The sequence below is a fragment of the Protomyctophum parallelum genome, assembly GCF_964188405.1.
Source record: "Protomyctophum parallelum genome assembly, chromosome: 12".
NCBI lineage: Eukaryota > Metazoa > Chordata > Actinopteri > Myctophiformes > Myctophidae > Protomyctophum > Protomyctophum parallelum.
The window spans coordinates 28,356,263-28,932,978 of NC_139712.1; the positions used below are offsets into that span (position 1 = coordinate 28,356,263).

At 41.7% G+C, this 576,716-nt stretch overlaps 19 protein-coding genes and 1 long non-coding RNA gene across 30 annotated transcripts in view; 10 read left to right on the plus strand and 10 right to left on the minus strand.

Moving 5' to 3' along the window:
- Positions 1–5,400, plus strand: part of LOC310867616 (multidrug and toxin extrusion protein 1-like) — an 11,875-nt gene extending 6,475 nt beyond the window's left edge. The window contains exons 10-17 of the mRNA XM_083777731.1: positions 774–841; positions 1,518–1,626; positions 1,777–1,852; positions 1,966–2,035; positions 2,346–2,475; positions 2,977–3,071; positions 3,543–3,641; positions 4,798–5,400. Of these exons, the coding sequence (XP_083633857.1) occupies positions 774–841; positions 1,518–1,626; positions 1,777–1,852; positions 1,966–2,035; positions 2,346–2,475; positions 2,977–3,071; positions 3,543–3,641; positions 4,798–5,166 (1,016 nt within the window). The 3' untranslated portion in view covers positions 5,167–5,400. The remainder of the gene's footprint in view (positions 1–773; positions 842–1,517; positions 1,627–1,776; positions 1,853–1,965; positions 2,036–2,345; positions 2,476–2,976; positions 3,072–3,542; positions 3,642–4,797) is intronic.
- Positions 5,401–7,217: 1,817 nt separating this feature from the next.
- Positions 7,218–11,385, plus strand: tyms (thymidylate synthetase). Its single transcript, XM_083778744.1, has 7 exons — positions 7,218–7,517; positions 8,342–8,415; positions 8,512–8,686; positions 8,855–8,956; positions 9,253–9,428; positions 10,454–10,525; positions 10,956–11,385. Exons 1-7 carry the CDS (start codon positions 7,301–7,303, stop codon positions 11,091–11,093), a joined length of 954 nt encoding a protein of 317 aa, XP_083634870.1. The 5' UTR covers positions 7,218–7,300; the 3' UTR covers positions 11,094–11,385.
- Positions 11,386–12,206: 821 nt separating this feature from the next.
- enosf1 (enolase superfamily member 1) lies at positions 12,207–21,781 on the minus strand. 3 transcript variants are annotated; one of them, XM_083778003.1, is made up of 15 exons: positions 21,675–21,781; positions 21,486–21,588; positions 20,635–20,750; positions 20,098–20,184; positions 19,105–19,131; positions 18,948–19,020; positions 18,776–18,814; positions 17,634–17,716; positions 17,420–17,542; positions 15,066–15,200; positions 14,263–14,304; positions 14,014–14,143; positions 13,172–13,271; positions 13,003–13,084; positions 12,207–12,428 (listed from the first exon to the last, which is right to left on the minus strand). In XM_083778003.1, exons 1-15 carry the CDS (start codon positions 21,753–21,755, stop codon positions 12,336–12,338), a joined length of 1,314 nt encoding a protein of 437 aa, XP_083634129.1. In that variant the 5' UTR covers positions 21,756–21,781; the 3' UTR covers positions 12,207–12,335. The 3 variants fall into 3 exon arrangements, with proteins under 3 accessions (XP_083634129.1, XP_083634130.1, XP_083634131.1); XM_083778004.1 differs by lacking the exons at positions 21,486–21,588; positions 21,675–21,781 and having other exon boundaries at positions 20,103–20,184; XM_083778005.1 differs by lacking the exons at positions 21,486–21,588; positions 21,675–21,781 and having other exon boundaries at positions 20,103–20,184; positions 20,631–20,687.
- Positions 21,782–52,213: 30,432 nt separating this feature from the next.
- LOC310868292 (tyrosine-protein kinase Yes) lies at positions 52,214–100,091 on the minus strand. The gene is made up of 12 exons (XM_083778653.1): positions 99,443–100,091; positions 83,854–84,168; positions 79,889–79,988; positions 78,386–78,484; positions 78,079–78,182; positions 76,865–77,014; positions 70,988–71,143; positions 69,965–70,144; positions 59,374–59,450; positions 57,109–57,262; positions 56,143–56,274; positions 52,214–54,237 (listed from the first exon to the last, which is right to left on the minus strand). Exons 2-12 carry the CDS (start codon positions 84,158–84,160, stop codon positions 54,029–54,031), a joined length of 1,668 nt encoding a protein of 555 aa, XP_083634779.1. The 5' UTR covers positions 84,161–84,168; positions 99,443–100,091; the 3' UTR covers positions 52,214–54,028.
- A 10,022-nt stretch (positions 100,092–110,113) lies between these two features.
- On the plus strand, positions 110,114–118,625 carry adcyap1a (adenylate cyclase activating polypeptide 1a). 2 transcript variants are annotated; one of them, XM_083777946.1, is made up of 7 exons: positions 110,114–110,144; positions 110,353–110,458; positions 111,310–111,444; positions 111,938–112,042; positions 115,154–115,291; positions 115,829–115,949; positions 118,403–118,540. In XM_083777946.1, exons 2-7 carry the CDS (start codon positions 110,364–110,366, stop codon positions 118,409–118,411), a joined length of 603 nt encoding a protein of 200 aa, XP_083634072.1. In that variant the 5' UTR covers positions 110,114–110,144; positions 110,353–110,363; the 3' UTR covers positions 118,412–118,540. The 2 variants fall into 2 exon arrangements, with proteins under 2 accessions (XP_083634072.1, XP_083634071.1); XM_083777945.1 differs by lacking the exon at positions 115,829–115,949 and having other exon boundaries at positions 118,403–118,625.
- Positions 118,626–189,475: 70,850 nt separating this feature from the next.
- Positions 189,476–203,749, minus strand: mettl4 (methyltransferase 4, N6-adenosine; the record flags this gene model as incomplete). The annotated part of the gene is made up of 9 exons (XM_083777732.1): positions 189,476–190,258; positions 198,875–198,966; positions 199,111–199,217; positions 199,849–200,023; positions 200,341–200,410; positions 201,401–201,697; positions 202,151–202,220; positions 202,399–202,464; positions 203,501–203,749. The coding sequence occupies 9 exons, from the start codon at positions 203,747–203,749 to the stop codon at positions 189,912–189,914; spliced, it is 1,473 nt and encodes a 490-aa protein (XP_083633858.1). The 3' UTR covers positions 189,476–189,911.
- Positions 203,750–208,753: 5,004 nt separating this feature from the next.
- On the plus strand, positions 208,754–251,131 carry smchd1 (structural maintenance of chromosomes flexible hinge domain containing 1). Its single transcript, XM_083778674.1, has 48 exons — positions 208,754–208,992; positions 210,849–211,041; positions 211,546–211,621; positions 212,029–212,187; positions 213,715–213,797; positions 213,900–214,033; positions 214,177–214,291; positions 215,025–215,144; positions 216,617–216,786; positions 216,927–217,020; positions 218,869–219,079; positions 220,033–220,144; positions 220,943–221,129; positions 221,804–222,001; positions 222,092–222,205; positions 222,323–222,432; positions 223,713–223,795; positions 224,843–224,959; positions 225,705–225,782; positions 225,963–226,082; positions 227,224–227,368; positions 228,004–228,103; positions 228,379–228,454; positions 229,065–229,204; positions 230,092–230,220; positions 231,482–231,709; positions 232,078–232,226; positions 232,344–232,432; positions 232,818–232,936; positions 233,379–233,540; positions 234,108–234,236; positions 234,831–234,910; positions 235,561–235,718; positions 236,254–236,375; positions 236,792–236,853; positions 237,009–237,096; positions 237,499–237,630; positions 239,454–239,615; positions 240,559–240,685; positions 241,566–241,685; positions 241,814–241,899; positions 243,124–243,246; positions 244,074–244,255; positions 245,291–245,409; positions 248,129–248,199; positions 248,613–248,787; positions 249,202–249,360; positions 250,802–251,131. The coding sequence occupies exons 2-48, from the start codon at positions 210,859–210,861 to the stop codon at positions 250,894–250,896; spliced, it is 5,991 nt and encodes a 1,996-aa protein (XP_083634800.1). The 5' UTR covers positions 208,754–208,992; positions 210,849–210,858; the 3' UTR covers positions 250,897–251,131.
- A 1,990-nt stretch (positions 251,132–253,121) lies between these two features.
- Positions 253,122–321,708, plus strand: emilin2b (elastin microfibril interfacer 2b). Of its 2 annotated transcripts, XM_083778039.1 has the most exons (12): positions 253,123–253,465; positions 253,694–253,819; positions 255,918–256,099; positions 256,685–256,887; positions 257,137–257,338; positions 258,185–259,665; positions 260,531–260,837; positions 319,393–319,617; positions 319,783–319,836; positions 320,508–320,558; positions 320,657–320,773; positions 321,174–321,708. In XM_083778039.1, the coding sequence occupies exons 1-12, from the start codon at positions 253,311–253,313 to the stop codon at positions 321,503–321,505; spliced, it is 3,435 nt and encodes a 1,144-aa protein (XP_083634165.1). In that variant the 5' UTR covers positions 253,123–253,310; the 3' UTR covers positions 321,506–321,708. The 2 variants fall into 2 exon arrangements, with proteins under 2 accessions (XP_083634166.1, XP_083634165.1); XM_083778040.1 differs by lacking the exon at positions 319,783–319,836 and having other exon boundaries at positions 253,122–253,465.
- Positions 321,709–328,024: 6,316 nt separating this feature from the next.
- LOC310868004 (phosphatidate phosphatase LPIN2-like) lies at positions 328,025–356,042 on the minus strand. Its single transcript, XM_083778205.1, has 21 exons — positions 355,953–356,042; positions 348,560–348,760; positions 345,114–345,209; positions 344,095–344,236; positions 343,559–343,733; positions 343,131–343,256; positions 342,743–342,866; positions 341,851–342,328; positions 340,957–341,056; positions 338,246–338,433; positions 337,586–337,679; positions 335,909–335,978; positions 335,653–335,736; positions 335,202–335,263; positions 333,706–333,865; positions 332,510–332,658; positions 331,896–331,982; positions 331,576–331,728; positions 329,948–330,062; positions 328,753–328,856; positions 328,025–328,263 (listed from the first exon to the last, which is right to left on the minus strand). The coding sequence occupies exons 2-21, from the start codon at positions 348,749–348,751 to the stop codon at positions 328,119–328,121; spliced, it is 2,844 nt and encodes a 947-aa protein (XP_083634331.1). The 5' UTR covers positions 348,752–348,760; positions 355,953–356,042; the 3' UTR covers positions 328,025–328,118.
- Positions 356,043–357,965: 1,923 nt separating this feature from the next.
- LOC310867618 (uncharacterized protein) lies at positions 357,966–361,902 on the minus strand (the record flags this gene model as incomplete). The annotated part of the gene is made up of 4 exons (XM_083777733.1): positions 357,966–360,321; positions 360,599–360,740; positions 361,343–361,367; positions 361,898–361,902. The coding sequence occupies 4 exons, from the start codon at positions 361,900–361,902 to the stop codon at positions 360,071–360,073; spliced, it is 423 nt and encodes a 140-aa protein (XP_083633859.1). The 3' UTR covers positions 357,966–360,070.
- Positions 361,903–362,674: 772 nt separating this feature from the next.
- On the minus strand, positions 362,675–412,787 carry myom1b (myomesin 1b). Of its 4 annotated transcripts, none has more exons than XM_083778017.1 (36): positions 412,705–412,787; positions 402,634–402,768; positions 401,860–402,037; positions 400,131–400,288; positions 399,792–399,884; positions 396,567–396,655; positions 395,797–395,838; positions 393,287–393,448; positions 391,064–391,225; positions 387,831–387,972; positions 387,356–387,555; positions 387,061–387,114; positions 386,628–386,752; positions 386,123–386,306; positions 385,110–385,284; positions 384,543–384,664; positions 377,610–377,806; positions 376,205–376,331; positions 375,521–375,705; positions 374,535–374,649; positions 373,762–373,921; positions 373,227–373,333; positions 371,512–371,556; positions 370,904–371,040; positions 370,275–370,419; positions 369,776–369,835; positions 369,620–369,687; positions 369,157–369,270; positions 367,638–367,725; positions 367,270–367,308; positions 367,069–367,174; positions 366,462–366,625; positions 366,209–366,245; positions 366,020–366,042; positions 365,523–365,578; positions 362,675–363,986 (listed from the first exon to the last, which is right to left on the minus strand). In XM_083778017.1, exons 1-36 carry the CDS (start codon positions 412,770–412,772, stop codon positions 363,747–363,749), a joined length of 4,302 nt encoding a protein of 1,433 aa, XP_083634143.1. In that variant the 5' UTR covers positions 412,773–412,787; the 3' UTR covers positions 362,675–363,746. The 4 variants fall into 4 exon arrangements, with proteins under 4 accessions (XP_083634143.1, XP_083634144.1, XP_083634142.1 ...); XM_083778018.1 differs by lacking the exon at positions 412,705–412,787 and adding an exon at positions 406,588–406,693; XM_083778016.1 differs by lacking the exon at positions 412,705–412,787 and adding an exon at positions 405,811–406,037.
- A 1,513-nt stretch (positions 412,788–414,300) lies between these two features.
- Positions 414,301–418,653, plus strand: myl12.1 (myosin, light chain 12-1). The gene is made up of 4 exons (XM_083778733.1): positions 414,301–414,387; positions 416,201–416,401; positions 417,024–417,185; positions 418,139–418,653. The coding sequence occupies exons 2-4, from the start codon at positions 416,218–416,220 to the stop codon at positions 418,309–418,311; spliced, it is 519 nt and encodes a 172-aa protein (XP_083634859.1). The 5' UTR covers positions 414,301–414,387; positions 416,201–416,217; the 3' UTR covers positions 418,312–418,653.
- Positions 418,654–420,469: 1,816 nt separating this feature from the next.
- Positions 420,470–429,004, plus strand: fastkd3 (FAST kinase domains 3). 2 transcript variants are annotated; one of them, XM_083778272.1, is made up of 8 exons: positions 420,470–420,531; positions 421,817–422,251; positions 422,521–423,599; positions 424,352–424,437; positions 424,618–424,792; positions 425,381–425,450; positions 426,738–426,852; positions 428,753–429,004. In XM_083778272.1, the coding sequence occupies exons 2-8, from the start codon at positions 421,854–421,856 to the stop codon at positions 428,849–428,851; spliced, it is 2,022 nt and encodes a 673-aa protein (XP_083634398.1). In that variant the 5' UTR covers positions 420,470–420,531; positions 421,817–421,853; the 3' UTR covers positions 428,852–429,004. The 2 variants fall into 2 exon arrangements, with proteins under 2 accessions (XP_083634398.1, XP_083634399.1); XM_083778273.1 differs by having other exon boundaries at positions 424,355–424,437.
- Positions 429,005–429,047: 43 nt separating this feature from the next.
- chmp5b (charged multivesicular body protein 5b) lies at positions 429,048–435,601 on the minus strand. Its single transcript, XM_083778275.1, has 8 exons — positions 435,438–435,601; positions 433,613–433,717; positions 433,468–433,514; positions 432,394–432,487; positions 432,222–432,293; positions 431,414–431,522; positions 429,753–429,868; positions 429,048–429,452 (listed from the first exon to the last, which is right to left on the minus strand). Exons 1-8 carry the CDS (start codon positions 435,504–435,506, stop codon positions 429,402–429,404), a joined length of 663 nt encoding a protein of 220 aa, XP_083634401.1. The 5' UTR covers positions 435,507–435,601; the 3' UTR covers positions 429,048–429,401.
- Positions 435,602–442,005: 6,404 nt separating this feature from the next.
- Positions 442,006–449,665, minus strand: LOC310867619 (delta-type opioid receptor-like; the record flags this gene model as incomplete). The annotated part of the gene is made up of 3 exons (XM_083777734.1): positions 449,535–449,665; positions 443,469–443,821; positions 442,006–442,541 (listed from the first exon to the last, which is right to left on the minus strand). The coding sequence occupies exons 1-3, from the start codon at positions 449,549–449,551 to the stop codon at positions 442,006–442,008; spliced, it is 906 nt and encodes a 301-aa protein (XP_083633860.1). The 5' UTR covers positions 449,552–449,665.
- A 43,256-nt stretch (positions 449,666–492,921) lies between these two features.
- On the minus strand, positions 492,922–495,288 carry LOC310867775. The gene is made up of 4 exons (XR_014570024.1): positions 494,826–495,288; positions 494,080–494,702; positions 493,477–493,581; positions 492,922–493,022 (listed from the first exon to the last, which is right to left on the minus strand). It is a non-coding gene; the product is annotated as an uncharacterized lncRNA (long non-coding RNA).
- Positions 495,289–528,900: 33,612 nt separating this feature from the next.
- LOC310867621 (regulator of G-protein signaling 20-like) lies at positions 528,901–540,060 on the plus strand (the record flags this gene model as incomplete). Its single annotated transcript, XM_083777736.1, has 3 exons — positions 528,901–529,067; positions 538,042–538,276; positions 539,798–540,060. 3 exons carry the CDS (start codon positions 528,901–528,903, stop codon positions 539,984–539,986), a joined length of 591 nt encoding a protein of 196 aa, XP_083633862.1. The 3' UTR covers positions 539,987–540,060.
- A 1,664-nt stretch (positions 540,061–541,724) lies between these two features.
- On the minus strand, positions 541,725–549,858 carry LOC310867892 (acyl-protein thioesterase 1-like). 3 transcript variants are annotated; one of them, XM_083778060.1, is made up of 10 exons: positions 549,837–549,858; positions 547,034–547,122; positions 544,848–544,879; positions 544,688–544,753; positions 544,517–544,564; positions 544,352–544,422; positions 544,172–544,245; positions 543,936–544,037; positions 543,551–543,727; positions 541,725–542,600 (listed from the first exon to the last, which is right to left on the minus strand). In XM_083778060.1, the coding sequence occupies exons 2-10, from the start codon at positions 547,100–547,102 to the stop codon at positions 542,538–542,540; spliced, it is 702 nt and encodes a 233-aa protein (XP_083634186.1). In that variant the 5' UTR covers positions 547,103–547,122; positions 549,837–549,858; the 3' UTR covers positions 541,725–542,537. The 3 variants fall into 3 exon arrangements, with proteins under 3 accessions (XP_083634186.1, XP_083634184.1, XP_083634185.1); XM_083778058.1 differs by lacking the exon at positions 549,837–549,858 and adding an exon at positions 547,389–547,448; XM_083778059.1 differs by lacking the exon at positions 549,837–549,858 and having other exon boundaries at positions 547,034–547,371.
- mrpl15 (mitochondrial ribosomal protein L15) lies at positions 546,895–555,890 on the plus strand. The gene is made up of 6 exons (XM_083778057.1): positions 546,895–547,071; positions 552,000–552,157; positions 553,099–553,256; positions 553,599–553,764; positions 554,816–554,939; positions 555,448–555,890. The coding sequence occupies exons 2-6, from the start codon at positions 552,053–552,055 to the stop codon at positions 555,783–555,785; spliced, it is 891 nt and encodes a 296-aa protein (XP_083634183.1). The 5' UTR covers positions 546,895–547,071; positions 552,000–552,052; the 3' UTR covers positions 555,786–555,890.
- Positions 555,891–564,853: 8,963 nt separating this feature from the next.
- On the plus strand, positions 564,854–566,269 carry sox32 (SRY-box transcription factor 32; the record flags this gene model as incomplete). The annotated part of the gene is made up of 2 exons (XM_083777737.1): positions 564,854–565,127; positions 565,488–566,269. The coding sequence occupies 2 exons, from the start codon at positions 564,854–564,856 to the stop codon at positions 566,267–566,269; spliced, it is 1,056 nt and encodes a 351-aa protein (XP_083633863.1).
- Between the last annotated feature and the right edge of the window lie 10,447 nt (positions 566,270–576,716).

Sequence of the window (576,716 nt, forward strand, 5' to 3'; positions counted from 1 at the left end):
AGGGCTAGTGTAAGTAATCAACTGGGGAAGTTGCATGGTGATAACTATTTCTTCATCCTATTCACCTATGATGTATAATGTGAAAATAGAAAAATGTGTGGAACGGTTATCATTATATTACAGCAGTATGGGTTAGCGCCCCAGCCTGTGTCCTCCGTGAGGAGGAAGCCCAACAACCCTCGGTGAGGCCTTTGGGAGGGCCATGCAAGCAGCAAGCGGAACCGCAGCACCATGACCCTGCGGAACCATTGCCCACCACTCCTGAATGAACTGTCTGGTGCTGGGACTCTGGTGCAACGCACAGGTCCTCGCTCTACTCCTGGTGAGTGCAGGAGTGGACCTGGTGAGACGTAGGAGGGGCCCGGCCAGGAGACAACCCACAGAGCCTAGTCCCTCCATGTGCCAGAAGTGTACCTCCCAGCCCTGGCAGAGTAGTTCTGGAATAGTTCCAACGGATTGTGTGCCCCTGGTTTTTCCCTAGTGGGACTGTTTGAGGGTAGCTACTGGGACGTAAGTCGGGACTTGATCAACCCCGGCTGGGTCGCCTGAGTGAGGGGTATGATGTTGAGAGACCCGAAACCCCGTTGACCTCAGGATACATCACTGAGGATACGTCCCAGGTGCATCCATGCGATGTTTTTTAGTTACAGTAATTTAGTACTTATATTGACCCTACAAAAATGTAACACTACTACTACTAATATTACTAATAATAATTAAAAGAGCGATTACTGTTGAGCAGGTTTAAATCCTGAGCATTCTCTCTAATGCAGGGATGTTGGGAGAGACGGATCTAGCAGCCCAGCATGTGTTCGACGAACTGGGAACCTTTAGATATATGGTATGATTTGTCCATTCATTCTAACCATTACCGCCTACAGTATATCATTCTACAAGCTCACAATGAGTTGTGAGCTTGTACAAAGAAAGATCTCAGTGCCTTGGAGCCAAGCACAGTTATTGACTTAAAGGACAACTTTAGTTGTTTTTTTCAACCAAGGTTCATGTTTGTGTAAAAAAGAATTCATTTGCAGCTTTCTTTCGTTTTAGGGATTTTTGCTGTTTTTGACAGGGGGGCGGGGGAATTCGAGCATGGGGCTAAATATGTATTTTTTTACAGGATTTTATAGCGATTTTTTTTAATTTTATTTACTACACCCAGAAATTACATCTGGCCACAAAAGATCACGGGATCTACTGAATGTGACAAACTGACGTATTGAGCCTATGACACACAGTGTGGCTTCCCCCAGTAGGCTACCTTCACATTCAGTAGATCCTGTGATCTTTTGTGGCCAGATGTAATTTCTTGGGGTCTATTAGGACTATAGTAAATAGTAAAAAAATAAATTGCTATAATATTTTGTAAAACAAATACATAATTAGCCCCATGTTCGAATGCCATAAAGTTGTCCTTTAAGCAGCTGCAGGGTCAATTGGTCGTGGTACAAACAGACAGATCTACACACAAAGCTGTTCATAGGAGCCTTTAAACGTAAACTGACCTCCGATATCAGTTCCCTTTAGGTATCCAGGGAGCTGCTTGCGTGCGTATTGGAAATGCCCTCGGGGCTGGTGACACTCCAAGGGCCATCGTTACCTGCAAAGTGACTCTGGCTTTAGCAGGTATCAGGAACAGAGGCGCACGCACACACACGCACGCACACACACACGCACACACACACACACACACACACACACACACACACACACACACACACACACACACACACACACACACACACACACGTTAAAAATGATTTCATTTCTTTCTAGGCATCCTTGCTGTGTTTCAAGGTGTTATTATTCTTGCCTCCAAGAATGTGATTGGCTACATATTTACCTCAGATGAGTGAGTAATTCTTAATTTATACTCTGTTATATTAGTTATATTAATAATAATAATATACCACAATACATTTAATACATGAAAATAATTGAAATGACTGCTTTCTATATCTGCAGAAACATTGTGGCGATCGTTACAGAAACCATCACTCTTTCCATTTTCTTACATTTCTTTGACTCACTATTGGTACGTTTTGAAGACTCTTTTTGGGTTCCTCTCACACGCTACAGACTACATAGCCTCTTGTGAGACACTGGCGATTGTGTATATCGAAAGGCATATTTCATCCCTAGGACCAACCAGTAGGGGTCAGTATAGTGAGAAGACAACACAAGTTTGTACCAGTATGTCTAAAACTGGGAGGAAAAGGGGAACAATTTTGGCAAGAAAATAAGTATTATTCAATTAAGTAAAATATCAAATGAAGCCGTGAAAGGAAGAAGTTTTCTCACTTTGCTAGTTTGTGATTCTCTTATTTATTCCCGTGTATGTTCAGTGTGTTTCCACTGGGATCTTGGTGGGTGCTGGAATGCAGAAAATTGCTGCATTGACCAACTTGTCCAACTACGTCATAGCATTGCCAATAGGAATAGCACTGATGTTTGCTGCCAACCTCAGACTATTAGGTAATGTTTTGCTTCTGTGTATACATTATGAATGTACACAAATATGTTCATGTAGACACGAATGAGGATTACGTATTACATATAGACACGCACGCAGGGACGCCCCCCCCCCCCCTCCTCCAAAAAAGCCCAATTGACTGACTTCTATGTAAACCAAGATTCATTAGCCCCCCCTCTAAATAGCCAGCCCCCCCATAGCACCCCCAGTCACAATTTTCTGGAGCCGTCGGCCCGTTGCTGCACGCACGCACACACACTCTTTCTAATTTGGTTTAGCAATAGCAGGACATGTACGCAGTAAAACACACAATAATATGTCTGCCTTTGTTAAACTGCTGTTGTTTACTTGTTTCCCATCAGCTGTGGTGTGAATCTACTAATTTTATTATTATTTTCCTGTGTGTATGTGTGTGTGTGTGTGTGTGTGTGTGTGTGTGTGTGTGTGTGTGTGTGTGTGTGTGTGTGTGTGCTCGTGTGTGTGCTCTGCTCTCCCTGTGTCAGGCTTTTGGCTGGGTATCTTAATTTCTGTCATATTTCAGTCCATCTTCATCCTTCTCATCATATTTAAACTGAACTGGAAGAAAGTCACAGCTGAGGTAGGATGTCCCCTAAATCCTACGAAACAATATAAAACATTGAGATGGTCAGATATCAAACCTGCCTTACCATTTTCATTTGCCAACTGTACAGGAAACATTTTCATCACATGCTACTTAAAGCATATTATGACATTTTCAAAATTATGCTTTAATTAGCATGTGATGTGTCAAACTAGGGGGTTTTCATGGTTCTGAATCCATTCCAAGCATTAGTTTTGCAAGAAAAACACTCCTTGGGCTATATGCTATACAGCCATGTATAGCAAGTGGCTATATGCTATACAGCCATGCCCTAAGGAAGACATGGTGTTGTGTTTTATTGTTTTTAAATGTGTAGCCTTGTCATCTATAGCCTAAAATAAAGTATTTCGAGTGTACTACAAGTTTGCCCTCTGATTGGACCCCCTTTTCATATACAGTATTTGATTTGTGTTTCCTCTTGGGACTGGCTCTCATGTGCTTTTGCAGGCACAAGTGCGAGCTGGCAAGACCATCATTGTCGCAGCAAACCGTCCTGTTAGTCAGTTGGTAACACCAGTCCCTGATGTGTCAGACTGTCCTAATACAGTAAGTGTGTTTTTATGTAACAATACTGATCTGACTCACTTAACCAATTGAATCTGTATTCTGGTGGTGGTGGGGAGCATTTGGAGAAAAAAGCTGATCTACAAGATATTTGCAGCTAAGATATTTGGTCACACCATTATCCTTCTGATAATAGTGTGACAATGTGCACAATAGCAGAACCCTGACTCTGTTTGAACAGAATGGAAGCCTTTATTAGCTATTATCAGTAACACCTGTGAAGGAAGTAGGGAAGGGGTAGTCCTAGTTCTTTCCAAAATGGCTACTGTGTGCACAGAGCCTATTAAAACACAAACTGCACCAAAAATTCACCATGCAACTCCTTGCATGGTGAATGGCAGTTGAAAGGAGTGTGTTTGACCTTAAAACTGTTTTGTTGCAAGGAGTTGTGGTGTGGATTGGGCTTTAGAGTTAACACTTAGTTGTATGTTGTAGCTCCGAGCTACAGAATGAGTGTAGGGACTGAGGGAACGTTTCAGGGCTATTACGTAGGTAGAAATGTAGCAAATCCAGATTTATTTTTGAATTCTGTTTGACGGTGCGTAGGCAGGGCTCAATGTGCACAAGTGCATAAAGACCTGCACACCGTCTGCAGTTGCAATACGAACAGTTTATTTAGGCAACGTTTCGGTCAAAGACCTTCTTCAGGCAACTCATGACCTTCTTCAGATGCCTGAAGAAGGCCTTTATATGTCTATGGTAGAGCAGGGGTACAGTTCACATAATGGTGACAGCGAGTGCAGCCCTCTGCAGGGCGCCCTTGAATTGCTTCTCACCATGTCTGCAGTAAGCAAACCGAGAGACAGTCTGTCATCCAGTTAAGTTATGGTCTAGACTCTAGCTGCTTGACTCCCACAGCAGATGGGAACAGAAGGCATTTAAAATAAGAAATCAAAGAGCATAAACATCTTAATTGTCCATACTGGGACGGATACATCGATATTTTGTTGACTTAGGCCAACAGTAACAGCACACCAGGAAGTCTTAACAGTAAATTCTGGAACGCTGTCCAAGTTTTTGTGTAAAATATATCATTTCGTTTCGAGCATTCTATTTCCTTTTTATTTTTTTAGGTCACATCACGCAAGGTTTTGTTTGTTGTCGTATTGCATTATCCACCTTTTTCCTTCTCTTAAAGGCCCAGCTGGAGGGTGCTGGATTTCCTGCTGGCTACAGCGCTGTAAGCTCTCAGGATCTGGATCTGAAACCAAGGCCTGAGACGGAGGGCAGCAGCAAGGGCCTCATGGAGACACAGGGAGAAACAGAGGGTGGTAAAAACAAAGCCATCAAAGGCATCAAAGCCAACGCCAAGTTCTCTCTCACACAGCTGATCATCCGACGAGGACTCACCCTCTTGACCACAGTTCTCATCCTGGCTGTAGGCATTGCTGTGCACTTTGTCTTCCCCCCACCAGAGGTCACTGCTCAGAGTAGGAGCAACTATACCACAGACTGGGCAAATAACTCTACACCAACAGCTTACCTGGAACTGACCACACAACCCTAAGCAGTATTGAATGTACAAGACCGGTGCCCGACTGTAGAGCACCGAGTCGGTAACGATGTAAGTTGGAGATCCATGCCCCACCCAGCTATGCAATACCCGTTGTACCCGTTCCACCCATCTGTCTGTGTCCCTTTTATGCCCATATATGGAGATTTCTGTATCGGTCTCTCGTGTCCCTTTATTCCTATAGACACATTCAGAGACAGGTCCCTATATAATTACACTACTAAATGTGCAACGAAATTCGTGCAGGCACTCATATTTGACATTCCGTTGAACCGTTTCTCTCCAAGGTTGAATTTTGCCACTAATGTTGGAGCAGCCATGAAACTACACAGGTTCATCCTGATGTTCTGGGTATCTTTGCAAAGTTAGTGTTTGGAAAAAGCAGGTAAAAGAGTAACGTTTGAGCAGATCAGTCACTTTCCCATTCAATGACAGTGTACCCTGCAGATATCTTGTCCCCGCCTACAGGAAATATGTTGGCTGCGACCAGGGGACCCGTCTCTGAATGTGTATATATGGAGTTCTGTGTCAGGCATTCCCAAATATGAAGTGTTGTGATGTCAGAACAGGCCAGCTCCATATATGGAGATAGGGGTGATCAGGTCCAGAGCCCAGGCAGAGGCTTTTGTGCTGGTTCTGGACAACTGCATGGCTATCTGACGGACTCGACACGGGCAGGCGTTTTCTTTTTTGCTACGAACTGCATGTGGGGAAAAGCCAGTATAAAGGATACAGAATTCAGTTCTCAATTCAACATGGCAGCTTTGAGAGACAGAAAATACCGTAGATGTCAGCAGGTGTGTACTGCATTAGTGATCATAGAACCGCCTCTTCCCGTCCCTTTGGTGTGGTTTGGGCTTTACTAATTTGGAACTCTCTTCTTGCTGGGGTGGTACAGTGGACAGTGGGAAGTTAAAGGGATATTTCACTTTCAAAATACTTTTGGTCATTTTATCATCTATCTCCTCAGGCTTATATGAACACCCCAGACAGTTTTTAAGTTGCTCGATCATCATCATCCTTCGAGTGCCCTCGAGATCTGCGACACAAGCTGCTTCCACTGGTCTCTGTTGCTCATTGCCACACCAAGTTCATTCACAGTCAGTCCTGTGTCCCTACTTGCTCGATACAGTATTTAGATATTTGATATTCATTTTATCTGCCCCGCCCCCTTCCTTCATTCTACCTCCATTTTAACCATGTTAGGTTAGGTTTATTTTTCTGGTGACTGATACACTGTCCTAATACGTGAGGGGGCTGTGGTTTTTCATATATATAATTTAGTCTCCTCTATCCTCCAGGAGGCCTCATTCTTTTCCAAAAAACAATTATTACATTATTATTAAACATTAAATAATTAAATTAAAATGAATAAATATCTGATAAAATTCTGAATACCCACACACCCTTTTCCCCCTCACTTATATGTTTTCCCCCTCATTGGGCCTTTTCACCTGCTCTATTGTATTATCTATTACCATATATATGATGAGTTCCTGTTTATGGCTATATAGAAGTGTTTATTTGTACGTCTTTAAATGTTATGATGAAAAACAAGTGTAATGCTTTATGGTGTCGTCCACAGTTAACAGTTTTGTATTGAGTTGTGCTGCCTTGAAATGTACTGACACTGTAGCCTACTCCAATCTGTTAATACATTCTTCAATCAATGAATCAATGTGTCTTTTTTTAAGATGTTTTTTTTGCTTTCGCCTTTTTTCTTTTTATTGATAGAGGGATAGATGAAAGTAGGCTGACAGGAAATGGGGATAGAGGTGGGGGTTGGGGGGTGACACGCCGTAAAGGCTGTGATTTTAGTGGGCGAAACATCATCACAGAGGCGTGACTAAAATGTGCGCGCCTTTCCCTTATTGGCTAGACGCAAGGGAAGAGGCGCGAGAATGTTCACAACAAGGAAGTGTTTTTGATCTGATCGTTGCCTCATTGGCCCATGCTCATTGGCCGTTCATGGTAACGTGACTCAGGGAGGTGCGGCCCCGGTCCAAAAGAAATAACCCGGGAATTTATTCATCGTCATTTTACAACAAACTTAACTTGTGTTCGCGTTCGAGTTGCATATTCAGCCAAAACTTTAACAAAGTGAATAGTTTCTGTGAGGAGTAGCAAAATGCCTGCAACGTCAGAAATACATGCGGCGAAACAAAAAGAAGAACTTAAAAAAGACGGAAAGAACATGGAAACGGGTTCGTTCGGTCTGTTCTGTGATGAGCGCGGCTATCTGAAGCAGATTGAGTACATAATGCAACACGGACACCGCAAGGGAGACAGAACTGGAACAGGAGTAGTCTCTGTGTTCGGTTCTCAGGGGAGATACAGTCTCCGAGGTAAGAGAGAGAGGGGGCTTTCTTCTGGTTTGTTCTATTATGGCTCTGGACTCTGTTTGTCTCACATTCAGTGATGGATGAAATACTCTTAAAAGTCCAGTATTCAAAATGTACCGGAGTAAAAGTACAAGTGATGGCATCAAAATGTACTGAATGAAAGTACCAAAACAGTACTTATGATGTAGAGTCTAATCTCACATATCCGCTAAATCTGTAAATTAAGTAACTAAAACTGTCAAAGAAATAATAGTAAAAAGTACAATACTTACCTCTGAGATAGCTCTTGTCCATAGCCTACTGCCCTACTCCATAGCCCTTTGCTGCCGTTGCATTAAGTTGCACTAATAAAGCTATGGACCAGGGCTACCTCTGAGATGTAGCTTTATAGCCTCCTAGGCTATAACGTGTAAAAAAAATACTCAAGTACTTAAAGACTATCAAAGTTGTACTTTACCACAGCACTTGAGTAAATGTACTTATTTACTTTCCACCACTGTTTGTTATTGCATCATTTGGGATGATTATCAATAACTATGGCATCTGTAGAAATATTGTTGCAATTTTAGAAATATAAATTGTCAAATTTGTGTTCTAATTGTATGTAATTTACATTACTTAAGACTGCAGTTTCCAAATATTTTTACCATTTTGGGGGAAATAAATGGCCAATTTGACATCAAGGTGACCACTCTTGCTTACTAGTGCCCACTCCTGTTACCGTCCTAAATAGCAATAACCTGGCGTCCCTATTTTGTCATTTTAGGCAAACATTTTAGAGGATCTTGGCCTTCTTGGAGATAATTATCCTACTGTAATCTTTACAGATCAGTTTCCCTTGCTGACGACTAAAAGAGTCTTTTGGAAAGGAATTCTAGAAGAGCTACTGTGGTTTATCAAGGTGAGGATATCAATGTTGTCTTCAATTACTATTAATAATGTTACCGTTTCAATGTTGATATAAAGCAGTGGTTCTCAAATTGGGGTCCTTTCTCAGGGTTCAACAAATGCCAAGGAGCTGTCAGAAAAAGGGGTCAAGATTTGGGATGCCAATGGATCACGGCAATTCCTGGACAAGAGCGGGTTCACAGACCGAGAGGAGGGAGACCTGGGACCGGTCTACGGCTTCCAATGGAGGCATTACGGAGCAGAGTACACAGACATGCATGCAGGTGCAGTATATCACACGAAGCACCGGATATGCATATGATATTTTGAAATGACATACAATAATTTCACCCACATGTGACCTTACTGTTTCCAAAGTTCCAACATAAATCAAATGTTCCTAATGAATACAGATGTTGAGTGCATTACAAATCAATACCTCCTCTCTGTAGATTACACAGGACAAGGTGTTGACCAGCTGCAGAAAGTCATTGACACTATTAAAACCAACCCAGAGGACAGGAGGATTATCATGTGTGCTTGGAACCCCAAAGGTAATAAATGGACACTGTTTAAAAATGAAACAAAACCGACTTTCTAATGGTTTATTGTTGGTGTCAGGTGGAAACATGTCCAAAACATATTTATTATTTTAAAAAGAAAAACAAGAAGCATCACGATGAGTTGTGAGCTTGTAGATATGCAGCATACTTGTGTGTTTCAAGGTTTCTGCCTGACCGCAACTAAATGTTTACGAATTTGTACCCCTAAATCATTTGAAGGTGCACAAAGTGTCTAGTCTGTTAATGTTAACTAATGTTGACCTGTTGCCTTGTGTGTGTCGGTGCAGACCTGCCCCTCATGGCGCTGCCCCCTTGCCATGCCCTGTGCCAGTTCTACGTGTGTGACGGGGAGCTGTCGTGCCAGCTGTACCAGCGTTCAGGGGACATGGGTTTGGGAGTGCCCTTCAACATCGCCAGTTATGCCCTTCTAACCTACATGATCGCACACATCACCGGACTGAAGGTGAGGGGGCGTTCGTTTTGTTTACTCGAAGGTAGAGAAGCATTGATAATTGCGACCGCAAGTCGCACTTTAATATGCAAACGTCTAAGTATTAAGATTATAAAGATCGCTTTTGTCGTTTTGACTGCCATCCACTTCCCATGATCGCGTTGGTTTGACTCATATGGATATAAAGAATCAACTGACTGAGAAAACGCTAATGTTACTGCCGTCGAATTATTACAAATTTCTGAGACAGTATATTTACAGTTGTGACGACACAGAGACAACTACCTGACAATATCGCTGAGACAGTTTATTTTTGGACCACAATGCTTATATGAGACCACTTAAAATGAAACTTCTATGACAGTGCTAACATGGTGAAGTGACATTATTCCGGTAGTGTCTCAGCCCTGCGGTTGCTCATCGCCTATATTAATTAAGGCGTTTTACTGGTGATATATATTTTTTCCTTCCCGATTCCGACATAACTTGCATATCGGTCGATACAGAGCACCGATCCGACACCATCATACCACGATGTCCAGTGTGTAATTTAAACAAATCTTGGACAGTGGTTCTCAAAGTGGGGTTCAGGGTCCTTCAGAGTTCCTTGGTCTGACTCTGTGTGTGTACAAATAGAAACAAATGGACCCATAGATTCCATTTGTACAGTTATGGGGGTCCTATACATTTAAAGGTTTGAGGACCACTGATCTAGGAGGCAGCTACAAGTTTGTAAAATAAGAATGTAAATAGTACAGTAAGAGTATAAAACAATCAACTGATTACTAATTAAAAATGATTACTGTAAATTACATGATTGATTATCATCATGTGATAAATTATGTGGTATCTTATTGGCATAGAAGTTGCAGATACCAAGATTTTAGGCAGTATCAGGCTATCGGCAGCTTTTACGATACTGGTATCGGTATGAACAACTCTACGCGAGGGAGGCTGGGAGGCCATTCAGAGACTTGTTTGTATTGAAAATTAGGTTCCTTTTTGCGTTTAAAAACTTACATTCTATGTTGTTCCAGCCTGGTGACTTTGTGCACACCCTGGGGGATGCTCATGTCTATATCAACCACATTGAACCTCTCAAAACACAGGTATGTGAATAAGAACAATTTATGGTTGAACCTTATGCTGCTCCTAGACAGAGTCACCGGTGAGTCCCAATTACAATTAGATCTTTCATATTTTAAAATTTCACTAAAGAATAAGAATATTCTTAGAATATGTTGAAACTCCTAATTATTATATTTATGTCCCATAAAACTGTCCATGTCTTTACAATGAAGGACACACGTTTCGGCTATCCAGCCTTTGTCAGTGTCTGGACAGCCAAAATGTTTGTCCTTCATAGTAAAGACAGGGAGAAGAAATTAAAAAGAGAACTCACTGTTGTCATGCTGAATGCAAAAAAACTGTCCTGTCATCATAAGCAAAATTATATAGTACCGTACCTGTATGTTTTTAGGCTGAGTTTGTTGCGTATGGATTTCCGTCTAAATTGTGTGTCCTATCCTCCTCTTGCAGCTCCAGAGGGAGATTCGCCCGTTTCCCAAACTGAAGATCCTCAGGAAGGTGGAGAACATCAATGACTTCTGTGCAGATGACTTTGAGATCTGTGACTATAATCCCCATCCCGCTATCAAAATGCAGATGGCCGTTTAAATCTTCAAAGATCAAATATCATATTCATACATTCATTAGATTTAGGCTCTACGTCACACTGTACAGTACCTCAGGACACATTTCACCAACTTTTTCATAAAGAACCAGTGAATAATATTAACATTTTGAACTCTCGTTTAGTGGTATACCATACTGGTATATAAAGTCTCATAGTAGACACTACTCTGAATTTATGGCTGGAGATCTCTTTGGTAACTACCACACATGTATTCATTTTAAATGAATGGTCATCTTGTTTAAACAGTTAATATCTAAATTTGTAAATAAATAATTTATAGAATGGTTTGGTGGATTATTGATTGGAACTTATTTTATATAAGAAATGGTTATTTCTTTGACCTTTTCCATATTTTGCACAGCAAGGCACAAATTAGTTGTTTCAGCCACACGCTTTCATCAGCATTTCGCTGATCAGTTCACAAACCTATAAAAAAAAAAAAAACAGTGGTTCTAAACCCTCTGGAATGGGGGTAAGTCCCTGCGACATGTCCAGGGGGTGTACATCAAGCTGCCTCACGCTACAGAAACAGGAGATAGGCTCCTGCCCTATGGGCCTCATGGCTCGGCAAGGCTACTTACTTACTTACTACTACTAAACCTGTAGGTCTGATTTTGCGGGCAGATAACAGTGAAGTGTCAAGGAATTTGAATACTTCTAATACCCACAAGGAAACCTACAAACAAAATGCAATGCCTCAACTTTTACAATTGCACCAAAGAGAACCAAACCCATTCAGGACGGGAACCCCTTTTGGTGTTTTAAGCATTGTTATGCTTTAGCTGTTGAAAAATAGCAGATCTACAAGCTCATAGCACGGCACCGAGTGCTGTGCTACAAGCTTGTAGATCTGCTATTTTTGAAAAATCTTGAAAATGTGGCGCAAATCTTTGAATATATTCTTTCAGAGAAAACGTTTTAAACTCAAATCTTTGCTTTTGCGGGGTCGCTGGAATTACATATTGTCAGATGGGGGCCAATTACAATATACATTTTGGGGTCCTTGAAATGAAGTAAGTTGAGCACCACTGATATAGAAACATAGGTTTTTCATAAATGGTTTAGAAGATTTTTTATTTTTATTCAACGTCAGGCCTAAATGGGTTAACACAAAATTTAAATGATCAAAGTTGTAAAAACCTGTTATTTAAGACTAGATAATCTACTATTTCTGTTTAGCATCAGTTAAAGTGATCTCAGTGATCTGATTTCAAAAGCATCCCTCATTTATTTAAGAGCTTCTTCCATGTCTCCCCATCCGGGTACTGGTAAACTTGCACAGATGACTCAAACATCTCACAAGAATAGCCTGGATCCTGCCAACAAAAATAATCACATGTAGCCACTGCTAGACAGACTGCCTGAAGCAATCCATTCAGAAGAACTCTGAACAGGTACAAGAACAATATTTAAGTTAATTAATTTCATAATGAAGTAGTAGATGTAACAAAATGCATAGTGAAATAATACATAGGGTAAACAGCCTAAATGCCGTTTCACACCGGAGACTGACGCATAGTCGCGCACATTTCTAAAGTTAAAATGTAAGACCTTTTTAATACCAAATCGACCAATTTCTTAAATACGGTAGTATGTAAGAAAGAGGCAAACATTGTGAAAATAGACTATCTTCAAGTTCACAACGCCTCACACCTTGCATACTTGGCTGCTGGGTCGCAAGACAAATTTCAGTGTGAACTGACAATAAAGTACTATATCATATCTCATATCAGTTTGGCTATTTTCACAAACTAAATGTAATTTGGTAGGGTGGGTCCCCAGTTAAAATATTATTTTGGGGGTCGCTGCCTGAAATATCTGGGAACCCTTGTTCTAAGTATACACAGTAAGGATAGTGTATTACAATATGCTCTCTTGACTCTTACGTACCTTGGGGGTCATGTAGTGGGCGTTGTGAATTACAACAGGACAGGTGAAATGCTCATGGAGGTGGTCAACATATTCACACATCCTAAAAGATAAGGATATGTTCCATAATTGTGGTAATCTGTGACAGCCAGCAGGTGGAACGGACAGCAAACGCAAATAATGTTCTCACCGGTTGTCGAGGTTTGCAGACACCGAGATATAGTCGAACAGGATCAGGTGTTGAACAAGCTCACACAGACCAACTCCTCCAGCGTGGGGACACACAGGCACTGACGAAGAAGTGAGAAACATTGTTAACCATCTTTATACAGCATATGCCATCCACTATAGGCTATTCCCTATTTTTTACTTATAAGCCAATCTACAAGCTCACAGGCTTGCAATTGACTGTTTACTGCTTTGTTTGCCTAATGCCTATAATGATGCCCAAAACAGGGACAGCTGTTTGAAAGTGGTTAATTATTTTTCAACACATTTGTTTTCCTCATTTAATCAACTTAGAACTCTTGTCCTGATATTAGTTATTGTTGCTGTTCTTTTGCTACAGAATAGGGAGGCAGAAACACATCTCCATATTCTAATCTAACTAATTTTCTTTTCGTAAATTAACGCTGTACTTGATCATACTACAGCATCACACAAAAGCATCAAAAGTAGAAGATCTGCAAGGTCGAAGACTTGAAATGCGTGGTTTCCACCCGACAGCGACGATAATGGCAAAACAAATGTGATCCTCTAGTGCTCTGCATTAACCCATTTGGGGGGGGGAACCCCTTTTGGTGTTTTAAACATTATGTTATAATTTAGCTATTGAAAAATAGCAGATCTACAAGCTCATAGCGCGCCACCGAGTGGCTATTTTTGAAAAATCGTGAAAATATTTATTTCAGAAAACGAAAAGGATTTAGAAGATTTTTTTTTTATTTCGAGGTCAGGCCTAAATGGTTTAAGAGGGGAAAAGTGAACAATTAAAGCAGCCATGGCTACCTGTTGGGACAACCCTGGTCTTACCCTGGAATTTGTGAGCCATCAGCAGCACGGCCAGGTTCTCGTTGACGCTGCCCAGACGGCAGCTGTCTATCTGGACAAACTGCAGGGCCGACGCCTGCAGGAACTGCTTGAACATCACCCTGTTGTGACACTGGGACGGGATGTTAAACATTTAACTCATCATCACACAAGCTATTATTTGTCAGATGTCGACACGTTATGCTACGAAGAAACATGAAGCTGTAGCAGTTTTAAAATCCACAGACAGACCTGCTCCCCTGAAGCTACTCCAATTCCAAGTGGAGCCAGAGCCTGCAACAATGCAACGGCAAAGAACAAAAGTCTAAGTTAGAAAGATGACTTAAATGCATAACAGTATCACTTGCCAAATCAGTTGTATTCAGTGAGCGACACCACCATGTGACAAAGCACAATTAAGATTTAGAGCTGCTGCTTAATATAGAGTACCGAAGTTCTAACGTCATCAAGTCCCACTGACCCTGGGTCACAGCATTATATTTTGTATTGGAATCCCCAGAGGTAAATCTTAGATATGTAAAATAAAATAAAAATCACCTCAGAGATTCTGTCAGGTGTGTGTGAGTGACTGTGCCGTTTATGATATTGAGTTACATTTAATAAAGAACGTGTTTGGAGAAAAGAAATCACACTTGTGTGAAGTGAGCGGTGCCTTTCATCACAATGATGTCTGATGATGTCAAAATCATGACATCCTTGACATTCCGTGCTTACAGACAGACAGACATGCATACACACAAAGAAGCTCTTCTGCATCACTCAAAAACAAACTATCTTACTATTTGGATAAATTAGTACCTTTTCACCATCAGTTAATGCTTCATATCTATAGGAGTAACCTTGTTGGGGTGATTTGTTTATTTCTGAAACACAGTTCTTATAACAAAATCCAATACAGAAGGTTATGCTGTGACCCCAGGGGGTGGCGCCCTCTAGCGGCAGTGTTTTCAGACTTTGGTGCTCTTATTTTGGAATCTGAGTCGCCTCTGCAAATAAAGCACTCTACTCGCTCCCCTTCCTTCTTTTGTATTGACCTTGGAGATGGCAGCATGTCCCAGGATGTCATCTGGACAGGTCGGCTCCTCAATCCACAGAGGTTTGTATTCAGCCAGGCTGGAGGTCCAGCTAATGGCTTCCCCCACATCCCATCTCTGGTTGGCATCAATCATCTAACATAAAAAAGGATACCGGTAGTCACTGTCGGGTGGAAACCTCTTATCTCCATATTTTAACGTTTTGTGTTCTTTTTGTAAATTAATGCCATAGTTGATCATACTACAGCGTCTCACACACAAACACACTTGCTCTACTAGCTTGAGGATCTGTTACGTTTGCAATTTTTTATTTTGAATCCCGAAAAGTACGTTTTGGACATCTGAGTTTTCCACCCGACAGAGACAATATGGATGTGAACTGTCATTTGAATTAATTGTTTTGCCAATTTATTTTAAATGTAGTTAGGAAGTACATTAATAATAATAACCAATTAAGCCCTAGATATACTTTGGCCGACCTGCCCGACCATGAATAGAGTAAATAGCCGATCTACAAGCTCGCAAGATGTTGCGATGTGAGTGTGGTGAACTTGTGTAGATTGACTATATTCTTAAAAAAATCTATCACCTGTAATGACAACCCAAAATAGAGACACCAGTTGGAAAGATTAGACACAGGTCCGGGCAAAAATAATATTCCCTATTCAACAGATCAAACTTCATGGATAAAATACAGTCTTGCCCTAATGGCTGGTACACACTGCACGATATTTGCTCCGATTATGCTGTCGGGGATAAATCCTGTATTACAGCAAATGAGAGCACAACTTCACAAGACAGCTGCATGTGCTCACTGCTCACAGCCACTATCTGTCCGTCAGTCTGTCGACTGTATCGATAGATGATCAGATGATAATATATATATATATATATATATATATATATATAATATATATATAACCTTTATTCCTTGGGTAAATCCCTGTGTCGTACATATTGGTAGCTATAGCCCCCTATTGCTGTTAAACACTTGAATAATGTTGATAAACCGCATCGTTCAACGCTGCAAACTTTTGGACCTCATGCGCTGTGTGTGTGTGTGTGTGTGCGACATGCGTGCACATACGGAGAGGGACAGAGAATTATTTAATGAAAATCAAGATTTAACGTCCTGCCTCGCTATAGCGCATGTAGGCTACGCTAAATGTCATGCATGCAGAGAGAGAGAGGGGGGCGTCCTGTGTCGGTATCGGGTCTCGTGCTTGTATCACGGCACCCTGCACGCATGTAAAATATGAAAAGAGAAGGGAACCCGCACACTCATATGCTCCAAAAGATAACTTTTATTGACGACGTTTCGAGCCAAGGCTCTTCATCTGGTCAAATTCAAGATGTCAGTGATACACCCACTTAAATAGACACCCACGGGTCACGTTACTAGTCAGTGGGTGGAACTAACACTACATGGTCATTAGATCAAATACTGAAATATCATTAAAAACAGTGTTACACATTTCTCAAATCCACCACAGTGGAGTAAGACAAAAGGACATCATGATTATTAAAGAATCTAAAACAGTGATTCACATAATCAGGTATTATTAATTAGGCAACAATTCAAATATATACAGCATACAATAAAGAAATTACAAAAAGTGGCTGATGGGGAAGTCCTCGTTCATTCCCTTTGGGGACATTGTATTTAGGGTGTAAATCCAAAAGGATTCACGCTGTAACAATAGTCTATTTAGATCCCCTCCTCGCCTGGGACATTTAACATGTTCAATCCCTTGGTATCTAAGCGTAGCCACAGTGTGATTTGCGGCCAGAAAATGCATTGCAACGGGGCTTTTTGGATCTTGGTTGCGGATGCTGCTTCTATGTTCGGACATGCGTGTCTTTAGAGCCCTGTTGGTCTTGCCAACGTATCCAAGTCCACATGGGCATTTGAGTAAGTATATCACATTTGTTGTTGTGCAGGTTATGGTGCCTTTGATGTCAAAGTTTTTGCCTGTGAGTGGGTGCGTAAAAGTGTGGCTCTTAGTTGTGAAGTTGCATTGTGCGCACCTGCCGCATTTGTAATTGCCATCGGGGATTTGAGTAAAAAAATTTGAATCTGGCGGGATAGGAGTGAGATCTGATTTTACAATATACACGCATGTACAATATGTGAAATATGTTTTATGTACTGTTTAAGTATCAGCATCGTTCCTGTTGTGCTACATAAAGCCAACAAGATGAAGAAATCACATATTCAGGCATCATTAAACTTTTGCTGAAATGTCTGAAACTATTAAGACTTTATGGAAGATACTTCTAAACATATTGATAGTTGCTTCCCAAAAGACTGAGATCAGTCGTGGCGACTTGGAGCTTGAATCCATGAGACTTACCAAAGTGTTGCTGGGTCCAATCATCTGCCTTATCAGGCTGCACCTGCGCTTGTCATCCTGCAGGTCGGCCCCTACCTTCACCTTAAACCTGGTCCAGCCGCTGGCGAGAGCATCTGTGCAAAGCTTCAGAAACAGATGGACCAACAGTTAGTTGGAAGAGTTGTTGCGGTTTTTAGACATCACAAGTCAAAATTGTGAATTGATGTCCTGAGACCTTTTTGAGCTTCTGGTCTGAGTATCCCAGCCAAGCACAGGATGTAGTGTAGGCAGGATAGCCCTCCTCCAGCATCTGACCCTCTGGCAGGCAAAACAAAAACCGGCACACACACACACAGGTAATACATTTTGACTTAAAGTGCAATGCCTTCTTTATAGATCATCGATAACTAGGGTTGGGATCACGGAACTGGAGGAATCAATCCAATCCAATCCACTTTATTTATATAGCACGTTTCAAAACTCAGAGTTTACAAAGTGCTGTACAGGAGAAAAATAAAAACAAATGCACTAAAGCTACCACACAGAAAAACAACAGCGAGAAAACAAAGTACAAACAGTGACAAGAACTGAGACACATTACAGAAAAACAACAGAAAAGCAACAGCATCACAGTGAGACAAAACATATACAAGGACCGAAGGAACTCAAGCGGGGTTAAAAGCCAAGGTATAGAGGTGGGTCTTAAGGCGAGATTTAAAAGTCTCGATGGAAGGGGCAATTTGACGTGGGAGGGGAGTGCGTTCCATAGTTTGGGGGCTACAACAGAAAAGGCTCGGTTGCCTCTGGACTTTAAGCGGGTCTTCTTTGTGATCAGAGGAACCGGATCCAAAACCGGGGAACCGGAATCGGTTCCCATCACATTTGGAACCGTTTCCAGAACCGCTTTTTATCACTCTGTCAGACCTGGTATGTAGACTTCACGTCTGCTATGCAAGAACCACAGGTTCAACGTTTTAATGTGAAGGATCACCATAACTCTGAAATGGAACCATATGGACATGTGAGGGTCCATTTGTACACTCTCTTTAAGGGTCCATTTGGAAGCCCTTCAAGTAACCCAGAGGGTCCCTGTACTCCACTTTAAGAACCAGTGAGGTATTACAGGATAAGGAATCAGACCGTTAAGAGGGAATCATTAAGAAACGATCCCAACCCTATCGGTAACTGATTTTCAGTTATTTCTGGGAAACGATGAAGTACAAATTAGTCTTAAGTGCCATCCATTTAACACAGCTGTCACAGACGATAGGGGTCTACTGTGCAACCCCAAAGCGCTTGAGCTCAGACTGTATTAATTTGTGAAGTGGCAGTTTTAGCTTCATCTGAGCCATTAATGTGTCCCTGTAGTGTGCTTACCTCTCTGCTGTTTTCCTTCTTGTGCCTTCATTAGTATGTCTGAGAGAGAGAGAGAGAGAGAGAGATAAAGAGAGTGTGTCTAGAACAGAATGTTTCTATGGTTGGTCTTTGTGCGTGACTCCATCTGCACATATCGTGACCCATTTTTTTTTAAAGCAAACCACTGCCTTACCTAAAGCTTCTTGCTCTGTAAGGGCATCCGTGATATATCTGAAATCGATACAGGAGACGATCTGCTTTGGATCCTGAGACAGACACCAGAATGGACCATTTCAATATTTCCCTGTGATTATTATGCAAAGAATGATTTAAAATTCCCAGAGACTCACCATGTCAACAAGCAGCTTCCACAGCGGCTGCAAGATAAGTTATAATGGTATGACTTATGAGCAGTGGTGTAAAGTACGGTATTTAAAATGTACTTACTTACTTATTAACCACTTATCCTTATTTAAACTTAAGCAATTTGAAAATAGCCGATCTAAAAGCACACAATATTTCGCATGATATTTTGAAATAGATACAGATACTGAATACCGATACCAGAGAATATATATATATTATATATTTATAATAATAACAAAAGAAAATTACTTATTTTATCTCGTGTTTTTAATAGCAGACTCCTCACTCATATGTGCACTTGCAGTTTGGGCAACTCGGGGGAAAAAAATCCTATATGACCCGATACCGATACTTTTCCGATACCGACACAGTATCGGGACATCTCTATTTTGAAAGGATTGGAAACTTGTGAAATGGGACATTGTGAATAATGAGTACTTACTTTTAGTACTTAAGTACATTTATTTTTTATAACACTTTTGTACTTTTACTCAAGTACATTTTGAATAGCGAACATGTGCTTGTAACAGACTCAGGGTATTGATACTTTTACTTAAGTAAAAAATGTGAGTAGTTCTTCCATCACTGCACTCATGCTAATGAGAAGATACAAGGGGACACTCATCATAATGACCTCTAGAGAGAGAGTCTCTAGACCAATGTTTAACCCATTTAGATCTGAGAACAGATTCTATAAAATGTCTTTTAAATCAAAACAAAAAACAAAACATGTTTCTATGTCAATGGTTCTCAAACCTTTTCATGCCAAAGACCCCAAAAATTATATGTATTTGGCCGTCGAACTGCATTTCAAAATAGTGTATTCCAGGGACCCCCAGAAGCAAAGATAAGAGTTAAGAATGTTTGCTGTGAAATAACTCAGTGCCACACTATGAGCTGAGCTTGTAGATATGCTATTTTTCAACAGATGAGACAGATGCATCCTCGGTCTAAATGGGTTATAAGTGGTGACCGACCTTGCCTTCTGTCCTTGCCCACAGGTCCCACACAGCATTGAGAACTGCAGCGGTGGCGAGGTGGATTACTCCTTTCTCTGGACCGATCTGTATTGCAGAAGAAGGCAAAAATAAATGTCACCTTCACAGTCACACCGTCACTTCTCGGCCCAAAGCTTTCAACGAAGGGACCAATTAAGGTCTGTTGTGTCAGTTTTGATTGATGTGTGTCACTCTGTGTGTGTGTGTGTGTGTGTGTGTGTGTGTGTGTGTGTGTGTGTGTGTGTGTGCTTCCTGTACCCATAAATTTTTCCCCGCTGTTGCTAATATGGCAGACAGTGTATGACCTATGTTGACTGTGAATGTGTGTTGTTGTTTATATTCTGAACCTGTTTGGATTAATGCACTGAGCATGAGGCACATTATTTCGAGTGTACAGGACATCAGAAGCTACTGAAAAATATTTGGGCCCTTGTAAGGTATTTTATAAATGTGGAATAAAATAAAGAAATTAAAGTGTGTGTGTCTGTGTGTGTGTGTGTGCTCTCACTCACTGACCCATCTCATCTGTCCATCACTGGTCAGGGTGCGGTAGAATCCACGGAAGTCTCTGATAATGTCCTCTAAGGATTTCCCCACAACCAGGTCTGACAGGGCCTGCACGGCACACACAACTAGAAAAACACATGGAATTATTTGCCACAGCTAATGACCAAATTGACACAGAAATCACTAGCAAACTAAGAAATACCTGGGAATTATATTTGTTGTACCCTGTAGGATGGCAAGCAGTCTTTTGAACGTTCTCACTATGTGGACTTCATGCACTAGATGCAGTTTAATTTGTTTTCATAAAATTATTATTTATGCCTATAAAGTTGAAATTTATTGTCTTTATTTAGTTTTTGTTTTGTGTATGTTTTTAAATGTATGCAGATTATACCCCAGAGAAGACTAGCCTGTGCTTTAGGGCACAGCAAACTTCTAGGAACTCAGGCGTGGGCCCAATCATGCTACGTAAGATTTACAGGACCACCCATAAACCTTTACTACGTTCATCCAGACAATCTACTCAATTAGGTATATTATATTCTGATGCAGCAGCACTGCATGAGCAGCAGCAGTATTTTGGTAAAAATCCAGGTTAAAATTATTGTCCTTATATTAACAAATATCACCACAAGATGGCACTAGATGATTCAAAACTGTAAACATGCATGTAAAGTATTTACTAGTCTCTGAGTACTAGTGAGTATTTAGCTTAGAGTATATAACTCTATGGTATTTAGTGACACACAGCCTTGTATTGTAATTTGTAACTGACTGACTCAACAGGTTCTGCAGCCGTCCTGTCCAGATAGCATACCGTACAAACAAACAAATCATGATATATCTGAGCATAATCTTACCAATCTCTGTGCCTCTCCCCACAGTAAATGTCAGACCATAGCCCTTAAGCCCATTATCGGTGTCAATAACAACATATGCGGCTGAATAGTCCGGATCGGTATGCTGCAAATTAATGTGAAATGTTAACAATAACTGGATATAGTCCAATAGTTCAATAAAAAAAAACTGCATCCGCTGCTTCTTCTTACCATTGCATCTGAACCATGTTGATCCAAAGACGTTGGAAATCTTACGTCTCTCACACTTAATTTAGTAATTGTATGGATCATATTTAATTTGAACCAGGGTAACTCGGTCCCGTGGTAAAACAGGAAGAGTCCAGGCAGGCGTTATGGATCCGGCAGCGTCTAGTGAGCTCATCTAGGGCAGCGTCTAGTGAGCTAATCTAGTGAGCTAATTTAAGACTTCCGGTGGACGATCTCTTCAAAATAAGAGTACCCTCTAGAGTATTGAAAAAAAGTTTAATTTGCACATTAAAACTACAAATTAAGCATTTAAATGATGCTATATGATGCTATAAGACACACATTATGTTTCTGTGTAAGAATAAGTAATTAAATCCTTATAATAATAATAATAAAGTTATCTAAATGGATAAATGCTATTCACTGGAGTGCATGGACTTTATAAAGTGGACACTGGACAAAAGACGGCTCCGCAAGGCAACTATCTGGACATACCCACGCGTTCGGGGAGATGTCCTATACCACACCCCACTCTCCGCTAAGCGGGAGAGGTGTAAAATTCACAGTAGCAGACCTTCTACTGGGGTCAAGGCTGACAAAAAGTACCGTTTCCGGACCCAGAATGGACACTGGACAAAAGACGGCTCCGCGAGGCAACTATCTGGACATACCCACGCGTTCGGGGAGATGTCCTGTACCACACCCCACTCTCCGCTAAGCGGGAGAGGTGTAAAATTCACAGCAGCAGACCTTCTACTGTGGTCAACGCTGAAAAAAGTACCGTTTCCGGACCCAGAATGGACACTGGACAAAGAGGCCTCCGCGAGGCAACTATCTGGACATACCCACACGTTCGGGGAGATGTCCTCTACCACACCACACTCTCCGCTAAGCGGGAGAGGTGTAAAATTCACAGCAGCAGACCTTCTACTGGGGTCAATGCTGACAAAAAGTACCGTTTCCGGACCCAGAATGGACACTGGACAAAGAGGCCTCCGCGAGGCAACTATCTGGACATACCCACACGTTCGGGGAGATGTCCTCTACCACACCACACTCTCCGCTAAGCGGGAGAGGTGTAAAATTCACAGCAGCAGACCTTCTACTGGGGTCAAGGCTGACAAAAAGTACCGTTTCCGGACCCAGAATGGACACTGGACAAAAGACGGCTCCGCGAGGCAACTATCTGGACATACCCACGCGTTCGGGGAGATGTCCTGTACCACACCCCACTCTCCGCTAAGCGGGAGAGGTGTAAAATTCACAGCAGCAGACCTTCTACTGGGGTCAATGCTGACAAAAAGTACCGTTTCCGGACCCAGAATGGACACTGGACAAAGAGGCCTCCGCGAGGCAACTATCTGGACATACCCACACGTTCGGGGAGATGTCCTCTACCACACCACACTTTCCGCTAAGCGGGAGAGGTGTAAAATTCACAGCAGCAGACCTTCTACTGGGGTCAAGGCTGACAAAAAGTACCGTTTCCGGACCCAGAATGGACACTGGACAAAAGACGGCTCCGCGAGGCAACTATCTGGACATACCCACGCGTTCGGGGAGATGTCCTGTACCACACCCCACTCTCCGCTAAGCGGGAGAGGTGTAAAATTCACAGCAGCAGACCTTCTACTGTGGTCAACGCTGAAAAAAGTACAGTTTCCGGACCCAGAATGGACACTGGACAAAGAGGCCTCCGCGAGGCAACTATCTGGACATACCCACGCGTTCGGGGAGATGTCCTCTACCACACCACACTCTCCGCTAAGCGGGAGAGGTGTAAAATTCACAGCAGCAGACCTTCTACTGGGGTCAATGCTGACAGAAAGTACCGTTTCCGGACCCAGAATGGACACTGGACAAAGAGGCCTCCGCGAGGCAACTATCTGGACATACCCACGTGTTCGGGGAGATGTCCTCTACCACACCCCACTCTCCGCTAAGCGAGAGAGGTGTAAAATTCACAGCAGCAGACCTTCTACTGGGGTCAACGCTCAAAAAAGTGCTGTGCCTTGGGGCATTGACATGAAATCACTTTCTCTACGCAAGCTAAGTCAGGTCAAGGAGTTACCTCTAGCTTTGGAATGGGTGTCACTTGTGTGCGTTGATTGCATCTGTCTGTGCATTTATGCATTTGTTTGTCCTGACGAAACTTGATTATTTCTCGACTGTTTATTTTCTCGTATGACACGACATAGAAACTACCTGTGACTACTGTCTTTGTGTGCTGTCGAGCGGATGTTCTTTGCATCAGCTCAAAGGTATAGCCTGCTGTGTCATTCGATTCATTTGTCCAGATATGCCATTTATGATCTTTAAGGATGTACAATGACGCATATGGTGGCCTGTCGAAAAATACACACATACTGGTCAAAGCATACGCATTTTGGTGGTACAGACAGGATAAATTGAACGTTTTTGGAATTTTTGTGCCAGCTCTTAACAGGAGAAGTAAGGTCTGTGGGCTGTTAATTACTTCATATGTTGATAAGCTCTTTTCCTGCTGACATGTTTCACATTGTTCAGATTGAGCAGGTAATATTTGTGCAATAGTGTCTAAGATGCCTTTTTGTGACACGTCAAGTGGCTGCACTATGAATTGTGACATGTTCTTTGTAGATGGTAAGGCCTTGTCACCACATTGAGTACAACTATACAGACTAAGACTTTTCAGGCAAAGCAGGTCATCTCCAAGGAAAGGAGACCGAAGTGTGTATTCTACAAATCTATTTAATATGGTGCATACTTCTGTCCTAGAACATTTCTGAGACACTAATGACACTGATGTGTTGGCTAGATTGAATTTCTCAAGTTTCCGTCTAAATGTTGAGTCCTGCGCTGCTGCTTCTTCAAGCCGTGTGTGACATTTTTTGATAGCAGATGTCTGTTGTAGAAATGTTAGAATTGGTAATGGTATAGCTTCACACATATTGTCATTTAGACTTTCATTGCATAAAACCACATCATCATCATCTTCTTCCAAATTGTCCTCCGTTATTGTTCTGTTAATTGCTTTCAACTGTCCAGGCACAGAATGTACAGATGTCTGTATGTTTTGCTTGAACAACTGTGTGGACACCACACATACTCAACCAAACTACTAGTTTGTGTATAAAATCTAATGGGTCATTGTGCATTCCTAAGGCCAAGTAAGATGCTATTCACTAGTTGTTGAGTGACACCACAGATTGTTTTGCAATCAAATGTGTGACCTGGATTTTGAAAAAACGCTTGAATGAGAGCTGCTAAATTCCCCGGCATAGATGACAACTGAACCATCGAAGTAGGTGTCAATGGTTTCAATTTATCTTGTACTACTTGTAGATGCAGTATACCCACGCGTTCGGGGAGATGTCCTGTACCACACCCCACTCTCCGCTAAGTGGGAGAGGTGTAAAATTCACGGCAGCAGACCTTCTACTGAGGTCAACGCTCAAAAAAGTGCTGTGCCTTGGGGCATTGACAATTATTTAATTAACGAATTAAATAACCTTATTTTATTCTGAAGGCAACCGGATGTCTTAAATTAGCTAGCTCTCAGAGAGGAAGTTCTAAATTAGCTCATAAGACGGAGCCAAATATCTGTCTGAGAGTGGAGCCTGCCTGGCAAATGACATGGGGGGTCCTTTTTGTGGGCTTGGCCGAAAGTGGGCGTTACCAAAAGGTGGGCGTGGCCATGGCCGCCAGAAGTCTGTCAGATTTTGACAGCTTCAAATTAGTGTTAAACATAATATAACCCAATTGACTCCAGTCCGCTCTGTTTAATATATCTATAATGAAACTATATAAACTATGCATATACCATGAAGTGCTATGACTACTAGCTCTGGTCCATAGCTCTAATGCGTTTCATTTAGAGCTATGTTACTCTAAACTTCCCCGCTCGCATGAATGCAGACCAGCCTCTACTCTTTGGCGTAAATAAAAAGAACGTTTTTGCTACACATAAAAACAAAGGCGAGTTGTGTCATTAGAAAGCCTACTTTGGTAATTGGTTCTAGTTCTAGTGAACAGAAATAATAAATAAATAGACTTGGTAACCTAACTGTAGGGAGTGCAAACACATTAAAGAACCTGGGGGTTATCATCTATGAAAAGGCAACACAATGAGCAGAAAATAAAAATGAACCATGTAAATACAACAAATTGAGCAGAGCACTGCAGGGAGTTGAACCCCATTCCGGTAAACCAGAAGTACCACAACCAGTGCCTTGGTTTTTGTTTTGTTTTACGAGGTCCATTCGTTGAAATGTAAATTTTGCATTGCAACGGTAAAGTAATTTCACAATTGACATTGTAGGCAATAATTAATAACGGTATGGCACCAGGCCAAAGCCATGGGGATAGAGTATGTTTTGCACTCTGAGTGAGTGTGTGTGTGTGTGTGTGTCCGTCAGTTTGTTAACAGCTAATCTCCAGCACCATTAACCCGGTCGATGCCAAATTTTGCACACACACTCCCTGGATGCCAACGATGAACCTCTGTCCCAAATTTCCCAGAACGGCCTGTATAGCACCACACATTTTTGTATGCCCTCCGAGACTATGGACTATAGCCTTTCGCTTTTCCGCGATTTAACCTTTTTTCAAATCGTGAACAATGATGAAGAATCGCGCACTATAGCATGCCACTTAATGACCTTGGGGTCATCAAGGTCATTGATATTGATCAATAACCTTGAGCAGTATAAATGACCTTCAATAAGACTAGTAAATGACCTTGACCAGTATAAATGACCTTGACAAGTACAAATGACCTTGACCAGTATAAATGACCGTGACCAGTATATGACTGACCAGTATAAATTACCTTCATGAGACTAGTAAATGACCTTGACCAGTATAAATGACCTTTAGAAGACTAGTAAATGATCTTCACCAGTATAAATGACCTTTAGAAGACTAGTAAATGATCTTCACCAGTATAAATGACCTTGACCAGTATGCGGTCCGTGACCATGGACTATAGCCTTTTGCTTTTCCTTGATTTTCACCTTTAAAAAATCCTCAACAATGATGAAGAATCGCACACTATAGCGCGCCGCTCAATGACCTGAGACCATGGACCAATGAATGAAATACAACACATTGAGCAGGGCACTGCAGGGAGTTGAACCCCGTTCCGGTAAACCAGAAGTCCGACACCAGTGCCTTAGTTTTTGTGTTGTTGTTCATTTAAAGGTCCAGGTGTGCATACGCATGTGCCCCTGTGTGTGTAGGTGCATGTGTGCATGTGTGTGCACGCTTCAATGACCACTGTTGGACCCAATGGCGATCAAGGACCTCAGGGAGCCACCCATAATTCACAACGGTCACAGCGAACTCTGTTGCATCACAACTGGTGGCCAACAGTCGTAACCAACACCGCCACGACCCACAGGAGAATACCATCGCACAGTGGTATCAGACCAACCACAATCAGCCAGCCCTCAAACCAAACCCTTCGACCTAGAAGAACTCAAAACTGCAATGGGAAAGTTGAAACCCGGAAAAGCAGCAGGGATTGATGACATACTGGCAGAAATTATACAGCACCTGGAACCTAACGCAAAGACCTGGCTCGTGGGGATGCTGAACACATGCATGGCACAGAAAACCATCCCTTCTGTCTGGAGAAAAGCCAAAGTGGTTGCAATCCCCAAACCTGGCAAAGACCCATCATCCTCAAAGAGCTACCGACCCATTTCCCTCCTCTGCATCACCTACAAGAGAGGCTGCTACTCCAACGCCTCATACCACTCATAGACACCAAGCTGACTAAAGACCAAGCTGGTTTCCGTCCCGTCCTGTGCTGGACAGAGCTCAACCTCACCCAACACATTGAGGATGGGTTTGAGGGAAAACAAATAACTGGAGCAGCAACTGGAGGGCGAAGCAAGCACGCAGGCAGCTTGTGCCTGCCTGCGTGCCTGCCTGCCTTCCTCATGTGGAAGCTGCATAGTTGAGTTTGTGTGTGTGTTTCTTTTTCTGTCTTTCTTTCTTAGGACGAAGATCAAGGTAGACGCCGTTGGAAGGCTCAACACAAGCCGATGCCCCTAGAGATCCATCCCAAAGCTTCCCTCAGGGAGTCCAGCAAGCCAGCTAGCCAGCAAGCCCGCCCAGTCAGCCAACGCAGCCAGCCAGCTCCGCCAGTCAGCCAGTGTAGAAAGTCAGGCTGCCAAGCCAGCGCACATCAGCCCTTGCAGTCAACCATTGTAGCCATACCAGCCTTGCTCAGTCAGCTCAGCCAGGCCTCTCTCGAGGCCTGGCTCTCTGTCTGCCTGGCCCGGTCTGCCCCGCCCTGCCTTGCAGCAACAGAACCAGCCTTGCTGGCAAGCCAGCCAGCTCAGAATACGAGCTCAGCAAGCCAGCGCAGCTGGCAAGCACGCAGTTAGTCTAAACCAGTTTCAGACTGGCAGGCCAAGGCAGACAGACAGGAAGACCGAGGCGCCTAGGCAGGCAGACAGGCCAGGAAGGCAACAAAGTGCAGGCAGGGGGACTGTCCGGCCTAAGGCTGCGCTGCAAGGGTTGGAGCCTGGCCAGCTCCTGCTGGTCTAGACTGAGTGGCTGTGGCTGCACAGTAAGGCTGCGGTAACCTAGTCTGGGCTTGCTGCTGCACTGGCTTGCTCAGCTCGCATTCTGAGCTGGCTGGCTTTCCAGAAAGGCTGGTTCTGTTGCTGCAAGGCAGGGCAGGGCAGACCGGGCCAGGCAGACAGAGAGCCAGGCCTCAAGAGAGGCCTGGCTGAGCTGACTGAGCAAGGCTGGTATGGCTGCAATGGCTGACTGCAAGGGCTGATATGCTCTGGCTTGGCAGCCTGACTTTCTACACTGGCTGACTGGCGGAGCTGACTGGCTGCGTTGGCTGACTGGGCAGGCTTGCTGGCTAGCTGGCTTGCTGTGCTCCCTGAGGGAAGCTTTGGGATGGATCTCTAGGGGCATCGGCTAGTGTTGAGCCTTCCTATGGCGTCTACCTTGATCTCCGTCCTAAGAAAGAAAGACAGAAAAAGAAAGACACACAAACCCAACTATGCAGCTTCCACCTGAGGAACCGAGACGCGAGAAAATAACTGAGCGTCACTTGGGATGGTCACAAACTCTCCAACCATACCCACCCCATGTATCTTGGAGTTACACTGGACAGGACACTCTTCTTCAAAAAAACACCTGGAGAACACAAAAGCCACGGTCAACACCCACAATAACATCCTGTGAAAACTAGTGAACTCCCAAGTGGGGCGCAGACCCACAAACAATCCGTGCAACTGCCATGGCCCTGTCTTTCTCTACAGCAGAGTATTCCTGCTCAAGCTGGAGCCGATCACGTCACACCAAATTGGTCGACACAGCCCTAAATGACACCTGTCGCATCATCACGGGATGGGTCAAGAAAACACCTGTCCCGTCCGTGCCTTTATGCGCTAGCCGGCACCTCCCCCCGCACATCAGACGACTGTGTAACGCTCAAGATGAATGGAAAACACAGGAGATAGACAGTGAAGTCTGGAATGAAATGATAGAGAACACCTCACACACACAGTTTCCTTTCGTGGCTGTTTACATTCGAGGGTCGCCGGTCCTCTCAAACGGAACAGTTTAACGTCATGCCCAGGACGAAAAGATATAGAGAACACCATAATGACAAATGACAAATAACAGCAGGAAGGCATGGGCCACAATCCACCGTCTTGGCAAAGACCACACCACCCATAATTCACAACGGTCACAGCAAATTCTGTTGCATCACAACTAGTGTAGGTATTGGATGGAGCCCGCACACCACAGGTATAAGAAAGACGTGATGCAGAGGAGGGAAATGGGTCGGTAGCTCTTCGGGGATAATGGGTCTTTGCCAGGTTTAGGGATTGCAACCACTTTGGCCTTTTTCCAGACAGAAGGGGTGGTTTTCTGTGCTGTGCATGTGTTCAGCATCCCCACAAGCCAGGGCCTTGAGTTAGGTCCCAGGTGCTGTATCATTTCTGCCAGTAGGTCATCAATCCCTGCTGCTTTTCCGGGTTTCAACTTTCCCATTGCAGTTTCAAGTTCTTCTAGGTCGAAGGGTTTGGTTTGAGTGATGGCTGATTATGGTTGGTCTGATACCACTGTGCGATGGTATTCTATGTGGGTCGGTGGCGGTGTTGGTTACAACTGTTGGCCACCAGTTGTGACCAAGACCGCCACCAACCCACAGGAGAATACCATCGCACAGTGGTATCAGACCAACCACAATCAGCCAGCCTTCAAACCAAACCCTTCGACCTAGAAGAACGTGAAACTGCAATGGGAAAGTTGAAACCCGGAAAAGCAGCAGGGATTGATGACCTACTAGCAGAAATGATACAGCACCTGGGACCTAACGGAAAGACCTGGCTTGTGGGGATGCTGAACACATGCATAGCACAGAAAACCATCCCTTCTGTCTGGAAAAAGGCCAAAGTGGTTGCAATCCCTAAACCTGGCAAAGACCCATTATCCCCAAAGAGCTACCGACCCATTTCCCTCCTCTGCATCACCTACAAGCCTATCCCGTCACACCAAATTGGTCGACACAGCCCTAAATGACACCTGTGGCATCATCATAGGATGCATCAAGACAACACCTGACCCTGTCCCAACACCTGTTTACATTCGAGGGTCGCCGGTCCTCTCGAACGGAACAGTTTAACGTCATGCCCAGGACGAAAAGATATAGAGAACACCAACATGACAAATAACAGCAGGAAGGCATGGGCCACAATCCACCGTCTTGGCAAAGACCACACCACCCATAATTCACAACGGTCACAGCAAACTCTATTGCATCACAACTGGTGTAGTTATTGGATGGAGCCCGCACACCACCAAAAAAAAGAAAAACAACATACTATAGTATGCCCTCCGTGACCATGGACTTTAGCCTTTCGCTTTTCTGCAATTTAACCTTTTTTCAAATCCTCAACAATGATGAAGAATCGCGCACTATAGCGTGCCACTTAATGACCTTGACCAATATCAATGACCTTGAGCAGTATAAATTACCTTCAATAAGACTAGTAAATGACCTTGACCAGTATAAATGACCTTGACAAGTACAAATGACCTTGACCAGTATAAATGACCTTCACCAGTAGAAATGACCGTGACCAGTATATGACTGTGACCAGTATAAATTACCTTCATGAGACTAGTAATTGACCTTGACCAGTATAAATGACCTTTAGAAGACTAGTAAATGATCTTCACCAGTATAAATGACCTTTAGAAGACTAGTAAATGATCTTCACCAGTATAAATGACCTTGACCAGTATGCGGTCCGTGACCATGGACTATAGCCTTTTGCTTTTCCTTGATTTTCACCTTTAAAAAATCCTCAACAATGATGAAGAATCGCACACTATAGCGCGCCGCTCAATGACCTGAGACCATGGACCAATGAATGAAATACAACACATTGAGCAGGGCACTGCAGGGAGTTGAACCCCGTTCCGGTAAACCAGAAGTCCGACACCAGTGCCTTAGTTTTTGTGTTGTTGTTCATTTAAAGGTCCAGGTGTGCATACGCATGTGCCCCTGTGTGTGTAGGTGCATGTGTGCATGTGTGTGCACGCTTCAATGACCACTGTTGGACTCAATGGCGATCAAGGACCTCAGGGAGCCACCCATAATTCACAACGGTCACAGCGAACTCTGTTGCATCACAACTGGTGGCCAACAGTCGTAACCAACACCGCCACGACCCACAGGAGAATACCATCGCACAGTGGTATCAGACCAACCACAATCAGCCAGCCCTCAAACCAAACCCTTCGACCTAGAAGAACTCAAAACTGCAATGGGAAAGTTGAAACCCGGAAAAGCAGCAGGGATTGATGACCTACTAGCAGAAATGATACAGCACCTGGGACCTAACGGAAAGACCTGGCTTGTGGGGATGCTGAACACATGCATAGCACAGAAAACCATCCCTTCTGTCTGGAAAAAGGCCAAAGTGGTTGCAATCCCTAAACCTGGCAAAGACCCATTATCCCCAAAGAGCTACCGACCCATTTCCCTCCTCTGCATCACCTACAAGCCTATCCCGTCACACCAAATTGGTCGACACAGCCCTAAATGACACCTGTGGCATCATCATAGGATGCATCAAGACAACACCTGACCCTGTCCCAACACCTGTTTACATTCGAGGGTCGCCGGTCCTCTCGAACGGAACAGTTTAACGTCATGCCCAGGACGAAAAGATATAGAGAACACCAACATGACAAATAACAGCAGGAAGGCATGGGCCACAATCCACCGTCTTGGCAAAGACCACACCACCCATAATTCACAACGGTCACAGCAAACTCTATTGCATCACAACTGGTGTAGTTATTGGATGGAGCCCGCACACCACCAAAAAAAAGAAAAACAACATACTATAGTATGCCCTCCGTGACCATGGACTTTAGCCTTTCGCTTTTCTGCAATTTAACCTTTTTTCAAATCCTCAACAATGATGAAGAATCGCGCACTATAGCGTGCCACTTAATGACCTTGACCAATATCAATGACCTTGAGCAGTATAAATTACCTTCAATAAGACTAGTAAATGACCTTGACCAGTATAAATGACCTTGACAAGTACAAATGACCTTGACCAGTATAAATGACCTTCACCAGTAGAAATGACCGTGACCAGTATATGACTGTGACCAGTATAAATTACCTTCATGAGACTAGTAATTGACCTTGACCAGTATAAATGACCTTTAGAAGACTAGTAAATGATCTTCACCAGTATAAATTACCTTTAGAAGACTAGTAAATGATCTTCACCAGTATAAATGACCTTGACCAGTATGCGGTCCGTGACCATGGACTATAGCCTTTTGCTTTTCCTTGATTTTCACCTTTAAAAAAATCCTCAACAATGATGAAGAATCGCACACTATAGCGCGCCGCTCAATGACCTGAGACCATGGACCAATGAATGAAATACAACACATTGAGCAGGGCACTGCAGGGAGTTGAACCCCGTTCCGGTAAACCAGAAGTCCGACACCAGTGCCGTAGTTTTTGTGTTGTTGTTCATTTAAAGGTCCAGGTGTGCATACGCATGTGCCCCTGTGTGTGTAGGTGCATGTGTGCATGTGTGAGCACGCTTCAATGACCACTGTTGGACCCAATGGCGATCAAGGACCTCAGGGAGCCACCCATAATTCACAACGGTCACAGCGAACTCTGTTGCATCACAACTGGTGGCCAACAGTCGTAACCAACACCGCCACGACCCACAGGAGAATACCATCGCACAGTGGTATCAGACCAACCACAATCAGCCAGCCCTCAAACCAAACCCTTCGACCTAGAAGAACTCAAAACTGCAATGGGAAAGTTGAAACCCGGAAAAGCAGCAGGGATTGATGACATACTGGCAGAAATTATACAGCACCTGGAACCTAACGCAAAGACCTGGCTCGTGGGGATGCTGAACACATGCATGGCACAGAAAACCATCCCTTCTGTCTGGAGAAAAGCCAAAGTGGTTGCAATCCCCAAACCTGGCAAAGACCCATCATCCTCAAAGAGCTACCGACCCATTTCCCTCCTCTGCATCACCTACAAGAGAGGCTGCTACTCCAACGCCTCATACCACTCATAGACACCAAGCTGACTAAAGACCAAGCTGGTTTCCGTCCCGTCCTGTGCTGGACAGAGCTCAACCTCACCCAACACATTGAGGATGGGTTTGAGGGAAAACAAATAACTGGAGCAGCAACTGGAGGGCGAAGCAAGCACGCAGGCAGCTTGTGCCTGCCTGCGTGCCTGCCTGCCTTCCTCATGTGGAAGCTGCATAGTTGAGTTTGTGTGTGTGTTTCTTTTTCTGTCTTTCTTTCTTAGGACGAAGATCAAGGTAGACGCCGTTGGAAGGCTCAACACAAGCCGATGCCCCTAGAGATCCATCCCAAAGCTTCCCTCAGGGAGTCCAGCAAGCCAGCTAGCCAGCAAGCCCGCCCAGTCAGCCAACGCAGCCAGCCAGCTCCGCCAGTCAGCCAGTGTAGAAAGTCAGGCTGCCAAGCCAGCGCACATCAGCCCTTGCAGTCAACCATTGTAGCCATACCAGCCTTGCTCAGTCAGCTCAGCCAGGCCTCTCTCGAGGCCTGGCTCTCTGTCTGCCTGGCCCGGTCTGCCCCGCCCTGCCTTGCAGCAACAGAACCAGCCTTGCTGGCAAGCCAGCCAGCTCAGAATACGAGCTCAGCAAGCCAGCGCAGCTGGCAAGCACGCAGTTAGTCTAAACCAGTTTCAGACTGGCAGGCCAAGGCAGACAGACAGGAAGACCGAGGCGCCTAGGCAGGCAGACAGGCCAGGAAGGCAACAAAGTGCAGGCAGGGGGACTGTCCGGCCTAAGGCTGCGCTGCAAGGGTTGGAGCCTGGCCAGCTCCTGCTGGTCTAGACTGAGTGGCTGTGGCTGCACAGTAAGGCTGCGGTAACCTAGTCTGGGCTTGCTGCTGCACTGGCTTGCTCAGCTCGCATTCTGAGCTGGCTGGCTTTCCAGAAAGGCTGGTTCTGTTGCTGCAAGGCAGGGCAGGGCAGACCGGGCCAGGCAGACAGAGAGCCAGGCCTCAAGAGAGGCCTGGCTGAGCTGACTGAGCAAGGCTGGTATGGCTGCAATGGCTGACTGCAAGGGCTGATATGCTCTGGCTTGGCAGCCTGACTTTCTACACTGGCTGACTGGCGGAGCTGACTGGCTGCGTTGGCTGACTGGGCAGGCTTGCTGGCTAGCTGGCTTGCTGTGCTCCCTGAGGGAAGCTTTGGGATGGATCTCTAGGGGCATCGGCTAGTGTTGAGCCTTCCTATGGCGTCTACCTTGATCTCCGTCCTAAGAAAGAAAGACAGAAAAAGAAAGACACACAAACCCAACTATGCAGCTTCCACCTGAGGAACCGAGACGCGAGAAAAGAACTGAGCGTCACTTGGGATGGTCACAAACTCTCCAACCATACCCACCCCATGTATCTTGGAGTTACACTGGACAGGACACTCTTCTTCAAAAAAACACCTGGAGAACACAAAAGCCACGGTCAACACCCACAATAACATCCTGTGAAAACTAGTGAACTCCCAAGTGGGGCGCAGACCCACAAACAATCCGTGCAACTGCCATGGCCCTGTCTTTCTCTACAGCAGAGTATTCCTGCTCAAGTTGGAGCCGATCACGTCACACCAAATTGGTCGACACAGCCCTAAATGACACCTGTCGCATCATCACGGGATGGGTCAAGAAAACACCTGTCCCGTCCGTGCCTTTATGCGCTAGCCGGCACCTCCCCCCGCACATCAGACGACTGTGTAACGCTCAAGATGAATGGAAAACACAGGAGATAGACAGTGAAGTCTGGAATGAAATGATAGAGAACACCTCACACACACAGTTTCCTTTCGTGGCTGTTTACATTCGAGGGTCGCCGGTCCTCTCAAACGGAACAGTTTAACGTCATGCCCAGGACGAAAAGATATAGAGAACACCATAATGACAAATGACAAATAACAGCAGGAAGGCATGGGCCACAATCCACCGTCTTGGCAAAGACCACACCACCCATAATTCACAACGGTCACAGCAAATTCTGTTGCATCACAACTAGTGTAGGTATTGGATGGAGCCCGCACACCACAGGTATAAGAAAGACGTGATGCAGAGGAGGGAAATGGGTCGGTAGCTCTTCGGGGATAATGGGTCTTTGCCAGGTTTAGGGATTGCAACCACTTTGGCCTTTTTCCAGACAGAAGGGGTGGTTTTCTGTGCTGTGCATGTGTTCAGCATCCCCACAAGCCAGGGCCTTGAGTTAGGTCCCAGGTGCTGTATCATTTCTGCCAGTAGGTCATCAATCCCTGCTGCTTTTCCGGGTTTCAACTTTCCCATTGCAGTTTCAAGTTCTTCTAGGTCGAAGGGTTTGGTTTGAGTGATGGCTGATTATGGTTGGTCTGATACCACTGTGCGATGGTATTCTATGTGGGTCGGTGGCGGTGTTGGTTACAACTGTTGGCCACCAGTTGTGACCAAGACCGCCACCAACCCACAGGAGAATACCATCGCACAGTGGTATCAGACCAACCACAATCAGCCAGCCTTCAAACCAAACCCTTCGACCTAGAAGAACGTGAAACTGCAATGGGAAAGTTGAAACCCGGAAAAGCAGCAGGGATTGATGACCTACTAGCAGAAATGATACAGCACCTGGGACCTAACGGAAAGACCTGGCTTGTGGGGATGCTGAACACATGCATAGCACAGAAAACCATCCCTTCTGTCTGGAAAAAGGCCAAAGTGGTTGCAATCCCTAAACCTGGCAAAGACCCATTATCCCCAAAGAGCTACCGACCCATTTCCCTCCTCTGCATCACCTACAAGCCTATCCCGTCACACCAAATTGGTCGACACAGCCCTAAATGACACCTGTGGCATCATCATAGGATGCATCAAGACAACACCTGACCCTGTCCCAACACCTGTTTACATTCGAGGGTCGCCGGTCCTCTCGAACGGAACAGTTTAACGTCATGCCCAGGACGAAAAGATATAGAGAACACCAACATGACAAATAACAGCAGGAAGGCATGGGCCACAATCCACCGTCTTGGCAAAGACCACACCACCCATAATTCACAACGGTCACAGCAAACTCTATTGCATCACAACTGGTGTAGTTATTGGATGGAGCCCGCACACCACCAAAAAAAAGAAAAACAACATACTATAGTATGCCCTCCGTGACCATGGACTTTAGCCTTTCGCTTTTCTGCAATTTAACCTTTTTTCAAATCCTCAACAATGATGAAGAATCGCGCACTATAGCGTGCCACTTAATGACCTTGACCAATATCAATGACCTTGAGCAGTATAAATTACCTTCAATAAGACTAGTAAATGACCTTGACCAGTATAAATGACCTTGACAAGTACAAATGACCTTGACCAGTATAAATGACCTTCACCAGTAGAAATGACCGTGACCAGTATATGACTGTGACCAGTATAAATTACCTTCATGAGACTAGTAATTGACCTTGACCAGTATAAATGACCTTTAGAAGACTAGTAAATGATCTTCACCAGTATAAATGACCTTTAGAAGACTAGTAAATGATCTTCACCAGTATAAATGACCTTGACCAGTATGCGGTCCGTGACCATGGACTATAGCCTTTTGCTTTTCCTTGATTTTCACCTTTAAAAAATCCTCAACAATGATGAAGAATCGCACACTATAGCGCGCCGCTCAATGACCTGAGACCATGGACCAATGAATGAAATACAACACATTGAGCAGGGCACTGCAGGGAGTTGAACCCCGTTCCGGTAAACCAGAAGTCCGACACCAGTGCCTTAGTTTTTGTGTTGTTGTTCATTTAAAGGTCCAGGTGTGCATACGCATGTGCCCCTGTGTGTGTAGGTGCATGTGTGCATGTGTGTGCACGCTTCAATGACCACTGTTGGACCCAATGGCGATCAAGGACCTCAGGGAGCCACCCATAATTCACAACGGTCACAGCGAACTCTGTTGCATCACAACTGGTGGCCAACAGTCGTAACCAACACCGCCACGACCCACAGGAGAATACCATCGCACAGTGGTATCAGACCAACCACAATCAGCCAGCCCTCAAACCAAACCCTTCGACCTAGAAGAACTCAAAACTGCAATGGGAAAGTTGAAACCCGGAAAAGCAGCAGGGATTGATGACCTACTAGCAGAAATGATACAGCACCTGGGACCTAACGGAAAGACCTGGCTTGTGGGGATGCTGAACACATGCATAGCACAGAAAACCATCCCTTCTGTCTGGAAAAAGGCCAAAGTGGTTGCAATCCCTAAACCTGGCAAAGACCCATTATCCCCAAAGAGCTACCGACCCATTTCCCTCCTCTGCATCACCTACAAGCCTATCCCGTCACACCAAATTGGTCGACACAGCCCTAAATGACACCTGTGGCATCATCATAGGATGCATCAAGACAACACCTGACCCTGTCCCAACACCTGTTTACATTCGAGGGTCGCCGGTCCTCTCGAACGGAACAGTTTAACGTCATGCCCAGGACGAAAAGATATAGAGAACACCAACATGACAAATAACAGCAGGAAGGCATGGGCCACAATCCACCGTCTTGGCAAAGACCACACCACCCATAATTCACAACGGTCACAGCAAACTCTATTGCATCACAACTGGTGTAGTTATTGGATGGAGCCCGCACAACACCAAAAAAAAGAAAAACAACATACTATAGTATGCCCTCCGTGACCATGGACTTTAGCCTTTCGCTTTTCTGCAATTTAACCTTTTTTCAAATCCTCAACAATGATGAAGAATCGCGCACTATAGCGTGCCACTTAATGACCTTGACCAATATCAATGACCTTGAGCAGTATAAATTACCTTCAATAAGACTAGTAAATGACCTTGACCAGTATAAATGACCTTGACAAGTACAAATGACCTTGACCAGTATAAATGACCTTCACCAGTAGAAATGACCGTGACCACTATATGACTGTGACCAGTATAAATTACCTTCATGAGACTAGTAATTGACCTTGACCAGTATAAATGACCTTTAGAAGACTAGTAAATGATCTTCACCAGTATAAATTACCTTTAGAAGACTAGTAAATGATCTTCACCAGTATAAATGACCTTGACCAGTATGCGGTCCGTGACCATGGACTATAGCCTTTTGCTTTTCCTTGATTTTCACCTTTAAAAAAATCCTCAACAATGATGAAGAATCGCACACTATAGCGCGCCGCTCAATGACCTGAGACCATGGACCAATGAATGAAATACAACACATTGAGCAGGGCACTGCAGGGAGTTGAACCCCGTTCCGGTAAACCAGAAGTCCGACACCAGTGCCGTAGTTTTTGTGTTGTTGTTCATTTAAAGGTCCAGGTGTGCATACGCATGTGCCCCTGTGTGTGTAGGTGCATGTGTGCATGTGTGAGCACGCTTCAATGACCACTGTTGGACCCAATGGCGATCAAGGACCTCAGGGAGCCACCCATAATTCACAACGGTCACAGCGAACTCTGTTGCATCACAACTGGTGGCCAACAGTCGTAACCAACACCGCCACGACCCACAGGAGAATACCATCGCACAGTGGTATCAGACCAACCACAATCAGCCAGCCCTCAAACCAAACCCTTCGACCTAGAAGAACTCAAAACTGCAATGGGAAAGTTGAAACCCGGAAAAGCAGCAGGGATTGATGACATACTGGCAGAAATTATACAGCACCTGGAACCTAACGCAAAGACCTGGCTCGTGGGGATGCTGAACACATGCATGGCACAGAAAACCATCCCTTCTGTCTGGAGAAAAGCCAAAGTGGTTGCAATCCCCAAACCTGGCAAAGACCCATCATCCTCAAAGAGCTACCGACCCATTTCCCTCCTCTGCATCACCTACAAGAGAGGCTGCTACTCCAACACCTCATACCACTCATAGACACCAAGCTGACTAAAGACCAAGCTGGTTTCCGTCCCGTCCTGTGCTGGACAGAGCTCAACCTCACCCAACACATTGAGGATGGGTTTGAGGGAAAACAAATAACTGGAGCAGCAACTGGAGGGCGAAGCAAGCACGCAGGCAGCTTGTGCCTGCCTGCGTGCCTGCCTGCCTTCCTCATGTGGAAGCTGCATAGTTGAGTTTGTGTGTGCGTTTCTTTTTCTGTCTTTCTTTCTTAGGACGAAGATCAAGGTAGACGCCGTTGGAAGGCTCAACACAAGCCGATGCCCCTAGAGATCCATCCCAAAGCTTCCCTCAGGGAGTCCAGCAAGCCAGCTAGCCAGCAAGCCCGCCCAGTCAGCCAACGCAGCCAGCCAGCTCCGCCAGTCAGCCAGTGTAGAAAGTCAGGCTGCCAAGCCAGCGCACATCACCCCTTGCAGTCAACCATTGTAGCCATACCAGCCTTGCTCAGTCAGCTCAGCCAGGCCTCTCTCGAGGCCTGGCTCTCTGTCTGCCTGGCCCGGTCTGCCCCGCCCTGCCTTGCAGCAACAGAACCAGCCTTGCTGGCAAGCCAGCCAGCTCAGAATACGAGCTCAGCAAGCCAGCGCAGCTGGCAAGCACGCAGTTAGTCTAAACCAGTTTCAGACTGGCAGGCCAAGGCAGACAGACAGGAAGACCGAGGCGCCTAGGCAGGCAGACAGGCCAGGAAGGCAACAAAGTGCAGGCAGGGGGACTGTCCGGCCTAAGGCTGCGCTGCAAGGGTTGGAGCCTGGCCAGCTCCTGCTGGTCTAGACTGAGTGGCTGTGGCTGCACAGTAAGGCTGCGGTCACCTAGTCTGGGCTTGCTGCTGCACTGGCTTGCTCAGCTCGCATTCTGAGCTGGCTGGCTTTCCAGAAAGGCTGGTTCTGTTGCTGCAAGGCAGGGCAGGGCAGACCGGGCCAGGCAGACAGAGAGCCAGGCCTCAAGAGAGGCCTGGCTGAGCTGACTGAGCAAGGCTGGTATGGCTGCAATGGCTGACTGCAAGGGCTGATATGCTCTGGCTTGGCAGCCTGACTTTCTACACTGGCTGACTGGCGGAGCTGACTGGCTGCGTTGGCTGACTGGGCAGGCTTGCTGGCTAGCTGGCTTGCTGTGCTCCCTGAGGGAAGCTTTGGGATGGATCTCTAGGGGCATCGGCTAGTGTTGAGCCTTCCTATGGCGTCTACCTTGATCTCCGTCCTAAGAAAGAAAGACAGAAAAAGAAAGACACACAAACCCAACTATGCAGCTTCCACCTGAGGAACCGAGACGCGAGAAAAGAACTGAGCGTCACTTGGGATGGTCACAAACTCTCCAACCATACCCACCCCATGTATCTTGGAGTTACACTGGACAGGACACTCTTCTTCAAAAAAACACCTGGAGAACACAAAAGCCACGGTCAACACCCACAATAACATCCTGTGAAAACTAGTGAACTCCCAAGTGGGGCGCAGACCCACAAACAATCCGTGCAACTGCCATGGCCCTGTCTTTCTCTACAGCAGAGTATGCCTGCTCAAGCTGGAGCCGATCACGTCACACCAAATTGGTCGACACAGCCCTAAATGACACCTGTCGCATCATCACGGGATGGGTCAAGACAACACCTGTCCCGTCCGTGCCTTTATGCGCTAGCCGGCACCTCCCCCCGCACATCAGACGACTGTGTAACGCTCAAGATGAATGGAAAACACAGGAGATAGACAGTGAAGTCTGGAATGAAATGATAGAGAACACCTCACACACACAGTTTCCTTTCGTGGCCGTTTACATTCGAGGGTCGCCGGTCCTCTCGAACGGAACAGTTTAACGTCATGCCCAGGACGAAAAGATATAGAGAACACCATAATGACAAATAACAGCAGGAAGGCATGGGCCACAATCCACCGTCTTGGCAAAGACCACACCACCCATAATTCACAACGGTCACAGCAAACTCTGTTGCATCACAACTGGTGTAGGTATTGGATGGAGCCCGCACACCACAGGTATAAGAAAGACGTGATGCAGAGGAGGGAAATGGGTCGGTAGCTCTTCGGGGATAATGGGTCTTTGCCAGGTTTAGGGATTGCAACTACTCCAGCCTTTTTCCAAACAGAAGGGATGGTTTTCTGTGCTATGCATGTGTTCAGCATCCCCACAAGCCAGGTCCTTGCGATAGGTCCCAGGTGCTGTATCATTTCTGCAAGTATGCCATCAATCCCTGCTGCTTTTCCGGGTTTCAACTTTCCCATTGCAGTTTCACGTTCTTCTAAGTCGAAGGGTTTGGTTTGAGGGCTGGCTGATTGTGGTTGGTCTGATACCACTGTGCGATGGTATTCTATGTGGGTCGGTGGCGGTGTTGGTTACAACTGTTGGCCACCAGTTGTGACCAAGACCGCCACCGACCCACAGGAGAATACCATCGCACAGTGGTATCAGACCAACCACAATCAGCCAGCCCTCAAACCAAACCCTTCGACCTAGAAGAACTTGAAACTGCAATGGGAAAGTTGAAACCCGGAAAAGCAGCAGGGATTGATGACCTACTGGCAGAAATGTTACAGCACCTGGGACCCAACGCAAAGACCTGGCTTGTGGGGATGCTGAACACATGCATAGCACAGAAAACCATCCCTTCTGTCTGGGAAAAGGCCAAAGTGGTTGCAATCCCTAAACCTGGCAAAGACCCATTATCCACAAAGAGCTACCGACCCATTTCCCTCTGCATCACCTACAAGGCTATATGAGAAGCTGCTACTCCAACGCCTTGTTGCCACTCATAGATACCAAGCTGACTAAAGACCAAGCTGGTTTCCGTCCCAGCCGCTCCTGTGCTGGACAGAGCTCAACCTCACCCAACACATTGAGGATGGGTTTGAGGGGAAACAAATAACTGGAGCAGCATTCAGAGATCTCTCTGCTGCCTACGACACTGTCCAACACCGCACAATGGTCAGGAAAAGCCTCCTCAACAACAGGCGCTTCTATGTCCAGTTAAATGACCAGAGGAGTAAATGGAAAGCCCAAAAGAACGGCCTCCAACAAGGTAGCGTGCTCGCCCCCCTCCTTTTCAATATCTACACAAACGACCAGCCACTACCCAATGCCTAATGCCAGCGTTTCATCTACGCCGACAACCTCTGCATTACGACCCAACAAGCAGACTTCCAGAAGATTGAGTCTGTCCTTGAAAGTGCCCTCCAAGAAATGTCAAGCTACTACAATACAACCACCTGAAACCAAACCTATAGAGAACACCTCACACACACATAATTTCCTTTCGTGGCCGTTTACATTCGAGGGTCGCTGGTCCTCTCGAACGGAACAGTTTAACGTCATGCCCAGGACGAAAAGATATAGAGAACACCAACATGTCAAATAACAGCAGGAAGGCATGGGCCACAATCCACCGTCTTGGCAAAAACCACACCACCCATAATTCACAACGGTCACAGCAAACTCTGTTGCATCACAACTGGTGTAGGTATTGGATGGAGCCCGCACACCACAGGTATAAGAAAGACGTTCTTTGTTGAAATACTGACAGCGTTTCGATCCATTTGATCTTCATCAGGTCATGTGTACACAAAACATACACTTTTATACTAAGGGAGTGCCCCCATTAAACAATCAAAATACCACATTTTGGTGCCCCTCCCATCACTGCAGGTGTGACACGTCAACCCTGAGTGAGTAGGTGGGGACCCAGACATATTGATGTAAATATAGTCTGTTCAGAAATTGTAGTGCCTCTCATAGAGCTTGTAGGTGATGCAGAGGAGGGAAATGGGTCGGTAGCTCTTCGGGGATAATGGGTCTTTGCCAGGTTTAGGGATTGCAACTACTCCAGCCTTTTTCCAAACAGAAGGGATGGTTTTCTGTGCTATGCATGTGTTCAGCATCCCCACAAGCCAGGTCCTTGCGATAGGTCCCAGGTGCTGTATCATTTCTGCCAGTATGCCATCAATCCCTGCTGCTTTTCCGGGTTTCAACTTTCCCATTGCAGTTTCACGTTCTTCTAAGTCGAAGGGTTTGGTTTGAGGGCTGGCTGATTGTGGTTGGTCTGATACCACTGTGCGATGGTATTCTATGTGGGTCGGTGGCGGTGTTGGTTACAACTGTTGGCCACCAGTTGTGACCAAGACCGCCACCGACCCACAGGAGAATACCATCGCACAGTGGTATCAGACCAACCACAATCAGCCAGCCCTCAAACCAAACCCTTCGACCTAGAAGAACTTGAAACTGCAATGGGAAAGTTGAAACCCGGAAAAGCAGCAGGGATTGATGACCTACTGGCAGAAATGTTACAGCACCTGGGACCCAACGCAAAGACCTGGCTTGTGGGGATGCTGAACACATGCATAGCACAGAAAACCATCCCTTCTGTCTGGGAAAAGGCCAAAGTGGTTGCAATCCCTAAACCTGGCAAAGACCCATTATCCACAAAGAGCTACCGACCCATTTCCCTCTGCATCACCTACAAGGCTATATGAGAAGCTGCTACTCCAACGCCTTGTTGCCACTCATAGATACCAAGCTGACTAAAGACCAAGCTGGTTTCCGTCCCAGCCGCTCCTGTGCTGGACAGAGCTCAACCTCACCCAACACATTGAGGATGGGTTTGAGGGGAAACAAATAACTGGAGCAGCATTCAGAGATCTCTCTGCTGCCTACGACACTGTCCAACACCGCACAATGGTCAGGAAAAGCCTCCTCAACAACAGGCGCTTCTATGTCCAGTTAAATGACCAGAGGAGTAAATGGAAAGCCCAAAAGAACGGCCTCCAACAAGGTAGCGTGCTCGCCCCCCTCCTTTTCAATATCTACACAAACGACCAGCCACTACCCAATGCCTAATGCTAGCGTTTCATCTACGCCGACAACCTCTGCATTACGACCCAACAAGCAGACTTCCAGAAGATTGAGTCTGTCCTTGAAAGTGCCCTCCAAGAAATGTCAAGCTACTACAATACAACCACCTGAAACCCAACCTATAGAGAACACCTCACACACACATAATTTCCTTTCGTGGCCGTTTACATTCGAGGGTCGCTGGTCCTCTCGAACGGAACAGTTTAACGTCATGCCCAGAACGAAAAGATATAGAGAACACCAACATGTCAAATAACAGCAGGAAGGCATGGGCCACAATCCACCGTCTTGGCAAAAACCACACCACCCATAATTCACAACGGTCACAGCAAACTCTGTTGCATCACAACTGGTGTAGGTATTGGATGGAGCCCGCACACCACAGGTATAAGAAAGACGTTCTTTGTTGAAATACTGACAGCGTTTCGATCCATTTGATCTTCATCAGGTCATGTGTACACAAAACATACACTTTTATACAAAGGGAGTGCCCCCATTAAACAATCAAAATACCACATTTTGGTGCCCTTCCCATCACTGCAGGTGTGACACGTCAACCCTGAGTGAGTAGGTGGGGACCCAGACATATTGATGTAAATATAGTCTGTTCAGAAATTGTAGTGCCTCTCATAGAGCTTGTAGGTGATGCAGAGGAGGGAAATGGGTCGGTAGCTCTTCGGGGATAATGGGTCTTTGCCAGGTTTAGGGATTGCAACTACTCCAGCCTTTTTCCAAACAGAAGGGATGGTTTTCTGTGCTATGCATGTGTTCAGCATCCCCACAAGCCAGGTCCTTGCGATAGGTCCTAGGTGCTGTATCATTTCTGCCAGTATGCCATCAATCCCTGCTGCTCTTCCGGGTTTCAACTTTCCCATTGCAGTTTCACGTTCTTCTAAGTCGAAGGGTTTGGTTTGAGGGCTGGCTGATTGTGGTTGGTCTGATACCACTGTGCGATGGTATTCTATGTGGGTCGGTGGCGGTGTTGGTTACAACTGTTGGCCACCAGTTGTGACCAAGACCGCCACCGACCCACAGGAGAATACCATCGCACAGTGGTATCAGACCAACCACAATCAGCCAGCCCTCAAACCAAACCCTTCGACCTAGAAGAACTTGAAACTGCAATGGGAAAGTTGAAACCCGGAAAAGCAGCAGGGATTGATGACCTACTGGCAGAAATGTTACAGCACCTGGGACCCAACGCAAAGACCTGGCTTGTGGGGATGCTGAACACATGCATAGCACAGAAAACCATCCCTTCTGTCTGGGAAAAGGCCAAAGTGGTTGCAATCCCTAAACCTGGCAAAGACCCATTATCCACAAAGAGCTACCGACCCATTTCCCTCTGCATCACCTACAAGGCTATATGAGAAGCTGCTACTCCAACGCCTTGTTGCCACTCATAGATACCAAGCTGACTAAAGACCAAGCTGGTTTCCGTCCCAGCCGCTCCTGTGCTGGACAGAGCTCAACCTCACCCAACACATTGAGGATGGGTTTGAGGGGAAACAAATAACTGGAGCAGCATTCAGAGATCTCTCTGCTGCCTACGACACTGTCCAACACCGCACAATGGTCAGGAAAAGCCTCCTCAACAACAGGCGCTTCTATGTCCAGTTAAATGACCAGAGGAGTAAATGGAAAGCCCAAAAGAACGGCCTCCAACAAGGTAGCGTGCTCGCCCCCCTCCTTTTCAATATCTACACAAACGACCAGCCACTACCCAATGCCTAATGCTAGCGTTTCATCTACGCCGACAACCTCTGCATTACGACCCAACAAGCAGACTTCCAGAAGATTGAGTCTGTCCTTGAAAGTGCCCTCCAAGAAATGTCAAGCTACTACAATACAACCACCTGAAACCCAACCTATAGAGAACACCTCACACACACATAATTTCCTTTCGTGGCCGTTTACATTCGAGGGTCGCTGGTCCTCTCGAACGGAACAGTTTAACGTCATGCCCAGAACGAAAAGATATAGAGAACACCAACATGTCAAATAACAGCAGGAAGGCATGGGCCACAATCCACCGTCTTGGCAAAAACCACACCACCCATAATTCACAACGGTCACAGCAAACTCTGTTGCATCACAACTGGTGTAGGTATTGGATGGAGCCCGCACACCACAGGTATAAGAAAGACGTTCTTTGTTGAAATACTGACAGCGTTTCGATCCATTTGATCTTCATCAGGTCATGTGTACACAAAACATACACTTTTATACAAAGGGAGTGCCCCCATTAAACAATCAAAATACCACATTTTGGTGCCCTTCCCATCACTGCAGGTGTGACACGTCAACCCTGAGTGAGTAGGTGGGGACCCAGACATATTGATGTAAATATAGTCTGTTCAGAAATTGTAGTGCCTCTCATAGAGCTTGTAGGTGATGCAGAGGAGGGAAATGGGTCGGTAGCTCTTCGGGGATAATGGGTCTTTGCCAGGTTTAGGGATTGCAACTACTCCAGCCTTTTTCCAAACAGAAGGGATGGTTTTCTGTGCTATGCATGTGTTCAGCATCCCCACAAGCCAGGTCCTTGCGATAGGTCCTAGGTGCTGTATCATTTCTGCCAGTATGCCATCAATCCCTGCTGCTCTTCCGGGTTTCAACTTTCCCATTGCAGTTTCACGTTCTTCTAAGTCGAAGGGTTTGGTTTGAGGGCTGGCTGATTGTGGTTGGTCTGATACCACTGTGCGATGGTATTCTATGTGGGTCGGTGGCGGTGTTGGTTACAACTGTTGGCCACCAGTTGTGACCAAGACCGCCACCGACCCACAGGAGAATACCATCGCACAGTGGTATCAGACCAACCACAATCAGCCAGCCCTCAAACCAAACCCTTCGACCTAGAAGAACTTGAAACTGCAATGGGAAAGTTGAAACCCGGAAAAGCAGCAGGGATTGATGACCTACTGGCAGAAATGTTACAGCACCTGGGACCCAACGCAAAGACCTGGCTTGTGGGGATGCTGAACACATGCATAGCACAGAAAACCATCCCTTCTGTCTGGGAAAAGGCCAACGTGGTTGCAATCCCTAAACCTGGCATAGACCCATTATCCACAAAGAGCTACCGACCCATTTCCCTCTGCATCACCTACAAGGCTATATGAGAAGCTGCTACTCCAACGCCTTGTTGCCACTCATAGATACCAAGCTGACTAAAGACCAAGCTGGTTTCCGTCCCAGCCGCTCCTGTGCTGGACAGAGCTCAACCTCACCCAACACATTGAGGATGGGTTTGAGGGGAAACAAATAACTGGAGCAGCATTCAGAGATCTCTCTGCTGCCTACGACACTGTCCAACACCGCACAATGGTCAGGAAAAGCCTCCTCAACAACAGGCGCTTCTATGTTCAGTTAAATGACCAGAGGAGTAAATGGAAAGCCGAAAAGAACGGCCTCCCACAAGGTAGCGCGCTCGCCCCCCTCCTTTTCAATATCTAAACAAACGACCAGCCACTTGAAACCCAACCCATCAAAAACCCAACTATGCAGCTTCCACCTGAGGAACCGAGACGCAAAAAAAGAACTGAGCATCACAAACTCTCAAACCATACCCACCCCATGTAACTTGGAGTTACACTGGACAGTTTAACGTCATGCCCAGGACGAAAAGTTATAGAGAACACCAACATGACAAACCCTACACTTAAACCCTCTATATTTAATAAAAAACAATTCTGGACAGGAATCCTGTATTGCAGGAGTGCCCAAAAGGTACATCGTGATCTACCAGTAATCACAAAGGCTGTGCAGGTAGACCATATGGCATGCCCCTGTATATAATCTATCACTTGAATTAAGGTGACTTGACACCAGCTCAAATGTTGCACACAAACATCAGTAGCAAAAGTACAAAGTTATTGTGACAGTAATAATTGCTATAGTGTGTGTTCAGTAACAGGAATATTCCTGTCTCTCCAGCTCTTTAATAAATAGAAAAGTGTTTAATCAGGAGTTGTAGTAGCCACAGGATAATCTAAGCGGTGGATATTGCTCTTTTCTTCATGTCTTTATGTATGTAAATTGTCTTGTTGTTTGTGTTATGTCAAATGCGTGTATATGTGTTCTGCATATACTTGGCTGCTGTGTTGCAAGTTACTGAACACACACTATAGCAATGATTACTGTCACACTATAGAGCTATTTAACACTGTTACTGAACACACACTATAGCAATGATTACTGTCACAATATAGAGCTATTTAACACTGTTACTGAACACACACTATAGCAATGATTACTGTCACAATATAGAGCTATTTAACACTGTTACTGAACACACACACTATAGCAATGATTACTGTCACAATATAGAGCTATTTAACACTGTTACTGAACACACACTATAGCAATGATTACTGTCACACTATAGAGCTATTTAACACTGTTACTGAACACACACTATAGCAATGATTACTGTCACAATACAGAGCAATTTAATTTAGGTAACCAAATTGACCCCAATAGTAGATATTTACACTCTCAATAGTTCAATTGTTGTTAAGCATCTGCTTAATTTCCAAAAAAACTACACAATTAGAGAATGTAGAAGATTGCTACTTTTGATCCTTTGATTATATAATGCTGATTGTAGCATAGTGGTTAGTGACTGAGCTTTGTTAACATGAGTGCCCGGGATCGTTTCCCACCAATTTCAAAGAATGTTTGTTGCTTCGTGCCAATTTTCACAGAATGTTTGTCCTTTTACCTACCAAACAATACTATTTTCACCTCTAGTCGATTATTTATTCAGCGTTTGAGCCACGGACCACCATTTGAGGCCATCTAGTCTCTCAGACCCATTTGAGCCACTGACCACCATTGTGAGTCTATTAATGTGAAATGGTGGTCCGTGGCTCAAACATGTTATCACTTTTGAAGTTACTTGTTGTGTTTAGATATGTAAATACTACTCTTTAAAGCCGTGTTTCGGTAGTCGAGTGGGTACTGTCGACGGTTAGTAAACATTGAGGCCGGGCATAGTTGTTTATAAACCTTCGACACTAACCATTCGGCTACTGAAACACTGTTTTACAGTTTCGTACAAACATCATATATAAACATCATAACAAGTAACTTCAAGTGATAGACGTTTGAACACACAAACAACAACAGCGTTAAGTATTAAATAACATTTAATCACTTACTTGCTCCGAAGACGGACCCGCGATGGTGACGTGGCACGTTCCAAACAAACACTGACCAAACCTACCTCCACGCGTCTCTTCCGTATTTGAGGGCGGCGGCACTTCCTTCCGGTGTGAGGCCACGCCCGCGAGATTTAACCGCGAATCTATTGTAGTCCTCTTACGTTACATCCGGGTCCCTTGGTCCCATCCGCTTCTAATGCAAAATAGCTACATATGAACGCGTGAATCTTTTTTTTTTTTTTACAATAACGTTATTTGTCAGAAAGGAAGCCAACGAGGGTTAAAATGGGTCTTAATGCTTCCAACTCATATAACTGTCACCAACAACACTTTTAATGATATTACATGAAGCAGACAGCCCTGTGATGAAACCTTTAGCATTACACTGTGGTTAATAGGTTTTTATTCACAATGGAATGTTATTGTACTCTTATAATATATCATGGTGTAGCACAGCACAGTAGATTCATATTTCAATCGATCTGGGATGTTAAAATTGTGCAAAACTCTGTTCAATGAATGGCCTCTTCTGCTACATTAAACATTACTAAACATTAAACGTTACTTATACCTGTTATTGAGACTCCTATAGAGCATGTTGACATGGATAGCTTGGTTAGTAGTATTTTCTGTTAGTTAATGCAGTTTGATTGATTAAATTAATAGCCTATTTTATTAGACAAAAATGTAGAACAGTAGTGTCATAGAGTGGAAAATGCCATTTGGTTTAATGTCACAGAATGCAGTGCCACGTAGAGCAGCATGATAAATGGTTAACTTTATAGTGTGTTCAAAAATGGCAGATCTGCAAGTTCAGTGTCTTGAATGAGATGTGCTGTGAGTTTGCATATCTGCTATTGTCCAGCATAGGACCGTTGCACAGTGAAGTATAAACAAGGCTTTAGGATTTATAAGTCGTTTTTAGAATATAATAGAATATTCACTCCAGTGAATAGCATTTATCCATTTAGATAACTTTTTGATGTTATTTAATTACTTATTTTTACACAGAAACATAATGTGTGTCTTTACAATAACTGTAATGTAATAATAATACTAATAATGTAATGTAATAATTATTAATTAAATAACCTTATTTTATTCTGAAGGCAACCGGATGTCTTAAATTAGCTAGCTCTCAGACAGGAAGTTCTAAATTAGCTCAAAAGACGGAGCCTATGGATCCCACCGCAGTTCTAGGAAAGCTCCGCTGTAATTGGCCAGTAGTCGCTGTGATTGAGAGTTCATAATCACGCTACAGCGAACAGGCTTCACTGATCCCGCCCACTACGACATATGATTGGCTAAAATGGTTGTTTTCATATGTACTTTCATCATACTAAAATATTAATTTATTCAGTATTACATAATACATTTCCAGTGTTCAGTCTTTCTATTCGCAGTACACTCAAGACACTGCCCCCGGCCGCTGCCACCCTATGGAGCTGACCTGTTCTGACATTCCATCAGCCTCTTTTGTTTGAGTGTGCTGGATCGTCTACATTCTCTACAACAACAACAGATCCACCTGTTGGTGGCGCTGTATATTTGGCCAATGTGAAAAGGGTGGGATATATTCCTCAGCCTAGTATGAAAGTCTTTGAAAGATTCCACGTAAATTGCACACTGCCTTGAAGTTCACGTTCACCTGTTGGTGGCGTGGCGTTGTAAGTCTGTGTTCATTAAGCAAACTGTAAATAAAGGGGGGGGGGGGGGGGGGCTGGGGAGCACAAGAACCTTCCGCCGCTGCATATGTTGATCTGACCTCATCAAACCCTGCACTCAAGACACGCTCCGTATACAGTACAGAATTCATTCCATATGTTGATCTGACCCCTGACACCCCCCCCCCCCATGCCAAAGCGCCAGCGCTCACCCAGCAGTCTGCTGTCACCCATAGGCATGCCTAGGTCACTTAAGTTCTCGCCCTCAGGGCGTCTTCTTACTGGTGGTGCTTTGAAAGATCAATGCCAACAATATGAATTCATTTTTTTCTTCTATTTTATTTTACAAATCCCTATTAGTATCTAGCCATATTTCCCAACCAAATGTAACATGATGAAGCCTAGCCATATTACACGTAATTAAAATATAAAATGAGGATTTTACTACTTTGTACAAAGCCCTTCTCCTTATCTTTTGTAATGCACATTAATAAAATAATACTGCACTGACGAGACCATGTAGATAACGCACAAAAAGAGAAAGTCTCTGGGTGTACAAATCTAATGGTCCCATAAGGTTCTCATTCTGTGGGTCGGGACTCGGGACACACATGATAAAAACATGGTCAAACATTGGTCAAATAATATAAGAGGCAAAGCAAAAGTGAAAATAGCTGAACTACAAGCTCATAACGCCTTGTAAATATTTTCACAGTATGTATCTGACTGTCTCATACACCTACATTCCAAGGGCTTATCAGGGTGGGAGATTGGTCCCCAGTTCAAATATTATTTTGGAAGGTCACAGCCCGAAAAGGTTGAGAGCCACTGCCATAAGGGTCCATTTGGTTCCATTAGTTACAGACCTGGGTCCATTTGGAACCCCCTCAAGGAACTCTGGTCTCTGCAGGTTCCATTTTGTGTACCACTTGGGATATTGTTGCAGTCAGGCAGAAACCTCTCATCTCCATATTTTAACTTTTAGGTTTTTCTTCTCCCGTACATCACGTCAAAGGTCATGTCTCACTTAGATACAGGCTCGGACAAGAATTCTGACCAGAAGGTCAAGATTCAATTTATCCCCTGAGCAAGCAGACAGGCTTTATTTAGCTCAATGGTAAAAATGTTTTTCAGCACTCAAATCCGGGGTAGAAGAGGAGTTACATAGTGCTGCATTAACAAGATGCGTGAGGAACATGAGTTCTATCATTGTTTAACTTGGGTTTATGCTGCATCACAAGCCAAATTGAGGCTCATTTTATTTATCTGTAGTGATGATCACAAGGGACGTTGTGCAAGACAGACAGCTTTGGGGGGAGGGGGGGGGGGGGATGTATTAGTATTGCAGAGTTGACTAGTGGTAAATGATGATCAGAAAGACATCAAATGGACCCATGAAAAAAACATGTTCATTTATATAATAGACTATACATTACAGTAATGTAAGATTTAGAAAATTCCAACCAAGAAAGTGAACAAGATCTTTAGTTGCAGTCCATGTCACAGTTGAAATGCAAGTTGCCCGAGTTACATAATTATTTTAAGAAATAAAAATAAAATAAAAACAAAAGTCCATTTAATCTTGTGGAATGCAATGAAAGACATCCTTTGGGATTTGCTCGAAAATATATCAGTATAAAATAGATTGTGAAAATCATCACCAGTTCTGTGATCTACAGGGCTTCTTCCTATCTTATTATAAAGTAAAATAAAATCTCACGACTGAAAATGTTTGTATGACCTAATAAGATTTGTGAAACAGTATGAAAAAGAGCCCTCACATGCCGATTCCTAAACAATTAACACAATATGTATTAGTACCATTGTTCCTGCTGTTCTACATACTGCCAACCAAGTGAAGAAGATTTTTTCACCCGGTGCCAATTGCCTAAGCTGTAAACCTTTGCTTTTATACAAAAGTATGAAATATCCGAGACAAATTAAGATTTTGTAGCAAATGCGTCTGAAAAAATGAGATGCTCCACTACACAAGCTCTCAATTGAGATTGTAGATTTGCTGTTGTAGATTAGCTGTTTTCGCTGTGCAAGTTAACATGCTTCCACAGAACTTGACAGAAGACATGCTGGCTTCTATGGAATTCAAATGAGTGAAATCAGTCGTGGCGACTGATAACTTTAACCCATGCCATACGTATTTAATTACAATCTCCCTTATTGCTCACTATGCATAATTTACCAGTCATTTCGGTCTTTAAGGCCTAAATGACCTTTTGCTGTAAATTATATTGTAATAATATTACAACATAATTTAGGTGAAAATCCTAGGAGTTCCATTGTGAGCATACCGTATTAGTGAAATGTACCATTACTCACATTCTCTGTGCATTTATGAGCACAATTTACTTACATTGCTTTAACTGTTCTGATCATGATATGTTTTTTTCCATGTGCTAACAAACACATGATCGCTAAATGAAACGAGTAACATACACATTCAAACCGCTTACAAGACCTGTTGTACCTTAAATGAAAGCAAAATCAATATAAAGTTTAAACTCGTTGGAATAAGAATAAAAAATAAAGATAAAATAGTGGTTTGTGCAATTTATTGGCTAGCGTCCAGTTCGGCTTTCTACACCAGTGGTTCTCAAACTATTTCATTTCAAGGACCCCCCCAAAACAGACCTGTAAGGGTCCATTTGGAACCCCCTCCTCAAGGAACCTTGGGGTCCCTTGGCCCCACTTTGAGAACCACTGTTCTGGAGCAAATCATTCCTGGCTCTTTAACCACCACCTGCAGTCTGTGAGTGAGTCAGTCTGTGCCTTGGGTGGAGAGATGTCCAGAAGGCAAGCCGTGCCACAGACCAGGTCCAATGGATACAAGAAGAGTGGGCGCTTCCATGTAAAACTGTCTATTTCTTCCCAAAATGTAAATATATATATATTTGAAAAATGGTCTTAAGTAATGTAGAAGATTTGAATTATGCACAGTACATTATCAGACCTAAATGTATCCTTCAACTTCTTGTTTAAGCCCAAACTGATTGGATATACTAGTGGTTGTAGAAATATTAGACTGTAATGGTTGATTGTCCAAGCATGTTCTAATCATGTATACTTTATATTACTTGCGAACATTTTCCAAATATTTAATTTTTTAACATTTTGGGAAAAAAAGCCAATTTACATCACGGTGCCCACTCTTCCTTAGTGCCCACTTCTTCCCCATTAGTGGTCCAACAACTATAGGTTATCACCAGGCTGGTACTGTGGCTCTGTGGCCGTGAAATAATCCTCCAGGAAGGACTGGATGTACTCGAAGGTGGGCCTCTCGTCCGGCTCCTTCTTCCAGCACACCTTCATCATCTCATGCAGGGACTCGGGGCAGCCCTGGGGACAAGGCATGCGGTACCCTCGCTCCACCTGCTCCAGTACCTCTCTGTTCACCATGCCTGCATGAGAGAGAGAGGGAGTACATGGCAAATGGTGCATTTTACAGCGCCTTTATCCAAGGCGCTTTACATAGATTGTGCATTGCATTATATTCACACAGGCATTCATACAGCAATGGCGGAGGAAACCACCAAACCCTCAGAAGAAATCCAAGGGTTCAGTGTCTTGCTCAAGGACACTTTGACACTAACTCTGGGGGAGCCCTAATAAAGTTGTTTTATTTGTTTTCTCATGCCCCCACATGTAAAGCACATTTGAGTATTCATATAGACACTGAAGACACTTCATATATGCACTTGCTGCACTTGTTTATCTGTTGTTAAGTAGCCTTTGATAAAAAAACAAAAACATAATGAAGTGACCTTATTCCGGTAGAGTGTCTCAGCCCTGCGGTCGCCATTTAACTTTTATGTTAAAACAGTGTGGATGTTAATAATAACGTTACCGGCAGGTGCCTTTCATTTAGTGTTTACAGCATGCCAGCATGAAATTAAACTCTACAGGACCGGTCCGTGCAGCTGGCACACAGCCACATCTAAATGAAACACACCCACACCGTGTTATTACCTTCAGCTGTGTTTGCCTTTCAAAGCTTTTTAAAAAGTATTTTCCTCTGGTAATGCAAGGAAGGTGAATTAAGGACGCCAGGGCAAGCACCATGACGGTCACGGGTGGAAAACTCACACCGGTAGATCGATGAAATACACTGCAGTGAATGAGAGTCGGCTGTAACAGCTTATGAACAAACGCTATTTCTGAACGATTGCGACAGTGGTCATATAATCGGTTCAGGAATATAATAATATATAAGAAGACAGACCACAGGTTGTTTTATGATCACTGGTTTTTCGATGCGCACGCTACCTAATTTTATTGAGGCATCTGGCAGGTATCGTTTCAGGCTCAGTAGTATCTCCATATTCGGTTGTCAGACTGGCACTGATGGACACATCTTTACCTAGTTCATAAACTTACTTTATGCTCTTTAGATGCCTCTAAAAAACTGTACAGTGTACACATCGAAAAAGAAACAGCAGAAAAGAAATGTGTTATGTGTCTCCTTTTATTTTTCTTGACCGAGTATTTTATAAAGGACTCAATCTTTTAGAAATCTATTCATAAGCTTCCATCAAACTCCTGGCTGCAGTTTGCCACCCAGTGAGACAAATATGCCGTCAGGAATTGCTGGATAGAGAAAATTACGTGTCCATTCCTTAATTTACCTTTAAATTACGCATTACCTGTGGTAATGCGGGTGGGATTCCCTCATTCTTATACCGCCAGAAAGCTCAGCCTGGATGAATAGGTAGGTAGTATTCCAATTACAGGACGTTCTTGGGTTCAAACTAATCCCATCAGAACAGGTTATATGACATAGTGTAGTGTAAGGGGCTTAATGAGATGATTCTTTAAAGAAGATGATTGCATCAAAAACATAACAAGAAATGTTTTCATATATAGAGAATTACACCAGCTAAATGCATGCATCGAATTCCCAATCCCCTCCCTCTAAATCATAATAGACAAAGATGTGCTGTCTGAAGGTCAGTGTGTTTGACACGCACACGCACACGCGCACACACAGTCTGACAGATGGTTATAAACAAGAGTGGTGTTCAATCTCCAAATCAACCCCCACCAGATGGCCTCATCTAATAGTGTGTGTGTGTGTGTGTGTGTGTTTGTGTGTGTGTGTGTGTGTGTGTGTGTGTGCACAAGTAGTTCCGTCAATGCAAAAACAAGCATCACAAGTGTCACACAGCTTCATACTACACATTAACAAGCAATGCAGAGCTCACGTGCACTGACACAGTTGTTCACTCTCAGTATAATCGACACCTTCTGACTGTAGATATGTCAGAGTGTGTGTGTGTGTGTGTGTGTGTGTGTGTGTGTCCTCCTACCTGGATAGGGCACCCTCCCTTTGGTGACGAGCTCAGTGAGCAGAATGCCAAAAGACCACACGTCTGACTTGATGGTGAAGCGGCCATACAGAGCAGCTTCCGGGGCGGTCCACTTTATGGGGAACTTGGCTCCTGCAATGCATTCCACAGCAAGAGATTAGAGAGCAATGGTCAGAAACCAGGTGGGAGGGGAGAGAAGAGAGAAGAGAGGAGAAGTGAAGAGAGGAAAGGAAAGGAAAGGAAAGGAAAGGAGAGACGAGAAGAGAAGAGACAAGACATCTTGTGTTGGTTTGTAAAAAAGTCCTAGTAGTGCTTCTCACCCTGTCATTGGTCTGCCACGCTGCCTGTAGTCTTGTGTAGCGAGACAACTATTCCTCAATCTCCGAAAGCTATATAGTCTGGAACTACACATCCCGAAAGCCGAGAATGGAAGCAGTCATCTGTTCGTCATGTTATTTCATTTCAGAATTTCCATTTTAGATTAGCAATAAGCTATATATGCTTAGATTATTTTGTATTTATATTAGGACAAATTTGCACGACTGTAAAGACGAAACGGAAGTGGTGAGGAGGCGTCGCTTGGGTGCGTTTGGTCCTACAGTCATGAATCCGACACCCTACCCAAAACCCAACCTACCCTAAACCTAACCTCACAGGAAGGCACGGGTTATAACCTGCCATGCATGTCGGGAGCCACAGGTTAGTTTTAACCCGCCATGGGTTAGTTTTAACCCGCAGCACGGGTTAGTGTAACCGGCAGCGCATGTCGGGAGTGACGGTGTTAACCAACGTATGCACCCTGCATCGCTTCATCATTTTCAGAGCTTTCGTTGCACGCATTCGACTGTATGACGGAAGGGAGGCAACAGTCTGGCTGGCGAGACTATACTCTGCCTGCGACTCAGTCTTCTGAATAGCCCTGTTCTACTGTCTGTCTGTCTCTCTCTCTCTGTCTGTTGAACACACCTTGTCTGGCTGTGTACTCGTTATCCTCTATCAGCCTGGCCAGGCCAAAGTCGGCGATCTTGCACACCAAGTTGTCGGCCACAAGGATGTTGGCGGCTCTCAGGTCCCTGTGGATGTAGTTCATCCTTTCGATGAAAGCCATACCATCAGCAATCTGGACAGAAAAATAAAACAAGAACTGATCAATTATCAGTTAATTACTAGTGGCTGCCTTATATCTCCAGAATTGTGCTATGAATGACGCCTAAAGAAAAAGTTTTTATTTAAAATTTGATCTAATCTGGTGTGCACGTGACGACGTGCACAACGGATTTTAATTGGCTTGTATTTGTCACAATGGCCACAAATGGCACAACCTCTACACCAGGTTAGGTGGCACTGAATGAGTTTTAACAACAGGATCTGTCGAGGTGACTCTGTAACTGACAGTGTAGCCTACTACAAAAGGACCCTTTTATAACAATAAACTCTGATGAAAATAAATACAAATGGTTATGGGTCAATCTGGTTTATTTGTGCACTCTCTCAGGTAGCACATTCTCCAAGCCATTATATGTCACACCTCACGCACAGCTGTCGGTTGTAGTGTTGACATTGGCTTGGCAGGTACAAAGAACATCTCTCATATGTGTAAAAATTGCGGGGGTCCGCGGATCGGCGGGTCCAACGGGGGTCTCCGGAGGTCGGGACCCCCCCCCCCCCCTCTATGGGTTGCGTAGAAAGGCAGCCAATCAGAACTACGCGTCAGTATGACTAGCATGTTGAAGTTTTCATGGGTATTCATAGACCAGTGCTTTTCAAGCCACTAGTAAAAAAATAGATCACAGACATTTTGACAATGTCTCATCATCCCGGTGACAGAAATATTTTTGGTTTTATTTTTCATCCACCTCGGCACATCAAGCCCCTCTTGTCTGTTGTATATAAATAGGAACGGAGTGTTCCAGTTTCCACAGAGATTGATTATTAAAAACTGCTTCAACTGCTTAAAATAGGACTCTAAACATAGCGACCAGATTCACAGAGATCAAAGGTACAAATAAAATCACGGTTTTCAACATGTTTGTTGTTGTTGGGCTAATGTTGCATTAGCAGCCATTAAAATGAGAAGTCTACTCTGTGTACATTCCATGTTGTGGAATGTGTGCTGAAAAACTCACCGCAGTGATGCCACTTTTGTAAGGGAGTCCCGTCTAATACTTGCTACTGAGGGGTTTGAACCCAACCTGGATCTGACTGATGCACCGATACCCGACAACCAGGGGTCATCACCATGTTGGCTTGTGGTGGAAATTTTTGTAAAAAATTGCCACAGACATACAAAAGAACAACTAGAAATGCACCCTCTCGAGATGCCAACTTGCGCACAAGTAGGCCATACTGTATGGCCTACTTGTGCGAAAGTAGAGTGCGCCATGATGTGCGCTCGACCACTGTCACTGTGCGCCGTGTGCGGACTCTGCTGTCTGGGTACGACTGCTGCTCTGAGTCCCTATAGAGTCCTTATATAAGCTACTTTGAAGTACAGTGTCCGGTAGTGTCTACTGCCTGCCAGTGCCTGGTACAACTGCTGGTCTAAAGCCTCTGTAAACCCTCTCTACTTTGAGTGCACAAAGTACATACAGTACCTAGCCGATCGCAGTACTTGCACGTTCTGCTTGCGCAAGTAATAATACCAGAAACACATAGTGATAGCCCTGTATGTGTATGGACATATTGATGATGACCCCTGCTAACCACCATACCGCTCTCTGTGACAATGTTCAAAGCATACGATGCGGGCAGTTCTTGATGCAGAAAGATATAGTCTTACTCTTTTTACTCTCTTATTAACTCAACAAAACAGTATCTTTGGGCTCCAAAACACGACAAATCAAAACATTTCAGCCAAACATTAGCCCTTCAAAAGGTAAAATGTCCTATGACAGTCTGTGAACCTGACGCTTACATACTCATCAGCGCCACCCCATGGTCACATAAACCCATAGGAACACATTCGACATTTTTCACCCATTTGGCTCCTACCGTACTGTACATCTGTGAATATGAAAAAAATTGTTATCGGTTGTTATTACAACAAAACGTCTTGTCGTTTTACAAACACAGGATATGATGTTATTATCCAAAGTGTATTTGTTTTATTACATTGTGCAACACGTGCACAACAAAGTATAAAATAGGGCATGAAATTAGGAAACGAAAAAGTTTCGAGATATAAGGTTTCTGCCCGGCAGCAACAATATATGCACTTCTGGTTCCGCTCACCTGTGCAGCCATGTCCACCAGCAAGGGAAGCTTCAGGAATTTACCATCACCCTCTTTGATGAAGTCCAGTAAACTTCCTATAAAAACAGCATCAACATCATGTCAGAAATGCATAAGTACCGGTATCATGACATATATCAGGTGGTTCCTAAACCCGAACCTCACAAAAACTATGCCTAACCCTAACCTTAACCTCACAGAAACCTACGCCTAAACCTAACCGCAAAATCCTGTCCACCTGGGCGAAACACAGGGAAAAGAAAAGAGAGTCCGGTGATATGACCTAGCATACCAATACACTGCTACAAAATACAGTAACCAAAAATGCTAAACAGTTCATGCCACTCAAGCACTGTGCCTTTTGTTTTGCTATAACGAGCAGTATTAAATTAAACATCGAATGAAGATTTGGTCGTGAATCTGAACACTATAATGAGCAGTATTAAATTAAACATTGAAGGGAGATTGGTTGTGAGTGTGAATGTGAATGAATGCAGTCCATAATGACATCTGGCGATGTTCTTTCACTCTCAAGTGACCAGAGAGAGGGAGTAGGGTGAGTCTGAGAGAGCCTTGTTCTCTGACCCTTAAATTAAGATTAAAGTCACAGTGGGTCATAACATAAGAAGATACTCCCTTGGATCAGAAGATTCAGAACCCAAAGCATGCACACGCATTAGTGTTGACCAACTTTTGATTTAGTGTAGTCGTAGTCTTTTGAATAATATTCCATAAAATTTTAGTCATCTGAACTCCAGGAGGGACGAAATCCATTCACGGCGGACGACGTACGTTGTGACGTAATCATTTTACGTCGCAACGTATTGAATAATACGAAATGTTTTAATGTTAGTCTAGTTTTAGTCGACCAAATTTTAGTCGACTACATCTACAGTTGATTTAGTTGACTAAAATGTATTTTGGCGAAATTGTCAATAAAATGTAGTCTTAGTTTTAGTCATCATAGCTTACCGTTTTCCTCAGTGAAAAAAGGTAGTCGACTGACATTTTTCGTCATAGTTTTAGTTTACAAAATCAACACTAACACGGTTGCTGATCTACAAGCTTGTTGTTTGGCTATTTTTATACATTTGAAAACTTGTGAAATGGGACATTCTGCATAATGGGTAGTTTTACTTTTGGTACCTTAAGTATATTTTGATGCCAATACTATTGTACTTTTACTCAAGCAATTTAGAATTCTGGACTCTAGTATTTCTACATTGCACTATTGATACCGTTACCACCACTGCACACACACAGACAAGAGGTCACAGAGTATAACATTTATACACAGGGAGAAACAAATCACTAATAAAACCCTGGACAAAAAAAAACAGGACCTCGCAACGAACGCTGTTGAACAGATGAAAGCTGGTCACAAAACGGCTGTAGTTTTCAATTAAACATCGCTGCTTCGAGCCTCAGCAAACTACATGACAAGGACTTTCAAACTCTACAGCATATTCATTAAACTAAAGTGTTCAGAAAAAAACAGCAACTTTCCGACGTCGCCACTGCAGCATGATAATCAAGAGCACCCTGGTCAATTTAGTGCCTGAACGGTTACTGTCAAAATGTGCAGAATCAAGCTATGTGTACCGCAGTGTTCTTTCTCTCTCTCCAGACCTATCAGACAGGAGCTAAACCAAAACCTTTTTAACTTTATTTCAAGGACCCTCCATAACTCTGAGTGTACAAATGAAACCAAATGGGCCCACATAAGGGTAACTTCGGGTTACTTTAGTAACCTCAGTTATATAAGTGACTCGAGAGAGAGAGTCATATGGGGTCCAAGCCACTAGATGGCGCAGGCACACAGCCTAACATACACTCACGGAACAATTTGATTGGATCGTGAACTGTCACTCATGGCGTGGTTATATGGACCACCCACCAGGTATATAACCTGAGGTCCGCCCTGAGTAACGTCATTCCTATCAACCTGCTTTCTGACGTCTTTGAAAAGACAGAAGGGCGACTTAATGACTCTCTCTCTCGAGTCACTTATATAACTGAGGTTACTAAAGTAACCCGAAGTTATCTTAAGTATCTCTCGGAGAGAGTCATATGGGGAACATAACGCTCCCGTATGATCGCCTTCGGCTGATAGAAAATTCGATCCTAGGATCATCTCTATTTGAGAGAGACCAAACGCAAAGGAGGCCCAAGAAGCCAACCCTGCGCGTTCACCCAAAAGAGACATCCTTTATAAAAGATGTCCTTGACCCAGGGCCGACAGCTCTGCTGTTCCAGCCCTGCTGGTCAAAAAACAACGATGGTCATCCATCCCTAACGGTCAGGGGCCAGAAGGGACCACATGACCTTATGAGGATGTCCCTGACCCAGGGCCGACAGCTCTGCTGTTCCAGCCCCGCCAGTCAGAAGACACGATGGTCACCCATCCCTAATGGTCAGGAGCCAGAAGGGACCTCTTGACCTCATGAAGATGTCCCTGACCCAGGGCCGACAGCTCTGCTGTTCCAGCCCCGCCGGTCAGAGGACACGATGGTCACCCATCCCTAATGGTCAGGGGCCAGAAGGGACCCTCGACCTTATGAAAATGTCCATGACCCAGGGCCGACAGCTCTGCTGTTCCAGCCCTGTCGGTCAGAGGACACGATGGTCACCCATCCCTAATGGTCAGGGGCCAGAAGGGACCCTCGACCCTAAGCCAGACTTCCTGACTCAATGGGCAGCAACCCCCAGGACTGCATGTCCCAGGGTTGCAGGGGCCACATCCAGGTTATAATACGTGGCGAAAGTCGACGGAGACGACCAACTCGCCGCAGCGCAGACATCCTGAATAGGGACACCCTTGGCCAGGGCCCAGGATGTAGACAAACCTCTTGTAGAGTGTGCACGTAGGCCCTCTGGGGGTTCAGTACCACACGAGGTATAGGCTAACCTTATAGCCTCCACAATCCACTGCGAGAGTCTAACTTTCGAAATGGGTTTACCCTTCCATTGGGAACCCCAGGCCACAAAGAGCTGCTCACCCAGCCTGAAGGGGGCAGTCCTTGACTTGTAGACTTTCAAGGCTCTCACCGGACAGAGACAATGTAGTCTCCTATCCTCCACCGAAGAGAAGGGAGGAGGATGGAAGGCCGTGAGATCCACGGGCGAGCAGCCCGCGGGAAAAGTCTTAGGCAGAAACGAAAGGTTCGGCCTGAGCGTGACCCTGGTGTCATCACCACTGAATCTCAAGCAGCTGCTGCTCACTGAGAGCGCGTGCATGTCACCAGCCCGCTTCGCCGTCGTCAGGGCAACGAGCAAAACGGTCTTCAGAGAGAGGAACTTCAGGTCCACCGTTTCCAGTGGCTCGAAGGGGTCTCTCACTAAGGAGTCCAAGATTATCGTCAGGTCCCACGAGGGGACCAGAGATCTGGCGACCGGTCTGAGGCGCGTAACTCCTTTCATGAACCGACGGATCAGCAGGTGTTCACTGATTGGTCTGTTGTTCATACCAACATGATAGGCCGCTATGGCCGCCAGGTTGATCTTGACTGAGGAGAGACCAAGACCCCTGTCTAAGAACTCCTGTAGGAAAACCAGAATGTGTCTCACAGACGCCTGAAAAGGGAAGACCTCTTCCTGTCTGTCCGAGCACCAACGCTCAAACACATGCCAGGCAGTGTTATAACGTCGTCTGGTGGAGGCAGCCCTGGCACCAAGGATCGTCTCTATGACATTTGGAGGCAGACCAGTCACTTCTAGCGACGCCCCTTCACGGGCCAAACCCAGAGATCTAGGTCCTGAGGACGTGGGTGAAAGATCTCTCCTCCGGCCTGGGTCAGCAGGTCCCTCCACAGAGGGAGCTGCCATGGGTCTTTGAACAGGAGAGGGACTATGTCCTGTCTCCAAGATCCCCAGGCTGGGGCTACCAGCAGTAGCTCCGATCTCTGATCCCGCACCCTGGCTAGGACATGCGGAATCATTTCCAACGGTGGGAACGCGTAAAGCAGACCCCGAGGCCATCGATGCGCCAGCGCATCCAGGCCGAGTGGAGGGGAACCTGACAGAGAGAAGAACATAGGGAGCCTGTTGTTTGTCTCTGAGGCGAAGAGGTCCGCCCCCGGCCTGCCGAACTTGGTCCAGACCAAGTCCGCTACCCGGGGGTTCAGGGACCACTCGCTGTAGCGTAATGGTCCCCTGGATAGTAGGTCGGCCCGTTCGTTGAGGCGGCCCGGGACGTGGCACGCTGAGAGCGACAGCAGGCGGCTGTCGCACCAAACCAGGAGCCTGTGTGCCAGGGAGCACAGGCGAGGAGACCGGAGTCCCCCCTGTCTGTTGATGTAACAAACCGTCGTGGTGTTGTCCGAACGAACCAGGACGTGGTGACCTCTGAGGAATTGTTCGAATTCTCGGAGTGCCAGGAACACCGCCAGTAGTTCCAGGTAGTTGATGTGGGAGGAGCGCAAAGCTGCATCCCACACCCCCCTGGCCGTCCTCCCGTCGTGGGTGGCGCCCCAACCGGAGAGGCTGGCGTCGGTGGTGACCAACCTCCTGACTGTGGGGAGACCCATCGGGACCCCCTCCGTCAGGACACCTCTGTTCGACCACCATTTCAGAGCTAGAGTACAGTTCGAGGACACTGTCACTCTGCGTTTCGTGAACCTGGTGGATAGACCGAGGGATTTCAGCCAACGCTGGAAAGGCCTCATATGGAGTCTGCCCAGACCTACCAGAGAGATGGCCGAGGCCATGAGTCCGGCCATCCGTAGACACGTACTTAGTGGAAGTGTGCGGCCTGTCTTGAACATGGACACGCACTTCAGGAGGTCGTTGACCCTGTCTCGACTCAGCTGAGCCCTGTAGGAGACAGAGTCCAGAGTGATGCCTATGAAATCCGTGGATTGGGTAGGAGTCATCATGCTCTTGGCTAGGTTTATCCTGAAACCCAGTGAGGTCACATGGGACACGACCCGAGTCGTGTTCCTCGCGGCCTCCTCCGCTGAATCCGAACATAGGAGCCAGTCGTCTATGTAACTGGACACCCTTAGACCGAGAAGTCTCAGGGGTGCCAGCGCGGCCTCCGTACAGCGGACGAACACTCTGGGACTGAGGGACATCCCGAATGGAAGGACCGTGTACTCGTAAGCCTTTTCCTGGAACCCAAACCGCAGGAACTTCCTGTGAGGCGGGTAAATGGGGATGTGGAAATAGGCGTCTTTTAGATCTATGGATGTGAACCAGTCGCCTGGGCGTATGGAGCGCACCAGAGACTTGGCCGTCAGCATCTTGAACTGAAAAGACTTGAGGTGCCTGTTGAGTATCCGCAGGTCCAGGATGGGACGTAGGCCCCCCCCCCTTTTTCTTGACCAGAAAGTAGCGGGAGTAGAACCCGCTGCGACGCTGGGCCAAGGGTACCTCTCTGACGGCACCCTTCTCCAGCAAGGAGGCTATCTCCTGTTGGAGAACCAGACCCTCCTGACCCCTGGCGTTGGTGAAGATGACCTCTGAAAACGCCGGGGGTGTCCTGGCGAACTGGAGTCTGTAGCCCTTCGCTATGGTGTTGAGGATCCACGGGGATGCTCCACACCGCTCCCACCGTGCCAGGTGCCTGGCTAGTGGGTTCTCTCCGGCCATGGGAGGCGTGCCCCGTCTGGGGGCAGTGTTCCCTGGCATGTCGGAGAAAAATTGGGCATGACCCGTCTCCCCAGTGGCGTTTTGGTACGCCACTGACCTTATGCCCTGCCCCACTGCGTCGGGGGGGCCCATGGGGCCCCCGTGGCAGTGGGTTCATGTCCCCCCCCTCCGTGGATATTGTTCTGTTGTCTTTTTGTATTGTGGCATAGCCTGTACTACAGAAAAAACCAGAGTGCTGTACTTGTGCAAACAATATCGAGGGACCTGGCTACAGGGACGTCCAGGACGCCCACCTGTGCCATGGTCCAGAAGCGCATTGCGGGCGGACCGGACGTGCAGTCCGAGACTGCTACGTCCGGTGCTGGGCCCGGCGCATGGGGGGAAGGTAGGGTGTGTGTCACTTCGGCTGCTGGTCAGGGCCTCGCAGCCTGGACGCTGCACCTCCACGTTGAGGGTCATCCTCTCGAGTGCGCCTCTGAAGAGGCCTCCGGGATGATAGCACCCTCGGAAAGCTCTCTCTGGGCAACGGGATCCAGACCAGGTGAGGCTTCCAGCCACCTAGCATGCTCTGAGGTGGCCATAAGGCCGGTCAGGTCGGTGAGTCAGTACGTGAAGGTCACAATTTTCTCATGTAGGTGACGAACTCTAGCCAACTGTTCAGGAGTAGGGGCGTCGCCCATCTCCTGAAGAAGGGAGCTCTGGGAGCCCTGGAGTAACGCTGAAGCATTGAGATGCCTCCCAGACGTTACTACGGGGGGAGGGACACGAGAGCGTCGCGGAGTAGCCGGGAGAGTCATGGGCTCCTTCCAGCTAGCCGTGTAATGTGCTCTGAAAAACCTGGGACAGGGGAAGCAGTGGTCCCCCGACAGTGATTTTTTTGTCGTGTACATACTGTGCAGCCTGGCCACAGACCCACCCATGGTGGAGATCTGTGTCAAGAGCTTTTGCCTTTTTTTGGGGAGCGGTCCCGGTGTGCAGTCCGGGGCTGCTACACCCTGGACGGGGCCCAAGGCATGGGAGAGCGTCTGAGCACGCTCCTCCTGGAGACGGAGTTGCAGGGTCCGATTGGCCCCTCCGGAGACGCTGTGCCGGTCGTAATCCTGGCAGCCGTCATGTTGGCTGTTGGACAGCAACGTGAGGCATTCAGTGACCGTATGAGAGCAGCGTGAAACAATAGCCGAAGTAGCTCCGATGCTATGGCTATGTCATAGACGAGTTGGTGTGGCACCTTGAAAGCAGCCTATCTGGAATGCTAAGCATGCTAGGGTGGCATCGGCCATCCAACGAGGTTGCTACTCCCGACCTCGAAAAGGTTAGCTAAACAGCTAAACAAACCTAGCTTTACATTGTACATACCTGTAATGTTGAGGGAAGCAGTCGGTAGTCGAGGGTCGTTGGGGAACCACGTCGAGTGAGACTCGTGCCTTCGGCCGCTGCGTGAAGTAGTAGTAGTGTCGGTGGAGGCCTAGGACTGCATCCGACATCCCGTTGTCGCAACCACCCGGCTCAGGGGAGCCTCGTTGGTGGGCTGACGAGATCCCGCTGGAGGGAGAGCAGCACCCAGAGCAAGCCGGTGAGGCCTGGCTGATGTCTTGGGTCTGGCTCCACAGGCCTGTTCACCAGTGCGGTGAAGAGCATGTGGAGCTTGTTGTCGGCGGTCCGAGCCGCCTTCCCGGCAGGGGAGGAGCCCAGGAAGGACTCGTCACGGTGTCTCTGAGACGCGTCAAGGTTGAGGGGTCTGAAGAGAGAGGACGAGGCGGTGGGCTGACGAGATCCCGCTGGATGGAGAGCAGCACCCAGAGCAAGCCGGCGAGGCCTGGCTGATGTCTTGGGTCTGGCTCCACAGGCCTGTTCACCAGTGCGGTGAAGAGCATGTGGAGCTTGTTGTCGGCGGTCCGAGCCGCCTTCCCGGCAGGGGAGGAGCCCAGGAAGGGCTCGTCACGGTGTCTCTGAGACGTGTCAAGGTTGAGGGGTCTGAAGAGAGAGGACGAGGCGGTGGGCTGACGAGATCCCGCTGGATGGAGAGCAGCACCCAGGGCAAGCCGGCGAGGCCTGGCTGATGTCTTGGGTCTGGCTCCACAGGCCTGTTCACCAGTGCGGTGAAGAGCGTGTGGGGCTTGTTGTTGGTGGCCCTTGTCACCCCCGCAGGCCATCTTGGGTGTTGGTGTAGCTTGAAGAAGGAACCAGCAGTCCAAGACATTGTAGAAGCACTTCACTTTTAAGTTATAATATAATATCATTATAAATAATAATATATAATATAACAAAAATTTTGTGAGGAAAACTGTGTAACTCACAACCGGATAAAGGAAGAAAAGTGGTGGTGGAGTAGAAGAGTAGGACTCGTGGTGCTCCACTGGGAACTGGGGAGGGCTGTCGCCACCCCCGCAGGCCATCTTGGGTATTGGTTGTAGTCTGAGAAGAAACGGTAGCCCAAGAGGAAACTTCTATTTTTTTATTCTTATTTTCCAAGTTATAATATAATATTATTGTTTTCCAACTAATAATATATATTACAACAGTAATGTAGTGTGAGGAGAAGTAGTCTGGTACTCACAAAACAGTGTAGAAAGAAGGTGAAGTTAAAGTTATAATATATAATATTATTGTTTTACAACTAATAATATATATATTACAACAGTAAGAAGACAAAGTTACAATATCTATATTATTGTTGTACAACTAATAATATAAATATCACAACAGCAAGTAGTGTGAGGAGAAGAGTCTGGTACTCACAGAACAGTGTTGGAGAACAGGAGACTAAACAGAGAGAAGCCACGTTTTACAACTGTGGCGACGAGTGAGCTGTTTAACTGATGTTGCTTGAAAAGGAGCCGGACTACGGGGAAGGCCGCAAAGCCTGGGGCTCGCGTAGCGAGGCCGGCACGCTGTGCTGCTTTAGGTCAGACGACACAGAGCAGGGCGGACTTCCGTCGGTAGCGCGGATTGCGTCGTGTAAGGCGGACCCGTGGTCTTCTAAGCCGCACGTGCACGGGAAGCTAGAGAGGGCTAAGTGAGCGCCTGACGGCCGGACACTTAGCTAACGTCTCGCGGAGCTAAGAGGCTAGCGGCTGCGCTAGCGGGAGCTAGCTAACCCAAGGGGCTAGCGAAACTGCGGAGGCTAGATAGAGCAGCGCCTGGTTAGCTGTTAGCTGGGCAGGTGAGCTAGTGAAAACTTCGGGTCTTGTTCTAAGGCTTACGGTAGTGCTACGTTGTGCAACAGTAGACTAAGGCTAGCAGAACAAGGGACGCACGTGGCTAGCAAGGGGGAAACAAGTTTCGGGGAAGCTAGCAGAGGACAAACCACAAGTCGCCGTACGGCCCACTTGAGTTTTGATGTCCTTAAAATTAACTTACGGGCTTTTAATGCTGGAACGTCCGTGAGTGAAGAGAAGGACACCAACGTAGGGCTGCGAATTTCCGCGGCACAAGTCTGAGACCCGTCCTGATGGAAAACAATATTCAACAGCCGAAAGGTGATTCTCTTTGATAAGACGTGTATGCGATAGCACAGAAAGCGAGGAATGACGTTACTCAGGGCGGACCTCAGGTTATATACCTGGTGGGTGGTCCATATAACCACGCCATGAGTGACAGTTCACGATCCAATCAAATTGTTCCGTGAGTGTATGTTAGGCTGTGTGCCTGCGCCATCTAGTGGCTTGGACCCCATATGACTCTCTCCGAGAGATACTTAAGATAACTCAGAGTTAGACTTGGTCCCCAGACAAATATAGTTAATATAGTGTCACAACTCACAATCATTTTTACCACTTTAACCATGTTTTATACTATAAATATTTATACTAAAATCGTGACCATGTGTGCAAATCTTTGAATATATAATTGTTTTATTTTAAAGCAAAAGAAAATGACTCAAATCATTGCTTCTGGGTCTCCCTGGTCACAAACTATTGTTTAGAATAGATGAAGGGGGAGGGGGGAATAGCCAATTGGGGGTCCTTGACATAAAAAGGTTTGAGAAGCACTGAGGGTCCATTTGGAACCCACTCTGAGAACCACTACTGAGCCAGACTTTGTGATCGCCTCTTCCGAGCTCTGGAATTACCCTGCTTTTTGAGAGGTTTCGAGAATATATTACACGCCCAATCAAATATGTGGACCTATAGCCAATATCCACAACTCAACGCCAGGATGTTTTTTTCAATGCAGTACATTGTTGTCCTTGATGGAATCGATGGTAGGTCCTTAATGTACTTGTAACTGATACGTATATGGGCGCATGGATGATGTCTGTCTGGATGTAGGTGGGTAGAATTAGATCCTTTGGTATTTAGGCTTGTTTATGTGTGTTATGTGTTTATTTGCGTGTGAGGCCTGGCTTGGGAAGGGAATGGATTATAAATGATCCGATCTGAAACAGGCTTATTTTCATGCAAGCTAGCGTGCTCGCTTGTGTGTTTCACCCACTGCACACAAAATGTGGTGGAAACAGAGCTACACTTTCTAACTACCTGCCCACTGTACCAAGACATCAGAGACAGACACTTCCCACAGACTACAAACACCCAAAGTGAGTTTGAAAACCTCCCATACCTTCTGGGAGAAATACAACAATGTGCGAACACAGCAGCAAGATTTGTGAACTAGTCTGTTACGATAAAAGGTTAGCCAATGGAATACAACCACCCTAAGGACTACCAACCATTGAGTTTCTTGCACTATCTGTACCGAGTGTACGTCTGACATAGACGTACTGCACATATAAATAGAGCTTCTACCTTTGAACATTTTAAATCTGAGCCTTTTTTGTATACTATTTAAACAGTTCCTGCTAATTGTTCCAAAAGTGACTGCCAAAGATTGCTGCCACTATTTAGATGGGTTCTATATAGGCTACCTTTGGCCATGTACTCGGTCACTATGTAGATGGGTTCTATATATACCTTTGGCCATGTACTCGGTCACTATGTAGATGGGTTCTATATATACCTTTGGCCATGTACTCGGTCACTATGTAGATGGGTTCTATATATACCTTTGGCCATGTACTCGGTCACTATGTAGATGGGTTCCTCAGACACCACCGCATACAGAGGCACCAGCTTGTCGTGACGGAGCTTCTTCATGATCTGCGCCTCTTGGAGGAAGGCCTCCGGGGACATGGTACCTGGCTTCAGGGTCTTGATGGCTACCTTGGTGGTGCCATTCCATGTGCCTACACACAGAGAGAGAGAGAGAGAGAGAGAGAGAGAGAGGAGGCGGGGAGAGACAGAGGGAGATACCATTAACAATTTAGGCATTTAGCAGTCGCTCTTAATCCAGAGCAATTTACAGTAATTAAGGACAGTAATCTAGGAACCAGTCAAAATAGTATAATATCCAAAGAAATATTATAATGAAACTCAAACTATAGGATGCTAGGGCAAATGAACACGACATCATGCTATTTAAATGTCTTTAACCTTTGCCAAGGTGGAGACTGAAGAGGTGAGTGTGGCCCCTTAAGGGTCCATTTGGTTTCATACTTTCATTTTACACTCAAGAATTAAAGAAGGGTCCATATTGGTTATCAACTCTCCATCATTTAGCTAGGGACCACCTCGAAACCCCCTCAAGGACCACTGGTGGTCCCCGGACCACTGGCTGAAAACCACTGCTCTTGAAGATTTCCCCCAAGAGGGGATGCTACTCCCTCCGGAGATGGAAGTACAACAAACAAGAGGAACGCATCTGCAGGAAATGGACAATTCCCGAGCCTCCGGACAGAAATAGCTTCTGTGTGGGACAGTGCAATGCATGCATGCTGTAGTTGTATACGTTTGTGTAAATGTACATCCATCCATCTCCAATATAAGTTTGAGCTGATACTAGGGATTCCATCTAGATGATTGAAAGCTAACCCACTTGCACGTGTGCCTATCTGGCACATGGGCATGCTATTTGTATATATTGTACTGCAGGGGTTCCCACACTGTGTGACTGTGTGTGTGTGTGCATGCTCGTGTGTGTGCATGCTCGCGTGCGTGTCTGAGTGTGTCTGTCCGTCTGTTCGTCTTACCCATCCAGACCTCTCCAAAGCAGCCCTGGCCCAGTTTGAGCTCCAGACGGAGGGACTCACGGGGGATCTCCCAGGCGTCCTTGGCCAGACCCTGAGTCTGAGGCTTGACCGTGGGACACACCGCGGTCAGCCTGTGGCACAGGCCGTCTGCGTGCTCTAGAGAGGGAGAGAGAGAAGACAGGACATGACCTTGTTAGTGGTCACACTCGCTACCATTTTCCTAAAGCATAGTAGGTCGTGAAATTTTCAAAAATGAGGTAGATTATCCTTCTCTATGAAGGGCAGAATAGACCAGTTCCACCTGAAGTGGGAAAAATGTATTCACTATTTATATAGTATAGAGACCAATTCAACCACCTCATTGTCTCCACCAGGCCGAAGGCATGTGGGGAGAGTATGTTTTGCACTCCGTCCGTCCGCGTGTCCGTCCGTCCGTCCGTGTGTCCGTGAACAGCTAATCTCGGCCACCGTTAACCCGGTCGATGCCATATTTTGCACACACACTCCCTGGATGCCAACGATGAACCTCTGCCCCAAACTTTCCAGAACGGCCTGTTATAGCGCCACCAGGAGGCCGCTTTGTGCAAAACAAGTTTTTGCACAGTACACCTACAGATTTTGTCCAAACATCACGCAAATTGGTACACAGTCTCTCTAGAGCCATTCAACGAAACGGGTCTTTCACATTTATCAGACTCCATCCTGATTGGTTAAGATTGGCTTCCAAAGTTCACAGGAGTGCTCAGTTTCAAACAAAATGCTGCAAATCATGAACACATTGCGTGATTTCCGTGAAATTGTGCACCCACATTCCCACTAGGCCGAGGACGAAATGCCACATGAACAATTTCAACTCAGCCTCAAGGTGGCGCTATAACTGGCCGAAAAGTGTTTTTACCTCTAACTGCACGGATCTGTGGATAACCTGGTGGAGACCTGTGCCCGGAAGGGCACTTTTTCTAGTTTGTATATGTTTTGCTGTATTAGCGTAGATTTGATTATAATCACACACAAGTTATAGAGTGCAAGGTCCAAGTCCAAGGTCTGATTACTTCCTCCTGCTCTGTCAGGTTGCATGGTTGTAAAACGACGCTTACTGACCATCATCAGCTACACAGATTACCTGTTCCTGCTGTACATTCTTACAAGTCAGTAAGCTTCATGAATACATAGGATGACTTGTTTTACATTAATTCATTTGTAAACCTATATTATGTATACCATATATTATGTTTTTCTTTTATGGAAAAGGATTAATGGATGTTTTTTTCTTTCTCAGAGCCCCTGGCAGGTTTTAAGATCGTCTTCTACTATTAATGGCTCACCTGGCTCAGATATAAGTACTGTATACTGGATAGTGCATATCTTTACATGGCAAATAATGGTAGTCAAGTTAGTCCTCACCGCCAGTCCACAATCATCCGAAATGTGAATACAACTTCATGCAACATTGTTTTCAGTGTTGGCCATAACATTTGTTCCCAACAGTAATAATCCCTAACCTGACGCTGCCAGATCCAAGAAGCTTGCTACACAAATTTGTTTCACAGCTTATTGGGATCTGGGATCGCGGAAGCAAATTCGATGACGGGGCTGTTCCTTTTTTTCAAGATACTTGGTAGATGATTGGATGGGACCGTCTGTCTATCACCGTGTGGGCGTGCAAACACAACCAATCATATTGACGTGTCTATATAGCTTCACATCCGGTTTCGCACATATCCCGCCCTTAGCTCACGCTGATTGGTTCGGTACGGAACGGATTTGTGTCAGCTCAACTCCCTGAGAGATCCCAGATGAGTGCTGTGTTGGGGAACATGGTTACCCAATACCGCCCCCATCTGGCAGCGTCAGGTTAAATAATCCCCTCATCTGTAGTAGATTCCTAACACTGTGCCAGCAGAACCCCTCTGCCCACCTCCCGCCACAGAGACTGGATAATCCAAACAGGAGAAGAGAGTAGAATGACAGTAAATTACAACCTTAATCCCACATAAACAGGACAGGAATCGGGTTAGTCTTTGCTCTTTGGATCCCTAACAGACAGAAGCTTGCCATCGACTACTAGGATGATTAAACCACCGCTTTCCGAGTGCCATCCAATTGTAAGCATCATTTAACACTTTCGGAGCTTTAAATTCATCCTACCTAGGCTGCCTAGATTGTCTTATTACCTTTGGAGCATACGCCGAAGAATTTGCAGCTTTGATCGGTGAAAATCCGGCGAAAACATGCCGCCATTATACGATGCGAGACGAACACAGCCTCCACAGCATGTTGTAGTCCAAACAAACCAGCCGTTCACTTGCATTGAACTAATTTTCCCAGAAGCCCTAGCAGCCCAGAGCATGGCTTGATTTTCCGGTTTCATCATCATAACGCGACGGCCTCGTCACCAGGTCCGCGACAAATCCACTATTTTCTAATTATAAAAAAACGGCGAATTAAACAAATAGCGGGTTTAGCGTATTACGCAGAACTGACACCTGGATTAAATAGCGGAGAACGCGGGTTACGCAGTAGAACTGTTAATGCTCTCTGACATGTCAATTAGTGTAATTTGATGTTGTCTGACATGTGTGAATTTAGACACTTGAAAGCACTCGATCATGAATCATAAAGGAGAGGAAGTGTGTGTGTGTGTGTGTGTGTGTGTGTGTGTGTGTGTGTGTGTGTGAGGGGGGATCACAGTTTTAAACAATCTCCACTGACTCGGAGGTGAAACCACTTACAAAAGGAGCAAGTCTCCATCAATAATTCAATAAGACGGCCATTCATCTGCCTTCAGAGATAAATATATATTCTAAAACATTCAGAATGTCAGGGTGCATGCGTGCGCATGTATGCACGTGCGCGTGACCGTGCAAGTTTACGTGCGCGTTTGAGCCGGCGTTACATAGACAAAGCGTTGCTGCCATCTTGGAGTGATGGCGGCAGCGCCATCTAGTGGTGATTCCAAATATTTAAGGATTCTCATCTCTTTATATAGAATATCTTTGCTTAAAGTATACAGCCGAATGACTCGTGTTAGGTGGTCAGATGGGTTTTCAAGTGGGCCCTGGATCAAGTGGACCCTGATCCAGAAAAGGTTGGGAACCGAACCGCTGCTCTAGTGTGTTGCTGTGTTAGCCTGGCATGACCAGACTAATATCACTACATACAGTAGATATTAGTCAGGAACTTCCGTGTGGAAGCTTTATTTCCTTCCAAGGGACGGTTAATACAAACAGATTCCAACGTCACAGCAAAAAAAAGTCTCACTTTGAATAGTGGGCTCTGATTGGTCACCCACAACTCTGGGGTGAGCGAAATGTAATTCAAAAGGCTATGCAGGTACTACCGTGTGAACCTCACAGTAGAGGCACCAGGTGATTCTCACTCATCTTGATTCAATCTGGGATGCAAAGACAGCAATAATAATAAATAACGAACAAGAGACAGAGAAAGAGAGTTTGAGAAGACAGAGCGAGACAGAGAGAGAGAGAGAGAGAGAGAGAGAGAAGGAGTCAAGGAGTGGTGGAGAATGGAGACAGAGCTCCACTTCTTGACTGCATGTGACAAATATGAACACATGCACATTTACTACCCGAAATTCACAGAAATAACAAAAACAAGGATACAGTTTGACTCTATCCAGGCGATCCCCTACTTATTAGGTGAAAAAGCTGAATGTTCCAGGTTGGCAGCAAAATATGTATCGGCCTGCCACAAAATGAGGGACAATGGGTGAACACAAAGTCTACTACAATGATATATATAGATCAATGTCATTGTCTCCACCAGCCGAAGGCATGGGGAGAGTATGTTTTGCACTCCGTCCGTCCGTCCGTGTGTCCGTCCGTCCGTGACCAGCTAATCTCAGCCACCGTTAACCCGGTCGATGCCAAATTTTGCACACACACTCCCTGGATGCCAACCATGAACCTCTGCCCCAAACTTTCCAGAACGGCCTGTTATAGCGCCACCAGGAGGCCGCTTTGTGCAAAACAAGTTTTTTCACAGTACACCTACAGATTTTGTCCAAACATCACGCAAATTAGTACACAGTCTCTCTAGAGCCATTCAACGAAACGGGTCTTTCAGATTTCTCAGACTCCATCCTGATTGGTTAAGATTGGCTTCCAAAGTTCACAGGAGTGCTCAGTTTCAAACAAAATGCTGCAAATCATGAACACATCGCGTGATTTCCGTGAAATTGTGCACGCACATTCCCACTAGGCCGAGGACGAAATGCCACATGAACAATTTCAACTCAGCCTCAAGGTGGCGCTATAACTGGCCCAAAAGTGTTTTACCTCTAACTGCACGGATCTGTGGATAACCTGGTGGAGACCTGTGCCCAGAAGGGCACTTTTTCTAGTTTTGCTTATGTTTTTCCTTGTCTTGTTTATATTATTTGTTCCGATTCTGAATATGTATAATTTATTTACACAGTAGTCCAGTGTTTCCCAACCTGTGTGTCGCGGAGCTTTGGTGTGCCGTTTGATGTGTCTAGGTGCTCCGCTTGATTTGACCGAAATGAACAATCCCTCCCCCGACAGCAATAGCTACTGAGCTGCAGGCTTCCTATTGTTGCGTCGTTGTTGTTAATTAGACGTGCGACCACAGCAACGGCGGAACAATAGACTCTAACGACCATAGGAATGTAAAAGGAATGTTAATGCTAATCGCCATCACCTGTACTCGCCTGGCAACTTTACTGTATAAATGGGGCACCAGAAGACGCTACATTTCGCTCCCTCCAGAAAGACACCACCAGAACCCGACAGCAGCACACACAGCGCCGCCGAGTCAACACTGAAAAGCCGTCTGTTCGCCACACTGTGCGAGGAAATGGAGGCGGAACATCAAACTCTGCTGTTGCACACCAAAGTTCGATAGCTTTCAAGGGGAAAAGTTTTGTCGCGTGTATATGAACTGAGGGAGGAATTAAAGTGCTTTCTGTCCGCTGAGCAATCCAAATATGCCGAACTGTTTGCAAATGAGTACTGGTGTGCAAGACTACCATACATGGCGGATATTTTTATCCATCTGAATGAACTGAACAGGAAAATGCAAGGGCGAAATGAGAATATTCTTACAAGCACGGCAAAACTGAACACATTTCGGGAGAAACTCGCCATCTGGCGGCAGGCTGCAGGCAAGGGAAAGCTAGACATGTTTCCTTGCAGCAACGCTGGATACAAAGACCATTGTATTGTGGCAAATATTTTTGTTCTTGTTTTTACAACTCCTTTTTTTATTTAGAAGTATTACTTTGCATTGACAAATTGAACATGTGTGTGCTATATTTTGTAAATGAGTTTTCAAAAATAAATTGATGAAACTGAGGCAATGTCTCTGTCCTTTTCTTTCTCTTCAAAGAGTCATTTGATGAGTGCTGTCATGTGTGTTTTTAAAAGTATATTGGGTTCAAAGAAGTTTTACTCTGTCAAAAGTATAATGTGTTTGGTATCAAATACGTTTTACTATATATATATATATATATATATATATATATATAGGCCTATATATATATTATATAGGCCTATATACATAATATATATTATATATACCCCCCCGGTATATCTAGGTGTGCCCCGAGATTTTTAGGCTATGAAGTGTGTTCCCTGGGACAAAAAAGGTTGGGAAACACTGCAGTAGTCGATGGCAAGCTTCTGTCTGTCCAAAGAGCAAAGACTAACCCGATTTATAAAAAGAAAAGTTTTTGTTTTATACTGTACCATTCATACTGTATGTAATACTTTGGCAATATAAGAATGCTTGTCATGCCAATAAAGTTATATTTTAATTGAAAAAATTGAGAGAGAGAGAGAGAGAGAGAGAGAGAGAGAGAGAGAGCGAGAGAGCGAGAGAGAGAGGAGCCAGCGTGTGTACCTGTGTAGTGTTTAACCAGCTTCTGCAGTGTGTCGAACTGTGCCCTCGTCGTGATGTAGTAGCCGCCGCTGTCCAGCTTCCGGATCTTGTAGTGCTTGACGTTGTCTCCTTTGGTATCGTCCCAGTCTCGGATGGAGAGGGAGTAGGCACCTGACAAGAGACCATGGGACCATGTGTCAAACCAACCATCCAACCAAACAACCAGAGGTGGAAAAGGTACTCACAATGTTTACTTAAGTACAAGTACCAATACTGCAATGTAGAAATACTCAGGTGCAATACTCAACAAGTACAAGTAAAAGTCTGGAGTAAAAGAACGAAAGTATTGGCAAGTACCAAAAGTAAAAGTGCTCATTATGTAGAATGTCCCATTTCAAGTTTTCAAATGTATTAAGATCTTTTGAAAATAGCAGATGTACAAGCTCACAATGCATCACATCGTGACGCATTGTGAGCTTGTAGATCGGCTATTTTCAAACGGACGAAATGTATATAGGGCTGAAGTGGGTGAATATGCATTGTAATAATAATCAAAATCTACAAAGTAACTAGTAACTAAAGTTTCCAAATAAATGTAGTGGAGAAAAATACATTTCGATCCGAGATGTAGTGGAGTAAAAGTAAAAGTATTGGAAATTGAAAATACTCCAGTAAAGTAAAAGTACCTCAAAATGTTACTTAAGTACAGTACTTGAGTAAATGTACTTTCCATTACTGCATCCAACACATTATTCTTTTCCGTTAACCAAAGATAGACCAAAGAGGAAAAAGCAATCGCTACGCCACATAAATACTTGACGGAATAAAGCAAAATTTTAATCTCATGACTGAAAATGTAATGAAGATATTTGTGCCTGTTCTACATAGAGCTAACGCAAGTTCACAATAAATCACAGGTTGAGGCTTTAAACGTTGCTTTTCATGACATTTCTTAGACTTATTGGCGTAGAAATGCGACAAAAACTAAAAGAATCTCCATTAATTCAAGGCTTAGTTCATAGAGTGTGTAATTGATATACAATTATAATTATTTTGGGTGAACTACTTCTTTAATAAAAAATAGCTGCTCGTCGTAGATCTGCTATTTTCGGTGAGCAACATGCTTTCATAGAAGACATGCATGGCTTCTATGGAATCCAAATGCCTGAACTGAGTCGTGGCGATTGAGAACTAATCCATGAACACTTAATATTACGAGCACAGGATGTTGTCACCTTTAGTGGTTTCACTTTCTCGCACCAGGAAGGTGCCTCGATGGTTCCCCGGATTCAACAGCAACCTCTCAGCATCTTTACGGCCCATTTTGCCAAAGTACCACCTAGACAAAAAGACAAGTTATTATAATTTCACTTTTGGTACGTTAAAAACATTTAGACGGAAATACTTTTCACTCAAGCAAAATGTGGACTGCCGGTATAGTAGCAGAGTATTTCCACATTGTGGTATTACTATTTTTACTTGTGAGTACTTTTTCCACAGCTGGACAGGATAATGAGGATTAAAGAGAGGAGGGGACCTTACTCTTCTGCTTGGATGGAGTCCGCAGGGGCCACGTAGTTGCTCGGGATGTAGCCTTTCTTCCCCGTGTTGATGGAGTGAGCCTCCCACCAGTCTCCCTCGCTACAAGGACCACAAGGAGTCAAGGACAGCTCCATTCAAAAGGACACATAATGCGTGATTCATACTCTGCCGTGCTCAGCAAATAGCAGATATGCAAGCTCAAAACGAGTGACGAATGTGACTCGTTGTGAGCTTGTATATCTGATATTTGCAGCATGCAACAATAGCGCGCAACTAAGTCTGTAAGTATACATCAGGCTTAATTATTTATTACATTAATTCTGATAATTATTATGACCTCTCCTCCAAGTGTTGTAATTGTAGCCCTTACGGTCTATGGCAGGGTTCCCCAATAGGCGGCCCGCGGGCCATTTGCGGCCCACAGAGCGCCCCCTTGTGGCCCATGAAAGAATTTCCAAATTCCCAGATATAAATGGCATTAAAAGGTCAGTAGCCTATGCATGTCAAACTGGGCATTCTTTTCAAATGGGGTCTTGCCCTGAAAATGAATTTTCAGGGCAAGACCTCGACCTCGCGCGTGCAGACTCGGCCCCCAGCCTGGTACGCTAGTCAAAATATGGCCCTTGAGGAAAATTAATTGGGGAACCCTGGTCTATGGAGAAAATGTATTCACTAATACATTTAATTAACAGCGTTAAATTCGTTAAATAGAAAATAAAGGGCTCCGTTAAGATCTCCATAATATAATGGTCAATGACTGTGTCAGTCAGACAGACAGACAGACAGACAGACAGACAGACAGACAGACAGACAGACAGACAGACAGACAGACAGACAGACAGACAGACAGACAGACAGACAGACAGACAGACAGACAGACAGACATTTTGTTAATTATATGTTAGATTATAATTATGATTAAGGTTCGTTTTAGCAGGAGTTTTCTCACCTCAGCCATTGCGGCATTAAACAAACTGCCCCACCAATAGGATGTTTTTTTGTGAATAGTATTGTATACATGTATTGTCTTGGTGTTTTGTGCACTATGGTAAATGTGTTTTTCAGTTGAACTGACTGTGAAGACAAATATCCCTGTGGAGACAATAAAGACTATTATCATTTACTGAAGGTGGTAACAGTCCATTTGCTTAGTTTTCCCGCCCTGATTCTGTTCCACTATTCTTTGAACATAATTCCCTTCCATTTTCACAAGTTCACTCTATTTGGTACAATATTTCGGGGGCATATTTAGAATATGTGCAGGGTTGAGTACATTCAATCTAGTTTGCATTACTACGATCTCTAATGGAGGATTTAGTTGACACAATGAAATAAAATGGCGATAGTATTCAGTGTGGGGCAGACAGCCAGATTTGGGAGACCAGTAGCCATATCTCTCTCTCTCTGTCTAATAAGTCAGACTCATAATCCGCCATAGTGTAGCATGATGGCCGTTGTGCCAATAAATAAAACAAAACAGAACAAAGGAAAGACTTAACATACGTGTTGTTGATGATCTGGAAGCGGTCTCCCTTTTTGAATGACAGATCGTCCGACGTTCGAGCTTCATAGTCGTACAAGGCCACAAAGAACGTTACACCACCTGAGAAGGACAGGCAGACAAGAGACACGCACAGATATGTGAACACAGATATACAAACAATAACACACTGACCTTTGTGTCACATAGTGACAGAGGTGACACTAATAATATTAATACTATTACAGGTACATTGAAATGACACAGTGGAGAGGCTCCATGCAGAGAACCAGCGGGTGCATTCATGGCTGTGCTGCATAGCTAGGCTGATTAAGATAAATGTGTGTCGGGTGACTCGGGTCGGTGGATCAGAGCCTGGTTCGTATTGATTTGTCTTTGAGTTGTGTAATACTATTAGGCGTGTACATCGTCAATGTCGGGCAGAAACCTCTTATCTCCATATTATAAAACTTTGTGTTAATTAATGCCCTACCTACAGATTCAAGTATGCAGTTGTTCTGTATGGCCCCCCTTAATATTTTAAAAAGATGCATCATTATCAGTCCTCATGAGAGGATTATCATCAATCTGATTTGCAGAATACATTATTTCCCCTCTTGCATTCTCGTCACACAAAAGCATCAAAAATAGCAGATCTACGAGCTCGAAAAGCACCACGAAGTGCTTCATATACTGTCTGATTGCGAACGCAGTGAGCACTAACTATGAGACCCTGCAGATCATGTCTGTGTGTGTGTGTGTCTGTGTGTGTGTCTGTCTGTCCCGCTGTGACACCACCCGCCCGCCACCAGAGGGCGCAGCTGTAGCACACACACCAGGGGGGCAGTCAGCCAGATATTTCGTGAAGCCTCATTTGAAATCGGTAGTTCATATAATGGCCTGTTGTGGCGCTGGACTGGACCCAAAAAGCCCCATAGCTCCATAGAGGCCCATGTATTTTGGCCCAACTTCACCTAGACTGTATTACCTTAATAAACATGGTCATGAATACTTTCTTCTTCCAGTCACTAGTTTAAAGTCTCATTTCTAATGTCATAATATTCTTTTTGGAAAATTATGGTCCCATTAATTAAAAAAAGGACCTTTAAGAAAAAAAACCATCGCGTATGTTCTGAGGGGCGTGGCTACCGTTACAGTCTATGATCGGGATTCCCCTCCCACTCGAGTCAAAATAAAAACCAACGGAGAAGAAGGGGGGAAGTCCCGCCTCGTTGTCTGGGCAGCCAATGGCCAGCTGGTCCAAAACGGAGCCAGCCAATGGCCAGCTGGTACCAAACGGATCTAGAAAGATGGCGACTTACAGTGCAGGAATAACAGGCTTCATTTTACGTCCATGTTAGACCCGGCGAACGCTTTGTCCATATTTTTTACAGTCTATGACACACACACACACACACACCAGAGGGCGCAGCTGTAGCACACACACACACACACACACACACACACACACACACACACACACACACACACTGCGTTCGCTTCCCGCGTTTGCGCGTCTTACTTGTATACTGTATCAGACGTGGACGGTAGGCGAGTGCACTGCCGGTCTGCACCATTGAACAGCTGAAAGCCATGGTGGAGAAAATAAGTGGAAATAATGTGAGAAAGAAAGGAGACTAAAAGGAACTCTCTGTCTCTCTTTTCTTTTTTTCCCTGAATGCCTTGAAAAGTGTAGACATTAGGAAGAGACATGAGGAAGAAAGTAGACAGAAGCACAGAGCTGGCCATGGCGATAACAACACTACTAATAATAAACTTCAATTTAAAAGCACTTCAAAGGGTTACAATTTGCTCATCCTACGCCTTCACTCTCAGCTTTCTTACCATCTCAATTAAAGCAAATAGAGTACAAAAGGGGCCAATTGGACTGACAACTCTCCCTCTCTAAAAGCACAGCTTTGTGTTCTTCACCGTGTCTAGGGTGCCACAATGCACAGAACCAGCTCTGTGTAGATGAGCGCATGACACAAGGGCAGTAAAAGACCATGAACACTCCCCTGTTGGACACAGGATCATCTTTATATGGCATGACTCAGTCGCAGGCAAGACATCTACACGTGTCTGTCTGTCACACCTGTGCAATATCTCCCACACCACACCATGAGCCTCAAATGTCTTGTGCATACTGCCAAGGACGTAATATGGAATAAAGAGTACTTCTTCAACACCGTTCATAACATTTTGCTTACTGGGCATGCTGGCAAATAATGGCAGTCGGACCTCAAGGCCAGTCCTAGTCCTAATCACAATTCTTACATAATCGCCTTATCGCAGTTATTTGTGCATAATCGTCACAATCATTTCCATATTAAATATGTTCATACAGGGGGGGGGGGGGGGCACAGTGGCACAGTCGGTAGTGTAGTAGTGCTGTCACCTTCTATCTGTGAGATCTAGCCTCACAGCTAGAAGGAAGGACCTTTCTGTGTGGAGTTTGCATGTTCTCCCCATGTCCCCTAGGGTAGGTACCCTCACAAAAAACATGCAGTAACTACCTCCCTCTGGCCAGCCTGATGGAGGGGAAAGGAACTGGTCGGAATAACGTGTTCAATCCACCACGCACTACGTACGGCCGGGGAAACTCTCCCGTCAGGTGAAAAGAAGCAGCTTGGACTCCTCATGCATAGAAAGAAGCATGAGGTCAGTCCACTGCCCCCCCAGGATTACATTAGATAATTGACACTGGGTGAAAAAATGGTTTGCAAAATTGTAAAAAAAAACTAAATCATTTCAGAACTTGAATGAATGAATGAATAGTTAAAATACAGTTGTATTTGCATAATCAGGGGTGGCACCGAAAAGCTGTAGGCTGAAGCCAAAGGTTATTTTGCTTACCCCTAGGACCCCTAGCACGCGCCCCTAGGACGCGCCCAGGGGGCCGGCCCGGTTCCGGCGCGCCTCCCACCATCGAGAAGTGACAGAGTTACCTTTCCATGGTCGGACATACAGACACAGACAGACAAACAGACACACAGACAGACAGACAGAGCTGCGTTTTGGAGCGGAGGCTCCGCTCTGTTTTCCGTAGCTGTCTAGTGGGGTCTAGTGGGGTGTTGGTGATAGGCTGAAATGTAGTGATATCCTACTGCTTTTGGATCCACAAAAACACACCAGTGTGCAACCACCAATTTATATTATTTCTTGAAGTATAAAGTTCTTAAATATGAATGTTATTTGTCATATCTGTGCAACTTTAGGTTACGGAGCCTGGGTATAAGAACAAAAAGCCAAACAGAAATGTAATTTGAAATTCTATTCATAATGTTTCCCGGCGACAGAAACACAAGTACCGGTAAATGATAAAATATTTTGTGACAATAATTTATAATCGTCACAAAATATTTCATAATTGTGACGACACTCCTAGCCAGTTTACATTGGTATGCCCACACCACTGGGAACAATGCTGCCAACAGTAATCCCCTTATCTCCCTGCAGAATCCAAACAGTGTGCCAGTGCCAGTGATCCCGGCCCGCCACGCCAGAGGGTGCGGATAATCCAACAGGGGGCACGATTACAAGTTTAATCCCACATAAACAGTATGTCCACAACTCAAACCCTAAATCCAGAACTCAGGCTGCAAGAGTTCTCTACCACAGTGGTTGTCAACATGTGGGCCTGTACGGGCAGGGGGGTCCACAACTAGACCTGTGCCCGTGGGGCACCGGCCTACTTGGGAACGATGCAAGTTGGGAACAATAAAAATAGGGAATGCATTGCATAACCCACCCTAAGATGCAATACTCCTGCTTCTGTTCTACATACTGCCAACCAGGTGATGAAATCACAGATTGAGGCTTTAACTTTTGCTTTTATAATTATGCAATATCCAAGACCATTGAACATATTGCTAGTTTGACCACTTTAAATGATCTAATCTTAAAATAATAACCGTTGCACAACATGAAATCAGTCACGGCGTCTGAGAACTTTATAATCCACGGACACTCGGACAGTACTGCTTACCTGTGACGGCGCCAGGGAAGGCACCGGGCACAGAAGCACCGGAGAAGGAAGTGGACGCTCCGCCAAACGGCGTCATGGCCGAGGAGCCGCCGAACGGGGTGTGGTTGAAGCCGGCCACGGCTGCCGGGCCCGCTGCCGCCGCCGAGGGACACTGGTTCTGTTGGAGCTGGGTGGGGTCCGGTCCGTAGTGGCCTGCGTGCGGGGCGGGGCCGGCCGAGGAGGAGGAGGTGGGGTCCGACGCAGGGACGTTGTCCGGTCGGTACTTCATCACAGGACCCTTGTCCTGTTTGCTCTTGATGCAGCCCATGGTCTTGTCTGAATAACACACACACATACACACATGAACAGAAGAACGCACAACTCTGATCTAAACAAATAATTTGGCTGCGGAAAAAGCAAAAAGTGGTTAAATAAAAGTATTGTGGTTAATTGTAGTTAAAATGATTTGTGATCCAGAACTTGGATTAAAAAACAAATTACCCCAAAATGAGTATGGACCATGGCAACATTTATAGTGTTTATGCCTGGGACATGCTATATGAAATTATAAATGTGATAACCCGATATTGTCATGCGAATCAAGGCAACAGCCACAGGATAAGCCATGTCGTGTAAACTGGGGCACACTATGGTAAATCAAATTTAAATCACTGTAAAGTGTGAGGTATAAATGCAAATGGAGGGGTAAATGCAGGCAGTTTTACATTGTTGTCATTTGTCAAATATAACTGATAGGTCATTGCAATTAAATACAGAGATTATGCCATGCTTACAAGCAACATTTTGATGAGACATAGATTTGACTCCAAAGCCATGTTGCACTGCAGTGGATAGAACAGTGCAATCAGCATGTGGCTCTAAAGTCTAAAGGACTTTAAATCCTGTAGGTTTTTAAAAGAACGGTATGAATGACATGAATATGTATATTCCCTATTGCTGTATATAAATATGTAACCTTTCCATTATTAGTGCTGAAGTCAGGCTCAGGCTAAAGTAAAGTACCAATATCTAAAATTTGTACTTAAGTGCAGTACTTCAGTAAATGTGATTAGTTACTTTCCACCACTGCTGTGTACACAGCTTATCCTTTCGGGGCCCTCCCTCCCTTGGACCTCTCCAGAAGCATTAAAGAGCCGGCGTGTCTCCCTGCTGCATTGCTCTCATTCCTCCCTCTCTCCAACAGAACCGGCCAGCATACGTAACACTGACTGAGGCATTACTTGGCGGAGAAGAGGGTCCAGAAAATATGGAGGCAATCAGACATGCTCGATGAAAAGGAGTCTTTTTTTTTACTCAAGGAGATGAATCTCTCGCAGATCTTGAAATAATAGCCTTGATCTTGGGGAGGCTACAGGAATTTTTATTTCCTCATCGGAGTGGGCAGAGCCTATCGAGTGAGTTCATCGAGTTCCTCCCGCCCGAACTGCCAAAGGAAACCCAACAAAACGGGGACAAGCCGAACCGCACAAACCTTTCCATGGAATTGGAGCACTTTGTTCACATAAAATCCATACAACTGGTTAAAATTACAGGTTACGGCTCGTGCCTAGTGTGCGCATTGGGGTTGTCTCCTATAAAATGGTTTCACAAGCGGTCGGTCATTGGAGATGGGTGAAATGCAGAGTTTTTTTTCAATAGCTTGAAAGGAATTATGACTATAAATCGAATCTCAGACGTCCAGAAAGGCACGCTGGCAGAAAAGAAAAGAAAATGCTTTCAAGATTTAGCCAAGCTTCCCTTTAAACTAGAATCTGGTGTCATGGAAACATTAGAAAGCAAAGTGCTTGTTTGGGTCGACTGTGGTGGGCTTGTAGTTCATCAACAGAGGCAAGAGAGCCCAAGGTGCTGGGTCAGCAATGAACTCACCACTATATAAAGATGCCGTCCAATGCCTTGATCATATCATATGCAGTAAAAACGTAAAAGGTTGCATGCAAAATTATTTATGGCACTAAAGTAAAACAATCTATGGAACCTGTTAATAAGTCAAAGTTGAACAAAAGTTTGCGCTTACAATACCAATTACACTATAGTTTTGTCTTTTGTGGATTCATTCGATTTAATAATATCCTGTAGTGCAGTGATATTCAACTGGCAAGAAGTTTTCTTGTTCTTTTCTTGCTTTCTGGCCCTGGGAAACCATATTCCAATAAAATAAATTACCCCAAAAAGAAAACGATACACTCTGTCCTACTTTCTGATTTTTGCAAGCAACATCTATGCATGATGGAGTATTTACTATTATGCTTTAGGAAACCGCGCAGTACCATGTGTACTGCGCGTGTACACTACGATTAAGTGTTGGAAAGAAGCGCTACAACATTAACAAACAAATCTCAAATATCTTTTTCACCTGCGTAATATTGTAAGTTAGGCACATCCTGTCCCAAATGACGCAGCAAAAATTCCACACATTTGTTACCTCAAGGCTGGACTACTGTAACTCGGTATTATCAGGCTGCCCAAGTAAGTCTCTAAAAAGCCTACAGCTAGTTCAAAATGCTGAGGCGCGTGTGCTGACAGGAACCAGAAGAAGAGATCATATCACTCCTTCACTGGTCTCTCTACACTAGCTCCCAGTTAAATACAGAATAGAGTTCAAAATCCTCCTCACCTACAAAGCTCTCAATAGTCAGGCACCACAATATCTCAAAGAACTCATCGATGCACCTTTGTTGTGCGTCTGCTAAATGCCTAAATTGTACATTGTTTATGTGGGTTTGTCTCCCAGCAGTGCTTGTAATAAACACTGTATAGTGCTCCCCGGAGTCTCTTTTTGTCTTCCACATTCCACAAGTTCCGTGGACCTCTAATATGAACCCCCAAATGACTGCAGAGTGTGACCGTGGACCAGGCCTCTTCATGGAGCCCATCAGAAGTGTGACCGTGGATCCGGCCTCCTCACAGAGCACAACCTGGAACCGACGTGGACCAGGCCCCTCCACGGAGCCCACCAAAAGTGGGACCGTGGACCCGGCCTCCTCACAGAGCACGACCATGGACTGATATTATTACACCACTACACTATATCTTAATAATATTCTTATAAACTATATATTATTAATATCCGACAACATTGCTATGCCATACTATATTATCTTACACTATTACATTCATTATTATTGTTAATGCTACTACTTGTATTTGCCTGTATCTCTTTCACTGTCTATCTTTCTTCTATTTTCTTTCTTTCTGCGAGGGTTTCCACAGGTTTCAGTGGTCACCTTATCACCAAAAACTAGAGTATGAATAGGCCTTAAGTTAGGTACATGTTTTCTAAGTAGTGAGGGTTTATAGTTAATTGTCTGAAAATACACATGAACATGAATCCCACACAACACTACACAAATCTATGAAATCTACTATGAAAAGGTTTAATCTGCAACACAATTTTACAATATGTAGTATGGAGTCCCTGCTTCGTCTCGCTCTCAACTAGGGGTCCTTGGCCAGAAAAACACTGATGACTCCTGGATTAGACCGAATTGCACCGTGTGGACACCGGTAATCAACATTTCACCACCACTAGTCAGAACTGAATTAAACTCCTGCTGAGCTGAAGCCATATCCTCTGTAAATTAACTGGAAACTCATTACTGAGAAGGACAGATTACTGCCATCACATACTGTACAGTATTTCCTTCCAAATCGAAAATGATAAGCAGACACACACAACACTGCATGGCAAAGGTTCAGGAAAAACATTTCTCCTGGCAGCAGTCTGAAATAAATTCCCCATTAGCGGTAGTGGCTGAGTTTGTAAAAGAGAAATGATTGAGGCTGCACAATTACTCGTGAAAAAGTTTAACGTGCAATATTTGTCTCCAGCAAATTTCCAAAATATCAAGTGACAGCAATGAGGGAGGAGAGGTGTACCAGGCAGTGTTGCCAGATTTCGCAAGAGAAACAAGCAACCAGGTCAATGAAAAGTTAATCTGAGTCCCCAGATGTTTTCTTTTTCGTCACTACGAAATGAAAAGTTAACAAGCCCCCAAAGAAGCGACTAATATAGGCCACATTAAACCATGGGCACTTTAAGCCTATGGTCACAACGCGTTACGATTACGATGTGATGCGTTGTGAGCATGTAGATCTGCTATTTTCAAACAAATAATAAATTGAAACATTTTGATTTGATTTTTCTAAACATTTCATGAACACAAATCTGGTACTGGTACTGGTTCCGGTTCCGAAACCCTGATGACCTTGGGATACTTCACTGAGGATACGTCCCAGGTGCATCCATGCAATGTTTTTTGTTATACTTATTCTAATTATAGTGACTCATAGGAATAGACTATGTGACAACCAGGTATAGTCTGGTGACCACCAGAGACTCGGAGAGACGGGTGACAGCCGGAATGTAGACGGCACCCGGGTGAGCAGTATGGGTTAGTGCCCCAGCCTGAGGAAGCCCAAAAACCCTCAGTCCGCTTCCGCTGCCCCCCCACCCACCCAGGTTGGCAGAGGAGGTGTAGATAATTGACACTGGGTGAAAACATGGGTTACATAAATTGTGGGATAAAACATTTAAAAAAAATGCAACCCACAACTACTGTACCAATATTACTACTTACAAGTGAGTGACTCTACAGAGAAACACGGCCACAATCGCTTGTAATAAGCAGACATGGCAACATTGGTTCCAGGCGGCCTCCAACTGAGTATTCAAGTCGGGTGCTCAATCCCTTCCCTGCATATTCAATACCAGAGAGGAACGGCTCTCCATGAATTCAAATTAGCTTTAGCTGTCTCTCTACATCCCTTGTTTCATGAATGTGGGGAAAAAATATAAATAAATAATCACATTTGCATGACTTCAGTAAAGCAATCTTATACTGACAGCCAGGGCAAAAAGTCTACTTCAACTGTTAGGCGAGTCGAGACATGGGACGCTGAACCACAGTACATCATCTTTTTTTTTTTAAAGATATTCTTTTTGCGGCTTACGCCTTTTATTGGTTTTTTTGAAGGGACAGACAGTAGGCTGACAGGAAACGGGAGAGAGATGGGGGAAGACATGCAGTAAAGGCCGTGTCGGGCTCGGGAGCCGAACCCGCGGCACACTGCGACTGGATTACCAGTCGGGTTCCCAGATGGTTACGCCACCGCCTGGGCCACAGTACATCATCTCAGGTCATACAATTTTACCCCTTTATAGTTTTAGAATTAAAAGTATCAATTCAATACCCTATTGTAGAAATTCAAATTTTACTTGAGTTTGAGACTACGAGTACTTTTGGTACTTGAAGTACTCATTATGCAGAAAGTCCCATTTCACAGGTTTTCAAATGTATACAAAATATTTTTTGCAACGCATTGTGAGCCTGCAGATCTGTAATTTTCTAATTGCAAAAGTACCCATTTGTGCTGGTATAGGTCAAAGGTGGTTTTGTAATAATAATCTAAATCTGCACAGTAACTAGTAAAGAAAGTTTTCAAATAATTATAGTGGACTAAAAGTCCACAATTATTTGTGTGATGATTAGTCAAAATAAATGCTGTAATGGTGACAACCCTACTTGGTTGTGATGATTGGCTGCCGGCACTGTCAGAGCCGCTTCATGACATGATGGGGCTTGGCCCACACTTACTGCAATGCTCTGAGACTTTAGATAGCAGTGTTAAGAAGTGGCATGGAATCTGAGTTACTTGATGCGATATAATAATGGAGACAGATTTGAGTCCCAGGGTCCCAGGGCCAATGAATATAAGCTGTCACAGTTGAGGCAAGACCCAAGAGAATTGTCTTTTCTTTTTCATTTCTTTCCCACACGTTTACGTCAGAGATTTTTAGAGGGAGTGCCGTCATTGAGAGGGCAGAAAACGGCGCAATTTCAAGGCATCAATATAATTATAGTGTTTGCAAATCAGAATAAAAGGTCACTATCCATGTATCTTTTTATTTGTCTGCATCGATTATGTTTTACAAAGGTCACAGTCATGAAAATAAAAAATGACTACTGGACTCCCATAGAGTCCAGTGCATTCTGTCAACTTGGAGCCGCCATTGGACTGGCCCCATGAAGTGAACAGTGTTGTCGCAACTCTCTCATCTAAACGGTGCTGGTTTCTGTGTTGTCAGTCACTGCTTCGTACTAGTTGCTCATCTGCTGCTTCTACCGCGGGGGGCAATGGCTATGGTAGAGTGGCCAGTAGAGCAGCCAGATAGGAACCACAACGTTCCCAGTTCGATGTGTGGGCACCCCTGCTGTAGGCAATGCAGTGTAGGGAGTTGCAAGCGCACCCTCCACGCCCAGCTTCCCTCTTTAGATTCTCGGTCAAGCCCAATGCAGTGCTGAATTCAACCCCCTCAACATTGCACCTACAATCCTCTAAAAGATGAGGCTGGGTCTTACACAGCTGCAAATATTACGGTAAAGTCAAGGAGCAAGTAAACAAATTGAACACTACTTTACAATCTTCCACAAACTGTGGAGCAGAACATCTGCTAGCCTAATATGTTCGCCAACTTGCTGCTAATTATAGAAACACGCTCCAATTGCTGACATCTTTTTGCCCCAAGGATGATGATATGACCTACAATAGGTTCCAGCGTGCAAGCATGATGGAAAGGGTTCCCGATTTGGCACACGCACAATTGAACACTTCCAAGGAACACAAAGGCACTATAACAGAGGAAGGTGAAGAGTCTGACTGGGAAAACGTTCACGTTACATCACAGAGATCTTTCCACTATCTAAATCTGAAAGGAGATGTACTTTGTTTTTAAGGCAGGTACAATGACAATCTCTTTCTTTTTTGTTACATACAGACATGCTGTTTCAGAACTAGGTCAAAGTCAGAGATTGGCAGGGTTGCTGCATATGAAGAACTGGCCTATAGGCTATAGGAGGTCTGACAGACTGCATAAATATATCCGTAAGTGGGGAGGCTATACAATGTATATACGGTAGCCTTTTATCAATAAAAGGCAGAACCCCCCCCCCTTTATGTCAGGTTTCAGTCCAGTCCAAAGATACAACAATTTTATAATTTCAGACATCATCCTAAACTGAGAGATAAAAATTAAAATAAAGGCCTCCACTCTCCACCAGGATTAATATTTGGGCATATAAGGACAAAAAGAGTGTTGCACATAAATGGGCCACCTGGTGGCGCTCGAAAAGGCAGAATAGAGAGTATGCACATGAGGGTATTTCCCATCAGGACACGCCCCCCTCATCTAGACTGAGTGGCAAAACATTGAGCAGCATGGAGTGTTGGAGTTTGGAAGCGCTCGTTGGAAATCACTCAACCGTCCGTCCTGTACCACCTGTTTCTAAATGTCACATAATACAGGAGGCAGCAAAATGTTGTGTTATTGAAAACAAGCACTTCCAAACTCTGACACTTAGAAAAATAATCAAATGCAGGGCATTTCTTGACAGAAAGTAGCTCATAACGTTTCTATGGTGGATTTTCATGAAACAAAAACTATGCAGATAGAAAGAGGATAATTCAAGCTTTTCGTACAGCTGCAATGTTGGTAGGTTTAACATTGTTTAATGCAATCAGACTTTTCTGTTTGGATGAATGGGCTGTCAAGGCCAGAAAGTAGTTTTTTGACACTCAGTGGGCGTTCCCGGACTTCCCGCATAACTTCCAGGTACGATGATGTCATGTGCATACCCTCCATTGAAAGATGCAGGCCAGATGTTTTTCCTTGGGCTTTAGGGAATGTGCACACAGTTTGTGCATACAAAGTTTTATGCAGATCGGTGCAGTTATAGGTAAAAACTGGCATTGGCCTGTTATAGTGCCATTAATTAAGTGGCATGTCGTCCTCTGCGGCTCGGACTGGAGGAAATGTACGTGTATAATTTCACGAAAGTTGCACACAGTTTGTGATTTGTGGCATTTTGTTCGAAACAGACAAATCAGGTGAGCTTTGGAAGCCAATCAGGATGGAATATGGGAAATGGTGCTGATACGTGATGATCACTTGCATGATGTATGGATAAAATGTGTACGAGTAATCTACAGAAATGTGTTTTGTCAAAATCTGCCTCATGGTGGCGCTATAACAGGCCATTTGAGGCAGAGGTTCGTCGTTGGTTGGTTGATTTATGCTGTATGACGAAGCCTTTTACAGTGTGGCACTGCAGGGGCCTATCCGTCTAGAACTGTGTGTGTGTGTGTGTGTGTGTGTGTGTGTGTGTGTGTGTGTGTGCGCACGAGAGAGAGAGATAGTTTTCCTTTTCCATCTACTGGATAGTCTTACATATTACTTTTGGTCAAAATGGCGGTCACTTTTGACCAAGAACAGTAAAAGTGTGTAAAAAGCCATTCAAATTTCAACAGTGGGGAGGAAATACTAAGGTCCTGACTATCGGATGAAAAAACACAATAATCAGGATTTGGGAAAGTTGTAAACTTGAAGTAGTACCCTACCCATAACCCTCTTGGGTGCATGCAAGGTGCAAGCGACATCCAGTAGTCTTCTCTAGAAGCATTAATCAAAGTAGACTATATGCTGCCGATAATCAATTAATTGGAAGCTGTAAAATGCCTCATCAATGCTTTGGAGACAAGCATGTGCTTACAAATACAATCTGTTGTACTTTCAAATCAGCTGCTGACCCTCCGGGATGCAGACACAGATTAGACACACCAACAGACCGACGTGCGGAAACAACGGTCGGACATGGGCTGCTCCCATGCTTGCGGTTAGGGTTTGAAGTAGGTTGTCGGTCTAATGACAGTCAGACCATATATGTCTAAAACTAAAGCCTCCACACAGAGGTCTCTCTCAAACCTGCACCTTGGAATCATTTCCCTACAATGGAAAGTATATTGCAAATATGCACGCACACACACACACACACACACACACACACGCACACACACACACACACACTCACTCACGCACACAGTACACACAGTAGACTATAGGGCATCTAACGGCAGGACTAGATGCCATTTTTGTCTCCACCAGCCGAAGGCATGGGGAGAGTATGTTTTGCACTCCGTCCGTCCGTCCGTGTGTCCGTCCGTGAACAGCTAATCTCAGCCACCGTTAACCCGGTCGATGCCAAATTTTGCACACACACTCCCTGGATGCCAACCATGAACCTCTGCCCCAAACTTTCCAGAACGGCCTGTTATAGCGCCACCAGGAGGCCGCTTTGTGCAAAACAAGTTTTTCGATGCCATATTTTGCACACACACTCCCTGGATGCCAACCATGAACCTCTGCCCCAAACTTTCCAGAACGGCCTGTTATAGCGCCACCAGGAGGCCGCTTTGTGCAAAACAAGTTTTTGCACAGTACACCTACAGATTTTGTCCAAACATCACGCAAATTGGTACACAGTCTCTCTAGAGCCATTCAACGAAACTGGTCTTTCAGATTTATCACACTCCATCCTGATTGGTTAAGATTGGCTTCCAAAGTTCACAGGAGTGCTCAGTTTCAAACAAAATGCTGCAAATCATGAACACATCGCGTGATTTCCGTGAAATTGTGCACCCACATTCCCACTAGGCCGAGGACTAAATGCCACATGAACAATTTCAACTCAGCCTCAAGGTGGCGCTATAACTGGCCGAAAAGTGTTTTTACCTCTAACTGCACGGATCTGTGGATAACCTGGTGGAGACCTGTGCCCGGAAGGGCACTTTTTCTAGTTATGTTTTGTTTTATCCTCTCTCCACTCATGCAAGAAGAGAGCATGAGCAATGGCAGTAGAACTAAGTAAAAATATAAATACTGTATATCGAAACCTCTTATCTCCATATTTTACCTTTTTGTGTTTATTTGTTAATTAATGCCGTACTTGTGCATGCGACAGCGTCACACAAGTATCACAAATAGCAGATCCACAAGCTTGAAACACTGTGTGAAGCAACGCGTTTTGAGCTTGTAGATCTGCTATTTTTGAATTTCAATCCTGAAAAGTAACAGTTTTTGGACATATGAAGTTTCCACCCGACAACAGGGAGAATATATATTGCATTTGGAAACGATATACTTGGAATGAAGAATAGAGCCATGAGAATGTAATCCTCAGACTGATCTGCTAAATCCAAATAATAACCAACAATAAAAATAAACATAACATAAATAAATAAATAAATGTAATACCTTTAGTTAGTGCATATATACATTTTGTACATTACACATCGAACACAAGACGCAATGCCACAACAAATTAATCTACTGTATATTGAGGATTTCGGAATATCTGTATTTTCAAAGCATTCCACTGGTTCCAAGACATCGCTCCCAAGAGGTTTCGGATTAGTGACACAGCCATGCCAGGCGATTGTTTACAGTAGGGGTTTAATGAAGATTTGGGGGTGGGGGTGAAGGGGTTCCTCCATCACCGAAGCCATGCCTGGCCTTGGCCCTCTGTTTGATTGGACAGCTGGTAGCTAGCAGCTGCAGACAGGGAGGGGCCTGGGAGCTTTACTAGGCTTCACAACCTCCAGAGTCATGACAGATGCTGACGCCCCCGTAGCAACCAAGTTCCTTCCACCACTACATTGCTCCGATGCCGAGGAGTTGAAACCGGGTCTACTCTCAATTATTTTCGTATTTTTGTCTCCACCAGGCCGAAGGCATGTGGGGAGAGTATGTTTTGCACTCCGTCCGTCCGTGTGTCCGTGTGTCCGTCCGTGTGTCCGTGTGTCCGTGTGTCCGTGAACAGCTAATCTCGGCCACCGTTAACCCGGTCGATGCCATATTTTGCACACACACTCCCTGGATGCCAACCATGAACCTCTGCCCCAAACTTTCCAGAACGGCCTGTTATAGCGCCACCAGGAGGCCGCTTTGTGCAAAACAAGTTTTTCGATGCCATATTTTGCACACACACTCCCTGGATGCCAACCATGAACCTCTGCCCCAAACTTTCCAGAACGGCCTGTTATAGCGCCACCAGGAGGCCGCTTTGTGCAAAACAAGTTTTTGCACAGTACACCTACAGATTTTGTCCAAACATCACGCAAATTGGTACACAGTCTCTCTAGAGCCATTCAACGAAACGGGTCTTTCAGATTTATCAGACTCCATCCTGATTGGTTAAGATTGGCTTCCAAAGTTCACAGGAGTGCTCAGTTTCAAACAAAATGCTGCAAATCATGAACACATCGCGTGATTTCCCTGAAATTGTGCACCCACATTCCCACTAGGCCGAGGACGAAATGCCACATGAACAATTTCAACTCAGCCTCAAGGTGGCGCTATAACTGGCCGAAAAGTATTTTTACCTCTAACTGCACGGATCTGTGGATAACCTGGTGGAGACCTGTGCCCGGAAGGGCACTTTTTTATCTTATTATTTTTGATTAATCGATTCACCCATTTAACTCCATCTCTACCGCTAGCTGTTAGCATAAACCCCAGTTCCCAGTGCCAGCATACGCGTTCACTTTAAAAGTCGGAGTTTGCCTGCCAACCCGCCCCCCACACAAAATAAATAGTGCATTTATATAGCGCCTTTATCCAAGGCGCTTTACATAGATTGTGCATTACATTCACCCATTCATACACCGAAGGCAGCGGAAGCCATGCAAGGTACCAACCAGCACATCGGGAGCAAATTGGGGTTCAGTGTCTTGCCCAAGGACACTTCGACATGTAGACAGGAGGAGCCGGGATTCGAACCGCTGACCCATGGATCATTGGACGACCTGCTCTACCTCCTGAGCCACAGCCGCCCCACACACACACACTCGCTACACACACTCTAGTAGCATTGGAACAAGCACACACTGTTTACCTTTCGTCAGAAGCTTTTACATGGCGGCAGTGTCGCGGTACAAAAGCACAAATTAAATCCGAAATGTGGATGGCAGAAAATCCACCAAGGACAGCGATCCTAGAGTCCGACTTATAGAGGTTTGAAAATCCTCCTTTCAACTGGTTTGCACTGGGATTCGTTTTGCAATCCCATAATTGGAACGGTGGCCCTAGCAAATCTACAAGGCCACAACGCTTCTCATTGTGATGGGTTGTTAGCTTGTGAATCGGTTATTTTCAAAAACCTATCTATAATGTCCCCAGACCTATAATAACAAGCCCAAATTATGGATTGATTGTTAAAAAGATGAGGTCACCTATTTGGGTTGTGTTAACCTTTCCTGTGAAAAAATGGCTTCAAAAGTGACCCTGAAAGTCAAACAAAGAACAAGATTTTGGGGCAAGATCTCCTGGTTTATCAACAGGAGTGCACTGAGGACTCTAGCCAGAGCTAGACTATGTTATTTTGACTATGCTTGCACCAGTCATGGTTCACTAACATCCGGGACAAACATGTCATGTCACTAAAACAAAATTCACAGAAAACACAGAACACAGAAAACAAACTGACAATACTGCTACTAAACCTTCACGCCAGGACTCGCCTAACCCCAGCTCACTTTGCTAGGCTGGCTCAAGTGGAAGACAGAGTTTAGCAACTTGTACCTGTCAAACTCTGTCTCACCAGCTCTTCTGACCTTGTTCCTCTTAGATTCAACACAAACATGGGGACAAATACATTTGACTACACAAAAATGTGGAATGCCCAACCACCTATCCTACCAAGAGCCATAAGACTTCTCCATTCCCCATCCACATTAAAACTGACCTAAAACTGACCTCAAATTGTAACTGGACTTAATCTTTATACTTGACTTTATTTGTTTATTTATATATTAATGGACATTACATATGAATGCAACGTAAATACACCGGATTTAGCAAAGATGCTAATTTACATCTGCAGTCCCGCAGTAAAGTCATGTTGCGTACGTGTTAAACTGTTGACAAGCCATCTCGAGCAGATAGCAGCAACACATGTGCTTCCTATTCCAGAACATGCATTGTGTAATGGTATGTGTCAGTCCCTGCTTGCAGTGGCATATGGGAATACGAATACCTGAGACCTAATTACAGAATAAAAGTACAACGGATGCCAGCATTTTTTTTATCATTTATCTCATATTCATTGTCGTACATGTTTCAGCACAAACCGTTTTCAATGTCAGTCATGCAGGCTGCGGGCAAGTTACACATAGGTAAGACAGACCTGCAATCAAGTCTTACATGAGCACATGCTATTTTGGGTATCCTGAGGTGACTACAAACAGACAGGTGAGTCAGGCTGTTTGAACTGTCAACATACAGTACTTAGTTCTTCGTGGTGCTAAAACTGTAAAACTTGCATCACTTGTGCAGACCAGAAAAGGTCTTCCATATGTTCACCCCACAGGCAGACACACATACTCTTTCGAGTGGTGCTAGGGGTTGTTGGAAGTTTAAGTCCCATCTCAACTGGTAGCCCCCCTCCCAGTCCTTAAACCATTTCAGGATGTTTAAAGGAAGTAGAGACCTCCTCCAACAACTGCTAAAGGTCCTTTCCGGCGCAAAAGATGTTGGTGTCATCGGCAAACACAACATATTTCAAAGTACTTGATACTTTACATATATTATGTAGTTAATATATATAATATAAACCGTGTAGGTCCTAAAATAGACCACAACTGATGAGTGAGCTGCTTGACCTGTACTCACCCATCTTTATAACCAAAAAGGTTTGTGGAAGCATTCTAGTAGCACCCAAATATTCAATTTGACACACAGAGTGGAATACAAAATGTAAGCAATTACAATTGCTTAATAAAGTTCTAGGTTATCGGATTGCCTGATGGAACCCTAAACATCTGTGCAGTTCCCAAACAAAAAGCATTTTGACTGGATAATGAAGGAAGGATTTTCTATCAGCAAGCCAATAAATCTTTTTCGACTAGAGGGTATTGCATTTCATAATCACAGCGAATCAGCGATGCACTGTAAAACTAGCTCATATCTTAACCCTTTAAGGTCAACAAATGAGATTTAAAGCTATATACCTGTTGTACAGCTGCAACTCACAAGCATCAAGTGCCTTGCTCAAAGGCACACCAATGATGTCTGCTGAGACTAAGCACAGTAATTCTATATCCTCAGTGTTTACTAGCTTGTCTGCGGAATTCCTAGTGGCCTGGCAATCTTCCAGTTACAAGCTCATACAAGAGGACTCGTGAGGCTATCTCATTGTGTCTCATTACTTCCCAAAGTAACAGGATAGGTGGGCACTTGGGGATATGATGACCATAATTGCTACAAAGCCTGTATATCCAGTCAGTTTGTGCTATAAGAATATGACTATACTACCGCCACTAGAAGGAGGGGGTTGCTCCCTGAAAAAAGTGAAATCTGTCTCTCTCATTGTATTCAGTGTCCTTGGGAAACGATTTGACAAAGCAACAATTAAGCTAAATGCCTGTGCTGATTGATATCGTAAAATATAATGTATAGGGTTAGTTTTGATACACGTATAGGCTAGGGCTTAGGAGGGGCTTAATTTGTGAGTTATTTTCCCAGATGGATACTCTCTCGATCCATCAGGGAACTTCAACACTGGAACTTTTGTCTTCCTGCAGTCTATCTAAATTCAATATAGATCATATGACAGACATTATTTTTGAAATATGATGAGGGCCCACTACTTTGAATGCTACCATTAACATGTGTGGCATCTGACAATTGATAAATTACCTTTGTATTGCTGGCATGCTGCAATTGGACTATATAGACAAATCACCAATGGTTCTCAAACTAATACATTCCAAGGTAGTGTACAAAATGGAACCAAATTGGACCTGTAGACTTATAATGGTGCATTTGAGACCCCACCAAAGGAAACCATGACAGTCCCTGAAAAGCAAACATTGACTGACTGAGCTCACTGTCACACATAGCCCTGATACATGACTGCCATGATGATTATCATGACAGTCATGACGTAACTGCACCCTGTGTTTTGCACTCGCTACATTTACAAAGAATCCGTATATATAAACATTCGGATTACAAATATAAAGTACTCACAATTTGTCCCACGGGTGTTAGTTAGTTGCTGCTCCAGCGATTAGAATTGCTGCATCCCGCGTTGTTTAATAAAAAGCATTTTTATCCGAGCGCCCTGGCTACTTTTTTCAAACGGGGTTCGTTTGGGAAATTCACAGTTGCACACCGGGAGCGCACTCGCCTATTAGTCTGTATTGGCAGGGCGGTCAGCGTACCTATATCGAACACACCGAGTGCCACCCTCCTCCCGACCGATAGGGGCGCGTAGTTGAAAGCCAATGGCAAAATAACAGCTCGGATAAAAATGCTTTTTATTAAACAACGCGGGATGCAGAAATTCTAATCGCTGGAGCAGCAACTAACTAACACCCGTGGGACAAATTGTGAGTACTTTATATTTGTAATCCGAATGTTTATATATACGGATTATTTGTAAATGTAGCGAGCGCAAAAAACAGGGTGCAGTTACGCCTTGACTCTCGTATGAATACGAGAGTCAAGAACCAGGGCTATGTCACACAGACCGCTACTGCTGTGGTACAATATTGCAATTATTGACAAGGCAGTATTGAAATAGAATCCGAATCCACAGTCGATACCTTAAAAACATAAAAAGCCTATTCCTTTGTTGGCGATATTATAGATAATATGCTATAGAAGATCAGATAGGCAATCAACCAACGGTGTGTGTCGGCCCATCGGGCAAATGGGTGTTTCATTTCCACAAAGACGATATATATATTTTGTTACCTTTATGCAAATCACGTCCTTGAGTCTCATGCGCCTGGCCTGGCTTGTTGATGTTATCCCAAAATGATCAGATTCCTTCTAATCTGTGTGGGAAACGAATTATTCCAACAGAGTAGTGGTCTTCATTCTCACTCCATCCATCCAGGGATCCATCCACCCAGACCAGTCCAGCAGGCAACTGCGGTTATTTTAGCATTCGGTGGGTGAGAGACAATGAAGTTAAAAATCAAAGCAACTCAAGTGCTTGGGGAAGAAGAAATAAATCATGTTGGTAGCAACCATCTTTCCGAGGTCGGTCGGTCGGTCAGTCAGTCCAGCGGCTGCACGATGGTAATGCAAAGGTATCGGTTACATTGTAAAGTAAAGTGTCCCAGTGTTTGTAGCCTTGTACACTTCCTACTGTACTGTAGCAAACTTGCATCAACCGACCGACCCCCACCACACAACAACATGGCCGACGGTGCCTATAGGGGACCCGACTGACGCCTCACAGCTGGAGACAGATCAGCATTCCCTCTTCACATCTGCTCTGGAGATACTATTACTACTAGTGATGGTAAAATCACATTATAGAGAGACTAACGGAAAACTAGTGTGAGTGACAAAGTGTCTATTGTGAGTATGACGAATGCGAGCAATGCCTGTGAGGGTTGTGGGGGGGAGGGGGTGAAAGAAAAAGCCAAACACTCGAACGTCCCATTCTCCCATGTTTACCCATAACGCTGCCCTCTGGCGCCTCCTAGTGATTGAATAATCTATTAACAGTTCAAGCACAACGCAATACAAGACAAGTGGACGACACCATAAACCATTACACTTGTTTACAATAGGGTCCATTCTTTTCAATTAATCAGAACATTTAGAGACGTACAAATATACACTTCTATATAATCAAAAACAGGAGAATCATCATAAAAGGAGGTAAACTGGGAAGAAAATAAACAGTGAGGGAAAAGTGGTGTTACTGCATGTTTGGGTTATGTGATTCTTTTGATTTGCACTAAACTGTACACGTGTCGCGGGCGCGGCGAATACAAGAGTATAATCAGTCTATGAGTAGGCTAGGACCTACAATAGTGGTTTTCAAAGTGGAATTATTGGGGGCTCCAGGGTCAGGGATTCAAGGGGGTTCCCAGCAAAATGAGAAGTAGTTCAAGTTTTATTATGGGCCTACTAATATATTGTAGGCCTACATTGTAGTCTACTGATTTAAACTATAACTACAACTTAATTTGGCACTATATGATAGAGACCCTGATATGAAAGTGAGTGATACAATGATCGAGGCACCACTCTCTGCTACATTAGGACCCTTCAAACACTCTGCCCTTGAACCTACTACCTTTACTTTGAAGTATTCAGAATGGGACACTGTAAACTCCTTAATCAAGAGCCAAAGGAAATACATATTTTAAGAGGTATGAATGAATGGCAAGGAACAGGAGCATATAGCTCTGGACCAGAGCTATAGGCAGGTCAAACATGAACAAGGATGGAAGCAAAAGAGATCAAAGCTTTGATGGACCTTAAAAAAGACTGGGAGGTTAAAGACACAGACAGTGTTGTTGTAAAAGGATTCATTCAAATTATTAAAGTTTGTCCTTTGGTCTGGAAATGGCACGTTTTTGACCCCTGAGCTCACTAGAGGCCATGCCAATTTTAAATGTACACCTCTGCCGCTTAGCAGAGGATGTGGTGTTGTAGAGGGGGTCTCCCCGAACGCGTGGGTATGTCAGACTAGTTGACACATAGCAGGGATTTTTGTCTAGCGTCCAATTTATAAAAGCCATACACTCCAGTGAACAGCATTTATCCATTGAGCTAACGTTTCTATGTTATTTATGTATTTATCTTTACACAGAAACATATAGCATCATAATGTGTGTCTTATAGCATCATTTAAATGCTTAATTTATAGTTTTAATGTGCAAATTAATCTAGATAATACTAATACTCTAGAGGGTACTCTTATTTTGAAGAGAGTCTTATATTTGCTAGCTTAGATTTGCCAAAAAGACACTGGCACTCAACACCAACCACCACAGTGGAAAAGAGTATACAAACATGACATGGCATCTGTTGAGAAGGAATACCAAGGCAAAGGAGGGAATGCAGAACTGGACAAGTAAATCTAATTTTCGTCAGTTGAGAGAAAGTGTTTCAAATTGTCCAATAATAACAACACCAACACAATTATTATAATAACACTCAGTATTACACTCAATATCATGCATAATTCAGAAAAAACCCTTGATACACAGCCTTATCATCAGAGCTCCTCACATCTGATCAAGGTTAGGCACCTTTGCATCAAACTATTGTGAGACTGCATTCCTTTAAATCATGCCATGTCCTTCATTAATCACTCATCATGTACAATACATAATTATCTGTTTTGACACTCAGCCACTCAGGTATGTTTAATACATTCTCTTCAACATATAGACTACCGTATACCGCGCGTTAATGGAAACCACAACTATAAGCTACATTGACAAACACATAACCTCAAGTAACACTGTCCTCTGAGAAGCCATCTATCTATATAATGTAAATAACCTAATATGATGTATAATACCTTTGCAGTTAAGTGGCCCTTTTTCTCCTGCAACTGTACAGTTATAACTGGACAGTACTATAGGCTGATTCAGGGTACATGTGGGTTTTTTTTTCTTATCAACTAGTCAATTAGTACGAACAAGGTCGACTAGTGGATTTACTAGGCGACTAGTTGAATAGTCGACTAGTTGCTTAAAGCCCTAGCAGCACCCTAATTATGAGATGAGATGAGATGAGATATACTTTATTAGTCTCCCGAGGAAGAGATTTGTCTTAGACAAAGGGCCCGCATGCAAGCGTAGCCCTAGTCCATGTCGCCACAGTGCAGCACCAAATACATCTTTCTTGCATCATAGAAAAAGAAAGTAAGAAAAAGAAGGATGGGGGGTGGGGGGGGGGGGGGAGGGGGAGAAGCATGGAATGGGTGAGGGGTATTGACAGAGAGGGGGGGGGGAGGGATGGAGACATCATATCACATACAGTTGCATTGTGTAGGCACGGAAACTTGATGCATCAGGGGGTGAAAGGCGGCGTGTGGTGTAGGGTGTTTGTGGAGTTCATAGTCTGTGTAGAGTTCATTGTTTATGTTAGCGTATCCTGCCTCCACTCGTATCTGGGGCCACAGGGTCACGTTGTCTCAGAGTCCAGATAGTGAAAGGAATAACAGCATAGCTGTGCAGACATTGCGGCCTTGGGTTCCCAATTAAGCGAGGTTCCTCAGTAGATTGTGGGAGGGGGGGGGGGGGGGGGTGGAGGGGGAGGGCACATGCTTTCTTTCCGCTGTCCTTCGTCTTGAGCCGAGTTCCAGATTATGGCGAGAGAATATCTTCTCTCGTCTTCTTTGTCGAATTTCGCCCGCAATAAAGTCCCTTGCATCGAAGCCTGGAGTTCCAGGCTTATCTCCAATCTCTGCTCCACGGCCTATCAGAAAGTTTTTGCATGTTAATATCCATTTTTCGAATCAGCTCAGTCAAGGCCATGGACATGTTCCCCGTCAGTTTCCCAAGGTAATTTATCGCGGTGAGCGGCTTAGGAGTACCATCAACGTTGTCGACTGCTCCCTTCAAAATTTGAACAATTTTCCGGTAGATCAGGACGCCGCCTAGTCCAGATAGCAGCCCCTCAGCTACCATTAGTCCAATGATCCAGATGTCCTCGATGTCGACCACCGTTAGCACGGAGAGACAGAGGATCCCCCAATTTCCCCGATATTCGTCTCTGACATAACCCGCAGGGTACGATCCCGGTGGGCATGTTGGCTCCCCAGCACCGAAGTGCTTGTCCGAAATAATTTTGTCGAAAGCGCTCAAGGACCAGCTAATTAGTTCCATGTTTAGTCAGAGATCAGACGAGAGACAGTGCAAAAGGGCACGCGGTGAGAGAGAGAGAGAGAGAGAGAGAGGGTTAGGGAGAGGAAAGAATGCGACCGCCTTCTTCAGAAGCTAGAGAGAAGATGCTAGATGATGGTGGACAGGACATAGCCTATCCTGCAGACAAATGATTCTATACTTCTGTATCATTCCGCGATGCCAAGTTGTTCCTATAGGGACTTGAAGGACTCCTGAAATGTCCTGTTTCCTTTCACAAATGTAGCCTGAGGAAGGTCGCAAAACCGAAAAGTTGCTTCAATAAAATGCTCTGAACCCAGCAAGTGGCGGTGTGGGGGTGTCCCTCCTTTCCTTTCACAAATGTGAAAGCGCTGAGTTTCTTTAATCCAGCGAAAGCACTTACCACTATGCTACACAACCTGTAAAGGCATGTGCAGTACACCCGAGAGCATCACACTTGCAAGGAGCCGGGCAAGGTTGTTGATTCCAATGCCACATTTCTGATAAATGGGGCATTTGTCCTATTTCTTAAAGGTAGGGTAGTGATATTTCTTCACGTACCTATATCTTTAAGTCTTCCATGAGAGATTAGTCTGCTGAATGTTTTTGACAGGCTGCTTTCAAGCTAATGTATGTCTTCATAGTAAAAAGGGCTACGGCAGTTTCAAGGTTGGGAGTGTAGCCTATTATTGTAGCTGCTTTGAGAGGTGTAGTCCATGAATCCAGATTCGCCTATAATGTTCGCTTATTACGACAAATGCTCGGAATGGAGACATTGGGTTCTTGTAGTTAAAGCAGCACTAACCTTCCTCTTCTACCCTAGCCCTGAAACATGACTGCCATGATGATTATCATGACAGTCATGACTTAACTGCACCCTGTTTTTGGCGCTCGCTACATTTACAACTTTTACGTATATATAAACATTCAGATTTCAAATATAAAGTACTCACAATTTGTCCCACGGGTGTTAGTTAGTTGCAGCACCAGCTATTAGAATTTCTGCATCCCGCGTTGTTTAATAAAAAGCATTTTTATCCGAGCGCCCCGGCTACTTTTTTCAAACAGGGTTCGTTTGGGAAATCCACAGTTGCACACCGGGAGCGCACTCGCCTATTAGTCTGTATTGGCAGGGCGGTCAGCGTACCTATATCGAACACACCTCCTCCCGACCGATAGGGGCGCGTAGTTAAAAGCCAATGGCAAAATAACAGCTTGGATAAAAATGCTTTTTATTAAACAACGCGGGATGCAGAAATTCTAATAGCTGGTGCTGCAACTAACTAACACCCGTGGGACAAATTGTGAGTACTTTATATTTGAAATCTGAATGTTTATATATACGTAAAAGTTGTAAATGTAGCGAGCGCCAAAAACAGGGTGCAGTTAAGCCATGACTCTCGTATTCATACGAGAGTCATGAACCATGGCTACTTCTACCCCAGATTTGAAGTGCTTTACCATTGGGCTAATCGACCGGCCTGCTTGCTTGGGGGATAAATTGATTCTTGACGATCAGCTCACAATTCCTGTTAGATCAGGGGTCATCAATATGTCCGTACACAGACAAATGTCTCCGTGGCAAGACTTGTCCTCGTCCATGACAACCTTTTTATTTTGTTTTTTCATAACATCATCACTGTTTTGATCATAAAATCCCTATTACTGAACATCAATCTCCAGGTTTGTCTTGAGAATATGTATGACATGATTTACCATGACACATTAGGAGTCCACTACAAACTTTAAATTTTATTTTCAGGATCCCCATAACTCTGAGAGTGTATAAATGGTTCAAGTTGGTTCCATTCAGAGTTACAGACCTGTAATGGTCATTTAGGGCTAGCTCTTTATGTGTTTCTGTATTGTCCACTCATTTGCATGTCTGTGGCAATATATATTATACAGGTAATATATACCATACAGATTGGACAAAATTTGAATTTATGCATACATAAATAGATATAGGTGCCACTTTAAGTCAGGAAGTTATCTACTGTAAAAGGTTAAGTGCTGTCAGTCATTGTGTTTCTCGTAAAAGAGACAATTTCCTACCTGTCACGCAAGATTGTAACCATGCTCTAAAATGCCACCCAGATGCTTATATGTCAACATCAGATGTTTCAGTTATGAAAAGCAAATAAAGTGCAGTGAGTCATGTAAATCTCCAGTTTTCCTGTTTGCTGTGATAAAGCTACTACCACCTATTTTAATTGTGTGTGTGTGTGTGTGTGTGTGTGTGTGTGTGTGTGTGTGTGTGTGTGTGTGTGTGTGTGTGTGTGTGTGTGTGTGTGTGTGTGTGTGTGTGTGTGTGCGCGTGTGCGTGTGTGTGTAATGGGAGTGGCATATTTGATGAGTTACCAAATTGTAACGTTTACAGCTATAATAAAGCTACATTCTGTTCAATCAATGGGGAGTTATACGTACGGTTTTATTCAATGTAAAGGAGCTTATTGGCATGAGAAAACATACGTTTACATTACATTGCCAAAGAAAATGTCAAAACAAAAACTATTTAAGAAACAAATGCAGCTGAAGGGTAGACACTATGTTACATACTGTACATGTTAAGATGAAGATATTTGAAACAGAATAAAAGCAACCTTTTCACAAAATTATGCAAGCTATGCGGGCGTAAAATGAAACCAAATTGACTCTTGGTTTCATTTTACGCTCTCAAGAGTTAAATATCTATGGGTCCATTTGCTTACCAACTCTCCATCATTTAGCTGGGGACCACCTGGAACCCCCTGAAGGACCATTGGTTGGAAACCACTGCGCTACATAACCTGGCTCCACCCTGACCTCCTCCAGCCACCCGTCCCATCCCCACCCCTCAGGCCCAGCGATGCCGGACCCCTTCGAGGTCCCCAAGCAAGACCAGACGCCGAACCTGGGGCGACAGGGCCTTCTCTGTGGCTGCAACCACCCTCCAGAATGCACCCCCCTGAAACACATCAGAGATCAGTGGTGGAAAGTAACTTTATAGTACTTAAGTACTGTATACAATTTTGAGTTATTTGTACTTTACTTGAAGTTGAGTATGTCAAATTTTCTGTATTTTAATTTACTTCTACTCCACTGCATTTCAGAGGCAAATATTGTACTCCACTACAATTATTTGACAACTTTGGTTACTAGTTACTTTGTAGATTTTGATTATTATTACAAAACATACACTATAACCACTCAAGCACTATACACATTCAAGTTTTATACATTTGGAAACTTGAAACACTTTTGCATTTTTCTCAAGTACATTTTGAATTCCGGACTTTTACTTGTAATAGTCCGGCAGCCGACAGGCTTCTTTTGTTTAAAGTGGGAAATTTGGTAGTCTTTTTTATTGGCCTAAAATATTGTCTATATACATACATTCATGAATCCACTTGCTGACCAGCTGTTAGTATTGGGCAATCTTTTTTATAGGGGTTTCTTGTGACCCTACCATTAACATCCTATATGCCTGGCAAAAATGTCAAATTTTCCTTTTGCTTTAAGTATAGCATGTGACATGTCAAACTATGATTTCATGATTCTGAATCCATTCCAAGCATTAGTTTTGCACAAAATACACTCCTTGGGCTAAAAGCAGCCATAGCCACTTGCCCAAATGTGCCCAAAATGTGCTGACCTCATCACATTTGTCATGACCGTTTTTAGCCCAAGGAGTGTATTTTGTGCAAAACTAATGCTTGGAATGGATTCAGAATCATGAAAACCCCTAGCCCTGAAACATGACTGTCATGATCGTGCTGTGATGATGTGAACCATGGCTAGAAAACCCCCTAGTTTGATATGTCACATGCTACTTAAAGCAAAAGGAAAGTTTGAAATTTTACTTAAATTTTACTTTTTCCACCACTGTCAAAGATGCCCCCTCCCTTTCTATACCACAGAAAACCTACCTGTTGACAACTGCCTTTCCCAGTTGACTTTGTATCAACTCTTATGTTTAGTGTTTTATTGCTTTTTATCTCTTTCGCCACCCCCCCCCCCCCCCCCCCCCGCCACCCTCAATAAAGGTTTATCTTTAGTTCATGTGACAAGTTAATGCAGCATTATGACAAGAAGCTATTTATTCAAGGGTTACTACAACAATCCTACCACCTTTGTATGTGGCCATTGCAGCCAATTGCATGCATGATATTGCATAGAAGACAATAAATTACATTATGAAATTAATGCCTGATAAGATTAACTCAAATCAATATATAGCATATTTGTTTTTAGAGTTAAATTAAGGGCAACATGATAACACCTCATCTAGACTAATCATTTTAAATTGATAACCATCTGAATCATTTTCAGTAATAATATTACAGCTTATATTGCAGTGGTGGAAAAATAACTCAAATGTTTTACTTAAGTGAAAGTGTCAATACAACATTGTAAAAAATATTAGTTATTCAAAATTGACTTTAGTAAAAGTAAAAAAGTATATACCAAAAAGCTGAACGCGTCACATCATGGTGCGTTGTGAGCTTGTATGATCTGCTATTTTCAATGGCTGAAGTGACTAGTTTTGTAATAATAATTAAAATCTACTAAGTAAATAGTAACTAATTTTAGTGGAGTAAAAGTAGCCCACAATATTTGCCTCTGAGGTGTAGTGGAGTAGAAGTAAAAGTATTGAAAATTGGAAATACTCCAGTATAAGTGTACCTCAAAATTGTACTGAAGTACAGTACTTGAGTACATATAGCCTACTATACACCAGTGTTGTTTTTGGCAGCAAAGTTCTATTTTAGTTTTAGTTTAGCTTGAATAGTTTCCATTTAGTTTTAGTCACATTTTAGTCACCCGGAATGTTTTAGTGTTAATCTAGTTTTAGTCGACTAAATGTCATAAGATTTTAGTCGACTAAATCTACAGTTGATTTAGTCGACTAAAATGTATTTTGGTGGGCCTTGATGCCATCGTAATGACTGTTTTTACACTTGCTGAAAATAGCCGATTTACAAGCTCACAACCGCCGCAGTGCGACGCGTTGTGAGCTTGTAGATCGGCTATTTTCAGCATGCAACCAAGTGTAAAATGACTCATACTGGATCTCTTCTCCACTAGACCCTTCCTAGCATTTTAGTCTAGTTTTAATCTGTTGACGAAATTGTCAATATATTTTATATTTAGTATTTTTGTCAGTGGAAAAAGGTAGTTGACGAACATTTTTCGTCTTAGTTTTAGTCGACAAAAACAACACTGCTATACACCACTGATTGTCATTCTCTCGTGGTCAAATAATAATTCCTGAAAGCCATGAACTTTCAAGACCACAAAACACTTCCCCTTTTTCAGCCACTTGGGGGCGCAGTGCTCTCTCAGCACAACTTGAGTTTCAAGCGGATGTTTTAAGGGGATGTTTTCTCGAGCCTTTAATCGAACCCAAAAGGCCAGAGCGAAAAGTTAAAACTTTATTCCAGCTTCTATATCGTAACATGATGCGTCAGAGAAACCTACAAAGATCAGACAGTTCTGATTCACCCCGTCTAAGGTTCAACTGCAACACATGATCACTCACGAGTTCACGACACTGCTGTGTGTGTGTGCGTTTCCCAACTTCCCAGAATAAAGTATAGCCTATACTGCTTCCTTCAAGGAAGCAATACGTTCATTTATTTCAAGGAAGTTCCTTGAAATAAATGAACGTATTGCAGACTAGGCCTATAGCAATAAAGTTAGCAATGTATGTGTGTGTTGCATTCTATCAACACAAATGAAGCTTCAGTCGGTTTTCGATTAATTAAGTATGTGAAGGACCACAATGGAAACAAGCCTGTACTTTCCTGTGCTTTTTTCTGCAATCAGTCAATAATTCATTCTTAAGAGCTCCCTATGTGTTGATCAACCAATGTCGGATAGACAATTTAACACAGTTTGAATGAATGAATGAATGAATGTGTTTATTTATTTATTTATTCGCGTGCGGGGCGTTGTTTTTACTTGAAACTGCTACAAAGTAGGCTACAAAGTAGGCCTAGTTACAGTATCAGCAGTGGGGGGAGCTGTCCAGTGCTGAAACGCCAGTTTTAGGCGTTTCAGCACTGGCACTGGATAGCTCCCCAATTAGCCAAATAGGGGCTTTTTCTCCTGTTTACCCCCGTCCCACTCAGGCTACAATGACCTCAGGATGTGACTTATAGGCCTAAACAAATGCATGAGTCATTCATTTACTTGATAATAATATTTGAACACATCCGATCGGATGTTCTTTATGAGGTGAGCTTGACGCGCGCGAGGAAAAGTACTACTACTATCCATTGCTTCGGCAAGGGGGTGGATATGGGGGCGGGGGGGGGGGGGGTGTAGATGACGTAGAGAGCAACCCCCGGTCGTGACAAGTGAAAAAGGCAAGCCTTGAAGGATTTCATGAATAAAAAACCAAAGGGAGGCAAGTTAACCGAACAAGAAAGTTCTCCAGTCAGACTAAATGTTTTAAGAGGTTGCTGGACACATCGCCGCTGCACCAAGGGAGAATAGAGGAGCTTTATCAAGGCAATAAGAGAGAGAGAGACACACAGAGAGAGAGAGAGAGAGAGAGAGAGAGAGAGAGAGAGAGAGACACACAGAGAGAGAGAGAGAGAGAGAGAGAGAGAGAGAGAGAGAGAGAGAGAGTGAGTGCTTGAGTAAGTGAGTGAGTGTGTGTGTGTGTGTGTGTGTGTGTGTGTGTGTGTGTGTGTGTGTGTGTGCGTGCGCGCGCGCGCGTGCGTGCGTGTGTGCGTGCGTGACTGTGTGTGTGAGTGGGGGAGATCCTATATCTCATTCTTCCAGTTGAGATCTTCAGCGAATCGCGTGCAGCGTAGACACTGCCATAGGTATGAGAAGAAGAAGTTTTGGAGATATACCTGCCTAAATCCTCAAGCTTGATTAAGTTTAGAATACATACGTAATAAATACGTTACGTCTGTATGTAACCAATAAGTGAGCAATAGAATTATAAGTGACTTTTTTGGAAGAATGCGATAGATTTGTTCATTATACCTAATATATATTTTTTTCTTTTTTTTCCTGTTTATTTTGCAGCAGGCGGGACAATGTCTAAGGCGACATTAGCCGTACTCATCTATGGGATCATAATGCACTACAACGTCCACTGCTCGCCCATGGGGCTTAACTACCCTACTCTTAGGTATGTACGTTTTCTTATCTTTCATACAAAAAAGACTAAAATGCATTGGATCAAGTTCTTTTTTTAATGCAACGTAAGACTAGACATGCAGGGCGGTCGTGCATGCAATGGAATATCTTTTCTGGAAAAAAAAGAACATCAACATTTTTATTTTGTAAAACAGTGAGTTTGATAATTAAAGGTTTAATTATTTGAGATATAGTTTGGGGAATTGGCAAGATGCGCGCAGTCACTGACTGAGTCTAGCCTTGTGATTGGATCAATTATTCGGATCATTTGACAGCCTTTTGACTTTGACATATAGGCCTAAATTATGCCAGATAGTCCCAGAGGAGGGGTGCAGGGAATAGGCTAATTAGTTGGAAGTGGAATGAAATGGGTATCCCTCAACGTCAATTAGCTCAGAATGTATATTCACAAATATGACGATTCCCAGGCCTATATTCTTCTGTTTGACATAACTAGATTTGAGTGAACACTCTCAACTACATTATTTAAATGGTTCCTCATCCTAATGAAGTGAGATGAATCCTTCATGAAATCGAAATTATTTAAAAGGATATAGTCAAACGTTTGATCGATGCTGTTATATATAGTGGCAGTGTGTGATATAGCCTCAGTGTTGTGTTCCATTTAAGTTCATTGTTCCCATGCATGCTGTAGTTCTATTCAACTTTAGACATTACTTTTTTAATAGGCCTAATTGCAAAAGTCAAAACGTGTCGGTTAGCGCCGCGTTTCGAGTTTGCAGATCTGCTACTTTTGATGCCACAAAAAGTTAAAATATTGAGCTAAGGAGGACGTTTCTGCCCGACAGCCTAAATAGGCCAAACTATATGTCTCGTTTTCAGTCTAGAGAATGAGGTTTATGATGAGGATGGGAACACGTTACCGCAGCTGGAGTTTGACCGTGACCATGTGTCTACGAGAAGCGCTCCCTCTGTTGCTGACGACAGCTACATGTTGTATTATCCTCCAGAGAAAAGGTATACATTTATTCCAACGTTTGTGCAACATTGGGAACACCATATACTTAACATGACATTGAAGCCGTGACGTATTGCTGTTAATTTAATGTTGTTTTGTTTTATGTTAGGCTACTGTAACTTTATCGAAAACATTTTGTTTATAAGCCTAAGTATACTTCATGTGTAACAAGTTACAACACCTGAGATTCTAACCGGCTGTGAGCTCTGCATCTCGGTGATGCAGGTTGCTTGCATATCTGTGAAATTTTTTGTTTAAAGAAAATGTGAAAACTTTGAATGGGAACCTCCAAAAATCCAGGAGAAGCAGATTATTATAGCATATAGGGCTACAGCATATAGGGCTACAGCAGTATCGCCTCTTATTGCGTTGTGTGTGTGTGTGTGTGTGTGTGTGTGTGTGTGTGTGTGTGTGTGTGTGTGTGTGTGTGTGTGTGTGTGTGTGTGTGTGTGTGTGTGCGCGCGCGCGTGCGTGCGTGCGTGCGATTTACAGGACGGAGAGGCATGCAGACGGAATGTTTAACAAAGCCTATAGGACAGCGCTGGGTCAGTTATCAGCGAGGAAATATCTCCATTCTCTGATGGCAAAACGTGTAGGGTAAGGTCATCGTCTGTTTTCTTTAAATCCAACATATTTTGGTGTTTTCATGTGTTGTTGTCTTTTTATTATTTTTTAAATAATATTTTAAATGCTCCCAATTTCACGCCTATTGCCTGTCTGTCTTTCTGTCTGTCATCCTTGAATGGACGGACTATATGCACGCCCCACGCGCGCTCACGCGCGCTCACAAGCAAATAATTAGTAAGTAGCGCAAGTTGCGCAACAATGACTGAGCATTTTGCTCGGAATGATTTCTCATGCAGTCTCACATTATGTCTCTTTGGGACATAAACAGAATCCGCACGAGCTGTTTTTATCCCTTCATAATGAATTATTTATGGGTCTTGTTGGCCCCGGCGGTTCAAGATGGCAATTCAACAGTGCAAATTAGACTAATGACTAATGATTATAGGCACATCTCGTTAGATCACCTGCGCATAAAAGAAAGAAAGAAAGAAAGAAAGAAGGAAGGACAAATAAATAAATAATAAATGCAGGCTTAATCTAGGAGTATATATTGCCGAGATGGTTATAAGATTTTGTTCACCATTCCATGCTGTATAGATATTGTACCATATAGGAGAGATAACAGGCAAACGTTGATAAAACAACGTATACATTACTCAATAAATAAATTAAGTAATGCCAGCTGTTTAACACTAATGTATACTCTAGTCTTGAGAGTGTAAGATGAAACCAATTACGGGTCCTTCCAGTTTAATTTGCTCTCAAGAGTTAAAGATCTATAAGGGTCCATTTGGTTGGGGACCACCTGTGGAACCCAACCAAATACACCCGGACCACTGATTGAAAACCAGTGATGTAGGCTATCACCTGCTGAGTCCTGACTGACCATGTGATAGTGAATGTATTATAGTGAATATGTGATATTGAATGTGTGATAGTGACTGTGTAATAGTGAATTTGATAGTGAATGTATACGATAATGAATTTGCGATTGTGAATGTATATTGATAGTGACTGTGTGATAGTGACTGTGTGATAATGAATGTATGATAGTGACTGTGTGATAATGAATGTATGATAGTGACTGTGTGATAATGAATGTATGATAGTGACTGTGTGATAATGAATGTATGATAGTGACTGTGTGATAATGAATGTATGATAGGGACTGTGTGATAGTGAAGTTTGATAGTGACTGTGTGATAATGAATGTATGATAGTGACTGTGTGATAGTGACTGTGTGATAATGAATGTATGATAGTGACTGTGTGATAATGAATGTATGATAGTGACTGTGTGATAATGAATGTATGATAGTGACTGTGTGATAATGAATGTATGATAGTGACTGTGTGATAGTGACTGTGTGATAGTGACTGTGTGATAATGAATGTATGATAGTGACTGTGTGATAGTGACTGTGTGATAGTGACTGTGTGATAATGAATGTATGATAGTGACTGTGTGATAATGAATGTATGATAGTGACTGTGTGATAGTGACTGTGTGATAATGAATGTATGATAGTGACTGTGTGATAATGAATGTATGATAGTGACTGTGTGATAGTGACTGTGTGATAGTGACTGTGTGATAATGAATGTATGATAGTGACTGTGTGATAATGAATGTATGATAGTGACTGTGTGATAATGAATGTATGATAGTGACTGTGTGATAATGAATGTATGATAGTGACTGTGTGATAGTGACTGTGTGATAGTGACTACATGTGTGATAATGAATGTATGATAGTGACTGTGTGATAGTGACTGTGTGATAATGAATGTATGATAGTGACTGTGTGATAATGAATGTATGATAGTGACTGTGTGATAATGAATGTATGATAGTGACTGTGTGATAATGAATGTATGATAGTGACTGTGTGATAATGAATGTATGATAGTGACTGTGTGATAGTGACTGTGTGATAGTGACTGTGTGATAATGAATGTATGATAGTGACTGTGTGATAATGAATGTATGATAGTGACTGTGTGATAGTGACTGTGTGATAATGAATGTGTGATAGTGACTGTGTGATAATGAATGTATGATAGTGACTGTGTGATAGTGACTGTGTGATAATGAATGTATGATAGTGACTGTGTGATAGTGAATGTATGATAGTGCATGTATGATAGTGACTGTGTGAGATAATGGATGTGTGATAGTGAAAGTATTATAGTAACTGTGTGATAGTGAAGTATGATAGTGACTGTGTGATAATGAATGTGTGATAGTGACTGTGATAGTGAATGTGTGATAGTGACAGTGTGATAGTGAATGTGATAGTTAATGTGTGATAGTGACGGTTTGATAGTGACGGTGTGATAGTGAATGTATTATAGTAACTGTGATAGTGAATGTGTGATAGTGACAGTGTGATAGTGAATGTGATAGTTAATGTGTGATAGTGACGGTTTGATAGTGACGGTGTGATAGTGAATGTATTATAGTAACTGTGATAGTGAATGTGTGATAGTGACAGTGTGATAGTGAATGTGATAGTTATTGTGTGATAGTGACGGTTTGATAGTGACGGTGTGATAGTGAATGTATTATAGTAACTGTGATAGTGAATGTGTGATAGTGACAGTGTGATAATGACTGTGATAGTGAATGTGTGATAGTGAAGTATGATAGTGACTGTGTGATAATGAATGTGTGATAGTGACAGTGTGATAGTGACAGTGTGATAGTGAATGTATTATAGTAACTGTGATAGTGAATGTGTGATAGTGACAGTGTGATAGTGAATGTGTGATAGTGACAGTGTGATAGTGAATGTGTGATAGTGACTGTGTGATAGTGACAGTGTGATAGTGACAGTGTGATAGTGAATGTGTGATAGTGACTGTGTGATAGTGAATGTGTGATAGTGACTGTGTGATAGTGAATGTGTGATAGTGACTGTGTGATAGTGAATGTGTGATAGTGACAGTGTGATAGTGACTGTGTGATAGTGAATGTATTATAGTAACTGTGATAGTGAATGTGTGATAGTGACAGTGTGATAGTGAATGTGATAGTGAATGTGTGATAGTGACAGTGTGATAATGACTGTGATAGTGAATGTGTGATAGTGACGGTGTGATAGTGACTGTATATGTGCTTGTTATTATCTTTCCATATAGTGGAGGAGGGAACATGCTGGAAGACGACTCTGAGCCGCCGTCCAAACGACACTCCGATGGCATCTTCACGGACAGCTACAGCCGCTACCGAAAGCAAATGGCTGTCAAGAAATACCTGGCGGCGGTCCTGGGGAGAAGGTATAGACAGAAATATAGAAACAAAGGACGCCGGCTGGTATATTTGTAGCACCTACTAACCCCACCGCCCCCCCCCCCCCCCCCCCCCCCCCACACAAAACAAAAAAAATGTGTACAGCCCCACCCAGATAAAGTCATTTTGAGATAACAGAGATAAAAGTTGGATCGCTTTTGTGTTCTTAAACATGTATTTATGTATGAAGTAAGCCATTAAAATGAATATTTTGATAATAATATTGTTTTATTTTGTACTTCAGCACTTGAGAATGCCATATATCTATTTCGTGGACCAATTCTTTGTTCATTATTGAATATAGCCTATATTTATGTATTAATTTTAATATTCCTTATTTGTAGATTGAGAGGAGAACATTATTCACGACCATATAATATTCCAACAACCCATGTCTTTTAAACACTTAGCAAAACAGATGATTGTGAGGAAAATAAATAGTTTAAAAGACACTTAATGTGCATTCAATGTTATACTTTTGTGAAAGTGAAATTAAGAGTTTTAGTTGTTTTTATTCACAACAGCCTGGACGACATAGGTTTGCACCCAATCCTACAAGACATAGACTTTGATGCCCTCCCGGATGGGGATGAGTTTGAGGCAATTTTGGGAGACTTGCTGAAACAGTTCTCTCCCGAATTTCCGGTGAGTCCCCAGGTACTTTCCTGAGGCGTGTTTTGGGGGCAAATTCTCCCGTCTCTCCTCCTCCTCTCTTGTCGGCTTTTAAAACCTTGTGATCTTGTCTATATTCAAACCCAATTTCCTTCCACCTCAAATGTGCTCCTGTCTCTCTAGAGTTTTGAAGACTAGCTTTTGTTTTCACCTGTATACCCGCAACTTGTATACAGGATAAAAGATGAATGTAGACTGTGCCTATAGAGACTGATATGTTATACATATCAATGTTCAGTGATATGAATGGATCAGAGTGACCGGAAGCATTATTATTAGTGGATAGACTAGAATGACTGGCATCCTATTAGTGGGTGTAAAGGATGTTCTTGCGTTGATAAACAGCATCTTAGAGAGAATCTGAGACCAGTCATGCACCAGCTGGCTTTGACCTGCACTTACATGTAAGCACTCTAGACTTAGTAATGTGGATCGGAGTTGAATTTTTCCATCTATACACCAAATCTCTTAGCAGATCTACAAGCTCACAATGAGTTGGGCGTTGTCGTGAACTTGTAGATCTGCTGTTCACGGCTAATGTTCCCCACCCAGAATATGGATGAATGTGGTTATAATAATGAAAGACATTTAGAGAAGACACTTTTTTAAAGTTATTATTTTAGAAGTGTGAGGAATGCATTATCCTGTAACTGAGATGATGAGGACCAGAGTACTTCTGAGGTTTTTCTTTGTCCTTCTCTTCTTCAGTGTTTACAATCATAAACTTACACCTTCCAATCATGTGAAAAGTGCCAATCTTGTGTTCCTAATTGATAGCTATCTAGCTACGTGTTTGAAATTATTATTATTATTATTCACAATAATAATAATAATTCTATAGAAATTATACTTTTTATATGGCAATTAAGTGAAGTTAAGCATCAATTGGTTTTCACAGAGACATATACCAGAGGAACTTTAAAGGGACACTTCACCCTTTTTGCTAAAAAATATATGGTAATGACATTTAGGAGATTTAGAACACTTTCCTGGGGGTCTTTATGTGTGTAATATGTGGTTTTAGATAGTTTAGATTGTAGCAGTGAGCCCAGTGTCTCTGATGTCATGGACACTGGGATCACTTACTTCCTGGACTACATGTGGTCTCAATAAGACAGACCTGCCCTATCCACAAGGAGGAGCAGTGCACCAAACTATTATGGGAATTGTAGTCCAGGAAGGAAGTGAGCCCAGTGTCCATGACATCAGAGACACTGGGCTCACTGCTACAATCTAAAATATCTAAAACCACATATTACACACATAAAGACCCCCAGGAAAGTGTTCTAAAGCTTCTAAATGTCATTAACATATTTTTTTTGCAAAAAGGGTGAAGTGTCCCTTTAAGAACTTTTGTCTTGAACTTTCCTTATGTATTTTGGTTCCCTTTCTGTCATGTGAACCAATGTAAAGCAACGCATGATTGCTCTAGCCACCACATATGTGCCAGCTACAGCACCTATAGGTGGGCTTTGTTCACTTTCTGATTCCTGAATGTTGTTTTGTTTTCTGTATGTGGACACCGCTGACCTCCACTGAGGAAAGCGCACAATGTTAATTATTGATTTGCAAGAAGAATCTCTCAGCCCAATGTCATGACTTATTATGTTTTTGGTTCGGCAAAATGATTTTTTTGTGTCACTGATGTATTCTACAATAACAAAATTTGCAATTGGACAAATCAGTCTTTTGTGTATTATTTGTATTTGGACCGCCCCCAAAGCTAGATTTACAGGCTATATCAAAATGCTGCACAATTGGTGATTGGCGGATAGATAGCCACAGGAGTAAACAGAACACAAGAGAAACAGAGAAAGATGTATTGACTGACCAAGACCGTGGTATAGACCACGGCGAGCTTAACAGTGAATGGAGAGTACAAAATAAAGTTCTCAAGCCGGAATGAATACCCATCGTTAAGTAAAAGGAATCCTGTTAAATCAAGCTTCATTAGTTTAAAAATCATCCACAACTGTGAATGAACTGTGAAAGGAAAAAATAGCAAAAATAGCAGATCCACAAGCTCAAAACGTCTCGCTTCGAGGAGCTTCTTCAAGCCTGTCTACTTGTGTGACACTGTAGTATGATCAAGTAGGGGCAGCAATTTACAAAAAAAGAAAAGGTTTATGCCCGACAGTGACAGAACGGTGAAATTCTTATAGAAGCACCACCCTATACCCAACCCCTATACCCAACCCCTATACCCAGCCCCATCATCCACCCCCAACCCTGCTGCACCCTTCATGCAACTTCCAGAAGGAGAGACTCTAATATCACACATCAGGCTACAAACTGCAGACGCAGTGTCTGTTTTTGATCTGTAGTTCTCAAACACCAGGGAGAAAAATAAGTTTCTTCGATCTTGTGCTGAGTCGTGTTGTAATGAAATCAATCTTTGTTTTTTGTAATTCTGCATTCCCCTCTAGGCTTTGTGACGCAGGACGCAGCTTGTGGTGCCTTCTTGCTTCAACTTTAAAATCGCCACGAAATGGCTATAAATGGCTATTTAGTGGCCCTACAATGCTGCACACCATCAGCTCACACATCCCACCGTTCATTTGGTTGTTGCTTTTATTGTGTTTGCAAAAAACATATTTTTGGTAGAATCTTTCAATGCCTTATTATAGGCTTTAAGCCTTCCTTGCTTGTGCTGCTTTCCTTTGCATTTTTTTAGAGAGCTAGTTAGATTTTTGTGAAAGATTAGAGGCAAACAATCACAATTTCCCACTCTCCATGACACATACGTATGTATTCTATTGAAAGCGCCAATAGCCTTACTAAATATGAAGATGAATCTTCAAGATTTATATCTATCTATATATTTATCTATATATTTACTGTGTAGAAAAATAATACTAGAGAGTACTTACCAGTGGTGATCCCCGGGGTCAAGTCTATAAATGTTCTAAGAAAAAAAGTGTTGTAAGATTTGTATGAATAAATTTTTGTAAACAAGAACATTTTCGTTGGGGCTGATATCGTCTTAAGTTTGATTCAAAAGCACATTCAAGAGGACAACTTTAGCAAAAAGAAACCGGGTGCCCACATTAGATGACACCATCCAGAGGAGTGAAGAGACAGCTCAGAAAACTCACTATAATATAAAGCCTTTTTAGGGCCAACATCAACCTAAAGAAAATCGACCTCAGTCTATAATAGCATTCACTATACTGTATGTTTAAATAAAGATGATATATTTCCCTACTCCCAGTCAAACATGTGTATGTGAAGTAGTATTTTAGTGGCTTTGCAGGTCACCGTACAGAATATGAGATGCTCAAAGATAAACAAGTGGTAAAGAAATACAATAATAATTTGCTTCGTTTTCACCTGTATTGCCAACTTGCATACAGGATGAATGCGGGTGAATGTAGACTGATATATTAATATCAAGCTCACCATACAGAATATGAGATGCTGTTGGTAAACAAGTGGTGTAAAAAAATACATAAATACAGACAGGAAACCAATGGGATCCAATGGGGAACCAAAAAACGTGGGATGTGAAACAGTGGCACCAGTTTGTCTGGGCAGTCTATGCCCCCTTAGGACAGCATGAGTAAAAAAGATGTGGGAGGCATCACCTCACCGGCACCATATGCTGCCTGGTGACACTTTGCACCTCTCCAGGAGTTCAGCGGTGACCAGTCGAGGCCCGTGACTGCAGGAACAGTTGGTCGGTTTCAGAGCTGGTGTAGTCACATTACCACCGAATCATCTCTGTATAGGAAACAGATAAGAGACTTGATGTGACAGACTGTGACAAATACACGACGGGGAGGGCATATATGTACCGGTATATATAACCTCCTATCTGTAATTTGTTCTGTTTGACTCGGAGAAAGACGAAAGTCACACACACACATCCTAATCCTGAAAAGTAACAGTTTTGGACATACAAGGTTTCCGCCCGACAGAGGCGACATGCTTTGATCTTTGCGGCGGTGACCCCAGCTCTCAGCGGAGTGGTGATCAATGGGAGCGCAGGGCTGATCAATGGGAGTGATCTGATTCCTCCAGCCCCATGCCAGAGTACTTCTTAACCCCCCACTAACGCAATGAGCAAGGCGTTGCCTGGCAACCGGAACCCACAGGAGGATGCGACTGGGAGTGGGTGGAGTCACCGGTGGCCTTCCAAAAGGGCCCACAGAGATCAGGCTAGGATGTATATTTCACTCAAATGGGCTTCGGTTCTTGTTGGCGGTGGATTTATTTTTTCTTTTTTACTGGCCATGCAGCGTCTGTCTGGTGGCAGGGAGGGGCGGGGTGATGAATTGGCCTGCAGGGAAAAAGGAGGCTCCAGCAATGAGGGGCGATTCATATAAGCGTGCAGACACATACGCAGCAGGCAGCCCCACCCCACACACATACCTTACATCCAGCCATAGCATAATACCAGTAGGAATAGCGAGGGTTCAATCAGCTGGGCGTAATATCCATGCCTCTGTTTTTTAGGAAGAAAGGAAGGAAGGGAGGAGGGAAAGAAAGAAAGAAAGAAAGCAAAGGCCATGCCCGGGGCTGATTGCACAACAGTGTTGTTAGGTATTTGTGGCGTCTGTTTCTAACCTTGGGTGACGACGTGGTCATTAGCGTTTCTTTCAAAACACAGAAAATCCATAAAACACAGTTAAAAATATTCAGCTCACAGCACGCACAGCATTCAATTTCTGAGTACTCGGCTTGTTATATTTGTGAACTCGTCCCATGAAGCATCATTTTTCTCATACATCTATCTACCAGCACCTTTAGCTTTCAGACTTTCAGACTTTAGAATTGTGCACCGGTATCACACATTGAAAACAACCCAACTACAAGCTTACAAACATTGTGAATCATCAGGTATTTCTCGTTCTCATGCTCACTCTCTGTCCATCCCCCCTCTCACCTCATGTCTCTTGTATATTTTCTGCTCTCTCTCTCTCTCTCTCTTTCACTCTGACCCTCTCCCACCCTCCGTTGTCTCATCCTCTCTCTCTCTCTCTCTCTCTGAACCCCTTCCTCTTGAGACCACAGTGGTTGCGATCGCGGCAGTCGCGCAGAAACCCTGCATGTCCAAAACTGTTACTTTTCAGAAAATGTTCCGGTGGATTATACAATGTAGTTATTGTTTAGTCACAGGCTTTTGTTAATAATTTACATTGGTTCAACATTAAAAAGACAGATTTATTTGATGTGACACTATTATTCATTTATGGAATGAAAAGAAAAGGCATGGAAAAAAGTTAATATATGGAGATACGAGATTTCTGTGCCGACAGCAACGATATATGGAGCTCAATTAGTATTCCTCTCTGCAAGACGTCATAGCAGCCCGGGCCGCCGTGACGTCACCGGGGTCAGAGGTCAGGGGACCGATAGGTCCAGTTTTCTGTATTTGGACTTATACTCATTACTCAGCTGTCACCTGATCCCTTGATGATGTCACTTCCTCCTCGTGTCATTAGTAGAGGAGGAGGGACTGCGGCCAAATAGCACTTATGCGTGGCACATGCATTTATGCACGCACACGCGCACACACACACACACACACACACACACACACACACACACACACACACACACACACACACACACACACACACACACACACACACACACACACACACAGTAGGGGGAGAGTTATGTGCACAGTCAAGCTATACTGTTCATACATTCACTGCTCAATAAAAGAGATTCAATCAAGGCAGTAGAGGGGCTTGACACTAATCATCTTAGTACAATAACGCTGTAGTAATGAATCTCCATCTCTCCATACTGACTGTGACATGGATATACAGTATACATGCTGTGTATGCTCATACTGTATGTCTGTGGTAAAAGGAAGTGCACCTTAAACAAAGACAGTAATACTACTGTTGGGCTAAGATATCCCTCTGAGCTGTCGCTATTAGTCATCTCTGAAAGGCAAATAGTTACACACACACCCACGCATGCGCACGCGGCATGCACACACGACCGCACACACAGTGTCTTACAAGACACACCTTGGGTGCCACAGGGGACCACTTGTGTGTGGCCCCACAAGTCTGAATGTTACTTTGTAACCATGGTCCACGGTCTGCCGTCCACGGTCGGTCCGCCCATACTAGGACATTTTAATATACAGTAGGATAACCAGCAGAGGTTCCCTATGGAGACACAAACAGTCTCCATAGGGAAATCAAATTATTCGCTCAGGAAGGCGACAAAAACTAAAATATAATCCATGAATTCAAGTCTAAACGATAAAAAAATAGTAATTCGGGGGGTGAACTATCCCTTTAAGTTTATAGTCCTAGAAATGTAATGGAGTCAAAAGTACAATTTGTCTAAAATGTAGTGTAGAGTGAAAGTCAGAAAGTATCCAAAATTACTCAAGTAAAGTATAGATACTCAAGAAATGCACAAAGTAAATGTACTTCATTACTATCCATCACTGCTTATGCATGTTCAAAGGATAGACAGCTGCTTACCAATAAAAATTATTTGATTGCTTCCCTTTCAGCGGGAGCCATTCCCCATCTTCACGTTGAGACAATCAATAAATAGCTGATGAATTGCACACATAATTGGATATGACTGAAGCAAAAACATATTTCTAAATTGGCCGAGCAATAAATAAATGACTGTTGTAATCTGTTTTATGAAGGAAATTAATTTACTGTCATACCTGATTAGGCATCTTGCCCTGGATAGCGTCTCTTTAATGTTCAAACAAAGACTGTATAACCAACAATATCTATACCTTTGAGGAGCTTTCTGCCATTTATTTCTGCTATTGACTTCTTCTGTACAAGATCTGTGGTTTATAGAAATAGATAGATAGATAGATAGATAGATAGATAGATAGATAGATAGATAGATAGATAGATAGATAGATAGATAGATAGATAGATCAGCTGGGGCGCCTGATAGAGGGGAAAGGAACTGGTCGGATTAACGTGTTCCTTCCACGTGCTATGTCCGGCCGGGGAAACTCTCCCCTGTCAGGTGAAAAGAAGCAGCTTGGACTCCTCATGCATAGAAGTAGGCATGAGGTCAGTCCACTGCCCCCCCCCCCCCAGGTTGACAGAGGAAGTGTAGCGCCCAGGATTACATTAGCTGATTGATGGATGGATGGATGGATGGATGGATGGATGGATGGATAGATGGATAGATGGATAGATGGATAGATGGATAGATGGATAGATGGATAGATGGATAGATAGATAGATAGATAGAGCACTCCTTTTTCAATCAGTTTGGTTTTTAAACTGTAACTATCTTTAGCTGTTCACAGTTCATCATAGCAGGCAGTGTAGCAGTGACTGCTGCTGAATTATCTATCGTCTTGTCTTCTATTACTCCTTAAGGCCTATTCATATTTCAGTTTTAGGTGAAAAGGTGCATGGTGGTTAGTAAAAACAGAGATATGTGTTTGGGTGAGTGGCTTACCACCGCGGCATGATGTCATGTTGTAGTTTTCGGTGGTCACCTTATCACCTAAAACTGGAGTAGCCTATGAATAGACCTTTAGGTAATGCAGCAAGGTGGTGTTGGTTAAACAATCAAAAAAGAAAGTTACTATGTTTACCCAGGGTAACTGGACTAAGCTCAAGAACTTGTTTACAGCCAGGCCCTGCTCATAGAACATTTCATGGTAGGGGTTCAATGCCTTGTTCAAGGGCACTTCAACGGTGGTAATTGTAACGTGCCGGTCCGGGGATACGAACTAGCGACCTTCCGCTCCGCAAACCGTTCGGCCACCGCTGCCCTTAACTGAAAAATGTGTCCTGTTTACAGAGAACTTGTTGATTGATAGGTTTCCTGTGATGGTACAAAAACAAATCAAGTGGAAACATCATTAATGTCATACCGGCAGGATGTCAAATAATATTGCAAATGAAATTTCACCCATAAATCCAAAAATACATCTACGAGATTCTGATAAAAGGAATTGCTCCTACTATATTTATTTTCCTTCTTTGATACAATTTAATTCTGAAGACTAATGCTGAAAAAAAGAAAAGATGAACAACAAACAACCATTCTTGACAGAATCACTTACCATTTCTGTGTATACTGCATAATGAACGTTACTGTTGAGCTCCAATTAGCACGAGAGGCAAATTAGAAACATTTCAACTACAGGACAACATCTGTCGCAAGCCCTAAATCATCCAATTAAGCCTGTTCCAAGTGTTTGCAGACATGTGGAGTAAGAATGCACAGGGGTGTCATCATGGGAACGTCCTAATATGCTGTTGCACTGTGGGAAATGGCCTATTGGTGTATTTGTCCAAAGAAGACCTCATCGAAAGCCCCCCGTGGCCCAGGCAGGGATTCACGGAAGGGCTGTTTTTGAGATAGATGAGAGAATACTTACCGTTGCCAGCAGTTTGAGCAACACTGTCAAATTGCTTGTGGTAATAGCCAAATTTTAGCACCAAGGAGAGACACATTTTTGTTTCTTGGCAATAGCATCTATAGCCCCGAGCAGCACAGGCAATTGGGATGATTCATGGCTCTTGTTACATCTCTATAACGTCTTGGAAAGAAATCTGTTTAGAAAAGTAGGCCTATAATGCGGTGGTGTTGCAGAACTCTCTCTCCTTGTTAACCACATGAACCCTAGCGGCCCTACTCTGGGCATTTTTAGGAGAAAAATAGAAGAAAAAAGGCAAATATTCAGCGAAAATAGCCAATCTTACCAGGGATGCATTTGCAACGCACTGTGCTGGATGTTTTATTAATAGGGATTGAATTATAGCTTGAATAGTATTTTTCATTCATTCCTAGAGTAGAACGTTTATTGATCCTGCAGGGAAAATGCGGTTGGCATGGCTGCAGTCACCACAGCAATGAAACACAGGACAAATACAGATAGAAAAGATACAGCTAGAAGTAAAAGTAAAATAAAAATAATAGAGGGTTCAAGGTTAGCTTTATTGTCCATTGCGGGAAATTGGTTTGCAGCCAGATAATAGATTAGGTAAACTACAGAATTGGTTTGCAGCCAGATCATAGATTAGGTAAACTACAGAATTGGTTTGCAGCCAGATCATAGATTAGGTAAACTACAGAATTGGTTTGCAGCCAGATCATAGATTAGGTAAACTACAGAATTCTTGGTCTGCCCACTGCACTTGCACTGTCTGGGATACTATAATATAGTATCCCAGACAGGATCCCAGACAGGAACTTAGTAGAGCTTAAGCTCCAGGGCCCACAGCGTGCAGGGCCCTGGATCGGTGGCTACACTGGTTAGACTGGCATATTTGCCGATACCGACATGACCCGATATGACCAAAAAGGGCCGATACCGATACTTTTCCGATACAGATACAGTATTGGGACATCACTACTTATAACTCTATGGGAGCAGCAGCGATAGTCTGGCGGTGCACTGAATGCACACACGTTCATTCGCGGGGCGTGCAAACACAAAAAGTGTCGTTCTTGATTGTGTTACGTGCACGTGTGCATGGGGCATTTTGATTTGGTGTAGCTCCAGCCTCCACGGCCCTCGGAGGGGTTGATTCGGCACTCTGTTCCAGGGAGTCCCCAGCTAAATGATGGATAGTTAGGAACCAATGGACCCATATGGGTCTGTAACGTTGAAAGAGTACAAATGGTTCATTTTAGTCGTCACTGTTTTTCATAGCCACCTTGTTTTTTTCTTTCTTCTGGTTGCTTGTGTATTGTGCAGTTAGTAATTTCAGGGATCCCGATGGGACTTTCCAAAAAATGTACTCTCTCAGTCCACTTCCTCCTGGGTGCTTCTGTGTTCCTTTCTACTAACAGCAGTACATTGTGGCAGTATGTGGTGCTGACACGTTCTGCTGTTAGCAGACAACAACACAATATGTCTTGAGAGATTAGGGTGGCACAGCTGGTTGTCGCTGGCATTAACCTCTCTCTCTCTCTCTCTCTCTCCCAATACAGACACCTCCTGGTTTGATCCCTGCTTTGTTTGTTTGTTGCACTCCCATCACCTGTCTTGTGGAATTGAATTTTACGTAGGCTGAGTAATAATGGTTAAAATACTTGCTCAAAAGGTCTATTATTGACAAACTGTTTCAAAGGCTATTAAGATAACAAGACCCAGTGAGCATGGCTTAATTGTTCTCCTGACCTTGCTCTGTGCAGCCTTTAACAGCATGTTTACTTTTTATTTATTTAAAGAAAATTATTACCGCTATACATTAAATTCAGGGTTGTTATAGTGTCAAATGAGATTTGTTTCTCCATTGCCAGAACTAATTGGTGGAGGCTCTCCGTCAGTAATTTTCTCTCAGCCAGTGCTACTACTTAGCTTCATGGTGAATGATTGCCTGTGTCTGGCTCACCAGGGCTACAAACAGCATGGCTGGAGACATTCAGCATCAGAGGACAATGATACACAGAGGACAGGGTTCTTACTCAGCTCTATTGACTATACTTAACACACATTTGTGTCTTTTCTTGTCGTTATGCCAATTAATTCCTTCCCACACACATTTCTGTGTTGTCACTGCTGTTGTATCCTAATGACTCACCTGCCAATGGGTGAGGAGCCTCTGCTGGGAGGACGTAGGGCCTCCGTGCTACTCCCACCCCAGCGCTCCCTGCTGACAGGTGCCGCCCCAGCCTGTAGGAAAGCAGTGACAAATTAAATATCACAGGCGGGGTTGGCGAAAGGGCCTTTCTGTGTGGAGTTTGCATGTTCTCCCCGTGTCCCCTAGGGTAGGTACCCTCACAAAACACATGCAGTAATCCTGGTCTCTAAAACTACCTCCCCCTGGCCAGCCTCCCCCTGGCGCCTGATGGAGGGGAAAGGAACTGGTCGGAATAACGTGTTCCTTCCACGCGCTACGTCCGGGCAGGGAAATCTCCCCCTGTCAGGTGAAAAGAAGCATCTTGGACTCCTCATGCATAGAACCCCCCAGGTTGGCAGAGGAAGTGTAGCGCCCAGGAGATTACATTAGATAATTGGCACTGGGTGAAAAAACTGAGTTGCAAAATCGTGGGATATTTTTTTAAATATAAAAGCAAAAAAATCTACAAAGTAACTAGTAACTAATGTTTTAGAGTAAAGTATAATATTGCCATCTGATATTTAGTGGAGTAGAGGTAAAAGCATTGGAAATCCTCAAGTGAAGTACAAATACCTCAAGATTGTACTTAAGTACAGTACTTAAGTAAATGTACTTACTTTCCACCACTGCTCCTCACCTTGAAGCCTGAAAAGATCAACCCTGACTGATATCCCTGTACAGACTGGAGCATATGGTCGTCTTCATGTACAGCAAGAGACCCCTTGGGGTGATGATGTGCACCATAGACGAATAAAGTAGATGAAAAAAACGGACAGCATGCTGTTCTCAAATGGTACCAATAAGTCCCCTTGAGAACCTTCCTCCCACCCGAGCTGCACTGATTCAGCAAGTCAAAAGGACACCGCTGCAGGCCAATTATAATAATAAACATCTCATATTATAAACATATTGGTAATAAGCAATAGTGCTCTGCGTAGATTCAATCATGCCATTCATAGCAGAGAGAGAGAGAGCATTCCAACATTATATATTTTTGAGGGACGCTAGCCCGTCCTATGCAGTTTTAATGTTTGTTTTTAGTTAAACAAACGCTATTGACAATGAAGGGAAATGTACGTCATCTTGTCCCTAACACAAACATTAAATGCCATTGACAATAAAGAGAAGTTAATGTTTGTTTTGTCCATTTTTGTTTTACATTACCACTACATAACCTATAGCAACATGAGTTAGACTTCAATATATTAGCGCCCCTCACTTGACACGGGTGTGATTTTTTATTTAGAGACAATTATTTTTAAGCCCTTTTCTCAACAATTTAGTCATTGTGCCGATACATTTCTCAGCACACATTTCTATGTTGCAACATTTAGGAGCCACCAGCAAGAGGACATAATGCCATCCCACTCAATATTCTCCAAAAATACCTAACTACCAACTACGTTTCCAAAACTGTAATGCAACTGTAACAGCATGAAAGGTGCGATGACGCAGGACAGGAAGTCAATTGTGGCACCTAACATTGGCAAGCACTTGTTAAATTGATGGCCTTGAGCTGGCACAGACTGAAGAACTCATTGTCCACTATAAGTGACCTGATGGCTCACCATCTCATCTTTAGCTAGAAATATGATTTGAATGAAAGTGTATGATTTTTGCTCATCCGTATGACATAGTTTCTGCTCTGTGGGAAGTTATTTGGCATTGTCTCCATGAAGAGATTCACCTCTGCTACGACCTTGCTTGCTGCTACAGCTCAGCAGGCTGACAGAGGATGAGCAGATGAATTAGAATAGACAGTGTGAAAGATTAACACACCAATAATGGGTTTGTGTTAAGAAAGAACAGAATATTATTTTAAGATACAGTATAACCTGCCTAATACTGAGCAGAGAATAAAATTGAAACTTCTGTATTCATTTGAGACAGATGGGGAGATGGTTTGCCATTTTTGGCAGCAATGCCCACTAATATTTAACCACTTAGACCCCAGCATCCATATTGTGGTGAAGGCTTTCGCAGGATTTCAGTGAAGCCCTGATTGACTCCGGTCACCCATATGGGATTAAGTGGTTTATATACAAAGACAAATGACTACATGTATCTATTCTGTTTAGGTTAGGATACATTTATGTGTGTACAGTATATTAATATTATTACTTGTTCAAACAGGAAGCTTTGTTGAAGGAAATTACAGAAACTTGGGAGTTCTTTACACTGCATTTCCAGTTCCTCTCCTGTTTATGTCGTAATAGAGCACCGAAGTCTGACGTCACTTTCAGTAGAGGGCGCCAATACACAGGTTCATGTATTTTTTTAGTTGCATTGAAATCCCCATAGGGGTATTTTAGATCGCTTCATATAAGAACTGTGTTTGGAAAAAAAAAACATCATCTCAGCCTTTCTGTCAGGGGGGTGGCTGTGTGTCGTTAATGATGTCCATTAATATTTGATACAGCCAGTTTCTGGAGAAAATGGAATTAATGTGGCCGCAAAAGCCTTGAAACGACATATGAAGGCAATGTCGCTGCTAATATACGTCACGCCCAGCTGTCAACACATTGCGTTCCTGAGATTCCTCATTGACGTAAGCTCAGCTGGTGGTGACTCGACTCGTACTAACCACGAAACATTAAATATCAATAAAATAAAAATAAAAATAAACGTTATACATTCAGTTTCTGTTGCGACGGGCAGATGCAGCCACCCGCCTACCCGGAAATGTAGTCTCTGGGTTGTTTGACTAATTTCTAACGCTTATTTTGTTACTCTTTGCGTATATTTGTACATTTCCACCTTCAGTCGATGCTTCATATCCATATGAGTGAAAAGGCCGGGATGATCGGTTTATTTTTCAAATGCAGTTCTTATATGAAGAGATCTTCAATGGGGATATCAATGCAAATAAAAAATACATGAACCTGGGGACTTACGCCCTCTACAAACAGTGACGTCAGGACTTCGGTGCTCTATAGCCTTAGAGTATATATGAATAGAGACGGCACCCGGAGGAAACCCTGAGGAATTTGGTATTGCAGCGTGGGCCCAAACACATGAGCGTTCATGTCCGTTGACTATCATTGTGCACGTTCACGATGACACGTGAACGCTGTTTCATACGTGAACGCGTGCAATGATAGTCAACGGCAGCGCGTTCATGTGTTGGGGGAAATCCATCCCAGAATGCACTCTGTTCCTAGTGAAATCGCCTCATGCATTTTAGAGCAATTCAACTTAATGCAAGTGGATGGGAGGAGAACTCGGGTGCCGTCTCTATTCATATATACTCTTTTTTTAATTGGGTTTATTGGGTTTTTTTCTTCAACATAACGTAACATAACATGACGTAACATAACATAACATAACATAACATAACATAACATAACATAACATAACATAACATAACATAACATAACATAACATAACATGACGTAACATAACATAACATAACATAACATAACATAACATAACATAACATAACATAACATAACATAACATAACATAACGTAGCACATCACGGTGGGAGCGGGGAAAAGGAGGAGACATCGGGAAGCCGATTCACACACACACACACACACACACACACACACACACACACACACACACACACACACACACACACACACACACACACACACACACACACACACACATACCATGCCATTTTGGTCACACCGTAACCTCACCACTTGACGTCCGATTAATGTAGTTTATATTTTAAGCACTTGGGCCCATCGCACCAGCCGGTAGGAGGGGGAGTCATTCAGGGATGACCGGGAAAGTGATTCCCTCTGCAAAGGCAAGGAAAGGGTCCCATACTGTGTGGAATTTTGCAACAGAGCCCCTCATTATGTATCTAATCCTTTCTAGCTGCAGATTATTAAAAATATCTCTCAGCCATTGTGTATGGGAGGGCGGGGTGGGTGATTTCCATCTCATAAGAATTATATTACATATTACATATATACTCTAAGGTAATATCCTGGTGTATGCATCAATTGCATCATACACAATGAAATAGCTATACAGAAAACAGATTGTTAGCATTCATACCCCACAGAATACTGGTCTGGCACAATCTAAGCCTTTGTATTCACTGTCAAATGCTTGCTGAGACCACAGTTCATTAGGCCTACTCCCTTCAGTACGCATACTGCATGCTTGACCGGTTATGAATAAATTATAATTTGAAGTGATAACAGAATGTGCTAATAATAAAGGCGTCAACCGTCAAGTAATGCTACCATATTCTTCCCAATGATAATGTAGGCCTACTGATTATTTGTCTGAATTCAGAAATGTAGGCTAAACAAATCAAAAGCATAACGCAAAAAAGTCCTAGTTGACTCGTTTCCATTGTGGTCCTCATGCACAAATGCAATATACTAAGGAAATAGAATATTTAAATTCTGCCGATTCTTTTTTCTCCCTCTCTCTCTCTCTCTGTCGTACTTGAACAGACGGAGTACCTGTCCAAAGCGTTGTGTCCGTTAATCTTGTTTTCATGGGGCAACATGTCTGTTTGCGTGATCAATGAGTGTAGTAGCTGGCCCACCCACGGTGATGCTTTCATATTGCTGATGGATCAGGTACTTCTTCAGGTGGACGGGCCAGTGAGTTGTCCTAATCTATACACACAGGAGGGGGGGGGGGGGGGGGCGAGAGAGAGAGAGAGATAAGGAAGGAGAGAGAGAGAAGGGTGATCATCATGACCAGGCACGTGCACACATAGACATCAAAGGGGGCTCGAGCCCCTGCCCATTTACCCGTCTGTAAAAGTACCCACTCGTCTCCAGACCCTGCATGAATTCAGCATTTACTGTGAAATAAACATAAATGTGCTGCAACACGCTTTCTAGATATGCCAAAGGTGCCCTTTCAGAAATTTCAGCTCCTCCCCAGTGTTCATTTTAACAGCAAATGTTCATGTAGTCTTATTCTTATTCTTAAATTCTAAAATCTTATATTTAGCTGTCAAAATGTATTTTGGCTGGCCTTGATAATGGCTGATTTTACACTTGGTTGCATGCTGAAAATAGCAGATTGGCTATTTTCAGAGCACAACAGTGCAACCAAACATAAAAGGACTTGTCTTATAACTCTACTATACTTCTCCACAAGTCCCTCCTTAGCATGTTAGTCTAGTTTTTGTTTGTTGACGAAATTGCCAATATATTTAGTCTTAGTTTTAGTAGCTTAGTTTTTATTTAGTTTTTTCGGCAGTGAAAAAAGGTAGGTTTTTCGCCATAGTTCTACTGTGACATTCTCTGCACGTCCCTGGTCATGACAGTGTGAGAGGAGTAGAGGTAATTTGCTCATGCTTATTCATTACCTTCATTAAAGTTTGAGGAGCAGACCCAGGCTCGCTGTCTGATTTATATAATTTATATACCGTCATTCATTCATGGATTTCCATTTAATACGGCACTCTACACCAGTTGTTCTCAAACCTTTTCATGTCAAGGACCCCCAAATTAATATGTATTTGGCTGTGGACCATTGTCTGTTTTTGAACAAACCAACATTTCAAATATGGATTAAAGGGTTAAAATGATTGTGATATAAGAAATGTTGATGTTGTCCCCGGACTCCACTTTGAGAATCAATGCTTTAAACCTCACTACCTCACTACAGTATGTTATTAGACATTTTCATCAGATTCAGCACCGGACTGTGTGTCGAATGACAGAAAGAAAGAAAGAAAGAAAGAAAGAAAGAAAGAAAGAAAGAAAGAAAGAAAGAAAGAAATAACCAAACAAACAGACATTGGCATTTCTAACATTTTGTTCCACAGTTCTGACAAACAACTGACACACAGAGATGAGTACACACACACACACACACACACACACACACACACACACACACTGACGTTGTAAACTAAAGATCCAGGTTCACATTGGTTCCAACGAATAGTCTAAACCTACCACTGCGACCAGCTAGTATTCATTTCGTCAACTATAACAAATATGTTTGATGACTCTTTTACCTGATGAAAATAAAAATAAAAAATAAAATAAGACTAAATATATGGACAATTTCGCCAGTCATATTATGTCATATTATGCTTGGTTGTGTCCACTTGTTTTCCGATTTAAAGGCACTTTAGATTTTTTTGTATTAAGTGCTGCGCTATACGTCTGCCCAATATGATCTGCTACAATCTGCTTTGGTTTCAAAGTAAACCAGCTAGGTTTCATTGGGGTATCTACTGTAACTTTGAAAATCATTGAAAGAGTGCTTGGATAGAATGCACTATATGCATCAATGTTAGGTGCATTAGTATTACAGTATGTCTGTTGAGTGCTAACGGCCTTGAGGCAAGGAAGCGAGATGGGAAGGGGCAGCGTGATAGTATTATAGTGTCTGCTCGTCGAAGAGACGAAGACCCCGCAGGGAGGGCCACAGGAGGCTAATTGGTCCTTGGCATTTACCACATTGTCAGTGGAGGTGAATGAACACATTTCTCTGTGTGCCCTCACTCCCAGGTCAGCATAGAAGGACTCAAGGACAGAGTACAGCGTGAGAAGAAGGATGGCTTCCACAAAGCTTTCAAATTCTTGCTTATATAACCATTATTCCCGAGAGAGAAAATCAATTGGCAGCAACTTAAAAGCCAGTCAAAGAAATAGCTAAATTGACAAACATTGGAATTTTTTTTACACAGGCTTAAAAGTCTATAGGCCTACTGTGTAACATCATAATATTTCAAAAGTAACCTTTTTGTGAAGAAGTTACACAGTGTGACTTTAAACTAATATTGCCATTGTAGCTCAGCTGAGCTCAGCAGAATGCTTTCAATCAGCCACTCTATTCTATACACACCAATCACACCTCGTTCCCTAAACAAGGTGGTCCGTTTAAATACACCCCCCTTCTACACTGGATCTGCTTTTCAATTTCTGCCACATGCTGCTTCTGCTAGCAAAGTTTGCTTCCACCACCCCAACTTCCACCTTATAGTTCAGAGTCAAGCTTACTCAAATGTTAATACTGAATACCGGAGAACTCGCCAGTTTACCAAGTCGCCACGGCGAAGATTCTTCATCAATGTCTTCATCGTTATACTAACATGCTGTCTTCATCAGTGTAGTATGTACAGCTAGATGATGATAAAAAGGTGAGTATGTGAATACCAATGATAAGTAGGACTACCATTTCAGGAATTGTTTACTAATGAATTACATTGTTTCGGTACTTTGGTGTTTACACTTTTAGCATTCCTACTTTCTCTAGTGTTAACTCTAAACAACTATCCTCTCTCTCTCTCAATTCAATGCAATTTAAATTAAGGTGAAGTCAAACTAAATAGCGGCGAGTAGGTAAACTGGTTAAGTTCTCCGGATACCTTTATACTGATCTGTTAAACAGAATTTTATGTGTGCATGGCTCTAAAGTAAATTGAAATTCAATGCTTGCATGACTCCAGGTTAATCTGATTAAATGTCAAGTGGGCCCACACTTGTATAACTGTGGGGGGTTTGCAAAGCATTCCCTGATTTTGACTAGCATGCTACTTAGCAAAACATTGGGGACATCATAAGAGCTATAGCCTGGCTTGGCCATACTAATATCCGCAGAGGGCATTTTTTATGCCCTCTGCCAAATGACAAAGCTTCTTGGAACGTCTTTGAATACAGATTGCGGCCCCTAGATGTGTCACAGAGACTACATTTTTTGGGAGTGTTCTTACTGTTCTACCCATTGCTGGCTGTACTCTGAATACAAAAAAAAGGTCATTAAAATGTTGACATTATTGCTTATACAGTAGAAGCTTTAAAGCTAAAAGGGAATACGTCATAGCTTTTAGATCTGCTATTTTCAGCATGCAACCAAGCATAAAATTACTTGAAGTTCTTTTAGTTCTACTGGATCTCTTCTCCAATAGTCCCTCCCTGACATTATTTTTTTCGTCAGTGAAAAGAGGTAGTGGATGGACATGTTTGGTCATAGTTTTAGTCGCAGCAGTCCCCCCCCACACACACACACACACACACACACACACACACACACACACACAGACTTGCTCCCCCTCATAAAGGGTGCCATTCATGCCTTGCTTGTTTTCTCCATCTCCCTATGCTGCCTTCAGGGACGGTAAGACCCAGGTGGTGTTGTTTTCCAGTGACTGGAATGAACCCCCTCTTCAGTTACAGCACAATATCTCCTGGATTCACAGTTTTCTCTTAACCTCTCTGGAGGTTGGTGGTTTTTGGGTTTGTCGAAACCCAGTGGTTCTCAACCTGTGGGGTATCACATTAACAGAGATTCCAACCATTTCTCCAAGGCCTGGTAGTACTTTCCACCAGTGGTGGAAAGTAACTAAGTATATTTACTTATAAAAGGAACCCTGGCTAATATAACAAATATGCCTTAAAACATTATACTTGCTCTCTATAACTAAAATTTTAAATCAAAAACACTTTAAATGTTTTATTTCTTTCATAAATAGAGAATCTTTCACTCAATAGGAACTGCTCCTGTCGCTAGATTATGTCATATGTCTATGTGTGGTCCAGCCCTATGGAATGTATGGAATGCACATGCTAATTTAATTTTTTCTTTAAATATTGCTTGCTTTTGCTGTTGTGTGTTGTTTTATGTGTGTTTTGTTTGCTTTAAGTCTTTCATGTTGTTAACGTGTCTTGTGATTTTTGTCTTAAAATAAAAAACATTTGATAACAAAAAAAAAATATTGCTTTGATGCTCATATTATCCTTAGGAAGCATAACGTTTCTTTTTTCATGGCTTTTCTTCAAAGCATGCAGCTGAAAATAAGAATATTATTCCATGTGTATAGAACAACTTTTATAATCTCTCTCAACTAACTGCATCAGTGCTTCCAGGTATACATTTGGCATTTACAGGCATCAAAATAAAGCGAACAGGTTCTATGGGTAATGATAGCATGCAGACATATAATTATAATTAGCTCAGTGATCACAGAAGGTAACACAGCTAAATTTAATAAGTTACATTAATGTGCCAATAAGAAGGGGATATCACATTTTAAATGGTAATGATTGGATTTGTGGTTATCACACACATCTTGTATTACCAGCTAATCGGACAGGTTCATGCTATATTGGATTTATGTTACCTCCCATCGGGATAGAGCCTGATTTTAAATATTTCTTAAACAAATCAAGCACAAAATTGAAATAGCATAGTGCTTATAAATTACACCATGTGAGAACATAATAACACTGGGCCTATTCCTTTGTGCTTTGATTAATTGATTGAATACTGTACTTTATTACTCAGAAATGTGAACAGCATGTGAGTCAGAGTTAACAAAACACTGATGCACAAACGTGGACACATCAGTTGATTCCTGGAGTCACTTGGAGTCACAAATACAGTGCTCCAGGGAGCTACAAGAACAGTGTGCAAACTGCCTTCCTTCTTCACTTTACGTATTTTTGTTCAGCACCTGTAGAATGTTTTGAGATGTGCGTGCTTCCCCTTTATACTCTATTCATAATGTCTTCTGCATTTAATACCTTGTAATGCATATATCATCCCCAGTGTTTTGAATTGGACTCTCCTGCTAATGGGAGCCAGTGAAGGGAGTGCAGAAGGGACCATGGGGGAGATGTGAACCTTTTGGGAGGTTGGAAACCAGACGCACTCCAGTTAAGTATTCTGGATCAGCCGACAGGGTTTAGCAAGCAACAGACTAGCAAGGATATAGTTGTAGTATAAGCCTAGAGTTGAGCTTGGATAGGGAGCAAGGCTGGCTCGTTGATGAGGAAGGGTATGATCCTCGAAGTGTTCTCACTCACTCGCACGCACGCACGCACACACGCACGCACGCACGCACGCACGCACGCACGCGCAAGATGTGATCTTGCCCAGTGTTTTCCTATGTGCTGTAACGCAAGGTCATCCATTCAACTAAATAATGGTGAAAGGTTTCATGTTAGGCAGAACATTCTTTATGGATCAAGTCAATAGAGTCAACGTTGAATAGCCGGATGTGTGTGAGTTAAGTAACTTAAGTGCTTGGAGACTACCATTACATTCAGTAAATGCCTGTTAGAGACGAGTTCCATCTATTCATCTATATCTATGAAAGGTGAAATGTTCCCATCTCATCCCAATGCACCAGTGTATTCACACTGACGGCATCATGTGAATAAGCCTTATATATATATATATACTAGATATATGGAAAATATGGGAAATTCAGTCCTATAACAACCGGTCTAAGCTCTCGTGATTCTGCCGAAGCCTCTAAGTGGAGAAAACGGCAATATAACAGTTTCTAAGCACAGCTGCAGATGCTGAAACTGACACAGAGAGTACGAGGTTTACCGTAGCTCGTTGGGAGGAGGACAAGAATAGTAATGAAACAAAATAAAATGATGCTGTTCTTTCTGTCTCAATCTTGAACTCAATCCTGAGTGTATAGCCTTTGGATTATTGTATTATTGAAAAAAAATGAAAAAACTCTTTCACGATAAGAACATGATCATATCATATATATGTGGACCAAAAGATGAAAGAAAACAAAATATGTAATGGGGGAATTCATTGTCTCTGTCGGATAGAAACCTCTATACAGTTTGTCCAAAATTGTTACTTTTCAAGATTCAAATTAAAAAAATAGCAAAGGTAGCAGATCCAGAAGCTCGCTTCGCGTCACATTTCAAGCTCACAGATCTGTTTACCTTTGATGCTTTTGTGTGCCGCTGCAGTGTGATCAAGTAGGGCGCTAATTTATGAAAAGGTGCATTGATATTCAACAGTGAACACTGGATTGGCATGTTGTTAAATCCCCACAACCTGTACCGGTCACCTGTGTTCTCGTACTGAGGCTGTAATGATATTCTAATATTGGAGAAGTGCCGGGCTACTAATGAGCTGGAAAGCATGGCAGGTGGCTGTGGTTTTAATGAAACACAATTACAAATTCCTGACCAGGGATGGAAAAACAGAATGAATCACTGGGGCAGTGTTTTTGATGTGCTTAATTTGACCACAGATACATACAACAGTATACATACAGAGGTAGACGTTTGCCTTTCATCGGTTTCTGTGTAAAAGTATACGCTGATCAGATGTACAGTATGGTAGGCTTTCTCTTTGTGTGGCCTCTAGTCAGCTGGCGGGGGGGAAATAATAATAAAGTGACTGATTGTGATTGGAATAGTCAAGTAATATTCCATAAAGTCTTTGTTCCACTCTCCACACTCTGTGAGTGGAAGGTAATGCTAGTTTAATTACCACCTGCCAGCTTAGCATAATAGAACCATAGGCCTCAAATGTGAGCCATCTTTGCTTCATACATGTATGACAGGTGCTGACATTTTCTGGATAAGTTGGCTGCCAAATTAAAATGACATTGATTCATGTCTATACCGGCTTACCGGTAGTTTTCTTTGCATGATTTGTAAAATGTAACCATCCTCATCAGACAGGCTGTTTTAGAACTGTAACAGGTTCATAGCTGTAAAGACATTTTGGTCTTTGTAGTTGTTTGTGGCAGGAAGGAGCAGGCAGGGGTCAAGCAATTTTAACTTATGCATTCGTTCCTCTGTGGAAAGGCAAAATCGCGATTCCATTGAAATTTCTAGAGCAAGTCACAGGAAAGGCAAGGTACAGTAAGCATGTAAAATTTAACTTCACGCCTAAGAAATATTGAGGTTGGCTCTCCGAAGGGCACAGAGCAATCAGGCATACCGTACAATAAAAAGCCCAGCCAGAGTAATACATCTGATATGAAACATTTTCACATGAGTAGCCTACATACATGATTACACTGTTGTATAATATCTCTATTGATGGATTGTCATATATTTTAAAACTGCAGAGGTGGGCTTGATTGTTACATATAACATACTTTAGAAAACAGCAACATGGACTGAGCACATTATGTAGCATTATGTTATGTCTTCTTAACATACTGTACGCAGCCTATATTTACCCCCTGGGTGTGAGGCAAGAGATAAAAAAGACCAAGAGGATGATAAGCTGCACTATAGGGATGAGGCAGCAGCCCTAGCAAGTTGCAACGTTGGATGGTACAAGAAAGCTCGCCCAAGGTCGATTCCGGCAACCTCGGACGGTCGCCACTAGGTATTCCTACTGTAAACGTAACCTCAGTAAAACTATGCTTAAAGGTTTCATAACATTCATTTTCATTAATTTTTCTTTTCCGTTTTTCTTTTAGGTTTTATGACCTCAATTACACCCAAAAAACCTGAACTCCACCTGGACATTCAGTGGACTTTCTGTGGTCTGGAGTTTTCTCTGGGGTTTGGAAGCCTTTTGAACTGCAATGAAAACAGGAAAAACAGTGAAAACAGTAACATCTGCTGGCAAATCCCATTGACATATATGGGATTTGCAGGCTGTGACAACGTGACATCACAAACAGCAGGAAAATCAGAGCACTTGTTTGAGCCAGAAAACCCCAGACCACAGAAAATCTACTGAATGTTAAAAGTTCAGGTTTTTTGGGTGCAATTGAGCTCAGAAATACAAAAACGTTTTTTATGTCACAATCCCTTTAAACCTAAACTTATCCCTAAACTTAACCTCACTAAAACTACAATATGCCTAAACCTAAGTTTATTCCTGAACGCAACATCAGTAAAACTATGCTATAACCCTAAACTTATTCCTAACCTTAACCTCAGTAAAAATGTATACAGTACAGTCAACCACTGGGGGCGAGCGGTCCGTGGGGAAAAAAATGGGGGCGAGTGATTTGAGGCAAGCATTCTGGTTACCTTGCGTACCTTGCATAGACTGTAAAAAATATGGACAAAGCGTTCTCTGGGTCTAACATGAACGTAAAATGAAGCCTGTCAGTCCTTGAATTGTAAGTCGCCATCTTTCTAGATCCGTTTGAGCTCAGCTGGCCCATTGGCTGGCCCAGACAACGAGGCGGGACTTCCCCCCTTCTTCTTAGCTGGTTTTTATTTTGACTCGAGTGGGTGGGGAATCCCGATCATAGACTGTAACGGTAGACACGCCCCTCAGAACATGCGCGACTTTATGGTCATTTATGGTCCCATTTATTTAAATAAATGGGACCATCATTTTCCAAAAAGAATATTATGACATTAGAAATGAGACTTTAAAATAGTGACTGGAAGCAAAAAGTATTCATGACCATGTTTATTAAGGTAATACAGTCTAGGTGAAGTTGGGCCCAAATACATGGACTTCTATGGGGCTATGGGTTGATGACAGCGCCACAACAGGCCATTATATGAACTTTCAGGAAATCCCGATTTCCTTGTGGCTTCACAAAATATCTGTCTGACTGCCCCCCCTGGTACCTTGTCAGGCCCAGCTGTCTTGATTGGATAACAACAAAACGCCCTGGCGATAATCTACTGTATATTATTACACGGCTTGGTTGAATGCTTGATTCTGATTGGTCAATCGCTGAATTCACCTATCTATAGCAGACCGCTGTCTTATCAACGTCTCAGAGCACATGGCTGCGCTGTTTGGATTCTATGCTGTATCCAACATGACAGCCATGTAAACAAACACACAATGTAATTTAAAACTAAACATTGCCCTCAATAATGTTTTTGAAAACTTTTGAAGCGAGAAATAGATTTAATAACCGAAGAGTTATTCTATTTGATTTCCAAGGTGACCGACCATGTTATGGAATACTTTCATTACCGTAAACAAGGAAATACTTTGTTTTGTTGTTACTTTTTGGGTCAATTAATTAATGTATTAATTAAGTTGCCGTAAAATAAGCAGGACACCTCTTAAACACCTCGACTTCGTCCCGGTGTTTAAACATCCTGTCATTCATTATCCCTTGCACAGTGCTCAGTATTCTTAGGCCTTAATTGTGTGACTATAAAACATGTTGCACGATGCCACTATAAAAGTACAATCCAGTACAAGGGAGAGAGAAAGAGATTTGAGATTGAAGGTGTTATTGACTCTAGCCCATTTTATGCGGGAACCCCTTTTGGTGTTAGCATTACGTTATGCTTTAGCTATTTAAAAATATCAGATCTACAAGCTCATAGCGCGCCACCGAGTGCGGCGAGTGGCGCGCTACGAGCTTGTAGGTCTGCTATTTTTTTTAAACTGTCAGGATTTAGAAGACATTTTTAGAATCTGATCTCAGGTCAAAATGCGTTAAAGAACCACCATTCTTCTGTGCGTTATAATCTGATCTCAGGTCAGAATGAGCTAGCTGCCTCTACGAGCAGACATGATGAAACACAGGGGTCTCGTCCTCTCTCCACAGGGACCGGGTCCTTGATGCCTGCGTCCTCTAACGCATGAGAACATTTCTCATCACCTAACCTTGCTTAATGTCAGATAAAAGCCGGTGACACACTACTGTGTAAACAGGTCGTGGGTAGATCTTAACCACTTGAATCCCAGGCAGTGTGCCACTGTGCCTATACTGTATTGCTAACATCCACTCATGTCCTTGGGAGTTTGAACTGACATTGTGAGTAAAGAACATGAAAAATATTTGGCCTCTTGCGTACCCGTCTACTTTCAGAATCTATCTTCTACTTTGTGAAAGTGCACTGTCATGTCATATGACCGTCAACTGCATACACTTTTAAAATTAAACTTCCTTTGCGCGTCTGTTTTTTAAGGTTTGGAATCAAGTCGTTGGAGAGAGCGCCGTTGGTTCATCCATTTTTCATGAGGTGAGCTCCCCATTGATTCTGCTGCTGTTCCATCTCAGCGGTGGTGGCACGACATTTTCCCACGTCAAAGTCACTGTCACTGTATTCCCTGGGCTTCGGCTGTCACATGGAATTACTTGGTAATGCTCCATGCCGCCTCGACCGAGCTGGTATAGGTGTGTTAGATGGAAGATTATTAACAACTGTTCCAGTGGTGGAAAAAGTACTCACTTGTTTTCACTTATGTAAAAGTATTTATACTGTTATCCCCCAACAAATTTGACACAGATATCTTCCTGATATTAATGGGTTAAATGTGAAGGCAATGAACAGGAGTATATGAGTTGTAGACTGACTGATTTCCAATTTTCAGTAATTCTACTACTGCATCTCAGAGGCATATTTGTACTTTTACTCCATTACAATTATTTGAAAACTTTAGTTAGCCTACTAGTTACTTTGTGGATTTCAGTTATTGTGAAAAAACACACATTAATCATTTCAGCCGTATATACATTTTGGCTATAAATAGTCAATCTAGATCTGCTATTCTGCAGTTTAGTTTGCAAACTTGTGAAACAGGGCATACAATCTGCATCATGAGTACTTTCTACTTTTGGTACTTTAAGTACATTTTGTACTCTTTTGAATTCTGGACTTTTACTAGTATTTGTACATTCTGTACATTGATACTTCTTCCACCACTGCTGACTGCAGTGTAAGCAGTGAAGACGCACCACAAGTCTATTGAGTGACAGAAGTATAAAAGATAATTAATACGACAGCTGAAGAACACTGTGTTTCCAGGCTCATTGAATGTCCTTTCCCTGGAAATGGATGTACCTAGAAAAATAGGACAGTTCCTAACCCTGAATGTGAAAAATAAATACAAAATAAAACAAACAAAATGCAATGTCACTTGATCTATTATGTTATGACCCCACGGTGGGCAACAAAGACCGTGGGAATTCATTTTAAGGGCTCATTCCAATTTTGAAAGAGATTGGCTATGCAAGCATGACCCCTTTTCCACAGCTCTGGTAAAAGAAAAACACACGTAACCATTCCCTCCAAGCTGGCCATGCACGTTCCATCTGCTTTAAAAACAGCCATGATTACACACCCACTGAAAAAACAAACACCCTTGACCCAGAAATTCATGCCACTTACAGGCCCGTCTCCAACCCATGCCATTCCTTTCCAAGGCGCTGGGGAAAGTGTCCGCTCAACTTCACCAACATCTCAATTTGATTTGTGCAATTTATATACGCATAGACAGTATCCTCAGGTTTACTTTATCTTTATTGTGGTACGGCAGTAACGGCACAAAAATGCCGAAGTTTACCCATATAGTTCTTGACTTGAACTGCAGACGGAAGAGGCTTTGATTGAACTGCCTCGGAATTGGCCTGAAACGTTTCATCAGCTTGTTATGCACCCCGACCACCTTTTGAGCTGAGCTGATACAATCATGACTGATGGGTGGAAGCTGATGCCAGTTGCTAAAGACAGAGAGTAGTCAGAGTATAGGACCACAATAAACACAAAGCTACAATATCTGTACCGATTCTAAAAATCCTATGTTTTCCTGTTTTATGAAAAACGTATGTTGCTATATCAGTGGTGCTCAAACTTTTTCATGTCATGGTCCCCTAAAATGATATGTAGGCCCACGGACCCAAAGATTTGAGTAATATATATAACTACATTCAAGCAGATATATAAGCTTGTGGTGAGCAAACTCTGTGAGCTTGTACATCTTCTATTTTTTAATTACCAAAGATATGGTTAAAAAGTGGTTTAAATTATGTTGACAGTATTACTACCCCCCCCCCCCCATATCCATTTCTATGCAAATACACAGAGACATTTTCTATCCTGTCTCAAATCACACACTGACTTCTGCTGTCTAATATAAGCTGAGATTTTCATTACCCACCCACACCCCCCCTCCCCCCCCACATACACACACTTCTAAAATGACACAGCTTTCCCTGATTGAATGGCTTACTGAAAGAGGTGTGAGACATATTGACATATTGATTGTGACCGAAGATCTGTTTGTAATTACATCAAAGATGCGAATATAATCCATTGCTAATGGATGCCATGGCCTGGAAGAGATGTCATCAGGTGGTCTCCAACCTTCTTAGAGAGTGATTGGCCAAGTCACTGCCCCTCTCCTTCAGGCTTCCAGCTATAGACAAGTCCACGGAGGGGCACCCCGAACGCAGCCATCACCGAGGCGCAACTAGCACCGGGAGGGAGAGCCACACCCGGCCAACAGGGAAGTGAGAAAAACCTGACGGCCAGGTGCAGCAAACCATTGCTTACCACACCCCAGTGACCGTCGCGCCCAGGGCGCACTGTCCTTTCTCCCCTGCCAGAACTAACAGGAAGCTCTCTCTGCCTTGTGTGTTCTTGGGGGACATCAGTCACTGGGAGGTCTCTAGGACTATGGTTTGCCTCCTGCCTATAGTTTCCTCCTACAGTACGTCTCACCAGACTGTTCATCTGTGCGGTGTGCATGTGTCCGTCCTTGTCCACACTTGGCCTTACTCTGGTGTATTTGAGTCAAGGGAGCCTTCTCTGCGTCTGTGTCACTGTCATAGTTGTTGTCGTTGAATCTGTCCTATCGAGTCTCTCTTCCTCCCCTCCTCTCGGGAGACTCTCGGGTACTCGCCTCTTGCGAGTGCTGCAACAGAGGTTGCTAACCCCTGTTGCCCTGCCAGACTTTCCTGGAGGTCAGCTGTCTTTCCAGCGTTACCGACCTTCCTCGGTTGCCATCCAGACTTTCCTGGAGGTCACTGGTTGCCCAGGGAGTTCAGTTTGTAAATACATTCGGGGATGTCGAACTCTACAAGCGATCCAGGTATGAACTGAGAAAGGCTATCAAAGCCGCAAAGAGACAGTACAGAGTCAAATTAGAACTCGACTACAGCGGCTGTGACTCGCGGCGAATGTGGAGCGGACTGCAGGCGGTTACGGGCTATAAACCCAAGTCAGGTAATATCACTGACACCTCCGCGTCTTTACCAGACGAGCTGAATAACTTTTTTGCCCGCTTCGAGGCTCACAACTCAGACCCAGCCACGGCGCAGAGCGCACCTGAGGCGGTGCACCTGCAGGTGACGCAGAGGACAGTGAGTAAAGCGTTCCAAAAGGTTAATGCTCATAAAGCTGCAGGGCCAGACGGGATAGCCTCTCGTGTCCTTAAGACATGCTATAACCAGCTGTCATGGGTTTACACAGACATACAGTATTTAACCTGTCCCTGTCATTGTGCGTGGTGCCATTGTGTTTTAAAAAAACAATAATTGTACCCATTGCCAAGAAAAAACCTGTTACCTGTCTCAACGATTATCGACCTGTTGCTTTGACATCTGTTCTCATGAAATGCCTGGAGAAAATGGTTATCTCTTATATCAAGAGCATAATTCCTGCTAGTATTGATCCTATACAGTTTGCTTACTGTGCAAATAGATCTGTGGATGATGCAATCTCTCTTGCTTTACACACTGCCCTGGTACATCTAGAAAAGAAAAGCTCTTATGTCAGACTACTGTTCATAGACTATAGTTCCGCATTTAACACTATTGTACCATCTAAATTAGTGTTGAAACTCAGTGGCCTTGGTGTGGGCAGCTCCATCTGTAACTGGCTATTTGATTTTCTGACGGGTAGGCCCCAGTGTGTTCGCATAGGAGAGAGAAGCTCATCCACAATTCTCACCAGAACCGGTGCGCCCCAAGGCTGCTGCCTCAGTCCTCTGCTGTACAGCTTGTTCACGTTTGATTGTGTCGCCAGATACGAGAATAACATCATAATTAAATTTGCGGATGATACCACAGTGATCGGCCTAATAACCGACGGTGATGAGAGGGCCTATAGGAGGGAGATAGAGGATCTAACTCTATGGTGCGATAACAACAACCTCTCACTTAACACCATTAAGACCAAAGAAATCATTGTAGACTTTAGGAAGTCCAAAGGCATCCACACCCCCATTTCCATCAAAGGGTCATCTGTCTGAACTTTAAATTCCTGGGCATACATATCACAGACACATTCACATGGTCACTCAACAACGAGTACATCCTCAAGAAGGCGCAGCAGCGACTGTACTTTCTGAGGCGCCTTAAAAAAATTGGCTTAAATACAAAAGGACTAGTGAACTTTTATCGCTGTATAATTGAAAGTGTCTTAACTGGCTGTATCACAGTGTGGTACGGTAACACGACCGCTCAGGATTGCAAGAGGTTGCAGAGGACCATTAAAACAGCAGCTAAAATCATCGGCACTACAGAATTACCCAATCTCCATAACATCTACACCACTCGCTGTATGAAAAAAGCCCATAACATCATGGAAGACACCAGCCACCCCGCAAATACCCTGTTCAAACTACTCCAAAAAACGCTACCAGAGCATCAAATCTCGTACCACCCGTCTCAGTAACAGTTTTTACCCCCAGGCAGTCAGGCTGCTGAACAGCTGACCTTGAACTGTATTGCACTTCACTTCACTTGCACTTTTCTTTTCCTGTTTTTGTCTTTTCTTGCACTATAGATGTTTGTTTATGTCCTGTGTGTATGTAAGACTGAGAGTGCTCTGAGCAAAATAAATTTCATTGTATGTATACTCTGTATCTATACAAATGACAAATAAACCTGAACCTGAACCTGAACCTGAACATCAAAGATGCGATTATAATCCATTTCTAATGGATGCCTTGGCCTGGAAGAGAGGTCATCAGGTGATCTCTCAGTTAACTGTGGAATTGTGCATTTCCCGTCAGTGTGTTGGTCGGGCACGTGACCATTCACGTGACATCATCAGGGATGGAGCATGTGACATCACCAGGGATGGAGATCCCTGATATCATCAATAATGGCCAGGCACCTAAGCTGTGGAACCTTCTCCCGGCTTCGGTCCGTGGGGCTGACACGCTCTGCACATTCAAGACTAGGTTGAAAACCTTTCTCTACGACAAAGACTATAGCTAGTCTCCAAGTCTAGCTGGATACCATAGTCATACATTGTTGTGTGGGTTTGTCTCCCAGCAGAACTTGTAATATACACTATATAGGCTCCAGTAAGGCCTGCCACTAATCCAACATCCGGGGAATCTCTCCCCGGAGTCTCTTTTCGTCCTCCCCGTCGCAGTTCTGTGGACCTCTAATATTAACCCCCAACTGACTGCCGAGTGTGACCGTGGATCAGGCCTCTTCATGGAGCCCACCAGAAGTGTGACCTGGACCCGGCCTCACAGAGCTCGACCTCGACCAGATGTGGACCAGACCCCTCCACGGAGCCCACCTGTCTATTTCTCTCTATCTCTCTCTCTCTCCCTCTACCCCCCCCCCCCCCCCCCGACACGGTCGAGGCAGATGGCCGCCCACCCTAGGTTCTGCCTGACGTTTCTTCCTAAAGGGGAGTTTTTCGTTACCATTGTCGCAATATTGCTTGCTCTGGGTGGATCTTTGTTGGTTGTAAAGTGTCTTGAGACAACTTGTTGTGATTTGACACTATAATAAAATTGAATTGAATTGAATGACCTCAAACCCTTAGATCTCTATATGGAGCTGACCTGTTCTGACATTCCATATGTTGATCCTTCCCCGTCCATCCTTCCTCTTCGATGTCTCCCTTTTGACTGATACCTGACCATTTAAACTCTAGACGGGCCTGCCCCAAAGTTATTTGTGCAGCTGCACCCGGCAGCCGGCGGAAACTAGAGTTCTCAACTGGCCCGGAAATTAAGATCTTACCCCCCATTCCAAAGCGGCAGCGTTCGCCCAGCAGTGTGCTGTCACCCAGGCGGATGAGTGCACGAGACCTGGTCACTTCTCGCTTCTTTACTGGTATATAGATCTACAGTATATATTAAGTCTGTCAAGCTCAGTTCATTATAGTAGGCGTGATGACTTCTGTGTGCTAACATATTCATCATGGAACTCCTGTCAGTCCTGTGTCATAGTATTGATCCAACAACAGCCGATTTTCCTGAGTGATTGATCAACGATCCGGCACCACCCAAATATAGAACCCAAGAATATAGAAAATGAATCTATACCTCTGTCACCAAAATGTGGAATGCCCTACTGACACAAATCTGAATCACTCGTTTCTTTCAAAACTAGCCTGAAAGAGAAAATATCTACAGTATCAGGAGACCACAAGGGGAGGCAAATGCAATTTCCCATAGAAGGTGAGGTTACCCATGGAGTGCCCCAAGGTTCTGTGCTTGGCCCCAAACTATTTATACTATATATAAATGACATATGTGCAGTACTGACATCACTCAAGTGCGTACTATTTGCAGACGACACCAGTCTATAAAGCTCAGGAAAAGACCTAACACAGCTCATACGTACAGTGAAAAGGGACCTGGAAACTCTCAAAATGTGGTTCGATATCAACAAATTATCCTTGAACCTCAGTAAGACGAAATATATGATCTTTAGCAACAAAACAATAGATAATTCAGTTAAATTAACAATTAATGATATAGAAATTAAACGAGTATATGAAAACAAATTCCTGGGTGTAATAATAGATAGCAAACTAAATTGGAAATAGACGGTACTTCCGGCAGCCTTCCGGGTGCTTCAAAACGCCACTGAGCAACTTCCACTCGCTTCAGTTCACTTCGCGCCAGTTTAGTCTCTATCCTTTTAATACTCTATGGGTAGACCTTTGGAATAGTCTAGATAAAGAGTTAAAACTATGTATGTCACTCATCAGATTCAAAAAGTTGTTCAAAATCAAGGTACTTAATAAATATAAAACACTATAAGATCAATGTAAATCCTATTATAATTAAACTTTATAACTTTATTATTGTTCATCATTATCACTTCAATTCCCCGTTTGGACGGAGCTCTGATTGTTCTCGGCATAATTTTCTTAAATTAGCCTGTCACATCCTGTACAACAACTAAAAGAAGAAAAATGTTTTTGCTTCGCTGTTTTTCTTTTGTTTTTGGTTTTCTGTTTTTGGTTTTCTCGCTTTTGTCTTCTTACTTTGTTTTTGTTTTGTCAGTAACAAATGTTACTTTTAAAAAGGGTAGGCAAAATAAGCTTCGGCTTCAGCCTACACCTTTTCGGTGCTAAACTTGACTTTACAATCTGTCTTTAAAATGTAAAAAATTTAAGTATCGAAATAAACTATTCATTCATTCATTCATTCATGCAGGTGTCATTCACTGCTGTCGTTTTGTCACTTTTCCCTTTTTCGCCTTTGTACATACAATGTTTTGTAATTGTTGATGATATGTATTTTTATGTTATTTTTATGCTATTGATGTTGATTTGAATTTAATACATAAAATTTGATACGTTGGTCACAAGTCCACAGGACTTACACTGCTTAAAGTAGTGTAAGTGATTTTCTTTGGTTAAAATAAGTGTTAAATAGCTCTATATTGTGATAGTACTCATTGATATAGAGTGTTTGTTCAGTCTACAAATCTCTCCAGATTTGTATTAAATGGAAAATGCATTTTCAGAAATTGAAACTGGGATACAAATGTTATCCAATCAGGATAGAGAACGCAGTCTGGATATAGATTAAACAAGTGAAATTGTAAGTGATGACACAAAGAAATGAGCAGACAAAATTGGAATTGGAACACTATAAAAATATAAGCTCATAAATAGCTATCTAATTATAATAATCTCTCCTGATTGGCTGAAAATGTTTATGTACTGACTACACATTGCATCATGCCCGCCCTTTTTTCTCTTGTAGTACTCAATGGGTTGCAAATTTCAGTTCACCCTGATTGAACTGGGACCCCCCCCACGGCCCCACCCACCCTAACAAGCACTTGGAATTGTAGAAGGTGACGCATTACATTTTGTAATGCGTCAGAGTCGCAATGCTTGGTACGAGTAGTACCTAAAGCTAGATCTGGACTCGCCCTCTCCTACATATCTGACCTACTCGTCCCCTACGAGCCAGCCCGTGACCTACGTTCATCCGGCACGGCCCTTCTTTAAAAAAAATCAGGCTGCAAAAAAACTGTAGGCGACCAGGCATTCGCCATCCGTGCACCGACTCTCTGGAATGCCTTGCCCCTAGAGATCAGGCTTGCAGAGTCTGTGCCCCATTTTAAATCACTCCTTAAAACTCATTTCTACAAAGCTGCATTCAACCCCCTACCCATGTGATTTGTGATTTTATTGATTTCTTGTTGTTATTGTCATGTATTTTATTCTATTGTGTGTTCTCCTTGCTATGTTTTTATATATGTCTCTCTGTAAAAGCACTTTGTGACTTGTTCTTAAAAGTTGCTATACAAATAAAGCTTTATTATTATTATTACCTCTCATCATGTCTCAAGTCACCTTCCCACACTCTCTCAGCAGCCTCTCAGATGTCCTCTCTTTAGACCATCTCAAAAGGTGATAATCCCACATTGTGCATGTAGGAGCACGTCCTCAGCAAGGCAAGAGTGAGCGTCAGTGCTCGCCAGATCTCACTGCAATTTTCTCAAAAGCAATTTAGCAGCACTTCTCTCTTTCCAGTAGAGAGCGGGGTTTTATCTCTTGATAACATGATGACTGAAGTGGTTTATGAGAAATGAGATGTAAATAAGATTTGAGGGGATAGTGCCGCTCGTGGAGATTCATAATGGAGTTTCCTTAAGCATAATGGAATGAAATGCGCTGTAGTTCCCGTATTTCACTCAATTATATAGCCTCGTAGTAAGTAAGTAGCCTTGGGATTATGTTGGGTATCAATGGTTCCTGAGCCAAGTAACCCATACTGTAGGTCAGGAGCCTATCTACTGTTTCTGTAGTGTGAGGTGCCCTGATGTACATCCTCCAGCAATGGTGTACAAGTACACGCCAGTATGTCACATGAAGGACTTAACCCCTGACCCAGTGATTCTCAACCTTTTCACACCACGGCCCTCCCAAAATAATCTAATCTAATAATAATTTGAACTGGGGACCCACCGACACACTGGCAAAAAACACTTGGAATTGTTGAGTTGAGGCGTTACGTTTTGTTGCGAGATGTCGTGAGCATGTAGATCTGCTATTTAAAAAAATGTTTAGCTCTTCCTCAGGTAATATTTATAGAGATATGCCCCCTCAGTCAGCTGGTTCTTGGGACTCATCATAACACAAGCTGAACCAGATAGAAATGCCACTTGACAAAAAAATGATACGATAACAAAAAGAAAGCTATCAATCTCACACATTGAAAAGAATCAACCCAACACCAGAACAAATTGGAATGCTATTTGGCACAAAACAGAGAATGAGTACTGCAGTAACTGCACTACTACAGTATGTGACTGATCGAAAACGAAGGATGTGCATTAGTGAGCACAGTCTCGTGGTCAAAAAAGGCAGCCACAGGCAGACATGGCTCCCAAGAGAAGAAACATGATAAACTAGAAAAAGTGCCCTTCTGGGCACAGGTCTCCACCAGGATTCTTCCTCAGCCTAGTGGGAATATGCGTGCACAGTTTCATCGCAATGGGACGCTGCGTTGAGGAGTTGTGGCGATTTGTACAAAGCGGGCTACTCCTGAAAACTGTAGGAGCCAATCGTGGCCAATCAGGATGGAATATGAGAAATCAAACAAACCTGTCTTGATCACATGACTATGGAGATCATGTGTACCGATTTGCGTGAAATTTGGATAAAATCTGAAGGAGTAATAATAGAAAATGTGTTTTACATATGCCGGCCTCCTGGTGGCGCTATAAAGAGCAGATGTGAAAAATTCCAGACAAAGGTTTTTCCTTGGCCTCTAGGGAGTTGGCATACAAAGTTATCCACAGATCCGTGCAGTTAGAGGTAAAAACACTTTTCGGCCAGTTATAGCGCCACCTTGAGGCTGAGTTGAAATTGTTCATGTGGCATTTTGTCCTCGGCCTAGTGGGAATGTGGGTGCACAATTTCAGGGAAATCACGCGATGTGTTCATGATTTGCAGCATTTTGTTTGAAACTGAGCACTCCTGTGAACTTTGGAAGCCAATCTTAACCAATCAGGATGGAGTGTGAGAAATGTGAAAGACCGGTTTCGTTGAATGGCTCTAGAGAGACTGTGTACCAATTTGTGTGATGTTTGGACAAAATCTGTAGGTGTACTGTGCAAAAACTTGTTTTGCACAAAGCGGCCTCCTGGTGGCGCTATAACAGGCCGTTCTGGAAAGTTTGGGGCAGAGGTTCATCGTTGGCATCCAGGGAGTGTGTGTGCAAAATTTGGCATCGACCGGGTTAACGGTGGCCGAGATTAGCTGCTCACGGACACACGGACGGACGGACACACACACGGACGGACGGACGGACACACGGACGGACGGAGTGCAAAACATACTCTCCCCCCATGCCTTCGGCCTGGTGGAGACAATAAATAGAACTGCACTCTGTCGAGTGCATACTTGCTTGTTGCACACTAGTAGGCCATGAATGGCCAAATAGTGCACAAGCAGAGCGCGCAAGTACTTTCGACCGCTATAAACTGTCAAATCTCAGTATCTCTGTGAAGGAACGTTTGAAATTTCTAATTATTAGGTGTAACTATTTGCTACCTACCTACTTTATGCATGTAAAAAACTAGTATTATTAAGTATGGTTCACGTTTCTATCTATAAAAGAAATACAGTTTTATCGATTTAGAAATATTCTGGATCCCTTTTTAGTATACTATTTGTAACAATACTTTTATTTCTTAAGTGAACTACAGGATGTAGTAGACGCAGGATGTATAGCACATGGTATAGTGGGCTTGGAAGGATAAATCACACAGAAGGCAGGATAAATAAACTCCGCAGGCAGTCAGTTATTTTTAAATCTTGCCAACAAAATGAACAGGGACACATTATAGTAACGGGATTACTTTTTTGGAAAAGTAAGCAAAGTAACTAACTACTAAATTGCAAAACTAACTAGTTAGTTTATTCCGTTACCAATAAAAGTAGTCCGTTACATAACGCCGTTATTAATAGCGCCGTTACACCCAACACTGCTCTAGACTTAGTAAAGTCGACCCGAGTTGCCTTTGGAACACTTTTTCCCCCTTTACACCGAATCTCTACACCAAAAATCTATAGCTCTAGATGTCAGGAAAAGACCGGAAAGGCTGACAATGTGTGTACAACAACAATATGGTTTAAACATGCAGATTACACCATCATCCCTTACCATTAATCATCATCATCTTTCAAGACAACGCCAACACACGCTTTATTTTTCTTCACGCCTCAGTCAACTTTCAGCCGCTTTCAGCCGCATTCTTGTCATCAATGTTGTCTTTGTGTGAGCAACTAAATTCAGCGTTAATTAAACAAGTTATCACTCCACACTCTACTATAGGTTCCTGAAGTTTGATCTGTTTGTGGGTCCAGCTTTCCCACCTCATGCTTCCATGTATGTCCAATTGTCTATAGGACTGCAGCTAGCAGAAAGGTTTTTTAGCTTTGATTTAAAATATAAAGAGTTGGAGAGCTGAGAACATGGGGCCTCTGCTTAGATAGGGCCGGAATGCAAGGAGTATACAGGACACACATCTGCCAGCCTTTGTTTGATTTATTTTTTCTTATAATTTTTATCCTACAATTATTTAATGCATATTTTCACCTAGTGTCAATTATCTAATCATGGACGCTACACTTCCTCTGCCAACCTGGGGAGAGCAACAGACTGACCCCATGCTTCCTCTTCAATGCATGAGGAGTCCAAGCCGCTTCTTTTCACCTGACAGGGGGAGTTTCCCTGGTTGGACGTAGCACGTGGACGGAACACGCTATTCCAACCAGTTCCTTTCCCCTCCATCAGGCGGCCCGGTTGGCCAGGGGGAGGCAGTTTTAGAGACCAGGATTACTGCATGTTTTTGTGAGGGTACCTACCCTATAACCTGACTCTGCCAGATGGGGGCGGTATTGGGTAACCATGTTCCCCAACACAGCAACCATCTGGGATCTCTCAGGGAGTTGAGCTAACACCAAACCGCTCCGTGGTCTAACCAATCAGCGTGAGCTAAGGGCGGGATATGTGCGAAACCGGATGTGAAGCTATATAGACACGTCAATATGATTGGTTGTGTTTGCACGCCCACACGGTGATAGACAGACGGTCCCATCCAATCATCTACCAAGTATCTTGAAAAAAAGGAACAGCCCCGTCATCGAATTTGCTTCCGAGATCCCAGATCCCAATAAGCTGTGAAACAAATTTGTGTAGCAAGCTTCTTGGATCTGGCAGCGTCAGGTTACCTACCCTAGGCGGTTCCCAAAGTGGGGTCCGCGGACCCCTAGGGGTACGCAACGCATAGCCAGGGGGTACCCAAGCCCCCTCAGTGCCTCCCCAGTGCCTCCCCAGTGTCCCCTCAGTGCCTTCCCAGTGCCTCCCCAGTGTCCCCTCAGTGCCTCCCCAGTGTCTCCCAGTGCCTGCCCAGTGTCCCCCAGTGTCTCCAATAGCAATACAAGAGCAATAATACTAATTAATCTTAATTTATTAATCTTATTAATTAATTATTGAATCAAATAAATTAATTAATCAAAATGTTCGACGCAAGAAGGCCCCCATGCGCCCAGCACCATGCCAAAGCTTTTTCCTGCAGGAAACACTGCTTGTGGTTGTAAATAAATTGTTATCTGTGTTGCGAGGATGAGGGGGTACCTGGAAAAATATCTACCCCAAAAGGGGTACCTGGTCCAAAAAAGTTTGGGAACCCCTTCCCTAGGGGACACGGGGAGAACATGCAAACTCACACAAGGCCCATTCGCCAACCCCGCCTCAGGTATGGGCACTGAACACGCCCCCAGCGACCCACATCGGGAATCGAACCCAGGACCTTCTAGCTGTGAGGCGACAGCACTATACAGACTGTGCCACCGTGCCCCCACGCCGCGGCCTTTGTTTTATGACCGTGCTTGGGAGAGAAGTTAGAGCTAACAAGCTCCGTGGAAGAGGTCAAATGCTTTATTGTTTGATGAGTCAGGGACAGTCAGGGAAGAGCAACTCAGTATTTATATCTAATGTGCTTTGCTTTTGTGATGTACGTGTATGTTGTGTGACTGTTACGGCGCTGTAAAAAAATAATTATTATCTGATCTTTTGAGAGTTTCAATTCCGCTAGACATAAGACCGAAGTCCACAAATTAAGCAAGGATGTTTTGTTTGAACTCCCTTTAATTAAATTAGCTCACATACTCAGACATCGACAGCGTCCGTTTGTGATGGAGTTGAGGGCTCCTAGCCATGCTCCCCCATGCCCTGTACAACATGCTCTCCAATTTAAGTTAAATTACATTAATTTGAATTCAACGAGCAGTTTGTTTTCTTTTCTTTCCTTTTAGTTTATTTTCCTTTTGCACCACTGCATGCTCAGGGTGTTTGATTAATGGTCGCTTAGCAACAACAGGGTATCATGGCCATCTGCTGTCTCGCCAGTCAAGGTGGTGGAAGAATTATACTATTATACTATGACCCCCCCCCCCCACCCGTGACAGCATGTCACGGGTTCGACTCCCCATCCCGACGACCTTTGCTGCTTGTAAGTTGTCACTCCATCTCTCTCCCCCCATTTCCTGTAAGCTTACTGTACACTATCAATAAAGGCAGAAAAACTGAAAAAGTTCTACCACTGACATGACCAATGGCATCATGACATTATCTGTCATACTATGACCGTATCTTTTACTGATTCTGTCTAGATGTGTTGTATTATTCTCATTGATGTCTACACTCTGATGTCTAACTTTACTGGGGTGAGAGATGTGCTTTATCATTATTTGATCCCCACTTCCCTCTCCCAGGAGATATGAAGTTGGATAATATCCAAGAGGCCAATAGCAAGAGGGGCTAACTATGCATTACTTCCTGTATCTGTGTGAAGGGGGCGGACACATTATTAGGAGACAGGAAGAATGTTGGAGTCTATTCATTTCCAATGGGAGAGTGAACGTGAACACGGCTTCTAAACCATTCCTTAACTCCATGGTCACTGAACTAAATACTGGACCCAATCATCACAAGGCACACAATATTTACAAGATATTCATACTAAAATGGCTTCTTTTAGCGAGACAAATCAGGAGAAAATCTACTTTGTTATCGACATTTCTTTATCCCAGCAACAAACTCTCGTGAGATTTGAGTAATAATAATCATGAAAAAATGGCAAAAAAAAATTCTACTTGGTCTGTGTCTCATAGGAGGGCTGTGGCCAGTTCAGAAACCATCTTCCAGTGACATCATCGATGGGGAATACAAGCTAATAGAAACTGCAGGCTTTCTAGTCCTGGAAAGTTGCAATGCGAAAATGGAAGCCATCGTTCTCACGATAATGAAAATCTAAACATTTTTGTAAAAAAGATCTTGTTTAAAAAATCTGCCTAATGATGATGTCACTGGAAGATGGTTTCTAAACTGCCCACAGCCCTCCTATGAGACACAGGCCCTGAAGCCCTGAGCCCTGGACCCTCATTGACTTTAGTGACGTCAGCTGTAAGTGCTTGAGGGTGATGGGCTCCAAGGGCTCCAAAATGGGTATAAAAGGAATGGGACAGCACTTTGCGACGTCTCACGTTGCCTTGACGACAGAAGAAACGTTGCCTTGACAACGCAAACTTTTTTGACGCTTGTGCGACTGTCACCTCATCCTCCAAATGCATCTCTCTTAGAATCAAGCTGATGAGAGAAGCAATTTTATTAGTTTCACTATAGTGTGTGTGTGTGTGTGTGTGTGTGTGTGTGTCACAGTGTGTGTGTGTGTGTGTGTGTGTACCGCACAACGAAATGTTGGATGTTGCAATCATAGTAATGAAACCATCTATAAATTTAGTTTACTTACTCAATACTCATATCCTTCCATGAAATGGGACCCCGTGGGAAATGGGAGTTGTACTGCACACGCAGTTGTATGAAGTGCGTGGTTTGCGCATTGGTCCCTGTTGTTCGTACACATAACAGTAAAGTAATTGAATCAGATCTGAGCAAAGTGCAATTGGGAATCATTTCAGCAGAGAACTAAAGTACATTTCTGCTTATTCTTATTCATCATCAGTGAGAGAGAGCGTTCTACTTACATGTAAACATTGCCATGATTGTCTTCTCCAAAACATTTTAATCAATGTCGGCTACGCTACCCGTTCTTCTTCAAACTATTTATATTCCAACGGTGTCCGCTGTAGGCGCTGTTATTGGATAATTCCGAAGATTTCTCACAACGCTTTGCACTGTGGGCAATTCCTTTGACCAAAGTCAGCATCGACGCTGACTTTGGCAAAGGGCACATAAAGGGGCGGGGCTGAGCCCTCACTGACTTACCGATTTCAAATGGGACATCCCTCAAGCCCTCGCAGACTTCACATGAACGCGCAGCTAAGTCAGTGAGGGCTCATTGAGTCATCAAGGGAGTGGATTGGGCCACAGACTGAGTAGGAAAAAAATGGTGCCATTTTATCATGATTATTAGTGAGGACCTATTATATGAAGATAGGTTAAAAAGTGGTGAAGTGGTCCTTTAATATCATAACCTGTACTCATTAGTAATTGTCTTTGGGATGGGACTGAAAGCTGTTGTTAAAGTTAGTTACAGCACTCACGAGAAGCAATCACAAGGAGCCATTGTTTTGGAAATAATTAATTAAAATAGACGTAACTTGGTGATGATGAGGTCAATTGACAGTATTAGAAGTCTGGCTTTTCGGTTTTATTGGTTGTAAATTTAAGACAAAAAAGAGAAAAGAAACAAGTGAGGCAATGCCATTAGTTGTGTGTGCCTTTGCTCCAGAGACGAAATGTTTGTATAATCGTCATGGCAACAATGAATTGTCTCCATGGACCTCTGAGGGGTTTTGGCCAAAAATATACTAATTAGTGTCAGTTTCCCATCATAGATTAATCCTCTGTTCTCTCTAACAAGACCATGGTCTATGTCTGGTCTGGGGGAGGAAAGAGGAGGAAGGAGCAGGTGACATATCACTAATGATGTCCCCGGTGGACATACGGTACTACCTTTCCCAGGTACCCCAGGTCTCTGACAGGTGGGTGTTTATAGGAGATTGTCCAACACTGATATGAAGGACAACTTCATTTAAGCACTCACTTCCATTAGGGATTATGGCCACACAATGCTAATTACATGGATGCACACACAGTCGACGGTGTACTGATCAGCAGTGGTGGAAAAAAAGTATACCCACTTACCGGTAAGTAAAAGTATCAATACTGCAATGTACTAGAAATACATTAAAAATGTGAAATTACTCTTTTTGCAGAATGTCCCCATTCACAAGTTATCATATAGGCCTATTTGTAAAATGTATGAAAATATCTATAAGCTCACAATGCATCACGACTTGCAATGCGACAAATTGTGATCTTAAGCTAAAGTTTAAATAGGGCTGAAGTTGTTAATGTAGACCTATATGTTTTGTAACTATAATCTACAAAGTATAATTGTAGTAGAGTAGGTACACTATTTCCCTCAAAGAGGGAACATAAGTTGGCCTAAGTAAATGAGAATTGCAAATACTCTACTAAAGTAAATCTTCATAGTTACTTTGCACCACTGGTGGGTAGGAAACACTGAAATGAATGACAACTTTAATTAATCACTTCCTGAGTTAATCCATTAGGGATTGGGCACACACTCTTTCTCAGTGCTAATTACAGGTGCACAGTCCACAGTGTACAGTACTGCTCTTATTCCAGCCACAATGCTCTGTTTCTGTCCGACTGAAAACAGCGAGGAAGACGCGCGCAAAGGTTCCTTAATGTGTTTGTTTGCTGCCTCCGACTACCTGTGCCTTATTGATTTATACCGAAAAGGCCAAGATGCCTTAATGGAGTTTGTTTTGAAACAATCTGTCCATTGTTCCTTTTGCTAACCTTAACTAACCTTGCCTTGCCTCATGACTGCACTGCTCTTTGCAGTGCAAAGGGAACAGTTTTGTCAGATTTTGCAAGAAAAACAAGCAACCAGCTAAGAACAAGCCCCCAAAAAGCAACTGGGCCACTCTTTTGAACCATAACAAAAAAACTAACAAAAAAAAAACATTGGAAGCAAGCCGAAATAAGCAACTATAAACTTTAAAACAAGCCCAAAAAACACAAACCGCAACTACCAATATTTAGAAGCGACTTTACAGAAAAACAAGCTCAAAGTCAATATAATAATGGCAACACTGAAAGGGCCATGGCCCTCAGCGTCATCCACTGAGCAGATATGCTGTACAGTACAGTACAGCATGTCCTTCCCGACACTCTGTCTGCGTGTATTCATATGAATTATAATACCTCCATCTCTATCCTTCAACACTCTCTCTCCTTGTTGAGTAAACACACGTCTCCAACCGGTCGGGGGAGCAGTGGGGAACCTTCATTGGCAGTGATTTGTGTGGAGAAAACGAGGCCCCATCTGTTTCCCCCGTCCCTCGGGGAGCGTCGGGTTAGTCCTGCCGTCCTCCACCCACCTACTAGCTTCGCTCCCTCCCGCTCCACTTCCCGCAAACACCCAGGGAGAGGATAATGAGTATAGGGTGCCCCACACGTCGACAGGCATCTTGTGTGCCTGAGCTGAGCTCCCACATCTCCGCCAGGCTCCCTCTCTCAACCTCTGTTAGGTTTGACTCAGGGAGCTCGGTCCGGTTTTGATGTAATCAAAGAAAACCATGCCATTCTTCAAAGCTAGGAATAAAAGACAAAGGATATGTCATAACGGCCATATTGGCTATGCTGCTATAGCCGCAATGGGTCGATGAATGAAGGACCCTTTGTCGGTCACGGCTGAAATCCCCATTATTCAATCACAGAGCTTTGAGGTCAGCACACAAATCCGGGATAGCTTTCCATATGCATTGGTGCATGCATGTCATCTGTTTTAAGCCCTCGCTGTATTATTTAGTAATATTTCCAGTGTATTTCCAATGTCCAATACTTTTACTTCTACATCTCTGCATGAAGAAAGTAGTAGGCTAGTAGCTTATGCTTTCCCTTCACTACAATTATTTAATTTTAGATTTGTATTACTATCCATTAAGCTCTATACTGTATATATATTGGGGATTTGAAAATAGCAGACATGTTGTGAGCTTGTAGCTCTTCTATTTTCTAAAGATTTTATATACATTTTGAAAACTTTAAATGGGACATTCTGCATAATGAGTACTTTTACTTTTGGTACTTTAAAGGACAACTTTAGTTTTGGGGGTGCATTCGAGCATGGGGCTAAATATATATTCTTTTACATAATTTTATAGCGATTTCTTTAGTCCTACTAGATCCCAAGAAATTACATCTGGCCACAAAGGTTCACAGGATCTACTGAATATGAAGGTAGCCTATACTGGGGGGAAGCCACACTGTAATAGGCTCAATATGTCAGTTTGACACATTAAGTAGATCCCGTGATCTTTTGTGGCCAGATGTAATTTCTTGGGGTCTAGTAGGACTATAGTAAATAATAAAAAAATAAATCGCAATAACATTTTGTAAAGAAATACATATTTAGCCCCATGCTCGAATGCCCCCGCCCCCCCTGTCAAAAACAGCTAAAATCCCTAAAACAAAAGAAAGCAGCATTTCTTTTTTTTTTAACACTCATCTTTTAGTTTCTCTAATAACAATCTAAAACATGAACCGTGGTTGAAAAAAACTAAAGTTGTCCTTTAAGTATAGTAGAAAGGTGCCCGTGGGGCCTCTACGGCGGTGCCCGTTGGGCACTGGCCTATTTGGAATGATGCAAGTTGGAAATGGGTGCCCCACCCAGATATTATGTCTGTGTCTGGAGTGTGAATATGGAGTGTGGTGAGGTCAGAATAGGCCAGCGCCTGGTCAGAGGCATTTTTGATATGTTGATGCCAATACTTTTGTACTTTTACTCAAGTAAATTTTGAATACCAAATTTGACTTGTAACAGAGTAATTCTGTATTGGATACTTTTACTCAAGCAAAATATGCGAGTGCTTCTTCCACCACTGCACTGAAGTGCCATGCACACCTGCTCCAGCCCTGATAAATCAAAGATGGCCACAGTGGGGATATTACAAGAGCCCTGAGCTAAACAATTTCCCTGAGTGCACGCTTAACTGACATGGGTTCCGCTTTCCTTTCCTTCCTTCAGAATAATGCCAAGGCAACCTGGCCCTGGGACGCAGCTTGAAAAAAAACAAAAACAGACATTTTCTAATTCATTATTTATAGATGCGGCCGGCGGCCGGTATATGGAACGTAATGTCAAAGTCTCTTCTCTGTAAATGACATATTTTGTGTTTTTCTTTGCTCCGTCATGGAGATTCAATCAGAGGTTTCTCCTCTTGAGATAACCACTCGGACCAAATGTCTGTGTAAACCCTGTCTGAGGCATGAGTATGACTCAGACGCATCTGTGATTTAAACACTGTCTGAGGCATGCGTATGAGATCTGTGATTTGTGTCTCGGTACCCTTTGGATGACGTCATCCATTAGCTCTCTCTCTGCAGTGATAGCGGGCAAAGTACTTAAAGACCTTGAGTACTTCAGTCATAGACACTCCCAGTGGTGCGAAACAAGTGAGGACGGAGAAGTGAGGATGCCAAAAGTGATTGGCCGGGTGTGATGATGTATGATGTGATGAATGTGATGATGTATGATGATAAGAGCGCCCCTCACTTCACACAAGTGTGACTATTTTAAGTTTTAAGTAAAAGTATCAATACAGAAATGTATAAACACCCTCCAGTATAAACATGTACTTGAGTAAAAGTGCTAAATTATTGGTATCAAAATGTACATAAACTACCAACGTACTCAGAATGTCCCATTTCACAAATTCAATATAAACATCTTTTAATTACGTTTTCAGGGTGGTCACCTAAAACTGGAGTGTGAATAGGCCTTTAAGTACAATATGTGCCTCTGAGATGTAGTGGAGTGGAAGTATTGATGATTGTAAAGTAAAAAACCCTCAAAATTACAGTACTGTACTTGAGTAAATATACTCTGTTACTTTCCACCACTGGATACTGAACTAAAAGTAAGGGTTGAACAGTCAAATTTGTACTTGAGTCAAAGTACTCATTTAAAACTTAAAGGAACACATCACCCTTTCCAATAGCTTCATAGCCTCACTAATGCATTGCTTATTATAATTTATAAGATGGCTGACAATTACAATGATGTACTCGCTATGGACATTTCAAACACCTGCCTACCAGTGACATCATCGATGGGGATTCCGAAGCTAATAGAAACTACAGCTTGTATCTTCCTGAAAAGTTAGAATGCTATAATAGAAGCCATCGTTCTTAATTGCATTCATAAAAATAAAGTTTTAAATCTGGCTGAGACAGGGAGACAGGGAGGTGGTCAAGCTAAATGATGGAGAGTTGGTAACGTTTAACTCTTGAGAGTGTAACATTTAACGCTCTCAAGAGTTAAATTATTGTTAAACATCTGCATTACTTAATTTAATTTATTTGCAACAAGTCTACACATTAGATGATGTAAAATAATTGTAATTTCAACGTTTGCCTGTTATCTCATCCAGCGATAACAAAACGTTCTTTAGTATTGGGGTCTGCAAGACTTAATCTCATTGAATGGTGGTCCGTGGCTCAAATGCCGAATGTAAAGTTGCCTGGCCTTGATATGAAAAAGGTTGAAAACCACTGCTCTAAAGCAATGAGTACTATCAGAAAATATTGAGCTATTTAACACTTTAACTTTCGCTGTCTCTCTTTGCCTCTAATAGCAGCAGTATCTGTGGTGGTGATCCATGCAGGGCTGATGTGTTTATTGTTTATTGAATGGATCCCCATTAGCTGACACTGTGGCGACAGCTAATCTTCCTTCCTGTGTAAAATGAGCAGAGGTGTCACACGTGACTGGCTGCACTACAGGCCACCAAGTGTCACAATCCAACCAAATGAGCAGATGTTCCTCTGAGCCAATCACTCGCACGGTCCAAGAGGATGACTGACAGCTGTGGCATCACACTCTCGGCGTGACAGAAAACCGCACGCACGCACGCACGCATGCACGCACACACAGACAAAGAGACAGTGTTCTCTCTCTCTCTACTCTCTCTCTCTTCTGTAAATGAGTTTTCCTCGCCCCGCCCGCTTGAGAATTTCACGTGTGAATGAATAATAACGTGTTCTGACACGCACGCACGCGCACACACACACACACACACACACACACACACACACACACACACACACACACACACACACACACACACACACACACACACACACACACACACACACACACACACACACACACACACACACACACACACACACACACACACACACACACACACACACAGGTTAACCAGACAGTATAGGAGTCCTCATGTACCTGACACCAGGGTCTAGATTTCTCAAAGGAGGAGACATCCTCTGCAGATGTGTTAGATATTGTAATAACACTATACCACATCCCTATAGTCCTATTTTGGCATGTCATTATAGGTGAAAATTGTCAAAAATGTCAATTGATGCAGTAATGGTCTTCTTTCTTTCTTTCATTTTGGGGCATTAAAAAGAACTCCCCCAAAATCATGCACGGGAATCCCTGTGGGGGTCCCGACCCACAGGTTGAGAAGCACTGTTCAATGACACTTTGAGAAAGTATAAAACAGGGCCACCCGCATGCATACACTGCTGGAACGATGATTCTAACATGGATCTACGCTGCTTGTTTTCATCATGACATTGCTTTGACATTAATGTCTCAGCGATTTTGTCATTTCTGGCGACATACACAGTGGACAAAGTGTCTGTCATCTCATTATGTTAATTCATTGCCAATCTGAGACGTCACTCAGACAGGGATTATAGAGCTTTGTTATTTCCTAATAACGTAATGTGAACAGCACAGACCTCACCGCCCTGCCTAACCTCAGTAAGGAGTTGTTTTAGAACTACTGTAACTCCTCAAAACACTTCATACTAAGGTTAGGGCAACATGTCATGGGTCATTTTCCTCTTTGGGCCTATTATTTTTGGGCACAGCAGGTGCAATTAAAGACTTTTCCCACAGGTCAGGAATTGTCTGTGTGTCCAGTGAATTCTTAAACAGCCCTTGGAAATGAGCTGCAAGTGAATCACCACATGGCCGCAGGACCCCAGAGCCAATGCCAACTGTAGCCTGGGATTTGACATTGATAAGATGTGAACAAGAACTGATCAAGTATCAGTTAATTACCAGTGGTTACCTTATATCTCCAGAATTGTGCTATGAAATGCAAATAGACGCCTTCATTTTTGAGTGGTGCAACCGAGGTGACCGAGTGCAACCGAGGTGACTCTGTAACTGACAGTGTAGCCTTAGCCTAATACAAAAATGGAACCAAAGGACCATTTTATAACAATAAACTCTGATGGAAATACAAATGGACTGTTATGGGTCCATTTGGTTGTATTTGTGTTTTCATGGGTATTCATAGACCAGTGCTTTTCAAGCCATTGGTAAAAAAAACCATCTTAACCTCATCCAGGATAACTAGTGAACTTGTGACGTTATCAACTGTCTGCATACTGAACAGTGTCAATGCTACAATAACAGTTTAAGTCATTTGTAAAGACAGAATCATTAACGACATTTTAGGTGCTTAATAATTTGTAGACACTGCCAGGCTTTCTTTAGCCTGACAGTGACAATCAGTCTGAATTTTCGTTTCGTTTCGCCATATTTTCTTAATGGGCGTGGCTAGCGATTCAGGGCTGGAGCAAGGCTAGGCTTTCTTATAGCATTCTGGGTATAAAATAAAGACTACTAGTTTATTCTTAATTCTATTCTGCACAGCTTTCGTTTCCTTTGTACTTCACCCTGATTTAAATAACTCATTTTCTGGGGTGACCCAATGTTAGTTATTTTCGGGTACAGTTTTATTGACATTTTGGGGATAGTAAAGTCCTCATACGAACAAATGTATCATGTTTTGTTGTGTGCTGTATCAATAGCATTACTATCTTGAGACCAAAATGAGATGCCACATGCCATTAAAAACAGTCACTCTAGACAGCGGGTACCTCACTAATCGAAAATTATACTTTCATTTCCCATGCATTCATTTCCCCGACGCAGCTGTGGCCGATATACTGTACAGGCGGAAGTGAAATCATATTCTGATCCAAGCTTCTCAGCCCTGGCAGTTTTGTAATGATTTCAGTTAAATCTCTGTAATTACCGTTAAAACATCCTGTTACGTGAGCCCATATTGGATCAAACAAGACAGAGCCAGAGTCAGCTGTCCGTGTGCAGCTCTGCAGAAAAGCAATAAGTGCATAATAAAACTAGACAAAGTGCCAATCGGCACAGGTCTCCACCAGGGCAGGTCAGGTTGTGGCCTCATGGTGGCGCTATAACAGGCTGTTGAGGAAGATTTGGGCCGGAGGTTCGTGTTGGAGGGATGCAGGTACAATGTTTTTCCATGTGTGCATACATAAGTTGTATACAGATCGATGCAGTTATAGCTAAAAACAGGAATTGGCCTGTTATAGCGCCACCGTGAGGCTGATTTTGAGGAAAAAATTGTGGCATGTCGTCCTCGGCCTAGTGAAAATGTGCGTGTATAATTTAACGGAAATTGCACACTGTGTTTGTGATTTGTGGCCTTTTTTCGAAATGGACGAGCTTTGGAAGCCAATCTTAGCCAATCAGGATGGAAGATGGGAAATGGTGGCGCTCCGTGTTGATCACATGACTATGGAGATAGTGTATACCGATTTGCGTGAAATTTGGATAAAATCTGAAGGAGTAATAATAGAAAATGTGTTTTACATATGTCGGCCTCCTGGTGGCGCTATAAAGAGCAGATGTGAAAAATTCCAGGCAAAGGTTTTTCCTTGGCCTCTAGGGAGTTGGCATACAAAGTTATCCACAGATCGTGCAGTTAGAGGTAAAAACACTTTTCGGCCAGTTATAGCGCCACCTTGAGTCTGAGTTGAAATTGTTCATGTGGCATTTCGTCCTCGGCCTAGTGGGAATGTGGGTGCACAATTTCACGGAAATCACGCGATGTGTTCATGATTTGCAGCATTTTGTTTGAAACTGAGCACTCCTGTGAACTTTGGAAGCCAATCTTAACCAATCAGGATGGAGTCTGAGAAATCTGAAAGACCGGTTTCGTTGAATGGCTCTAGAGAGACTGTGTACAAATTTGCGTGATGTTTGGACAAAATCTGTAGGTGTACTGTGCAAAAACTTGTTTTGCACAAAGCGGCCTCCTGGTGGCGCTATAACAGGCCGTTCTGGAAAGTTTGGGGCAGAGGTTCATCGTTGGCATCCAGGGAGTGTGTGTGCAAAATGTGGCATCGAGCGGGTTAACGGTGGCCGAGATTAGCTGCTCACGGACACACGGACGGACGGACACACGGACACACGGACGGACGGACGGACACACGGACGGACGGAGTGCAAAACATACTCTCCCCACATGCCTTCGGCCTGGTGGAGACAACAACAATGTAGATATTTTCCTCATTCTGATATCCAATCTGAATGGCCTAGGGTACTTTTATTTAGAATGTAAGTGCATATATTATATATTATATTATTATAATAATAATCTAATAAATGACCATTTGCTTCATAGAAATATAGTAGTAGTAATTATATACTCATGATATGGAATATTATGTAAGGTAACAGAAGTGAGGTTTTTGCTCGTTTATTTTATGGGAATAAAAAATGGGAGTTTACGCACGTGAGCAAGTCAGCACTCCCTCAATGGGAAATAAAATAGTTTATGAATAGTTAATAGTTTGTCTAGACAGACCATGAATCTGAATGCTACCTGAATATAAAAAACAGCATGGTAGAATAACTCTGAGAGTGAATGAATGAAATCTGGCCAACCCACTCACAACTACACCCACTTACCCACATAAACACTTGTGCACATATACAGTGTTCACGTGTGCAGTGTGTGTAAATGGTAAATGGTGCATTTATATAGCGCTTTTATCCAAAGTGCTTTACGTAGATTGTGCATTACATTCACCCATTCACACACCGATTGGCGGAGGAAACCATGCAAGGCACCAACCTGCACATCAGGAGCTGCAGTATTATTAGGGGGTTCAGAGTCTTGCTCAAGGACAAGGACACTTCGACACTCTGTGGGAGCCCGGGATCAAACTGGAAAACCTCACGGTTTCTACAGTATCTGGCTGCTTTACCGGCCACTCTACCCTGAGCCACTGCCGGTGCGGAATTGTGTGTGTGTGCCGTATAACTGAAGCTGGAAGTCATAGCAGCAGCAGAAACACAAACAAGACAAAGGGAGTATGCATTGTCTACATATGGCATGCATACTGAATTAGGATGATGATACCCACTCATAATCAAAATAAAAAAGAGCACTTAATTTCTACAACAACCTAAAAGAAAGTGACCCAGATGCACTACATAACAAGGCACTCTCACACAGCGAAACTCAGATCGGTGAACCAATATTCTCCAGCGGTTGCTCCTTGCGTGCCCGCCCCTCTAGACCAGAAAGCAGGCTGGCTAGGCCAGGCTACCCGAGAGAAGACAGACTATGCACCCACTGCACACAAAATTAAGTGGAAACTGAGATACACCTCCTAACCACCTGTCCATTGTACCAAGACATCAGAGACACATACTGTACTTAACAGATTACAATCACCCTGCACAGAGATTTTGAAAACATGACTAATGACAAAAAACTCCCATCTGCTGGGTGAAGCACAACAATGTGCAAACACAGTAGCAAGATTTGTGAGCTGCTGTGAAAGGAGAAGGATATCAAATGGAACACAACCACCCTAAAGACTAATCATTGTGTGTATCTGCATCGCCATCGAGTGATCTTGGTACAGTACAGAAATGCATTTATTGGAGATTCTGACTTTCAAATACATACATTTTGTTTAGATTGTATTGTGCCGGGTTTTGCTTTGTTTGGCAATGTAAATGTATGTTTTCTCATACCAATAAAGCCCTTTGAATTTAATTGCATGCTTTGAGTCACTACAGGTGACTAGTGACTCAAAGCAGAGACACAAACAAGACAATGGGACATGTCTACATACGGCATGCTTTGAGTCACTATAGTCACCTCTAGCCTCTACCTGTTCCATGTTCCAGTGTCCTGCTGGCCCTTGGTTAGCCGATGACGACACCTGGCTGTTTGATGTGTGTGAGAGCGTGCGTTGGTACACCACAGAACAACACCACACCCTGCGGCTCTTTGCTGTTCAAATCACAGACCCCACTGATATGCTCTCCCACTGACCCACATCCTGGCTCATCCTGTCACCTGCAGGGGTGAGGTGTGGGGAGGATGGGGGTCAACAGCGGTAATATCACAGCGGTTAATAATAATAATAACTTGAATTTATATAGCGCATTACAAAACAGAGAAACAAAAACAAACTTAGTGCCAAAAGCCTGAGTGAACAACACTATAGCTAAGCGGTATTATGCAAACAACCATGTTTTTTGATTGATTGATTGAAATATTTATTAACAGTTTGCAGAATTACAGTACATTTCAAGCACAAACTCAATACAAAGACTGTTAACTGTGAGTGGACGACCCAATTAAGCATTACACTTGTTTACAACAGGGTCCACATTGTTCAATTCATCAAAACATTTAGAGACATACAAATAGACACTTCTATGTAGCTAAAGAACAGAACAGGAATTCATCATATAGGAAGCAAAAAGGGAAAAGATACATATACAGTGAGGGGAAATGGGGGGGGGGGGGCGGTGGGGGGATTCAGATTTTACAGAGGCCAGTTTCGAATTGCAGCCATCCGTAGGTGCCCTTTGAGAGCGGTTTTGAAGGAGTCAAGGGATTCACATGTCTTAATGACTGTTGGTAGGGCGTTCCACATTTTGGTGGCATAGGAGCGAAAATAATTTAGACCCTTGTTTGTGCCGAATCTGGGTTGTACATGGTTTGTTGCACTCCCTCTGGTGTTGTGGGTGTGGACTTCGTTTACATTAAGGAAGTATTTAGACAGGTACATGGGTATCTTGGTGGTGTATCGAATCTTGTGGACCAGACTCATTGCAAGATGCTGTACTCTGTCGTCGACCCTAAGCCATCCCAGCCTGTCAAAGTGGGCAGGGGTGAGGTGGGTTCGGGGGGTGAGGCCAAGTAGGAGCCTGACCAGTTTGTTTTGGGAGGTCTGGAGCCTTGTTTTAAGGGCCTTTGAGGTGCTGTGGTACCAAGAGGTGGATGCATAGTCAAAGAAACCTTGTACGAGGGCTCCTGTTAAGGTCTTCAAGGTGTTTTTGTTGACCAGTGAGGAGATCCTGTAAAGGAATCTTGTTCTTTGATTGACTTTTTTGATTACGTTGGTGGCCATTTTATCACCGGAAAGATTGGCCTCCAGGATGGAACCTAGGTAGGTAATTTGATCTTTTCGTGTGATAATATTGTCACCCACTCTAACCAAGAAGCCATCTGCCCTGCTGAGATTACTATTTGATCCGAAGAGAATGGATTCAGTTTTTCCCAGGTGTAAGGATAGTTTGTTATCAGCGAGCCAGGTGCAGATTCTACTGAGTTCAGAGCTGAGGGTCTTTTCAACCTGCAGTTTGTTCCTGTCATCTGCGAACAGGAACAAGTTGCAGTCACAAGCTGATGTCATGTCGTTAACATATATCAGGAACAGTAAAGGCCCTAGTATGCTTCCTTGTGGAACGCCACAGCTCACTGGGAGGGGGGGGGGGGACAGTGTTCCGTTCACCTCCACCATCTGTTCTCTCCCCTCCAGGTAGGATTGCATCCAGCTCACTGATGTGCTATCAAAACCAATAGCTTTAAGCTTGTTAACCAGTATGGAGTGGTTCACGGTGTCAAAAGCCTTTTGGAGGTCCAGCATGACCATGCCGCAGTATTTTCCAGCATCCACCTCGTGTTTGATGTGGTCGCTCAAATAGAGGAGGCATGTGTCAGTGGAGTGGGATGTTCTGAAACCAGATTGGAACTCGTACAGCAATTTATTAGTGGCAAGATACTTTTTAACCTGTTCATAGACTATTTTTTCCATCACTTTCGAGATGGAGCTTAGAATAGAAATAGGGCGGTAGTTGCCGGGTACTAATTTACTCCCTTTTTTGTACAGGTTCAATCAGGCCTTGTGTAAAAGTAGAGTTTAACCAGAACCAGCTGTCATCCTTTGGAGCAGCGGTTCTCAAACATTTTTGGCTCAGGTCACTTTACATAAACGGTATGTAAATATGTAAATCTTTCCCCCAAAGATATACAGTATGTCACAAGGAAAACTGAAGACAATATTTGAATCCATTAAGACAGACTGAAAATAACTTTTATACTTGGTGTTTAACTTATACCCCAGCATTCCTATTTTCTTGGGGGAACATTGACCAAAAATAGCCCATTTACAAGCTCAAAACACGTGTTCAGGTTCAGGTTCAGGTTTATTTGTCATTTGTATGTTGTGAGTTTGTAGATCTGCTATATCTGGTTAAGTGAGTGTGTTGATAAAATAGTAGGGCATTAATTGCAAAAAAAAATAAAAAAATATGGAGGTAAGATGTTTCTGTCGATATCCCAGACATGAGAGAGAGGCAAAGATGGAGAGACAGACAGAGAGAGAGAGAGGGAGTGGGAGAAGTGGAGAGAGAGAGAGATCATTTCACCCATGCAATAACCCTGCCAAAGAGACATTTTGGTCTAATACCCCATATCTCAGCGGGCGACATGTGTGAACTCTGGTCCATACGCTGCGGTCCAGAGCTAGTGTGTCCTCACCTTATCGCCTGGAACAATATAACCTTGTCACAGGCATAGTGGGCCACATGGTGGTGGGTGTGGGTGAGGTGACACTCCTAGGGGTTCACAATGGCCAACTGGTCATCTTTTCAACACATCACATAGCAAGAGAAGTTTAATTCACAGCAGCCTCCCATGCAGGACCGAGCAGGTTCCAGGGTCGATGACACTGAAGCCCCCACAAAACCTCTGCTGCATCTGGGCTCGCAGGTCAGAGAGGGTTCTCCCAACCCTTTCAGGATGAAACCCCCCCCAAATAATGGGGGTCCATTGTGGACATAACCAGCTCAGTGGCCTCGTGGTTAGAGTGTCCGTCCTGGGAATGAAAGGTCAGGTTTCGATCCCCGGCTGGGTCATAGGCCTACCATTGAAAGACTAAAAAAAATGGGTCCCAGTGCCGCCCTGCTTTGCACTCAGCATCAAAGGTTGGATTGGGGCAGAGCCTATAGAGTAAGACAGAGTTACGACAACTTCAAGTTCACGTACACACATACCGTTCACACACACATTCCAATGTCGGCTCTTCTACGTACATAGACTTCTATTAGACAACTGGAAGTTTACGGAATGCATTGGAGTCTATGGGCTCGCACGAGTACATGAACCACGTGACCAGGCTGTTTTCTGCAACCTCAATGTCGTAACTCTGTCTTACTCTATGACTCTGGATTGGGGTAAGTCCCTGCGACATACTAGCATCATCTCCAGGGGGTGTACTTGTACATCAAGCTGCCTCACGCTAAAGAAACAGGAGATAATGGATCCTTTCGTGAAGGGAAACCTTTTTACCAACCGTTTGGTATGAAATGACTGAACTATGTTGTTCTTTAGAAACAGAATGGTGTCCAAACAATGCATTAACAAAATCAACCCACAAGCTTGCAATGCGTCGCATCAGCCGTGTTCAAATGATAGATCAGCTATTTTTGGCGTGCAACACCGTTGTACAACAAAATATAATTCAGGCTTCAGAGTGAGTCAACAAGTCTCATGGAAAGAGTTACCTATCATTAGGCTTTGTTTAACAAGTAATTACATTGTATTTATATTAATCAACTTGTCACTTCACTGCTGTCACGGTCATAAAATCCGGTCTAATGATCTAAATGTGCCTTTTTTATTGGTGTCGTAACGGACAGGCTTATTGTCTCTCCGCTGTGCCACTCATCTGGCTACGAGCCGCCTATCAAGATGCAATTAAATTGTCAAAAGGTTATTGGTCCGTCAGGGCTGTCTGGGATTTAATAAAGTTGTGATCGTTTGATGAGACCGCGCGTCGGTGGTGAGCCGCCAATAAGCCAGCTTTTATTGACTGCCTCCTTTTACATATTGCCCGCTCACCTTTCAGGACTTTCGGTAAATTGATCTGAGTATTAAGAATGATTGTGAGACGGATAACCTTTTCCTCCCTCTCCCTGCACTCAGGAAGGAAGAGGATCGATGTTCACTCCGTCCTTACCATCACTTAAACTCAGTGGTGTAAAGTAGCTAAGTACATGTACTGTGCTGTACGCGTGAGGTATTTCGACACACACACACACACACGCTATATCTCTGCGCATCTGAACCTCCCATGGTGTGATGGTGCTATATACTGTAGTCAAATGTCAGACAGTAACAAACAACCCCCTACCAAGCCCTGTCACCCCGATGTTGTGTTAACATCTACAGGGAGAGTGTCTGAGAGAGTCTGTTGGTTTATAGCTACCTATACACACTAATAAAGTTTGTTTATGGTAACCTGCACTAACTTTGGAGTCCCAATTTTGTGGGATGTCATTTTAGGATGTCATGTATATGTAAATGTAAATGTAAATGTAAATGTAAATGTAAATGTAATGTAAATGTATATGTATATGTATATGATGTATATGTATAATGCAAAGCACCTGACGAAGCCTATACACAGCGAAACACGTTGTGCAAATAAAGCAATGAAGCAAAAATAATCTTGTCCTGAGCATCTCTGGAGTGTGTGGTCCCTTTTACACACACACACACACACACACACACACACACACACACACACACACACACACACACACACACACACACAAACTATATAAATAAGCCTTTCTATAAAGAAATGCCTATAACTGCATCCAGGCACAAACATCACCAGGTCCTGTGAGAGAAGCTATTCTGAGAAGACCCCCTCCCTCCCATCCTGAGTGTTCCGCAACAGTGTCGTGCATTTAAAATCAAATCTATCCTTACTCCAGGAGGCTGATGGATGGGCTGTGGTCCAGTGTTGCCAGATTTCTGGCTGAAAATAAGCAACCGGGTCTATGAAAACAAAGCCAAAATAAGCGACTAGACCACATGAGCACTTTAACCCAATACGCTGTGCACTGGCTATTTGAAAATTGCTGATCTACAAGCTCACAACGTGTCAGCTATTTTCAAAACGATTGAAAAATAATATTTTTTAAATATTTTAATAACACAAATGATGAATTTTGGAGTCCTTAGTCTCGCGTTACCTTACCAGACGGTAGAAATCGTCTAAGCATATATAGCTTCATTTTGCTGCTTAGCAGAAAAGGAAATACAAAAATAAAATCTAAAGATATTTTAAAATATATTTCCGTGAACGGAAATGGCAGCTTTCTTACTCGGATTTCAGGAGGTGTAGTTCCAGACTCTATATAGCATTCGGAGATTGTGGAATAGTTATCTGGCTACGTGAGACTAGGGAGTCCTTGACATGAAAACATCAGTTGTTATTTTGGTCTTGCTTCCTGTTGGCTGGTGGTTAACAAGCCCTCCCCCCAAAAATACTAACAATATTTACAAGTGACTTTATGGGAAAAACAAGCACACGGTCACTTACAATAAACAGACCTGGCAACACTGCTGTGGTCCGTTGCACGGCTCATTTCTCCACCGGTAAACGGAGGACAGAAATGGCATAGCACTCAATTGAAAATGGAAACTTTGACCATGCCCATGAGCAATCCTGGGCATATACTGTTGTGACGGTTCCCTATATTGTGTGTTATATGTATATTACTCTTAGGTTGTCTGGTTTAGGTATGTTGTGTTTACTGTTTGCCCTATAGTAACCTCTGTTCTTTGTATCCAATAGGATTGGGGAGCAGAGCTAGTCATGATGATCAGCCTGAGTGGCTCGCACCTGGGCCCGGGTGTCGACGCCCTATAAATGTCTGCTTCCCCAGTCCTTCCCCAGCTCTGTTCCTTCCATTTGCCTCCTGCACTCCACCATGCACACTTCTCAACATTTATGTTAATCCATACAACACGCACACACATACATCTCACTCAGGCATACACGCACTACACCACTGACTACTGATCTCCACACTTCATCTGTTCAATCATGATTTTGTTCCTTAATTTACTATTTTTGTTTAGATGATAAATTATATTTATCTGGTCAACTGCGTCTCCCCTATTTTTTGTTGTGCATCTTGGCACCCTCTAGGCCAGGTACATAACACTGTACATAAGACACCAAAAAAGCAGATCTACAAACACACCACGGCCATAATATGGTCTCATATGAATTCATGTTTTTAAGCAATTGTGGGATAACATTTTTTATTAATGATATAATATTACTTTGGTTAAGTGAAAAGTTATTTCAACATTAATTGATGAAGACAAGGAATTCACGGTGAATGTATATGATTAATGTATTAGTTAATCATAAATAAAGCATTAATTATGTGTATGAATTGGCTCCTCATGAGCAAGTGATTTCCATCCGGTAAATGTAGGCTAGTCCTCTAGTTTTAGAGGTGAACTGTGATCCCAGATCATAAAAACTGTATTTATGCAATAACCACCCCCCCTTCCCTATTTCAATTAGAGGAACGGAAATGACAGGAATATGTGACGACATTCGACAGTCAGAGGAGACAGGCATGCTGCTTTGGGCTGAAGAGCTTTTATATTCCTGCGGTGGTCTCCCCTTTCTTTCCGTTTTAACAAATTCAGTCAATGCTCTGAATTGATGTTCATGTTGCAGCCTAGCTGAGTAATACCCAAGGGACTCATCCGTAAGTGTTCCTTAATGACTATACAGACCTGCCCCATCACTAAGGAAAGGGTAGGGGGATGTCATATTGGTGCTAGAGTGTAATTAAATGAACACCATTACACAGCCCTGTTGGATGGCTTAATTGTGCCAGACACGTCAACACCTTAATCTTGTCATGAAAGGTGCAACTTTCTTTTTCTTTTCATATTTTCAGACGTGTCATCTCTTTATGCTCCAGAGCTGCAGACAATAACACCTAAATGCCCTCATGGCCCAGAGTTAGCGGTTACTGTCCCCAAATGTCTTTCTTCCTACACTGGGTGCAGTGGCCATGCATTAATGCCTATCTAATTGGTCCATCCATCAGTGACTTTCTGCTTGTTGCCCCTGACCCCAAGCTGGTCATAATTACCTGCACGTCAGTGGTGGATAAAGTACTCAGATCTCATCTCAAGTAAAAGTCCAGAATTCAAAAGTACAAAAGTAGGTTATTGGTATCAGATTCAGTTTAGTTTATTTTCCATTGTGTAAAACACATAGGAATTTGTTTTGACATTTGCGTGTATGCATTCCTTTTCACATATAACAAATAAATACGAACAACACCAATACAACACTGTGCAAGAAGTATAAATATAAAGTGCAGAGTTATGGAACATAGTGCAAACATGTCCGGTGTCATAGTGCCAGTGACACTCCCTAGGGGGCGGGGGTGGGAGGGAAACCAGAGTCATTTAGCAGCCTGGCGGCTGAGGGGAAAAAGCTCAGTCTGTGGCAGGCTTTTGTAGCATTCGGCAGCCGCAACCTTCTCCCAGAGGGGAGCAGGGTGAGGAGGCCGTGGCCAGGGTGGGAGGGGTCGGCTATGATCTTTTTCGCTCTCTTCAGTGCCCTGGAGTCATGCAGGGACTTGAGGGAGGGCAGTGGACGGCCAATCACAATCTCCGCAGAGCGTATCACCCGCTGCAGCTTGGTGAGATCTTTTGCAGCTGCAGCGGGGAACCAGGTGATGATGGAGTGTGTGAGGATGGACTCAATGATGGCTGTGTAAAACTGAGCCATCATGGTCCTTGATAGTCTGAACTTCCTCAGCTGCCTGAGGCTCTTCTGGGCCTTCTTCAGGAGGGCCATGATGTTGAGTTCAGGTCCCGAGAGAGGATCATGCCTAGGAACCGTCATGACTCTACTGGTGTCACCTGGATGCCTCCCAGCATGATGGGAGGGGGCAGGGCTGTGTTCCTCCTGAAGTCCACCACCATCCCTGCGGGGAACCGGTACTGGTGGACCTAGAGCTGGAAATGCTCTTCCCCATGCAGCTGTCCACAAACAGGATCCTGTTGCCTGCAGTGTCCAGATGTTGTAGGGTGTAGTGCAGAGCCATGTTCACGGCATCCTCCGTGGATCTGTTGGCTAGTCTGTATGTGAACTGCAGTGGGTCCAGCACAGGATCTGTAATGCTCTTCAGGTGAGCCAGGACAAGGCGCTCCAGGACCTTCATGGCGACAAAGGTCTGGGCAACGGGTAATCTGTGTTCCACCGAATGGGACTAGAGACAAAAAGCCAGGCTGTCTATTCAGCCAGGCTTTATGATCCTGGCTCGCTAAATCCGCCCATTCTAAGCCTCGCTTGGCTTTAGTGGAACGGAATAAACCAGGCTGTAAAGACCAGGATTTAAAAAGCCTGGTTTTGGCCTAAATCCTGGATTAGTTAATCCAAGTTTCGTGGAACAGGCCCCAGTTTATAGTCCTGGAGAATATGACAACAAAACATGAGCTCTGATGACTCCAGTTTCCAAATGTTGGTAAAAAAAAAATTAGGTTCCTTATATAATTAGATTGCAATGAATGTGGCCAATAGAAAGTTTTTGCCCATGGCTGCAGGAACTCGTTGATGATATTTAAAATTCAACCAGACAGAAGCATTCCAAAACACTTCATTTTCATATCAGGCTCTTTCCCCTCAAAATTAAATTTCCTCTCATCCAATAGATGTCCAAACAAGACAAGGGCTACCCTACATCATCAAATTATCAGAGAGCCTAGAGGAAACACTGTTGCCATGATGCGTATAGGATTTAATAAAATGTAGTAAATTTACAATAAATCTCAAATGTGGCATTCATTGAATGTGTCGCATTTTATCTGATCTGATCAGAGAACAACAACAGCTTTGTGCCCTGGCACAAGATATTTTTAGATGGGGGGGAGGTCGTGGACAAATACATATTAATATTTGAGGGTCCTTGACATGAAAATGTTTGAGAGCCACTGATTTAAACGACATTAGGAAACAAGCCCAAATAAGCAACTGCACTTTACATGAAAACAAGCTCAAAGTCAAGTACAGTATAATAAGCAGACATGGCAACACTGTCTGGGTGATACGTGTTACATTGCATGTGTTGACTATACTCTCAGGCTAGAAAGATTCAAGTTATCAAAGGAACAATACAGACATTTTTCAACCATTGAATATGTTTATGTTTGAACATGAAGATATTTAATGTGATTCATTTGTATATTATCCAGGCATGGACCGTCATTCCATCATTTGTCATAGAGAGTCTCCCTTGTGTAATGTGCACACATACATACCTATTCCTATGGGCATACACAGACGTACGTACATAATTATGGGCATGGCATGTACTCAAGCCGAACAATCTCTATTCACCTATGCCAATCTTCAGAGGCACCCGGGGAGTTTCCATTTCGTATAGCGGAGGTGCAATTCCTTTGTAAAGATTCATGAGTTTCACCTTTAAAAGATATAAACCAATTATTTGTACATATCGTGGGGTCTACCCCTAGACCTACTGTACATACAGGTGTAGGGGTTCGAATCCACTGCGGTGCATTTGCTATAGCTTCACATAGACAGACAATATTGCAATCACAGATTCGTCTGGAACCAGGCTAGCGTTGTCATGCGCCGCCTATACGAACACAATTGGCCCCTGTGTTCAGGGGAGGGTGATATTTGTCACGACACATAACTCCTCCGCAGATTATCCTGCCACAGAGCTGCAAAGCAGCTCACTTTCTCAAACACAAGCCCTAAGGCATGCAAAGTGGAAGTCTTACATTTCCCCAGACTGCACCATTAGATCAGCAACAAAAATCGCAGCCACAGCTGCACAAACACACACACACACACACACACACACACACACACACACACACACACACAAAATTGCTGCTTTTACTAACACACATATTACCCTTTTATTTTTTTTACTCCCACCGAAGACTAAAATCCTCAAACTGTTCATTAATTTGACTCTGAGATGTACAAATGGACCCATAAGAGAATTTAGCATGTGCAGGCTGTGCATGTGTGCCCTCTGGCTGCTGTCATGACACATAAAGATTTTTTCTTAGTTTGGTCGGGACTTTTCTTGGTCTATATCACCCACCCCATCCGCCCCGTCCCTCTCTTTGCTCCAGACAGCTCGCAAATCTGGCACTAAACGACGTCTAGAAGGGAATACAACATAGTATTTCAGGCAGTTGAAGCAAATCCGTTTCTCACACATCTGTAATTACTCTGCCCTTGGGCACAGGCCAGAGGACCATGGCCCATAAACCAAACCAACCACTGGCCTGAATCACTCCTGTCTGCCAGTAAAGGGAACCATACACGATTAAGATTCTACCTTTTTGTTGAAGTTCCAAGCTGCCTCTTTCAATTCACAACTGATGTCACGTGCTATAATGTTACATACGAGATTCTGAAGAACTGCCTTTGCATGCTGAGTTATTGTAGTGGTCTTTTAATAAAAAACAAACTCACTCGTGTGAAGTGAGGGGCACCCACTGTGGCTGCATAGGGCAATGAATTTATATCAGCCAGATGAAGTCTTACTTTGAAATTTAATGCCCTAAAGTATTAAAGTCCTTAGACTTGTCTGGAAAACAAATGATAACTGCCCTGGCCTAAACAAACATTAAAGTCCTTTAGCCCATTTTGGACTGATGGCGATAAAAAAAAGGCTTCTAAATCCTAATAATTTTCTGAAAAACCCATGTTTCTATGTCAGTTGTGCTCAACCCTTTTCATGTCAAGGACCCCCAGAATTATCTCTATTGCGCCCATCTCAAAATATGTTGTTCCAGGGACCCCCCAGAAGCAAATATTTTAGTTAAAAATGTTCACTCTGAAATATATATTCAAAGATTTGCACTACATTTTCACGATCTTTCAAAAATAGCTAAAGTATAACATAACGCTTAAAACACCAAAAGGGGTTCCCGCCCAAAATGTGTTAGAATTATTTTGTTAAAAAGGCTCTAAACAAACATTAAAAGTCCATAAACTTGGCTGCCACATGACGTAATTTCAGAAAGCCATTCGTTGGAGAGGATAGCGCGGCTAGCGCCCCTCAAAAAGGTGACATTTTCTATAGGGTTTTATACTCACCTTATACCTCAAGTGTCTGGCATAACAGTTCACAGGGGGGGAAATAGTAATACTGAAGTTGGGTGTTAATGACACACCAAGGGGGTGGGTGAGATATTGTCTCTGTCAGGTGGAAACCTCATATCATACAGTATGTCCAAAACTGTTACTTTTCGGGATTCAAATTAAAAAATACCAAAAGTACTCATCTACAAGGTCGAAACGATCATATGCTCACGTGTATGATCAAGTCAGGCGTTAATTAAAGACAGTTAGAATATGGAGATAAGAGGGTTTTGCCAGACGACAGTGACGATATCGTGCTGCCAACGAAGCCGATGCAGCCTGAGAGAGAGAGTGACAGGCCTGCAATGACAGCCGGGGACAGCAGGGAGTGGACGCGGGGCTCAGTGAGTCATACTGTAAGAGCCCCCCAGACGTCCTTAGAGAGTATAGCTGAGATGATGGCATGTCAACACACTGTCCTATAGTTTAGAGGGACTTCACTCATAGAGAGACTGACTGACTGACTGCTGCACGCTGTGGGTCTGAGCAACAGTGGATACACAGGAAAGTACACGGTCAAACCCTCAGGGTGTCGATTAAACTTTCAAAAATGTTTAAAAAGTGACCCGTAAAAGTTTGAGTGCTTTGTCAGTCTCTCCACAGTCACAATGCGATGTTAAAGGGCAAGGGAGGACCGGCTAGTATGGGGGAAGGTATGGGTACCTCTGATGTCACACTCACGTCACCGTGACTCAGCCATAACCATATAAGGAGTTCCCAATGAGGCTATGCCCCAAAGAAATATAGTTGGCTATTTTCAACATGCAACCAAGTGTAAAATAAGGCATTTCGACGCAATCAAGGCCTGTCAAAATAATGTTTTTGTCACAAAATCAACTGTGAATTTAGTCAACTAAAATCTTATGATATTTAGTCGATTATACTAAAACAAAACAAAGATCAGATGACTACGTTGTCGGACTATGTGCTGTCGGAATTATGAGCGGATCCCAGAAATCTGATTCTGATTAAAGTATGTTTTTCATGGATAAAACCCACTCCACTCCAGTGTGAAAACCTATTAATTAATATATACTGAAAATGAGGAGGAAGTGTTACTCTAGAAGATAGCACAATCATTTATTTTATCGATAAATTCAGTCATCGTTAAATGACAAGCAATGGGTTTGCAAAGATTTTTTTATTTCAGTCGAGAGCAAATCCTATTTGGTTGAGTAATAATTAACACATCCTTAATGTGCTTAATGTGTACCTCAGCCTGCGGAGAGGAGGACACATACAGTACTGAGGCTTGACCTTTTCATTCAAACATTTAATTGGAGGACAGAAGGAGAGAGAGAGAGAGAGAGAGAGAGAGAGAGAGAGAGATCTACATGCAGTGGTGGAAGAAGTACTCTGTAAACTTCTGTATTCAATACGTATTTGAGTAAAAGTGCAAACGAATTGGCATCAAAATGTAAGTACCAAAATAAAAGTACTCATTATGCAGAAATGTCACAATCCAAGTCTTTTGAAAATTGCCGAACTACAAGCTCACAACGTGTCGCATACACGTGCTATGTAGATCTGCTATTTTCAAATAGCCAAAGTATATATAGGGCTGAAGTGTTAATGTATGTTTTGTAATAATAACCATAATCTTCAAACTAAAGTTTTCAACTAATGGAGTAAAAGTACAATATTTGCCTCTGAGATCCAGTGTTGTAGAAGTAAACGTATTGAAAATTGGAAATACTCCAGTAAAAAAGAATACCACCAAAATAACACTTCTACAGTCTAGTTTCACTAGACAATGTGTTGACCAAAAAGACCATAACAATGTACCCCAATAATAAACCCTTCATTTCAAGGGAAATCAAAGAATGTTTAGTTAAGAAACAAAGGGCATTCAAGAGCGGGATTTGTTAACCATGAGGAATATTCAGAAGGAGATTAACCTTAAAATAAGGGAGGCTAAACGGAAGGAGAAGGAGAAGTTTGAGGCCTACTGCTCCTCTTCTAATTCCAAAAAAATGTGGGAATCTATGAAGGCCATGACTAACATGGCTCCAGCTAAGAAGTGCCTTTGTGTTGCAAATGAAAAGGAAAAGGCCAATGAATTAAATAACTTTTATGCAAGGTTTGAAACAGCTGACTTTTCGCATGAACAAAATGCTGCCCTAGAGTCTGTACCCACACACAGTGATCTGGGAATTACTGTAGATGAACGTGAAGTCCAGAGGATGTTTTCCCACACATGTCCCCGGAAGGCTTCAGGTCCAGACGGGATATGTGGCCGGCTGCTGCATTCATGCAGTCAGGAGCTAGCGGAGGCTTGGTGTCCCATCTACCAGAAATCACTGGACTCATGTACTGTTCCCCCCACCTGGAAAGACTCTATCATAATTCCTGTTCCCAAAAAGGCAGGCTGCAAAGAAAATAATGACTACCGTCCTGTCGCCTTGACTTCAGTAGTCATGAAATGCTTTGAGAAGATCATTGTCAGTCTGCTGAAGGCAGTGGTAGGCTGCTCATTGGACGCTTTTCAGTTTGCCTATAGGAGCAACAGGGGTATAGAGGACGCAGTCTTGACCTTGGACCATTTTCTTTTGAAACACTTGGACAATACCAAAGCCTATGCACGCCTTCTTCTTGTAGATTTCAGCTCAGCGTTTAACACAATACAGCCACACCTATTAATAAAGCGGTTGAGGGACCTAAATGTCCATCCGCTTATTATTAGATGGTACCATTCATTCCTAACTAAACGCACACAAAGTGTGAATGGCACTATGTCAGAGAGCAGAACCATGAGCACTGGAGCACCCCAGGGCTGCGTTAGCTCACCTGTCCTTTTTACCCTGTACACTAATGAGTGTAGAAGTGGCAACCCGAACAATTACATCATAAAATTCTCGGATGATACTGCCATCTTAGCCCTTCTGGATAAGGATAGGGATGTAGCTGACTACTTTTCAGAGGTACAGAACTTTGTTAAGTGGTGTGATGACAACCACCTAACTCTTAATGTTAAGAAGACACAGGAGATGGTGTTTGACCCCAAGAGTATTGGTGACCACAGGCCTGTGGTCATCCATGACTCGACCATCTCACAGGTCTCCTCATATAAATACTTGGGGATCTGTATTGACAACTCAATGACCTGGAATACACATGTTGACAGTCTCTGTAGTAAACTACAGCAAAGACTGCACTTCCACCGACGTCTCAGGGTTCATGGTGTTGACCAAAGATTTATGTTAGTGTTCTATCGAGCAGTCTTGGAAAGCCTGGTCAGGTTTGGCATCACAGTTTGGTTCGGTAACCTCTCAGTGCAACTGAGGTCCAAATTGTTCAGATTGGTGCAGACTGCAGGGAAGATCATAGGGGTAAGACAACTCCCCTCTCTTCAGTCTATTTATGAGCATGCTACATTAAAACAGGCTCAAAAAATTGTCAGTGATGTTACCCATGTTTTACATGGCGAGTTTGTACTTCTGCCCTCTGGGAGAAGATACAAAGAACCAAAGTGGAAGTACATTAGATTTAAAAAATCGTTTGTATCAGCATCAACTAAGATGCTGAACGAGGCTCTGAAACAGCGGTAACTACGTGTGCAATTGTGTAATGTTGTGTCTTCCTCTGTAATGTATTTTTGTTGTCATTGATGTTTTATGTGTGGCTGTAGCTGGGGTGAAAGCCCAAGACAAATTTCCCTTGTGGACAATAAAGTTTACCTTGACCTTGACCTTGTAACATGCTAAAAATAGCTGACATACTGTACAAGTTCACAGCAGCACAACTCACAAGTGCAACCAAACATAAAATGACTTGTTTTTTAGTTATACTGGATCTCTTCTCCACTAGTCCTTCCCTAACATTTTAGTCTAGTTTTTATGTGCTGACGAAATTATCAATATATTTAGTCTTCGTAGTTTAGTTTTCGTCAGGGAAAAAAGGCAGTCAAGTGAGTCGATGAACATTTGTCGTCATAGTTTTAGTCTACAAAATCTACACAGGAAAGCACCGAAGAAGTACCATCTCAATCACATCATGTCAATACTTGTGTGGCTCTGCTCTGTGGAACAATTTATTTGTGATAATCAAACTTGAATGCAGTTTCCTCATCATCTCACACGGTCATAGATATAATTTCACAATGGGATTCATGAAAGCCTTTTATACATTATGCATAGAATAATTTCCCTCGCACAAACAAACCAAAAAAAGAGCCTTCGCGTGATTTCATTTATTCCTCTCACAGTGGAATAATACCAAACAACAACAGCGCATCTATTGTGGTGCAATATGACCAAACGCTGATGTGGAATTAATTTTGAAATACTTCATGAGAAAAATCATGATGTGCTCCCAGTGCTTACGCATGCCAAGTGTCCATAACCAAACTCAAACACAATGTTGTGTGTGTGTGTGTGTGTGTGTGTGTGTGTGTGTGTGTGTGTGTGTGTGTGTGTGTGTGTGTGTGTGTGTGTGTAGGAGACGCTGCTTTGTGAATGTAACCTTATTGCACCTATAATATCCGTGTCCTTGCATGCTCTCCTTTATGTGGACATACATGTAATGGTTAAAATGTGTGTAGTGTGCACACGTGCACTGAGTGGTGAAAAAAGTACTCACATTTTGTATTAAAATAAACAAATAAATTCAAAATGCAGTAAAAGTACAACAGAATTGGCATCAAAATGTACTAACCAAAAGAAGAATGTCCAATTCAAGTTTTGAAAATAGCAGATCTTTTCAAATGTATACAGTAGGGCTGAAGTGATAACTGTATGTTTTGTAATAATAATCAGAATCTACAAAGTAGCTATAGTAACTACAGCTTTCTAATAATTGTAGTGGAGTAAAAGTACAATATTTGCCACAGAGATGTAGTGGAGTAGAAGTACACGTATTGAAAATTTGAAATATTCAAGTAAAGTACAAATAAATATAAATGTATCTTAAAATTGTACAGTACTTTAGTACATGCGCATATTTACTTTACACCGCTGCGTATACTGCTTTGCCTTGTTCGTATACCAAGCTTCGAAACAAATTAATCTCTTGATGTCGTGTACCCTGCCACATGTCCATGTCACACAACTTTTAAGAGGAACAGGCACTCTCTACTCTCTACTCAAGAGCAAAGGTGGTAGAAATAGAGTACAAAGATAAATGAGAGACAGAGAGATGCCATGAATCTGTCCATTTCAACAAAGAACCTTTGGTAAAGCCAAGCCAGAGGCATTTGCTTTCCACTAGCCACAACCTGGACACACCTGGCTGTCAGTGCCTCTGACACCTCATCACTGGAGTTGTCTCTTTTCTGCAGCTATTTTTGGCACCGCACTGCTCATTTTCAGACATTCCAAACAGCGGGCATTTTTCTTCCCCCCAGACACACTCTCATTTGACTCATAAGATACAGGCTGCTCACTCACAGAGCTGTACATCTGAGAAACATAACGTGTCCGGCAGATGAATATGGAAATATAGCCCTCCAATGGCCTCCATCAGACCATTAAGGCTCCCATAACAGCTAGGGTGCTGACAGCGCTCTGCAAATACACTGAGCTGAATCTCAATATGACCCTGACGTGACTGTGGATCAAGCATCCGGCATTGTCCGGGGTGGAGATGCTTGTCATTATGCAAGGGATTATTTCTACCCTACTCTCCTAAACAATATGCAATCCCTCGCCTTAACGAGAGCTGGGGAAATGTGTGTGATTTTTTGAATAAGGAGAAATTTCCAGAAATCCCATGGCCTCAATTTGGCGCCTGCTTACCAATGTCTGTGTTTTACGGCTCTGTAATCTAGGGAGCAAATATGAGCATCCACCTCTGTCAGAGCTACGGAGCGTGACTGTCAGAGCTAAGTCAGCCAACAGATGATGGAGAAGACTGCTGTTGTACATGGTGCGTTCTTGTGAGAAGTTGTGTTTGTGTGCAGAGAGAGAGAGACACAGACAGACAGACAGTGAGTGAGTGAGATAGAAAGTGAGAAAGACTGACACTATATATTGAAAAGGCACAAATGAACACTTTAGTTTCCATCACTATGGATATGACATATCAGCAAAATGAATATCTCTGACCCCATCCTCAATAACTTTCTATCGTAAATATTGATTTACGGTATGCCTCCATGTTAGTTAAGTAATTAAATATTTCTCTGTAAGGTCGCCCCTGCAAGAGTAAAGAGTTGGTCCGTTGTTCCACCACCAGGATGGAATTCCTTCTCCTCGATATTTTTGAAATATTTTCAAAAATTACAGATGTCCAAGGTTGCCGTGCGGCACGAGAGATCTACTAAAAAGTACCATTTATACGTGTGGTGGGGGGCTCAGAGTGCTCCCACTAAGGAAAGTAGGCTTTCTAATGACACAACCCGCATTTGTTTTGGTGAGTAGCAAAAGCGTTCTTTTTATTTACGCTAAAGACAGAGAGGCTGGTCTGCATTCATGCGAGCGGCGGAAGTTGAGAGTAACATAGCTCTAAATGCAACGCATTAGAGCTATGGACCAGACTCAGAGCTAACTAATGCCCGGGGCCTATATAACTTTTAAATTAGAAATTAAAACCACCTTAAATATTTTATTTACTTTACAAATAGTTTGTCTTTCACTTAATAGGGACCACTCCTGTTGAAAGTTGATGTATGTATGGAATGCATTTGCTACTAAAAAACAACTTAATACTTCCTAAGCATCATGAGCATCAAAGCAATATTTGAGTACTTTTTAGTATCACATGCAATTTACATTCTACATAAGGCTGGACCACAAATACATCATAAACTTTTGACGGGAAGTTGTCCGTATTGAGTGAAATTAAGATGAATCAATTCTAAAATAAATAAAATATTTAACGTATTTTTGAGTGATGCAACCACTCCAAGGAACAGCAATGTCCGTGTCTGTGTGTTGTTCACCTACCTATGTGACGTTAATGAGCACCAGTATATGACTATAAGTACCAGTAGGGGCGCTGCTGTGCCAGAAACAGAGAGAGGGATAGCGCTGCACTGTTGCCTGCTAATGAGAGAGAGGTGGGGGGGGGCACCACTCAGTTCTTCACACGGGTGTGATTTTTATTTAAAATAAAAATGTTAGGGCAAATATAATGCATTAAGCCGATTAAGGCATATAAGGCTAATTATTATTAGCCAGGGATCCTTTCAGGATGTGTAATTTCAAGAGCATAAACCACTTTACCAGGAATGAAAAGGATACTGAATAAAGAAATAAAAATAATTACGCCACAGGGGCATATCTGAATGCTAAATCATTCTGTGGTGGATATGACATCTATTCTAGCATGAGATCACCACCTAATCTGGCACAACGCCAGTGTGGCGTCAAACATGACGTCACATCTTTAGTTACAGCGTACAGGGGCGGCAGTGGCACAGGAGGTGGAGCGTATGAATGTGTCTGAATGGGTGAATGTAATGCATACATGGGCAACTGGTGACCGTCACTTAATGCGGCCCACAGGTTAATATCGTAATACTGATATAGTATTGATGTCAGCTGTTAACAATTACTGACATGCAAACATGACCCTAATCTAGCTCTGGTCCATAGCTCTAATGCCTTCATTAGAGCTATGCTACTCTCGTCTTCCTGCGCTCGCATGAAATGCAGACCAGCCTCTCGACTGTAACGAAAATAAAAATAACGTTTTCGCTACTCAAAATACAAAGGCGGCTTGTGTTATTAGAAAGCCTACTTTCCTTGGTGGATGCCCCCACCACACGTATAAAAGGTTCACTGGAAGAAAAATACTTTTAGTTGCTCCCTCTACCGATATTGCCAAGAGAAACCCCCATAGACAAGATTTTTTATGTCCAATGTATTTGTATTCAAGTTCATAAAGTTAACATAAGTAACTAAATGCATTTGAAATTAAATCGAAATGTTATTTCACTTTCCAATTCAGAAATAGCAAAAAAGAATTCTGGATTCCAATTCAAATATAGCAAAAAAGCACATTTAAAAATAGCAGATCTACAATCAAACGCATCACATTGCGGCTTGTTTTGAGCATAGAGCTTTTTGCTATACTTTTGTTTGACATAGAATGAAGTAGGGCATTAGGGCACTTACAAAAAAAGTTAAAATATGCATGGAGATAAGAGGTTTCTGTCCTGACAGCAATGTGGCCCTCTGGAGTGAGTGTGGAAATATAGTGGCCCTCTCCCTCACTACCCCTGATTTACAGTATACGATACAGTACTGCACCTGGCATGCAGACAGAGCTAGATATCATACAACCAGAGATATAGTGAACATAGCTACTGTATAAGATTATCCTCGTATATCACAGAGAAGCTCCTCAGACCACACTGGGATACAGTAGCACAGTCATTTCTCCACTATTATTCACAGAAGCGTATTCTTGTATCGTTATAAATATTGCGTTGTTTGTTAACCATCTGACTTTGAGGATTTAAAAAGAATAGTTCACCCAAAAATGTACTTATTTTCGATCAATTACACACCCCATGAAGCCTTGAGTTTTTAGTTTGTCACATTCCTGAAACAATAATTTGATGACCGGGTTATCTGTGTCAATAGGAGACTCTGTAAGAGGCTCAGGGCTGTATTTTGCGTGTCTTAAGTACCAGGTCGTATTACTTAACTTAAGACCTGGAGGCGTGGTCAATGCTCTTTGGCCACTCAAAATAGCCAAATGGCATTGATCACGCCTCCAGGTCTTAAGTTAAGTAATAAGACCTGGTACATAAGACACGCAAAATACAGCCCATAGTCTCATCATTATTGACAACGCATAACCCCAAACCAGTGCCTAAGCACATCCTTCATTTGTCGTGAGCTTGTATAATTGCCATTTCCTGCGTGTACACCGCCGTACATATGATGGAGCATAAATTAAGCATTACCGTTGTTTTATACTTTTTGAAATATTCTTTTCTATTTTAGAGCAATCAGTGTACATTATCATCACAAGTAGAATCCTTTAGGCATCTTAAAACAGCCTCATTGTTTCATTTGACTGATTGCACACTAATAAAGGGACGAGGAGTATAAGGTCCTAGGGGTCGAGGAACTGCATCTTGAATCGGACAGGACACTTCCTGATCGCCTCATATCTGGCGCCTGGAGGAAGGGCCTTAATGACCTTTACGGTGACATCATAGGCAGCACGGATTGAACGCTTTAGAGATGCAGCTTCTGCGTAGATGGAAGTGTGTGAGACCCTACGGTGGAGACTATGGGGCATGAAATGCAATGATAATGGGGAGGTTAAAGTGGAGGCAGTGAGGAGGGGGGTCAGACAGTGGATAGTTGAAATGGGGGGCAGAGCGGGAGAGTGTGAAGAAGAAGGGATAGCAGGTAATTAAGAGCGTGAAGAAGTGAAAGAAGCCGCTCTCGGTTAAGTTAGCCGTCAAGCTGACACAGGAATCAGAGGAGAGCAAGTTAAAGCCTCCGTCTTATTCTCTTTACTCCATCTATCTGCACATTTTGTCCTTGGCAGTCACACACACGAGTGCAGAAAGCCACACTATTAGTATTAGTGTACTGTATTGTACTGAAGCCTATACTGCATGGCTTGTGTGTATAATTGTAGCGCGAAATAAGGCGGACACAGTTTAAAGAAAAGCAATAGAAAAACCTTCTTTATGAGAACTGCAAGGACGGTCGGAAGCCTACACAAACCAACAGCTGTTGTCCTCTACTAGAGAGCCCTCATTCAGTTTTACAAAATGGAGGATTTCTGAGCATGTGTCAAGGATGAGTGCAGGTTAATTTCTCTGGTTTGGCCTATGTTTTCCGTGGGAGATCAAACAATACGCTAACCTTGCTCACTCACAACTCATCCTTTGTGTGCAGACTGTCTTTGTTGTGAGTTGGCTTTGTATTTCCATTTTCCATTTCAGTGCATGGTCTGTCTTTATTTTATTATTTGTATGAAGTAGCAGCAGCAGCAGGTAACGTTATCAATGTGTTCAATTCATAAACTACACAGTGAAATATATGGTGTTAAAAATATATACTTTGAGTAATAGTTAGGACTGGACGTAAAGTGAGGGTAATGGATGCAGTGTGTCGTCACAGACTGGACAGTGTGGGTGTGTGTGCGTGCGTGCGTCACTGTTCTTTTGGGCAACCGGCACATGGTCAACGCACAGCTCAGACGGGAGCGCAAGTTTACAATCTGTATTCCGAGTCCCATTAATGATCCAATCACCATATAAAATTATGCATATTCCATTTAGCCCACGTTAGCTATAGGCTACAGTTTATAGATCATGCTGTGTTTAATTTTGAAGTATTTATATTTAAACAAGATGAGGAAAGACTCACTTGGATCCCCACACACAGTGACAGCTCTCCATGTTTATGCACAGAATATTCTGTACACAGTGCAGTGTTTTATGTATTTCCTTAAGCAATTGATTAATGTGCTCATCTGGCCATATTTTGATGAGGGCTTGGGTCTCCTCATTTGACCACGTCTATCCACGGTAACGGCCCTAACGGGACATCTTTGCGCTGCGTAAAATATGCAAATAAAATAAAATATATGGGGGGCAGCGGTGGTCGATCGGTTTGCGGCGCGGTCTTGATACCGGAAGGTCGCCAGTTCGCATCCCGTTTTTTGGCGAAGTAGAATGCGGTTGTTAAATCCGCATCAGAATTTGAATGAGCCTTCACACTTGCCAAACAAAGTGCACTATTGACAATACGCAGTAGGATTCGTTTTAATCGCAGTATAAAATTCTGGTGTGCGACCTTATACTTTCAGCAGGTTTATAGAGTTAGTACAATGGAATTATGACCCATTGCACAACAGCAGTCTAGTTAACTGGTTCCCAAACACTGGGTAGGGACTAATTTGTGGGTCACGAACAAACATTTATGGGTCCATTTATTTTTTTGGTTCCTACATTTTGTATTTATTATTTCAAAACATTTAAAAAAATACTTTCCCAAAGACGTTTCATGAACAAAATTAAATTATTAGACAGTGGACTCATGATAGAAATATATTCACTACTCCTTTTAATAGTCCACATTCTAAAATACATTAAACAAAACATTTAAATTGTGTTAAAACAGCAATATTTCTAAATAGTCCCATTCTGTCCCCAGTTGAAAAGCAAAGAAATCACACCCGTGTGAACTGAGTGGTGCAACTCCCCCCCCCCCTCTCTCTCTCTCTCATTAGCAGGCAACAGTGCAGCACTATCCCTCTCTCTGTTTCTGGCACCCCCTAATGGTACTAATAGTCATATACTGGTACTCATTAAAGTCACATAGGTGAGGGTACACGGAAATTGCTGTTCCTTGGAGTGGTTGCACCATTCAAAAATAATAATAGTGTTCAACTTATGAGCTGAAACTTTGAACACTTCCGTTGAAAACTAACACCTTGATCTATACATAGGGACATGCACTTTCATCTTCAGCTCTGGGAACACCAAAACCTCCAAATGAATGAAAAGCACAGATCAAAGGGGACAGAGCGGAAGCTATTTCAGGGGCATCGTGATCTTTACAAAGACAAATTAATACCAGTGACACAACAAGTTCTTGGAGAGGAGCCGTGCGCATAGCGCTCATTAGCTCACAGGGGGAGGAGGGGGAGTGGCGAGGGAAGAAACGAGGGAGGAATTTACTCATATTTCTGTGGACACATTTGTGGTGGAGTTCCCTGGCATTGCCGTGGGTCTGTCGGTGGAATTAACAGGTTCTTCTGAATCTATGGGCTTGTTGTCCGAGCACTTGACTGGCGTGTCTGTGGTGGGGAGCGTATCTTTGGTGGGCGGCGTGTCTGTATATTTGAGTCTTGTCCTTTCTTCTGTCTGTGTGGCCATCACGTCGTCCACCATGGGGGTCACGGTGAAATAGCTGGTGTGCTGGAACTTGATCACTTCGTTACCCCAGCTCGTCCACCCGGGCTGAAGGCTTCGGGCAAACAGCTCCAGACACTGGGCTTCAGCACCTACGTATGGTCTCAGTACCTCTATCAAAACGATGTATGGGAGACCAGAAAGAGGATGAAAGATTGCAAACTCACAATGTAATAATATTAATAATAATAATAATAATAGATCTCATTGCTGCAATCATTTCTCTACACTGCAGTGGTTCCCAAACTATTTAACTCAAGACCCAAAAGAGGTTTGCCCACGACACAAACTATGTAAATAGCAAATCTACAATGAAAATTATTTCATGAAATACTTGTTTCAATCAATCAATCAATCAATCAATCAATCAATCAATCAATACTTTATTTCAGACCCAGGGTGATCCATATCACAGAAGAGTAAGTGTTTGTTGGTCTCTCTACACTAGATACTGTGTAGCACTGTTTAGTTTTAGTCATAGTCTTTCGAATACAATTCCATTTAGTTTTAGTCACATTTTAGTCATCTGAAATGTTTTAGTGTTAGTCTTCTAGTTTTAGTTGACAAAAATAAGATTTTAGTCCACTAAATCAACAGAAAACAAAAAAATATCTTAGGTGACATTCACACCAGAAAGCTTTGCTGCGATTAAAACGAATCCTGCTGCGCATTGTCAGAAAGTGCACTTCGTTTGGCAGGTGTGAAGGCTCATTTGAATCCTAATGTGTATCAAAGAACCGCATTCTACTCCGAGCAAAAACGGGGGTTTCACTTCGCTTCCAATCGCACTTGATTACGATTCGGTGCAGGTGTGAATGCAATCCGCAGTAAATAAAGGAAATGAAGCAAACAATGTGGCGGGTGAGGAGCTGAACACAGTTGGAGACGGAGAAGGCATATTTTACGCAGGGCAAAGATGTCCCGTTACCGATGAGGAGACTGAAGCCCTGATCGAAATGAGGACGAGTACATTAATCAATTGCTTAAGGAAACACATAAAAACACTGCAGTGTATTATAGCCTACAGAATATTCTGTCAGTCTGTCTGTGCGTGCCGTAAACATGGAGTGCTGTCACTGTGTGGGGACTGGGGACTGGGGAGTAGGGACTTTCATCTCGATAAACTTGTAAACTTTTTGCGCTGCTGTCTGTTATATCAGTGCGCTCAGCGCTGTGCCTCCATGCCCAAAAGAACAGTGTGTGGCTGCGTGCGTAGTGAGAGAGAGAGAGGGGGGGGGGGGGGGGGGGTCCAGTCGCAGACGGCACGACACATGCGTTATGAGTATACTTTTATCACCATAGATTTCACTGTGTAGGCTAGTTTATGAATGGAACACATTGATCCCCCCTGCTGCTTTTCCAATTGCTGCGGATGACAGTGTGAACTGTGAAGGCAGCAACCGCAGCAAATTAAATATGCAAGAATCCCAACTTCTCCGCCCATTCGCATCGAGTCTACCGAAGTATTAGGTGGGAATGTGACCTTAGTGGGCCGTGATGGCATCGTAATGTCTGATTTATACTTAGCTGCATGCCAAAAATAGCAGATCTACTTGTACTACTATTTCTAATCTGCCCTTTCTGGGCAAGGTTTTAGAAACATTTATCTTTCATTAATTGGATGTGTTTCTACAGAACGATAAGGTGCATAACAAATTCCAATCTGGCTTTAGGAAAGGTCACAGCACAGAAACAGCACTTGTAAAAGTAATTAATGATCTTAGGGTGTTAGAGAAAAATGTATCCGTTCTCTTACTTCTTGATCTAACGGCTGCATTTGACACGATTGATCATTCCATTTTAATACAACGTCTGGAGCAATGGATAGGTTTGTCTGGTCCCTGTCCTGGTTTTCCTCCTACCTAACAAACAGAAGTTATGTTGTCAATCTAGCTGAGTTTGACTCAGACAAACAGATCGGTTCTTGTATTCCACAGGTCTCGATTCTTGGTCCTCTATTGTTCTATGTACATACTGCCGTTGGGAGAACTTATTACCAATCACGTCAATTTCCATTTCTATGCTGATGATACCCAACTATATATTTCTGTAGCTCTAGATGATCCCTGTGCTTTAGACCCGTTGTTGACCTGTCTGTCTAGCATCAAATGCTGGATGAGTGAGAGATTTCTCAAGCTAAATGAGGATAAGACAGAAGTTCTCATAATCGGTTCTAGTGAGCAGAAATAATCATTAATAAGTACTGTACCTGACTGTAGAAAGTAACAGTACAGTAAAGGACTCGGGGGTCATTATTGATTCTGAATTTAATTTTAATTCACACATTAATCATGTTACCAAGATTGCCTTTTTTCACCTTAGAAATATTGCATGAATGCAAAAACACGAATCCACGCCTTTGTTTTTTCTCTGCTTGATTACTGCAATGCACTTTTTTCTAGACTGCCTATAAGAAAACAACTGACTGACTGACAACTGACTAAGATGAGAGAACATATTACTCCAGTTTTAGCTTCACTGCATTGGCTTCCGGTTGTTTTTAAAATCATTTGATTTGAATCATTTTACTTATATATGTTTATAAAGCTCTCAATGGTCTCGCACCTTCCTACCTACATGACTGCCTGCCTAAATATGTCTCAAACCACCCCTAAGGTCTTCCACTGCTGGCCTGCTCGCTTTGCCTAAAAAAACTGGCAACTAAAAAATACGGTGAAGCAGCTTTTTGCTTCTACGGGCCGACGGCGTGGAACAAACTCCCACTATACCTTCGACAGGCAGCCTCTGTAGACATCTTTAAAGCACAGATCAAGACCAACTTCTACACTCTTGATTTTAATTGCTTTATTGTTTTATGCCTTGCTTTTCTTTCTTTCTCCGTTGCTCTGTAAAGCACTTTGAGCTGCATTTCATGTCATGAAATGCAATAAAGTTTTATTATTATTATTTGTAGATCAGCTATTTCCGGAACGTGACACCTGCATGCAACCAAACATAAAATGACTTCTTCTCCACTAGTCCAAATGTAGCAACTCATAATGTAATAAGGGCTCATAATTGCTATGTTTTCGTTCATAATGTTACAAGTTATTACATTATTACATTATAGAAAAATCTGCTATTACGTTATGCACTGATTATTACATTATGAGTTTTTATTACATTTCAATTATTACATTATGAGCCTTGAGTTGCTACAGGGTCCCCAGTTCAAAATATGATTATTTTGGAAGGTCACAGCCTGAAAATGTTGAGGACCACTGCTCTACATCAATGGTTCTCAAACCTTTACATTTTATTTCAAGCAGCCCCATCCAACAAAAGGAACCAAATGGACCCGTTTTAAGTTAAATTGAACCGTTCATTTGCGCACACTCAGAGTTACAGAACTGTCACGGTCCATTTGGAACCCCCCCCCCCCCAAGGAACCCTGTTCCTGAGGGTCCCTGGACTCGCCTCCACTTTGAGAACCGCTGGTATACATAATCATTTTGCTTTTAACTGCTATTAGTTAGATATGAACATATCTAAGATGGAAAATTAACACTAGAAGAATGAAAAACAACTGAAACACTTTTTGTTATTATTTTACTTCAAAGAGCTGCAATATGGGTGTTCAATTGACTCAATAGTTTATTGCTATGTCAAGCAAGATAGTTTAGGATATTCACTGTACTGGAAGTACATTCAAGAACCGACAGTAAATACCCTTTTGGCAGCTGTATCTTATTGCGAACGCACTGAGCACTAACTATGAGACCCTGCAGATCGTGTCTGTCTGTGTGTGTGTCTGTGTGTCTGTCCCGCTGTGACACCACCCGCCCGCCACCAGAGGGCGCAGCTGTAGCACACACACACACACACACACACACACACACACACACACAGTAGAAAACTTAAAAAAATTACTAACTAAAAAGAAAAAAAAAGTACGTAATTTATTCTAATTGTTGTTATTGCAATTTACGAGCTGCGTTCGCTTCACGCGTTTGCGCGTCTTACTTGTTTCACTCTACACAAATTGATTAGACAAAAATAGCGCATTGTGAGCTTGTAGATGCAAATTGTTGGCAAACGTTTGCCCCAGAATAGGGATAATGGGGGTTCAAGTGATTAAACCAAAGTGGCACATTAAGTTTTAAGCATATTATGATTATTATTTTTGCCACAATAATTTTAAACGATATGATTGTTGTAACTGTATGAATAGAGCCCTCCACAGCATAATCAGATTTCTCAACTGGCTACCCCAAAGATCAGTTTAATATGGAATATCAGGAAAATGTCCGTCTCCCGCGGAAGATGGCTGTAAGTGAGAAAGTAATATAACACTTATTCTTCAGCAATTTCTTGGCCAAAGTCTGGTGCCATGTCCCCTCTCTCTCTCAGAGGCTTAATAGGGTAATTAGAGCTCTTCTTCCCCCTCCTGTCAAGAGGTGCAGGTTTGGCCTTTCCCTGATGCTTGTCTCTCTGACGCGAAGAGAGAGAGAGAGAGAGAGAGAGAGAGAGAGAATGCAAGCAATCATAGAGACTAGGTGTATGCTTGATGTGGAGAGCAGTGGTGGTAATTCAATACATTTACTCAAGTACTGTACTGTACCTCAGAAACTTCTTGAGGAACCTTTACTTTACGGGACTATTTACATTTTTCAATAATTTTCAGTACTTCTAGTCTCTACTACATCTCAGAGGCAAATAATTAACTTTTTACTCCACTAAGATTATTTGAAAACTTGAGTTAGTAGTTACAGTACATTGTTGATTTTGAATATTATTACAAAACATGCATTAACCACTTCAGTCATATATATATTCATTCTTAGGCTATTAGAAAATGGCAGATCTACAAGCTCACAATGTGAGCTTGTACATTTTGGTACTAGTATATTTGATTCACTTTTGTACTTTTACTCAAGTCAATTTACTGGACCTTTACCAGACCTTAACAGAGCATTTCCATTGCAGTATGTATTGACTGACTGACTGATTGATTGATTGATTGAACAGTTTGCAGAATTACAGTACATTTCAAGTACAACTCAATTCAAAAACTGGTGGACGACGCATTAAACTTGTTTACAATAGGGCCCACCATTTTCAATTCATCAAAACATTCAGAGACGTACGAATATACACAACTATATAGTCAAAACAGGAAATCATCAAAGAGGTAAAAAGGTAAAAAGAAACATATAGTTAGGGGGGATACAGATTTTACGGGGGCCAGTTTCAAATTGCAGCCGTCCGTAAGTGCCCTTTGAGAGCAGTTTTGAAGGAGTCAAGGGATTTGCATGGCTTAATGACTGTTGGTAGGGCATTCCACATTTTAGTGGCATAGGACGAAATTAATTTAGTCCCTTGTTTGTGCCGAATCTGGGTTGCACATGGTTTGTTGAACTCCCTCAGGTACATGGGTATCTTGGTGGTGTAGCGAATCTTGTGGACCAGACCCATTGCAAGATGCTGTACTCTGTCGTCAACCCTAAGCCATTCCAGCCTGTCAAAGTGGGCAGGGGTGAGGTGGGTTCGGGGAGTGAGGCCAAGTAGTAGCCTGACCAGTTTGTTTTGGGAAGTCTGGAGCCTTGTTTTAAAGGCCTTAGAGGTGCTGTGGTACCAGGAGGTGCAGGATACTTTTGCTTAAGTTAAAAATATATTTTTCTACTACTGCTGCGAGGCTGTGACTCCGGGGGCTTTGGAGCTCATTACTTTGCTGAGTGTTGGATAAGTGTTGAGTGTGAGAGAGGTGGCACCTGTGTGCATGTGAACGGTGAAGTGAAACGTATCTGTCAAACGTGTGCAGCTTCTCTTGAAAACACATTATTCACAGCAATGAAGGTCAGCCGCCAGCTGTGTTGAGTTCATCGACTAAAACTGTGACGAGAAATGTTCGTCGACTACCTTTTTTCACTGACAAACTACATGAAAACTAAATAAAAACAAAGCTGTGATGACTAAGACTAAATATTGACAATTTTGACAACAAATATAAACTAGACTAAAATATTAGGGACGCTGTAGCAACTCATAATTTTAATAATTTAAATGTAATAAAAACTCAATGTAATAATCAGTGCATAACGTAATAACAGATTTTTCTATAATGTAATAATGTGTTACATTATGAACGAACACATTTACGCAATTATGAGCCCTTATTACATTATGAGTTGCTACAGACCCCCCAAAATAATATTTGAACTGGGACCCTGACAAGCACTCGGTTCCATAGATAATTATTGTGAAAATAGCACAATCACAACGCCTCACAGTAGTAGATTGGCTATTTTCACAATGTTTGCCTCTTTCTCATGTAATATTTGACAATTTGGCCAATTTGGTATTAAAAAGGTCTTAAAAGTAATTAAATTGTAACTTTAGAAATGTGCAGTTACCCTGTATACACTTATACTGTTGGTTTGTTTACTGTTTAGTGTAAAAACTATGTTGCACATTAAGCTAATCCCCCCCCCAACCTTATTTGTTCCCCAGTTTGGGAACCCCTGGTGTAGAAGACGGTATGGAAGGTTCTGTTAATGCAATGATTGTGTTGTGTATTCAAACACTCAGGCAGACTTATAATCATAATCATTGTAACACACTGTTATTGACATTCTACCGTGTCACACCTCAGCATGACTGAAAAAGGTAAACAATATCCTTCTATTCTCACAAAGTATATCGTCTATTTCTGTGGAGCTAAAAGGACACTGAGCAACACCTTCCTGTTCTGTGTTGCGATCCATAGACAATAAATCGCCTTCCCCTGAGAGGGGGAAATGACGTCAAGGCACTCTTATTCATAGGCTCCCTACATATTCATTGTCAAGGTCTCTCATTGCCGTCTTAACAGCACACTTAACTTACTGAAGACACAAGAAAATAAACAATATAGACTAATTGGCAAAAGTCATATATAGTCAGTCAGTAGGGATCTGTCAAGTGTTGTGATTGCAGTCATTGGAAATTAATGAACAGTGAATTGTGCATTTATATAGCGCCTTCAAGCAATATAAATGCACGGTAGAGGAAATTAGGGGTTCATTGTTTTGCTCAAGGACATCAACTCTGGGGGAGCCCGGCATCAAACTGGAAGTCTTCCGTCGCCCACACTCTACCAGGTCGAGCGTGGATTTCCAGTTTGCATCAGTTACCTTTGCAGTTTTTTATACATTAAGGAGGTAGAGTCTACCTCCTTAATGTATTAAAAAAACTGCAAACGTAACTGATTTAAGAAGCAAATCAGAAGTGCTCAGAAATGCTTTTACCTTCTGTGAAAAAAGAAAACTATGATGGGTCTTTCTTCATATTATTTTGGATCATGTCACTGGACAGAAAAGTCATAAATGCTGTAGCATTGCCCTCTAGTGGTTATATTTCACTACTACATCAGCCAACACCCTCAGTGACACCAGTAGTAGCCAAGATAAAAAACTAAAGTTATGCCATCTCCGGTTTACTTCCCGTATCTGTAGTAGGCGGCTGCCTTTTTAGGAGACATGGAAGCATGTAGGAGTCTAGTATTTCCAATGGAAGAGCGAAGGTGAACACATCTTATTACATATTTGGGCTGTATTCTTGACAACAAACTGACAGGTGAAAGCATGGCAACAAAGGTGGTCAAAAAAGTAAATCAAAGAACAATATACTTCTTGGAATAGTTTGTTTGGTATATCCATCTTTTATTCCAACTCGTAGCAACTGGCGAGACTAAAACAAACAGGGGGGACCAAAACAAAGCGACGCCAAAATACAGACACCAAACCGGAATACGATTTTATTAGTCTAGACCAAATCACACAGGCGATTTAGGAACACAGAGGCTTTCCTCCGAGGTGGAAAGTCTGGTGACGCATGTTTAGGAGACCATTTGTAGGATTTATGTACCACTTTGCCTGTGGTGGCTCACATTTCGATAGTGTTACTACTAGTGTTGCGGGGGCTGAACTGTAACCCGCGGGTTACCCGCAGGGCGAGTCAAGACATTTACACTTTATTTGTGAGGCGGGTTGGGTTGGGTTAAATAATGATTGTTGTTGCCACTTGGCCTGGGAGGACATTTGTGCAGCCTACAGGAGTGTTGTGGAGCTGTGCTGGTTGATCTCCTCCTGACTGTGAATACTTCCATGGCGTGTGTGTGTGTGTGTGTGTGTGTGTGTGTGTGTGTGTGTGTGTGTGTGTGTGTGCGTGTGTGTGTGTGTGTCCACGCGGTGTGCCGTGGACACACCGCTTGGGGACGACGTGGAGAAGGACAACAGTTTTCAATGAGTTTTTCTCAGGCCTTTAGTCACGTTTTCTTTCAGCGTCTGTGCCTCCAGTCCTGTTGTTGTAAAACTCTATTGTATGTCCGCAACGCACGGGTGAGTCTCTCTTTTCTCCTCTCAAGGCAACCTCTCTGTCTTCTCTCAATCTCTCGCACACGTGTGTGACAAATTAATATAAACTAAGTGAACACCCGGGACCATGCGTGCTTGCCAGTGATATTATTAGCCTATTAAGGCAGTTTCGAAGCACCCTTTTGGACAAATAAAAGCTGCATTCAAAGACATTTGACGTGTATATAATGTTGGCGGCTTGCAGGACGGGTTGTGAAAATTGATCCAGTGATGCGGGGCGGGCTGAGACGAGTCAATTTATGAACACATACGGGGCCCGCGGATGATACAAAAAACCCTGACCCACGCAACACTAGTTACTACTAGTAGTCTACTACCAAATATATTCAATTATTAAAGATATGCCGTAACCAGAAAAATGTTGGGAATATTTACCAGAAAGTGAGGGCTTGTGGGAGTGAAGGGCTGATGGAACACTGACAATCACATGCTGGTCCTCCACAGGGACTTCTGACTTCATTGAAGAGCTGAAGAAAGACAGAGTAACTATTACTAGTACACTTTATTACATTCATAAAATTACAGTTTAAAAATAAAATAATACAAAATAAACTATAAAAAAAAAAGATTGAGCTCATTGGCAAAGAATAACACTGATAAAGCCTTCATACCTGGCTGTGTTCTTTCCAGCCTTGCGGTATCGTCCGAGCACCAACAACTCATAAGGCTTCTTGTGCTGCGAGTCCAGTGGAAAGACAAACTCACCAGACCTGGTTACCTGAGGGAGAATAACACAGCCTCAATGCATCTTAAAAAGTCAAACAACGCATAGGTTTGTCATGATCATGCTGCATTTTCAGGATTTGCAAAAACTAAAATGCACAGGGCAAATATGACAAATAGTTTTAATATAAAATACCTTGAAAGTACCAATAATCAAAAGATAATAATAAAAAAAAAGTAATAAAGCACAATGTCCAAAATAGGAATTTTATACATACAATTTAAAAACTATAACTCTTAAGACAGATTCAGAGCTCCGCAGCTGAATCTATCAGCAACATCCGTTACACCGTGTATAGAGTTTGTCAGGAATGAAAACAAAGACACACCACCGGAAGAGGAGAGCTGAAGGAGAGTGAACGGGCCGGCATTCAGTCTCTACACACGGTTTGCGGGCGGTGCCCCCAGAGGCAAATTCAAAGGATTTAATGTAGGTTTCCCGATTGCCTCTGGTGCATTGTCCTCTTAAAACATGAACATTAATTTCTGACCAATTGTGACCGATGCTAAGTCGATTATTCTTCATTTTCGTTTTTTCATGTCATACGAAAGCAGGGAATGATATCTTCAAATTGACATATTGGTTGTGCAATATTATTTTTAAATCTATGGGGTACAGCTCTTACCTTGACCCAGAACCATTCAGCAAGGACTTCTACGCCCCAGTGTGGATACAGCTCTTCACGGACATAACGCAGGTGGCTGGGCCTGTTTGTAACCCAGGTGACCACCAAGCAGCCTGGGTAGGCCAACAGCGGAATGGGGAGAAACCTCAGCTTGGATGAGGGCAGAAATCTGTACCTGCATGGAAATAACAACAGAGTATTCGGTTATTGATTGATTGACATCTTCATTGACAAAATGCATATTCATAAACATGCAGTGTATTTGTACATATTTGTCAAAACAATAAAAACACAATAATGCGTGTGTGTGTGTGTGTGTGTGTGAGACAGTGTGCGCAGCACTGCGCACATGTGTGCTTGTGAGGGCACAGTGATTTAGTACAGAAGAATAAATAAAATCAAGAATACATTATGATTATTAAACAGATTAGTTGGATATTAATTGTTGCACCCCTACACGTCACCACTATAATGTTGTGTTTAACTGTATACCTGCCACTCCTTTTCACGGACTTGTTCTCCCATGGTGGGTCCATAACTATTAGGTCAAATCTCCTTCCATCTGTATTAAAAAATAAAAATGCAACTGTTAGGCTCCAAATGCATGTGAAAACTAGAAAAAGTGCCCTTCTGGGCACAGGTCTCCACCAGGAGGATAGGAATATTTAGGAGTAATATAAACATGTTTTTTGTTTGTTTGTTCCAATCTTTGCCAATCAGGATGGAATATGGGAAATGGTGCAGATCCGTGTTGATGGCACGCATGCACAATCCACCTGTTGGTGGCGCTATAACAGGGCAATGTGAAATGGGTGGGCTATATTCCTCAGCCTAGTAGGAAAGTGCGTGAAAGATTTCACGTGAAATTGCACGCTGCGTTCATGATTTGAGGTTTTTTGTTCAAAACAGGCCAATCCTGCAAAATTTGAAAGCCAATGTTAAGCCAATTAGGATGGAATATGAAATATCAGACACATCCGTCTTGAGCACATGACTATGGAGATACTGTGTAACGATTTGCGGGATTTTTGGACAAAATCTGTAGGTGTACTGTGCAAAAACTTGTTTTGCACAAAGCGGCCTCCTGGTGGCGCTATAACAGGCCGTTCTGGAAATTTTGGGGCAGAGGTTCATCGTTGGCATCCAGGGAGTGTGTGTGCAAAATGTGGCATCGACCGGGTTAACGGTGGCCGAGATTAGCTTGTCACGGACGGACACACGGACACACGGACACACGGACACACGGACACACGGACGGACGGACGGAGTGCAAAACATACTCTCTCCCCATGCCTTCGGCCTGGTGGAGACAATTAACAATAAATTAAATAATGATGGACTGTCTGTAACTCTGAGAGTGTACCAAATGGACCGTTACGTTTCATTTGTACACTCTCAGAGTTATGGGGTCCTTGAAATTAAAGTATGAGAACCACTGTACACTAAACGGAACAGAGCCTTAATTAGTATTATAGGGCCCGGAAGTAGGAGTTATTCTGTGTGCATAGAGCCCATGAGGAGAGGTAAGGCTGACTGACAAATCTCCACTCACAATGGACTAGCGGCTGCATGGCAGAGAAGTCAGAGAGCAAGAAGGTCGTCTGTGGAGGTATGATATATTTCTCGCCCATCAGTGTAACCTCCACTGCCCAGTTTGAGCTGTTCTCCGTTATGCGAGAAAACAAATCAAGGTTTGCTGCACAGCCGTCCTCAGCGGTACCAATTAACTGAACGAGGTTGCCATCCTGGTCACCACTGTCCACTAGAGGGAGCTCTTTGGCCATGTCACAAAGGGCTGCTAGGTTACAGTCCTGGTTGGGAAGGGGGTCTTCCATGGCAGCTGTAACACCTGTAAGGTCATAAGGTTGTCAACTTGGTCTTTCATCCGGTCTTTCACCTCTTATCTTCAGATGTAAACGTTTTGTGTTATTTTGGTTAATGAATGCCCTAATTGATCATGGGAGTGTCTCTTTTCCCCGTGTTTCGCGAACAGGTTTTTGCATAGTGTTTGTGAGGTTAGGGTCAGGCCAGAGTAATGTGGAAGTGCGCATTCTATCTCAAATTCTCAATGGAATAGTTACAATGTTTGGAACTATAGCCCATAGGCACCCGCTTTGCAGCGAGATCAATGCGTGGCCGTGTCGCCACTTTCTTACTATTTGTGAGGTTAGGTTTGTTGTACAGTATGTCTTCTTTAGCTCGGGGCAGTGTGCATGTGTATTCTACAGTGTGCATGTGTATAGTATGTCTATGTGAGTGTGCCTGGCTGACACTGTTGATAAAGTCATAATTTTATACACACCATCCAGATATCCATGAGATTTCGCACCATTCACCAAGGATTTAGTTCCTTCCAGAATGACAACCCTGATCTGTATTAGTAGCAGAATACATTGTATTAGCTAAGTACATTTGCAGATTTTGCACATCATGACACATTGTGGAAATCTCGCCAGTTGCCAAACCAGACTGGTTAGCATTTGTTGTGATGATAATTTAGGACTACTTGAGGTACAGTAAGTAAATGAACATCTCCAAAATACAACTTACCTTGTCATGGTAGACTTGAGAATCAATTTCCCCTTGGTTTAGCTGACTGTGTCTCCGTTTTCTTTTCTGATGAGAGAAGAATAACAGCAGCGGTGGAAAAATTACTATATATATATTTTTTTTTCAGAAGGTATCAATACCACAATATAGAAATACATGTTACATTACAATGTAAAGTCTGGTAGTATTCATTTAGCTTTGGTAAAAGTAAAAAAGTATTGGGATCAGAATATGCTTAAAGTACCAAAATGTAAAAGTACTCATTATGCAGAATGTCCCATTTCAACTTTTTCAATAGCCAAAATAAGAGCTTAAATGGTTAATGTATGTTTAGTAATACAAATAATATCCAAAGTTAACTAGAAACTAAAGTTGAGAAACAAGTATAATATTTGCCTCTTAGATGTAGTGGAAAGTAAAAGTACTGAAAATGGGAAATACTCCACTAAAGTAAAAAAGAAATACCTCAAAATTGTACAGTAAATGCAGTTGGCTACTTACACCACTGAATAACAGCATAATACTAACTAAACAATATTTTCAATTCCGTGTCATGCACATCATGTGTCATGGTGATAGCCCTAGAATGTCTCTGAATCTCTGATGTTAAATACAAGTATTTCACAATACAGAGCCATATAGATCGATGCCATCGGTTAGCTGCGCGACATGCGTGGCATAATGTGCTCGTGTGTACTACTCACCCATTAAATAATTCCTAAGACTTGGAGTCAGATAGACAGTCCTCTAGTTTCAAATCACTTTGTTGGAGTGTTTTTCGTGGCTGCAATTCGAAACTGGCCCCCGTAAAACCTGAATCCCCCACCCGGCACCCACCCCTTTTTCCCCTCACTGTATTTGTTTTTGTTAATAATTGTTATGATGAATTGAACATGGTGGCCCTATTGTAAACAATTGTGTAATACTTTATGGTGTCGTCCACAGTTACGTCTATGTAGAAGAGCCATTGGACTGGACCCATGAAGTGAACGGAGTTGTCGTAACTCTGTATGGCAGGGTCCCGAAAGGGGCTAGGCTAACCGTAACATCACGATTCACATACATTCTAGGGCTATCATGGTGACAGCTATAGCTAACTTACTTTTGTTGGTTTAATTGTCTGGATTTGGTCTGGACTTTCTCTAGTATCCACATCATCAGTGACGTTAAAGTTACCACTTGAACTGACTGCAAAACGACTCTGTACAATCTCAAAACACTGCCTTTTGAAACGACAGCTGAAGTGTTGCTTGTGACCTCCTCTCCATCGGACGCATCGCGAGTATCCCTGATCAATATGTGAAGAGGCGTCAACAACGTGTCCGCTCACATTCTGAAACTCCACAGACATATTTTGAATATTTCAAGCAGTTGTTGTTGGTCAAAAAATAATCACACACGCTGCCATGTTTTCGGAAACGCACGTGAGTGATGCATTGCAACTTGCAAGACGCAGACACAGGCTGTGGCTACACTGGCAGGCGTGAAAGCTTCAGTTGTCCGTCGCGTCAGGTCTCACTTTAAATCCTTCCGGGGCTTTGGGCGGTTCCTAGAGGAGACGCACACGGAAGCCTATTTAAACGCCTGTAGTCCTCTATTTCTTCGTTAGCGAAGTGGGCGTGAGAGGGACGTTTGAGTGACAAGATGTTGACACAGACAAAGGCGCATTCTAGTGTAGGCTCTATAATATGTTGCTGCCTTGCTACTTGGCTATGGAGTCAGTCGACAGTCGACTGGTTAATGTACTTGCCTTTGGAACGGGGGACCCGGGTACGCCTCCCGGCCGAGGAGTTTTAAAACTAGTTTTGTTTTCGCCGACGACTTGCGGACGGACAACTTACATCTGACGCTCTCCTCCGCGCGGCGTCAGATGTAAGCTGCCGACAAGCGTGTGTCACCCGGCGGTGAGAAGGAGATTTTTGATTGATTGATTTAAATATTTATTAACAGTTTGCAGAATTACAATACATTTCAAGCACAAACTCAATACAAAGACTGTTAACTGTGAGTGGACGAACCAATTAAGCATTACACTTGTTTACAACAGGGTCCACATTGTTCAATTCATCAAAACATTAAAGACGTACAAATAGACACTTCTATATAGTTAAAGAACAGAACAGGAATTCATCATAAAACAGAGTTCCCTGACCGGGAATCGAACCCGGGCCGCGGCGGTGAGAGCGCCGCACGCGGCGGTGAGAGCGCCGCACGCTAACCACTAGACCACCACGGAGATGGATAATGGTGATGAGAAGGGCAGCACATGATGAAGAGAACGGACTATTTTATAAAGTATAAAAAAAAGTTATTTTCAATGTCATGGATCAGGGTTACAGTAAATGACAATGTAATTCAGCCAGGGGTGCCATGGATGAAAAGATTACAGGGGTGATCTGAAGCAAACATGAGAACCAATGCTTTACTTTATTTCTTCAGACGATTTTTCAATGTTTTGTTAACAATTTGGACATAATGTTACTTCGAGCAGTTCGAGCTGCCCACTGCCCAGATGTCTTCCTGTATCCCTTGACATGGCTTCACAATTCCCTCCCAGGGGGCGTTTGACAGCGTGAAAGAAGACAACTACAAGTATAACTCCTCCCAGTGGACGGGCTGCAGGCTGCATCTGTTCCATTGGCTAGTGCCTATCACTGCCGGGTGACGCGCTTCATCTTCACGCTTGTGCGCGGCTTCCATTTGAGTCTGTCCGTCGCGTCCATTTGAGACTGTCCGTAGCGTCCGTCGGACGCGGAGGTGGAGCTTATTTTCCATCCACCAGCTGTCTAAAAAACCCACGAAGAAGAAATCTTGAGCTTCAAGTTCACGCCTGCTGATGGCTAGATGTGCTCACAGGGACAGGCGTCGCGGAGTGATGATGCCTCACTGCCTGCAGTGCACAGGGATTACGTCACTTTGTAGGCCAACCCTATGGCTCTGGAGTTGTCACTGTACTGTACAATACTTTAAAACAGTTGTCATGTTGCACACGTGGCTAAAATTGCTGATATTTATTGCGCCCCTCTGAAAACAATGTATTTCAAACTCAATCCAGTTTGTCAATTAAATTCAAATTTCAATTCAAGGAGCTTTATTGGCATGAGAAAGGGCCCAGCAAAATATCCCAAAAGGGGCATCCTTGTTCTGGGAAGTGGGACACAGATCAATCACTTTGCTAGAGTGACATGACGAGCTTGTAAATGTAACAGTGAGTTTTCCATGCTATTACACTACTTTAATGGTGCATATTTGCTCGGTTCATACTTGTGCCATAACAGAAGGACGTTAGAAGGAAGGATTTTATTGTCTGGACTTTCTATCAAACAATCAAGGAGATCAGAGAGAGGGGGCTCTGGAAACGATAAGACACGCGCATGTGCGCAACACGCGCTGATACGCACTATAAAACATGTAGATTTAGAAACAGGGTTTAGTGGTTTACAGTGCTTAATCGTATCCATAAAAGTAAATGACGACAAGTCAAAAAACATATATTTTTGCCCCCACAGCGTGCGAGCGCATGCGCAGTTTGCTCACACCACCAACATACATGCCCAAAATGGCTCCGTCTTATGAGCAAATTTAGAACTTCCTGTCTGAGAGCTAGCAGATTTAAGACATCCGGTTGCCTTCAGAATAAAATAAGGTTTTTTAATTCGTTAATTAAATAACTATTACATTACATTATTAGTGTAAAAGTGTGTTCTTTTCGTTAAGAATCACCCAACAAGGATTGTAGTTTAGCCCAGCCGGGCAATAGTTTATTATAAAGTCCCGTGCTCAGAGTAGTAATAAACTAGAAAAAGTGCCCTTCTGGGCACAGGTCTCCACCAGGTTATCCACAGATCCGTGCAGTTAGAGGTAAAAACACTTTTCGGCCAGTTATAGCGCCACCTTGAGGCTGAGTTGAAATTGTTCATGTGGCATTTTGTCCTGGGCCTAGTGGGAATGTGGGTGCACAATTTGACGGAAATCACGCGATGTGTTCATGATTTGCAGCATTTTGTTTGAAACTGAGCACTCCTGTGAACTTTGGAAGCCAATCTTAACCAATCAGGATGGAGTCTGAGAAATCTGAAAGACCGGTTTGGTTGAATGGCTCTAGAGAGACTGTGTACCAATTTGCGTGATGTTTGGACAAAATCTGTAGGTGTACTGTGCAAAAACTTGTTTTGCACAAAGCGGCCTCCTGGTGGCGCTATAACACGGCCGTTCTGGAAAGTTTGGGGCAGAGGTTCATCGTTGGCATCCAGGGAGTGTGTGTACCAATTTGCGTGATGTTTGGACAAAATCTGTAGGTGTACTGTGCAAAAACTTGTTTTGCACAAAGCGGCCTCCTGGTGGCGCTATAACAGGCCGTTCTGGAAAGTTTGGGGCAGAGATTCATCGTTGGCATCCAGGGAGTGTGTGTGCAAAATTTGCCATCGACCGGGTTAACGGTGGCCGAGATTAGCTGTTCACGGACACACGGACGGACGGACACACAAACGGACGGACGGAGTGCAAAACATACTCTCCCCACATGCCTTCGGCCTGGTGGAGACAACAACCTGTCAGCTCAGTCTAGACTCTAGTGCAACCAACAACAGGTACCGTGCGTCACGCACCTGTATAAGCAAGGTTCCTATCTAAGCAATAAAGGTTCCTACTTCAGCAAGCACTAATACACCTATTATAACAATTAGTATTATTATTACATTACAGTTATTGTAAAGACACACATTATGTTTCTGTGTAAAAATAAGTAATTAAATAACTAATAAGTAATTAAATAATAATAAAAGTTATCTAAATGGATAAATGCTATTCACTGGAGTGCATGGACTTTATAAAGTGGACACTGGACAAAAGAGGCCTCCGCGAGGCAACTATCTGGACATACCCATGCGTTCAGGGAGATGTCCTCTATCACACCCTACTCTCCGCTAAGCGGGAGAGGTGTAAAATTCACAGCAGCAGACCTTCTACTGGGGTCAATGCTAAAAAAAGTACCGTTTCCGGACCCAGAATGGACACTGGACAAAAGACGGCTCTGCGAGGCAACTATCTGGACATACCCACACGTTCGGGGAGATGTCCTCTACCACACCCCACTCTCCGCTAAGCGGGAGAGGTGTAAAATTCACAGCAGCAGACCTTCTACTGGGGTCAATGCTCAAAAAAGTACCGTTTCCGGACCCAGAATGGACACTGGACAAAAGACGGCTCCGCGAGGCAACTATCTGGACATACCCACGCGTTCGGGGAGATGTCCTCTACCACACTCCACTCTCCGCTAAGCGGGAGAGGTGTAAAATTCACAGCAGCAGACCTTCTACTGGGGTCAATGCTCAAAAAAGTACAGTTTCCGGACCCAGAATGGACACTGGACAAAAGACGGCTCCGCGAGGCAACTATCTGGACATACCCACGCGTTCGGGGAGATGTCCTCTACCACACCCCACTTTCCGCTAAGCGGGAGAGGTGTAAAATTCACAGCAGCAGACCTTCTACTGGGGTCAATGCTCAAAAAAGTACCGTTTCCGGACCCAGAATGGACACTGGACAAAAGACGGCTCCGCGAGGCAACTATCTGGACATACCCACGCGTTCGGGGAGATGTCCTCTACCACACCCCACTCTCCGCTAAGCGGGAGAGGTGTAAAATTCCCAGCAGCAGACCTTCTACTGGGGTCAATGCTCAAAAAAGTACCGTTTCCGGACCCAGAATGGACACTGGACAAATTTTACACCTCTCCCGCTTAGCGGAGAGTGGGGTGTGGTAGAGGACATCTCCCCGAACGCGTGGGTATGTCCAGATAGTTGCCTCGCGGAGGCCTCTTTGTCCAGTGTCCATTCTGGGTCTGGAAACGGTACTTTTGTGAGCGTTGACCTCAGTAGAAGGTCTGCTGCTGTGAATTTTACACCTCTCCCGCTTAGCGGAGAGTGGGGTGTGGTAGAGGACATCTCCCCGAACGCGTGGGTATGTCCAGATAGTTGCCTCGCGGAGCCGTCTTTTGTCCAGTGTCCACTTTATAAAGTCCATGCACTCCAGTGAATAGTATTTATCCATTTAAATAACTTTATTATTATTATTATAATGATTTAATTACCTATTTTTACACAGAAACATAATGTGTGTCTTATAGTATCATATAGCATCATTTAAATGCTTAATTTGTAGTTTTAATGTGCAAATTAAACTTTTTTTCAATAGTCTAGAGGGTACTCTTATTTTGAAGAGATCGTCCACCGGAAGCCTTAAATCTGTTCATTAGATCTGCTCACTAGACGCTGCCGCCCAAAATTCGTTTTCCCCGCAGCTGCGTAGAGTTGAAAGAATCATGGGAGAAAAAACAGGAAGGACTGGACAACACACAAAATGTTAAGACTGTACCCGTCTCCAAAATGTGGTCGAAAGAAGTCGAGCTAATTAACAAAAACAGTAAACAGTGGAGGAAACAGACACTGTAATCGATAACTAGTCCCCCGAGGTCGAAATTATTGTCGTGAAGACCCAGGAACGGCCAGCGGTTACAATTAACGTTTGCTACCGTTAGCATCGTTGTGGAGAGTGAAGTGAAGACGACTCACTCCACTCGGCGTGTAACTACGGTATGTGTGGTAATGGTATTATTTGGTAACAGAATAGGTATGCACCTCGTAAAAAATTAAATATGATTTGGAAAATATTGTTAAAGTAAAGGGAGGCAAACATCCTCTGTTTCTCTGAAACTAAACTCGATGAGTCTACCGAAGACGGTTGAGACCAAGAAGTTGAAATAGAGAACTATCCCATCATCAGATTGATTGATTTTGTAATAGTTTGCAGAATTACAGTACATTTCAAGTACAACTCAATACAAAAAACTGTTAACTGTGAGTTGACGACACCATAAAGCATTACACTTGTTTACAATAGGGACAAACAACAGAAACTCGTACTCGACTTGCGGCATGATGAAATTGAAACTGTGGGTTGAATTAATTAAAAAAAAAGCAAAATCAGTATTAGTTGGCACCGCCTTCTATGACATACTTGAGGGGTGCTTAGCTGGGGAGGAAATAGGAATGTGTAGAGAAAATCCTGATTGGCGACTGTAATTGAGGGTATGCGTGTGACATCATATCCGGAAGTTATGCGGGAATGCCTACTGAGTGCTAAAAAACTACTTTCTGGCCTTGACAGCTCATACATCCAAACAGAAAAGTGACACTTTGTCACTCACTTTGCCACTCGATCTGCCATTAACTTTATGCATGCTCATACCCTCTATACATGGATGAATTTGGACATTTCTGACTGCAATGAATAATGCTCTGAACTTAAATGTAAGTCCAAGCTAGCCCTAAGCCCAGCGCTTCGACAGTGATCTCTAAACCCAACTGGGCATCCTAAAAATCCAACGTAACAAGCTAAGAAACATTGTAACTGCCATGACCAAATCCGCAAAAAGTAACTATCAATGATAAAGCAGAGCTCTGGAAGCTACTTAACAACCAACTAGGCTGCAGTCAGAAACTAAAAACTAGGTTTAAAAACATCAAATCGAACGACACCCTCATCACTGACAAGCTAGATGTGGCCAACTTCTTTACAAACATTGCAACAACGCTGGTTAACAAACTGCCCTCCCACTCTGGGCATTTTCATCAAAGCCTTCTACAAAAACCTAGGTGTTTTAAAGAAGCTGAAAATGGTAACAACTGAGGACTCGGTGCTCAAAACTCAGAGCCCTTCAACCCCACAAGGCCACTGGCCATGACAATATTCCCTCTAAATTCTCAGAGATTCAGCCATCTCTATAGCTCCAATCATCGCCCACATAATAAACCTCTCCATCAAACAGGGACAGGTCCCCCAAGACTTCAAACTGACCAAAGTAACCTCCCTGCACAAGAAAGGGAGCAAATTAGACTTCGGCAACTACCGCCCTGTTTCTATTCTAAAGCTCCATCTTGAAAGTGATGGAAAAAATAGTCTATGAACAGGTTTAAAAGTATCTTGCCACAAAAAAAAAAGTTTTGCCTGCATAGGATGTTAATGGAAGGGTCACAAGAAAACCCTTAAAAAAAATCCCTATACTGGAAGTATAGGCAAGTGGATTCACGAATTTATGTATATAGAGTAGGCCTATAGACAATATTTTAGGCCAATTATATATTGGCCTAAAATGACTATATACCAAATTTCCCATCCGTCCACCTCGGCTGCTGGACTATTGTGAAACAGTAGCATTATTTGTTCTTTCATGAATATTGAATAACCACCAGTAAATATTTAATGAAGACGATTGCTTCCCCATTCAAACGCACTTGCACGTTGGGCAACCTGAAAGCAAAGTCTACTTGCCCAAAATGTTTCATTTACGTGCCACGATCACTTATCAGTCAGGCAACCGTTAGTATCAACCCCTGTTAAATTAAGTATAAAATGTGAGTAATTTTTCCACCACTATCTCGCAACTCAGGTAGGACAGGATGTCGGGGCAGATGGATCCCGTGGACCGCCTCGAAGCGTCCTTCAACGGCATCGAACCAGGAAAGCGTAAAAGACTTGTTGTGTATGACTGCCGCTTCGAGCGAGCGGCAAAAGAGGCCACGGGGGAGGTGTTGGACGCGTTCAACGTGGACTTCAATGAGTTCATTCGACAAATAAAAGAGGTAAATTTACAGCTCCCCTTGGCTGTGTGGACAACAAGAACGCTCGCCCCAAAACATGCTCGCCCCCAGGCCAATCCGCCGACCTCGGAATAGGTCGTCGCCAGCTTTTGCTAAACGTATCTTTCCTAAAACCTCAGGAATAAGGTCAGGTTTAGGCATAGTTTTACATTTGTTACATGTAGGTGGCGAGCATTCGCATTCAAGAATGCTCGCCACAAATGTAACATTTGTGGCGAGCATTCTTGTATTCATTTAGGGAGCATAAGTCTGTAATAAGGAAGCAGAAGTCAGTAGGGAGTCGGTAATAAGACAAGTGAGCAAAATAAGACCCACCAGTTGAATGTACGTTTTAACATTTACAATAACAACATATCTTTCATTCTAAAGCCTAATCTGTCACTTTTTTTCTTTTTTGAAAAATCATACGATATATAATTTAGGCGGTGTTGTTGCCTAAGTGTCATGCATTTCAGACCAAGACATTTTCATGTTTATTTTCTGCAGGCATTTTCCATACCATCGAATGAAACGTTTGTCTTGTGCACGACCGACAGAGCAGTATTGGATTTTGACAGCTTTGGTGAGTGAGCAACACTGTTGGCAGATACAACATAAAAAAGGAAATAATCTTACAAAAGATTTTACATTAAGGTAGATTAATCAGATCAACCAGTTTGTTCATTAATTGCAGATTATGGCGACAGTAGTCCTTACTACTGTGAATATTCAGCAATTATGTCTCTGTTCTCAGACACATGGCATGTTGTGTTATAATTTAGTAGGCCCGTCACAATTATTACATGATCACCTAATTATTTTGCATAATCGCCATTCTTTTTTCCATATTGAAAATGTTCATATATAAAAATTGTGGACGTAGCCAATTTAGTAGGCTTGTAGATCGGCTATCCATTTTGAAAGCAAAAAGTAAAATGTTATGTTATTATTATTATTAATTATATTTTTTATTTTTACATGTCATTGCAGAAGCTCTTGAAGATGGCAACACAGTGCATGTGTTGCAGAATGAGGACCAAATCCTGGGTGTGGCGACAAAGGAAGTTGTTACTTTTGTCCCTCATTATTATACTATGGTCCAAAGTGGCAGGTACGAGTACTATGCCAGTGCGGGACAAAAGGCCTTACGTAAGTACTTAAGTAATTAAGCTAGAATTATTCATTCAAAAAGGTGCACTGTCTTGCTATTGTATTTGAAATTGAACTATCAGGGTTCCTATGCAAGTATGGAATTTAATTTCATACTTTTCCAGGTGTGGAAAAGTATGTAAAATGTCAAATTCACCAGGGTTAGACGAACATTGGCTCTCACCCGTTGACTCGCATGTTATATGACAGATTTTCCCATGTAAATAATCGATTATCGTCAACAAGGCCTGCAGTAGACTATGCATGTCATAATCACACATGCACTACAAATATGACATTATTTCAATAAACTAAAAGTACAGGGAAATGTTAGCCATGGTGACGCTCGTTCTTCACGAGTGTCATGGCGGACATTCCGCCTGTTTTGTTTATTGAAATAATGTCATGCACATGTTTCCAGTGCATAGTCTGCAGGCCTTGTTGACTAGATTTAGAAGAGATTTTGAAGCTTTTGCTCCTGAAATGATCAATTATTTACATGGGAAAATCTGTCATATAACATGCGAGTCAATGGGCGAGAGGCAATGTTTGTCTAACCCTGGTCTGGCAGAGTAGAGTGAGTGGGGCTCGTGCTCTCGCCCTAACCTGGGCTGTCCGTAATCCCAAGGCGGCCAATACATTCTGGCAACAGTGGGCCTTTGCACGTGGCAGCCAGGTGGAGTTTTGCCCCCTTGGCTGGCCTGCGAGTACAGACAGCCCAGTCACCTAAGGCGACAGCACAAGCTGGAATCACCAACCAGGGCCCCCCCGAGTCCCCTGCCTGGGGAAGGGCACCACCTGGCAGCCAGGGGGAGGAGCAGTAACCCCCTGGAAGTCTCTTAATATGAAACTGTCTTTATGACACCTAGATTTTTGTGTAGGAACCCTATATTATATCTTGGGCAAAATGATACTTGCAATCCAATCCAACTTTATTAAATGCTTTGTTTTGCGTAGCCAGACGACTATTCCACAATCGCCGAATATTATAGACTACACTGTTAGGCAGAAGTCTCAGTGGCTAGACTAGAGCATCTGTCTGGGAACCGGAATGTCCCCAGGTTGATCCTCTGCTCCTCCAGGCTTTGTTGTCGCCGCGGCCTCACTAAGGCCCCATTTACACTGGCAGACAAATCTAGCCTGAATCAGATCTGTGCCACATCGAGATTGAAATCTGATTATTTTAAATGAGTCCAACATGTCACATGACTCATTTAAACAAATCACATCTGAGCCAATCTGAATGTGGCTCAGATCTGATTCAGGCTGGATTTGGCTGCCAGTGTAATTAGTGCAAGACGCTTTACCCCCAACTGCTCCCCCGTGCACTCACTTAATTAATCTAGAGAAATAATTTCTCCATGGGGATCAGTTAGTGTTGGAATGTGTGGAAATCTGCAAATGTCGCTTGTTAAATAATAAATATGATAGGAAAAAATCTTAAAATACTTACAGGTGATTAGACAGAGGAAGAATGTCTATTGCTATCGTATATTTGACTAATATCATGTTTAAAATTTTCCACAGCCTATGCCTTTGCAGAGCTGATTGATAACGCGCTGTCAGCAACGTCACGAAACCCTGGCTCCCGGATAATAGAGATCCGATTGGTTAGTCATGGATTTGTCATAAAATGCGACATTTTAGCAATGAATCAAAGCTATTGATGGATGGTTACTAACAGCTGCATGTCTGTGCCCTGTCACGTCTAGTTATTTGATGAGACTCTGGGGAAGCCTGCAGTGATTATCTTGGACAATGGACATGGTATGTCTTCAAAGCAGCTCAGTAACTGGGCAGTGTACAGGCTGTCCAAGTTCAACAGAAAAAAAAGCCAATTTGAAAGGTTGGTTCATCCTCCGGCTACACAAAGTACTTGATTTAGAGACAGGCATAGCTTTTTACATCATTGTGGTTTTTGTTAACATTTTAGAAGTAGAAAATGTATCATTAAGTTTGTTTGTGACCTAAAGTAATTCTCTTCTGCAGTGAAAGTCAAGACTATACCCGTCCTGAACCTGTCTATCGCAGTATCAACAGTGATATATCCTACTTTGGTGTGGGAGGAAAACAAGCTGTGTTTTACATAGGAGACTCTACCAGGGTAAATGTTGGAAATGTGTATTGATATAGGATGAAAAGTGGTTTCATTCTGAGTTGACAACAGTTTTTCATTGTGCATGCTTTTGATACAATGCAAGACAATCACTGTCACCTGCTGTGCTTGTGATGTTGCTAGAGGAAGAGTATGCTCGATGAACAGTGAAGGGGAGCTCGCTTTTCACTCGTATCTAGAGCCAATGGCTCTGACCAATACTTTCTTCTGAGTCCCACAGTCGGCAAGGCGCAAATCCGAGCCACTGAGCCAGAGTAGGAGTGGGTCTCATAAGAATGTGCATTATTTTAACGTGGGGTCCCGTAATTACCTTGGGGTCCCGTAATTACCTTGATAACCTGTCAAATCTTCCGAATGCCTCATAGGGCTCTACCTATCAAGTTTGGTATTTCTTTCCTGCCCTGCTACTCCCTTCCTTAACCCTTAACCCTAATTGTTTCCTCCTTCATTCATTTTATTTTCTTCCTCTTCTTTCTATCTTCTTCCAATGCAAATGTTCTTACTCATTAATTTCCCATCTATTTTGCCATTTCCTCCTACAGCATCAGTTCTTATTGTTATCATTCTATCACTCTTGTTTACTCACTCCCCCTTACTTTGATGAAGTCTTTATTATTAAAATGGCTAGTTATGTTTTTCTACAAATGCCTGTATGGTGAAATAAGAAGGTGTCACAGTTCACGCAAATAAGGATGTTAAATGTGTGTTTTTGTCTTTGTAGATGATTACCAGACCAGTAGGCTGTCCAGATGTCCATGAGCTGATCATCTCAAAAGATCAGTTTGAGAAAAAAGAGAAGAATAAAGAGGACATCTACAGTAGTGTTATCAGAAACCGGAAAGTGAGTGTCTCACTTTAAACAGCCATGTTCAAATAAATCAAAAGTAGTGGATGAGTGGAGTCTGCAGGGCATACAGTATATCAGTGGTTCTGTAGTGTAGCCTGAAAGAGATGCCCCCCCTCGGCTCACGTCTCCACACAGCGGAGAACACTGACGTCACCACATTTGGAGTGCTTATTGGTTAGCGAAAATACAAGGTTCACTCCCTTCACTTTGTATGCCAGTTTCTCTCTTATTACAAAACATACATTACCCAACCAATCTACAAGCATTGCACCGCAATGCATTGTGAGCTTGTAGATCTGTTATTTTCAAAAGATCTTTATACATTTAAAAACCCTCTGCATCCCCCCCGAACCGGTTTTCACGCCACAACATATAAACATGCGCGCACACAATGTCCCGACCTCATTGTCTCCACCAGGCCGAAGGCATGTGGGGAGAGTATGTTTTGCACTCCGTCCGTCCGTTTGTGTGTCCGTCCGTCCGTCCGTCCGTCCGTCCGTGTGTGTGTCCGTGAACAGCTAATCTCGGCCACCGTTAACCCGGTCGATGCCATATTTTGCACACACACTCCCTGGATGCCAACGATGAACCTCTGCCCCAAACTTTCCAGAACGGCCTGTTATAGCGCCACCAGGAGGCCGCTTTGTGCAAAACAAGTTTTTGCACAGTACACCTACAGATTTTGTCCAAACATCACGCAAATTGGTACACAGTCTCTCTAGAGCCATTCAACGAAACGGGTCTTTCAGATTTATCAGACTCCATCCTGATTGCTTAAGATTGGCTTCCAAAGTTCACAGGAGTGCTCAGTTTCAAACAAAATGCTGCAAATCATGAACACATCGCGTGATTTCCGTGAAATTGTGCACCCACATTCCCACTAGGCCGAGGACGAAATGCCACATGAACAATTTCAACTCAGCCTCAAGGTGGCGCTATAACTGGCCGAAAAGTGTTTTTACCTCTAACTGCACGGATCTGTGGATAACCTGGTGGAGACCTGTGCCCGGAAGGGCACTTTTTCTAGTTCTTCATTTGATTCTTGAGACCGCAGAGACAGACGTGATGTGATGGCACCGGAGAAAGAAAAAAAGTTTGTCCAGGGAAAACGTATTTTCGACGCGAGGACGCCTAAACCTGTTGGCGTACTAGGCTACCACCACACCGCTAAGCTTACAGCACCACCACCCTCACTGGGGGGAGAACCAGAGGTCCCTCGTTTTGCTGCTTTTGCACGCTTCCGTCGCTGGTCTGACAGAAAATCGGGGATCTATCATAGCTATGATCGAGGAGCCCGAAAACGTCAAAAAAAGAAAAAAGAAGGTCCATATATGATAATGGGCATTCCCAGACGCTTCTCTCCCTCAGGGGGTCTTTAGTATTCATACATTGCAGTATTGATACCTTGATTTAAGTAAAAAAAATTGTACTTTTTCCACCACTTGGCACATTGTGCTATTTTGCAGGTGGGTGACTCGTCACATGTGAAGAAGCAAGATGATGAGGGTTTTCTCTGTGATCTCATTGCTGAGGAGTTTGAGAAGGAGAGCTTCACAGCGGTGGTCATCACAGGAGTGCAGCCAGACCACATCGCCACGCTTAAACAGGACTTTGAAGGCTGTATGAGAGAACTAGCGTGAGTATTCACCTGCCCCCTCTCACAGCAATCTATCTGTTGGCATGATTGCCAGCTGATTATCCCAAAGTATCCACTTTGACTGATTGCTTACTACATAATGCATTATTATTATTATTATTATTGTATTCTATCTTTAGCCATGTCTATCACTATTACATTCATGGCCCGCATGGGAATATGAGGGGGATGTCCGCTCCAATAGAAGATCCCCAACAAACCATTGACATTCAGGTATTGTTCCACTGTTGCTTTTTATTGTTTATTGATACAGGGATTGCAATTTGTGCAGGTTCCCCAAATCCTTGTATATGCTCTGACTTTAATGTGTTCTCATGAGAATATGCCTGTTCTTGTGAATATAAATCTTTAAAAGGCTTGGATTTTGCTTTGTTGTAATCATGGCGACTTGTTTTTGCAAAATGTCAATTTGGCTTGGGCGATTTTATTTAATATCTGTATTTTGATTTTATCACAATTTTTGGTATTATGGTCCAATTAAAAAAAACATGTACCTTGTCAGAATGCTATATTTCGTTTATGCCACTAGGTGGCAGCAGCGGGCCAGGTAATTGTCATGTGTGTGCCATGGCATTAAAAAATGACAGTTTCTGTCTGACATAGAGCGCCGAAGTCTGACGTCACTTTCAGTAGAGGGTGTCAGTCCCCAGGTTCATGTATTTGTTTAGTTGCATTGAAATCCCCATTGAGGCGATTTTAGATCGCCTCATATAACAACTTTGTTTGAAAAATAAACATGTCACCCCGGCCGCTTCACTCATATGGATATGAAGAATCAACTGACTGAGAGAAAACGCTAATGTTACTGCTGCTGAATTAGTTAGATTTTCGCTAGAAGCAGACTGTATCATATATGAGTGACTGACTGTTGCAAACGATACAGAGACACCTCCCTGACAATAACGCAGAGACAGCTTGTTTATTTTTGGACCACAACGCTTATAGTAGGCGTTATTAAGATCACCCCATGTTATTCTCCATAGAGAAATTACTTCCGCGAACCAGGGGAATCGTCGGGATGAGCGAGTTACGTCAGGACTTCGGTGCTCTATTGGCTGACAGGCTAATGTAATGGGACAGGAATATGTGCTTGAAAATAGTTCCAATACCAGTATCGGCCAATACTGCCTAAAATTCTGATATTGGTGTCGGTGAGCATGCGTCTATGCCAAACCGATACCACGTAATTTATCACACAATTCTGTCATATACAGTCCTATTTTGAATGCTTCATGACATTCAGTCTGACGTCAATATCGGTAGAGGGCGCAAATCCATGGGTTCATGTACTTTTTATTTGCATTGTAATCCCCATAGGGGGATTTTAGATCGCCTCATATAATAACTGTTTGAAAAATAAACAAATCATATGGATATGAAGAATCAACTGACTGAGAGAAAACGCTATTGTTACTGCTACTGAATTAGTAAGTTTTTGCTAGAAACAGACTATCATATATATATATATCGCAAACGATACAGAGAAACCTCCCTGACAATAACGCAGAGACAGCTTGTTTATTTTTGGACCACAACGCTTATATGAAACAATTTTAAGATGAGCCCATGTTATTCTCCATAGAGAAATTACTTCCGTGAACCAGGGGAATCGAGTGATGTCAGGACTTCGGTGCTCTATTGCACAACTTTTATACACTTACTGTACTAGTTACGTTATCATTACTACTACTAACTTGTAGCTGCGCTTTTACAATTGAGCAGTTGAGACAAATAACCATCCAAGTCCATAATTTATTAATGTTTGTTTTGTCACCGTTTGTTTTACATCACCATTACATCACCTAATCCACATGAGTTAGACTTTAATATATTAGCGCCCCTGACTTCACACAGGTGTTTTTATTTATTTATTCCTAGATCAGTGGTTCTCAAGCCTTTTAATTTCAAGGACCCCCATAACTCTGATAAACTTAAAGTTACAGACCTGTTAGGGTCCATATGGAAAAAATCGGAACATCTCAGAATTTACTCGAGAAACCAGTGTCTGTCTGTGCATCCAATGATTGTTTTGAATGTTGAATTTAACGTATTTTTCATTAGATCACCTTGCAAAGACCTACCAAAATTCCTTGTGTGATGAACCTCCGGCAGCTTGACGATGATATGCAGTCTCTGTACATAAATGCCACCACTGACACGTTTGAGTTCAAGGCCGAGGTAGAGGGCGGAGGCAAAGTGGAGGGAGTCCTGAGGTACCATCCCTTCATGTACGATAGGGAGACCTACCCGGAAGACCCCCACGCCATGATAGGTAAAGAATGCTCCTTTTGAGATACAGTACACAAAGGTGGTGCCAAGCTACTTTTAGCTCATTGTCCAAGTATCGCATTCTCAGCCGTTAAGGCCACGACCCCCCAAATTAATCATATTTGAACTGGGGAGTTGGGGAGCCGCCCAACCTGATGAGCACTACAGAATGTAGGAGTTGAGGCATTTAATTTAGTTTGACTGTTCCACAGATAATTATTCTGAAAATAGCCGATCTACAACCTTACAATGCTGTTTTCACAATTCTTGCCTATTTCTTATGTTTTTTTATTTATTTTTATAAAAAATAATAATGAAGGGACTCCTTCTGGGAGTAGAGAACCACGGAGTTAGTGTGATTAAGATGGCTTTCATATGCCTTTCTTTCATATTCATTTTTTACATTATTTCAAACCATTATAATCTTAACACATTGACTCCCATGTGAATCGATAATAAACATCGTTTCCCTGCCACAGTTTTTCACTAACCTTTGAAGAATCACCCCCTCTGGATTGTACCTCCATTTCATGAAAATCCGCCTGAAAATAGTTCCATCGTTTGTGTTTGAGTCGAAAGATATTCCACCACCGTGATCCGAAACAACGGGGAACAGAGCTCTATGGATGCGGCCACTACGCACCATAGACTTTGCATTGTGCCACGATTTCCCAGAAGCCCTGAGAATCAAGAGTCTGTGTTTTTTTCCAGTCACGTGATCCAACCGCGTGGCGTCACCGGGTTGTCCGACAGAAACCATGTCTTAAAAGATATAAAAAAAACAGTGAATCAATCATATAAAACAAAAGTTGGTGTTCCGCAGGGAAAGACAATGGTAAAAAGTCAGGAATAATGTGAACCGCAGGGAATGTGTTAAATTATAATCCTCATATTTTTTTAAATGACTGACATGCTTCTAATTTAGCTAAATTAGTATCCATTGTTTCTGTATGTCAGCACCCATTGAAGATGATGACGAGACTGATGGCCTGAATGAAGCCCGCGGAAAGAGGGACATATTTGAGTGTTTTTGGAATGGACGACTGATTCCATACACCACAGTATCTGAGTAAGGATATATTCTATAGTATCTATTTGAAAGTCTTCATATATTGGTTCTTGTTTTTTTTTCATGTACTTTTCCAGAATTATTCATTGTGAAAGAAGACTTAAAACAAATCATGCCTTTTCTCTACTTTAATAGCCTCAGTATAGAGGGTATGTGTGTGACATAATCATCATCATACCCGGTTAAGTTATGTGGGAATGCCTACTGAGTACTGAGTGGCAAAAAAACCTACTTTCTGGCCTTGACCCCATACAACCAAACAGAAAAGTATTTTGCATTAAATAACGTTAAACTCACTTTGGCACGCTATTTGCCACTCACTTTATGCATGTGCAATTGCACATACACTCTATATCTCAACATTGGAGTTATATTAAATTAGGATTCATATATAGCACTGCAAAATGACCCTTTTATTTAACATTTTACACCATATATATATATATATATATATAAAAAAAAATATCTGACTTAAATCAGAGTGAGGGGTCTTCAACATTTGTAATCAAGTAATTGAGTTCAAAAGTACCTGTGCATTTCATTATGGGTTTCTGCATACCGTGCAATTCTATTTATTTTACAGCAGTTAACTTCAGTCAGAAGTTGAAACGTTTGGTTCATGTTGTTATTGTCTTGGATTTGCCTTTAAAACCTTTACAATTATAAAAGGCTTAAAGGTTTTTTTCTAAATGTACTCTGCTTTCATGCTAGTGGACTGGAGTAGATCGTGCTGAAATCCTCAACACCTCGACCTCACACAGTGACTTAAATCCTTTTATCATTGTTCATTTGTCTTAGGTTTGACTGGTGCAAGCCCAAGCCCAGTAAAGGACCGTCTCTGCCTGCAGAATGTTTCAGTCGCTTTTCAGGGGTGCTTTTTACAGACGATGCCTTCCAAGTCAGCACAAACAAGCTGACCTTCACTGACCTGGAGCCGAAGCTGAAGACCAATCGAACCATATTCACCCGTATTGTCAATGGACAGGCAAGACAATTAATACTTTCCTCGACAAATAACGTAAGTTGTGTTAATTGTTTAGTCTCAGCAAGCGCAAATAAACGTAAGTTGCGTTAAACTATTAACTATTAAAATCATGAAATCACAATTCTTTGGGCCGAACAAATAATTAGAAGAAAAGTTTTTCTTCTTTCTAATTATTTGTTCGGCCCAAAAATGTGTTGTCATGATTTGTCAGGAGCCGAGTTGGCTTTCTCCGAGGCTTAAAGGTCTTTAACCCATTCTGACCTGAGATCAGATTCATACGAGGTTTCCGCCGGACACACACTGGTCTGATGAACCCATTCTGACCTGAGATCAGATTCTAAAAAATGTCAGTCGTTCTTCGATTTTTCAAAAATAGCAGACCTACAAGCTCGTATCGCGCCACTCGGTGGCGCGATATGAGCTTGTAGATCTGCTATTTTTAAATAGCTAAAGCATGACATGATGCTGACACCAAAATGGGTGCCCGGTCAGAATGGGTTAAATAAATACTTTCTGAAACATCTATTGAAAAACTATATTAATAATTATATTATATTATATATATATTGATATATAGATATATAGATATAATATATATACATATGACGTGTGACTAGTTGCCGCAACATTAAAAGAAATCTCTTTCTAATCTTAATTTTTAATAACATTCACAGGAACAACGGGTTAAAATCGAGAAGGAGTTCACCCAGTGGCTTACTAGCTGCCATGAGGAACAGGACAAGCAAGTGAAGTTTGAAACCCCCAGGACTGTAATCTCAAGACCAGATGTGGCCACCAAGAAGAAACAGTACCCCTGGACTACATTTTCCTCCATTGAATGGGATGGCAAACGATACAAAGCAGGCCAACTTGTGAGCATTTTGCCTTCCATTTAGTGACTACATGCTCTTTTTTAAATTAATTTGTGGTGATGTCCAAACTTTACACTTCCTTTTGTATAGGTCAAGTCTCAGAAAACGCAACCCATCCTCATCGGCACTATAGTGAGTTTTTTGCTCTATGGTACCTATGATGACGATGTCTATGCCACGGTCGGATACGTCCAACTGGCTCTGGTGAGGAACCAAACAATCTTTGTAATCACTATCAAATAATTGTTAAAATAAGCTGCTTTTCTGTATGGATTTACGGTAAATGTGTTAAACTTCTTAACCTTCTCTTGGTTTTCTCAGGAACCAAAAGCACTTCACGAAGGAACCTGCCGAGCTTTACTTATTAGTAAGATAGACAGGACTGCCACCAATTCGTCCATCAAGAAAATAATTGATGGTGAACTAGTCAAGTGAGTGCAAAGAGAATTGAGAGCCAATTCACCTGCTGGCTTGGTATATAGAGTAGTAATAACATCCCTCTAGAAAAATGTGAATACGCAATTTATTTTTAATGTGACACCTGCACTCGAGTCTGTCTTGGGACGTTGATGGCACTGGAGTAAGGGTCTCATTATTGCACCGTATGGGCATGTGAATTTGGAAAAGTTTTGAAAATTCATAGTTAAAAAAATCGTGGGAACCCTGATTGGAAGTTAAGTTATACCCATAGACTGTAAAAAGAAATATGGACAAAGCGTTCACTGAGTCTGATATGGACGTAAGATGAAGCCAGTCAGTCCTTGAATTGTAAATCGCCGTCTTTCTAGATCGTTTGGGCCCAGCTGGCCATTGGCTGGCCCAGACAACGAGGCGGGACTTCCTCCCCCTTCTTCTTCGTTGGTTTTTATTTTGACTCGAACGGGGGGTGGCTCCCGATCATAGACTGTAACGGTAGCCACGCCCCTCAGAACATATGCGACTTTATGGTCATTTTTTAAATAAATGGGACCATAATTTTCCAAAAAGAATATGACATGAGAAATGAGACTTTAAACTAGTGACTGGAAGCAGAAAGTATTCATGAACATGTTTATTAAGGTAATACAGTCTAGGTGAAGTTGGGCCCAAATACATGGGCCTCTATGGAGCTATGGGTTTTTTTTGGGCCCAATGACAGCGCCACAACAGGCCATTATATGAACTTTCAGGAAGTCCCGATTTCCTTAGTGGCTTCACAAAATATCTGTCTGACTGCCCCCCTGGTTATACCGCATGGTATATCTCTGATCTCTCTTCCATTTAGTTTTAGTCTAAATGTACAGTTGATTTTGTTTACAAAAGTTTTTTTTTGTTTGGCATTGATAATGGCTGATTTTACACTTTTTGCGCTCTAAAAATAGATCTACAAGCTCACAACGAGGCATGATATTGTAGATCTAATATTTTCAGAGCGCAGCACCCGTGCACAACTAAACATAAAATTACTTGTGTTTTAGTTCTACTGGAACTCTTCTCTGCAAGCACGACGCAAAACATGTCAGACCAACGCATGTTGGGAGAAACTAGTGATTTGAGCATGTCAAACTTTTGGTGTGTCGCATAAGCATGTGCACCCCCTCCACTAGTCCCTCCCTAATATTTTAGTGTAATTTTTATTTGTTGACGAAATTGTCTTGGTTTTAGTCACGAACATGTTTTGTACGAAATCAACACTGGTGGGATGAGTTTGTGATGTGTTTCATTGTTCCAGGCTGCCAGATAGGCTGAATGTGAGTTGGCCCGAGAAGAACGAATGGCCGCAAAATGCTGTATATGCTGCAGGGACTGCACTAGGTAATACACTCCAGCCTCACCTTCCCATTGTTCTCAGCCTTGCCCACTAAGTACTATATCGTCGCTGCCAGGCAGAAACCACCTGTAAATGGTGCATTTATATAGCGCCTTTATCCAAGGCGCTTTACCTAGATTGTGCATTTCATTCACCCATTCACACACACATTCATACACCGATGGCAGTGGAAACCATGCAAGGCACCAATCAGCATATCAGGAGCCTTGCTCAAGGACACTTCGACACTAACTCTGGGGGAGCTCGGGTTCGCACTGGCAACCTTGCGGTTACCATCCAGCCACTCTACCCCTGAGCCAGCGCCACCCCTGAGCCACCGCCACCCCTCACCACCCCACCCCACCCCTGAGCCACCGCCACCCCACCCCACCCCTGAGCCAGCGCCACCCCACCTATCTCCATACTCGTTTTGTCTTATTTTGTAAATTAACTTGATCATACTACAGCATCACACAAAGGTATTAAAAGTAGCAGACCTGCAAGCTCGAAACATAGGGATGGGACAATATGAAAATTAAATGATTGCGATGACCAATATTATCACAAAAATCAATATATGCTTTCAAAATGTCACGTTTGCCACTTGAACCCCAGCATCCCTATTCTGGGGGGGAAATAGCTGATCTTACAAGCTCACAGACCTGCTATTTTTGGCGAATAGATTTGTTTAGACTGAAATGAGAGCATACCAAATACGCGCTCTTTACAGGTCTGTTAGATCAAGTATTGTGGGCCACGAGCCTGTAATAAAGTTTATATATAAGTACTGTAGAGGGTTTAAGTGGTAGCCAACAAAAGCTAATTCATCCTAGTGTATGACGGAGGACATATTCACTATAAATTAAAATATCTGCGATACGATTATTTTAAGCTTGTTGATCTGCTACTTGTGATACGTTTGAATTCAAATCCTGAAAATAAATAGTTTTGGACATACAGTATGAGGTTTTTACCCAACAGAGACAATGTTGATAGGTATGCATGTTGATGGTGTTCCTAATAATGACACTTGTTGTTTGTTCTGTTTTCAGGGCCGCTACGTGTAGATATTTCGAACAAGAAAGGGGATTTTATATCCAGATTTCCCTCACACAGCAGCGATAAAGCAATAAAGAAACTGGAGATTGAGCTCAAAGTGGTCTGGCATGGTAAGATCATCTGTGTTATTGCATGGCCACCGTGCTCGACTGTCTTGAAGTTGTTGAGCGTTCAATCAGGGTTTGGTGAACCTTTCAGATGCCTTTCAGATTCCCCAATGCCAGCTAATTGTTGGCAGTTATTAACTCATTAAGACCTGAGGCCGAATGCCTTCTACATCAGTAGTTCTCAAATGTGTTCGTGCCCAAATAGCTTTATTTGGCTGCAAATCTAGATCTGGTGTATGGCCCTAATGCCCTTTGCTGCCGTTGCATTAAGGCTATGGGATGAGAAGAGCAGCAGAGCTCTAATGAAGGCATTAGAGCTATGGAACAGAGCTACTGCAAACCCAACAACCCAAAAATGTTTTGTGTCAGCGACTGGGCATATCGTGTTTGTTTTTAGTTTTTTCCAAAAAATATGTTTTAGCAAATTAATCAATATAAACAAGGTGGAACAAGGCAGAAAGAACCTGCTGGTTAGTCAGTCAGGGACCAATCAGAAGGCTAACAAGGGAATTTTGTTCTTGATGAAATGAACACTTTCATTGAACATACAAAATGTTCAGAAATAGCAGATGGCACAAAGTGACATGCTGTGAGCGTGTAGATCTGCTCTTTTTAAATAGCCAAATCTAAAATGACATGGATGCTTTCCAATTTTAATGGGTTAATTATTGCTCTTATCACCAAAATGCATAGATACTTTTTAAATATAGCCGTGTATTAATTTGTCATTAATCTCCTTCATATGCAGGTCCTGATGGTGATCAGGAGATAACTTGTCACATAGCGAAGTATGGCGCACAGTGGGGATACTGGTTTAAACCCATGGGTACTATTCTACACTTTGTGTGTGTGTGTGTGTGTGTGTGTGTGTGTGTGTGTGTGTGTGTGTGTGTGTGTGTGTGTGTGTGTGTGTGTGTGTTTTGTGGTTATGTAATTTCTTTTACTTTAATGTCCCGTTTACAATATGGTCATCAAAACATCACACCGCATCTCCATCTTTGTGCAGAGAATCTGGACAAGCTTGGGAAGCATACTCTCTACCTCAAAACTGTGCTCGGCGACAGCAACTCTAACTCCTTTGGTGGAAAACCTCTTCCTACTTACTCACTTTCATTCACTATCACAGGTAACGACAACAGAACGTACTGCTGAACAGCCCAATGTTCTTTATGTTACTGGTTCTCAATTTTCTTTTGTGTCAATGACCCCCAAAATGATATACTGTAATTGGCCATGGACCCCCATATAAAAAGGTTTTGTACCAGGGACCCTCAGAATGGAGTATTTGTGTTTAAAAATTCTAATGTATTAAAACTTCTCCAAACATTTGTTGACATTAAAAAAAAACAAAAAACATAGCAGATGTACAGTCTTGCAGCCTGGCACAATTTGACATGCTGTAAGCTGAATAGTTTTATGTACATGTCTGATTGCATATTATGAATGAAACATGGCAATATCAAAGAGTTAATTTGCCCTTCGCTAAATCCCACCCCAAAAAGCAATTAACGGCTTAACGTTGGGGAAAGTTACACGCTTGACCCATCCAGGTGATGGCAATAATACTAATGACCATAGTCTTGCTGTGCAACATGAAAACTCCTGTCGGGTAGACGTTAAAAGTTGATTTATCCCTCTGTCATTTCCTCGTATTTCTAGTTTATTTAAATAATGTCATGCACGTTTGTCCAGGCTCCAAAACTATGGAATGCACTTCCCATTACAATCAGAACTGCAGCCTCACTCCCAATATTCCGCCGTAGTCTGAAAACCCACCTTTTCATGGCCTGTAGCACTTGCCCTAGCCCCTTAGATAGCACTTTATGTAGACTTACCGGTAGATAGCATTTTATACAGACTTACAGCATGTTACGTAGACAGCACTAGAATTGCATTTTATGTAGTCATAGCACATTATAGTATAGTGAAAAGTGAACTGAATTCCCGGCCGCTTCTTGAGTAGCAGTGGAAGTGGTACATGTCCCACACCGGTCCGCGTAACGGTGGTTGGGTTGGTATATACCTATATTATAGGGTTCTCAAACTTTTCAGGCACGTCTACGGACTTTAATGTTTGTTTAGAGCAGTTCTGATGTAATTATTGCCAGCCAAGTCTATGAACTTTAATATTTGTTTAGAGTAGTTATAAAGTAATTTTACAGGGGACAGGTTGAGAACCAGTGGGTTATACTAGTATAGATTGACTGTCCCAAATCAGCTAATCATGATACATTCCCTAACCACCTTTTCTTCTGTTCTTCCCTAAGAGGCAAACGCTGAAAGGTTTGTGGTGTGTGCAGTGACCGCCCCTCTCCATGTGGGGGTGCCATTTGACCTCCCCCTGGAGATCAAGGATAAGTTTGGAAACCCAGCACTGCCCCCTCCTGGTCTCGAACCTCTGCTGGAATGCAGGTGGGTTTTTACACGTTTCCTTGCTTTTTTCAGAGTTTGTTCAGCACTTAATCCTAGACTATACTAGCTAACTCTTAACTTGGGATACAGGGCCGTTCTCAGGCAAGCATGAAGAGGAGTTCTCCTTCCCCCCCTCCCTCTGTCACTCATTGACAATCCCTCTGGTCTGACAAAATCATGGATTAAAGATCTCAGTCGCCACAACTGATTTCAGTAATTTGGATTCCCATAGAATTCTGCATGTCTTCTTAGGAAGTCATGCACTGAAAATATAAGCTACATATAAGCTTGTAGATGGATTTAAAAAAAAACTGTTATTTTAAGATGGAATGGAGTATTTGAAGTGCAATAGAACACATGTTGGTGGCTCCTTTCACACTGTTTCACAAATAAAGGTAAAGAATTTCGGACTTGGCAGATTTAATTTGTCTTCAGAATCAGCTTTATTGTCACATTGTGTGTGTGTGTGTGTGTGTGTGTGTGTGTGTGTGTGTGTGTGTGTGTGTGTGTGTGTGTGTTGCGTGCGTGCGGTGTGTGTTGCGTGCGTGTGGTGTGTGTTGCGTGTGTGCGTGCGTGCGCATCCACAGCTGCGTGCGTGCGTATCCACAGCTAATTTTGTGTTAACTTTGTTTCAGTGGCGACGTGGATGTCAGTTTCCGGGGAACCAATGCCAAAGGGACCAGTTTCACCATCACAGGAGTCAAAGCGAGGGGAAAAGTGCACTACCATAGTGAGGTTAGAGAGTAAAGCACTAGTACTTCTGTGCAATCCTTGTGTTTCAAAGCAGTGGTTCTCAAAGTCCAGCGACCCGTAACGGTCATTGAGGGGGTTCCAGTTAAAGTCACTTTTCAATCCTTATAGTGTGCCTTCTGGTGTGTAAAGTACTTTTTTTGTTTTTCCCCTCAAAACTGTCAATGGCCCAATTAATTACAGAAACAACATTTTAAAGCCAAGTTCAATGCCCCCGGTTAAATATAGGTTGAATAATAAATACATTTATTATTTTGCAGAAACAACATGACCTGAAAGTGATCTTGCCTGGCCTCTCGGTGGACTCTCAGACGGTCAAGATCAGTCTCCTTCCTGGTGAGATTGCATCCGTCGAAATTAAAAATATATATTTTCCTCATGTTTCTATATCGGTGGTTCTCAATATTTCATGTCAAGGACCCCAAAAATTATGTAATATGCCACCGACCACAATCTGAAAATATGTTTTTCCAGGGACCCCCCAGAAGCAAGTACTGTACTTGGGGGATATTTTACTTTGAATAATGTTTGGGGTAATGTAAACATCTACCCAGGTTTTGGGAGAACCTCAGATAGTATTTAGATATTGTAAAAAAAAAAATCCGACACGCCCCCTTCCTAAACAAACTTCCCCTTCCTATACTTCTTATTCAATTACCCCCCAAACTCACACACATACACACAAATTACAAAAATAAATAAATGAAAAGCAAGTGGTATTGCTACTTGGGGGGTCAGTGATGAGAAGAAACATCCTTTTGTGCTGGTAGAGCGGTGAAGTAAGGGGCCTTTTTGAGAGGTTGTAGTCATGGCAACAAAGTGTGCCAGATGTTGTACAGCTGTGTGTGTGTGGGGGGGGGGGGGGGGGGGGAGGGGTCCCCAGGTCAACAAAGTCAGTCTATATAACTAACACTGGTTCCTAAGCTGTCTTGTTAATGTTTTGCAGGCAACCCTCATTCCATCTACGTGAAAGGAAAGGACAAAGTCATAACCGTAGAGAATGGAAACCCTCTCGTCTTCGATGTTGAAATCCATGACGAAGCTGGAAACATCGCGGCTCACCCCAAGCTGATTGTTTGCTGCGAGGCATGTTCCGTGTTTATGTTTATCACTGGACATCGGTTGCCAGGCCAAAAATAATCCTGTCCCGTTTGAGAAAAATCAATCATGAATGCATTCCTCAATTCTAAGCAAATACATGTCAATTTGGTCCAATTTACTTTAATTTGCTACCCTTGTGATCGTGCTAACTAAGCACTTAAAAAGTGCAATCATCCTTGGATTTGCTGCATGAGCGATCTCTGTGGGCATCTTACATCCACATGTCTTACATCATGTTCATCACTTAATAAAAAAACATTTGATCCAGCTCAGCAGACAATATCCCACTCAAGAAAGTAATAAAGAGCGAGAGGCGTTGTCGGTGAGTCAGTTCTCACTCAGTATTTAAGTCATCTGGGTTGAGCAAGAGTACAATGTTAGTCGCCAGTGTTCGTCCTCCATGTTTACCGTCTCTTAGACAACCCCACCGGTGGGAACCATTACATTTCATTTGCAGAGGTTGGAGAATGATGAAAATAAGAAGGCCTTTCACTCCAAACAAAGAGGCAACCCTACAGCATATGTTCATAGTCTTTGTGCCTTTATTATTAGGTCTTCAGCAAAAACAAGAACAACAAAGGATGTAAAACTAAAAAGGTAACTATAGTAACGGGTATAGTAAACGGGATCAAGACATTTGAAAAATCAACACATGATCCGGGCAGAGGATTAAAAAAAAATTAAAAGCCAACTGCCAATATGTTTAGACCTTGGGAGGTCTTCATAAGGTGAAAAGTCACGTGCTACAGTAACTTCATCTTAGCTAAAGGGGAGGGAATAGTGTAGAAGCTTCCGGGGTGTTAAAATCTCAGTGTACAGTGACGTGCTCTGTACTCTATGATTTATTATTCGTTTTCCCTGTGGTGTTCCAGGTGCAGCAGCTCCCACCAGTGGCCGTCGACTGCAGTAGCACGGGAGCCGGTCGCATATCCACAGAGCCGATAAAGCTGAAGAACATGAAAAGAGAGCGAAGGAATCTAAAGGCCAAATTTGCTGTGCCTGTAAGTTTTAGATTGTTTTATTTGCCTTGTTTTCAGTTTTCCGTGGCTGAAACTTTCATGGATTAAGGTTCTCAGTTGCTGATTCCTAAACAAGGATTCTGAACGTGTCGCCACGACTGATTTCAGTCATTTGGATTCCATAGAAGCCAGCATGTCTTCTATGAAAGCATGTTGTGCAGCGAAAATAGCCTATCTGCAAGCTCTCAATGCATTACTACAAGCTCTCAATGCATTACTACAACTACAAGCTCTCAATGCATTACTTTTACTGTTATGTTCAGAAGCATCTTCCATAAAATCTTAACACTTGAATAACCGCGTCCACACACGTCCTATCAAATAAAAGCGCGGGGTGCCTGGGACTCGTGAAAACCTTAAATATTTTATTTCTTTCATAAATAGAGAATCTTTCACTCAATAGGATCTGCTCCTGTTGCAAGTTGATGATTCCATATTGTCTTGCCCTATGGAATGTACAGTATGGAATGCATATGCTAATAAATAAATAAAACGTAATACTTCCTAAGGATAATCTGAGCATCAAAGCAATATTTTAAATACTTTTTATTAGCATGTGCATTCCATATATTCCATAGGGATGTACCACACATGGACATATGACATCAACTGGGGGGAGTAAAATCTCCTCTCCTCTACTTGGAACCCTAGCGCCTTTATTCCAAATTGTTAATAGTCTTGAATATTTCATATGAAAGCAAAAGGTAAGCCTCGATCTGTGATTTCTTCACCTGGTTGGCAGCTTGTAGAACAGCAGGAACAATATTACTAAAACATTTTATATATTGTATTATATTATATACATTTTCGGCAGTGAGTTTATTTTTTTATTAATCCATGAACTTTGGACATGTCTCTCGCTGTCTTCCTGTTGACAGCAAAGATTTGTCGTTTTAGTCCGTCTTTTGATTAAACATCCATTTAGATTTAGTCATCTGAAATGTTTGTTTTAGTATATTTTTAGTTGACTTTAGTCAACTAAAAATCCGCCAAAATGTATTTTGGTGGACTGTGATGCCGTCTTAATGCCTGATTTATACTTGCCGAAAATAGCCGATATTCAAGCTCACAGTGCGTCTGTCGATTTACAAGCTACAAACTTGTATGGCATGTCTTAGTTCTACTGGATCTCTTCTCCGTTACTCCCTCCCCTAACATTTTAGTCTACTTTTTATTTGTTGACGAAGTTGTCAACACAGCTGTCTTCTTCTCCTTCTCATCCTTCTTTGGCGCTGTTGTTCAGAGTCAGAAGGGCATGGCGGCCGTCCTGAGGGAGGTCACGGTCGTCCCCAGCACGCGGGTGTCCCAGGTGGAGATCTGGAGTCAGGAGGGCGAGGACGAAATGACGCTGAAGAACAAGGAGAAGATAGAATGGGTGGCAGGAGACTCACTCGAAAACCTATTCTACAGACTGTACGACGAGGGAGGCAAAGCGGTGCCTCTCTCCGAGGAGCATGCTGCACAGATCAAGGTGTGTCTGTTATGGAAGAAGTGCTCACACTTTTCAAGTGTGTAAATGTAATGTAAAAGTACTCTGTTACGTACTTGTTATGAAGTATGTTTTCTCCTCATTTGTCTCTCTGAGAAAAACCATTTAAGTATGAAAATGTGGGAAGATTGTGTGACTTGTGACTATCGGGTCCAATATTTAGTTCAGTGACCACGGAGCTAAAGAAGGGTTCAGAAGCTGTGTTCACGTTTGCTCTTCCATTGGAATGAATAGACTCCAACATGCTTCCATGTCTCCTAAAAAGGCGGCCGCCTAATTCACGCAGATACAGGAAGTAAACCGGAGAATGGCATGTGTACTGTATCTTTTTTTCTCTCTTTCGTCTTCAGGTTAACTGGAGCGCTGACGGAAACCTGGAGGACCTGGCTCTGGGCAAGCTTCCCGTCGTCCAAGTGCCAACGCTGGTGAAGGACCAGCACTTTTACCAGGTGTCATACCAAGGTGCCGGTGGCTCTGTGGAGACCTCCTTCACTGTAGTGTAAGCAGAACTCTTTAATGGAGCTTATTATTCACTATCTGAAATCCGTTCCACTCAAATTCCATCTGCTGATGAAGTTCACATTTCGTGCATTTCTGTATGCTTGTGTTTTCTTAGCCCTCGTCCGGATGCACCAACCAAGCTGAAAGCCGTGCTAGGCTACGTCTCTAATGTGAGGATCGGTGACACACTACCTGGATATATCTGTGAGTTTGAGCAACAGCATCATGTTTTGTGCCAGCCAGGGACCTCCAGAAAAAATCAACAATATTCAAAATATTTTTACAAATAAATTTCAAAACTGTTCAAACGCTTTTCAGATTTTTCTTAAAATCAATATTCTAAATAAAAAATAAACGTATGTTGCTCTCTTTCTCTCTCTCTCTCTCTCTCTCTCTGTTTTTGAGTGGTGCTAGCCACTCCTATACGCAGCAATGTGTGTCTGTATGTCTGTCTCTTTGTATGTCTAAGCACGGAAATAGCGTGTATTTCACCACCAAGTGTCACTGTTGCGCAGCCTAACACAAACATGTACAAGTACAGTACAGCACCACTCAGTTCAGACCGGGCTGATTTCTTTCTTTTTTTCAGTCTTGCAACTCAACGACAAGTACGGAAATGTAACGGATGTGCTGACCTCCATCTGCGTTGATCAGCTCACTGTGGATGCTGAGGGTTTGGATAAACAAAAGCTTGGCCTCACATGGCAGGTATGAAAGTGCTGAGATGATCGTCTTGAAGTGTAACTATAAAAAGTAGTCTTCGGAGCACAGGCCTGGTATGTTATTGTTGATCAGCAATGTTTGAAATTTGCCAATCAGGATGGATTATTAAAAAACGTTAGTCTTCACGTCGATCACATGACTATAGACATACAGGCCCTCATTTATCAACGTGGCGCCCAAATTTACGACTGGATCAGCTATTTATGATCACTTCATAAATGCTGTAGCGACGTACTGTAAGGCAGAATTTACACTAAATGAGGGCCACTGTGTACCGATTTGCGTGATGTTAGTACAAAATCTGTTTAGCAAAAATCTGCCTCTGTTTAGCAAATATCCGCGCTATAAAAGGCAGATGTGAAAAATGCAGGGAAGAGGTTTGGAATGGCGATGTCTTCACTGTTTGTGTCTTGTGTTGAAACCACAGGAGAGCAACCATCGCATTGCTGTGTCAGGCATACGCTTTCTCTCTGGAACCCCTGGCGCCAAGGAGCTGAGCTTCACCTGGAAAAGCTTTTCAGAGGTTCTTCGGATCATGGTGAACCCCGGAGCACCTGCACAGCTTAAACTGCTCAGTGGACCAGAGCTAGTAAGAAAACGTCCCTTTCCCTGTTGACCATAATTATCTCATTCACTGCCAGATTAAATACCTACAGTACATTTACCACCCAATGCCGGTTATTTTCTTTCCCTGTCTGTATGGATTAATTTAAAGTTCTCAGTTGCCACGACTGATTTCAGTCATTTGGATTCTGCAGAAGTCTTTTATGGAATCATGCCGTGGACCAAAAGATCTGCTATTTTCCATTTATTCCATTATTAGTTAACTTATTTTAAGATGAAACTGAGAGTAATAGTTAAATAGTAATAGTACATTTTCAAAGTAGCAATAGAATAGATTATATTAAAGAGTGTTTGAATTGGTCAACGTATCTACAGAATGCATGTTCAATTCAACTGGAATGTAGAACATGTGAAAAATATGAACAAAACATCATAATTATATTGTGCTAATTGTTTAGGAAACACCCGGTGTCACAAATCACAGATTGGGACCTGGCCTAACAAACGTTTTCAGTCATGAGATTCTGTTTTTGCTTTAAGCCACGTGTCTGCTATTTTAAATCTCATTAAGCATTTTCCCTATTTGCTCTAGCCCTTGCAGGTGTTGAATGAGCAGGGCATCCCCACGCCCTTCCTCGTCCAGCTTTGTGATGAGTGGGGAAACCCCTCCCCTGACCAGAGAGTTGTCGTCATGCTTAGGTCCACGTCCTCTGCATTAAAGGTTAGTGTACCAAGTGTAATTGGTCAATTGGATTTGGGATATAACTATGAAGATTTTTGTATGTTTATATGTAAAGATCTATAGGAATTTCTGTCACAATGGTACCTTTGCAACCGTTGGTCACATCCCTAGGAGTGGACTAGTACCATTAGAATCTAATGGGTTTTAGTCATAGAGTTGCTACTATAATGGAAAAAAGTTTTTTTTAATTTTCTACTAAACTAGTCTACTTACTGGAAGCCCAGTTTCATTTAATCTACATTATCGGGAAGGAAGCTCCGGTTCTACAAAATACTTACTAAATCAGTAGATCTAAAATGTTCAAGTTTTTACTAAAAATAGCAGATGTACAAGCTCAAATGTGGCACGACATGACTTTTATATCTGTTCTAATGGGTTCATTAAAAAAAACAAATACAAATTATTACTTTTATATTTAGTTTTCAAAGTATTTTTAGGCTGAAAAAAAGGGAATTTATATCCTTGATTGTCCACTTTAAAATAAAACGGAGTGAACAAAAGGCAACCTCGACTTTGGAATATTTGAATATTCATGATGAGTAGCTTTTACAACTTAATTTAATTATATTTCAGGTGAAAACGAATGCAACGTCACAGCCAGTAGACGCAGAGGGGAAAGCCAAATTCACTGTATTAAGCGTGCATGGACCAAAGTGAGTGTACCCCTTTTTATTTGATACCTGACGAAACGTTGTATTGTTTTCCGCTCTGTTGTCAATACATTTGTTTGGGAGCTTTTAAAACGATGTGCTTTCCTAGTAACTTTTTTGGGTCCTGCACCCGTTGAAATGTGTGGATGTGCGTGCACCTCTTGACCATTACCCTTTTTTTATTTGCTCACAACGTGCTGCAGCGTGATCATATGCCCTAGGATAGGTCGTGTAGCAAAGATTTTGGCACAACATTTGGAATAGAATTATAGCATTTTATATTCTATGCTTTGTTGTTGCTACACTGCCTGTCTTTTGGCATTGCACATATACAGTAGGAGTAAGAGACTCATTGCACTGAACAATTGTTACAGTATATAGGTCTGGAAATTGGGTTAAACATTCTGGAAAAGTTGGAAATGTATTGATAAAAATGTGTGGGAAGTGGGAACCCTGGTTTTTGCCGTTCACTGAAATTACATTTATTTTTTGTTTTAGTTTTTTAACCGAAATGTACAGGTGAAAATCAGACGCCAATTGGCATGCAACACAAAGTATAAATTAGGCTTTAGGGACACGGGTGGGGGTTGAAAGGTTGAGGAGTCCATAACATCTGCTGTTGCATTGTTGTTCATATCCCATTGCCGATCCAGGGGGGAATACATGCTGCAATTCAGCGGGACCTTCAACAAGAAACCCATGCCTTGCCCTTCTGTTAAACTCACCATCGTCCCCAACCCCAACAAACCTGTCAACCTGCAGGTGGAATACGACGTCAAAGCTGTGTGTCCTGCAGGGGGCACCCTTCCAGGTCTGTACATACTGTCTGTCTCTGTGGCTGTTGCTGGGCTCCGAGCCATATTCATTGCATTGGTGTAGAGACGAATGTATATAACACCAATACTAGTCTTACCTACAGAGCATGCACCTCTAACCTACACCTTTGATGACACTCACTGTGTGTCTATCTTTTTTCTTTTTAATTTATATATTTTCTTCCCGATGCAAGAGTCCGGTCTAGCCAACACCAACTTAGGACTTTCTGAATCGCTGTCCTCCACACTGTTCCTATCTAACATCAGGGACAGGGCCTTACGTCCATGTGACATCTAGTGCCTTTTACTCCATCCAGGGTGCTTTCCTGTTGTGCTGTAAGGGTCCATGTCTCAGCCCTGTACAGCAGTACTGACTCCACTGTAGCTACGAACAGCTTTTTATTTATTTCAAGTGAAAGAACCCTTCTTTTACATCGTTTAAGACATTGCATAATAGGACTTGGCGATACAAATCATTTGTTGTGAGATTTTATTTCGCTTTAATCCTGACATTCCCTTGTATTTCTTCAGTGTTCTCAGTGTTTGCGGCTTCAGAAGAAGGTATTCCTGTCAAGAGTATAAGCCCTGCCGCTATGTCTATGTTCCTGTGGAAGCAAGGAGTTGGGGCACCACCAGCTATGCCACCACCAGGGGTGAGTGACTGACAGGCAAAAGTCACAATTTCACAACTTTTGTCCATTATTGCAGTTGTTCTCAACCTCTAGTCTAGGGGGTGCCCCGATGAAAGTGAAGTGACAATTTAAGGACCACAAAATAAAAAGACCATTACTGCAACAAACTATAAAAAACTGGTCAAACATTTCCCCAAAAAGAAAGGGGCAAAAAGAGGCATTGTGAGCTTGTAAATATTCTATTTTCACTTGGAATCAAGTCAAACTAAATTGATTGCCTCAACTCCTACATTCCAAGTGCTTATCAGGGTGAGGAGTCCCCAGATCAAATATGATTATTTTGGGGGGTCACAGCCTGAAAAAGTTGAGAACCACTGCATTATTGTTGCAGTTCTGTGGTTTATTACTACTGAATACTGCTAACTTCTTTCTTCAAGGCCACTCAACTGAAGTGCAGTCGACCTATGGAAAATGACAATGAAGACTGTCTTTACTTCAGGTATAATAATAATAATAATAATATATTTGTATTGTATTAAAAAATATACTGTAAATTGATTTTAAATGGATTCAAATACCATCTAATTATGCACTGAGTTTAAGCAAGGAATATTGAATGTGTGTAACCTCCTGTTTCTCTATGTTGCATTACAGAGATAAGGGAATCCCAGAACGTACTGGGAAGTACATCACCCAGTTTGTCTTGGCTATAGACGAAACAAAAACCATGTGCAGTAAGCAGGTGGGTTAAACGCTTAAACCTGAATTAGTACAAAGCAGACCTTACTATATACTAGATGTTTAGTTTGTTATGCCTCTAAAATAAGGATTTTGATGATTTGAAGAAGTAAAGTGTTTTACACTGTTTATTACCCCTATGAGTCCTGCAGGATTGTGGCATGCTCAAAATTAGTATACTATTTTATTTTATTCTCATATTTCCAATGAGACCAACGCTCCTGTGTCGGGAAGGTATAGCTAAAATCTAAAATGACACAGTTGCTTTCCCGGTTTGAATGGATTAAGGCAGATATCTGATGCTTGACTTGCAGGGCTGTGGATCATTACTGGGACCGGAGAAATTACTAAACCCTGGAGTTGCTCTCCCCCTCCCCCCCCCCCCCCCCCCCCTTTCTTCTTTTAGTTTGCAATAAAAGTGGTGGCCAACACGCCTGTTACACTGGCCCCTGACAGTGAGCCAGCCACCCCAGTGGTCTCCAACAGTGACAACGTTGCACACCGAACATTGGTGAAGGACATGACTGTGAGGATAGTGGTGAGTCACCCAATACTGAACATTACAACATTCTCTTAACCACTTAGTCATTCACATTTCCACTAGGCTTTTTTTTTATCAGCCACACGGTGGCTCTATAACAGATCGGTGCAGTTAGATAAAAACAGGAATTGGTCTGTGTACAACTTTGTATGCGCACTCCTTAGAGGCTTTTGAAAAAACCTTTACCCTGCATTTTCCACATTTACAGTTTTTCCACAGTTATGAGTCCGATTTCTGCAAAACACATTTCTTTACATTTGTTGCACGGATTTTATTCAAATCTCCCGCAATTCGGTACACATGATCTCTATAGTCATGTGATAGAAGACATGTCTGGTTGATTTATCATATTCCTGATTGGCTAAGATTGCCAAACATCACAAACACTCCTATCCTCCTGGTGGAGACCTGTGGCCCGACGGGCACTTTTTCTAGTTTTTTCTCAATTAGCCTGTCGCTAAGTCCCACCCAAGCCCATTGTTGGCCAATACCACGTTAGCAACGGTTACTAGGTTAGGATCCTGGTCAAGCTTGCAATGCTGGTCAAAATGGTTAAGCAGTGTCAATAAATATATTTGCTGTACACATCATGTGTGGACCTCAGAAAGAGGGTTTGTTTTCTTACCTGTTATAAGCAAACTAGTCCATTCCATGAATTATTTCGCTCCGTTGTGCAGTTTAATAGTATCCATAAAAATAGGCTCTCATTGACTTCCATTGTAACGGGAAACGGCTCTCAAAATCAGTCAGTTAGCACATACGCGAACACAACAAAAGCTGATTCTGACAGTTTATGACATCAGGAAAACTCATGCCGTTTTATTTTCGTCTTTTGATAGATTTATAAAGTAACTATATTGGTTGGAGATATACAGTGAAGCGGTTCTGGTGTTCCTCGATCATTTGTAAACAAGTCGCCATGCTGTTTGAGATGCACCCAGCTGCAGTCCCAGACATTTCTCCTAAAGTGTCTCCCTCAAACACGTCCAAAATTGTGTATGGTGTTTGCGACAAGTGGACGATATCAGATACATTATTTTCTTTACATCCAACGGTCTGGATGGTAAATCTGGGACCGAGGCTATACTTCAGGATTTTGTGTACAGATTTGGACCAATCAGATCGTTTTGTAGGCAAACTTGTCAGGGTTGCCAAGTCTGCTTATTTCCCGCTACTTTTGGCTTAAGGCTAATAATTAGTACTGTAATACAGGCGCGTCAGGTTCCTATAACGGCGGTGGGTGCAGCCCCCCGCCCCCCCCCCCCCCCCTTTTTTATTAAAAATAAAAACTGCATGAGTTTTCCTGTCATAAACGGTCATAATCAGCTTAGTGTTCTAAAAGAGTGAGTTTGAGAGGTATTTCCCCGTTACAATGGAAGTCAATGAGAGCCTATTTTTATTTCTAATATGTAGGCTACTATTAAACTGCACAACGGAGCGAAATAATTCATGGAATGGACTAGTTTGCTCATAAGGTAAGAAAACAAACCCACACATGCTGTACAGCAAATATATTTATTGACACTGCAAAACCATTTTGACCAGCATTGAAAGCTTGACCAGGATCCTAACCTAGTAACCGTTTCTAACGTGGTATTGGCCAAGAACGGGCTTGGGTGGGACTTAGCGACAGGCTAATTACACTAGACAAACCAGACGGACTAAGCCCAAACCGGACGTGCATCACAATAGTAGTAGATCCGGGTCGGCAGTCTAGCGTTTGCTCTTGCGCCCACCAGGTGGAAGTAACCCTGTTAAAAGGTGAAATATTCTCTTTTAGTTTAAAACGGGTGATAATCCCATGTAATGATTTATTCCAGGATGTATATTCCAACCCAGCGGTACTGGACGTGGATGGGAAGGTGGTGATCTCTATCAAGAGCCTGTGGGAGAGTGAAGCCGGTGGGACAGACGTCCCGCTGTTTGATGGAAGAGTCTCCACCCTCAAAGTCAACCTTCTGCGGGGAAGCGCATACATAAAGGCATGAGAAACCACTCAAAGGAAGCTGCATAGTCTACTTGGCTATAGACCAGGGGTGGGCAATTTTGATGATGGAGAGGGCCACTATAAATAATTTCCACACTCACTCCAGAGAGCCACATTGCATACAGTACTGTCGGGCAGAAACCTCTTATCCTTGTATTTTCACTTTTTTGTAAATTAAGGGGCTACTTAGTTATGTCATTCTATATCACACAAAAGTAGCAAAAATAGCCACCTGCGATGCATTTTGAGCTTGTACAGTAGATCTGCTATTTTTGCTATATTTGAATTGGAATGCTGAATTATGTTTTGCAATTTTTGAATTGTATTTTTGAAAAGTAATTTATTTTATTTTATTTCAAATGCATTTAGTTCTACTGTACTTATGTGTACTTTGTGAATAACTACTAGCTACTAATATAGACTGACGTAATTAAAGCAGGTCATCTTTGCATGTTTGGAATTGTAACGGCTGAAATCAATATATCAGCGGGCCACATTAAGTGAAGGTGTAGCGATGGGACGATATGCAAATTACATTATGTGCATTTTCATATCCTTACATCATATTACGATTATTGTAACAAAAATAATTGCGATGCGATATTAATCAAAATATGCCACTTTTGTCAAACTACTTGAATGAACCCCCCCGGCAAACGTTCGTCCAAATGTAGACTATTTACAAGCTCACACAACACGTGGAACTGCTACTTTTGGCGAATCGATTAGTGGAGAGTGAAATAAGAGTTATCAAGGCCCAAGTGGTACTGAATTTGCAGCTAAAAAAAGTGAATTAATTCTAGTGCACAAGCCTGGCCTGGCCTGCTTTGTGCTCTAGAGTGGCGCATGGACCAAGCGCTGGAGAATATCCCTAAAATGTTAGATAATCTCTTGTCTTGTCTTTGATATTCATCATGTTCATGTGTCGTCTTGTGCAGCATCTTAGCATTATGTCTGACAGTCCTGGTGAAGATGGCAAGGAGTACGTCCTGCACTTCAAACCGGAAATCAAAGGCTTCTCCCCGCTGCTGGCCGCTTATGAGATCAAGTTTAGATTTTATAACGGTACGACAACAATATTGTTTGGAATATCTCTTTTTGGAATCGTTCTGTGCTGAAATGTTTATTATGTATTATAATAATAATAATAATAATAATGATTATTATGTATTATGTATTTTTAAACGTGAGAGCTGTAGTTGTCATGGTCTAACCCTGGGGAGGGGGGTGTCAAACATTTCAGCATGGTTTAGTCACTCTTGAGTGAAGAGAGGAGAGTCCGCACACAGATTTGCTCCAAGGTGTTTGCTTTTTATTCAATACACCATAAATAAGACACAACGTTTCGGCCGTGAACGGCCTACGTCAGGTGATAATCGGCAGTATATGTGACAACTCCCTTTTAAATCCAGTCGTCACATCACGTGACTGATGACTGCATGGGCAGGTGATTCACTAACACCAATAAGTGACATGACAATAAATATAACATTATATAGAACATGAACATGCAACCACAGCAAGTAAGATTACAATAAGGCAACACAGTTTCAAAAGAACAGTTTCAATAAAACTTGCTGTTTTTTTTGCTTGTTACAGACTGTTTTAGTATTTTTTAAATACATTTCTTTAATATTTTTTAATATATTTGAGATTTTGCATTTTTTTTGTTTGTTTTTTAGATTGAAGATTTAAAAAGCTTTTGGTACCAAAAGTAGTTCACAGTTTGGGCAATCTGCTCCAAAATAGTATTAGTCAGTCAGAACAATATCAAAGGGAACAGGCACACAATACTGAAGCTCTTTGAAAACGGAGCATGCATGCATTCAGTTTCAGTTTTGTTAACTCACTAGCTTTGCAAGTACTGCTACTGAATATCTAGTGTTGGAAGGAATTGCCACTAATTAATTTCAGTAAAATAAGCTCATGTGTTTGTCTTCTCTAGACGCTGACAATCAAAGACAGATGGCACAATTGTCCCAAAAAAGGGATGAACTTGTTAAACGCATCACTGGCTTCAAAGACTTACACAATATAAACGATGAATACTACAAACTAGTCGAAGGTAAGTTTTACTTAATTTTATTAAAATAACTCACCTGTAAGTTGTACTTACTTACTTACTTTTTGTCAGAGTTTAATTGTGGGTTTTTGATTACTAGAGATCATGATTGACTTCATACTTTTATTCAGGCTCGTTACAAGATGCAGACTACAAGGCGGCTAGTCTGAAAACGGAGCTCGGCCAGTGTGAAGTGGACGTGACACAACTAAAAACTGTAAGCTTTTAATGAGACCCATATCATATATCATTGCTGTAGTACGTAATTTGTGTATACACTTTTATGGTTGAATGTATATTATTGAGTGATCACACTATTCATAAATCATTGTACATGGTGTTAAAACAGGTGAAGAATAGAATAACCTTGTTGAAGATTGATTGGATGAAGGTTATTTTTGAGGGATGTGCTTTTGTGTGTGTGTGTGTGTGTACCCCATAGCGATGATTAGATTGGCTGAGAAATGTGTCCCGTAATTTACTGATACGAGATGCACGTTCAAGTTCAAGTTTATTTGAAAAACATCATTGCATAACAGTATGAACTATGATGTTTCTTACATTTTGAGAAAAACAACACTAAAAAAGTTTCTATTACTTCTGGTAAAGCTTGTACGCTCTTGGGAGGAACGTCATCTGGTGCCTTTTTGTGTGACTCACAGGTTGTGTGAGTGTCCTCCCATTCCGTAGTGTGTAGCGACTTGTATTTGTAGACAGGCTCTGGATCATTGGAATGGTCCCTTCTCTCAGTAGTCGATTGAATTCCCTTAGAGTGGCGGCCTCTCTCCTCGCCTCCAGAGTGGGGAAGGAGTTGTTCCGTATTTTGAATAATGTTTTCTGTTCTGTATTTTAAGGTCAGGGAATAAATATGAATGACAGCACGATTTATTTGACTACTCCACTGTCCTCCCAACGAGCAGACTTGCTGTGCCTACTGTGCCTACTGTGAGTGTGACTGAGTTTACTGCCTGTGTAAGATGTGAATCCGGTGTCTGAGAAGTGCTCGGCTGCAGCCCACTAGCTCATGACACAAGCACAACACTAATGATTCAGCGCATTCAGTGTTGCTAAAATAGAAACCCACATCCTGGGATGATGGGATCTATTCTCAAACCACAACAAACCTGAAGCATGACAATGCGACGAGCCAACGACGGTAACAGCACAGGGATGGTCACACACAGACACGCGTCACAGTTCCCTCTGCCATTTGGAAAACATTTCATCCTTTTTTACATTTTGAAAAACGTTTTTGAATAAAAGAAAATATTTTCGATTTAAATATTTTGAGTCGGGATGAGCATTAGTTATTCACACGCCTAGGCAGTAGCCTGGCCCAGTCACTGTGATTTCTGGTATAGAGGGGCGGGTGCCGCCGGGAGCAATGCGTTGGATCATATTGGTTCACCGATCTGAGCAAACCCTAACCCAAACACTGTAGGTTCCAGATGTAGAGTGTTGCATCGAGCAGAAAAGGACTGAAGCGGATCGGATTATCAATCAGCGCAGGAGAACGTGCAAAGTCCCTGATCCTTATAAGCTCAACGTGGACGTATTGGGAAAGGTAAAGTCATAAGTTTGCACAGAACATAATCATCCCTGTGAGTCCTTGCTTGATAATATTGAGTAGTGAGGACCCAGGTTCAATCCTGTGTGTGCCATCTCTGCCTTTGATTTCCTGTCTCTTTGTACTCCTATCTTAACTATCATTCTAAACTATAACCTCCCCCTCCTCTAATCTCTCATGCTCTATCTCTCTCACCTTCGCTCGCCGAGGTACAAAAATTGGCAGTGGCACTTGTTAAATTGTTTTGAATTGATTACGACTGCACATCTATTAGAAATCACACTTGTGTGAACTGAGTGGTGCAACTCCCCCCCCCCCCCCCCCCTCTCTCTCATTAGTAGGCAACAGTGCAGCACTATCTCTCTCTGTTTCTGGCACAACAGCGCCCCTACTGGTACTCATTAAAGTCTCATACTGTAGTCACATACATAGTCACATAGGTTAACACGGACATTGCTGTTCCTTGGAGTGGTTGCACCACTCAAAAATGCCATTAAATGGGGGGTCCGTAGCCTAATGCACATCCAACTGGGGGTGCTTGAAATTAAAATGGTTGAGAATCACTGCTAGCCTAGAACCGTCATGAAGATTTTCTCTTATGGGGGTTCCTGGCATATCTATTCAAATGGGGGCTAATAAAAGTCAATTTAGGAGTCCTTGACATGAAAAAGTTTGGGAACCACTGGTGTAGACCTAATAGGTCTTCATCAAGGCCTGACAGGCTTGCAGGTTCCATGGCCATATACTGTACATATACATTTTGGGGGGTCTTTGACATGAAAGTATGAGAAACATGCTTTTAACTGGTGGTTTTGGCTCTGCAGGTTTGCCATCTGGCTCTGGTGGAGGAAGAGGATGCTGCCGCCGTTCTCTCCTGGCACCTCGCGGGTGAGCTTGATTGTGTCGTCACCAAGACGACGGCGGCCGCACAGAAGATCCATGCTGACGCCCGGGGAAGGCAGGAGGTCTTGCCCCTAGACAGTGTGTATGTTCACCCCGGCAACAGGTAAACGGCTGAGCTGCTTAACCTTAGGCCTGACGTCGTATTTAAAAATAATTCTTCTAAATCCTGACAGTTTTCTGAAATACGTATGTTTCTGTATCAGTGGTGCTCAATATTTCATGTCAAGGACCCCAAGAATGATATGTAATTGGCCACTGACGTTATGTCAGTGGCCTGAAAATATGTTATTCCAGGAACCCCTCAGAAGCAAAGAGTTAAAAACATTAGCTCTGAAAGAATATATTCAAAGATTAAAGGACCACTTCACCACTTTTCAACCTATCTTCATATAATAGGTCCTCACTAATAATCATGAAAAAATGGCGCAATTATTTTCTACTCGGTCTGTGTCTCATAGGAGGGCAGTGGGCAGTTCAGAAACCGTCTTCCAATGACATCATCGATGGGGAATACAAGCTAATAGAAGCTGCAGGCTTTCTAGTCCTGAAAAGTTGCAATGTGAAAATGGAAGCCATCGTTCTCACGATAATGAAAATCTAAACATTTTTGTAAAAAAGTCTTGTTTAAAAAATATTCTGCCTAATGATGATGTCACTGGAAGACGGTTTCTGAACTGCCCACAGCCCTCCTATGAGACACAGACTGAGTAGGTAAAAATTGTGCCATTTTATCATGATTATTAGTGAGGATGAAGATACGTTGAAAAGTGTTGAAGTGGTCCTTTAAGCTATGAGCTTGTATGTGTTTTCATTAGGACAGACACTTAAACCCCAGCATTTCTATTCAATCTGCTATTTTTGGTGAAGAGACTTTGTGTGTTCTTTTTCAGCCTACAATACACCAAGAACAGTTAACTCTTAGTGGTTAAACTGAAGTGACATTGATAAATTCCAAATATTTTCACCTGGACTTGCGTCACTTAATATAGTTTTTGTGAGGTTTAGACATACTTTTGGCATAATCAAATTGGGAACAATTACAAATGCATTTCACAAATAACTTGTATACACAGAAATGACCAGAGAGTTTAATGTAGTTTATTGCAATCAGACTATGATTTTTTTTTCTTTTTTGCAGGTCTTTGCCACACATAGGACACAACGGACAAATGTTATTTTTTCCTCGTGGAAACCCTGTGTTTGCCAGGGAGCTTCTGATAAACCCCAGGTCCACGGATAAGGCGGAATGCGAAAAGCGTGAGTTATATATTAATTAACTTATCGTTGCTGTCGGGCAGAACCTTTTATCTCCATATTTTTATAAATTAATGCCCTACTTGATAATTCACATGAAAGCATCAAAAGTAGCAGATCCGCAGCTGAAATCCATGTTTCGAGCTTGTAGTTCTCCTTTTGCTGAAAAGCTGAAAAAGTTTAATCCTGAAAAGCAACAGTTTTAGACATGAGGTTTCCACCCGACAGAGATGATACTGTACTTTTTCGCTGCATGCCCCATAAAATGGGCCATAAGTGGTTCATGTCATTGGAAGCGTTCCAGAGGCTTTCCAGGTTTCTTTTATGTTCGTTGTTGTCAGGGAAGTCGCTCCCCTGCCCCCTCTCCCATATACCCCTTCAGTAGGGCCGTGGATAAATGGTTCCAGGCGGAACCCTGGGTTCCTACCTCACACGGAGGGGGGCAGTTACCTCCTTGAGGACTCTGCTACCGGAGTGGAATTTGGACCTAAAATATAATTTGGTGTAATAGTATTGTTTGTGCAGTTGGAAACAACAACAAAGTTGCACAAACAACACTATTAGAAAACATACTGTATGACAGTATTTAGTTTGAGTTTGTTCTTCTTTGTGCACGAAAGTAATTTGGGCAGATGTCATAGTTTCCTCTACGTTTGAGAACCACTGCTATATATGCCTCACTGTAAATAGGCATAACAAAAAGGAAGGATGGATTCAAAGTGGCGTCCAGCGACCTTCCAAGGGGTCCTTTGGGAGTGGGGGTATAGCATAAAAAACTGTTTATCCACTTTAACTGAATGAAAATAGCCGATCTATATTTGAATATTTTTGAAACACTTTGGCCGCCGAAGACACGTTATCACGTCTTTTAATTAACACCCGTAGGCTGCCAAAGACTTGATTGCGAACGCAGTGATTGCGAACGCACTGAGCACTAACTATGAGACCCTGCAGATCGTGTCTGTTTGTGTGTGTGTCTGTCTGTCCCGCTGTGACACCACCTGCCCGCCACCATAGGGCGCAGCTGTAGCACACACACACACACACACAAACAACCACACACACACACACACACACACAGTAGAAAACTTAAAATAATTACTAACTAAAAAGAAAATAAAAGTACGTAATTCATTCTAATTGTTGTTATTGCAATTTACGCGCTGCGTTCGCTTCCCGCGTTTGCGCGTCTTACTTGTATCACAGCTTTGATATTGATATGAAACGGTTTAGCTAAAAGTCTACTCTTAGCCTTGGGCCGGTTGCTAGGCAACGTCTTGCTCCCCCCCGCCCTCATGAAACGTGTGCCCTCATGATCTCATCCTTACACTTCTGTTTTAACAGCCGACTTTAGAGGCTGTTTTCTCTGAAACTACGGCACTGTCCGTGGTGATGATTAATCAGACATCCAAGGTTCACGTCTAAATTCTGATTTTACTCTGCATCGCGATTACAATTTTAACGTTTCTGGAGAAAGCGACGTCGATTTTCGAATCATGATCATCCCGACTAAAACAAATTAAATTGAAAATCATTGTATTTATTTATTATGATTATTGCGACCATAGGTCGTGTTTATTTTGAAAGCCTGCCTTTCCCGTAAGTCTGTGTGTGCGTCGTGCCACGCCTCCATATATGGTCACGCCTCGTGACATGTCACGCCACCATACAGTATATGGCCGTCTCCATATATGAAGATCACGACACTGACCTCATCAAACCCTGGATAGCCACATACATGGACTGGATCATCACCTAGATCTGCATATATGGAGCCGGCCAGCAACTCAACCTCGCCCTTTAAGGCGAGGTCGCTTCTCGTCCTCAAGGCGTCTTGTCGCAATGATAACAAATCCGTCAGTCACTCAAAATCTCCATACATGGGAATGCCCCCATATATGGTGCCCAGGTCTCGTGACATCACGTGACGACATCAGGGATGGAGATCCCTGATGTCATAGTAAATGCGACCTGCTGACGCAATTAAGCCACTCACACTAAGGGCCGATTCATACTCCTATTTTACCGCTGTTTCGGCACTGTAGTGCCGAAATGATTTTGGCTCGTCAGAAATTTTCAGTAGCACCGAAGAGCCGACTTTAGGACGGTACCCGCCCCCCCCCCCCGAACCTCAAATGACGTCACATTATAGGCTCTACAGAGCCGAACCGACTTTTATTCGGCTCTAAAATAGGAGTATGAATCGGCCCTAACAGCAGCACTCGTCCACCCGCTCTCTTTGGCAGGTGGACAACATACAGTTCAGACAACATTCATATTTATTTAAAATACGGTACAACGTATCAGTTCATTTCGAGACACGTCTTTTTGTTTCCAAATAGTGAAAAGCGGGCTCTTACACATATAGGGTTGACGACAGTCCTACGGCTATGTGACAATAACCGCTCACTATTTTGAAGACTGGGTTGTGAAGAATGCCATCCTACAGACATGAGCAATGCCATCCAGAGAGACATACTGCAGAAAATATGACTAACACTGCAGGCTGCACAGTTGAGAGGTGGGGCATAGTTGATAGAATAGTCGATAGCACTCCCCTCTTGAGTCTCAACTGCTGCGAAGCAAAAAATAATTAAAATCATCTGTAAATGGCCACGACACGTCTACTCGCCAAATATGAGTCGTGCATATGGTTTTTTTTTTTTTTTTAAGAGTTTTGTGAAAGAAATTGCCTTTAAGCAATTTTCTCTTGCGTTCTCAGTGTTCAAAAGCCTGCTGGGGGAGACCATTCTGATGGATGACTTGCATACTGCCAACGAGTACAGAAAGGCAGTAAGTAGTGAAGTAGGATTTATACTTGGTCGTATATATTAGGCATGGCTAGCGGAGCAATTTCTTGTTGTTGGATATAAATCCAGTGGTCACAGTGGTAGAACATAATTGGAAGAAAAAAAAAATGGATGTATCATCTAGTTTTTGAGGTATATAAAGAAAGAGTACATTACAATAGACAGAACAATACAACTAGAACAAAAGCTTTCCTGAAACTAGCTGCTCCAACTCCACCTGACCAGCCACAGAATTACAGACTTCATGCATTGATATACCCATATATGAACAAAACTACCAGACCGTACACACATGCACATGAACTAACATGGCTGATAATGGAAGATAAAATAACAGACCTGAATGATTTAGCAGCTTTCTATCTAATGTTGTGTTGGTATTGTGTTGCTTCCCAGATTGTACAGATGAAAATTAATTGTGGAACCATCCTGACCAGGCGAGGTGAGAGGATCAGCGCCAGGGGAAAGTTTGGTGGGGGCAAGAACCAAGCGCCTCCCATCGAAAGATTAGGTGGCCGTGTGTTTGGGGCACCCATCCCAAAAGAATACTATTACATCACGAAGCAAATAGGTACGGCACTTATACCATATATTGTTTAGCTCTAAAAGTATTGTTTGTATTCTCATTAGTGTGGTTGTACTAACACTAGGGCACTATAGTAACTTTATTTCTTTATTCCCACAGGCAACTTAAGCCATACCGTATGTCAAATCGACCGAATTTTTATAGTACCGTTCGTCCGTAATAGGCTTCCAAAGTTGATGGAAAACGTCAGTTATTGGCGTTTTGATTTCTTAAAATCAAAACGCCACATACTGTATCACGATCGCAGGATCCGATCATCACTGAATTTGAATTGCACATTGCTCAGTCTCTTGTGTCCCGGCAGCCGCAAGCAGCGACTCTTGTCGGTGCAACCGCACTTGCAACTTTCCCAGAATTGCACCTTTCTAGTTCCAGTTGTGGTTGTTTTCTATCTATTAGGTGTTCTGGATAATTTCCAAACTGCCATGAAGAAGAAGATGGCGCTTCAAACGGAACACGAGAATCTCGTCAGAAAACGGAAAGAGCCTGACATGCTGCGACAGAAGGCAGAGATGGAACAGGCCGAGAAGGAGCTGGAAGACGTTGATAAAACCCTAGGTATGTGTAGCCGCAGACCAGCTCAGTGGCCTCGTGGTCAGAGTGTCTGCCCTGAGACTGAGAGGTCTGGGTTCGATCCCCGGCTGAGTCATACCAAAGATTCTAAAACATCCCTGCTTGGCACTCAGTGTCAAGGGTTGGATTGGGGGTAAAGTCCCTGTGACATACGTAGCGTCATGTCCAGAGGGTGTAAATGTTCACAGCCCACCCACCTGATCACTTTAACACGCCAGCCATTTGGCTGGCGAACTGGGAATTTTTTATTTTTATTTAACCAGTAAAAACCACATTGAGACTGAAGTCTCTTTTACAAGTGTGAACTGGCCAGAACAATAGGCAAAATAAGTAACACAACTCTGCCAGTAACAAAAAATACACAACAAAAACAGGACAGACATACAATGCTCATAAATACAGTACCCACTACCGAAGAAGCTTAAAGGGAGAACAGGAACACAACCAATAAGGACTAATAAATAAAAACTAAGCAACGGAAATTGCTAGTTGACTAAAATGCAAGCAGACAGTTGCTATACGTCAAAGCAGGAGCAATGTATGGGAAGTGTGCCCATGGCAATCCATTTAAAGCTCACTAGGGGAGCATGCATTTTCATATTTTTTAATTGTATTAATGATCAGTCAAATTATTGTGTTTCGGCATTGATCAATGGAACTGACGTAGTATACTTTAAGTTCCTATTTATCTATATTAGAATCAAGGTTTTAATTGAAGGAAAAAAATGCCATGATACTTTTTTACATTGTAAATGCTAATTTTCATCTAATTGATATACTGATGCACTTTTACTGTGTTTAGGACTTCCGTTCTGAATTCTAAACATGGTACTGACACATGCATTATACTGAATGCACTACATGTGATATAGGACCTCTTTAAATGACAAGATACTATAATTTTAACATGCTGCTTTCTCAGGCTTTTTGTGCTCATTTTGTTTTCTTTGCTTCTAATTATTTTCTTTTGCTCCCTGAGCTGCAAACGTGAAAGCCTGCACAAGCACCTCACTGTTGCCTGCAATTGCATTGTGACGAAGTTGATCGATTGATTGGTTCAATCAAGAAAGGTAGAATGCAGACTGAGGCGTAAAGTGGCCTCCAATGATGCCCTGAGAATTCAAGTCCATAGTGCCAGTCACCTGTTTGTAATGTGTGGATCAATCATACATGTGAGGCTCTCTTAAGGCACTCTAATAGTGTATGCCTGGATGAGTCCCTGAATAGTATTATTGAGGATATCCTAGGAAGAGCTATATCCGGTCCTCATCCAGGCTGCATAAACACTGCTTCTATTTTTATTGTATGTGTTTTGTCTAATATTTGTATACTCTATGGGTCCCTTGAGTGTGTGGAATAAAGTTTGAATTGAATTGATTGATTGAATATGTGCTTTAACTAATTGCTCTGTGTTCTCTCCTTCCAGCCAGTGCCAATGCCCCCAGTCGAACGTCTGTGAAGCGGGGTGCCACCGAGGCACCAGGCAACCCTGCAAAGAGACCCAAACAAAGCCTACCATAACGTTTCCCTTTGAAATGTCATAGACATAGTGCCTTATTGTCAACCTCATCGTCCTCACTAATGCTCATGATAATTAAACCAATAGCAGATGTACAAGCCACAACACTGCACAAAGAGATATGCTGTGAGCTTGAAGATCTGCCAAAAATGTTACCATATTATGTTAATTAGTGAGATTATATGAAGATTAATTGAAAATGGGTGGTCCTTTAAGCCTTTTTCATACAGTACTTACAGTCCCCTGATGGTGTCAAGCTGTCTTGTCTCTCGTGCGACATGTGAGCTTTTAGGTTGGCTATCTATTTTCGTCATGTGACACCATCATGGTGACGGAGCATAATTTTACATTTATTCAGACTTTGTTTTGTATGTAAAAAATAACTTTGTTGATGTTAAGCTTTTTTCCTTGTTTGTTACAAAATGCCTTGTTGATATTAAGCTTTCCAGAATATTATTTTTATATTTTTATTTGAATGTTAAAAGAAACTTTATTTTTCATAAGGTGAATAAAAAACATTTATTTAGTTTTTGTTGGTGTTTTAATTCTGTGATGTAATCGACCAAACTTATAGGAGAGAAAAAAAGCATACTCCCCTGGGCCCTGTAATCAATGAGTAGCAAGAGGCATTATTTATTATACACAGTGGTGGAAAGTAACTAAGTACATTTACTTAAGTACAATTTTAAGTTATTTGTAATTGAGTATTTCCAATACTTTTTACAAAGTTTACTTTTACTCCACTACATGTATTTGAAAACTTTTGTTACTGGTTACTTACAAATCAAAGTTAATTACAAATGATACAGTAACAACTTCAGTCCTATATACATTTCGGCCATTTGAAAATAGCCCATCTACAAGCTCACAATGACACATTGTGAGCTTGTAGATCGGCTATTTTCAAAAGGCTTTTTATACAAAACTTGAAATGGGACATTCTGCACGAGTACTTTTACTTTTGGTACTTTATTTTGAAACCAATACTTTTGTACTTTTACTCAAGTACATTTTGAACAGCGGTTGGCCTACTTCTACATTACAGTATTTATACTTTTACTTATATCTGCATACTTTTTCCACCACTGATGATACATCACTGTTTTTGTTAATACTTTGTCCTAAAACATTAGGCCTTGCAGTCTAAAACAATTAAAGGATAACACAAAAAAGTATTTCCATTGTTGTCCTGTGTATTCAATTATAACATACAAAATGTACACAATTACATATGTTATTAGTATACAAATATAAAACACTTGTGTACAAAGGAGAAACGGGAAAAACAACAGCAGTGAATGACACCTTGGCTTTCGATGAGAATGTACCTCCCTGTGTGGTCTCCCAATGTTTTTTCAGGCCAGTTTTGAAAGAAATTCACATCCTTTGTTTGATGGTGTCGGACTGGGGCAGTCTGGGATCGACATCGACAACCAGGTGTCCAAATGATTTGATTGAATACTTTGCATGGACAAGCACACTACACTAGCACAGGGAAGTGTACAGTAGTACAATTATTGTACAATACAAAGTTTGCTAAAATAATGTATACAAGACACCCTATATGCTCGTTACCATTTGTACATGGAGTGCACCAGCCCATTGTTCAGTCACAGCTAGGGTCTCCTAATGTTTCCAAGTGGGTTGCCAATTTAAGCCAATCAAGGGAGAGTACCATACGTCGTCACTGTCAGTCGTCTGCTTCAATTTTATATTGCGTCATCACTGTCAGTTCCAATTCCACTTGTGTATGAGTGCTCAATTCTGATTGGATATGGCATCCTGACTTTAAAATGCATTTTCTGTTTACTAAAAGAGCTGAGAGAATGGGGCACTCCTGGCTGTTACTGAATACACACTAATTTCTATCAGAATATACGTAATGTGTAACACCACGTAGGATATTGTAACAAAACATCACTTGTTAATTGTTACACATAAAAAAGGTGCAGTAATATATTAAGTACTAACTTAATATATGACTGCACCTTTTTAATCGTCCAAACTGGGCCATTGAAATGAAAAGGGTTGAGAAACACTGTTCTACGGTCGGTACGTGAATTACGCACGGGGGCTACCCTTCTAAGGGGCTACCGTTAACCACAACCATGGGGGAAATTGCCCCTGGACTGGTGCGTTTTTTTTGGACGCCAGAAGAGACCATGGGGGCTGGGCTTCAGCGTGGGTGATTCCCACAGTTGAAACATGCCGTGGTGGAGGTCCTACTCAACGTCATCCAAGCATGTTGAATGAAGCTTGCCAGACCTGTGTGTTGATCAGAGGCAGAGGGGACCAACACCAAACCGACGCGCGTAAAACCCTCTGCTGGGCTGGAGAGAACCGCGGTCTTCTTCATGCAGCTACATTATTATTATTTTTAATCTGAAAGAACATTGTGGTTTTAAAAGCAACAATAATGAAGGGCGAGTTTACGGGATCGCTGAAAAGTTCGCTCATTCACTTCTTACTGACTTTCCCACTGATCATTGTGGTCAATGGAACTCCGTTCCAGTTCAACATGTTTCAGGGAAACGCATATTCTCGCACCGAGCCAGCTGGGCAGAAAAATAAGTGAGTGAATCATGGAATGGATTATGGAATCTTTTAAACTTTGTATTCGATTTGTTTAATGTATTCAAATGTGCATTTCACAAATTATCATAGATGAAATACGGTAGACTTAACTTGTTTTTTTAAGCAAGCTGTTCCGGTGATGCATTGTCTGAATTTTTTGTCACTATAGTTTCATAAAATTGACATCCTTTATTTTATTGTATTATCTTTCATCTTTACATCTAGAAACTGGTGCGCTTACGTAGTGCACAAAAACGTGAGCTGTACTGTAATGGGAGGCTCTGAGAGCTTCGTGCAGCCAGAGGTCTTGCCGTGTCCACTGCAGCAGCCAAACTGTGCGCAAAAGTTCATGTAAGTATCTTACTCATCAGCACTGAGCAGGGATGGAAAAAGCACTCAAATATTTACTTAAGTATCAATACTCCATGGTAGAAATAGCCTACTCTGTTAAATAGTAAGGCCAAGATAATCAAAATGTACTTGCAGAATGTCCCATTTCAGTGATTTCATAAGTTAAAAATGGATACAAATTTATTTTGAAAATCTACATGTACAAGCTCAATGCCTAGAGCTGCTATTGTCAAATGGCTGAAACATAGCATAGGCCTTGACTGAAGTGTTTGTAATAATAATTAAAATCTACAAAGTAACTAGAAGCTAAAGTTTATATATAATTGTAGTGGAATAAGGTCCAATATTTTCCTATAAGATGTAGTGGAGTATAAGTGAAAGTACTGAAAACTGGAAATAGGCATAGACTTACTAGTAAAGCGAAAAATACCTCAAAAGTCTATACAGTACAGTACTTGTAAATGTACTTAGCTACTTTACACCATATCTTATACTCATGTCTCTTCTTAACCTGGTGGAAAGAGTGGATATTTGTATTACCCCACTGTGCAACAACGCACTCAGCCTATCACTCACCTCAGACAAGCAGGGGTTTTCAAACGTTTTTAATTTGGAGCTTCACATACCATTCATTGTATGACACTGTAATAGGCATAATATGCCTATTAGGCCTGTATATCATATTATGATAGAACATAGCTAGACAGAACATGTAGGCCTACCTTATGCAATATAGGAATATTTTATAGGATATTGTTTTCTACATGTTATTTCTTTACGTGACAGGTGAGAGCTGAGGTAAAAACGTGAAAAAATGTTTGACTTTAGATGAGAGCAATGACAATTAGAATGGGTTTTGTTGTGCCCAGATGTGAATAGGCATCTCATCTGCTTTGAATTGACATGGCACATTCTTTGCCGAGCAGGGTAATCGGACATTCTCTTACTTTACTTTCAGTAGAAACGTAACATAGCCTAACCATGGTACAATAAATGAACACTACCTAAAATAATTTGGATAATAATAACATCATGGGTCGGCGACCTGTGGACAAGGGTCCAAAATCTTTTCTCTTTGTGTGTTTTTAAATAATGCAACACAAGCATCTGAAGTTGCTTGCCGCTTGATTAATTAGAATTATGGCAGCCCATGTGCCCATCTGGAGTTTGTTGTCAATAAACAGAGAGCTTTTATTGCTTGGGATTCCAACATTTACACTGTTCTCCTCAGAGGAGGGATCAATGCACAAGCATGGTCTGGCAAAGCAAAGCCATCCTCAGATTTCACAAAAGGACCATTGACTGTTTAGAGGCACCCCCGAGAATAACATTGTGTTTTTTTGTGTTGTAATTGCACGAGAGTAGGTCTTGTTTGAATGACGAGAGGGTTCAGATCTGTGAGCATTGTGCCAGATGTGATTCATCATGGACTCTTCCTTAGTGATGGAAGAAGTACTCACATGTTGTACTTAAGTAAAAGTATCAATACCCTATTGTTACAAGTAGGTACAGTATAGAGTACAAAAGTATAGGCAGCATCAAAATGTACTTAAAGTACCAAAAGTAAAAGTATAGTCATTATGCAGAAGGTCCCATCTACAAGCTCACAACACGTCGTGTTGTGAGCTTGTAGATGTGCTATTATCAAGCTCACAACGCATTACGCAACGCGTTGTGAGCTTGTAGATCGGCTATTTTGAAGTGGTTTCATCATAATAATCAAAATCTACAACATAACTAGCAACTAAGTTTTCAAATAATTGTAGTGGGGTAAAAAGTACAATATTTGCCTCTGAGATGTAGTGGAGTAGAAGTAAAAGTACAGAAAACTGGAAATACTCCAGTAAAGTTAAAGTTAAAGTTACAGTGAATGTACTCAGTAACTTTACACCACTGTTTCCAGATGTGATTCATCATGGGCTCTTCCCTTAGTATCCAAACTGAAACGTGAGCAGCAACATTTATATTTCTAACCCGTGTCATTATAGACTATGGGAGATAAACCATGTAATTATGTGTGTGTATCAACAAATATGACATTGTCTGTGATAATGATCTCTTCCCTTCCCATGCCATATGTTTTTTATTTTTTTCTCAGACACCGTACACACTTTAGGCCAGCGTACAAGATTGCTTACAAGACTGTGACTGGGCTGGAGTGGAGGTGCTGCCCGGGGTACCAGGGTCACGCCTGCAACGAGCTGAAATCTGAAACCCCACAACGTCAAAGAGAGCAAGAACATCATTTGTCCCACACAACGTATCCTACTCCATCAAATGGTGAACATGGTTATTCCCTTTTTTGGAGTTAAAACGTTATGTTAATACAAGGGGTTTTTGTATTTTGTCTTAATGCTCTTCTATGGAGACATTTAGATCGTGTCAACGTCATGTCTCACCTAGACACAGGATCCAAATAACATGAATTTTGACCTGATTGTCAAGATTCAATGTATCTCCTGAGCAAGCAGGCAGGCTCAATTAGCTCAGTGGTAAAAATGTCAGCACTTCAAATCCAGGGTAGAAGGGGAAAGTCACATTGTGCTCCTTTAATGGAAACAGTATGTTTAAAGAACACAAAAACATCTGCAAATAAAAGACAATGCATATCATTCTTCTTTTTATATAAACTATCCAATATTGTGCATTTGATTTGTTGATGTTGACAGAAACTAGACACATAAAACCTCTCATAAAATGTATTCTATTAAAATGTAATTCTGCCTGACTGGATATCTTCAAACCGAGGTGTTTCTGAAATATAGTATACTACTAATGCTTTTCATGAAACACAAATTTAAATGCTGGCAATTTAAACCGCTGATAAACATGTCCATGTCCTCGCCACCCTCTCCTCCCCTGTAGGTGTGGAACAGCAGCAGACGGGCCATAGAAACCATCCGTGGAGGGGGGCACTGTCGTCGGGACGGCAGGGAGGTGGTGAGCTCGGGCATCCCAGCGGCGGGGTCGTCTCCGAGGGTCCCGGAGGAGGAGGAGGGTCTCGCTCCACGGTGCAGCGCCTGGAGGAGGAGGTGCACCGTCTCTCCCAGATGGTCCTGGACATGCAGGCGAGCACTCCGAGCAGTGTTGATTTCGTGGGCTAATAAATATATGACGAAAAGTGTTCGTAACACTACCTGTTTTCACTGACAAAAACATGGAAACTAAATGAGAACTAAGCTATGATGACTTAAACTAAGACTAAATATACTGACAATGTCGTCAACAAATAAAAACTAGACAAAAATGAACACTATTCAAAGAGACTATGACTAAAAAACTGAAATCATAATCTGCTGTCAAAATCAACACTGCAGGCGAGCATGACGGACACGGCATCTAGCCTCCGGGAGGGCCTGCAGGAGGAAGCCAGTAAGATGATGGCCACGTTCCTCAGCGATCTCAAGCCGACACCCGCCAGCGCCCACGGCGGCAAGACCCACACCGTGTGGCTGCAGGAGCTCTCCGTGGAGCGTGAGCACATGGACGAGGTCATGAACAAGATCAACCAAGTCACAGGTATACACTCTCTGAGAAAAAATAAAGTTTAACAATATTGTGATTGTGAGATGCAAAAAGGGGTTGTGGGGGTGTTGAGGGTACATGGTACTGTAATATGCAGTACAGTATGGTTTATGTTCCATACTTCAGTTTCGTTTCTTTTATGAAGTAAGTTGATTTTTAAATGGTAAAAATAGGGGTAGGACCAGATACTCATAGGCTTCATTCCTACTTCTTTTCGAACAATTTTCTGTTATTGGAATTATGATTATTATTGTGCAATGCATTATTTAGTGTCTTGCTTTAGTTTTTGACCAGCTCAGTGGCCTTGTGGTTAGAGTGTCCGCCCTGAAACTGGGAGGTCGGGGTTCAATCCCCGGCCGGGTCATACCAAAGACTGTAAAAATGGGACCCAATGCCTCCCTGCTTGACACTCAGCATCAAGGGTTGTATTGGGGGTAAGTCCCTGCGACATACTAGCGTCATGTCCAGAGGGTGTACTTGTACATCAAGCTGCCTCACGCTACAGAAACAGGAGATAGGCTCCTGCCCTATGGGCCTCATGGCTCGGCAAGGATACTTACTTACTTACTTTAGTTTTTGATGCATTATTGTGATTTATTTTTGTGTTTTATTTTTGAGAGGCGCTAGCCCCTCCTATCTACAGCTCTGAGGGTTTGTGAAATCACAATCATTGAAGACAAAAGTGTGTTTACGCAAACATTCAAGACAAAAGTGAGGACGCAAATTGTCATTGGCCAGAATGAGATGATGTATGACGATAAGCTCGCCCCTCACTTCGTACGGGTGTGATCTTGTTTTTTTTAATGTTAGAAATAAACATTCATTGGTTCATTCATACAGACACCCTGGAGTCCAAGAGTAACGCTCTCGACGACCTCCTGGGCCGCGTGGGCCAACATGACGGACAGCTCCGTCTGCTAATGGAGGCCGCCATCCAGAGCGCCCCGGTCACGCCCCCTGCTCCCGCCTCCCCCGACGTGGACCTGCGTGCCTACGTGGACGCCAAGGTCGACGCTCTCCGGGACGAGCTGATGGAGGGCATGGAGATCAAGCTGGCCGATTTGAAGAATGCGTGTGATTATAAAATAACGTGCGTGCAGGAACAGTGCGAGGGGACGGAGACCAACTATCTCAGCCTGGCCGAGCTCATGGACTCCACGGAGTCTGACCTCCGCAGTGAGATTCAAGACTTGAAGGTATTGATTGATTCGGCGACGAGAGAGAGCGCCTCGACGCCCGACCCACTATTGGCCCGCGTGGAAGACCTGGAGGCCCGTCTGAATGGGTCCGAAACGAATGCGGAGGCACAGCACCTCTTTCTCGAGGACAAGATGAGGAAGGTGGGAGCGGAGGGCGTGACGGACCTGAAAAACGTTCTGGAGGACAGGCTGACCGCCGTGGAGGACAGAATCCACAATCTGGTCGATTTAACCGCCAACTCTCTCAGGACCGGAGATGTGGATATCCTGCACAGGGACGTTAACTCTCATAACAACACCATTCAGGGTTTGGAAGAGAGACTCGATGCCTTGGACCAGTGCTGCTCAAAGGAGGACAGGTTTAATTCCATTTTGGAGAAGATGCAACGAGATTTCCAGGGCTGTAAAGTTGACATTGAGTCCTTGCAGAGCGGTCTGAGCGGCCTTGGAGCCGTGGAGGGACGACTCCTCAACCACAGCTCCAGTATGAAGGACGTGCAGCGCGAGCTTGGCCTCCTCAGAGGACACGTGGGAGAGCTGGAGGACTCTTCGTCCGACATGAGGCGCTCCCTTGGCCGGCAGTCTGTGGAGCTGCAGAGTCTTAACCTTACTTGCGGTCCAGCCGGGTCAGTGCTGGCAGCAGGCCAGGAGGCCAGAGAACTTCTGGAGCTCCACGTGGCACAGCAGCAGGAGCTGAGGAGCTGGCTGGGCGAGCTCACAGGACACTTTCGAGTGCTGGAGGACTCTTCGTCCGACATGAGGCGCTCCCTTGGCCAGCAGTCTGCGGAGCTGCAGAGTCTTAACTCTACTTGCGGTCCGGCCGGGTCAGTGCTGGCGGCAGGCCAGGAGGCCAGAGAGCTTCTGGAGCTCCACGCGGCACAGCAGCAGGAGCTGAGGAGCCGGCTGGGCGAGCTCACAGGACACGTGGGAGTGCTGGAGGACTCTTCGTCCGACATGAGGCGCTCCCTTGGCCAGCAGTCTGCGGAGCTGCAGAGTCTTAACCTTACTTGCGGTCCAGCCGGGTCAGTGCTGGCGGCAGGCCAGGAGGCCAGAGAGCTTCTGGATCTCCACGCGGCACAGCAGCAGGAGCTGAGGAGCCGGCTGGGCGAGCTCAGCGGGGAGGTGAGGCTGTTGATTTCGGCAACTAAAAGCCTATTCGTAGTCCAAGTTTAGGTGATAAGGTGACCACCAAACCTGACAATTTCATCAACAAATAAAAACTAGAGGAAATTGTTAGGGCTCGGGTTTTTCACCATGCAACCAAGTGTAAAATCTACCATTGCGACGGCATCAGGGCCCGCCAAAATACATTTTAGTCGACAAAATCAACTCTGTAGATTTAGTCGACTAAAATCCTACGATATTTAGTCGACTAAAACTAGACTAACACTAAAACATTTCAGATGACTAAAATATAACTAAAATTAGTTGTATTCAAAAGACTATGGCATTTATCAATGGAGTGTAAAATCTGTCCCAAAATGCATATGTTTAACAAAGCCAGTAAAGCACTGTTTGATTAAGCATAAACTTGTACATTGTAAACATGTTATATTGTTTTTAACTGCACGATTTTAATTGCTTGTAAAGTTGGAAATCTCCTACCAATTTCATATGACACAAATACACATCATTGATGTATTCCTTTACCTTTTCTTTTTTTTCCCTTTTTTTTACATGTAGCCCATATACATTTTTATACAGTTTTATATTAACATTTTAGGAGCATGTTTAGATGCATGTGACAGTCTGTCAGCTGGTCAAACAATGCTCCGCTTTTCTAAGACAGAAAAACAGATGAGGACAAAGCCTACGACAGCTCCCGACCTGACTCGTTTTTTGTCCTGGCGCACGTTCAAGTTCAAGGTCATGCGTAAATGATAAATGCCAGTGTGCACCCATATTTTGGCGTACGCCGATGATGATAAATGAGGGCCTGTGACTAAAAACGAAATCCCAAATTTTGCTGTCGAAATCAACACTCAAGGTGAAGGCGGAGGGCGAACTCTGCAGGGAGAAGGCGGAGGACGTGGCGAAGGAGGTGGCCACGGTGGCCGGCCGCGTGGCCGGCGTGGAGGGCGTGTGCGGGAAGCTGGAGCCCATCGCCGGCAGTCTGCAGAGGATCCGGGAGGGGCTGAACAAGCATATTGGCGGGCTGTGGAAGTGCGTCAGCCAGCTGAACGGCACCGTGAGAGCCCACGGGCGAGACATCGGCACGCTGAAGGGGACCAGCCACACCCTCCAGGGTCACGTTTCTGCTATCGCCAGAGACTGCAGCACCGCTGCTAAGTCAGGTAAGTAAGTAGCCTTGCCGAGCCATGAGGCTCATAGGGCAGGAGCCTATGTCCTGTTTCTGTAGCGTGAGGCAGCTTGATGTACAAGTACACCCCCTGGACATGACGCCAGTATGTCGCAAGGAAGTCAGGTAAGCTACACAATAAACATGAAAGGACCCTCGTACAGCACGTCCCTTAATGTGAGTGCCTCCCTATTCGTCCCTCATATAATCAATTTTCCAGATATTGTTAAACGCAAAAACAGTAACTAACTCCCTCTTCCATCTTTACTAAATCTCATTCATCATCCACGGGACCTTCAGTAGCAGACGTTTGATCTTAGGACACTTAAAGCGAGCTTCAAGTGTTATAATGTAGTCTTAAACAACCCCCCCCCCCCAGCTGGACCCTATTTGGTTGTCGCAGGTTGCAGTTCATTAAATTGGTCCACGGTAGGTTGTGCGTAGTTAATGGCGGACCTGCAATAAGGGAATGCGTTTCATTTGGAGTGTGAGGGGAAGTAGGATCTCCATTTAACTGTTCTTCTGACTCAGATGAAGGCAGGGCTTGATTGAACACACATGCTCGTTTTAATAGACCCTTGCTTGTGTTGAGCAATTCCTTGGCCTTAAAAATGTGCCTCAGTCATGCCTGTGTATGCATCCAAGTGTGCACTTGTGTGTGCGTCTATTTGCGTGCCACGAGCGAGCGTGCACAACATTTCTATCCGAGTGTGCTGTTAGTGTATGTTGTGTTTGAGAAAGTGTAGGGCAACGATCCTATTTGCGCCATTCTTATTCTTATACTTATCATATATTCAATCAATATTTATAGAATATAAAGTGTAGCTACCCTTGGCCTTGGACATGATATGCATTATTGTGAATGTGACATGCACTTTAACATGCCCAAGTGGCTAATATTGACTCACCCCCTTACAGTAGGGAGTATGTGAACGAGCATCACGCCCATAATGTTTATGAGCCGCGTCTGTTCTTTTGCGTCCAGCTAGTTTTGCCTCATTGGTTTATGGCGCCAACGTGGCCTTACGTGGCCCTCCCACTCCGGATTGGATGAGGGGTCAGAATAAAAAATAGCTCTGCTTCAGATTCTATTCCCGGTTCGAGACATTATACATATGGGAATACAAGAACGCTCGTCCCGGGTCTAATCCGGCGACCTCGGAACGGGCTCTAGCAGGTATTCCTAAACATAAGCCTAACGCTAAATTTATTCCTACCCTTATCCTCAGTAAAATGAATCCAAGAATGCAAGAAAATGGGGGAAGAGTGTGTTTCGGGGCGAGGGTTCCGGTTCCCATATAAGGAAGAGAACTTCCCTTTGCCATTTGTTGGGTGTGTGTTTAGCTCTGAAAGTCACGGACAGCCTTCAATATCCTCTGTAAGCTGGCACTTTTATTCTGATGTGGCCAAAATGTGTCTCGCAGAGATTCTGGGAAATGTCCACCCATCGTTTGTTGTCCTAAGTAGAACTGACGTTTAAATTGTCGTACAGTCATTGGGAATTTATGGGTAAGAGCCCCGTGAGAGATGGGACATTAATCATGTGTTCCTCTCTGACATGGTGAAGTCTTTCTTATTTATCTGAAAGGGACTGGAAAATACCGCCTCAGGCGCTCCATTAAGCAGCTTATCAGTGTCGCTGCCAGTGGGCGTTCTTTATTCCCAGAGCCCGGGGGTCTCGACGGGTTTAGATTAGGAGGCTACTGCGTTCAACTGGATGTTCATACATCTTCTTTCCCTCAAAGTAGCTCTGATCTGTCTGCAATGTTATTCTCCTTTTCTTTTCCCCCAAGCTCTGTCAAATTCTCATTTGTAAAGCATTTCTGACACGCTTTTTTACCCCCAAAGCTCTTTCAAAATTAACACACAGCAAAATCCAGAGTGGTGTATAACTCTGAGAGTGTAAAATTAATGTATTATGCTTGCACTTTCAGCGTTAAATTGAACACTCACGATTTTTACTGTGTTGAACACACTCTGAGTCTGAACTGAACTGTGTCCCCGTGTTGCATGTGGGGGTGCGTGTGCCGTGATGTCAGATTTTACAATGGAAATGGAATTTACGACGGCATGGGGAGCTGGCCTTGCTCCCCTCATGACATCAGCTATAACTTGATTTAAGACTGTCTTGATATTGTGCTGATATTAATATCACCATGTCATCATTGAGGATGGCCCTCTACCACATTGCCAAGTTTTGCGAAAACCCGACTGCACGGTTCAGCCAGAACTGCTATTTTTGGCAGAAGGAGAAGAAGAAAAAAACAGACAAATACAATAAGGGAACAACGAAGTTCCTTCGGCTTGGTCCCTTAATAAGAATGAAACAAATAAAAGCTAACAATCAACAGAATCTGCAATTAAGCCACATATTGATACTGTATAATTAAAAAAGTTCCTTGGCATGATACCTGACCCTGTCATTCCGAGCTTAGGCAGCACCTCGTCTGACTTCACGACTTCAGGGTTATTGAAGGAAACCTGCCCTTAGCTGTGGCCCAGTAGCACATTGTCCTTATATACTATACATACTGTAGCCTATACACTATACTGAATATAGTGCATATTCTGGACATGGCTCTCCATTATAGCTTATAGGAGAAAGGACCTTTCATTCGGTCGACTCAAAGTTGCCGGCTAAGTGGAGTAATTTCCCAAGCATTAGCTATCGTATAGCAAATTACGAGCTTCCGTCTGGGACCTAAGGGGCACTTTCAAACATGGCTAACTAGCGCATGCACATGTGCGTGCGCATGTGTGCGCATGTGTGTGTGTACATCAGCGCTTCTTTGGTCACCCCTACAAATAACAGTATATGTCACAAGAAAACTGAAGAGAATTTTTGTTTCCATTTGGACATGCATATTGAAAATAACTTCAACTCCAGCATTGCTATTCTGCGGGAACATGGGAACATTGTGACGTGTTGTGAGCTTGTATGTTATTTTTGGTGAAGAAACTTGGTATACAGTAGGCTGAAATAGAGTACAGTACTACAGTTTAAATACAGTTTAAATCAGGAGTAGTAGTTAAACTGAAGTGACATTGATTAATTCCAAATATTATCAAAGTATTCTAAGGCACCCCTGGACTTGCGTCAAGGCACCGACTTTGAGAAACCGTGGTGTACGTACACAGGTTTTTCTGTGCATGCTCATGTGTTTTCCCCTTATTTATGTGTGGCACCTCCATGTTTTCATAGCTATGTCTCTACTCTTGTGTTCCCATCATTATGAGAACATTCTTCTGCAGATGCTATCTCCTGGGAGTTTTACAGAACCCAGTGGTGTAAAAAGTACTCAATTGTTTTTAAAGTATCAATACTGCAATGTAGAAATACTCTGTTACAAGTAATAGTCCGCAATTCAAAAATTAGTATTGTGTTTTAGTATTTAAGTATTGGTATGTAGTTTTCAAAAAATCACAGATCTACAAGCTCATGAGCCGGCTATTTTAAAATGGACAAAATGTAATAATAATAATAATAATGAATTGCATTTTTATGGCGCTTTTCTATGCACTACGTGCCTACTCAAAGCGCTTACAATGGTTCATTCATTCATACATTGGGAGGTGAAGCGGCGAACAGTCGACGCCAGCGTCCTCACTTCCCACCCCCAATCCAACCCTTGATGCTGAGTGTCAAGCAGGGAGGCACTGGGTCCCATTTTTACATGCAGTCTTTGGTATGACCCGGCCGGGGATCGAACCCCGACCTCCCAGTTTCAGGGCGGACACTCTAACCACAAGGCCACTGAGCTGGTAATGGGGCTTATATGGGGCTGCATGTATGTTTTGTAATAATAATCTAAATCTACAATGTAACTAGTAAGTAAATGTGTAATATTTGCATCTGAGATGTAGTAGAGTATATGTAAAAGTAATGAAAATTGGAAATACTCAAGTGAAGTAAAAAATGCCTCAAAATTGTATTTAAGTACAGTACTTAAAATGTACTCAGTTACTTTACACCACTGGCCGAACCATATATAGTCTAATCCAGAGTGCTCGTGTAACTTGTAAAGGGTCCATTTATGTTAAATTAGCTCTCCGGGTTTTACTGTGCAAGGCACTAATAGCACCACTTCCCCAGTTCGTTAATGTGCATGTGTGGGAGACATGCATATGTCTTTTCCCTGTGCCAAAGCACATCCTTCCCATTGTGTTTGACACAATGGGGGAAAACCAAAACCAAACAAGAACAACGTTTTACACTAAGGAAAGATAGACAAGGTCAGGCTTTTCAGAGAGGCTAATTCTAATAGATAGGTATACTTCTCATTGGCACTTCCCATTGTGTTTGGCAAGGCAGTTTGCTACAAAAAATCCAGACAACACTTAGGGGCGCTCTATTATGAGCCGCGTTTGTGAGATTACAAAGCATGCATTCCTGCTTCAGACATGACTCAGGGATCCAGCTACTGCTGGAGGTCAGTGACCTTAAGACAGAGATAAGGCAGCTCACGTACGTCGTACTACACATTCGTGCCCCGTGGACAAGTATGATGATAAGCTCCAAGAACAGAGAGAGAGAGAGAGAGAGAGAGACTCCCACGGGGGTTGATTGTCCAGCGACAAGTTCGGGCCAGTCTTTCATAAATCAGTGGTTCTCAACCTTCACAACCCCCAGGTTCACAACCCCCAGGGGGGTCCCCACTCCCACAATGCTCACAACATTGCGAGGCGCTGTGAGCTTGTAGATCTGCTTTTTTCACAATATTATGTATCTGGAATCGAGTCAAACAAAATCTACAGTCCAAGTTCAGGGTAGGGGCTCACCAGTTCAAATGTTCCTTAATTAACTTTGGTTCTTTAATTAAGGCTAGGGGCTCTCGGCGCGCCACCTAGCCCGCTCGGTCGGGCTCCTTTCCCGACGTGCTCCCTTCACCGGTCGCACGGTGGTTCATAATATTTTCCAGGGGGGTCACGACCTGAAAAGGTTGAGAATCACTAATATAAATCACAGCCTGTATGTTATTTAGTCTGGAGTTGTCCTTTAATGGTGTTAAATAGCTCTATAGAATTTGGTTAGAATTTATTGAGATGATAGCATCTCATTTTTCAGCATCTCATTTTAGAGGGGGGGCTATATTCTGATAGCAATCATTGCTATAGAGCAGGGGTCTTCAAAGTTGTGAGCTTGTAGATCGGCTATTTTCGGCTAATATTACCCTTTAGAATAGGGATTATATTGTGGTTAACCGAATCTATGCCAAGAACGCGGGCTACGCGGCCTACAGTCAAGCACACTGTGTGTGCTGGGCGGCTACACTTCCTGGTTGCCCTGGGATGGTATTTCGCTGTTCCAATCACACAAATATTTGGAGACCCCCCTGTTGTAACTCTGACGACCCCCTAGGGGTCCTGGACCCCTTGTTGAAGACGCATAGAGTGTTTGTTCAGTTAATAGGGGTCTCCTAATCCCATACAGGATACAGGATAAGCAAGTGAAATTTGAAGTGATGAAACAAAACAAAATGAGCAGACAAAATTGGAACTGTCTGGGACACAAAATTGGTATCATGACCTGAAAACTTTGTTTAAAAAACAACAAATAACACATGCCACCGTTGATTTGTATACAGTTTCCTGCTGTCACCATAGAGGAGGAGAAACATTTACTGTGAGTGGTTTAAGGCGAGAGCGATTTGGTCATTCTCCTTTTATTCGTCTCATGGGTTCCAAAATCACGTGGGGACGGATTTATGAATTCCTAAAACGAAGTCCTTTGGAGCTAGGGACATATAGGCACACAGTGACTCATAAAGTCAACACGTGCTGTTGAATTGCTGTGCAGTCATTATGACTGCACAGCTCATTACATGACGGGACATGTAATGTGGTAGGGAGGGGCAGAGCCATACATGTCAGTGGGGTGAAGGTATGTCTCAGAATGGACTGGAGTTGATACATGTGACTATAGGAAGGATTTCTATAGTAAGTACTGTACTTAATACTTAATATATATATATATATACATACATACATACATACATGCTATTTAACTTAAACGCCCAATGCATTCTCAATGGCAATAGCGCAAACTTTGGCATGCTACTAGTCCTACATACTTACACCTATTTAGGTTCATCTTACGGTGAACATGTTTGCCTGAAAAGGAATCTTTGAAATGTTTTATAGTTTTAGAAATATAGTGCTTTCAAATTTGAGAAAATTTCAATGGGGCTCAATGGCAGACACTGGCACGTCAAAAAGCACTTTCACCTAGAAACTCCATTCAAACCTATTTAGGTTCATCCTACGGTGGACAAGTGTGCCTGAAAAGGAATCTTTGAAATGTTTCATAGTTTTAGAAATATAGTGCTTTCAAATTTGAGAATTTTACAATGGGGCTCAATGGCAGACATTGGCACATCAAAAAAGCACTTTCACATAGAAACTCCATTCACACTTTTTATTATTCAGCTTACTGTGGATACACATGCTGGAACTTTTTACTTTGAAATGTTTTGTAGTTTCTGAGTTATTTAACTTAAACGCCCAACGCATTCTCAATGGCAATAGCACGAACTTTGCCATGCTACTAGTCCTACATACTTACACCTGGAAACCCCATTCAAACCTATTTAGGTTGAAAAAATTGAAAAAATTGAAAAAATTGAAAAAATTGAAAAAATTAAAGAAATTAAAAATAAATAAATAAAAACTTAAAAAAACTTAAAAATGAAAAAAAACTTAAAAATGAAAACTTAAAAATAAAAAACTTTTCTTTTACTTAACCGTTTCAGTTCGTACGACGTGTGAGGCCGTCATAAGGATACCGAAATATTAGTGCCTACGACGTCTGTGGACGTCCTAGCGACGTCCTAGAGACGCGGGGCGAGATAAGAATATTCAGATTTTTTCCTATTTTTTTTTTTTGGCATTTCGCTTTTCGCTTTCCGTACGCTAACGCTCAGTGCAACTTGTCATTGACTCCCATGTTAGCGCGGCGGAAAGAATGACTCGTATCTCCTAATCCAAGGCGCTCTCCGTGGTGATGAATGGATCGATATGCTGGCGCTTCATTTCTGCTCCTCATCCGTCTCTCCCGCAAAATATGAACGCTTTTTGGAGCGTAAAACAATAAATTAAGATGATCGGGGATGTGAGGTCACTTAGTAAAGTCAACTTTTTTAGGAAAGTGTTTCCGGTTCATGGCTTTCGCGATCAGACAACTCTGGCACCCCGGAGCTTCTATTTTGATGCACTTCCGGCACTAAATGTGAAGATTTTTCTTTTTTTTTTTTTTTTTTTTTACATTTAAAGAAAAACTTTTAAAAACACTTCTACAACTTCCACATACTTTATTCCGCTTTATGCAGTTATTTATGCTTAAACTATAGTTTTTACAAATTTTCATACTTTTTTTAACTTTTACTTCAGCTTTAATGCATTTTCTACTTTTGTTTACAATATGCTACAGTCCCGAAATTTTGATTATGGATTTAGACCACCAATGGTAACACTATTACTCTGGTCCCCGAGTTTCAAACTTGACACGGCAATAACTTTATACAATGCATTCTATGCGAGCCCACGCAGTTTCTACAGGAACTGCTTTCTAGTTTAACTTAAACGCCCGATGCATTCTCTATGGCAATAGCACAAAATTTGGCATGCTAATAGTCCTACACACTTACACCTAGCAACCCCATTCTAGCCTACTTAGGTTCATCTTATGGTGGACATGTTTGCCTGAAAAGGAATCTTTGAAATGTTTCATAGTTTTAGAAATATAGTGCTTTCAAATTTGAGACATTTAACATGGGGCTCAATGGCAGCTCTATAGGCACGTCAAAAGTCACTTTCACCTAGAAACTCCATTCACACTTTTTATTATTCAGCTTACTGTGGAGACACATGCTGGAACTTTTTTTTATTTTTATGTTTTGTAGTTTATAAGTTATTTAACTTAAACGCCCAATGCATTCTCTATGGCAATAGCACAAAATTTGGCATGCTAATAGTCCTACATACTTACACCTAGCAACCCCATTCTAGCCTACTTAGGTTCATCTTACGGTGGACATGTTTGCCTGAAAAGGAATCTTTGAAATGTTTCATAGTTTTAGAAATATAGTGCTTTCAAATTTGAGACATTTAACATGGGGCTCAATGGCAGCTCTATAGGCACGTCAAAAGTCACTTTCACCTAGAAACTCCATTCACACTTTTTATTATTCAGCTTACTGTGGAGACACATGCTGGAACTTTTTTTAATTTTTATGTTTTGTAGTTTATGAGTTATTTAACTTAAACGCCCAATGCATTCTCTATGGCAATAGCACAAAATTTGGCATGCTAATAGTCCTACATACTTACACCTAGCAACCCCATTCTATCCTACTTAGGTTCATCTTACGGTGGACATGTTTGCCTGAAAAGGAATCTTTGAAATGTTTCATAGTTTTAGAAATATAGTGCTTTCAAATTTGAGACATTTAACATGGGGCTCAATGGCAGCTCTATAGGCACGTCAAAAGTCACTTTCACCTAGAAACTCCATTCACACTTTTTATTATTCAGCTTACTGTGGAGACACATGCTGGAACTTTTTTTTATTTTTATGTTTTGTAGTTTATGAGTTATTTAACTTAAACGCCCAATGCATTCTCTATGGCAATAGCACAAAATTTGGCATGCTAATAGTCCTACATACTTACACCTAGCAACCCCATTCTAGCCTACTTAGGTTCATCTTACGGTGGACATGTTTGCCTGAAAAGGAATCTTTGAAATGTTTCATAGTTTTAGAAATATAGTGCTTTCAAATTTGAGACATTTAACATGGGGCTCAATGGCAGCTCTATAGGCACGTCAAAAGTCACTTTCACCTAGAAACTCCATTCACACTTTTTATTATTCAGCTTACTGTGGAGACACATGCTGGAACTTTTTTTTATTTTTATGTTTTGTAGTTTATGAGTTATTTAACTTAAACGCCCAATGCATTCTCTATGGCAATAGCACAAAATTTGGCATGCTAATAGTCCTACATACTTACACCTAGCAACCCCATTCTATCCTACTTAGGTTCATCTTACGGTGGACATGTTTGCCTGAAAAGGAATCTTTGAAATGTTTCATAGTTTTAGAAATATAGTGCTTTCAAATTTGAGACATTTAACATGGGGCTCAATGGCAGCTCTATAGGCACGTCAAAAGTCACTTTCACCTAGAAACTCCATTCACACTTTTTATTATTCAGCTTACTGTGGAGACACATGCTGGAACTTTTTTTTATTTTTATGTTTTGTAGTTTATGAGTTATTTAACTTAAACACCCAATGCATTCTCTATGGCAATAGCACAAACTTTGGCATGCTACTAGTCCTACATACTTACACCTAGCAACCCCATTCTAGCATACTTAGGTTCATCTTACGGTGGACATGTTTGCCTGAAAAGGAATCTTTGAAATGTTTCATAGTTTTAGAAATATAGTGCTTTCAAATTTGAGACATTTAACATGGGGCTCAATGGCAGCTCTATAGGCACGTCAAAAGTCACTTTCACCTAGAAACTCCATTCACACTTTTTATTATTCAGCTTACTGTGGAGACACATGCTGGAACTTTTTTTTATTTTTATGTTTTGTAGTTTATGAGTTATTTAACTTAAACGCCCAATGCATTCTCTATGGCAATAGCACAAAATTTGGCATGCTAATAGTCCTACATACTTACACCTAGCAACCCCATTCTAGCCTACTTAGGTTCATCTTATGGTGGACATGTTTGCCTGAAAAGGAATCTTTGAAATGTTTCATAGTTTTAGAAATATAGTGCTTTCAAATTTACAATGGGGCTCAATGGCAAAATGATGAAAAACGGCGTGCTATAGTATGCCGTACGATATGGTCCAAAATGATGAAAAACGAGTTTTTTTTTTTTTTTTTTAAACGATGGGCTATAACCCATGTTTTTTTTTCTTTTTTCATTTATTTGAAAACCTCAAAAATGATTAAAAACGGCGTGCTATAGTATGCCGTACGGTATGGGCTATAGCCCATGTTCAGAAATGATGAAAAACGAGGTTAATTTGTTTTTTCAAAATTTCAAAAAACGATGGGCTATAACCCATGTTTTTTTTTTTTTTTTTCAAAACCTCAAAAATGATGAAAAACGGCGTGCTATAGTATGCCGTACGGTATGGGCTATAGCCCATGTTCAAAAATGATGAAAAAGGAGGTTAAAAAAATATATCAAAATTTCAAAAAACGATGGGCTATAACCCATGTTTTTTTGTTTTGTTTTTGTTTTTTTTCAAAACCTCAAAAATGATGAAAAACGGCGTGCTATAGTATGCCGTACGGTATGGGCTATAGCCCATGTTCAAAAATGATGAAAAACGAGGTTAAAAAAAAAAATCAAAATTTCAAAAAACGATGGGCTATAACCCATGTTTTTTTTTTGTTTTTTTTTCTTCAAATCCTCAAAAATGATGAAAAACAGCGTGCTATAGTATACCGTACGGTAGGGGCTATAGCCCATGTTCAAAAATGATGAAAAACGAGGTTAAAAAAATATATCAAAATTTCAAAAAACGATGGGCTATAACCCATGTTTTTTTTTTTTTTTTTTTTTTTCAAAACCTCAAAAATGATGAAAAACGGCGTGCTATAGTATGCCGTACGGTATGGGCTATAGCCCATGTTCAAAAATGATGAAAAACGAGTTTTCTTTTTTTTTTTTCAAAATTTCAAAAAACGATGGGCTATAACCCATGTTTTTTTTTTTCTTCATTTTTTTCAAAACCTCAAAAATGATGAAAAACGGCGTGCTATAGTATGCCGTACGGTATGGGCTATAGCCCATGTTCAAAAATGATGAAAAACGAGGTTAAAAAAAAATATCAAAATTTCAAAAAACGATGGGCTATAACCCATGTTTTTTTTTTGTTTTTTTTTCTTCAAATCCTCAAAAATGATGAAAAACAGCGTGCTATAGTATACCGTACGGTAGGGGCTATAGCCCATGTTCAAAAATGATGAAAAACGAGGTTAAAAAAATATATCAAAATTTCAAAAAACGATGGGCTATAACCCATGTTTTTTTTTTTTTTTTTTTTTTTCAAAACCTCAAAAATGATGAAAAACGGCGTGCTATAGTATGCCGTACGGTATGGGCTATAGCCCATGTTCAAAAATGATGAAAAACGAGTTTTTTTTTTTTTTTTCAAAATTTCAAAAAACGATGGGCTATAACCCATGTTTTTTTTTTTCTTCATTTTTTTCAAAACCTCAAAAATGATGAAAAACGGCGTGCTATAGTATGCCGTACGGTATGGGCTATAGCCCATGTTCAAAAATGATGAAAAACGAGGTTAAAAAAAAAATCAAAATTTCAAAAAACGATGGGCTATAACCCATGTTTTTTTTTTCTTTTTTTTTCTTCAAATCCTCAAAAATGATGAAAAACAGCGTGCTATAGTATACCGTACGGTAGGGGCTATAGCCCATGTTCAAAAATTATGAAAAACGAGGTTAAAAAAATATATCAAAATTTCAAAAAACGATGGGCTATAACCCATGTTTTTTTTTTTTTTTTTTTTTTTCAAAACCTCAAAAATGATGAAAAACGGCGTGCTATAGTATGCCGTACGGTATGGGCTATATAGCCCATGTTCAAAAATGATGAAAAACTAGGTTAATTTTTTTTTCAAAAAACGATGGGCTATAACCCATGTTTTTTTCTTTTTTTTTCCTTTTTTTTCAAATCCTCAAAAATGATGAAAAACGGCGTGCTATAGTATGCCGTACGATATGGGCTATAGCCCATGGTCCAAAATGATGAAAAACGAGGATATTATTTTTTTCAAAAATTAAAAAAAACAATGGGCTATAACCCATCGTTTTTTTAAATTTTTTCCAAATCCTCAAAAATGATGAAAGACGGCGTGCTACAGTATAGTATGCCGTACGATATGGGCTATAGCCCATATCCTTGCGGTGTATAGCGGTGTATGAGAATGGGTGTTGCGGAGGATGAGAGCATTCCTCTCATCCTCCGCAACACAATGCATTCTCTATGGCAATAGCACAAACTTTGGCATGCTACTAGTCCTACATACTTACAACTAGCAACCCCATTCTAGCCTACTTAGGTTCATCTTACGGTGGACATGTTTGCCTGAAAAGGAATCTTTGAAATGTTTCATAGTTTTAGAAATATAGTGCTTTCAAATTTGAGACATTTAACATGGGGCTCAATGGCAGCTCTATAGGCACGTCAAAAGTCACTTTCACCTAGAAACTCCATTCACACTTTTTATTATTCAGCTTACTGTGGAGACACATGCTGGAACTTTTTTTATTTTTATGTTTTGTAGTTTATGAGTTATTTAACTTAAACACCCAATGCATTCTCTATGGCAATAGCACAAACTTTGGCATGCTACTAGTCCTACATACTTACACCTAGCAACCCCATTCTAGCATACTTAGGTTCATCTTACGGTGGACATGTTTGCCTGAAAAGGAATCTTTGAAATGTTTCATAGTTTTAGAAATATAGTGCTTTCAAATTTGAGACATTTAACATGGGGCTCAATGGCAGCTCTATAGGCACGTCAAAAGTCACTTTCACCTAGAAACTCCATTCACACTTTTTATTATTCAGCTTACTGTGGAGACACATGCTGGAACTTTTTTTTATTTTTATGTTTTGTAGTTTATGAGTTATTTAACTTAAACGCCCAATGCATTCTCTATGGCAATAGCACAAAATTTGGCATGCTAATAGTCCTACATACTTACACCTAGCAACCCCATTCTAGCCTACTTAGGTTCATCTTATGGTGGACATGTTTGCCTGAAAAGGAATCTTTGAAATGTTTCATAGTTTTAGAAATATAGTGCTTTCAAATTTACAATGGGGCTCAATGGCAAAATGATGAAAAACGGCGTGCTATAGTATGCCGTACGATATGGTCCAAAATGATGAAAAACGAGTTTTTTTTTTTTTTTTTTAAACGATGGGCTATAACCCATGTTTTTTTTTCTTTTTTCATTTATTTGAAAACCTCAAAAATGATTAAAAACGGCGTGCTATAGTATGCCGTACGGTATGGGCTATAGCCCATGTTCAGAAATGATGAAAAACGAGGTTAATTTGTTTTTTCAAAATTTCAAAAAACGATGGGCTATAACCCATGTTTTTTTTTTTTTTTTTTTTTTTTTTCAAAACCTCAAAAATGATGAAAAACGGCGTGCTATAGTATGCCGTACGGTATGGGCTATAGCCCATGTTCAAAAATGATGAAAAACGAGGTTAAAAAAATATATCAAAATTTCAAAAAACGATGGGCTATAACCCATGTTTTTTTGTTTTTTTTTTGTTTTTTTTCAAAACCTCAAAAATGATGAAAAACGGCGTGCTATAGTATGCCGTACGGTATGGGCTATAGCCCATGTTCAAAAATGATGAAAAACGAGGTTAAAAAAAAATATCAAAATTTCAAAAAACGATGGGCTATAACCCATGTTTTTTTTTTGTTTTTTTTTCTTCAAATCCTCAAAAATGATGAAAAACAGCGTGCTATAGTATACCGTACGGTAGGGGCTATAGCCCATGTTCAAAAATGATGAAAAACGAGGTTAAAAAAATATATCAAAATTTCAAAAAACGATGGGCTATAACCCATGTTTTTTTTTTGTTTTTTTTTTTTTTAAACCTCAAAAATGATGAAAAACGGCGTGCTATAGTATGCCGTACGGTATGGGCTATAGCCCATGTTCAAAAATGATGAAAAACGAGTTTTCTTTTTTTTTTTTCAAAATTTCAAAAAACGATGGGCTATAACCCATGTTTTTTTTTTTCTTCATTTTTTTCAAAACCTCAAAAATGATGAAAAACGGCGTGCTATAGTATGCCGTACGGTATGGGCTATAGCCCATGTTCAAAAATGATGAAAAACGAGGTTAAAAAAAAAATCAAAATTTCAAAAAACGATGGGCTATAACCCATGTTTTTTTTTTGTTTTTTTTTCTTCAAATCCTCAAAAATGATGAAAAACAGCGTGCTATAGTATACCGTACGGTAGGGGCTATAGCCCATGTTCAAAAATTATGAAAAACGAGGTTAAAAAAATATATCAAAATTTCAAAAAACGATGGGCTATAACCCATGTTTTTTTTTTTTTTTTTTTTTTTTCAAAACCTCAAAAATGATGAAAAACGGCGTGCTATAGTATGCCGTACGGTATGGGCTATATAGCCCATGTTCAAAAATGATGAAAAACTAGGTTAATTTTTTTTTCAAAAAACGATGGGCTATAACCCATGTTTTTTTCTTTTTTTCCCCTTTTTTTTCAAATCCTCAAAAATGATGAAAAACGGCGTGCTATAGTATGCCGTACGATATGGGCTATAGCCCATGGTCCAAAATGATGAAAAACGAGGATATTATTTTTTTCAAAAATTAAAAAAAACAATGGGCTATAACCCATCGTTTTTTTAAATTTTTTCCAAATCCTCAAAAATGATGAAAGACGGCGTGCTACAGTATAGTATGCCGTACGATATGGGCTATAGCCCATATCCTTGCGGTGTATAGCGGTGTATGAGAATGGGTGTTGCGGAGGATGAGAGCATTCCTCTCATCCTCCGCAACACAATGCATTCTCTATGGCAATAGCACAAACTTTGGCATGCTACTAGTCCTACATACTTACAACTAGCAACCCCATTCTAGCCTACTTAGGTTCATCTTACGGTGGACATGTTTGCCTGAAAAGGAATCTTTGAAATGTTTCATAGTTTTAGAAATATAGTGCTTTCAAATTTGAGACATTTAACATGGGGCTCAATGGCAGCTCTATAGGCACGTCAAAAGTCACTTTCACCTAGAAACTCCATTCACACTTTTTATTATTCAGCTTACTGTGGAGACACATGCTGGAACTTTTTTTTATTTTTATGTTTTGTAGTTTATGAGTTATTTAACTTAAACGCCCAATGCATTCTCTATGGCAATAGCACAAAATTTGGCATGCTAATAGTCCTACATACTTACACCTAGCAACCCCATTCTAGCCTACTTAGGTTCATCTTACGGTGGACATGTTTGCCTGAAAAGGAATCTTTGAAATGTTTCATAGTTTTAGAAATATAGTGCTTTCAAATTTGAGACATTTAACATGGGGCTCAATGGCAGCTCTATAGGCACGTCAAAAGTCACTTTCACCTAGAAACTCCATTCACACTTTTTATTATTCAGCTTACTGTGGAGACACATGCTGGAACTTTTTTTTATTTTTATGTTTTGTAGTTTATGAGTTATTTAACTTAAAGGCCCAATGCATTCTCTATGGCAATAGCACAAAATTTGGCATGCTAATAGTCCTACATACTTACACCTAGCAACCCCATTCTAGCCTACTTAGGTTCATCTTACGGTGGACATGTTTGCCTGAAAAGGAATCTTTGAAATGTTTCATAGTTTTAGAAATATAGTGCTTTCAAATTTGAGACATTTAACATGGGGCTCAATGGCAGCTCTATAGGCACGTCAAAAGTCACTTTCACCTAGAAACTCCATTCACACTTTTTATTATTCAGCTTACTGTGGAGACACATGCTGGAACTTTTTTTTATTTGTATGTTTTGTAGTTTATGAGTTATTTAACTTAAACGCCCAATGCATTCTCTATGGCAATAGCACAAAATTTGGCATGCTAATAGTCCTACATACTTACACCTAGCAACCCCATTCTAGCCTACTTAGGTTCATCTTACGGTGGACATGTTTGCCTGAAAAGGAATCTTTGAAATGTTTCATAGTTTTAGAAATATAGTGCTTTCAAATTTGAGACATTTAACATGGGGCTCAATGGCAGCTCTACAGGCACGTCAAAAGTCACTTTCACCTAGAAACTCCATTCACACTTTTTATTATTCAGCTTACTGTGGAGACACATGCTGGAACTTTATTTTTATTTTTATGTTTTGTAGTTTATGAGTTATTTAACTTAAACACCCAATGCATTCTCTATGGCAATAGCACAAACTTTGGCATGCTACTAGTCCTACATACTTACACCTAGCAACCCCATTCTAGCATACTTAGGTTCATCTTACGGTGGACATGTTTGCCTGAAAAGGAATCTTTGAAATGTTTCATAGTTTTAGAAATATAGTGCTTTCAAATTTGAGACATTTAACATGGGGCTCAATGGCAGCTCTATAGGCACGTCAAAAGTCACTTTCACCTAGAAACTCCATTCACACTTTTTATTATTCAGCTTACTGTGGAGACACATGCTGGAACTTTTTTAAATTTTTATGTTTTGTAGTTTATGAGTTATTTAACTTAAACGCCCAATGCATTCTCTATGGCAATAGCACAAAATTTGGCATGCTAATAGTCCTACATACTTACACCTAGCAACCCCATTCTAGCCTACTTAGGTTCATCTTATGGTGGACATGTTTGCCTGAAAAGGAATCTTTGAAATGTTTCATAGTTTTAGAAATATAGTGCTTTCAAATTTACAATGGGGCTCAATGGCAAAATGATGAAAAACGGCGTGCTATAGTATGCCGTACAATATGGTCCAAAATGATGAAAAACGAGGTTATTTTTTTTTTTTAAACGATGGGCTATAACCCATGTTTTTTTTTCTTTTTTCATTTATTTCAAAACCTCAAAAATGATTAAAAACGGCGTGCTATAGTATGCCGTACGGTATGGGCTATAGCCCATGTTCAGAAATGATGAAAAACGAGGTTAATTTGTTTTTTCAAAATTTCAAAAAACGATGGGCTATAACCCATGTTTTTTTTTTTTTTTTTTTTTTTTTTCAAAACCTCAAAAATGATGAAAAACGGCGTGCTATAGTATGCCGTACGGTATGGGCTATAGCCCATGTTCAAAAATGATGAAAAACGAGGTTAAAAAAAATATCAAAATTTCAAAAAACGATGGGCTATAACCCATGTTTTTTTTTCTTTTTTTTTCTTCAAATCCTCAAAAATGATGAAAAACAGCGTGCTATAGTATACCGTACGGTAGGGGCTATAGCCCATGTTCAAAAATGATGAAAAACGAGGTTAAAAATATATATCAAAATTTCAAAAAACGATGGGCTATAACCCATGTTTTTTTTGTTTGTTTTTTTTTCAAAACCTCAAAAATGATGAAAAACGGCGTGCTATAGTATGCCGTACGGTATGGGCTATAGCCCATGTTCAAAAATGATGAAAAACAAGTTTTTTTTTTTTTTTTTTCAAAATTTCAAAAAACGATGGGCTATAACCCATGTTTTTTTTTTTCTTCATTTTTTTCAAAACCTCAAAAATGATGAAAAACGGCGTGCTATAGTATGCCGTACGGTATGGGCTATATAGCCCATGTTCAAAAATGATGAAAAACTAGGTTAATTTTTTTTTCAAAAAACGATGGGCTATAACCCATGTTTTTTTCTCTTTTTTTCCTTTTTTTTCAAATCCTCAAAAATGATGAAAAACGGCGTGCTATAGTATGCCGTACGATATGGGCTATAGCCCATGGTCCAAAATGATGAAAAACGAGGATATTATTTTTTTCAAAAATTAAAAAAAACAATGGGCTATAACCCATCGTTTTTTTTAATTTTTTAATTTTTTCCAAATCCTCAAAAATGATGAAAGACGGCGTGCTACAGTATAGTATGCCGTACGATATGGGCTATAGCCCATATCCTTGCGGTGTATAGCGGTGTATGAGAATGGGTGTTGCGGAGGATGAGAGCATTCCTCTCATCCTCCGCAACACAATGCATTCTCTATGGCAATAGCACAAACTTTGGCATGCTACTAGTCCTACATACTTACAACTAGCAACCCCATTCTAGCCTACTTAGGTTCATCTTACGGTGGACATGTTTGCCTGAAAAGGAATCTTTGAAATGTTTCATAGTTTTAGAAATATAGTGCTTTCAAATTTGAGACATTTAACATGGGGCTCAATGGCAGCTCTATAGGCACGTCAAAAGTCACTTTCACCTAGAAACTCCATTCACACTTTTTATTATTCAGCTTACTGTGGAGACACATGCTGGAACTTTTTTTTATTTTTATGTTTTGTAGTTTATGAGTTATTTAACTTAAACGCCCAATGCATTCTCTATGGCAATAGCACAAAATTTGGCATGCTAATAGTCCTACATACTTACACCTAGCAACCCCATTCTAGCCTACTTAGGTTCATCTTACGGTGGACATGTTTGCCTGAAAAGGAATCTTTGAAATGTTTCATAGTTTTAGAAATATAGTGCTTTCAAATTTGAGACATTTAACATGGGGCTCAATGGCAGCTCTATAGGCACGTCAAAAGTCACTTTCACCTAGAAACTCCATTCACACTTTTTATTATTCAGCTTACTGTGGAGACACATGCTGGAACTTTTTTTTATTTTTATGTTTTGTAGTTTATGAGTTATTTAACTTAAAGGCCCAATGCATTCTCTATGGCAATAGCACAAAATTTGGCATGCTAATAGTCCTACATACTTACACCTAGCAACCCCATTCTAGCCTACTTAGGTTCATCTTACGGTGGACATGTTTGCCTGAAAAGGAATCTTTGAAATGTTTCATAGTTTTAGAAATATAGTGCTTTCAAATTTGAGACATTTAACATGGGGCTCAATGGCAGCTCTATAGGCACGTCAAAAGTCACTTTCACCTAGAAACTCCATTCACACTTTTTATTATTCAGCTTACTGTGGAGACACATGCTGGAACTTTTTTTTATTTGTATGTTTTGTAGTTTATGAGTTATTTAACTTAAACGCCCAATGCATTCTCTATGGCAATAGCACAAAATTTGGCATGCTAATAGTCCTACATACTTACACCTAGCAACCCCATTCTAGCCTACTTAGGTTCATCTTACGGTGGACATGTTTGCCTGAAAAGGAATCTTTGAAATGTTTCATAGTTTTAGAAATATAGTGCTTTCAAATTTGAGACATTTAACATGGGGCTCAATGGCAGCTCTACAGGCACGTCAAAAGTCACTTTCACCTAGAAACTCCATTCACACTTTTTATTATTCAGCTTACTGTGGAGACACATGCTGGAACTTTATTTTTATTTTTATGTTTTGTAGTTTATGAGTTATTTAACTTAAACACCCAATGCATTCTCTATGGCAATAGCACAAACTTTGGCATGCTACTAGTCCTACATACTTACACCTAGCAACCCCATTCTAGCATACTTAGGTTCATCTTACGGTGGACATGTTTGCCTGAAAAGGAATCTTTGAAATGTTTCATAGTTTTAGAAATATAGTGCTTTCAAATTTGAGACATTTAACATGGGGCTCAATGGCAGCTCTATAGGCACGTCAAAAGTCACTTTCACCTAGAAACTCCATTCACACTTTTTATTATTCAGCTTACTGTGGAGACACATGCTGGAACTTTTTTAAATTTTTATGTTTTGTAGTTTATGAGTTATTTAACTTAAACGCCCAATGCATTCTCTATGGCAATAGCACAAAATTTGGCATGCTAATAGTCCTACATACTTACACCTAGCAACCCCATTCTAGCCTACTTAGGTTCATCTTATGGTGGACATGTTTGCCTGAAAAGGAATCTTTGAAATGTTTCATAGTTTTAGAAATATAGTGCTTTCAAATTTACAATGGGGCTCAATGGCAAAATGATGAAAAACGGCGTGCTATAGTATGCCGTACAATATGGTCCAAAATGATGAAAAACGAGGTTATTATTTTTTTTTAAACGATGGGCTATAACCCATGTTTTTTTTTCTTTTTTCATTTATTTCAAAACCTCAAAAATGATTAAAAACGGCGTGCTATAGTATGCCGTACGGTATGGGCTATAGCCCATGTTCAGAAATGATGAAAAACGAGGTTAATTTGTTTTTTCAAAATTTCAAAAAACGATGGGCTATAACCCATGTTTTTTTTTTTTTTTTTTTTTTTTTTCAAAACCTCAAAAATGATGAAAAACGGCGTGCTATAGTATGCCGTACGGTATGGGCTATAGCCCATGTTCAAAAATGATGAAAAACGAGGTTAAAAAAAATATCAAAATTTCAAAAAACGATGGGCTATAACCCATGTTTTTTTTTCTTTTTTTTTCTTCAAATCCTCAAAAATGATGAAAAACAGCGTGCTATAGTATACCGTACGGTAGGGGCTATAGCCCATGTTCAAAAATGATGAAAAACGAGGTTAAAAATATATATCAAAATTTCAAAAAACGATGGGCTATAACCCATGTTTTTTTTTTTTTTTTTTTTTTCAAAACCTCAAAAATGATGAAAAACGGCGTGCTATAGTATGCCGTACGGTATGGGCTATAGCCCATGTTCAAAAATGATGAAAAACGAGTTTTTTTTTTTTTTTTTTCAAAATTTCAAAAAACGATGGGCTATAACCCATGTTTTTTTTTTTCTTCATTTTTTTCAAAACCTCAAAAATGATGAAAAACGGCGTGCTATAGTATGCCGTACGGTATGGGCTATATAGCCCATGTTCAAAAATGATGAAAAACTAGGTTAATTTTTTTTTCAAAAAACGATGGGCTATAACCCATGTTTTTTTCTCTTTTTTTCCTTTTTTTTCAAATCCTCAAAAATGATGAAAAACGGCGTGCTATAGTATGCCGTACGATATGGGCTATAGCCCATGGTCCAAAATGATGAAAAACGAGGATATTATTTTTTTCAAAAATTAAAAAAAACAATGGGCTATAACCCATCGTTTTTTTTTAATTTTTTAATTTTTTCCAAATCCTCAAAAATGATGAAAGACGGCGTGCTACAGTATAGTATGCCGTACGATATGGGCTATAGCCCATATCCTTGCGGTGTATAGCGGTGTATGAGAATGGGTGTTGCGGAGGATGAGAGCATTCCTCTCATCCTCCGCAACACAATGCATTCTCTATGGCAATAGCACAAACTTTGGCATGCTACTAGTCCTACATACTTACAACTAGCAACCCCATTCTAGCCTACTTAGGTTCATCTTACGGTGGACATGTTTGCCTGAAAAGGAATCTTTGAAATGTTTCATAGTTTTAGAAATATAGTGCTTTCAAATTTGAGACATTTAACATGGGGCTCAATGGCAGCTCTATAGGCACGTCAAAAGTCACTTTCACCTAGAAACTCCATTCACACTTTTTATTATTCAGCTTACTGTGGAGACACATGCTGGAACTTTTTTTTATTTTTATGTTTTGTAGTTTATGAGTTATTTAACTTAAACGCCCAATGCATTCTCTATGGCAATAGCACAAAATTTGGCATGCTAATAGTCCTACATACTTACACCTAGCAACCCCATTCTAGCCTACTTAGGTTCATCTTACGGTGGACATGTTTGCCTGAAAAGGAATCTTTGAAATGTTTCATAGTTTTAGAAATATAGTGCTTTCAAATTTGAGACATTTAACATGGGGCTCAATGGCAGCTCTATAGGCACGTCAAAAGTCACTTTCACCTAGAAACTCCATTCACACTTTTTATTATTCAGCTTACTGTGGAGACACATGCTGGAACTTTTTTAAATTTTTATGTTTTGTAGTTTATGAGTTATTTAACTTAAACGCCCAATGCATTCTCTATGGCAATAGCACAAAATTTGGCATGCTAATAGTCCTACATACTTACACCTAGCAACCCCATTCTAGCCTACTTAGGTTCATCTTATGGTGGACATGTTTGCCTGAAAAGGAATCTTTGAAATGTTTCATAGTTTTAGAAATATAGTGCTTTCAAATTTACAATGGGGCTCAATGGCAAAATGATGAAAAACGGCGTGCTATAGTATGCCGTACAATATGGTCCAAAATGATGAAAAACGAGGTTATTATTTTTTTTTAAACGATGGGCTATAACCCATGTTTTTTTTTCTTTTTTCATTTATTTCAAAACCTCAAAAATGATTAAAAACGGCGTGCTATAGTATGCCGTACGGTATGGGCTATAGCCCATGTTCAGAAATGATGAAAAACGAGGTTAATTTGTTTTTTCAAAATTTCAAAAAACGATGGGCTATAACCCATGTTTTTTTTTTTTTTTTTTTTTTTTTTTCAAAACCTCAAAAATGATGAAAAACGGCGTGCTATAGTATGCCGTACGGTATGGGCTATAGCCCATGTTCAAAAATGATGAAAAACGAGGTTAAAAAAAATATCAAAATTTCAAAAAACGATGGGCTATAACCCATGTTTTTTTTTCTTTTTTTTTCTTCAAATCCTCAAAAATGATGAAAAACAGCGTGCTATAGTATACCGTACGGTAGGGGCTATAGCCCATGTTCAAAAATGATGAAAAACGAGGTTAAAAATATATATCAAAATTTCAAAAAACGATGGGCTATAACCCATGTTTTTTTTTTTTTTTTTTTTTTCAAAACCTCAAAAATGATGAAAAACGGCGTGCTATAGTATGCCGTACGGTATGGGCTATAGCCCATGTTCAAAAATGATGAAAAACGAGTTTTTTTTTTTTTTTTTTCAAAATTTCAAAAAACGATGGGCTATAACCCATGTTTTTTTTTTTCTTCATTTTTTTCAAAACCTCAAAAATGATGAAAAACGGCGTGCTATAGTATGCCGTACGGTATGGGCTATATAGCCCATGTTCAAAAATGATGAAAAACTAGGTTAATTTTTTTTTTCAAAAAACGATGGGCTATAACCCATGTTTTTTTCTCTTTTTTTCCTGTTTTTTTCAAATCCTCAAAAATGATGAAAAACGGCGTGCTATAGTATGCCGTACGATATGGGCTATAGCCCATGGTCCAAAATGATGAAAAACGAGGATATTATTTTTTTCAAAAATTAAAAAAAACAATGGGCTATAACCCATCGTTTTTTTTTAATTTTTTAATTTTTTCCAAATCCTCAAAAATGATGAAAGACGGCGTGCTACAGTATAGTATGCCGTACGATATGGGCTATAGCCCATATCCTTGCGGTGTATAGCGGTGTATGAGAATGGGTGTTGCGGAGGATGAGAGCATTCCTCTCATCCTCCGCAACACAATGCATTCTCTATGGCAATAGCACAAACTTTGGCATGCTACTAGTCCTACATACTTACAACTAGCAACCCCATTCTAGCCTACTTAGGTTCATCTTACGGTGGACATGTTTGCCTGAAAAGGAATCTTTGAAATGTTTCATAGTTTTAGAAATATAGTGCTTTCAAATTTGAGACATTTAACATGGGGCTCAATGGCAGCTCTATAGGCACGTCAAAAGTCACTTTCACCTAGAAACTCCATTCACACTTTTTATTATTCAGCTTACTGTGGAGACACATGCTGGAACTTTTTTTTATTTTTATGTTTTGTAGTTTATGAGTTATTTAACTTAAACGCCCAATGCATTCTCTATGGCAATAGCACAAAATTTGGCATGCTAATAGTCCTACATACTTACACCTAGCAACCCCATTCTAGCCTACTTAGGTTCATCTTACGGTGGACATGTTTGCCTGAAAAGGAATCTTTGAAATGTTTCATAGTTTTAGAAATATAGTGCTTTCAAATTTGAGACATTTAACATGGGGCTCAATGGCAGCTCTATAGGCACGTCAAAAGTCACTTTCACCTAGAAACTCCATTCACACTTTTTATTATTCAGCTTACTGTGGAGACACATGCTGGAACTTTTTTTTATTTTTATGTTTTGTAGTTTATGAGTTATTTAACTTAAAGGCCCAATGCATTCTCTATGGCAATAGCACAAAATTTGGCATGCTAATAGTCCTACATACTTACACCTAGCAACCCCATTCTAGCCTACTTAGGTTCATCTTACGGTGGACATGTTTGCCTGAAAAGGAATCTTTGAAATGTTTCATAGTTTTAGAAATATAGTGCTTTCAAATTTGAGACATTTAACATGGGGCTCAATGGCAGCTCTATAGGCACGTCAAAAGTCACTTTCACCTAGAAACTCCATTCACACTTTTTATTATTCAGCTTACTGTGGAGACACATGCTGGAACTTTTTTTTATTTGTATGTTTTGTAGTTTATGAGTTATTTAACTTAAACGCCCAATGCATTCTCTATGGCAATAGCACAAAATTTGGCATGCTAATAGTCCTACATACTTACACCTAGCAACCCCATTCTAGCCTACTTAGGTTCATCTTACGGTGGACATGTTTGCCTGAAAAGGAATCTTTGAAATGTTTCATAGTTTTAGAAATATAGTGCTTTCAAATTTGAGACATTTAACATGGGGCTCAATGGCAGCTCTACAGGCACGTCAAAAGTCACTTTCACCTAGAAACTCCATTCACACTTTTTATTATTCAGCTTACTGTGGAGACACATGCTGGAACTTTTTATTTATTTTTATGTTTTGTAGTTTATGAGTTATTTAACTTAAACACCCACTGCATTCTCTATGGCAATAGCACAAACTTTGGCATGCTACTAGTCCTACATACTTACACCTAGCAACCCCATTCTAGCATACTTAGGTTCATCTTACGGTGGACATGTTTGCCTGAAAAGGAATCTTTGAAATGTTTCATAGTTTTAGAAATATAGTGCTTTCAAATTTGAGACATTTAACATGGGGCTCAATGGCAGCTCTATAGGCACGTCAAAAGTCACTTTCACCTAGAAACTCCATTCACACTTTTTATTATTCAGCTTACTGTGGAGACACATGCTGGAACTTTTTTTAATTTTTATGTTTTGTAGTTTATGAGTTATTTAACTTAAACGCCCAATGCATTCTCTATGGCAATAGCACAAAATTTGGCATGCTAATAGTCCTACATACTTACACCTAGCAACCCCATTCTAGCCTACTTAGGTTCATCTTATGGTGGACATGTTTGCCTGAAAAGGAATCTTTGAAATGTTTCATAGTTTTAGAAATATAGTGCTTTCAAATTTACAATGGGGCTCAATGGCAAAATGATGAAAAACGGCGTGCTATAGTATGCCGTACGATATGGTCCAAAATGATGAAAAACGAGGTTATTATTATTTTTTTAAACGATGGGCTATAACCCATGTTTTTTTTTCTTTTTTCATTTATTTCAAAACCTCAAAAATGATTAAAAACGGCGTGCTATAGTATGCCGTACGGTATGGGCTATAGCCCATGTTCAGAAATGATGAAAAACGAGGTTAATTTGTTTTTTCAAAATTTCAAAAAACGATGGGCTATAACCCATGTTTTTTTTTTTTTTTTTTTTTCAAAACCTCAAAAATGATGAAAAACGGCGTGCTATAGTATGCCGTACGGTATGGGCTATAGCCCATGTTCAAAAATGATGAAAAACGAGGTTAAAAAAAGAATATAAAATTTTCAAAAAACGATGGGCTATAACCCATGTTTTTTTTTTGTTTTTTTTTCTTCAAATCCTCAAAAATGATGAAAAACAGCGTGCTATAGTATACCGTACGGTAGGGGCTATAGCCCATGTTCAAAAATGATGAAAAACGAGGTTAAAAAAATATATCAAAATTTCAAAAAACGATGGGCTATAACCCATGTTTTTTTTTTTTTTTTTTTTTTTTTAAACCTCAAAAATGATGAAAAACGGCGTGCTATAGTATGCCGTACGGTATGGGCTATAGCCCATGTTCAAAAATGATGAAAAACGAGTTTTTTTTTTTTCAAAATTTCAAAAAACGATGGGCTATAACCCATGTTTTTTTTTTCTTCATTTTTTTCAAAACCTCAAAAATGATGAAAAACGGCGTGCTATAGTATGCCGTACGGTATGGGCTATATAGCCCATGTTCAAAAATGATGAAAAACTAGGTTAATTTTTTTTTTTAAACGATGGGCTATAACCCATGTTTTTTTCTTTTTTTTCCCTTTTTTTTCAAATCCTCAAAAATGATGAAAAACGGCGTGCTATAGTATGCCGTACGATATGGGCTATAGCCCATGTTCAAAAATGATGAAAAACGAGGTTAAAAAAAGAATATAAAAATTTCAAAAAACGATGGGCTATAACCCATGTTTTTTTTTTGTTTTTTTTTCTTCAAATCCTCAAAAATGATGAAAAACAGCGTGCTATAGTATACCGTACGGTAGGGGCTATAGCCCATGTTCAAAAATGATGAAAAACGAGGTTAAAAAAATATATCAAAATTTCAAAAAACGATGGGCTATAACCCATGTTTTTTTCTTTTTTTTCCCTTTTTTTTCAAATCCTCAAAAATGATGAAAAACAGCGTGCTATAGTATACCGTACGGTAGGGGCTATAGCCCATGTTCAAAAATGATGAAAAACGAGGTTAAAAAAATATATCAAAATTTCAAAAAACGATGGGCTATAACCCATGTTTTTTTTTTTTTTTTTTTTTTTTTAAACCTCAAAAATGATGAAAAACGGCGTGCTATAGTATGCCGTACGGTATGGGCTATAGCCCATGTTCAAAAATGATGAAAAACGAGTTGTTTTTTTTTCAAAATTTCAAAAAACGATGGGCTATAACCCATGTTTTTTTTTTCTTCATTTTTTTCAAAACCTCAAAAATGATGAAAAACGGCGTGCTATAGTATGCCGTACGGTATGGGCTATATAGCCCATGTTCAAAAATGATGAAAAACTAGGTTAATTTTTTTTTTTAAACGATGGGCTATAACCCATGTTTTTTTCTTTTTTTTCCCTTTTTTTTCAAATCCTCAAAAATGATGAAAAACGGCGTGCTATAGTATGCCGTACGATATGGGCTATAGCCCATGTTCAAAAATGATGAAAAACGAGGTTAAAAAAAGAATATAAAAATTTCAAAAAACGATGGGCTATAACCCATGTTTTTTTTTTGTTTTTTTTTCTTCAAATCCTCAAAAATGATGAAAAACAGCGTGCTATAGTATACCGTACGGTAGGGGCTATAGCCCATGTTCAAAAATGATGAAAAACGAGGTTAAAAAAATATATCAAAATTTCAAAAAACGATGGGCTATAACCCATGTTTTTTTCTTTTTTTTCCCTTTTTTTTCAAATCCTCAAAAATGATGAAAAACGGCGTGCTATAGTATGCCGTACGATATGGGCTATAGCCCATGTTCAAAAATGATGAAAAACGAGGTTAAAAAAAGAATATAAAAATTTCAAAAAACGATGGGCTATAACCCATGTTTTTTTTTTGTTTTTTTTTCTTCAAATCCTCAAAAATGATGAAAAACAGCGTGCTATAGTATACCGTACGGTAGGGGCTATAGCCCATGTTCAAAAATGATGAAAAACGAGGTTAAAAAAATATATCAAAATTTCAAAAAACGATGGGCTATAACCCATGTTTTTTTTTTTTTTTTTTTTTTTCAAAACCTCAAAAATGATGAAAAACGGCGTGCTATAGTATGCCGTACGGTATGGGCTATAGCCCATGTTAAAAAATGATGAAAAACGAGGTTAAAAAAATATATCAAAATTTCAAAAAACGATGGGCTATAACCCATGTTTTTTTTTTTCTTCATTTTTTTCAAAACCTCAAAAATGATGAAAAACGGCGTGCTATAGTAAGCCGTACGGTATGGGCTATATAGCCCATGTTCAAAAAAGATGAAAAACTAGGTTATTTTTTTCTTTTTTAAACGATGGGCTATAACCCATGTTTTTTTCTTTTTTTTCCCTTTTTTTTCAAATCCTCAAAAATGATGAAAAACGGCGTGCTATAGTATGCCGTACGATATGGGCTATAGCCCATGGTCCAAAATGATGAAAAACGAGGATATTTTTTTTTTCAAAAATTAAAAAAAACAATGGGCTATAACCCATCGTTTTTTTTAATTTTTTAATTTTTTCCAAATCCTCAAAAATGATGAAAGACGGCGTGCTACAGTATAGTATGCCGTACGATATGGGCTATAGCCCATATCCTTGCGGTGTATAGCGGTGTATGAGAATGGGTGTTGCGGAGGATGAGAGCATTCCTCTCATCCTCCGCAACACAATGCATTCTCTATGGCAATAGCACAAACTTTGGCATGCTACTAGTCCTACATACTTACAACTAGCAACCCCATTCTAGCCTACTTAGGTTCATCTTATGGTGGACATGTTTGCCTGAAAAGGAATCTTTGAAATGTTTCATAGTTCTAGAAATATAGTGCTTTCAAATTTGAGACATTTAACATGGGGCTCAATGGCAGCTCTATAGGCACGTCAAAAGTCACTTTCACCTAGAAACTCCATTCACACTTTTTATTATTCAGCTTACTGTGGAGACACATGCTGGAACTTTTTTTTATTTTTATGTTTTGTAGTTTATGAGTTATTTAACTTAAAGGCCCAATGCATTCTCTATGGCAATAGCACAAAATTTGGCATGCTAATAGTCCTACATACTTACACCTAGCAACCCCATTCTAGCCTACTTAGGTTCATCTTACGGTGGACATGTTTGCCTGAAAAGGAATCTTTGAAATGTTTCATAGTTTTAGAAATATAGTGCTTTCAAATTTGAGACATTTAACATGGGGCTCAATGGCAGCTCTATAGGCACGTCAAAAGTCACTTTCACCTAGAAACTCCATTCACACTTTTTATTATTCAGCTTACTGTGGAGACACATGCTGGAACTTTTTTTTATTTGTATGTTTTGTAGTTTATGAGTTATTTAACTTAAACGCCCAATGCATTCTCTATGGCAATAGCACAAAATTTGGCATGCTAATAGTCCTACATACTTACACCTAGCAACCCCATTCTAGCCTACTTAGGTTCATCTTACGGTGGACATGTTTGCCTGAAAAGGAATCTTTGAAATGTTTCATAGTTTTAGAAATATAGTGCTTTCAAATTTGAGACATTTAACATGGGGCTCAATGGCAGCTCTACAGGCACGTCAAAAGTCACTTTCACCTAGAAACTCCATTCACACTTTTTATTATTCAGCTTACTGTGGAGACACATGCTGGAACTTTATTTTTATTTTTATGTTTTGTAGTTTATGAGTTATTTAACTTAAACACCCAATGCATTCTCTATGGCAATAGCACAAACTTTGGCATGCTACTAGTCCTACATACTTACACCTAGCAACCCCATTCTAGCATACTTAGGTTCATCTTACGGTGGACATGTTTGCCTGAAAAGGAATCTTTGAAATGTTTCATAGTTTTAGAAATATAGTGCTTTCAAATTTGAGACATTTAACATGGGGCTCAATGGCAGCTCTATAGGCACGTCAAAAGTCACTTTCACCTAGAAACTCCATTCACACTTTTTATTATTCAGCTTACTGTGGAGACACATGCTGGAACTTTTTTTTATTTGTATGTTTTGTAGTTTATGAGTTATTTAACTTAAACGCCCAATGCATTCTCTATGGCAATAGCACAAAATTTGGCATGCTAATAGTCCTACATACTTACACCTAGCAACCCCATTCTAGCCTACTTAGGTTCATCTTACGGTGGACATGTTTGCCTGAAAAGGAATCTTTGAAATGTTTCATAGTTTTAGAAATATAGTGCTTTCAAATTTGAGACATTTAACATGGGGCTCAATGGCAGCTCTACAGGCACGTCAAAAGTCACTTTCACCTAGAAACTCCATTCACACTTTTTATTATTCAGCTTACTGTGGAGACACATGCTGGAACTTTTTTTTATTTGTATGTTTTGTAGTTTATGAGTTATTTAACTTAAACGCCCAATGCATTCTCTATGGCAATAGCACAAAATTTGGCATGCTAATAGTCCTACATACTTACACCTAGCAACCCCATTCTAGCCTACTTAGGTTCATCTTACGGTGGACATGTTTGCCTGAAAAGGAATCTTTGAAATGTTTCATAGTTTTAGAAATATAGTGCTTTCAAATTTGAGACATTTAACATGGGGCTCAATGGCAGCTCTACAGGCACGTCAAAAGTCACTTTCACCTAGAAACTCCATTCACACTTTTTATTATTCAGCTTACTGTGGAGACACATGCTGGAACTTTATTTTTATTTTTATGTTTTGTAGTTTATGAGTTATTTAACTTAAACACCCAATGCATTCTCTATGGCAATAGCACAAACTTTGGCATGCTACTAGTCCTACATACTTACACCTAGCAACCCCATTCTAGCATACTTAGGTTCATCTTACGGTGGACATGTTTGCCTGAAAAGGAATCTTTGAAATGTTTCATAGTTTTAGAAATATAGTGCTTTCAAATTTGAGACATTTAACATGGGCCTCAATGGCAGCTCTATAGGCACGTCAAAAGTCACTTTCACCTAGAAACTCCATTCACACTTTTTATTATTCAGCTTACTGTGGAGACACATGCTGGAACTTTTTTTTATTTGTATGTTTTGTAGTTTATGAGTTATTTAACTTAAACGCCCAATGCATTCTCTATGGCAATAGCACAAAATTTGGCATGCTAATAGTCCTACATACTTACACCTAGCAACCCCATTCTAGCCTACTTAGGTTCATCTTACGGTGGACATGTTTGCCTGAAAAGGAATCTTTGAAATGTTTCATAGTTTTAGAAATATAGTGCTTTCAAATTTGAGACATTTAACATGGGGCTCAATGGCAGCTCTATAGGCACGTCAAAAGTCACTTTCACCTAGAAACTCCATTCACACTTTTTATTATTCAGCTTACTGTGGAGACACATGCTGGAACTTTTTTTTATTTTTATGTTTTGTAGTTTATGAGTTATTTAACTTAAAGGCCCAATGCATTCTCTATGGCAATAGCACAAAATTTGGCATGCTAATAGTCCTACATACTTACACCTAGCAACCCCATTCTAGCCTACTTAGGTTCATCTTACGGTGGACATGTTTGCCTGAAAAGGAATCTTTGAAATGTTTCATAGTTTTAGAAATATAGTGCTTTCAAATTTGAGACATTTAACATGGGGCTCAATGGCAGCTCTATAGGCACGTCAAAAGTCACTTTCACCTAGAAACTCCATTCACACTTTTTATTATTCAGCTTACTGTGGAGACACATGCTGGAACTTTTTTTTATTTGTATGTTTTGTAGTTTATGAGTTATTTAACTTAAACGCCCAATGCATTCTCTATGGCAATAGCACAAAATTTGGCATGCTAATAGTCCTACATACTTACACCTAGCAACCCCATTCTAGCCTACTTAGGTTCATCTTACGGTGGACATGTTTGCCTGAAAAGGAATCTTTGAAATGTTTCATAGTTTTAGAAATATAGTGCTTTCAAATTTGAGACATTTAACATGGGGCTCAATGGCAGCTCTACAGGCACGTCAAAAGTCACTTTCACCTAGAAACTCCATTCACACTTTTTATTATTCAGCTTACTGTGGAGACACATGCTGGAACTTTTTATTTATTTTTATGTTTTGTAGTTTATGAGTTATTTAACTTAAACACCCACTGCATTCTCTATGGCAATAGCACAAACTTTGGCATGCTACTAGTCCTACATACTTACACCTAGCAACCCCATTCTAGCATACTTAGGTTCATCTTACGGTGGACATGTTTGCCTGAAAAGGAATCTTTGAAATGTTTCATAGTTTTAGAAATATAGTGCTTTCAAATTTGAGACATTTAACATGGGGCTCAATGGCAGCTCTATAGGCACGTCAAAAGTCACTTTCACCTAGAAACTCCATTCACACTTTTTATTATTCAGCTTACTGTGGAGACACATGCTGGAACTTTTTTTAATTTTTATGTTTTGTAGTTTATGAGTTATTTAACTTAAACGCCCAATGCATTCTCTATGGCAATAGCACAAAATTTGGCATGCTAATAGTCCTACATACTTACACCTAGCAACCCCATTCTAGCCTACTTAGGTTCATCTTATGGTGGACATGTTTGCCTGAAAAGGAATCTTTGAAATGTTTCATAGTTTTAGAAATATAGTGCTTTCAAATTTACAATGGGGCTCAATGGCAAAATGATGAAAAACGGCGTGCTATAGTATGCCGTACGATATGGTCCAAAATGATGAAAAACGAGGTTATTATTATTTTTTTAAACGATGGGCTATAACCCATGTTTTTTTTTCTTTTTTCATTTATTTCAAAACCTCAAAAATGATTAAAAACGGCGTGCTATAGTATGCCGTACGGTATGGGCTATAGCCCATGTTCAGAAATGATGAAAAACGAGGTTAATTTGTTTTTTCAAAATTTCAAAAAACGATGGGCTATAACCCATGTTTTTTTTTTTTTTTTTTTTTCAAAACCTCAAAAATGATGAAAAACGGCGTGCTATAGTATGCCGTACGGTATGGGCTATAGCCCATGTTCAAAAATGATGAAAAACGAGGTTAAAAAAAGAATATAAAAATTTCAAAAAACGATGGGCTATAACCCATGTTTTTTTTTTGTTTTTTTTTCTTCAAATCCTCAAAAATGATGAAAAACAGCGTGCTATAGTATACCGTACGGTAGGGGCTATAGCCCATGTTCAAAAATGATGAAAAACGAGGTTAAAAAAATATATCAAAATTTCAAAAAACGATGGGCTATAACCCATGTTTTTTTTTTTTTTTTTTTTTTTTTAAACCTCAAAAATGATGAAAAACGGCGTGCTATAGTATGCCGTACGGTATGGGCTATAGCCCATGTTCAAAAATGATGAAAAACGAGTTTTTTTTTTTTCAAAATTTCAAAAAACGATGGGCTATAACCCATGTTTTTTTTTTCTTCATTTTTTTCAAAACCTCAAAAATGATGAAAAACGGCGTGCTATAGTATGCCGTACGGTATGGGCTATATAGCCCATGTTCAAAAATGATGAAAAACTAGGTTAATTTTTTTTTTTAAACGATGGGCTATAACCCATGTTTTTTTCTTTTTTTTCCCTTTTTTTTCAAATCCTCAAAAATGATGAAAAACGGCGTGCTATAGTATGCCGTACGATATGGGCTATAGCCCATGTTCAAAAATGATGAAAAACGAGGTTAAAAAAAGAATATAAAAATTTCAAAAAACGATGGGCTATAACCCATGTTTTTTTTTTGTTTTTTTTTCTTCAAATCCTCAAAAATGATGAAAAACAGCGTGCTATAGTATACCGTACGGTAGGGGCTATAGCCCATGTTCAAAAATGATGAAAAACGAGGTTAAAAAAATATATCAAAATTTCAAAAAACGATGGGCTATAACCCATGTTTTTTTCTTTTTTTCCCCTTTTTTTTCAAATCCTCAAAAATGATGAAAAACGGCGTGCTATAGTATGCCGTACGATATGGGCTATAGCCCATGTTCAAAAATGATGAAAAACGAGGTTAAAAAAAGAATATAAAAATTTCAAAAAACGATGGGCTATAACCCATGTTTTTTTTTTGTTTTTTTTTCTTCAAATCCTCAAAAATGATGAAAAACAGCGTGCTATAGTATACCGTACGGTAGGGGCTATAGCCCATGTTCAAAAATGATGAAAAACGAGGTTAAAAAAATATATCAAAATTTCAAAAAACGATGGGCTATAACCCATGTTTTTTTTTTTTTTTTTTTTTTTCAAAACCTCAAAAATGATGAAAAACGGCGTGCTATAGTATGCCGTACGGTATGGGCTATAGCCCATGTTAAAAAATGATGAAAAACGAGGTTAAAAAAATATATCAAAATTTCAAAAAACGATGGGCTATAACCCATGTTTTTTTTTTTCTTCATTTTTTTCAAAACCTCAAAAATGATGAAAAACGGCGTGCTATAGTAAGCCGTACGGTATGGGCTATATAGCCCATGTTCAAAAAAGATGAAAAACTAGGTTATTTTTTTCTTTTTTAAACGATGGGCTATAACCCATGTTTTTTTCTTTTTTTTCCCTTTTTTTTCAAATCCTCAAAAATGATGAAAAACGGCGTGCTATAGTATGCCGTACGATATGGGCTATAGCCCATGGTCCAAAATGATGAAAAACGAGGATATTTTTTTTTTCAAAAATTAAAAAAAACAATGGGCTATAACCCATCGTTTTTTTTAATTTTTTAATTTTTTCCAAATCCTCAAAAATGATGAAAGACGGCGTGCTACAGTATAGTATGCCGTACGATATGGGCTATAGCCCATATCCTTGCGGTGTATAGCGGTGTATGAGAATGGGTGTTGCGGAGGATGAGAGCATTCCTCTCATCCTCCGCAACACAATGCATTCTCTATGGCAATAGCACAAACTTTGGCATGCTACTAGTCCTACATACTTACAACTAGCAACCCCATTCTAGCCTACTTAGGTTCATCTTATGGTGGACATGTTTGCCTGAAAAGGAATCTTTGAAATGTTTCATAGTTCTAGAAATATAGTGCTTTCAAATTTGAGACATTTAACATGGGGCTCAATGGCAGCTCTATAGGCACGTCAAAAGTCACTTTCACCTAGAAACTCCATTCACACTTTTTATTATTCAGCTTACTGTGGAGACACATGCTGGAACTTTTTTTTATTTTTATGTTTTGTAGTTTATGAGTTATTTAACTTAAAGGCCCAATGCATTCTCTATGGCAATAGCACAAAATTTGGCATGCTAATAGTCCTACATACTTACACCTAGCAACCCCATTCTAGCCTACTTAGGTTCATCTTACGGTGGACATGTTTGCCTGAAAAGGAATCTTTGAAATGTTTCATAGTTTTAGAAATATAGTGCTTTCAAATTTGAGACATTTAACATGGGGCTCAATGGCAGCTCTATAGGCACGTCAAAAGTCACTTTCACCTAGAAACTCCATTCACACTTTTTATTATTCAGCTTACTGTGGAGACACATGCTGGAACTTTTTTTTATTTGTATGTTTTGTAGTTTATGAGTTATTTAACTTAAACGCCCAATGCATTCTCTATGGCAATAGCACAAAATTTGGCATGCTAATAGTCCTACATACTTACACCTAGCAACCCCATTCTAGCCTACTTAGGTTCATCTTACGGTGGACATGTTTGCCTGAAAAGGAATCTTTGAAATGTTTCATAGTTTTAGAAATATAGTGCTTTCAAATTTGAGACATTTAACATGGGGCTCAATGGCAGCTCTACAGGCACGTCAAAAGTCACTTTCACCTAGAAACTCCATTCACACTTTTTATTATTCAGCTTACTGTGGAGACACATGCTGGAACTTTATTTTTATTTTTATGTTTTGTAGTTTATGAGTTATTTAACTTAAACACCCAATGCATTCTCTATGGCAATAGCACAAACTTTGGCATGCTACTAGTCCTACATACTTACACCTAGCAACCCCATTCTAGCATACTTAGGTTCATCTTACGGTGGACATGTTTGCCTGAAAAGGAATCTTTGAAATGTTTCATAGTTTTAGAAATATAGTGCTTTCAAATTTGAGACATTTAACATGGGGCTCAATGGCAGCTCTATAGGCACGTCAAAAGTCACTTTCACCTAGAAACTCCATTCACACTTTTTATTATTCAGCTTACTGTGGAGACACATGCTGGAACTTTTTTTTATTTGTATGTTTTGTAGTTTATGAGTTATTTAACTTAAACGCCCAATGCATTCTCTATGGCAATAGCACAAAATTTGGCATGCTAATAGTCCTACATACTTACACCTAGCAACCCCATTCTAGCCTACTTAGGTTCATCTTACGGTGGACATGTTTGCCTGAAAAGGAATCTTTGAAATGTTTCATAGTTTTAGAAATATAGTGCTTTCAAATTTGAGACATTTAACATGGGGCTCAATGGCAGCTCTACAGGCACGTCAAAAGTCACTTTCACCTAGAAACTCCATTCACACTTTTTATTATTCAGCTTACTGTGGAGACACATGCTGGAACTTTTTTTTATTTGTATGTTTTGTAGTTTATGAGTTATTTAACTTAAACGCCCAATGCATTCTCTATGGCAATAGCACAAAATTTGGCATGCTAATAGTCCTACATACTTACACCTAGCAACCCCATTCTAGCCTACTTAGGTTCATCTTACGGTGGACATGTTTGCCTGAAAAGGAATCTTTGAAATGTTTCATAGTTTTAGAAATATAGTGCTTTCAAATTTGAGACATTTAACATGGGGCTCAATGGCAGCTCTACAGGCACGTCAAAAGTCACTTTCACCTAGAAACTCCATTCACACTTTTTATTATTCAGCTTACTGTGGAGACACATGCTGGAACTTTATTTTTATTTTTATGTTTTGTAGTTTATGAGTTATTTAACTTAAACACCCAATGCATTCTCTATGGCAATAGCACAAACTTTGGCATGCTACTAGTCCTACATACTTACACCTAGCAACCCCATTCTAGCATACTTAGGTTCATCTTACGGTGGACATGTTTGCCTGAAAAGGAATCTTTGAAATGTTTCATAGTTTTAGAAATATAGTGCTTTCAAATTTGAGACATTTAACATGGGCCTCAATGGCAGCTCTATAGGCACGTCAAAAGTCACTTTCACCTAGAAACTCCATTCACACTTTTTATTATTCAGCTTACTGTGGAGACACATGCTGGAACTTTTTTTTATTTGTATGTTTTGTAGTTTATGAGTTATTTAACTTAAACGCCCAATGCATTCTCTATGGCAATAGCACAAAATTTGGCATGCTAATAGTCCTACATACTTACACCTAGCAACCCCATTCTAGCCTACTTAGGTTCATCTTACGGTGGACATGTTTGCCTGAAAAGGAATCTTTGAAATGTTTCATAGTTTTAGAAATATAGTGCTTTCAAATTTGAGACATTTAACATGGGGCTCAATGGCAGCTCTACAGGCACGTCAAAAGTCACTTTCACCTAGAAACTCCATTCACACTTTTTATTATTCAGCTTACTGTGGAGACACATGCTGGAACTTTTTATTTATTTTTATGTTTTGTAGTTTATGAGTTATTTAACTTAAACACCCAATGCATTCTCTATGGCAATAGCACAAACTTTGGCATGCTACTAGTCCTACATACTTACACCTAGCAACCCCATTCTAGCATACTTAGGTTCATCTTACGGTGGACATGTTTGCCTGAAAAGGAATCTTTGAAATGTTTCATAGTTTTAGAAATATAGTGCTTTCAAATTTGAGACATTTAACATGGGGCTCAATGGCAGCTCTATAGGCACGTCAAAAGTCACTTTCACCTAGAAACTCCATTCACACTTTTTATTATTCAGCTTACTGTGGAGACACATGCTGGAACTTTTTTTAATTTTTATGTTTTGTAGTTTATGAGTTATTTAACTTAAACGCCCAATGCATTCTCTATGGCAATAGCACAAAATTTGGCATGCTAATAGTCCTACATACTTACACCTAGCAACCCCATTCTAGCCTACTTAGGTTCATCTTATGGTGGACATGTTTGCCTGAAAAGGAATCTTTGAAATGTTTCATAGTTTTAGAAATATAGTGCTTTCAAATTTACAATGGGGCTCAATGGCAAAATGATGAAAAACGGCGTGCTATAGTATGCCGTACGATATGGTCCAAAATGATGAAAAACGAGGTTATTTTTTTTTTTTAAACGATGGGCTATAACCCATGTTTTTTTTTCTTTTTTCATTTATTTCAAAACCTCAAAAATGATTAAAAACGGCGTGCTATAGTATGCCGTACGGTATGGGCTATAGCCCATGTTCAGAAATGATGAAAAACGAGGTTAATTTGTTTTTTCAAAATTTCAAAAAACGATGGGCTATAACCCATGTTTTTTTTTTTTTTTTTTTTTCAAAACCTCAAAAATGATGAAAAACGGCGTGCTATAGTATGCCGTACGGTATGGGCTATAGCCCATGTTCAAAAATGATGAAAAACGAGGTTAAAAAAAGAATATAAAAATTTCAAAAAACGATGGGCTATAACCCATGTTTTTTTTTTGTTTTTTTTTCTTCAAATCCTCAAAAATGATGAAAAACAGCGTGCTATAGTATACCGTACGGTAGGGGCTATAGCCCATGTTCAAAAATGATGAAAAACGAGGTTAAAAAAATATATCAAAATTTCAAAAAACGATGGGCTATAACCCATGTTTTTTTTTGTTTGTTTTTTTTTCAAAACCTCAAAAATGATGAAAAACGGCGTGCTATAGTATGCCGTACGGTATGGGCTATAGCCCATGTTCAAAAATGATGAAAAACGAGTTTTTTTTTTTTTTTTTCAAAATTTCAAAAAACGATGGGCTATAACCCATGTTTTTTTTTTTCTTCATTTTTTTCAAAACCTCAAAAATGATGAAAAACGGCGTGCTATAGTATGCCGTACGGTATGGGCTATATAGCCCATGTTCAAAAATGATGAAAAACTAGGTTAATTTTTTTTTTTTTAAACGATGGGCTATAACCCATGTTTTTTTCTTTTTTTTCCCTTTTTTTTCAAATCCTCAAAAATGATGAAAAACGGCGTGCTATAGTATGCCGTACGATATGGGCTATAGCCCATGTTCAAAAATGATGAAAAACGAGGTTAAAAAAAGAATATAAAAATTTCAAAAAACGATGGGCTATAACCCATGTTTTTTTTTTGTTTTTTTTTCTTCAAATCCTCAAAAATGATGAAAAACAGCGTGCTATAGTATACCGTACGGTAGGGGCTATAGCCCATGTTCAAAAATGATGAAAAACGAGGTTAAAAAAATATATCAAAATTTCAAAAAACGATGGGCTATAACCCATGTTTTTTTTTTTCTTCATTTTTTTCAAAACCTCAAAAATGATGAAAAACGGCGTGCTATAGTATGCCGTACGGTATGGGCTATATAGCCCATGTTCAAAAATGATGAAAAACTAGGTTAATTTTCTTTTTTTTTAAACGATGGGCTATAACCCATGTTTTTTTCTTTTTTTTCCCTTTTTTTTCAAATCCTCAAAAATGATGAAAAACGGCGTGCTATAGTATGCCGTACGATATGGGCTATAGCCCATGGTCCAAAATGATGAAAAACGAGGATATTATTTTTTTCAAAAATTAAAAAAAACAATGGGCTATAACCCATCGTTTTTTTTAATTTTTTAATTTTTTCCAAATCCTCAAAAATGATGAAAGACGGCGTGCTACAGTATAGTATGCCGTACGATATGGGCTATAGCCCATATCCTTGCGGTGTATAGCGGTGTATGAGAATGGGTGTTGCGGAGGATGAGAGCATTCCTCTCATCCTCCGCAACACAATGCATTCTCTATGGCAATAGCACAAACTTTGGCATGCTACTAGTCCTACATACTTACAACTAGCAACCCCATTCTAGCCTACTTAGGTTCATCTTACGGTGGACATGTTTGCCTGAAAAGGAATCTTTGAAATGTTTCATAGTTTTAGAAATATAGTGCTTTCAAATTTGAGACATTTAACATGGGGCTCAATGGCAGCTCTATAGGCACGTCAAAAGTCACTTTCACCTAGAAACTCCATTCACACTTTTTATTATTCAGCTTACTGTGGAGACACATGCTGGAACTTTATTTTTATTTTTATGTTTTGTAGTTTATGAGTTATTTAACTTAAACGCCCAATGCATTCTCTATGGCAATAGCACAAAATTTGGCATGCTAATAGTCCTACATACTTACACCTAGCAACCCCATTCTAGCCTACTTAGGTTCATCTTACGGTGGACATGTTTGCCTGAAAAGGAATCTTTGAAATGTTTCATAGTTTTAGAAATATAGTGCTTTCAAATTTGAGACATTTAACATGGGGCTCAATGGCAGCTCTATAGGCACGTCAAAAGTCACTTTCACCTAGAAACTCCATTCACACTTTTTATTATTCAGCTTACTGTGGAGACACATGCTGGAACTTTTTTTTATTTGTATGTTTTGTAGTTTATGAGTTATTTAACTTAAACGCCCAATGCATTCTCTATGGCAATAGCACAAAATTTGGCATGCTAATAGTCCTACATACTTACACCTAGCAACCCCATTCTAGCCTACTTAGGTTCATCTTACGGTGGACATGTTTGCCTGAAAAGGAATCTTTGAAATGTTTCATAGTTTTAGAAATATAGTGCTTTCAAATTTGAGACATTTAACATGGGGCTCAATGGCAGCTCTACAGGCACGTCAAAAGTCACTTTCACCTAGAAACTCCATTCACACTTTTTATTATTCAGCTTACTGTGGAGACACATGCTGGAACTTTTATTTTATTTTTATGTTTTGTAGTTTATGAGTTATTTAACTTAAACGCCTAATGCATTCTCTATGGCAATAGCACAAACTTTGGCATGCTACTAGTCCTACATACTTACACCTAGCAACCCCATTCTAGCCTACTTAGGTTCATCTTACGGTGGACATGTTTGCCTGAAAAGGAATCTTTGAAATGTTTCATAGTTTTAGAAATATAGTGCTTTCAAATTTGAGACATTTAACATGGGGCTCAATGGCAGCTCTATAGGCACGTCAAAAGTCACTTTCACCTAGAAACTCCATTCACACTTTTTATTATTCAGCTTACTGTGGAGACACATGCTGGAACTTTTTTTTATTTTTATGTTTTGTAGTTTATGAGTTATTTAACTTAAACGCCCAATGCATTCTCTATGGCAATAGCACAAAATTTGGCATGCTAATAGTCCTACATACTTACACCTAGCAACCCCATTCTAGCCTACTTAGGTTCATCTTACGGTGGACATGTTTGCCTGAAAAGGAATCTTTGAAATGTTTCATAGTTTTAGAAATATAGTGCTTTCAAATTTGAGACATTTAACATGGGGCTCAATGGCAGCTCTATAGGCACGTCAAAAGTCACTTTCACCTAGAAACTCCATTCACACTTTTTATTATTCAGCTTACTGTGGAGACACATGCTGGAACTTTTTTTTATTTTTATGTTTTGTAGTTTATGAGTTATTTAACTTAAACGCCCAATACATTCTCTATGGCAATAGCACAAAATTTGGCATGCTAATAGTCCTACATACTTACACCTAGCAACCCCATTCTAGCCTACTTAGGTTCATCTTATGGTGGACATGTTTGCCTGAAAAGGAATCTTTGAAATGTTTCATAGTTTTAGAAATATAGTGCTTTCAAATTTGAGACATTTAACATGGGGCTCAATGGCAGCTCTATAGGCACGTCAAAAGTCACTTTCACCTAGAAACTCCATTCACACTTTTTATTATTCAGCTTACTGTGGAGACACATGCTGGAACTTTTTTTTATTTTTATGTTTTGTAGTTTATGAGTTATTTAACTTAAACGCCCAATGCATTCTCTATAGCAATAGCACAAAATTTGGCATGCTAATAGTCCTACATACTTACACCTAGCAACCCCATTCTAGCCTACTTAGGTTCATCTTACGGTGGACATGTTTGCCTGAAAAGGAATCTTTGAAATGTTTAATAGTTTTAGAAATATAGTGCTTTCAAATTTGAGACATTTAACATGGGGCTCAATGGCAGCTCTATAGGCACGTCAAAAGTCACTTTCACCTAGAAACTCCATTCACACTTTTTATTATTCAGCTTACTGTGGAGACACATGCTGGAACTTTTTTTTATTTTTATGTTTTGTAGTTTATGAGTTATTTAACTTAAACGCCCAATGCATTCTCTATGGCAATAGCAGAAACTTTGGCATGCTACTAGTCCTACATACTTACACCTAGCAACCCCATTCTAGCCTACTTAGGTTCATCTTACGGTGGACATGTTTGCCTGAAAAGGAATCTTTGAAATGTTTCATAGTTTTAGAAATATAGTGCTTTCAAATTTGAGACATTTAACATGGGGCTCAATGGCAGCTCTACAGGCACGTCAAAAGTCACTTTCACCTAGAAACTCCATTCACACTTTTTATTATTCAGCTTACTGTGGAGACACATGCTGGAACTTTTTTTTATTTTTATGTTTTGTAGTTTATGAGTTATTTAACTTAAACGCCTAATGCATTCTCTATGGCAATAGCAGAAACTTTGGCATGCTACTAGTCCTACATACTTACACCTAGCAACCCCATTCTAGCCTACTTAGGTTCATCTTACGGTGGACATGTTTGCCTGAAAAGGAATCTTTGAAATGTTTCATAGTTTTAGAAATATAGTGCTTTCAAATTTGAGACATTTAACATGGGGCTCAATGGCAGCTCTACAGGCACGTCAAAAGTCACTTTCACCTAGAAACTCCATTCACACTTTTTATTATTCAGCTTACTGTGGAGACACATGCTGGAACTTTTTTTTATTTTTATGTTTTGTAGTTTATGAGTTATTTAACTTAAACGCCTAATGCATTCTCTATGGCAATAGCACAAACTTTGGCATGCTACTAGTCCTACATACTTACACCTAGCAACCCCATTCTAGCCTACTTAGGTTCATCTTACGGTGGACATGTTTGCCTGAAAAGGAATCTTTGAAATGTTTCATAGTTTTAGAAATATAGTGCTTTCAAATTTGAGACATTTAACATGGGGCTCAATGGCAGCTCTATAGGCACGTCAAAAGTCACTTTCACCTAGAAACTCCATTCACACTTTTTATTATTCAGCTTACTGTGGAGACACATGCTGGAACTTTTTTTTATTTTTATGTTTTGTAGTTTATGAGTTATTTAACTTAAACGCCCAATGCATTCTCTATGGCAATAGCACAAAATTTGGCATGCTAATAGTCCTACATACTTACACCTAGCAACCCCATTCTAGCCTACTTAGGTTCATCTTACGGTGGACATGTTTGCCTGAAAAGGAATCTTTGAAATGTTTCATAGTTTTAGAAATATAGTGCTTTCAAATTTGAGACATTTAACATGGGGCTCAATGGCAGCTCTATAGGCACGTCAAAAGTCACTTTCACCTAGAAACTCCATTCACACTTTTTATTATTCAGCTTACTGTGGAGACACATGCTGGAACTTTTTTTTATTTTTATGTTTTGTAGTTTATGAGTTATTTAACTTAAACGCCCAATGCATTCTCTATGGCAATAGCACAAAATTTGGCATGCTAATAGTCCTACATACTTACACCTAGCAACCCCATTCTAGCCTACTTAGGTTCATCTTACGGTGGACATGTTTGCCTGAAAAGGAATCTTTGAAATGTTTCATAGTTTTAGAAATATAGTGCTTTCAAATTTGAGACATTTAACATGGGGCTCAATGGCAGCTCTATAGGCACGTCAAAAGTCACTTTCACCTAGAAACTCCATTCACACTTTTTATTATTCAGCTTACTGTGGAGACACATGCTGGAACTTTTTTTTATTTTTATGTTTTGTAGTTTATGAGTTATTAAACTTAAACGCCAAATGCATTCTCTATGGCAATAGCACAAAATTTGGCATGCTAATAGTCCTACATACTTACACCTAGCAACCCCATTCTAGCCTACTTAGGTTCATCTTACGGTGGACATGTTTGCCTGAAAAGGAATCTTTGAAATGTTTAATAGTTTTAGAAATATAGTGCTTTCAAATTTGAGACATTTAACATGGGGCTCAATGGCAGCTCTATAGGCACGTCAAAAGTTACTTTCACCTAGAAACTCCATTCACACTTTTTATTATTCAGCTTACTGTGGAGACACATGCTGGAACTTTTTTTTATTTTTATGTTTTGTAGTTTATGAGTTATTTAACTTAAACGCCCAATGCATTCTCTATGGCAATAGCAGAAACTTTGGCATGCTACTAGTCCTACATACTTACACCTAGCAACCCCATTCTAGCCTACTTAGGTTCATCTTACGGTGGACATGTTTGCCTGAAAAGGAATCTTTGAAATGTTTCATAGTTTTAGAAATATAGTGCTTTCAAATTTGAGACATTTAACATGGGGCTCAATGGCAGCTCTATAGGCACGTCAAAAGTCACTTTCACCTAGAAACTCCATTCACACTTTTTATTATTCAGCTTACTGTGGAGACACATGCTGGAACTTTTTTTTATTTTTATGTTTTGTAGTTTATGAGTTATTTAACTTAAACGCCCAATGCATTCTCTATGGCAATAGCACAAAATTTGGCATGCTAATAGTCCTACATACTTACACCTAGCAACCCCATTCTAGCCTACTTAGGTTCATCTTACGGTGGACATGTTTGCCTGAAAAGGAATCTTTGAAATGTTTCATAGTTTTAGAAATATAGTGCTTTCAAATTTGAGACATTTAACATGGGGCTCAATGACAGCTCTATAGGCACGTCAAAAGTCACTTTCACCTAGAAACTCCATTCACACTTTTTATTATTCAGCTTACTGTGGAGACACATGCTGGAACTTTTTTTTATTTTTATGTTTTGTAGTTTATGAGTTATTTAACTTAAACGCCCAATGCATTCTCTATGGCAATAGCACAAAATTTGGCATGCTAATAGTCCTACATACTTACACCTAGCAACCCCATTCTAGCCTACTTAGGTTCATCTTACGGTGGACATGTTTGCCTGAAAAGGAATCTTTGAAATGTTTCATAGTTTTAGAAATATAGTGCTTTCAAATTTGAGACATTTAACATGGGGCTCAATGGCAGCTCTATAGGCACGTCAAAATTCACTTTCACCTAGAAACTCCATTCACACTTTTTATTATTCAGCTTACTGTGGAGACACATGCTGGAACTTTTTTTTATTTTTATGTTTTGTAGTTTATGAGTTATTTAACTTAAACGCCCAATGCATTCTCTATGGCAATAGCACAAAATTTGGCATGCTAATAGTCCTACATACTTACACCTAGCAACCCCATTCTAGCCTACTTAGGTTCATCTTACGGTGGACATGTTTGCCTGAAAAGGAATCTTTGAAATGTTTCATAGTTTTAGAAATATAGTGCTTTCAAATTTGAGACATTTAACATGGGGCTCAATGGCAGCTCTATAGGCACGTCAAAAGTCACTTTCACCTAGAAACTCCATTCACACTTTTTATTATTCAGCTTACTGTGGAGACACATGCTGGAACTTTTTTTTATTTTTATGTTTTGTAGTTTATGAGTTACAGTATTTAACTTAAACGCCCAATGCATTCTCTATGGCAATAGCACAAAATTTGGCATGCTAATAGTCCTACATACTTACACCTAGCAACCCCATTCTAGCCTACTTAGGTTCATCTTACGGTGGACATGTTTGCCTGAAGAGGAATCTTTGAAATGTTTCATAGTTTTAGAAATATAGTGCTTTCAAATTTGAGACATTTAACATGGGGCTCAATGGCAGCTCTATAGGCACGTCAAAAGTCACTTTCACCTAGAAACTCCATTCACACTTTTTATTATTCAGCTTACTGTGGAGACACATGCTGGAACTTTTTTTTATTTTTATGTTTTGTAGTTTATGAGTTATTTAACTTAAACGCCCAATGCATTCTCTATGGCAATAGCACAAAATTTGGCATGCTAATAGTCCTACATACTTACACCTAGCAACCCCATTCTAGCCTACTTAGGTTCATCTTACGGTGGACATGTTTGCCTGAAAAGGAATCTTTGAAATGTTTCATAGTTTTAGAAATATAGTGCTTTCAAATTTGAGACATTTAACATGGGGCTCAATGGCAGCTCTATAGGCACGTCAAAAGTCACTTTCACCTAGAAACTCCATTCACACTTTTTATTATTCAGCTTACTGTGGAGACACATGCTGGAACTTTTTTTTATTTTTATGTTTTGTAGTTTATGAGTTATTTAACTTAAACGCCCAATGCATTCTCTATGGCAATAGCACAAAATTTGGCATGCTACTAGTCCTACATACTTACACCTAGCAACCCCATTCTAGCCTACTTAGGTTCATCTTACGGTGGACATGTTTGCCTGAAGAGGAATCTTTGAAATGTTTCATAGTTTTAGAAATATAGTGCTTTCAAATTTGAGACATTTAACATGGGGCTCAATGGCAGCTCTATAGGCACGTCAAAAGTCACTTTCACCTAGAAACTCCATTCACACTTTTTATTATTCAGCTTACTGTGGAGACACATGCTGGAACTTTTTTTTATTTTTATGTTTTGTAGTTTATGAGTTATTTAACTTAAACGCCCAATGCATTCTCTATGGCAATAGCACAAAATTTGGCATGCTAATAGTCCTACATACTTACACCTAGCAACCCCATTCTAGCCTACTTAGGTTCATCTTACGGTGGACATGTTTGCCTGAAAAGGAATCTTTGAAATGTTTCATAGTTTTAGAAATATAGTGCTTTCAAATTTGAGACATTTAACATGGGGCTCAATGGCAGCTCTATAGGCACGTCAAAAGTCACTTTCACCTAGAAACTCCATTCACACTTTTTATTATTCAGCTTACTGTGGAGACACATGCTGGAACTTTTTTTTATTTTTATGTTTTGTAGTTTATGAGTTATTTAACTTAAACGCCCAATGCATTCTCTATGGCAATAGCACAAAATTTGGCATGCTAATAGTCCTACATACTTACACCTAGCAACCCCATTCTAGCCTACTTAGGTTCATCTTACGGTGGACATGTTTGCCTGAAAAGGAATCTTTGAAATGTTTCATAGTTTTAGAAATATAGTGCTTTCAAATTTGAGACATTTAACATGGGGCTCAATGGCAGCTCTATAGGCACGTCAAAAGTCACTTTCACCTAGAAACTCCATTCACACTTTTTATTATTCAGCTTACTGTGGAGACACATGCTGGAACTTTTTTTTATTTTTATGTTTTGTAGTTTATGAGTTATTTAACTTAAACGCCCAATGCATTCTCTATGGCAATAGCACAACATTTGGCATGCTATTAAATAGTCCTACATACTTACACCTAGCAACCCCATTCTAGCCTACTTAGGTTCATCTTACGGTGGACATGTTTGCCTGAAAAGGAATCTTTGAAATGTTTAATAGTTTTAGAAATATAGTGCTTTCAAATTTGAGACATTTAACATGGGGCTCAATGGCAGCTCTATAGGCACGTCAAAAGTCACTTTCACCTAGAAACTCCATTCACACTTTTTATTATTCAGCTTACTGTGGAGACACATGCTGGAACTTTTTTTTATTTTTATGTTTTGTAGTTTATGAGTTATTTAACTTAAACGCCCAATGCATTCTCTATGGCAATAGCAGAAACTTTGGCATGCTACTAGTCCTACATACTTACACCTAGCAACCCCATTCTAGCCTACTTAGGTTCATCTTACGGTGGACATGTTTGCCTGAAAAGGAATCTTTGAAATGTTTAATAGTTTTAGAAATATAGTGCTTTCAAATTTGAGACATTTAACATGGGGCTCAATGGCAGCTCTATAGGCACGTCAAAAGTCACTTTCACCTAGAAACTCCATTCACACTTTTTATTATTCAGCTTACTGTGGAGACACATGCTGGAACTTTTTTTTATTTTTATGTTTTGTAGTTTATGAGTTATTTAACTTAAACGCCCAATGCATTCTCTATGGCAATAGCAGAAACTTTGGCATGCTACTAGTCCTACATACTTACACCTAGCAACCCCATTCTAGCCTACTTAGGTTCATCTTACGGTGGACATGTTTGCCTGAAAAGGAATCTTTGAAATGTTTCATAGTTTTAGAAATATAGTGCTTTCAAATTTGAGACATTTAACATGGGGCTCAATGGCAGCTCTACAGGCACGTCAAAAGTCACTTTCACCTAGAAACTCCATTCACACTTTTTATTATTCAGCTTACTGTGGAGACACATGCTGGAACTTTTTTTTATTTTTATGTTTTGTAGTTTATGAGTTATTTAACTTAAACGCCTAATGCATTCTCTATGGCAATAGCACAAACTTTGGCATGCTACTAGTCCTACATACTTACACCTAGCAACCCCATTCTAGCCTACTTAGGTTCATCTTACGGTGGACATGTTTGCCTGAAAAGGAATCTTTGAAATGTTTCATAGTTTTAGAAATATAGTGCTTTCAAATTTGAGACATTTAACATGGGGCTCAATGGCAGCTCTATAGGCACGTCAAAAGTCACTTTCACCTAGAAACTCCATTCACACTTTTTATTATTCAGCTTACTGTGGAGACACATGCTGGAACTTTTTTTTATTTTTATGTTTTGTAGTTTATGAGTTATTTAACTTAAACGCCCAATGCATTCTCTATGGCAATAGCACAAACTTTGGCATGCTACTAGTCCTACATACTTACACCTAGCAACCCCATTCTAGCCTACTTAGGTTCATCTTACGGTGGACATGTTTGCCTGAAAAGGAATCTTTGAAATGTTTCATAGTTTTAGAAATATAGTGCTTTCAAATTTGAGACATTTAACATGGGGCTCAATGGCAGCTCTATAGGCACGTCAAAAGTCACTTTCACCTAGAAACTCCATTCACACTTTTTATTATTCAGCTTACTGTGGAGACACATGCTGGAACTTTTTTTATTTTTATGTTTTGTAGTTTATGAGTTATTTAACTTAAACGCCCAATGCATTCTCTATGGCAATAGCACAAAATTTGGCATGCTAATAGTCCTACATACTTACACCTAGCAACCCCATTCTAGCCTACTTAGGTTCATCTTACGGTGGACATGTTTGCCTGAAAAGGAATCTTTGAAATGTTTCATAGTTTTAGAAATATAGTGCTTTCAAATTTGAGACATTTAACATGGGGCTCAATGGCAGCTCTATAGGCACGTCAAAAGTCACTTTCACCTAGAAACTCCATTCACACTTTTTATTATTCAGCTTACTGTGGAGACACATGCTGGAACTTTTTTTTATTTTTATGTTTTGTAGTTTATGAGTTATTTAACTTAAACGCCCAATGCATTCTCTATGGCAATAGCACAAACTTTGGCATGCTACTAGTCCTACATACTTACACCTAGCAACCCCATTCTAGCCTACTTAGGTTAATCTTACGGTGGACATGTTTGCCTGAAAAGGAATCTTTGAAATGTTTCATAGTTTTAGAAATATAGTGCTTTCAAATTTGAGACATTTAACATGGGGCTCAATGGCAGCTCTATAGGCACGTCAAAAGTCACTTTCACCTAGAAACTCCATTCACACTTTTTATTATTCAGCTTACTGTGGAGACACATGCTGGAACTTTTTTTTATTTTTATGTTTTGTAGTTTATGAGTTATTTAACTTAAACGCCCAATGCATTCTCTATGGCAATAGCACAAAATTTGGCATGCTAATAGTCCTACATACTTACACCTAGCAACCCCATTCTAGCCTACTTAGGTTCATCTTACGGTGGACATGTTTGCCTGAAAAGGAATCTTTAAAATGTTTCATAGTTTTAGAAATATAGTGCTTTCAAATTTGAAACATTTAACATGGGGCTCAATGGCAGCTCTATAGGCACGTCAAAAGTCACTTTCACCTAGAAACTCCATTCACACTTTTTATTATTCAGCTTACTGTGGAGACACATGCTGGAACTTTTTTTTATTTTTATGTTTTGTAGTTTATGAGTTATTTAACTTAAACGCCCAATGCATTCTCTATGGCAATAGCACAAACTTTGGCATGCTACTAGTCCTACATACTTACACCTAGCAACCCCATTCTAGCCTACTTAGGTTCATCTTACGGTGGACATGTTTGCCTGAAAAGGAATCTTTGAAATGTTTCATAGTTTTAGAAATATAGTGCTTTCAAATTTGAGACATTTAACATGGGGCTCAATGGCAGCTCTATAGGCACGTCAAAAGTCACTTTCACCTAGAAACTCCATTCACACTTTTTATTATTCAGCTTACTGTGGAGACACATGCTGGAACTTTTTTTATTTTTATGTTTTGTAGTTTATGAGTTATTTAACTTAAACGCCCAATGCATTCTCTATGGCAATAGCACAAAATTTGGCATGCTAATAGTCCTACATACTTACACCTAGCAACCCCATTCTAGCCTACTTAGGTTCATCTTACGGTGGACATGTTTGCCTGAAAAGGAATCTTTGAAATGTTTCATAGTTTTAGAAATATAGTGCTTTCAAATTTGAGACATTTAACATGGGGCTCAATGGCAGCTCTATAGGCACGTCAAAAGTCACTTTCACCTAGAAACTCCATTCACACTTTTTATTATTCAGCTTACTGTGGAGACACATGCTGGAACTTTTTTTTATTTTTATGTTTTGTAGTTTATGAGTTATTTAACTTAAACGCCCAATGCATTCTCTATGGCAATAGCACAAACTTTGGCATGCTACTAGTCCTACATACTTACACCTAGCAACCCCATTCTAGCCTACTTAGGTTAATCTTACGGTGGACATGTTTGCCTGAAAAGGAATCTTTGAAATGTTTCATAGTTTTAGAAATATAGTGCTTTCAAATTTGAGACATTTAACATGGGGCTCAATGGCAGCTCTATAGGCACGTCAAAAGTCACTTTCACCTAGAAACTCCATTCACACTTTTTATTATTCAGCTTACTGTGGAGACACATGCTGGAACTTTTTTTTATTTTTATGTTTTGTAGTTTATGAGTTATTTAACTTAAACGCCCAATGCATTCTCTATGGCAATAGCACAAAATTTGGCATGCTAATAGTCCTACATACTTACACCTAGCAACCCCATTCTAGCCTACTTAGGTTCATCTTACGGTGGACATGTTTGCCTGAAAAGGAATCTTTAAAATGTTTCATAGTTTTAGAAATATAGTGCTTTCAAATTTGAAACATTTAACATGGGGCTCAATGGCAGCTCTATAGGCACGTCAAAAGTCACTTTCACCTAGAAACTCCATTCACACTTTTTATTATTCAGCTTACTGTGGAGACACATGCTGGAACTTTTTTTTATTTTTATGTTTTGTAGTTTATGAGTTATTTAACTTAAACGCCCAATGCATTCTCTATGGCAATAGCACAAACTTTGGCATGCTACTAGTCCTACATACTTACACCTAGCAACCCCATTCTAGCCTACTTAGGTTAATCTTACGGTGGACATGTTTGCCTGAAAAGGAATCTTTGAAATGTTTCATAGTTTTAGAAATATAGTGCTTTCAAATTTGAGACATTTAACATGGGGCTCAATGGCAGCTCTATAGGCACGTCAAAAGTCACTTTCACCTAGAAACTCCATTCACACTTTTTATTATTCAGCTTACTGTGGAGACACATGCTGGAACTTTTTTTTATTTTTATGTTTTGTAGTTTATGAGTTATTTAACTTAAACGCCCAATGCATTCTCTATGGCAATAGCACAAAATTTGGCATGCTAATAGTCCTACATACTTACACCTAGCAACCCCATTCTAGCCTACTTAGGTTCATCTTACGGTGGACATGTTTGCCTGAAAAGGAATCTTTGAAATGTTTCATAGTTTTAGAAATATAGTGCTTTCAAATTTACAATGGGGCTCAATGGCAAAATGATGAAAAACGGCGTGCTATAGTATGCCGTACGATATGGTCCAAAATGATGAAAAACGAGGTTAAAAAAGAAATAAAAAAAACGATGGGCTATAACCCATGTTTTTTTCATTTATTTCAAAACCTCAAAAATGATGAAAAACGGCGTGCTATAGTATGCCGTACGGTATGGGCTATAGCCCATGTTCAAAAATGATGAAAAACGAGGTTAAAAAAATATATCAAAATTTCAAAAAACGATGGGCTATAACCCATGTTTTTTTTGTAGTTTTTTTTTTCAAAACCTCAAAAATGATGAAAAACGGCGTGCTATAGTATGCCGTACGGTATGGGCTATAGCCCATGTTCAAAAATGATGAAAAACGAGTTTTTTTTTTTTTTTTTTCAAAATTTCAAAAAACGATGGGCTATAACCCATGTTTTTTTTTTTTTTTTTTTTTTTTTTAAACCTCAAAAATTATGAAAAACGGCGTGCTATAGTATGCCGTACGGTATGGGCTATAGCCCATGTTCAAAAATTATGAAAAACGAGGTTAATTTTTTTTATCAAAATTTCAAAAAACGATGGGCTATAACCCATGTTTTTTTTTTTTTTCTTTTTTTTTCAAAACCTCAAAAATGATGAAAAACGGCGTGCTATAGTATGCCGTACGGTATGGGCTATAGCCCATGTTCAAAAATGATGAAAAACGAGGTTAAAAAAATATATCAAAATTTCAAAAAACGATGGGCTATAACCCATGTTTTTTTTGTTTTTTTTTTTTTCAAAACCTCAAAAATGATGAAAAACGGCGTGCTATAGTATGCCGTACGGTATGGGCTATAGCCCATGTTCAAAAATGATGAAAAACGAGTTTCTTTTTTTTCTTTTCAAAATTTCAAAAAACGATGGGCTATAACCCATGTTTTTTTTTTTTTTTTTTTTCAAAACCTCAAAAATTATGAAAAACGGCGTGCTATAGTATGCCGTACGGTATGGGCTATAGCCCATGTTCAAAAATGATGAAAAACTAGGTTAATTTGTTTTTTCAAAATTTCAAAAAACGATGGGCTATAACCCATGTTTTTTTTTTTTTTTTTTTTTTTTTTTAAACCTCAAAAATTATGAAAAACGGCGTGCTATAGTATGCCGTACGGTATGGGCTATAGCCCATGTTCAAAAATTATGAAAAACGAGGTTAAAAAAATATATCAAAATTTCAAAAAACGATGGGCTATAACCCATGTTTTTTTTTTTTTTTTTTTTTTCAAAACCTCAAAAATGATGAAAAACGGCGTGCTATAGTATGCCGTACGGTATGGGCTATAGCCCATGTTCAAAAATGATGAAAAACGAGTTTCTTTTTTTTCTTTTCAAAATTTCAAAAAACGATGGGCTATAACCCATGTTTTTTTTTTTTTTTTTTTTAAAAACCTCAAAAATTATGAAAAACGGCGTGCTATAGTATGCCGTACGGTATGGGCTATAGCCCATGTTCAAAAATGATGAAAAACTAGGTTAATTTGTTTTTTCAAAATTTCAAAAAACGATGGGCTATAACCCATGTTTTTTTTTTTTTTTTTTTTTTTTTTTTTAAACCTCAAAAATGATGAAAAACGGCGTGCTATAGTATGCCGTACGGTATGGGCTATAGCCCATGTTCAAAAATTATGAAAAACGAGGTTAATTTTTTTTATCAAAATTTCAAAAAACGATGGGCTATAACCCATGTTTTTTTTTTTGTTTTTTTTTTTCAAAACCTCAAAAATGATGAAAAACGGCGTGCTATAGTATGCCGTACGGTATGGGCTATAGCCCATGTTCAAAAATGATGAAAAACGAGTTTTCTTTTTTTTTTTTTTTATTTCAAAAAACGATGGGCTATAACCCATGTTTTGTTTTTTTTTTCATTTTTTTCAAAACCTCAAAAATGATGAAAAACGGCGTGCTATAGTATGCCGTACGATATGGGCTATAGCCCATGGTCCAAAATGATGAAAAACGAGGATATTATTTTTTTCAAAAATTAAAAAAAACAATGGGCTATAACCCATCGTTTTTTTAATTTTTAATTTTTTTCCAAATCCTCAAAAATGATGAAAAACGGCGTGCTACAGTATAGTATGCCGTACGATATGGGCTATAGCCCATATCCTTGCGGTGTATAGCGGTGTATGAGAATGGGTGTTGCGGAGGATGAGAGCATTCCTCTCATCCTCCGCAACACAATGCATTCTCTATGGCAATAGCACAAACTTTGGCATGCTACTAGTCCTACATACTTAGACCTAGCAACCCCATTCTAGCCTACTTAGGTTTATCTTACGGTGGACATGTTTGCCTGAAAAGGAATCTTTGAAATGTTTCATAGTTTTAGAAATATAGTGCTTTCAAATTTGAGAAATTCAGAATGGGGGTCAATGGCAGATTTTGGCAAGTAAAGATTTGAGTGGGGTTTGAACCAACAACCTCCAGATCATGCAGCCAGTGTGCTAAGTCTCACTCCGTCAGGCTATAAGGTAGTGATGGCGAAGTTGGTAAAGAAAAGGACCTTGAAGTCAAAAAATCACTTTCACCTAGAAACTCCATTCACCCTTTTTGAGTGGTGCAACCACTCCAAGGAACAGCAATGTCTGTGTTCACCTATGTGTTGTTCACCTATGTGTTGTTCACCTATGTGTCCGCCTATGTGTTGTTCACCTATGTGTCCGCCTATATGATGTTAATGAGCACCAGTATGACTATTAGTACCAGTAGGGGCGCTGTTGTGCCAGAAACAGAGAGAGAGAGAGTGCTGCACTGTTGCCTGCTAATGAGAGAGAGAGAGAGAGAGAGAGAGAGAGAGAGAGAGAGAGAGAGAGAGAGAGAGAGAGAGAGAGAGAGAGATTTATAACTTAAGTTAAATAACTCAGAAACTACAAAACATTTCAAAGTAAATAAATCCAGCATGTGTCACCACAGTAAGCTGAATAATAAAAAGTGTGAATGGAGTTTCTAGGTGAAAGTGGTTTTTTGATGTGCCATACCCTGCCATTGAGCCCCATTATAAAATTGAAAGCACTATATTTCTAAAACTATGAAACATTTCAAAGATTTCTTTTCAAGCAAACATGTCCACCGTAAGATAAACCTAAGTAGGTTTGAATGGGGTTTCTAGGTGTAAATATGTACAGTATAGAGCACCGAAGTCCTGACGTCACTGTCAGTAGAGGGCGGCAGTCCACAGGTTCTTGTACTTTTTATTTGCATTGAAATCGCCATAGGGGGATTTTAGATCTCTTCATATAAGAACGGTGTTTGAAAAATAAACCAATCATCCCGGCCTTTTCACTCATATGGATATGAAGCATCGACTGAAGGTGGAAATGTACAAATATACCCAAAGAGTAACACAATAAACGAGTCAAACAACCCAGAGACTACATTTCAGAAACGGACATGTTAATTAATTTAAAAAAAATGTTGTATTGATATTTAATGTTTCGTGTTTAGTACGAGTCAAGTCACCGCCCGCTGAGCTTACGTCAACGAGGAATCTCAGGAACGCAATGTGTTGACAGCTGGGCGTGACGTATATTAGCAGCGACATTGCTTTCATATGTAGTTTCAAGGCTTTTGCGGCCAAAGTAATTCCATTTTCTCCAGAAACTGGCTGTATCAAATATGAACGGACATCATTAACGACGCACAGCCACCCCCTGACAGAAAGGCCGGGATGATCAGTTTATCTTTCAAACACAGTTCTTATATGAAGCGACCTAAAATGGTGATTTCAATGCAAATAAAAAAATACATGAATACATGTGTACTGGCGCGCTCTACTGAAAGTGACGTCAGACTTCGGTGCTCTATAACATGTGCAGTACTTCTTCCATCACTGCTCAGAATGGAGGGACACCTGTGTCTATGGAAGGGTTTCCCATGCCTGCTCCGGATGTGTACCCCAACTCTTTAGATTCTGGGACCACAGGAAGCTCAGCTGCAATAGTTTACAGCTGAGCTCACCCCCCCAGTAATCACAGATACACACACAACCCCTGCAGCTTTTTACCTTTTTGTCTGCCTAGGACTTTGAATCAATTTAGTTTCCCACGCTTTGATGAATCAGTGGGATAAAAAGCTACAACTGATCAGTCATGCATTCATTGCACACTGTAGTGTAGTGCAGGGGTTCTCAACCTTTTTGGCTGGGGACCCCCGGAAATGCTTTGGCCATGTCTCGCGACCCCCGCCCGCATGCATGTACTATGTAAACTAGAGCTGGGACTCGATTATTTTTTTTTATCTAATTAATCAGAGGCTTTGCGATTAATTCATCTAGATTAATCGCATTTTAATCGCATATCAATATTCAACCCGAGAACAGCGAGAAACCTTTTTTTTTATGTTTTTTGGTATCCCAGTGAATCAATGAATAGTGACTACAGGATACCACTCATTTTCAACATTTTACTGTCATTAATATACCTGTTGTGGAAATAATAATAAAAGTCACCCCATTCTGTGTTGCCTAGAACTGGAGGTCTGAAAAAAGAATTGTAACAGTAACAAGTACATCTCAGTGACATTACAGGACTAAGGAGCTGTACTTACTTCATATTGTTACTGTTTTTTTCAGACCTCCAGTTCTAGGCAACACAAAATGGGGTGACTTTTTATTATTTCCAGTTTTCAGTACTATAGAAAAGCGCCCAGTGAGAAACGTTCCTCTGTGAAAAAAAAGGTGCGATTAATTTATCTGTAGTTAATCGCGATTAATTTTTCTGTAGTTAATTAATCTAAATTAATCGCAATTAGTCCCGGCCCTAATGTAAACGCTTCATTTCCATTTTCCAGACATTTTTTTGTTTTTTTGGGGACCCCCCTGGTGTAGTGCATAGTCATACCTATGCAAGGCTGCACTCTAACATGCACAGACTATTAAAACACACACACACGCACATGTGCAGCATGCATCCCAGAGGAGTGCACATGTAGACTAGACTTTTTTTATTTTATTTCTTTACGGTCCCCCTCCACACATACATCTTTTTACAGGCAGACTAGTTTCTACTTTTATAGGGAAGGAGCCCTTTCCCTTAGGGGTGAGGGACAGTCCGTCTGGTGGAGGAATACATGGACATGCCTGGGAATGCTGGTATGCCTTTCATGTGCTCTCCTTTCAGTCCTTTTAGTCCTTTCCTTTTGGGGGAACAGCCGAGCGCTGTCTCGTTCCAGACCAGGAGAACTCTCTCTTCTGTGTCCTCAGCCAAGAGCATGGATTTGTTGATAAAGACCTGCTGGTGTCGTGTTTAAAAAGTCTTCTCAGCTGCGGTCGTCAGGAACGCAGCGATAGTTTAGAGTCGACTGCATTGTGACGTGTGATGTTGTAGAGTGGTCTGTCATTTCCTTTGTTTATGTCCCTAATGACAGACGGGAGTGATTACTTGTACGTGTTGTGTGGATGGATCCCTCAACGTTGTTTATTACGTTATTTACTTGGGTAATAAAGAAAATCTGTGACAAAGACATTTTTACTTAACCGCCTTGTATACTTCGTACTATGAAAAATGTATTATAAATATATAAATCTTATGAAATCGAAAAGAAGAATAGGGATGCCAGGATTAATTTTGTTTAAAAGCTCCCCCCCCAAAAACAGGAAAAAGAATATAACAAATCTGTAGAACCTACAACGGCATAATGAATTTAACAACAGAATGTTATTTTTTTATACTATAGCAATATGTTCAGGATCACCTTAATAAATACTTCTATGACATTGATCGAGACAATTTAATTTAAAACCAAAATATCTTTTCATCAGGGTCTCTCTATGATATAATGACGTGAAATGGCGGTCCAATGTTAAGTAAATTTGAGTGTGACATGAGAAGTTAGGATACACTGTAATGTCCGTTAAAATGAACGGGAACCAATTAGACGTAAGTAAGAGGCTATTCGATACCATTTTGTCGTGTTTCTGTCAAACTGCTCCAGTCCAAACCATGACACGGTAAAATCATTTAGAGATTTATAGCTTCAACAAGTGAAAACCTTCCCTCCGGGCTAAGAACATGGTGACCTGGACCATCAGCGAGAAGCTCTCTTAATGGCTCACATAAAAAAGAATGTTTCCTCGACACCTACATACTTTGCTGATAATTTAGTGGTTTTAGAGATTCAAACAGAGTACCTAATTGGGGGGCAAGGTTTATAAAGAGACGCTATGAAACCAGATGGCTTGTACCCCGTCTGACCTCGGGGGACATCTGGACCCCACGTTGGAACTTTCCCTCCCACCGACCTGATTCGCTCAACCCCAGAGACCTCCCATAATATCCATCATCCTCCGTTTTAGTGTCGAATTTGACAGCACATTTTGCTTTAGTTCTAGCCATAGTGTTTTGGATACGATTGCATTTAGTTTTAGTCATGTTTTAGTCCACTGAAATGTTTTAGTGGTAGTCTAATTTTGACTAAATATCGTAACATAAAATGTATTTTGGCGGGACTTGATGCTGTCGTAATGCCATAATTTACACTTGGTTGCATTCTGAAAATAGCCTACCTACAAGCTCACAACATACAGTATCGCGCTCCGATGCGTTGTGAGCTTGTAGATCTGCTATTTTCAAAGTCTAACACCCGAGAGCAACTAAACATGAAATGTTGTGTATTTTAGTTGTACTGGATCTCTTCTCCACTAGTCCCTCCCTAACATTTTCTGATTTTTTTTGAGTGGTGCAACCACTCCCTTAAGGAGCTATGTGTGTGGTTGGGTATGAGCACGAAAACAGCATGGCTGTTTTTCACCACCTGTGCGCAAACCTAACACACACACAAACACACATGCACATATTAACTGTATATATGATGATTTTGGGTGTGCCAGTACAGTGACAATACAGTACAGTACAGTAGAGGGTACAGTAGAGGGGTCCCTCACAGTAATTATCATTTCTCAACCGTTTCGGACGAGGGGCGGCTCGCCGGATTCGGCCCGGCCCCCTGGGCGCGTTACTGGGGGTCTGGATGTTCCGGGGATCCCCCCGAGGAATTCCTGGGGACCCCCACATGGTAACTCTCATTTCTCTACCGTTTCGGACGTGGGGCGGCTCGCCGGAACACCCTGGCCATGGTCCTGTAGGTCTGGAACTTCCGGGGACCCCCTGGGGACCCCCACACGGAGTTGCACCACTCACTTTACACGGGTGTGATTTTTATTTGTTGACAAAATTGTCAATGTAGTCTTAGTTTTAATCATCATCATAGCTTAGTTTTTGTTTTTATTTAGTTTGTCAGTGAAAAAAAGGTAGTCGAAGAGCATTTTTCGTCATAGTTTCAGTCGACAAAATCAACACTGACCCCAGACCTCCCATGATATTAATCATCCTCCGTTTTCAGGTGTTCACGTGGCTGCGGGGGGTGACTCTGGGGCCCGGCCCCCAGCGGCGACCGCCAAGTTCAAGCCTCAGGAGGTCAACGTCAAGGCGGAGGCCCCCTTCCTCCCCGAGCCTGAAGTGATGGAGGTGGGAGAGGCCGGACCCCCCGGGACCATGACATCGTCCAAGCTGCCCAAAGGGACGGACGGCAGCATGGTGCCTGTGCTGGGCTTTGCTGGAGCCCCAGGTGAGAGAGAGAGAGAGGAAAAAAAGAGGATATCTGGAGGCTATTCATCCATCACAAACACACGCATCACACACACACACACACACACACACACACACACACACACACACACGCATCAAATACTCATTCTTCTCATGATTCTTCTCATGTTTTCTAATCTTGCAGCTACCCCACCCAAATCCCAAGCCTCGCTAAAGCTCAATTTGCCATTGATTACAGGTAAATCCACCCTTGACTGTTTTCTAACCCATACAAAAACTGTACCACTTTAAAGTGAATTATCCCATCTAGACCCGAGTTTGAAAAACATTATTGTTGCTATAGTAACCAGCTTCAAGATGTCAATGTTTCAGGAAATGAGGAAAAACATATTTTTGAGTGGTGCTAACCCCTCCTACAGTAGGCCCAGCTTGTTTGCGTGTACCCCATAGCGATGATTTCATTGGCTGAGCACGGAATATGAGGATAAAAAGTGAGGACATAAAAGTGAGGACGCCAAAAGCAACAAATGTATCAAATCTACAAGCTCACTTTGAGGTTGTAGATTTGCTACTTTTGATGCTTTTGTGTGACTGTAGTGTGATCAAATAGGACGCGAATTAACAAAAATTTAAATACACAAAGGAAAAATATGGATAGGAGGTTTCTGCTGACAGCAATGATATCTAAAATGTCACAGATGCTTTCCCAAATTTAAAGGTCTAAATCACTGGTGGTTTTCAAACTTTTTAGCTCGAAATCCAAAAGAGAAATTAGATGTTTGCCCAGGGCCAAAACTAGTGAAAATCGCTTGTAAATCATCTATTTCCACTACTTCTTAACATTTGTTTTCATGAAAAAAAAAAACAGTGGTCTATAAATGGGTTAAAGTGTTGTTTCTTCCTCAACAGACTTGCACACGACCCAGAAACCATCGCTGCAGAAACCCGTCCTGACTTCAGGTTGGAATCTTCTTTTTTTTATGAGTCTTTTCAGTTCCCATTTCATTTTGTAACTGGTTCCACGGAGCATAACACACAGTCTTCACTGTGTGGTCAAGGTGAAAGGGTGGCATTCTCAGCCGGTCTCAATCTCCTGCCGTTCCCCGGAGAGGTTGGAATAATTCGCTTCAACAAGGTGCTAGTCAACGATGGAGGACATTATGACTCCCATACAGGTATCCTGTAGTCATCCCATACACCAGCAACACATCCAGTGTTCATATTTCATGACCTTAATTGTTGTAGGCTTGTACAAAGGCTCAAATGTAATTGAATTAGTATGTTATGTAGACAGATGCCAGGTCATTTGTTGACCTGGCATCCCATAGTTTGTACATTTTCAATGTACAGAATAGATCTTTTTTGTATAATACTGTTTAGACTGATGTTGATGGTTTACTTATGATCCTAGATGACTATTTCTATGCATTTTATGTATTACCTCTTGTTTACCTTGCTTACTGTAAAACATTCTGGATTAAGAGTGTCTGCTGAATGCCAAAATTGCAATGTACATTTAAAACACTTTGAGTGAAATTAACATTTTATGGAGTATTAAACCTCTTTCTTTCTTAGGCGTCTTCACGGCTCCCATGGACGGCCGCTACCTGGTGAGCGCGGTGCTGACGGCCCAGCGCGGCGAGAGGCTGGAGGCGGTTCTCTCCGTGTCCAATCGCAGCGTCCAGAAGTTGGACACGGCGGGGCTCCCGTCCGGGTCGGCGGTGCAGAGGAACGAGCAGCAGTGCAACTGCGGAGGCTCCGCCTCGCTAAGCCTGGTGCTGACGCTGAGTCGAGGGGACAAGGCGGGACTGGTCATGACCGCGGGGAAACTGGCTATCGCGGACTCCTCCGAGGTCCTCTCTACCTTCAGCGTTGTGCTCCTTTACGCCAGCCCGTCAAAGAGATAACCGCACTAGCAACAGACCTCCTTAAAGCACTATGGGGTCTTCAACAGGGGGTCCGGGACCCTTTGGGGGTACTCACAGTACGTTTTAACAGCGGGCGACAGCCAGACGAATTTCCCGGAAGTGCGTTATTTGTCTAATGGGACCCGGCGACTACCGGCGATAGGAGGCGAAAGGGCGATGGTCGAAAAGTGGGCGGGGCAACGTCGCCCGAAAATATACAAATAATTCATCTTTTTGGGCGATGACGGGCGATTGGGCGATGTGTCGGCCGATGCTCGCCCGCTGTTAAAACGTACTGTCAGAGTTACTACAGGTCGTAGGAACTTTTTTAAATTTTTTATTAACCACTTCAATCCTGTCCTGGTGGGAACATTAGCCGGAAATAGCAGATGGCGTTGTGACCTTGTAGATAGTCTATTTTCGGGCAAATAGGTTTGGTGGGGAAAGAAAAAAGCAGACCATTGAGGGGCTAGTAAACCTGTCTGAATACAACAAAACACTACACAATGCTGTCAACAAGTCTATGAAGCCCTCTATGAAAATGTTTAATCTGCAACACAATTTCATACTGTATGTAGTGGGGGGTTCCCTGCTTCATCTCTCCCTCAGCAAAGGGCTCCTTGGCTTGAAAAAGGTTGAAGACCCCTGATTTAACAATTATAAGTGAAGTATAGAGGGCTTCAGTGAACTGAAGCAAAAGAGTAATGTTACCGTGTTGCAGAAAAGACGTGAAAGGAATACTGTACTTTCTTGAGGCAAACTTTATATCCCAAAGAGATGTACAATATACGTGTGAATGAAAGAGTGAAAGAAACAAATAGACGTTATCAGATGGGATAATGAGAGTTCCTTCCATAATGAGTATTAATATATTTAGTAATCATTTACTTGCTACGGTATATTTTTGTTTTTTGTTTAAAGTTCTGAGTGTATAGTTTTATTTAATTATAATTTGTTTACATTTAAATAGGGCTTTAATTTGCGAAAAAAAAGTTAGAAAAGTTAGGTTTCTGCTCGACAGCAACGATATTAAACAAAGCCTGTCGGTTGATTAAAGACTTTCGCTTCTGCGTTTCACATGGAAGCTCAGCATTCCTATAAATAGGCACATCCACTCCATTCTACATATTTATATTTATACTGAAGCCTAATTTATACTTAATTATAAGTCAGTGTCGTTCACTGAAGAATAAGATAATAGATTTTCAGTAATCGTACGATGACGTTGAAATTGTCCATAATAATTCAATCAGACTTGTATTTTGTTGACCATTCCATTGAATGGGTTAGGGAGGGTGAACAATTGGTTTTGATTGCTCTTGATTTTATTTTTTCAAATGCTGTTTTTGTAATAAATGTGAAATAAAAATGTTACGGTTTGGATTGTTTATTACGTATTTATAATAAACATTCTAATTTGCATAATTATAATAATACATGTATAATACTCACCAAAAGGACTTCACATAATAGAGCACCGAAGTCTGACGTCACTTTCAGTAGAGGGCGTCAGTCCCCAGGTTCATGTATTTTTGAGTGGTGCAAACCACTCCTACAACCAGCTTGCAATGTCCTCGTACCTGTTTGTTTGTTTGTGTGTCTGTCTGTTTGTTTGTTTGTTTGTGTGTGTGTGTGTGTGTCTGTCTGTGTAAGCACGAGTATGTGACTTAATAATAGCAGTAGGGGGCGCCAGAAACAGTGAGAGGGGTAGTGACTCTAATGAGAGAGAGAGAGAGAGAGAGAGAGAGAGGGGGGGGAGGGGGGGGGGAATTGCACCACTCAGTTCACACGTGTGTGATTTTTTTAGTTGCATTGAAATCGCCATAGGAGGATTTTTAGATTGCTTCATATAAGAACTGTGTTTGAAAAATAAACATGTCATCCCGGCCGCTTCACTCATATGGATATGAAGAATCAACTGACTGAGAGAAAACGCTAATGTTACTGCTACTGAATTAGTTACATTTTCGCTAGAAGCAGACTGTATCATATATGAGTGACTGACTGTTGCAAACGATACAGAGACACCTCCCTGACAATAACGCCGAGACAGCTTGTTTATTTTTGGACCACAACGCTTATAGTAGACGATATTAAGATCACCCCATGTTATTCTCCATAGATAAATTACTTCCGTGAACCAGGGGAATCGAAGGGATGAGCGAGTTACGTCAGGACTTCGGTGCTCTATTCAGGAATTCACATACAGTAGGCCTACATCAGAAATATGGATGATTAGGAAAAATCAGCAAAATGCAATCAAACAATGCAACTGGTGTTTTAAAAAACTGTATTGATTCTCCAAATCATCTTCCAAACATACTTCATGTAAATATAACAGCTTTTCTTTTGTAATGTAATCACAATCATGTACATAATATATTACTTTTTGAAGCAGCACAAAAAGGCATTTTAAGAATGAAATCAGTGTTAATTTCGTTGACTACCTTTTTTCACTGACGAAAACAAAAAGAACGAAATAAAAACTAAGCTATGATGACTAAAACTATGACTAAAAATACTGTCAATTTCATCAATAAATCAAAACTAGACTAAAACGTTAGGGAGAGACTAGTGGAGAAGAGATCCAGTAGAACAAAAAAAACAAGTCATATTATGTTTGGTTTCGATCGGGTGTTGGCAGAAAATGGCAGAACTACAAGCTCACAATGCATCATGCTGTGACTGTCACAGATCTACAGTATAACCTCACAACATGTCACAGTGTGACATGTCGTGAGCTTATACTGTAGATCGGCTATTTTCAGCATGCAAGTGTAAAATCAGCCATTACGACGCCATCACGGCCCGCCAGCATATGGTTTCGTTTTTCAACTGTAGATTTAGTCAACTAAAACTAGACTAAAACCTTTCAGATGACTAAAACTATCGGAATTCGCACAAGTGTGCTCTCTTCACACAAAGTATATCACTTTCATAGAAAGGTGATTGAAGAAACAGTTTCTGAAAATGACAGACCCATCTCATAGCCAGTGAAGACTAGCTTCAAAAAATAATCTTACGGAAAGTAATTGTGCTTTGCATTGCGCCCATGTGACAGAACAGCAGCGTGATCTATTTCAAGGGTTCCTAAACTCTTCAGGCCGCGGCCTCCCAAAATATTTTTGAGGGCTCGCACTGCGAGGCATTGCAAGCTTGTAGATCGACTATTTTCACAACGTTTTGCCTCGGTCTTCCGTAATATTTCCGAGTGCCTCCGTGACCCAGAGAGCTATGCCAGCGGGTGCGCAAGCACCAGTGGTGGAAAGTACTTTTACTTAAGTACTGTACTTAAGTACAGTTTTGAGGTATTTGTACTTTACTTGAGTATTTCCAATTTCCAATACTTTTACTTCTACTCCACTACATCTCAGAGCCAAAATTTGTACTTTTACTCCACTACAATTATTTGAAAAATAGTTACTTTGTAGATACATTTTTTGATTAGAACCATACAGTACATTAACCACTTCAACCCTATACATTTCAGCCATTTGAAAATACCCGATCGAATGTCCCACTTCACAAATTCAAAATGCCCGATCTACAGCTCACAATGCGTCGCGACGCATTGTGAGCTTGTAGATCGGGCATTTTGAATTTGTGAAGTGGGACATTCTGCAATATGAGTACTTTAGTTTTAGTTCTTCAAGTACATTTTCATGCCGATACTTTTGTACTTTTACTCAAGTACATTTTCAATTCCATACTTTAACTTTTTACTTTTACTACTTAACAAAGTAGTTCTAAATTGCAGTATTGGTACTTTTACTTAAGTAAAACAATTGAGTACTTTTTCCACCACTGGCAAGCATCTGGTGGGGACACCCATGCTGAACAGATCAAATGGTAGAGGTGAGACAAATTGGACCTACCTCGCCCGGAGGTTAAAGCGGTTAGTGTAGGGCCAACAACCCTACCCATAAAAATAAATAAGTTGCAGAAGCATCAACGTCAACCACAAATCGAAACCAACATGGGCTGGGAGAGAAAGGGTTTCTACACAGCCCAAGCAAGTACATCATATTTGGCCAATTTGGGGAAAAAAAAAGGTCCTAAGTCATTCAATTTAGAAATGTGCATATACCCTGTATACACTAATTACACTTATACTGTAATGTTGGTTTGTTTACTGTTAAGTGAGAAAACAGTGTTGCACATTAAAGGAGAATTCCATGCTTTACCTTTCTTTGTAGTTGTTACGTCCCCACCAAAGAGGTCCAGGTATTTTTTGTGCAAAAACTCCTTATTGGCTTTGGCTATTTCCCCTACCATAAGCCCTCAATGAATTGCATTGAATGGGGCTATGGGGTGTTGTGCTAATTCGCTTATTTCCATCGAAATAGGTAGTAAAGTGTGCCGCTTGGGATATTATTTACATTATGAAGAGAGGATATATAATTAATAATAATAATTTTGAGCGATGGAAATAAGAAAATTAGCACAACACCCCATAGCCAAATTCAATTCAATGCAATTCATTGAGGGCTTATGGTAGGGGAAATAGCCAATAAGGAGCTTTTGCACAAAACAACACCTGGACCTCTTTGGTGGGGACGTAACAACTACAAAGAAAGGTAAGAAAGCCTTTTAGTATGGAATTCTCCTTTAAGCTAAGATCCCCCCAAAATAAATTGGGGAACCGAGCTCTCAACCCCAAGTTTGGGAACCACTGATCTATTTTATAAAGTGCTTTCCTTTTTTCTGAATGTAAATTGCAGCCATACTATTTATTACTATTATGAGCCAGCTCATATGATTTCACTCTTAACTGTAACTTCATTCAGTGTGTTATTTCCACTGAGATTATAACAGAACAAATCCTGCAATCATGGAGCAAACATTCAAAACGTCCATACATAAATGTCAAAGATCATTGACAATATATACAATTGTATATTTTTGTATACTGTAATATAATGAAATGTCTCGATGCCATCATAGTATGGAAGGTACGCAAGGTCAGTCAAACGGTAGTCTCGCGTAGCCAAACAACTATTCCACAATCTCTGAATGATACAGTATAATAGAGTCTGGAACTACACCTCCCGAAATCCGAGACAGGAGGAATCTGTCACCTGTTTGTAATTTCTGTTCACGTATATAAGTGAAAATGTGCATATTTGCTCAGATGATTTTGATTTATATTCGGATAAATTTGCACGACTGTAAAGACGAGGTGTCACGTATATTTTATTTTAGAATTTCCATTTCTACTGAGCATCAAGCTATAAATGCTTAGATTATTTTGATTTATATATATATATATTAGGACAAATGTGCGTGACTTTACAGTCCAGACAGACTGGACACGGGCATCACATCCGCTTTATCCTCCGATCACTTCCGGTTGCTTCAGACTGTATGACGGAAGCATTTGGAAATTGTGGGAGGAAACAGTCTGGCTCACGAGACTATTCACTATCACTATTCACAACGACAAAATACTGCAGTAAGTCAAGTGTTGTTGAGGCACAAGCAGTGGTGCTACTGGGACACCTTTGCAGAAGCTTCATAAAGCTTAAGCTTATTGTTGGAGCAGGTAATTGGGTGTACATCATGAAACCGACTATGGTTACAGACAGTGCAAGAGAGGGGGTGCCCTGGGTGCCGCCATTGCTGAGGTGTAATCAGCACAGATTAGCTACATCTGGCCAACAGGGATGCCGTGCCCTGTTGGCCAGGTGTAGCTAATCAGTGGTGTTTGCGCCCAGGGCACCCCTCAGTTCAGGACTCTCCTCTCAGGTTAAGGAGGTAATATGAGGATTTCTATAGATTATTAACATTACCACCACTATAATGGAATATTATATCTAAAATAATATCACACTATACTTCAGGCCTACACATTTGACTTTGATTAAATAAAAACTAAAAACTAAATAAAGTAGGCAGTGTGAAATATTAAGGCAGTGCACTGCAAGCATTCACCAAGGACATAACATAAAACTGTATACAAAAAACCATTACTGCAGACTTCAAGTGTTGAGATGATACTAGTGGGGTACCACACGTACCAATACCAAAAAGAGAGGAATCATAGTCGTCATGGACTACAGGACTAACTGCAGCAACATGACTGTAATGACACACTGCGGCCATTCTGCTATTACATCATGTCATCCTTGTATGCAGTGGTGGAAGGTAACCAAGTCAATTTACTTAATTGCTTTTTATTTATTTACTTTAGTATTTCCAATTTCCAATATAATTACTTCTACTCCACTACATCTCGAGTTCCAAATATGTACTTTTACTCCACTACATCTATTTGAATTTTTTAGTAGATTGTGATTATTATTACAAAACATACATTATACACTTTGAAAATAGCCGAACGCATTGTGAACTTGCAGATCTGCTATTTTCAAAAGATTTTCATACATTTGAAATGGGACATTCTGCATAATGAGTACTTTTACTTTTGGTACATAAAGTCCATTTAACTCAAGTACATTTTGAATTCTGGACTTTTACTTGTAACATCTCTATATTGCAGTATTGATACTTTTTACCCACCACTGCATCGTTGTATGACATGTGAATGTGGTCAAGTAGCTTACAGCTGATATACATAAGCCTCGCAGCTGATTATACAACACCAGAGCAATGTTCAGAGGAGCTCCTCCAGAGACACCTGGGCGATGGGCTGCCTCCAGAAGCAGAAGGAGCTGAACTCTGGACAGCTGAAGGTGGCACTCTGCTCCTTGCTCCGTAAGGGAAACACGTGGTCCACCAGCTCACTCAGCCGACTGTACCTGCACAGGGTCAACGCAGAATATCATCTCTGTTTTAATCACCTGAGATCAGATTCTAAAAATGTTCTTAGATTTTTCAAAAATAGCAGACCTACAAGCTCGTAGCACGCCACTCGGTGGCGCGCTATGATTGGGTCAGGACCCATGTTTGGGTCGTGGACCAAATTGTATGGGTCGCGGGAAAAGTTCCCCTTTTTATTTTCTACATTTAAAAAATATATATTATTTCAAAATTCAGGTATTTAATGAATATACAAAAAATGAATAATGAATAACATGAATAAATAAACGTTTAAGAAACTATAGTGAAAAATAGCAGATCCACAAGCTCACAACACAGCGCAAAGTGACACATTGTGAGCTTGTAGATCTGCTATTTTCACTAGTTTATCTTATCTTATTTCTCTTTTGGTTCTTGTCTGGGAACTTTTACTTGAGAGAAGTTAACTCACAGAGACATTAAGCTACGTTTGTCTGGACAATACTTACGATGTCTTATTGCCTTTGGTCTGTTCGAGGATGAGCTCTCCTTTGGGGTTCACTGTGAATATGCGACACACAGGCACACCCACTTGCTTGTAGGCAAACACATCCTTAGAAACAATCAAAAAGGTTACAGAATTATTTCTGTGTACTATTGGTTTGAATTACATTTACTAGAAGAAGGTAAAACATCCCGCACACTGGTTTAAAGCTCCCAAATCTTTATTTAATGGTGCGACGTTTCGACCATCAGTCCTGATGAAGACCTATAAGGCCGTAGGTCGTGATTTTGGGAGGGTTCCCAGAGGACTTTTAAGACCTTTTTTATACCTCAAAGAAAATTAAAAATACTTTTCTGCATCAGAAGTAGGCCTGGCTCAGCGGTCCAGGCACCTTGGCCGGTAGTCCGAGTCTGGCAGTGTGCCGTGGGCTCGACTCCCGAGTCCCAACAGCCTTTACTGCATGTCACTCCCCCATGTCTCTCCCCCATTTCCTGTCAGCCTACTATCTGTCCCGACAAACTATACTATAAAAAACGGTCAAACATTGGCCAAATTGTCAAGGCGCCTCATAATAATAAAAACATTGCATGGATGCACCGGACGTATCCTCAGTGATGTATCCCAAGGTCATCAGGGCTTTGGGTCTGGCAACATCATACCCCTCACTCAGGTGACCCAGCCGGGGTGATCAAGTCCCGACGTGGAAGGACTAGGCTCTGTGGGTTGACTCCTGTCCGGGCCCCTCCTACGTCTCACCAGGTCCACTCCTGCTCTCACCAGGCCCAGGACCTGTGCGTTGCACCAGACTCCCAGCACCAGGCACTTCATTCAGAATCAGGATTATAATGGCCCTCCTAAAGGCCTGTGTCCTCATGGAGGACACAGGCTGGGGCGCTAACCTCATAACGCCTTGTGAGCTTTTAGATTGGCTATTTTCATTATATTTATCTGTGACACCCAGTCAAAACTAAATGTAATGCCTCAACTCCTTCATTCCAGGCTGGGGATCCCCAGTTCAAATATGATTATTTCGGGTGGTCACGGCCTGAAAAGGTTGAGAAGTGAGAACCACTGGCTATTGACCGTTCCCACCAAGGACCATGAATATCTGCCCATCTCAGGTTACTTTGATACCCTGCTGTATACGTCACGTATGGCTGCAGGCAAGCCAGGGAATAATAATTCTAAATCGTACTCACGTTCTCTCTGTTCCCGAAGGCTGCGTAGAACGGATGTGCGTTCGGCTGGAAGAGGTTCCTGATGTCTGTGAGACACTCGATCTTGAACTTCTCCGGCTTTTTTTCGATGACCTCCCTTAAAACAGAGAAACACAAAGAATTGGGAGACTTGACATCTGACCTTTGATCTCCTACATATTTATTTCTCAACGCTTTTCCTCACTTCAACCTGAATTAAAGGGGAAAACCACTCATTTTCAACAGTGAACTATGTCATTAATATACCTTTTGTTGTGTGGAAATAATAAAAAGTCCCCCCCATCACAAAGGTCTTTGTGATGTCACTGATCACATGACCCCAAGTTCTAGACCTCCAGTTCTAGGGGGGTCTTTTTCTTTATTATTTCCACACAACAACTCTAATGTGCCGTATATTAATGACATGGTTCAATGTTGAAGATGAGTGGTTTTCCCCTTTAACAACAAAGTTGACCCAGTCCAGCTACAGGCCTGGTAATGACTGAATCCTTGTTGCACATAAGCTTAATTTATGTTACAGTACACGTATGTTGACGTTGTTATCCCAGGTTAACATAGGACAGCAGCTTAAAATCTGTCCAAAGTGCTGATGTGATGATCCCCACCAGACTTTTATAAAATAATGAATGCAGTGCATTTGCTAATACTAGGTCTAGTATTCTAGACTGCAGAACTTTTCATCTTGTTTTGTTTTTGTTGTGATTGACTTGCTCAGTTTTTTTCCCTTCTCTTTGTAAAGGGTGGGGGCAGCATAATAATTCAAGACTCCAAATTTGCACGAGAGCTCAAAGGGCAATTCACTTTGATGAATTCGCACCCCTATTTTAATGAAGTTGAGGACATAATAGATGTTGAGTGTGTGTGTTTTGTGTTTCTTTCTGTCAGACAAAAACCCCAAACACACTGCAAGTTTGCAACACGTGTATTAGTTCTCAACTTCTCAGAGCACTACATTTTGAAAGAAAACCATCAACCCGAAGAATTGCTGCTGTACTCTGATCAGTAAAAACAGAGAGCATTAACTATGGCTATTGAGTGAGAAGTGACACAGTGACAAGTGGCCTTATAAATAACACCACGCATACAGTTTATCATTGCCGTCTGGCAGAAACGTCTTGTCTCCATATTCTAACTTTTCGTGTTTTTTCGTAAATTAACGCCCTAAAAGCATCACACTTTTGCTACTTGACTGGCCACCATGGACAATCCCTCTCATGCCCTGCACGACAGTGTGGCAGGGCACAAAAGATCCTTTAGCAACAGACGGTTACACCCAAGTTACAAGAAGGAGCACTACAGGAGACTGTACAACTCATCAGGCTGATTTGGATGGTGCAAAAGTAATCTCACTCTTTAGTAGTGTTTGTTTTTGTTTTTTTTATATTGTAGGTTGACAAGGCTATTTTTGATTCTATGCTATTAATATGCTATTTTTTACTATTATAATGTGTTCTGCTGTAACACCTTAATTCCCTATCTAGAATTTGAATCCAGAAATAGTATTGAACATATGAGGTTTCCACCCGACAGAGACGACATCTCTGAACAGATGTCTTGGATGAGTATTAGTAATGACACAGACGAGCAACGAAGCATGAAGCTGGCTTTACCTGTGGAAGGCAGAGAAAAGGCTGCTCGGGGACAACATGAGTGGTCCTTGTGGCAGGAGTGTTCCTCGGTCGTTCACCCAGTGGAGATAGCCTCTGGTCATGTCAGCCATGCCAATGGCTCGGGCCGAACAGTAGAGGAATTTGTAACCGTTCCTGCAGTTGTCAAAGATGCAGCGATGAATAAAAATAAGCAGTTAATGGCCAAGACTCCATTTATTTTCTCTCATGATTATGACATCAAACCATATAGCATTCTGTTTATCATCTTTGGCGCTAATGGACCCAGTCCGAACAAAAAAAGCTTATGCAGTGAGACTTACTCGTGCACCGAGTGGTAGAGTTTAGCGATGCCTTGATGAGTCCAGTCCTTGCCAAGCTGGGGAAGAATCTGACCAAACACATCAGATCTTTGGGAGAGAAAAAAAGGAACGGTTATAGATTTGCAATTGCAAGTTAGTGCCACTGTACGATGGATTTGTTTTTACGGGTGCAGTACTTAGTTTAGACAGTTTTTGGTTTAGACTAGTCATTGGTTAGACCAGTCATTAGTCCTATAACTACAACCTATCTCAAACCATCACCCTAAACCTAACCTCCCACGGGGCAGCACACCTAAACCTAACCTCAACCCATGTCTAACCAATGACTAGTCTAAACTAAGTATGCACCCGGTTTCTTCAGACGCGCCTCCTCAGGAGACTTGGCTCAGATCTGAACCCATTTCGTTTGGCGTTAGAAACCCGCTGCGGCCTCATGTGATGCTTAAATTAGCCAATGAAAGAAAAGATGCATAATGAAGAACAGCTTAAGCTATCTCTCTCTAGTTTTTTTTTTTAATTATTATTTCTTCTTTCTCAGAGTTCATCCATATAAACATGTATGAACCCTAAGTTTCACCAAAAGCGGTAATAATACTTAATACTTAATCCCATACTTGGTGATGGTGCCGTCGATATCGGAGATGATGACTTTGTCGTCCCAGTTCCACAGGTAGATGGTGCCCTCACATCGACACGTGCCCTGGTACTGAGTAGTGATGCTGAAGCTGACACCGTTAGGCCCCTCCCTGAGCTTTAGGCTCGCCTGAGACCAGGAGGAGAGACAGAGGAAGATACAGATGGCATTTAGCTGGCAATGTTAATCCACACACACATTGATTTAGAATGGAGCAGTGGAATAAGTGTCAATTAACCAGCCTACTAGAACCCTCTCAAACCCAAAACTATAGAATGTTTTGTTGTCGTTGGATAAGATTTTGTCCACGATGCCATGCTGTATTGATGTGGTACCATAGGGGAGATAAGGCAGACGCAAACTAAGAATTATGTTACATGCTCTAATTGTGTAGACTTCTTGTAAATTAAGTAGAATAATGCAGGTGTTTTAACAATAATTTAACTGAGAGCGTAAAATGAGTCCATTTGGTTTCATGTTACGCTCTCAAGAGTAAAAAATCTAATAAGGCTTCTATTTGGTTTCCAACTCTCCATCATTTAGCTGGCGACAACCTGGAACCCCGTCAAGGACCACCGGTTGAAAACCACTGTACTAGAACAATGAACAAAACAAGCCATGTTGCCTGGAATAATGTGTAGATAGACGACAAAAAGCTGAGGGGAAAAGATGGGAGAGGTTTTTCATTAAAGGAGTAGTTCACCCAGGAAATGACTTATTTTCTATCAATTATTACACACCCCATGAAGGCTTTTAATTCATGGAGATTTTTGTTGTTTTTGTCGCATTGCTGTGCCTGACCGGGTCGTCGGGTCATTGGTCAGTAGGAGCCAGGATATTCCATCGGTCATCAAATTATTGGTTTAGGTCAATAATTTAGTTATGAATATGAATAATCCAGGCTTCCTGGGGTGTGTAATTGATAGAAAATATGTCATAACCTCACTCATATTAGGGGAGAGGGTTGTGTAAATACTAAATAAGAGTACGTTTTGAGCTTACAGATGAAAAGGGGTAGAGTCACATTCACAGGGAAACAATACAGTACTATTTAGCTAGTAGCTAAATCTGACACATTTTCTCTTTGCTGGAGATTAACGTGTTTTTGTCTGTGGTCCCTGATACGAATAAACCAATAAACGAAATGCAATGTCACTAAAGCCGGGACTCTCTTACGATCTGATCAGACGAGAGGCGGAGGGACTTCCTGTAGGAGGGACAGGGCAGCGGCGCCGGGCCTTCAGTCTGCACGCGCTCAGTGTGATGTGGCACAATGGGTGCCATGTTGTTCAGTTCTTTAGACTCATCGTCACTGGAGGACTCTTCTGTTTTATGCCTGGAAGACAGTGCACAAATACACACTGTAATACTGCAAATGTTTCACGTTAAAATAATGATTAAATCCCATTCACTGAAGTTATGGGTGTAGTGCATCATATAGCCACACGAGGGCAGTATAGCAGGGGTCTTCAATGTATTTCAGACCAAAATCTGCCCAAGGACCCCTCTTAGCTGAGAGAGAGATGAAGCAGGGACCACTCTTAGCTGAGAGAGAGATGAAGCAAGGACCCCTCTTAGCTGAGAGAGAGATGAAGCAGGGACCCCTCTTAGCTGAGAGAGAGATGAAGCAGGGACCCCTCTTAGCTGAGAGAGAGATGAAGCAGGGACCCCTCTTAGCTGAGAGAGAGATGAAGCAGGGACCCCTCTTAGCTGAGAGAGAGATGAAGCAAGGACCCCTCTTAGCTGAGAGAGAGATGAAGCATGGACCCCTCTTAGCTGAGAGAGATGAAGCAAGGACCCCTATTAGCTGAGAGAGAGATGAAGCAGGGACCCCTCTTAGCTGAGAGAGAGATGAAGCAGGGACCCCTCTTAGCTGAGAGAGAGATGAAGCAGGGACCCCCACATATTGTTTAAATATTGATTACATGATGTAAATCTGAGGACCCCTAAGGGTCCCCTGTTGAAGACCCATGCATCATTACACCTGCTTGATATTTTGACAGATTGTTTAGTTTACGGATATTAACTTATTTTTTTCCCCTTTTTTTTAAAGCAATGAATACTATAAATACAGCTTTACCCCAGGGAAATTTAGTTTTACACAGTTGATGTCATCAGTGGTGTAAAAAGTGCTCACATTTCTTTATCAATAGTATCAATACTGCATTATAGAAATACAAGTCAAAGTCCGGTAATCAGAATTTACTTGAGTAAATGTACAAAAGTACCAAAATAAAAGGTTCTCATAGTCATTTCACAAGTTTTCAAATACATACAAATCATTTGAAAATAGCAGATCAGCAAGCTCACAATGTGTTGCGATGTGACGCATTGTGAGCTTGTAGATCGGCTATTTTCAAATGACCGACATCTATATAGGGCTGAAGTGGTTAATGTATATTTTATTTTGTAATAATAAAGTAACTAAAGTTTTCAAATAAATGTCGTGGAGTAAAAGTATTTGGATCTGAGATGTAGTGGAGTAAAAGTATTGGAAATTGGAGTAAAGTGCAAATACCTCACACATTGTACTTAAGTAAATGTAGGCTAGTAATTTTCCGCCACTGGATATCATCATAGGGTGGAATGACATTACTGCAGTGCTAGCTGACTAATAAATTATGCTCTGGTGTGACAAGTGGAGTGGAGTGTTGTGTTTGTTGCTGACTCACTGTGTAGCTGCAGCCACTGGGAGGGGAGAGCTCTGCTGTCTCTCCAACTTGGTCTCTGAGGACTGACAAAGAGACAGTCATTGACATGCATCATCTATGACCTTATTTGTAGTAGTACAAGTCTGTAGAATATGGAATGGAACACTCCTTTCAGTGCTACAAAGGCTCAATTACCGAGGCTGTTTCTCATTTCCATAGAATGATTTGCAATGCAAACCTACACAATTGGCATGGGACTCCTATGGACTTTCCATATTATGTACTTTGTGAGAAGCAAGTGATGCTGTCAACAATGGAAAATGTAGGCATTTATCAGACGATCTTAATCAGTAAGCAAGGTAAACACAAGGTAATAACTGCATAGAAATAGTAAACTAATATTATAAATTACTATGCATTTTATGCATTAGTGGACTAGGCTGAAGAACAGAACAACCACTGTATGGAATACCTGCTTGGCACTGCTCTTTCTCCAGAACCACCAACGCCCAGACTTCTTAGGCATTCTCTCTTTTACCCAAGCCTCCTCTGTAGCCTGTTCAAATAATACAGGATTCAATGATGTACGTGTGTATGTATGTATGTACATGCATGTATGATATATTATGCATGCATGCATGTATGATTACAAAAAATAATATTACATGATTTGTGGGAATGAACTATATCATAGCGAGATGCTACAGTTGATTTGAGTTGAAGTGTACCTTTGGCAAGTTCTTCTGAAATGCCAGCATGCAAAGTATCAACGGGGCCGCCAACGTCCAGTTGTAATATCTGTAAAATAAATGGTTCTGTTTTATTGGTATATTGGTAAATATGTGCTTTGTATGAGGTCAGGTTTAGGCCTGGCACAGTCCATCATGGCCACTGTTGGAAGTGCGTCATGCCCAAGAACTAGCAGGAAGACCAAACTTCTGTCATCTTACAATAAATGCACCAAGTCTCTGTACATGTGTACGTGTGCATGTCTGTAATCAACGTAACTCGAGAACCGTTCGCCCCACGGACTTCATATTTGACACACGCGTTCCACACCACCTCAGGGAGTGCAGTGGAGTGCAGTGGCCTTGTCGGTCGGATGCATGGTTGTCTAGAACCGCCACAAAAGGCTCTGGTCAGGCTCTGCCAGTGAACCTAATGAGCCTAAAGCCAACTCCACATTGCCCCGACGGTCGACTGTCGCCAGTCGCGAGCGTGTCGGCAGGAGACTCCCGACGAGAAGCTCCCGTCGACTTGCCGTCCATATCGCCTTAACGACGCGTCGGAACCCGTTGATGAAGAACCGAACATGTCCGGTCGGTTGCCGATGTCTGGAGCGACACTATCCATGTTGTAGCGATGAGGGGGGTAAATTACTCCACTGTAGAGTGGACTTCTAGTCTGCACATCATGTTTCAGGGCTGACTACTGGTGTAGTGTGAGTGAACTAGATACCATTCTCAATATCTACTCTAATGAATAAGTCCCATTTAGTCCTGCACCATCCCGCAATTTTATCGTTTATCCTGCTAAACCAGCAATATTTGCATTGAGATCACAAAAAAAATACATTCACCCAACCAGCTGCTGAGATTGAGCAGGCGTGCACGAGAGTTGCACAGTCACAGATAGATGGGAAGCACTTCGCAGCACTGCGCATATGAAGGGTGGGGGGGAGAGAGAGAGACACGGACACTTCTTCACAGTGTCGGTTACTAATGAATGACAGGTGCGGGCGCGTGCCTGTGGAGTGCGCTCATGCATGCGCTTTGGTGAGAATTCTGTGAGTGAAACAAGCGACCAGGTCTATGAAAACAAATCCAAAAGAAGCAACTAGGTTCAATACTTGAGCCCTATTACATCAGCTATTTTTCAAACGAATCATGAAAGTAAGCCAAAATAAGCAAAATAAATAAGCCCAAACTATAAAGCAACGGGCAACTATGAATATTAAGCTATGTTACAGAAAAACTAGCTCAAAGTCGCTTATAATAAGCAGAACTGGCAACAGTGCAAACCAGCAATTTGCATCAGGGAAAATAATGTTTCGTCGGCAGACTTATTTTGTGCTGATAAAAAAATGCCAGTCAAATCTGACAGTTTTAAGCAGTCTTTGACTAATCTGGACAAGTCTTCTTGGTGTGGAGTTACCTTAAGTTTCCGCACCTGTAGAATTCCCAGCCTCTGCCTCAGATCTGCCTCAGATTGATCGTGGTAATATTGGTGATGTGGTGATGTTTATTTTCTAAGAATGAGTGTTTTGTCGTGGTACATTGAGGAGAATGTACTACGTACATGTACTAGTATTAGTGGTGATGTTTATTTTCTGAGAATGAGTGTTTCGTCGTAGTACATTGAGGAGAATGTGAAGCATAAGCCTGATGATGATGATGATGACTCACCGGTTTGCAATTCGAACCACCAAATTGGGATTGTCGATCATTGCCGGATTGTCCGAAAATTCCTGATATGTGATCATGTGCTCCATGAATTTCTCTGAAATAGATATTACAAAAACTGTAAATTAATCATGGATGGCATTCGTTTCTTATTCTCCTCATTATTAGACGTTTACCATTATGACTCAAGAGCAATTGCCACAATGCAATAGGCTCTATACACAGCAGCCATATTGGAAAGAAATTAGGCCTCTTCTTCCTTACTTCCTTCACTTCAGGTCTTAGCAATATACTAATAAGACGTTCTGATTAATGTAGCACAGTGATTCTCAAACCTTTTAACTTCAAGGGCCCCCATAACATAACTCTGAGAGTGTACAAATGGAACCAAATTGTACCCTTCTGGGTACACTCTCAGAGTTACACACCCTTACAGGTTTGGAACGCCCTCAAGGAGGGTATCTGAACCCCACTTTGAGACCCACTGGTGTAGTAGAATTTTGTTTAACTAGAATGCAACAGAGCCTTAATTAGTATAATTGGTAACACCTATGAAGGAAGTACAGTAAGGAAGAGGCCCAGTCTCTTTCCAATATGGCTGATATATGCACAGAGGCTTTTGCTCTGAAGATACTCAATATGTCAAACCACGGGCCAAAGTACCTTTGGAAATCTCTGAATTCTCTCCAACACCCCCACAGAGTGACAGCGTGACGTCGGGCAGGTCCCCGGCAGAGTCCGACAGACACTCCGTGCCACTGTCTGCGGCCGCACTGCCCACAGACTGGGGCGACTGGGAACCGGAACGCCTCCCCACCTCCACCCAGTGCTTAGGTACCTGACCAGACTCACTGGAACACAGACAGAAACCCCATTAATGTTTCTGTGATAATGCCAGCCGATGGTCGGAGGCTCCAAGGAGTAGACGGGTCCACAAACACATTTCAGGCATTTTATTGACCTCCAAAAGTGTCTTTAGACAGTGCAAATACCAAAATAAATAATAACTAGAACTGCACTCTGTCGAGTGCATACTTGCTTGTTGCACACTAGTAGGCCATAAATGGCCAACTAGTGCGCAAGCAGAGCGCGCAAGTCCTTTCGACCGCTGTAAACTGTCAAATCTCAGTATCTCTGTGAAGGAACGTTTGAAATGTATAATTTTTAGATGTAACTATTTGCTACCTACCTACTTTATGCATATAAACACATAGTATTATTAAGTATGATTCAAGTTTCTATCTATATAAGTTTGGGTGAAGAGCTAGTCATACATATACACACCACGTACTCTGGTCCCAGCAGATCAGGCACAACTTGCCATTTTATTTTTACTGATTATGAATATAGTATACGTATGACTAGCTCTAAATGATGACGTAAGAGATATGGTCATTTGTGGTTGTTTGGTCCCAGCAAAGCAGGCATATACTATATAGGTATATAGTATATATATAGTATATAGGCATATACTATATACGTATACATATATACTATATAGAGTGTGTAGTTGTAAGTTGATTAGCGGTATACTGTGGTTACTTTGCGCCAAAAACTGTGACAGCTGTCCCGCCATTTGATGTTTATGCAAGAAAACAGCAAATCTGTGCCTGGTTTGCTGGGACCAAACGACCACAAATGACCATATTTCTTACGTCATCATTAAGAGCTAGTCATACATATACACACCACATACTCTGGTCCCAGCAGATCAGGCACAATTTGCTATTTTATTTTTTACTGATTATGTATATAGTATACGTATGACTAGCTCTAAATGATGACGTAAGAAAAATATATATTATATATATAGTATATAGGCATATACTATATACGTATACATATATACTCTATACTCTATACTGTATAAAGTGTGTAGTTGTAAGTTGATTAGCGGTATACTGTGGTTACTTTGCGCCAAAAACCGTGACAGCTGTCCCGCCATTTGATGTTTATGCAAGAAAACAGCAAATCTATGCCTGGTTTGCTGGGACCAAATGACCACAAATGACCATATTTCTTACGTCATCATTAAGAGCTAGTCATACATATACACACCACGTACTCTGGTCCCAGCAGATCAGGCACAATTTGCTATTTTATTTTTACTGATTATGTATATAGTATACGTATGACTAGCTCTAAATGATGACATAAGAAATATATATAGTATATATATAGTATATAGGCATATACTATATACGTATACATATATACTCTATACTCTATACTGTATAAAGTGTGTAGTTGTAAGTTGATTAGCGGTATACTGTGGTTACTTTGCGCCAAAAACCGTGACAGCTGCCCCGCCATTTGATGTTTATGCAAGAAAACAGCAAATCTGTGCCTGGTTTGCTGGGACCAAATGACCACAAATGACCATATTTCTTACGTCATCGTTAAGAGCTAGTCATACATATACACACCACGTACTCTGGTCCCAGCAGATCAGGCACAATTTGCTATTTTATTTTGACTGATTATGTATATAGTATACGTATGACTACGTAGCTCTAAATGATGACGTAAGAAATATGGTCATTTGTGGTCATTTGGTCCCAGCAAAACAGGCACAGATTTGATGTTTTTCTGCACAAACATCGACTGGCGGGACAGCTGTCACGGCGGAAGAGACCGGGCGAAAACATTACTTGCGCGCTCTGCTTGTGCAAGTAACTAGTGGCCAAAATAACGTTCCACAAATAGAAAACAAAATGAACACTTAAGAAAATGACAAAAAAGGCTTAAATGCTTCCTGCGATGAGGCCCTGGCTCACAGTTCTAACCTGTTGCTCTTTCACGACTAGCCTCAAGTGAGACTGAACTGCCTCCACCTGCAGCAATCCTGCTTTTATACAGGTGGGGCAACCATCCCCTAATCGGCAAGTGACAATCAATTGACTCAACGACACGGCCAACTAAGGCCTATGAGTAATCTTCCACACTACTATCTTTTAGAGGAATATACATTCAACTACAATTAATTTAAGAACGTAAGACAACATAATACAATGAAAATGTAACATAAAAGGAACAAACACCCCTCCTACTCCACAGTACTTGGCACCCTCCAATCTAGAGAGGAGTGCCAGCCCTGCAGAGGGGAGACAGGTGACAATGCAACCTCAGTGTCAATACAAATATAAACATATTTAAACCTCTTGGAATAATTGTGTGGAATAATAACAATGTCATTTGTACAATATATATAGGGCTGCCCCATGACAGTTTCCCAAATAAACGACAAATGAGAAAGACAAATGAGACTATGTAGGCCAGACAGTTGTGAAGATCCTTGGCCAGAAAGGGGCTCATGTTGTTATCCATGAACATGGATTCGTAACCACTACACAATCACTTTGCACATTTTGTACCTTTTAGGAAAGTAGCGAGCCGCAACATCAGGTTCAAGTACATTCAAATCGTCCAGGTAAATGTCCTCCGGGCCCTGATGTTGGCTCCGCTTTCTTACACCTTCGGTCAAAAGGAAAACAAGTGATTACTATTTCCAAACAGCTGACTATACCTTTTCACTTCCCTTTCCTTTAACCGTCACGTGTGATTGAGCGGCTGCAGACTCGAAACATTATGAACCCAGGCTCGAAAGGAAGCCACATTCTTCCTGTTTAACGTACACTCTGACAAACAGGCTGGGTGTGGATTATCATCACACTGTACTGTACATGTTTCCCCTAAAGCAGTGGTTCCCAGACATTTTAGCTCCAGACCCAGAAGAGAAATTAGACATTTGAACCAGGACACAAACTAGTGAAAATATCAGCTCTATACAAGCTTACGTGTCGCTTCGTGCCATGATTAATCTTACTTTATCTATGAAAATAGTAATGAAGAATGTTGTGATTTTTTTTAAACTTTTTTTAAAATGTACAGGATATGACCCATATGACTTGCGACCCATACAAAATTGGTCTGTGGCCCAAACATGGGTCCCGACCCACTGTTTGGGAAACAGTGCCCTAAAGAGCTCAGAGTATTTAGCGCATTCTGGAGATATAAGAAAGAAAGAAAGAAAGAAAGAAAGAAAGAAAGAAAGAAAGAAAATGTATCTACAATACTGATTCATTCAAGCCAGCAAACAACAATCCTTGTCGGTCACACACACACACTAGCATTTCACTACTTGTACAGTATGTGTATGAGTAGTGAGTAGTGACAAATAAACCTTCTTCAAATGTGGATTTCTACAATGGTTAACATTTCAGGACACATGCTGTCCTCAAACAAGGATGTGAAGAACTGAGCACTACCTTTGCTGTCGGAGGGCGAGTCTGTGGCTTTAGTGCCAGATCTCCTATGAGGACTCCCAGACGCCTCTGGGTCTTCTGCCATGTGAATGCTGTCCCCAGCAGAGACCACAGGGGCGCTGTCCCTGCGGGAGGGCGGCGACGACATCCACCTTGCCTTACGAGCACGCTTGGAAGGCCCTCCGAGATCAGGTTTAGGCTCTGATAATACCGGGCGGTCGGATACCGGCGAGGGACTCGGCTCAGGCTGAGGGACCACAGTGTGAGGCGCGCGTACATTGTGCACAGAGGGGGATTCTGGCAGGTCAGGTTTGGCGGTCCGAGGCGTCGGTTTGACGATGGTGCACACAGGGTCGCTGGATCTCTCCTGCTCCCTCGACTCTGCCTCCATGGCTTCTGAGCTGAGGATGACCCTGAAATGTGTGCTCTCCGACGGAGTGATGGTCAACGGCTTTGGCTCTGATCTGTCCTTCTTGGAGACCTAGGTTTAAAGCAAAAAAGGTATATCTTTTTTTAGCACACCCCATTTACCTTGAATAACAAACTGTCTATTTGTACCCTCTATTGAGACCTGAGTGAGATTCTATAAATGCTTTCTAAATGAGTAGGTTTTTTTTCAAAATGTTTCTAAAATCTGATTGTGTATCGTGTATCTGCTATTTTTGGATAGCCAACGCTAAAATCTAAAATGACACAGATGCTTTCCCGGTTTCAATTGGTTAAGAGTTGCACTTAAATGTAAATTAGATGACTGCCAGTTTGTTCTTGGTTTATACTCTGTTTTGTTTCATTGTTGTTTTTCTGTCACCACCAGACAAAAGCAACTTATTTTCCTATTCTACTCTACTCTGGTAAAGATTATCACCCTTCCGATCAAATTCCCAAATGGCCTTACCCTGGTGCATTCTGGGAACTCTCCCCAAGTCCACTGCATGTGGGAGTCTGCCCTGAGGCGACTCTCTGTCGGATTGACCATCAGCTCTGAGTCACTCTTGGGAGACATGGGTGGTAACAGTGCCCTGTAAGAGAAAACACCACCGACCACACCACATATCAGGGACAAATCAGTGGCTAGAGACAGGCAAACAGTTTAATCAAACAAATCGAATGCACAGAATTCACATTGTCATCCATTGTGGCAGCACTGTATTTTACAGCATGTTCCACTGTTTGTTTTAGTCAAGAGACGAGGCGTGGAATGATGAAAATATTTTTAATTGACTGTAACGTTGCGAAATAATGCCGGTGTGCAACAACCGAGTGGCACAATGAGTGGAACATACCTAGTGGAAGCAGGGGGCCATTCTCCCTCTGAGAAAGGGTAGCTGTCCCATGTCAGGGGACAGCTGAGAGGAGCGGAATGCTTGGTTTCCACAGTGTTTTCCCTCACTGTAGAGACTGAGGACGTCCTGGGGACGATTGGCATCAAATCAACTTACAAATCAACCAAGCTTACATGAAATCATCAATGGGCTTACAGAGACTGATCAAATCAACAATGGGCTTATAGAAATTGATCAAATCAACAATGAGCTTATAGAAATTGATCAAATCAACAATGAGCTTACAGAGACTGATCAAAATTCAAAACAAGGGGAAAAGTCAGCCAACAAATAGCTGGGACCAGCTCAAAACGTTTCGTGCCACGTTTCATGCTACGTTTCGTGCTTGCGGATCTGCTACTTTTGTTGAATTTTGTTTTGAGTTTTACCTTCCATTCTGGCTGTTGCTCTGATGCTCCTCGTCCGAGCTGTGCTCACAGAGCTCCAGCTCGCTGACCACAGGGTTATTCTGCTCGTCCCTGCGAGTGTCCGCCTTGTGCTTCCTCCTGCGCCTCTTCTTCTTCTTTCCTCCTGCTGTGTTAGAGCAGGGCTGGTGGGCACCGCCTGAGGTCAGGGATGGGACCGTAATCGTTATTTATAGTTTATCGTGATAAAATAAAACGGTCACAATAATCGTATGGCAGAGATTTTCATTTATCGTGAAATTGTTATTCAGGGCCACTTAAATCCTTATTTATACTTGATAAAAACTGAGCTGTAAAGAGTGCATTTGATATGCTCTCATTTTACTCTATACAAATCGGTTCGCCAAAAATAGCGTTGTGAGCATGTAGATCTGCTATTTTTGGCGAACGTTGCCCCCCAGAATAGGCATGATGTGTGTTCAAGTGGTTACGTTTGAAGCATATTTTGATTATCGCAATAATATCGTGACATCTTCATTTTCAGATGGTCCCATCCCTACCTGAGGCACCTGCCTCTTCCGGACCGTGCAGAGGTCCGTTCTCCGTCGCTGCTGACCCGTCAGCTGCTCTGGACTCTCGCCTCCTGATCAGAGACTCTTCCGTGGGGATCGGTGAGGTGACCAGGTGGGCCGGAACAATCTCCTGTGTAGAGATGTACCGTTATATCATATTTTCCTTACAGATTCCGATACCCATAACTTGCATATAGGTCAATACAGAGTACTGATCTGATACCAGTGTGTAATTTAAACTAATCTAGAACAGTGGTTCTCAAAGCAGGGTCCAGGGACCATCTGGGTTTCTTGACGAGTTCCAAATGGTTATTCCATTTGGTTCCGTCTTCCATTCCATCTCTCAGGGTTACGGGGGTCCTTGAAATTAAAAGGTTTGAGAACCACTCATCTAGGAATACATTTAATTGGCATTAATAATGTGCAGCTACAAGTTAGTATAGAACTGGTTGGAATAATGTGCTCCTTCCACATGCTACGTCCAACCGGGGGAACTACCCCCTGTCAGGTGAAAAGAAGCGACTTGGACACCTCATGCATTGAAGTGAAGGAAGCATGAGGTCAGTCCGTTGCTCTCCCCAGGTTGGCAGAGGGAGTGTAGTGCCCAGGATTACATTAGACAATTGACACTGGGTGAAAGAAAATGGGTTAAAGAAATCGTGGGATAAAATAATTGTTTAAAAAAAAAGAAGGAGAGAGTGCAATAAAGATCAGTGTATGTACTACACATGCATATGACTGATATTTATACACACCAACAGTATTTTCAGTAGCTGCCACATTGCTTTATGTAAACAACTTCACAGTATCTTATACAGCAGTTTAAGTAGGAACGGTTCAACAGTTCAGGCGTATTATAGTGCAATAAAAGGTCTGAGAGTCCGTATCCCGGCGGCGAGATAAGATCTGACCTCGTGTTACCAGTAGTGGAAATATGACGTCACACATTGATATATCAGTTCCTCTTTTTGTCTCGGGTCATGTGACAGCAGGTCAGATATACTCACATTGTTCTGCTCTGTTTCCTGAACGAAGAAGGCCTCTCCATTGTCTCCGAGCTTCATGTGTAGCTCTACCGGTTCCCCATTGATCTCAATGTCGATCTGCCGTCAAACAATACAAATAAATCCAATGAAGACCAGACCAGATTCTACAAATGTCTTCTTAAATCAACCACATGGAACACTTTACAGCAAACATTGAAAATGAATACCCCAATATCCTATGGTCAATTTAACAACCTGCTTCTGAACCTCCCTACCTCAATATGTAACTGTTTTTAATTTATGTTTGTCTCATTGTCTATATAATATGTCTTTGCCTTACATGTAGATTTGTTTGTGTTTATAACCTGCATGTCTTTAAATTGTTTTACATAATGTATGTAATCTCGTCAGCATTGAAAATGAGGGAGAACCTCAATTGCTCTTCGAGAATAAATAAAGGTTTCAATCAAATCCAATACTACAGAAAACCTCAATATCAGTGATGCTCAAACTTTTTAATGTCAAGAACCACTAGAATTATATGTATTTGGGTGGAGAGGGAAGTCTGGAGCTCTCTGGTGGAGCTGTTGCCCCCGCGACCCGACTACGGATAAGCAGTTGAAGCAGAAGGAAAAAATATTTTGTTCCAGGGACCCCAGAAGCAAATATCTGAGTTAAAAACGTTTGCTCAGGAAGAATGTATATGCAAAGATTTGCAAGCACTATCACGATTTTTCAAAAATAGCAGATCTACAAGCTCGAGCTTGTATATCTGCTATATATATTTTTATTTGTCATCAAAGTTTTTTAATGATTTTAATTTTTAATCGACAACGTTTAAAATAATGGTTTAAGTGGTTAAAGGTGACACAGATGCGTTCCTGGTCTTAATGGGTTACTAAATAAATGCATTGCGCAGTAGTAGACAAACAAAACCCAAAGGCATTTCAACATAAACTAAAGGCCGTCATCACATTCCACCCAGGTGCTTGATTACAAAGGGGAACGTGTCTGACGTATCATGCATAGCATGACTCATGGATTAAGAACAGGGCCACTGCATGGGTCTCCTGCCGGTATTAGAGATTAGACCAGAACTGAGCAACACAAGCAAGAGGCTCCTATTGTTTTGTGACTCATACGACATAATCCACAAGCACAGTTCAGTAAGTTCATCATGCCTTCGAGGAATCGAGTCTGCACAGGGCTCTCTCAGTGTAGTCTAATAATGGCTCGGATAAATCTTTAGCAATCACTGCTGTGTGCATACAGTGCGGAACACTGGCAGGGAGGTACGCCATGAGGTGCAGGTTTAAGCCCTGCGAGGCCCTTCCTGAGCGAGGCAAATTGCACTGCCAAGCGAATGCCTGCAGCAAGTGAATGATCGTGCCAATCGAATGCCCATGCTGAGCGGTGCGAGGCATGCATCTACCGACTGAGTTGCATAGGCCAGTATTTCTCAAACCTTTTCATGTCAAGGACCCCCACATTTGGCATCGGTCGCAAAAGGTAAGGGGCCAAGCAGCGAAATATGACCCCTTGGGAGTGATGATGCCCTGGTATAGATTTTCAGTAATAATGCAACTTTCAAACTCTGGTGTTTCTTCTGTTTTTTTGTAATGTTTTTTTGTGGCTTTCGACTTTATTTTATTTTTTTATAGAGGGACAGACAGCAGGCTGACGGGGAATGGGGAGAGAGATGCAGTAAAGATCGGGAGTCGAGCCCGCGGCACACTGCCAGGCTTGGGCTACCGGCCAAGGTGGCTGGACCACTGAGCCACGGCCCAGGCCGTTTCTTCTGTTTTATGACATCATGGACATACTGAGTAGCTCAGTAGCATAAGCTGTGATTGGCTTGTTTCGGAGGGGACATCCATTCATAGATACATACTTTACAGTACATACAAAACCTATAGTTGACTTTTTATACACATAAACAAGCCTCCTCCTGCCATATCTACAGTACATTAAATAAAAGTTTGGTCTTTTTATCAGCGCCTCTATCTCAACAGTGAAAGATAACCTATGTCCATACAATACTCACAAAATCACTGTATGGCCGTCTTCCATGCCTGAGAAAGATTAACAATAACAGTGGTTGTTGTCGACGGGGACCAATCGTAAATAATTAAATATTTTAATAAAGTAAATATGTAAAAAGCATGCATGTCCACAGTAACGTGGAATTCTTAAATTGTGAATGAAGTTTATAGGTTAATGTATGAAGGAACAGTGGGGTACGTGCCAAAGTTTTCAGAAGTTAAACATCAAAAACTACAAAACATTTCAAAGTAAAAAGTTCAAAACATTTCAAAGTTAAAAGTTCAAACACGCGTGTCCACAAGCTGAATTAAGCTGAATTATGAATTATGAATTATGAAAATCACACCCGTGTGAAGCAACTCCGTGTGGGGGTCCCGGGGGGGTTCCAGGAACGCACCCAGGGTATTTTAGTGCTCAGACGCACCCACCCAGCCACCCACACACAGTCACTTAAGGAAGTGGTTGCACCACTTGGTGCAATTGTGCACATCCGTGCATTCGTGGGCTCCTGCTCACAAAAGACTGGTGTGATGGCGTGGTATCGTGTGCAATGAGCCCTGCACCACTGCATGTCGTAATTATTCAAAAGCTTCCCGTTGTTTAGGGATTACAATATCAGATGGTGATTGGGCTAGAATTCTTGGTGAATATTGGACCGCTATACATGAAAGACTGGAGAGAATAGCGGGCCTACACATTCCTTTTTCACCCAGTCTGTTCATTCTGGCCACATTGAGGCACGTTGCTCCTCCTTTAGCTGAATGGATACAAACGGCCATCATGTCAGGTAGGAGGCTGTTGGTCAAGGACTGGAAGGCTCCATCTGCACCGTCCCTCTGGGACACCTCGATGGGACTATTGGCCGCTTACGAGCGACTGTCATACAGGCTGCTCAATAGAATGGACGACTTGGACGACTATGACTCAAAATGGGGCTTTTACCATATGCAAGTATCAGGACTCTGATTACTTTCTAGCTCTGAGTGAGCTCTGAACGGGCTGCAACTTTGGAAAAATATATTGAAGAAATATGTCTGGAATTGGGGCTGGGGTGGACTGCGGGATATTTCTGTGCATCTGTAGTATTGCATTGTTTTGTTTTGTTTTATTTTGTTATGCGTTTGTTTTGTTGTGTATTTTTTTTTTTTTTGTGTCCTTGTCAATGTTTCTATACATATGGAAGAAAATAAATAAAGTACAAATCATAAAAACAAAAAGCTTCCCGTTGTTAATACGTCACATTCTGTTGCTCTCAACACCGGAATTTCTTTGTTTAGTGTCGGTGGAGAAAAGTATTAAAATCTACTCTAAGCAATCTCTGTTTTTCCCCCGTGTTCTGTCGGATTGGCGATACACGTGGCACATGCATGAACATTGTCACGTATGCCTCCGTATCTCAAATGTCTGCCTCTCAACACACTCACCACTTTCTCCTTGGAGCGCAGCACGCCCAGTTTCCCGAAGCGCACGTGAAAAGGGGAGCACTGGAAGGTGCCGTCTGGCTGTCGGACCACGACCACGTCGATGCAGCCCGACAGAGTGGCCTGGTTGATGCCTTTATAGAGCTCCTTCACGGTGACCAGCACCTGGCCCGCCAGCTGCCCCACGTAGTTCATAGTGCCTACCTGTGGACACAGCACGGGCAAAGAGAACTACCATCAATCCAATTCACTTGTTTTCCAGTCCAATTCACTTTTTGTATAGTACATTTTAAAACACAAGGTTACCAAAGTTTAAAAATACACTACATAGAAAACAACAGTAAAAACCACACAGTAAAATAACATACGAAAATAAACAACAACTAAAATAGACACATCACTATAGAATACAAGACGCAGCAGCGTCAGCGGACAGTGAATCAAAGCAGAGACCACAGAAGTTTCAAACGGGATAAAAAGCCAAGGTATAAAAGTCTCTACGGTGGGGGCCAGTTTGATATGACATATGAGAGGTCAGCTAATTCCATAAAAATGGGGGCTACTACTAAAAAGGCTCACCTCTCTTTTAAACGTGTCATTGGGACAATAAGTTATCAATCAAAGTCGTATGAATAGTCACACACGTTACCGCAGTGACATTTGTTCTCCGCGTTTGACCCATCTCTTGGAGTGGTGAGCCGCAGCGTGCGCCACGCTCGGGAATCATTACTTGATTTGACCCCCAATCCAACCCATTGATGCTGAGTGCAGGGAGTCTTTGGGTCCCATGTCTTTGACAGTTTCAGGGCAGACACTCTAATCACAAGGCTACTGGATACATGTAATCAATACAGTAGTATTACATTATCCATCAATGTACAAGGACGTGGTATTTTGTCTCTTCTTGAGGCCTGTAGTGTATTAAACTAAAGTAATTACTTTCTAAATTAGAACAAATAATCGACATTAAAAAACAGAAAGCTAAACAGATTGGTCTCCCTTGGATTAACCCCAGCTATAAGGCCATGTTACTCTGTTTTTATGTGTTACTAGGCCACCTGTTCCCCATGCGTCTGTCTGTCCTATTTCTGAAGACTTCCAGGCAAATCAAGTCTATTTAAGGACTGTATTCCAGCACTGCTGCTTTTGCAGAGCTGACTCGGAGTGGAGCGGAACGGAGCAGAACACTGTGGTTGTAGACAGGGCTTTATCCTCTTTGCCTGTCTGAGAGACACAGTCAGTCACTAGAAAGTGCAGACTCCACTCTGTCTGTCTGTGCGGTGCAGCTGATCTCTCACTCTGTCTGCGATTCAGATGAGATGGTGAGATATCACAAGGGAGACTGACTCCACCATGAAGAAGATGTTTGCATGTACACATAAGAATTCGGAATGCTTTTAAGGAATTTCACACTGTCTGGTACTCTGGTAGAACTTATAGAGCGATCGTTTGGCACAATAAAGACCTGACAAGGCCCAATAAAGGGCCACAAGCAGCTTCTAAAAGCAGGAATTACTAATTAGACAGTACTCTGCTGTAGTTGGTCTACTCTGGAATTGATTCCATTTTTATTTGGGTCACACAAAGTAAGAAAACTCGTTTTTGCAACAGGGTCTACAATTAGCTGATATAATAATCAGTAACAAAATAATAAGTCAATACTAAATAGGTTAGACCAGAGAGAGCAGTTTATATATAGGGTAGTGGATGTGATTTGATTACGCAACGTAGTGGCCAATGTGAAAGAGGCCAGCCTAAAAGGCATGAAAAAAGATTGCGATCTCTTGCCTTGTAAATAATAGATGACATACTCAGAAGGCCGGGTAAACTGTTTCTTACCACCTGCAACTCCTATAGTACGATATCCTCTTACTCTGACAGACAGACAGACAGAGGATGGTGTCAGTGCTGTAGTGTAAATCAGATCAAGCTGTGCACAAACGAGATTGAGAGGGCAAAGTCCACCTTTCAGGAGTCCAAAAGTGGACGTAAACTCCCATTTAATGGCATTGGCATTCACAGACTAGATTTTATTTTTCTACTTTGTACATATCATGTTTTATATTTGTTGATTATGTTGCATTTTGGTGTTATTTTTATGCTATGTTGATGCATTGATTTTGAATACATACATATAGGACCACAACGGAACCAAGTCCACAGGACTTTTTTCGGTTATCCTTTTAGCTCAAATGTCTGACTGCACCACGTGCTGTTTATATTTCTGTCTAATGACGTATTCAATCAATCAAAACCTGGTCTTCCTGTGTTATTTTATCCTTGGTCCTTGCTGGCAATAACGTAATGAAGCTGCTGAGTACTTTGTCATTTTAACAAAGGGTGTAATAATCACATGCTGTTAGTGGTTAACAATGGCCCCATCAGATATCTACTTTCATGGGCTGCCTCCTACAGTATGGACACAAAGGGCTTAGCAGCACATTTGTGTCTGCTATTCACATGTTACTGCTACAATGCAGGGCTTGTTAGGCTCGTATCAGAAACTGTACGATTGAGGTCAGGTCACATAAGTACGTATACTGTGGTATTTAGATTTGTTTTCCTGAACTTAATACTTCTCAGGCCTTTTTTCCAGTTGGCTTACTGTTACAAAATAGAATTAGAACTAGCGGTACAACCAACAACAACAACAACAACAACAACACATTATATTACATCATGGTTGGTTATGTTATGTCTGACTGACCACAAATTCAGGTCATGTTCATTGTAGTGTAGAGTTCTGAATAGTTCATAGTTCCTCCACTAATATCTTGTTTTTCTTACAGAGCACAAGGACACTCACTTCCTAATCTCTATCAGCAGCAGATCAGATACAATCTTCATCATTAATCTCCTATGTCCATAAACTTCATTTTACATGCCCTTTCAAAGTCATAAGAGACTGTCCGGCCATTGTGAAGCACACACACTCACTCACACACACACCTAAGGGAAAGGACTGTTATCCAAAGTTTAGGTTTGGACCCGCCTCAGTGGTGTCCGATTAGAACTTAAACCGGGATGGCCCGGGCGGCTGGCGTAGCCGTCTGGGCACCTTGGCTGCTAATCCAGTCTGGCAGTGTGCCACAGGTTCGACTCCCGATCCCGACTGCCTTTACTGGGTGTCATCTCCCATCTCTCTCCCCATTTCCTGTCAGCCTACTGTAAACCTATCCCTCTATAAAATAAAATAAAAGGCGAAAGCCACAAAATAAATCTTAAAAAAAACTGGATGTTTAACAGGTGTAATTGGAAAGATGGACTTAGTGAAGCTAGTCATGGTATCTGGGTTGTAAGGCTGTACGAAAGTATCTGAGTGGTAGGGCCGGACAGACACCTTGGAGTGTACTGTAGGAGTTGTATACGGTACGAAGGTATCTGGGTTGTAAGGCGAGAGAGACACCTTGGTTCGTATGAGTTGAGGTGTTCTTGATGCTGATCCTCTTCTGAAGGTAATAGGTCTTGATAGTAGAGTCCTGAAGAGGTCTGTGTCCTGTGTCCTGTATCCTGTATCTTGCTTGTGTCCTGTAGATTCTGGGGATTTTAGATCGTTGGAGATGCTGTGTGTGTTGGTTGGCATATGAGGCTTTCTTTTATACTGTTCAGGTCATTCTCATGCTGTCAGAGTGACCGGGCATTTGACCGGGTATTTGCCTGTACGTCAAGTGGCCAGTCCAGGCCTGCCTGCATCCATTCAAATGTCAGAACTATAGGCCAGAAAAGTTAAATAGAATCACTCGTTCTAGTACAGTAAGTAACTGTACATTTAGAATGCATTAAGTCCCTTAGAAAGGCTAAAACAACTTCTCACTCGCTGAACAACTGCATACCAATTGGCTGGACTTTAACCCCTCAAGCCCACTCAACGTCCAAGAGAGATCTAATAACAGTAGCTAAAGCATTTTCTGCAAACAAAACAAAAAATGCTATCCTGTAAACATATCAATTATTTAACAGCTGCTTTTCAACTGCAGTGGAGTTAAAGTACAATATTAAAATATTGGCAATTGCCTCTGATATGTAGTTGGGTAGAAAAATTATTCAAAATGGGAAAAGTAACTCAAAATTGTACTTAAGTACAGTACTTGAGTAAATGCACTTAGTTACCACTGCTAATGAAAGGTTAAACCCCAAACTTACCAGAGTCCAGGAGGACTTTAGGTGTACGTGCTGCTGTTCTCTCTGCTCTACAATAGCTCTGGCCTGATGAGGATGTCTATGGTTCCCTGAAACTCCCATGTCATTCCATAGGAACCCAGCCTGGCTGTGAACAACACCTGCTATGCTGCCGGCTGGGACTCATAGGTCCAGCCTGTGAACACCTGCTGCCTGGGACTTACTAGGTCTGCAGTCTCAGCCCGAGCTGCTGTGTTGGCCCTTTCTTTCTTTTCTTCCCCAAATCCATCTCCTCCTCTGGTCTGTACCATGCACCATATGGCTGCTGCTACTATGGCCTCTGCTCTGCCCCTCCATCCATGTGAATACAAAACACCACCAGGACTGAGCCCCTGACCTGACCTCCGCCTTATAAACTGTTACATCACACACCGTCTCAGAGGCTGCCTGCAGCCCTGCACCCCCCACCCCCCCACCATGTTTAATCTGAATATGTGGTCATACTGTAGCCATAGTGCAGAGCACGACACACTGGTTGTAATGAACAATGCAGAAGTTTCCAGTCAGATGACAGGCATCACACAGCCATGATAACAGCCCAGTACAACTAATCTCCAGTGTTGCCAGATTTTGCAAGAGAAACAAGCAACCAGGTGTATGAAAATAAGACCAAAAAGGTGACTGACTATTAGGCCACATGATGAGCACACACACACAGCTATTACACGATAGACGACCACAACATGTTGCATCGTGGCGCGTTGTTGTGAGACTGTAGCGTTCTTAACAAGCAACTTTACAGAAAAACAAGTCCAAAGTCGCTTATAATAAGCGGACATGGCAACACTGCTGCTCTCTTCAGTGAGAGGATTCAGCTGACTACACAGTGTGGTGTACTACTGTACTCTACTTTGGGCTACTGTACTGCACCCAAATGTGGTTAAAAAGAAGAAGATAAAAAAGCCCACATACAAGATCTAACAATTTTTACATAATCACCTAAACGCAATTGTTACTTAGAATATGATGTTGTTGGATAAGATTTGGTGCACAATTCCATGCTGTATTGATTTCGGTACCATATAAGAGACAACAGGCAAATGTTGATCAAAATGTAGCACTGCCTCTTTAAAGGGGTGACCCAGGTTTGAGGCCTCATGTTTGGCCAGAAGCCTGATTTGGGAAGCTCCCGGAGGCATGAGGTGTATGTGGTAAGAAAACCTCAAATATATGTTGATGCTTTGATAATTCCTCTTGATTATATGATGATATATTTTAATTAGTGACATTTTATATACCGTATGTGTTTGTAGGATCTCCCACTCCTTGTGAGGGTGGTGTAGTACTTTCAAAATAACCCAAATAATAATAATAACAATTCTACATTCTCTTAATTGTGTAGACCTCTTGTAAATTATTAAGTAATGCAGATGTTTAACTCTTGAGTGCGTAAAATAAAACCAAATGGTCCCATAAGGGATTTACGCTATCAAGAGTTAAAGATCTAATAAGGGTCCCATTTGGTTACCAACTCTCCATAATTTAGCTGGGGACCACTTGGAACCCCGGACCACTGGTTGAAAACCACTGGTCTATTCTGATAGGCTAGGCCTGGCCTACCGTATGTTTTCCCATTGTATGACAATGTAGGCACATCATTCATTGTCTGGTTTCAAAATGGGATATTTTGAATTAATGTGTATTCATTCAACTCATAATGGCACGATGTAGGCCTATAGATGGGTGTCAAAGTGTGGGTCAAAGTGTGACATTTACAACCTCACAGCTCTTTCACTTTCCTTTTTGAACAAGTCCCAATGGGGAGGGGACAGTTGAAACTATGTCTCTGAATGCAATGCAATATTGCAACGCAATACTATTATGTGCATGGGGCTGTCACTATACCGTACATGACATGCACTGTTAGTGATACAATTTTGTGATACTTTTACTTGAGTATTTTTTTCAACATCAACACTTACTGTACTTCTACTCCACTACATCTCAGAGGCAAATATTGTACTTTTAAGGTATGATTTTAGACATAAAATGGGTCAATTCAGGGATGAATGGGTTTTTTGAGTATTTTCCGTCTTCTGATTCATATATTTAATATTGCTGTATCATGGCCTATTCCTGTTTTTGTGTTCTGTATCTCAGCTACATTGAAAATGAGAGACTTAATGCCCCTCAACTGCGAGTTGAAATAATAAAGTTGATGAAAATATTAAAGGTGATGATGATGATATGATACATTCAGCATTCAGTCTTTTTTAAGATATATTTGGGGGCTTTTTCATGCCTTTGATAGGTAGACAGTGGAAAGGCTGGTGGCGAGGTTAGGTAGACAGTAGTGTGACAAGAAATGGGGAGATGGGGGGGGGGGGTCTTTGTGACATGCAGCAAAGGTCGTCAGGTTCGGAACTCGAACCCGCGACACGCTGTCAGGCAGAATACCAGCCTAGCCCGAACCGCTAGGCTGGCCCGGGCCACATGACGAGTACTTTTACTTTTGGTACTTTTAAGTATTTTAAGCCAATACTTTTACTCAAGTAAATGTTGAGTAGGCCTACCTGACTTTTACGTGTAACAGAGGGTACATAGATTGCCGTATTGATACTTTTACGTATGTTTTTTTTTATCCACCACTAATATACAGTAACTCAGACACAGTAACAAATATGTCAGTATTGTGATGTGTATTGTGATTACAACATTAACCAGTTATTATAATTATCAACTATGACTGAGGAGAGCAGCAAAGCACCTTGAGAGAGAGTGAGGTGATAATCCTGTTGTTTACAAGCTTACGGCAGATCTAGTTTCTATACCTGGCTGGCTGCTGCCATGGCTGGCACCGTGTCCAGTGTGCCGAGTGCTCTATGACCTCTTGTTTATCAACCAGTCTGTTCAGCTTTGATAGGGAATCTCTCAACTAGCCGCCGTTTGTGGAAAACGGACATTATATCACAATCACATTTCCTACAATATAATATTACAACCTGTACTGTACAGGCTAAGTGCGACAATACTGTGTTTGTTGTAAGATAATATGTCCATGACAACGCTCTGCAGTGGCCGATCGAGCACTGTCGCTATTCCGAGGAGGATGCTGAGTGACTGTCAAGTTTTAATACGGTAACTCAATAGCTCTTCTAAAAAAAATAAAGATTAATAAGATGATGCCATAGGCTTCATGATATGCGATGCTCTTCACGTGTGGAAATATGTCCCTCTACCATTTCAGTGGAGTTAAACCAACCGGTTGAGAACGTACCTTTAGTTGTAGGCAGACATTCGCCGGGTCCTCCTCTCTCGGCTCTGAGGCAGGCAGACTGTGTGTTGTGACTGTTGTCTGACGCCTTGTCGCCTTGCTTCAGTCCACTTTGCGTTTCATCGTAGTTTAGAAACCATGTGACCACGAACAGCAGCTCTGCTCTGCTCTGACACTGACTCTAGCCTGCACAGGCTTCACGTGATTACAATCTAGTCAGCATAACAGCCGCAGGAAAAAAAAGACACTGATGCTGCAGTGCTGCCTGCCTGTGCTGCCGCAGACGGTGGGGTTCCTTCTAGGACAGTGGTTCTCAACCTGTGGGTCGAGACCCCCAGTGGGTTGGGGGAGTGGGACCCCGGTGGGGTTCCTTCTAGGACAGTGGTTCTCAACCTGTGGGTCGAGACCCCCAGTAGGTTGGGGGAGTGGGACCCCGGTGGGGTTCCTTCTAGGACAGTGGTTCTCAACCTGTAGCTCGAGACCCCCAGTGGTTGGGGGAGTAGTGGATGATTCTCTCGGGCCACTCGGGGGTGGGAGTGACAGTAAAGTAAAGTGACAATTTAAGGACTTTTAAGAGCATTATTTTTGAGTGGTAAAGGAACAGCAATGTCGGTGTTAACCTATGTGATGTGTGTGACTATGAGTACCAGTAGGGGCAAAAGTGGCGCTGCTGTGCCAGAAACACAGAGAGAGAGAGAGATAGTGCTGCACTACGTTGCCTGCTAATGAGAGAGAGAGAGAGAGAGAGAGAGAGAGAGAGGTGGGGGCTGGGGGGGAGTTGCACCACTCAGTTCACACAGGTGTGATTTTTTAACATTACATCATTCACTGCATCAAAAATCAACAGACTTCTATGCTAAACTGGTTAAACATTTGGCCAAATTGTCAAATAAATAATATAAGAAACAGGCAAATAATGTGAAAATAGCCGATCTACAAGCTCACAATGCCTTACAATTTACAATTTACAATTTAGGCATTTAGCAGACGCTCTTAATCCAGAGCGACTTACATTTAAGCAAGAACAAAAGCATGGGAATACATCACATAAAAGCATTTATCATGAAACATGCGTAAGCTAAGAAGGTAACAGTGGAATATCTATATGATGAAACTATACATACACTATACATAATAAACTATACATATTCACTACTATGCTATACATATGTACTATGGCGTGCTATGACTATATACAATACAATTATAGTGCTGTCTACATAACATGCTATAAGTCTGTGTCAAATGCTATCTAAGCCAACAGAAATGCTATCTAAGGGGTTAGGGTAAGTGCTATGGGCCATGATGGAGTCTGAAAAGGTGGGTTTTCAGGCTACGGCGGAAGATGCCTTGTGAGCTTGTAGATTTTAGATGTTTTTTAGATTGGCTATTTTCACAATGTCTACCCGTGGAACCAAGTCAAATAACAGGCCATTCAGAAGAATTTGGGGCAGAGGTTAGTAGTCGTTGGCATCCAGGGATTGTGTGTCCAGAGTTTGGCATTGACCGCAATGACCGGGCCAACGGTGCCGGAGATTAGCTGTACGCAGACGGACGGACGTCGGACGGACCACCAGACTGACAGACAGACGGAGTGCAAAACATACTCTCTCCCCATGCCTTCGGCCTGGTAGAGACAACCTTAATATAAAGCTTGTCATGATGGGGGGTTCTCATATAATATATTGGGGGGCTGTGGCTGTGGCCGGAAACTTTGGGAATGGGGTCCTTGAGATGAAAGGGTTTGGAAATTGGACCCATAGCAGACAAAATGCATGCACATACATACATGCTGCCTCTCTGTTAATCCTAGCTGTTTATTAATTCTGCTCTGCTTCACCTCAAGAATGTCTCGTTTATGGCACTGTAGTAACTTCATATAGCTCCTTTGTGTGTAGGGCCTGTAGGCTATGTAAAAGTGAACCTTCCAATTGATATGCTGATTTATAATGACACAAGTCACGAGTATGTGAACAGAATTTTATTCAAGCACAATAATGATTGATTACAGCAAAACATTCAAACATATTCAAATTTAAAAGCAAACAACAAAATGTGACGTACGATTCTTATTCCACTCTCTGTGCCATGAGTACACACGTTAGATATTGTCATCAATTAATGAAGCTGACAATGCAAGTTCAGGGTGTATTAAGGCGGGAACCCCTTTTGGTGTTAGCATTATGTTATGCTTTAGCTATTGAAAAATAGCAGATCTACAAGCTCATAGTGCGCCACCGAGTGGCGCGCTACAAGCTTGTAGGTCTGCTATTTTTTTTAAATCGAAGAACGACTGACATAGCAACATAGCTTTTTCAGAAACTGTCAGGATGTAGAAGACATTTTTAGAATCTGATCTCAGGTCAAAATGGGTTAAGACCACCCTATACGTCTCACTGGCACTCATTTGCAATCGCCACTGCATGAATGTGTGATTCAGTAATGGAAGTACTCGTAGATTGGCAATCTTCAAACAGTCAAAGTAGTTAATGTAGGCCTATACACTGTATGTTTTATAATAATAATCTAAATCAAAAGTATCTAGAAAGTAAGATAATAATTGTAGTAGAGTAAAAGTACAATATTTGTAGCAACATATATGTAATGGAGTATAAGTAAATTGAAATTGAAAACTGTAGTAACTCCAGTAAAGTAAAACTGCCTCAAAAGTGTTCTTAAGTACAGTACTTGAGTAAATATACTTAGTTACTTTCCACCACTGGTGTGAATGCATGACTCGCCATTTTCTTCTGCTTCACAACCCCTCCTTTCTCCCATCATCACGTCCTTTCTTCTCAATCCCTCCCGCTCTCTACGCCTCCACTCTCACCAGGAGGAGAGGGGGAGGGGGAATAGCCAGCCACGATGGCCATCAGCTCCTGAGGCTACAGTACACGTAGAGCTGATACCAGTATCGGAATTGTATCGGCTGGTATTCATATCAGCGAGTATGTCGGTCTATGCCATTTCAATAATACCATGTACTGTAATGTATCCCCTGCGACATACTAGCGTCATGTCCAGGGGGTGTACTTGTACACCAAGCTGCCTCACGCTACAGAAACAGGAGATAGGCTCCTGCCTTATGGGCCTCATGGCTCGGCAAGGCTACTTACTTACTGTAATGTATCACGTGATGTAATTTACAGTCATATTTTGAATGCTTCAGTTGATGTTGCATGACTGTTTTATACTTACTGTATTATTATTATTATTATTATTATACTAACTTTTAGCTGCACTTTAACGATTGTGAATGGAATTATTTATTCCTCCATCAGTGGTTCACAGACTTCTTAATTTCAAGGACCCCTATTGCATAACTGAGAGTTACAGACCTGTAAGGGTATGTAACTAATTGGAGTTACAGACCTGTAAGGGTCTGTAACTCCAATTAGTCCCTGGACCACCGTCCTTGATTTATTTAAATTACACACTGGTATCCGTATAGGATTGATACTCTGTATCGACCAGGTATGGGTATCAGGATTGGAAGGACACATTTATATTGTACGTGCTACCTTACATACGTCCACTCGAATCTGGTCCGTACTTTAGTAGTCCATCACTTGACCTGCACTTACACATTCCATTCATGTGTTCAGAAATAATGTGGTATTCAGCAGAGATTTATGTGGTCTCTTATTAGTGAGAAAAAAACTAAATAAGTATTCCCAGACCCAGCCCAAGCTAAATTAATTAAAATCAAAAACTCATCAATCTCGTTCTCACAAGCACAGCTGGTAAATTGCGTAGTAGTAACCCTAACCCTGTCACAGTCAATATGGCAAAGTACTATTGTTGTATCCCCAGCTGGGAAGGGGTTTCCCAACTATATATCATGCCTGTGTCCATTAATGTTCTGTTATTGTGTTTTTGCCACGAGGAATGCATTGGGGTGATGTATTTGGTAGTTTATGCTCATGTAGCCATGTTTACCCGTGTGTATTGTGGGGAACACTGTGAGCAATAGGGGAATTGTTGTTTCTGGTGTGGTGTTTCAGGTGCCATTTGTTTCTATTGAACCCACAGTTCAGTGTGTAAATTAGCCTTAAAAAAAAGTCTGCGTTCCCTGTTTATGCCTCTGTCTAAGCTGTTTCCTCAGCATCTGATAGGAGCATCTACTCCTGCATCATGCCAGGAACAGCAGCTGTGTCCTCTGAGACGTTGGCTGCAGCTTTATCTTCAGCTTCATGTATCGCATCTTCCTGAGCCTTTTTCTCTACAACCTTCAAGGCCTTCATGGCTACGGCTTCGCCTTCAATCACATCACCTTCCGGGTCCTTTTTCTGTACTTGCGCCTTGTTGCCACTCTCGCATTCTGCTTTGTCCCCCACTTTCTCCATGGGAGGAATCGTCAGAATGACTGAATCTGTACAGTGCAACAAAAATGGTTTTGAAAGGTTGAGTTGTGAATCTTTATCATAATAAAAAAAGTATTAAACTATCTGTAATAGTATTCATCACGTGGACAGGAAAGAGATCGACAATTCCATGTTTGTATGTTATGATACGCATTAAGATGTTTCATATGTGGATACACACACACACACACACACACACACACACACACACACACACACACACACACACACACACACACACACACACACACACAGCTTGAGCTCCGTCATTCTCATCTCACTCACCCTTCCGTTTCTGCATTTTCTTTCCTGTAACTGGAGTTTTCTTCTTGTCTAGTCTGGTATTTGGGCCATAGTGTACGTTCCCATCGTCATCAGTCAAATATGAAGTAATTCCCAAGTCTCCTTTGCCTTCCGTAACGATCAGCTGACAAGGAAGGATTAGATCTTAGACGTGATCACATAATGCCTTGCTATCAAATCAGACTCCATTAACACACAATGATTATAAGCATACTTACCCCAAGGCAGATCACTTCAAATGTAATTTGAATGATCCATAACCTACGTACTATACTAACCATCGATGAGAAGATCCATATCTTGGAGTGATCTATTTAGTCCTGTGACTTTCTAATTAAGTGTAAGGGAGGGTAAGTGATATAATTTGTCAAAGGGTCTCTCCCCCTTGCAGGTGGGTGCCGTTTTAGGCTTCTGTTGCAAGTTATTGCAAGTTTCAACATGTTGCGTTGCGAATCATTGGTGTGAGAGCTTGGCCTTTAGACTGTAGACCCTACTTGAACCATAGGAAGGACGATCTCTTAAATTCCTCCAAGACATTTTATAACTGAGTGACAACCATTGCGCATTATTGCAGATTGAGCCATTGATAGACTGAGTGTACAAGATCTATCAGACAGAATCCCACCCCAACTGTGAGGGGTGTTTCAATTAGATGCTGCTGACTTAACCCTTTGTTTGCTTTTAATACCATTCTACCCGCATTCTTGGTCTACAGTGTACACACACCATGAACTCTTTCTGGTCACTGACTCTGAAAAGAAATGGGGACACATGTTCACAGACATAATTGATGTCTGCTCAAGTGAGTTCAGCTCAGCATTCCTCACCTAGAAGTGTTGGTGTATATAGAGATACTAATGATCCAAGTGCAAAATCCAGTGCTGTATACTGTTTTCATAAGTGTGTCAACATTAGACACATGAAAATACTCCAGTCTGTCCATTGTGAGATAATTGGTTGAAGTGAACAGGTTTATACCCGACTTTGTATACTTTCCCCACTGTGACTCTGTGCAAGTGTGACAAGCAGATGAGGCCTATCATAAATGTCTGAGACAGACTGGGAGATATTTAGCGTCATTTAATGTTGGTGTTCACTGTTCAGAGTCTGTCAAGAGATGAAATAAGATCAGTTTTCTCTCAACAATTTAATTAGGTGAGCTTAGTTGCAGAGGAAGCTAACTGCGAAGTGGAGTCTTGGGGTTGACTTTCGCTTTTGTTTTGTTTTTTGTGTGAAACATAATAAATCAAGCACACTCTTGATGGCGTTTGGTAAACAAACGCCATTTCAAGCAGGGTGCACACAGTAGTGGAGTGATACTTTGTAATACATGGATATATGGATGGATCCATCGAGTTAAATGTGTGGTGGCCTTTGATGTCAACAGAAATTGCAACACATCACCCAGTGAATGGAGAAGTTGATTGCAACTATACATACATATTACAGACATCTTGGGACATGAGAATGGCCACAAAATACATAAAAGTCCCTGTACGCCAATTGGTCATTGTGTCAATGTTGGTAGGACATGCTATGCTGTGGGTTGTTGCTTGACCATGTGACACACGCGTACATATTGGTGCAGCACAATTATTAGACTAGAATATGGCCTACACAGGGAGCATACTTTGGTCCGACATATCATTGGTTCGAAGGAGCATTGGTCCGACTCGGGATAGGGTTGGGGTTTAGGTTTAGGTGTGCTGCCCCGTGCTCGCGGTTATGGTTAGGGTGAGGGTTTGGGGTAGGTAGTCGATCGGACCAATGGTATGTCGGACCAAAGTATAGTAACCGCCTACACTGGCCGATCAATTAATGCTGGCACTGCATGCTGCAGTTAAGTGAAATTGTGTAAAAGTGAGGAATCTGTTTTCTCAGTCCCTTCCCTTCATATACCATTGGTCAATGTGCAAGTTCAGATCGATTCAACTCACTGAGAAGACAAAATCCTAAGGACAGAAGGAAGGAAGGTTTCGTCATTTCATAGTAAGACAGTAGAATGACAGTTATATGGGTACTAGACAGGGTTCTGAACACAGTGAAAGGAGTCGAGAGGAGGTGGTGAGGGAACACATGCTCTTTTATTAGTGTTTTCGAGAGACAGGGAGCAAATGAAGTGATCTAGCATTAAGCAGTGACAGTGATGTCAAATCGCCAAATAAAATCACAGAGGAAGAGGGAAGGTGACATGCATACTCATGTACAAATATATGTGAAGGTGAACAACGAAACAACAGTGATGGTGAACAACATAGTCACTAAATGAGAGTGGGGTGTGGATAGGGTGCATGGTGATCGCAATAGACAAACAGAAAAAGTGGAGGTGATATCACAATCGTCCGTGGTCATTGTGAAGGAAATGGGATACACACTGGTAGAATCCATTCAAAAATTGCACATTACAGGAGTTCACAACTTCATCTGCCCACAACCTATCATCTCTCACAGTACTAACTGTACCAGTACTTTCTTTGCAGGCAGTTTTAACCTCTCACTGCAGCAAATTAATACAAACATTCACCTCTCTGCCTGCCCCTTTGAGACTTCATACACACAAACGCAGAAAATTGCAACAATCACATTTTGGGGTGGGCATAATGTTACAAAATGCCATTGCTTTTAAGCAGACAGTGAATTTGACACCATTGACAAATAGTGTACACAAATGTTAAATCTTGGCCACTCTTTGGATGCCTCTCTGAACTCTTTGGACATTTCATTTAATTTCAATTCAGATTTGAAATGTACACCACCCCAGAGTTACTGCACCCTTACGGGTATTTTGTTTTACACTTACAGAGTTAAATTGACAGTCAGGACATTGCAGTGTATACACAAACAAAATGGCATTTCTTCTGTGGTTCTCTTGGGTGGTTGAGCTACTGCAGTATTTAGATAGCACCAACATAGGTTCCCCCATGATTATGAGCCAAGAACCACTTTTGGTGCTACTTCGCACCATTTTAGTTTAGCATGTACAGTACACTTCCTCTTATCAAATCCTCACGTTTCTTTTTCTTCCTTTTTTCACGGTGCGCTATGATTTTATACATATTTACGTCAAAGATGTTTGGACCGCCTCTTATTTTTTCTTGGCGGAGGCCGGCGGGCGGGCCTGCTCTCCTTTTTAGGTGGAGGAGAAGACACTTACGGTGAACTCTGCGCTCTCCGTGCCGTACTTGTTCTTCACCAGGATGCAGTACTTGCCGGAGTCTTCCTGGTTCACCTTGGTGATGGTGAAGCTGGCGAACTTGCCTGACTCGAACTTCAGGATGTAGTGGTCGTCGGACACCATCTCCCGGTCGTTCTTCAGCCAGGTGACCTCTGGCACGGGCTCACCCGAAATGTTGCAAGTGAGGTTCAGGGCCTGAGGCAGATAGAAATTAGAATGTACTCATTATGCAGAATGTCCCATTTCACAGGTTTTCAAATGTATAAAATGCATAAAATTCTTTTGAAAATTGCAGATCTACAAGCTCAAAACGTGCTGAGATGCGTTGTGAGCTTGTAGATCGGCTATTTTCAAATAAAAGTATACGTAGGGCTGAAGTTGATGTAATGTATGTTTTGTAATAATAATCGAAATTGTAATTACTAACTGAAGTTAACCACTTAAACCGTTTAGATCACACCCAAATGTGATTTCCTAATCAGATTGGAGTCGGATTGGTTTTTGGCAGTCTAAACGAGGCTCTGGAATGTGGTTCAAATGTGGTTTTCTGCTGTTCAGACTTGCTAAAACCAGGAGCAACGCTGGTTAAAGCGCATGTCACATATAGGAATTAACAGAGTAATCTAGTAACTAGCGTTGACTCCCATTGTAACAATGGAATGTGGAAGTGCTCATTCTATCTCAATGGGATAGTTCCAATGTTTGGAACTATAGCCCATAGGCACCCGCCTTGCAGCGAGATCAAAGCGTGTCGCTACTCTCTTACTATTACACTCGGGGAGCTAATACGGTCACAGGTTTGATTTCTGACCCCAATGACCTTTGCTGCATGTCACTCCTTGTTTCCTGTCTCTCTCTCTACCCCCCGCCCTCAGGGATCTCCATATATGGGCTTAATTGTGACAGCAGGTCGCATTTCCTATGACATCAGGGATCGTGATGTCACGAGACCTGGGCACCATATGGGGATTTTGAGTGATACACTGACTGACTGACGGGAAATGTATACGATTCCATAGTTAACTGCGACCTTTGCAGCAACCACAGTGGTTATCATGAGACTGTCACTATATGATCATATATTGGCATTCCCATATATGGGCTTAATATTGATCCCATTCAGGAATCTCCATACAGTATATGGGAATAACAGAGATTTTATTAGCGTATCAGGGATCTCCATATGGGCAAAATTGCGACAGCAGGTTGCATTTACTATGATATGATTTACTATCATCCCTGATGATGTTATAGTGATGTCACGTGACCTGGGCACAATATATTATGCCCAGGATTGTGACTTGTGAGTAATAGATTGAGTGACGATTGTGAGTGACAGGGATTGAGAGTGACGATTGTAAGTGACAGGGATTGAGAGTGAGGTGACAAAAACAAAAGGTTTCATAGTTAACACTCTGAGCAGCCAAGACGGAAATATTTTTCAAACAGGCCTACTTCAAATGGCTAATCTACAAGCTCACGTGTCGATCAGATTATAGTTTAATAGCACAAAAAATGTAGGCATATGGCGTAAGGTAAGATATGGCCCCAAATATTTATGCCAAAAATAGCATATACAAGGTCACGGCACGTTGCATATAGCTATAGAAACGTATTGTGAGCTTGTATATCTGCTACTTGTGGATAAGGTTCCGTGCACAATATGGATGCAGAGGGTCCAAGTGGTTTTAAGTGACGTCTCTCTCAGCTGAGCTGAAGCAGCGTACGTACCTTGCCCTCCTGGATGGTGACCACGTCGGGCAGGCCTCCCGCAACCCGAGCACGATCTGAAACAAACAGCAGCAAATCAGCACAAATCTACCGCAGTATGAACAACAGCGTGAAGCTTGATTTATTCTCTCGGAGTAGAAATGCAATTAACTATAAATTAAGCTATTGAAGGATGGCTATTTTCCCCCTGTGATTTGATACATAATTGCTGTCAGGCACAAATATTGTATCTCCATATTCTAACCTTTTTTGTGAATTAACGCTCCTACTTGATCATACTACAGCGTCACACAAAAACATCAAAAATAGCAGATCCACAAGCTCAAACTAGTAGATCTGCTATTTTGCTACTTTTGGATTAGAATCTCAAAACAGTAACAGTTTTGGACATGGGTATTTTCACCCGACGGACGATATACCGGTACACAAGCTGGAAATGAGACTAGAGCGAGATACATCAAACACAAATCTGAGCTCAACTACTGGAGAGTACTTACTTCTCTCTGCAGTAGCAGCAGCTCTGACGATGGGGGAAAAAAAAGATGGAACAAGAAATACAGTTAAGAGTCAGGATTTGCATTCCTACAGTACTTCTCTGTATTACTTCCTCAAGGGCAATACAGTAACAATCATAGAGAGCGACGGTGATATAGTGACGCGACTCCACTAAATGACGGACTACTCACTTGAGTCTCTGGTATTCTGCGTATGCGTCATCATACGCTGCAACACAAAAACACAGAACATTGGTACAAATAAAATTATCTCCACTAGTCCCTCCCTAACATTTTAGTCTAGTTTTTATTGACGAAATTGTCAGTATAGTTAGTCATAGTTTTGTCATCGTTTCCATTTAGTTTTCCTCAGTGAAAAAAGGTAGTCGACAAACATGTTCCGTCACAGTTTTAGTCGACAAAATCAACACCAGATATATCTCACCTTGGCCTGACAGCTCAACAGTCCTCTTCAAGCCATCCTTTCCATCGTGGAAGACGATGGCATATATGCCCGTGTCTTTCTCTGTGGGCTCTGCAATCTGCAGATACATCTGCTCTCCCACCACACCACACTTGATGCGGTCTGTGAAAGCTATGGCGGAGTCCCTGGGGCAATACAAACAATAGAGACACAGTATATGACATCATACTGTATGTGACACAATTGACAAGCACAGAAACAAATCAAATACATACACTATATAAGATCCTGAGAGTGTTCAACTTTAGCAAAGAAATGGGGGGTGGGATGGGTGAATCCCTATTCTGGTGGTGGGAACATTGACATAAAATAACAGATTATTTTAGATTAATTATATACTGTATTATATACAGTATGTATGGAATTTCATAGATTTGTTTCATTTAAAAAAAATCATCATCAATTTTAATAGTTCAAATAGCCGATCTACAATCTCACAACGTGTTGATGTAGATCGGCTAGTTGAACTATTTTAATGTGTCAAAATAGTAAAATAAGGCAATAAGGGGTTTGCACTGACGAAAATAGGGCCCTAGAGGCTTTACAGAGTAAGTGGTCATCAACATACTTGCATTGCCAGGTGACTTGGAGTAAATCATTATAGTAGCTGACAAAGGTGTAGAGTCGAATGCCATGTTCTGTGCTTGTGATCTTCAATGGAGTGGAGGAGTTGCCTGGAGAAACACACAGTGTTGTTATAGATTGGAGAAACATTCTAAACTGTAATGGCCAAACAGTGTTATCATGGATATTATTAGCCAATGCTTACCGATAACACTGAAAACGTCGTTCATCAAGTCTTTGAAGGCTTGAAAAGAGTAACATTTGATAATTATTAATAATGCCTGTGCTATACTCATGTAATACTGACTATTGTATATCGTCTCTGTCGGGTGGAAACCTCATAATATGTCCAAAACTGTTTAATTAAAATTCAAAGATAGCTAAAGTAGCAGATCTACAAGCTCGAAAGACATTGATTCTCTTGTGCTTGATGCTTTTGTGTGACGCTGTAGTGTGATGAAGTAGGACATTAATTTATGAAAAAACACAAAAAGAACACAAAAATCTGGAGATAAGAGGTTTCTGCACGACAGCAACGATATACTACATTGTATACTACTGTTGACAGGTTACCTTGATCTGTCAAATTCAACGTGGATTTGTCTGTTCCTCTGTCGTCCTTCAAGATAACCTCGTATACACCACCATCTTTCTTGGTAATCTGGAAACAACAGCAACATACAGTAGAGTCACAACCGACACTAATGTTGTCTCAAAGCAATATTTGATTTAATTCTAACAGAAAAGACAAAGCTTTTCTCTCCTGCTATGAGTGCTGCAGGACAACACTTATATACTCAGACTCAAAAGGGCAAAAAAGCTTGACAGACAAAACACACCAAACAAAAATAAAAGCACTCTCAGGCAAAACCAACTAATGGCCGCACTAGGCCAATCAATCATTATACGGTAACAAAAACATCGACAAAACGGATCCCAACTTTGATTTTCCTCCGGATTATGTCGTCGAATTGGGCTGAAACGTCTGTGTCTGCAGCAGCAGCTGCGGTGGAGCCGCGCTGAAATGGAACAATATTATGTGATGTTATGGTATGTCCACAGGAACATATTATAGGCTGGAAGGCTAGCATGTCATATCACGCCACGTTGACAGACGACGATCACACTGAGATGAGTTTTGAGGGACAGAATAGGAACACTGAGGAAAACAGACAGATTAAACAGAAAGGATGGAACATTTACATAAATGTTGACACAGTGTTTTATTGGTTGTGTTGGGTTGGTTTGATTTATATGTAGCTGTAGGACATTCTTAGGTCCTACAATGGATACAATTAGGATTAAATGTAGTTGATTAAATAAAGACTGTCACACAATGTATTAAAAATAGCCTTTATATGATTACTTAAAGGAGAATTCCAGATGAATACTTTTTTTTTACCATTATCTCATGTTATTATATCCAATATCAAGGGGTAGAGGTGAAAAAACATCATCCAGCGCGCACTGCAGCTCCTGCACTGGGTCATACGCTAAATCGCTTATGATCACTTGGGAGGAAAAAAAACGACACTTCTGTCTTTCATAATGATCAAATACGATGCACTGCAGTGTTTTGTCCCAAAGGGGCTTCTGTAAAAAGGCGAACGAGCCTATGACCCAGCGTGCATGCTCTAGCTGAGCTAAGGAGCACTAGATGGATTTAGTTTCCTTCCCGCCTCTACCACTGGTCGTTGGATATAATAACACCAGATTGCGGTAAGAAAAGCACTGGTCCAGAATTCTCCTTTAATACTAGTACAAGGTAAATAAATGTGATCACAAGATCATTTTCCATTTCAACCAGCAAGGTCAATTATGGACTAGTACAGAGGCAGGGTGGACTATAAAACCCTTTAGTTATAATTCAGCTACCTATAACTACAGCTCAGGATTATATTGTGTGGATGAATGTGTGAAGAACATGTGAAGAACATGAACACAACGGACATGTGCAAAGATGGCACAAAGTTCACACTTATGAAGGCAGATTAACTACACGATTGTACAAAACAGATACACATATATACAGGTATACAGGTATACGCACAGTTTCACACAAAACCTTCTACTGCTCCTTATCTCCCTATACCTGAGCGATCTCCAGATTCAGAACTCCCTCTGTGAAAGTTAGGTTCGCGTCCGACTTGATCTCATGGCCATCTTTGGTCCACTTGGCAACGGTGTCCTTCTTGATGTTGCCGACCTTTAGAAAGGCAGTAATGTTACTTTTCTATCCGGAAAAGCATCTGTATCATTTTAGATTTATAGTGTATATATATATTACAAGCTCACAGCACATCTCTTTGTGCTGTGCTGCAAGCTTGTACATCTGCTATATAAAAATAATAATAATAATAATCATTTAGAACATAAATCTTCTCATCAGGGGGGAGGGGGGGGGGTCCTTGGCACAAAAAACTTTGAGAACCATTGAATTAAAAGTAATTTATAGAATCGGTCTTAATGGGTTAAGGTTTGACAGAATGATAGTAAATATTCTTCAATAAAGCATTATACTTATACAGCACAAAACATTTTGATAAACCTCTCACCTTGCATTTCAGAATTACACAGCATTCTGCGGTCACCTCGTAACTCATGTACTCAATAAAGTGAGGCCCTGTGACACGAAAAGCAGTCATTAATTTATGGTTTATATACACTTAATGCTATGGAAAATAAATAAATGCCATTGTGATGTGTCATACCTTGCTTCCTGTGCCATTCTTTCCTCTGGAATTCTGATTCCTTCTGCAGTTGCTTGAACACTGGAAGTAAAAAAAGAAAACAGTTGATGTTTGGTTCTTGTGATGAAATGTAACTAATTTGTTGTGCTAATATTTGTCTGGTATTTAATTTTTTTATTGAATCCTAGGGACGGTTTGTTGTGTACTGTTTATAGAGTGCTTTTACTGCCTCCTAGTGCTGAATTGTAAATTTAGTGCAACTGTGATGTATTGAGGTCTGTTTTACTGAATGGCATGTTTTGTAACTGTAATACCAAAAATTTAATGAAATAATTTAAATAGCTTTTCTTATTAATAATAAACAAATACACAACTGTGTAAGTAAACGCACGCGAGAGTACATCAAGTCACCCTTTACCTCGAAATGAGTTGACATTGACTATATACCACAGAGACAGCACAACAAATGGTCATCTAGCAGTATTGAAAGTTGAGTGAGATTGTGACAGGTGAGCATTACCATCTCCAATCAGCACCAAGCTGGACTGGGCGGTGGCTTTCCCATCCAGCATCTTGAAGGTGAAGGTTCCCTCGTCTGCTGGGGTCAGAGTCTCCATGATCATCTCAATCACGCCCGTGTTCTTGTCAAAGTTCATCTTGTATTTCTGCAAAACAACATCAACAACAAACATGTTTTACAGGTTTGACTCTCATATTTATTGGCGATGCTTAGATCAGGGGTCCTCAGAGCCTTAGAGGTCCTCAGAGTTATAAGGGGGCACCCCAAATCAGTTTTTTACATTAACCACTTGAGCATCCCTATTCAGGGAACGTTTGCCGAAAATAGAAGATGCACAAGCCCACAACTTGTGAGGTTGTAGATCTTCTATTTTTGGCAAAGAGGTTTGGTGTAGAGGGGGGAAAAAGCAGACCAGAAGTATCTACTGCACATTACATTTGAAAAAAAATTCAAAGTGTTACAGTACAGAATACAAAGTAAAATAAAATATCTGCATAAAACAACCTAAAAACTATGAAAAAAGAAGGAAGCAAGCAATGCTTTCTTAAAAAGGAAATTCTTTAGTCCTCTCTTAAAAGCATCAACAGAGCTCTAGGTTATGGATATTCCTTTGATACTCTCGGACGGACCTCTCCCGGGGAGACAACTTTGTTGTTGAACACATAGTCGATATTAGCGTTAGCCGATATCTTCTCTGCCTGGAGCCAGAAACGAACTCTGCCTTTCTCCTGTAGTTCCACCACCAGCTCTGTCTTCAAGGGAATAACTGGAAAGAAGAAGATGGAGCACAGTGGGGTTAGTTTCAACAAATATGAAGAAAAGGTAGACTCTGAACTAGGAATGGGACGTTAATCATTATTATCATTTTATCATGATACAAAAAAACACTCGCAATAATCGCAGAGATTTAAATTTATCTTGAAATTGCCCACTTGTTGAGCTGCAAATTCAGTACCACTTGAACCCACTATATGTGATAAAACGGATCTGTAAGGAGTATGCTCCTATTTCACTGTAGGCTACACAAATCGATTTGCCAAAAATAGCGAATCGAAGAATAGCGGGGAACACGTTACAACGCATTGTGAGCTTGTAGATCCCCCCCCCCCCCCCAGAATAGGGAAGTTCGATAATTGCAATTATTTTTGCCACAATAATGTATTTTCATATCGTCCCATCGCTACCTGGGACACATTCAACGAAAGGAGAAGTGGAACTCAAGTGTGGGGATACTCACCGGGGAACTTGTGGTCATGACTGATCACCAGCAACTTTTTCAACTCTGTAAAAAATGGTAAAATAAGTGCTGTTAGCAAAAGACAATAAATACACTGTCACATATTGTGAAGGGCAGATCATTCTTTTCACTGCCTTGTACCATAATAATACTTGCCAGAATGTGAACCTGGACATTTTGAGAACCCAGACATTTTGAGTACGCTAAGGTTTTATGTTAGAAATGTTGAGTATGGGTCCCCAGCATTTAGAAACTGCCGGATGCTAACTTGCATATGTTGGGCAATTTTCACAATTAGCATAATAAGCTGGGGTACCATTAACATCCTATATGAGGCAACATTTTCAAATTTTCATTTCCATTTCCATTGCAAGCATTAGTTTTGCACAAAATCACTCCTTGGGCAAAATTTGGCTATAGCCACTTTAAACACCCAAATGTGCTGACCTCATCATATTTGTGATGACAGCTATTCATGCAAAACAAATTCTTGCAATGGATTCAGAATCATGAAAACCCCCTAGTTTGACCCGTCCCATGCTACAGTACTTAAAGCATAATGAAACTTTGAAAATGTTGCCTTATATTAGATGTTAAAGGCCCCCCAGTATATTGTGCTAATTATTATTAAAATTGCCCATCATATATGCAAGTTAGCATCCAGCAGTATTTAAATGCTGGGGACCCATACTCAACATTTCTAACATTAGGGTACTCAAAATGTCCGGGTTCACAATGGGGCTCTATGGGCTGGCAAGTAGACTATAACACCTCAGTAACTACAAAGTGTACAGTACTACCCGATTTGGTTCGTGGTGGGCAACACGCTCTCATTAGCAAATCGTACAATGGATAATTAATGACCACACAATGAAAACGTGCGTAGAATTGCCAAATACGTAACATATTTACTGCCAATACTTAGATTTGAAATGGAATACATAATATATGTACTGGGGAAACGTAACAGGATTCTACAAGTATTGGCGGTAAATGTGTTACAGAACTTAATTACCGTACATATCCGCGACCTAACTTAATCTATGGACGTGTTCGTTGTGTGGTCATTACTTAATTTATTAAGGTTTTCGCAGTCGAGACCAGATTGTGGTGGGTGGATGTGTGGGGCTATTTTTTTTTCTTTTTTCTAAAGTTTTATCCCACGATTTTGTAACCCAGTTTTCTTTTCACCCAGTGCCAATTATCTAATGTAATCCTGGGCGCTACACTTCCTCTGCCAACCTGGGGGGGCAGCGGACTGACCTCATGCCTCCTTCTATGCATGAGGAGTCCAAGCTGCTTCTTTTCACCTGACAGAGGGGAATTTCCCCGGCCGGACGTAGCGCGTGGAAGGGACACGTTATTCCGACCAGTTCCTTTCCCCTCCATCAGGCGCCCCGGCTGGCCAGGGGGAGGTAGTTTTAGAGACCAGGATTACGGCATGTTTTTGTGAGGGTATCTACCCTAGGGGACACGGGGAGAACATGCTAACTCCACACAGAAAGGCCCTATCGTGGGGCTAGTTTTAATACCTTATTACATTACTACTGCTACCACTAACACTGCTAGACATACCGTCGTCTCTGGCAGAGTTCCAATGCCACATTAGACTAGTCCTAATAATAGTGCTGTGTACATACAGTACCCTCATCTGACTGACAGAAGAGAGTTCCAATACCACATTAGACGAGTCCTACTAATACTGCTGTACATACCCTCATCTGACAGAGAGTAGCTGGCAGAAGCACCATCGGTGTGAGTAACGAAACAGGCGTAAAGTCCAACGTCCTCCAAATCAGGAGACGCAAAAGCCAGCTTGGACCTATGGGGATGATGATACAGCACACGTTACGCCTGGAGTCCCTATTTTGGGCATGTCATTAGAGGGAAATATTTTCAGTAACAATTGCCTTTTTTCCTCCCTAAAATAGCTACTGTACAAGCTCACAGCTTGTAGATTTGCTATTTTAACTATTTGTATGCTGAAGTATATCGTAGCTGTGGGGCTGAAACCTCTTATCTCCTATCTTAATCAATCATACTACAAAAGTAGCAGATCTGTATGCGGCGACATTTCAAGCTTGCAGATCTGCTACTTGTTATTTTCTTATATGAATCCTGAAAAACATATTAGGTTTCCACATGACGGAGACAATAAGCTTCAATGCTGACTGAAGAGTCTCCATGAATACTAAAGTAGCAACAAACTCACTTGTTGCTACACAAGTAGCAACAAACTCACAAACTCACTTTCCCTTGGTGCTCGTGATGCTGACTCTGGTTGATTCTTCTGTGATGTCCACATAATTTTTTGACCACACGAATGCAGAGTCTCCTGTGACCTCACCGCACTCAAAGTTCAGAGATACCACACCGTCATCATCAACTTCCACAACGATCTCCTTGGTGCCTGAAATGCCAAGAAAGTTGACATACATACTCTACATACATCTCAATATACCGTATTTAATAATAACAAAATAGAATTTTGCTGCTACCACAGTACTACTGTTGCGGCTGTAGGCTGTTCAAAAGCCGTGAGCCGAGGAACTAAGCATGAGAGTATAAGAGACACTTGTATGACGCGCACGCAAAGGAATCAGATCCAGTCCAAGCTGTCAGTTTGACAATTTATTCTTCTCCGCAGCACAGGTAAGATACAACAGTTCCCAGCTAACTATTATATACTACCGGATGTTAAGATGCGTTGTTGCGGTCAACAGAAAATGTCGACTCCCAGCTCACCCCCTCTCCGTCCAAGTTCCTCAACTCTAGTGCCAGGTAAACGCTGTGTAGTTATTAGCGTGGCAGCGCCCAGCCCCAGTGATCACGCCCACCACCACTACCAGTGCAGTGCCCAATCTGTCCATTAACGTGACTCATACTCAAAACACATATAGATCACATTATGGCTCCTACAACTACTACTAGGCCTACTATTACTACTACTACTACTATGGTCATCATCATCATCCTTATCATCATAATGGTGGCTTTCACATATATTCTGAACCTCTTCATACCTGGTTTTGTCTGGGCCAGGACTGACTCTGTGGTTTCAGAGGTCTTGCCGACACCAGCCTTATTCTGTGCACGCACACGGAACACATACGATTCTCCCTCCTTCAGATTCTTAATCTGTGGATGAAAGATAACATTGTTTGGACCTGTGGCTCTCAAAGTGGGTTCAGGCGACCCCTAGGGTCCCCAAGTAAATGACTTATATTGTTTTTAGGAACTAAATGGACGCTTACAGGTCTGTAATCATGAAAGGTCTTTTCAGACAGGGAGTGACTGACGAGCAGAGTAATTCATTTTCAAAGAGAGACGTGCGTTTATTTTTGATGTGCGGAGAGAACAACGCCAGCGTCACTCGCTCCCTGTCTGAAAGGACCTTAAGAGTGCACAAATGGACCCCATACGAAAACAGTAAACAAACCAACATATAGTATAAGCGTACCACCTGTTTCTCAATTGCACTTAATGCAGGGGGAAGCAGGACATTGCGTCATTGAAAACGAGCGCTTCCAAACCCTGACACCCGGAATTTCTTATGGATTTTTATGAAATAAAAACTTTGTAGATAACTTTTGAGGATAATTCAAGCATTTTGTACAGCTGCAATGTTGGTGAGTTTAACGTTGTTTAATACAAACAGGACTTTTCTGTTTGGGTGTGTGGGCTGTCATGTCATGGGTAGAAAGTAGTTTTTTTCCCACTCAGTAAGCGTTCCCGAATAACTAAGTACAAAGATGTCACACGGATAGCCTCCATATTTAAGGACTTTTAAGACCTTTCTAATAAAAAATAAAATAAAATAAAATAAAAGATTACCGGTACTTCAAAAGATGGCCAAATGGTAAAATATTACCTAAGAAAGTGCAAATAGCCGTTTATCTTCTACATGTGAGCTGGCAAATCACACACACACTGGAACCACTAGTTTAGATGACACAGCTGCTGTTGCTGTGGACCGGAGGACAATGGATTGGGGGAGGAGGGCAGTGACCTTCAGGAAGCTCTTCTCGGTGGCCTTGTCGTTGACTCCTCTCCAGGCCTCGAACGGAGCCTCCGCCTCCTTGATGTCAATGTAGAAGCCGTTGATGGGGTCGCGACCCTGGTACACGGGGGGTTTGAACAACAACGTCATGGAGTCTCCGCGCACCTCCCTGATCTGCAGATCATGAGGCGGTCCTGTGTGTTCCGTCAGAGACAGAGAGCAGAACGCATGTCGGTGTTGAGATGAATGCTATGACATTGCAGATCATTCATATACAGTACAGTACTGTATATTGTGCAGTATATCGTCTCTGTCAGGTGGAAACCTCATACTGTATGTCCAAAACTGTTACTTACTTTTCAGGATTCAATTTCAAACACAGCAAAAGTAGTCGCATTTCGAGCTTGTGGATCTGCTTCAGTAGGGGGTTTCTGCCCGACAGCAACGATATACAATGTGTGTGTGTGTGTGTGTGTGTGTGTGTGTGTGTGTGTGTGTGTGTGTGTGTTTGTGTGTGTGTGTGTGTGTGTGTGTGGGTGTGTGTGTGTGTGTGTGTGTGCGTGTGCGTGTGGTTGTGTGTGTCACCTGCGTGCCCACATGCGTCTACTGTATATGTGTGCTTGTGCTCACTATGGTTTACTGTATGTATTATGAAACCAAAGACAACAGCCACTGGTAGCAGCCAGTACCCACCTGGCACAGCGATGGTCCACTCCTCACACAGGAAGGTGTCACTGGGCAGAGAGGGGATGCCCACACCGGCCATGTTGGCGGCTCTCACCTGGAACTGATACTTGTGGTTCTCCTTCAGGTCAGCCACCTGGACAGACAGACGGACAGACAGACACATGCAGGCGTCAAAGCATCAAAGTATATTTTTTCTTCCAACCTCTGAATGGATCAACGTGAAGCTGACACACATCAGAGTTTCCCAAAGAGTGGGTCGGGACCAGGGGGGCAGTCAGACAGATATTTTGTGAAGCCACTAAGGAAATCGGGACTTCCTGAAAGTTCATATAATGGCTGTCATTGGGCCCAAAAAAACCCATATCTCCATAGAAGTCCATGTATTTGGGCCCAACTTCACCTAGACTGTATTACCTAAATAAACATGGTCATGAATACTTTCTGCTTTGTCTTGTCTTGTTTAAAAAAAAAAAAAAAAACATGATTCTGTAATTCATTGTTGTAAATGAAAATTTAAATGAAATCTGCATTATCAATAAATAAATCTTAAAAAAAAAATGAATACTTTCTGCTTCCAGTCACTAGTTTAAAGTCTAATTTCTCATGTCATAATATTCTTTTGGAAAATTATGGTCCCATTTATTTAAATTAAATTAAATTACCATGAAGTCGTGTATGTTCTGAGGGGCGTGGCCCTAAAAGATTTTCCAAAAGAATGTTGTACATAAAACATCCAAAGAAATGCCATAAAAAAGACGTTTCGCAAAATAAACTAGTTTATCAAATTTCTCCTTTGGGTCTCGAGCTACAGAGGTTTGGGAAGCACTGCATCAGAGGGTATTAGAACATTAGAACAGTGGTTCTATTAGAAAAGTGGTGTCCGGGGGACACCCAGCTAAATCTGTTGAACCAAAGTGCTCACTGTGAGCTTGTAAATCCAACTCAGAACTTGTATGGGTGTCCCCCTGGCACAAAATATTTTCAGGTGGGGGTCTCCGGCCAAATACAAAATGTACTTGTGGGTCCTTGGTGTGAAAAATCACACTCATGTGACTGTGAAGTGAGGGGCGCCCAGATCTTTTGTGAAAAATGAAATAAATGTATTATAAGATGTACTTATATCAGCGAGGCATTGGCAAAACATTTCATCAAACTATCCTAAACAAACTGGTAATCCAGTCTGGCAGTGTGCCGCGGGTTCGACTCCCGATCCTGAGGCCTTTACTGCATGCCACCCCCCCCATCTCTCTCCCCATTTCCTGTCCGATACGGTCTATCCCTCTATAAAAAATATAAAAAAATAAAGGTGAAAGCCACACAAAAGAAGTCCATAGACTTGGCTGCCACATGACGTCATATCGGAAAGCCATGCATTGGAGGGGCTCAAAAATGCTTAGCATGTGTGACTCACCCTGTAGGCTCTGTCGCTGACAGCCTTGATGTTGGCCTCGTGCCACTTCCCCACCACTTTGTCGATGACCTCGCGGTAATCCACAAAGTAGCCGGTGATGTCGGCGCCGCCAATGGACGTGGGCTGCTTCCACGCCAGCACCATGGAGTCACGCACGCACTCCAGCACGCTGATTCCATAGGGAGGGGTAGGCGTTGCTGGGGTACAGTGGAGGGGACACGCATTAACACCATGATGATGATACAATTATGACATTATCAGTATGACGTAATGTGAGACTGAAGCTTTAATCATTGTTTGAAAGGATTTACCATAATAATGCATTTCATGTTCAGGGCTGAGAGTTAAAGACAACATGTTTTGTTTTGTTTTATCAAATACCTCAATACTGATATTGTGACAATTTTTTGAGATTTGTGAGATTGGGGCTTTCACAAAAATATTTTGACAATGACTTTTTCTTCTTCTTGCCTATATAATAACTGGGTAAAGGCAAAACATAGAGGTAGAACATTCAGGCCTTTAAAACCAAGAAAAAGACAATGCCATGTCATTTTATAACGATATCCAACATCTGAGACATCCGATATCTATCCCAATATCAATATAATATTGATATTTTACCCAGCCCTAACACTAAGCATCATAACTTTACTTAATATATGTACAGTAGCTTCAGTGTTCCATTAACTTTTCCATTTCACTGCAAGAACTGTCACTGTCACAGTCACAGTATTTCTCATATGTATTATGAAGACAGTAATAAATAGCCAATACTTATATACTTATATATATACTTATATATGCCAATACTTATATATAACTTATAATATAACCTGACTTTTATCAAACCACATAATTGAACTGCTTTGTAAACCTTTGACCCTTTTTATTCCACTGTAATTTGCATAGTAATGCTAATATCATAATGACTGAAGTGATGATAATTAATTAGGGTTGGGATCATTTAGAATGATAACGGTTACGGTTCCTTAACGATTCCTTCATAATGGTCTGGTACCTTAACGGTTCCCTTTAACAATTCCTATATTAAAAAAATAAAATCTATATAATGTTGGCCTTCAGTATAATGTTTGATAAACACTGATTACATTTTTACATACAATTCAATTTTGCAGACAATATTGCATAAATATTATTGCAGTGGCTCTCAAAGTGAAGGTACAAATGGTCTGTAACTCTGAGAGTGTACAAATGGAAGGATCCATTTGGTTCCATTTGTACACTCTCAGAGTTATAATTAAAAAGGTTTGAGCTCTATGCCGATTTATCAATTAAATTAGCCTGTTGAATGCGAACGGAATAGTCACAGGTCTCTGATATTCGCCCCTATTTAGGGAAAGGGGCATGGCCGAAGGATGTGAGGGGCTTGATAGGGTAGCCTACATCACAAAAAGGTTCAGGCCACGCGTCCTCAGTTCATGTTGTGGTTTGATGACCCACTTTGTCAAGGGCAGGGTTGTGATTGGCTGGCTCCTGCTGCTGTGTCATAGCATGTGTATTAATGTGCTCTGATTGGTCCTCTAAAGGAGCCAGCCTTAAGTTAAGGGATAGTAGTTAGGATAGTAGATAGTATATTGGGGATAGTAGATTGATTGATTGATTGAATACTTTTTTTAACAGCTTGCAAATAGTACAGCGGTACGATTTTACAATGATTGTTAACAGGACAACACAAAAGGCCCTGTGGGGATGGTTTCCATTGTGGTCCTGTGTATTCAATTCATCAAGACAGTTAATACAGTGAGGCTGTGCGACAGTGATGTGGTGGCCAGCAACACATCTAAAGGATGTGACTGTTAAAGCTAATCTTAACTGTTGTTTGACAGTGACTTACCTTTGAAAAACAGGCCTAACAGTCCAGTACTTAATTACATTATATATTAGGCAGTGGATATTAAGCTGTCAGACGGAATTGGTGAAGCAAACGTCCTAAGATGTCGGGATCATCAAACCCATAATACACATAACCATAACTAAACTTAACCTAATTATATTCTCAATCTGCAATCAACCTGTAAGTGTGATTGCCCCAGGGACCAGGACAATTAATTTGATTTAATGTAATTTGCAGAGGGTCCAATGGCTGAATATCCACTACTTATATTTTATGCAACTTCCCTGCATGTGAATATGAAAAAGTCAAACTTCCCAAATCGGTACAGTATACCTAGACAGACATTGCTCTTAGAAGACAAAAGGGGAAAAAAGTGAAGACAGATTTAAGGGAAGTAAAGGGATATATAGAGCGATTACATGTCAAAGTAGTATTTATTTTCTCAGATTTGATGAAGAAGGGGGGTTTGGCGTCTGGTGGACACTTGTTCTCACCTTTGGAGTCCATCCCGGGCATCTCTTTCCCCTGTTTAGCGGAACCGCCGTCTACCGGCAACTTACGTGCTTGTCCGCCGTCGGCCAGGGGCTCTGCTGTGGCTGATGTGCCTACAGCAGCCTGATCCTTGACCTGGGCTAAGGAGGGCTTGTCCCTGACAGTGCGGTTATTAAGCGGCTCAGAACTAGAGCCTGACATGGAGTCTGTGACCGAGTCATTCCCCACCACCGTGACAAGGTCGGGGGCGAAGGTCACGCTGCCTCTCTTGGCCACCTCCTTGCATTTACCCTCCACCGCGCCGGTCACAGACTCTGAGAGGCCCGGACCCTTGGGCCTGGCCCCTGCCCATGTCACAGTGTCAGTTTGAGCCCTGGGCTTGTTGTTGGTCATAGTGTCAGGGGTGGGGGGGTACTGGACGGTCGCATGCGTGCCCGTCCAGCAGTGTGCTGGCCCGTGCTCGGTTAGTCCACCCACGTAAACCCCCGGCCCCATCTCCGGCAACACACCGTGATGAATACCGCCCCCTACAGGAGTTTTATAGCAAGAGAGAAAAAGCAAAAGAGGGGCTATTTTAGACGGGCACTTTTCGGATCCGTTCACCAAGACAGCTTCATTTGTAAATCGCACACCATTCAAGAGCTACATTAGGAAAGAGAACAAGCAGAAGAAGAAAGAAAATATTATCATTCATAGCAACATATCGTTAGTGTCGGGCAGAAACCTCATATCCCCTTTTCTTAGATTTATGTCCTACTTCATCCTACGAAAGTGTCACACTATAGCAGTGAAATAGCCGATCTACAAGCTCACAACACCTCGCACTACGAGGCGTTGTGAGCTTGTAGATCGGCTATAGTCCAGTATTAAGCTGATTTTTTATCTTCAATATATCCTGGATAACAGACAAAAAGTTGCCTGGAATTGTCTGAGGGGAAGTTTAGAAAATGAAACACTTGGCCATAGCCACCCAAATGTGATGACCTCATCACATTTGTGATGACGGCTATTAGCCCAAGGATTTTTTTGTGCAAAACTAACACCTGGATCAGCATCATGAAAACCCCCTAGTTTGACATGTCACATGCTACTTAAAGCAAAAGGAAATCTAGAAATGATTTGCCTTATAGGATGTCTATGGTGGTCATACTGTACAGGCCATATTCTAAACTTTCCCCTCAGACAATTCCAGGCAACTTTTTTTCTGTTATTCAGGATATATTGAAGATACAAAATCAGCTGAGTTTGTTTTTTTGCAATTAGTTTGAGGTTGATCCTGTATTTTCCATAGATTTCCTGAACTATATTTTCACTAGTTTGAGTCGTTTGGGAAAAAAATTATAATAACAAAGGAACGCTGTTGGACATATGAGGTTTCCGCCCGACAGCGACGATATCAAATACAATACAATGTCTTCATCTGATGATGTGAGGCATGAAGACAGGATTATCAAGTGACATCTATGGCAGGATGTCGCTTGGCACCATAGACTACACCGCAGCCATTTCTCTCTTAATTACATCATGCTCACCTTATGAGGTACTAAGTAAGAGGATGGCTATGGTGTAACCATGGACAATTAGGGTTTATGACAAGGCGACGGGCACATGAAGCATGGAAGTCAATTTGCGTGTATGTGTGTGTGTGTGTGTGTGTGTGTGTGTGTGTGTGTGTGTGTGTGTGACTGTGTGTGTGACTGTGTGTGTGTGTGTGTGTGTGTGTGTGTGTGTGTGTGTGTGTGTGTGTGTGTGTGTGTGTGTGACTGTGACTGTGTGTGTGTGTGTGTGTGTGTGTGTGTGTGTGTGTGTGTGTGTGTGTGTGTGTGTGTGTGTGTGTGTGTGTGTGTGTGTGTGTGTGCACGCGTGTGCGTGTGTGTGCGCGCGTGAGTGTGTGTAAAACGCTAACTTTAAGAATCATGAATTTCAATACATTTGATGTTTAAAGTTAAACTGAAAATATGAACATATTACATATTAGTGTAATAGCCAAAAAAGACGCTTAATAGTTACCATAGCAAGAATTTTGAACTAGTTAAACTCTGTTTGTGTTCTTTCTGTTCTGTGCATACTTAGGAATACATAGAGTTCCTTAGGGGAAGGAGCACAAAGCTGTCCAGAGAAGCCTGATACTTTGTTGTACTGTATGACGATTGTGAGCTTGTAGATTGGCATGCGACTAAAGCATTAGCTGTGTTGGTCAGTGCAGGGAGACAAAATGGAGCAACATGAATGCAGGGATCAGTTGGAATGCATACGTAAGAGGAGATCATGCAGGCCCGAGAAAGACTTAGTAGTACTATTGCTCTGTTTCATGTAGTCTATCTATCTATCTTCTGTATCTATGTATATTATCACTGACTGTCTGGAGGATTACCAATTATAAATAAATAAAATCACACTCGCGTCCTCACTTTTCTGTCCTCACTTTGTATCCTCAAATCCGTGGTACACACAGACACAGAAAGCTGGCTATATGATACCTGATGATACTTCCCATAGACAGCCCATTCGTCCGACAGGTGGTACGCATGGGCCGTTGAGTGATATTCAACGAGCGCTTCCAAACTCCAACACCCGTGTGAACTGAGTGGTGCAACTCCCCTCTTTCACCCCCCCCCCCTCCCCTCTCTCTCTCTCTCTTTCACTCTCTCTCTCTCTCTCTCTCTCTCTCTCATTAGCAGCCAAAGTGCAGCACTATCTCTCTCTGTTTCTGGCAAACAGCGCCCCTACTGGTACTAATTGTCATACTCGTGCTCACAGTCACATAGGTGGGTTAACGTCACATAGGCGGGTGAACACGGACATTGCTGTTCCTTGGAGTGGTTGCACCACTCAAAAAAATCACATGCAAGGAATTTCTTGACAGGAAGTACACACTAAACCCAAGCGTTTTGGTTATAAACACTTATTTGTAACACTTTTTAAACGTGTCACAGTGTTTAGATTATAAACAGAAGAACATGTTTAATCGCCAGTAACACTTTTTATACACATAACACGTGTTTAGTTTTTACAATCAAAGTCAGTCATATAGGTGTTTAGAATTCAAACACTAGGTGTTCTCGTGAGGTGTTTGAGTGAACTTGTGTTCTACTGTATTTTATGACCTACGGTGGATTTTTATGAAACAAACACAGTACAGATTGAAAGAGGATAATTCAAGCTTTCACTACAGTTTAATATAATTAGAGAGGACTTTTCTGTTTGGATGAATGGCCCATATAGGGCCCATATAGGGCTGTGCCCGACATCACACTACTGACGTATGTGGGTCAAATATGGACATGCCTGATGTCTGTTGTGTGTGTGACGTCAACGCAGAACTTGATCAGAGTGAGAAAGAGAGAGCGACTCGTGAGAGAGACAATTAAGAGGGGGAGGGAGGAAGAGAAAGGGAAAAAGATAGCCTATTATATCCACTTACAGCCATTGGTGTGTAACAAAACCTGAACACACTGATCGACGCATTGCTTTGTGACTTGTTGTCAGTGTAATAACACTAATACACACATTTCTGCTTGTAATAATTCATACATTTGAGTGGTTTAATTTGAATTCAGTTATGTGAATGAAAAGTTCCAACATGAGCAATACTACTAGGTTAGTGTGGTGAAAAATAAAACAAACGCAAATGCAAATCAAAGCCATTATAGTGGGAATGGTGTAAGACCATCTGTGGGGGAGGGGGGGTGTACCTTTAACAAGGGTGGGGGTTGCCGACACGTATCGTGTCCAGGATAGGAAAGGGGTGTGGGTGGTGCACGTGACAGCGGAACGGACGCAAGGTTGGGTTGGTTGGTTTGCAACAACCAATGAGTTGGGTCGTGCCGACCCAAATTAGAGGAAGTCTACAAGTCCTGACCCTGATCCCACCTCCGGTTGAGCAGGGGGGAGGGGGGTAGAGGTGGCAGCATGGGCGGGTGGGGCGGGTGGGGTACATGACAGGTGCATAATAACGTGGCGTGACTAGGTAGCGGACGGAGTGGAAACCATGTGAAACAAGAACATATAAAAGTGTAGAGATGGTACAGTTGAAGACATACTGTATCTCAATGTCTCAATGGACAGGAAAAGACATTGGCAGCCGACGTAAAGACATACTGTATATTATGGAGTATGGAAACACTGTAAGAAATACTGTTCCAGAAATCAAACTTTCCTTTAAGCAATATAGCTTAATATAAAACATAAATGGCATAAATATAGGTTTATAGCCTATTATTCCAATGCATGAACCTGAATTCAACTATTGTAAATAATGGAACATTTAAAGAAAGAAAGAAAGAAAGAAAGAAAGAAAGAAAGAAAGAAAGAAAGAAAGAAAGAAAGAAAGAAAGAAAGAAAGAAAGAAAGAAAGAAAGAAAGAAAGAAATCTATTTTGTATTACATAATTATATATTATTAAAACAATTACCGGTACTTTATGTATTTACAGTACTTGTTCTGGTCAACAACACACTGGACATGAGGTCATTTTTGAGTGCGGCTGAAAATGCATTCTGGGTCTCATTATCTGTGCGTATCTGATCCTATCAGCCTTACCCTCTTGTGTGAAGCAGTCCAGACCTTTTCACTCTACTCACCGATAGCAGCCTTGACCTCAACAGGCTCAGACTCCGGGGAACAGTCACTGATCCCAGCGGCGTTCAGTGCTCTCACCCTGAACACATAGGTTGCTCCCGTCTTCAGGCCATGGCAGATAAACCTGAACACATTGGAACACACAAGTTTACACGTTGAGAAGAACATTCTGTTCAATCCAATTTGGCACCAGAAATCACGTACAATGTATAGATTGTTACGAATACGAGAAAGTTCGCCCAAAAACATGTTTGCCCCGGGCCGGGTCAAATCCAGTGACCTCGGAAAGGTCGCCACCAGGTATTCATGAACGTAACTAGCCTCAATAAACCTGGCTATATTCATAAACTTAACCTCAATACAACTATGCCTAAACTTAACCTCAGTAAAACTAATCCTGCCTAATCCTAGACTGATTCCAAAACGTACCCTCAGTAAAACTATGCATAACCACCCTAAACGTAACCTTAACCTCAGTAAAATGACGCAAGAACACCAGAACCGCTGGGGGCTAGCGGTTCTGCCAAGAAAAACTGTGTTTTGGGGTGATGGAGTGTTGCAGATATTACCTGGTACCCTTAACAGGTTTGTTGTTGCAGGGCTCCCAGACGTCACTGCCCACGATGCTGCACTCGATGTAGTATCCGACCAGCTCCTGGGCATCTATGGACTTCTCCCAGGAGACCACCACTGATGTGTCTGTGTTTCTGGTTGGCACCACGCTGCCCGGGGCCGATGGGATAGCTGTGGATAGGAAAAAGACGGTTAGGAGCAACAAAATGATTGATGATATGATAGAGTTGTTCCAATACCAGTATCAGTAATGCTGCCAATACTGCCTAAAATGATGCAGTATCGGTATGCCAGTCTGTGCCGATCCGATACCACGTCATTTATCACATGTGTATGTAATTTACAGTAATCAATTATTTTTAATTCTTCAGTTGATGTTGCGCATACTGTTCAGTGTTCTTGAATTTGTATCTATTCCATCAGTGGTTCTCCTATCTTTAAATTTCAAGGAGCCCCATAACTCTGAGAGTGGACCCTTGGAGGTCCATTTGGTTCTCATTTGTACACCCTTAGAGTCCCTGAGAGTCCCTGGACCACACTTTGAGAACCACTGTCCTAGATTTCATAACATTACTCACTGGTATCGGGTCAATACGGAGTCCCACTCGCTGTTAGATCTGCCCCCTCCACTGAGAGTCTTAAGTGCACTTTATAGGATACGTTCTCCGTACTGCCTTTTAACTGCTCTCTTGTTTCTCTTGTCTACTGTACCATAACTATGCATTGTTTTTTTTTCTTCTATTTTTTTATTTTTATTGTTTCACTGATGTATTGTATTGCACTGTATCGAATTGTTTTCTTTGACCTGTGAAGCACTTTGGTACGATGAGAGTCGTTTTTAAATGTGCTATACAAATACAATTGATTTGATTTGATTTGATTTGATTTGATTTACCGATCCGATACCGATACTGGTATCGGGTCGATACTTGATACGCTGGTTATGGAACCGGTATCGGGAAAGGAAAAAATGTCATCGGTACGTCTGATGCAAATGACTCCTCCTCACCCAGAATGTCGCCGACAGTGGTGGGCTCGGTGGGGGCCGAGGGCTCCCCGACGCCAGCGGAGTTACAGCAGCGCACCCGGAAGCTGTAGGACTTTCCCTCGGCGAGGTCGAACAGGGCGAAGCGAGGAGATTTAACCGGCAGCTCCGTGTTCACTCTCTGCCAGGTGTCTGTGCCAGCGACACACTGAAACAACATCAGGACTGAAGAATCAGTGAGGTATAATGTAACTAAGTACATTTACTCAAGTACTGTACTTGTTACTTGAGTACACACGGTTCTGCACAATGAGTACTTTCTACTTTTGTACTTTTTGTAAATTTAGAATTTCAGACTTTTACTTATAACATTTCTGCATTGCAGTATCGATACTTTTAGTAAAACATTTTTAATAGTACTTTTTCCATCACTGAGAATCAACCATCATCATATACAATACATATTATAATTGTTATCATCATGTCCACACTGTACAGACAATTTCTGTAAGGCTTCGGCAAACTTTACCTTTTCCACATAGTACATGATGCCCTCGTTGCCTTTCTCGCCCGGTGGCTTCCAGCTCAGCACCACGTAGTTTTTGGTGGCCTCGTTCACCTGCAGATCATGTGGCTTGCTAGGAACCACGCTCTCTGACAGGGACAAGAGAGACGCATTAAGATTTAGCTTCTTTATTTTTTACGGCTTACGCCTTTTATTAGTTCTTTGAAGGGACAGTAGGCTGACAGGAAACGGGAGAGATGGGGGACATGCAGTAAAGGCCGTGTCGGGCTCGGGAGTCGAACCCGCGGCACACTGCGACTGGATTACCAGTCGGGTGCCCAGACGGTTACGCCACCGCCTGGGCCAAGATTTAGCTTATTTAATTTTTCTTTAATAGCGATAAGGATGGAAATCATTCAAAGGTCTTGAATCCCTTTGGAGTTCTATTATATCCTACCTGCAGGCTCCTCCTCTGTGACAATGATCTGACCAGTCCAAGGAGCAGATGTACCTTAAGGGCAAGACACAGGTGTCAGAAGATTACTATATCGTGCTAAAAACATGAAAGATTGAGACATTTACTTACATAAAATAAATTAGAATGATTATTAGGGACGGTACAGCACTTAGAGCTGCATTCCGATGTATGAAAAAAGTGCTATATAAAATATAAATAAAGCTCATAACATGCAGAAACATATGGACATTGGGCAGTGTGGGGGCGGTTCAACACTAAGACCTGCCACCGGTACCTCTCATGCGGGCCTTGTCAGCCGGGTCCATGGCAGCCACTGGCTCAGAGGCTCTGGAGGGGCGACTCATGCCGCTGTTGTTGACAGCTCGCACGCGGAACATGTACGATCGTCCTTCCACCAGGCCCGTCACCGGGAAACGGGCATATTTGACCGGGGTGTCATTGCACTGGGTCCAGTGGTTGGTGCCGACCTCGCATCTGAGACACAACGAGGAAACAGATTGCACACATTCAAGCAGACGTTCAGCAGTATACGTTCCTGCGTTCTCAGTCGAGGGGATTAGACAGGCAAAGGATTCTGTTCTGTTGTATTAGCCTTGGATTTTCCCTTTTTCTCTGAGTATAACATTTGTTTCAGTCGGCATACTGTATTTTTCAAGCATTTCATGACTGAGAATGGAATTTCATTCAAAAGACTATGACTAAATATACATAAAAAATTTCTGTCAAAATCAACACCGGTAGTGACTGACCTGTCAACAAAGTAGCCCAGGATGGAGTTGCCGCGGTCAATAGCTGGCTGCTTCCAGCTCACAATGATGTAGTCCTTATTGCCCTCCAGACAGCGCACATCAAGAGGGGCGCCTGGTGCCCCTTCCACCTCAGCCTCAGCATCTGATGGATGCAGTAGAAAACGCATCAGTGTTACCACTTGTACACATGCTAACAGTAGCATTCAAAATGCAAGATTCAAGAGGGTTCTCACTCACTCATACAGATACAAGCAGTGAAATGTTCGCATGGCATGTTCCATAAGACTGTGCTAACAATATCTACAATATAACTAAACTGGTTGTGATTATTATTTTTTTTAATCATAAAAAGACAAGTAAAAGAAAATGAAGTTCGCAATAGTACAGGAAAATAGCCATTTCAGCAGATAAAAAAAAACAAGTTGGCAATAGTATAAAATACTTTTTGCAGCAATGGGAAATGTGCAGAATATGGGGGGGGGGGGGGGGGGGGGGATTTAGTATCTGGATTATACTTTATAATGTGCCGTAGTAGGTATACATAAATACACATACACAGGGAAAACTCCATGGGATTATTTTAGAGATTGAATGCAGGTTCTTTTTGTTTTGACTTTATTTTTATTCCTCGTCTTTGTTCAGGGCTCTAACAGCTGCAGGGTGCAAAGAAAACCAGTTCATGAGTCTACCAATAGAGCATAGTATGCATACTATTTTTTTGGCCCTGCATTTTGGTATTTGACACAATACAATGTACTGTACACGTGACCCCATATGAAACAATACAATTTGAATCAATTTAAAAGCCAAATTAACGGCTTTCACGTGAAGGTGTAGTAAGAGTGGTTTGAGTCCAGCTGGGTGTTTTTAAGTGTCCTTAGCCCTTTCTCAAACTGTGGGGCTCAAAGGGCTCTGTGCCAGGAATGTCCCTGGTCTTAAACACAAGCCTGGAGCAAAGAGTAGCAGCAGGGACAGAATTAGCTGCAGCCAGCCCCTGAGTGAAATGGGATAAGAGGGGAGACTCTTAAAGAGATATGGTCGTGGCTATGGGTAAAGCAAGGCCTCTTTGCAAGACTTTTGGCATACTTTTATAGCTAGCTACCGTAATTTCCGGACTATAAGCCGCTACTTTTTTCTCATGCTTTGAACCCTGCGGCCTATACAACGGTGCGGCTAATCTATGGATTTTTACAGCTAACGGCCACTAGGGGACCTTCTAAATCTATCTCTATGGCCTCTATGCGGCTTATAGTCCAGTGCGGCTTTGGTTTTCCCCCTAAATAGCTGGTGCGGCTTATATTCAGGTGCGCTTTATAGTCCGGAAATTACGGTAATACTGTATAATATCTTGGCTATTATGTAAAATGACTCTGTGGACTGTAGAGTGTGGAATGTACATTTGAGACTCTATTTACGTAATTGATCTAATTTCTTAAAGTTGTCTGTCAGAGAATTAAAGTTGATTTTTTCATTTTCTTGAGGCGACAACCCCAGCAAAGCAGTATTAATTTATTTTATTTTCTTATCCAACAGGTCAGAAAGTGATATTTTGTTTTAGTATGCTGTGAAGCCTGTGATGAAGTTTCTTTAATTTTACACTGACTGGTTGGCAGATTTGTCATTTACACATTATTTGTGCTGTAAATTGTTATTGTCCCAAGTTTAGTGTTTTGTCCTATGTTACATACTGTATGGCATCTTCGCCAGAACCCATTCTTGTATGTCCCACATATACAAGTATGTTGGAGTACTGAGTTATTATCCATTGGTTTGGAGTGTGATGAGGTTATTATACATCACCCAATTAATTCACAGTTTTGTTATACAGAAAAGCAACCTTAACAGTCACAGTCATTCGAGTCATTGCGGTTGACTATACTGTAGTGTATATAATTCAAAGTTGACTACATGAAGTACCGTTTACATTCAGAAGTGAGGACAACTTGCTTACAGACAAAGAAGCATGGTTGAAATGACAGACAGACAGACAGACAGACAGACGGATGGATTCTATTAAGGAAGCCAAGTAGCCTATTGTCTCTCCTCGAGGCGGATATACACAATTACACATCCATCTGCAGTGTCCACAGCCAAAACTCTTCCCACTGTGAATAACCCCTACCGTAGGTTTGGCTACACTGGGCTCTGATAGGTCAGGGACATCAAGGAAATAGTTGACTATATAATAGCTGGCCATTGTTTTACTGGGTGACCCTGAAGCGTGCCAGACACCGGAGCAGGTGTCTATTCTTCTAGCCAACGACACATGAAGGTCACCTCATCATTCTGTGTACGAGCCACAATAATTCAGATAAGCTCCACTGCTCAGCCATTCCATGTTCGTTATTCATACCGATGCCATGTAGCTGCCATTCTCTGTGGTCTTTATTACTTACCAGCATCCATTGAAGAAGACCACGTGCACCACACCCACATCTAAACACGCCGAGAGTATTCAATGTTATGTTGTGTATCTTGTGTATATAGACCCATCTCCCAGCTCCAGTTCACTGAGATCTCACAATCGGTTGTATAAGAAGACTCCACGGTCTCTAGTACAGTAAAGATTGGGCGACTGGGCCTTTGCTGTGTTGGCACTGAAGTTGTGGAACAAACTCCCTTTGAGGAGCAAAGCTGCCCCCACCCTAGGGACTTTTAAAAACATGCTTAAGACCCACCTTTTCACTGTAATGTAAATAACTATAGGTTCACTTCACCCCCTCCTGTTGTGACTGACTGACAGTGTGACTGAGTTATGGTTGTCATAGTCTAGTCTTCTTTGTCTTGTTCTATGTTTTTCCTAATTTTCCCCCTTTGTTTCTCTTTCTTCAGACTGCACCCTGAGCCAGTGTAATAACTGGATGGGGGGGGGGGGGCACACTACAAATAAAATACCGCATATTGTGTCAGAGGAAGAGACAGGTGACCTTGATCACACACCAGGCCAACGGAAACATTGTATTGTGGCAAGCCATAAACAAGAGGCTGTGTCTATTATAACTACAGTACACTACCCATGAATAATATGAAAATAATGACACGTTGGTAACACCCTTTTTTGTGTCCATAATCACAGCTAAGGCCACTGTTTACTTATCCCTCCCAACTCCCAACAAACTGAAGAGATTGTGACTTCAAATCACATTAACAGCATAATAATGCATCATAATAGCATACAGACAGAAAGGCATTATTCACTTTGTTTGAAGTTATAACAGACTATGCCCCCGCACCTGTTACGAAGACGTACGAAGAGTAGGTCTCGTATCCGGACTTGGTGATGACACGAATGGTGTACAGGCCTTCGTCCTCCTTGTTGAGGTGTGTGAGGGTCAGCGTGGCCTTGTCTCCGCTGAAGTGCATGTGGGTCCACTTGCTGGGACTGAGAAGGACGTCTGGAAGAGATGGGACAGATACCACCTAAACATTTCCACTGTATGTTGTGTAGAGACATTCTGTGTGAACTCACCCCATATGTCTTGATTAATTGAATACATAGGACCACAGGGCTTTTTATATTTTCCTTTTAGCATTATTGTATAACTGTAGCCTATACCTCTGTACTTTTTGCAAACTGTTAATAAAGTATCCACCGATAAATCAATCCCCTGAAGCCTAAAGTCTTCCTTGACCAGGGGGTAGGTCCTACAGACCACTGTAGCAGAGTAGCTAGCTCTGTTTGAAGCCAAGCAGCCTATAATGTCTTCCTTGGTCAAGGAGGGGGGATTCTCTTTTGGAGCAGTGTTTGTAAACATATAAAACTACAGTCTGATAATTGTATATTAGGAAAATCATCATCGTCAATCATCATCAGTGCAAAATAAATGTAATATCTACACAGTGTAGTCTGTGTGTGTAATCTAGTCTGGCCATGCCAGGCTAGGAAAATCATATTATCATTAAAAAAATACGAATTGAATGATATTTCATTATTGTTTGCCCAGGCACAAACTACATAGCTCATAGCTGAAGTTCAGGAGCAGGACCACACCTCCGATCCAGCTAGCTCCACCTCCTATCAAGCCACCTCCAATCTGGTCACCTCCTCCACCAGTATATAAAAGCCCATCCACGGTTCGCCCGTCTGTTCTCGATTTCGTGATCCCTCCCCCCCACCCTAATTCTCATCCTACTCCCTCTCTAACCTCTCCTTTTTACAGGTCCCTAAGGGGGGTCCGTCGTGCCCAGGGGGGGGCACGGCGGATCCCCGAAGCCACCCCCACCTAGGCTCAAATTACCCGACGACCAGCTGGATGGCCAGATGACCCGTCGTGGGTCATCTTCGTTTCCGTTCATTATTTGTTTCGTTAATCGTTTCATGAGTTCTTCTTTTCGTTAATAAATGTTGTTAAACTTCTTTATTTGGTGGTGTGGTCCTTGATCGTGAAATGTATATGATATCATTATGAAATGACATAGGTCACACATTCCACACTGTCACACTGTGTATTGAGATTATATTTCAATGTGCTGTGTCTGTCAGCAGTGAGTCAAACTCGGCTGTACACTAGAGAGAGCCAGATCACAAGCCTTGAGCCAAGAAGGCTTCTAGCAATCTGTAGTCTTCCTATTCTGGTCACCAGACAAACCAATGGTAGACCAGAGAGGTGACAGAAGTCAGGTTTGTGACCAAAAGGCCCGGCCACTGTATTGAATCCATGCATGATGGGACCAGTGCAGGGAAATCTGATGGGAGAATGGGAATGAGAATCTCAACTCCCTAATGTGTCAGAAAGTGCAATTGCACCAGTGCAGTGGGGTTGCTCAGTGGCAAACAGTAGTAGACTTTAGACTATAATTGCTGTACTGGGCAGCACATATAGAGATTAAATGGTATGTCACCTGGCTGCATGTGAGACTATTTTCTTACGAAGGGCTACAATATATGTCCATATCTGTTATTGTTCTATTGCTGCACCTGCTGCTATTTCAACCTTACCTATTGTTGCGCATTATGTACAAATCTGCATCTGATGCCACCTTTTCTAACCTCACGCACTTGTATGTATGCCTGTGTCCTGTTTTATCATTAAGTAAGCCTTGCCGAGCCATGAGGCCCATAGGGCAGGAGCCTCCTGTTTCTGTAGCGTTGATGTATAAGTAGTAAGTACACCCCCTCGGCTATGCATAGGGACTTGCCCCCAATCCAACCTTTGATGCTGAGTGCCAAGCAGGGAGACATTGGGCCCCATTTTATAGTACGAACTCGCCGGGGATCAAACCCCGACCTTCAAGTCTCAGGGTGGACACTCTAACCACAAGACCACAGAACTGGTTGTTTTCTCAATGTTCTTCCTCTATCTCCATCCTTCTTCCCTTTCCTGAAAACTACAAATAATGGAGCACACTAAAAAAAGTTGCACTCTACTTTACAGATGTAAACCTGTGATGCGACAATAAACTTGATTCTGGTTTTGGTTTTCCTTATATAATTAAAACAAAATCATTTTGCATACCATCTCTGTACCACTGGATCTCTGGTTGGTAGCGTTGCAGGACGGGAGAGATGATGACTGTGCAGCCCAGACTCATGGTCTCGCCTTCCCTTCCGAACGACACGCCGAACGTGTCCACGATGTGAGTCTGGAAGGTGATGCCATACTCAGAAACCAGTCCCTCTAGAAGATAGCACACCAGAGTCAGCTAGAGCACGGACTGGCGTCATGCTAAACATCATGCAGAAGACTGTAAAGACTGTAAGACAAGTGACAGAGGATTGATCAGAAAGATGTTGACAGAATATCAATCCCCTTGCTTCACAGGAGAGATTCAGTGCTATTCAGGCAGACAGGGATGAGGATATAAGAACATGAATATAAAGAGAATGTGTAAAGTCAGAGGATGACAACAGAGATACTATACAACACCATACATATACAGACCAAAAGAGAGACTGTACACCACAATGTGATCACAAAGATATCTTTGGCGGTGGCGACGGGCGGCACACTTTATAGTCATGCACGTGATTACACACAAGTTCAAGACTCGGGAATTAAAATCCCACATCCTCACTCAGTGGTATTAGTTGCACATTAATATTAATGTGTCATTGGCATCCAAATGGCTCTTTTCAGCAATTGTGTGAAAACCTTTGTCAACTAGGCCTACAGGTGCATGAAAAAACAACAAAATATTCTTAGAGTAATCAAAGAGTATTTTGTGAAATGGAACATTTTCAAACCAGCTAGAAACAATACAACATCAACAATCAACATGGTGGTAGCATCTTTTTTCACAGCATCCCTCTCTAAAAGCCTTGTCATGAAGAGCAAACATTATGTTTTATTAATTAAAGTAATCTGGCTGTAGCTTTCTACAGCACATTTCTTATATTATTAACTAATATTAACTATTAGTTAAAGTGAAAGGAGGAAAAAGACAAATCGGTATACTACTGAACTACTCCTTTCCTTTCATCGTCTATTTGAGGAATTACACTTCCAGTAAAGTATTCCAAAAAGGATTTGCAAACAAGTGCAAGAGTGATCATGCATATAGAGAGAACACATAGTGGATACACCCAAAGTCGGTCACGGTCAAACCAGAACTCCAGTGGCCCTGTTACCTGTAGGACTTGCAATTGGCCCTGCATAGCATCATTAAAGGAACAAAAAGGCTGTCAGTGCAGTAGTGTTCTCCACCAAAGGAACAAAATGGGAAGGGAACGGAAAGGAAGGGAATGGGGGGTGTTCCCTTCCTTTCCATTCCCTGCCCTCCCCAGCTGTCTATTTCCATCCCTATCCCACCCAGCCTGTTCCCATGAAGGCCTCCATTCCCCTCACCCCTTCTCAGTCTGTGGACTGAGGATATTGCAATTCACAATTGAGGCATTTAGCAGACGCACTTAATCCAGAGTGATTTACAGTAGGCCAGGAAGAAACGAGGTAAAACATCAAATGCATAGAAATAGTAATCTAGGGTGATGGGTAAACCAATAACCTATATCATCAGTCTAAACAGTATAATAATATCTACATTAAAACTACGGTATACTGTCTACAAATGAACCAGGCATTGGTCTATATCAGGGGATCTCAACGTTTTTGGCTGGGGACCCCCGGAGATGCTTTGGCCATCCCCCCCGAGGGATCGCGACCCCCAGGTTGAGAACCCCTGGTCTACATAACATGCTATCTAAATTACATTTTGGGCTCCAATGTCGTAGTCAAGGCTCGGGCAAGTGCTACGGTATCGGATCGGTACTCGGTATCGACCAATACGGCAGTATCGGAATCGGTATCGACAAAATTGTATCAGTACATCTCTATTTTCAAGTTGGCCCTGATCCAGAAAAGGTTGCAGAGAACCTCTTCCCTATAGACCATAACCATAACCGCGATATCAAGCGGCAATAATGGGAGCCAATTGACACCGCAGTTATGATTGCATCCAGGTCAGCGCTCTGCAGATTGGTCTAGACATCATGCATGGTAGTCCATTATGAATAAGCAATCATCCATGCATGTCCCAGGCAGGCAGCATGGGTAATGTTAATAATATATTACACATATAATATCGTTGCTGTCGGGCAGAAATCTCTTATCTCCATATTTTAACTTTTTTGTAAATTAATGTCCTGGCCTACTTGATCATGCTACAGCGTCACACAAAAGTATCAAAAATAACAGATGTGCAAGCTCGAAATGTGGCGTGAAGTGGCTCGATTAGAGCTTGTCTATCTGCTATTTTTTTTATTTTTGAATTTGAATCCTGAATCCTGTTTTGGACATAATATGAGCTTTGAACCCGGCAGACACGATATATGAGCAATTCTGACAATGTCAGATACATGAATATGTTAATATAGAAAATAGAAACTACCGGTAATTATATTATTTATTATTATATAATTATATAAATGATATTATTTATTATAATAGGTATATATATTTATAACATTATTTATTCATAATAAATAATACAAAATTAGGCTACAAGTGACAAATTAAACTCTCAAACCTACGTCTGGGTGCAGGCAGAGACTCATCGACTTCACCCTTGAATCCTGAGAGGAAGAACATTTCCGTTACTATATATTTGTGCAATACAAATCGTCGTACCACCTGGAGATACAATGGATTGGGTATAGCCTCTGAAAAATATGCATATGTAAACTATTGTATATTGTGTAAATGTACAGTATGTGCATGTGATGTCTGATTCTTCAACATTAAGAGTGTCACTGTTGTGACAAAAAGGGAGCTGAGCCAGAAGGCAAAGCTCTCTGTCTACCGAGCAATCTTCGTTCCTACTCTCACACTTCATGACTATGGTCATGACTATGGTCATGAAGTGTGGGTCTGGGTCATGACCGAAAGAATAAGGTCACGAATACAAGTGGCCGAAATGAGTTTTCTTCGACGGGTGGCTGGCATCTCCCTTAGAGATAGGGTGAGAAGTTCAGTCACACGAGAGAGACTCGGAATAGAGTCGCTCTTCTTCATCTGGAAAGGAGCCAGCTTAGGTGGTTAGGATGCCTTTCGAGCATCTCCCAATGGGACGTGCCCAGGGGCAGACCATGGCACAGATGGAGGGATCACATCGACTCACTGACCTTGGAACGCCTCGGGTTGAAGATGGATGGATGGATGGATGGATGGATGGCTACTTGTAGATGACTATAAGCCCTGTTCCCCTGACCCCTTGGTGCAATGACTAGTATATAGTTAAATCTGGAGAGTTAGTGAATTTTTCTGTGTAGTGAACGATAATGATAGACTTATCAAAACGTACTCTTAACGACGACGGAGGCATATGTGGACAGCTCTCCCTGAGCGTTCATGGCGGAGACGCGATACTGCGCCGTGTCATCAAAATCACATCTGAAAGAAGAGAAAGCTGGCACATTACTAATGTCCTGCATGGGCTCACGTGGCCATAGCACCACAACCCTCTCAAACATGTAAATAATATTATCAGCTGTGTGAGCCCCCCTACTGTAGAGTCTCATAACCTCATGCCAAGGATACTTTGGGAATAAATACCAGCTGGTGATGTCATACTGTATATGTATCAGGTGCTGTCCCAACTCAATGTGAAAGTTACTGGTGTGAGAAAGCCTTTGTGAAACCAGCAGTGAGAGTTCATTAGACTGTTGTATACATGTCAAATGGGAACTAAAACCCTAGACTCTAGTGCTCTATAGAGCGTCGCAGTCCCGCCCCCTCGAGAGACCCGGAAAAGAAATCCCTGTTCATTTTCCTCATAGACTTTTCAGAAAGTATTTATTTAAAGACGTTTACGCCGCGGACAAAGCCAACTATTGTCGTGACAAATCATGACAACAAACAAAACATTTCGGGCCAAACTAAGAATTAGAAAGTAGAAAAAAACGGCAGGTTACAACACTTTTTTTGTTGTTTTTCTTCTTTGTAATTATTTGTTTGGTCCAAAATATTGTGTGTGTTGTCATGATTTGTCACGACAAGAGTTGGCTTCGTACGACGCTTAAAAGGTCTTTAAATAAATAAGTTTTGAAATGCCTATGGGACATTTTTCCCATAAGCATTTCAAAACGTATTAATTTAAAGGGGGGGATTCATTTCCTGGGCTGCTCGTCGTTCTGAAAGGGGGAGGGACTGCGACGCGCTATAGGGCCTACTTCTGTCAGTTTTGGACATGGAATTGATGGAAAGACTACAGTATGTGAGGCTCAAAACGTGCTCGCCCGGGAACGGTGCCTAAACCTAACCTCAGTGAAACTAGGTTAGGAATCCTATCCTTAACCTCAGTTAAACAAATACAAGAATGCAAGAACCTCTGAGGGCAAGCGGTCCGCAAAAGGAGGGGGGGGGGGAATGTGTTTGCGGCAAATGCTCCGGTTTACCCATGGGACACTCACTGTGATACAGTAAGTGACACAGCAACAGATAAAATTAACAACTGGCGTGTTTATGTTAATCTGCAAACACTGACAATTTAATTCACTATTCTTACATGCTCAATTCTGATTGGTCAATCATAGCTTTTCACAGTGTTATTCTTAATAGCAGACTTAATAGCAGCCATGGACTTAGACTGAGCACCTGGATCATAACAAGTAACAACCCACATTTATTTTGTGTGGTTATATATTCTGTGTACAATTATTAATTTCACTGTCATTTCAGGGTGATTCAACGACCCACTGTAGAGATTATTTAAGCATACCAGGCAAACAAATAAGTCCATATTTTCCATTAAAAAAAACAGACCAAAGACAAAACAACCCCCCTCACTATATATTTAAATCTTTATAGTTGTATTCCTTCATTCTTTGCTTCCTTCCCTCCTTCCAAAAATAAACCATGAGATGAGCCCATCTTTCTAGACTATTTTTAGATGACCATGTTGTAAACTCAGAGATTACTTGAGTCTTCTTGTCTAACTCATAACTCATGGGCCTCTGGAACCCGTGCCCAAGTCTGTTGTTTGCCAGATCATAGAGTGAGTTAAAGCTGCTATAAGCAATAATATGTCCACATTTTAATGACCTTTTTTGGTATTCAGGCATTGGGTAAAACGCTCCCAAAAGTCTGTGACTTTGAATGCAGATTGTGGCCCCTAGATCAGTCACAGAGACAATTTTGGGAGTGTTTTACTCATTGCTGGCTGTCTGAATACAAGAAAGAAAAAAAAGGACATTAAAATTATGATAGTATGTGCTTATAGCTACTTTAAGGACAGAGGCATTCATTAATCTTAAGCACCAATTGCCCTCTCGCCCCAAGAACAAATGCAAATTATAACAACTATGACAAACTGCCTCTTGATCTTTGAGCAGAGCCACCTGCCAGTGAGCTCGTATAAGGTTTCCTCCTCCGAGACCCTTTTTCCACCGAGGTAGAACTGGTTCCGTTCTTTTTTCCCACCATATTTGAACCTAATTAATTGATTCAGATCACAAAAAATTGTTTCGGAACTGGAAACAAAAAATACTTCTTGTGGGAACCAAAGTGGGCGTGTCACTATTCAGGTTGGAAGATGCAGATATAAACCATCATAAAAACAATAAAGAACGGCACCAGTTCTAGAACCGATGTTCTTTTGGTGGAAAAGGGGCCAAGTGAGTAAGATTGTATACAATTGTATCACAAAAGCTGTTAAAGCTGCACTATGTAAGTGCAGAAATGTTTACCATTGAGCTAATAGAGAATGCCTGCTTGCTCAGGGGATAAGATTTATCTTGACCATCAGGTCAAAATTTGTGTCAGAACTTGTGTCTGAGACATGACCTTGGACACAATCAAAAAGTCTCAATAGAAAAGCTGGGAGACAAAATACAACTACCCCAATTAAGTTATATTGTATAAACATATTTAACCATACAGGTGTGACATAGTGTCATTTTAAGCATTACCCTCTCACTCAAAAAGCGAATGCAAATTATTACATAACTATGATAGACTGTCTCATGATCTTTGAGCGGAGCCACCTGGCAATTTTTCTCTGAGTTCTAATAAGGTTTCCTACTTAGAGTAAGATTATATTACAAAACAAAAGCTGTTATACTATATGTTGAATGACAGATGACTGTGGCCTGCTGGCAAGAAGTTGCCACAATAAGCTGTAGTTGAAGGACACGTCCCAACAAAAAGAGTATTATACAACTATTATTTGTTTATTGTAAATGGCAGGTAATGGACTCTAACCACAGTGGCCTTGTGGTTAGAGTGTCCGCCCTGAGACTGGGAGGTCGGGGTTCGATCCCCAGCCGGGTCATACCAAAGACTGTAAAAATGGGACACAATGCCTCCCTGCTTGGCACTCAGCATCAAAGGGTTGGTTTGGGGGGTCAAATCTACTAATCAAATGATTCCCGAGCGCGGCACGGCTGCAGCCTTGGCTGTGGCTCACTGCTCCAAGAGACGGGTCAAATGCGGAGAACAAATTTCACTGCGGCAACGTGTGTGACAACTCGTATGACTTTGACGTCATTTTCATATCGTCCCATCCCTAGTGCAGAGTGCTCAGACTTACCTGTTGATCTCCAGTGAGTGCACATTGTAGCTGCTCTCCAGTTTGTACTTGCCCGGATGGACTATGGGGTCAATTGTCACATTGTTCTTGTACCTTGGTGTGATAGAAGCAGAACAGGGAGTTGGTTTAAGACAAATAGAAGCAGAAAGTACTTTGAAAATATACAAAAGAGTGAAGATGATTAATGTCAGGAAGAATAATATTGTCAAAATGTTTTGTCAAATGAATAATGACAGAGACCATTTGTGTGCGCCCATGTGTGTGTGTGGTGGGTGTGTGTGTGTGTGTGTGTGTGTGTGTGTGTGCGTGCTTGCATGCGTGGGTGTGTGTGACACCTACCAGACCACCCGTGGGTCAGGCCACCCAGAGACGGTGCAGTGCAGTCGCACACACTGCTTCTCCCACACGGTGTGGGAGCGTGGCTTAATCACAAACTCCGGGGGGTGCATCAGGCTGTCCTCGTTCATGCGCTTGAAGTGCGCCTCGTGGTCATGGATCTATAGGGATATGTTGCAGTCATTTAGCATTATGAAGATTCTACATTTATTTAAACGAGTAGTTCACCTAAACAATTACTCAATTACACACTCCCCTTGAATTCATGGAGATTTAGTTTTAGTTTTCCTAAGCCATTCATTTGATGACCGGCAGAGTCTCTGGTAGGCTACTACCAAGTCTCCTATTGACTTGACTTGATTATTGGCTCAGGAATGCGACAAAAACAAAGAATCTCCATGACTTCAAGGCTTCATGGGGTGTGTAACTGATAGAAAATAAGTCATTTTGTTTGGGTCAACTATTCTTTTAACCCCTGGCCTAAGTGTATGCAAAAACATAAAAACAAATGCAAGACCAAAGCAAAGTAAGCATGCAATCTACATGCGCCTTCTGCATGTGTGTGTGTGTGTGTGTGTGTGTGTGTGTGTGTGTGCATGTGGAGCACGTGGCAAAGAAAGGCTACATGTATGTAGCCTCTTCCTGAATGTTGATTAGGTCCTATAAATAGTTTTGAAGCTAACTAGCAAAGTTGTGAATTCAGTAGCAGTCAATCAGTCTCATAATGTGGCAACACGTACCATCGACGTGGACAACTGGACACTGCCACGGCCTGTGTCTCAAGAAACAGGATAGCCTGATAAATGTTTCCTCCGGGACTATTTGCCAGAGTGGGGACAGATTAAAGACAGTGTAAAGGGGTCTCTGCGGCTTTTATGATCCTTAATGAATGGGCAGGCAGGGTATTTGGTGACATTATCACCAAGGGACATTCTGTAAATAGACTCCTTGGAGAAGAAGTGAGTGGCCCCTAGGTCTAACCTCACGTCACCAGGCTTTACACCACGGAGGAAAGCCTGGTACTAAACTTAACGCCTGTGATCTGGGTTTAGAATAAAAAGAAAAACATTGTGTTCCGGACCGCTGGTGTGTTCCGGTTGTCTTGGCATTGCTTTTTTTTAACCCACATAATGCGAAACAATTAGTTTAGTCGGGCTAGTCGTGCTACAGGTTAGAATAAAAGATGGATATACTGTACCAAACGATTATTATACCAAAATAAACGAAAAGATTCTACCAATTACCAAACTATACACATTTTAAACTAGGGCAATCATTTTGGAGGTGCATGCCAGGTTCCGGTCATGGGTTCCGGCCGCCTGATGACATAAAGCTTTTTCCACTCAGACCGGATCGGGGACCCGGAAATGGTATTGATCCCAGGCTACTCTAAGCCATAACCACTGTTGGAAAGTAACCACTGTGTGGTGAGACACAGCAGTATATAACTAGTAAACAAACCAATCTGTGATGTCATCAAGAAGAATAATCTAATTTACCGTATGTCACAACGTTTATTTTCTCGTCACAAGTTAACACCTTACGCAGTATAAGAAAACTGGAATGCGTCGTAGGCCTACACAGTTGACACTGATGTCACAAAGGTGAATGCCTTCATCCGGTGTTGTAAAAATAGAAAACACACTCATCTCATCACTAAAATAGATCTGTTCAGTGACAGCGACGTCACTGAACAGAACACCGTCCTCTTACAGGGATCCACACCACTAACCCTTTTGTTCAGAGAGATGCGGCTGGCTGACTCGCGCATGGCCAGCTTCCTGGAGGCTTGCTCAGACATTTCCGTCTCCAGCCCACTGGTGAACAGATTTCTTTGGGTTGCCATGTATGCAGATGAAGTCTCCTTTACCCTCGCCTCCTCTGTATTGTATCCTGTGGCAAACTCTTGACTATGGGAGTTAACGATAAGAGCCGGTATGGGGAGTAAGGTAAAACATTAAAAGTTACAGAACTTCTCTAGACGTGGCGAAACATGACGTATTTAATGTCTCACGTTCATAATGGTTAAGAACAGTGGTGCATATCTAAATGTACTCAAGTACTGAACTTAAGTACAATTTTCAGTACTTTTACTTCTATTCGACTACATCTCAAGAGGCAAATATAAATATTGCACTTTTTGCTCCATTACAATTATTTGAAAACTTTAAGTTACCAGTTACTTTGTAGCTTTTTATTATTATTACAAAACAATAAACATGCATTTACCACTTACCCTATATACTTCGGCTACTTGAAAATAGACGTTCTACAAGCTCACATGTCGCTTTGTGACGCGATGTGAGCTTGTAGATCTGCTATTTTCAAAAGATTGTTTTATACATTTTTAACACAAGTATGAAATGGGACATTCTGCATAATGAGTACTTTTACTTTTGGCACTTTTACTTTTACTTTCAGAGTATTTCTGCATTGCATTATTGATACTTTCGCTTAAGTAAAACATTTGAGTACTAGCTTTTTCCACCAATGGTTAAGAATTTACCTGCGGAAGAGAGGCACAACATAGCCGATGATTTGGTTCTCTTTGTCCACAGCCAAATAAGTTGGCTTAGACCTCTTGGGCAGCAGAGGGCTCACTCTGCTGTCCTCCAGCCCAGAGTACGAAGACACTCTAAGTCTGAAGATAATATGCAGTACAATATACTGTCAGTCTGCTGGTATACAGCAGTATTATAGTGCCCAACAAAAACAACATGTCGCCAATGATATGGGGATGAAGCCATGGTCATGAGGGTGAGATGAGATATGTATTAATATTCAGTAGGGTGGTGAATGGTTACATTTGGAAGACATGCTCTTTTATACATGTCTAAAAGTAATTTCCTCTTTAAATCAAACAATACGTGATCATCGCTCACTGAGTAAAACTGAAAGCTGTAGGCATCAGAAGAAACGGAATCTGCTCAATTAACCAACATTCAACAAATCAACATTGGACGACTCACTCAAAGAGCCACAAGCATCACTGTACAGATTTAGAATTACCACTATCCGAATAATGAATACAATAAATCAAATAGCAATCTGTCCACTGTAGCGTTCAGGGAAGGTCAATACTCTCATCTTGTTTCTCTGGAATCAATACGGCTCTTGGCGCTTACTAGGAGCTTCCTTGGTGGCAAGCATAGAAAAGAATAGCTTGGTGACAAGAGTGTAACGGAAGTTGGAACAGAATGTGTCTGAGTGACTGTCCCTCTTCGCAGACCTTTGAGGCATCTGGGAATGCCCAACATTGCCATTAGGGGATAATGGAGAAACGCTTGTCGGGATGGATTATGATGAAGTCATGAAGAGGACCTCAATTCCACCATGGAGAAGTGGCAAAGATGGAACCAACTGATGAATGGTAGTGTGTGTGTTCTTAAAAAGGATGCGTCCCTCTCAACACATCTGTGTTTGGCTTGGCACAACATATACTGTTATTTTCAGCACCACATATGTTGACAACATTTGGCGTGTTGATATACATTGCCATAGTATATTGAGTGATGACATCCTCTTGCTCTCTAACTTTATACTCTGTTACACACTCTCTGTTAGTAAAAACCTACTGCAGGCTTCTGCTAGCCTTATATAAATCAACCTTTTATTTATACAATGTTCTGATTAGCTGAGTGTTGTGTTTGAATAATCTCTCAGTCTCCACCATGCAGGCCAGGATGTTTTTGCGCCTGTCCATCCAACCAACATAGAGATAATGAATGATTTCACTTACATCCATAGGGGTGCCACAAATGCGACATGTAACTGTCTGTTGTAGAAATGTGCATTTTAACACCAAATTAGGCACACATGGTCTTGTGAGTCATGTGACAATGAAAAGTTTAAAATATCCACACACTGTTTTAAAGCTCCCAAATCCTATTTAATTCCTAAGCCAATATGTTTCATGTGATAATGAAAGACCATCAAACAGGGTTTTGATACTGTTTGTCTGTAATTAGCTTCACAAATTTGTGGGTGGAGCGTTTTTCTAACAAAACACACTATAACAACCAATCATTCACAAATTGGAATCACACGTTGAGGGGATTATATAGAGCCCAGCTCCAAAAGCGTTTTCAATTCTGGCAATAGGGGGCTCCACAAATGTGAACAGCTCTTGTACAAACTCTGCTGATAGCATTATTTTTGCCCCACAGGCCACGACTGACACAGCCCTGGGTAGGCCATCCTGGCCTGGTGGTGTGCCACACTCTTCTACTTATAATAAAATATTTCACTGTGACTCAATCATCACATGCCGGGGAATCTAACATTCCCAAAACTAGGCTATGACTGTAGATAATGCAAACGTAATATAGTAAAACGGTTTGTACCTCTGCTCCAGAGAACTCACTAACGTTCTGGACCAGACCTAGTTTGTACCATAACTGTGGCTGCAATTTACTACAGCTCTGTTGACATTTGAGTGAATATGTTGCTTATATACCAGCTAACAGAACTAAAGCCCGGTAAATTGCTTGTCTTTTAGTATGAGGCCATTCACTACAGAAATTCCATACCGAAACGATACTGGTCGCTAGCACAAATCTGAAATGTCTTGCAGCACATACAAATTGCAAATACACATTGCAAATACAAACTAGGCCTATTGGACACCACACCATCATCAATTGTCCTACTTCTCCAGAATAAAGAATCCAGACCAGAGGGCTCGATTAACTGAAGTGAAATCTAACAACATCACGCCATCATTGAACAGTCAAATATGTTATAGCCTAATATATTCAGTGTATATGTAATACTAATATATTCAGTGTATATGTGTATATGTAAATATGTTATAGCCTAATATATTCAGGTTGGGCAAACTTTAGACTAACTTTAGACTATCAAACGTTAATAATACACACAAAACTGTGGAGGACACCATACACTCTCTTAAACAAAAAATAATAATACTTATTTTCTATCCATCAGATTGTTTTGTTTTTGTTGCATTCCTAAGCCACTAATTTGATGACTGGCGGAGACTCAATTGAGTGTCCTACTGAGTCTCCCACAAACATATGACCAACAGGAGCGCAGGTCTCTGACGGAACAGAGAAAGTGTAACACGACTCTGGCCAAGCTATTTCAGTCTATGTCTACAGTACACCATATACCATAACCATAACATGGTATTATACAGCAAATTCCTTACGGCATATATTAATATCCATAAAGAAATCAAAACTGGACCCACAATCACCAGATATTGCAACAGATCTGGTTTTATATATTTGTTGTGGGTGTAGAGTGGGGTTAAAGCCAAGGTATACAATAAGTAAGTAAAGGGCATTAGCAGCATATATCAACACAAGCACGCCGTCGCATCATGCATCTACTCGTGCCAATGAAGAGGAGGTGCGCGGAAATTCATGCAGGATCCATGAGTTAAAAGACAGATAGTCAGCCAGAGTCATGGAGAAATATCAGCAGTACTATAGGCCTACGTGGGCTATGTAGATAGGTCAGAGAGGTGGGGGAGGGGTGTAATCCAGCATGGGGTGATGGAAGGTGGTCTAAACTTGCTCAAAGCCTGGCAGTTCAGACTGGCAAAGTGGAGGGGTGGTGTAGTAGGTGATGGGGTTAAGGGGGCAGCAGGGATTTCCACTGGGACAATGGGATGGATAAGACTGATGAATATATACTGTACAGTCCTCCTCCGCCTTACCCCCTGCTGGCGCTCTGGGAGCTCCTGGAGCCGCTGCGTGCAGCGTAGTTGCTGCTGGCGGATTGGTAGTGGCTAATGGTGGACTCCGTCTCCCTGCTGCGGTAGCCACGGTCATAGTGGCGATGCTGCTTCTGGTAGAATGGTATCGACCCCGACATCCTGGGCAGACAATGCTTCTCCTGGCTGGCAACGAGAGCCCTGAGTGGCCGACTGTCTTCCTGCCTAACTGTCTCTCTCTGTGCTTTTATAGCTACTGTTCAAAAGCAGTTGGGTCGAATGTTAACATGTTGGATAGAACGATAGGCCTAACAGTAAGCCAGCCATGAGTATAATGTTCTGTCATGGACAGTGAATGATTTCGTTTGAGTGGTCAGCTTCAAATGCCATGTAGCCACACAAGGCTGTATAGCTACAGGAGCATTAGATTTTAATTACATTGTTCTTTTATTTGTTTAAACAATGGGCAATCAGCCAAAGGTTTTTTTAGGTAATGAGATAGATTTCTTGTGAATGATTAGTCAATCAAGTTTATATAACTTGTATTAATTATATTTCAGCTAAGAAATATAATTCCTTCTTCAAAGAACAAGTCCACGTCCTTACATAAGGAAGCCAAATTCGCTGGCATGACATGGCACATAATTGAGTCAAGCAATCAGGCAGCTTATATCAACAACATGCATGTCCAGATATAATTATGCAACACAGTAAATGTACAGTAACTCTCACATTAATTGTCCCAGCAGCCAGGAACAGTCAACTCAGATTGTCACTTACCCTGGCCAAAAAGCCACTAACTCCCAACTTCAGAGGAAAAGATGGTCCAACTCCACACTTAAAGCAACAAAGCTTGATATCCTGGTTAAGCAACAGGTAGGTGCGCTTACAGAGGACAGGCCTGTGGGCTACACACAACAAAAATAATGTTGGCACTGATGGGAATGTCACAGCAGCAGTCGCGTCCTTTTATGGTGAGGGTGCAGATAAATATAGCCTGGAGGGGAGCAGTGCAGCAGACCTAGCCAGTGGGCCTCAAGCATGGATGCATTCAGGCCTAAAGCTCCTTTTAGTGCAGGCAGGGGTCTTCCACGTTTTCCAGGCCAAGGACCCCTTTAGCTGAGCCAGAGATGAAGCAGGGACCCTCACTACTACACACAATTGTGTTGCAGATCAGCTATTTTTTGGCTAATGTTCCTCTCAGAATAGAGACGCTATAGGGTTCAATATTATACTGTATAATTAATTCTTATCACACAAAGATTTGGCAGACTCCCTGTTGTAACTATCTGGGCCCCTAGGAGTCCCGGACCCCTTATTGAAGAACCCTGTTTTAGTGTACTTCATTATATGACCATGTCACATGCGTAAGTTTTCAGTTGAGAACATGGTCAACAATTTTGAACATGTATTCAACATAGTTTCAAGGATGGGATGTGTGAGAGCAGGACTTCCACAGAAACAATATTTGGATATCCACTCACAACACTGCCAATGTCACATCAAGTCAAATTATATTTAACATAAAAACAAAACAATATTAAAGTAACAAAAATGACAAAACCAAAGGAGTTCAATGTACACCACACACACACACACACACACACACACACACACACACACACACACACACACACACACACACACACACACACACACACACACACACACACACACACACAGATTAGCTGGTAACGGACGGACACACGGACACATGGACAGACGGAGTGCAAAACATACTTTCTCCCCATGCCTTCGGCCTGGTGGAGACAATAAACAAACTGGATAACTGTAATGCACTAAATGCAGTACATGTTTGATGTTTCCCATATTAAACTCTTTAGAGGTTAAAATCCTTGTTTATCCCATTGTTGAATATACTGTGTGTACACTGTACAGGACCTCTAACGGTTGTCTTGGCAGTTTATAATCTCAGCTGTGACTGTTGCTATCTTTAGCCATTCTATTGTTACTTCACATACATCAAATGCCTGTCTCCAGTCCAGAGACGCCCTTTCTCTCTCTCTGCATGTATGTATTGTATTGTATGGCAGGGCAGATGCATGATTGAGACAGTTGAAGAGTCGACTTCTCATCACGGAAAATAGCAAGTCAACCATGTCACTCAATGGCCAAGAATGACTTTGCTTTATGGTGATGACTAGTGAAAGAGATATTTATAATTATAATAATTAGAACAGCATTCGTCATCAAATCATGTCATAGTATTATATATTTAATATTATGCAAGCTACGCTAAACCCTATAATAAAACGTTTGCTTGTTTACTGGGTTCATATATAGTCTACTACCCTGTCACCCAAGAAATTATTTATTTTCTATCAATTACAATAATTCTCAATCTCCTACTGACCGATGACCCGGTCAACAAATTATTGACTTAGGAATGCGACAAAAACTAAAATATCTCAATGAATTGTGTGTGTATGGTAATTGTTTGTAATACCGGTAATTACTTTTTTGGGTGAACTACTCTGAAGTACCGGTATATTCCTTATTCCTGATATGTCCAGACTTGAATGCCCTGTCTAACACCTATACTACAGACTGACTGTAGCCCAAAGGATCATGGGACGTGACGGAACATCAACTCCATTAAGATGCCTGTCAGTGTCTGTCTTTCAGTAGCTTACAGTGAAAATATCCTGAGATTAACGCTAACTACCAGAGTAGAACCCCCACACCCCAGTTACATAATAAACAGCTGTCAAAATCAAGTAAATAATATTTTCCTTTAAACGACACATTAAATGCTGTTACTTTCACGCTGATAATGTACAACTAAACTTACTTGAGTGAATAAATGATAAGATACGATGAAATATTCTTCGCAAAGGGGGACATTCTAATTCATCAGAACAGAACATGCAGTTCAAACAAAGATAAACAAGCCGATGGTTCCATTTGTACGCTCTTGGATTTCACTGTGTACTTAACAATGATACATTTATTTTCGTCCATGCTAACCCCTTATTACTAAACTTCTTTGCCTTTTTTTCACTATTTTGAAAAACACAGTAAAAGAGGCAAAGAAGGTCAGGGATAAGGGGTTTAGCATGGATGAAAATAGAGCCCTTAAACTCCTTGGTTTTGTTCACAAGTGAGGGGAGGATGGAGAAGGAGATCAGCCGGAGAATGGGAGAGACAGGGGTGGTATTGCAGTCGCTGTACCGTACTGTTGTGAGAGCTGAGCCAGAAGGCAAAGCTAAAGTCTATCGAGCAATCTTCATTCCTACTCTCACCTATGGTGATGAAGTGTGGGTCATGACCGAAAGACAAGCAGACGAAATTAGTTTTCTTTGACGGGTGGCTACAGGCATCTCCCTTGGAGATAGGGTGAGAAGGTCAGTCACGCGAGAGAGACTCGGAGTAGGATGCCCCTCAAGCGTCTCCCTAGGGAGGCCCTCGAGGCACGTCCCACGGCAAAAGACCCCGGGGAAGACCAAGGTGCAGATGGAGGGATTACATCGCCACACTGGCCTTGGAACGCCTCGGGATCCCCCAGTAGGAAGTTACTAATGTTTCTCTGGAGAGGGAAGTCTGGACTCTAGTGGAGCTGTTGCCCCCACGACCCGATTACGGATAAGTGGTCGAAGATGGATGGATGGATGGACTTAACAATGACTCATCTCATTACATCCTGTGGTATTTCAAAGGGGAGGATCCCTTGCTATCACATATTCTATTTTAGCAAATTGGCTTCCATTGCCAATGGGGTCTTCAGTATAGCTCTTGGGGCCTGTTATTTTGGCCATCAAACATGCATGCACACACAGGGGTCATCGCCATGTTAGCCTCGGAAACCCGGACGTTTTATCGCCAAAATTCAATTTTTGCCATGGACATACAAAATGAGTGGACAATAATATTACCATAAACACACAAAGAAATAGCCCTGAATGACCATAACAGGTCTGTAACTCTGAGAGTGTACGGATCTATTTGCAAATAAAACATTTGAGAACAACTAATACTATAGTGGAAACCTAATATGCCATATTGTCATAGTAATATTCTGAAGAAAACCTTGACATTCATAGTTGTCCTACATAGGAAACATAGTTTCCTATGTTAATAGCTCCCTCTAGTGGTTCAATATGACAATAGGCCTACAATAATATTTCCTGTGGCATAGGCCTACTCTTCCAAGCCAAATTAATGAATGAATGAATCATTCAGTCTCTATCCTTCTTTATACTCTATGAATGGGACTGATCGAGGGTAGCTACTGGGACGTAAGTCGGGACTTGATCACCCCGGCTGGGTCACCTGAGTGAGGGGTATGATGTTGGGAGAACCGAAGCCTCGATGACCTTGGGATGCATCACTGAGGATACGTCCCAGGTGCATCCATGCGATGTATTTTTGTTTTTTTATATGTAATTTGTAAGTTGATTAGCAGTATACTGTGGTTACTTGGGTCGTTTTATGCGTAGGATATGTCCCGTAGCAGCATATGACGTGATGAAGATATGTACCAATGCCAGGGTATAACTGGCTCTCGATGGTGACGTAATAATGATATGTTTCAGTGTCGGGTGGATTAGGTAATGCCCCTATGTATACATGTACGTAATCTGACACCAATGCCATATCAAGCACAAATTAATCATTACGTCATATGCTGCCACGGGACATACGTATCGAAGCACCGGACAAAAACATTACTTGCACGCTCTGCTTGTGCAAGTAATAATAAAGTTTGACACTTAGGAAAGTGGTGTATTTAATCTATCAGTAGTGTCAATAGTATTGGCACTACAAGGATAGATTTGTATTTATATGTGTGCAAGTTTGTCTGTAGGCCTAAGCTTCATTTAATTAATCAAATCAAATTTAATGTAATCAAAAACGCTGAATCTCATCAATATTGAGAAACCTTAGCATTAACATTTAGAATGTCCCTCACATTTTTTTCAATTCAAGTCTTTGAGTTTTGCCCAGGGGTGAAAGTGGCTTTCATTTCTTACAGGAGCTCCCGAGAAGCGGCGTGGCCAAAAAACATTTTGGGGGTTCAAACTAGGGATGCACCGAAATTGAAATTCTTTGCCGAAACCGAATACCGAATATAGGAAACAGTTGGCCGAAAACCGAATACCGAATATCCGAATATGATTAATATTATACATATTTTTTCCTACCATTGCTGTCATGGCCGTACCTTAAAGCTACCTGATTTATTTAAAATAAATGATTATGGCAAAACTTAACTTAAATAATAATCACTATTATGGGTCCATAAAACATTTATTCAGCTCTTTTGAATGCATTAATTGCATACACTATTCGGTGATATATTTTCTGCCTATTCAGGCCGAAACCGAACATTTTCTGCGGCTGAATATTCGGGGCATCACTACTTAAATTAGTATGTTTATACAGAGTAAGTACAGAATAAATAATCTCTCAATCACCTGGTAATGACTGTGACACAGTCCTGTATCTGAAAGGTCAGAAATGCAGTCCTTGCAACCACAATGTTTCCAGCCAGACAGGTCTAGTCCAGAATGCCACTTAAGCACTATAAATACTTTGTTGTACAACAAATAGCAAAGATTGTTGACCTACAAGCTTGTAGATGTTTGGAAAATTTGAAAGATTTAGAAAGCTTTTGCCTATAATGCCATGTTGAAAGTGGTTATCACTTAACATACCTACACCCACAGGTCCCACACAGTATCATTGGTATGAAGTGTAACTGAATATCGCTATTTTAGTATCCTCACTTAACCCATTAACCTGAGTTTGATTCTACAAATGTTATGTTATGGTTATGGCAAAACTTAACTTAAAGCGCAAATAACATGCATTTTAAAACTGCTTTTAATATTTAATAATCATATGGTCTATGTCCCTCAAAGTTATTTCTAATGGTTTGAGCCTCAATCACCAATCTGATATAACCAGGCCTTGGCATTTCTTTCTGGACTTTGAAAGCAGTTTTAGCTGCAGTACCACAATGTCCTGAGGTGGTGGGGGTGCTGATATGCAGATTATTTAATATTTGAGTCATTATAATACTCATGCTAGATAACACCAGGCTTGTTTCCATTCCATGCCAGCTTGGAAAATCAACAATGGTGGACATTGTACAAAGTGGAAATGCAAATTTGGAACTGAAGACTGAAGAAGAGGGGGAATTATACAAAGTAGGGTGACATTGATGACATCACGATAAGGCCAAAATCAGTTGAGCTGTTCCTGAGAGCAATTTCCATTAAAACACTCGTATGACATGAAGGCCTGATTGTTCAAAATTGGTTATTTGTGGGGATAGAAAACACACATGGGAGCCCCACAAACACAAAATAAATTGAAAAAGTTGAATCTTATGTTATAGGTCCTTTAAATAATAATCACTATTATGGGTCCATAAAACATTTATTCAGCTCTTTGAATGCATTAATTGCATACACTATTCGGTGATATATTTTCTGCCTATTTGGGCCAAACCGAATAGGCCGAAAATGCATATTTAGCCATTTTCTGCCGAATATTTTCTGCGGCCGAATATTCGGTGCATCACTAGTTCAAACCCCACAGTACCCCTGAAATGCATAGAAAACTGTATTTTTTTTAATACAAAACAGGTCTTACACCTGCATTAGGCTACCTTTTTCATTACACTTACTTACTATAACATGATTGATTGTAACAAGTCCTACTCCTGTCCTATTTATACCATAATCACAAGGAAATGGAATGCTTCAATGCTTTTATCCACGGGCCTATAGATTTTTACCGGTACTTTGAGATTTTTCCTGTACATTTAAACAGAGAGAGAGAGGGGTGGGGGGGGGGGGGGGGGACGCATTAAGAGACACTACTAAGGTCTCACTCTTGGCAATTTCTGAAACTGGCAGCCCTGATTATTACCTGTGCTTGGTGCTGGTCCCAGCTGCTGCCACTTCTGCCTCCTCCCCATCTGTCTCACTCTCTGTCATGCTGCAACTGTTTGGTCTTGGTTGTTTTTCTAACTTTGTCTTTAATGACATTATATTCTTCAACTCTTTCCTTTCTCTTACAGAGCTGAGCTAATTTTGGTTGCATTGCCATTTCGCTTATATATATTTTTAGCGCATTCTTCTACTGACTTTTTAGTTTACTTCTCAAAACAGTTGCCGCCGGCATTTCATTTACAGTTTCCTGTTTTGTTTTGGGGTTTTTTCTGAACCAATCAGAACTAAGTATTGCGTTGTGCCAGTCTTGTCAGCCAACCATAAACATGGTTTGAACGTTGGTGGATTCGTCGTAGTATAGAGCCCGCCTTCTATATCCGGTCATTTGCACGCAACTCAGAAAACTCTTCTCTCTCCTCCAGTCCGTGGCCGCGGCGTGCGGTGGTGGATTAATAAATTAACAACGGATCATTACGCTGGCTGACACAAACACACAATTCAGAAGCACTTTTTATTAAGAAAACCCGATTCTGACGTTATAGTAGATTATGTTTTGATTGTTTTCCTCATGGACATCCGTTTGTGGGCACCGTGGCAGGTTATTTAATAAACACCGGCCCACTTTCACCCCTGGTTTTGCCTAGACTGACATTTTGATCACAGTAAAATTACAGTGGCAGTGACAGATGTCATTCAATGAACCTTTTATTGTTGATGCAATGGAACAATCTCCTTAGCCTTAAATGTCTGTTGTTATTCATTGTGCATTTATTGAGTATTGTGTCTTTTTATTGTGACTAGACTTTTGATGAGCTACATCATTGCAATGACATGAGTCATGTCTCCCCTGCTTTTACCGTAAAGCCCCAGTGCTAAGCCTCTTCTGTGTTGATGATAGGGTACCATGCAACTGTTCATTGACCCAGATGGGGAGCTCTCTTTAGCGTCTATAATTATCCATACCATACAGTCAACATCATTATGTTTATTGCAAGATTATTATTGGGTCGTGATTAACTGGCTATTATTATTAAGTAAACTCCACATAAATAAATATGCATAATAATTATTTAATAATCATAATAATAATATTCAATAACTACAATGATGCTATAATTGTGACTTTGGCATTTGTCTTTGATGAAAATGATTAAACAAACGACCATGTGACCATTATGATCAATAGCTCAATGGTATCTGTATGGTTATCTTCAGGTAATGCTGATTACGTAACATAACACCAGATACATCCCTAGTCTTCTGCCCTTAAAAGGGCATATATCCATGAATTAGGAGAACACATAGCAGACAAGGGAGTGCTTTGCGAAAACTACATTTCCTCAGCACAGGGGAGATGCCATTGCGTTTTAACACCCGTTATCAAATAACATCACGCATTCCAAAATTATCTTGCGAAAAAGATTAATTACAATTGTAACAAATGCCCTAGCGTAATCCTACTTAGGTATATGAAATGTTATTTGCAACTAACAATAGTTATGCTTTCCGTGACACCCCTCTCTGGGTGTCAGTTGGTTTGTTCTGAGTTTCCTTGCCCGGAACCTACAGTATAATCAGGAAGTCAGGGAGTGGTTGAAGTTGAAGAACAGTAGCATCGGTGGCACAACAGCTGGCTGTGTTTTTTTAACGTCTTTGTCAGGTAAGAAGATCATATTGTTTTATTACTATATGAGTTTTCGAACGGTGCATTGTCTTGTGCGTTAAATTAACTCGAACACGTCTGTGTTGAGAATCCCCAAATCACATTAAAAGTATAAATTGAACATCTTAAAGGCGTTTATCACGGCTAACGGTTAGCCTGACTGCTAGATAGAGATTTTGCTTTGGATAAACGTCTCGTTCTAATACTATTTTTAGGTTTTAGCCGGCCATTTTATACATAATGAAAAGGCGAGGTTGACTAAATTGGATGCTTTTACTTAGCTGGCTAACTTAACTACGCAGTCTAAAGCAGGCCTCCATCACCCAGCATTGAGTTAATCGTCTTTTTTAACTTATCAAACCTATCCTGACCTTAGTGCCTGAACTTGGGTTTCTTCAACTTTCTTGTGCTGTTTTATGTTATTTTGATAACTTTACGCTTCCTTTGAATATTATTCCTCTCCTTGGTGGTTTGGTTTTTAATTGAGGCATACATACCAGTGGTGCTTCTGTAACTTTACTGTACTCCAAGGAGGCGTACAAGAGTACTACTCGTTTGCAAAACGGGTTCTGTGAACCAATTAACGTAAAATAAATGAATCAAGCTGACCATAAAGTTATTTGGAGAGTGAGAAATAGCCATAAACATCTCCAATTCTGCATTCATGCTTGTCAAAATCTAACTCGGAGTCTGACCACCAGTAGTTCTCAAAGTGACTGAGGCAGTGACATGGGTTCCTTTTTAGGGCGTTCCAGTGGCCCAAGAGTGTAGAGATTCCTTCTCTACACTCTTGGGCCACTGCTCTGACTACAGCACTAAGCCAGCCAGTCTCTGCTGTCTAGGTAGGGAAGGAAACCAGGATGGGCATTGGGTACCAGACCTAGTTGCCTGATAAGGGCATTTGTCCTCGCATCAGTAATTCTCCTTCCCTGCCTGATAGTGAATCGACCCAACTAGAGAGCTGTACACTTCCATTTATAGCACCACGAATGAAGGACACCACACAAGGGAATTCACAGCCTCAGAGATAGACTCCCCCACTTTAACCACTGCCATGTGCATGACTGACCACCAAACCTTATTTTGGCTGCATGCATTACTCTTATGTTGACTTATGTCCTCGTTTCCTCTGTCTCTTCTTCAGATGCTTATGTCGTGTTGACTTTATTAGGTCAGGCTTGAATGGGGGAGGATGAGAGCCTCTTCATGGCTAAGGACGATGCTATCTCAACATGATGTCCTAACTTAGTTAGGACATCTACACTCTTATGGTCTTAATATGAAGACTTTGCTTTATATAAGCTAAAATAGTTCTTGCCTTTCTACGGTAAAAAAACATGGTGATAATGTGGTAAAAATTGCAAAATAAAAACAATAACATTATTGTAGCACAAGGACTACAATATAAAATGGCATAAAGACTCAAGACGGCAATGTTGTTAATTATTTACATGTAGGCAGGTTTATAAAATGGGTTTTAAGACATGATTTAAAAACAGACTGTGCATGAACTAATGGAAGACTGTTCCAGAACTCCCAAAGCCACATACACAGGACAAACATTCCCTCAAAAACAATTCTACCTGTTCATTATTGCAGAACATTTATTTTGTCTTAGCATTCTGATCCTTTATTATTTTTTACCCTTTTTTTTTCTTCCCAATTTAATTTTGGCAATTTGCTTCCTCCCCACACACATTTCTGTATTACTGCTGTTGTATCCTACTGACTCACCTGCCAGTGAGGAGCCCCCACCGGAAGGATGTAGAGCCTTTGTCCTACTTCATTTGTTGTTTACTCATACTTTCAGGTACAAACAACATCAACATGTCTAGCAAAAGGGCTAAGGGAAAGACCACAAAGAAGCGCCCTCAGCGCGCCACCTCCAATGTCTTCGCCATGTTTGACCAGTCTCAGATCCAGGAGTTCAAGGAGGCCTTCAACATGATTGACCAGAACCGGGATGGCTTCGTTGACAAAGAGGACCTTCATGACATGCTTGCCTCACTGGGTTAGTGGGAGCTTGTAATTATACCCTAAATATATCCACAACAGATATTTTAGAACCAATTGCTTGAATCTTGCTCATGTAGCTTAAAAATGCCAAATTCACAAATCTGCTAGCTTACTCTGAAATTTGGGATTACCCGAGGTCAATTGGCTTGTTTTGATTTTGACCTTGGGTTGATTGGCTTATTTCGTTTGATTATGTGAAAGATTGATTTAATTTATTTTTCATATGAAGATTTTTTTTCTTTTTCTGGTTTTCCTATTTTGAGCATGTAATTAGGTCAAAATGTATGTAAATAGGGCTCAAGTGGTTACTTGTCTCAGTTTTATTTTGGTGGTCTAACAATTAGACTCGAGGAACTATTATAAACGGGTTATTGATTGAATACTATACTTGATTGATAACACTATCTGGGGACTTTTTGGATCAGGTTGTCCTTGTAGGTGTGTTTGGTTTAGAACAAATCCTCCATGGCTCCTAGTTCACTATTGCTATAAGCAAGTTTGCTATTTCCTGTTACCAGTTATTTGCTATAATAAATCGGCTTAATGTGAAATCAGACTTTCCACAAGTTGTTTGCTGCATTGCAGTGTTGTGTTAACACTGTCCTTATTTTACACAGGGAAAAATCCATCTGATGACTACCTGGAGGCCATGATGACTGAAGCTCCCGGGCCCATCAACTTTACCATGTTCCTCACCATGTTTGGAGAGAAACTCAATGGCACAGACCCAGAGGATGTGATTAGAAATGCATTCGCTTGTTTTGATGAAGAGGGAACAGGTATGTTTTTGTTTTCCCTACCTGCAAAGTTCAGATTGCTCGATATGAGTTTTAGTTGGTATAGTACATTTGCATGTCTCACTTGTTAACACCCCAATTGCCCAGGACGAAGTTCACTGTCCTTTCTATTAACACCTGAAGTTTTGTCCAAAAGACAGTTTATTGATATGAAAACGGATCGCATCAACGTAATAACTCGCGATCTAGATCATCCCGTCCAATTCTAAGAAAATAACCTGTGTTAGACGGCCCTCCGCTGTCCAGTCGCTAGTCGCGATAGATTTAATCTTACATCCTGTTGTCGATCGCATCGAGTGTTTTGGCTACATTTAGCTGCTACAGCCACATCCGGCATAACATCCGGTCCGTCGGTAAAAGTGCTCCGTTGCTATAAATCGATTGGGCGCTATAATTTAATGGATTAAATAACCCTGGGCAATTAAATTGTTGATGGTTTTCAAAGGCCTTCCATCACAATATGCAACATGACCTTTTGCAGTCCTTTCTTTGAAAGATTAGGGTAGGGAAGCTCTTGGTCATGAGACACACAAGGCAAATATTTGGCTTTTACACAAACCTGTTTCACAGGGAATGAGTGTTAAATGGATTGGCTTTTTACCTTTTTTGGTCATAGAATGCCTATGAAACCAACTAGACCGACACCGGTAGTCCTACTGATGAGTGTCTGCTTATTTCCAGCCAAACTTGAATAGTTTTTTTTTCCCCTCACAGTTGCTTGGCTGGTTTTTGGTGGTTGGTTATCTTATTTCATAGCACAATTCTGGAGATATACGGCAGCAGCTGGTTATTAATGTTTTCTTTAACAAATATCATACTGGTCTTGTGGATGTTGACTAGGGTAGTGGTTTTCAGGCTGCGACCCACAGGTTTCGAACCACTGGACCAGGGCATTCTTGAAATCTTTAATCTTATTTTGGCCTGTCTTGCCTCAGGTGCCATCCAGGAGGATTACCTCCGAGAGCTGCTCACAACAATGGGCGACCGGTTTACAGATGAAGACGTGGACGAGCTGTTCAGGGAGGCTCCCATCGACAAGAAGAGCAACTTCAACTATGTGGAGTTCACGCGCATCCTAAAGCATGGTGCCAAGGACAAGGACGATTAAAAGAAAACATGCCATACCAGACGTGGTAGTTTTTCTTTCTACCCCGCCTCTTCACCCAGATCATTTTGCCGAATTTCTCAACTCGTATAAACCCAATTATTGTGAAACTAGCCAAATCCAGCAACCATATCTGTAGTGAAATTCCAGCATTGCCTGGTTTGCACATCTGTAATGGGGAGAATTTCCTAAAGGGTTGTTAGTTCGCTCATCAGTCTGTTTTGTCATGCAAAGATGTAAACGGTGGAGGCACAACTCTGAGGGATGAAAGCATTTATGCTGAGTTTTTACATTTTATAATATAAACTTTTTGAAAAAATAATAAAGCCCTATAATAAAGTTGTACTGAAATCTTCTTTGTCCTGTATAAAATGACAATTCAAACGGTTACATCATCCTGTTATTTGGTTTTATGACGCTGTAAATGCTGATGGTATCGTTATCCCCTCTATGTCTTTGCAAATTCCTTCTCCATTGCCCATTATACTCGGCATGTCCTGACTTGAACAAAGTCAGCAACAGCCAACAGCACTTTGTCTAGGGGAAAGGTAGATTGTGTACATTTTGTAGAAAGGGATTACCGACAAACTACACAAATTAGTAAATTTACAGGCAGATGCAACTGAAGTATACAAAGTAACTATATATTGGAAGTAGGTAGGTACTTTCTTCTGGCAATAAAGTTCAATCTACAAACGGTGACTATTCTGACCTCCCATAATTACGAACTAACACCATCTCAAACCCTAACCGTGTTTGGAATTATGGGAGGTCGGAATAATGGGCCGACACCATTAATTGTATATGTAGGCTACAGTTCTCAAGTGAATATAAATATTGATCAACATCTATTTAATTACATTCACAACATTCCTGTCCTGTTGGGAGTGGTCTTTTACAGCACCGTTTCCCAAACGGTGGGTTGGTAGTTCAAGTTGGTACCCATTTATGGGTCACCACTCGAGTAAAAATCCCATTTTCTTTTCCTACATTTAAAGAGATCTTTCAAATTATTTTTATTAAATTTTTAAAGAATTGTATACATTTGAAAACTCATCTAAATTCTTGAATAAAATAAGTAAGAAGTAGTGAAAATAGCTGATTTTGCACTTTGGGTACAGAGCAAACATCTAATCTCTATCTTGGATCGCCACCTGACAAATTTGGGAACCACTGTTTTACAGGATGACAATTGATGCACATGACTAGCTGTCAACAGATCTCAATCTATGTTCTTTTACATTACAGAGTTCCTACACGAGTATAAAAAGTATGGAATTAGATTTTAGTCATTTCCAGGTCCGGATAAGTATGGAGGAAAAAAAAGTAGAAAAAGAATTGTGTTTCCAGACTATTGACATAAAATAACGTGACCAAATCCACACGTCTACCCCTACTGTCTACCACCAAATTAGTTTAAAGAAAATGTGTCAATAGGCCTATTACTGTATCTGTCTGAATTGCATATCAAATAACTATATAATTGTGACAAAAGCTTGTCTAAACATGGCTTATGCAGTAATGAAGTTATCAGAGGTAAACTATATTTTCTGCACAACGAAACCATAATTTATGAAACAATACAATTTTTTCTATCTAGTAATGGAAATAATGAGTATAGTTAAGACCGTTTCAGTTAGCTTTTGTTGAACAGTATAATCTACTGACAAGTTGTATATAATAGAAACAGCCAATAAAGCAATGTCAGTGGACTTTAGTGTTATTTTATTTGTAATAGGATGTCAAATGTGTGACAAAATGAGAATTCTGCAAATTTGAGTTTGGAAAAGTATGGGATTTAAAAAAGGAATAATATGAGTAAATTGAGTATGATCACAATGTGCAAATATGGAACCAACCACCTATGATGAATGATTTATGAAGATTGATTATTTGATGAAGATTATTTACAACACTGAGGTTGACAATGAAAATGCAGCATATAGATTATGCTGTATTATTAAACAGGGAATTATTAAATAGCCCTTGAGAGATGTCGCCATCTAGCGGTCGAGCATTGGAGAGCGAGGTTAGTCGAGGATAAACTCCTCTCCTGTTCGCGGCACTGCGATTGGCGCAGCTTGGCTTCACATGAACAGACCCGAACCAATCGTAGGTCATTATTCCACATGACGTTACGGAACCACGTTGGTTTACTAATCAAAGATGGCGGCATCTCTAACATGAGCGGCTCTGTGACCGTCAATCCTAGAGAAGACCCGGGTATGTCAGACCAGTAATTTTAATATATCCATTTAAGCCATGATTTAAGCAGACAGTTCAGTCTGCACTCTTCTTCGTAACGTTTTGTGTGATTAAAAAGGGAGCTTGTTTTAGTGGAATTAGTTAGCCAGCTAGAAAGCCAACTGTTTTCGTTTTTAGCATGCAAGGGCAAAAAGATAAAGCAGTTTGAGTTTAATACCGTTTCAGACTTCATTGTTGTACTTACTTGTGTACCTGTGTTGCATTTTGTATACTAAAAAGTAATAACTATAATTAAGACAACAAGGCAACAATCTGAATTTGGTCACTGGTCAGTCAGTTCATATAGGCCTAATAAAGAGCAGGGTATTGACCCCTCGAGTTATACAACCCTTAATAACCCGGTCCCTTATGTATCTGTCTGTCACCCAGGGCTGTAAATAACATACTTACATTGTTACTTTACAGTACCTTCCATTTATGTCATATAGCGGTACGTAAATTCATTATAATTAATCTTTCCTCCTTTTAATAGCCACTGTTGTCACAAGTAAAACTTGAACCCCAGCATCCCTATTCTGGAGGAAACATTCACCAAAAATAGCAAAACAATCTCTTATTTAAGTTATTTTTTGTTGTGAATAAGTGTTTTAGGTTGACCACTCCATGAGTGGTCCCTCATGGGTCTACATCTAAACCAAGGGTGGTGGGTGAGGATCAGCTGATACATAGTGGACGGTCATCATATCTGGATATCGCCACTGAGTCAAGCATACTGTATATCATAACAGATGGAAAAAGAACACACCAAGTACAGTACAACTCAGGTCCGTTTGACCAAGTAGCCTATAGAGGGTGTAACCACGGAAACGCTGACGTCACAGCATGATGTCACATCACCTTATACAGTATAGGCTGGCGCATAATGAAGGAAAGTTCATAAGCAATAAGCATTAGAAGCAAGTAGGGACTATCTGACAACTTAAGAACTCAGACAAAGTCATTGACCGCTTGTCCCATGCCCAGCTACCTATTTAAGTCATACAGTCCTCCTACAGCTGCAAGTTCTCCCTAACGTTTATGAGAGAGCCTCAGTAACAAAAGGAACAGAAAGAAGTATCATCAAAGCAATTCTGTGGCACTGCTGCTGTGGCACCTCTGGACCTTTGTCACAGCAACCTAGGGTGCCACACCACCCACTTTGAGAAACCCTGTCCTACACACTTCATAATTTAGTAGTTGAGGATTTAAATGCTTTGGGAAGTTATTTGAAAACCTGTCTGTATTTGTTTTATATGTACTGTAGGTCGGCTGATGGGCATGCAGAGTCCTGGATCCGACCCATGGCTTTAAAGTTGACCCAGAGGCTTCAGCTGCTCGGGCAGGCTGGCGCTGCTCACGCTTATCTTGCCTTTGGACTGAGGTGCATTTCAGGACACCGGGCAAGTGCCAGAAGCGTTGGACAGAAGTGTGTAGCATCATCATGCCTTTGGACCTCAGCTGGATGCTGCAGATTCCAGAGACACCACTGCCTCAAGCTCCAGCAGCATAGCTGTGGGAACAACAGGGGACTGTCCACCATCGTTAGGGAGCCGTCCTTCCTCACTGCCGGTTCTGTCGGACTCCACCGGGATCCGGCACTTCGGTTCCGTCTGACCGTGCTCCATCGGCTGACGGACGCGGAGGAGCTGGCGTTTCGGGAACGGCTGGCTAACTGCTCCTCTTCCCGACAGGTTTTCAGGTAGGGCTGTCATGATTTGTTGACGATTAATTGTCACACAAATAATAATTCCGATTAACGATTTAAGTGTGATTTTGGCAACATGAATTAAATGTAATTTCTGTCTGTTTGCCTTTTAGGCTTCGTAATTAATCTGCACAGGGCCGGAATAACCTTACAATATACAAAGAAATGACATATTGAATGTTATACTTAATTTCATTTAACATGTTAATTATGCAAAAATAATTGAAATTATGTAATAATCATGGCATGCCTATTATTCTCAGGCTGATGGTGGAGATCCTTTCCGACACCATGGGAGCGGCGGCACTGCATCGCGTGGCCGACCTGGAGGAGGCCGGCTCCTCGCTGAAGAACCCCGCGGTGCTGGAGCATGACACCGTCAGGACCCTGTGCTTCCAGCTGGAGCAGAACTCCGGCCATCTGACGGACGAAGGGCTGGTGTCGGCCCTGTTGGCGTGCACGCGCCTCTACCTGGATCCCTGGAGCACGCTGATGGTGCGGCTGGTGTCCGAGAGCCAGGAAAGACTGGACAAGGGGCGGATGAGCGTGGGGCAGCTGTGCACTTTGGGGCAGGCCATGCTGGCGCTGGAGGGCCCTGGCTGTGGCATGCTGGTGCAGGTCATGGAGCAGGTGCAGAGACAGATGCCTGCAAAGTGGAGCCTGGCCGACCTCGTGTCGGTCTACAGACTGCTGCAGGGTGGGTTGGGTGAATGTGGACACTATCAGAACCTTCTCAACGCCATGAACGCCCATGCCGTGAAGGTCACCCACAGGATGGACCACACCGCCGTCAGTGGGCTGCTCGACGCCCTAGTGGTCTTGGACCAGACTCAGGCAGTGCCACTGGTGATTAACCTGTGCAAGCAGGCTGTGAGACACGTGCCCCACTTCAGTGACGAGGAGCTGACAGTAGTGCTCGGGGCGCTGATGCACTTTGGGCACAGTGATGATTACTTTGTAGCGGCCATGGAGCGGCACGTACCCAAGATGGCCTTCACCTCCCACCCCGAGACGGTCACCAAGGTGATGCAGTACTTTGGGCAGAGGAACATCCTGTCGGTGCCCGTGTTTGACGCCGTGGCCGAGAGCTTTGTGTACCGAGCACACGAATACACCACCGGTCAGCTGGCCAGGCAGATCATACCGTTTGGAAAGCTGGGCTACCTGCCTCCCAACGCTGGCGAGGTGTTCCGGAAGGTGGAGGCCAACCTGCACTCACGCTTCTCTCACTTCCAGCCACGGACGCTCCTCAATCTGCTCCACGCCTGCATCCTGGTGGAGAGATTCCCAGTCAATTTTGTTTCCAAAGTTTTCAGCGGTTACTTCCTTCAACAGCTGCAAGGTAAAGCTATTTAATATTAAGACCTGAGGCCGATTCTACAAATCAGTAGTTCACACACTTTCAAGATCTTTCAAAAATTTTCAAAAATAGCAGATGTACAAGCTCGCTGTGTGAGCTTGCCTTGTATCTCTCTGTATATTTTCTAATTTAACAACACTAACATTTTAAATGACACAAATGTAGTAGTAGTGGTAGTGGTAGTGGTGGTAGTGGTAGTGGTAGTGGTAGGGTGAATTCTGCGTACCGTTCCCGGGAGTGGATCACCCAACCAACCGTTCCTGGGAACGCATCAGGACGTACTCGGATACGGATCGCTGCGATAGTGTACTCATGTGCGGAAGAATCAAGACCAATTGTGAATCATGGCCAGTGGGGACCAGGCAATCGTATTTGGGAACAGTTCAAATCAATCAGACTCAGTGTGAATCTGCCCTTAGGCCCAAACCAATGCAACTCCTTGCTGCAACAGCCATTGGGGATAATGGTTTCATGCAACTTTTTTAGTTAACGTTAAGGTTGGCTCCATTCTGTTTGCACACATTGTGTGAATTTGAACTCTCCCCCTGCCCGACCCCTCCCTTTAGAAACGCATAAAAACGATGGAGCTCGCACAAAAACGACTTGCATCCACTGTTTTAGACCTGTAAACCTGTCATGGTACTATAAAGTTGATTACTATTGTATTCTGATGAAGTTTGACATCAAAGCCAAAGTCTGAACTGTTTGTCTCTTTCTCTGTCTTTTGGTTCTAGAAGAGGGTACAGGGATGGACCGCATCAACCTGGCTCAGCTGACTCAACTCTACATGACTGTGAAGCTGGAGTGTCCCTTCTATGATGTAATACCATAAGAAAATAATACATTACAAATTATATCACGTCTTTAAGTTATTTATATATTAATGAAGTATTTCATATTTCATTGTAGTGGGAAATGATTTGTAACAAATTTTAAATCATTTTTTATTTTAATTGCCAATAATTAAGCACAATGTACTGTGACATCCAATTCCCCACAGGGTCCCAGACTCCTCCCCAAGTACCGGGTCAAGTCTTTCCTCCTGCTCGGAAACTCGCTGGAGACACCGGTGGATGTACATCTTTACCACCATGTGACAAAAGGACTGGTACACCTGCTGGGGGCCCGGTCATACTTTGCATCGAAGGTTCTCACTCCATACTGCTACACAATAGGTAACTAACAAAATGTAACCACTTTAACCCCGGTGTCCTAATTTTAGGCATGCAGACAGGCAGTGTTGCATCGGCCATTGCACCCGGTAATGCGCCGTCCGCCAGAGATTTTTCAGAAAGTCTGGGAGACATGGCCAAAGCATTTCCGGGGGTCCCCAGCTAAAAACATTGAGAACCCCTGCTATACAGTAGGAGGCAACATAACAACATAACATAACAGGCAACAGTGTAAATTGGTTTCATTTTACGCTCTCAAAGAGTTAAAGATCTATAAGGGTCCATTTGGTTATCAACTCTATCATTTAGCTGGGGACCACCTGGAAACCGCTCAAGGACCACTGGTGGTCCCCGGACCACTGGTTGAAAACCACTGGTCTAGATGCATATCAATTATCCATTGTGTGACCTGTAGTGTAGGTGTTAAGCGACGTGTGGCGTGTGCGTGATGAAGTCTTTTAAATAGCATCCCACCAGAGATGGATTCACCAATGCGACGCTGTTTATAGGTGAAGATTAAACTTAAAACTTAAAATGTAACTTCCTTTTTTTTGTTACCTAACTATTATTTTTTTGTTTTGTTTGTTTCAGATGTGGAAATTAAGCTTGATGAAGAAGGATCTGTCCAGTCCGCCAGTTGTCGTGAAGAGGTCTACAAGAGGTGTGTTTGATTGAAATGACATGGATGGTTTTAATGGGTTAATGTACAGCTGTGAAATTAGTTGGGATGATTCATTTTGTGCTGTCAAAGTGAATACCGGTATATACTCACACACACACACACACACACATGAAATATGAATGCTGGGGTGCAAGTGGTTAACCAAAGTACAATTTTAAGAGTTTTTAGCAAGTAATATAATATGAAATTAATATGAAATTGTCATATAGAGGGTATGCGCGTGACATCATCGTACCTGGAAGTTATGCGGTAACTCCCACTGAGTGGCAAAAAACTACTTTCTGGCCTTGCCAGCCCATTCATCCAAACAGAAAAGTCCTGTCTGAACAGTCTGATTGCATTAAACAATGTTAAACTCACCAACATTGCAGCTGTACGAAAAGCTTGAGGTATCCTCTTTCTATCTGCAATGTTTTTGTTTCATAAAAATCCACCATAGAAACGTTATGAGTTACTTTCTGTCAAGAAATGCCCTGCATTTGATTATGTGTCAGAGTTTGGAAGTGCTTGTTTTCAATAACACAACATTTTGCTGCCTCCTGCATTATGTGACATTTAGAAACAGGTGGTACGCAGGACGGTTGAGTGATTTCCAACAAGCCCTTCCAAACTCCAACACTCCATGCTGCTCAATGTTTTGCCACTCAGTCTAGATGAGGGGGGCGTGTCCTGATGGGAAAATCATGCATGTGCATACTCTAGTCCAGGGGTCCTCAACTAGAAATGCTGAAGGTCCACAAATATTTTTTGAATAAGGCCATGGTCCAGTCTCATGCGCGCGCAAATACAATTGCGGGTCTCGGGACACGTGGGCCCCACAGGGTGGGGCTGCCCCCCACCCCTAGAAACAGCTATGCCTGTTTAGTACAGTCAAACCAAGCTTATACAAATCGGGTTCCATCCAACCAACCAATACTGTGGTGCAGACTATGAAAATATATTTTTTCACTTTGACAAATATTCATTATTCATCTCCAAAAATCAAATTTTTGACTCTTTATTCTATAATTTCTCCAGGGTCCGCAGAGAGGTGCGCCGCGGTCCGGTCATGGACCGCGGTCCGCCTGTTGAGGACCACTGCTCTAGTCTATATTGTCCCACCCTATGTCTGACATTTATAACGAACCAAATCATGTGAAAATCGGTTGAGAATTCTGCAAGTTATAATTTTAATATTCCACTCATGACGCAGCAGCCAATGAGAGGCATCTATGTTTTATACATCTACGGTTTTAACACATCTAATTATTTGGGTCATCATTGCAGAATAGCACTTTGCATTGATGGACAAAGGAGGTTCACTACCAACACAAGGCAGCTGCTGGGAAAAGAGGCCATCAAGCAACGACATCTAAGACTTCTGGGATATGAAGTTGTTCAGGTGAGAGTTTCCGGAGTCCCGTTCACTGCATTTGTTATACATAGTTAACAGTTATAATTATAATTCATTAGTGTGGCAACCAGACTATAGTAATTGTGATATATTTTCAGATCGTCACACAAGGCTTAAAATATAATGTAGTTTCATCAATGCTACCAATATGCACACATTTGTCAGGTTTTCCCCTCCTTTATAAAGCATGTTGTCAAAACTAGACTAAAAACAAGAAACTCTTTGGCACCTTCCTCACTTTAAATTAGAACTAACCACACTCATTGAGTCTTCCTCTCAAATGGAGTGCACTCATTTAAGGAGACCCAGACCCCTGCAGTTGCATAGCAATTGGAGATAGGCAAAAGGAAAGCAAAAACCGCTATTTTCTTCTGATTCAGGCCTGGGCTATACGTCTCTAGGTTTTTATAAAACGGATATTTTCGTACTCCGTTGTCGTATGGGCAGGGGCCCATACGACAAAGATATCTGTGTCCACACATACAACCCAAAACGATCATTTTTGACTCCAACAAGCATGCCAGGCCAGTAGGTGGCGATAAGAAATATGTAACGCAATAGAAAAATGTTCTGAGCATGCGCGGTGAGCTGGTTTCCCAATAGATCCCCCCACTTAACCCGGTAGTACTAAAAACAAAACAAACAAGGCATGCAGACAGGACTCCGTCTAGTGAGCAACTTTGGAACTCACCTTCTAATATAAACACAAACCCCATTTTCTCAGCTGACTCGCTAGCCTAGTGGACTACTATGCACACTTGTAATCTATGCTTTGCTTCGCTTCGCTGGTTCGCGCCCCACTGCCGCCACTGTTTTTACAACCGCAGACTTTTTAATAGTTTTTGGATTAAGGTTGCATTAAAAAGACTGGATTAAGGTTGGTCCCCTGCTTTCATACATAACCGCAAGCAGGGGAGCAACGCATCCTTCACCAACCTTAATCCAAAAACTATTAAAAAGTCTGCGGTTGTAAAAACAGCAGCGGAAATGGGGCGCGAACCAGCGAAGCAAAGCATATATTTTCTTTGTCTGCGTAGTAGTCCACTAGGCTAGCGAGGCAGCTGGAAGAATAGGGTTTGTGTTTATATTAGATGGTGAGGATCCGCCCGCGCAGGTGGCGCTAGCTGCCATCGTGTTTGTTGTCGTTTCTATGGTAACCTCACGTTCACCCCGGAAGTTGTTCGTTTTTAAATCCATGAACTGATGCGCATGCTCAGTGTTAAAAGCAACAACGAACATGCGCGACTAGGGAGGTGACGTCATCCTTCCTCAAAAACTCTGTTTCGCATGACTACACAGCTCCACCATCCGGATCTTTTCGAAAATCTCCACTTATTTATCCGTTGCCAAAAACCTCCGTTTGAGTGGCCGAAAACGCCGTTTGCGTCTGGCTGAAAGGCCCAAACGCACATAGAAATGTGCGTTTGAAAAAACACCCAGAGTCGTATAGCCCAGGCCTCAGTCTCTGCTGTAAATGGAGTGCCTGTTTAATAGCTCGCCTGGGAGCCCTTAAATGAATGCACTTATTACTCCACATTGGGACCAGATTCAATTCCTGGCATTAGTGGCCCTATATGTCCTCTACCAGCTGAAAACATGGTTGCACTTTAAAATCTGCTCATCCCTCTCATACTTCACAATATTGTGGATTAGCCAGCACAAAAGCCAGCTTGTTTACACCCACAAAAGCACACTTAACCCGTTTATCATAATGGACACTATTCCTTTTCTATGGCTAATGTGTGATATGCACAGCAGCCGGTCAGGAAAAAAACTATTTTGTGTTATGATACTATAAATTCTGACTATAACATTTATTTTTGTGGCTGGCATAGCAGCATACATTCTCTTGACCAACATTCAAATAATGTATTCCCTTTTCTTTTAGATACCTTTCTTTGAATTTGAGAAACTACAAAGCAAGACAGACATCATAGAATATCTGCATAAGAAGATCTTTCCACACAGTTACAGGCTGAGCTGGTGACAACACGGAACATGTGACAGCAGTTACTTCTGGAGAGATCTTCCTTTTTCAAGCCTGTACTTTGTAATCAGAACAGTATTTATTATTTTGGCCAATTATTGATTTCGATTACACTTTTACACATTACTGTATAATAAATTATTTTATAATACATTTCATGACTTTGTTTTAAATCAAGTTAAAAAAAAGATCAGGGTTAATTTTCAGAAAATATAATTTATTTTGCTGGGAACACCATGCTGCGGTAGAAAGTCGTTAGTCACTCCAAATTTCAAGAATCACCTCAGAGAGGAAAGGCATTTATTCATAGAAAAGATGATATCCTTAACCATTATATATGTGATCCATGCCATGCTTTACCATTAACTAACCTGAAGCTGCTTCGATAAGACATTTCAATGCTGTCACCACCACCTGACGCTGGGGAGTGTCGTTGCATAAATACAAAAAAAGCCTATGATACATATAGACCAGCAGTGTTACCACTGGCTGTAACTCTTAGGTTGCCGTAAAACATCAGTGTTGTCGCTCGCCGTCTGTACTGATAGTCTTAGGTTGCAGGAATCTGTGGCAGGCCAAATTCATCCACCAGAACGCCATCCTGAAACCATTCAAATGAACAATTATTACAAAACAAATGAAGTGTGTAAAAAATATAGCTAAGCTCATACATTTCGTTGAACCATTGGTTCTCAATTCCAAACTTTAATTTCAAGGACAACCATAACTCTCAGTGTACAAATGGAACCTAACAGACCATCTGTTACAGACTTGTTCCTATTGGAACCCCCTATAGGAATAGTTAATGTGAACCATTAAGGAATTGGTGTAAAGAGGGAATAGTTAACTATCGAGTTACTCCGACGTGTGCTAATACTGTCAAAACTACAGTTATTCGTACCCTGTTGGTGGACTTGTCACTGGGCAAGCCCTCTGGGATGGAGGGAGCTGTAGAGGCCTCATCCAGGTAGGAGCTGTCCTCATCCAGCAGCAGTTCATCTCCAAGGGCATCAAGCTCTGTGGACACAAACTACAGAGTTCATTTCTGAAACTATCCAGTTTTTGTGTGTAATTTACTAGTTACGCGTCTAGTTTTTAATCTATTAAGGATATATCAATGTATTTTTATTGAGGCTCTGAAATTTCACAGCTGAACAATCGCAATTCTATGTATATAGAACCACACATTTTTACCACAATACGGACATTACAATGCACAGACAAAAAACAAAATGCAAAACAAGACAAAACGAGTACACCACAGTCTTGACATGATAGTACATTACAGGTCACCAGAGTCTTTGTTATTCACTATCGTTCAATAAGGTATGTTGAAGCGCAGTCTAGAAGGGTCCACTGTGTCTAATAGGGGATTCACACTATGGTCCCGGGTGCGCACTCGGGACCACTTGGCAGATGTTGTGGTAGTGTGAATGATGCGTACCGTTCCCGGGAGCGGATCGCCCAACCGTCCCCGGGACCGCATGGGGGGAGGGTCTCTGGACCGTTGAAGTGTATTCAGATACGGATCGTTCCAATGTGAATGCATGCAGTCGACGAGCCAAGCGGCAACAAAAAAAAGCACAGCCTCTGCACGATGCGTAACACCAGCGCATTTCTCAACGCCGCCCTTCTCCTGTTGAATCTGCTTATACGCGCAGCACCGCGCTGATCTTATTCTGCGGACTACACGTGGCTCTTGGGCTTTGCTTGGCACAGTTTCCAAAGTAAAACAAAATAATAATAATGCTAAAGTAGAATCCATAGCAAACTAATACACTGGAGCACAGAACTGACTGACACAGTGAATAGCAGGCAGGCTGACAAGTAGTATAATGGCAAAAAGCCAAAGAGGCAATGCAATTCAGTGTGTCTGGATTTATTTGAGACAATGTCGCACAGTTGATGGTCAGTGTCCGTGCGCGCCAGCCATCAAGCACACCGTCATCAGGAGGATTAAAGTGTGTTATGCAAGTGTACCCGGGTGCGCTGTTGAATCTCGGGCAATGTGAATCATGGCCATCGGGGACCAGGCAACCGTATTCGAAAACGGTTCCAATGAAACGGATTCAGTCCGTCTCAGTGTGAATCCCCTATAAGACTGGTTCCCATACCTTCGTGAACCCTTCCATATTATCACGGAGGAGATAAGTCAGTTTCTCCAAAGGAACCACAGTCATTACCTCCTTGTACCAATCATCCAGTGTAGGAACGTCTCTATGAATCCAAAGCTTGAGTATAGTCTCTCGCTATGTATAGGAGTGTTCCAACCCTGCCCTTTATAAAGAGCTACAATTAGTTTGAATATGATTGACGACCATTAGATATTCAAAATGGGAATGGCATTATCCTTTCCCTTCAAATTATACAATTATAATTGTCATTCCAACCGTAAACCATAGGGTACTGGATCGTGCTTATTGCACAGTGTGATTCCACTGCTACAGTTTGCAGTTCAAGTTCAAAAGAACAAGTGGTACGCAGGGCCGTTGAGTGATTATCCAACGATGCTGCCAGAATGTTTTACAGAAAAGGGTTTGAAAACCAGCGTTTTGCACTGACCCGCTTCCAGGTCATCATCATCGATCTCAGGCGTGCCGTAGCTTCTGCTCATCGCCTCCTGCACCTCGTTGGCATCTTCCATCATGTCCTCCAGCTGGTCCTGAAGATCCTGAATATTGAAAAAATAAACTTTATTTCAGGGGATCCATTTGTCTTGTGTGAGGGTCACTGGCAGTGGGAATTAAAATGTGGCCATTTAAATTCTCTGAATTAACTAAACCATGGGAATAGTTAATGTGTCTGCATCCTGTATTCAAGGTTTGGAGTATGAATGTTTGCTGTATTAATTTATATGAATTCCCCAAGTATCATAACATGATTACGGAGATGCTAACGGTGCAGAGAAATGAGTGCAATAGAAACAAATCTGTAGGCTAATAATAATGTATTGATATGGTCCAGTCCTTTGGCGTATTAAAAAAAAAGTGAATTATGTCCTCTGTAATTATTAGGAGCAGTGGCATTATTAATACAGAAGCCAGGGAGCACTTAAGCAGGACACATACTCCAGTTTTTAGTTGATAACCTAACAACGGCAACCACCACGGTAGTTAGTAAAAAACAGATGTGTTGGGGTGGGCGGTGAGCCACTTATCACCGTGGCTCAGTGAAGTCATGTTGTAGTTTTCCCAACCACCGTTGGGGAGTAGGTTATCGCCTAAAAACGGGAGTATGCGTGCCAGGGGTTTAAGTGTCTTGCTCAGGGACACTTAGATCTGGGACCTTCCATTTCCCAGCTAGCCTCTCTACCCATTCAACTATGGCTGTCCCTGTACTGTAGAATAATACCGTTAAAGCAGAATATTACCTCGATCTGGTCAATCTTCACATCCTTGTAGGCTCTCTTCATTTCTTTGGCACCGATCTTCATGGCATCCACCTAAAAGAAAAGCACACTTAAGGTTAAGAAACCAAACGTTTTGTTAGCATCCCAGACAAAGTATTCATACTGTAGTTGCAGAATGCCACATGTCCCTTACTGTGGTTTTAGTGTCTTTGAGAGACTGGATCGTGTAGTTTTGTTGTTCCATGTTAAATGACTGCTGCATGAGGTTATCTCTGTTGCCCTCATACCTGCGGAGACAATATCGATGTACAGTGAAGTTTATACTCCATCACATCCTGGTGTCTCTATTTATTTTGGACACATTTTCAAAATGTTTACAACTTCCCACCCAAAAATAACAATAATTCCACTAATTGTCAAAGTATACTGAGCCTTAACATTTACTGTCAAATGGCAGCCTGATGACTTCTGCTGTTCTGCATCAAGTTTAAAACAACTTCTATTTAAAGTTGTCCCTGTTCCGATACCAATATTGGAAAAGCTGCCGATACAGCATTATAGGCAGTATCGGTATGGCATTCTATGCCAATCTGATGCCACGTAAATGTATCACATGATATTTAATTTACAGTCATATTTTGAATGTTTGAGGTGATGTTATATTATTTTACTAACTTGAAGGTGCAAAAATAAAATAAAAATGTATATTTATTTATTTATTCCTAGATCAGTGGTTCTCAAAACGTCTTAATTTCAAAGACTCCCAGTCCCCCATAACTCTGAGAGTATACAGATGGAACCAAATAATTTGGTTCCATTTGCAAAGAGGTTCTCAAAACGTCTTAATTTCAAAGACTCCCAGTCCCCCATAACTCTGAGAGTGTACAGATGGAACCAAATAATTTGGTTCCATTTGCAAAGAATGCATGCCGAGTTACAGACCTGTAAGGGTCTATTTAGTTCCATTTGTACTCTCTGCGGTTTTCTTTTTTTGAGGGGCGCTAGCCCCTCCTATATTCAGCTATAGTGTAGATTTCTTCGTCTTACACAATATATTAAATTCCCATTGACAATGAATGGAGTATGGAATATGTAGACGAGCAAATCTGCTATTTTTGTCCTACACAAAGATTCAATTCCCATTGACAATGAATGGATGATGTACAAGAGTGCCCCTCACTTCACACGGATGTGATTTTTTTAATTACACACTGGTATCGGATCAGTAGGTATCGGGGAGGAAAACATTCTGTACAACTCTACTTACGCTCTCTTCTGCTTCAGAACTCGCAGCGCCTTCTGCTTGACCATGTTCTAATAGAAAATAAAAACACATTGAATACATGGCACCACATCTGTTGTGTAACTAATGTTCTTAATGCAAAACTATGTCACCTTTGATGAAAGCTCACCTTTGAAGGTCCATCTCTCATCTTCTTCATCTGGTCTTTGTACTTCACCAGTTCAACATCTAGTCTGGCAATCTTCTTGTCAATGGACTCGGCTCGAGAGTCCACCTTCAAACAGAATAAGAAATATGTCTTTGTTATACAAATTAGGTCTTCAGTTCAGCATCAACCATCAACATTATTATGTGCCCCAAATTGACCAAACAATACGTTTATAACAGTAGTGACGCCACGGCAGGATTGGGATGTCAATAAACAAGGAAGGATCAGAGGAATCAGAGCTACCAATCGGTCAAACACAGATTAAAAATACTTAACGGCTTCTGCGGCAAAGGAAAATTCTCATCGGTTTCCGTTGTATCCTATAGCTCTTATAGGCTTCGTTTGAAACGGGGTCACAATCACTCAAACGCCGCAGAGATGACGTTTCCGATGGTATTCATGTCTGCATTCCATCTTTTGTATAAGGAAACAAACTTCTGAACCGGGACCCAATGGGTCCACGAAAGAATGAGCTGACCCAGGGGGTTCCGAGAGGGGCTAGCACCCACCCAGCCAGCCAGCCACGAGCCACCCACCCACACACACACATTGATTGATTGATTGAAATATTTATTAACAGTTTGTAGAATTTACAGTACATTTTAAGCACAAACTCAATACAAAGACTGTCAACTGTGAGTGGACGACCCAATTAAGCATTACACTTGTTTACAACAGGGTCCACATTGTTCAATTCATCAAAACATTTAAAGACATACAAATAGACATTTCTATGTAGCTAAAGAACAGAACAGGAATTCATCATCATTCATCAAAAAAGGGAAAAGATACAATATACAGTGAGGGAAAATGGGGGGGGGGGGGTGGATTCAGATTTTACAGAGGCCAGTTTCGAATTGCAGCCATCCGTAGGTGCCCTTTGAGAGCGGTTTTGAAGGAGTCAAGGGATTCACATGTCTTAATGACTGTTGGTAGGGCGTTCCACATTTTGGTGGCATAGGAGCGAAAAGAATTTAGTCCCTTGTTTGTGCCGAATCTGGGTTGCACATGGTTTGTTGCACTCCCTCTGGTGTTGTGGGTGTGGACTTCGTTTACATTAAGGAAGTATTTAGACAGGTACATGGGTATCTTGGTGGTGTATCGAATCTTGTGGACCAGACCCACACACATAGCTCCGTAAGGGAGTGGTTCAAAATAATCACCTGCAGAGAATTTCTTGACAGAAAGTAGCTCATTGATTGATTAATGAATGTATTAACAGATTGGAGAATTACAGTACATTTCAAGCACAACTCAATACAAAACTGTTAACAGTGGACGACGCAAGGTCCCAAATTGCGGCTAGGATGAGTCATTCACGGCCATGAGAAATGAGATACATTTTTTGTCAAGGTTCATAGTAGTCACTCCCTTCAAACCTGCCAAACTGGTTATTAATGTTGACCAAGATTGTCACATAAAAAACATCAAATTCCTACTTCTAGACTTTAATCTAAAGTGCCAACAAGTTTTATATTTGACACAGTCATCTTGTTACGTCAATTACGTAACCAAACAAGACTTTGGGTTTGGGTATAGCTATAGCATCCATAAACGTCTTTCTTTTGCATTCTAACTGGCCTAATAGCATCCGATAAGAGCTAACAATCTGCCCATGACATGTTAGTTAAAACGTTATAAACTATTAGTCTGGTTTATGCTTCTTGGCGTCAGCTTTCTCTCTCTCTCTCTCTAGCCCGAACTCCCAGAAACAATGCCCAGAAAGAGCTCTTTGTTTATTTCCTTCATGACAGTCTTCATGTGGATGTCAAAATAATCAACTTACACTTCCTATGCAGTCTGTGAGGTTGGGTGGTGGACCCTTTGCTTTCCCTCGACCGAAAATACGATTCATTTCTTTAATAAGGTTATTTGATTATAGAAATAACTAATAATGTAGCTACTTAGCTCTGTCAAACCAAACCGAACACCATCTAGTAGAAATACACCCGGAAGTCGGAAGAGCAACTTTGATCTGACGTCAGTGAGCGCAGTCACATGACTCTTTTGTTTGGCATCCATAATCGTTGCATTGCCGCCATCTACTGGAGTGATCAAGCAAGGGAGTGATATCCTCATTGTGCTTCTATTCTCTGGCTGAGTGCAGAAGTGCCCAGCCCAGCCAAGGCTGTGCCTGTGTGACTGTCAGTGCAGTGGCAGTTTGGGGCCTGACATCCCTGTGACAGGGCTGGTAACATAATACCATGACAGGGCCTGTGACAGCCCTGTCATTCAGTGCTGTGAGAGGGGCCTGATGTGACAGGGCCTTCCATCAACAATTATAATCGTAATAGGAGTTTTATCCTCTCCTCTCCTGAAGTAGGCTATAGGCTAAGGAATTACATATAACACTAATCACATACTAACAGTAACATTCCACTTCAATTCAATTCAATTTTATTAAAGTGTCAAATCACAACAGGTTGTCTCAAGACACTTTACAGCCAACAAAGATCCACCCAGAGCAAGCAATATTGCGACACTTGATATTTGGAAATCGAGTAGATGTTTTCTAAATAATAAACACAATAAATATAAACAATACAAATAAAGTTGGGTGGTAGGTAAGGCACCTGGATATTGGATAGGGGCACAAAGGTTGAGAAACACTGATCTAGTGTTTAGTGTCTTAGAAGAAGGGGTAGCAAATACCCCCCGGGAAATATGCTTCTAATCAATGTTTCTAGATTGGAAAGAATGTGTGAAAATGATGAGCTATGTGTCAATGTCAACGTAAGTGGTCAAAATGTCCCATTTTCTATTAGGAGTGGGAGAAAAATCGATTCACTGAAATATCGTCATTGCCACAATTTTTTAATCGATTTTAAGTAATTGACTTCCAGAGTCAATACATTGTCTAAGAAGCTGCCCTTAATTGCCAGTGATTCAGAGCGTTTTCACTAACCTTTCACTAACCTTTCCTTCACAATGATCCACCCCCCAGGGCCCAGACAGTAGTCTTGTAGAGTGTTCTCTCCTCCACGTCATCAGCGCCCATCCCCTAGGTGGGGTTGGCGAAAGGCCTTTCTGTGTGGAGTTTGCATGTTCTCCCGTCTGCCGTCCCCTAGGGTAGGTAGGTATACCCTCACAAAAAACCTGCAGTAATCCTGGTCTCTATATTACCTCCCCCTGGTCATCCAAATATGAGACGTGTGGGGACAAGATTTAGGTTGGCGAACATTTGACCTACAGTAATTTCTCAGTCATTTCATTGTCAATGGTAAATATTGAGACGTGTGGGGACAAAAGCTCTATATAGCCCTCAAAAATCAGACCCGTCTGAAGTGAGTGGTGCTGTCGGGGTGTCTGACGATTGGTTGTCTGACTATTAGTTGTCTGAGTATTGGCTGTCGGACTATTGGTTGTCTGACTCTGACTATTGTTTGAACTGAACTGAATGAAACCCAATAGAGGTTTATAATAGACCAAGCCCGCAGGCGACAAGCAACCCAGAAGAGAGAACTCCTCGTGCCGTGTGGTTGGTCACACGGCGGTTGCAAATGGGAGTGTGTGGACTTAAAGAACGTCAGACACAGAAGATGTTGTCTAGTCCAAGGGTAAACCCCAGCAAAACAGCAAGTGTGGTGCTGGCCTGGCTTTAATGAGGCCAACGCACAGTCGTTGTGCTCACTGCAGTGGTAGCCAGGTAATGACAATGATTTATAAACACCATGGATGTATATGAAATGTCCTTTTTGACAATCACGCTGTAATTCCTTTTAAATGTCCACATTAATGAAATCCACATGTCACACAAACGTATATATATACACAATGCAATGCAATATAACTGTACAAACAAAATAACAGGTAACACAATGGCATGATGGTAACCATGGCAACGAATGGTGTCTGTTTTCCTGTTTCTGCACAAGGAGGGCGAGTTTTTTATACCCAGCACCCTAATTAAAGGAACTTGATTCAGCTGGAGGGGCACTTCCTGACGATGGAACCTCCCGAGAGAACTACAAGTCAAGGGACTGGTTTCAAAAGGGGGATAGGGACACACATTGCTGTTCGTTGAAGTGGCCGCGCCACTCAAAAATAAAAAAAAGTGATCACATGTAGGCTACCTGCCTGGCATGCCTGGTATGCAAATCAGTGCTAGCCTGAGCCTAATGCCTCTCAATTAGTTTCAACCCTACTCCAATACGAAGCGGTCGTGTGAGATGTTCTAATAAGGGGTCTAATAGGGGTTTGTGGGAGTGCTGACTCCATTCCAACCGTTTTTGTAACATGACTCTCATGCCATATATAATTGGAAGTCGAAAAATCAAAGATATCGACACAGCATACACATAGGATAATAGTCCATGAGCCAGAGCAGATATTGGTACCATTTGAGGGGTTATAGGGTCAATACATGAATACAAGTAGGTACATTTATATATGATAGCCTTTGATACCTTTTCATATTTATTAGTAGTAGTAGGAGTAATTTGGACCTAAGGCAACTACAACATTCATAAAGGTAATAAAATCAATGTGTTTGAAACTACTTACACATTTTGTTGTTTTGAAGAAGAAAAAAATCACGCCTGTGTGAAGTGAGTGGTGCAACTCCGTGTGGGGGTCCCTGGGGGGTCCGTGGAAGTTCCAGACGCACAGGAACGCGGCCAGGGGGCTGGCCCGGTTTCCGGCAAGCCCGGGGGATGATTATAAAGATAATCATCTGTGTGTTTGACAAGGTAAAATAAATGGTATGGAACTAAAAACACTAGTGTCAGTGGGATGGGTGAGTTCCACACCATTTACAATCTATACTTTTCATTCTATTTTACTCCAAGATGCAGGGTTGACACCTCTGTGTGGAGACTTGAGTAGCTGATGTGATAGAAGGCAGAAAGTACAACAGAGCAGCAGCACATGCTTGTCAACAAAGCATTGATGAAGCTTGGCTGGAAAGACATCCTCCTCTGGCTAAAGGGCTAACATACTACAACATACATTATACATGTGGTTAGACATGTGTTTTATATTAATGTCACTAAATGCCACTAACTCTACTGCCAACATCCTAAAAACATGGATCTTGATGTGAATGGTGAGAAACTGCATAGGCCTATCTCTTTTAATTCCTACAGAACAATCTTCCAGAACTCCAATACCATTTCATTTCCTCTGGAGGGCTCCCCTGACACACAGGGAAAGGGCAAAAAGGCCCTCTGAAGTCTGAACCATGCAGTGATGGAAGAAGTAAATGTGCCAAAAGTAAAAGTACTCATTATGCACTTAAGCAGAAGCTCCCAAGTTTTCAAATGTATACAAATCCTGAAAATAGCTGATCTGCATGCTCACGTGTCACAAAGCGATACGTTGTGAGCTTGGAGATCGGCTTTTTTCAAATACTGTATAAATATAAATACTGTATACTGTATAGGTCTGAAATGGCTTTGTGGCTCCAGTTTTAAATGTACATAATTTCTTTCCACAACTGCTTCTATATGGACTTGCATTCTGAGTCAGCCACTGTGACACATGGTGTAATCTTCAAATGTAATATAGAGTTTAGGAGGCAAAACAAATTTAGGATGACCACATTCCTTGTAGAGCTCCATTTGATGACACAGCGGCTCCAAAATTAGCTGTCACATACTGCAGATTGAATGGACATAAAGAAGAAATTTTAAGTACAAGAGAAGAGCTAGCCAGTATGAATTTCACTACCATACTTAATTATCAAGCACTGGACAGTATCTATTGACCTGGCTGTCATTTTGCAGCCAAAAACAAATGTGGAAAAATAACAGGGTTATAAAACGGCAAGCACAGACATGAACTAATAAGGACGCGCTCATAGCAAAGTTCCTCTGAATTATGTCACTGTCCATGCTCAGAGAACAGAACTTCCATCCCCAGCTGTCATAGAAGACCTTAACTTTAAACATTCAGTTATATCATTTTTATTCATGTTTATTTGCTTGTTGTGTCCTACCAAATGAAAATTCACCCAAACCATTGTTTATACTATAATCAATCTGACATGAAAATGTAGAACATGAACGTCATGTTGTTTAATTAGACCTACTATTAAATTACTACTTAAAGAAATACTACAAAATAAATTCCAAAGTAATATATTTATTACACACTACACCCATGATGACTGTCATATGTACATACAGTAATACAGAAGCAGTACGCTCTACAATACATTCAAAGCAGCACAGACATCAAGCACTGACAACATTACATATATATTTATCAAAGATAAATATAGGCTTGCTTGATAGCTGTACATAAAATGAGATACAAGTGTGTGTGCGTGCGTGTTTCTATAATATATCAATGATACTGTATAGTTTTCAGAATACTGTATATTCAAGCACGTGCGAACAGTCTTAAAAGAGCTATCTGATTTCATAGACTGCATTGATTTACTATTCATGTACTAGGCCTACATTAAAGTGAACGCTTCAATTACAATATGTGCATCAAGGCCAAATGCAAACAGCTCACACGATTGATTTACATAATACTATAAACATAACTAACAACTCCTCACACTGGACACAACTCCAGGGTCAGAGTTGATAGAGAGAGCCCTCTGTCAAATTCAAAATGAACATTCAAGTCCAGGATTTCCACTTCCACCAGCCTATTGCCTCATGATCATCCATATAAACACGTGGATTTTTCTGCAGTCTTCTCTCAAGCACATAAAAGCAGCTCTCAACATGCAGCTCAAAACAACAGCCATGCTGCTGACACCATGGTCCATCAGCCACGCTGCAGAACATGTCTCGCAGGCTTATGGGTGTCAAGGACATGGCAATGGAAACAGCACTGTAAATTATAATATAATATGCACCTACAGTATATCGGCTGTATTTTGTTGCTTTTTTGGAATTTGAATCCTGAAAAGTAGTAGTTTTAGGTTTCCATCCGACAGCAAGCATTTATTTACTCTTCAAGTGCTGTTCTGACCACATCCACTAATCATTCTTTAAATCATCTTTATGGCATCCTGGACTATCAAAGGCACTATTGAAACCAAAAAGATAAGGATAAAAACAAATAAAAAAGCAGAGGAAGGCACATGCTAATACCAATACAAACTAGAAAAATGTGCTCAGAGGAGCACAGCTCTCTGCCAGGCCAGGTAGTAGAAGTCAATCTTAGCCAATCATGAAAATGAAATATCAGATGGGTCCATCTTGATGACATGACTATAGCGATAATGTGTACCGATTTGTGTGATGTAGGAGATTGGAAATCTGTAGGAGTAATATAAAAAAATAGTTTTGCACAAATCGGCCTCCTGGTGGCGCTATAACAGGCAGATGTGAACATTTTGGGGCCTCCAGAGAGTGTGTGTGTGTGTGTGTGTGTGTGTGTGTGTGTGTGTGTGCAAAGTCTCACGCAGATCGGTCCAAGGGTGCCAGAGATTAGCTGTAGACATAGACAGACAGACAGACAGACAGACGTACGGACACAGACATACAGACGGACGGACGGACGGACAGGCGGCAAAAGATAGTCTTGGCGGGGACAAAGAATGCACAAACGACAGTGTATATGAACCTACCTGTGAACCAAGACAATAAACTAACAATCTTCATTGATGTCTCACTAGATTTTAGTACTCTTTAGTAACTTAGAAATGTAAATGAGCAAATATATCCCTGAGAATGTTAACATTTTAATTTGACAACCTGTGATGTAATGCTATTTGTGCTGTACACCATAATTGTCTATAGGCCTACAGTATATATATAATAAACATAATTTATGGTACAGTAAATGTTTTAGTAAGTGTATAGGCTATACAGTAAGTGCCAAAAAGACCTTCTTCAGAAACTCAAAATGATATCACATTCTGTCTCAAATGCCAATAGCTTCCCAATTTTGCAGTCTTGAAACAGCAGAATTTGCTCCCACATTGCTGGATTTGACCAGTCCTAAAATCAAGCATCATCTTTTATTTGTGCTATGACATGAAAATGGCAAATTACAATTAATAAATGAAAGGGTTGCAAATTTGCAATGAATTAATCTCTATGTCTCTATGATTTATGTCACATATTTCTGCAACAGGTATGTGATGTATGTATTTGGTAATCCAGAACATTTAAATAATTAGTTAACAACTGAAATTGATTGTAATATTCTTGAAATTAAACTTTGACATGTTTTCAAAAATTACACAATTTATACAGTACCATTCACATAAACAGTCCTCGAAACTGATTTAACTTCTCTCTGTCATCCCTCACCAAATTTTAGCTATAGAGTCAAAATACTGTACCATTATACTGTTGAGTCTACATTGCTGATGATGTGATTTGGGTTAAGCCCAGGTCATTTGAATCTTCCTTTCCAATGTGGGAGATGGACGAGAGCTCCATCGCTAGTCATGCAGGCTTGCTAGTCCTGTCAGGATTCTGCAGAGGAACAGGGGCCTCCCTGACTGCGCTCCGAGTCTTGTTGTTCCCCGAACCCCTGCTGCTGGCTCCCTTTAACCTTGCGGGGAGGCAGAAGTCTTTGAAGCAGCGCTTGAAGTTCTCGTCCAAGTAGGCATAGAGGACGGGATTGAGGCTGCTGTTCGTGTAGCCCAGGGCCACGCAGAAGAAGTACAGCGCCATGACGCCTATGGTCTCGGGCACCGCCACCAGGGCCTTGACCAGGATGAAGATGTGAATGGGCGTCCAGCACACCACGAACACGGCCACCACCACCGACACCAGCCGCGTGATTCGACGCAGGTTGCGGTCCTTTTCCCTGGAGCCGGACAGCATGCGCACGCTCTTCAGCCTCAGCACCATCAAGGTGTAGCACACTGTGATAATCAGCACTGGCACCACGAAGGCGAAAACAAACACGCAGACCTTCATCAGCGTGTCCCAGTAGACGTACGGCTCCGGGAACTGCAAGGCACACTCCGTCGTACCTACAGGGGGGTGGTGGGACAGGAAGGAGAGAAGGGAGGAGGAAATACACCCACACTTTTAGCACAGAAGTACTTCATCATCAGCTAAACAACACTCTCAACTGTCCATTTGTCGGCTGTCACTGTGAGCAACAGAACAGCTAATGTAGTGTGCTCTTTGAATGGAACATCTTGCTTTTCACAGCATGTATTCAGGGAAAAACATAATGCACGTACTGTACCTCAAAAGGGAAAAGGTGGAATACATTTCCATTCATGAAATTATTATAATTTGTTTTGGAGAGATGCAGCTCTCACTGGCTCAAAACCTTTTAATAAATGTATGGCTGTCACTCCTTCCATTCTGACGATGCCTGATTTGCAGCTGATATACGAGCTCGCCATGCAACACCAGTGCACAACTTAAGCACAAATAGGCTTTAGAGATTCTTTCCACGGAAGAGGGTGAGGGTGAAGGGTGAGGGTGAAGAAACTGTGGAATGCACTTCCCATTGCAGTCAGAACTGCAGCATCACTCCCAATCTTCCGCCGTAGTCTGAAAACCCACCTTTTCAGACTCCATCATGGCCCATAGCACTTACCCTACCCCCTTAGATAGCATTTCTGTAGACTTAGATAGCATTTGATACAGACTTATAGCATGTTATGTAGACAGCACTATAATTGCATTGTATGTAGTCAACTAGTCATAGCACGTCATAGTACATATGTATAGCATAGTATAGTATATAATATATGTATAGTTTCATTATATAGAAATTCCACTGTTACTTTCTTAGCTTACGCATATTTCATGATAAATGCTTTTCATGTGATGTATTCCCATGCTTTTTTGTTCTTGCTTAATGTAAGTCACTCTGGATTAAGAGCGTCTGCTAAATGCCTAAATTGTAAATTGTAAATTGGTAGAAAGAAGCTTTCTCTCACCATTGTTGGTCTGGGTGCCACCCAGGATGAGTGCTGGTACCCCTGCAGCCGAGGACAGAATCCAGATGCACACATTGATCATCTTAGCTTTCATCGGCGTGCGAAAGTCCAGGGCTTTCACTGGATGGCACACGGCCACGTAGCGGTCCACACTCATCATGGTGAGAGTGAAGATGCTAGTGAACATGTTGTAGTAGTCTATGGAAATGAACACTTTGCACACCACCTCGCCAAAGGGCCACGTGTGCAACAGGTAGTCGGTGCTCTGGAAAGGCATCGTCGTGGTGACGAGGGCGTCGGCGAGGGCCAGGTTGAATATGTAAATGTTGGTGGCCGTATTCATCTTTGTGTACCTGTTAAAGTAACAGGTAGGTCACGGACTCACAGCCAATAATAGAAAATAATAATGGAAGATACAATGTTGCTTGAATGAGAAGAAAACGGAAACATGACGAACAAATTTGCCCAAGTGTAACACCTCAAACATTTCCATAACTACTTAATGGATAATTAACCACATCAAAGTCGCCAAAATATCATGCTGTTAGGTCCATTAAGCAGTGAAGTTATGGGGATTAATTAGAACATGGCTCATATTAATTAAAACATGGCTCATTCTCAGACCTCATTCACACGTACCAAACACCAATCAAGCAAATGTTTGGTCGTTTTTTAGTTTTTTGGGCCACCACAATGCTTTTCCAATGGGAGTCACATGGTTTGATTTGTTAAAAGAAAAAAAAAAAACGACCAAACATTTGCTTGATTGGTGTTTGGTACGTGTGAATGAGGCCTCAGACAACCTGCTAGCTTGAAACGTGTTGGTTGTTCTGTCCGTGGAGAGGTAAATTAAGTGTGAAGTGAAGTGTGTTTCAGAGTTCTAGAAACTCATATGCTGAGCAATATTTAGTGCTGACAACTGTTTTATATTGCTATAATATGAATGTATAACTCAACCACCCCTATATATTTTACTGACCAGGGTCCCCCAGCTACCTGTACTCTATATATCTATAGACTCACTTCTTTTGACTAATGTTCGCCTGCCTATTATGAAATGCCAAGAATTGTGACGCCATATGGTTAAGTAAAAGATGAATGCAAATTCCTTTCCTCAGATGATGTGTAAAAGGCAATCTAACTGTGGCAAAAAAGCATAACCATAGACAATATTACATGCTGAAGAGACCACTATATTTTCTAAATTTTCATCTAATGCAATCCATGGGTCGGCGGTTCGAATCCCGGCTCCTCCTGTCTACATGTCGAAGTGTCCTTGGGCAAGACACTGAACCCCAAATTGCTCCCGATGTGCTGGTTGGTACCTTGCATGGCTTCCGCCGCCATCGGTGTATGAATGTGTGTGTGAATGGGTGAATGTAATGCACAATCTATGTAAAACGCCTTGGATAAAGGAGCTATATAAATGCACCATTTACCATTTATGAGCAAATCCTAGAACCAAGGCAAAAATAAGTCACTCACCATTACAGCCCATAGTTAGATAATATGAGTAATTGCTATTTGAACAAAAGAGGTAGACTTCTATGTCAATCGTCCTTGCTTATGGATCCATTAAGCATGTGCCTATTTAGCATTTTAGTGAGAGTGAGCAGACTATGGGCGAGCGCTGGTGCTTTGGAATGGGGGGTCAGATCAACATATAGAATGAATTATGTACTGGCCATAATATGGAGTGTGTCTTGAGGGGTTTGATGAGGTCAGATCAACATATGGAATGTCAGACCAGGTCAGCTCCATATATGAAGATCTAAGGGTGGCAGCGGGGGCAGTATCTTGAGTGTAGAGGGTTTGGTGAGGGCCCAGGTAGGGCCAGGCCTTCAGTTTCAGGCCTGTTGAGAACTCTAGTTTTCACCGGCTGCACTATTAACTTCGGGGCAGGCCCTACTAGAGTTTGAATGGACAGGTATCAGTCAAAAGGGAGACATCGAAGAGGAAGGATGGATGGGGAAGGATCAACATATGGAATGTCAGAACAGGTTCTGACATATATCCATATGTGGAGATCTAAGGGTTTGAGATTTGAGGTCAGATGTAGAGTTGCTCCATATATGGGCTAAATTGTGACAGCATGTAGTATTTAGTATGACATTACTTGACATTACTATATCCATCCCTGATGATGTCACGAGATCTGGGCTCCATATATGGGGGCTTTCCCTTGTATGGGGATTTTGAGTGATACACTGACGGACAAAAGCGTACAATTTCATAGTAAATGCGACCTGCAGTCGCAATAACAATCACATCCCTTAAATTATAGCTATTCAGAAATCAGAATCATCCATTTATTTTCAGTCAACATCCTCCAGCTTCTTCCCTCATGTCAATCGCAATATCCCAAACTATACTGCAACATATTTGTAGAATATATAGCGGTGATATTTTTGAGTTGTAGTACTGTGCTACTAAACAGTAAAATGTACAGCCCTGGCTTGTGGTATGGCATTATAGTAGAGGTGGGGAAATAAATTGGCCTGAGGCTGACAGGATTGTGCAATCAATTTGATTTGAGGTAATTGCCATTTCACCAGACATCATGGGAGATTTGTTTCTCATGCATGTCATAAATAATATTGAATGAAATGCAAGCGATTCATCAGCACGATGAACCACTGCTGATTTGAAAAGGTTTGAATCTTAGTTCAGAGGTTTGTTGTTTGTTGTTAGACATTGTCATATTCGATGTGGGGGACATCACTTTAAAATCAATTTAATTTTTACTTTAAATTAAAAATAATGTTATGCTACAATATGATTTTCTGTGCCAAGAATTCCTTATGTTACCCCAACAATGGTCATATTCTTTGGAAGGTGCTATGGCGTATTTGATATGACTGCAAATTACAGTCACTGCGACAGAAGTTGTCCCATAATATTTTGGTACAAAAAATCCCTCCACATAGCCTATGCATCTGGATACAAGAAGAGTGGGCACTAAGGAAGAGTGGGCACCTACATGTACAATTGGCTATTTTGTCCAACATGTTAAAAAATAAAACATTTGAAAAAAAGTAACGTGAAGTATACATAATGAACATGGATGGTAGATCATTATGACTTAAATTCATCCTTCAACTTCTTGTTTATGCCCCAAAATGATTGGAAATACAGGTTTTCTAGCAATTAGAAAATACTAGACCATAATTGTCAAATGTACATGACTGTTCTAATCATGTATACTTTACATTACTTAAAAAACATGCACGCACGCACGCACGCACGCACGCCCGCACGCATGCATGTGACTGCATGCCTGATGCTGAGACTCTCTCCCATCTATACTCATTTCACTGCACCGCAGATACAGCCTTATTTCATGGAAAGAAATGTTTATGACCAAAAAGGATAACGCACACACACACACACACACGCACACGCACACGCACACACACACACACACACACACACACACACACACACACACACACACACACACACACACACACACACACACACACACACACAGGGAGAACAAGCAAGCAACACACAGAAAGGCCCTTTTCGCCAACCCCACCTATGGACACTAATGACGCGGAGAAGAGAACACACGCCCAGCACCCACAGCGCCCCCGGCAGGAATCAAATCCAGGACCTGTCTAACAGTACCCGACCGTCATAGCTTGGGGGACTGTAACCATGGCAATGATAGGTCCCATAGCTCACACTGTGCGGTGGGAAAATGGAAAAGCGCAGCTTGAATTTGGGGAAAGTGCAAGATTTCTTTCCGTCAGTGTCTGCAGAAGTAACGTAATCGGCATATACAACTTCAGATCAATTTCTGAACCCACAGAGGAGAGAAAGGGATTTAGATAGGACAGACAGAGGTTTCTTATTAGTTTATTGTACTGATTATTGATTAACATTTTGGACAAAATAGCCAATTTTACATGGAGGTGTCCATTCTTCCTGGTACCATGCATCCTATACGCAATGGGAACCCATCCTGGATTCAAGCACATTATCCTAGAGATACATTACTAGATATGTTTACATCAGCATTACTAATGACTTATGAGTACCAGCATTATATCCCTTTTTATGAGTCTGTCCTGCATGCCCAATAAGTTTGCATGTCTGCCTTCCACAACATTACTACTGAAGAAGACCAGATGGAAAATGCTTGTACGAACGATGATATATGACAGTGGTTTTCAACCCTTTTCACACCAAGGTCCGTTATTTATTTGGCATTTGAGCCACATACACCATTTAGAGAGATTTAGCCTCTCAGTCCAAACACTTGGAATATTTTAGTGTCGCTGGATATAGGATTTTGTCCACAATTCCATGCTGTATTGATATGGTACCATATAGAATATCATCATCATCATCATCATTCTACATTCTCTAATTAAAAATCTCGATTAAAGATCTAATAAGGGTCCATTTGGTTAGCAACTCTCCATCCTTTAGCTGAGGACCACTGGTTGAAAACCACTGATATAAGATATAAATATGAAGCTGGCTTGAAAGAAATACCTTGGAGCGTGTTCATCTCACAACCCACGGCAGGATTAGGCTACAGTTAACCTCGCCTCACCAGGCTTCCACCTTGGAGGAAAGCCTGCATGGTCTCTGTTTCATTTCGGGTATTAGTATTACGTCATGTTGTAGTATTGTTTTGTAGTCGACAGGCAGGAACAATCAAACGGAACTTCCTTTTCCCTCAAACCGGAAGAATAACAATAAAAGCTCTCGTAGCCTGCAGCTTTTATTGAGAAAAATCGGTTTGAGGGAAAATGACGTTCCGTTTGATTGTTCCTGCCTGTTGACTACAAAACAATACTACAACATGAACGATATCATCCGCTCCTGACCGGATCATATACCCGAAATGAAATGGTGCCCAGGCTAGGCTACAGTACTATTCTAGTGCAACAGATCCTGGCTGCCCCACTCACCATTGTGTGGTTCAAATAAATATCACACTTGTGTGAAGTGAGGGGTGACCACTGTGGCTCCCACAGTATAATATCGTTATTACATTATTACGTGACGTCACTGCTTAAAGCCAACATTAAGAGTCCATAGACTTGGCCGCCCCTCAAAAATCTCACTTGTGACTGAGGCCCACTGTGGCTGCAACATGACGTCACTTAAAGGACAACTTTAGTTTTTTTCAACCAAGGTTCATGTTTTAGGTTGTTATTAGAGAAAGTAAAAGATGATGATTTTTTTTTCATTTGCTCCTTTCTTTCGTTTTAGGGATTTTAGCTCTTTTTGACAGGGGGGCGGGGGCATTCGAGCATGTGGCTATATGTATTTTTATACAAAATGTTATGGTGATTTCTTTAATTATTATTGACTATAGTCCTAATAAACCCCAGGAAATTACATCTGGCGACAGAAGATCACAGGATCTACTGAATATGAAGGTAGCCTACTGAGGCTCAATATGTCTCAGTTTGTCACATTCAATATCCTGTGATCTTTTGTGGCCAGATGTAATTTCTTGGGGTCTAGTAGGACTATAGTCAAAACGCAACGCGTTTTGAGCTTGTAGATTGGCTATTTTTGCTACAACATTATATGCAATGTGGCCCCTCTGGAGTGCATGAGTATGAAAATATAGTGGCCTCTCTATCGTCAAAGTTGCTTCACCCCTGTCTATAGCATTGGTTCTCAAAATGGGGTCCAGTGACCCCTAGGGGTCCATGGGGGTTTATCCGGGGGTCTCCAGCAAATGTACTATAGGCTACTTTATACTTTTTGGCAATTCAAAAATAGCAGATCCACAAGCTCATAGCGTGTCACTTCATGCCTCGCTATATGCTTTTACCTGCTATTTTGGAAACATCGTGAAAATGTGTGCACATCTTTGAATTATATATTGTTGTTGTTGTTGTTTTTTAAGCAAAACATTTTTAACTAAAATCTTTGCTTCTGGGGGCCATGGAACATGGGGGTCGTCCTTGACATGAAAAAGTTTGGTTTTAGTCTATCCTTTTTAAGTCAACAATTAACTCTAGCCTACACAGTAAGTCAATGCCTATACTCCAACATTAAAATATGCAACTGTGTGGACTGTGGACAGAACCTTACCTGATGATAACATACATGACGAGGCAGTTTCCCAACAAGCCCACAACAAACACCACGGAGTAGACCGCTGTGATGATGATGGGGATGATGGGAGAGATGGGCTCCTGGTCCCAGCTCTCCTTATCCTGCGTCAAACTGTGGTTTTCTGAATATCCTCCAGACAGCAAAGAAGTAGAATTCACCATCAGACAATCGTCTGCTAGCGTCGAGAAGCACAGCTCTTCTTTGAGCATTTCAACCGACGTGCTTTCCATTTTGGCACCACCTGTATCAAATTGTTAAAATAAAATGCAGCTATTTACGCGTTTGAAAGGGAAGATTGGAGAGGGTCAGAGAGGGATAAAAGTTTAAACATATTAAAAATATATAGTAGCCAACTATATGTAATGGCTATTAATTGGTTATAACGAAAACAGGCGGCCTATAATGATTGAATACAAAATAAAAAATAAATAAAAGGCATACAGACAAAATGCATACAGTTCACCTGACCTATAGCCTATATATCTCGATCTGAAAAAAGCCTTTGTGGACTACAGCAATATACGCACATTCTCACTTCGTAACAATTTCAAGATCGTATAGCTAGTTGGACACTCACCCCAAGCTGCGAGCGCTCCAACAATGTAACAACTGCAGGCTATAATTCACCAACTTTACCACAAAATGTGGATGTCTGTTATTTCTGTGCCTTGGATCTAATAATGTTGTTCAGAGGCTCAGAGCGCATCCAAGTTTGGGGATGGTATATATGATCTGAGTAGCGAGCGAGCGGAGGCTTCGTGGATATAGTGCGCACTGATACCCCGCGCGCGCGCACACACACACACACACACACACACACACACACACACACACACACACACACACACACACACACACACACACACACACACACACACACACACACACACACACACTCACACACACACACACACACACACACACACACACACACACACACACAAACACACACACACACGGAGCACGGACCACGTCCGAATAAAGCAAATTGGCGACATCCACTAAAGGTAAAAGACTGCCCGTCAAAATCTAGGCTATAGGGCAGGCTATATAGCCTACGTTGTGTTTAAGTCGGAGTCCTCCTCCTCATTAAAACTGAAATGTGCCTATAACATGTGTCTCATTTTTTGAAAATTCTGTCGAGATTAGTGTTATGAATGATTATGGGACTGACCTTTATCTGATTGACCCATTAGTCTACACATACGGTAGCCTGAACAAAAAATAAATCCTCTCATCCGGAGTTCCGGACGGAGTCCAAACAGCAGAGCATGATATATTCAGCCTCAACCTCAATTATTAATTGATGGATGGATGATCGAGAGTCGACTTGGGGTATATGTGTCTGTCTATCTGTCTGTCTGGAATGGCATGTTAATTCATCAATCATCATCACCTTATCTTCTTCTGTGTTCTGTCTGAAACTGTGAATGATCCGTCAAACATGATTGGTCACTGGCTTCATTTAGGTGTGCACAGGTGTGTTGTTAATTAGTGGGTAGGCCTATAATAGCATTAAATCTGCACTGTCCCTCTCTGTCTGTCTGTCTGTCTGTCTGTCTGACACTATCTCAGTGTCTTTCTCTTTCTCCCTCCCTACACTTCTCACCTCTGTTTATCTCATCTAGCTCACCCTCTCTCCATCTCCACCCCCTCTCACTCACTTTCTCTTTCCCCCTTTCAATCTCTCATATATCTCTTGTCCGAAGTCACAGAGACCATTGCCTTGCGTTTAATTTGCATTGACCTATCAATTTGTGCTGACATCAGGCATGTATACGTTGTTAACAACTTATGCATGCCTGTTACCCCCGACCTAGCTGATGCACCCCCCCCCCCCCCCCCCATAAAATATAAATTGCATAAGCTATATAGAGACATATATTTCCTTTTTATCCACATATATGAACATATATGAACCTGGTCAATGTTCTTTTGCGTGGCCAAAGAGCATTGACCACGCCTCCAGGTCTTAAGTTAAGTAATAAGACCTGGTACTTAAAGGTATATTCAGTGATTTCACTTAATTCAAATATCATATTTTTTTGTTTTGTTGTGATAATCCTCCCTACTATAGAGTGTGCTGGCCATATAATGATTCCTCCCTGTCCCCAGTTAACCCCTGGGGGTCAAAAAACCTTAGGTTTCGTTTTTGACTATCTATCCTGATTGGACGAAAGGCTGGGTCCCACAGCCAAAAACGAAACCTAAGGTTTTTTGAGTGAAATCACTGAATATACCTTTAAGACACGAGAAATACAGCCCTTCATGTCTCACAGCCCCCCAGAAGGCGCTCGCGCACCACAAGGGGTGCACACACCACAGTTTGGGAACCACATAGAAAACTACCAACATGTGGTGGATCCGTGGAGCTAATGAGGTTACAAAGAGTTATCATTTGGATCCATGCTCTCGTCTTTAATTTGTCTAATTGGAGGAGAGAGAGAGTAGGCTACAAATGAAAAGTCACAGGTCACTGTTGCAGAAACGGACCATCAACAAGACAAGTTTGTAACTCTTAATGAAGGATGAAAATAAGCTTTGGGTTCTGCTGAACCAACAGCAAATAATGTAAAGTCATCCCTCAAGTCATCCCACACCGTTCAACCCACACCATGCCTCGTGACATCACGTGACATCATCAGGGACGTCGTCAATATTAAGCCCATATGCCCATAAGATCCCTGATGTCATCAATATTGACCAGCAACTCTACATCTGACCCCAAACCCTTAGATCTCCATATAATGTTCTGACATTCCATATGTTGATCCTTCCCCATCCATCCTTCCTCCTCTCCCTTTTGACTGATACCTGTCCATTCAAACTCTAGACGGACCAAAGTTATTAGTGCAGCCACGCCCGGCAGCCGGCAAAAACTAGAGTTCTCAACAGGCCCAAAAATTAAGGCCCGGCCCTACCTGGGCCTTCATCAAATCTTGTACCCTCAAGACACTGCCCCCACTGCCACCCTTAGATCTCCATATATGGAGCTGACCTGTTCTGACATTCCATTATGTTAATCTGACCTTATCAAACCCTGTACACTCAATACACGCTCCATACAGTATATGGCCAGTACAGAGTTCATTCCAAATGTTGATCTGACCCCCCAGCATGCAAAAGCACCAGCGCTCACTCAGCAGTCTGCTGTCACCCAGGCGGATACGTGCACGCTTCTCGCCCTCAGGGCGTCTTATGGTAATATACTGTAGGACAATATAGTCAAACAAGTGTAACAGTAGAAATGTAATGTTTATTTTATTTTATATGAAGTTAATCGAAATACAGTCATTGACAACATTATGTATTATCTTTTTTTTATTGTCTCCACCAGGCCGAAGGCATGTGGGGAGAGTATGTTTTGCACTCCGTCCGTCCGCGTGTGTGTCCGTGTGTCCGTGTGTGTGTGTGTCCGTGAACAGCTAATCTCGGCCACCGTTAACCCGGTCGATGCCATATTTTGCACACACACTCCCTGGATGCCAACCATGAACCTCTGCCCCAAACTTTCCAGAACGGCCTGTTATAGCGCCACCAGGAGGCCGCTTTGTGCAAAACAAGTTTTTCAATGCCATATTTTGCACACACACTCCCTGGATGCCAACCATGAACCTCTGCCCCAAACTTTCCAGAACGGCCTGTTATAGCGCCACCAGGAGGCCGCTTTGTGCAAAACACGTTTTTGCACAGTACACCTACAGATTTTGTCCAAACATCACGCAAATTGGTTCACAGTCTCTCTAGAGCCATTCAACGAAACGGGTCTTTCAGATTTATCAGACTCCATCCTGATTGGTTAAGATTGGCTTCCAAAGTTCACAGGAGTGCTCAGTTTCAAACAAAATGCTGCAAATCATGAACACATCGCGTGATTTCCGTGAAATTGTGCACCCACATTCCCACTAGGCCGAGGACGAAATGCCACATGAACAATTTCAACTCAGCCTCAAGGTGGCGCTATAACTGGCCGAAAAGTGTTTTTACCTCTAACTGCACGGATCTGTGGATAACCTGGTGGAGACCTGTGCCCGGAAGGGCACTTTTTCTAGTTATAATTATTTATCCCATGATTTTGCAACCCATTTTTTCACTGTCAATTATCGAATGCAATCTTGGGCTCTCTACACCCCCTACGCCAACCTGGGGAGAGCAATAGACTGACCTTCAATGCATGAGCGTCCAAGCTGCTTCTTTTCACCTGACAGAGGGGAGTCTCCCCGGCTGGACATAACGCGTGGAAGGAACACATTATTCCAACCAGTTCCATTCTGCTCCATCAGGCGCATGCCTCCCCCTGGCCAGGGGGAGACAGTTTAGAGACCAGGATTACAGCATGTCTTTTTTTTGTGAAGGTACCTACCCTAGGAGACATGGGGAGAACATGCAAACTCCAAACGGAAAGGCCCTTTCGCCAACCCCACCACATAGGGTATGGGCACTGATGACAGGGAGGAGAAAACACACCCCCAGCGCCCACAGCGGGAATCAAACCCAGGACTATCTAGCTGTGAGGCGCCGACTGCTCCACTGTGCCCCCCTGTCCCGTCCCGTCCCGTCCCCCTTTTTGCTGTGCCCCCCCATGTATCTTTTATGTCCTTCCATGTATTTGTCTGTCTCCACCAGGTGTTGAGATAAGAGGGTTTCCTTGTACTCAAAATACTTGTACTCAGCTTCACTGATATTGAAAATTAAACTACATTAATTTTGGCGGCATATCTTTCTGTTCCAATAAAGCACACTGCTGTGTGTCAAACTTTGGTATTTCTGTCTCTGTGTGATGATTTGTATCAGACCCTTCACAATATATGTATATGCGCTCTTTATCTTTATATTCCTGTTTCATTCCTTGAGCAACGGAGCTGGAGTTGTATTATTGATGATGCCGATATTGACATTGTCTGTCTCTGTCACGGTGCGTGTCAGGTGAGGACCCACAAGCAGGTCAAGCAGGTCAAGTCCAGTATTTATTAGCAACGAACAGGACATACTGTACACAGGCGAGAACACAACATAACAACAATTCATAATCTAGCAAGGAAACACTGAACACAGTGAGACTTAAATAGACACACAGGGAGACTTAAATAGACACAGACTAACTACACACAGGTGAAACAATAACTACAAACACCACATGATTGGCTGAGAACTTAACATGACACAGGTGGACTCAAGTTAGCAATCAGGGTAGAGACAAAGCAGGTAGTAACAAATAGAGTAGACAGGAAACACTAGGAACATAACTACACAATCTTCTGAGCAGCAGTCAGGAAAGAGGGGGTTACACAAGAAAAGGTATATGGTCAAAGGCAGAGTGAACAGATTAATGGCAATTATCCCATTATTGACAGATGTGTCCCATTATAGACAGATGTTGTATAAACAGCCATGTGATTTGGCTAGCCGTGACATATGCTACTGTCCACGCTCACACACAGTATGTCTGAAACAGACCCACAATTAATGTTATTACCTTCAGGCAGCTGTGTTTAGCCATCAAATGCCTGCTGGGAAAAGGGTTGTATTTACAGAGCATAGCTTAGTCAAAGTGAAGTAAATAAATACATTAAAGAAAATCCTGAGTGGATTCGGCTCTGTTTTGTGGATTTAGTTAGTTTTTGTATCTCACCACAACACGTGAACTATTGGCTACCGGTAATGGTATTTTTTATATGCAACACATCGTGCAAATAATATGACTCCTGTTTCTTTCCAGGCAGAGCGTGCAGGAGCCTAGTCCGCTAGCACAGGTTCAAGGGTCAGGGTTTCTTCATTGTTTACATATTGTGTACGGGTAGAGAATAACATTCTATAGTTCTGGATCCTCAGGATATCATGAATCACAATCAAATACAGAAGATATACAGCAAAAAGAGAGAAAATAGATTGGAATCTATGTCAGTAACACACAGAGAAGGCCACATGACCTATATACAGAATCTTGCAGTTCCCTGAAAAACACAAGGTTAACTAGAAAAGGTGCCCTTCTGGGCACAGGTCTCCACCAGGATGATAGGACTGTGTGAGATGTTTGACAAAAATAATGTTTAGGAGTAATATAAACATGTTTTTTTTGTTTGTTTTTTGCAACAATCTTCTTAATTTTGTTGAGGAATGCAGAGCCAGATCACTCATAGCATCTCTGAGGATAGAATTCTGGATGAGCAGGACATGTGCAGTATTTTGTACAAAACGGGCCACTCCTGAAAACTTTGGAAGGCAATGTTAGCCAATCAGTGTAGAATCTGAGAACTCCAACAGACTCGTCTTGATCACGTGACTACAGAGATGTGTACCGATTTGCATGAGATTTGGATGAAATCTGTGCATAACATAAGCAATGTGTTTTGCCGAAATCGGCCTCATGGTGGCGCTATAACCCGGCAGATGTGGAGGGATGCAGGGACAATGTTTTTCCATGGCCTCTAGGGAGTGCGCATACATAAGTTGTATACAGATCAATGCAGTTATAGCTAAACACAGGAATTGGCCTGTTATAGCGCCACCATGAGGCTGATTTGGCATGTGATTTGGCATGTCGCCCTCGGCCTACTGGAAATGTGCGTGTATAATTTCACGGAAATTGCACACAATTGTGTTTGTGATTTGTGGCATTTTGTTCGAATCATGTGAGCTTTGGAAGCCAATCTTAGCCAAGCAGGATGGAAGATGGGAAATGGTGCAGATCCGTGTTGATCACATGACTATGGAGATAGTGTATACCAAATTGTGTGATGTATGGATGAAATGTGTATGAGTAATCTACAGAAATGTGTTTTACCTAAATCGGCCTCATGGTGGCGCTATAACAGGCCGTTGAAGAATATTTGGGGCAGAGGTTTGTCGTTGGCATTCAGGGAGTGTGTGTGCAAAGTTTGGCATGGATCGGGCCAACTGTGGCGGAGATTAGCTGGTAACGGACAGACGGAAGGAAGGACGGACACACACACACACACACACACACACACACACACGGACGGACGGACGGACTGCAAAACATACATCCCCAACAAACAAACAAACATCCCCATGCCTTCCGCCTGGTGGAGACAAAAATGACATTCAGAGTGTGCTTGCCCTTTACTGGTGTAGTGGTGTTGCGAGCATGTGTGTTGGAAGGTAATAGGTTGGTTAAGTGTCACTACAGCTCTGCCAACAGAAATATGAAAAGACAGATGGCAGGTATGTGATGTATTTGTACAGTATTGTAGGGTGTTGATGGGTCAGAGGGGACTCCTGTACATGTTTTATAAACAAATCCATTCAAGTGATGTTGGTGGGATGTTGGTTTTAGGGCAAAGGTATTTTTCTTGTATTTGTATCATTTGAAAATAGCAAGACAATCGCATTGATTGTCTGTGTGTGTTATTCCCTTAAAGTTTATTGCTTTGATACCTTTGGGTTATTTCTTAAAATATCCAGACATTTTTGTCTCTCTATCTCCTCTTGCTGCTCTTCAATGTGTTCACACACCCATAAACCATAAAAGTGATGGTTTATTCATATATTATTCATATTTTAATTGAACACACACCATTATCCATATTGCTTCCAAAATTATTGGTCTTCCCAGACATACATTTCTGATATGAACCACATGGCCATCACACGCTTAGCACTTACAATAACAAATTACACTAATCATCCTGTGTATCACTACTTCGAACTCATGCCATCTGTCCCTTTGGGGGAAACGAGTCACGTACGACTATCATTATTCCTTTTGAAGGTACCAGCTGCGGATGCTTCAGCGTCAAATGTGATTATATTAGCGGATGAGAGAGATTAAAAACAATAGAGCCAATATTCTTTCACCTTTTGTATTTGTGCTGCCATGGGGATGTGGGGGGGGGGGGGATATACAGTCAATTGTTTTGAAAATACTTATTTTTGTACTTTTGTAATAAATCAATAAACATATGTTTTAAAAAATATATATATATTCTTTCACCTGTTGATGCCACATGCTATTCAGGGGCTGTTGCCAGCGATTGAACGAGAAGCAGATATAGTATACATATAAGCTAATGTATAGGTGGAGGTCATCCCAGCTATGTCCATGATTCATCATGGACTTATGAATAGTTGACCTCTTGTTCATGGTTTGTATTCTTCCTGCTTACAGTGGGTGAGTGGGCAGTAGGCTTAATCTATTTCCATCTGGCAAAAATATGGAAACTCGTTGTTCTCTGTCTCCAACATGACCAGGAACATGAACATCACCAGGCAAATCATTGGTAGAATGGAAACGTGTTCTGTGTACAGTATTATTCAGTGGACAGACAAATGGACAAGATTCAACTTTTAGGAGCGAAACAAGAGGTACCACTAATGTGAATGTGAATTAGGGCAACAAGAAAGTAAGAAAGTTCACTAGTCTAAACAACATATTCTCATCCCAACTCATCAAATGTGTCCGCTTTGTCAAGTACAGGGACGGATTAACCCCCTCTCTGGCCCCTGGGCCAATACCATTTTAGGGGCTCCCCTATGCAAACACACTGGTCGGGTTTTAAGGCATGTGTGGGTCAAGAAAGCATACAATTGATCATACAGGATTTACAGACTGTAACCTAAAGTAGGGCCTACAGTATGTGCATGTATTTGCATCCACATATTTGATTAACCTACATTTCATTAAATTGACGTTGGCCTCTAGGCCCAGTTCCCCCAAAGGGCCCTTGAGAGCACTGGCCCAATGGCTATCCGTACTTGCCTGTCTGATGCAGTCAGTGTCGTCATGTCAATTTACACTTATGCCGTGAGAAGTGTGCTTGAGCCCTGATGTGGCCCGTGCAGCCTCCAGATTGAGCGTTATAGAGATGAGCGAGTCCCCGTCACCCAGTGGTTGGAAACACACTTCTTCTGACAGAGTGCTGTTCGAGTTGCATACTGATTTAACCATTTAATTTGTTACATGATTATTCCCTTGTCATCATCATTGCAAATTAAGGAGCATCCTGAGCATCAGCAATCAGATGCCCAAAGGCAACTATGACAAGTTGGGCTTGACGTTGACGATGTATTGGATTAAACATCATTAGAGATGTACCGATACCATTTTTCCTTCCCGATTCCGATACCCATAACCTGCCTATCGGTATCTATCGGTATCGGTCGATACCGAGTACCGATCTGATACCAGTGTTGTGAGGACAGTGGTTCTCAAAGTGGGGTCCAGGGACTCTCTGAGTTCCTCGAGGGGTTCCAAATGGACCTTTACAGGTCTGTAACACAAATGGTGTACAACTTTTGGCATAGCCCTCTTGGCCCCTCTAACATATTGCCAAGTTTAGCAAAAAACGACTGCACGATTAAGCCAGAACTGCAATCTTTGGCGGAAGAAGAAGAAGAAGAAGAGGAAGAAGAGGTCGATTAAAATCAGACTAAAATATGACTAAAACGAAATGAAATTTTATTTGAAAGACTGTGACAAAAAGAAAATCCAAAATTGCTGTAGAAATGAACACTGCAGTGCATGGCTCCACCTTGTTTGACTCAAATAGGACCAGGTTCAGCCAAGTGTGTGTCTGGCAAGTGTTGCTGTCCACTATTTGATGCATTGCCCTGAAGTCCAGGTGAAAACGCTGACCCATGCACTGTGCGACACGCCACCTTAGGCATTTATGATCAGTGGCCATGGGGAAGCGAGCCATATGCTTAAACCACAGCCTCGATACATCAAAGATTCGATGATGAGAGGAGGGAAAAGTTGGAGAGTTTAGGGGAGATTGAAAGAAAATATAAGCTATAAAATGGGGAGGGAGTAATGGAAGATGAGGACAGATCGAGGCCTGTAACGGTGAAGTAGCCACAGAGAAAGAGATAGAGGGGATAGAGAGAGAGAGAGACTCTTTTACACTGTACGTTTAACACGTTTGAAAGAATTGTAGAAGCACTGTACATACAAACAGCAACTACCCTAAAACACTTTTGAAAAACAACTGCTTTTTTTGCAAACCCTTGCAAAAGCTTTCCCAAAAACAATCTTTCCTATATGTGAATATATAGCCTACTAGTTCTGACAGCATAAGCACAATTCATTATGGTTTTGTAATTTGTAAGTTAGATTTCCCTCAGTTGCAATGTAATGTAATTTACTTTCAATTGTACTATACATTATTTTGTTAACAACGTTATTGAACACCCCTTTATGTGTGTTTAAAAAAACTATTGAACCAATGAAAAGTATTAAAAAGCGCTTTGGACAAAACCTCTTAACTCCATTGGACCCTCAAACTGTCTGCTAGCTAACTCCACATCCTTTGATGAGGCAGTTTTGCGTTGTTTTTAAAAATGTCCCCCAGGGCTCAATACTAGGTCCAATTTTGTTCTCACTGTACATAAATGACCTACCTGAAGTATGTATGCAGATGATGCTGTTGTTCTTGCCCATGGTAAAAGCTATGCAGATGTGTCAATAATTTTAACCTCAGCTCTGACAAGCATTCAAGACTGGCTTATAGACTCATGTCTGCTCTGCATGCAGCATGGCCTTCTCCAAAAGACCAGTTGTATTGGAGTCCTCAGGTGTGTTTCTGGGTGGGGAGGAACTTGAACTTGTCCCAGAGTTCAAGTACCTCGGAGTCATATTAGACTCAGCCCTAACTTTAAAAAAAGAAAGTCACAAATACGATTAAATTCAACCTTCAAAATGTTAAACAAATTAGACCCTTCCTGACAGTTGGAGCTGCCAGATTGTATCTTCACTGTATGATCCTATCACACATTGAATATTGTTTCACAAACTGGTCTTGCACAGGTGTGACTACTCTCAAACCCATAGAACAGCTCTATAAGAGTGCGCTCAAAGTGTTTGACAGGAAGCCTCACTCATATCATCATTGTAACATCCTCCGGAGGCTCAATTCAAACAGGGTGGGGTCATATACAAGACCCTACATGGTCTGTGCTCGCCCCCCCCATAAGTGAATTCATTAAACGGAAGCCTGATAGGGGAATCAGTACCAGAGCAACCACTCGAGGAGACTGCAAAATGCCGCACCGGCAAACAACATTCGGTCAAAATGTCCTCTCAGTACAGGGTTGTGTATATGGAATGGCCTTCCTCTGCGTATAAGGGATTGTGCTACATTTCCATCTGAAAAGATGGTTGCTTGAAAACCAAAGCTGCAATCATTTGTGATCTTGTTTTAGGTTTATTTTTATGCTGTTTTCCCTATATGTAATGTTATGTAAATGTATTCCACTGTTTGTCTGTCTGTTTCCTGTTTTTGTGTTTCTTTGTGAGGACTGAGGACTGCCGATGAAAACTAGCATCTTTTCTAAATCCGGTGTATTTACGTCCATGTGACGTCCATTAATATGCAATGTCCTGTCCACATAAACAAATAAAGTAAAGAGAGAGAGAGAGAGAGAGAGAGAGAAAGAGAGAGAGAGAGAGGGGGGGGGGGTATCATTTCAGCGTATAATTTTCCTCTCACTTTCCCGAAAGGACCGGCATTATGTTTCCCCTTTGGGACATTATCCTTTTCATTTCCATCTCATCCATTTTCCAATTGGTTTAGAGCCATGGTGGCTGGCTGGGTGGGTAGCCTATTAGGCTACAGGTGGCTTTCATAGGCAAGGGAGGAAAGTCAATTATCTCTTATGCAGGCATTTGATGGCCATGAACACATTTCTATAACATTCAACAATTCAGACATATTGTATTTGGCAGATCAAATACAGAAGTATATTGTCGCTGCCTATCAGGCAGCTTGTATCTCCATAGGCCTATTTCATACTTTGATATTCTTTCTATAATGCTAAGATGAGATCATGCTTCTTTTTGTAGAAATGTTTATGATACACACGCACCTCCCATACACACACAATGCTGTTACAGGCCAGTGGTGCTCAACCGTTTTCGTGTCAAGGACCCTTTGTCCCCCAGAAGATGTTTTGAACCCAATTTTAGACGCACGTCTATATCCATCTATTGCTCAGTGGGATGCAATGCGGGAGGTCATGGTTCTTCCCACAGATTATGCCCCTGCACTGCAGGAACCTCTGTCATTTGATTGATGACTGTGACTTCTAATGGGAAGTGAGAGCTGACAATAGATCTGGGTCAATAGCTAATTTGCAACAAGTTACAGACAGGGGCAGACCTATGACTGACACGCACGCGCACACACGCACGCACGCACACACACACCCGTACGCATGCACGCACGCACGCACGCACACACCCACACACACACACCCACACACACACACACACACACACACACACACACACACACACACACACACACACACACACACACACACACACACACACACACACACACACACACACACGGTCAATCTGACATTGAAATTGCTCTGAAATTGAATGGATGATGGAAGTGTTTTCTAAACAAGCCAACACACCCACACATTCACGCACGCATGCACGCACTGACAGTCTAGCCGTCACTTGCCCAGATAAGATTAATAGTCCCTATAGACTCCCTAGTTGACGATTAAATAGGGGCTATTAATCCTCTAGTCTAGTACATACGATAACTCCTGGGAGATACTGCAGGGGGGCCCGCTAAATCTTTGCGTGCATAGAAACATTTTATTTTTGATCCACAAACTTTGTCCTACACAAACATTAAATTCCCATTGGCAATTGTACGTCATAGTGTAAATTATTAATGGCAACATTGATGATGAAGGTGAGGACACAAATTGTGATTGGCCGGAATGAGATGATGTATGATGATGTACGATGAGAGTGCCCCTCACTTCACATGGGTGTGATATTTGAGGGGCGCTATATTCAGCTATATTAGTGTAGATTTTTGTGTTACACAAACATTCAATTCCAATTGACAATGAAGGAGAATTTACATGAGCAAATGGATGAGCAAATCTGATATTTTTGTCCTACACATGATTCCCATTCACAATGGATGGATGATGTAAGAGCGCCCCTCACTTCACACGGGTGTGGTTTTTATTTCTACATTAGCCACTTGAACCCTATAGCATCCCTATTCTGGGGGGGAACATTGGCTGGAAATTGCAGATGTACAAGCTCACGGTGCGTCTGCAAGGCGTTGAGAGCTTGTAGGTCTGCTACCTTTGGATACGAGCTTTGGTGTAGAGGGGGAAAAGAGCTGACCAAGTACGGAGCCATTAAAGGCCAAGCTTACAATTGAGGGTTTATGTCGTTAAATGCAAGAAAACACACATTTAACCCTGAACCCTATTATGTAGTGGAGAGCCCTGCTTCATCTCTCTCTCTCTCTCTCTCTCTAGTCTCTATCTCTCTCTCTCTCTCTCCAATACAGAGAAAAAAAGGAAAAAAAAAACCTTTTCTTCCGGCCAACCGATAGTGTAGCGGTTAGAGCATATTCCTTTCATGTGGAATTTTGTGAGTTCAAACCCTGCCTGCCTGGGGTCGACGTCAGCAAGGGAATGTGGTCGCAAATCAAATGGGTTCACAAACTTCACATCTGAGCCAAGTCCCCTAAGGAGGCACGCCTGAAGCAGGAGTCTGCAGACGGAAAAACAAAGAACTTTCTTCTTCCCAGAAACCCCTCTCTGAACTAGAATAGCAGTTAGTTAAAAGCTACACTTTGTTCATGATTTGAGCTTGTACATATTTATATATGTGGGCATATGACATGCCCAAAATAGGGGCGGCCAGGTTTAAAGTGCTTAAGTCTGTCTGTGGGTTACTGTTTTATAAATATTTAATAGTAAATATTTAAAGTAGCCTATCAACATACGTTTGTGACTAAAATAATAGAACAACCCAACTCAACAACGACCAAAGGTCGACCAAAGTGCTGTACAGGTTAGAGAAATAAAAGAAAACTAAGAAAGCAAGACAGACAAAATCAAAGAATATTAGGATAAATACAAGAAAACATATGCATAACATAATGAAAAGAATAAAAAAGGGGCTAAAAGCATTACAAAGTTATAAAATGTATACAATCAAAGAAATGAGTCTTCAATCAGGACTCTAGTGAAGGAGCATGGAGTGGACATGGAGGGGCAGGTTGTTCCAGAGTCTATAATCAGTATAGGCCTACATGGGATCCATTGAAACACTGGTCCTTTTGTCCATGTCCTGAAAAATATTTCATGGTTTTGCAAATACAAGGGACAAGTCTTGCTTGTAGACAGAACATGACCTCTCAGCCATGGGATATAAGGCAGCAGCTGCTAATTAATTGATGTAATCAATATTTATTTTTCTTTTTACTTAAGTAAGTAAAAGTCTGGTAATCAAAAGGAATGGAACAGATCAACTCTAGCTACTACAGAAGTGAGGTCTTTGGTCTTTCTATATATATGTTTTGCTTATTCTGCCTTATACTTTAGGGGACTGCCACTGCTCATCTTCTGACAGGAAACTTGGGAGAGCGAGACGACACACAGTAAAGGTCGTCGAGATCGGGATTCGAACCCGTGACACACTGTCAGACTGCATTGCAGCCTATAGGTGCCCGCACAACTACGCCCTTGATGTGCATCATATCGAACGTGACATTGGCGACCCCAGTCCATTGCGCCATATTTATTGATTTATATTTAATTATGGTTCAGAGGTTCATAGGTTCGGTATTTGTAGTGCACCCCCCATCCAGTTATTACATTGGCCTGGGGCGTAGTCTATAGACTAGAACAATAAGAACTGAGTCATAGCAGGAGGGAGTAGAGGCTAAACACACGCACGCACATGCACACACGGACACACGGACACGGACTTAAAGCACTTAGAGCCATTGACCATCCCCAGGGTTCGATCCTGCAGTGGGGGCCTTATGGTGGCAGAATTTATATTGATTGCAAAATATATCTCTGCTTGAAAGCTGGTTTCTGACCGACAGTGACGATTATTGTGTACTTGTTTGCCTTCAATTCAATTTCGTTGAATGTCAACAGTCAGCAACTTTTCACACCAAAGTGTTAATTCTAACTCGACTGCAGCTGTCAATATAACAGCTGACTCCCCCGTGCTTACACTGCAAATCTGTACTTCTTTAACAATTTTGTGTTGCCCTTATCTATAGTACATATTCTTTTAGAATAGCATCGCTGTTAAAGTGGACAACTAAGAACTATCTGAGTTTGGTGCTCTGGTGTGCTTCTGCCCTGCTGGGGCCAAAGCCCCGGCCATGAGAGGCATCACGTGCGTGCGTGCGTGCATGCAATATCAGTCCGTGAGTTATAAAGAATTACTCAACAAAAAGAGCTAATAATTGGAATAAATAATTCCAGGGCTGCACATCGAGGCAGCAGTGTTATACTGATAAATTTAAGCAGCTAAAGTTAATCACTTAAATCCTCGAGACTCTAAAAGAGTCTCTAAAGAGTCTAGAGTAAAAAAGTTGGCTCGCCACTTGGAGGTTTTTTTCTGTACACCAAATCTGATCTACAAGCTCACTATGCATCACACTGCGACACATTGCGAGCTTATAGACCTCCCTCCCCGCACACAGAATATGGATGCCGCCGGGGTTCAAGAGGGTTAAAATCAGGCTATATGAAATGGAGCAGAATCTATGTGCAATCCCAACATCAGTTCATAATACATTTTTGTAACCTTTATTTGTATAATGGCTTCATTAATAACACATGAAATAGCTGAATGAATGTATTACCTGCCTGGAGCTCTGCTGCAGCAGTGAAGGCGCTTTACAACGTGCATTACATTCGCCCACACATTCACACACCGACAGGAGAGGAAACCACCTGACACCACCTGCTTATCAGGAGCAATTAGGGTTCAGTGTCTTGCTCAAGGACACTTCAACACTAACTCTGGGGGGAGCCTGCATGGGATCGGACTATAGGCCAGTCAATCAAAGGTTTGACCAAAACGAAATTGCAATAGTAATTGTAACCGAGGCTATAAATCAAGAGCCTGATATGGTCTGGGAATTAAAGCCGAGAGGTCCCACCTTAGTTTAGTAGTAAGGGATAGAAATGGGAGCTCTTGAGGCAGGCTATATGGGTTCAATGGTCAAAGGTGAGTAAGTCACAACTAAAGTTCCAAGCTTAATTCTACTGGTAAACCTGCTAGGCGTTATATTTATAATGTCGTGATGTCAAAGGTGACAGTCGGAGCGACACTTCGTTCCTTCGTAACAGTAATCGTTGGAAGGTTTTTAGCTTAGATTGACTGGCCTACTAGTGGCCGCTCACCCTCCTAAGCCACTGCTGTTCCTATATGGTCCTCTGCAATTTATGGTTAGGCCTAGTATTATATCAATTTTGTCAATTGACACCTGAGGCCACCAGTAGATCATTCCAAAGGAACCACAGACTGTAATTCCACTGCATTCTGAATAGAAATATGAATCACGTAATTTTCTTCACGTCTATTTTGATGCTACCTCTGGGTGACTATAGAATTAGACTCACAGTACACAGAGGCATGCATGCATTAACGTCAGCGCAGAATGGAGTGAGAAGATTGATTCATTTTTCATGATTGGCTGCCTCGTCTCGACTTCCCCATGAAACCCATACTCTAAACGGCCGCGGCATAAAACCCATACTCTGAACACCGCAACGTGAAGCTGTGAGCTGCATACAAACTGATTATACTGTAGATGTTCATAAACGAGAGCTTTATGCACCTGGCAGTTATGACTCTTTATTCTTGTTTCATGTATGCTACTTATACTTTTTGTATTCTAAAGTCAGTTGTACTTTTACTATATAGACTTATTAGTAAGCTACATGTATGCTGTTCAGTACAATCATGATGATATTAGTCCAGTAATAATGTAATTTGACCTCATACTAATTGCAAAAAAAAACTCAGCTGATTTTGTATCTTACATATGTCCTGAATATGTTGCCTGAAATTGTCTGAGGGGAAAGGGTTGAAAATGGCCTGTACAGTATGGCCACCATAGACATCCAATATAAGGCAAATAATTCCTTTTGCTTTAAGTAGCATGTGACATGTCAAACTAGGGTGTTTTCACGATGCTGAATCCATTCCAAGCATTAGTTTTGCATAAAAACACTCCTTGGGCTAATAACAGCCATAGCCACTGACCTCATCACATTTGTGATGACGGCTATGGCCGTTATTAGCCCAAGGAGTGTTTTTATGCAAAACTAATGCTTGGAATGGACTCAACATCATGAAAACACCCTAGTTTGACATGTCACAATGCTACTTAAAGGACAACTTTAGTTTTTTTCAACCGAGGTTCATGTTTTAGGTTGTTATTAGAGAAACTAAAAAATTAGTGTTCTTTTTTTTCATTTGCTGCTTTCTTTCGTTTTAGGGATTTTAGCTGTTTTTGACAGGGGGCGGGGGCATTCGAGCATGGGGCTAAATATGTATTTTTTTTTACAACATTTTATAGCGATTTCTTTTTTAATTATTTACTATAGTCCTAATAAACCCCTGGAAATTTCATCTGGCCACAAAACATCACGAGATCTACTGAATGTGTCAAACTGACATTGAGACTATGACACACAGTGTGGCTTCCCCCCACTAGGCTATACCTTCACATTCAGTAGATCCTGTGATTTATTTGTGGCCAGATGTAATTTCCTGGGGTTTATTAGGGCTATAGTAAATAATAAAAAAATAAATCTCCATAATATTTTGTAAAAAAATACATATTTAGCACCATGCTCGAATGCCCCCGCCCCCCTGTACAAAACAGCTAAAATCCCTAAAACGAAAGAAAGCAGCAAATGGAAAAAAAAAAATAACACTCTAATAACAACCTACAACATGAACCTTGGTTGAAAAAAACTAAAGTTGTCCTTTAAAGCAAAAGGAAATTTTGAAATTATTTGCCTTATATTGGATGTCTATGGTGGCCATACTGTACAGGTCATTTTCAACACTTTCCCCTCAGACAATTCCAGGCAACTTTTTGTATGTTATTCAGGACATATGTAAGATACAACATCAGCTGAGTTTGTATCCGTTGAAGTTAGTTCTATTCCCTCATAAAGTGATCCTTGAGAAAGCTTACTGCAGATCAACAAAAAATGCTCAGCATCACAAAATGTACCGCATCACTGAATTGTAGGGTAATTGGTCGCTATACAGTGTATTTATATTAAAATTGTTAAGTCCGGATAATCTTACTAATACTTGAGTAACATATGGTATATATAGCAAACATGTTATTGTGTGGGGGGAAAACAGTGCAACCGCACGAGTAATAATCTCATCATTACACATAATACCTTACATTATGTTATGTAACTGCCTGGTGTGTGAAATGTAAGAGCGGGAAAACACACATTCTAATGATTAAAAAAAAACATATTTCTACTCTTGTTTTGACTCCAATTAAAACCAGCCTCCAGCTACTGTTTAATGATGTACAGTGCATGAACAAGAACACAAGCTTTATCCACAAATCAGTCATTTGGTGATATTGGCCTTGCAACACCCGAATTGCATAGATTCCAAACGCTTAAGTGCTTTACAGAGTCTGAAGACGGGTTCATTAGAAATGCAGGCCTACAGTACCAGAAGGTCAGAGGAGACAGCGTTCAAAAACGTGTTTTTCACGCCAACAGTATAGCCTACATGAGATGAGTTCTACAGTTTTGTTTTTGTGCTGATTTACTTTCCAGCGAATAGTGAAATGGTGTTCGCCATACTTGCAGTCTAGTTTCAATGTACAGATTATTGTTGATTTTTTTTTATATTATACTGATGATGATAGGTTCTTGGTTTACCTCTGAATCTAGATGACACTTTCTATGCAATTGTTGTATTACCTCGTGTTTACCTTAGCCTAATAATATCACCGCGTGGATTTCTTTCCGCAATGTCCCGCCCCATATTTGCATACTGGGCCCTGGTTGGTTATAGCTTGGTTCCAGACGAATCTGGTTGGCTCGTCACCACTTCGGCCGTGAAGTCATCTCACAATTGAGAGGGGCCAGACTTAATCTGCCTGGGTTAATATGCATTGCAGATGAAGGTTTATATTACTGTAAATTCATGGCTCTGGATTAAGAGCGTCTGCTAAATGCCTAAATTGTAAATTTGGCTTGGCCTGGCCAGCTGTGTGCTTGAAACACAACAGCCTGCGTTGAGTTTTGGAACTATTCTCCACAGATCAGTCACGAGGAAAAGCAATTTGTTGAACATCCGAGGCGAAAGGACGGCGGTGTGAAGAAGTGGCGGTTGAAAGGATTATATGAGATGCTATTTTATAATCTTCTTGAAGCAGGCCAGATGCAGCCCATGTAAAGGTATATACCGCCACGTGTACCAACTGCATCGAGGAGAAGAAATAATGATACATTATTAAACACAGTAGAATTAACTGTGGAAAAATCATGGATATTTAATGTTATCGCGCTACATTATATTATCCCCCGCCTCTGATCCACGTGGTGCAATGTCAGATGCATCGTGATTTCTAGGACGCTTGGTGTATGACCATTTCGCTCCCAGTGTTGTCAAGCTGAAAAATTGTGTTTAAGGTAATCCCTTTTTCGCTTGAAAAGGGATTAAATGGAAATGAGGTAAATCAAGATATTTGTCACTCACGAATGCGCCAGCTGTAGCCTACTAATAGTGTATCAACAAAACGATAGGGTATACATGCAGCCAGATGAAAGCAACTTGCAATGTATTGTTCGAGGACACATGGCACTAGTAGAGGTTGATAGAGATCACAGTGCAGAGATCCACTGGTAACCAAGGCAATGGATATAATACAACATGTATCTTGTACAACATGTACGGTACCTGAATATATATAATACAAATGTATGGCCTCCTGTGGAGAACATGGACTAGCTGCATTATTTAACAATGCCTGCTGTCTGTAGTCCCAGAAGAATGTAGGATAAGGGCACATAGCACATGCCATAATATGGCTAAGCCTTGGAGGCGAGGAGCTACTGTATGTGTCATAATTAGTGCATTATGAATCTTTCATTAAGTCGGTTCGAACGCGTTCAAAACATTTGAGTCCGCAACTAGTTTTAATTTAGATAATATTAAGTTCATTATGAATCATTCATTGTAGTCGGTACTAACATGTTTGAGTCCGTAACTAGTTTTAATTTAGATTATTTAAAATTATTCACAAAAGTCTTCCAATACTCATTCATTCAGTCAGAAATATTTCTTCCCCTTTGTGTCAATATGATGATATAATCTCCCATAAAACTGAGGTTCTTACTAATCTAATAAAATATTCAATTATTTATCACCACATTGTTCAGTCCCTGATCGCATGCAACACCTCTCACCCACTGATACTGCTGCATGTTTTAAGACCACAGCATCAGAGCAAGGATACTCAAGGATACAATTACCAAGCTCCCCAAATTCCCTGATCTCCAGGGGGCTGAGAGACAAATTAAGGATAACCTCCCTGGAAACTATTCTTTGAAGTTCTGGATGGTTTCTTTTTCATGAATTGTTGCTAGGTGACATGAAATCCCATCAGTTGTTTACGCCACTGGACGTTGTTTTGTTTTTCAGAGTTGTTGAAATCACCTGAAGGTCTGAAGTCCCAGGCCTTGAGTTTTTTTGTGTCACAAACTCACAGAGCTATACTTTTGACTTCCTTTTGTCTTTCCAGATCCACAATGACCAAAAGATGAACTTGATTACATTACATTTTATACTGATTCCATAAAATATAGAGAAGAGGAAGAGGGTTGTTGAGGAATATGGTAAAATGGTAGGCCTATATTCAGTATGTTATTTTTTATAGAATCTTTTATAGAAGAATTACGAACACTTATTATCTTTTCTTTTTTTATTGTGCATTATTGTGTATTATTTTGTGTTTTGTTTTTAACCACTTAAACCTGCACATAGTTGACCAGAGTCTGTCAGGGCTGAATGTGTTTTTAGATTTTCTATTATCGTGAGGAAGTCTTTTGCTGAAAATAGCCCATCGACAACTTGGCTTGTGAGCTTGTGGATCTGCTAATTTCTGCAAAAGCTTTCTCCACAATACGGAAGCTGGGGTTTAATGTTCTAAATAAACATTCATTCATTCATTCAACATCAACCATGTGAAAAACCTTGTCTGCTCAACTTAAAAGTGCCACCTGTTACTTTCAGGATCAACCATGCAGTCACCAGTCGACCATATACAGTGATGTATTCCTCCGACAGCCAGCTAGGCGTTGTGGTTCATTTATTCCCTGCAGGCAGGCGTACATTTCCAAAGCCCTGCTTCAGCATGATAACAGGGGCGACAATGGCTCAGGAGGTAGAGCAGGTCGTCCAATGATCCATGGGTCGGCGGTTCGAATCCCGTGTGTCATTGGGCAAGACACTGAACCCCAAATTGCTCCCGATGTGCTGGTTGGTACCTTGCATGGCTTCTGCCGCAATCGGTGTATGCATAAAGTCAAGACAATTAAGAGGGACTATGAGAGCCTCCGTCTCTCGAGGTGTTGATCCCGTGGTTGGACCTGGCTGACGCGCTGCTGTTAGACTTGTACTGTTCGCTCCAATGATAAACACAGGCAGCTCTTCGTGCTTTTAAATATTTATTGCTTGCTTCACCTGTTCACCATCGTCAGTACAGCATCTGCGTTTTCATAAAACAACCCATAATTAGAGACAGATAAATAAACATTTCAGACAAACAAACATTTCGCTCCACAGGGTTTAAACAACAGTGACATACCTGCGGTCAAAAACCATTGCCCTTCCGGGTCAATCCTGCCTACAGATGCCAGTGAACCTGACGCTTATAAGGATAACAGCGCCACCCCATGGTCACAAATTCACTTGATAATTGTACTCATTTGGCCCTTACAGGGACAAATAAATTAAAGTGCTTGCACAAATAAATGACACATCAAGGAGGAGATAATGAATGAATGAATGAATGAATGAATGAATGAATTTATGTATGTATGTATTTATTTATTTATTTTGACATGGGGTTCAGTGGCCAAATACATATATTATATTGACATGAAAACCTTTGAGCACCACATAGCAACATACGTCTTTCAGAAAACTGCCTCAGAATGCATTTGTAGATCGGCCTCAGGTCCTTAATGGGTTATGGGTTAATATACCCAGGTGCTATATTCATCCTATCACTCATTCAGAAAAGGAGTTATAACAGAAAAGGAACTATAGTGTATCTCATTTCAGGCAGAGAATGCAATGACAAAACATGGCAAAACATTGAGCAGCGTCGTTGGAGTTTGGAAATCACTCAATGGTCCTGACTCGTACCACCTGTTTCTAAATGTCACATAATGCAGGAGGCAGCAGGACGTTGTTTTGTTGAAAACGAGCGCTTCCAAACTCTAAAATGTGCAAATGGTGTTGTCAATAAAACAGCATGCGTTCTGTTCTGTCTGTGAAGACCAGCTGCTCATAATCAACCCAATTTTGCTGATTGCGGATGAACATGCCAATTTGCCAAATTGCCAAATTGTTGCTTTTTGGAGGAATGACAGGCAAATGGTGAGCCAAAGTGAATGGGAGGAAGGCTGAATGTGCTGAATTTACTCCAGCAAAGTGCAAAGATGGAAATATAGAACAAAGACAAAAAGGAAAGGAGCACATCTGTTTGTTTGTTTTTACAGTATGTAGTGTTTTGAGCTTGTAGATCTATTTTCAAATAGCCGTAATAGCCTATAGTTTGGGATCGTTTTTATAGACCTGGTTGCTTATTTCTCTTGCAAAATGCACAGTCCCGCATCTTCATCACACTGAAGTAGATGGCCTGTCACTCTCCCTCTCAGTCTATCAACCTCTTTCTCTGCCCCAGCCCCCAACTCCTCGCAATCTCTCCCTGGAGATCATCAGCGTCTATATCAGGAAGAGAAATGCCAATGACCAAAAGGTCGTTTTTCGGCCATGCTGATTTGTCTGGAACTTTGTACAGTGGCAGAAAGGTCTTACATAACCACTCAGTAACTTTGTTTTTAAGAGACTTTGCGGAATAGTGAATAGTGAAACCAAATGCAAATGTAGTCAAGTGGGAAGAAGGGGGTATCATGCGCGCCCCTGGAAATATGTTTTTAATCTGTGTTTCTAGATTGGAAGAAATGTGTACGCAATGATGAGCTATGTTAAAAGGTTGTCAAAATGTCTACAGTACCTGCAAATTAGTAGCGCAATTATCAAAACATCTATTTTCACTACAAATCAGACAATATTGCGCATAACTGAACAAAGAAGGTGCATGTCTAGGCCTATATGTTTTGAGGGTCAAGTTTCACAACGAAACTTAAAGTGATCACAGCATGCCAGAGTCTGGAAGCTGAGGGTAGCCTTTGCCCTTTACAATATAATCACATTTTACCAATTAGCGGTCGAGTGTGCTGGGATGAGGATCAGCATATCCAAATCTCATTATGGTTCTTCTCAGCAGGAAGCTGACAGTTTGTGCACTCCAGGGATGGAGTGCCGTGATTCCCCTGTTACTTTCAGGATCAACCAGTCACCAGTCGACCATATACAGTGATGTATTCCCCCGACACAGCCAGCTAGGCGTTCATTTATTCCCTGCAGGCAAGCATACATTTCCAAAGCCCTACTTCAGCATGATAGCAGGCAGATAACCAAGACTATGGCTCATCTTGACCCCCCTAAAACATGAGTATCAGGTATTATTATACTATAGTATAATACTAGTTATACTAGGAGGAAGATTTTTTTCAAAAAGGTGTACAGAAAGTGTTGAAATTATGTTTGTATGTGTCCACACCCACCAGTTCATTAAAGGTATATTCAGTGATTTCACTCAAAAAACCTTAGGTTTCGTTTTTGGCTGTGGGACCCAGCCTTTCGTCCAATCAGGATAGAGAGTCAAAAACGAAACCTAAGGTTTTTTGACCCCCAGGGGTTAACTGGGGACAGGGAGGAACTCCTTATATGGCCAGCACACTCTATAGTAGGGAGGATTATCACAACAAAACAAAAAAATAAGTGATATTTGAATTAAGTGAAATCACTGAATATACCTTTAAGTATACATGGTTTTCACCTTAGCACCACCCGCCTTTCCCACAGCTGTTGTTGTATGATAATGTGGGAGGGGTTAGGGTTATGATGTCACTAAAATTCTGTTATTTCCATTTGCGCCTTTTGACTCAAAGGCTTTCAGCAAAGGAATCAAATAATATTTTATATTATTTTATAATATAAAATATAAATAAATATAAATAATATGAGCTTGTGCATGGGACAAACTAAGGGTTTGTGCCTTGTGGGGGTGCTGAATCCATTCTTGGGGTTCCTAGAAAGTCAAATGGAAATTGGTATATTTCTGCATAAACTTGTGATCCATTCATGTAGAAATATTGAAGGGACAAGAAAGTGGCCGCACATCACACTTATAGCCAAAGTGCCAATACTTAATTTACAGGATGCAGAGTACAGGAAAACCAACATTTCGACCGTTAAGCCTTCTTTAGGGAATAATTTTTCCCTGAAGAAGGCTTAACGGCCGACACCACTACTGTTCGGATTTCGGGAGATTAACCGAGTATCCGACAGACTCTGCAACAGACAAGACTTTAACTAAGATTCAACACGCACAGGCTGAATTAAAATGTTCCAATAATCGCTTCTCTTCACAAACGCATAGAAAATAATAGCAGAAAATATTTCTGTATACATATACCATGGCTAGCTCATTAACCAATAGCATCATAACGCATGTCAATCTCATTACCTCAAACTATAAAGTTACTATCTAGCCAACCAATGTGCAAAACTTACAATATTTAACTTTTGTGTGACATTTGATTTTCATTTTACAACTAGAGTTAAAGATCTATAATGGTCTATTTGGTTACCAACTCTACATGATTTACCTGGGGGAGGGTCACCTGAACCCACTCAAGGACCACCGTTAGTCCCCGGACCACTGATTGAAAACATTGCACTAGGTGACTGTAATCACATCAGGGCATAGATGGTATTGCAGTGTAATTATATATATAGAAATTGACCCCTAGGTGGGATATCCTTGACTTATACAAGAAATAAACAAAGTCAGGCTAGAGTGCACCCTCTGAACCAACCAGACAGACAGCCATACATCCAGACATATACATATAGATAGCCATCATGGTCGTTATTTTAACCGTTTCTACAAGAGCCATAACTAAATGTCTTAGAAAAACACTAAATATCACTTTTACTGAAGAATGAAACTGTATCACAGTATCAAGGGTGAGTAATCACAGGTTATGACAGGTAGGCCTACTGCTTAGTACTTACCTAAGGTCGTCTCATTAATCCTATAATCATAACCCCCACCTACAGTAAATGTTACAATCCGGCCTAGGGATAAACAGATGCAACAAAAAAATGGACTCACTCCTATCTAGCCATAAATATATAGTTATTCAAAACCTGTTGAAAAGCCAAAGTACAGTGATTTCTTTTATAAGTCACACAGTTACATAAAATGCATGGATATATTACCTCTTAATAATTTAATTAAGTCCCTAAAAGAAAAAACCTACGCTTACCTTTTCCAGACACAAAACAAAACTTAAAAAAAAAAAAAAAAAGAAAACCCAATGATTAACAAAATAACCCCAGAAGAAAGGATACCCACACCTACATTACCGAAACTAATCCATGTTAACAGTGAAACTTCCTAAAATACTGAGATGGTTAACTAAAAACCCTTAAAACACCAGCCTATTGTGAACAAATTTTACCCAGCATGCAATGGTTACTTCCCTGCACCTAATTTACAGACATTTAATTTACAGAATACAGTATATTCACATATTTGTTCACATGGTAAAAAGTATATAACTAATTATAGCTGTCATCATATTACACCTATATCATGTTTTGTAACACTATAATGTATAATAATCTTAAACCATGAATGTTAGGGTTGACGTTGGATCCACGTAATGCATATAGCATTACCCAGAATTCATACATTGCTCACCCTGCCATCAACATGTGTGTACTCAGTGAGTCAGCACCCCTTCCTCTGTAGGTGTTGTAAAACACCCCACACTCTACAGGAAGGTAGCTTACCACCCAACCCCCCAAGAGTTGCATGCAGCCTATTTATTGCCCCACGGAATGTGGTTAGAGACCTTATCCTGACAGTTCCCTCTCCTCTCTCCCTGATGAGAGGACATGTCTATATAATACATCCCCAATTTTTATCATGATCTTGTCCATCCATAATTTTACAATACAACTACAAGGACTTTGTTGTAAGTACGAGAGCATCCTCGATCGTGCACTGTGATAAACATCAGAACAACAGAAACAACATCAATTCATCTATTACGATGGCGCAGCCATCGCTTTAACAAATGCATACTGATTATCTGTTTCTTGTTCCCCACACCAATGATGAAGTACAGTAGGTAAGTGTTCTTGCATGGTATGGAATAGATTCAGCACCCCATAAGCCCCTAATTAGAAGTCCCACAAGCTCACATTGGCCAATATATTTCCCGTTTTTTTTTTTTTTTTTTTTTTTTTTAAGATATTTTTTTGCGGCTTACGCCTTTTATTGATTTTTGAAGGGACAGACAGTAGGCTGACAGGAAACGGGAGAGAGATGGGGGGATGACATGCAGTAAAGGCCGTGTCGGGTCCGGGAGTCGAACCCGCGGCACACTGCGACTGGATTACCAGTCCGGTGCCCAGACCGTTACGCTACGGCCTGGGCCATATTTCCCGTTTTTCACACCAGGTCTTTGCAACTTTGATTGGCTCCCACTACGTTACCCAGAGCAGAAGCGTCAGTTCAAACCCTGTGTTTTTCGCATTTTAAAGCAAACACTGACCCCTCAGCCAAGATGAATAATAGACCTAGACCAGCAGAAGAATTACGCTTCTGGTCTATTAGGCAGGGCTACCCGGCATCATTAACTTTTTTGGAAGCAACACATGCATCTGTAACAGCACTGCTGTTTCCAGTACCCGTTTCCAACAAGCTTTTTCCCTTGTTCAGAGTCATGAGGAAAGAAGCCAAACCTAGCTCTCGTAAAACACAGTGCAGACAAGGGCATTCAGGTGTGTGGGGGCTGCAGAGTTGTTATCTAGCGAGGCATGATCATCACTCTTACTAATAAGCCCTGTCAAAGTAAAGCTCATCGTGACAAAAGACAGTGGCGCACCAATACCCAACATATAACACTTAAAAGCCTATAAATCATCACAAACACACACAATGACAAGATCATTCCTGTCTCAAATGGGGGGAAAAGATAGAGGATGTATGAGGACATGAGAAAAATACTGATGGGTAATTTTCCACCATAAGACTGAGGACTGTATAAATTAATAACTATATAATAGGATCGATAGCTTGAGAGCTAGAGCTCCGGAGAGCTCCGGAGCACCGGAACTGAATAAATACTTTAGAAAGTAATCTAAGTACCATAAATACTCTTTACCAGAATAGAAGCAGAGGGCTTGTAACTTTACAGAATTGGATGTAAAAACCTTTTAGGCTATAATGAGTAAAAGTCAGAGTATAACAGAGTTAACCAAAATACCTTAGAATGAATTGACGGACACAATGAAGAGAACTCAGACAAGCAGAACTTAGAGGGAGGTTCAATCAGATATATTCACCATTGTTTCGGGAGAGAAGAAGACATGCCATCCGGACAGCGTTTCACAACGATCTCTCACCATGTTCAATTGAACATGGTTGATATAGCATACCGTAATCAATACACCGGAAAATGTGTTGAACAACAAGGTTAAAAAAACATATTACGTTTATCATATTATGATAGGAATATCAGTTAGTGGAACCGGGTGACAGGGCAGAACGTCATTGAGTGCAGTTTACCAGTCTGTTAGAGCGAATACTAACTTTCAAGGGCAAAAACACAGAGGCTGGGTGTTATGGCCAACGGAAACAAAACAATTCTTATCTAACAACGCTGGCTAGGGGAGAAGTTTTACTATCGAAACTCAGAACCATACTATTTTAAAGTCAGTGGGACAGCCTGACATCAAATGTCAGTCACAGGGCAATTCATAATCCATGATTCTGCAAGACCATAGGGGACACTGAGTCATAGATCACATGAAAACCGTCATCCACCAAAATAACAGATCTACAAAAGAAAAATACCTATCAAATACTGTTATGGAATTTGAAACCATGGAAGTTCAATGTTTTGCCCCTGTCCGTCCAGCCATGTGTGCATCATTGTTTGTGTCCGTCCGTCTGTCTGTCTGTCTGTCTGTCTGTCAGTGAGCAGCTAGCCTCCGAAACCCAGACGTTTTCTTTTTTGTGAGCAGTTAATCTCTGGCATCGATCGGCGTGAAACTGTGCACACACACTGCCTGGAGGCCAGAGCAGAACCTCTGAAGAAAATCTTCCCCATCTGCCTGTTAGCTCCACCAGGGCAATGTTTGGGGCTTACTACAATTTTGTCCAAAACGTACAACAGCCCGTGAACCGTAGCACGTACAACTGCCTTCCAAAGTTTGCAGGCCCTGCAGGCAACCCCGGTCTGGCAGAGACATGCATGCTCTGAGGAGGAGTATACACTTTTCTAGTTTGAAATGTGAACTGAACTCAGATGGTTTAATTTGAACAATGAATAGTTCCCCTTATCTCCCCTTATTTTTTATGCTGGTCCCTTTGTTCACGGCTCTGATAGCCTGTTCCTGAGCCTTGAGCCCTGCATTTTCTTTTTTTTACACACTATAATTATTATAGTTATAGTTATAGTTTGTATTATAATTATAATTTATCATAACCAGTAAGACGGCGAGAAGCGACGTCGCGTGCACGCATCCGCCTGGGTGATGGCAGACTGCTGGGCGAGCGTTGGTGCTTTGGGATGGGGGGTCAGTCAGATCAGCATATGGGATGAATTCTGTAATGGCCATAAGGGAGTGCATGGCAAAGTGAGTTCAACGTCGTTTAACATTGTTTAATGCAACCAGATTGGACTTTTCTGTTTGGATTTGATTGAAATTGTTTTGTGCCATGTTTTGTGTCTTCCCGCATAACTTCCGGGTATGATGATGTCACGCTGCATACCCTCTACAATAGTTGTGTAGTAGTTGCAGTTGCATCTGAAACCCTTTACTTGCCTTGATCTCCTTACCCACCCACCCCCCTGCTTCCTCTCTTCTTCCCTTTCTTTGCTTTCTTGGAAAAATACCACGATGGGATCTATATGCTTACCTAGGTAATCACTCAGAAAACATGAACAAATGCATTGCGTGTCTGAATTCAACGCCGAGGCTTGTCAATCAGCCTTTATGCAACACCTATTGACGGTGCATATATACATGTGCGCAGTTCATGCCCTGTCCACTGCCCTCAGTGCCCTGTGCACCTGTCCCTCCTATGGGATACAGACAGACAGAGTAGAAAAGTTGGTGTGGACCAATTTTATGAAGGTTGAAAATGGGTGAAGTCGTCCTTTAACTGAAGTATGCATTTTCACCAAGTCTTTGGATGATTTGTCAATGTTTCTATTCACCATTAAAACCCATTTTGGGGCGGGAACCCCTTTTGGTGTTTTAACTAAGCATTATGTAATACTTTAGCTATTGAAAAATAGCTATTTTTGAAAGATCGTGAAAATGCAGCACAAATCTTTGAATTATATATTCTTTCAGAAGACTTTTTTAATCTCAACGTCAGGCCTAAATGGGTTAATTAAAAGGCTTCATGCTGTTACAACTTCCATGCAGGGGCCATGGTGGAACCCCGCTGACAGATGTAAAGACTAATTAATGGTGGTGAAAGCAACATATTGTCACGATTTGTAAAAACTGGCAGACCCAAACGCAGAACACAACAAAGTCAAAGTCCAAGGGTGTTTATTGGAAAAAACACAGGAGGGAAAAAGGAGCTTGTAGATCTGCTATATTCGGTGTGGTCGAGCAGACTGAGGCTGGTGGCAGGCAGGCAAGGCAAAGAAGCTGGTCAGAATATCATGAGGTTGTGAAACGATCTGGCATCGGCGCGGGGAGAAGACAAAACATTTATAGACTGGAGGATGATTAGCTGATGCCAGGCAGGCGAGGGAGATTAGGGAACTGCAACCAGGTGTGCCAAGCTGGGAGCTGGAGCCAAGCCTACGCCCAAAACACACGCCCACTCAGAAAGACACACACAAACACAGACACTGACAGAGACTGTGACACATATACATTATTATATTGTGGTGGATAGACACACACTGAACAGTTATTAAGTTATTAATTAATTCACTGCGTTCTTGCCCATGTTTTATATGGTTGTTCCTCTCACCTCAAAACTCACCTATTCAGACAAGCCTACTCCCACCTTGAGTAGAAGTCTGCTGCAGGCCTTTTGTGTGTCTTTTAAACTTGCTCTATTTTAAACTTGCTTTATTGTATTGTATTTTTCTGTTTTGTTAGGCGACCTTGAGTGACCTGAAAGGCGCCATATAAATAAAATGTATTATTATTATTATTATTACCTTAATGCAAGGCATAATGTGTTACCGTAAGAGTAAAGAAACACACCTCCGAGGTGTTGACGTAGTGACAGGTTGACGTATTGATGATGCGACAAGTTTGTTGTTCTCTCTGGCTTTTCTAAAAATAAACGGAGTGCCACCATCGTTGGCTTTTCCAATTCGTGAATAAATCTCTCTCTTCTCTCTGCCTACACCGGCACTCCTACAATATCATCATTGGCAGGTTGCTAATGAGTGTTACAATCCTGACAGCAAAGATGTGGGCCATGGCTAAATGGCAATGACAATTGAAAATGTCCTTCAACTAGTCATTCAACTAGAGACATACGTTACGGTTTGACAATAAAAAAAAAACGAAATCATGAAAAACGGCATAGCCTACCGTACTATAGTAGGCCTACTTGTTTTATCGTCGAAAACCATGAAAAACAACATGCTATTGTATTGTTTTTTCATGGTTTTCGGCGATAAAAAAGGAAATCATGAAAACTACATACCGGTGTATGTCGTTGATAACCATGAAAAACGATATGATTTTCATCATTTTATATCGTCAAAAACCATACTATGTATTCTTTTTATTGCCGAAAAGTTCACAAATAGTAAGCTACTACTTCAATACAAAATCACTATTAGCAGTAGCACTGGAACATGACTGCCAGTCATGCAGTAACTTTGCCCTGTTTTTTGCGCTCGCTGCATTTACAAGATTTCCGTATAAACATTCAGATTTCAAATATAAAGTACTCACAAAGTGTCCCACGGGTGTTAGTTAGTAGCAGCGCCAGCGATTAGAATTGCTGCGTCCCGCGTTGTTTAATAAAAAGCATTTTTGTCCGAGCTCCCCAGCTACTTTTTTCAAACGGGGTTCGTTTGGGAAATCCACAGTTGCACACCGGGAGCGCACTCGCCTATTAGTCTGTATTGGCAGGGCGGTCAGCCTACCTATATCGAACACACCGAGTGCCACCCTCCTCCCGACCGATAGGGGCGCGTAGTTGAAAGCCAATGGCAAAATAACACCTCGGATAAAAATGCTTTTTATTAAACAACGCAGGATGCAGAAATTCTAATCACTGGCGCTGCTACTAACTAACACCCGTGGGACACTTTGTGAGTACTTTATATTTGAAATGCGAATGTTTATATATTTTAATTATTTGTAAATGTAGCGTTCGCAAAAACCAGGGTGAAGTTACGTCATGACTCTCGTATGAATACGAGAGTCATGTTCCAGGGCTATATTAGCAGAAGCATTCATGTCATAACAGAAGAAAAACAAACAACAGAAACTAAAGAAAACACATAATATCGATCTTGTCATTAAGACCAGGAGGGGTGAAAGAATCCAGAAGGTTTCCCTTTTCTATCTCCTAATGCTATTGTGTGAATAGGAATGTTTTGGCATTTCTTTCTTACTTTATGTGTTGTTGCCTTGTCTTCTTTTTGTGCTGTTGCATGGCAACCACATTTCTCTCAACCAAGTATCTGCCTGAATTAGATTCTTTAACAAATGGTTACGTTTTTCTTTGAGTTTTGTGTCATCATCACGATCTGTAGAGTTATAATATCCACTACTGTCTGTTTACTTGTATTCCTCTTATCAATCGTCGTTACGGCCCTTTCATACCTGTACCTGTAGGAACAGATGATTAGCTCGGTCTTCTGTGATCGGCTGCTTGTCTGACTCTGTTAAAGGTAAAAAGCAGCATTTCAGAGAAGAAATAAGAGGAAAAAATAATAAAAACAACCGTTGTTGCCCTCTTAGGAGGAGTCAGATTAGCACACCTCTGAAGTCTTTGATGCTTCAGAATGTCAGCCCCGTGCGCACACAGGCCAGACCAATCAGAGGCTTCTATTTGACATGTGGACCTGCTGTGCTCCGTGGTTTACAAGCTTCAAAGAGCTGCTTTTAATACACTGCTTTGATAGTCCTCAGCCTCCCCTGAACCACCAGACATCCACTGGGGAGTGTTTGGGCCTTTTGTGTCGGTGGAGACTCGTATAACACTTTATCACATTAACAGGTCATATAGGCTAAAAGAAAAGCATAATTTTTTTACTGGCTCGACCACTTTTTTTGTTTCTGATGTCGTTGATATACAAATAAATTCGACTTAGATTCTGAAACAAATTAGCTGCACTGCAGTCTATAGTTACTTAAATAATGCAAGTCACTACACTGCTGTGAGCAAACATCAACTTCACTTTATTTGTCTCCTCACAATTTTAACGGTGTAAACTATGGACATTTTTCTCCTCCAGTATTGTTACTTTTTATTTTGTGTTATGTTAGCATAGTTTCTGGGGTAAAATGCTCCAGCAACATTTCTCTGCTTGCACTTAATACAATATAATATAATACATTTATATAATATTATACTCTAAGGCAGGGATGTCAAACTCAAATACACAGTGGTCCAAAATAAAACAATTTGTACAAGTTGATGGCCGAACTGTGTTTCAACACGGGCACCGGTCATGAGCACTAAACCTGTCTCGAACACCAATGGCCATATAACAGGACAAGTCAGGCCTCTCTCTTTGTTTATTTTACATTCAAAACATTATGTCAAGAGTTTTTGTACACCACAGAGCAATACTAAATGTAGTTGCAAACAGAAGCGACACAAACCCGAGACCTAAATCCTAACCAAAACAAAGTTGGGAGTTTGATGTGCCCGTAGTCTCACCAGACTATAGAGCGTCGCAGTCCTGCCCCCTACCAGGGCCCAGGAAATGATTCTCCGTTCATTTTCCTCATAGACATTTCAAAAAGTATTTATTTAAAGACGTTTATGCCGCGGACAAAGCCAACTCTTGTCGTGACAAATCATGACAACAAACACAATTCTTTGGGCCGAACAAATAATTAGAAAGAAGAAAAAAACGGCAGGTTACAACACTTTTTTTGTTGTTTTTCTTCTTTGTAATTATTTGTTTGGTCCAAAATATTGTGTTTGTTGTCATGAGTTGTCACGACTCTAGTTGGCTTTGTCCGCAGCGTAACCATCTTTAAATAAATACAGTTTGAAATTGCTATGGGAAAAATGCATTGGGATTCATTTCCTGGGCCTGGCGTCGTCATGAAAGGGGGCGACGCTCTATAGGGTAGGTGTGCTCATGACGCGGAGGAGAGAACACACCCCCTCCCCCCCAATGTTTTCCTTCTTCTTTTTTTCTGATGTTGTTTTCAACACGTCGGTAAAGCGGACAAATACAATGAATTAATTAATTGATCGATTGATTGATTGAATGAATGAATGCATTCATTCCATAGTTAGGGGCCAAATAGCCTGACCTAAGCAGAGACATTTCTGGTCTAGAGGGGCGGGTCGCGCCTCAGAAATGCGCGCACCCTGATTGGATCTCATCGATCTGTCCGTCACCCCCGGCCCCTCCTCTCCCCCCTTGTGCAGCGCTACGTCACATCATTTAGAGCGACGCCCACCCGGAAGGGTTGACTCCCACTTTTAGACTGGTTCAGCCCACGGCTTTTTCCAGGCTTTCATCTTTCGCGCAGACGAAATGAAAGCCTGGGTATCGAGGCTAGGGGCCAAATGGACCCTTTTCCAGCCTGTAACTCTGAAAGTGAACATGTACAAATGGAACCAATTAACCAAATGGAAAAATTCCCATTCTACTAAACTGCCATCATGTGGAATGGCCCATTAAAAGAGAGGAAGATTGTTACAAAACCATATGTCTAGGGGTAAAGGTAATGTAATATATGGAGGAGAAATGAAACCAAGGTCTTAATACAAGTATTTATTTAAAAGTATTATGAATACATTATAATAATTAACAATAGTTTACAAATAATGGCTCTTAACTCAAAGTAAATACCACAACGGATCTCAAAACAAAACTAAAGTTACTCCTTTCCGAAGGGAGATAACTTAACTAAGCAAAAGGTTCAACTTCACAAAATAAGGGCAAACAGTTGGAAACGACAGTGATACGACGGATGGGGGAAAGACCTTGGAAGTCAGTGTTTCCCTAGCCTGACCTAAGCTGAAGCATTTCTGGCCTAGATGGGAGGGTCGCGCATCAGAAATGCGCGCACCCTGATTGGTTCACCGATCTGTCCGTCAGCCCCGGTCTCTCCTCCCCCTCCGAGTGCAGCACTGTTATTGTCTCGACCAGAAGCACTCTGAAGCAGAAACCACTGGTTGCTGGAGTAAATCATTCTAACGCTTTTTATCACGGATTAACATTTTGAAACTTACTAAAAATGGACGAATTCGAAGAAGACTTTAATCTGGCCATATTACAGGCTTGTGAAATTCATGGGGTGGACTTTTTGAAAGACCTACAGCGCGTTTGTTTGGATACACTCATATCCCAAAACCTTGATATTCTAGCTTGTTTTCCAACGGGTTTCGGGAAATCCTTAGTTTATCAAGCGTGGCCTACAGTTTGCAGTTTGCTATCAAACAAATACCCAGGCAAATTTCCAAAAGAAGCAATGGTTTTGATCGTTTGCCCACTGGATTCAATAATGGAGGACCAAGTGAAGTATTTGAACGAAAAGGGACTTTCCGCTGCATCTGCTGGTAAAGACGCGATCACAGACGAGAGGATCTGTAATGGAGACTTTACTTTTGTTTACGGATCTCCTGAAACCTTCGTTGGGAATGCCTTTTGGAGAAAATCCCTACAAACTCCTTTGTTTCGCGACAGACTGATTGGATTAGCTGTAGACGAAGTTCACACAGTCATTCAATGGTAAGCCTAAATTATGATTTCATAAATGTGTTATTAGAAATCCTTAAACTGTAATGAATGAATTGACTACATCTTGTTGTGTACAGGGCAACAATGTGTTCATAGGCATTTGATACTGAGAGTATGTAGCCTCGGTAGTCGCTACCTAGGCTTTCAGTTAAAAGTAGCTCCTGGGTCGTAAAACAACATTAAATCCCTGTGGTACAAATATAGCTGTTTAATAATCAAATACAATATCCCGTTCTTATTTGGGTTGATTGATTCGTTTATTGAACAAATAATAGGGTTTGCTTTCGTTGTGTTTTTTTGGGTGGTTGTAGAGAGAAACAAAGACAGAAATTGCGGGACAACAAAAACATTACAACATGCTATTACAAAAAAACAAGAAGGTTTTAGACCGCCCGTTATTTTAATTTGATTAATAATGTGGTCTTTATGAAGCCATACTTTTAAATGTATTATAGAAAGCTCAACAAAGTAAATGTATGCACAGGTTATTATTTTTAAAAGCATAACATTGACTCAATGGGAAGTAGTTTTCCTTTTCTGTTATGTAGTTTGCACCCACCTTGGGCCAAGAGGTGTTGGGCCGCCCAACTTGGGCATTCAAATGCTAATATGGCTTTTGTTCTGCTGCCAGGTAGAGAGTATAAATGTTGAATACAGTACAGGCTTTATTTCCATTTATCTCTAATTTAAACTAAAACAAGCCTGTGTGATAGTCCGTATTATATATTTAATTCATTATCCTAATAGTCATGTGATTGTGATTTTTTTATGGATAATCACATGACTACTTGATTCTAGGATTTCAGATACTGTAAGTGTGTCCTATTCAATCATGTCATAATGCTGTTTGCTAATTTTCATTGTGTTTTTGTCTTTCTCACAGGGGCCAGTCAACACAAACAGAACAGCCCTTCAGAAAGTGGTGTGGAATGGTTGGCGAACTCAGATCATTGCTGCCAAAACCTGTGCCACTACTAGCACTTACAGCAACTGCATCCAAAGACGTTCGCAAGAAGGTGGTCAAGACGCTGGGTCTGAGACAGTATGTGGAGATTGTCAAAAGCCCTGACCGTGTGAACATCAGGCTAGCTGTAAAAAAGGTCTCAGCTGATCCAACCAAAACATTCTCATGGCTCATTCGTGAAGTAGAGTCAAAGGGAAAAGACACTGATAAATATGTCATATACTGTAATAGCATCTATGATTGTTCTCTATTGTGCATAGACGTTTTTCTACTGAACCTAGGCCCGAAATCAGTCTTTCCAGTTGGAGCAGAAGATGTAACCTCAAACAGAGTCGTAGACATGTACCATTCCAGGATAGGCGAGGATGAAAAACGAAACATTGAACAGTCTTTGCGAGACCCCTCATCTGTTCTTAGAGTTTTGTTCGCCACATCAGCTCTAGGTATGGGTGTAGATTTCAGAGGAGTTAACAATGTAATTCATTACGGGCCACCCAGGGACATTGAGTCCTATATGCAAGCATATGGCAGAGCGGGGAGAGACGGTTCTGCAGCACATTCTCTAATTCTGTATAATGGAAGACAGCTACAACATTTATCAGACAAAATGAGGCAGTATGTCACTGATCAAACAACCTGTAGGAGAGTAAAACTGTTAATGCTTTTTGATGGAGAGAAGTCTGATCCTTTGCCTATCCTGCATGAATGCTGTAGCAACTGTGCCACTTCTTGTGACTGCAATGACGAATGTGATGGGCAGATGAGTGCATTAGAAACACAGGCAGGGCAGGAAGCCCCTATTAAAGAGCGAACTGTTAGTCCTGATCAAAGAAGTATTCTTCAGGAAAAGTTAGAAGACATGACACAGCATATTGATCACGAAGGTTTTTATGGAGCGGTATCTGTTTATCATGCTACACAGTCTGATAACATTGGAGACCTCATTAATGCTGTTATTGCTAAAAGCAACGTACTTTTCACTTTGGATGACATATTTTGTAATGTCCAAGTTAGCAATGTCCAGGAGGCACTTGCAATAATGACCATTTTAAGGGATGTGTTTGAGGATGTTGAATATGATGAAGATGAAGAGAGCATGGATGATGACGACAGTGCAGATATACTGGAAGCATCATTCAGTGAATTAGAATTATGTGGTTGACAAAGTGTACATTTGCCTGAAAACCAATAAAACATGTCAGAGCTTCAAATAAATTGTCACGTCCTTATTTTAAGCCAATGTTTTTGATTTTTCCAAAAGGGGTGTGTTACAAAGCTATAAAGTGTAGTGGTCATGGTAATCTAATTGAAATGATTCTTAACTGCCCAATCATTTTGCTAATGTAAAGTGTCAGTGGTGAATATATTATAAAGGGTTTCATTACACACTTTGATCAATTCAGACAGAGGTGTCAAACATGCATGTTCACGCTCCCCCTGAGCGGGGAGATGAGTGTATTTATCCCTTACATTAAGAGATGTTTAATTCTGACCACCCAGGTCACAAATGGTGAATAGACCCACAGGATGATGTGAAATATGAATATATGAATATGAATATGCTAACCACACCAAGAATATATACTGATAGCAAAGTCTTCACAGCTCTTAGCCATTGAGAAATAATTTCAAGTATTCCAATTCCAATGTGGCACAGACAACGTTTTTTCAGTTGTACAGTATATCTACCGTGGTCAACAACCAACCTCTAAATATGTTTATGTGCTCCTTTTTTCTTAAACATTGAAAATAATGTTGTCGCCATCTTTAATGTTAACCTTTAGCAATGCCTGCATAATATCTGAAGTTACATATTTAAGGTGTTACTGTAATAGTTCATTTTTCATGAAATGAAAGCCTGTGTATCGAGGCTACTGTAATAGCAATAAAAAGCAAGGCTTTTGCACACCTACAAGGGCCCCTCGGCAAATACACATTAAAAAACAATTTACATCGATAAGGCAAAACCTCAATGAACAAAAGCACCATGATTAATGATGTAATTAGAAAATGAGGCTTTATTCACAAAATGTAAATAGAATATAAATATAATGAACAGATTATCGTAGGTGAATAGAAAGGTATAATACTCAGCAGACATCAGGACATATCACTTTATCTTGGAACAAACAATACCTACAATCTTGTTAAAACATTGAAAATAACAAATTATCTTTTTAATGGTATACTATAACCCCAGGCCACATTGATATGAGCTTGTAGATCTGCTATTTCTGAAAAATTGTGAAAATGTGGCACAGATCTTTGAATATATATTCTTTCAGAGCTAACGTTTAACTCAAATCTTTGCCTCGGGGGGGGGGGGGGGGGGGGTCCCTGGAACATCATAATTGCAGATTGGGGTCGGCGGCCAATTACATATTCTTGGGGGTCCTTGTCTTGACATGAATATGTTTAAGAACCACTGACATAGAGACATGTTTTTTTCAGAAAACTGACATTTATAAAATCGCCCTCAGGTCTAAATGGGTTGAGCAGGGGCCCCAGGGCGGCGCCATGTGAAGTGCACCTGTTGCGAATGGCATTCCTTTTTTTTGTCAAGGATCCACTGGATAACCTTTCCTGCCTGCAATTTGTGCAGAGGATTGGCGCTTTGAGTTTTGAACGAGCTATAAGACCGCCCAGGCTTGATGCTAAACACATCATTCTCCTTCAAAACCCTAACCATCATAAGGATGTCCTCTTCCTTATTGGCTTCTGTGTGCCTTCCTGACTGGGGACTAACTCCACAATCTAGATCAAATTGATCAATGATTTTTTTCATTTCGCCAATTATTCTGCTCATCTCTTGGGCTATACCAAACTCTAGATTTGCCCCCTGTTTGTCCATGATTTCCTTTGTGTAACGCACGTAGTGCTCACAATTCAAGTCCAATGCAAAGTTTCTGCCTGCCACACCACTGATATTGACTGTCCTGTTCCACATAAGCCTGTGTGCTACACTAGGACTTTGCATTGCCGCAATATCTAGCTGTAGCTTCAGTGCCTCTAGACTGTACTTTGATCGGCCTGCCTGTTTAAAGTGTAGCATTTTGAATTTCCACAAGCGGCATGTCCTTTGACCATCGCCTTCCTTAATCGAGTCTTGGAAATCCCGTTCAAGCAAGGCAATTTTCAAAAAACCACTCTGATAATTAAAGACCCCATCAGAAGTGACATTGCCCTGACCAGTAGATGCACCCTCCTGTACATGATATGCCATTAGGACCTTATGTGTGTTGCCCATGTGCTTTTTCAGTTGTTTATGCGTTTGGAATGGACCTAAATCTATGCAATCCTTATGTCTGCACATTAGAGTTGTGTCTTTGGTTAGGGTGGCAGCGTGTGTTTCCCAATCAGCGTCTGTCACAGTGGCATCCATCTCAAACATTTCATTCATTATGTAGGTGTCAACAATATTTATGAGGTGTTTGTCAAACCATTTCTGCTTTTCTTCTTCTGAGCTGAACATTGAAGGTACAGTATTTCTCTTGGGTGTGTGTTGAACTGTGTCCATGTCAAAGTAATGCAGAGCAGCTGAAATTATGCATGCGTCTGTAACATCTCTGATGAATGTGTTGCCAGCTGTATAGTTGTCACCAAGTGCAGACGATGAAACATTTCTCCTGTCGATTAGATTGCGTAGTTGGAACATTGTGCCTTTTTCATTGTTTGAAGTTGTCTTGTAATACTCTTTGAATATAAGGTCATTAAAGTTCATGCTGCAGTGAAAGTCACCAATGCCTGTGACAATGCCAGTTTGTTTGCGTTTGTCCCTCCGAATGGAACGAAGGGCTGCGTCTGCATTTTGTTTTGTCAATTGGTCTCCTGATACTATTACTTGAATAGCCGGCTTATTGGCTGTCTCTCCATCCACCTCTTCAGCAATATAAGGGACATACTTGTCCTGAATGTAAATCATGGTGTCTACCATATCCGGTGATTTCTTCTCATCTGCATTAAGCAGTCCAAGGGGGATAATTTCAGTTTTTTGGGTCATAATTGAGGAGTATTCATGAAGGATGTGCAATTTAACATTGTCTTTAAATTGGCTTAATTCCGAAAGATGAGACACCAGCACACGTCCAGTCAACACTTTGAACTCTTGTCTCAGAAGTTCAATGTCTTTATGGTTCGGCACTATCTCACGCATAGGAACATCCCGTACAGACCTTTGCTTGCATTGAGGGAGATGGGCGCCACTGACTCTTTCTTTGTTTCCCACCATTATCATCCAATGATTGTCTTTTTTCTGATTGGCCTTTGTCATACTGTGTGGCATGACACTGCGGTCCAAATTGTCAATTGTGATTTGGAAGGGGAAAGTCTCTGAAGTTTCCTAAGAAAGTAGTGGGATTAAAAGAAAAGAAAAGAAACATATTGTGAACTGAAAATTAGTAGTACAATAACGTCAGAAAGTAATCACATCAACATTAGTGCTGTACGTGTACAGTATCAAAAGTAAGACATTTCCCTGTTTTGCTACAGAGAAAGTTTAGGAAAGACTTACATGTTGATCCAAATCTTGGGAGGAGCTAGATGTAGATTCATGGCGTAGTTCGACTGAAGATTTGCTGTCATCTTCCAAGTCCTATTAAAACATAAGTGCGACGAGTATAGAGGGCATATTTGCTATCATTCTTTTAAGCAGGATCAGGGTAAACATTAAATTCTAACAAACTGAACAATAGCATCTCTATTGGCCCAGGCCGTAGCGTAACGGTCTGGGCACCGGACTGGTAATCCAGTCGCAGTGTGCCGCGGGTTCGACTCCCGGACCCGACACAGCCTTTACTGCATGTCATCCCCCCCATCTCTCTCCCGTTTCCTGTCAGCCTACTGTCTGTCCCTTCAAAAATCAATAAAAGGCGTAAGCCGCAAAAAAAAATATCTAAAAAAAAAAAAAAAATAGCATCTCTATTCCAGTAATATCGTATTTTGAAAGAAATTGCAACAAATAGTGTCCCAACACAACACTTATTGAAGCTGTTGTTGCTGAACAAATTCTGTCGACTAGAGGAATAAAGGGGAGAAAGTAAATACCTCTGGGAGATCCCATTCTACTAAGTATAATTAACTGGTTAATAATTTGTAACCTTTGATTTCAACATTTTATGAATAAATGAAAATACATAACTTTATTGGTAACATACCTCTTTGTCGGAAACATCAGACTCACATGATGACATATCAGCACCATATCTGACAGCTACAGCCTCTGGCATTGGTCCACTACCTGTGGACTCCTGTAGAAAACAATCGGTGCTGTAGTATCAATGCTGCAATGTACAACTGCTCCATTACAAGTCAAAGACCAGAATCCTAAATGTACTTGAGTAAAAGTACAAAAATATTGGCATCAAAATGTACTTCAATTGCTAAAAGTACTCATTTTGCAGAATGTCCAATTTCAAGTTTTCAAATGTATAAAGTATTTTTTTTAAAAGCAGATAAAAAAAAGTAGTGGTGTATAAGTACAATATTTGACTCTGAGGTGTAGCAGAGAAAAACTACAATTACGGTAATCATTCTAAACTGTACATATTTACTTTAAAGACCACTGTACACAACTGTACACATTCTTGAAATAAACATTTAAAAAAGTAGTACAATGTACCTGATTTTCAACATCAGGAACCTGGAGGTCATTGGCTCCTTGAGTGGGGGGTTTATTCACACCTGTGTCCACAGAAGCAAAAGCCGCTGCTGTAGCAGGATGGTCATCTGGGGGAGTGAGAGGGTGATCTGCCTCTTTCTCCATTACATTAGCTTCTTCTCTGGCAAGGGGGTGACCTGCAAAATATGACTTGCACACGTGTTTTTTCCACTTGATGACTTTTCTGTCCCATGTCCGTGCAATGTCTTTGAGTTTTTGAAGGGCACTTTCAGGAGACACACAGACCCCAACTTTCACTAATCTTTCAAAGCATCGTTTTTTGGCCCCACCATGACGAAGGACCATTGCATTACGATACATGTGAGCTGACATCATATGACACCGTGCCCTGAGTAGGGTTGAGCCAGCCATTGCCATAGTGCATCTTCTGCTCTTTTCATACACAATTGCACGTGGTTTGAGTGGGCTTTTTTGAAGGGCTGGGGGGTGCTTGGGGATATTACTTGCGCATTCCAAGAAACGATTGTATGTGGGCGCATTTGTTCTCCACTCTGCAACAATGTCAGCCCATTTGAAATTCTTTAATGAATTTAGTGTTGTCTGCCTCAATTTCGAATTGAATTTCAAACTTGTCAAAATCTGACATTCCTTATGGACCTTCTTCATTAGCTCCTCAACCACCTTGTCAGACAGTCCAGGAATCGCCATAACTGCACGTGGAATTGCTTGGTCACGTCTTCGGTATATCTTGTCAATCAGTGACTCATAGGGTCCAGTAATGATCCGGCTTTGGTAGGAAGAGGCATGTCTCACGCTGATCTATGGGGGAAAAACTCAATTACTTCAAAACAGTCTACAAGTTAATGGCTAAAACTAAAACTCATCAAGGTTTTGTTTAGAAGAAAAAAAACACATACTGTATATATATATATACAAACAAACCTTTGTTTGACGTCTCCGCGGCGTTCGTGGGTATGTTGGTGATCTTAGTGTTGGTTGGATGTCAGCACTAGTGTGTGTGTCCTGCTCCGTCTGTGTACATTCCGAATGGAAACTATAAATTAATTTGGTTAAATGGAAATGAAATGAAAAATGTATCCAAATGTAATGTATAATACCTGTCTTTGTGCAGGCAACACAGTGCCTGGACTAGAGGTTTTCTGTCTCACTGCAATTTCAATGGATTTGGGCCTGGTTGTCTGGGGCTGTCCCATTGGTGGTGATACACACCGTAGGCTCTCCCAATTATCCCAACTTGAAAGTGAAGTCTATAAGAAATAAGAGTGCAGTATTTGTTATTTTTTCTAAAAGGACCAAGCTAATACTATGACAATAAGCTAGTCTTTCTGTGGTCCACACAAAATCATATCACAAAACACAGAAGTGTCATTTTAACATCTCTAAACAAGGTTATAAGGCCCCAAGTGGTCATAAATACCATAGTTAATTATCTCAGAAGTCACAGCAGGGGTTTCTCAAAAGATAGCAAAGAGAACTGAGACTGGCTCATTACGGTTCAGGGATCAGCAGGGTCACACAAGGGTTCACAAGAACAACCCTCCCAACAGTTGTTTAGGGGCTATAAAACTAGACTCTGTACACAGCCTGTGGAACAGAATTTAAGTTTGTTCCATGGAAATGGCACGAGTTAATGAATTTTTTTAAATAAAAACACCTGTTTTTGTGCACTCAATACAGTGGTTTTCGGTCTCACTGCCATTTCATCGGATCTGGCCCTGGGCTGTGGTGGTGAAATGGACTGGAATGAAGTCTGTAACACATTTTGTGTGCAATAGATCATCAGTTTTGTCATACAATACCATATCTACAAGCAATTAAAGCTAAAAGCCTATAGTGTACATCACAGGAATGAATAGCCATGGGAATAGTGATAAAAGAGTGTTAGTGACATGATCATATTTTTTTATAAGAAAATAGAAAAGTTATTTATTTTCTCCCACCATTCCTTCAGTGGGAAATGTCAGGATTTTGGCCTTTGGGGTTGATGACCCGGACGCTTGAGACCCCCATTGTACAGGCATGTCAGGAAATGAACTCTGCAATATAACAGGGGAAATAATTGGGCTTTGAGGTGGGTGTAATTGCACAAATGTTGTGTTCAGTCTGTACAATGTATAGTATTTCAATATTGTATCATATCCACAATAACTTATAAGCCAGGGGTTTAGGTAATCAGAACACAGCATATGTCTCTTTATACTTACCGCTCCTGTACTGTCAAGAGGCGGAAATGATGACTTTGACGGTGACGGAGGTGCAGAACAGGGATGGTGCTCTTCCCATTGTTTGGCCATCGAGGAAACTGATAACTAGCAACATGTGAAAAAAAAATATTAAACAAACAGTAATTAAGGGATTGTAATGTATGAAAATGTATCTATAAGTTCACAACAAGGTGTTGATAATCTTCACGGGATATCATGTAATTGTTGTGCTTTTTAAAATAAATAGAAGTTGGTCTTTTAAATATTTCTGAGGACACTTTCAAATTACATTTATAGTTAAATTAATTCACAGAGTGTCTCTCTTTAGGAGGTTTAAAATTGTTTATCTCCATGAGAACAACAGGGGTTCCTACACATTGAGAATGTGAACTCCTGAAACAGCTGGGGTCAAATCCTCTGTAGTGTGTTGGTTGTAAAAGATAACACGGGCTCATTGTTCTACTACTAGTGATTCTCAGCATGGGTTCTGGCCTCTCAAGAGGTCTGTCACCAAAAACACATCAGAATGGCTTTCCTTAAATTTAAAAACATTGTAATTCAATATAATGTTAGTGTACAGAATACAGATATTGTTTTCCTCACTCCAGTCAAAGTAGAAGTCAGCTGGGTCTGTGCTTTCAAAGGCAATGAACTATACTGGAGTGCCTCCCAGTTTGATGTCTTCATGGCAACTGAGATAGTCTATAGCACAATGGGAATACATATTTAGATAGCCACAACTTTAATAGTATGAGCAATATAAACAAAACAATGTATATTATTGTTTACACATTTTGACAGTAAATAGATGATGTAAAAGCTCAAAACTAAAAGCTGTAACTTTTCAGATCGAGCTTGTAGATCAGTTATTTCACCAAATGTATGTGTATAACAGATACTACGTTCTATAGTGGGTAAAAGGTCAAAGATAGATGTAAAGCAAGAACTATAAAAAAGGAAGGTTTGGGGTTTGAGTTAGAGATAATGAATGAAAGTATTAGATTGGATGGATGGATGGATGAATGAATGGGTTTACAGAAAAGTTAAATAAGGAGGGGGGATTCTCTCTGAGAGCAGGGTGATAAGACTGTCAAATATCAGAAAGGCAATGTAAAGAAGAGGTGAAATATTATTTAATAATAAAACGTCAAACTTGTGCACAAAAGACTGCTGGTCACCAACGGGGCTTTCAGGCATCAAACTCGTTTCGTTTATCACAGGATATGCTTCAATAAAGAAAAATAGTTCGTTATTAACCTGAATCTAACAACAAATAATACATAGGCTATGCAATATTAAAAAATATAGTACATCTGCTAAATATGAATTATAAATAGTAGGCTACTCACATCGCTAATGCATGTTGGCACTTTGAATAGATTTCGCCGAGCAGGGCTTGGGCAAGTTGGGCTACTAGGCTTTTGTTCGCAAGTTTTCTTTTTCTCTCTTCGTTCTGGTGTGGACTTTGCGCATCGTTTCACCCTTGAAGCTTGATTACGGAGAGACAACTCTTTAATCTCATCCGCAAGTTTTACAATTTGTTGTTGACATCGTCGATATGCATTTAATTTAGTGCGACATTTGTGGCAAACTGCCTTTACATCATCCGCGCCAGTCACTTCAGTTGCCGTGAGCTCCTCTAAAACAACTGCATAATCTTGTTTGACGTCCTTTATTATTAACTGGTGTCTGTTCTTCGAAATGTCAAAGTTATTTCCACAGAGTCGGCACACGTTGGGTTTTTTCTTAGACGGTGTGGTGGGTTCTTCAGCCATTCTCCTAATTTTCCTGAATTTCCTCGCTTAGCCTCGTTTGAAGTTCCACTGGTAATGATTTCCCCACGGTGTTATTTTGAGCGGTGCACACCGCTCAGAGCCCTGACGTCACATAATTTAGAGCGACGCCTACGCGGAAGGGTTGACTCCCACTTTTAGACTGGTTCAGCCCACAGCTTTTTCCAGGCTTTCATCTTTCGCGCAGACGAAATGAAAGCCTGGGTATCGAGGCTAGTGTTTCCCCAGTTCCTGTCTGTAGGTGAATGGACTAAGACTAAGTAGTGTGAGAGCCATGGCCGTTAGCTCCCTCACGTGACCGTCAGCCAATCAGGGAGGATGATCAGGCCTCCATTGTCATGGCCAACGGGAGTACCCCAGACACACAGCTGATGACCATCAGTCTGTCTGAAGACCCATTAGTATACTCTGCATGGGAGGAGAGTTTAGTCTAATACAGGTTCATAACAACTGCTGCGCAGGTATAGATATATATATATATATATTTATTAGAAGACATCTAGGCCTAAGATAATTCCATATACATATATATATATATATACTATAACAATACCACCATATAAATATATATATAATATTAGCAATAAACATATACATTTATAATCCAAAATAACACTCATAAAAAATACTCTGTTACAAGTACAAGTCTGGTACTCAATATTTACAAAATATACTTGAGCTTGTAGATCGGCTATTTTCAAATTTTCAAATACTGTAGGTCTGAAGTGGTTTTGAAATAATAATCAAAATCTACAATGTTTTCAAATAATTACAGTGCAGTAAAAGTACAATATTTACCTTTGAGATAATGGAGTATAGAAGAAAAATTATTGAAAATCGGAAATACTCCAATAAAGTAAAAAAAAAATACCTAAAAAGTACAGTAGGCTATTTGAGTAAATGTATAGTTACTTTACACCACTGGATTTCACTTTAGCTACAGTAGGCCTACAGAACATATACTCTGACATGTCATATTATGTTCCTCTTGATGGTGTTGTTGGGGATTAGTTCATCCTGCTGATGATGATATAATGAATAAAACCTGCAGGGGTATGCCATGTGCAAACAACATGCACACGTATTAAACTAGATGAAAATACATTTAATCTGTAGCTCAAGAGAGGGGAAATGAAATCGTGGGGTGGAAAAAGATATCACAGTATTTTCAGAGGGGAAAATGGTTCGCTCATGGCACTCTCACCATCATTTGAATATGTGGCATTAAGCATAACCACCACAGCATTCACCTCAAATCCTCTTATTCCCAGTTTAAGAAACAGCTTTTTATTTTCCTGGCGCACCCTTCTTGACCCAGAAGATGAATTCTAAAGGCTATACTGCTATATTTTCTTTCCTTCAGACCGATGATGTATATTGTATAGGGATTACAAATAATCTCTTCATCCTAGAATAACAATAATACCTTTATAACAAAGAATTTTTACAGGCTTTATGCCCTCATGTTTTTAATGTTTTTTTTCTGTATCTTTTATAGTGGTGTGACAATATGGATTCTGATTATCTTTGGCCATTAAAACAATGTCTATAATCTTTGTCCCTTTCTACAAAATAATAAAGGGTAAAAAAAGAAGAGAAAAAGATTATGCTGTACATAGCAGATACGACTCATATCAAATGAACTGAAATCAAGTAAATAAAATCGTGACTTGACTTGAGTAATAAGTATAGTGCATGTATTTGAGCAATTGGAATCTCAGCCCCTCAGAAAGATTATTAAGCATCATATTCATATTCCTCCACAAATGAGTAGAGAATGACTGCTGTACACATAAATCACTAATTGTAATTGTTATTGGGAAGCCACTCTGATAAGGTCTTAATCTGCAAACAAAATTGAACACTTAACTCTAACTCAACTAACTCAACACCAAGGCAGTGAAATGAGCAGTGGCAATTCACTTCATTGGAACATAATAAAAAATAGATTGTGCTTTAACCACTTCAAGATTCAAGATGGCATGATTGCTATATTTGTCATTTGTTTTCCAATTTCTATTGGCAAGCAGCTTCGGAAAGAAAAAAAACAAAGTTATGTTTCTCCTATAATGGAGAAACATAAATGATTCTCTCAATCTAAAGAAATAAATCCTAAAAACTAGAAGAATTCATGTAATAAAAACAAGCACAACCACTTTTTTGTGACCAACTTATTTTCAATGTCTCTTCAAGGGAAGAGACATTACATTATATCACTATGCATGGACAAACAATTCACACAGAAATCTCACAATAACTTGGTACACAAGTGTGTCTTTTGCAGTATACGTACGTAGATTGTCCGTCAGTGGTCAGTACTGTACTCATGCACTCAATAGTTTGCAAAGCAATATAGTTAAACCTTTTTCTTCATTGTATATCAAAAAGCAAAACAATCCAACTCCCTGGCCTACTTTGTTCTACTTTGTTCACATTCACATCTAGGGATGAAGTTGAGGTGAGAAGGAGAGAGGCCAGTGGTCGAACGTGGTCGAACTCCTACAAAATCCTTTACAAAAAAATCACACCTGTGTGAACTGAGTGTTGCAAATTCCCCCCCACCCCCCTCTCTCTCTCTCTCCCTCTCTCTCTCTCTCTCTCTCTCTCTCTCTCTCTCTCTCTCTCTCTCTCTCTCTCTCTCTCTCTCTCTGTTTCTGGCACAACAGCGCCACTTTTGGTACTCATTGGTACTGGTGCTCATAGTCACACACATGAACAACACACGGAAATACATACACTACTTGGTATATTTAGATTATTATTACAAAACATAGGCATAACCACTTAAGCCCCATGCATTTCGACCATTTGAAAATGGCTGATCTACAAGCTCACAATGTGTCAAAAACTTTTTCCACCACTGAGAGAGGCTCTCCAAACTTTATATGAAGCTGATCCATGTATTATTAACATTATGAAATCCAGTGTGATGCCTAACTTATAACTTTGTAATATTCTATTGGCTGTTTGTATTCTTTTTGGAAAATAAAATATATATAAAAAGATACTCCTGTGGAAAGGCTATATTATTTGACTTATATTGAACCTATAAACAATTTAGTATTATTTAGTATATGTAAGGTTTTGCCCCCTCAAATGGTACCTCGTCAGATAATCCCCACATATCCTACAACAACTTCTGTGAACAGACTTCACTGTAGTAGCTTTTCATAAATTATATTTGTACTTCATCCCTACCCATAACGGTATTGAACATGAATATAAAGTTAGATATTTTGTTACCAAGTACATGTCTGCATCTAACATGCCGGCGGGCCACCCAATGAATGGGCCGCTCCATCCATTCCTTTTCTCCATTCCATTTCCTTTTTGACGCTGTCCACGCACGCACACACGCATGCACGCACGCACGCACAAACACGCACGCACACACAGACCTTTTCATGGTACAAAGAAAAAAAACAGCCAGACATGTTGTGTACTTCTCTTTCCTTTCAGAATAATGCAGCTTTCAAGTACCGGTAATTCCGCAGTTTTTGTAGCTATTTCTGAGTTTTGAGTGGCTGCTGTCCATTACAAAAAGAAAGACTTCTCCTTCTACATCCATTAGCAGCAAGTTTCTACATCCATTTACTTATTATACCTTATTACCTTTTATCTCCATTATTGATTATAATGAAACACATCATAAGAGCGCTCTTATATGTCGGATGCTTAGGGGGGAGAAAGGGGGAAAATATACTATTCCTTAATACGAACACCCTGCCTCCAATATTTCAATTCAACTCAAAGGGCTTCATTGAAAGGGCTCTTTCACTACATCTATTACATCTAATATTCTCTTTGGTCTTCCTCTAGGCCTCCTGCCTGGCAGTTCCAACCTCTTCTTTGGACCTTCTACCAATATACTTACTATCCCTCCTCTGTACAGTATTGTCCAAACCATCTCAGTCTGGCCTCTCTGGCTTTATCTCCAAAACATCTGACATGTGCTGTTTCTCTGATGTACTCATTCATGATCCTATCCAGCACACGCACACACACACACACACACACACACACACACACACACACACACACACACACACACACACACACACACACACACACACACACACACACACACACACACGCTCCGTCCTTTAGATTCCTCACGGAGAAGACCTTTTTTGTCCTGATCATACAACAAGGACAAAGTTAAAGGAAGTAATACTAATTGTCAGATAGGCTGTTCTGCTGTCATGAAAGTTTATAGTTAGAGAAATTCAAAGTCCAGCCGTCTGCTGTCCAGCCTCTCCCACCCCTCACTGGGGAAAATTCTGGGAGGAAAACAGAAACGGGGCGAGTCTTGTTACCTTGTCTACCAACCTCCAGCACCATCTCTCTCTTCCCCTCCAACTGTGTGCGTCCACGAACCAAACGTGAGTTAGAAAGCCTCTGGAAACCCAACTATTATTCATTGCCATAATCACCGATCATGGACTCACTGTGTATATTGTTTATACTATGACCAGCAGTTCTTTAAGTTGTTTATTTAATGGTTTGTTTAATGGTTCATTGAATTGCACTGTGGACAAAGAGACCTATGTGTTTGTTTGGCCTGCCTAGCTGCATCACACATATGTGTGTTCACACATGTGTGTTCATGTATGTGTGTATATATGTATGCATATAGCCTATAATGTGTATTCGACATATCGTATTCATATATATAGATATATAGATGTGTGTATTGTGTAGGTGTTTGATATGTATATATATACTGTATAATCTTGATGCTTTCATCCCACACATTAGGCCTACATCATTGATGATCATGACATGATATGAATATTTACTATTGAAGATTTAACTGCTATTTATGATTTGGATATGTTTGTGTTTACTGATGCCAAACCTTGTATATTCCTTTTGTACAGCACACACACACCAATTAAAACTGTAAACCGAATCCTCTGCCTCGTCTTGGTCAGCCTGGCCGGTGGCATTGCCTGCTCACCATTCTGTCCATTCCACCTATACGAACTATTTCCGAGTGCTGCCACTCTTTCAGAATTTCAAGCTGTTTCTTTGCATCGCTCTATATGGCCTGTATATCGAGTTCATGGCAAGTACAGTATTGAGTCATAAGGGAAAGCACGCTCTCCTTTCAGGCTATAATCTTTGACATGTAATAACTGTGATAAACAACCTCAAACATCCATGCTATTATTTATTTATTCTTAGAGCAATAGAAGGGCTAGAATTCAGCATACAACATCCTCACGTTGACTGTATCAGAATGACTGGGTTCGCTAAGAACTATACAGAACATTCACGACTGCATTGAATATATGAACAAACAGAATCTGTTTCATTTCTCTTATACAGATTTCCTGAAAATATGTTATGAGGCGGAGGTCGGGGGTGGCCAACAGGGACTGATCAGCAAAAGCCATTATCATGGCCCAGGCCGTAGCGTAACGGTCTGGGCACCGGACTGGTGATCCAGTCGCGGTGTGCCGCGGGTTCGACTCCCGGACCCGACACGGCCTTTACCGCATGTCATCCCCCCATCTCTCTCCCGTTTCCTGTCAGCCTACTTTCTATCCCTTAAAAAATCAATAAAGGCGTAAGCCGCAAAAAAATATCTTAAAAAAAAAAAAAAAAAAAAGCCATTATCATGAGGAAAAAGGCATTGAATAATAGGGAAAGGGTATTGAAAGTGAATAGGAAATGCTGAGGAAGGATTTAGTTGTTGATTTAGACGCCCTTGAAGATGTGACAATGGAACACAGAGCATGGTAGAAGAAAGGAGTTCCATCCCTTTTTACTCAGCAGGGGGGCACAATGGTTATAGAAGTGAGGAACTGTTCATAGCTACTGTGGAGTCACATGGACACAGGCATAGTTGTCACATGGACGGACTGCATCAGAAATGTGGACCTCTATGGGGAGTCGGGACCTACCACGGGTCACGGACAAAGTCAGAGAGAGAAGGATGAGGCTGGCAGGGCACTGCGTCATGCACCCAGAACTTGAGGCAAGTAAATTGACTATGGGAGCCAAACCAGGGCAAAGCCAGGAGGAGAAAGAAGCGTACCATAAATGTAGACGTGCTGCGGCGCGACAGCTTGGCTAACAACACTGCAGAGCTCAAGAACCTGATGTTCGATAGGAATTTGTGGAGGGTAGTGATCCAGGAATCCCGAGTTGGTGTTGGCTAGACCTCACTTTCGCAGTTACTACTATACATCCTTCATACATCCCGTGTTTTTTCTCCCCATTTTGAATTCCCATATTTTATTTTATATCACGTGATTCACGTCAAATACCTTGTGCTGTTTACATTTATATCTAATAAAGTATTCAATCAATCAATCTAGAAATACTCTCTTACAAATAAAAGCATTGCATTCAAAATGTACTATATGTATTGGCATCAACACTATCAATTAATACTTAAATACTCAATACTTAAAGTACCAAAAGCAAAAGTGCTAATTATGCAGACAGTCTAATTTTGCAAGTTTTCAAATGCATACAATTATCAGCATTTATTACATGTATTTATAGTGACTCATAGGAATAGATATGTGACAACCGGGTATAGTCTGGTGACCACCGGAGAGACGGGTGACAGCCGGAATGTAGACGGCACTGAGAGCAGTATCGGTTAGCGCCCCAGCCTGTGTCCTCCATGAGGAGGAAGCCCAATAAACCTCGGTGAGGCCTTTACGAGGGCCATTATAATCTACCACTACTGAATGAAGTGCCTGGTGCTGGGAGTCTGGTGCAACGCAAAGGGCCTGGGCCTGGTGAGAGGCGAGCAGGAGTGGACCTGGTTAGACGGAGGAGGGGCCCGGAGGAGTCAACCCACAGAGCCTAGTCCTTCCACGTGCCAGAATTTGGTTCTCCCAGTCCTGGCAGAGTAGTTCCGGTGCAACTGATTGTGTGGCCTTGCTCATTCCCTGATGGACTGATCGAGGTTAGCTACTGGGACGTAAGTCGGGATTTGATCAACCCCCGCTGGGTCGCCTGAGTGAGGGGTATGATGTTGGTAGACCCGAAACCCCGTTGACCTCAGGATACATCACTGAGGATACGTTCCAGGTGCATCCATGAAATGTATTTTTAGCATGGCTTGGTTGAATGCTTGATTCTTATTGGTCAATCGTTGAGTCGTCTGTTATTTCTGGATAATGACCGCTACGCTCTAAAACAGACCGCTGCCTAATCAAACCCTTGGAGCATGACAGCCATGTAAACACACACACAGTGTCATTTACAGCTAAACATTGCTCTAAAAAATGTTTTTGAAAACATTTGAGCGAGAAATACACGAAGCAGTACCCGAAAATGGATTCTATTTGCTCAACTCACTTCCGTGTTTTCCGACAGTGCTCCAGCCCTGCAGCTGGGCAGACATTTAAGGAATACTTTGTTTGTTGTGTTTTGTCAATTTATTAATTCATGTTAGGTAGCCATGTAATAAGCGGGATAATATCTCGCTTATTATTATCCCTTACATATAGATATGATCCCTTACATAAGCATTGCGACGCGTTGTGAGCTTGTAGATCGGCTATTCACAAATTGTATAATGAGAGGAAAGGAGTGTATGTTTGGATTTCACCAGGTTGTGGAGGGAAATATTGAAAAAATGCTGTTACATCTATCGGATGACAAACCTTCAGGTACAGACAATCTTGACTGCAAATTATTTAGAATAGCAGCTAAATATATTTCAAAGCCCTTATGTCACATATTCAATAAATGCCTAGAGTATGGTGTATGCCCCAAGATTTGGAAGGAAGCAAAGGTCATTCCACTGCCCAAGGATAAAAGAGCAGCATTTGCTGGTCCAAACAGTCGTCCTATAAGTCTTCTTCCAGTACTGAGTAAAATTCTAGAAAAGATTGTATATGATCAGATTCAAGACTATCTAGCAAGTAATGAGCTGATAACAAGCTGCCAACATGCATACAGAGAAGGTCACTCCAGAAGCACTGCTCTGGCACAAATGACTGATGATTGGCTAAAGAACATGGATGATAAGAGGCTTGTGGGGACGGTACTGTTAGATTTCAGTGCTGCTTTTGATGTTATAGATCATGATTTGTTATTAGGAAAGCTTGAATGCTATGGTTTTGGCCCTGTTGCTTTGTCTTGGATGGGGAGCTACCTGTCAAAGAGAAAGCAGAGGGTATATTTCAACGGAAGCTTTTCTGACAGTAAGGAGCTGCAGTGCGGGGTTCCTCAGGGAAGCTCATTAGGGCCTCTCCTATTTTCGATACTTACTAATGACTTACCTTTGGTATTGAATAAATCGAATGTAGTAATGTACGCGGATGACTCGACAATGTACAGTACAGCATCTACAGTAGGTGAATTAAATGATATACTAAAGTATGAAATAAAAGCAGTAGCGGATTGGGTTGATGAGAATAAATTAGTATTGAACATTGCTAAAACCAAGTGCATGGTGTTTGGATCTAGACATAAGGGTGATCCTCAACTGAGCCTGTCACTTGCCGGGAAGCCAGTAGAACAGGTAACAGAGGCTAAATTACTTGGAGTGGTACTAGATCCTAAACTTAATTGGACTAAACAAATTGACAATATAGTAACTAAAATGGGAAGAAGTATTGCCGTAACCAGGAAATGTTCTATCTACATAACACTAAACACTAGGAAAGCAGTAATTCAAGCTCTAGTGTTATCACATCTTGAGTATTGCCCAGTCATCTGGTCATCGGCTACAAAAACAGACATACATAAATTACAAATAGCTCAAAACAAAGCTGCCAGATTAGCTCTCCAGTGTTCCAACAGGACACACATTGCAGAAATGCACAGAAATCTATCATGGCTTACTGTTGAGAATAGATTACATTCACGTATTCTTACGTTTTTCAGAAATGTATTAATGGACAAAAAAACCACAGTATTTCTTTGAACAGGTAGCACATGTAAGAGACGAACATAACCATATGACTAGACAAGCCAGCTCGGGTGTTTTGGTGGCACCTAAACCAAGAACAAATATTCTTAAATATTCTATTATCTATAGAGCAGTAATAGGTTGGAAAGTGTATAACCAATACAAATACAAAATTCATCTTTAAAATCAAGTTAAAAGAACACCTTATGTAAATCATACTGCAGTAAAACTGGGAAAAGAACAATTCAAATGTATAATGTGTTGAAAGTGATTTTTTGCTATGTTTCTTTGGTTTTTATTTCTCCTATGTTTTTTATTTTCTTATTTTATATTTTATTTTACTATGTTTTATTTTGAGTTAGTGTTTGTAAGTATTGCCTATGTTAAATGTTTGTCTGTGTCGGACCCCAGGAAGACTAGCTTTTGTCAAGGCAAAAGCTAATGGGGATCCTTATAAACAATAAACAATATTCAAATAGCCAAAGTATACAGTAGGGCTGAAGTGATAATGCATGTTTTGTAATAATAATCCAAACCTACAAAGTAACTAGTAACAAAAGTTTTCAAATAATTGTAGTGGAGTAAAAAGTACAATATTTGCCTCTGAGATATAAAAAAAAGATTGAGTAGAAGTAAAAGTAGGCCTATACAGATTTCTTTTACTCCAGTAAAGTAAAAACACTTCAAAGGTGTACTTAAGTACAGTACTTGATTACATGTTTATTTGAAAATCACCTATAGTCTTCCTGGGGTCTACACAAAACACATTAAAAAGGATTACAACATGAATTGCATTTATTCACAGTTACATCAATATCAATATATATTAGCGGTATAGTTACTTTACACCACTGATGGCTAGGAAGAAGAGTTCCTGAGTTATCCCTGCAATAAAAAGGGGAATAGAAGACTAGAGTGACTCATCCACCATCTTAATTGTAGCGATGTGTCATGGCGGCCATCATTGTCTTGTGAACCAATTATTTTTGAGGAATCCTCCTCTTCTCCCCAACTTCTTATCTCTGTTCCTCCTGAGACAGGCCTAATTAGTTGCCTTTACACTTTAAGCATGGCATGTCTTGTGTGAAGTGAGTGAGACTGGGGTATAATGGAGGTGGCTGAATGTTAAAACCAACATGGCTTCTGGACAGTTATTAAAGTCAAACCAGACCTATGATGGTCTGCAGGCGGCGAGCACACAGACCACACAGTATGGTGCCTCGGCGCACTTAAACTGTGGTGTGCCTCAAGGTTCCATTCTTGGCCCTGTTTTATTTTCCCTGTATATGCTACCTCTCTGTGTTTTAATGAGTCGTTTTAATCACATTTCTTATCATTGTTATGCTGATGACACACAATTGTATTTTTCTTTTAAAACATCTCAGCATTCTAATTTATCTATTTTAAAAGAATGTCTTAATTCCATTAAGGACTGTCACTGGATGTCCCAAAACTTTTTACAGTTGAACCCTGACAAGACTGAGATCCTAATTATAGGTCCCGAGAGCACCCACTGTGAAATTCAGTAGTCTTTGCCTGATACAGCAAATTATACTAAAGGAATCTTGTTCTTTGGTTGACTTTTTTGATTACATTGGTGGCCATTTTATCACAGGAAAGATTAGCCTCCAGGATGGAACCTAGGTAGGTAATTTCATCTTTTCGTGTGATTTTTCGTTTGTGGTATTGATACTTTTACCTAAGTAAAAAAAGTGAGTACTTCTTCCACCACTTTTACTCATCCATGGTGAAGCTGCAAAGGCCAGTTACACCGCATTGCTGCCGCATCGAAGTGTCGTATCTGGACAATAATTCTATACTATATCGTGTAATTTGGGTCAACTACATTTCTGTGCTAAAGTCAAATGTCTGCAAGTTTGAAGGCAATCATGCATAGTCAAGTAACCTGGCTAGGTGTGATAGGAAGTTAGCATACTATTGTTTCAACGAAGAGGCCACTTGATTAAATCTCAGACGTCACTCTGTATGCATCTCCATGCCATTTGTATGTAAAAGTCTCAATCACACCCAGAAACCCAACTGTTTGATGGAAAACTGCATATAATGTCCTGTTGTAAGTGAAATAGGGGGTCTTATAGCAGGCTAGCCACAAGGGGTGGTTAGTCTGTCCGTGTGCTCCCGTGGCACAGCATGGCCACGGGGAAGCTGATGCTATTCTGTCACTCTGGACTCTGTCTTTTGATTGAATAAATGGTCAACTCTACACTTCGGGTCATCTCTGCCTGTGTGTTTCTTCATCTGATCGTCTGAGGCGTCGATGCCTGGTACTCTAGTTTAGAGAAACTCATTCAGCCTTTTTGTCTCTATTTAGTCTAGTTTTAGTTAGTGTGGTGAGTTAAAATTAACGACATACTTGGAGCCTGAACAAATTGTCTTTGAGGTGATTTTTTTCACTTCAGGCACAAATAACCAGTGGACCAGTGGGACGATTCATTCTATTTTTGACAAATCGGCGTTGAGTTAAGGACGACGGCGCATGCGGTGCACTTCGACATGGACAGCGACGAAGCGGGAGGGAGCGGCCCTCTACAGCATCGACAGGTATCTTCACATCTCGACGGGGAGAAGCGGCGGTCCCATGCGGGGATTGCGACTCTCTACACGGGCCGACCAAGCGGCGATCGGATGCGTCTCTTCACGGCATGCAGTGGCCAGAGGGAGGCGATCTACACGGCCGTCAGCCCTTCACCGAGTGAGTCTTCACCGAGCCCGACCAAGCGGCGACCGAGAGCGTTCATCACGGCGTGCGGCGAGATCAGCAGTCACAAGCGGCAACCACGTTTTCATTCATTCTTCATTCTTCAAACAGAGCAGATCTGCACTGCAAGCTCACGGTGTTGCGTTTCGATCGGCCTGTAGCTGCACAAGCGTTCATATTTTTCTTTCCAGTCATTGTGTGGCATTTCATATTCACATAATGTCTGGAAGGGGGGAGTGTGAATATGTGGTTGGATGGGCCACGGGAAAGGACACGTGACGGCGCGGTGCGGGAAAAAACATTGCAACAACTTTCTTCATGATGCAGTTCCTCAGTTTGACCACGAATGGCTATTAAGGTACGTCACATATGTAGGAGGGAGAAATGATTTGAGAAAATATTTAAAATACAGTTATGGACAGTTTGTGTCTAAATGTGGGCTAGAGTAGTCAAAGTGAAAATGGTGGTCAAAATAGGTTAAGTCTATTACTTCACTGTAGTAATACGTGTGGGACTAAAAGTACCTTTGATAAAAAAGTAGCATTGATATTAGTTTATCGCTTCATTTTGGAGCAGTGGCTGTTTTAAAGGTAGATTGACTTTTTTCTTAAATGAATAATAGATATAAACAAGATGAGAGACAATGGAAGAGCGACACTAAAAAAGTTAATTAATAACAGATGGAGAGATTCAACAGTCTTTATCTGTATTCAAAAAAGTGTGTGTAATGTAAGTTTATTCAACATATATGTATAGGCATGTGTTGATGTGTGTTTTGTCGAAGTTTAAATTAGTTAAAAAGTTGATTAAAGAAATAGAGCCTACATGGTCTTGGAAATGATTAAATATGTTTAGCTCTATTAAAACAATTGATGTGGCTGTAGTCAGTCGGACGGGAGTGCCCCTCCCACTACGCGTCAGTACGTAATCCGTCTTGGAATTAATAAAGCTAATTATTCTTTTCTCGTATAAAATTTAGTTTGCGAATAATAGTCAACTAAAAAGGCAGTTAGTTGCCAACGACGTGCGAGATTTTGGCCTAATAGAGAAAACTTGGGCCTTTAAAGGTGAGAACAGGTAAACAGTAGTAGCATAGTGTCACGGTACCGAGAACTGGCGGACCCAAATGCAGACAGACAAAAGTTCGACAGTTCAAGGGTGTTTATTGAAAAACAAACTGGCAGGCAGGCAGAGCAGAGCAAACAGGCTGGTCAGAGCAAGGGCTGGCAGGCAGGCAGGCAGGCAGGTGTGGTCTGAGGAGGAGGAGAGGAGAGCGGTGAGAACAGGCAAAATGCAAAAACTAGAAAACACAAGAAAACTGAAGTTCACTGCAGGAACAAACACTGGCATAATACTGGCTAGAAAGTCTACTACCACTGTGGTTGATTTAACAATCTGGCGCTGGTGATGTGGGAAGGCCGGGTCTTTATAGGCTGCAGGAGTTGATGAGCTGATGGCAGGCAGGAGCGTAGATTGGAGACTGGAAACAGGTGAGCCAAGTGATAAATGGAGCCAAGCCAACGCCCACACACACGCCCACACATAACACAGACACTGACAAGACAGAGACAGACAAGAAAACCACAGCCCTGCCTGGGACTGTGACAGTGCCCCCCCCTCACGGAACGCCTCCAGGAGTTCCACCAGGCTTGTCAGGGTGTTGCTGATGGTAATCGGTGATTAGGGATGGATCCAGAATGAAGCGACGTGGTACCCAACATCTCTCCTCAGGACCATAGCCCTCCCAATCAACCAGGTACTGGAATCCCCTCCCTCTGCGACGCACGTCTAGCAGCCGCCGGACGGTGTACGCTGGATGGTCGTCAATGATACGGGGGGGAGGAGGGGGCGCATCCGGAGGAGACAGCGGACTCGTCAACACCGGTTTCAACAGAGAGACATGGAAGGTGGGGTGGATCTTCATGTGACGAGGGAGCCTGAGCTTGACAGTCGAAGGGTTGATGATGGAGAGCACCTCATAAGGGCCCACATAACGGGGGGAGAGCTTCCTTGAATCAGTCTTCAGGGGGAGGTCCTTAGTAGACAGCCACACACGCTGACCTGGCTGGTACGTGGGGGCTGGGGTCCGATGGCGATCGGCAAACTTTCTGTTCCGTTCCACGGAACTGAGCAAGGCAGCTCGTGCATCCTTCCACACCTTGCGACAGCGTCGTAGGTGAGCCTGAACCGATGGGACGGCGATGTCATCCTCCTCGGCTGGAAAGAGAGGTGGCTGGTACCCCAAAGAACCCTCAAAAGGAGACTTGCCCGTGGCAGCACAGGTCAGAGAATTGTGGGCGTATTCGATCCACAGCAGGTGGGTGCTCCAGGAGGAGGGATTCTTGGCCGCCACACAACGCAGTGCAGCTTCTAGGTCCTGGTTGGCTCGCTCTGTCTGTCCGTTAGTTTGTGGGTGGTAACCAGAAGATAGACTCACAGATGCTCCGAGGGCACGACAGAAAGCCCTCCATACATGTGAGATGAACTGGGGTCCCCTGTCGGAAACAATATCCACAGGGACGCCATGGAGCCGAAAGACATGGTAAGCAAGGAGGTCAGCTGTTTCAAGCGATGTGGGCAGTTTAGGGAGAGCCACAAAATGCACAGCCTTAGAGAATCTGTCCACAATAGTCAGAATGACCGTGTTGCCTTGGGATGGAGGAAGACCCGTGACGAAGTCCAAAGCCATGTGCGACCAGGGTCGACTAGGGACAGGCAGAGGACGGAGCAAGCCAGCAGGCGGCTGATGAGAAGCTTTCCCACGAGCGCACACAGCGCAAGCAGACACAAAAGCACGGGTGTCACGGGCAATGGAGGTCCACCAGAAGTGCCGTTTGAGGAGAGACAGAGTGCGGCCGACCCCTGGATGGCAGGCAAAGCGGGAAGCATGTGCCCAGAGGAGGACCCACGAGCGAACAGACTCAGGGACGAAGAGACGGTTTGCGGGTCCGTTGCCTGGATCCGGTTGGACCCGTTGAGCCTCTCGCACCAGTGACTCAATCTCCCACATCACAGCTGCCACCACACAGGAAGAGGGAAGGATCGACTCCGGCTGGCCAGTGGATCCTGCAGTGGAGAACTGGCGTGACAGGGAATCCGCCTTCAAGTTACGAGAACCAGGACGGTAAGTCAGGGTGAAGCGGAACCGACCAAAATACAGGGCCCATCGAGCCTGGCGGGAGTTGAGGCGCTTCGCAGACTGGATGTAAGCAAGATTCTTATGGTCTGTCCACACAATGAACGGATGTTCAGCACCCTCCAGCCAGTGCCTCCATTCCTCCAAGGCGAGCTTCACAGCCAACAGCTCCCTGTTCCCCACATCATAGTTGCGCTCAGCAGAGTTCAAAGGATAAGAATAGAAGGCACAGGGATGGAGCTTCCCATCTGTAGCGGACCTCTGGGACAGGATTGCCCCCACCCCGGTGTCTGAAGCGTCGACTTCCACGACAAACTGACGGGACGAGTCAGGGTGGACGAGAACCGGTGCCGTGGTGAACCGCCTCTTCAACTCCTTAAACGCAGCCTCAGCCTCCGCGTTCCAGGTAAAAGGAGTCAACGAGGATGTCAGCTTGTTAAGGGGTGCTGCAACACTGCTGTAGTTTCTGATGAACCTTCTGTAGAAGTTGGCAAAACCAAGGAACCGTTGAAGATGCTTTAAAGATGCGGGTCGAGGCCAGTTCTCCACCGCCTGCACCTTCTCAGGGTCCGCCTTCACCTGGCCATTCTCAACGATGAACCCGAGGAATGTGGTAGACTGGATATGGAATTCACATTTCTCCGCTTTAACAAAGAGCTGGTTCTCCAAAAGACGCTGCAACACTTGTCGGACATGCACCACGTGTTCCTCATGGTTGCGGGAGTAAATCAGGATGTCATCTAGGTAAACAAACACAGTACGGTTGATTAGGTCACGGAGGACATCATTGACCAGTGCTTGGAATACACCTGGAGCATTAGTGAGCCCAAATGGCATGACAAGATATTCAAAATGGCCGATGGGTGTCTTAAAAGCGGTCTTCCACTCATCTTCAGCCCGGATACGAACAAGGTGGTATGCATTACGCAGGTCTAGCTTGGAAAAAATAGTTGCCTCCTGAATGGGCTCAAAAGCAGATGCTAGCAATGGTAATGGATATTTGTTTTTAACAGTGATGTCATTGAGGCCTCGATAGTCAATGCAGGGGCGTAATGAACCATCTTTCTTACCCACGAAGAAGAACCCAGCGCCAACTGGGGAAGAAGAGGGCCGAATGATGCCAGCTGCCAATGACTCGTGTATGTATTTCTCCATGCTCTCTCTCTCTGGGCGAGACACGTTGTAGAGACGACTAGTAGGCAGTGGAGCTCCCTCATGCAGGTTGATGGCACAGTCATACGGGCGGTGCGGTGGTAATGATAGGGCACGTTGCTTACTGAAAACCTCTCCAAGGTTATGGTATTCAGCAGGAACACCAGAAAGGTCTGGAGGCTCCATAATAGCTGGGGAGCTGGCACCCTCAGATGGTGAACGAGCAGACCGTAAGCAGGTTGAGAGACAATACGGACTCCAGCTCACCACCTTGCCTGCCGCCCAGTCAATATGTGGATTGTGTAGTTGTAGCCATGGCTGACCTAGAACGATAGGTACATTAGGAGAGGAAATGACATAGAACTGAATTTGTTCATGATGATTACCGGACACAAGGAGGTGGACGGGTTCGGTACGGTGAGTCACAGGGGCCAGAGGATTGCCATTGAGAGCATTAGCTTGCATAGGTGAGGTGAGTGGTTCAAGTGAAATGCCCAACTGGGAAACTACAGACATGTCTAGGAAGCTTTCGTCTGCCCCTGAATCAACAAGAGCAAGCAGTGACAATGACTGAGTATGCAAACTAAGAGTGGCATGAAATTCCATACGGGATCGGGTTTTGGGGGAATATGAAACATGACTCACCAGAACCCCCACTGCTACTGATGAGTCATCTCTTTTGGCCGTGTAGGACATGTGGCGATGTGGTGGTTTGGCTGGCCACAGTAAAACACACCCCCATCTTCCTTCGGCGTTGGCGTTCATCTGGTGTGAGATGGGCCCGGCCCAATTGCATAGGTTCCTCCCCAGAAAACTCAGCAGGAGGAGGAGGACGACCAAACTCAGCAGGCGGGGCTCTGTAGTTTCCTCCGACAGAGGGTGCTGTATGACTAGGTGGAGAGGGCTCTGCCTGCCACTGAGCCATCTGGTCAGACATCTTGATGGCAGTGGTAATTGCCTCATCCAGGGAAGGATGTTCCTTCCTCAAGGCCATCTCTCTGCCAACGCTGCGGGTGAGCCCACTCTGAAAGGCGGTTAGCAGTGCCGGCTCATTCCACCCTGACTCAATTGCTAAAGCTCTGAACTCACTGGCAAACTCTCTCACTGTTCGCCTGCCCTGCCGAAGTCTTAACAGTTGTTGACCAGCCTGCTGCCCTCTAATTGGATGATCATAAATACGTTTTAACTCAGCAGTGAACAGGGCAAAAGTCTGAACAGCAGGTGAATCCTGCTCATGCAAAGCATTAAAATAGCTGAGAGGAGGCCCCTCCAATAGGCTGGCTACATAAGCAATTTTAGCTGCCTCATAAGTGAATGGAGAAGGCTGAGCATTGAAAACTAGCTGGATTTGAGTAAGAAGTATTTGGATTACCAGAGTACTTTGCAGGTGGAGGAATATGGGGCTCTGCAGCAGGAGCGACTGGAAGCATGGGAGCAACAGCGTCAGCAGCAGGTTGTTGATGGAGCTGAGGTGGAGGTGTGTGGCTGATGGCAGTCAGTTGGTTTGAGATCTCAGCCACGCTATCCATGAGAGACTTTAGCATTTGCTTGTGAGTTCCCAAACACTGCCCCTGTTTGATAATGGCCTCCTTAACTCTGTCATAGTCTGCTGGGTCCATTCTGGCCAGATTGTTCTGTCACGGTACCGAGAACTGGCGGACCCAAATGCAGACACAGACAAAAGTTCGACAGTTCAAGGGTGTTTATTGAAAAACAAACTGGCAGGCAGGCAGAGCAGAGCAAACAGGCTGGTCAGAGCAAGGGCTGGCAGGCAGGCAGGCAGGCAGGTGTGGTCTGAGGAGGAGGAGAGGAGAGCGGTGAGAACAGGCAAAATGCAAAAACTAGAAAACACAAGAAAACTGAAGTTCACTGCAGGAACAAACACTGGCATAATACTGGCTAGAAAGTCTACTACCACTGTGGTTGATTTAACAATCTGGCGCTGGTGATGTGGGAAGGCCGGGTCTTTATAGGCTGCAGGAGTTGATGAGCTGATGGCAGGCAGGAGCGTAGATTGGAGACTGGAAACAGGTGAGCCAAGTGATAAATGGAGCCAAGCCAACGCCATAAGACACAGACACTGACAAGACAGAGACAGACAAGAAAACCACAGCCCTGCCTGGGACTGTGACACATAGATGAGTGCATTATAGCCCTGACTATAATGGGATCGCCGCGTGCTGTCATCAAGATCAAACCTTTGGAGGAATAGTTTCAAAATATAAATGGATTTATCAAGCATGTCAACTTGTTGTTAAACAGGGGAAGACAAAGTTGTGTTGTGTTTAAATGTCAGTTAATTGTGCTAATCATTTTCCATTTTTGCATTGTTTGAGTATTTTAAATATATCCTCAAAGATCATCATCCTCTGCATGTTTGGCACAATACCTATCTTTGCGAGCAGGCTTTCTCTGTAATGAACATCAATAAATCCAAACTGTGCTCACAGGTGACACATAGACATCTAAATGACAACAACTGCTCAGAACCTGGTCCCTGACATTGACAAGTTCGTTTTTTTGTTGCAGCTATTGAATAGGTGATGAAGTAGGGGAGCCGTCACTGAACACTATGGCAATGATTACTATTACAATATAGAGTTTACAGGATCTCCTCACTGGTCAACAAAAACACCTTGAAGACCCTAACAGGAGCCCTCGTACAAGGTTTATTAGACTATGCATGCACCTCTTGGTACCACAGCACCTCAAAGGCCCTTAAAACAAGGCTCCAGACTTCCCAAAACTAACTGGTCATGCAGGCTCCTACTTGGCCTCACCCCCCGAACCCACCTCACCCCCACCCACTTTGACAGGCTGGAATGGCTTAGGGTCGACGACGAGTACAGACGAGTACAGCATCTTGCAATGGGTCTGGTCCACAAGATTCGATACACCACCAAGATACCCATGTACCTGTCTAAATACTTCCTTAATGTTAACGAAGTCCACACCCACAACACCAGAGGGAGTGCAACTAACCATGTGCAACCCAGATTCGGCACAAACAAGGGACTAAATTATTTTCGCTCCTATGCCACCAAAATGTGGAACACCCTACCAACAGTCATTAAGACATGCAAATCCCTTGACTCCTTCAAAACCGCTCTCAAAGGGCACCTACGGACGGCTGCAATTCTTTAAATAATCATGTCATAACACAGAGACATGTTCTATAATCTATATTATTATCTACCTTATTTATCGACTGTTGTTTGGTCAAAGTTCCCCACAAAAAAACAATAGATAAGACATATTTTACATCTCATGCCTGGAATGCTGATCAGCATTGGAATGCTGATCCATATAGCCACATGTCACTGCCTTTTATTTATAACATGAACTGCATTATGTGCATATGAGGCAGTGATTTGGTCCTCCTGGACATAGGTGTATTCTATCTTCTATAGGCCTATGAGCCCAGAGACACAATAAGCCCCACACCCATTTCTCCAGCCCTAACTAAGCAACGCCACTGTGACAAGCTGCTTGAGCTGAACCCAAGCATGAAAGACTGACAATTAATCTTGCAGATAAAAACGACGAGGAGCCTTTAGTCTGAGAACACTTCTGTGGCCCGGAGATAAATGCTGAAGACATTTACTGTACAGTGAGTAACACACGCATGCATGCACGCACGCACGCACGCACACACACACGCAGGCAGGCAGGCAGGCAGGCACGCACACACACACATGTCATTTGTCTGTCTGTCTATAGTTTACACGCACGCACACGTGCACACACACACACACACACACACACACACACACACACACACACACACACACACACACACGACTATACAAAAGTAGTTTAAAAGTATAATCTACAAAAGTAGATTGCGGACCAACATCCTGTTGCCTTCACTATAATACAAAATAATTAAATATGAGATGGTAGGGAATCTGAGAGCAACCCTATCAGCTTCCCTATACCATGAATCACATATTGTATTAGCATAGAAGGAGCACTTCTTTTTTCTGTCATCTTTCCGCCATCTTTCCAAATTGCTCCCTATTGGCTCTGAACCTTTCAAAGAAATCAGGAAAACCAGAGACAAAACACCCTTAATTATTACAAACTATATATAGTGCTTTTGTCTCATTTCATTAATGACAAAGACGTTCCTCGTCTTTGTCTTTTGATGGCTTTGAACTTCTCGTTGGTACAGACTGGCAGTGCACTCACCCAACATTATTATTTTACTTGTATGCTTTTTTTTTAGGAGGCTAACATCAAAGAAGAGGAAGAACATCCGCACACCAGTTTGTAGAGCTCCGAGACTTACTTTATTTTAACAATTTTGCAACGTTTCGACCATCTAGGTAAATATTGACTACCACTTACTTCAATCAACCATTCAATCAACTTTATTTGTCACATCACATTACAGGCAGGGCCTGACTTACCGTTCGGCTAGGGTGGGCTTTAGCCCGGGGGGCCCCTGACTGTCTTCCTTCAGCGACTAGTCTGTCTGTCTGTCTGTCTGTCTGCCTGGTGCCTGCCTGCCTTTCTCTTTTGGGGGGGGGCTGCAGGGTACGCCAAAATTACAGTGAAATCAAACAAAATACCCCATTTTTCCCCCCGCACACCGCGCAGCCAGGGGGGCCCTGAAACCTTGTCTAGCCCGGGGGCTCTTGGGAGGGTAAATCAGGCCCTGTTTACAGGTAAATAGGTGAAATTCTTGATTGTGCAGACCACCATTGCAGTGAGAAGCACTTTGTCTAAAATTGTGCAGTGCCGGCTCCAGATGTCAGTGACCATAGCTTAGTCACATCATTCACATACAGTATCTGGCAGGAATAGTTTCTGAGATCAACAATTCTATATGCGAGACCGTCCGCAATACACCATCCAGCTGTAAGACAGAATAGACTTTATACAAATAAAAAGGATCAAAGTTGGAGGGGTCACCCCTATTTTAATATGCAAAACAAATGTACTTCTAATGGAGCAATGGTACAGTAGCCTACAGAATTTACAATTTACAATTTAGGCATTTAGCAGACGCTCTTAATCCAGAGCGACTTACATTAAGCAAGAACAAAAAGCATGGGAATACATCACAAAAAAGCATTTATCATAAAAACTAAACATGCGTAAGCTAAGAAAGTAACAGTGGAATATCTATATTATGAGACTATATATAAACTATATATACATATATATATATACTACTATGCTATACATAATTATGTACTATGGCGTGCTATGACTATATACAATGCAATTATAGTGCTGTCTACATAACATGCTATAAGTCTGTATCAGATGCTATCTAAGTCTACAGAAATGCTATCTAAGGGGTTAGGGTAAGTGCTATGGGCCATGATGGAGTCTGAAAAGGTGGGTTTTCAGACTACGGCGGAAGATTGGGAGTGATGCTGCAGTTCTGACTGCAATGGGAAGTGCATTCCACAGTTTTGGACAGTACTTGAGTAAATATATAGGCCTACTTAGTTACTTTCCACCACTGCAAGAGTGCTTCTGCAATCTGCTTTGGTAAATTGCATTGTGTGTGAATTATCAATGTAAACCACAAATCCATGCCCACACTGTTGATACCTTCCTTGCATCTAAAGCAAAGGAATTAGCCTAATGTTAAATCTTCACAGATAGGGTTATGACACACTGTTACATCAATATGCTAAACACTCACACTCACATGGCACATCTATGGCCCATTACTCTTACTCTAGTCTAGGACACATATAAGCTAACCCGGAAAGTAATGGCTTATTGCTCAAAAGAGGCGATCCCTCTTAAAGATTACTCCTGTTGGCGCGATTTGTCATGCAGGACACAGTGAGAGATAGACTGAGTGAATGTGTGTGTCTGAGAGAGAGAGAGAGAGAGAGAGAGAGAGAGAGTATTCATTTTATAGCACTGTCGCTCATACAAAGTGGAGGGGGATAGATATCCCTTATTCCCATCCCCTGCTGCTCTCCAATCATCATATACCATATTTCCACTGTCATATCTGCAACTTCAGCTGCAAAGAACTTCCAATCTACAGAGAGTACTGTACCATGAAATAAGAGATCAGGGGGACAAATGTATTCACGCGTGTGTTCGTGTTTGTGTGTGTGCGTGCCGTGCGTGTGTGCGTGCGCACGCGTGCGCATACGCACTACTACACAGTGGAAGAAGTATACTCACATTTTATACTTAAGTAAAACCCACAATGCAGAACTGTACTTGAGTAAAAAGTATTCACATTAAAATTTACTTAAGTACTGAATGTAAAGGTACTCATTATGCAAGATGTTCTGCAGAAATTGTTTTGAAAAAAGCTAATCTGGCCTGGGCCGCAGCTGAGCGGTCCAGGCACCTATAGGCCGGTAATCCAGCCTGATAGCATGCTGTGGGTTTGAGTCCCGAGCCCGTCAGCCTTTGCTGCATGTCTTCCCCCCGTTTCTCTACCACTTTCCTGTCAAATCACTGTACCCTATCAATAAAGGCAAAAGCCAAAAGATATATATTTAAAAAGGAAAATAGAAAATCTACAAGCTCGGCTATTTTTAAATAGCCTATGTATAGGCTGAAGTGGTTAAGGATACACATGGCGAATACTGGACAACTCACCCGTTTTTCCTCCCGGAATTCTCACCAGTGAGGGGGATAACTTTGTAATATGCTGTATAATAGGCTGTTTGTATACTTTTTGGAAAAATATAAAAAGATACTCCTGTGGAAAGGCTATATTATTTTACTTATATTGACCCTATAAACAATTTAGTATTATTTAGTATATGTAAGGTTTTGCCCCCTCAAATGGTACCTCGTCAGATAATCCCCATGCACATATCCTACAACAACTTCTGTGAACAGACTTCACTGTAGTAGCTTTTCATAAATTATATTTGTACTTAGCCTGTCTGCTGTCATGAAAGTTTATAGTTAGATAAATTCAAAGTCCAGCCGTCTGCTCTGCTGTCCAGCCTCTCCCACCCCTCACTGGGGAAAATTCTGGGAGGAAAACAGAAACGGGGTGAGTTGTCTTGTTACCCTCCTCCACACAAACTGCCTATAACAGCCGAAACAGAACAGTATTTGGCAAGTTGTTTGGCTTTGCTCTTTGTCATACAGCTATTCTTAGGCCACTCATGGTCAACGTATGCACATGGCCCAGGCTTCCGAATATCAGTATGGCAAATTTACAGCGATATCCCAGGTTTGATATACTTCCGATATACTTTTGGCCTGGGTCCTTATTGGTAGGTTAATATCCACAGTTTCTCTGTAGCGGTCCGCGATTAACCTATTGTTCAAGCTTCACACTCCAATACAAATCAAACTATTTGAATAAAGGTTGTACACATCAGTGAAATTAACCTTTGGGAAAATCCCTAATTGAGAGTGTAGGCCTAGCAGCAAGCGCACCACAGATCATATAGGCTGCATGCAGGTAACAGGGCACTACCCTACCATCTCTCTCTCTATATCATTTGATAAAGGCATATTAAAAACATGACTTGACTTCACGGAATATATACCATGCACTTCGAATTATAACAATCGGTTGAAGATTATCTGAATATCGCACAAGTAAAATCTCAACTTCTTTGCAACAGGCCATTGCGCTGAGCACTGGCAGTGTTTTAACTATACTTGTGAGGACCTCTGCTTGGATTCATGGTGAGTGGGGCACCGACGATCTGCAAGCTCACAACGCATTGTAGCTCCACAGCTATCCCAAGCCGTGTATAACCACGGATATCCCAAGCCGTGGATATCCACGGCTTGACAATTACCTAAACATGAGAGAGATGTGCCATATATGCGCACACACAATGATTCCATTCACACCTCTCTCTCTCTCTCTCTCTCTGCACCCCCCTATCTCTCTCTCTCTCTCTCCTCACATGACCATGACCATGAAATGGAAAGCAAAATACAGCATGATATTGTTTCACATGACACGCGTAGACTTGTTGGTGTAGGCTACTGAAAATCCCTAATTGAGAGTGTATAGGCCTATCAAGCGCACCACAGATCATATGCATGGCTAACAGGGCTTGGGCACTACCCTACCCTCTCTCTATAGTCTATATCATTTGATAAAGGCATATTAAAAACATGACTTGTACAATTACTCCAAACCAAAGACATGGAAATGCAGAAGGCCTCGAACTTGCTGGAGAATATGATAAAGGTCTTGTCTGAGTACAGGAATGCTTTTGATGAGGCAAAGACAACAGCACAGACGCTTGCAGACAAATGGGGAGCTCAGAATACCTTAGAAAATACAAGAGTAAGAAGAAAGAAACGTCATTTTGACGAGCTGTGTGAAGATGAGCGACTATCCAATGCAGACAGTTATTCCAGAGTTAATATTTTCAATGCCAATCTGGACATAATCAACCAGCTGTCCCAAAAATAAATTGGTATGCGCGAGACCTCTCTTATGTTTGAGGCTCTGCACCCCATGACCCTCCAGCATGCAGGCGACGATGAGCCATATAAAGGCAAAACGTCTATCTGACCACTATACAACAGGGACCTAGCAAATGACTTTCCCACTCAACTACTGTCAATCAGGGTCTGTTTTAAAGAAGAGATTGCTAAGGAGTCCTCAGTGTTCCAACTTGCAAAAATGCTGTTTGTGGATCATCAGTCTATCTGTACGCTTTATCGCTGCACCTTGTATCGCTCTCCGTGGTGCTGAAACCTTTTTTCCTGTTGTATTCCACTATTCCAGGAATTTCCAGAATTGTAACGTGTGAGAGATGGGATCTGTCACGGGGCAGCCCCTGCCCTTAGACAATATCAAGGACCTTGCAAATAGACCACACAGTTAAGTCAACTTGATCAATTGACAAACAGCTGGACTGGAACGGTTTTATATACACATGACATTTTTAGTAATTAACACAATGGTTGAAAGAGTTTTAAATGTTTATTTGTATTTATTGACACTGAAGTTGCATTGGTAGGGGAGGATGGGGGAAGATGAACCACTTTTTACTTAAGTTGTCCTGGAAGCAAGGCAAAATGAGATGGCAGTCAAATCTAATGATCTACACATATTTCAGGATGTCCTCTATCAATTGAAATGATGAGTAAGCAGCTATGACAAAGTAAAATATGACCTTTTCAAAAAAACTGGTCATGTGGCTCAATTTGCCCCAGGTAAGGGGTAAGTTGATCCAAAATTGAACCACATGATATTTGAATGTAAAGAGCTTAAACTTGAACAGATAATGTATTCACTTATTGAAAATTATTTAATAACAGTTTTCCCTTTTGCAAATAGTCTTATTTATCTTATTTAAACAATATAAAGACAATTAAATAAAGTTTGTTATTCAGAACCTTATAATATTTGCAATATTGTTAATACAATATAGCAAATTTGCAAACATCCAAATTAAAGGTCATTCAGTATAATTTGAGTAGCAAATACTTAATTCAAAAATATGAATGGTGATTCACATTAAGAAAATTGGCTCAATTTACCCCAAGGAATTGGTTCAACTTGCCCCATGGCCACTTTTTGACAAAACATGGCTAGCTTAATGCTCCAGGCTAATGTTTAGCTAAATGATTCACGTGGGTTTTATACATTGGTATATCACCAACATGCATGATATATAAGTTTAGACCTGGGTGCTTTTGCTTTAACATAAAAAATATTATTCCAGAAAAGTTTTTTTTTTTACTTTGACCAGCAAAAAACACTTTTTTGTGTATAAATGTACTTTCCACTTTGTCCATGTGTCTCTCATATTCACAGTCAGGTTGAAATGGTGGGTGTGTCCTGATTTTGAGGTCACATGACAACTGATGTGTGTAGTTTTAAAGATACAGGGGGTGGTTCAACTTACCCGACGGTTCATCTTCCCCCATCCTCCCCTATATGTCTGTCACCTGTCTCCCCACTGTAAATCCCTGGAACATGTGACGCGTTTAAACCTAAACACCATGTGTGTAATAATAAAATGCCAAGTGTTTATTAATGGTCATAAAATACAGTAGAACACGAGTTCACTCAAACACCTCACTCAAACACCTAGTGTTTGAATTCTAAACACCTATATGACTGACTTTGATTGTAAAAACTAAACACGTTTATGTGTTTAAAAAGTGTTACAGGGATTAAACATGTTCTTCTGTTTATAATCTAAACACTGTGACAAGTTTAAAAAGTGTTACAAATATGTGTTTAAAACTGTTTATAACCTAAACGCTTGGGTTTAGTGTGTATGCAGTGCTGGCACTCACACACACACACACACACACACACACACACACACACACACACACACACACACACACACACACACACACACACACACACACACACACACACACACACACACACACACACACACACACACACACACACACACTGTATACAACTGTATATAGCACAGAACATATCACCAAGACAGACAATACATGAGGTCCCCACTGTACCTATCCTAAGCTTCACCGTTAAATAGATCACTACTGCCCCCTGGTGGTCGCATCATCGTCATAGGCCTATGTGGCTGTGGTGCGCTCTGCGCGCTCCGGGAGCGGATGCAATGCAAGCGACTGCGTCTCCTTTTAGTTGGTTCAAACCTCTAAATCCAAAATAGCCGCGCCCGCCCTACCTCAAATTAAGTATGCCATTGCTCAGTGTCAGTGACAATGGAAGTTCTGGATTCCTAAATTGTCATATAGTCTGGCCTTGTTGCAATCTTCTTCTTTGTTATTTTTTAATTTTTAATTAACGCACATCGCGCACAAGATGTTCTGCCCATTATTCTATTAATATAGGCGCCGCGCAGAAAAACCTCTTCACACTTTGGAATAAACGCATGCGCGTAGTGGGGGGAAACCAACTGGTTTGTGTCAAGTGCAAGTCGAATAGCAGCAGACGGATTAGCTCTGGTCCATAGCTCAGACGGATGTGATCGAGCCAAAATCACACGTATTCTGGCAACCAATGTAATATAGTGAGTACACACTTTATTTTTTGTATATAGTGTGTGTTGCCGTTAGTTAGTAGGCTAACCTACTGCCTATAGCCTTTAGACCGGTATAGAGCTGCTTATCTTTGGAAACGAGGCGCAGTGTAGACTCCAATAATTACCACTACCAGAGAATCTTCATTCATTTGGATATTCCCAGCAAACAGACAGACATGTAGACACTAATGTGTGCATGTTGTCTTTATACATTATTTGGTGGGAAATATGTTCTGATAGTTTAAAAAAAAAGAAAAATAAACTCTATTTTGCATCACACGTACTAGCAATATTCCGTTCATTTTGTGTTTTTGTACAGTATACACTGAATTGCACACACGCAATATGTGCCGCTGCATGCAGCCAGCTATTTCACTGGCTTATTACAATCATACCACTATTGTCCGTACATCCCCGAGCCCGAGGCTGCAGCGACTGATGGAGGCTGTTTTGGTCCACTAGTATCATATACCGCGAGCTCGTTCCTCCCCCCTCCACAGAAGAGAGGGGAAAGGAAGGGAGTTTTTTTTCTCGTCCCCTATTGCTATTATCCCCCTACTACACCATGATCCAACAAAAAGGTAGGATATATGCATTTATTAGATTGTGCATTTGTGCAGTTGTTGGTTGCATTTCCATGCATGTAAATATTCTTCTGACGTCATCATCATCATCATCGAGCAAGCTCGCAGTGCATAGAAGTTCGGCTGCATGCATTTTATTTATTTATGAAGTGGTCTGTCTGTCTGCACTATACGTAAGAGATGACATGCCGTTTAAAAGATGTCTAGACTAATATTTCACATTAATGTAATTATGCAAGAATGCATTAACCCTTTAGGCATAGTATATTCATTATCACATTCATCAATCAAATTGTGTGATAAGCCCTTGTGAACATAAGCACTCTAGCCTCAGAACATCCCACTCCACTGACACATGCCTCCTCTATTTGAGCGACCACATCAAACACGAGGTGGACGCTGGAAAATACTGCGGCATGGTCATGCTGGACCTCCAAAAGGCTTTTGACACCGTGAACCACTCCATACTGGTTAACAAGCTAAAAGCTATTGGTTTTGATAGCACATCAGTGAGCTGGATGCAATCCTACCTGGAGGGGAGAGAACAGATGGTGGAGGTGAACGGAACACTGTCCCCTCCCCTCCCAGTGAGCTGTGGCGTCCCACAAGGAAGCATACTAGGGCCTTTACTGTTCCTAATATATGTTAACGACATGACTTCAGCTTGTGACTGCAGCTTGTTCCTGTTCGCAGATGACTCAGCACTGCTGGTCTCGGACAGGAACAAACTGCAGGTTGAAAAGACCCTCAGCTCTGAACTCGGTAGAATCTGCACCTGGCTCGCTGATAACAAACTATCCTTACACCTGGGAAAAACTGAATCCATCCTCTTCGGATCAAATAGTAATCTCAGCAAGGCAGATGGCTTCTTGGTTAGAGTGGGTGACAATATTATCACACGAAAAGATCAAATTACCTACCTAGGTTCCATCCTGGAGGCCAATCTTTCCGGTGATAAGATGGCCACCAACGTAATCAAAAAAGTCAATCAAAGAACAAGATTCCTTTACAGGATCTCCTCACTGGTCAGCAAAAACACCTTGAAGACCTTAACAGGAGCCCTCGTACAAGGTTTCTTTGACTATGCATCCACCTCTTGGTACCACAGCACCTCAAAGGCCCTTAAAACAAGGCTCCAGACCTCCCAAAACAAACTGGTCAGGCTCCTACTTGGCCTCACCCCCCGAACCCACCTCACCCCTGCCCACTTTGACTGGCTGGGATGGCTTAGGGTCGACGACAGAGTACAGCATCTTGCAATGGGTCTGGTCCACAAGATTCGATACACCACCAAGATACCCATGTACCTGTCTAAATACTTCCTTAATGTAAACGAAGTCCACACCCACAACACCAGAGGGAGTGCAACAAACCATGTACAACCCAGATTCGGCACAAACAAGGGACTAAATTCTTTTCGCTCCTATGCCACCAAAATGTGGAACGCCCTACCAACAGTCATTAAGACATGTGAATCCCTTGACTCCTTCAAAACCGCTCTCAAAGGGCACCTACGGATGGCTGCAATTCGAAACTGGCCTCTGTAAAATCTGAATCCCCCCCACCCCCCACCCCATTTTCCCTCACTGTATATTGTATCTTTTCCCTTTTTTGCTTCCCATATGATGAATTTAGCTACATAGAAATGTCTATTTGTATGTCTCTAAATGTTTGTATGTCTTTAAATGTTTTGATGAATTGAACAATGTGGACCCTGTTGTAAACAAGTGTAATGCTTAATTGGGTCGTCCACTCACAGTTGACAGTCTTTGTATTGAGTTTGTGCTTAAAATGTACTGTAAATTCTACAAACTGTTAATAAATATTTCAATCAATCAATCAATTCCTTCATGCATTTGATGAAACAATCTCTTCAAATGCAGTGCATGTTATTGCCTATAATGGTGATTATCTCCATGTTTTCCAAAAAGAAAAGACAAACATATCGGCCTACTCAACCTTTTCAGGCCATGATGACCCTCCCAAAAAATCATAACAGCTATAGGGGGACAGCTAGGGGGACCCCCCCCCCCCCCCTCACACACACACACACACACACACACACACACACACACACACACACACACACACACACACACACACACACACACACACACAATTTACAATTTAGGCATTTAGCAGACGCTCTTAATCCAGAGCGACTTACATTAAGCAAGAACAAAAAAAGCATGGGAATAGATCACATAAAAACATTTATCAAGAAACATGCGTAAGCTAAGAAAGTAACAGTGGAATATCTATATAATGATTTAATGAAGCTATACATATACATCTATACTACTATGCTATACATATGTACTATGACGTGCTATGACTACATATGTACAATGCAATTATAGTGCTGTCATAACTACATAACATGCTATAAGTCTGTATCAAATGCTATCTATGTCTACAGAAATGCTATCTAAGGGGGTGGGGTAAGTGCTATGGGCCATGATGGAGTCTGAAAAGGTGGGTTTTCAGACTACGGCGGAAGATTGGGAGTGATGCTGCAGTTCTGACTGCAATGGGAAGTGCATTCCACAGTTTTGGAGCCAGAAGGGAGAAGAGTTTGGGACGTGTGGAGCGTTGTCCCGGCATTTTTAGTGAGGGTACTTCCAGCTTCCCTGCGTTGGCTGATCTGAGTGCGCGCGAGGGTTTGTAGGGTTCAATCATACTTGCAAGATATGGGGGAGCCATACCTTTGGTTGCTTTGAATGCCAGCATCAGAGTTTTGTATTCTGTGCGGGCAGCGACCGGGAGCCAGTGGAGGGAGCGGAGCAGGGGGGAGACATGTGAGAATTTTGGCTGGTTGAAGACCAAGCGAGCTGCGGCATTTTGGATCAGCTGGAGAGGCTTAAGTGCACATGTTGGTAGGCCAGTAAGGAGGGAGTTACAATAGTCGAGTTTTGACAAGACTGTTGTCTGGATTAGGAGCTGGGCTGATTCCTGGGTGAGGAACGGTCTAATTCGTCGTATGTTATAGAGTGTGAACCTACAGGATCGAGTGACAGCTGTGATGTGAGTTTTGAACAAGAGCTGACTGTACAGGACAACACCAAGATTCCTGAGACAGACGTTACCAGGGCGTTGTCTACGGAAATAGTTAGCTCCCGCATAGGGCAGGACTTAGCTGGGAAGAAGAGAAGCTCAGTCTTGTCTGGGTTCAGTTTGAGGTGGTTGGAGGACATCCACTGTGAGATGTCAGCCAGGCATGCAGTGATGCGCTCTTCCACCTGAGTGGCAGAGGGGGGGAAGGATAGAAACAGTTGTGTGTCATCGGCGTACAGTAGCAGTGATAGGATATATTGTGAGCAGAGATGATAGTGCCAAGGGATTTAGTGTACAGTGAGAAAAGGAGGGGACCAAGTACAGATCCCTGTGGGACCCCAGTTTGGAGGGTTCGGGGGGATGATAACAGACCTTTCCAGGAAACCTGGTAGGTCCGGTCGGTGAGGTAGGAGAACCACTTTAGTGCCGTTCCACCGATGCCTAGATCCGCTAGGGTGTCTAGGAGCAGCTCGTGGTTCTCTGTGTCAAATGCTGCCGATAGGTCTAGGAGGATCAGTACTGCAGAGTGGGAAGCAGCTTGGGCAGCATGTAGTGCTTCTGTGACTGCCAGCAGGGCAGTTTCTGTGGAGTGGGCCTTCTTAAATCGTGTGTAATTGTGTAATGTCTCCCTCTCTGAAAGATCGAAAAAATAAACTATTCATTCAGTGATACCGGTCTGTAGTTCTTGACATCTGAGGGGTCAAGGGTTGGTTTCTTGAGGAGCGGTGTTACTCTGGCTGACTTGAGGGCAGATGGGACGCAGCCTGAAGTTACTGAGGTGTTGATGATGGAGGTGATGAAGGGGAGCAGATCAGGTGCGATGGTCTGGAAGATTGGAGACGGGACAGGGTCAAGAGGACAGGTGGTAGGTCTAGAGGATGTCACTAGTTGTAGAACCTCGTCTGGGGAAAGAGGAGAGAAGGAGGACATGCATGGTATGTTGGGGTTAGTGTTGGTTGAATCAGATGCCACTTTATGTGGGAGGGGAGGAAAGGAGCTGCTGATATCATCAACCTTCTTCTCGAAGTAGTTGACAAAAACATCAGCAGTGAGGGATGAAGGTTGAGTGGGGGGAGGGGGTTTAAGGAGGGAGGAGAAAGTGGAGAAGAGCTTCCTTGGGTTAGAAGTACAGGATTGGATTTTGGTGTGGTAGAAGGAGGTTTTAGCAGTGGTTAGTGAGTGGGCGAAGGCGGAGAGGAGTGAGTGAAAGTGGGAAAGGTCATCTGGTAGCTTTGTCTTGTGCCACTTTCTTTCGGCTGCCCTTAGAGGTGTTCGTTCAGATCTGAGAGTTTCAGATAGCCAGGGAGCCGGTGGACATGAGCGAGCTGGCCTGGATGAGAGCGGGCAGTGTTGGTCGAATGCAGATGAGATTGAGGAGAGGAAGGATGAGGTTGCAGTGTCAGGTGAGAGGGAGAGGAAGGACTCCAGGGAGGGTAGAGAGGAGAGAACAGAGGATGAGAGGGAAGAGGGGTTTAGGGACTTGAGATTGCATCGGGAGGTGACATTCGGAGGGTTAATAGGTTTAGGTTGGAGGGTGGAGATAGAGAGGGAGAAGGTTATGAAGTGGTGGTCGGACCTAATTAAGGGGGTAACAGAGAGTGTGGAGGGAGAGCAGGCTCTGGAGAACACAAGGTCCAAAACATTACCAGCCTTGTGAGTGGGAGGGGAGGGAGATAGGGAGAGGTCAAATGAGGCCAGGAGGGATGTAACGGGAAGATACTTCTCTGCGGTAGGAAGGTTGAAGTCACCCAGTAGAATCAGAGGGGTGCCATCTTCCGGAAACGAGCTGATCAGAGAGTCTAGTTCTTCCAGGAAGTTCCCGAGAGTTCCTGGAGGGCGATAGAGCACAATGAGGATGAGGGGGACTGGCTGTGATATTGAGATTTAAGACACGGAAATTCCATTAGTGGGACATTAGTAGCCCTGTACCACCCCCTGTACCTGTTTGGCGAGGGGTGTGGGTGAACTTGTGTGAAACAGAGAGGGCGGCAGGAGTTGCAGAGTTATCTGGGGTGATCCAGGTTTGCAGAGACTTGAGGGAGGCGTGGCCTGAAATGAATTCAGGCATATTCTTTTTGGTAGCTGCGTGGCAGTTCCATAGGCCTCCCTCCACCACAATGTGGTGACTGGGTGAACGAGCTGGATAGATGAGATTTGAGGGATCTCTGTGACTGGAGAGGTAGTGTCTAGGGCGACATGAGGAGGACAGTGTAGGGACGGTGGGAAAGCACATTCTAAACAGGTATATGAGATAATAATAATAAAGTAATAATAATAATAAAGTACAACTAATAATTATAACATAATAATAGTAATAATAGGAAGTAGGAAGTAAGTTGATACAGAACCCCTAGGACAGCCTCCTTCGATGTGTCTGGATGTGTCTGGGTGTCCGGGTCTTTAAATTGGACACTAGGCTATATTAGTCAGCTGTGTACCAGAGTGCAGGTTAACAAGCAGCAAATGCAGTCAGACCGTTATTCACACACACACACACACACACACACACACACACACACACACACACACACACACACACACACACACACACACACACACACACACACACACACACACACACACACACACACACACCACAGATAAATGAAAATAGCTGATCTACAAGCTTGTGTATGCCTCACGTGATCGTCTATTTTCAACATGTTTGCCCCTTTATTATTTGACAATTTGGCCAATGCTTTAACAGTTTTTATAGTAAAGTGTGATGATTATTTTTGATGCAGTAATGGTATTTTTTCTTTTCTTTTCTTTACTTTACTTTTTTTTTAGGTATTAAAAAGTCATAAAAGTTTTACATTGTCACTTCACCGTCATCTGGGGGCCACCCCAAAATCCCGTGGGGACCTCCTGGGGGGAACCCAAGAGGTTCCCAAACTTTTTAGCTCAAGACCCAAACGGGTCTTGTAGAATCTGCTATTTTCACTATACTTCTTAAACATTTGTTTTGTAATTTATGTAATTTCATAGACTTTTCTTTTATTTCTTTTATAAAAAATATTTATATATATATATATATATATATATATATATATATATAAATATTATAATAATATATATAGTGTCTACGACCTGTTTGGGAATCAGTGCTATTATACGATTCTGTTTTGTGTCTCTTTGCAGTCCATGGGGTCAGAACGTATTGAGATGCGTAAGAGACAGTTGCAGTTGCACCACGACACAGCTGCCAGAGTCATACAACTACACCCGACGTTAAGAATGGGGAACTCCCCCAGCAATGGCTCAAACAACGCCTGCTGCTTCTGTTGGTGCTGCTGCTGTAGCTGCTCCTGGTAAGTGTAAGTAAAGTGTAAGTACATTTATTTGGCCACTAAACTAACCCCCATCTGAAAAGAGTTTGTGCCAGGCATGGCATGAGAAAATTGTTCAAAGCTATTCCAAATTCTTCTATTGTCCAAATCTTTCAAAAATAGCCGAAATATAACCAGATAGGTTAAACTGATTTGTACTGGGAACCCCCTGGATGCCCCTCAAGGACCCCCATGGGTACGCCACTTTGAGAACCATTGACATATTAGACATGATTAAACATTCCTTGGAAGCATTAGAAAGGAAGGAGGCGTCTGTACATTTCATCTGTGGTAGATTCACGGCTTAACCCTGAGCTATCGGTCACCGATATTCTTAATAGCGTGGGAAATAAATACGACGAACAACATATTACCTAACACTATCCGTGGGATACGTTGTCATGAGCAGCAGACTTCGATGCAGTTCTCTCGTTTGTGCCCTCTGCTACCCACACATGACAAGAAGAGAACAGTATATCCGTCGCCCACATGGCGGCATCTCAATGGACCAGGATGTTTCATCATGCTTGCCTGGGGGAGGAACGGATATAGTTGCTCCTTCTCTCGGTTGTGGCTGGTCTCTTAGGACAGACAACCTGTTGTGTGCAGAGTTGTGGCCATGTTAATTCACTCCGCTGGGGTAGAGGATGATTACACTGTGCTGTCCTCCACATCTATCTCAATTAACTTTGGCTAATTGCTGTAAGGCTACAGAAGCTATATTCCCAAGATGTATAAAACCGTCACACAGCAGCAACTGCTGCTCACCTGGTGCATATTAGCCTACAGGTGAAGGCCACTTCAGGTGTGCATGAACATTTCAATTACATAACGTTGCTGTCGGGCAGAAACCTCTCATCTCCATGTTCTAACTTCTAACTGTTTTTTTTAAGCTTGTCGATCTGTACTTTTGCTATTTTTGAATTTGAATCCTGAAAAGTAGACACTAAACCCAAGCGTTTAGGTTATAAACTGTTTTAAACACATATTTGTAACACTCACAGTGTTTAGATTATAAACAGAAGAACATGTTTAATCGCCTGTAACACTTTTTAAACACATAAACGTGTTTAGTTTTTACAATCAAAGTCAGTCATATAGGTGTTTAGAATTTGAACACTAGGTGTTCTCGTGAGGTGTTTGAGTGAACATTTGCCATTTTATTATTAAACACATGGTGTTTAGGTTTAAACGCGTCACATGTTCCAGGGATTTACAGTTTTGGACAGAGCAGAGCATGTATCATAGTTTGCGTAGGCTGCAAATAAAATGGATATGCATTGACGTTTTTTATCAGCAGTGTGGAAAAAAATGTGAGAGGTGAGAGGCGCTCTTATCATTATACGTCATCATACATCATCTCATTCTGGCCAATCACAATTTGCGTCCTCATTTTGTCTTCAATGTTTGTTTACACAAACCCTCAAAGCTGGACATAGGAGGGGTTAACGCCCCTCAAAAATAAGTTTTTGTTTAGGTGGCAAATAAATCACAATGAAACTAGAAAAAGTGGCCTTCTGGGCACAGGTCTCCACCAGGAGGATAGGAATGTAGGACATTGCAGCTTGCCTTCATCTGGTGGTTGGGTAGCAGGGCAACACAAATAAACGAGTGCATGACGCGACTTGGCTTGTTGTAGCGCCACCATCAGGCTGTTGAAAACTGTCAAGTGGCATTTCTTCCTCAGCCTAGTGGGAATATGCGTGCACAGTTTCATCGCAATCGGACGCTGCGTTGAGGAGTTGTGGCGATTTGTACAAAGCGGGCTACTCCTGAAAACTGTAGGAGCCAATCGTGGCCAATCAGGATGGAATATGAGAAATCAAACAAACCTGTCCTGATCACATGACTATGGAGATCATGTGTACCGATTTGCGTGAAATTTGGATAAAATCTGAAGGAGTAATAATAGAAAATGTGTTTTACATATGTGGGCCTCCTGGTGGCGCTATAAAGAGCAGATGTGAAAAATTCCAGGCAAAGGTTTTTCCTTCTCACTTTTCGGCCAGTTATAGCACCACCTTGAGGCTGAGTTGAAATTGTTCATGTGGCATTTCGTCCTCGGCCTAGTGGGAATGTGGGTGCACAATTTCACGGAAATCACGCGATGTGTTCATGATTTGCAGCATTTTGTTTGAAACTGAGCACTCCTGTGAACTTTGGAAGCCAATCTTAACCAATCAGGATGGAGTCTGAGAAATCTGAAAGACCGGTTTCGTTGAATGGCTCTAGAGAGACTGTGTACCAATTTGCGTGATGTTTGGACAAAATCTGTAGGTGTACTGTGCAAAACCTTGTTTTGCACAAAGCAGCCTCCTGGTGGCGCTATAACAGGCCGTTCTGGAAAGTTTGGGGCAGAGGTTCATCGTTGGCATCCAGGGAGTGTGTGTGCAAAATTTGGCATCGACGGGTTAACGGTGGCCGAGATTAGCTGCTCACGGACACACACACACACACACACACACGGACGGACACACGGACGGACGGATGGACGGAGTGCAAAACATACTCTCCCTCCATGCCTTCGGCCTGGTGGAGACAATTATGAGGCACGTGGACGTATCTACATCTATTATAACCCCTATCCGGGTTGTCTAAAAACTCTAACATGTATACTAAACCCAAGCGTTTAGATTATAAACTGTTTTAAACACATATTTGTAACACTTTTTAAACGTGTCACGGTGTTTAGATTATAAACAGAAAAACATGTTTAATCGCCTGTAACACTTTTTAAACACATAAACGTGTTTAGTTTTTACAATCAAAGTCAGTCATATAGGTGTTTAGAATTCAAACACTTTAGGTGTTCTCGTGAGGTGTTTGAGTGAACTCGTGTTCTACTGTATTGTATGACCATTAATAAACATGTGGCATTTACAGTGACATGTCTAAGTCTAAGTTCATATTCATGTTTAACATTACATATCGATGACAGTGGCTGAGAAGACAACAGTAATCTCGCCTAGCCAGACAAGCAGGGCCGGCCCTCCCATCAGGCAGAACAGGCAGTTGCCTAGGGGCATCATGAGGGGAGGGGGGGCATCCACCAACCAAAAAAAACAAAAACACAGTGCTTTAGAACACAAGGGGGCCATGGTCATTTTTCAGGGGGGCATCACGAAAAACTCTGCCTAGGGCACCAAATTGCTCAGGGCCGGTACTGCAGACAAGACAACTATTCCATAATCTTTGTCTGGGACTACACCTTCTGACAGCCGAGATGGAAGTCTTGTTTGTCATTTACGTTCGTTCACGAACATATTTTAGATTTTTCGAACGTTCACGAACAAATCTTTACCCCTGATTCCTTTTCTTTTCTGTGCTTTCGTAGAGAATAGGAAAGCATTTGAAATGTGTTTGAGTCAGTCAACAGCCTGGCTTGAGAGACTAACACAACAGTGACAAAGAAGTGTAACTTCACACACATAAAAAGAAGAAGAAATAAAATGGTTACTTACGCCTGTTACCCCTTCTGGGGCATAGGCGGTCAACAAGCGATCTCCAGGCAACTCTGTCTTGGGCTGTTCTCTCCAGCTGGTTCCAGGTCATCTTCATGGTCTTGGTGTCTGCCTCCAGGTCTCTGTGCCAGGTGTTTCTTGGGCGACCCCTTTTCCGCTTGCCCTGCAGGTTCCATGTTAGAGCTTGTCTAATGATGGTGCTTGCGGGCTTTCGTAGGGTGTGGCCTATCCATCTCCATCGGCGTTTTCTTATCTCCTCTTCTGCTGGCAGCTGGTTTGTTCACTGCCAGAGTTCTGTGTTACTGATGGTGTCTGGCCATCGGATGTGGAGGATCTTCCGTAGGCAGCTGTTAGTGAAGACCTGCACTTTCTTGATGGTGGCCGCTGTAGTTCTCCATGTCTCTGCTCCGTATAGGACCGCCTTGACGTTACTGTTGAAGAACCTGACTTTGGTGTTGGGGGTCAGTTCTTTGGGACTCCAGATGTTCCGTAATTGTCAGGGCAGACCCAAATGCAGACAGATCAGACAAGGAAACGTGGTATGATGCAAAAACTCCAGAGTATTTATTCACTCCAAAACACAGATGTTCTTCCAAACGTTCAAGGCAAAAATTAACAAATTAAGTCCAAAAAATATAAAGTCCCAGTTTCCAAAGCAGAAAATATACTTAGGTCTTCAGTTGGAGCTGCATGGAGAGGTGGTCAGGCTGGCATGCAGGCACTAGTTACTAGTCCCCCAATAGGCGGCCCGCGGGCCATTTGCGGCCCACCAGAGGACCCTGTCCGGCCCATACCCTGCCTGTCATCAAATTAATTTTATTTAAAAAAAAGAAAAAGAAAAAAATATATATATATATATCTTTTTTTATAAATACATTTAAATTTTACATTACATTGGATCAACGTGGTTCCCCAGAACCAATTCAAAAACATGAGAGCTACAGCAATGATTCTACTCACAATGTTCCCCTCCACATACATATGTGAGTCATCGTTTTCTACAATGAATTCTATCAAGTCAATTTCTAAATACTATTGTGGTATAATAACATAAACATCCATCCATCTTCAACCGCTTATCCGTAATCTGGTCATGGGGGCAACAGCTCCAGAGTTTCATACTTAAATGCAACAGATTAATTAAAAATAATAAATAGATTAAATGAGAGTCAATGACACGGAAACAGTGGAAAAACTAAAAACTAAAAACCTCTCTCTCTCTCAAACTGGCCACTGAGATTAATTCAGTGTCTGTATAACTCCCTGCTGGCATAATCTGCATTGCTATTGAAATATGTTACACATCTGCATTAGCCTGCTATTGAAGCAGACTGCAACAAACAAATTACTTGTTGTTGGTTCTTGATTTATTTTTACAACAACAACTGGCTGCTGTTAAAATAACTGCTGTACTATTACCAGCTTTAAGTAAATGGTTGGTTCTCAATTTATTTTGTTTCCAGAGTGCATTCTTTATTTGTGTGACCCTCAACACAGGATTTATGACTCCCAGGGCTACATTATTAGTATCACACCCAATAATAGTGATTATAAAATGGTGCTACGTTTAATATTTAATTAATACAAAAATAAAATTAAAAGCCCCAATTTTGGTTGCCGCGGGCGGCCCCGGCCCACAGTCTGATACCCTAGACAAAATATGGCCCCTGGGGAAAATTAATTGGGGAACCTTAACAAAAGCACAGAGGTGTGCACTGGCCGAAGAGGAACTATCACTGAGCACTGCGTGCGTCACAGCCAGGTATAAGTAGCCAGCCAGGTGATGGCCAGATGGGGCAAGGCCAGGCAATCGCCAGGACACACCTTCCCACATGTAGAATGCAGCTCCAACCTAAAGGACAAAAAGTTAAAACAGACAGACATTCAAGCTGCCATGACAGTAATTGGATGAATGACACCTGGCTTTTTGGATCCGAGCTCCAACATCGGCGTCTGTGCCACCCTGCGTGTCAATCACACTGCCTACACTGTAAATCCCTGGAACATGTGATGCGTTTAAACCTAAACACCATGGGCCTGATTCTTCAACGCGTTTCCGCTAGCGTCACATCAATATATCAGCGGAAAGGCATTTACGTGGATTTCCCACATTAATTTGGAATTCATGGAAATGACCGTGAACTTGACGCTCACGTAGGTTGTTCGGAAACTCCGCCAAATCCTACGGGACCTCTTTAGGTGGCGGAGAAATCTACGCAAGCATACACTTGCGTATAGATTTATTCAGAAGGCTTTAGTCTTCATGCTGAATCAATAAATTGTTCCCAAATCTCAGATAAAATATGTAGGCATGTGTCCCCAACATATTGGTCGATCAGCACATAAAAAATGATTGAATCCTGTTGAATCTGCTTATACGCGCAGCACCGCGCTGATCTTATTCTGCGGACTACACGTGGCTCTTGGGCTTTGCTTGGCACAGTTTCCAAAGTAAAACAAAATAATAATAATGCTAAAGTAGAATCCATAGCAAACTAATACACTGGAGCACAGAACTGACTGACACAGTGAACAGCAGGCAGGCTGACAAGTAGTATAACGGCAGCCATCAAGCACACCGTCATCAGGAGGATTAAAGTGTGTTATGCAAGTGTACCCGGGTGCGCTGTTGAATCTCGGGCAATGTGAATCATGGCCATCGGGGACCAGGCAACCGTATTCGGAAACGGTTCCAATGAAACGGATTCAGTCTGTCTCAGTGTGAATCCCCTATGAATAACACGTCATCTCAACGTAGCTTGATCGGACGGATAAATACGATATCTGTTTCCGCCACCGTTACACTCTGGCGCATTTCGTTTTTGAAGAATCAGGCCCCATGTGTGTAATAATAAAATGCCAAATGTTTAATAATGGTCATAAAATACAGTAGAACACGAGTTCACTCAAACACCTCACTCAAACACCTATAGTGTTCAAATTCTAAACACCTATATGACTGACTTTGATTGTAAAAACTAAACACGTTTATGTGTTTAAAAAGTGTTACAGGCGATTAAACATGTTCTTCTGTTTATAATCTAAACACTGTGACACGTTTAAAAAGTGTTACAAATATGTGTTTAAAACAGTTTATAACCTAAACGCTTGGGTTTAGTGTGTAGTTAGGTAAAGGCTTCGACTTCCTCCAATGCCTCGCCATCCAGTGTGATTGCATTGATGTTGGCTGTGTTGGTCTTGAGGATCTTGCCTTTGTGGATGTTGTAGTAAAATGGTAGTGGGTTCAATTGTTTCAGACATGCAGTAAATATATTTATTTACGCTAGTGTCGGCTCAGAGCAACGCTTTGAGGAAATGGCTGGACTTTAAACGGATGTCAACAAGCAAATCAGTGCACACAGCAGGTGTCAAAGCCACCTGTGTGCCGATTAAGTCCTGACGTCACTCCCATTACCCCTGGGTCACGTAATTGTCTCCACCAGGCCGAAGGCATGTGGGGAGAGTATGTTTTGCACTCCGTCCGTCCGTTTGTGTGTCCGTCCGTCCGTCCGTCCGTCCGTGTGTCCGTGACAGGCTAATCTCGGCCACCGTTAACCCGGTCGATGCCAAATTTTGCACACACACTCCCTGGATGCCAACGATGAACCTCTGCCCCAAACTTTCCAGAACGGCCTGTTATAGCGCCACCAAGAGGCCGCTTTGTGCAAAAACTTCACCGTTAACCCGGTCGATGCCAAATTTTGCACACACACTCCCTGGATGCCAACGATGAACCTCTGCCCCAAACTTTCCAGAACGGCCTGTTATAGCGCCACCAAGAGGCCGCTTTGTGCAAAACAAGTTTTTGCACAGTACACCTACAGATTTTGTCCAAACATCACGCAAATTGGTACACAGTCTCTCTAGAGCCATTCAACAAAACGGGTCTTTCAGATTTATCACACTCCATCCTGATTGGTTAAGATTGGCTTCCAAAGTTCACAGGAGTGCTCAGTTTCAAACAAAATGCTGCAAATCATGAGTTTGTGCTTAAAATGTACTGTAAATTCTACAAACTGTTAATAAATATTTCAATCAATCAATCAAAACATCGTGTGATTTCCGTGAAATTGTGCACCCACATTCCCACTAGGCCGAGGACGAAATGCCACATGAACAATTTCAACTCAGCCTCAAGGTGGCGCTATAACTGGCCGAAAAGTGTTTTTACCTCTAACTGCACGGATCTGTGGATAACCTGGTGGAGACCTGTGCCCGGAAGGGCACTTTTTCTAGTTATTTCTGTATTGGAATTCCCATTGGCAAATATCACGTCATATAAGAACTGTCTTCCAAAAACAAACAAATCACTCAGCGATTTTGTCTCTGTGTTGTTTATGCCATAAACGACACACATTACATTATTGAGATAAATTTGTACTTTTTCAGCGTCAGTTATTTTTGACAGTTCGTATATGACACAATCTTCCCCTATGTGAATTCCAAAACAAAAAATAATAATGCTGTGACACAGGCGGATAACGCCCTCAGTGATGTCAGACTTCTGTGCTCTAGATACAGGGGTTCCCAACATGTGGGTCATGACCCCTATGGGGGTCGCCAAATTATTTTTGGGGGTCTCCAGATTATTTTCAGATTAGATTTTTATTCAGTATTTTAATTGTATTGCAACTGAATGGCTGGAAAATGGAAATTAAAAGTTTACATATTATATCAGGCTTCAGTATTTCTTTATGATGTATTTTCTCTTTTATTAAGGTTATTGTAGCTGTCAATTTGTATTGGAAGGGGGCAGGGCAGGGGCGCGAGACGCGGCCTATTAAAGCATTTCCTGGAGTCCCCAGCCAAAAAGGTTGAGAACCCCAATCTAGTAAAAGGTTGTTTTTTTGTTTTGTTTTTTTACACTTTCACAGTTTGACTCTTGGAGGGAACAAAGAGGACACGATTCAGAGAGAAACGACCTATGAGAGTAGGACCGCCGACTTAAACCTTCAATTTGATGACAGGTAAATGGCCAAAGCACTGCATGCAACATTTCCCATGTGCTGCTTATCTCTCACAAAGTTTGCCATTGTTGTCTCAACTTGTCTGTAGACTCAATAGCCACGGAATAAAGCAAAAATAAAATCTCATGACTGAACCACTTTGACTAGTGCTGTGTCCTACAAAGAATTACACAGTATGTAAGATGACGATGTTTAGATATTAATTCATACATCATTCTGAAACCTGTTGCTGCTGTTTTGACCTTTTGCTTTTATGAAATCTGAGACCATTTGTGTTTTATGGAAGATGCTTCTGAATGTGTTCTACTGCTAGTTTGACCACTTCAAAAACTAATAACTGAAAATAGCACGTCGCACAGGCAGCACAATGTGTTGTGAGCGTGTAGATCTGAGTATTTGCATGACATGCTTCCATAAAAGACATGCTGACTTCTATGGAATCAAAATGACTCAAATCAGTTTAACAACACCGATATAACCCCAAAAACAATAAAGGCTATATGGCTCTCTTCCTTTTCTCTCTTCAAGCATCAAGCCGACGGTTGAGGACGCAACCTCCTGGTCCATGTCGTTCGACAGGATAATGAAAAGCGCAGCGGGTCGAAGCTGCTTCAGGCAGTTCCTACGGACAGAGTTCAGCGAGGAGAACATGATGTTCTGGCTGGTCTGCGAGGATCTAAAAAAGGAGACGAACAAGACTGTGGTGGAGGAGAAAGTTCGTCAGATATACGAGGACTTTGTCTCGATTCTTTCCCCTAAGGAGGTGAGCTCCCACTACGACACATTACACAGGGCTGTTATTGTTTGCCCCCCCCCTTTCCTTGGTTTGCCCCCATCTACAACTGTCTGTGTCAGCAGTTGCATACCTCAACAACTGCTGTGTACAAGCAACACTCATTCTGCTCCTTTCATTCTGTTGAAAGGTCCAAAAAAATTACATTTTACGTTGTTTCAAGACTGGAATGGCCCAAAAACATTTGTCCCTAAATCACCCTTTAAAGACTATTAATTATGGACATGGACTCAAGTGCTGTTGTTCCTTCTGAATGTTAGCCCTGTTCATTATCTCCGCCAGGCCGGATTTCCGCCGATGGCCTTAAATTATCTGACATTATGAAATGCTCTTGTGTGTCATGTGATAAGACTGTCATTTGCCTGCAATTATATTTACCAAAGTGTGGCTATAGATAGACCCTATTTATATACAAAAACAGCTTATCTACAACCCACACACACACCCCACCTCCCACGCTTTGTGTCATCCTTTTTTTTTGTGTACTACTGTACTTAATAAAGTATTCAATCAATAAATGAAAATCAACCCCAAAGTTCTGCAAAAGCCCTTTCACTTCTGACCATAGTGGACGCCACAAACCTAAATAGTTGCACTGTCTGTCGTATACAAGCTCCTGCATTTCCCCCCGCAGCTTTCACATAATCCTGGCGGCTGGATGCCACGCTAAATGTGTGTTCTTAGGATGAGTGTGTTGAGGTGAGGGTGAGGGATTGTTTGTTGTCGGACACCCCGATGGAGGCACGTCGTGGGTCTGACGCAGACTTGAGCCACGAGAAGTATGCAAAGTCGAGCACCGTCCGAGTTATGTCCCGACGATAGGGACAGAATCGTAAATTCTCGCACCTCAGAGACGTCAACACCGCCCTGCACGAGATCCAAGCGAACACAGCTGAGTGCTCCCTACCCAGTTTCGGCCAATCAGAAACTGCATCTTTCCCCGCTCATACAAGGGAAACGATTATCACGCACCTCATGACTGACACAGCCCTGCGTAGGAAGCCTGGCCGGACGTAGGTCTGTGCTCCGAGCCCGAGGAGCACACTTTTCTGGTTTGTTGTATTTGGTCTCTACAGTAATGTGTGGTTTTCTTTTTAAATTGTTTTTATTTGATTGTGTTTTCTCTTTTCTCTTTACTGCAGTGTTTTGTGATTTATTATATTGTGTTGTACAGAATGTATCTGTTTTCATCCTGAATGATGATTCAGCCCCCATCCCCCCTGTCCTTAAGAGGCCTTTGCCTTTTGGCCATGATTGTAAAGCAGAATCTGTTCTGAACCCATTTTGCCTGGTTATAAATATAGATAAAATTGTAGATAAGCACCAATATCCTGTCTTAATTCAACACAAAGACTTACCATAAACTGTATTGTTTATAGAAATACACACATCAGACTTACATGTTTCAGTTCATCATCAAACCCAAATTTTATTTAATGCCAGAGTATAATGGAGATGTACTGTGTTTCTTTTGCTCTTAACCCTTCGCAGGTCAGTCTGGACTCACGAGTTCGAGAAGTGATCAACCACAACATGCTGGAGCCCACGTCGCACACGTTCGACGACGCACAACAACAGATCTACACGCTGATGCAGAGAGACTCGTATCCACGCTACATGAACTCACAGGCGTACTCAGATCTAATGACGAGTCTGCGAGAGCCTCCCCCGGGGCCATAGACGATCTTTATCACTGTAGCTCTGGTCCAGAGCGTTAGCGAATTCTCTCCAACACTCGTGTTAGCAGCGGTGCTGTTCCCATGGACTGAAACTTCCTCTACCGCCCGAGGTCTCCAACTGTAGTGAAAATAAAGGAAAAAAACATTTCGCTTCCCACCGAAACAGTGGCTGTTTTGTGTTGTTGAAAGACTATTCTTCATGGTGGGAAACGTCTCGGGACCCCAACTTCTCTGTATGATACACCTTTTGGGCAGAAAAACTAATTAGGTCCCCAAGACAGATTTATTTTGTGTTTGTTTGTTTGTTTTTTACTCAACTGCACCCTCTACAGATCTGGTCAATGTTCATTTATATTGCCCAGATCTTGCATTGGTGGAAAGTAACTAAGTAGTACATGATTTACTCAAGTACTGTACTTAAGTAACATTTTGAGGTACTTTTACTTTACTGAAATATTTCCAATTTCCAATACTTTTACTCTACATCTCGGATGCAGATGTACTTTTACTCCACTACATTTATTTGAAAACTTTAGTTAACTATAGTTACTTTGTAGATTTTTTTTATTACAAAACATAAATTATTAACTACTTCATGTTGGCCATTTGAAAATAGCCGATCTACAAGCTCACAATGTGAGCTTGTAGATGTTGAATTCCAGACATTTACTTGTAACAGAGTATTTCTATATTGCAGTATTGAGTACTTTACTCAAGAAAAACATGTTTTTCTTTATTTACAGTTGGAGACGTGGCACGGTCGTGGAAGTTTCAGTGCAAGGGATATAGCACCGCTCCTAACAGAGAACTCGCTACCGCTCTGGACCAGAGCTACTTTATCACCACACTTTGTTTTTTTCAAAGGCGCATGCGTCCCAGACACAAAAAAGGGGTTCATGTTTCTTTTGCGGTTCAATCTGTGTAGAAGAGATCAACGGGTAAATGAACAGTACTTGCAAACAATCTTCATCCAGCTGTAATTATACTGTTTATTTACCTTAGCTTTACTTAGCAAAAAATGCTCGGAGCAAAAAAGAACAAATGCTAGGTCCAGCATTAGTTACATGTATGTACCCTTGTGCTTGATTTTGCACTTTTCTACATTGATTTATGCATTTATGCATCTGTGAGCACTGCATCTGTGTTTCGGTTTGTCATCAGCCTCAATGCATATTGAGCTCTTGTAGACAATAGGCTTAATTTTAATATTAACTAAAGAAGGAGGAAAGTGCCTTGGCATTAGATCTTTTACACTCCACACCTTCAGCCGTGAACCTTGTCACTATGAATTCAAACAATACTGGTGCTTTAAGCTCTTCTCAAAGACAATGTAGTTTTTACAACTAATGGGGCTGATACCTTAAAATAGATCTTGCCTGCGTGTATATAAATAATGTGATGTTAGTCATATTTAATTTACAAAGAAACAGGTATGATTAAACTGATAATAACTAAGACCACTGATATATTTGTATATTTATGATTAATTTGTGTGAAATAGCTATTTAAATTCTCACAAATTAAATAAAGCACAGATGTAACATATGTTGCGTTACTTTTGCTAATGTGTGACATGAATATTCGAGGAGAAGAGGTCAATTTGGTCAGTAACACACAACTTTTAACTTGCGTATATACTGCCGATTACATATTATTACATATTTGTATGGGTCATGAAATAATGTTCCTCTTCAGACTGTGCAAATGATGAAATATCTTTTCAGTCAACATAACTTAACAACAATTCATTTATTGTGAGATATCAACATAGCCGGTAATACTGTAAACCTTAACTATAGCCCTAATTTTTCCCAATACAATTGGGTTCCTGCAGGAGATGGCTTTTCTCAGAAACACACCGCTATAGCAATGGATACTAACGTTACTAATGCATTGGTTCTCAACCTTTTCAGGCCGCGACCTGGACCCCCCAAATAATCATAATTGAACTGGGAACCCTCCAAAACAATCAAAGATATTTGAACTGAGGACTTCCCAAAATAATCATGTTTGAACTTGGAACCCCCCAAAATAATCATATTTGAACTGAGGACTGCCTAAAATAATCATATTTGAACAGGGGACCCCCCACCATAACAAGCACTTGGAATTATAGGAGTTGAGGCATGCCATTTTGTTTGGACTCGGTTCCACAGATTGATTGACACAATGGTTTTTGTTTCTTCTCTTTTTTCAGGTATTAAAAAGGTCTTAAATAAAAGTCCTCAAATTGTCACTTCACTGTCACCTGAGGACCCCCCCAAAATCATGTCAGGGGTCCCGATCCACAGGTTGAGAACCCCTGCTCTAATGTAACACTGACAATTGTGTGGAGACTCCCATCTGGATGACAGTGTAATTTCAGTCATGCCTCTTCCGGGCCAGTCCGTGGCCAGAGATAGCCCTGTGTATCAGTAGCAGCGAAGTTTATGGATTCAAGTCAAGGTGAGGTCGGTCTGTGGTTCCACACCGCAGTAGGTCTATGGAGCGTCACTGGAGTTGAGGCGTTCCTAGAAAGAACTAATGGTGGTCCTGTATAGGTGCACAGCAACTCACAGGTTCTCAGTGATGGGGGGAAGATGTTTTTCTATGAATTTCTTGATATCCAATATTTCCTGTGGGGGGCATAAGATAGATGTGCTAGAGGTTAAATATGTACTGTATTTGTGCAGAATATTTCATACATCTGCAGTACAAAGCATTGTTCAAACACGAGTGAGTCATGCATTGCCATGCAACTTGCTGAGCACTTCCATGGTCCCTCAAAATCATACTGTGTAACTGTGTTTTTTTTATTGTCATACAAACAAATATTCAGGGTTTAAGTGGGTAAGTAATGCCTCTAATTGTCTATACTGCCTTTCTATGTTCCTCTTAATATCCTAATCCCAATATGAAAACACTGACATTCAGGATCTGGTCATCTTGAAATGGATCAAGACGATTCTATCCTGAATTTCTTTGAAGTACTGGGACAAAATGTAGTTGGATCGTTTGGTCCAGGATCACAAAATATATCGTAGGATTTCAAAATATGATCTGATTATATAGGGATTATTAAATGTTTTGAACTCTTGGTCACGAGGATGAGCCCTAAACATATGAGAGACCCCATCACCGTTCCTCTTGAAACCATCCTCAATCCAAAATGTCAACACAAGATATGTCATGAAACTCCACTGTGTTCGGTTACCCCCACAGCCTTTCCTCTAGCGCCACCCTTGGGCCAAAAGGAAATTTGAAGCTTTTTGGAATTATGCTACTTTTAAAAGGTCACTTTTGCACAGCTTTTGCGATCGTTTACAATATGTGTCAATCTTTCAGTCAATATACCTTTCCTATTATAGCACTAATAATTAATAATGATCATTATTTGTTTGCACATTTGCAGGGCGGTTCACACCACTTAAGCCTGAGTTATACTTAGTTGCTGCGGTTAATAGCAGGTCTACAAGCACGTGTTGTGAGCTACTGAGCACAATGGCACCAAGTATAAATTAGGGTTGAGGTCTTATTTGGTGTAGCCAACAGGGCTTTATTAGACTCGAGACTTGTTTTTACAGACCTCTGCGCAGGCATTGTGAGCCAGTCCCCGATACTTCTTGAAGGAGACATTTTCCGGATTGATGAGGCTCTTCATCTTGTCGGTGGTCTGAGTGCCGTAGAAAAGGGGAACCAGGGGGTCGGCGTCTCCGTGGCATTGCAGGAGGTGCATGTCTCTGTTAACACCATTGGCACATGCCTGAGAATAGAAACGATTAGGGATTATCATCATTGGATTATTATAGATTAAACCTTGATCAGGGAAAACCTGATCATTTTACAGCGAGGCCTATGCCAATTTCACAAGTAACAGAGATCTCTCTGGTTGGTATTAAAACATGATCGTAAAGAGCAACTGGCACATAACAGGCTGCTTAAACCACCCCCCCCCCCCCATGCCACCGTACCTGTGGGAAGGATTTCCTGAGAGGGAGCCAGCAGCTCAGACCCACCACGCCTGCCACCTTCTGGTGAGTGGTCAGAGCCGTGTACAGAGACAGCGCACCACCCTGCATAGACAAGCAAACGCTTGCAAATAAAATACATATACTGTACATTCCCCTAGCGCCCTCCTCATGTCTGAAGAAGGTCAATAGACTGAAAGCTTGCAATGAAAATGTCTAACCTAAATGCAATGCATTACCTGTGAAAATCCACCTAGCAGTATTCTGTGCGAGGGTATTCCATTCTTCACCTCTTGGTCTATCATGGCTTTGACTGTGTGAAGAGATGAAATGCCAGTTTTTAAATTAGACAAGTTCTGTATATAACTTGACCCGCATTCAGAAAAATCATAACAGTTCTATAAATCTTACACACATACCGTTCTCTGATGCCCTTTTAATGCCAATCTCGTCTTCGTCTACTTCTGAGTTCAGTGAATATATGTCAAACCTGTGAAATATTCAAAACAAATGTGTGAGTATCCTACTACTGCAAAACCCTCAACCTTGCTTGCAGAAGTTAAACATAAACCAAAGGTTCTTACCAAGAAGGCATGGACATTCTCATATTAATGGACACAGGCATCTTCGGACTGTGTAATCCATGAAAGGAAAAGAAAATGACAGTTTGCTCACTTCTTTAACAGCAGATGAGATTTCATTGCAAAATGCATAATAATATATAGGGCCTACAGACACCAATTGCTGATACTTACGCATGTGGACAGATGTATTTCACATGTGGTAACCTGATGCCGGCAAAAGCATCTGCCCAGCCAAAGCTAGGATTCAAACAAAATTAAAACAAATTAAATCCTTGTTTAATTATGAATGATTTTAAGAATTCTTTGTAAAGATGAGGAGGAGCAAACATACCCACTGTCACCGAGACCATGGAGGAATATCACCTGTTTTAGAGAATAATAATAAAGGTCAGAAACAAATATTTTTGTGTAGTATTTTGTGAGAGGAAAGAGGTAGAGTGAGAGCAGAAGGGAAAAAGATAGAAATCGGTTAAATAAAACAAATAAGATACTGTATCTACAGATAAAGTATGTGACAGTAGGTCAGACGTCATCAATATGTCCGATCAAATATGTCTGTGGCAAATTGTCCTCATCCATGATGGCAACATTGTTTTTACACACCATTATATTGTTCTTCTCATTTTAGTTCCCATCACACCTGACACTTAATTCTCTCCCCTCCATTCCAACCTCGTTTCTTCACCTCTTTTCCACACTCTCCATTGCTCTGAAATGTTGACCCTTCCACCTTCTTCACATCTACTCCCTGTAACCTACTGTTCCACTTCCTCTCATTCACACACATGTATTCTGTCTTTCTGCGGCTAACCTTCATTCCTCTCCTTTCCAAAATTCCAGGGCATATCTCCACCTCGCTAGATTTTCCTCTACCTGCTCACTGCTCTCACTACAGAACACAATGTCATCTGCAAACATCATGGTCCATGGGGGCCAGTCCATCATGGTGAACAAGGTGCTCAGTGCTGATCCATGATGCAGACCTTGCCGCAATTTGCAACACTAGCATTATAAACATCCTGCATGTACGTGGTTGGCCAATCAGAGGCAGTAACTAGGACGTGCAGCTAGCCAGTCGCCGCTCGGGAGGTGGTACAATGGGAAGTCAACAAGGAAGTCAAGAGAGAGGAGAGAGAATTTCAGCGAAGCAAAACTTTAAAAAAAGATTAAAAATACTTAACGGCGGTTAACACCGCTTCGCACACGTTGCGGCGGTCTCCTAAAGCTGTTGTATGCAGTGACGTAGACTCCGTGGGGGTGGCGGGGCTCGAGCCCCAATGAGGAATTAGACCTGAATAGTATATTCGCCTATAGTCGGTTCGTCCCGTTTGTACAGCGCCAGGTCGTGCCGCACCTGTTCGCGTTCGTGGGCCGCGTTGCCTGTCCCCTTGTACACATGCAGATCAGGCATTCAAATGCTAATCTTGTTTTCCCCTGCCAGGTAGGGTATGCATACAGTAGGCTACTCCTGTACTCTGCTTAGGCTACTTGTTCACAATGAAAAGGAGTAGCCTACCAGATGACTCAGTGCAACCATGGCATTTAAACATGCTCTTCTGTTTATAATGGGGAGGAGGGGCGGGCCCCCATGACGATTATAAAAACATATATGCATCTTTGAAACATCTCACCAACTAGCCGCAATTTGCAACTCTAGATTTTTTTTACAATGGGTTGAATCTAGAGTTGCAACAAGCTCCATCCACTTCCTATTCATCATTTTTGGTTTGTGATCTGCTTGTCTTAAATGACGTTAAACTCACCAACATTGCAGCTGCAGTCCAAGCTTGAATTATCCTCTTTCAATCTGCCAAGCTTGTTTTTCATAAAAATCCCCCGTAGACATTGTTTAATAGAATCTTACCTGCGCAGGTAAGACACCCAAAGAAGAGGCCGACGCAGTGCGACACCCCATCACGCACAGCCTTCTATTAAACAAGCGCTCCCCCTCACATCTTGTTTTACGGCACGTTGCAAAAATACAAAATGGCTGGCTCGGAATGTCACTCTTGGAATATTTTGGACAGAAAGTAGCTCATAACATGTCTACGGGGAATTTTTATGAAAAACAAACTTGGCAGATTGAAAGAGGATAATTCAAGCTTGGACTGCAGCTGCAATGTTGGTGAGTTTAACGTCATTTAAGACAAGCAGATCACAAACCAAAAATGATGAATAGGAAGTGGATGGAGCTTGTTGCAACTCTAGATTCAACCCATTGCAAAAAAATCTAGAGTTGCAAATTGCGGCTACTCACCAACACTCTCCGTGAACAGAGAGTCTGTAAATCTGCATCCTATAGCCAAGGAGGGTGGAATAAGCTATGAGGGACCCTAGGGTAGCGACGTCCAAAATTCAAAAAAGCTAACAGAGGGTTCCGAAAGGGGTTATAGGCAATAAGCTATTTGTTATTGTAATAAACAGTTATTGTAAAGCTCTAACTTTACAGCTAAATCTAATGTGTCAATCACCACTGTAGTTCTGTTTTTTTGTAGTGTGTTTTGGCACTCAACTCACCGCTGCAGTGGCTTTCCGCGCGGCAGGCACGATGGCAGGTAGGGGCACTGACATATTGTTGCCACACATACAGCACAGCGCTCAGGCAGCTGACATGTAAAATAACAACACAATAATACTGTTCAATACAAACGTTATTCCTCCTGACACAATGTCAGTCACACTCACAAACCAAGTCACTTTCTATCGCCCTTGGCTTGGTTGCTGTTCCATGCAAGAATGAAGAATGAAGAATGAAGGCTTTAAAAGAAAAGCACACAAAAGAAAATTAATACATGACTGTTTCGGTGGCGACTGTTAATAATGATCAGTCTTTTGGAAGTTGAATTCTGTTGAAAATAAACACATTTGTTACCCCCACTTGCACGCAACCGTAGTAGCGGTCGACAGTCAGTGACACACTTTAGAAGTCCTGCCCACGTTTGCAACATGACTGGATAGCGGGCAGTGTTGCCAGGTTCTATCAAAACAAGCCCAAAATAAGCGACAGGCGATAGGCCACATGATCAGCTCTTGACTTTTGATTGATTGAACATTGTATTATTAACAGTTTTTGTAGAAAAAAACTTTTCAAAGAAAAGTACAGGTCAATATAAAATCTACTATGAGGATAAAACCAGAAAAAGCACTAAGACTCATGGGCATAGCTTGAACTTGACCCCAGGAGGGGCGAATGTTTTTTTATTTATTTATTTATTTATTTATTTATTTTTTACAATGCTCGAGTCTAACCCCTAAAAATTAGTTATTTAGGACAGCAGCGCACGCACACACACACACACACACACACACACACACACACACGCACTACAGCCGTACAGCGAGTCACCATGTCATGATAAGAGAGATGATGACAAACTCGATCCGCCGCTCAAACCACCGACCCAGGGACCATTGGACGACCTGCTCTACCTCCTGAGCCGGCTGTCTCATAGCCAGACCTGTTCCTTAAAGTCTTGATGTACTTCATCAATATCATTATCAAGTTACTAATAAGGTGTGCAGTGCCAGTTTGTCAAGGGTTACTACAGGGCTCCACTGGACGCGTGTGATTTATTGTAAAATCAATAAAACACTTTGATGACAAAATACATACATACATGGATGCACCTGGGACGTATCCTCAGTGATGTATCCCAAGGTCATCTGGGTTTCGGGTCTCCCAACATCATACCCCTCACTCAGGTGACCCAGCCGGGGTGATCAAGTCCCGACTTACATCCCAGTAGCTACCCTCGATCAGTCCCATTAGGGAAAAACCAGGGCCACACAATCCGTTCCTCCTGAACTACTCTGCCGGGACTGGGAAGTACCATTCTGGCGTGTGGAAGGACTAGGCTCTGTGGGTTGACTCCTGTCCGGGCCCCTCCTACGTCTCACCAGGTCCACTCCTGCTCTCACCAGGTCAGGCCCTGTGCGTTGCACCAGACTCCCAGCACCAGGCACTTTATTCAGGAATGGTGGATTCTCAAGTCGCAACGGTTCCGCCACCTTGCCCTTGGTGGTGCCGCAGGCTCCGCTTGAGGCTTGAATGGCCCACCTAAAGGCCTCACCATGGATTTGTTGGGCTTCTTCCTCACGGAAGACACAGGCTGGGGTGCCAACCCATACTGCTCCAAAATTCAGTTCGAAAAAAGGGAACTTTAACATAATTTGCATCGGAAAGCAGATCTACACGAGCTACACGATTGTAGATCAACGTACAGTCTAATTCATGTTTTTTGAAATATTTTAATACACAAATTGTATATGTATGGGGTCCCTCGAGGGACTCTCGGACAAGATTTAATGCTAATGGCGCAGGCCCGGCACCACGGGGGTGCCAGAGGGAGGCTGGCACACGTGAATTGAATACTACGTCCGTCTCTAGACATGGTAACGCCTCGCCACTACGGCACTACCGACACTGCCCATCTTGCCAGACTATCCTCAGAGGTGGATAGTCTGGTGACACTGACGAGAGGTTACTCCATCTCCATGGTGGGAAATAAATATTACTCAGTGTTGGCATTAACTTGGGGGACGGGGCTGAGTCGGCTTAAACGAACTTCGCAACGCTTGACACGGCAACTTGACAGCACCCCGCTGTCATGGTCTAACACTATACTTTATCTGCAAAAAAAACCCAGGGCAGCAGCAGGATCCATAGTCTACTGATTAGACCATTATGCTAGAGAGTTGGCTGGGTCACACCTGTATTACAAGCGCCCAAAGCCCCCCCTTCTGCACGTGCCTGGTCCCTGGCACAAAATATTTTCAGATCTGTCATCTGTGGCCAAGTAGTTTAATTTGAAGGGGTCCGTCCTTGACATGAAAACGTTTGAGAACTTTACATAAACAAATAAGCGCAAAGTCGCGTATAATTAGCAGACTTGGCAACACTGATAGCGGGGCGTTTTGCTGAGCGAACATTGGCTCATTGAACTGTCAGTCAGACAGGTTTACTGACATCAAATCTTCAACGCTTAATAAGCAAGCTTGACAGTCAGCGAAACATAACCTTCGTTCTTGTATAATAACTCTACGGGCATAACTTAAACGTGGCAGTAGCATACATTACTTATGACAATTAAATGAAATATTAAGGGTATCTATGAGTATATAGGCCTATTAACTTGACAAAAAGTGCTACAATGACCAGAACAATAACATACATTCATGATCGTCACTAAGGCTTCGGAGTGTGCGCAACGAGACAGTCAATTGGATTGTTTGTCCTTATAATTCCATCCAGTTGGATGGATAATTAAAATGTTTGACTAATGGCTCTAATAAAAACAATAGATTTATTAATACGTCTTACATGATACATCGCCATCCATTCCAAAAACAGCCATGGCCATGCAGGTTACCATCTAACTCTGTTCCATAGCCTTAAGGCTATGGAACAGAGTTAGTTTTTTTGATTGATTGATTGATTGATTGATTGAAATATTTATTAACAGTTTGCAGAATTTACAGTACATTTCAAGCACAAACTCAATACAAAGACTGTTAACTGTGAGTGGACGACCCAATTAAGCATTACACTTGTTTACAACAGGGTCCACATTGTTCAATTCATCAAAACATTTAGAGACATACAAATAGACATTTCTATGTAGCTAAAGAACAGAACAGGAATTCATCATATAGGAAGCAAAAAGGGAAAAGATACAGTGAGGGGAAATGGGGGGGGGGGGATTCAGATTTTACAGAGGCCAGTTTCGAATTGCAGCCATCGGTAGGTGCCCTTTGAGAGCGGTTTTGAAGGAGTCAAGGGATTCACATGTCTTAATGACTGTAGGTAGGGCGTTCCACATTTTGGTGGCATAGGAGCGAAAATAATTTAGTCCCTTGTTTGTGCCGAATCTGGGTTGTACATGGTTTGTTGCACTCCCTCTGGTGTTGTGGGTGTGGACTTCGTTTACATTAAGGAAGTATTTAGACAGGTACATGGGTATCTTGGTGTAACGAATCTTGTGGACCAGACCCATTGCAAGATGCTGTACTCTGTCGTCGACCCTAAGCCATCCCAGCCTGTCAAAGTGGGCAGGGGTGAGGTGGGTTCGGGGGGTGAGGCCAAGTAGGAGCCTGACCAGTTTGTTTTGGGAGGTCTGGAGCCTTGTTTTAAGGGCCTTTGAGGTGCTGTGGTACCAAGAGGTGGATGCATAGTCAAAGAAACCTTGTACGAGGGCTCCTGTTAAGGTCTTCAAGGTGTTTTTGCTGACCAGTGAGGAGATCCTGTAAAGGAATCTTGTTCTTTGATTTACTTTTTTGATTACGTTGGTGGCCATTTTATCACCGGAAAGATTGGCCTCCAGGATGGAACCTAGGTAGGTAATTTGATCTTTTCGTGTGATAATATTGTCACCCACTCTAACCAAGAAGCCATCTGCCTTGCTGAGATTACTATTTGATCCGAAGAGAATGGATTCAGTTTTTCCCAGGTGTAAGGATAGTTTGTTATCAGCGAGCCAGGTGCAGATTCTACCGAGTTCAGAGCTGAGGGTCTTTTCAACCTGCAGTTTGTTCCTGTCCGAGACCAGCAGTGCTGAGTCATCTGCGAACAGGAACAAGTTGCAGTCACAAGCTGATGTCATGTCATTAACATATATTAGGAACAGTAAAGGTCCTAGTATGCTTCCTTGTGGGACGCCACAGCTCACTGGGAGGGGAGGGGAGAGTGTTCCGTTCACCTCCACCATCTGTTCTCTCCCCTCCAGGTAGGATTGCATCCAGCTCACTGATGTGCTATCAAAACCAATAGCTTTAAGCTTGTTAACCAGTATGGAGTGGTTCACGGTGTCAAAAGCCTTTTGGAGGTCCAGCATGACCATGCCGCAGTATTTTACAGCGTCCACCTCGTGTTTGATGTGGTCGCTCAAATAGAGGAGGCATGTGTCAGTGGAGTGGAGTGGGATGTTCTGAAACCAGATTGGAAATCGTACAGCAATTTATTAGTGGCAAGATACTTTTCAACCTGTTCATTTTTTCCATCACTTTCGAGATGGAGCTTAGAATAGAAATAGGGCGGTAGTTGCCGGGTTCTAATTTACTCCCTTTTTTGTACCATCTAAAATTCTACTGTTGCAATGCCAGCCACGCTGTGACATCATGGACGGAAGTTGGATTGTTGGGACCAATATTTTGAACTAATTTAGAACTCAAAATATGGATCTGGCTGATACATAATAGCATATTCATTATTCATAATCATAAATCTGATAAAAGGACAACACCGTATACCTAATATGGATAGTTGACTCATCGTGACCTCATAATCTCATAAAATACCCCATAATCATTACGGGATTATGACGTGATCATTGTTTTAGCATACAAAATGGCAAGGCGCCGCAGGAACCACGATGTCATAAGAGTAAACTGCATTCTTTTACTTTGAAGTGATCCGCCAGCCAGTCAATTTGCATCACATCCGTACACGGAAATCACGTGACCGTGGTGCCCTTGGTTTGTTTTCCAGAGACATTTGACATGTGAGACTGAGTGAAGACAGAGGAATTCAGACGAAACAGCATGTCTTTGACCAAGAAACCTGGTGGTAAAGCTCTGGAGATTTTGCAGAACCTGCCTCGCATAGCGTTAAATAACCTGCGGCCTGAACCCGGGTCCAAAAAACATGTAAGTCTGAAAATGTCCCACATGATCCATTCAGCATGAAATGGACTGTGCTGCTAATGTTAGCGTGAAAAGAGCTGATCTATAAACTCAATGTTCAAACAAAAAGTTAATTTGGAGTTGGGGGTCTCCCCCCCTCCCCCGAAAATTTGTCGCAAAGTAGATGTAATTTCCAGTATTCTGGTGGATTTGGGGAGTTTGATCATACTGCTTTACTAACATGATCCATACAAAGCTAAAAGTACAGCAGAAGTAGGCCCACAGAATTTGATTTGACTGAAGCAATGAAAGAGCCATCTTTAATAATAACGAATGACTCTCTTTATAATTGCATTCAAATTACAATTTAAAGTGTATGTGTACACTGTATGTGGGACTGGAGTTTATCCAGACATAATAGTAACATTCCCACTCTCTCATTGATGAGAGAGAAGTTTGACCGGGTAGACCACACAAAAAGGTTGAAATCCCCTAACCGCAGGAGAAATTGTCAAATAAAAGGAGTCTCCTGCAAAACGCAGGAGGGTTGGCAGGTATGAGTTAGGGCTAGGCAGTGGTAGCCTGGCTAATAAGCCAGGCTAAGGCAGTGGGCGCCTGAACAGTAGGATGTGTGGCTCTGCTGGACCCCGAGTTTCCTCCACTCAGTCTCCTGCCCTCACATAAATCAGATCACATATCTTTGCTGTCGGGCAGAAACCGTATCTCTGTATTTTAACCTTTTGTGTTTTTTCATAAACGCATGAACGCCCTATACTTGATTATACTACAGCCAGTGTCACACAAAAGCATCAAAAGTAGCACAATCCACAATCTGGAAAATGCAGCTCGAAGTGATGCTTTTGAGCTTGTTGATCTGCTACTATTGATACTTTTGAATTTGAATCTAAAAGTAGTGAGATCTATTCCTACATTGTAATAACGTTGATGTTTAATGATGATTCCAGGAGAAAAAGCGAGGCAGGGGTCAGTACGGTGGGAACAGAAGCGGACGGGGTCACAAAGGTCAGCGACAGAGAGGCAACCGCCCCCGCCTGGGATTCGAGGGTGGCCAGACTCCGTTTTATCTGGTCATCCCCAAATATGAATACAACAAAGGGCACAGGTGAGATTTTGTCTTAATTTCTTACAGGGCAAGAACACTTTGGTAGAAGTTCGGGGTTGTGTAGTTACCTTGCCGTGATGAAACTTGCTCTCAAAGACACTTGATGGACACTTATAGGATGTCACAAACCCTAAAAAATAAAATATAATAAAATAGGTCAACTTCCTGTTGATTTTGTTATTGTTATTAGGACGAAAACCCGGACTGGATCCGATTCTGTGGATCCTGATTTTCAAATAGTACAAAAAGCTACCGTTCAAGTCTGTAAACTAAAGTTTAAGTCTTCAACTGAAATTAGACGCCAAGTCATTGTTGCTGATTTGATACTTTGCTTTTCCTCAGCCACCGTGCACAGTACCCGCCCCTGTCGCTGAAACGGCTGCAGTACCTAATTGACCTTGGAAGGGTTGACCCTACGCAGCCTATTGACCTGACGCAGCTGGTCAATGCCAGAGGAGTGACTATTCAGCCTCTGAAGAGGGACTTTGGAGTGCAACTTGTTGATGAGGTAACTGACTGAACTAAGCTGAACCTGATCCTATTACATCTCATAATATATATTGCATAATGTAAAGGGACAGGGGACACCCACCCTCAACGAATAGGGGTATAACTTTTTATTTTATTCATGATCTAGCCCAGGGGTTCCCAAACTGTAGTGCGTGCACCCCTTGTGGTGCGCAAACGCCTTCTAGGGGGTGCGTGACATGAAAAGGGTAATGGCGGTTTTATGCTGTTATTTAGCAGCACAAACGGCAAAATCCGGCAAACCACTGTTGTAAGGAGATGTATAGAGCAGCTACATGTCTCTCAGTGCAGTGACATTCTGTGATTATTTGCCATAATCATATATAATTATGTGTGCAATGCATCCATGTACGTGTGGAAATGGCTGGATACAGTTTTGGAGTAGGCGGGCTGACATTGTAGTTTACACTTAAAGTGGAAACCAGGTTTCCATGCCAACACAATTTGTTTTATTGCGATAAACTATGTTTTCGAAGTCACAGGAAATGTATCTTTGGTAAATGAGCTGACAGGAAATAATCGGCTACACAACACTGAAAATAGTCATATAAAGCTCCTTTACCTTCATGTAGAATATCATTTTAGGCTAGACAGCGCTTCTTTTATTTTCGCCACCCGTACAGCAACACTTAGACGCTTCTTACACAACAGGACAGGATTGTACGTATAAAATATTAGATTTAACTATATGTAAACTCTGAGGATTTTAGCATGCAACCGTTGCTCCTTTTCTTTGCAATTGTTCAGTAGTCTACACCTATGCAATTTCAATATTCCTTCTTTTCTTTTTGGAAGAAAAGAAAAAAGAATCCCAGTGATTAACAGCAGGAATAACGAACAACAAATCAGTCCAGTGGTTTTTTAATCTAGAATGTGTAGTGTACTAGTCCAGTAGGTGGCGCCACATAACAATGTTCTCAGCTTTCTGACCAACTTTTCTATTGCAGATGATGTTTGACTTAATAATTATCTCTCCTCCACACTGCAATATGAAAAATGCCTGTGTTTTGCTTGCTTGTTTTTTGTACCAGGGTGCGGACATTTTTGCAGCAAAAATCAACATCGAGGTTCAGCGAGCGTCTGAAGGAGCCATCGCTGCTATTGAGAGAAATGGAGGCGTCGTCACCACTGGCTTCTATGATCCTATTAGTCTTGGTAAACAATGACACACAGACTCATGCATTCCATACTTTTTCATATTGAATAGTTGTATTTTGTTGCTATTTCAAGTTTTTCAACTCATTTTGAAATATTCCATGGAAGACAGCATGGCCTATAGAAGCATGTCACGCACAAAGAATACCGTTCAACAAGCTTACAGGGCATCCCGCTATGACGCCTTGTAAGCTTGTAGAATTATTTTCAGTTATTTTAAGTATTTAGTATTTGAAGTGGTCAAACTATTAAACTAGCAATAGAATACATGTTTAATGTTCCATAAATCCCTAATATACCTATTTCATGAAAAGCAAAGGCTAAAGACTCAATATGCAATTTATTCAACTGGTCGGCTGTATGGCTATACCAAAACATCATAATTGTGCTAATTGTTTAGGAAACAGAACGTGTGTGTGTGTGTGTGTGTGTATATATATATATATATATATATATATATATATATATATAAATAAATAATTTCTTTTTTTTCCTTCTTTTTTTTCAGCGGTTCTTATCAAACCCGTCCCGTTCTTCCTACAAGGGAAGCCCATTCCAAAGCGAATGTACCCGGGGGAAGACATGGTCCCGTACTACAGAGACGCTGCCAATCGGGGTTACCTGGCAGACCCGGAGGAGATCCAGCAGGCCCGGCTCGCCCTGGCACAGAAGTACGGATACACTTTACCAGACATTTCAAAGGATGAACTGTATCACTTGCTCGCCGCTAGGAAGGATGTCAGACAAATATTCTTTGGCCTCCGTCCGGGCTGGGTCGTCAACATGACGGAGAAGAAGATTCTGAAACCCACCGATGAGAAACTGCTTAGCTATTACAATTCTTAAACTACGAAACGTTACACCACTGATGTACAGTATTTACTGTCATGGCAAAGTATAAGACAAATGAGTTTTTCATACAGAATATGTTCAAATTGTATTGTTGTCTCAATAAAATCTAAAATGTTGAATTGTTTTCTACCACGTTCAGAAAATAGTTCTGTTAACTTGATTATACTTCATCGTATTAATATAAGGGTAAACTATCCATTAAACATTTTAGATTAATATGTTTTATTGATCGATTGATTGAATACTTGGTGGTTTGTAAAAAGTACACCAGTGCGATAACAATAATGCTAAAAGGAGAAAAAGCCATGAGGGCTTCAAAAAATCAACACTAGGAGCAATAAAAGTATATATACATAAAACAACATATGTCACTTAAATAGCTAGCTCAATAGGCTAACGATATGTTTGAAGACACTCATGAATGTATCGTTGCTCGCCAACCTCAGACGGACATATCAATTCATAAACATGATGGAAGGAACGTGGCCAGCAACAGGTGAGGGGAAATAAGGAAAATAAGATAACTCAAAGAATGAAAACAGGAAACAGATGCCTGGTGATGTGTTGTTACATGTGAAATGGGTTGCCTCGGCCTAGAAGGGGAGTTTGAAATTAGTCATAGGCAGCTGTATCCTGGCCTCTGGACGTTCAAACGATTCGTACCCCCTCTTGGAATACAATCAGAGGCATACGCTTAACTAGTTTGCCCTGTTATGCTACAGCGGAACGCTTATTACATACTGAGTTTGAAAATGCTATTACAAAATGCTATTGTGCAACCTTTGTTTTAAGGCTTTGTAACAAAATTATGATTGTTTCCATCGTTCCACTATGAGGCATTCCACAAGGATTGCTTGTACAATTCCAAAATTCCTCTTCGAACCAATTAAAAATATTGTTTTGTCAAGTAATTATCCAATCCAATACACTTTATTTATATAGCACATTTGACAAATACAAGGTTTCCAAAGTGCTCTAATGGAGTTTTACATTACATTATTTAGTGTCTGGGCTCAACAATGCAAAATAACAGACATGAATGAAAACAATTGGTATGCTCAGAGGTCACAGATATAGGAATATTCATGCATCTGAAATAACTATTGAATACATGATGGATATATTTCCATTAAATTAAAATTGTCAACAGTACCTAACTTCAGGTTTTAAAAGGATGCTTATTTGAGGCAGTTGGTTTCATCGACTGGGCCCTTTTGATCCATACGGACTCAGCCATTACCAAAGTAATACATAGGTTCCCTATCGTACCAGTTCAAAGTTATTTTTTGAAGTTGAAATGGCACACTCACTATAAATAACTTGCCATTTTACACACATATTGTCTTAAAGGACGCCACCATAGAATTTCTGCTTTTATAACAGAATTTTATCAAAGGAAGCGTGTGTGTGTGTGTGTGTGTGTGTGCGTGCACAAGACTGCTATTGTTCACGTAATTTCCACTGCCATGCTAGTTCGGTAAGCCTGTGCAACTAATACAAATATTACAATTTACATAAGACATGAGAGCCTTCCTCATTTCTGAAATCAAAATGTGATTTCTCAATTTCATGGACTATCATGAGAACTTACAAACTTATTTTGTCTTTGCCATTTACTTGCAGAGATGTGAAGTACACAATGTAAAATCACTTACAGTGTTTGTGAAGTGGTTTATTACAAAAACAATACAAATTCAAGAGCCATAATAACTTGGTGGTTGGGCAAAGGGGCTGTGGACGTGGTTCCTGTGAGCATATTCCTAAATCTCAAGTAGCCATACTACACACGAGAAGAAGGGGGGATACATACACAGCCGGCCCTGCCAGGAAAAGCCAGCCCAAATCCTTACAGCATAATACTTTGAATAAATCACGTCACAGGAAAGAAAAAGCACAATCATTGTTTATGGCAGAGCTACAGTGCTTATCTTCAAAGCAGCAGATCCTTTTGAATTTCTATCAAGTCTCAGGACTAGCATCAAGAGCATAGAGCAAGCAAATTCTGAATTTTGAGACATCTCATATTTCAAGACTGAAGTCCATAGAGCCATTGAATTTGTATGGGACTTGAGTACAAACGAAACAACCTGTAAAGTAATGGGTAAATTGAATGAATGCATTTTTCCCTTATCAATCACATTTATGGAAATAATCCTTCACTAAGACTAAAACGATGTGTTAGCATTCACCAGGTTGAGAATTGTATCATGATTTGTGCTCCAAATAATACAATGCAGGCGTCTTCAACAGGGGGTCCGGGACCCCTAGGGGGGTCCTCAGTTGCTATAGCGCACATTACATTAACCACTTAGAACCCTAGCATCCATCTTAGACAAAAATAGAAGCTCTATAAGTTAACGCCTTGCAGTGCGGCAAAGCGTGTAGAGGGAAAAGGAGAAAACCAAGTACAGAGTCAAAGGTCAAAGTATTAGTTTAAGTGGAATCTGAAATGAACAAAAACACTGGTAGTCAGTGAAGTTATGAAATCTATAATTTTTTTAATCTGCAACACAATTTGTGTGGTGGTGGTGGGGGTCCCTGCATCATCTATCTCTCATCTAAGGGGTCCTTGACCTGAACAACGTTGAAGACCCCTGATCGAATGTCTGAGTCTAACCAGTTCACACTATCTAATTAAACAAATCAAACATTGTCAGACCGGGACCAGATTGGTATGGGTTGGGCATGAGTCAGACGTTCAAAGACAGACACATGCTGATACCAGAGTGTCTCACAGGTCTGAGGGGCTGCTATACAGCATGGTTTTAGCTAATAAGCTAATAATTAGGGCTAATTACACTGGGGTTAAAAAATGGACAGACAGACTGACAGTAATGATAGGAGGGGCAGTGATTAATTCCAAAGTGTGTGTGTGTGTGTGTGTGTGTGTGGGGGGGGGGGGGGGGGGGGGGGGGGCAGCCATACGACGTAAGACAAAAGATATTTCTGCCTAAGATTTCGGAATGTAATAAGCATAGGCTGAGGACATAGCTTCGGCAATATGGCACAATGAAGCAGCAGTGTTAGGAGAGTATAGTTAGGCAGAGATGTGAATTTAGCAAAAAATAAGACTAATGACTTAGGCAATTATGCTACAAGGAACTGACTGGTGCTGCATTGGATGTAATGAATATCCTGCTGTGACCAGTAGCCTCTGTTGTCTGGACAATAATACAAGACGTTTTAGGGGGAAATGTATCCTATTCTGCAGATAAGGGCCCTTATCAGGGGATAGTGTTTAGAATACAATTCCCAATTTGCAAAGAATAGTTTTTCCAGCATGAGTGGAGTTTTACTTCATTAGAGTGTCTCAGAGCTGAGCTCAGCAATGCAGAAATAACAAAATATGAATAAAACAATAGGTAGTATCACTCAGAGGTCACAGTCATAGGAATATTCATGCCCTGAAATAACTATATAGAATACAGCAATGGTTAACCTGTACATGCGGGTTGATTTTGGGGGTTCCCCAGATGACAATTTAAGGACTTTTAAGACCTTTTAATACCTTAAAAAAAGAAAAGAACATGTATAACAAACTATACTATAACAACTGTTGAAACTTTGGCCAAAAGTGCTTATCAAAGTGGATTGTTCCCAGTTTAAATATGATTATTGTGGGTGGCCACTGCTTTAAAATGATTGAATTAAACTTTTGTCAACAGTAGACTACTGTACATAATGTATTAGAATTTCACACACACACACACACACACACACGCACGCGCGCGCGCACACACACACACACACACACACACACACACACACACACACACACACACACACACACACACACAAATTCATTTTGGAACTGTAGCTCAAAAATGACAGATCACAGAGGCTTGGGCCATGCTGTAAGTAAGGCAATCTGTGTTTGAAGTCTGGGTTGTGAGTCTGAGAAGGTGTTATCTACTCTGAGAGGTTCATCCTCATTACAGTGCCACTAATGAGACTACATTAAAGTTTGTCTACCACAGGGGGTGCATGTAATCCCCCTCACGTATAGGGCCGGGCAGGGCCCTGTTTACAGTGTGGGTGCTATAGCACTCTGGGCCTGAGACTGCAGTATAGTGTCTGTGAAATGGCACCTGATTAGGATTGGATGGGAGGGAGGGAGGAGCGGGACCGGGGGCACAAGCCAAGTGCATAGAATGGTCTCTCAGCTTTTGACAGATAGATAAAGTATCTCTTGATGTCAGCCTGCTGTGCCCATACAATACAATATAATACAATACAATGAAATATTGCTCTGGCTGTTGACAGCAACACATCCACCTGCAGACAAGAGTATGTCCTCTCCTCACACTTTCCATGGCCAAGTATATGAAACAATACACTGATGAACCACTGTAAGGAAAGTGAATGGGGGATGGCGTTGTTGTGACTGACGAAACTCTGGAATACAGTATACTTCATCATCACCGAAGGACAAAGGTCAAGGCAATGCATGCAGGCTTTGCTATTATACTCCCCTTTGTTTTCCCATCTCAAAAAAGCTTTACCGGTAACATGTATATAACATGTATATAACGTTGCAATGTGACATAGCTCTGCATAACACAATACTGTACATAGGCTATGTTTGAATTCTGTTTTTTGACACTTGCTTTGGCAACATATACCGGTACCTTTGAATTGTATTGAATTGTGATTGTCTGAGAAATGTTTTCTAGTCAATCAACATTGCAAGCTTATATAGATCAGCATTTTTATATATATATACATCTGTCGTCTGTCGGGTGGAAACCACATATGTCCAAAACTGTTACTTTTCAGGATTCTAATTCAGAACCATCAAAAGCAGATGTAGGGTGCAGATCTGCTACTTTTGATGCTTTTGTGTGTAGTGTGATCAAGTAGAGCGTTAATTTACGAAAAAACACAAAAAGTTAGAATATGGAGATAGGAGGTTTCTGCCAGACAACAGCTATATATAGTATTAATTTATTTTTACCTATAATGACATGACCAAAATTGGGATGCCATGGTTAAAGTGATTATTAAGTAGAGGTCCAGTCAGAGAAACCTCATCAAATACTCAAACACATCGACTAGACATGTCATCCAGAATGTAGAAGTGTCATCATGGCAGCAACCCATGCACTGTATATATTGGCATGTTCAGCATCTGTTGCATTTGCATTGACAGTGACACTATAGTAACAGTCCATACAATGTTCGTCATCACTGAAAATGCATGCTTCTTTAAACCCGAAAGCTTGTGTCTTTCTCCGTTCCTTGATTCTCCCTTGTTGTCTGTCCCAAATTTCCATCTACCACAAATGGCAAACATCCAGGTCAATGTGGCCATGTACGATCCAAGATGATATAGATTTGGGGTAAATGAATATGTCCAAAAATTTAAGTACATGTTTCCCCAATGTCCAAGCCTTCTGTAATATCCAACAAAGATGTCCCTGAGTCCTCCTGGGTGCAGAAGAGGCATGCACATGTGTCAGGCAGGTATCTCAACCCAGAGTGAAGGAGTTTGAAGGGAGCCACATATATGAGTTCTGTCCAATACAATGGAACATTGTGATCAGAACAATCAGCATTCAGAGTATTGTGACCATTCAACAGTAGCACTGTCCTTGTTTGATCATAAGACAATACCATTATGATAGGCTCACTATACTAGCCTACTGCTGCAGGGATGCATTATTCTTTTGATTGTTTTAAAATAAATGACAAAAATTCTATAGGTTTTTGTTCTGTAACCTATACTTAATAATAAAAGTCGAATTAAAGTAATAAATGTATGCAAATTAGACTATGTGCAGGTCAGACAACTGGCTATATAGGCCTATACCCCAGGCACTGTCCATGTCCAATATTAACTTAATTTAGGCTACAGAAGTAGTTGCATGGTGTCGTCCACTCACAATTAACAGTTTTTGTTTTGAATTGTGCTTGAAATGTACTGTAATTCGGCAAACTGTTAATAAATACTTCATTCAATCAATCAAAAGCCGAAACCAGCGTTATTGTATTCACGCTGAGTCGTTCAAGCTAATTGATTCGATCCATTTGATCGTGCGTGTGGCGTTTGACACGTGGATGTGGATTCCGCATCTAATTCCTTTCATTATGAAAAACGGCCATCACAGGGAACTAACACAACTGACAGCGAGATTTAAATGGCATGCTTTTCTCTTTAGTGAGAAGTCTCAAGTCTCTGCCACTAAACCGGGATTTTCAAATATAATGCCCGCAGGGTATTTTAAAGTCCCCACGTGACGTGCTATAGGCTACACAAAGTCGAAGCCTACAGACACTATAGCTATTTTAGAAAAGACTCAACGAGTCCTCCTGACTCATTTGTCGTGACTTAAAATTACCATTTTATTTGTTTATCGAATGAACATTTCATTGACAGTTTGCAATTATAAATAATGTATACAAAAATATGCTATTAAAGCCTATGCAAGGATGAAAGCCCTGCATGCTTATTTCCATTGAGGTCCTGTGCGTATTCAATTCACCAAGATATTTATAGACATAAAATAATTAAGCTATACCACAAATTGTGGCACAATGCCACAATTTGGCACAATGCGCTGAAAAATAACATTGTGGGCCTTTTCCCATATGTATGGGGGGGGGGGGGTAGACTGTTGCCCATTTCCAATCCAAGGTCAGTCTATAACTAATTCGGTCGTTTAATTTTGTCTATAGGTAATTGAATAGGCCTAATAGACAAGTGATTAAATCTAATCTGTCTATACCTATCATCTTTTGTCCAGAATCCAGATGTGTGACTTGATCGAGCAGCGAAGTTTCGTTTCGCCGACGCCCAGACATGGACTTTGGAACAGATGAAGGGAAATAAGGTGATCAGATCACCCTGTTATCGGTATTGATCCGTCTGTTTGATCAAGTTGGGGAAAATGTTCCCATAGAAGGGAGGTGTCATTCACTGTAGACATTTTCCCGTTTATCCTTTGTAGGCTATAGGCTACAAAGTGTTAAGTGTTTTGTATTTGTTGATGACATGTGTTATTGTGATATTTCTATGCGATTAATTTTATAGCCGGCCGGGACCTTTCGTGTTATCATTTTTTATAGCCTGTCTGAGTGTATAGGCCTACCATGAGTGCTGTTTACATTTCTGACTAATAAAGTATTCAATCAATCAATCAATCAATCAATCAATCAATCAATTAATCAATCAATCATGAAGTCTTTCGTTGTGACGTTAGTGTACATCGCCTATATGCCTAAAACTTTGCAATCGGTCTGTCACAACATTAAAGGCCTATTAGCAGACAGGTGCATCATCATGCCATAATGTGCAGTGCCACTGTGACTGCATTACATATGTGCACACTGCATAGGCCTACCCTCGTTTTCTTAGGTATTAACTTAATACACAATATACGTTTACACAGCATAAAGAACAGCATAAAGAACCTGCATAAGCGACCCATTTACTCAGACAAAGGATAGGACATTTCGCGCATTCTGCATTCAAATTTCAACATATAGTTTCGCTGCATCAATTGTTTCTATATGGCTATTTGTTTTCACCAGCAACAAACCATAGAAAGGGAAAACATTATTGAACCCCAAAAGAAAGCCCTGGTTAATGGCACCCGATTACAAAGTGTGTGCCGTGTGTGTGTGTGTGTGTGTGTGTGTGTGTGTGTGTGTGTGTGTGTGTGTGTGTGTGTGTGTGTGCGTGTGCGTGTGCGTGTGCGTGTGTGTGTGTGTGTGTGTGTGTGTGTGTGTGTGTGTGTGTGTGTGTGTGTGATTAATAATAACTTTAACTATAGACAAATATTCTGTAACTCATGGCACGGATATGGCCAGTTTGTTTTTCTTATAGTTTCACCTTCACTGTCAATGTAGGCATAGATTAGCCATATAGCTATATATTTTCCATAGACTGTAAGATACTGTAGCCATTGCCAATATTATATAGGCCTATATGCATATTGTTATTATGGTGTTTAATGCACATGGACCAGAATGCAAACTAATCGTATAGTCATACCATATTATAGCTAGTATTTTGCAAACTGATGGGCTAATACAGGATTCAATCAATAAAAGGGGGGGGGGGGGGGAGAAAAGAAAAAAGTGTCGGCAGGCGCTAGAAAAAAAGAAGACAGCCGTGGTTGTCATAAATAAATAAAGATACGTGCATATGTGAGTCTGACGCTCCCCTAATGTAGGCCAAATGTAGGCCTATACCTATTGGCCCAATTGTGTAGCTAAATATATTTATTCCCCGTAATCGTAATAAAGACGCCATCATGTTTGTTTCACTGTTGTAAACTGTTCTTTGATAAAGACAGAGGAGGCAGATAAGATAGGCACGTGACAGCCCTCCTGCACGCTTGATGAACACTTTGATGTGACGATAAGGCTACTCAGAACCTATTGATTAAATTCCATTTATATCGCATAAAATAAAATCTAGTACCCTGGACGGTACAATTTAGCCTATGCTCGCTGTATATGCCACGCCATAGGCCTGCCCTATCCTATAATTGCCTAAATTAATAATCATAACTCGGATGCAATTTATGGTCCAATTAGAGACACTTTAGTTTTGTCCGAAACTGCATCAGACACCCATATACCCAAATAACGTTAATCCCAATTCACTGAGTATTTCCAAACACTATAGTCTAATAATTAAGACGCAATAGCATATAGCCTATAGAGGAAAAAAACAGACTAGACTAGGCTGAGTAGCCTATTATATTCTTTGCGAATGTCTGCACTTTCTAACATCCTAATTTTAGTTTCGCGAGACCAGTTGATTGGGAGCATCAAATAGGCTAGTAGAGAGGCCGATCACCGACTTGAAAAAACACCTCGATTTCACACCTTTAATCCACTCCTCCTCGCCTCCCCTATTGGCGGAGTGGGTCAATCGGGTATATATAGCAGGCCGTGCCATCACTCTGACAATGACATCGGCCTTCAGCCTCCGGAGATATAACAAGTAGCCTAACAACCGAATCGAACACAGTCACAGTCTGAGTCTGGCAAAAATGCATTTTGAAAATCGACTCCCTGCTGCCATCACCTTTGACCACTGCGCAAACAAGACGATGATGTTCGAAAGCAGCAGCGACGACTTCGGTGCCACCATCATCATCGACCACCAGCTGATCGACGTCCGCTCGCCGAGTTCCGGGCCGTCCAGCCCGCTGTCGGTGAACTCGGACTCCAGCAGCTCCAGCAGCGCCGAGGCCAGCAGCAAGCTGTCCGCCCAGCGGATCAGGAGGCCGCTGAACGCCTTCATCATCTGGACCAAGGAGGAGCGCAGGCGCCTGGCGCAGCTCAACCCGGACCTGGAGAACACTGACCTGAGCAAAATTCTTGGTATGTAATTCCCCCCGACGAATCGACGATGTTTCTCCTAATTAGAAGTTTAGAAATAATATTTACTCTTATTGGTTATAGCATGAGCCTATATTAATTAACTAAAATTGTGGTTTGTTAATTGCAATTCTACATTATTGATTCAATATTTTATTAACATTTTGCAAACTGGTACGATTTTATACAATGATACTAAAAGGATAACACAAAAAGGCTATGGGCCTTGTTTCCATTGTGGTCCTATGTAGGCTATATTCAATTCATCATGACATTTAAAGACATATATACAATCATGAAGCATATTGAGGCTTGACTGGTATAATGCACAGATCATTAATTATTATTCTTTTCCCCCTTCAGGTAAGAGCTGGAAGGCCATGTCACTGGCTGAAAAGCGCCCCTACATGCAGGAGTCGGAGCGCCTGAGGGTGCAGCACACCGTCGACTACCCCAACTACAAATACAGGCCCCGACGTAGGAAGCAGCTGAAGAAGGCCTCCAATACTAAGTCCCACCAGTATGCTGCCGAGGCCACCATCACCACCCCTGTGTCTCCACTCTGCAACAACAAGGGCTTCAGTGTTCCTCACGGCTTCAGCATGCCCCATCATCCTCATCAGGACTACAGCTACTTCCACGGCGAGCCACAGCACGCCTACCATCCCCACAACAACACGGCCTCTTTCCCAAGCTCGCCGGAGGCTCACTTCACTGCAGTGCAATACCGTCACCACCAGAACATGGCCGCCACTACTGGTACCTCAAACACGTCTAATATGACGTGCCCACCGGCGTACCCTCATCATCACGCAGCACCACAGCACCACATGTACCCCGGGATGCAGCAGCAGCATCATGAGCATCATCAGATGACGTACGGTCACTCCAGTCCTGCACGGTCCCAAGCAGGGGATCATCACGGGGAGATCAGGGTGTATGCGGGCGGCTCACTGTCCCTTACAGGCCCCTCCATGGACTTATACCTGGAGCAAATCCAGCTGGACATGCTGTACGATCTCGACCGCAGTGAGTTCGACCAGTACCTGTGCCCCGTGGTGGACAACAGGCCCGAGTCGGACTCCGGCAGCTACCATCATCAGCAGAGCACCCTCAGGGAGGCTATTATAAGTTCATTGTTATAAAATGCAGCAGAACAGCCTCAGGGATGTCTGTGCATCATTGTTATTAAAAGTATATATTTTTTTAAATATAACTTTGTGCAATAGTAATTGGTGATAATGTTTTAAAGCGTTTCCTCTTTTTATTGTGCATTTTGTCATGTTTGTTGTTAAACAATGAAAGAGTATATTCCAGTGTAAATATTGCTGAACATCAATAAATACATCAAAAAAGCAAGTAATAATATTTCATGGCATTATTGAAAGGCAGTCAACGTTGACTCCATCTCAGAGAGATCTGAATGCAGACAGTAAACCGTTTTGAGTCAAAGTCATTGTCTTTTGAAAATGGTGATGGGTTGATCGATTACTGATTGCACACTATATTAGATCAACATGCCCACGCCTTGGTCAGACATAAAGCTGTTCACACGCATGTTTTATCTCAATCTCCACCTCTTTCTTGGCAAAGCGAGAGAAGTAGGGTGGGCGCCATGCAGGGGCATAAACTTCCCAGCATCCTGTTTCATTTTAAAGCATTTCACACAAAGGCTCTAAAAATAATGCCATATATCGACACATCTCCAAATGTTTTTGGATTAGTCTGTCAATTGAATTGTTCCCTCGCTCTAAGTTTTCGGAGTTTAAGCCTATTGACACATGACACACTGTTAAATGACTTAAATCCGGAAAATGTGACCGTTATGACCTACATCAGGGGATTTCCAAAGTCAGTCAGAGTCCCAAACCGGGGGTCTGGAGTCGGGACCCATTTTGTGGGTCGCGAGTAAGTATCCCTTTTTTATGTTTCCTAAATGTCTAGGGCGGAAAAACCTTTCTGATCTTGAGCCATAATATGAACCGTTTAAAAAAATGAAAATGCTGCTATTTGTCCCAAAAGTGAATACAAAAGATTGGTGCCATTTGTTTAAAAAAGCTTTATACCCTGTATAACATGACGCAATGTGACATAGCTCTGTTTTGCAATGTGACATCTGTTTTAAACAAGTACCCCCTCCATCCAACATACCTTCCCCATTTTAATATTTTTATTGTATTTTGACACTTTGCTTTGGCAAAGTAAAACATGCCAATTAAGCTAATAAAAGCAATTGAAATTGAACCATCAAGACTTCTAAACTTGTCTGTGACAGTCACTGAAAGGTCAACTTTACTGTATGTTCCAATGTGGAAACAGAAATCTGGAGAAGCATGCAGTAATCAGTTTCTATGCGCCATCTTGAACAAACTTCCAGAAACTGCAGGTCTGGCAGTCTGGTATGCAGACAGCAGTCTGATGGACTGAAGGACAGGATGTGCAATATGGACTTGTGTAATATGTTTTTAGTGTACATGTTTTTACATGTATATGTATGGATTTATGATTGTATGTATGTTTTTTATATAGTCTATAATATTTTATGTTGTCTTAATGCACTGAATTTTGTTGTCTAGTTACAGTACAATGACAATAAAGAGTCTACTGCATAATTATTTTCTCTCTTCTCTCTTAAATTTAGTAAAAGCCTTTTGGCTTTTAATATCGACAACACAGACAATACAGATAGACAACACGTCGGGTGCACCAGCATGGATGCTGGTGAGCTTGTGGCTATTTTCACTGTAATTCTTAAACATGTTTTCTAATGTAGGCAATTTATTTGTATTACTTTTATTTTATTTTATCTACAAGCTATTTTAAAATGCTTTTCAAAATAGTCAAATATGGATAAAAGTTTTAGGGGTAAGGGGTAAGGCAAGATAGGCCCTAACTTATGGTCCATTTGGTTCCATTTGTACACTTAACTGGGCTCCATTTTCGTCACCGCTAAACCCCTTATAAACTTCTTTGCCTTTTTTTTTTACTATTTTGCAAAACATTTTTTAATAGTTAAAATGGCCCTTCTACAAGCTCACAACGTGTCAATGTAGATTGGCTAGTTGAACTATTCAAAAATGTTTTTCAAATTTGTAAAAAAGGGCAAAGAAGTTTAGGGGGTTAGCGGTGACGAAAATGGAGCCCACAGACCCGTATGGGGCCATTTGGAACCCACTCAAGAACACTTCGAGACCCACTGGTGTAACAGAGTGTTTCCAGTGAGCCAACATGCACAATAGCAGCACCCTAACTCTGTTTGACAAGAATGGTCAGAGTCAGACTCATTATAGTATCATCGGTAACACCTAGCTGTTACATATTAATTTGTCCCAATCTCGGGAGAATGAGATCAGTGGAGCTCCCTCTGCTGTTGTGCCTGTGCGTTGCTCACTCTCTTGAAGCAGTCAGTCAGGTTTGAGGCACTGTTTCCTTGAGTATGAAAACCAGACCCTTTGCAAGTTCCTTTGGACCGCATGCACTTTGTCAGATCATCTCTTTCACCTTCCTGAACTCAAAAGTTATTAATTCAAGTGCAGGCTCCCTTGTGTTGCATTTGGCCTCTTAGCAACATGTTCATATTCAGTTGCAGGAAGTTTCTGAAGGAAAAAACAACTGAATGGTATCCGCGTAAATAGTGAAAATGTAATCAAAAACAGAAAGCAGTGTAGTAGAGTGGGCAGGGTTTGTATAGTCTCTTTTACATGTTGTGTAACAAGTTGGATATTCATGAGAATGACATTTTATTGTTTTTTATAACTATTAATTAATTGTGTAATCCTATGGATTCATCCATTTTCAAATGTCAGTACTTTTTATTTTTATAAATGTCCTAATAGGCCAATGAAGTGTTTCAAAGTTTGAGGAAAGCCTAATTTATAACCTGTTGAGAACTCTAGTTTTCGCCGGCTGTCGGGCACGGCTGCACTGATAACTTTGGGGCAGGCCCGTCTAGAGTTTGAAATTTGATTAATGAACAGGTATAGTATAAGTCAAAAGGGAGACATCGAAGAGGAACGATGGATGGGGATCAACATATGGAATATGGAAGGTCAGAACAGGTACTGAAATATATCCATATATGGAGATCTAAGGGTTTGAGGTCAGATGTAGAGTTGCTGGCCAATATTGATGACATCAGCGATCTCCATATACGGGCTTAACTGCGACAGCAGTTCGCATTTATGACATCAGGGTCTCCACATCTCCATCCCTGATGATGTCACATGATTTCACGAGACCTGGGCACCATATGGTGCCCGACACACTGATGGTGCCCGACACACTGACGGGAAATGCTCAATTCCATAGGCCGCAATAAAACGACAAACCCATTAATTCAATCTCTGAGTATACTCCAAGGCCAAATAATCGTTTAAATATCATTAGAAATGAAATAAATATGAATCCCTTTGCAACTAAATTAAGCATTGACGTCACCTATGTTCGGTTTTTGTTTCAGTGATGAATATACAAGGTTACATAGCTTAGAAATCTATCGTAGGGTTTGCTGAAGAATGGCTCAACCTTTTATCAGCTATGAAGAATGTTTGGAATCCCAGCATGTCAAACATCATCTAGTTCAGACAGGAAATAAAAATTCTTTCCATGTTAAAGAATAAATATGTAAATATTACAGATTTAGGTATGTCTAATATTGACTTGTGGATTGCCAAACAGTTTATATTAAAACCCTCAAATTAGATTTTGGCGTTCACTGCATTCCGCAAGATTTTGTGAGGCTATAATTAGGGCTTCTTCTTTTAACTCTAAACACGAAGGTCATCTAATGATATCCTGTCCAGGGTGCATTTTGGGTAGATTTGGGGCTGCTCTGTGCAGATAAGCTCATCCGAGTATTATTATCCTGCTGGGATGTCTGCTCTGTCTGGGGCTGAGCTGGATAAGTCAAACAGGAAGTGCTCTGAAGTGAGACACTCAACGGCTTCTTACGCCTGATTTATACTCGGCCGTGTCGTCTGCTGTGTCGTACACACGCACGCACGCACACGCACACACACACACACACACACATACACACACGCACGCACAAAGCTCTGAGCTTGTAGAATAGATCAACTACTACTACAGTATGTTTCAGGCCGTGACACTAGTGCCATGGTATTTATTATCACCTTCCATCCTCCTGTTGTTGGCATAGATTATTTGTAATGCACTTTTCATTCACAGGGAATCCCAGAGTGCTACATGGTTAAATCAATCATAGAAGGTTAAACGCACAAAAGGATATTGCAGACAGAGTTTCACAGCAATTTAACACGAAAAGGCCTTCCGAAAGAAAATCTTAGGCCTGTTTTAAAAGGGTCCAGGTTCTGCCGTGCTCTATAGCAAGGCTGTTCCACGTGGCACGGTGCTGCTGAGCAGATCTGGCCCTGCCCGGCTGCCCCCCATGGAGCGTGGCTTGGTAGTTGGTACTTTGATTTCACTTCTACAAAGGGAAGATCAATGCATCGAAACAAATCATACAGGGATCATGTTGGGACGTGCCTTTAGGAGAATCAGTTTTAGGCAAGTTAGCTACCCTGCCATTAACTTAATGGCAATATGGCCGCCGCGTGAGGTCTACTGCATTGAATCAAATATCTGCGCCTGTCAGAAAAGGCCAAATTAATATGACAGCACAGTACTTCATCATGGGCCAATCTGCACCAACCTTAATCAAGCACTAATTGGATCTATCAGATTACTATACTGTAACGTCATCAAAGTAGGTTGCTGGCCTGCAGAGTTTCAATGGCTGTCCACCATCATGTCTAGCAGAGTTACATGCTCAACAGCAATAATAACAGCTACAAATCAGAACCGGCCTGAATGCAGACATATGCAATATACTTTTCTGTAATCATATAACTTATTGAGATTGACAGAAAAACAGATTTTTATATAAATAAAAGGCTTTCACAACGAATGTGCTCAGACTTTCCATTATTTAAGTGAAAATATTTAATGTAGAGTGAGAAAACAAAACAATACACTTGTACAAAGCCCTGAGGTACTGGTTAGTGGTTATATGAGTGCACTAATGCATGCACTTAGTTACCTTTTCCACCACTGAGACAAACTGCCAGACAGATAGCGGTTGACCTCTTCAGACAGACTGACGAGGACTGCGATGTCCAACAGACAGACAGACGAATGATGATGGGGTCAGACAGACAGACAGATGACTGCTGACAGGGTCCGACAGACACACTGAGTGGCTGTAGAGCTCCTGAGTCCTGGGCGTGTCGCTCAGGACCTGCTGGGCCCATACAATACTCTGTCACTGTCAGTGTTCCTCAATGGAGATTAACACCAGAAACAAACAAAGGGTGATTAGCAACACACACACACACACACACACACACACACACACACACACACACACACACACACACACACACACACACACACACCCACACACCCACACACACACACAGTTGTCTTTGAGGATATCAGTTTAATGACCATTCCAGATGGGTTGGGTTTCCATTCCCTGGAAAAGATTAATTGTATTATTTCCACCCTCAATGAGACCCACCATCATCATTTGATATTGTAGGTTAACGCACTTCTGTGTGTGTGTGTGTGTGTGTGTGTGTGTGTGTGTGTGTGTGTGTGTGTGTGTGTGTGTGTGTGTGTGTGTGTGTGTGTGTGTGTGTGTGTGTGTGTGTGCGTGCGTGCGTGCGTGCGTGCGTGCGTGCGTGCGTGCGTGCGTGCGTGCGTGCGTGCGTGCGTGGCATTTTGGTTGTTCCTAGTACAGGCGTCTTGTGGCTCTCGGACTAGCAATGTCATTGACATCTTTTAAATCACTGGTTCTCAACCTGTGGGCCACTGGTGGGCCGTGAGGATATTGCAAGTGGGCTCCCAAATAATTGGTAAAAACAGTCCAATTTGCCTGAATGGACACTTTTATGACTATAGAGTGTAAGGAATGTTACAGTACATTCATGAGCTGTATTAATGTATTATGCAAGTACATTTTAGATGGAAAATTAAAAGACTCATCTTAGTGAAAGGTAGGATTAAGACCATAGTCTTGGCAACACATTCCTGCCATGGCAATACTGCCATTGGGTGAACTCATTACCAATCACGGAGTCAATTTTCATTTCTATGCTGATGATACCCAACTATATCTTTCTGTGGCTCCAGATGATCCCTGTGCTTTAGACCCGCTGTTGACTTGTCTGTCTAGCATCAAATGTTGGATGAGTGAGAACTTTCTCAAGCTAAATGAGGATAAGACAGATGTTCTCATAATCGGTTCTAGCGAGCAGAAAGAATCAATAATAAGCAGACTTGGCAACCTGACTGTAGAAAGTAACAGTACAGTAAAGAACCTGGGGGTCATTATTGATTCTGAATTGAATTTTTATTCACACATTAATCATGTTACCAAGATTGCCTTTTTTCACCTTAGAAATATTGCACGAATCAGAGCCTATTTGTCTTTGGACAAAAACGCTAATCCACGCCTTTGTTTTTTCTCGGCTTGATTACTGCAATGCACTTTTTTCAGGACTGCCTAAGAAAACAACTGACAGATTACAACTTGTCCAAAATGCAGCAGCCAGAGTTTTAACTAGAACTAAGATGAGAGAACATATTACTCCAGTTTTAGCTTCACTGCACTGGCTTCCGGTTGTTTTTAGGATTGATTTTAAAATTATTTTACTTGTATATAAAGCTCTCAATGGTCTCGCACCTTCCTACCTACATGACTGCCTGCCTAAATATGTCCCAAACCGCCCCCTAAGGTCTTCCACTGCTGGCCTGCTCGCTTTGCCTAAAAAAATGGCAACTAAAAAATAGCAGCTTTTTGCTTCTACAGGCCGTCGGCATGGAACAAGCTCCCACTGTACCTTCGTCAGGCAGCCTCCGTAGACATTTTTAAAGCACAGCTCAAGACCCACCTCTACAACATTGCTTTTAATTGATCTTTTATTTTTTGTTATTCATGTCCTCACTGTATTGCATTACTGCTTGTTTTTTTAATGTCGTTCCCTTGCTTTTCTTTTTTATTTACATTGTTCTGTAAAGCACTTTGAGCTGCATTTCATGTCATGAAAGGTGCTATACAAATAAAGTTGTATTATTATTATTATCCTGTACATTCAGCAGCGGATAAGTATACTGTACCGAAGTATAACTTTGAGGTACTTTTACTTTACTTGGTTATTTCCACTACAATTATTTGAAAACTTATTGTAGTTCATTTCATTTCATTTCAACCTTTATTTAGTTCTCGGAGAACACACTGAGGGCTGGGACCCTCTTTTTCAGCGGTGCCGAGATTACAATACATCAACAATATACAGTGGGGGAGGGGGGGGGGGACAAAACATAACATAAAAATAAAACAAGAAAACAACAAGAAAACAAAACATAATATTACTGGTAATAATAATAATAATAATAATAATAATAAGGGAACATTGCATAGTGCTCAATTAAAACAGGTACAGTTGATATTTACCAGCGTTGATATGTCAAGTTGAAAGCGATATAGAGAAGGAAGAGAGCTGTATTTTAGTGAAGTCTGTAAGTGTGTGGGGCAGCGCACTTGAAGGCAGACTTTCCAGATGTAGTGGAGGCATGTATGGTATCAAGCATCAAATATTCTTGAGAGCGTGTATGAAATATTGATATAACATCACTGGGTAACAGGGCAGTCCTGTCCACCAGATACAAAAATATTTACAAGGTCTTTTTTAACATAGTAATAAGATGTGAACATAAAATATTAATAAAATATCCATCAGCGCCGAACCGACTTTTATTCGGCTCTAAAATAGGAGTATGAATCAGCCCTAACAGTGAACCTAGTTTTTACATAGATGGCTACGCCACCTCCCCTACTGACTCTGTCAGTTCTATACATATTATAATTATTTAAAGCAACGTCAGAATCAGGGATCGTTTGTTTAAGCCAGATTTCTGTGAGAATAAGAATGTCAGGATCAGCCTGAGAAACCAAAATCTTGATATGGTCAAGTTTGTTTGCCTGACTTCTAATATTATAGTGCACTAGGCCCAAACCTTTCCTTGATTTGAAGGTAGCAGGATCACATGTGGAGACAGGTTTGATGTGATTTTGTTGGATATTGCGGATTGAATTTGTAATCTGCACTTTAATGAGGTTCTTATAATTTATACTATCTGCACTAAATGGTATTTTTGCTGGTGAAATGGACTGATACGGTCTATTACTAATGAGCACTGGTATGAACGTAGGACTAGCACAGGTGGCATGGGGCAGGTGGCGGTGGGTAGGAGACAGTGGTAGACAGGTGGCTAAACATGGCACAGGAATTACTGAGATGTGAGTGTCAGAAGAAGTAGTTTTGAGGTCAGAGTTATAATTACAATAATTACTGCAATTAAACACGTTATAAACAGAGCAAATAGCGGCAGGACCCACCCAGTTAATACTAGAGACTTAGGTGGGTCTAAAGGTCTGCTTTGGGTCATGCCGCGGTACATATCAAAGGTTAAAAGCTATGAATTTAATAAAGTTATCCTGCAGGACTGAAGTTCCCTTTCTATTTAAATGAATGCCATCCCTCTTGTACAGGCTGGAGATTTGCCAAAAATAGTCAACATTTTGTATGAGGTCCTAACCCACAGCATTGCAAAAGTTCTTCAGCCACAGGTGGAAGCTATAAAGTCTACTAAAATGCTTCGTTTTAGTGGAGAGAGTTGGAAAAGGGTCAGATATAATGTTACTTTGCAGATTTTTTATTATTAGTACAAACCCCCAATTGAAAATAGCCCAGATCTACAAGCTCACAAAGCAATGCAAAGCGATGCGGTGTGACCTTCTAGATGGGCTATTCTTTGAAAATATTTCACAAATTTTGAAATATCTTTGTGTGTATGCATACTTGTACCTTTGGTATACCTAAGTAGGCTGTTTTGATGTTAGCACTTTTGTACTTTTACTCAGGTAAAAATAATTAATGTATTTCTACATTATTTTACTTCTATCATCTCTGCAGCTGTCGGGTGGAAACCTGAATAGGCCTACTGTTATGTCCAAAACAGTATTCAGGATTTGAATTTAAAAAATGGCAAAAGTGACAGATCGACACGGGTCGTGCTTTGAGCTTGTGGATCAGCTACTTCTGATGCTTTTGTTGTGTGACGCTATATGTAGTACGATCAAGTAGGAGTGTTAATTCCCCCCCCCCCCCCCCCCCCCAAAAAAAACCCACAAGTTAAAACATGTTGATAAGAGGTTCCTTCCCGACAGCGACGAAATCTGAGTACGTCTTCCGCCAACCAGCTTAAAACTCTTCCTTTCCTCATCTCCTCCTCCTCAAGTGGAGGTATAGGTGGGGGGCACCTGTTTGTTAGTGTTGACCTGGGGGTCTTTAACACCTGCACTGTTTGCCCTGGCTGGGGTTAAGCCTGACCTGACTGGGGGGGGAGGAAGCCACCCAGCTGCTGCTGCTTGACTCCTACAGACACGGCCAGATCAGGACAGTGCTGTGTGACAATGCATTGTTTGCTAAACGGCAGTTTACAATCTTCTGCATGCATACTGTGGTCTATCTATCTACTGTATATCATACATGGGGCTGCATGCATACTGTGGTCTATCATACATGGGCAACTGGCGGCCCGCGGGGACACATGCGGCCCCCGCCATCACTTAATTCGGCCCGCAAGTTATACTATCAATGTGGCCCTCTGGAGTCAGTGTGGAAATATAGTGGCCCTCTCCATCGTCAAAGTCAAAGCTGATCTATATGGCTCTATATCATAGAGACTATATGACACGTTGGGAGCTTGTTGATCTGCTATTCTCTGCGAAAGTCTTCCTCAGAATATGGATGCCAGGGTTTATGTGATTTATAGCTAAAATAGAAAATAAAATAAAGTTGAGTCTGGACTACAGAAGCGAATGTATAGAGATGAGGAGAGTTGTGCATCTCACCTCACCTTGTGTACTAAGATCATAAGTTATACGACTTAGTGGCATTAGATATTCTGCCATATAGGCCTCGGTTGCATCAAATACAATTTGGCTGAATAGAATTATGTTTATGTTGCCGATGATTTTACAATATAAATTGGGGGTCCCACAGACTAATACATGTCAAACTAGGGGTCCTTGAAATTAAACGGGTTGAGAATCTCTGCTAGAGCCGTATAAATCATCTCTTGTGGGGGTCCCTGGCATATCTTTTCAAATGGGGGTCCGCAGGCTAATTAGTGTCAATTTGGGGGTCCTTGACATGAAAAGGTTTGGGAACCACTGGTGTAGAGCAGCGTTTCTCAAAGTGGGTGCTGTGGCACCTATAGGGTGGCGTGACGTATTCTGCTGCTGCAGAATACTTCAGTTTAATCACTTAGACCGTCTAGACTTAGTAAAACAGACGTGAGTTTCATTCTTTATGAGGGGCGCTGGCCCCTCCAGTGCATGGCTTTCTGAAATTACATCATAGACCAGCCAAGTCTATGGACTTTTAATGTTTATTTAGAGCCTAATTATAAATTCCCTGTCCCAGCCCGCCCCCAGACAAGTCTATGGACATTAATGTTTGTTTATTACATTCTGATGTAATTTGTGCCAGCCAAGACAGCCAG

Coding starts and splice junctions, on each gene's coding strand:
- tyms (XM_083778744.1), top strand. CDS start 7,301: ATGCCTGCAACGTCAGAAATACATGCGGCGAAACAAAAAGAAGAACTT. Junction 8,687..8,854: donor GTACACAGACATGCATGCAG/GTGCAGTATATC, acceptor TCCTCTCTGTAG/ATTACACAGGACAAGGTGTT. Junction 10,526..10,955: donor TTGAACCTCTCAAAACACAG/GTATGTGAATAA, acceptor CTCCTCTTGCAG/CTCCAGAGGGAGATTCGCCC.
- enosf1 (XM_083778003.1), bottom strand. CDS start 21,755: ATGATCCATACAATTACTAAATTAAGTGTGAGAGACGTAAGATTTCCA. Junction 21,589..21,674: donor AACATGGTTCAGATGCAATG/GTAAGAAGAAGC, acceptor ATTAATTTGCAG/CATACCGATCCGGACTATTC. Junction 20,185..20,634: donor GTGATGGACAGATGAGATGG/GTCAGTGAGTGA, acceptor TCTGCAATACAG/ATCGGTCCAGAGAAAGGAGT.
- LOC310868292 (XM_083778653.1), bottom strand. CDS start 84,160: ATGGGCTGCATCAAGAGCAAACAGGACAAGGGTCCTGTGATGAAGTAC. Junction 78,183..78,385: donor GACTCCATCCAAGCAGAAGA/GTAAGGTCCCCT, acceptor CTTTTTGTCTAG/GTGGTACTTTGGCAAAATGG. Junction 70,145..70,987: donor CTTTGGAGAGGTCTGGATGG/GTAAGACGAACA, acceptor CTCTGTGTGTAG/GCACATGGAATGGCACCACC.
- adcyap1a (XM_083777945.1), top strand. CDS start 110,364: ATGTCTAAGGCGACATTAGCCGTACTCATCTATGGGATCATAATGCAC. Junction 110,459..111,309: donor CTTAACTACCCTACTCTTAG/GTATGTACGTTT, acceptor TCTCGTTTTCAG/TCTAGAGAATGAGGTTTATG. Junction 111,445..111,937: donor TATTATCCTCCAGAGAAAAG/GTATACATTTAT, acceptor TGCGATTTACAG/GACGGAGAGGCATGCAGACG.
- smchd1 (XM_083778674.1), top strand. CDS start 210,859: ATGTCGGGGCAGATGGATCCCGTGGACCGCCTCGAAGCGTCCTTCAAC. Junction 222,002..222,091: donor GATACAAAGCAGGCCAACTT/GTGAGCATTTTG, acceptor CCTTTTGTATAG/GTCAAGTCTCAGAAAACGCA. Junction 245,410..248,128: donor TAAGGCGGAATGCGAAAAGC/GTGAGTTATATA, acceptor TTGCGTTCTCAG/TGTTCAAAAGCCTGCTGGGG.
- emilin2b (XM_083778039.1), top strand. CDS start 253,311: ATGAAGGGCGAGTTTACGGGATCGCTGAAAAGTTCGCTCATTCACTTC. Junction 257,339..258,184: donor CAAGATCAACCAAGTCACAG/GTATACACTCTC, acceptor TCATTCATACAG/ACACCCTGGAGTCCAAGAGT. Junction 320,559..320,656: donor GAAACCCGTCCTGACTTCAG/GTTGGAATCTTC, acceptor TGTGTGGTCAAG/GTGAAAGGGTGGCATTCTCA.
- LOC310868004 (XM_083778205.1), bottom strand. CDS start 348,751: ATGAACTACGTGGGGCAGCTGGCGGGCCAGGTGCTGGTCACCGTGAAG. Junction 333,866..335,201: donor CCAGTGGCTGCAGCTACACA/GTGAGTCAGCAA, acceptor ACTGTCTTCCAG/GCATAAAACAGAAGAGTCCT. Junction 328,857..329,947: donor CCTTCGGGAACAGAGAGAAC/GTGAGTACGATT, acceptor ATTGTTTCTAAG/GATGTGTTTGCCTACAAGCA.
- myom1b (XM_083778016.1), bottom strand. CDS start 405,968: ATGTCGGGGTCGATACCATTCTACCAGAAGCAGCATCGCCACTATGAC. Junction 399,885..400,130: donor CCTGACCCACGGGTGGTCTG/GTAGGTGTCACA, acceptor TATCACACCAAG/GTACAAGAACAATGTGACAA. Junction 366,043..366,208: donor GCAGAATACCAGAGACTCAA/GTGAGTAGTCCG, acceptor CCCCATCGTCAG/AGCTGCTGCTACTGCAGAGA.
- myl12.1 (XM_083778733.1), top strand. CDS start 416,218: ATGTCTAGCAAAAGGGCTAAGGGAAAGACCACAAAGAAGCGCCCTCAG. Junction 416,402..417,023: donor TGACATGCTTGCCTCACTGG/GTTAGTGGGAGC, acceptor TATTTTACACAG/GGAAAAATCCATCTGATGAC. Junction 417,186..418,138: donor TTTTGATGAAGAGGGAACAG/GTATGTTTTTGT, acceptor GTCTTGCCTCAG/GTGCCATCCAGGAGGATTAC.
- fastkd3 (XM_083778272.1), top strand. CDS start 421,854: ATGGCTTTAAAGTTGACCCAGAGGCTTCAGCTGCTCGGGCAGGCTGGC. Junction 422,252..422,520: donor TCTTCCCGACAGGTTTTCAG/GTAGGGCTGTCA, acceptor TATTATTCTCAG/GCTGATGGTGGAGATCCTTT. Junction 425,451..426,737: donor CGTGAAGAGGTCTACAAGAG/GTGTGTTTGATT, acceptor TCATCATTGCAG/AATAGCACTTTGCATTGATG.
- chmp5b (XM_083778275.1), bottom strand. CDS start 435,506: ATGAATCGTATTTTCGGTCGAGGGAAAGCAAAGGGTCCACCACCCAAC. Junction 432,488..433,467: donor GTTCTGAAGCAGAAGAGAGC/GTAAGTAGAGTT, acceptor TTGTCTCCGCAG/GTATGAGGGCAACAGAGATA. Junction 431,523..432,221: donor TGAAGATTGACCAGATCGAG/GTAATATTCTGC, acceptor TTCAATATTCAG/GATCTTCAGGACCAGCTGGA.
- LOC310867892 (XM_083778060.1), bottom strand. CDS start 547,102: ATGTGTGGCAACAATATGTCAGTGCCCCTACCTGCCATCGTGCCTGCC. Junction 544,038..544,171: donor TGCTAGGTGGATTTTCACAG/GTAATGCATTGC, acceptor TTGTCTATGCAG/GGTGGTGCGCTGTCTCTGTA. Junction 542,601..543,550: donor CTCACAATGCCTGCGCAGAG/GTCTGTAAAAAC, acceptor TGCCCCCCACAG/GAAATATTGGATATCAAGAA.
- mrpl15 (XM_083778057.1), top strand. CDS start 552,053: ATGTCTTTGACCAAGAAACCTGGTGGTAAAGCTCTGGAGATTTTGCAG. Junction 553,257..553,598: donor GAATACAACAAAGGGCACAG/GTGAGATTTTGT, acceptor GCTTTTCCTCAG/CCACCGTGCACAGTACCCGC. Junction 554,940..555,447: donor CTATGATCCTATTAGTCTTG/GTAAACAATGAC, acceptor CTTTTTTTTCAG/CGGTTCTTATCAAACCCGTC.